The following is a 557,560-nucleotide window of genomic DNA, read 5'->3' on the forward strand; positions in this document are numbered from 1 at the left end:
TTATCATTCAGACATGGCAGGGCTCGACCACAGTCTATAATGTTCAGTTTACGTTTTGGTGGTATAGTTATCCGAAGCCACATTGCAAAGACATTTATGACCTCTCAACCCTAATTAAACATGGAAAGTGTTTACATAAAAAAGAGTTCCACGTGCATCATGCAGTTTTTAGGCAGGTGCTCTGCTAATGCTTATGTCACACCAAACTAGTTCTCAAAACGTCCTACCCGTCCTAAAAAAATCGTAAAACGGCCTGTGGTCGGGGTAGAACGTGTAACTTTGGCCAAATAATGTCTAAAATACGATGCTAGTTCGTTCATAAACAGTCCATCTCGTCTTTATCCTGGCCGCAGTCCGCTGGTATCAAGTTCAGATTGGGTAAAATTGCCCGTTCACCTCATACGGACAACGTTTCCAGGCAGTCCAAGCCCGTCCGTAGTCAGTTTAAACCCGTTCTGAACTAGTTCTACCTCGTTCCCAATACGTCCAAACCCGTTCTAACTAGTTCTTAACTCGACCACCTCGTTCCCAGACAGTTCACCTCGTTCTCACCACGTCCTCATCTCGTCCCTAGTGCGTGCGGAACGTAATTGCAATCGCGTCCTGACCCGAATACCCAGCGCGTTGTTGCCAGTCCTCATTCACGTTCGCCGCTTCAAGCTGTACACATCAACACAAGTCAACGACAGTTCCGACCATCTTCGATCATCATGCCTCCAAAGAGGAGTGGATCCAGAAAGACGGGTCGTGTGAAAGCAGCCAGTACTACCCCAAGATCCACACGCCCCGCTGAAGCCCATGCAGATTCCCCCGACGTTGCTGTGCCTCCTGTGCCTGCTCCTGCGTGTGGGATTCAAGAGAGGGAGAAACCTGTATCACCTGGACCCTCTGATGCCTCTGCCTCACAGTCAGAGGGGCATATGTCTGAGGAAGATGCAGAACAGAGTCAGAAGGCCAAGAAGAAGAAAGCCAAGACCCATACCCATCTCACCATAGACCAACAAGAAGACATGGTTCACTGGCTCAAGGCCCATGAAGTCCTGTACAACAAGAAGCTGCAGAGCTATAAGGACACAAAGAAAAAGGCCTTCCTGTGGCAGCAGCAAGCAGAGGTGATGGGTGTGAACGTTGATGAGCTGAAGATATGGTATACCAGCCTGAGGACCCGCTTCACCAAGCTGAATAAAAAGAAGTCTGTTGATGGTGTTCCTGACCACTCAGAGAGAGACCAGTGGGTGCTGGACAACTTCTCTTTTCTGGTCCCCTTCACGTATGAAGTGAAGAAAAGGACACTAGTAAGTGTAAGTACATCTTACAATTACTACATTAAAATTTTATGTAACATGTACTGTACTGTACATGTATTGTTTTTCTTATAGCAGCTATACCATGCACTAAAATTTGGTAATTTTGAAACTAAACTGTATTAGCAGCATGTACTTATGATTTACTCTTATTGTTGCAGCTCAAGTCCAAGTTACTTCCACCATCAGCTACAACTCGCGACCTCATAGATGAAGATGACTTCATTCCTCCCTCTGGGCAAATGACAAGTCAGGGGTCCGACAGTCAACAGCAGCTGACCCTCAGCACAACACCAGCCTCTACCACCCCCTCCAGGTCCTCCACACCAAACCCAATACACTCATTTACCTCTGCCATCAGCGGCAAGATAGACCAATTCATGGAGATGCAGAATCGTCTCATGCAGCAGATGGTCAGGCCCAACACAGACCGGATGAAAGAGGTATTCATAGAATACACCAGGGAGTCTGTGTACGACATCCACCCAACCTTGTGGGAAGACATGCACAGAGGCATAATGAAGACTGTGCTGATGTATAAGGACAGGGACAGTGAGCTGATGATAATGACCCACGGCTATTCTCCTCTCAGGTTTCAGCCACTTCCTCACTCAACAGGTTCTTGGTCTTCTCCTTCTTCTTTCTTGCTCTACCATATCATTGTACTCTTGCTCTGCTTCCAAAAATTGCATGAAACCAACATTCAACATGTTAAGGGCTGCAAAGTTATCCATGGTTCTGGGCAAAAACGTGAAAATCTTCAAATCAGGAACAGATGTGCACTGCCAGAAATCTCGAGCCCAAATGATGAACCAGTGAGGAAACGGCCGTATTTATACCCTACCTTGTCCTATCGTACTGCAGACGGGGTGGACGTAGTAAGAACTGCGTGAGAACTACACAAACGTACTGAAAACGAGTAGAACTTAATGAGAACCTACTGCGAACTTTTAGAACCGTGCAGAAACGTGTTTCCAACTCCTTCAGAACATTTTAATTTTGTTTTGAACGTATTTGCACGGAATAACGACTGGCTAAGGACGCAATGCGGTGGAGTTGGGTCTGTCTGCGAACGGGATGAACGAGCTACAAACGGACCCGGTCGGTGTGCACACGTACTGCAATTGATGCTCGACTGCACCACGTCGTAACACGTCCCTAGTAGGATCGAAGTACGGCAATTCCGTTTGTAGTACGTCCATCTCGTTTTACGTACGTTGTCACTCCGTCTAATTGCAGAACGTGATGGCCGCCAGAAAATTTTGAGCAGGCTCGAAGTTCTGGAGCACCCTTCCGTCCTAGCCCATCCATGAAGTTCGTAAAAAGACCGTAAAATGTTGCTACTACGTCCACTCCGTTCGCACACAGTTTGAGCCCGTTCGGCAACATTTTCAAGAACGTAGTGAGAACTAGTTTGGTGTGATGGGGGCATTAGTCAGAAAAAAAAGTTAAAAAAAAAAAAAAAAAATATTGGGTATTTTTTTAATGGGTTTGCCAAACGATTTCTACCAGCAACCAAACAAGCTGTGAGTAAAAGGCTCAGGTACATGCAATCTGAAATGCTTTATTCAAGTCTATAACCTACTTTTCATCACCTATCAGCGCCTCCGATTTTTCTTTTTAATTTTTGAAAAAGTAAGGTAAACTTTGATACTGGTCCTTAACTTGTTGTGACTAGTATAGTATGATCTAGCAGTTCACATTCATTAATCATTAATAGATCCATGTGGTCCAAGCACTGTTTTAAATATTGCTTTTACGTATGCACGTTCACAAGAATTTAAAACGATGTTGGGGTGGTGGTTTTATATATGTGTATATATATATATATATATATATATATATATATATATATATATATATATATATATATATATACTCTTCAAAAAAAGAAACGCAAAAGGGTACAAATGGGTTATAACTCCGAGTTTATGTTTCCTACCGGTTCATGCTTTGTGAATATAAGGTCATTGCATGTCCCAAACACATTCCCACGGTTACATTCGATACAACGCAGCTACTGTAAAATAAAGTTTCAAAAGAAGAAACGCAAAACCACATTGTCGTAACATTTGGAGAATTGATTTAATTATTGAATGGTGAGTCCGATAATTACCAAATGTTGCAGGATTGTTCACAATTCACTCTAGTCCATTGTGAGTAAGTGATAGGACACACCACCAAGGTCAAGGTCATCTGGAGTCAATACCGGGTGTGGCCTCCGCGTGTGTTGACAACTGCCTGGCACCGCCTGCCCATTGAAGCAACCAGAGTACGGATGACGTCCCGGGGGATGGTGGCCCACTCGGCCTGCAAGGCTGCTGCCAGCTCGGGCAGGGTCTGGGGCTGTGGTTGTCGCTGTCGGAGGCGTCGGTCCAACTCGTCCCATAGATGCTCAATTGGGTTCAAATCCGGTGATATCGATGGCCAAGGAAGGACATTAATGTTGTTGTTCTGTAGGAAAGCCGTTGTGAGACGTGCTGTGTGGGGCCTGGCATTGTCATGTTGGAACACTGCGTTGGCGTTGGCCATAACTGGAACGATGTGTGGCCGGAGGATCTGGTCAATGTAGCCCTGTGCATTCAGGTTGCCCTGCACGTGGACCAGGTCAGTTCTGCCAGTGTGTGAGATGGCTGCCCACACCATGACACTACCCCCGCCGAATCTGTCCACTTCCTGCACGCAGTTTGCCGCATAACGTTCACCACGACGCCTATACACGCGACATCTTCCATCATGACGTCGGAGCAGAAATCGGGACTCGTCACTGAACCACACCTGTCTCCATCGCAGTTGAGGCCATTGTCGATGAATCTGGCACCACTGCAGTCGGAGTCGACGGTGTTGTGGTGTTAAGATGACACCTCGAACTGGACGTCTGGCACGAATTCCTACCTCACGTAGGCGGTTCCGTACGGTCTGGTCGGATATCCTGCGCAAACCTGGTATTGCTGCGGCTGTGGAGGTGGCAGTAGTCAATCGTTCCCGAAGGTGGCGTACCCGGATGTAGCGGTCCTGCCCGGGGGTAGTGACCCGTGGTCGACCGGATCTAGGGAGGTCACGTGTTGATCCATGTTGCTGGTAACGGTCCCACAGTCTGGAGATGGTGCTTGGGGACACATGGAATGCCCTGGCAACGGCCGTTCTGGATTCGCCTGCGTCTAGTCGGCCGATGGCATTGTTTCTCTGCGGTTCACTGAGACGTGGCATGTCCTGGATTGTCAACTGTCGGCCAGATACAGAGGCCAGGCAAGCGAACACCCTGCACTTTTATACTGTCGGTGTTCATGTTGCACGTGCAGACAACGCACGTGCAGTGGTGACATGGTTTGCACGTGGCTGCGTTTTTGCGAATATTCACATTTTGGAACTTTATTGTGCAGTAGCTGCGTTTTATCGAATGTAACCGTGGGAATGTGTCTGGGACATGCAATGACCTTATATTCACAAAGCATGAACCGGTAGGAAACATAAAATCGGAGTTATAACCCATTTGTACCCTTTTGCGTTTCTTTTTTTGAAGAGTATATAATATGGAGCATTTTAGAAGGACAGTCCAAATTAAATAAGAGAAAGAAGAGAGGATCGGACTATTTAATAATATTTTTTAAAAAGTCATTTCGACAAAATTTTGAACGTAGATCTAAACGTTTAAAGTCCGATCTATATGTCCACTTGAGTGGCCTCGTTAAGGCCGTTTGGGTGCACAATTTGTAGGGACGAGATGGGTTGCATCCCATCAAGAAAACGTTGAGTGCGTTGTTAAATAAAATATTTCCTTTCCCGTCAAGAAAACCCCTAGATTGACAGTCAATAGACGTTGAAGGTGTAGTGCTGTGCTGAAATACAGATCTTGAGAAGCCGGATCCGTCTGAACGAGGGAGAGTATCAGATTAGGGTATAGTCCAGTCGTTGGTATAGTGGTGCGGACGGCCTCGACTCCGGAGAATACGAGACGGCATCACTATAAAGCAAAGTCTAGAAAAGAGTAGTAGGGGGCCGACCCCGCTTCCTATTTCTTCTTAGAGTGGCGGTCAATCTTCCAGTGCTGCTAGGTCAGGCTCGGACATGTAGAGACTAAACGCGAACAACCGTGGCGTTCTGCAGAATGGCCGTCATACGAGTCACGAAAAAGCAAGTCGACATAGATAGCCGGAGAAATGACGTGGGGGCAAGGAATCTCGCTAAAAAAGAATCCAACCTGGTGGTACAGTCTGTCGAAACGAGAAGCGTTCCATCGTTCAATCAGTTCCAATGGCCGCATACATCCCAGTAGAAAACTTCACTTCGCTGACAAAAACAAAGAAATGAAGGATCCCCAAGTCGAGCACACGAAAGCACGTGCAGTGTGCACAGGCGAAACAAACACGTCTTACCGCGTCGAGCTCCAGACTAGGAATCCAATGACATGAGTGCGTGCGTAAGGCTTTAACATGCTCGTGTACCACATAGGTTTCGAGCACGTCCGCCCCAGAAAACATTCGGGATTATGCCGAGGGTATACGAAATAATTCGATGTATGCCGGAAACTAATTTCAATAAAAAATTTTTATATAAAATTAGTTTCAAGGCGAAAAAAACCCAGTAATGGTATAGCCATAAAATCTGTTTATACTAATATACAATCCAGAGTTTATTACTGCACTTTCCCCCCTGTTTTTTCAATGTTGAAACAGACCAACAAGTTCGCCTATTGCATAAATTGTCTCGCCCAGTATTTGTAGAATTTGTATGCTCCCGTGTAATTGGTCGATATTTAAATTGTTATTTATAGATGAAATGTCACCTGGACATGGGAATCCATACAATGCTGTTAGATCTACTGGTAGACCAGCACTTCACCAGATCCGTGCCAATAGGATGAGGAGGAGAAGAGGTCAACGACGGGGGGTCTGAGTCAGACCATGGATCGGGAGGTGACGGCAGTTTGGCCTGTACGACCAGCTTCTGGTGGAACTCCGAAACGAGGACCAAGCATCTTTCAAGAACTTCATGCGGATGTCCCCCGAGATGTTCGATGAGCTGCTAGCCAGAGTGGGGCCCAGGATCACCAAGCAACAAACCTGGTACAGGGAGACCCTGGAGCCTGGCATGAAGCTTGCCCTGACTTTGCGTCACCTTGCCTCTGGGAGCAAGTATGCCTCGATGAAGTTCGGTTGGAGGGTTCCTCACAACACCCAGTCACTCCTCGTCCGAGAAGTCTGTCAAGCCATCATCGATCAATACATGGACGAGGTGATGATTTGCCCCACCACTCCTGATGGATGGCATTGCCATTGCTGACAAGTTCTATGAAAAGTGGAACTTCCTCCATACATGTGGGGCACTTGATGGAAAACACGTTGCCTGTCGGTGTGCCATGTCCTACAACTACAAAGGATTCTACACCGTTGTTCTGATGGCGCTTGTAGATGCTGACTACAAATTCATCTGAGCAGATGTCGATGGTACAGAATCAGCATCAGACGCTCAGATTTACAATGACTCTGAGCTGAGGGAATGCGCTGAAGATGGTACCATAGGTTTCCCTGACCCCGATCCTCTTCCCAACGACTACCAGGATGTGCCCTACTTCTTCATCAGCGACGATGCCTTCGCCCTGCGACCGACCATGATGAAGCCGTACAGCCTCCGGGGTCTGACGAATGATGAACGCATCTTCAACTACAGGCTTTCCCGAGCCAGGAGGGTAGTAGAAAATGCCTTCGGCATCCTGGTAAACCGATTCCAGGTTCTGCTGAGTACCATGCAGCATCACCCTCCACCGTCAAGGTCATCGTCAAAGCATGCATGGTCCTGCACAATCTGATGAGGACCCGGTACCCAGGACTCCAGAACCAGCAGCTCGACCGTGCAAAGAATATGAACCGCGATTTCATCCCAGGAGCATGGAGACAGGGCCGTAACTTGCAAGACACCCACACAGTCTCTGGCAGCAACACCTCCTCCAAGAAAGGAAAGAAACAGAGGAATCTTCTCAAGCACTGGGCCAACTCCCCAGCCGGTGCAGTTCCATGGCAAGACAGGATGATCTAGATAAGTTCGGTGATTTTAATATGTGATAAATATGTGATAGGATCATTTCACTGGTCATGCTGACCACCCACATTGCCTAAATATTATGACATTTCATATGTCTATTGTAATAAATAAAATATCAATTTGTCTTTTTAAAATGAACTCTTGTTTTGTTTCATTTATGATAGACACCAAATTTAAGTTTGAAAATGACTGAGGCCTTTGAGGATATCGCCGGACTCCTGCACTCTCTTCTGGAGGGATTCCAGGAGAGCGCCGTCCTCGTCCTGAGCCCGCTTGCGCCGTGAGGATGAGGGGAGGGGAGGGATGATGTCAGCCTCCTTGAGACCAACTTGCTTCTCGGCGCAGGCAGCCTCAGCAGCATCTAGGTCTCCCTCATGCGCGTCAATAGTAGCCTTCACCTGCAAAGACAAATAATTTAATTAACTTACGGATGCTGACTTTACGTGCACCATTCCAACTCTGTCATTCCATACAGGTGTCACAGTAGAAACAATTTATTCATGAAGAAATTATCACTCTATCATGTCTATCGTATAGTGCTTAAATTCCATGGGGTGTGTGGTGAGTTTTCTTTTCTTTGTCTTTACTGGATTTCTCCTTCTTTCTTGGCTTTTCTCGTATAATCTTGCCATTAAAAGAATGAGTACCAGAAAAAGTAAAATATTTGTATACTTACACTATTGCAGGGCTCAGGACGGTGTCGGATGACGGTTTTCAGGAATCCGAACTTTGCCATGATCCACTCCTCCCTCTCAGTGAGCTCAGGAGCACCATCTCCACTCTTCTTCTTGTCAAGGCGTGTGTGGTTGTCTCTGATTAACGTAAACCATCCCCTGAGGAATTCTGAAGTCTTGTCCATCCGCTGTGCCTGGTCCTCCCATATCTTGCCCTTCTTGTCAGTCCTCCTGTAGTCCGTCATCTTCAGGTTCTTGGAGGAACTCAAGCATGAGCTCCTCATCTTGCACTGACAGGGAGAAAGCAGTCTTCTTAGCCCTACTCTTCTTCTCCTTCTTGGTCTTGTCATAAGGCTGGCGGGAGGAGGTGGAGGCAACTGATGCAACAACTGAGTCAACAGAAGAGGCACGGGAGGCACGGGAACCATCACCGGAAGATGGAGATAGAGAGCGTGGTGACTGCGAGCGGCCAGCTTGGGGCACAACAGGGAGATCATGAGCAGGTGGATCGGCGGATGATGGTGTAGATGTGTTCTTCTTGCCTCTACCTCGGCCCCTGGCAGACTTCTTGGTTGCTGTGTTCTTCGTTTTCTTGGGTCCCATGTTGATGTTGATAGCTCTACTGTATGAATGCGGTACTGTAGAGATCGGCGCCGTATACGTCACGTGATCGTCGGCAACACGCCGACCGCTCTGCGCATAGGTTTCTCATACATTACTCATATGTTGGGCATAAGTCGAGAACGCTGGCCATACGCTGGCCATACGCTGTGATACGCTGTGATAAGTTATATATAAGTTAGTGATAGATTACTAATAGCTTAGACATACGCTATGTATACGTTCAATACGTTATGCATACGCCGAATTTATTCATGCTGTAGAATTTTCGATGCTTTTTTGGGCGTATGTCGACGTGTTGACATTATTTCATGATTTTTCATACGCTAGATATAAGTTTCTCTAAAACGTCATAGTGTGACAGCACCATAAGCGAGGAAATGGGCATCGTATTAAAGATAAAGCATTGTCATTGGTGTTCTTAATGGTCATTGGTCTTACTCGGTACCTGGTAACACCAATGACAGATAACACCAATGACAAAATAAGTAAATAATTAAGTCATGCTCTCTAAAGAAACAGTTGAGAAATCTGAAAAACGTACATGTTGTAGCAGACATACGATGTCTATAATAACATAACAAAAAATTCTTTAAATGATTAACAATTACATAAATAAGATAGTAACACCAATGACTGTGAATAAACCTATTTTTATATTTTGACAACACATTCAAAAAAAAAGTTTGTTTTATTTAACGACGCCACTAGAGCACATTGATTTTTCTATCTTATCATCGGCTATTGGACGTCAAACATATGGTCATTCTGACACTGTTTTTTGAGGAAACCCGCTGTCGCCACATAGGCTACTCTTTTACGACAGGCAGCAAGGGATCTTTTATTTGCGCTTCCCACAGGCAGGATAGCACAAACCATGGCCTTTGTTGAAGCAGTTATGGATCAGTTGGTGTAAGTGGTTTACACCTACCCACTGAGCCTTGCGGAGCACTCACTCAGGGTTTGGAGTCGGTATCTGGATTAACAAACCCATGCCTCGACTGGGATCCGAACCCAGTACCTACCAGCCTGTAGACCGATGGCCTAACCACGACGCCACCGAGGCCGGTAACAACACATTCATGACATTTAAATAAAACTACTCACAGTTCTTCATACATCTGTTGCCTTTGACAAATCGGTTTGATGGCCGATATCTACTGGTGGAATGTTTCATCCAGAGAGCATTCAGTTTCTTTTGTTTTCTCATAAGTATATATAGTAACACCAATGACATAAAATTCATGGACAAGCTTATATTGCCCACCGTCTTTTGAATACGGAAAATATTTACAAGATTCCTTCTTTAGTGAGTACGTCAGCCATTAGTACGTATTACATTAAAGTTATTCAGTGCGTGTTATGTATAGTGTTGTGCTAGGGACAGGTAACACCAATGACATTTTCCACTAATCCAGAATAAAATCTCTATCAAAGCTGATTACCAGAGAAAAAAAAATTGCCATGACAGGATGATATTATTAATAAAGTAGGCCTATCATAAAAGACAACAAACCTTGTTTTCTATATATAAATACAAAAGAAATTGTGTATGGACATAAAAGTGACAATTTCTGTAGAATGACCCATATATAGTTTTGTTAAAAATTAAATTTAATTTTAAAACCCCCCAATTAAGATGGGGGTAACACTGCCCAGTTCTCTATCATCCCATCAACACCCAACTCATACTCAGAAAATCCTATACAGCGTGTACTAAATTAGTTTTTGTCAACTCTTATATCATTCTTCTCGTCCCAGCCAGTGCATATCAGAAGCCGTGATATGTGATATCTTGTCTGTGGGAGGGTGCATACAAAAGATCTCTTGCTGCTAATCGAAAAGAGTAGCCCATGAAGTGCCGATAGCGGGTTTTCTCTCTCAATATCTGTATGGTCCTTAACCATATGTCTGACGTCATATAACCGTAGATAAAATGTGTTGAACGCGTCGTTAAATAAAACATTTCCTTCCTCCTTCCAATTACCGTATTGGCAGACACTCTGTGAGATCCGTACATCTCATATGGCTCTTTATGATGGTAGTAGAGCAGAACCTTTGTTTAAAAAGGCAGTAGCGACTGTAGTCAATTTTAATAACCTTTAAGATAAAGAAAAAATTTAATTATTTTTAAGCCACCCGGATATTGTTAAAGGCGCAGACCCTAGTTTCAGCCCGTGAAAATGGACACAAAGTTTTTGTTTAATCTACAAACCGGCAACACACATTTGGATATGGTTGTAACAGAGAGAAGCAAAAGTCTTTAATCAGGAAAATACCGTCTAAAAATGAGCTTGTCTCGATTGTCCGGGGGCTTGCCCCCATCCCCTTCGGACCCCCCCCCCCCCCCCCCCCCCCCAAGTTCCGGTCACACTGAAGCTCTCGATAGGACTGATGCTACCTCTTAATTTCGTCCCACCCACTAAATAACTCTTCTATGACGGGTGCCCCAATCTCCTAGTGGAGAAACCCCCTTCCCCCATGACCAAATTGCTAGGGCTAAATGGAAAATTTAGACGTAGGACTCATTTTTAATTTTAGAAATGCCCGATCCAAAAAGAGTCCAAAATTTATATATATAAATTTAGGGTGGTGGTTTTTTTTCGAATATGACGCAAACAAATTATAAAGTCCCTTCCCTTTTAGGTTAAAGTCAAAATTAACCCAATTAATTTTCTGCCCCGAGTTGGGCCTCGGGGGGGGGGGGGGGGGGGGGGGGGGACGACTTGCACGAAACCTTAGTGGTATATGAGCATGGAAATATTTTTCGGATCGGATCGGCTTGTCTCGATAACCATAACTTCACAGTCGAACGTGCGTTTTTAGAATTAAGAAACATGAATTTGGGGATATTTCAAAAACCTAGATGACCAGAACTACTACAGATGGTTTAATAGTGTGAAATACGCCGTAGTGTTTAAAAACTAGGGTCTTTCACTTTAAAATTACAGCCAAACGTTGCGATCTTATATTATTACATCGCCAAAAACCTTTATACATACAATTATATAATTTATGGGTTTTAGTTTTATTTCTTGTAAATACAATTTAAAAAAAATTCAAAAAATTCTGATAGTCTTGTAATAGTTCTAAGGTAGTATCTCATAACTCCATAGAAGTGGCTTGTGTACTTTTATTGCTGTATTACTATATGATTGTTGAATTAATTTTGTTTTTTAATCTGTGCACAAGGTGAGACGTACATAAAGAATTTGTCTCTCTTTGTCTGTCCATTATGACTGAAAGAAACGATTAGGGATGCCATTACGAGTTGGTGGGATTAAAACCAATAATATTATTTCAACTTCTGCTTGATTTCTTTATTTTGATAGTGTTCTTAATGAGAACACATTATTCCTATTTCGTTTTGCTAATCGAAGATCACATGAATATTTTAGAATCTTTAAACAAGTGTTGCATTTCGATCCTAACAATCACTGGTGTCGGTGCCGATTAAAACACGCTGTATTAGTCTGAGAAAATATTGTGTCCGTCTAGTGAAGGACACCTCTAGTGTTAATCATTGCATTAATTATAATTATGTTTTATTCAGATGACTCCTTGAAAAGTGCGATGAGTCAAGCAGACGACATTTGGCACGAGACGTGACCACGCAGTCGTCCGCACGTGACAAAATAGTTTTATGAAGAATACGCGCGGCTAAAAAGGCGCAATTTGCGAGTCCGGTGCCGACGAGTGGTCCATTGTAAAGTGGTTTCATTTCCTCCCACAAATACCGACAGACTTCCATCGAGATGTCACAACAATAACCGACTCACGAACCCCCTGTGTCGGATTGCAGCTTCTTGTCCAAGTCACATTTTCAGTGAAGAGCAGAATCTGAAAGAGAAAAAAAAAGAAAAAGGGAAGAACAAGAAGAAAGAAATTGCATTGCATTCATTGTCTTCGAATATTGAACGGAGTCTATAAGTTCCAGAGGCATCAAGGACGGATTTTTGTCACAATCGTCAAATCCGATGAGAAGATTGAATTAGGTGACAAATAGTAGAGCCTCGGGAAGGCCCGCCGGGTTCGGCAACAGTCGTAATAAGTTTGTCCTCGGAGTTAATTGAGAAGCTGCGGCAGACGTGAGCGTGATGGCTGTCGCAGCCATTGAACTCTGCCTAACAACTGTTGACATGCAGTTTTCCTGTTTGCTCTGAAATGAAAATAAAACAGTTAATATGCAGCAAAACCAGGGTTAGGAGGAACGTTTTGTCCTCTGGCGTCCTTGGGTTAGATCAATAGGGTGTTGAGGAATAGAATAGCCGTGTATTTTCGCATTCAAACACTGTTAGGGTCAGAAGATTGTAAGATTCTGATCGGGGGACAAGACCAGGAAGCACAGTTTGTTTGTTTTGTTTTGTTTTACATTATGAGTTGTAATCTATGGTCATACCTAAAAGGATGGCATTCAGAAGTCTCATCAGACATTTTCATAATATTATTGTGTGGAGGCAGTGTTTTGTTGTTGTTGTTTTGATATTTTTTTGCGGGTTCAAGTTATACCCATCACCTCCACCCCCATATAATCCATGCATAAAACAAAGTTAAATAATTTGTCATTATTACTAAACCAGCTATCCATTAAAAAATATTAAAAGACACGAACGATTGGTCTGCTTTTTATTTTATTTTCGTTTTGCATAAAAATTGCTGATAATTCAGTACAAGTATTAGGTATATTACGGGTATAAATGACTTCTGAAATCCTGCTTGTTGGAAATTGTTCATAATAACAGCGCATGTATTGCTGTCTCGTAGGGATGAAAACTGAAACGAGGAACACAATCTCTTGATGGCATCAAACGTGATGAATGAGATCGATGCGCAAAACAAAGTTTCTAGTGGGTTCGGGGGTATGCTCTCTAGAAAATATTTGAAAACTAGATGTCCTGAAATGCTATTTCGTGCATTCTAACTAGATGTCCTGAAATGCTATTTTCGTGCATTCTATAAGTAAAATTCATCTTTACCGTAAGATTTACTACCGTGCCTGTGTTAATAAGATTTACTACCGTGCCTGTGTTAATAAGATTTACTACCGTGCTCTGTGTTAATAAGATTTACTACCGTGCCTGTGTTAATAAGATTTGCAAAATGGGTTGCAGTTCAGTGCCAGTTTTATATTCATGGCCACCTTATTTTTAACTGTTACTATTTTGTAGTGCGGAAACAGATTTTCCGAGTTGGTTTACTGTATTCACTGATGCTATTTCATTAAATTCAATTGTCTTTATTATTACACTCGTTTACCACACCATGAATTACCAATATTGCCCAAATGTGCCAGACTTACAGAATTTCAAATATCAGCTTCATGAATGATTCGTTTACGCAGAGTTTAGCTGGATCATCGTGTTCACAACAAATACATTTTGTCCTGGCGTAAAACTGATAAAACGTATTGCACTGGTACATTTGAATGTTATCTGTACCCTTGGATCTAAAACAGACATAAAATTCCTGACAAAGACTCTCATAGAACATTCCAAACAGCATTCGTCAGACGGAAATTTGCACAATGGATGGTAATCAGAAGGTAAATCTAATCATTTGCTGGCATTTTTATATTCCAAAGGTTCGCTGCTCTGAAAATCTCATCTCTAACCTTGACCCTAACCTTGACCCAGATCCTGAGGTAAGCCGTGTTGAATCGTATACATGTACACAAAAGTGAGAAATAAAAAGTGAACAATGACCATATGTTGTAGCCGACCTTCGCAATAACGACTAGTATATAGCAGATATCATACAACAGCCTTCTTATATAACTGCAAGATGCCAGTCGTTGCTTTTTCTGTAATGATGACATCAAAGTCCTTTCAACATGTTAGTATGACTAGTTTTAATTTGAAAACAAAAGCATCAAGATGTTGCACATTTTATACAGTATTTCTCATTCACATAACACGCGAGTCAATTCTATTAAAGGCATATTGTCAGAGACCACTGACCTATTTAATGGTCTAACAAAGTATTACCTGAACAAAAATAATTTGATTTGTCCCTAGATGTACTTTATTCAACCATCTTCATAACCACCATACTCCGTTTATTAATGATATTTTGTAAAAAATAATTGAATTGTGGCAATGGTCCATAATTCAAAAACTAGAATTGCCGAGAGGGTTGACATGGATTTCACTCCATCATGGTTCAGTTAAGGTGATGCGATAGCTAGATTTGGTTTTCAACAATTAATGTAATTTTTATTTATTATCCATTTTTAGAGAATTAAGGTCCTTAAATCCGTGACAGTATGCCTTTAACAAACAGAGAGAGGACTTACTTGTGTCCTCGTCTAAATATAAAACAATTTTTGTCTAAAATCCTTTGACACTCCTTCCTGAGTAAGGCACACGGAAGATACTAGAGCTGACTACCTTTTCATGACTAGGACACAAACCGATTTAGGCATTTAATGCAAGATGTTTGGAAACATAGCAGACTTTTGAATCTGTATAATTTTCAATACATTACAAATAAAATACGGTTCAGTAATGATATTTTCGTGTCATGATCAATGTTTCAGTTTCCCGTTTCTGATTGCAACAACACTTGTGTTGTAAGAGTGTTGTGTGCATTATATCCAGTAATGTCACCTGTCCGTAGCGTTATAGTCATCAATAGTATCTTTATCCTGCGATCATTATATACATGTATATATTGGCAAGATATGATGACTATATACATTTCTATATTTTTGGTCACTGACGGAACTACTTGTACACCAGTTATGATCATCAAAGGAATGGTGTATTGTTAAATGTTACTTATTATTTTATTTCCAGTTGAGGGTTTTGATTTTTTTTTTAAAGTTTCGAAGACAATTTTTGCTTTAAAAATAAGAAATAAATTGTTGTTTAAGAACTATTTGTTTTGGTGTATAGATATTGTAGGTGATGAGGCATCCAACTGCAGTGTAAACCTACTACCCTAGAAAACGGAAACGTCATGTAATAATATGGTTAATTAATGTTCATTAATGTTTTGAATTATATAGCATTGCAGGATAAATAAAATAACCGGTTACTGTCTTAGGATATCTGGGAGCCTCGAAGAATTCGACATTCTAACCGTCGCAAGATAAAACCGATATCTTAAGACAGTAAGCAGTTATTCTTTATGTATACAAATTAAGAGCTTCCCTGGAGCCTGCCTACATTATTAGTGTTAACATATGCATGAGATGGTACTTTGCTTTGGGAGAGTACTCGGGAGTTCAGGGCGTAGGGGATATGCTTTGAAAATCTTGAGCAGTTTCCCATTTCGTAAATCCCAAACTGCAATCTACGGTAGTACAGGAAAGTTTAAGACATAAGGTCGTGCGAATAGAATGTGGATGTCCTGTATTAATATTCTACCACCAGTAATCACACTCTTAATTCGCCACTGTATATGATTAAAGATATGGAAAGCAGGACTGATTTCAGCAACTACTAGTAACTGAAAAACGTCCGCTATGCGCTTCACGGTAAACCAAATGGTCACGTCGGGAACCAATCAAATAGTTCGGGAACGTTAGCTGGCTGAACTTTGGGCAGGCGCACGCTTCTCACAGGATTTTAGTATTAAAAAAGATACACAGGCGTATGAGACCAGTCTATAAAAAGACATTTCTCAGACGTAAATTACCTCCCCTGCAGACTGCGCACGCTGGGTACATGCAGTCGTCACAGAAAGGCGTGCAGTCGGTGCGTGATGTCCACGCGTGAGTCACGGAACGTCCGGACGTGCGCTATCGCGTGGTCGCCGCCAAATATCACAATCCGGACGTTAAAGCAGGAAAATGCCTGTTATCGAAGATTTTAACCAATTGTTATCTCTGCTGGCGCCATTATCAACTGACCAAGTAGTTTTGCAATTATCGATTCAAATTTCAACTAAATGGAAACGCATTAAAATATTCTGTCATCAGAGAGACAAGAATGACAAAGGTTTTGTTTTGAGAATCCTTCACATTTAACGATCAAATAACACTGTAAAATTTCTAAATAATTATAGTTAAAAAAAACCTCTTTTTTTTTTTGGCTATTAAAATGACAACACACAAAAGTATTGTTACTAATTAGCTACATGATTTTAAAAATGATTTCTTTGCTACTGGTCAATGGCTTTGTTTTTATATATTTCTTTCTTTATCGTTTTTAGTAATTCTCTCTCTCTCTCTCTCTCTCTCTCTCTCTCTCTCTCTCTCTCTCTCTCTCTCTCTCTCTCTGTTTCCGTCTCAGACTGTCCGTCTCTCTTTTTATTTTTAGCGCACGTCTGAGGTTTTTGCATAGTAGGATCGTTCCATCCAGTACATCACGACTGGTATATCAAAGGTGTGGTATGTGCTGTCCTATCTGTGGGGAAGTGAATATATTATAATAGATCCCTAGCTGCTAATGGAAAAATGTAGCGGATTTCCTCTCTAAGACTATATGTCAGAATTACCAAATATTTGACAACCAATAGCCAATGATTACTAAATCAATGTACTCTAGTGGTGTCGTTAAGCAAAACAAACTTTTTTAATTCTCTCTCTCTCTCTCTCTCTCTCTCTCTCTCTCTCTCTCTCTCTCTCCTTGTCTGTGTCTATTTCTGTCTGTATCTCTCTCACGCACACTTAGTTACTTCTTCCCTCACCACTCCGCTCAATCTCTTCTTTCTTTCATTCTTTCTTTCTTTCTTTCTTTCTATGTGTCTAACTGTTTGTCTCTTTCCCTTTCTCTTTCTCAAAAGCAATCGATGATTTTTACATACACGTACAATAACAAATGAGTATTCACTTGGTTTTAAGATCCTGTGATTGCTGGATCACAATTTCAAACGTGGTTCATGCTGCTTTTTATTTCTTTTCGTTTTCCTTAAAATTAATTTGCTTAAAGCCTTTTTTTATTTCTATTTCATAAAACTGGAAATAGAGAAATGTATGACACAAATGGAAGTTAAGAACATTGTTTTATCATTAAATCGTTTTAAACTGGTAACTGATACTTCCTTTGGGACACAACCAGAGTTTCTAGTCTGCTCACATCCTTAATCTGTGACTGATATTTTGAAATATGTACCCGCTGGGACAGAGACAAAAAATAACGCTAATTTATTTTTTATCTTAAAACACGTGAAATATTCTTAGTATTCCAAGTTGGGCGTGGCTCATCTCGATTCGAGATCGCCTGTCAACCAAAAGTGGTAATTTAAGAGACAAGCAGAAATGGCGACAAGACGAAACAAGCGATTTACGAGCCCCCTAGCGGCAGATAACGCAAGAAAGTCCATTTAAGGCAATTAAAACAACGAGATCTGTCACCCGAGTTCAGAGTTTTATGATTGTATAGTGCGCCTGATTACCACTAAAATACCAGACTGATTTGTTGTAAACATAGCATCTGCATATAGTGTTAATACATTACATTATTGTAAACATAGCATCTGTATATAGTATTAATACATTACATTTTTGTAAACAGCATCTGAATATAGTGTTAATACATTACATTGTTGTAAACACAGCATCTGCATATAGTGTTAATACATTACATCGTTGTAAACATAGCATCTGCATATAGTGTTAATACATTACATTGTTGTAAACATAGCATCTGCATATAGTGTTAATACATTACATTGTAAACACAGCATCTGCATATAGTATTAATACATTACATTGTAAACATTTCATCTGCATACAGAGTTAATACATTACAATGTAAACATAGCATCTGCATATAGTGTTAATACATTACATTGTTCTAAACATAGCATCTGCATATAGTGTTAATACATTACATTGTTGTAAACAGCATCTGCAGATAGTGTTAATACATTACATTGTTCTAAACATAGCATCTGCATATAGTGTTAATACATTACATTGTTGTAAACATAAAATCTGCATATAGTGTTAATAGATTACAATGTAAACATAGCATCTGCATATAGTGTTAATACATTACATTGTTCTAAACATAGCATCTGCATATAGTGTTAATACATTACATTGTTGTAAACAGCATCTGCAGATAGTGTTAATACATTACAGTTCTAAACATAGCATCTGCAGATAGTGTTAATACATTACATTGTTGTAAACATAAAATCTGCATATAGTGTTAATACATTACATTGTAAACATAGCATCTCTGTATAGTGTTAATGCATTACATTGTTGTAAACATATCATCTGCATATAGTGTTAATACATTACATTGTTGTAAACACAGCATCTGCATATAGTGTTAATACATTACATTGTAAACATAGCATCTCTGTATAGTGTTAATGCATTACATTGTTGTAAACATATCATCTGCATATAGTGTTAATACATTACATTGTTGTAAACATAGCATCTCCATATTGTGTTAATACATTATATTGTAAACATATCATCTTCATAGTGTTAATACATTACATTGTAAACATAGCATCTGCATATAGTGTTAATACATTACATTGTAAACAGCATCTGCTGATAGTGTTAATACATTACATTGTAAACATAGCATCTCCATATTGTGTTAATACATTATATTGTAAACATATCATTTGCATAGTGTTAATACATTACATTGTAAACATAGCATCTGCATATAGTGTTAATACATTACATTGTAAACAGCATTTGCTGATAGTCTTAATACATTACAGGTTATCGACAGAAGGGTGGATTCCAAACACTTGGCTTACCATATAGACTACCTGTATCAAGTCTATCTATGACAGGACACAAACAAACTTGAAAATGTTTTAATTAATTACAGTGCACCAAGGATTGATTTATTGTATAACTGACAATCTAAAGTATCACAAGTGTTTTAGAATAATATATGTACACTTACATGTTTGGAAGCAGCCTCAGAAAGTTGTGAATTTGAAATAAAAACACCACAGAACGTTCCCCATTGTTTTAACTTTGATGAACATGTGCTTGTTTCGGGGTCACACTTTGGGTTTAAGGGGTTCAGAAACTTCTACCTGGAGTTAAATGAATTTAACTATGTACTAAAGTGTAGAACAGTATCCATGGACTAAGTTTTCATATAATGAATGCATTCATTCATTATAACACACGGAAACTGATCAGTTAGAGGCCTACATTTTGTAATTATGGTGTATATCATCTATAGTTGAGGTTTGGGGTATATACTTAGAATGTTCCAATATTTGCTATAAATTCACAAATTTGCCATAAATTGTCAATATGGGCATGGCTCAATGTTTTTTAATTTCCAAATTTAATTTTTGTTCAATGTGGTCAATAGTATGTGTGTGCCAAATTTCAGGAACATTCAATGTCTGCTCATAGTTAGTAGGAATTATCCTCAATGGGCAATCTAATTAAAATTAGCTCCACTATTACATGTGGATCTAACAGCAGCCAGTTGTAGCTGATGTCCACCAATCAAAACCTTACTTGCACAATCATGCCAGTGATTTAAAAATAATTTGAAAACATTCCGAATTATCCTGAGGGTATACGACATGTTTCGTGTGAATTACGAATGCCTTAAAACATGTTTTATTTTATAAAATAAATAATTTGTAATGTAAAACTGAAGACTGATTTAGTTTTAGTTTTTTTTTATAAATAAATAAATAATTTTTAATGTAAAATTGAAGACTGATAACCCATCCCGTACGTATTGGTATGGTTCGCTGTACTGCGGCCACTAAAATAGACTCGCCCGATATTTTTAGAATTTGTATGCTCCCAAATAACGTTATAAAAGGCGAAGTGTGATTGGTCAATATTTAAATTATTATGTTACCTGGACATTGGAGACTACGCAGTGTTGTTAGCAATCTGATTAAAATTAGTTCTACTGGTCTAAATAAGGCATTCGTAATTCACATGAAACATATCGTATACCCTCATGATAATTCGGAATATTTTCAAATTATTTACAAATCACTGGCATGATTCTGCAAGTAAGGTTTTGATTGGTGGAATGAGCTCCAACTGGCTGCTGTTAGATCCACATGTAATAGTGGAGCTAATTTTAATTAGATTGCCTTAATGGGGTAAGTAGTACTAACTAAATTGAAGTTAAATTGCATGGAAAAGTGTGGTTTTTTTCAATTTGCTTTTGTGGACTACAGAGGAATATTACACCTCTAGTTCTGTTATATTTAGTAGAAAACATGTTGGGTTATAATTCTGACCAATTTTTATTTCAAGGTCACACGGACAACAAGGTCAAATTCAAGTTCAAAGTGAAGGTTAAAAGATCATCACATTAACAAGAAACAAACTTGGAAACCACATATTCAAAAGGCAGAGACAAAAGCCAGATGCAAATTAGCCATCATGCGGAAACTAGCAGGAACTAGCTGGGGAGCAAATGAGACAATCCTCAAGAGAGTATATCAAGGAACTGTACGGCCGCATCTTGAATACGGCTCATCAGCCTGGTCAACCACTGCAAAGACCAACCAGCAAGCTTTAGACAAGGTTCAAAACCAAGCTCTGCGAATCATAACGGGATCCATGAAGTCTACACCCATTAAAGACATGGAAAAAACTGCAGCAATACAACCCCTTGGTGAGAGGAGAGATGCCAAGATCATGATCCAGGCAGAGAAATTCAGGTACCTGCCCAATCATCCAATGAAACAAAGAATGGATGGTCTGACAAAGAATCGTCTCAAACGTAGCAGTTTCATCCACCAAAGTAGAAGACTTACTAGAGAACACCAAGCTAACCCGTTACCAAAGACACTTCCATTTTGCCCAACAGATCTTCCACAACCATGGAATGATGAACAAGCCAATCTACAGATCAGCATGTCTGTCCCACAGTTGGCTTCAGCAGACTCCCAAAACGACCTGGTCAAACGGTCACTGGCAATGGCTATGATCAGTGACCGGTACCCAGAAGAATCTTGGATCCATGCATACACTGATGGTTCGTCAACAAATGCTGTGGCCAATGGAGGGGCAGGCATATTTATCAAGCTCCCTTCAAGAAATACCCTAACTGCAAAAGTACCAACCGGCACCCACAGTTCCAACTACAATGCAGAAACCCATGCACTTATTCAGGCTGCTACAATGATCAAGGATTAAAAGAAGACTGTCAACAAGTTGTCTTCCTCACAGATGCTCTCTCAGTCCTACAAGCCTTGCAAGGAGAAAAACTTCCTCACCTGAATGAAGCCATGCAAGAGGTAGCAAAGGAAAGACGAGTAGCTCTACAGTGGATCCCAGCACATTGTGGGATTCCAGGAAATGAGGAAGCAGACAGGCTAGCCAAGCTAGGAGCTAATCATGTACAGCCCAGCAACAACATTAGCTTCTCAGAGAAGAAAACCTTGATAAAGGCAGCCAACAGACCCAGGACAGAACAAGATGATTACCACCTTCTCAGTCGCTTGGAACAAGTAACTCTGTTGAGACTCCGGACAGGCCACAACCGACTGAATGCTCACATGTTCAGAAAGTTTAAACTTGCAGCAACACCAACCTGCAGTTGTGGCCTGGAAGACCAAACAGCAGAACACATCTTACAGGCGTGTCCAATTCATCAAGACCTGAGACAAGCTGAGTGGCCAATCGAAACTGCCATACACACCAAACTCTATGGAAAGAGAGGCGAACTGGAAAAAACAGCTCATTTTATCTTACAGACTGGACTATTGGTCTAAATTGTGAAAGAGAAAAAAAAAAAAAAAAAACATTAAACTTACATCTTCCCTCTCCACTCCGCTCAATTCCGATTCACGAGATGCTATTCCCATCAAGATTGGACCAGTGGTTACTTATTTATGGACGTTCAAATATAGGGCCCTCCGCCCAAGTTTCGTGATTTTTTGCCAAAATGGGCGGGCCGTAGCACCCAAACCGCTGTCCGATTGAGCTCATCTTTGAAAATTAAGCTTTTTTCAGCCATCATCTCTTTAGAAATAAAATTTCAACCAAATCTGACGGGGGCGGGGTTAAACCCATCGGGTGATTTGACACGGAATTACCCAATACCTAAGATGATGAAAGCTTTCTTAAAGGATGAATATTAATCATTAATTGTATTTATTTTCCACCCTAGTTCAAATTTGTATCAAATGTGGTTGAACTTGGTATACATATTTACAGTTCGTGTAACTTTATAGAAATATTGCATATACAATAAATATCTAATGTGAAAACTAAGACGTCTGCATACTGCAACTGCAAGAGGATAAGTTCATAATGTCAATAAAACATATGCTAATGCTAACAGAACAAGTAATAACAGGTCAAAAAGTTCTTGTATTTAAGCATTTTAATAATTTAAGAAAATGCACCTGAGGCCATATTTGAACAGACTCTTGATTCGCCTTGACGGCAACAATATCCTTTTGTAAATAATGTTAACGGTAATCACTTGGATAATATAAGTCAATCATTATGTTCGTTTAATGAAAATAAAATGGTTTCTAAGTCCATTATCAGGAACAACGGTATTTATGATTATAATACGTTTTTTAAAAATTAATATCTGCGTTAAATTAAAAATAAGTGAATTACCCACTTTAAATTAATGTCCATGTTACTTGTAATTTAACACTCTGAAAAGGGAAATCTCGATTCAGGTGAAACAAATTGCACAGAAGTCAATAACGTCCAAAGAAAAACATTATTTTTATGACAATAGTTCGCTATCGAGTTTCATTTATGGCTTGTACGTGACCCCCCTGTTCCACTCCCTCTCCATCTTGCGCAGCACAGCGGGATACCGGTCTAACATGGCAACTGGATGACAGTGATTAATCCGAAAGAATCCGAACACGTGTGTAGTGATTTAGCCATTAGCGGCACGCGAGTGATCAGTCTACAAAAGCGCGCGTAAATCCACTCGAATATTTGGGCGTCACGTACGCACAAGGCCTCAGCTGCTCTGAGTTAATAGACGCAGGGTTCAATGTTGATCGATGTCTTATAGTTTTTAACTCTGTAAACAAATCGAATGACTTGAAAGCATATTGTGGAAAAAGCCACGGAAATAAATGTTATCTTAAAAACAGCTATTGGGCACTCGAAACTGACACTGCGCCGACTTCGTTTATTGTTTTTCCATATTTCAAAGCTTCTGTCCGGTCCCTTGCTGTTTGTTTTAGATATTTAGCCATGTTTGCTTGTAGCTCAAACCGGTTTTGTATGACGTGTTGATTAATATTATCGGTGACAAATGATAATCGGGTTAAGGAAACTGTCATGTCCCAACACAATCTGTTTTCCGGTTTCGGCCATTCTATACTCTCCAGTCTTTTCAAACTGGAAGGACCTCTTCATGAAGAAGACAATCTGCCTTGTTTCGTATCCTATTGTTCCAGCAATGTTTTATTTGGAAATTTTAAGTCTCCACTCCAGTCCCTCTTATTTGACAATCCATCTTGTCACGGAAATGCATCTCGCTATACTGTCGTCATGATTATTTGATGATTTTTGAAAGGTCATTGCTGGTCGAAACTAAACTACAGTTACTAATATGGCAAATGTCCCAAGGACAATATGGTTCAGAAAAAGGACGTCAAGATTTTAACTTGATTCTGTAAACTAGTTATTAATATGGCCAATCTGATTAAAATTAGCTCCACTATTAAATGTGGATCTAACACCAGCCAGTTGGAGCTCATGTCCACCAATCAAAACCTTACTTGCAGAATCATGACAGTGATTTAAAAATAATTTGAAAACATTCCGAATTATCCTGAGGGTATACGACATGTTTCGTGTGAATTACGAATGCCTTAAAACATGTTTTATTTTATAAAATAAATAATTTGTAATGGAAAACTGAAGACTGACTTAGTTTGGGTTTTTTTTTATAAATAAATAAATAATTTTTAATGTAAAATTGAAGACTGATAACCCACCCCGTACGTATTGGTATGGTTCGCTGTACTGCGGCCACTAAAATAGACTCGCTCGATATTTTTTGAATTTGTATGCTCCCAAATAACGTTATAAAAGGCGAAGTGTGATTGGTCAATATTTAAATTATTATTTACAGACGAAATGTTACCTGGACATTGGGGACTACGCAGTGTTGTTAGCAATCCGATTAAAATTAGTTCTACTGGTCTAAATAAGGCATTCGTAATTCACATGAAACATATCGTATACCCTCAGGATAATTCGGAATGTTTTCAAATTATTTTTAAATCACTGGCAGGATTCTGCAAGTAAGGTTTTGATTGGTGGACACGAGCTCCAACTGGCTGCTGTTAGATTCACATGTAATAGTGGAGCTAATTTTAATTAGATTGTAATATGGCAAATGCCCCCATCGCATTATGGTTCAGAAAAAGGACGTCAATATGTTAACTTATAGATTCTGTAAACCAAGTACTAATATGACAAATGCCCCCATCGCGGTATAGTTCAGAAAAACGACGTCAAGATTTTAACTCACAGATTCTGTAAACTATTTACTAATATTGTAAATGCCTCAATCACAGTGGTTCAGAGAAAAGGACGGCATGATTTTAACTCGTGGATTAAAAAACTGAAGGCGACGTCCTACCAATTAAAGAAATTCCCGACTCCACTCTCTTTAACTTGACAATCCAATTTGCCATGGTAATGCGTCTGGCCATACTGACATGGTTATTTGGTCTGCATCAATGAAAGACGATTACTGAAGGTAACTTCAGGCCCATGGGAACGGGGTGGGGGGAGAGAGGGGCTGTGCTCTCCCATTTGAGGACAAACATGTTGGGTTTTTTGTCCTTCTGTATAAGATAAGAAATCTGGCTTGTACCCTTTCAACTAGAGATTGTGCCTTCCACTCAAAGATAACGGTCCTACGGCCCTGTACTTGATGGTCCAGCCTGCGCACTATGATTCAGCAGTGACAAATCATGGGCGTACATAGGATTTTGAAAAGGGGGGTTCCAATACATAGGATTTTGAAAAGGGGGGGTTCCAAAATAGATTGCAGAGATATTGGGCATATATTTCTATGTTGAGTAAATATAATAATGTCAGATATATTAAATTATAAAAAAAGCGATTTCAGGGGGGTTTCGGTCGAACCCATCGAACCCCCCTATGTACGCCCATGCAAATACATGTAGACTAGACACATTTTGAAGAATTTTACTTGTTTTTATCATTTTTAATAGCTTATAGTGTACCGTTGTTTTTATATCCTTTGGAACGGCTGAATTAAAAAGAAGAAGAAGAAGAAAATAAGTCGACTTTGGCATTCTTTGGTAGATTATGGCATACGGTTATTTTTATATCATTTGGAACTGCTGGGTCCAAAAAAATAAAAAAATAAAAATTACTGAACACGACTTTGGCATTTTTGGGTAGATTATGGCATACAGTTGTTTTTGTATCATTTGGAAATGCCGATTCACAAAAAAAGAATGAAGGCGATTCCCTGCCGCTGGTAATAATTGTGGAGGATCTAAACCCAGCGTTAACCAAGCGGCATCACGGGACGAATGTTGACAATAATTAAATGCCTCGTCGGAGGCCACTGTTTAGCGACATGGCGGTGTTCTCAACGACCGTGTGACGACTTTTCTAAAAGATTTCCTCTGGGAAGGGTTTTCCTGCTTTATTTATGTAATTAAAATAACCATATATCTTCTTAGAAGCCCTTCGCCAATTGCGTAACGCAAAATTCAGCAATATTTTTCTACTATCTACAACGCGTAACGCAAAATTCAGCTATATTTTCCTACTGTTTACAACGCGTAACGCAAAATTCAGCAATATTGTTCTAATATCTACAACGCGTAACGCATAATTCAGCAATATTGTTCTAATATCTACAACGCGTAACGCAAAATTCAGCAATATTTTTCTACTATCTACAACGCGTAACGCAAAATTCAGTAAAAAAAAAATCTAATCTCTATGACGCTTTTTAAAGTATTTTAAATGCAAACTTAATTAATGCGTTCCGTAATCCCCTCCCCCTCGAGCATTCTGTAATTAGCGAACGGATAATAACCTCAGATTAAACAATATGCCGAGGTACCACAGACATCCCTTTTCTTTATTCTCGATTCTCGATGTAAATCTTGCAAATTTATGAAATTTGCAAATGTAACTTTCCAGGCCTGTTAAATCATGGAATTGTGAGATGGATCATGGAAAAATATGGAATATGAAAATTTATTGATATTGTTTCCCAGTTTTAAAATAGCACAGGGGATGGACATTTCGCATCAGAATATTGTAATAGTATTAGATTATGTTGATGGTCGTAAACACAGTTAAAATCCATGAAAAACCTTTGTTAATGGTAATAAAAATTGCCTTTTAAAATCATATAGTCATTAAATTTGGTTGAAAATAGTATATGAAGCCTGCGTACTGCGTGAAGTCTGTGTACATTCATCCCTCTATGGAAGGAAGGAAATATTTTATTTAACGACGCACTCAACACATTTTATTTACGGTTATATGGCGTCAGACATATGGTTAAGGACCACACAGATATTGAGAGAGGAAACCCGCTCTTGCCACTTCATGGGCTACTCTTTTCGATTAGCAGCAAGGCATCTTTTATATACACCATCCCATAGACAGGATAGCACATACCATGGCCTTTGATGTACCAGTCGTGGTGCACTGGCTGGAGCGAGAAATAGCGCAATGGGCCCACTGACGTGGATCGATCCCAAACCGACCACGCATCAAGCGAGCATTGTACCACTGGGCTACGCCTCGCCCCCTCTCTGGAAAAGCACAAGTGTTGCCAACTTGATGAAATTACCCACTCTGGAGGTAACAACCTACTTCTTCAAAATCGTGTGATAACATTCGTAAAGTACCGCACCAGATGTCGGCGTGATAATAAAACAAAGGAAACCGGACCTAAAATTCGGCAGTGTTTGGTACCAAAATGATCAAATTTCAACTTGATTGATCACAGTAACACGTCTACGCTCGACTGGTGCCAGGAGTTCAGTGTGTCTACAGCGGATTACACCGTGTAAATGGACGTGGCTTCGTAACGTGTTAAGTACTTTAGAATGCGTGTTCCTCGAGAGTTCTACACATTATGATTGTTTCGTCTTGACGTGTCTCCAGCCATGCAGACGAACATGCACTTCCTCAAACACTTGCTATGCATTCTAGTATTTTCATTGTAAATATACTAGAGAGTTTGAGGGATTTTTTTAAAGGGAAAACTTAAAGAAGTTTAATAATGGCGAATGCAGAAGGGACCTCAAACAGCCCGGACTTTCTCTGTTTATCAATTTAAACTTCCATTTTAGTGTCCAAGGAATTTAATTAATTTAATATACACTTTTTTTTCTCCAAATAACCCCTTGTATCATCTTTCGGAACTGCTGGACTAAATTTGAGTTTGGACATACTTTTACACATAACAAATGGTGTTGTTGATGATGATGATGATGATGATGAGGAGGAGGAGGAGGAAGATGAGGATGATGGCGAGATGACGATGATGATTACCATTCTATTTTATACACTTATGGTTTTCTGTTTGAGCTAGCGGAGCGCTTGCCTGAGGTCATAGGCATAAAGGCTCCTATTTTTGTAAGGGGCAGACTTAAACGAAAATGTCCGAATCTGGATAACAACATTTATTCCAATTAGCCTATCCAGGACATACATTGTGTGATAATAGGCTAAAACTGCAACCTCACCTCCCCGTCATTTATATTAATTGTTTTTTTTACCGTTTTAATACACGCATGTGTTTTGCCCGTCTGATCAATGGATATCGTTCACAAGTCTCGTCGCGATTTGAACACCAAACAACCAAAACTGAATTATCTGCAACTGCTGTAGACGTTATATTTAATATGATTTTGCTATTTGCTCCATGAGATATATTTACCACAAGGACAGAATATCCCCAAGGGCAAAGATGAACACAAATTCATAATTGGTTGGAGTTTTGTTTTTAACTCTCTTTTTTTCGCACACAGTACTTAGCCTTTAGCTAATATGGGAATTCTGCAATGGCGTCTTGTGATGAGATGTCAGTTGCACTAAACCTACCTTGGTATGTGACCTATTTTGGAAATACGGTCTGTAGCAAACGATCTATTCTAAATTCTTAAATATTAAAAATACACTCAAGAATACAGTTCCTCACATTCGCTACTCGTATTTAAAAATAACAGCAAAAATCAGATAGCTCATATTATATTCTTCGATATACCAGAACTGAAAACCAGGACATCAGTCTCTTCAAATATACTACTCAAAAGAATTTAAGGGTCAAAAATTTATAACCAAATAAGTTTCAGAGTGTATTAGATTGATGATGTAAACTACACCAAATTTTTTATTTATTGTTCCATATTTACAAAAAAACACAAATAAACGTCACTGTATACAAGAAAGTCACATGACATGCTGTCAAAGTTGAAGGTTGTCAAACATGGATTTTACACATTAGAGCATTCGTTTAATAGTGTGTGAATCCACCCCTGGCGCGAATACACTCGACACATCGTTGCCTCATGCTGTTGATCAGACGTCTGAAGAACTCTTGGGGAATGGCCTGCCACTCTGCCATAAGAAGTTGACCCAGTTCATGAAGGTTGGCCGGAGGGGCATGGTTATCCCGAACTCTCCTGCCTAATTCGTCCCAGGCGTGCTCTATTGGGGCCAAGTCAGGCGAATATTCTGGCCAATCCATCCTGGCGATACCTTGTTGTCTGAGAAAGTCCGTTACCACCCTGGCGCGGTGGGGTCTGGCATTGTCATCCTGCAGAACTGCCCCGCCGCCAATCTGCTGAAGGCCTGGGAGAACCAACGGCCGGATAATCTCATTCAGATAGCGGATTCCATTCAGATTGCCATTCACCACATAAAAGGGGGTCCTGTGGTGGATAGAGATGCCGCCCCACACCATGACGCTGCCACCACCGAACCGGTGACGTTGTTTAACGTTAACGTCAGCGAAGCGCTCCCCAGGACGTCTGTAGACACGAACCCGACCGTCGTTGAACTGGAGACTAAACCTGGACTCATCAGTGAACATCACTCGACCCCACTGAACACGTTGCCACCGCAGATGAAGCGTGCACCAGTGATGTCTGGCCGTTCTGTGACGTGGTAGGAGTGGTGGTCAAACAGCCTGGCGACGGCAGCGTAGATTATTGGCTCTCAGACGATTGCGTATGGTTTGATCAGACACTCGAGTTCCAGTCGCAGTCCGCAGATTGTCACGTAATCGGCGTGCAGTGGTTGTGCGTTGACGTAGAGCCATATTGGTGATGTAGGGTCCTTTCTATTTGTAGTGCTTTGGGGTCTTCCCGAACGTGGACGATTTCGAACAGAATTCGTTGCTTGGTACCGTTGCCACAGTCGGCCAACGACACTCTGACTGACACCAAGTCTCAAAGCAACATTTCTTTGCGTATTGCCATCCTGAAGCCAAGCAAGAGCCCTTCCTCGATCTTCGATAGTCAGTTGAAGTGTACATTGTCGAATTTGGAGTGTGCACCGTACACGAACGCAAGCTCCAATTATACGGAAATTCAGCATTGGGAACATGGAATACACGTGCAAAGCGTGCAAATGAAGCGCTTTGTGAAAAAGCAAGTTATGGGCACTTAGCAGACCTTTCGCTTTCGCCCTAATTTACGTGCAAATGTAAGCATGTTTTCGCCATTAGAACTAGTCTACAGTGTCAATGACAGTGGATTTTAATTCATTTATGGGTTGCTTAGACCCACTTTCGTCAAAATGGAACAATACCATGCGTGACATTATGGTCTAGCTAATATAATTATATATATTACATTGGTTGGACTAACATATTCATCTTTCGCCACTGCTGAGTTGAATAGCCCGTCATTTTATAATCAACTGAAGGTCTGTTGTGTTTTAAATGATTTTGATATTAAGCGGATGATAGACGAGTGAAAATCATACAACCTTTCAATCTCATACACAATTAGCATATTATCACAACGGGATTAATTGCTGGTTCATGGCAGAAATGCTTTGATTAAGCACTTTTTCATAAATGTCTTTTTGAAAACCCGCACACTCTCGGAAGCACTTCTATTTTAGCTTTTGGCATCGTTTGAAGCTAACAGGAAAACCTAGCTTCTTTTGTGATAAAGTTGATTCCTCACTGGCATGAGTTCGACCCGTACCCCCTTCAATGGTTAAGGTAGTTTTAGGGATAGGGTTAGAGTTAGTCTTTAGAGCCTTTAATATAGAGGGATACTGGTCGAACTCTTTCCGACTCACTAACTTCATATATGGTTATGTCATGCGGGCCTCAGAATGTCAACTGTCACGACGAAGTTGGCCAACTCGGCGATTGCGCTGTAATTTCCCAACTCCCGACTTAGACGGGTGCGCTCAGAATACAACTAATGGATTATACGACGAGAATCGAGTTGTAAGAGCGCCCAGACTAGCAGCTGGACAGTCGTCGAAGTCATGAGTGCAGAAAGTTGGCCAACTTTATGCTAGGCAGTTGGTAGTTTGATCCTAGCATTATATAGAGAATAACAGGTTAGAGTTCTGAGTTTGTTACCACTGTTAAGATGTTGCCAACTAACACAAACGTTTAATGACGTTTCAATTTCATATCAAATACTTTTTTCTGCATAAAAACTGAATGGTTGTAAATTGAATGTGTTTCTGTTCGTCCTAGTATTTGTACTATGTCAAAGTTCAGTTTATTTCCTAATACACACACACACACACACACACACACATACACACGTATGTATGTATGTATACATATACATATATATATATATATATATATATATATATATATATATATATATATATATATATATATATATATATATATATATCTGTGTGTGTGTGTTGTGTGTGTGTGTGTGTTGTTGTTGTTGTACATACAAAATTTGGGCTATTTACAAACACAAAACACATTGAATATACTGAAACTGATACTCTAAACAAGAAACTATATTATTTGGTATGCAATTTTGATAGTTTTTTGTTTTTATTAGACGAAAGCATCTTACATAACAGAGGCTGCAAACTCATGGCAGTCTAATGATCCCTATCCCGAGTCAGACTCCCGATCCTATCGGAGGCCGGACTCGGGATAGGCGTGTTCGAAACCCTAGTGGTATATGGACACGTTAAACAAGTTACTAAGCTAAGCAGTCTAATGGTTGACTGATTGATTTCAACTTATTTTCGTGCTTATATCCAATTAAGGTTCAAGCACGCTGTCCTGGGCACACACCTCAGCTATCTGGGCTGCCTGTCCAGGACAGTGGGTTAGTTTGTTAGTGGTTAGTGAGAGAGAAGAGGGTGTATTGGCCTTACACCTACCCATTGAGCCCTTAAGAACTCGCTCTGGGTTGGAGCCGGTACCGGGCTGCGAACCCTGTACCTACCAGTCCGATGGCTTAACCACTACGCCACCGAGGTCGGTCTAATGTTTGAGGTTTTCGGCTTTATCCAGTATAAAGGGTGTGTCGTAGCCAAGTGGTAAAGTGCTCTAGGATCGATCCCCGTCGGCGGAGCCATTGGTTTATTTTTCGATCCAGTCAGTGCATCACGACTGGTATATTTCCATTCCCTGTTATATTATGTGCTATCCTATCTGTGGGAAGGGGCATATGAAAGATCTCTTATTAATTGGGAAATGTAGCGGAATTTCTGTCTAAGACTAAATGTTTGATATCCACTAGCCGATGATTAATAAATGAATTTGTTCTAGTAGTGCTGTTAAACAAAAACACACTTTTACTTTTACTCATGACGAGTGCCACCGGAGTGGCAGGATATGCTCAGCTTTCGCGAACACCTAGTATCATCACTGCTATTATTCTGATTCGTGAGTGCATGTCATGACAACTGTACTTATTCCAATGAGCTCTGTCCAGACCAGTGCTAGTTTTGATTTAGTTTGAAAGTGACAGTCCTCTTTGTGGCGTTATTTGTGTTTTTGCACGGTTCTTTACACTGTTTTTGTTTAAATCTTGAATTTTTATATCGATGTTGATCATCACTTTATTTGTTTGCATTACCATAGTTTGACACCGAATAGCCGATGTATTTTTCGTGCTGGGGTGTCGTTAAACATTCATTCATTCATTCATTCATTTCTTTAGATATGCTCCAGCTAAAGAAGAAAGATGAAGGACTTCATTCTTGTATTAAGTTATATTTTTCACGTCGAAAAATAGTTTTTAAACTCAGAATTCCTAAATAAATACATTAAAATCAGCGATACTGGTCTACTGTTTTCAAAATATTTTCAAATCGCTGGCATGATTCTGCAAGTAAGGGTTTGATTCGTCGAATGAAAAGTCATCTGGACATGAGCTTCAATGGGATTCTGTCAGATCCGCAGGTAATGTTTGTAGAGATCAGTGGAATTGATGTTAATCAGATTGAATATTTGTTATTCTAACCACAACACAAAACTTCATTTTGACGATATAAAGAGAACATGCAATCGGATATTTAACCAATGCATTTCATTTCATTTCAACTTAGTTTTGTGCTTATATCCAATTAAGGTTCAAGCACGCTGGCCTGGGCACACACCTCAGCTATCTGGGCTGTTTGTTCAGGATAGTGGGTTAGTTGTTAGTGAAAGAGAAGAGGGTGTAGTGGTCTTACACCCACCCATTGAGTCGTTAAAACTCGCTCTGGGTGGGAGCCGGTACCGATCTGCGAACCCTGTACCTACCAGCCTTATGCCCGATGGCTTAACCACGACACCACCGAGGCCGGTAACCAATGTAAACGACTCGAGTACGGCTGACCATAGGACAAGCGATAAGATGCTAGTAGTCAATAAAAATAGTGGTTGCAGAATACAGTTTATACGTTTTGTGGTGTATTAGTTTTGTCTGTGACTAACTGCAAAATAAAAGTTTGTTCAATGACTTCACTAGAGCACACTGATTAATTAACCATCGACTGTTATATTATGTCAAACATTTGGTAATTTTGACACAAATATCTTCTGAAAATAAAACACTCTAGATGTTTGCATTAGCAGTAAAGGATCTTTTATGTGCACTTTCCCACAAACAGGACAGTAGATATTTCGGTATTTGATATACCAGTAGTGGGATGGGAAAACACAAGAACATCAGACGAGCATTTTACTGACTGTGCTAAATCCATCCCCACCCATGACTAATTGTAATACCATCAGCTTAGTGTAATGACTGTCATCGCTAGTTCACCAACTTACAAAAGGAAAAGGTCATCCAAGAATATAATATATAATATAATACATGAATAATATTACGTGCGTAAGTGTAGAAGAAAGTGTCTTGCCAATGTTTTTATTGTATAGTTGTATGTATTAATATTATATATATTCTATGTTCGTAGGTTTGGATATTTCATCGCAAAGAACAATATATAGAAAATCAATCAATTTGTAAAAAGAAGAAGAAGAAAGAGAAGAAGAAGAAAGTACATTTGAATACCTTCTTCCCCTGATCATAACTTAAGGGATAAAATCACTCATCTTTTTTAATGCTGCCAAATAATTCATTTGTGGATTTTTTAAGTCTGGTTTGCGCTACACCAAGCCCGGAAATGAAGTATATTTTTAATGTTTTTTATCAATGCATAAATCAAAATACTAAGTCCAAAACGTAATTAGAATGCACAAACGGTAGCAAAAAGTGAACACCAACGTCATCAAGAAACGGAGAAAAAAGTATTTTAAATTATTTGCGCGGTTTGCAGTTAAGTAGAAAAATGCTGAGACTGTCCTTAGAGAGTTGATGCATTCAAGACATTTAAATTATTTTCAGAAAAAGACAAGTACGCACAGGTCTCCCGTTACAGATGCAATCAACGTCGTTTCGCATGCATGATGAAAGTTCTATATGGTATGTTTCGATGAAATGCATGCTGCATAATATGATGTAAACTAAATGAAAGATTTCATTTTAGGTCATAGGGCTTTACGTGCACATTCAGAGCAAGCTGTTGTAGCGCACGCCTTAACTTTCAGTTGTTTGATGCCTTTTATACGGCTATTTACCGGCCTCGGTGGCGTCGTGGTTAGGCCATCGGTCTACAGACTGGTAGATACTCGGTTCGGATCCCAGTCGAGGCATGAGATTTTTAATCCAGATATCGACTCCAAACCCTGAGTGAGTGCTCCGCAAGGCTCAATGGGTAGGTGTAAACCACTTGCACCGACCAGTGATCCATATCTGGTTCAACAAAGGCCAGGGTTTGTGCTATCCTGCCTGTGGGAAGCGCAAATAAAATATCCCTTGCTGCCTGGCGTAAAAGAGTAGCCTATGTGGCGACAGCGGGTTTCCTCTAAAAAAAACAGTGTCAGAATGACCATATGTTTGACGTCCAATAGCCGATGATAAGATAAAAAAAAAAATCAATGCGCTCCAGTGGCGTCGTTAAATAAAACAAACTACTTTTATACGGCTATTGCGACACTTGGTTTAGATGATGAGAGAGCAAATCCGCCGGCACTTTCTCACAGACAGAACAACACACACACACACACACACACACACACACACATATATATATATATATATATATATACACACACACAGCATTTAAAAACTAATCGTGGTACAATGGTTGGGAGAGTAATATCCAATATTTGGCAAAATATAGTGGGAGGGGATTAAAGCAGTATACTTTTTTCTTTTAGTGTCCTTTATTATATTTGTTAAATACAACCCCAAAAATGCAGTCGCACTTGTTATAAATTGTACCTTCATGCTTGTGTATCAACCACTAATAGTTCACAAACGCATCTTCTATATAAATAGATATTTATTTGTTTTATGTACCCACCATCTGAATGCACCCTGCCCGCAAATGGCCTGTTTTGGAATTGCCGTAACTACATACTAAACCCGTACATTTTCATCACTGATTCCTACGGGTCAGTAGACAGATGGCAATCACCAAACCATTTGAAACTTCTTACATTGAATGAAGGTTCAAGCACGCTTGTCTTGGGGGGAGATACCTCAAGTTCCTTAGGCAATGTGTCCAACTCAGAGGGAAAGAAAGAAAGAAGTTTTTTATTTAACGACGCACTCGACACATTTTATTTACGGTTATATGGCGTCAGACATATGGTTAAGGACCACACAGATTTTGAGAGGAAACCCGCTGTCGCCACTACATGGGCTACTCTTCCGATTGGCAGCAAGGGATCTTTTATTTGCGCTTCCCACAGGCAGGATAGCACAAACCATGGCCTTTGTTGAACCAGTTATGGATCACTGGTCGGTGCAAGTGGTTTACACCTACCCATTGAGCCTTGCGGAGCACTCACTCAGGGTTTGGAGTCGGTATCTTGATTAAAAATCCCATGCCTCGACTGGGATCCGAACCCAGTACCTACCATCCTGTAGACCGATGGCCTGCCACGACGCCACCGAGGCCGGTAACTCAGAGGGAAGACGGGTTTTTTTCTTTGACGTGTATGCGATACAGTGATCTGTGTAGAAATAGTTCCGGACATATATGACACTTTTTCAAATGGACGCCTGGAGATCGATTCCGAAATTCCTATTACAACATGCACTGTCGATGCTGCGTGCGCCCTTGTTTAAACACCGCCGCCATAACTCAGACTGACAAAAGGCAGTGAAGTGCGGCAAATTGACGGCCTCCACGGGCCATATGGTGATAAAGGCACGTGCATACAGATAAGATAATGCGCAATCTGTTACGTTATTAACTGTCAATTAATAATCTGCGCATTTGTTTTATTCTCACTTCTCGTCCTAGCCAGTGCACCACGACTGGTATATCAAAGGCCGTGGTATGTGTTTTCCTGTGGGATGGTGCATATAAAAGATCCCCTGCTACTAATGGGAAAATGTAGCGGGTTTCCTCTCTAAGACTAGATATCAAAATTACCAAATTAATAAATCAATGTGCTCCAGTGATGTAAGATCGATTTCTCTCAATGAACTGGCGTATAAGTTTATTTCCGTTCCAACCAGTATCCAACGACTGGAATATCACAAACTGTGTTACTTGTTATATATGTTGGAAAGGTGCACATAAAAGACCCGTCCAGTTAGCTGGTAATAAGAGCAGCATGTATATGGAGGCAGTAGGTTTCTTTTTCCCTTGTTTTAAATGTCTTTTTAATTTATTGATGAAATAAACCAAATACATACAATAAAATAATAGACTCTGATACAATACTGGACTGAGGCAGACGTTTCGAAGCTTTTTTTATTATTATTAGGCCATCCCAGGCCCCTAGGAACCGAAAGGGGGGAGGGCTGTGCCTCTCTAATTTGAAGACGAAAATATACGGGTTTTGTTTTTCTACTAGATATAAATAATGACACCCAAAAGCCGATGTACTTTTCGTGCTGGGGTGTCGTTAAACATTCATTCATTCATTCATTCATTCATTCATTCGATATCAATAAAGATTTAAAAAATGGCTTGTGACCTCCCCACTAGAGAGTGTTCCCCATCCAATTATAAACTGTACCTCCCACCTCGGCGGTTCCTACGGGCCTGCAGTCTCTACTTTACAAAAACTATCTTCCTATTTAATGTAGTTGTGAACCATCGATATATATATAATATATATATATATATATATATATATATATACACACACACACACACACACACACACACACACACACACATACACACACACACACACACACACACACACACACACACTTTGTCAGTGTAAATTATATGATGGAATTTATCATTTATACGTTAAGTACAAACCGGCAGCGTTTCAACTAACAAAGGTGCGATTCCTTTTCACGAGGCATATGCTAATAAAGCCATGTGCAAACAGATAAGATAATCTGCAGTCTGTTCCGTTATATGAATTGTCAATTAATAATCATCATTTTGTCGTTTACGCGTTATTTCGGCGTCTTGCTCTTTGCGATCTGGGGGGGGGGGGGGGGGGGGATCTAGCGCATTCGGTTGACGGTGAACGGAACGTAAGAATGAATGTTTAACGACACCCCAGCACGAAAAATACATCGGCTATTGGGTGTCAAACTATGGTAATGCAAACAAATAAAGTGATGATCAACATCAATACAAAAATTCAAGATTTAAATAAAAACACAGTGTAAAGAACTGTTCAAAAACACAAATATCACAGATAGATACTGAATTATACTAAAAATTTCAATTTTGTGCTGTATTGGCCATTCTCAAAGAGAATGTTACATCCCTGCACCACGGTGAGGTTACAGCAGGGGTGGGCGGAACGTAGCCCAGTGGCACAGCGCCCAGTGGCACAGCGCCCGCTCGATGCGCGGTCGGTGTGGGATCGATCCTCGTCAGTGGGCCCATTGGGCTATTTCTCGTTCCAGCCAGTGCACCACGACTGGTATATCAAAGGCTGTGGTATGTACCACCCTGTCTGTGGGATGGTGCATATAAAAGATCCCTTGTTGCTAATCGAAAAGAGTAGCTCATGAAGTGGCGGCAGCGAGTTTCCTCTCTCAAAATCAGTGTGATCCTTAACCATATGTCTGACGCCATATAATCGTAAATAAAATGTGTTGAGTGCGTCGTTAAATAAAACATTTCTTTCTTTTTTCTTTTTTCGGTTGACGGCTAGATTGAGATGCTTTAGTCCGCAGGGTAGAAGCTCCTTAGTGGACCCATTCTCTGATTAGGTTTTACATCGTCCCAACCAATGCCCCACGACTGGTATATCAAAAGTCGTGGTATGTCCTGTCCTGTGAGTGAGGAAAGTCCATACAAAAGTTCTCCAAGATAATATGTCATAATTATCAGATGTTTGACATCCAATAGCTGAAGATTAATTAATAAATTAATGGTGTTGTTAAACAAAGCAAACTTTAACTTTACGAAAGAAACTTTTTTCGGAAAATAAAAAGATTTTTGAAAAAGAAAAGATAAAATATAATGATAAGTTTGTTTACTCTAATGAAAATTATCCGACACATCTAACCGTAAATAAAATGTGGTAAGTGCGTCGTTAAATAAAACATTTCCTTCTAATAAAAATTAGTGCCGGGTTAACTTAAGAGGTCTCCGACTGCAAAGGTAAAATAACAGTGATACTTCCGTCGGTGAACATCAAAGACGTTTACCTGACGTTATCATGACACGCTGACTTTTACCACGTTACATTGTTTGTTTACGTTTGCGTCGGGCACTATACAAAAATATTAGCTAAGTGATTTGTTAGAACGATCATAACTGACGATGCTGCATGTGTATATAACCAGGGCCATGTGTCATGTGTAAGACTAAGAGATCATCAGTGCTGGAACCTAGTCTGCCCGCCACCCCATCCCCATCGTATATTACAAACTTTACCCACCCTGGTCAGACGACTAGATCCGTCTCCGGCATCCCCACCCCCATCCCCAACGCTCCTTTTAAAATGTCTATATCTTATACTGTCCTGAGTTTGCTGTTATAATAAGACGTTTTCCACTAAAAAAACTCAACCTATTTAACGTCTAAAATGACATATTAAATACACATCTTTTTGGTTTAGAATGTCAATGTGTTTCTTGTCATGCTAATGTATGTAGTAGCTTAAAGGGACATTCCTGAGTTTGCTGCAATTTGTAAGTGTTTATCGACTAACAAAGACTTTTTAACGACTGCAGTTACATATCAAATATATTTTTCTGCATAAAATATTAGTGAGTGTAAATTAAACGTGTTCCTAATCGTTCTAATATTTGTACTAAGTTAAATTTCATTTTATTTCCTAAAATATATTTTTTCGTACGTACGAAATTATTTGAAGACAAAATCCTGTTTGAGCTTCTTACAAATATTAAGACGATCAGAAACACATTGAATATACAGACATTTAATATGTAAGTTTAATCGTAGAAATATTTTATTAGTCGGAAACATCTTACAATGGAGCAAACTCAGGAATGTCCTTTTAAAAGTCTTTTTACTTCCTAATACATGACGCGACGGTACGTAGCCCAATGGTACAGCGCTAGTCTGATGCGCGGACGGTCTAGGATCGATACTCAACGGTGGGCTCATTTGGTTATTTCTCGTCCCAGTCAGTGCTTACAATGATATAACAAAGACCGTGGTATGATAATGTACTATCCTCTCTGTTGGATGCTGAATATACAAGATCCTTTGAAGGTAATCGAAAAGAGTAGCACATTGCTTGGCGGTAGCGGGTTTCCTCTCTCATTACCTGTGTAGTCCTTAACCTTACGTCCAACGCCCTAGAACCGTAATTAAAATGAGTTGAGTGATTCTTTAAATAAAACATTTCTTCCTCATTCCTAATACATGTACACGTATGTATGTATATATATATATTCGTAAGGATGAAATGGGAGAGAAACCCCAGTTTAGCATACTACAAACATTAGGACAGCTCAAAATACAATGGATATATGCTCATGTTTTAGTCATTTAAAAAGCTGTAGCAGTTAGAAATATTTTATGTATTAGAAAACAAACTGTAAACAGTTTCTTTAATACAAATAATTTCGTGACAACAAACCCTAAGTTTATAGATCTGAACTCAAGACATCTCAAGTTGGACATGTGCCGTGATGGTCGTCGCAGTTTTCACTGCCAGTCTTTTCGTTGATTTTTAAAGGTTTTTAAAAGGATTTTTAGAGGCTTTCTCCTTCTTGAATCAAGGATTATCTTCTTGGCTAACAAGCGAAACTCTATTTTCAAGTGGTAAAAAATAGTTAAGCAACATAAGAACTGAGAGTCGGGTGATAATCCAGGCTACAAACGGCTTGTGCCAGATCAAAGCGCTGACGAAAATCGCGCGTGTGGCCCTTTTGGAGGACAATCTCTCATTCGACTGGAAAATCAATACCCGCAGACTAGAGAGGGTGGTTACTTTGGCACCTGCAGCATGTCAAATCGAGAACACCAAAACCAATCCCGCCAAAACGAAAGGTGTACAGAATCCATTGTTTGCCGTTCGAAAAGTGCATGTACACTGGAACACGGAAGGCGAAATGGTGAGGGGTGATATCGTGGCTTTTCTTTTCCGTTGTAATGTTGTCAGAACTCTATTTTTATATAAAATTAGTTTCCTGTGAGCATGCCATATTATAGAGATGGAATGGTGTGAAAATGTAGCACGCGAAGAAAGAGAGAGAGAGAGAGAGAGAGAGAGAGAGAGAGAGAGAGAGAGAGAGAGAGAGAGAAAAAAAAACCCATCTTAATGATTAAGGGTTGTGGTTGGGGAGAGAGTAAATTGATGACGACAGTAATTATTTTAAATTGTTTTATCGAGCAAAGAAATTGAGTCAAGGGCGTAGTGTTTTTGGTGCCAGGGGAAAAATTACAATTTGTTACCAACTACAAAACAAAACTCCACCCATCATTCACAATCATTCCGTTTATTTTCTGAGTTTGTTTCTGTATGCCGAAATCTGCTGGTCCAATGAGTAGACTGGTCATTTAGTACCCCTTAACACAGCAATTAGTGACACGTATCGTCCAATGAGTAGATTGGTCATTTAGTACCCCTGAACACAGCAATTAGTGACAAGTATCGTCCAATGAGTAGACTGGTCATTTAGTACCCCCGGACACAGTAATTAGTGACAAGTATCGTCCAATCAGTTGACTGGTCATTAAGTACCCCCGAACACAGTAATTGGTGACAAATATCGTCCAATGAGTAGACTGGTCATTTATTACCTCAGGACACAGCAATTAGTGACAAGTATCGTCCAATCAGTAGACTGGTCATTTAGTACCCCTGAACACAGCAATTAGTGACATGAATCGTCCAATCAGTAGACTGGTCATTTAGTACCTCAGGACACAGCAATTAGTGACAAGTATCGTCCAATCAGTTAACTGGTCATTTAGTACTCCTGAACATAGCAATTGGTGACAAGTATCGTCCAATCAGTAGACTGGTCATTTAGTACTCCTGAACATAGCAATTAGTGACAAGTATCGTCCAATCAGTAGACTGGTCATTTAGTACCTCAGGACACAGCAATTAGTGACAAGTATCGTTCAATCAGTAGACTGGTCATTTAGTACTCCTGAACACAGCAATTAGTGAGAAGTATTGTCCAATCCAGTAGTAGCAGTGATGGTGTGTGTGTGTATATATATATCTATCTATCTATCTATCTGTGTGTGTGTGTGTGTGTGTGTGTGCTCACCCTCCCACGTTTTGGCACCTTCCTACGCCATTGTGCTACTATGCCACCAGATAAGATCAGTTAATCAGGTAATTTTTTTACAAACATTTCCTTGTCAAAATTAAAATTTTCAGCTTGCTTGCTTGCTTGCTTGATTGCTTGCTCTTAATACCCTTGTACAGCGTCGTACTTCGACTAAATTAACTAAGGAGGTGGAAAGAAAACATGAATGAAGGTAGGAAGGAAACTCAACACATTTTATTTACGGTTATATGGCGTCGGACATTTGGTTAAGGACCACACAGATATTGAGGGAGGAAACCCGCTGTCGCCACTTGATGGGTTACTCTTTTCGATTAGCAGCAAGAGATCTTTTATGAGATCTTTTATATGCACTATTCCACAGACAGGATAGCACATACCACGGTCTTTGATGTACCAGTCGTGGTGCACTGGCTGGAGCGAGAAATAGCCCAGTGGGCCCACTGACGGGGATCGATCCCAAACCGACCGCGCATCAAGCGAGCGCTTTACCACTGGGCTACGTCCCACCCCGAAAAGATGAATTAGGGCACAGTAATGTAGGGACTTTTCCAGCTGGACAAACAAACAAAACAAAACAAAATTAAACAAAACAAAAAGATCTAAACAAACAAACAAAAAACCCATGGGTGATAACTTCCCACTCCTTCCACTTCAAGAAAGTACAACCATGTCGTGATTTTCTAGCCTGAACATCAACTCCACCTACCAAGGAAGGCGGTTAACTACGGCTCTTAACTCTTATACAGTTTACTTGGCGGGAAAAATGTTTGTCATAAACACATATTTGCGCTACTAAAGGTACTGGTGTAGTTATGTTTTTGTGTTTGATCGGAATCAAGGGAATGTCTTTAAACATTTATTATTTCACAGTGACGTGACGCCTTGGACCTGTAACACAGTGGCACGCATGTCCAAGTAGTTAAATAGTCTTTCTGGTTTGTTCACTCCTGGCTTCATTAACCTTGTTGTATACTGCGCGACATTTTTATCACTTTGTAAACAGTTTAATAACGCGCACACGTCGTTTTAACTCAGATGCCACTGCAGTGTTTTCGTTGACGATTTCTTCTGAATCATAAATTCAGCAGTTAAATCAACCATGATGTATATGAGGATAATCATATTTTACACATTGTAGGCAGGGTCATATCTTTCCCTCCCCAATAATATAGTGTTTTAAAAAATGCTCTTCCTTCTTCTTATTTTGTCTTTTCTTTCCTTTTTTATTTTTATTATTTATTTATTTTAGTTTTTCTAGCTTGAGAAGCAATGCCGTAGCCAGGAAGTCGTCATCTAATCACACTTCTGTCGTTTCTTACCATCTTTTATATTTGCCGTTCGCCCCATAACACGACTCATAGACAGTATGGATGACACCCCCAATGGGCATAGTTGGCGGCCCCCAATATAAAATTCTTGATAATGTACAAAATATTCTATATTACTGTGCCTTGATTTTTTTTCATACTGCCCCTCACCCTCCTTAATATTAGGTAAGGTACTGCTCTAGTTGGTAAAACAGTACCTTCTGTTCGTCTGTCACTTTCTCCCCTCTTCCACCTATTGGGAAACTAGTTGCTCGTGTGACGTCAATACATACAAGCAGACGATACAGTTAGATCGAGCCTGGCCTCGCGAGGCGCCTGGCATTCAGTCAGTGTTGTGTTCTCGAGCCGTACACAGGCGAGCCGAGTATTGACTTGGCAGTGTTTACCTGTGCGATGCGGAAACGATCTCTGATGTCGCGCGAATATTACTACTACTAGCATGGGCTTTGATACGGAGAAATTTGTCAGCGGAATAACCGACGAGAAGAGGTGTTCGCTTTGCAAAGGTGTTTTGGATAACCCGGTGCGCACGCCGTGCCTGCACGTGTTCTGTTCCGGATGTATTTTCCCCTGGGTGGTGCGGCACGGCTCCTGCCCCAGGCACTGCAGACATCTTAGCCCCACCGACCTGGAGAACGTCCTGTCGCTGAGGCATGTGATTCTAAACATGAAAGTGAAGTGCGATTTCATTGACGAAGGGTGCACGGAAGTCCTGAGACTGACGGATCTTGTCATGCACACGCAGGAGTGCTTTTACCGCCCTGTCGTCTGTCCCAACCCAGGATGTGGAGCTACTGTTAATTTCCACAATTTGAAATCTCACCAGAGCTTCGAGTGTGGATTTCGCCCTTTCGGGGTTTGTCAGAAGGGGTGTGGCCTGGCCATCGTGGCCAACTCGGCGGAGAATCACTCCTGTATTGATTCTTTAAAACAGTGCATCTCGGACGAACAGGCGAAAGTGGCTGATTTGGAGCAGGAGATGAAGAGACTGGTTTCAAAATTCAGTAAGAGAGAGAAATCTCTCCTTGGTCAGGTAGCCGCTCTTCACAAGCAGCTGCAGTTGCAGAGTTCCAGTTTTCAGAGGAAGCTTGACGTGTACAAGAATCACCTGAACGGACTTAGTGGATTAACTGATAATCAGGTACGTTAATTCATATACAGATTCTCATCCAGTTTTATCATTTCTTATACATATACTGTTTAACAGTTATCAGTACCAACCACCCAGCCATTCAGTACCAACCACCCAACCATGACTCGACGGACCAGTCTTGGTGATACCATTGTTAAGTCATTTTAGTTTAAGGCTGAATTCGTACCCCAAACCAATTGCAGTACATAGCTCAACGAGGTAATGCTACTTATTAGGCCGTTATACTGACATCTCTCTAACTGCTATTAGTACTAACCATTAATCAACGTCCTGGACAGACAATCTATATTGCTGAGGTATATGACCAGAAGGGAAAGATAGAGAGAGAGGGAGAGAGAGAGAGAGAGAGAGAGAGAGAGAGAGAGAGAGAGAGAGAGAGAGAGAGAGAGAGAGAGACAGACAGACAGAGACAGAGGGGGGGGGGAGAGAGAGATGGGGGGAGAGACAGACAGACAGACAGGCAGATTGGATATAAGTATGAATAGAAATTAAAATTAAATGGTTTAACCCAATTATAAAGTTATCATACCTTTCTTTTACTATCACCAATACATTGGTTTTCAAGCTACCAATAATGAATTACTTTCTGTACTCTTAACTGAAGACGCGGAAATTACCACTATATGAGTGAGGAGAATTTTGAGGGAGTATACATCACTATAACCTTCCATCATTAAAATGCTATTTTAACTTACTAAGTATATAACAGGACAAAATCTGCCCGACTGTGTATTCTCCGCTCTACACCACAGTAGTCCCTTTTGTGTATAGCAATTGTGAAAATCGAGACCGTGATTGTCGTCTTCCTGTTATGAAGTGAAAGGTTAGCTACGGCAATATGGATTTGTTAATTTGTCCTTCAAAATCGTTTTAGGGGAGTGAAAACGAGAGAACTAATCTACATTGCTCAAGTATGATAGATCCATAAATTTTAAAACGGGGATTTCTGTCAAAACTTAAGTTATAAGACCTACCATTACAAGAATTCCAAACGCCTAATGTCCGTAGGGGATCCAGAGGAATGCGATCCTGAAAAAAACAACAGCATTGGTTTTGACATAAAGTATTAAATATTAGGGACTTTGTGTCCCTTTTATCATTATTTGCGGGTACGGTAGTTACATTCGTTATAGAGAATATTGTGGAGATTTGGAACAAAATGCTCAGTGAATGAACACTGGCGTGGGGGGCACCTTTGTTTCTTTTAAAACGGTGCACTAACTCTTTTTGTCAAAAAAAAAGAAGAGAGAGAGAGAGAGAGAGAGAGAGAGAGAGAGAGAGAGAGAGAGAGAGAGAGAGAGAGAGAGAGAGAGAGAGAGAGAATTAAGCTTAGGGGTCACTTTTAGTGAAATAAAATTCCATATCATTCCTTACTATTCATAACCAATTACATAAATCTTTATACACTCAGACTGTTGGAGCGGTGGGGTATACTTCCCAACAATGGCTCTTACTGATAATTGAAGATTATTAGCTACTAAGCAGTTCGGTTTGTTTTGTTTAACGACACCACTAGAGCATGTTGATTTATTAATCATCGGCTATTGGATGTCAAACATTTGGTAATTTTGACATATAGTCTTAGACAGGAAACCCACTACATTCTCCTATTAGTAGCAAGGGATGTTTTATATGCACCATTCCACAGACAGGATAGCACATATCTCGGCACTGGCTGGAACGAGAAATAGCTTAATGGGCCCACGGCCGGGGATCGATTCCTGACCGACAACTCCACTTGATTCATTCTATGACACCTGCCTCGGTGGCGTCATGGTTAGGCCATCGGTCAACAGGCTGGTAGGTACTGGGTTCGGATTCCAGTCGAGGCATGGGATTTTTAATTCAGATACCGACTCCAAACCCTGAGTGAGTGCTCCGCAAGGCTCAATGGGTAGGTGTAAACCACTTGCACCGACCAGTGATCCATAACTGGTTCAACAAAGGCCATGGTTTGTGCTATCCTGCCTGTGGGAAGCGCAAATAAAAGATCCCTTGCTGCTAATAGGAAAGAGTAGCCCATGAAGTGGCGACAGCGGGTTTCCTCTCAATATCTGTGTGGTCCTTAACCATATGTCTGACGCCATATAACCGTAAATAAAATGTGTTGAGTGCGTCGTTAAATAAAACATTTCTTTCTTTCATTCTATGATGTTAACATCGGGGTTTTTTTCTTCTCGTTTTCGATGAGATGACAAACGAACGAGTGCGTGCATGCGTGCATGCTTGTGATTATGCTCTGATAGAGCTGCCTTTTAATTTTGTGTAATTAAACTAAACACGACTTCTTTTTCTTGTCTTCAACGATGCACACTGTCTGCAAGCATTGCATTTAACGACGTATAGAATTCCTGGTGTCGAAATGTAGCCATTCCCGACGGCCATTTGCGGATTTACTGGAGATTTCCACAGAGGATATTAAATCATTTGGTGATTCGTCAGGTCTAAGCAGTTCATAACAAAGCTGACGTCTGCCTCTTGTGAATAGGCCATTGGCGTTTAGTCTATTTTCGAAGTCGTCTTAATCCCGAGATTAAATTTAAACTGCTGACATTAGGGTTTATAATTAAAATTCGATCTTTTAGCCACTAAACTGAATCAAATCATAATTAAATGTTGTGGTCTACTTCTTGATTATTACGGCTGTCTGTGTATGTTGTATAAAATAAATTTGAATGGCCTCGGTGGTGTAGCGGTTACGTCATTGCTACCGGTTCCCACCCATAGTTTGCTGTCATTGTAACATGCTTTTACGACATACGGAGCCTTTTTCACGACTAACATCACCGGCCTCGGTGGCGCAGTGACTATCTGTAGGTACAGGGTTCGCAGTCCGGTAACGGCTCTAACCTAGAGCGAGTTCTTTAGGGCTCATTGGGTAAGTGTCAGGCCACTGCACCCTCTTCTCTCTCATTAACCAACTAACAACTAACCCACTGTCCTGGACAGACAGCCCAGATAGCTGAGGTGTGTGCCCAGGACAGCGTGCTTGAACCGTAATTGGACATAAGCACGAAAATAAGTTGAAATGAAATGAAAATGACTAACATTACATATTTAAAATATTTTCTTGTGTAGAATATCAGTGCCTATATAAACAAGGTTGTTGTTGTTTTGTGTGGGTTTTTTTTTTGGGGGGGGGGTTGTTGTTTTTTCTAATGTTTGTAGTAGCTACATGTAGGTTCCTTTGGAGTTTTTTTATTTTGCCAGATTAGTTAGAAATTCTGAATCATGTTAACGGCAGCTTTGGTTATGGGAGTGCTAAATGACGAAGACAAGCAAATATTATTTTATGGGAGAGTTGCAAAAGTTACAATAAAATATTTCTGCACCATTAAAAAAAAAGAAAAAAAGAAGAAGAAAGGACGTCAGCTTTTGCGGGAGGGTTCGGACGAACCCCCCCCCCCCCCCCTAAATACCCTGTATAATATTACGAAGTAAAAATGAAAACTGACTGCTACAAGCATTAGTATACGACTGCAAACGCATTGGATATATATATATATATATATATATATATATATATATATATATATATATATATATATATATATATGCACTGGTATTCTTAACAAGAAAATGTATTTAATGTGTAATATTAGTCTCCAAAAACTCTGTTAGTCGGAAACATTTCGTACGTACGAAAAAATAGTTTTTAGGAAATTAAATTAAATTTAACCTAGTACGGTCAGAAACACGTTTAATATACAGCCACTAATATTTTATGCAGAAAAAATATATTTGATATGTAATTACAATCGTTAAAAAGTCTCTGTTAGTCGATAACATCTTAAAAATTGCACAAACTCAAGAATGTCCCTTTAACCCACTGTCCTCCAGTATACAACCCATATAGCTGAGGTGTTTGTGCCCAGGACTGTGTGCTTTAACCACAAATATCACGTTGAAATTAATTAAAATTACCAGCCTTGGTGGTTTAGTAGTTAAGCAATCGGACATAAGGCTGGTAGGTACCGGGTTCGCATCCTGGTACCAACTCCTACCCAGAGCGATTTTAACGGCTCGAGACCACAACACCAACTTCACCTTCATTAGTAACTAACATTCTGGCCACTAACTAACCCTCCTAAACAGACATCCTAGATGGCTGAGGTGTGTATCCAGGACAGCGTGCTTCAACCTTAATTGGATACGAGGACGAAAATAAGTACAAACACTGAAATGAATTAAAATGAATGACTAACATGATGACAAACCACATTTCAATAGCTGACCTGACTATTTAGTTTCGCTAGCCATTAAAGAACTCGACAACGCATCGTCTCCTCTGATTGTGGAGCGATTAATACTAGTACAAATGCGATCAGTTCGTCTGTTCCGGACCCCACGCGAGCCACTTTACGAGTTAGACCTCCAGGTGATCATCTAATCAGTCAAACACCACGTTTATCACCTGGCTCACTTCACGATTCGTTCTCGCGGTGCCGGCGAAACACCGTAAACGACAGACACTTGACTTCTGTAAAGCTTTAGTGCAGATTCGAAACGCCTGTACTGGTGTGGTAGACAGGGCTTTCTGTGGTATTGTGTGGCTCTGCGTGGCGTTGCGTTGCGTATAATATCGTGGCGATCTGTTGTTCAAGCACGCTGTCCCAGTACCCTAAAGTGTTCAGTGAAATGGGTAAAAAAAAGTTAGAGAGAGAGAGAGAGAGAGAGAGAGAGAGAGAGAGAGAGAGAGAGAGAGAGAGAGAGAGAGCAGGGACGAAGCAGTTTATAAAATCCACGAATATAGGGTATTTTCCAGTTAGACAAAATGTTAACACTTTTAAACTAAACGGGCATTTTTAAGGGGGAAGAAAGAAGATTTTGTCCCCTGTCCCCTCTAAATACGGTCTTTGTGCTACTTTTTGATTAATACAAGTATTTGCTTCCTTAAGACAGGACGCAAACACACAAATGGGAAAGTGGAACTAAGAATGTTCAGAAAATCTATGTGCTTGACAATGTTCAATATAACAGGATTATATATATGATGCAAACTAATTTCCTTCAGTATCTTTAGTTGCAGGTCACGTAAAAAGATATTATAGGTCTTTCCAACTAGCTCAATTTGTAGAGCGCTTGTTTGAGATGCTTGGGTAATAGGATCGAACCTCCTTGGCGGACCCGTTGGGTTTTCCCCCATCCCAACCAGTGGCTGTCCTGTTTGAGGAAAAGTATATTTTAAAAAAACCTTGCTACTGACGGAAAATGTAGCGGGTTTTTTTTTTCAGAAGACAACGGGTCAGAATTACCAACTATTTGACATTCAGTTGCTGATGTTTCTCAATCTACTCTAGTGGTGTCGTTAAACAACTCAAACGTTTAACTTCAAAAATCGGAATTGTTAAAGACCTACGATGTATTATCTTTTAATAATGATCCTGGCTATATCAAAGTGCATTCAAAATATTTCTTAATTACTAATCGTGGCGGCTATTATCTGAAGACTACGTGTCAGAATTACCAAATGTTTGATATCCAATAGCTGATGATTAATGAATCTATGTGCTCTAAACAAAACAAACTTAACTTTGACAAATAGTTGACAATAACATAGGAGTTCATTAAAACGGTTATTGTGTTAGTATTTACCATTAACAGAAAACGATGTTAAAAGATAGGTAGGCGAGTTTGCAGCTTTAATGATTTATACTAACATAAAAATTGACATTTTCAATATGAAGCCCTATTATCTACATATATACATCTATGATTCAGAGTAGCCTGGCATCGTTCGCGTTAATGCTGACGCCGCAGTTTCCCGGATGTAACGCCGCCCCACCTGTTGTTAACGGTAAAATAAAACTTCCGGGTAACAGGAAAATGGAAAGCATCGCTTGTTTAACCACACCCCAGGACATTGTCTTATCACCGAATACAACATGTGGAGAGAAACAAAATCGTGGGTCGATACATAGACTTTTGTTTTTGATTACAACCAAGGGGATTTTATACGACATATATACCACAACTCGTGTGATTAACGATATCTTAGGACAGCTATTAGGACAGACAGACAGACAAGACAGACAGACAGACAGACAGACAGACAGACAATGGGTGTCAAATATATATGATCATAGACTACATCTAAAGGATTAGAGAAACAAAAATATCTTCTGCCAAAGAAGGAGAGCTCTGTTAACGTGCCCCTATCCCACAAAAGGTTCGGGCACGTCTATCTTGAGACCGGTCTCATGCTGTCAGAGGCTATTCCCAAATGACAGCGACGACTCCTTTTTTTATGCACAGGATAGTATATATAACGATGTTTAACATACCAATCGGTCTCTCCCTCAAATGAAACTGCTGGCCTGAACCGTCAATGGATATAGGCATATAAAACAAGTATCAAGTTCTAGTAGCAATCGGAGAGTAGGGCGTAGGCGTTTCAGCCGTAGGGATGGTTCTTTTATAGGATTCGCAGTTCGGTACCGGCTCCCACCCAGAGCGAGTTTTAACTACTCAGTGAATATGTGCAAGACCACTACACCCTCTTCTCTCTCACTAACCACTAACAATTAACAACTAACCCACTGTCCTGGATAGGCAACCCATATGGCTGAGGTGTGTGTGTCCAGGACAGCGTGCTTGAACTTTAATTGGATATAAGCACAAAAACAAATTGAAATGAAATGAGCATGTGGTCTTTATGTTGAGGTAAAATATATGGGTTGTGTGATGCACATCTTTGTAGTTAGGCGCTTCATAAATAATGCCATTTGAGACTATTTTCACAGAAGACAGTTGAATGCACGATTCCAATGACATTGGTTAATTTCTTATGATCACTTTTGTTTCCGGGCGATAGAGGTGTTCAGCAATCGTCTTAATTATATACCCATAGTTCACTCAAATACAGTGTTACTTCATTTTGGAATGAAGCATGGCTTTGTTAGCTTAATAAGAAATTAATTAAGATGATTACGAGCTTACCGACTTAATAATCGATCAAGCTTTATGAATGAAATATGTCATCACCGGTTTAATAACCAATTAAGATTTATGAATGAAACATGTCTCCACCTGCTTAATAACCAATTACGAAAATGTGTTATTTCGTCTGCTATATTCTGATCCAGACATTCAACAATTCTTCAAATCCTGCGAGGTCATACCCGAGTTAGCATTTTAAATATATTTTGTTGAGCAAAGATCATTACATTAAATAGTCCACTTTGTTATTAAATATGTACTGTTAGTATTGTATTATAATAAACATATTTTAAAGAAACTGAATTTTGAGATGCTTGTTATGACAGATGAAACCACCACAAAAATCGTTAACAAAATTCCGAAACTGTAACTAAACGTCATCTTGACATTTGTAACCGTAAACAGAAATATATTTTAAAGGTTCTAGCACGCTGTTCTACGTACGAAATACAGCTTTAAAATGGAGGTTACACGTTTATTGTGGAAATTTTCGGCTACTCTTATGCACCGATTTGTGATATACTAGTCGTGGAGCACTGATGGGTGCATTTACTCTGTGTTGGAGCATGTAGAGAAATACAGCTGTGCTAACGGGCGGTCTTCAAAATCAAATGGTTTCATGTTTTTAACAAATGAAAAAAATAATATGGGTTTAACTACCTCACAACAGTAACAAAACCTGCATGACCGGCCTCGGTGGCGTCGTGGTTAGGCCATCGGTCTACAGGCTGGTAGGTACTGGGTTCGGATCCCAGTCGAAGCATGGGATTTTTAAATCCAGATACCGACTCCAAACCCTGAGTGAGTGCTCCGCAAGGTTCAATGGGTAGGCGTAAACCACTTGCACCGACCAGTGATCCATAACTGGTTCAACAAAGACCATGATTTGTGCTATCCTGTCTGTGGGAAGCGCAAATAAAAGATCCCTTGCTGCCTGTCGTAAAAGAGTAGCCTATGTGGCGACAGCGGGTTTCCTCTAAAAAAAATCAGTGTCAGAATGACCATATGTTTGACATCCAATAGCCGATGATAAGATAAAAAATCAATGTGCTCTAGTGGCATCGTTAAATAAAACAAACTTTATTAGTCGAATATTGACCTATAAGGGGCTCTCTTGACCAGACTCCGAGACTTGTAACTCCAGCCCTGTAAAGGCTCATACAGACTGGATGCGGCGCGTGCGTGCGGTCCGACTGCTGCGTCTGCGGCTTGCGTTTGAGACATATAGACCAGATACGATTATTTTATTGCGGTTGGCCGCATGCATTTTCAAACGCACGCATCGCACACATCCAGTCTAAACGGTCTCACTGAGGCTAATTTATTTTGATTTTCTTCGGCCGCACCGCACGCACGCGACGCATCCAGTCTATATAAGCCTTAAGGAAAGAAGGAAGGAAATGTTTTATTTAACGACGCACTCAACACATTTTATTTACGGTTATATGGCGTCGGACATATGGTTAAGTACCACACAGATATTGAGAGAGGAAACCCGCTGTCGCCACTTCATGGGCTACTCTTTTTGATTAGCAGCAAGGGATCTTTTATATGCACCATCCCACAGACAGGATACCACAGCCTTTGATATACCAGTTGTGGTGCACTGGCTGGAACGAGAAATAGCCCAATGGGCCCACCAACGGGGATCGATCCAGACCGACCGCGCTTCAAGCGAGCGTTTTACCACTGGGATAAGTCCCCCCCCCCCCCCCCCCCCCCCGCCTTAAGAGTAACAAAAATTGCATGATGTTTTTGGTCGAATGTTAACCCATAAGAGACCCCAGTGACTATTTTCACCTGACTCAGAGACCTAAAGCCAACCCTGTAAATTACTACATTTGATTTCATTTCCAAAACAGTTTACCTGTTTATTCTGTTACCTGTAGTAATAATCCTGGGGGAAACGTGTGCACCGCCATTCGTGTCGTGCAGTATAGCTTATAAAGTGACAGTGACTGTGACACTTGAAGATTAAACTGCAACATTCGTCACGTGGGACATTCGATCATCATAACGTCTGCAGTGTGCCTTTCACGACTGTACATGTACTTTAAAATAATTACACGCATGTTCTAAATCCTTTACATTCGCCCCTCCCTGTTGTTTCCATTCACATTTGTTTATGTACTTAATTACTTATGATCCTTCATCTCGATTCCATAAACCGTTCCTAGTACGATGCTTTGTTAGAAGCCAAGACACACGACTTGTTTGACTATGATGGACACGAAATACCGGACAGGGAAACCCAGTGCAATTTTTAAGCAGCGGCTGGAATAGGCGTCTAGTCTGATTCCCATGAAATATGAAGCAGTAATAGATCGACGCAAAAGAAAGGAATATTTTATGGGAACGCAGTCGCAGACGTCTCCGTCGGATCTGCAACGGATCTGATCGACGTAGACGTCTGTGACTGTGCTCGGCCTCGGTGTAGTTGTTAAACCATCGGTACTGGGTTCGTCTCCCAGTATCAGCTCCCACCAGAGAGGGAGTACTAGTTAAATGATTTCATAGGTTGGCACCACGACTGGTATATCAAACGCCGTGGGATGTGCTATCCTGTCTATTGGATGGTGCATATAAAAGATCCCTTACTAGTAATTGAAAAATGTAGCGGGTTTCCTCTCTAAAACTACATGTCAAAATTACCAAATGTTTGACATCCAATTGCCGATGATTAATAAATCAATGTGATGTAGTGGTGTCGTTAAACAAAAGGCACTTTACTTTCTTTTTCAATGGGTCGGTGTAAGGCCACTACAAATAGCCGAGGTGCGTGTCCAGGACAGCGCGCTTGAATCTTAAAAGCGCAGACCCTAGTTTCAGTCCGTGGAAATGGACACTAGATTTAGTTAATCTACAAACCTTTAACAAATTTGAATAAGGTTATAACAGAGAGAAGCTAAAGTCTGTGATGTTTAAACTGGGAAATACCGTCCAAAAAATAACTAGAGCTTGTCTCGATAACCATCCCTTCTCAGACGAACGTGAGTTTATACAATTATGAAAAATGCATTTTATGGAATTGCAAAAAACTGGATGACCAGAACCACTTTAGGTGTACAAAAATTAATATAAGTACTTCTAATTTAAATGATCAAAAACGGATTTAATAGTTAAAAATACGTCGTAGTGTTTAAAAACTAGGGTCGGTCACTTTAATTGAATATACCGGAGTCGTTAGCGGGCGGGGGTTAGTTTCGGTGCTATGGAATTTTGGATGTCTCGTAGGATTAAATCAAAAAGAAAAGGTTGCGCAGTTTCTATGAAGGAATTAGGCGCATTTTTGAACGGTTCGCCGAAATATAAAGGGGAGCTACGTATAGTTTTGAACTTAGTATGCCGAGAGTAGCTCGTTACTGGACTGACTTTGAGTATTTTAACATGCCCCTGTACCACTATGGTTTCGGGCATAATGGATTGAATGACAAGTTGTAATTTTCTTTTACTGCCTCAGGTGTGAATTATTCACCTGCTCCCCATTGTCCACGGCGGATGGTGATCGTGAGCCTGCCTGCTGTGCGTCGTGATGTCTAAGCGCTGTTACAGACGGCGGCCCGTGGTGACGTCACATTCGTTAGGCACACATCCCGCCGAGACGATACGATCGGCGGGTAACGGGATATACCTGCGCGGTAGACGAGGCAGAACAAACACGCTAACGGCGCAGGTCATCGTGAAGTACCGCCGGTATTACACAAGAGGCAGGTTAAAGTCACACCAAGCAAACATTTACCTTCTGGACGACCCTCGAGAGGAAACATTATGGTGTAATAAATAATTACTACGTACATTAGTAAACAAAGCAGTATTTTCAGTTTTTGATTCGATGTTTTCCAACCTTTCTCAGACTTAGAGCTCGTCATCATTAAACCGTTAGGGTTGACCAAACTTTAAAAAAAAGAAAAAAAGAATTTATTTATTGAACTTGCAAGTTATGACATTTTGTCTGATTCACTGTTTCCGATAAAACATCTAATAAGAGATCGAATATAGTTTATATATGTGTTAAAACAGTTTGACTATTACATTGTTTTGCACCAAGAAACAGGCCAGTAGGAGCGATAGTGAAGTTGGAGGAGGGGCACACGCGATGGTGTGTGTGTGTGTGGGGGCACCATCACATGTTTTAGGGTTTTAAATAATATATGGTAGAACAAAAATATTTATGTTTTGGGACTCAATTGATAGGCACAGTCATTATAAAATAAAATGCACCCTGGCGGGTTGGGTAATATCAAGACTGGTTAGTGTCATAGTTGGGTCAGGGCAGGTCATAGGGCTTAACGTGCACATGCAGAGCAAGCTGTTGTAGCGCACGCCTATTATAGGCGCAGGCAAGGTTTCTAGAATTTTTATAAAATCCACTAGCCATGGGATCAGTGATTTTTAAAATTTACTAGCCACGATTAAAAATTCACTAACCCTACTTAATTTTAAGTTAATACAATTTTACTAAATAATAGTAATAATCAGATATGGCACCTAAAGAGGGAGATAGAGCTAAAAAAATTACTAACATTGAGGGGTTGGGGTGGGGGCAGGATATTCATACTTACAAAATAGACTTAACTGCAACATTTGACAAATTAGTTTTCACTAGCCGTCGGGCATGGCAATAGTAGTTATTTACTAGCCCAAAATTGAATATCACTAGCCATGGGAGTGGGGCCACCATAATCTAGAAGCCTTAGGCGCAGGTATCAACTTGCGCCGACTCCATTGTCCAGGAGAGGAATATAGTAGTGTTACGTAAATAATAATAATACGTTTTAAATCATTATTGATGGTTCCAGTTCATTACTGGGGATTACTGTGAGACTTGTTTGGTGGTTGAAACGTTATATATTCGTCGACCATCATTAACTTTATAACGTCATTGCTAATCAATGTAGGAAGTTCGAACCCCAACAGTTAACTTTGTAATTTTATTACTATCGTTCACATTGACAAATTATTAGATAAAATAGCGAAGATTACCTAATGGCAAGGAATTAATGATTGTGGGGTTGTTGGTGGGATTTTTTGTTGCGAAATTCAGTATATCAAGTGGCGAATGGATGGAGAATTCCCAAAGGACATGTTGTCTCAACTTTAATGGGTTAAATAGCAGGAAATCACATTTCAGTCTTATAACCGCGCCTTCTCCACCCCTAAAACTCGCGCCTTTTCTGGGTTTCGTTCGTACGATATGGTTAGTCATGTTCAGTTTGGACATTATGAATTATATTATCATGGGGGGTGGGGTGGGGGGTCAATTGCCTTCGCCCAGTGTTGGAGTAAATATTCGCATTCGGGGCCTTTTTATCATGTATTTCCACCATTCTAGGTAAATCACAATGTTAACTGTAATCCATTTAAAAATGTGCAGTAATTCGTTTAGATATAACTGTTTGGTAGTATGAAAATATGCATTTCAGATTCGGGAAAATATCTACCAGTGCCATAAATGGGAGCTAGTACGCCGATGGGTGTAAATCAATTTTCAGTTTGTTGTCTGATCGTACAGTGCAGAACACAAACTATAAACAAATAACCAGCCGAACAAAAACAACAGGGGCGAAAACCTGTCATCTCAACTCGTTTGGGCACGGATTCAAACAGAACTCGGCGGTTGCTCACTGCGGCTCTTCGTTTACTCAATCAACACGCTGGCTGGCGAACACAAGTAAAGTGGACGCCGAGTCACGCAATCGAACGTGCCCCGAGTAGTGTCACGCAACTAGCTCTCTCGCTGGGCAATGGTCAGACACTGCGATAAGGACACTGGACAGTCAGGTCACAGATATACACACAATGGCATCCTATCTGCTGGTTAAATAATACTAAGGTCAGATGGTAAAGAGTATTTGATGGTCACACACACACACACACACACACACACACACTACACTACACATGTAGTCCGATACATTTGCTGTCGGTAAAACCAAAACTTTGCAAGAAGCTCTTGAAGTTCAACCGGCCTCGGTGGCGTCGTGGCAGGCCATCGGTCTACAGGCTGGTAGGTACTGGGTTCGGATCCCAGTCGAGGCATGGGATTTTTAATCCAGATACCGACTCCAAACCCTGAGTGAGTGCTCCGCAAGGCTCAATGGGTAGGTGTAAACCACTTGCACCGACCAGTGATCCATAACTGGTTCAACAAAGGCCATGGTTTGTGCTATCCTGCCTGTGGGGAGCGCAAATAAAAGATCCCTTGCTGCCTGTCGTAAAAAAGAGTAGCCTATGTGGCGACAGCGGGTTTCCTCTAAAAAAAATGTGTGTGGTCCTTAACCATATGTCTGACGCCATATAACCGTAAATAAAATGTGTTGAGTGCGTCGTTAAATAAAACACTTCTTTCTTTCTTGAAGTTCAAGGTAACTGTCCGCAGAACGGAAAAAGAATTTGTTTGTAGTTGTTGTTTTTGTTTGTTTATTTAATTTATAAATTTTTAATTTTTGAAGTACAGTAAACCATAATTTGTATTTAGAAAGTGAAATTGGTGCATTCTTGCACCCAGTCAGGAAATTTATCATGGAGACTGTAATATGTATGCAAAACTGAAAATACATTGAGTTGTGCCCATGCCTTGTAACCAAAATGATTGATTCAATTACAGTCATAACAGTTAACAACTGTATGGATTATGAATGAGATATATTGTTTTTCCATCATTTGTAGAATTCCATTTGTTACCCATTGTTTCAAAGTCCATCTGGAAAAAACAATATGTGCACTTTGTTTTATCATGCTGTACTACATTGTAATTAAATGCAATGACAAAAACTAATACATGGTCATGATGATAATGATCAGGGCAGTATCTCTGCATAAAGCAGACTTAAATGGGTATTTGGCAAAATCAGTGGTGTAGGCTACGGAGTTTCGGATGAACCCCCATCCCTCCACACCCACTGCTGAAGCAAATGGTCCGCTTTCAGAACTAAAATATACAGGTTTATACATATGGAGTTTCTGGTGGTGCAAAAACAAAATAGAAAAGTTCCACTTGATTCATATTCGAACCCCCCCCCCCCCCCCCCAAGTCCAGATCATGCTACGCCCCTGAAAATGATGGATGATTCTATTAAGCTCTATCTAGTGTGTCATCTATAGGACAGCCATGTCCAAGGAGATCCTCTTACTACAATGTTCATCCCTCTTGCATCAACACAAAGAAGACCTCAACTCCCAGACTAGTTTACTAGATAAACACTAACAGTGATATCAGATGTTTGCAAAACAGGTAAGCATATTCTGCCTCTCCTGTGGCACCCACTATAGCTAATACAGGAATTGTATATTGGCATCAGTATTGGTACGAAATATGAACAAGGGATAAGGTTAGTTGAGGGCTGACAACTTTGACCAACGTTGTGTATCATCTACTGGGGGTGGGAGCGGAAGTCTTAGCAAACAATCGTAAAAGTTATCCTCATCTGCATAATGCTTCACAGTTAGAATGCTCACAAATAAATAAATAACAACAATAACAACAGTTGACACAAACAAAATCTACACCTTTTCCAATGCCTATACTATAGTAAATTATAAAAATGAAGAAAAATCAGGAGAGAAAAACCAAACCAAAAGCTCTGTAATTGGCATTATAACCTGTTTTTATAACCTACAGTATTTTATGTGTGATTTCTAACGGTCTAATTCCCCCAGCTTCCTGTGTGTGTCGACTGGATGTCTGCCAGTCTCTAGTGACATGATATGATGATCAGATTAAAATGGATGACCTTTCACAAAGAACATGTAAAAAAAAAAATGTGATCAAGAGAAGCAAGTGCATGGAATAGAAATATATAACAAATGTGACATTTAAAGAAAAAGATTCTACAGAATTAATTGTCTCACCAACAATAATCTGCTAAAGAAAAATCAGGCGTATAGGAACCGGGGAGTGAGAACCACATGAGGACAATAGTATAAGTTGGTTTTTTGGTCCTACTCTATATAAAAAATTTTTATAATATGGCCTGTGACTCTCTCTCTCTCCCCCCCCCCCCCCACCCACTAGAGGCTATAACTGATTCACTAGAGATTGCGCCCCCTCCCCCCACTCCAGTTATCATTCCTAAGAACCTGAAAATTAATAATTTAAAATTAAATGAAAATATTTTAATAATCATGAATTAAAATTGATCATTGATCTAGTTGTATGTAAAACCCCCCAATAATATAAACCCCTTTATAAACTCAAAATAAAACAAATTTTAAAAGTTAATAAAAAGTTAACATGAAGTCATTTTAATGAAATGGATCTTTTATATGCACTATCCCACAGACAGGATAGCACATACCACAGCCTTTGATGTACCAGTTTGTGGTGCACTGGCTAGAGCGAGAAATAGCCCAATGAGCCCACTGACAGAGATTGATACTAAACTGACTGTGAATCATGCGAGTGCTTTACCACTGAGCTATGTCTGCCCTAGGAAAGTCAAAATGTCAGGCGATACAATACAGTTACTTGTTTGTTAACTCAATCAAGTCTTGAAAATTGAAATCACACCTTGTTAAATCTACCTTTGATCTTTTGCAACATCTGGTAAATTGAACAGGTGAGCAATCAATTCCAGTCTTTCAAGCCTTCACTGATGTTTATTTGATGACTTTGTAATCAGCACGTTTGTATGAAGACACTTGTCGGTTGGAGGGAAGTGAAAATATGTTGTCAGGCATGGCAGAGTGGTTGATATATACTCTTCAAAAGAAGAAACGCAAAACCACATTGTCGTAACATTTGGAGAATTGATTTAATTATTGAATGGTGAGTCCGATAATTACCAAATGTTGCAGGATTGTTCACAATTCACTCTAGTCCATTGTGAGTAAGTGATAGGACACACCACCAAGGTCAAGGTCATCTGGAGTCAATACCGGGTGTGGCCTCCGCGTGTGTTGACAACTGCCTGGCACCGCCTGCCCATTGAAGCAACCAGAGTACGGATGACGTCCCGGGGGATGGTGGCCCACTCGGCCTGCAAGGCTGCTGCCAGCTCGGGCAGGGTCTGTGGCTGTGGTTGTCGCTGTCGGAGGCGTCGGTCCAACTCGTCCCATAGATGCTCAATTGGGTTCAAATCCGGTGATATCGATGGCCAAGGAAGGACATTAATGTTGTTGTTCTGTAGGAAAGCCGTTGTGAGACGTGCTGTGTGAGGCCTGGCGTTGTCATGTTGGAACACTGCGTTGGCGTTGGCCATAACTGGAACGATGTGTGGCCGGAGGATCTGGTCAATGTAGCCCTGTGCATTCAGGTTGCCCTGCACGTGGACCAGGTCAGTTCTGCCAGTGTGTGAGATGGCTGCCCACACCATGACACTGCCCACACCATGACACTACCCCCGCCGAATCTGTCCACTTCTTGCACGCAGTTTGCCGCATAACGTTCACCACGACGCCTATACACGCGACATCTTCCATCATGACGTCGGAGCAGAAATCGGGACTCGTCACTGAACCACACCTGTCTCCATCGCAGTTGAGGCCATTGTCGATGAATCTGGCACCACTGCAGTCGGAGTCAACGGTGTTGTGGTGTTAAGATGACACCTCGAACTGGACGTCTGGCACGAATTCCTACCTCACGTAGGCGGTTCCGTACGGTCTGGTCGGATATCCTGTGCAAACCTGGTATTGCTGTGGCTGTGGAGGTGGCAGTAGTCAATCGTTCCCGAAGGTGGCGTACCCGGATGTAGCGGTCCTGCCCGGGGGTAGTGACCCGTGGTCGACCGGATCTAGGGAGGTCACGTGTTGATCCATGTTGCTGGTAACGGTCCCACAGTCTGGAGATGGTGCTTGGGGACACATGGAATGCCCTGGCAACGGCCGTTCTGGATTCGCCTGCGTCTAGTCGGCCGATGGCATTGTTTCTCTGCGGTTCACTGAGACGTGACATGTCCTGGATTGTCAACTGTCGGCCAGATACAGAGGCCAGGCAAGCGAACACCCTGCACTTTTATACTGTCGGTGTTCATGTTGCACGTGCAGACAACGCACGTGCAGTGGTGACATGGTTTGCACGTGGCTGCGTTTTTGCGAATATTCACATTTTGGAACTTTATTGTACAGTAGTAGCGTTTTATCGAATGTAACCGTGGGAATGTGTTTGGGACATGCAATGACCTTATATTCACAAAGCATGAACCGGTAGGAAACATAAAATCGGAGTTATAACCCATTTGTACCCTTTTGCGTTTCTTTTTTTGAAGAGTATATATATAATGCCTCACTTATCATTAGGCTATATATGGCTATATATCCACATTCAAATACCAGTATTCATATACTGGCCTAGAACCTCTTCAGTAGATCCATTCTCTAATTGTTTTTCACCTATCCCAGCCAGTGTCTTCGACTGGTATGTCAAAGGCTGTGGTGTGTGCTGTCCTGTTTGTGGGAAAGTACATATAAAAGATCCTTTGCTGCTAATTGGAAAAATGTAGCAGGTTTCCTCTGAAGACTACGAGTCAAAATTACAAATACTTGACAGTTAATAGCCGATGATTAATTAATTAATGTGCTCTAGTGGTGTTGTTAAACAAAACAAACTTTTTGTACTGGCCTTTATGGCCTAATGGTTAAGGCTAATTGTCATTAGGAGAGCTAAAAATTACTCTCCTTGAATTAGTCTCAGGGGAGTGTGGGGAGTGGGAGTGATAGCTCCCCTTAAATGATGAGGTTTGTAATACTAATGACCACTAATCGTTGTTCTCAACAGATGGCCCATGTAGCTGAGGTATATTTGTTCTTGGCACCATATACTGTAAACAGAACCAACCTAGGTGGTGTTGTGGTTAAGCCATCGAACATAAGGGTGGTAGGTACTGGTACCGGCTCCCACCCATAGCAAGTTTTAATGACTCAGTAGGTAGATGTAAGACCACTACACCCTCTTCTCTCTCACTTAACAGCTAACCCACTGTCCTGGACAGACAGACCAGATAGCTGATGTGTGTGCCCAGGACAGCATGCTTGAATCTTAATTGGATATAAGTTGAAATGAAATATAAACAGGATTGTGATGTGTTGCCACTGTCCTTGAGAAATGGCCTTTGTGGTGGCACCAGGTTTCTACTCTCACTGTCTGGACCAAGAATTGCAATTGCCATAGTCTAAATATGGCTAGGTGTCATTAAACAAACATTCCTTTCCTTTCCTGACCATTACATGTCATCTCTACCAGTGAGCGTGGCATCCCGCTCCAACATCTATGGAATGCCCAGAGTGTACTGTATCCAAGGAAACGGTTGATTTAGGCAGATAGATGTATCATTTTGATTCATATTTATGTGATTGTCTTATTGGAGTTTATTGTGTGCTAACATGTACACCCAATTATTTCCACATAATTTATGGAAAGATTTTGATTGCTTTAATCTTGCAGTGTGTATATGAGGTATGTTGGTGTGTGTGTGTGTGTGTGTGTGTGTGTGTGTGTGTGTGTGTGTGTGTGTGTGTGTGTGTGTGTGACAGCTCCTTCAAGGTTCAAGCACACTATCCTGAGTATGCAGCTGCTTAGGCTATCTGCTAGTATATAGGATAAAGGTTAATTGGTTAGTCATCATTCACAAGAAGATAGAATAGAACCATTCTGATGTTGCAAGGCTATTCCTATGCATCTGCTAAAAGTGATAATACATGTGCATTGTTTATGTGTAAAATATGTGAACAAGGCAGCACATACCACAGCCTTTGCTATAATAATCTTAAAGAACATTTGAGCAGAGATGTAACTAAGCTAATTGCAAAATTTGACACTACTTCCGTGAAAGACTAACACTTGTATCATGTCTTCTGACTGTCAAGGCAGACAAACAGGACCTGTATTAAACAGCCAACTGTTTAAAAAGGGCACTTTTGTTGATGTTGCTGTTCAGCAGGTTTGACATGCCATATATATTTACTTTACGAAAAATACATACATAGTATGATTCCAAAGATAAGTTTTAATAAACATGTGGAAAGTTCTAAATGTTTTAGATATGCTTGCTCCCCTTTTGACATTTGTGTGTGGGAGGTATTTCCTGTTTGCCCCGAGGGGGTGACAGTTATCTTGTTATATCTTTTCTTTGGTAAATTCTTTTAATGATCTTTGTGTACTTTGAAACTGATATTCCAAAATTTGGAATGACACGTTATTTGTGCAGAAGTGATTATGAAAATGTTCTATGCTTTGATAATGAAATAGGAACTGTTCAGGTGGAATAAAAAAACACGTAATTAGTGCTGTTAGAACATCATTGTATTGTCACTATTGTTCATTATTACCAGGATCGTGTATCACTCTGTCTAGAGTTCTCATTATAAACCCCACCTACTGTTAAACACAGCCAATAAAAACATGAAAGAGAAAATTTCCAAAAGTCTTATCAAAATGATCTGCCAAATTAAAATAATGTAAGGTAGTAAAATATTTGTTTAAACATTTCTAAAGAATAATCTGTCAAACTAGATGGATCTATTTATGCATAGATAAATAGTAAAATGAACTTTTGAAAAATAGTGTTAATATTTTTAATTGGCTTAATTAGTTGGCCGTTAAGGCAACTGTCAGCCATGACCAGTAGTTGCCCAGGGCTTAGCCAATCAGTTGTAATGATGTAAAGGGAGGTAATCATTTTTAAAGTGTCAATAAAATACAAAGGCACAGAAAGATCATGTTATTGCTGGAATGATCACAGAATTTTATGTTTACACACATGTATTTTATGGTACAATTATGCATAAATAGAAGGACATTTTGTTCAGACACCCCACTCCCCACCCCCAAAAAAAGAAAAGTAAAAAAAGAAAACTTAGAATGGAGTTTGCATAATTTGTGGGGGGTTTTCTGTTGTGTTCAAGCACTAAGATTGGTTTATTTTCACATTTTCACACAAGGACAGCACATACCATAGCCTTTGGTATGTCATGCATTGAACTGGTCAATTTGGGGATATAATAACCATTGGGCCACCAATTATATACATGTCCCAGGAGTAAGCTATAATGAGTTACATTATGTTTCAACCAGTAGCAGCAAGTGCTCTTTTATATGCATTTTACCAAAGACAGGATAGCACATGCCATGGGTTTTGATGTTATTCACAATGCACTTCTTGACATCGAATAAACCTAATTTTATGGGGATTAGTCATGGGGATGTACTTCACCTTGTTACTGGAGCATTTATTATAAAAAGTACTAGTCTAGGCATAATAATAAATGGCCTTGGGCTGTCATAACATGATTTATACAACCCTGCTATTAACTATTAAATGAACTGAACACAAAAAGGAAAACTGAAATGGATATACCTCTCATGGGCCCCCACCATCCAGTGTAATCCCAGCATAATGATGACAACATAACTTGATTGAGATCCTTAATTGGGCCTCTTCACTGGTGCTGTCCATGCATGCATCTCTGACATAACTCTTAATTGTGAACAAAGGGAGCTAATCACGACGTGAATCACATGACACGAAGAGTTTGTCATTTTGAAAAATTCTCTTTGATTTTCTAATTCTGCAGATTTGACTTTGAAATTACCCCATGCCACGGCAGAGTTCATTATGTTGTGATTCATTCACGGCTGAGAAATATTGACAAATCTATGAATTTTGAACACATTGTGTGATCTCTGCTTCCACTTAATATATCCAAGTGTGACCTCCTGTCACTATAATAACCGTTTTCCCTCACCTGATTTCCCACCTTTGTCTTGTCATGCCTCTTCCCATATTGTTAGCAAACTGAATGGCTCTGTGGGTTGATGATTTGATTTGATTTTCACTTCAACAACCACACCAGGGTGTCGTCCCTCTCTTTACTGCTGAATTATGAAGCAAAACATAAAACAGAAAATGGATTTAAAAAAAATAATGACAACTATTAAATTCTCTCTCAGATATATGTATAATACGTCTTTGAAAAAGGAAAGGAGTGCTCATTTAACAACCCATAATTACATTGTTTAATCAGTGGCCGTTGGGTATGTAAATTAACATGCATATATTTATCCCTGTTGGTGGATCATCAGAAATTTATTCACTATGCAAATGTAATTCATGTAATTAAACAGTCAGACACTCAAGTGAAAATTGCATGAACCGAGTTGTTATTTTGAAATATTGTCCTCTGTAATTTGTTGCAAGAGAACACATGCCTTTCATGTTATATACTGTAATTTTTTTTTTTCGTTCTAATTCATACACCTTTGTGATGCAGTAAAAACATGAATATACTCGTATGTAACATTGTCTACAGGGGTCGAAATGTGCTCAAATTCCTGATGTATATTCGGCCCAGTAAGCTACAAATTCTACCGGACTGAAACAAAACTTGGTAGATTAAACATGATCATAAAGTATAAACGTAATAATAACCACAATGATGTTGACTGGCAAAATTTGGTCAGGATGGCATTATTTCCACCCTAGGTCAATGAGCATCACCAGAAAATGCTGAAAGTATTATATTTAACTTTCTTAATGCAAACCAGTGCACCACAACTGGTCAAAGGCTGTGGTATGTGCTTTCCTGTCTGTGGGAAAGTGCATATAAAAGATCCCTTGCTGCATTAGGTAAAATATATTGGATTTCCTCTGATGACTACGAGTCAGAATTACCAAATGTTTGACATCCAATAGCCAATGATTAATTAATCAATGTGCTCCAGTGGTGTCGTTAAACAAAACAAACTTCTTCTTTTTTTACTTTTCTTAATGCAGTGTAATGTATAATTTACAACAAAGCTAGCTTTAACATGAAATATAATTAAGTATGTGTTGGGTTGGAAAATCAGGAAGTCACTGGATGATCATTTGAAGTTAAGAAGCCATTATTTAACAGTATTATATTGTGCTGCATGCTGGTGGACAAGTAAGTAAGAATTCTGGTGGACTGATGAATTGTGGTTGGTACTGAACTCGTGAGATATTTCACGTTTCTGCAGCCCTGCTAATGACCAGATAATGATCTTTTATTAAAAGCATGTCTACTAATTAAAGATAATTGTTTATGTCTCAGGCTTTTTTCTCATGGCCATATTGTTGACACAAAATAATTGATAATTGATATTAAATATCCCTTTCCATTTAGTTTCTGTTTGGGTTTTTTCTATTCCTTTTTTTTTTCTTTCTATTTTTCTATATTCCTTTTCTTTATGTTTTTGCTTCCATTTATTAATTTCATTTTCAACTTTTCTTCTGTTCCATTCCATTCAGATCCTTTCTATTCTGTTCTATTCTATCAGAACGATGCCATAAAATGTGTTTTGAAAAAAAATGTCACTCAAATAATATCCGCCAATTTCTTCCTAATGGTAAATAGAATTATAAAGATATTTATTTTAGTATTAAGACAAAATAATTTAAGAATTAAACCATATCAAAAAATATTAAACTTTTTTCTAAAGTTTTGAAAATGTTGTCTATTTTAATTTGTTGTTAATGTTTGCACTTTCAGCAAGGTTGTATTTTTATAGCTTTATCTCGTTAGCTATAATTGGAGCAAGAGTCCGATACAAGAGCTGGTCCTTCGTCTAATGACATCCTTTTGTTAAGACTCCATGTCTCATCTCAACAATTCCAAATCACTGACACTTGGCTGTGTTTCTTCCCTCACACAGAACTGTGTCCAGTTTAACCTCATTGTTCACATTGAAGAGCAAAAATCGTATCTCCAATCAGGGTTGGGGGGTTTTGCAAGATCGAAGAAACTTTTACACGCAGTTAGTAGCAAGTTTGATTCTGTTTTTGGTCAGATCAAAAGGATACTCATTGATAGCATGTAGCATGATTTGTCCATCATGTCAATTCAATTTGATTTGTCCAGTGACCAACACAATGGGTATGAATATTAATTAGAAAGATTGATGCGCCTTCTTGCATGGCGCAAGATGGAGCACTGTTAGCCATCTGTCCTGATGTTTCATTCACACGACGATGCTTTCTGTTTTGTTGCCAGCGTTTCTGTGACGACAACACACAGGAAGACGGAGAGAGTGAGACTGCGACGGGATTCACTGTGACGCTACAGCGAGACAAGACTGGTTCTCTTGGATTCAACATAATGGGGGGCTTCACGGTGAGTCGTCTGTCTATCGTGTCTGTCTTGTATTCTTTCCTCCAGTGTCGTGTCTTTTCTGTGTTCTTTCATGTTTCATCTATTGTTACGATGACATGGGGAGCTGGTAGCCGGTAAAAACTTCAAAGGGAGATTTGTCCATGAAGTGATTTCTCTGGACAGGTGTGGAGATCAGGGCTTTTGATATAACATTTTATAAACATTGTATAAACACACATGGGCATATTCAATACAGAATGCCCTGTAGATAATGTCCTGTGTGTGAGGTTTTATGTGAAAGTGTAGGCAGGTGGTCACCTATTAGAGTCCTGTCAGAGATAGAAATCTTCAATAAATGTGTATAAAGAAAGAAAAATACTTTTATATTTGATGACATTAAGTATTGACATTAGTAATATAAAACTGAAGTATAAAAGTGGTCATTGCTCTTCCAGTGTCCATGTTTATTAATGTTTTAAAGTCCAGACTGAAGACGTTATAAGTCTCCACACTTTTAACTCGGTGTCATTTGTATAGGCAAGACTTTATTAAATCCTCGAGTCTAGACTGAATGTTTGGCTTGTAAACCACCTTCAGAATTATATTAGTATGCCAGAGGTGAACGTTGTATTATAACAGAATTGATGAGAGAAGATTGTTATTCAAACTGCAAGTCCTTGTCACTGTTCATTAGTGATGTCCTGATTAATCAAGTTTCTTGTGCAATTGCTCCTTTGACCCATCTGACCGTTTAATTGAGTACCAATTTCTGCCCTATTAGTTTCATGGTCATTGGTCTACTAATGAAGTTCAGTGTACATTTACTCTTTATTCAAAGGCCGGCAGTGATATATTCATTTCATAAACTAATGATATGTGTTATTTAATTGGTGCTATTTAACTACTGAAAGAGTGCTAGAAATATATAAACATTTTGATTGTTTTATATACCAAAAATAGAAGCATTGTAAATAAACCCCAATTTATTACATGTATTTACAACTTTTAATATTTAAAAAACTATACCACACAAATGTATCAATTGTATAAAGAAGCAGTATACACAATATACATCTAATTGATTTAATTGATTATTAATCAATCATGGACTATTTGCTTCAAATTGATGAGTGATAGGAATAATTGTCACATAATTTTCAATAATCTATTTTGTTTTGTTCTAAAATTCTTTTTTGGATAATTTCCTAAACTAGTGTTACTTTAGATAGACTAGTATAGATGGGGTAGTGATTAAGCTAGATTGGTGGGTATTGGATTTGCATCCAGGTACTAGCTCCCACCCAGAATGGTGGGAGGTGGGTGTGACATAGCTCAGTAGTAAAGCGCTCATTGGTGGGCCGTGGGCTGTTTCTTGTTCCAACCAGTGTTTCATAACTGGTGTAACAAAGGCTGTCGTATATACAAACATGTACTATCCTGTCTGTGGGATACTGCATATAAAGGATCCCTTGCTTTGAATAAAAAAGAATAAGTTATTGCTTGTTGGAAGTAGATTTCTTCTCTAATTTTCTGTGTGGTCTTTAGCTATATATCAAATGCCATATTACCCTAATTAAAATGTGTTAAGTGCGTCATTAAATAAAACATTCCTTCCTTCCTTACCACCTAGAATGAGATTTAATGATCTAGTGTGTAGATGCAAGGCCACTACACTGATATGTATTTTTAAAAATTAACCATTAATAACTAACCATCCCATAACATGGAATTTGTATAATCCTGAACAAGCAGTCTAGATAACTGAGTGTGTGCCCATTACAAAGTGCTTGAACCTAAATTGAATGCAACCATGAAAATCAAGTTAAAATGGATGAAAAAACAACAACTTTGTAGATCATCTGCAGCCTTGTAAAAGTTGTTTGACTCAACCTTAAATAAAAAAATACATATATGTGTATTGTTGGATGTATTAACATTACAATCTGTGCCAAGATCATGACAGTTTATTTCAGCCATACTTTCATCTTTTTTTTAATAATGTTTTTTCTAAATTCTAAAAATCCAATGGAACTATAATGATCTATAATATGGATTACAAAAAACCAGTTATATTATATAATGTCCTTGTAAATCTGCTATTATTACATTGCCCTTTCCACTGTCAAAGCACTTGGGGTCTCTGTCTCGCTCTCTCTCCATCTCTGTCATTATGGTGCCAACGTCTGTGTCCAGCAAGAAAGGCCATTATCACAATTAAAGGTTTCAATGAGTACATTGCTTTATCGTTCTGACACTTTGTCCCAGTTGATATTTTGGGGGAGACAGATACTGTGTATTAATATCGACGTTAATCAGCAGAGAAAAAAATATTGGCTTGCACACACATTGTGTGGATGGCTGCAGTTTCATGGATAATTAAATTTTAATGAGCAAAAATATTTTTGTAAGCAGAAAAGGATCAAGGATTTCAGATAGAAAGGGTTGCTGTGTCTGATTTTGGGTTTGAAAATGAAACTATTGCAGACATTTGTCCAGATATCTAGGAAGATCATTGTTTAAGTGAGTTTTATTTCTTTGTATTCTACTGTTGGGATCAGTTGTGCTGCTTTCTTGGACCCAGTCCTTGTTTTTGTGTCAAGTCGCTTGTTTTAGTACAGAGATACAATATACATGTAAAAGGTAAAAAGATTTTTAAAATGTGTAACTGTTCCAGGGCTCACCCTATCCATTTGCGAATTAGCCAACTGTTAATTTGTATACAAAGTGCCTACAACTTTTATACTTTGGCTAATATAATATTTTCCTAAAATAATTTTAAAGAATATACTCTATATAGCTGAAAATTAGCTTTTAAAACATTGTTCCAGTGTGATCCCCTGTGTTCTTTTCTTTTTCTGATATGCATGCAAGCATGTATTTACTCATTGGTCAATCCATCTGTCCATCCATCCATCTATCCATCCATCCATCCATCCATCCATCCATCCATCTTTCCATCCATCCATCCATCTATCCATCCATCCATCCATCCATCCATCCATCCATCTTTCCATCCATCCGTCCGTCCGTCCGTCCATCCATCCATCCATCCATCCATCCATCCATCCGTCCATCCATCCATCCATCCATCCATCCATCCATGCATCCATCCATCCATCCATCCATACATTCATACATCCATCCATCCATCCAATCCATTAATCCATCCATCCATCCATCCATCCATCATTCATCCATCCATTACCCATCCATCCATCCATCAATCCATCAATCCATCCATCCATCCACTCCCCTAAACATCCATTCATCCATCCATCCATCCATCCATCCATCAACATTCATCATTCATCCACTCACCTGTCCATCCATCCATCCATCCATCCATCCATCCAATAGTGCATGATTTTTTAATCAGTGTCTTCTAGTTATGTCATTAAAGAAAACAAACTTTACTTTATTTCCTCCATATTATCAGCATGTAGATGCATGATACATTAACTGTGTGCCACATTTCACGTCAGCTTGTTACCAGTGTATATGTTGTAACACAATGATGTTGACCATGACTCCTCACAATGTCACACTTTTGAAGACGCACCAACAGTGACAGTGACTGTTCTCTCAAATTAGTACAAAGAGTTACACTGTGACAATATGTTTGACGGAACTCTTTGATGTTGGAGGTGTAAAGCATCTAGCATCTAGCATCATGTGTGAGATGATGTTGCGACAAGATCTTGCAAACTAGTGAAAAGTGTTTGCCTAATTACTAGCCCTGTTACTTTGACATGCATTTGTTTGATGTTTTTAGGTCAATATTAAGTAAGTATTATTGTCTTTTAAATGGAGCACTGGTAGAAACAGGAAAAAAAAGACAGTTAAAAAAGTTGAAGTTTGTTTTGTTTAATGACACATACCACTAAAACACATTAATTTATTAATCATCGACAATAGACGACAATCATTTGGTAATTCTAACAACGTCTTCAGAGGAAATCTGCTACAATTTCCCACTTAGTAGCAAGGAATCTTTTATATACACTTTCCCACAGACAGGACATCACATACCATAGTCTTTAATATACCAGTCAAGAGGTACTAATTGGGATGAGAAGAAATTCAAAGGGTCCACCAAGGGTTTTCGATCCTATTAACAAGTCATCTTATGCAGGCATTCTACCAACTAAGCTAAATTCAAAGGGTCCACGACGGGTTTTCGATCCTATTAACAAGTCATCTTATGCAGGCATTCTACCAACTAAGCTAAATTCAAAGGGTCCACCACGGGTTTTCGATCCTATTAACAAGTCATCTTATGCAGGCATTCTACCAACTAAGCTAAATTCAAAGGGTCCACCACGGGTTTTCGATCCTATTAACAAGTCATCTTATGCAGGCACTCTACCAACTAAGCTAAATTCAAAGGGTCCACCAAGGGTTTTCGATCCTATTAACAAGTCATCTTATGCAGGCATTCTACCAACTAAGCTAAATTCAAAGGGTCCACCAAGGGTTTTCGATCCTATTAACAAGTCATCTTATGCAGGCATTCTATCAACTAAGCTAAATTCAAAGGGTCCACCAAGGGTTTTCGATCCTATTAACAAGTCATCTTATGCAGGCACTCTACCAACTAAGCTAAATTCAAAGGGTCCACCAAGGGTTTTCGATCCTATTAACAAGTCATCTTATGCAGGCACTCTACCAACTAAGCTAAATTCAAAGGGTCCACCAAGGGTTTTCGATCCTATTAACAAGTCATCTTATGCAGGCACTCTACCAACTAAGCTAAATTCAAAGGGTCCACCAAGGGTTTTCGATCCTATTAACAAGTCATCTTATGCAGGCACTCTACCAACTAAGCTAAATTCAAAGGGTCCACCAAGGGTTTTCGATCCTATTAACAAGTCATCTTATGCAGGCACTCTACCAACTAAGCTAAATTCTGCCATCAGGATAGAGAGACTTTTTTTTCTTTTTTTTTACAACCAACACACTCACATTTATCACCAATCACAAGACTTGTGGTGTTCACTTCTCTGTCAAAGGTTTGGGTGCATCTCAAACTTTAACCCAGCTGGAAGTTATTTGGTTTAGTACTACAGTAAAGTACACGTATAACGAACATGCTTAGAACGAACTACTGCATAGAATGAACTGATCATAAAGTCTTGTTTTATCTCCCTATACATTAATAACCAACTTAAATACAAATGTGTACAACGAACCGCAGCTATAACAAACTAGCTATCACAGTCCATTCCGGTTCGTTATAAGAGTATTTTACTGTACCATTTGGCCTCTTCTCCTATCTCAGTATCACTGTTATACACTGAAACTTCTCTAAAACGAACACCCTTATGACCGAATAAAATGTTCGGTTTAGAGGGGTGTTCGGTTTACTGAGGTTTTAAGAAACAGCCTTGATAAATTTGTTTTGAAGAGGTAATAATCTCATTCCCAATAAACACAGTGCACATGATTATTCCCGTTACAAACTTAAAGGTGTTAATTGAATGACAAGGCTTAACCGAAATCTAGGTAACAGAGACTAATTAGAGCATTGTTCGACAAACGCTCAAACATGTCCCGGACACGCTACACCGAGCATGCGCATACCATCTGGTATAGTTAGTAACACCCTGACTTTGACAACTAATTGGTATGGTTGAGACAGGCGACGCTCCTTCAGAGTTTTTAATTGTTAGGTCTTCAGAGGTAAAATTTGTATTGAATAAACAAAACGGGACCTGGAAATTCATTCGGTATTCAGAGTAGAGGGGTTTCCAGTTTTCAGGGGTTTATTTCAGTGGTTAAATCTGCGTAAAACGCGCGGGACCGTGAAAAAAGTTCGGTGTTGAGGGAATTCCAGTTTACTGAGGGTCTGGTTTAGTGAAGTTTCACTGTATCTTCAAGGTGGGTGTGGATAATTATTTTTACATGCTTCCATCAGATGACTGTTCAAGCATGTCTTCATGGACAGGTCCTCAAACGTCTCCAGAGAGGTCTTTTTCCATGACAGGATCTTCGAGGTTTATATATATATATATTATAATCAGGCCTTTTAACAGTTTCCATCCTTCTTATCACTTCTCCTCTTTTGATCTGCATCGTTATAACATAGAAGTGGCTGTTCACAGTTGCCTTGGCTAATGAGGGCTGGCTATTGTACCCTGGGTCATACCAGAGACCAGACCCAGGGTGTACAAGCCTGAACCTAATGGATGTGGGCATGGAAAAACATGTCGATTTGGATTTGGCTGGCTATTTACAAATTCGTCATATATTGGGATGGAAAGCCTTGTGTAAGGTGACCACACCCCATCTAAACTTCCCTGTGCTAATGTAAGGGTACATCTATACTATACTAGTAGGCATACATGATCCTTCAAGGGCCTGCAGCTCATATCTGTGTGATGATTCAATGATAACGATACTACTGTGGTCTTCTCCATACTGCTGTGGTCGTCTCGTAAATCCCCTGTGATTTCAGCCTGTAAGCACTGCTTGATGAGGGAGAACTGAGACGGCAGTAACTGTTAGATGGCGAGTCACTTGATTCCTTTTTTATTAGCCTGGTCTGTCACCCACTTGATCATCCAGTGAACCAGTGGTAATGAGGTAGATCAAATTGAGTTTTACACTAAGTAAGCACATTGTGATACTGTTAGTCGCCTACTTTTCTTCTCACCAAATGATTAATGGTATATATCAAGTAATAGTGTACGGGTAAGGATAATGATCATAAAAGCTGCTTAAAAGAGGAGGTTTTATTATGGAGTGTTAAATGAGAAGGTTTATAATGGAGTGTTTGGTGTTTAAAGTATACTTACAAGCCAGATTATGATTATCCAGTTTGCAATATTACATCCCTTTAATGCAAATGGCCTGATGATATTGTTGAAATTTTTATGTCCATTTCAGAGTTTTGGTGTGTGTGTTCATCCATCCATCCATCCATCCATCCATCCATACATCCATCCATCCATCATTTATCCACTCCCCTATCCATCCATCCATCCATCCATCCATTATCACCGATCCATCCATTCATCCATCATTCATCCACTCATATCAATTCATCCATCTATCCATCCATCCATCCATCCATCACCCATCCATCCATACCCACCCATCCATCCAATCCATCCATCCATCCATCCATCCATCCATCCATCCATCCATACCCACCCATCCATCCAATCTATCCATCCATCCATCATTCAATCATTCCTCTATCATTCACCCACTCACCTATGAATCCATTTATCAGTCCATCAATCCATCCATCCATCCATCCATCCATCCATCCATCCATCCATCCATCCATCCATCCATCCATCCATCCATCCATCATTTATCCACTCCTCTATCCATCCATCCATCCATCTATACATCCATCTATCACTGATCCATACCCCACCCATCTATCCATCCATCACCCATCCATTCATCCAACACCCATCCATTCATCCATCCATCCATTTATCAGTCCATCCATCCATCCATCCACTCACCAATCAATTCATCCATCCACTCACCAATCAATCCATCCATCCACTCACCAATCAATCTATTCATCCATCCATCATCCATCATCCATCCATCCATCCATCCATCCATCCATCCATCCATCCATCATTCATCCACTCACCTATCAATCCATTCATTCATCCATCACACATCAATCCATTCATCCATCTGTCCATCCATCCATCCATACCCCACCCATCCATCCAATCTATACATCCATCCATCCATCCATCCATTCATCCATATCCCACCCATCCATCCAGTCTATCCATCCATCCATCCATCCATCCAACTATTTATCCAACCAAGGATATGTTGTCATTAAGTAAAACAAAACTTTTAACCTTTAATAAATGATAATATGACACGATGACATGACACTGCAACATTGAATATTTAACACAAACATTTACAAAGATTAACGTGTCTGTTTACAACCTAACTAAACTTACATGGTTTCTCTTCCTAAAGCAAAATCTGAACATTATAAATTGATTATTGTCCTTGATGAAATGGATGTACTCTGTACATCTTAGTAAATGATGTTATGACATAATGACATGAGACTGCAACTTTGAGTATTTAACAAAAACATTAACTTCTCTGTTTCCAACCTGCTGTGACCATGTTTGCAGGGTTTCTTTTCCTAAAGCAAAATCTGTGATATAAATTGATTACAGTGGCTGGCCACAGGGGTGGGAGACCTGTTTAGTGTAGTTTTGCACATATCAACAAAGACACGGCCCATTAAGTTAAATCATTAATTTTTTTGTCTCACCAATTTGGAGCTCGTGTCAGGCAGGCTTCCCACGAGAGGGGGATAATTTTTGTTTCTTTGTGAAATTTCATCTTGATTTATCATAATAAAAGGGCTCGCCAAGGCAGATGATTACTGAGATCGGGATTAGGCGATGGTGTTGTGTTGCACCCACATTAAAGGCTTCCGAGCGTGCCACAAGCAGAGAGGTTGTTAAGAGTGGAATTATCAGATGATATGTGCTGTGTTACTAAGAATAGTTAAAACAATAACAGCTATTAGTGTGTGTGCACGTGTATGTGTGTGTGTGTGTGTGTGTGTGTGTGTCTGTATGTGTCTGTCTGTATGTGTCTATCTCTTTCTGCCTGTCTGTATGTGTCTATCTCTTTCTGATTGTCTGTCTGCCTGTGTCTATGTCTGATTGTCTGTCTGTCTGTTTTTGCCATGTTGTGTTGAACAGACATTAAAGGCTTCCAAGTGTGCCACAGACAGATAAGTTAACAGTCTGTGTGTATGTTTGTGTCTGTTTTGTGTGTTTTGTCTGTTCATCTGCATCCATTCATCTGTCTGTCCATCCATCCATTCGTCCATCCATCCATCCATCTGTCTGTCCATCCTAGTGTCCATCCATCCATCCATCCATCCTTCCTTCTGTCCATCCTTGTATCCATCCATCCATCCATCCATCCATCCATCCATCCATCTGTCCATCCTTGTGTCCATCCATCCATCCATCCATCCTTCCATCCATCCATCCATCCATCCATCCATCCATCCATCCATCCATCCATCCATCCGTCTGTCCATCCTTGTGTCCATCCATCCATCCATTCATCCATCCATCCATCCATCCATCCATCCATCCATCCATCTGTCTGTCCATCCATGTGTCCATTCATCCATCTATCCATCCATCCTTCCTTCTGTCCATCCTTGTATCCATCCATCCATCCATCCTTTCATCCATCCATCCATCCATCCATCCATCCATCCATCCATCCATCCATCCTTCTGTCTGTCCATCCATGTGTCCATTCATCCATCTATCCATCCATCCTTCCTTCTGTCCATCCTTGTATCCATCCTTCCATCCATCCTTCCATCCATCCATCCATCCATCCATCCATCCTTTCATCCATCCATCCATCCATCCATCCATCCATCTGTCCATCCATTTGTCCATCCATCTCTGTGTTTCTTTTTGTTTTGGAATGTGCTACAAGCTGCTCAGTTTGTACTATGTTATATTGAATACTTCAAACAATAACAGCTATCAGTGTTTATGAGTGTGTCAGATGCCAAATAGTCATAACAATCGAGGTGTCATTAAAGAAATATTCCTTTCCTTTTCCACTTTAAAAACAAGTCTGATCTGTCAATAATACATGAAACATAACAACATGTACCAGATGATAAAAAAAAAAAAATCACTGGTTCTCTATGTCTGACAACAACACAAGATAAAGTTAACATAGTATTCAAACAGCATGTTGGAAACCGGTTCTGATGAAACCCCATGATTGTCCTCCCCTGACTCATCTCACCTACAGGTACACTTGGTATTGTTGAAGAGTGACAAAACCAAGTGGTAACCAAACCTGTGATCAAACGGAAAAAACCTGGTCACTTTGTACATTATTCAGACCCACTTTGTACAGTATTATACACCTCATACCCATGCCCCCCCCCCCCCCCCCCCCTGTCTTTTCCAATGAATGCCAATCTGTCCATATGTGCAGGGTTTTTTTTTTTGGCAAAAAGGACAGCAAACACCAGAGTGTCGTGGACAGAAATGTCTATCAATATTTGGCTGCAACAAAGTGTGTATTTGCAACAAAGTGTGTATTTGACATCTTCGGGATGGTAAACAGCTCTGCGCCTTTGATCTTCGGTTTCAGAGAGTGGGACCAGTGTGCCAGTGTGGTAATTACATGCACGTAAGGAGACCACGTCTATGCAGCCGAGCGGGTACAAACACTTGAGAAAACTGTCCGCAGCTCTCAGCCGTTCCTGATGGTCTACTCGGCAAATACTGGTCGCAGTGTGCGCCGTGCGGGCCAGGCCGTTAAGATGATAAGCATTAACAAAGCTAAATATCATCGCCTGTTGTCAGCCGATGAGGAAATTATTGGAGGCTTCAGATCATTATTATTAAATTTTTATTTTTTTTAATGAAAAAATTGAATGCATAAATAAACTATTTATCATGCCTTAATGATTTTTTTAGGTTCTAGATTGATAATTCGATTTCTATTTGTAAAAAATAAAAAAGCTTTTAATTTTAGGAACAAAAAATAATTAGTGTTTTGTTTTGGGTTTTTTGAGGGGAATGGAGAATAGGTTTGTGAGGGTAAGAGGAAGTTTAACATGCATTTTTTATTTAAAGTTGTTCCATGATTGCAGAGTTGTAAACTTTAAAATTAAAAAATATCACCTTACCATTTACTTTTTTTTTAAATATATATTTTTTTAAGTGACCTAAATATACTTTCTCTTTTTTAACAAACAAACAATAAAATATAGGAAGTTGACTCCTGTAATGATGCTCAAGGTCAAAAGACATCTGTTGATAACGGTCGTTTGTGTTAATTACTTCCAACACCCATTACACTGATTGCTGAATAAATTACCCTGATAGTAAACGACAAAAACTGGACAATGGTGTGTGGACACTACAGACATAATCCCGGACACATGGTCCACCATTTTTCATACGGCTAACCTTTGAGCTGTCACTTCACTCTTCCACTACATGTCCACAGACAAGAGAAAAAATAAATATTGCTTTACTAGATCAATATCCTAATTACTACTACTTAAATATAATTATAGTTTTCACAGTGTAATGTACAGGGTGTTGATGGCCTGTTTGCAGAGTGGACACACTGAATGACACATTTGGTATCCATTGTTATAGTAGAATTTTTTAATGAAAAATGACCAACTCGTAAAAATTGGTAACTTTGCTTTGTTTGCATCCATTATTTTTTCTTTCACCTTTTTTTTTCATTTAAAAAACCCGCCTAGCTACATGTATAATATTTTTAAAAAAAGAAAAAAGGAAGGAAGAAAATGTTTTATTTAACGACACACTCAACATATTTTATTTATGGTTATATGGCGTCGGACATATAGTTGATAACCACACAGATTTTTTAGAGAGGAAACCCACTGTCGCCACTTCATGGGCTGTTCTTTTCAATTAACAGCAAGGGATCTTTAATATGCACCATCCCACAGTACATACCATGGCCTTTGTTACACCAGTTGTGGGGCACTGGCTGGAACGAGAAATAAAAAAAAGTGATGTTCCAATTCATTGTGTGAACCGTATAACAATAAATTAATCGATTACAAGTTTTACTAGAACAATTCAGTCATTTTCTTTTTTGCTTTGTATATTTATTTCATGCACAACTGATATTTGCTATTTAATTAGTATTTACTGTGCATTAGATGTACATAAACTTTAATTTTATACAACAGAATTTTTAAAATTAGAAAATAATCACCAATTTTTATATTATGCCTACTTATTAGTGAAGACTTTTAATCTAAAAAAGAAATACTCCTTAAAAGAAACTGGAATCAAGCAGACTTAACTTCTCTAAAAACACATCGTACATTAATTGATTATTAATAGACCACCGATCAGTGGGTTCATTGGGGTAATCCATCATAAAATGTCATTCAATTCTCAAGGCTAATAAAATAAAGAAACAATATACTGACTGACCAACCCACTTGAGAGTAAAGCAGACCAATTTTTTAAAGTATGACCTTAATTCTGAATGTGAGATTTCTAGTTTTTTGTGTGATTATTTAGTTTTTGCAATTAACCAATTTCACTAATAGAAATTGCTTCATTATGCATGAATTGCAGGATTATAGCAAAACATTTCAAAAGTGCACCCCCCTCCCTCCCTCCCTCCCACCCCCACCATAATGTTTGTACTATTTTCTTTTATTTGCATTAAAAAAATATTGGTTTGGTATAAGGTTACGGTATACTGTTGGGTAGATTTAAATTTGTTACAGTATAAATATAATTATGGCTAAAATAGCTCTTTGTTTTGTTTTTGGTTGGATTTTTTTGGGTGAAAATTTACAATTCGGTTACCAGCTGTTGTAAGACTGGTGTTAGCTAAATATTTTGCTTGTTTCCAGTGTTTCTTGTTTATAGGAATTTTAATATTGTTTATTACCCCCCAGAAAAACCCAAACACAAAACAAATAAAAACTTGTCATATGTTATTATGCATACAAACAGTCCTTCATTATATAGCCATGCATGCTCCCTTGTGAGGTCTCATCACACGGTTTCTGGTAACACTTAGTACCGAGCTCACATATACATTGTCATCCAGTATTTGTGTGTGACAGCCAGTGATTAATAAACCATGGACTGGCAGACTGGCAAAATGTCTTGTGTTAACTTAGCATTTCCGAATGCATAGCTGGCAAAAAATGCTTGTCAGGCTGCAGTATTGTGGAATGTATTATTAGTGTAGTCGAACTCTCAGTAGAGACAGACAAAAAAAAGAAAGAAATGTTTTATTTAACAACGCACTCAACACATTTTATTTACGGTTATATGGCGTCAGACATATGGTTAAGGACCACACAGATATTGAGAGAGAAACCCGCTGTCGCCACTTCATGGGCTACTCTTTTCGATTAGTAGCAAGGGATCTTTTATATGCACCAACCCACAGACAGGATAACACATACCACAGCCTTTGATATACCAGTCGTGGTGCACTGGCTGGAGTGAGAAATGGCCCAATGAGCCCACCGACGGGGATCGATCCCACTCCGATCGCGCATCAAGCGAGCACTGTACCACTGGGTTACATCCTGCCCCCAGACAAAAAAGAAAACAAATGGTGTGGAAATAGCAACTGCTTAGTCAGGTGTATAAGTAAACTCTCTGTAAAGTTTCTATCCAAACATGTCGGAATTTTTAAAAAATAATTAAAAGTTTTAAAAAGTTTGTTTGTTTAATGACACCACTAAAGCACATTGAATCATTTGTTATTGGCTATTGAATGTGAAACATTTGATAATGGTGATATAAAGCCTTAAAGGACACTTGCTACATGTTTCTGTTAGCAACAAGGGATCTTTTATATGCACTTTCCCACAGACAGGACAGCACATACAACAGCCTTTGATATGTAAGTCATAGGCACTGGTTGGGATGGGAAAAATCAGAGAATGGATCCACCAAGGGGGTTTGATCCTACAACCCAAATACAGAGCTAAATCCTGCCCTTTATAAGGTTACATTCTTCTAAAGGCTTAAGCACCATAAATACTTAAATTATTGACTAATTTAACATGTATATGGGAGAGATTATATGGGCTGAATTACCTATCCCTGTACTGTCATCTTAGAAGGATGAAACCTACAACCCATTACACCATAGGAGAGTAGTTTAACCACTGATCAAGCATCGAACCTACAACCCATTGCACCTCATGATCCAAAGAGTGCTATACCCACTGAACCATTTCCTGGTGCAGTTACAAACATTGGGTACCCGGTAATTGAATTGAGGAATGGTTAAATAACAAGAGCTGCCATCTTTATTGAATTCCCAGTGGTCTGTCCTCATTCAGGAATCGAAATTACAACCCATTGCACCTCATGATCAAGAGAGTAGTGTAACCACTGAACCATCTCCTGGTGCAGTCACAGTCATTGGGTAATGGAATTGAGGAATGGTTGAATTGCAAGTGCTGCCGTCTTTATAGAAATTGTCTGTCCTCTTAAAAGAATCAAACCTACAACGTTATGATCAGGAGAGTGCTATACCCACTGAACCAGCTTCTGGTGCAGTTATAGTGATTGGGTAATGGAATTGAGGAATGGTTAAATAACGAGAGCTTTCATCTTAAACTAAAATTCCCAATGGGTTGGCCCTCTTACAAGGATCGAACCTACAACCCATTGCACCTCAAGATCAAGAGTATCCTATACCCACTGAACCATCTCCTGGAGCAGTTACAGTGAATGTGTAATGAAATTGAGGAATCGATAGATACGGTTATAAACACTGCCACTTATTTTTAAATTCCCAGTGGTCTGTCCTCTTACAAGAATCGAACCTACAACCTCATGATCAAGAGAGTGCTACACCCACTGAACCATCCCCTGGTGCAGTTATAGTGATTGGGTAATGGAATTGAGGAATGGTTAAATAACGAGGGCTGCCACTGGTCTCCGTGCATGCCTTGTGGCTGGCTGTCACCGACGTGCATTATAAGCATGCTTTGTCACGGGTGAAAGTGACTTTCCTTTGATGTTCAATTGAGATGCCATGCGTGATATTAAAAATTTGCCAATAACACCATGTCGATCCATCATGGTGTCAGACTTGTGAATGAGCATCTTGGATCTAATAAAAAGCATCAGGCCAACTGGCAAAGGGCGGCCGTCGCTAGCAGATGCAATCATTTATACACAACCCGGGTTTTCCTCCCGTACATGATGGATGCCATGAGGTGATGATGTCCAAACAAAGGCTACAGGAAAATACTGTATGGAAATCTTTAACAGTGTCACAAACTGTACATTGTGCTTTTATAAACATCACTAACAGTTACACTCCGCCCCATTTCACCTGTAACATGATGGATGTCAAGAGGTGATGCAGGAAAATTCTGTATGGAAATCTTTAACAGTGTCACAAACCGTACATTGTGCTTTTATAAACATCACTAATAGTTACACTCCGCCCCATTTCACCTGTAACATGATGGATGTCAAGAGATGATTCAGGAAAATACTGTATGGAAATTGTTGACAGTGTTTTTATAACATAACTAACAGTATTTTAGGAATTTGCTGACCCTATATATACATAATCTAGGCCCTGTTCCACAAAGTAATCTTAGTGCTAAGATCACCTTAAGTGCATACGGTAACTATGTACTTAAGATGATCTTAGGGCTAAGACCGCTTTGTGGAATGGGGCCCTGTTGCCATGTGGTGAAATCTTACAAGTCATAAATCATCCATTGTGATTCTGTGAATATCAGAAACAGTTATGCTTGGTTCCAGCTATAACTCATCTGAGACTAATTCAAAAAGGGTACTTTTTTGCTCTCCTTAGCATGTACTGGTAGATTCTTTTTTTAACTAGTGCTGCAAAAGGATTAAATATCAATGTGCAATATGGTAATATCTTTAATGGCTTTCATAAATTATGGGAGTAATTAATCACTCCTTCAGGTTTTTCCACAGCCAAGTCTATTCTGTGTTATAAAAAAACATTTGTCAGCCGTTCCTTTCCCATTAAACACTACACATAAAATAAAAAAGAAATAAAGAAAATATATTTATGACTTGTGACACTTGCAAAACATGTTATGCTTATATGAGCAAAACAAACAGCTGTGTATATTGTTTCAAGGCTTAGCAGGTCCATAAAATATGGGTAGTTTTTTTTGTTTTCAGCAGTTGGAACCTAGGCATCAGAAGATGCCAGCTACTGAAGGGGTGGGAGGCTGTTATTAATTTGCCTCTGAACAGGGTGGGGTGGGGTGGGGTGGGGTGGGGTGGGGGGGGGGGGGTGGGGAGTTGAACATGTATTCTCACATCAGCTTCAAATTTGGGGGTGGGGAGGGTGGCGGCAGTGCTCAACCAACAGTCTGACTTTTGATACCTCTGTGGAAAACACTGTATCAAAATTGTGGATATTTAAAAACTTATTAAGTTCGTAAAATTCAATTTTATTCTTTCTTTTGTTACTGACAGTATCACATTGTGATAAAACATACAAAATATATTTTACATATATTTACATAACAAAAACAAACAGCTCTGATCATTTCAAAGCCTCTGTTCAGTGATAGAAATATGCACAATATTTTACTAGTCCACCGGACAAATACATCTAGAAATCTACTTGTCCGCCAATATTTTCACTTGTGCAAATAAATGGTTTATTTTATTTAAGTATCAAGATGATGTTTGTGATTGCTAAAAATGAAACTGCACTGAACTTTTTTACTTGTCCACGAGACAATGACCGAGGCACATTTTGCTTGTCCGAATAGATTTTCATTTGTCGGGACAAACGGACAAGTGCTTATTTTGGACACTGCTGTTGTACAGCAAAACCTGCCTTAATCTGAACCCTGAATAATACCAGAATTCTGTCAAAATTAGCCAAGTTTCATGGTCCCAATTTGTTAAATTCTAAAAACCCAACCCTCTAAACACTGGATCCTGTCTAAATCAGATAAATATTAAATCCCCAATGTGATCTGATTTAGACAGGTTTCACTGTGATATTGCCTTTTGTCCTCAGTTATTGTTAAATATTGTATTAAAATCATAGTGTCATCAGTATACAAAATATATCCTAGGTTTCACTGTGATATTGCCTTTTGTCTTCAGTTACTGTTAAAAATTGTATTAAAATCATAGTCATCAGTATACAAAATATATCCTAGGTTTCACTGTGATATTGCCTTTTGTCTTCAGTTGCTGTTAAATATTGTATTAAAATCATAGTCATCAGTATACACAATATATCCTAGGTTTCACTGTGATATTGCCTTTTGTCATCGGTTACTGTTAAATATTGTATTAAAATCATAGTCATCAGTATACAAAATATATCCAATGTTTCACTGTGATATTGCCTTTTGTCCTCAGTTGCTTTAAATATTGTATTAAAATCATAGTGTCATCAGTATACAAAATATATCCAATGTTTCACTGTTATATTGCTTTTTGTCCTCAATTACTGTTAAATATTGTATTAAAATCATAGTGTCATCAGTATACAAAATATATCCAATGTTTCACCAACACAAACAGTTGTGGACAGCATTTCAAGGCTCAGCGAGTTCGTAAAATGAATTTTATTCTTTCCTTTTGTTGGTGGTGGGGAGGGGAGGGTCACGTGATGTTGCGTAAGGTCGCCGTCTCGGTGTGGTCTTTCTCTTTGATGTCGATGTAGCAATATGAGCCGACATGGGTGATAATAGTTGTCTTTTGTGTGAATTAAATTGCGCCACTCTTCAGCCTGCGAGAGCGCAAACAGCTGGCCGCGTACCAGTGCTGAGAAACAATGGCCGTGCTGGTTGCGCCATTGTCATCCCGCGATTCCCTCCCTCGGGGCCTAAATGTGCATTTGATGTGGTCCTGTCCACTTCTTGCAGTGTCATATACAGACAACAACAATAGTTTATGAAGGACACCGAGAGGAAACAAATGGGTGTCAGATTGTGGTACCGATGTTAGTGTGGTGGTTGAAATTGGAACAGCGGGGTGATGAACAGAATGTAATATTGATATTTTGTAACTAAGATCTGTACAGTTTGTATCAAAACTGAGAATGATAATTTCAGCATAAAACTTTATATGTTTTTATTCAAGCATTCATATCCAGTGGTAAAGTGCTCACTTGATATGTGGTTGGTTTGGGATCGATCCGTGTCAGTGGGCCCATTGGGCTATTTCTTGCTCCAGCCAGTGCACCACGACTGGTACACCAAAGGCTGTGGTATATGCTAGCCTGTCTATGGGTTGGTGCATATAAAAGATCCCTTGCTGCTAATTGAAAAGAGTAGCCCACAAAGTGGCAACAGTGGGTTTCTTCCCTCAATATCTGTGTGGTCCTTAACCATATGTCTGACGCCATATAACCGTAAATAAACTGTTGAGTGTGTTGTTAAATAAAACATTTCCTTCCTTCCATATAACCGTAAATAAACTGTTGAGTGTGTTGTTAAATAAAACATTTCCTTCCTTCCATATAACCGTAAATAAACTGTTGAGTGTGTTGTTAAATAAAACATTTCCTTCCTTCCTTCATCCCTCTTTGTCTAGAATTGATCCTTAGGCTATTTCTCATTCCAGCCATGCTCCACAACTGGTGTAACAAAGACCATGGTATTTACTATTCTGGGATATACTATCTGGGATGTTGCACATAAAAGATCCCTTGCTGCTAATTAAAAGAGTAGCACATGGTGTAGTGGCAGCAAATTTCCTCTCTAAATTATCTCTGTGATCCTTAACCATGTCCAAGGCCATATAACAGTAATTAAAATGTGTTGAGTGTATCATTAAATACAACATTTCTTTCTTTCATACTTGTTTAAAGAAAGAGATTTAATCTATACAATTTGATGATAATTTGTTTTAAAAATGTTTTCTTTAAATTACAGCAAATTAAAGCAAAAATATGTTATGTGAGTTGTTGTGGGTTTAAAACTGAATAATGTTCATTATAGAATTAAATGCCAATTCACCAGTCTTCTTTTGACACAAACAGACTGTAAAATGATGAGAAACATTCGGGAATGTGTTTTTGTAATTGTCTGGATCTGAAATCCATCATTATGAGAGGATTAGATTCTAGATCAGTCTGATACTAAAGGTCATAGTATGTGTTAGGCTGTCTGGGTATGTGTGAGTATAACACATCCCTTGTTGCTAAATGAAAATAAACAGATTCTTGTTAGTAACAGCAGGTTTCTTCCCTCATTTTCTAGACAGGTGGTTTTTAACCTAGCTGTTTTAACCTTTTTACAACATTGTTTTCATAGTACCCTAGATATATTGTTTAGCATCTGTCTATCTCAATGTCCATTATTACAACTACCTCGAGCAAACAGCTGGAAAGCAGAAACTATGATATTCCTCAAGCTTTTTTCTTATCACTTGAGTTATTCCATGCATATTTTTTTCTAAACATATAACAAACATATTTAGTAACTCTCCTAGACTTCTACTATAAAACAAATCCCGTTAATGTAATAATAAAGCAGTGAACCCCCCACCCCCCACCCCCACCCCCCACTCCCCACAAAAACTGAAATTCTCTCCAAACTGGACATTTTTCATGGTTCCTTTTTAAATATCAATGCAGAACACAACTTGGTGTTGGAAGTCAATATTGTTGGTCAGCAATACAGTGATGTCCTTTGTTGAGATGAGTTGAGGACAGATTGTCCTCAGTGTACCAACCGGATGTCCCCATTCTCATCATGTCTCACAGCTAGTTCTATTTGTCTCTCTCATGCTCTTTCTCTGCCTTTCTCTCTTTCTTCTTCTTTTTCTCTATCTTTCTTTCTCTTTCTCTCCGCCTGTCTCTGTTTTTCTCTATCTCTCTCTATTTCTCTTTGTGTTTTTCTCTGTGTTTGTCTCTGTCTCTGTCTGTCTGTCTGTCTGTCTCTCTCTCTCTCTCTCTCTCTCTCTCTCTCTCTCTCTCTCTCTCTCTCTCTCTCTCTCTCTCTCTCTCTCTCTCTCTCTCTCTCTCTGTCTGTCTCTCTGTCTCTCACACCACATTAGACACCAATTACTGGTTGATGTGTATGCGGTGCTGAGGTCTTACTACACAAACATTCTTTCACTAACATGGCTCCATTAACATTGTTGTTATTGTGTTCTTTTCTTCAGTCCATTTTAAAGCTCTGGGACCAACTGGGCTTAAATGGCTCACCTGCATGTCTTGCCTGTACCACTCAACTAATCATAATTACCCTCTCGATCAGTCTCAATGGACAGGTGTAAACAGTTTTTACATATCTTTTATTGGCAGAGTTAATTCAAGTCGACCCAGGGGGGTCACCACAAAGCCTTGTGTGGATGTGGAACTGTTGACACAAACCAGCATACCTGGATATCTATGTTATGTCCATTTTTAACATTGTAATAAAATGCATTGTTCTTCATGATCCACACATGGAACTCTGTGGGAGGTGGTGTCCCCAACTGGGGAGGAAAGTAAATTAATGAAGCAGTTCTCTTGCATATATTTTTTTAATATATATGTATTGCATATAACTTTGAATTTATAATTAACAGTAGATCCATTAACATTTCCAGAAATAATTGTTTTGATGATATTAATGGGTTGATACAACATCTAAATACATTTTAAAACTTTAAAATAATTTTATTGATTTATGTCCTTTTGAAAGTATAAAGCATTAAAATTTTCTATTTAATATGAATAACCAAATATTCCTTCTTTTTTTTAAATTAAAAATATAGATTTTGTAAACAATTATGACTCATCTTTTTGAAACTAGAAAGTGAGAAGATGGAGGGAGGGATAGGGAGGGAGGGAGGGAGGAAGAGAGAGAGAGAGAGAGAGAGAGAGAGAGATTATTTGTTTTCATTTGTTCCAAATTCATTGGGAAAACAATTACAAGAAGTATAGCAGATGAAACTTTTTATATGCATGTCCTTTGATGGGGAGACTACAGAACTAAACTCCTTTTAACTGTGCAGCTATATATATACTGTACAAACTATACACTCAAACACTCTTTGAAAAAAAAAAATTGAGGTTAATCCATAATAATTGTAACCTAATGTAACTTAATAACCAGAAAGAAAACGTGTAAACTATTCACAAAAAAAGGATACTATTAATCCAGAGTACTTAAGAGAAAATCTCATTTGACCTCAAACGGATACAACAACACCACTTCATGCCATCTAGCTGTGACAAACTGAATACCACTGAAACTCATCCTTGCCTTTTGTGTGCATTCACGGTCGTAAAACACACCTTTATTACCTTAGCGAGGTGAGGGAGCTTAGACGAAGAAGTCCATCAAAAATGAATACAAACCCGAGCGGTGTGAAGACTTGTCAGTTAAAAAGCTGTGATAGTCGGGTCGGCCCTTTCTCTGATTTCTACCGTCAATTTGTTCAGATAATCCCCTTTAATGGCTCGCGGAGCTCCCGCGTTACATGGTTGAGGCAATTTATGCCGCCTTCTTTGTGTGCCGTAATCCAGGTATATCAACAGGTTGCCCAGATCAAAGGGTCAGGTAGATCTCACACAGTGAGGGGGCCTGCAATTTACTGGTGGTATAGCACAAAGATCTCTCAAGAACCACACAGGCTATACAAATAAGGATCTTTTTAAAAAAAAACATTTAAATTAATTTATTCAAGCACCTGTGATAATGCTTTTAAACCAATATTGTGTTTTCCCCACTGATGGGAATTGACTCTAGATTGATTGAGCATCAGGCTAGCACTTTATTGCTGGGAAAGAAAAATAAAGAAATGTTTTATTCTATGACTCACTCAACACATTTTAATTAAAGTAATATGGCATCAGACATAAGTTAAGGATCACAGATAATTAGAGAGAAAAACCAAATGTTGCTACTGCTCCAGATGCTTCAGGGTCTACACGTTTTGATTAGTAGTAAGGGATCTTTATCACTGGGCTACATACATAGAGGTTATTACCAGTGTTTTTCGGTATCATCAATATCATATATTAGGAATAGAAATTATATTATGTATTTTGTAAATTGTACACGCAACTTTAATTCTAGTCCACCATTACTAGATATTCCAGTGATGTAAGAGTATGTGACACTGCTTTTTTGAATGGAAATGACGTCAAAATTGAATGAATGATTGAATGTTCAACGACACCCCAGCACAAAAATACACATAGGCTATTGGGTGCCACAAAACTTGAATGATGTCATTTTGGATATCCTTACATAAAAATAAACCAGTACTTAATGTTTTTTGTTTTCTGAACACTGGACAGTGTAAGGTTGCTTTTGAAATGTTTTTTGTTTGATGACTGTTAATGCATACTTCAATTATGGAGTGTCACCCTAGTGCATTTGCTTAAATGTCAATAAATGTAGTGCCATGACCTCGTTTAATTTACATCTAATTTGCGAAGTTATCAAATTCTTAAAGTACAAGTATGTGATCTGAAAAATATCACATACTTTGATTGCACTGGAAATGTAAGATATTATATGATAAAGTAATTTATCAAATACAGCACCTTCTACTGAAGTGGTCAAGTCGTGGGAATTGCCATTATCGTAGCTATTGACCGTAGGAGCACTTTATACCTTTAGTTCTAATAATAGTAATTATGACACTTGATCTAAGCATTTAATGAAATTTGTTGCCCCAGTAGAGGCTGTGCAAGTTGTGTGCCTTTTTTTTTTTTTTTTTTTTTTTTTTTTTTTTTTTTTAGTTAGTTAGTTAGTTAGTTAAAAAAAATAAAAATTTCATTCTTATTTCTCCATACTTAAAGTATAAAAGTACATGTATTACAACACTGGGTGGAACTGGATTTTACCCATCTAAGAGTTAATCATATGACTCATGGTACCCCAGGCAACTATGACCTTTACCACTGACATACATGTATATTCTGCTCCCCAAAGTTCAACAGTTCAAGATTTCCTCTAACAGTTTATAGGTATACAAGATTCAACTGTTGAATATTGCTCTGGTGTTTAACAGCTGTTTCTGTTACAACAGGTTGTATTTTGTGTCAGTTCCGAGTGGCCTGGTAAAAGTAAGATAAATACTAAAACACTGATCCCTTTGACAGACCATCCAACACTAATGACTAGTTTTCATCTCCGCTGCCAAATTATTGCCTTCTTCTCAGTGGCTTAATCAATCAGTCCTTAGGCACGTCTTTTAGCAGGAAAGAATTGTGCAGGCAAAATAGACTTCATTTCAAAAGTGTCTTCCCATTGATTTTCTTACAAAGATGCCAACAAGTGAAATAACCTAGAAAATTCCCCTGTGAAAAAAAAGAAAAAAGAAAAAAAAAGAGAAAACGTTTTTTGCTCTTTTTTTTGCCTAAACGGTTAAAAAAATATGTTAATGGTGCTAAAATTGAGGCGACCATTTAGAAAAGCTATGATTTAAGCAATTTGCTAAGTAACAAAGTCATCCTGATCGGGATTTCCTTGAGGTGATTCCATTACTGAGATGCTCATCCTGCATGAAATGGGACAAATGCAACAAATTTAATAATGTATGACTCAGCTTGTCTTGTCCTCTATAAACCTCCACACATTTCAGCACATCATGAAATCTCTGAAAAATTACCCCTGTCTCACATTTATTCCCTTCAACCATAAAGCAATTTTCCATATTAAAAACCCCCACATCAGCCATCCATGACTTTAAACATGTGATCTGTGGCTTTAAGGTTATCTGCTACATGTTGACAATGGGGGCCTGAAGACATGGGGGGATGGGGGAGGGGCTTGTCGAGATTTGTTGCATGCTTCCTGATGGCTTGCTCAGGGGATTCTGCGGTCACCAGTCAGTTCCTGTGATTCACCATTCATTAGTTAATTAGATCATTTGTTCACATTCAACAATTGTTCATCGCCGTTCGTGGACAATCCCCACGAAATGTGGTTACCCTTTTAGCTCTTTGCTCTTCGCTGCTTTTTATGACAAACAAATTAAATTGGTGCATTAGTTGTGAAAACAATGACGCTGCCTTTCACCGCCAGGATGCATTTGCGTAATTAACAAGAAATGACTGGATTTTAAGGGCACATTTGTCATTTTTAATATAATGTGCATGTTCAGGAATGTTTTCATCGCAAGATTTAATTTTTTAAAGATTTTTATTTTTCAGTGCATTAAATATTTCCTTGTTAGTTTTCAGTGGTCATGTCAATCTGAATCAAAATATTATGTGTTGCTTTTAAGAGAAATGTTATATGGGCTGTCCTCAAAAAACTTGTTTAGTTTGTTGTAATCTTGTCCATAATTTTAATAGTGTGTCGCCATTTAATTTCATTTTATGTTTAAAATATTACATTGGCCCCCCCAAAAATTAATATCTGAAAAAGAATGAAATAAATCATGTTACAGAAAATAATTAAATTTTTTCATATTTGCCATGTGGCTTTGTTGCTTGTATCTTTTTTTCTTTTTCTTTTTGTAATACATCAGGATAGCATATGTGGCTGCAGTGGGGCTTTTCTCTTGCTGTCTAGACCAAGTGTTGAAATAATCATATGTCAGACACAAACAGCCATAGTTTAAAATGTTGAGGTGTCATTAAACAAATAGGCCTTTCATTTCTCTTAGATGACTTTCATCATGTTTAGCATGGTGATTTTTATAGACAGCTTATATGTTTGATCTATAGGCTACCAATACACCTTTACAGTGATTGCTATAGACAGCATCCATTTAAATGTTCTACTAATATGCCGCCACAATGATTTTCATAGACAATGTACATGTCAATCACTAGAAGTACATCTTTAATATTTAATCTTGCTGAACAGAAATAAAACCATGTTAAATTACTGCATAAATAACAATTTGTTTTCGGAGGGTGGGAATTAGCTCAGTTGGTGGAATATTAGTGCAGTTGGTGGAATCTTTGTCTGTAGTGTCTGTGCCCTTGGATCAAACATTCTCAGCAGGCAGACTCATTGTCTTTTTCCCCATCCCAACCAGTGCCCCATGATTAAAATACCAAAGGAAGGAAATGGTTTATTTAACAACACACTCAGCACATTTTATTTACGGTTATATGGTGTTGGACATATGGTTAAGGACCACACAGATATTGACGGAGGAAATCCACTGTCACCACTTCATGGGCTACTCTTTTTGATAGCAGCAAGGGATCTTTTATATGCACTATCCCATAGACAAGATAGCACATACCACTGCCTTTGATGTACCAGTCGTGGGGCACTGGCTGGCGTGAGAAAAATACCAAATGTTGTGTCTTGTCTATTTGGAAGTGCATGTAAAAGATCCCTTGCTGCTATGGAAACATGTGGCAAGTTTGCTCTTAAGACTGTGTTCCACAATTAACAAATGTATGATATCCAATAAATTACCATAATCAGTGTGCTTTAGTGGTGTCCTTAAACAAAACAAACTTTAACTTTCATAAATAGATTACATGTCAGTCGCTAGCAGTACAACTACTATAACATGTACTGCTGCTATCCAGAGTGAAATAAGACTATGTCAAGGTATTGCATAGGTAACAGTGAGTGTTTGTTTTTACTTGCAGCATGAACCGAACAATAACACCAAGGTGTCCTATGGGATCATTGTGTCACGAGTCACAGACAGAGGTCCTGCTGATAAGAACGGGATGAAGACTCATGAGAAGATCATCAAGGTAAGAGGCATGATGTCCATGTCTGTAGTTTTTACTTTACAGGCCAGTTTTAAAAGACAAGATCATCTAGGTAAGAGGCATGATGTCCTTGTCTGTAGTTTTTACTTTACAGGCCAGTTTTAAAAGACAAGATCATCTAGGTAAGAGGCATGATGTCCTTGTCTGAAGTTTTTACTTTACAGGCCAGTTTTAAAAGATAACTTTATGGTAAAACTCAAGACAAGATCATCTAGGTAAGAGGCATGATGTCCTTGTCTGAAGTTTTTACTTTACAGGCCAGTTTTAAAAGATAACTTTATGGTAAAACTCAAGACAAGATCATCTAGGTAAGAGGCATGATGTCCTTGTCTGGAGTATTTACTTTACAGGCCAGATTTAAAGGTTAACTGTATGATAAAACTCAAGACAAGATCATCAAGGTAAGAAGTATGGTGTCCTTGTCTGATGTTTCTCCAGCTATGGCCGGCTTTAAATGTTTTCTATGAAATATCATGGGAGAGTTGCAGTCCTACAGATGAAGCACCACAATGATCAATGAGAGTCATCACCTTGTCAGACTCTCCTTTAGACTGCCTTATGATTTGAAATGTAATATCTGTTTTTGTCATTCAGATTTAAAACAAATATAGCTTGCTGTATCCTGACAGGCTTATAGGAGTCGTCTTATGTCAGTTTCTTTTCAGGCTTGTGTAATTTGTTGTAATTGTTTTCTCTTTATTTTTACAACATATGTAAACTGGATCAAAATTGTGACATGTTTTGTGTGTGAATAAGCACCTTAATGCATGTTCGTTTGTAAATAATGTTAATAATAATTGTATATGAATTTCACAAAAACAACACAAAATTCATATGCATGTATTTTCCCAGTTTACAAAATATTTAAATTTATAAAAATACAAGAAAAAAAATCTATTAAAAAAGGGAGTCCGGTTTATAGCAAATCAGAATTTGTTTTACGGATGGACTTCCAGTTTTATAGTGGAGCTCCACTACTTGCCAATTTGTTTATCTGTGCATTTGAAAGTATGGAAATAATTTGGCTAGGTAGTGTGTGGTGCGATGGAGACATAGATGTATATGTGTAGACTATGTATGTATGTGTATACAAATAATGTATAAATATTTATCTATACATGTATCTAATTATTGATGACAGCAATCACAGACTGAGTTACTTAAGATCGATTGTTCTATTGAAACAAATTTGAATGCAGATGGATGTTGTTGGATTTTGGGGACCCTATTCTTACCCCATCCTCTGATGACCCTTTAAAAACAAGTATTTTAGAAAAATATCTTTTATATCCTTGAATTTGTAAACATTTAAAATGTTTTTAAAATGCACACACAAAAAGACTGCATTATAGCGGACATTGTCAAAAATAATGGTAACCAAATTCATGGACAGTAAGGAGGAAACATGGAGGAAACAGACTAAAATATTGCCATTAAAATCACTGACATCATTTCATTATTGGCTTACGAGTTAATGGATGAAACACCAATTTGAGTAAATTATAATAATTTAAGACATTTTATCTAACAAAGCGGCAGAAGTTCGTATTACCCTGCTATTGTTTGTGCCGACTCAGGCACCACTCTCAGAAGTATCGGCAGACATTTTGTGAATATTTTATGACAATGTCGAAAGGAATAATTTCCACGCAATTTCACATGCCGTCTTACAAAAACTGCGACAATGGATTTGAGCCCGAGCAGGGAGGAAGTCTCTTCATTTGTCGCGAGGAGTCGATTATAACGGACGCTCCTGCGAGCAATCTTTCCTTTTTCCCCATTTGTGTTTTTAATAGTGACATAATTCAGTTAAACTGCACAGTCGCCGTGGAGACAGGGGTGCTTGATGGAAGTCTCTAATCTCCCCTTTGATGTCGGCCATGAGCGCTGGATTTACAAATGTGAGGCTTTATCCCCTGAAAATAGCTGCCAGCGTTCCCAATACCCTCTTGTCAAAATCCTTAAAATTGATATGCCCAGTGTGAAAATTTATTGTTACGCACATTAAGGGTCTTGGCTTGGTGTGCCAGCAGACAAGTGCGTTGTCAGGTCTCTTTATCGTCTTGTTGAATTTCACAGTCTGTAAAATACATGTACTGGAACCAAAAAATATTATTAACAAGGCTATAATGTCCTTAAATCATGTTGGCCTTGTGGAAAGAGTTCCTTCCATTTCTTCCCTCCATATTGATTGTTAAAATGTATAATGATAGAATTAAATTTATTTGTTAGTGGTATTTGCAGTGTGTATCTGCAAAGAAAATAATGCATGCAAATCAATTTTGTGACGTGAGTTCATGTGCGAAGGATGCAAAATTAATACACACACATTTTTCCTCCAGGTTTACAGTACTTAATGATTATAATGTTATAAATTCACTATAGCATCAAATGTGTTAAAAAGACATAAGACTGGGTTTTTCCAGTCACTTGCTTTTAAGAGTCACAAGGCAGTTGATTTGCAACTAAAGAGCCACTCTGTAGATTTTGTGATTTTAAAGGCAATATTTGTTAGTTCTGTTATTATATAAACTACTATGCAAGCCTATTTTGAGAGGTCAACTAAATGTAGATAACCAGTTGTATAAATGGTCACTTTTTAACACCTGGGGAGGGTGGGGATGGGGTCGGGGGATTTAGCTCAGTCAGTAAAGCACTTGCCTGAGGTGCAGGGGTTATAGGATCAAACACCCTTGGTGGACCCATTCTCTGACTGGTAGATCAAAGGCTGTGGTATGTGCTGTCATATGTGTGGAAAGTGCAGATATATATATAAAATATCCCTTGCTTCCAATGAAAAACTACAGGCTGGTAGGTACTGGGTTCGGATCCCAGTCGAGGCATGGGATTTTTAATCCAGATACCGACTCCAAACCCTGAGTGAGTGCTCCGCAAGGCTCAATGGGTAGGTGTAAACCACTTACACCGACCAGTGATCCATAACTGGTTCAACAAAGGCCATGGTTTGTGCTAAATAAAAGATCCCTTGCTGCCTGTTGTAAAAGAGTAGCCTATGTGGCGACAGCGGGTTTCCTCTAAAAACAAAATCTGTGTGGTCCTTAACCATATGTCTGACGCCATATAACCGTAAATAAAATGTGTTGAATGCGTCGTTAAATAAAACACTTCTTTCTTTTTTTCCAATGAAAAATGTAGCAGATTTCTTCTAAAACTATATGTCAGAATTATCAAATGTTTGACATCCAGTAGCCATTTATTAATTTAAATCATTGTCTTTAATTGGTGTAGTTAGACCAATCAGATTTGTTTTGAGAGGTCAACTAAGTATAAATAGCCAATTGTCTTAAGTGGTCACCTTTTAACACCCGTTCAGGTGACTGCCTAACAAAGTTTTGATTGTGATTGGTATTGACTGATGTTTTCAGTATTGACTGATGTTTTCACAATTAATTTTTTCATGGCATCATATTTTTGTGTATACAAAGTGTTTAGAAAATCCCTGTCTAATACTGCTCATTTACATGTACATAGTACTTTATGAACACACTGTATTCATATTAGAAAACATTTTTCAAATGAAAAATTGATAATACTGCATGATGTGTAGTATGAGAATACAATTTGTGATAGCTTCCATGTCATATCGAACTGTCAGTGTCACCAGCACTGGTAATTCGGCATGATAATGTATTGGCCATTGTATGTGAACAAACAGACTACTTTACGAGTGCGGACAAATTAGCTGTGACAAGGCAAATCATATTCCATGTAGCAAAGTCAACATGGACAGCAGCTGAGGGAGAAAGCTTCAATTACACAGGCTGGTAAATCACCCCCTCAATAGGCTCCTGCAGAGAACGGGGTGGAGTGCAGTCGTAAACCTCACCGCGGGGTCCCGGTCCTGCCGCGACGCCTATTGTTCCCTGACAACCAGGATGAGAAACACGCATCTAACGTGTCTTTGATCTGGACAATGAGGGAGATTATTCCAGGACAAATGCAGTGGGAACTCATCGGAAGAGAACCCCAGAGGTCGGGGTGCACACGCCATTGTCATAAATAATGACCCTTAATTTCCACTGAGTGACGCAATTTGGGAGGAATCATTTGGCATTTTTTATTAATTAAAACAAACTAAAAAGCTGTTGTGTCGTAGTATTTGATGTACAGCTAAAAATTCATGTTTTAATCTTTATCGGATTAATTAGTAATCATTCAATGTTAATTTTCATTGAGATTTCAATGTTAATTTTCATTGAGTGACGCACGTTTGGAGAAATAATTTGGCATTTTTTTATTAATTAAAATAAACTAAAGCTGTTATGTCACAGTACTTAAAGGCATATTTTAATATTTATTGGATTAGGTATTAATTATACAATATTCTTTCTTCTCTAATTAAATTAAATCTCTTCAAGTATCCTTTGATCATCTGAAGGAAAAACAATGATTTTCTTAATGGACACATTACAGTCAAAGTGGAAATAACTTTATCATCGACAAAAAGACATTGTACGTTTTATATGGTATTTAATTATCAGCTGTTATTTATAGATGAACTGTTAAAATTGAATTTAAAAGAAATTGTTTGTAATATGTTGATCACATGAATTACAAATAAAACTGTTAAAAAGACATTATTATGTACCAAATGGCAGGTTACAAAATACAGTTACTTGTAATATGTTTTTATAATTTAAAATATTTTCTTATTGGATGATGTGGTGTTCATTAGACAATTGTTTCTATTGATTTTTAACACTGTTACATGCATATATTTTGATATTTTAACAAAAATAAAAAATACCCCATTGTGACCAGTATGAATTGAACAAATATATATTTTGTATTAACCTCATTTACTCATAACGATAGCACTGACACAATTTCTTTTCAACCCTTAATATATTCTTTTCTTTGCCCTTTTATTAACATAACATGAAAAAGTAATAATAATAAAAAAATAAAAATACTAATTGACACACTGTTGTTTTCAATGATAGCCAGTTACTAATGACTTTAATGATGTACTGTTATTTTATGGTTTTTATATTGTTTTCAGTTCCTCAAGGGCAATTGTTATAGCTTTGCCAATTACATTTATTGATGCAATAAACAAACTGAAGTGATATGGGTTGGTCAGATTACACTAAATTTACTTTTTTGAAATGATTTGAAAAAACCCAGTCATTAGACTAGTATACTGCATGTTGTTAAAATTCAATTTGATTTGTAGTTATCTCTTAATCCATAGTTATATAAATTATATCATCACATTGTTCACTAACTGACCATTAACTTGAATAGACAGCAAAAATGGTTGAGGTATGTGCCTAGAAAAGCATGCTTGAACCTTAATTGAATACCAATACAAAAATAAATTAAAAAACCACAAAAACCAATACTAAGCTGATCTTATTAATATATATATTTTTTTATTCCTTTCATCTATATATATCTATATCTATATAAGTTTAGTTAATATAAAATGCAACACATTTGAATAAAGGTATAACGAGTGAAGCTAAAATCTCTGATGTTTAAACGGGGAAATGCCTAGAGCTTATCTCGATAACCATTACATCTCAGACAAACGTGCGTTTTTACAATTATGAAAAATGCATTTTGGGGTATTATAAAAACCTGGATGACCAGAACCACTGCAGGTGTACAAAAACAAATATTCCAAATAATAAAATGTAAGAACTTTTAATTTAAATTATCAAAAACGGCTTTAAGAGTGAAAAATATGTTGTAGTGTTTAAAAACTGGTCTTTCACTTTAACATATGTCATATCAGTATTTGAGTTCATATATTGGTATAAAGTCATTCATCTGAATTTTAGTCCATTTAATTATGCATCAATATCTCTTCAGATCAACATATATTGTGAATGATTTCATAGTTTGGTAAACACATTCAATTACATTCAGTCCATTCCATGCATTTGTATCCTGAAATCAATGTACAGTCAAACATCTCTATCTCAATATTGCAAATGACTCAAAATATTGATAGCTCAAAATAAGAATAATAAGTTAGTCAAAATTATACTTTGATACAATGATTTTAATATCAAGATATACTGGACTAATGAGAAGAACTGAAGTTAAAGTAATGGCATTTGACGGTATATCATGACTGATTTCATAAGTCAGTCCATTCATCTATATGTAACTATATACTCTCATGGTTTCTTCCAGAAAGAAATGTTTGGGTATGGCACTATGGAATTGAATATTTACAATGTGTTTGCTGAATGCAATCACAGTTGAGAGAGTATTGGGAGCCTCCCTCAGAAAGAAAATGGGTTAGGTTTAGGGTTAGTGTAAAAGAAAATCATAACTGTGTCAAAAGGTTAACTTAAAATAATAAAATTTGCAAAAGGGTGGGTATGGCACCATACCCGCTTTACCCTCTGGCAGAATTCCTGACTCATCAACACATCCTAGTTGATTTTGTAGTACAGTAAAAAGTGAAAAAAGAAAATCGAACTCATTCTGGCTTGTCTAATTGCTTTTTTGAGAAGGTGACTCAAATTCAGCACATTAGCCAGTGATACATGGCGAATGTGACTAAACGCACACTGTCCTATGAAAAGTGATTACAGTACTACACCTCTTTGGGCCATCCAAATTAAATCTCCATCTCGAGAGGTTATTGGGAAGAGATGGAAAGTTTAGATTCCGTCTCGATTTGTCACTTCAAAGACATCCCGTTCATACATCCACATACTTGAGATCTCCTAAACGGTGACTCGTAAAATGGAGAAAATGGGAAAAAAATTTCATTAGTTGATGCTGTCCACCTTGGTAAAGAGTGAGATACAAACAGAAGAAAGAAAATGGTGGAGGGCCAAAAAAAAAAAAAAAAAATTGGTATTGGGGGGAAAGCATGGTCGTCTTAAGAGTATGCGCCTGAGTCATGGATGACTGCTTCCATTACCCGTGTGCACGTCTTGACAAGCCTTCCGGTGAAATCGCCGGATTGCATCACACCTCCTTTTGATCTTTCCCAAACCCGTGCCACTTCTGCCGGGAGGAGCAGCTGATTTAATTACACTTAATTATTGCATTACTCCTGTGGAGAGACCCGAAATGGTGACACTCCCATTGTGCAACAGTGTCGCCAGCTCTTCGGAGCTCCTTTCTCCTCTTTATTTGTTGGGAAACGGTGGATGTTTCCTACTTGAGGGGTTACTGGCTTCATGCATGGTGTGGATTTTTTTTTTTAGCCTTCAGGTTTGTTATGACACAACAGAGGGTCAGAGCTGGTCACTGGGTTGAAATGTTGGCCTGTCACTCAATGTCGTTAGCCAGAAAGTCTCAAGCTGACTTTGTCAGAATCAATAATGGGTTTTCAAATATGAATGCCATCTTGATAAATGGGCTTTTTGGACATCATAAGCATCTCGGGGGTATTTTAATGGGGAAAGCAAAGTGTTTTCTTTAAAGAGGTTGATGGATGAAGCTACACTGTCAGTTGTTTGGATTTTGTTATGAAACTGGTAAAAAAAAAAATTCAGATGTTCCTTTTTTACAAAAAGACATTAATTGTCCATTCTTGCCATCTTGTAGCTATCCTGCAACACTTTTTTGCAGACAGGACAGCACATACATGTACCACAGCTTTTGATACACCAGTAGTGCAGTACTTACTGATTGAATGGGGTGGGTGGAATTGAACTTGGACAAACAATTACCCAATTAAATAAATACCTATAACATTATTAGACAGGTTTTTCAGTTACTAACAGTTTTCAACTAATCATAAGGAAATTTTTTATTTAACGACACACTCATCACATTTTATTTACGGTTATATGGCATCAGACATATGGTTACGGACCACACATATTGAGGGAGGAAACCTGCTGTCGCCGCTTCATGAGCTTAGCAGCAAGGGATCTGTTATATGCACCATCACATAGACAGGATAGCACATACCATGGCCTTTGATGTACCAGTCGTGGTGCACTGGCTGGAGCGAGAAATAGCCCAATGGGTCCACTGACAGGGATCGAACACTTTACCACTGGGCTATGTCTTGCCCTAGCTCAGCTAATCATAATTACCACTGTGCCAGACATACTGCTTTGATAGCTGATATGTATGCCCAGGACAGCATACTTGACCTGTAATTGGTTTTAGTATGGAGACAAATGAGAAATGAAGCAATGCATACATGTACTATGATTACTTAACACTAGCTGTGCTTGCTGCTGTAAACTGAAATGAGAAAGCTTCACCCTAGCCCATGTCACTGGAATGAAGTATTTTAAATAATCTGAGTGGGTTTCAGCGATTTTAATTAGTGGTATAATACATCAATTTAAAGTTGGATTGAATAATAAAGACACATCTTAACTCAGCGTGACTAAATAGACTGGTAAATCCCATCCTTAAGCTCAGTCTGACAGTCAGTATGGGAAGGCCCCCCCCCCCCCCCCCCCCCCCCCAAAAAAAAAAAAAAAAAAAAAAAAAAAACCTAAAGTCTAATCTGACAAACTCCACCATCCAGGAAATGGTATAATAAAAAATGTGTTACAAACTTTATAGCTGTTCAAGTAGAAGACAAAAAAGTATTTGATGAGTGAAATTGGCCAATATTGCTCTGATAGTATAATAGTGGGGAACATCAGTTTAAATATGTTGTGCTAGCACTAGGTAAGTATGAATAATAATGAAAATTAGAAAAAAAAATTCTAAGTATAAGGAGAGCTTCCACTGGGCAGCACATCCTGTTGGCAGTGGCTTAATCAGAAACTTGCATGTAACATTTCTGTTTAGTTGCATAATATATATAACATATCTGTCATTTTGTTTGTATTTTGTACCAGCACTATTTGGGGAATTTTAAACAATAAATACTGATTGATTGGGCAGAATTTGCTGCTGGAAGCATGCAGAATTAAGAAACCTGTTGATGAACTTGATGTTTTTATAATAAATTGTAGACATAAATCATTGGGTTGTTCATTTTCTGTTTAATACATCTGGGAATTGATATTTAACAGTTTCTGCTATATTTTACGAGGATTTGGATATTAAGCTGTATGAATCATCATCACTAAAGTTTTAGTGTTCTCTTCATTGCCTTTAAAGAAGAAGAAATCAAACGCGTACGAAATTAGACTTGTGGGAAGTTTCATTGAGAGATATTAAATCGTATTTCTATAAAAACAATTTCCCCAGCTAAGAAGAAAAAAATTAGAAAAGTTCGTAAAACTGGAAGAAATGTAATCATGTGTTAATTTAGAAATCTTGTGAGAGAAACACCTCTGGCTGCATTCATCTCCATTCTGTACAAACCACTTGTTTCATGCATTCCGCAGAGTCGACAATTTCCCCCAGGAATTTTCCTGCTACAGTCTCATTACCAACTGGAGGCAGTTTAAGCGAAAAGATGGTCATGAATCGTGTGAAAATCCCCCGTCCCTGTCAAATTAGTGAAATTTGTTGCACGCCCGAGCTGCATGCTAAGAAGTGACATTGTTTGGTCCGGGTGTCACATAAGTGCTGTTTAATAGCGCCTTATTAGGTCTGGCTTGACTCACCGGCTGGTTAATACGGTCTGTATGCAATCAAAGCCTGGTTAGTATGGTCTGTATGCAATCGCTTGTTCCACGCAGCTTATTGTGGCCACCTAATATACACTGATAATGAGACTCATCATCGGGCATCGACGTAAATAATAGTTTTCTCATTCAATTTGTCTGATCGTATCGGGCCAATATTGGCCAATTTCCCTCGTCGGGCATATCTTTTCTCTTCTGCTTGAGTGGCTACTAAGTTTGTTACATATTTTTATTACACCATTTCCTGGATGGTGGAGTGTGTCAGACTAGAATGTTTTTTGGGTTTTTTTTAGCTGGCTGTCGGTTTGAGCTTAAGGATGGGATTTACCACTTTATTTAGACATGCTGAGTGAGTTTATTATTTTGCACTGCTCAGAATCTTGTCAAGGTTAATAAAGTAAGAGAAAGAAAGAAATGATCACATGGGAAGACGGTAATTTCTTTCATGTTTCAATAACTACTAGTCATGGAATAAATTAAATAATGTACATCCACTTATAAAAGATATGAATGTACAAGTAATAATCAACATAATATAATGTTTGCTGGTAAATATAAAAATGTTATTTCAGTAAAGTTAAACACATAGTCGTACTTTTGTTGAAAAAAAAACTAAACTTAATTTTGTTTTTCACTCCAGACCCATTTGCAGTTTGGGCTATTTTCCGTTCCAACCAGTGGTCCACAACTGGTTCATCAAAGGCCGTGGTATGTGCTGTTCTGTCTGTGGGAAAGTGCATATAAAAGACCCCTTGCTGCTTATCAGAAAGAGTAGCCTATGTGGTGGCAGCAGGTTTCCTCTAAAGAAATATGTCAGAATGACCATGTTTGACATCCAATAGCCGATGATAAGATAAAAATCAATGTGCTCTAGAGGCGTCGTTAAATAAAACAAACTTTACTTCTTCACTACAAGGGGCTGAATGTAGCCCAGTGATAAAATATGTACCTGGCTAAGATTGATCCCTGTTCCAGCCAGTGCTTCACAGCTGATGTATGGCTATGATCTATTTATGAGATAAAACATCCCTTGCTGTCAATTAATTGAAAAGAGTAAATTAATGCAAGGAAAATTACTTTTCTTTTATTTATATTGCATTAAGAAAATAATGATTTTGATGCTAAAAAAAATAAAATAAAAATAATAAAAAATAATATTAATAATTAATTTTGTACTTTCAAAACTGTACAGACGACAGCATGATATATGTAAGAACAGCTCAATGAATGTAAATTTACCGCTAAATACAAAACATTTTACTTCAGTAACGAAACATTGCATGCTGAGATAAGAAAGCAGTACCCTTCTTGTTGTCATGTCTGTAATGGCAGACTAATTTCATGGGCAATAATTTTCATATTGCACAGCACCGTAGATGATTGACAGGTCTCATTATGACATCACAGGTTTACTGCCCCGTGTCTTGTGTTTCAAAGCAGGTTATCTCTATCACTTCGTTTAACATCAGAGGAGCAAGGATAAAGAAAAATTGCCCTGTCAGTGTTTTGAATGAGGTATTCCGTTTTTTCGCTACATGGTTGTCATGCGGGGCCATACTTCAATGCTTGCATGGTACCAAAGTATTCCTGGAGCTGTGCGCAAGGTATTGCTGCATCAACAAATCTTTTGCACTCGTATAACATCCTCCCAGTTGTTAACAAGAGTACAGCCGGTTTCTATTCTACGAGGCTGCCTGTATAGTGATAATATAATTATGACGACAATTGCAGTCAGTTCTGAATATTTACCTGTCAGATTTTATTTGTAATGAACCATTATTTGATGGTGCTTGCACCTTAAACTTTGAGACAAAACTATGGTCATGTAACATCCCATTTTCTTGCACTTTTATATGTGTGTAAATGTGTCGATAGTCCTTTCCACAGGGAACACCGTTTTTCATACTATGGAATTTACTGCAAGTTATTTATTTCTCAACCAATTGTTTTCTAAATTGCACTAAAAAATAGTGGGTTTTTTTGTTATTTCTAAAACACTTATTTTTATTTTTACGTCAAACCAAACTGAAATTATTTACAAAAAATATTGTTGTAGGAGGATGGGACAAACTATAGGACTGTTGATACACTGCTTAAATATCAGTTGTATTTAAAAAATGTTAACATCATTGGCAGTGAGAAGTAATTTGGTCAAGAAAAACCTATAGAGCTACTGATAAATCAGAAGACTGTAAACTCTGTAAACTGAAAACTGTGTATTTACAAGTCTGATGTAACTATCATAATTATACACGACTTGTATGAGTCTGCACAGAAAATGTCGAGCCAGACGTAGCCCAGTGGTAAAGTGTTTGGCTTATGCATGGTGGGTCTAGGATTGATCCTTGTCGGTGGGCCCATTTGGCTATTTTTCGTTCCAGCCAGTGCATCATGACTGGTATATCATGATGGTGCAGTAAAAAAAAATCCCTTGCAAATAATGAAAAAAAAACCATGGCAGGTTTCCACTCTAAGACTATGTGTCAAAATTACCAAATGTTTGACATCCAACAGCCGATTATTAGTAAATCAGTGTGCTCTTGTGGTGTCATGAAATAACAGAAACTTTAACTTTAATAGAAAATGTAAACATCATTGGCAGTGGGAATTGTTTGGTGTTTGGGAACCTACAGTTCCATCACACCTTGGGCAATCACTCAACCACTGGGCTGGTACATCCCAATATGAGTAAGCCAATTATTATCATAATGATACACTACTTTTAATAGAAAATGTTAACATTATTGGCAGTGGGAATTGATTTTGTGTTGGGGAACCTCTATCCCCATCACACCTAAGGCAATCAGTCTACCACTGGGCTGATACATCCCACTATGAGAAAGCCAATAAGTGAGTGAAATTGGCTCAGTGGAATATGGCAAGTTATGATTAGAGAATCCTCGTGGCAGAGGCATCTGCTTTAGACAGGTTTTGGCATTAAGAAAAATAAATACCATTATGACAAACGAGGTGTCTGAACAGTGAGAAAAAGATGGATGATAAACGGTTACTAGAAAGAGAACGTAATTGCTTTTTGAAAGGCAATGAATGAATGAGCCTCTTATGATCATCGTCATATCTGTAAGCTGACAGTCTTTAAGTATCATTGCAACAGACAGGCTGGCAGTTATCAAATAATTAGAAATAATATTGATGTAATGAATGCATTTATCATATAATTATAGAGGGTAAAAATGTCAGATAATAACTATGTTATATAAATAAAAAATATTATTAATGTAAAAATGTCAGCTAACAAATGAAGAGGAGATTGTCCATATGTTGAGTGTACTCTTTAAACTGTAGCCAGTGCTCCACAACTGGTGTAACAAAGGCCATGGTATGTACTATCCTGTCTGTGGGATGGTGCATATAAAAGATCCCTTGCTGCTAATCAAAAATAGTAGCCCATGAAGTGGCGAGAGTGGGTTTCCTCTCTACTATCTGTGTGGTCCTTAACTATATGTCTGATGCCAGATAACTGTAAATAAAATGTGTTGAGTACATCGTAACATAAAACATTTGCTTCCTTTGCACTGTGGTTTGAACCTTGCATGGTTACCCACGATCAGCAAATGTATAGACCCAAGCCCCCCCCCCCCTCCTATCTCAACCATCAAAGACTATGGTATGTATTGTCCTGTTTATTTCAGGAACCCACTATGTCCATGTAAATGATGTCCTAACTTTAAAGTTGCAGACTTCGTTTCAACCCATAAAAAAATTTCTAAATTTGGTTATCTACAAACCTGTAACACATTTAGATAAAGTTAAAATAAAATAAAACAACAGTCTGTGACGTTGATATGGGGAGAAAACCCTTAAAAACAAATTAGGGCTCTTCTCCATAACCATTACTTTTCAGAGGTACGTGCATTTTTAACACTATGAAAAATGTATTTTTTTATATTAGAAACACTACAGTGACCAGAAACACCTCAGATGTACATGTATGCAAATGGCTAATTTAAACAATAAAATGTAATGTTTGATTTCAGTTATCAAAAACGTCTCTAACTGAAAAATATGTCATAGTGTTAAAAACTAGGGTCAGTCACTTTAATGCATGAATGAAAAATAGGTAGCACAAAATCAAATTTTGTAAGTGATATATGAATGAAATTATGGTTCATGCAATTTTCAAAAGCCTAAGAAGTGTATATAAATCAATTCTTTTGTTGTATTTAAGGCCATAGCCCATATATACAAGAACTCTTATATTGATATATGTTTGTGTATATATATCTGTTATTTAATGGTTCCCAAGCTTTTGAAAATGGCAAGAATGATCGTTTGTGGTCCTTTCTTCTTCTTCTTTTTTTGGTCCTTTTTACAAATGTTACTGAGAGATAAGGTGAAATGCCCCTACAGATCCCTGAAAATAATTATTTATCACCACATCATTATTATTACTTGAACTACACACCTGGCCATTCAGAAGTTTGATTCAGTTAATTACCTGTACCTAATGGTAAGGGTTTAATAGCAGGCTTAATCCTAATTCTCGTCAATTTTCTTTGTAAAAATTACCACAGCTAATAATTGCATATAGCATAACATTAAATGCTTTAATTTTATGCTTTGGATTAAAATTCCCCAAGATTGAATTTCCTCCTTTCATGTGGGTTGACTCATTGTTTGTGGTGAACATGTGCAGAGGGAGGAAACAAAGGACAAAAAACAAAAAAAATACATGTTAAAAGATTACACATAATTTATAGGATGAGGAGAAATTTTAGAATACCGATTTGAGAGTGTTCTATGGACATGAAGAGTAACTTCGATTGAAATCTGATCAACCCATGTTGGCCACTTCTAGTGTTGGCCATTATCAGTTGGAGCTCGGTTGCTCAATGGTCACATTAATTAAGTGTTGTTTTCATTGGACACTCAGCAATTTGGGTTGCAGTTTTTCACAGAATTATCCATTGTTGCTTGAGAAAGAGGTGCTGAACTGGAAGAAATTGTCTGCTGAAAAGGGTCCCTCCTCATAGCTTAATTGTGCACATGCACATTAATTTTATGTTACAGAAGAAGTTAAAATCATGCCCTTTGTTTTGATGGTGTCAATTCGTTGTTGCTGGAAGAATGGGGAAGGAAGAACATTGTAATTGAAAAAAATATTTTTTGACGATCTTTCTTTTTAACATGTAAAATGCAAATCAATAACAGATTTTGTATTGTCGGTTTTTTGTTGTTGTGTTTTTGTTACTGGGAGAAAGGAAAGGAAAAGTCTAATTGAAAAAACATATTGTGTCATTTTTTTGTTATTAAATACAAATCAGCAAAGCAAATGGTCTTTCAAAAATTGTTATCTTCTTGTTAGTGAAAGACATTAACTCTTTCTTGCACTTTTGTTTGACATCCATGAAAGCAGATGTTTTTTCATTAAACATTCATTCATGTTAGTGAAAGAATGGAGAAGAAAAACTTTCAAATTGAAAAAGAAATTAAAAAACTATTTGGGAACACTATTTGGGTCATTAAATACAAATCCATAACAGTTGTTTCATTGTTATATTAATTCTTCTGAGTCCAAAAAAAAAATGAGACAAAAAGGATTGTAATTAAACAATATTTTGTGAATCTTTTAAGAAAAAAAAAGAATCAATATCACAGATCTGTTGTTTTATTCTTTGTGGAGAATGGACGTAAAACAGAGTGGTTGTAAAGCATTTTGTGTGAGCTCCGTTATGAAACCACAGCCATGTTGTCGTGGCTCATCATTGTTTCCTCTAAGTCGAAAGAACAACATTACTTCACCAAGTGTATTGTGAAACGAGATTCGCTGCCCACCGTTCTAGAGTGTGGCTTTGCCTTGAGGCAGTCACACAATCGCCTTGTAACGTGATTAGTCGAAACGGGCCTCTCCACAAAGCTACTTTCTTTCCCCTATCTTATTAATAGTTAGCTTTTTGCAAGACGTTTTTAGAAACTCTAATGTTGTTTTAGTCTGTTCATTAAGAATTACGACAAACGATGATTGAGTGTTAATTAAGAGATCTCATTTCGTCGCCTTTGAAACAATAGGATAGCGGTATTGAATGCTGAGATTACCTTCCGTTGGATTAAAAGGAACAATGGACGGGAGTGGGGCATCATGGGAACAGGGACTATCTGTTTACGATTGATCAAGATTGATCAAGTTGAACCCGGAGCTTTCTTGATTTTTTGCCGATTACTTTTCAGAAGCTTTTTGTTAAATTCTTGAGATTAATGGCTTCTCCTGTCGCCACTTTTTATTAACGATGATTTGATATTATTGAATTCATGTCCATGTTTATATTCACATCACAGAGGCACCTTTAACAAAGTTTACTTTTAAAATGATACCAATTTTCTTGTTAAGATGTCCATGCATTTGCATAAGTGATAAATTTAGTCATTAGTTATTCCACCTTTTTAAAAATACATTTTTTTCCCTGTCTTTATGGAATGTTTTTATTACAATAAAAGAAAATGCATCATTTTTATATTAAAATGTTGAAATAATTCTGTATATGTTTCTGTTCTTTATACAAGGTTCATTTGCTTAAGTAATAAATTTAGTCATGAGTTACCAAACCTTTTTTTATGAATATGGTGGGGTTTTTTCACTTAAACAAATGGATTTTTAAAAATCACAATAAAAATATAGGTTATATTTTATATTAGTACAGTGAAATTTAAAAAAAAAAAAATTCACCTTTTTATATTAAAATATTAAAATGTGAAAAACATTTTTTTTTCAGTTTAGACAGGTATATGCTCTTTATATAAGGCAGGGAAGATTTTGTTTTCAAAATCTTGATTAACAATATTTCTTGTCAATTGAAAATTCATTAGCAACAACTATTAAATGCTTTAATGCTTTTGTGTAGTGATCTCTGAAACTTGTGTAGTGAATTTTGACGTGATACTGAACAAATTGTTCCATGTAAGGTTCTCTGGATAAACAGGTTGAATATTAATATCAGCAAATATTTAAAATTAGATGGAACCCCACCCTTGATTAATGTTGTGGACCAGAGAAGTTTCTTATTAGGCCATTGTACTAATTTCTCTCTGACTACTAACCGTTAACCTATGTCCTGGACAGACAATCCATATATAATGGCTGAGTTATTTATCCAGGAGGAAAAGATAGAGAGAGAGAGAGAGAGAGAGAGAGAGAGAGAGAGAGAGAGATAGAGAGAGACATGCACACACACGCACACACACACACACAGACAAACACACAGACAGAGAGACATACATACACAGAAATATACAAAGAGAGATAGAGGGAAAGAAAGGGAGATGGAGAGAGAGAGAGGAGAGACAGAGAGAAAGAGGTAGAGAAAGACAGACAGACAATAAGAGGAAATGAGAGAGACAAATAGAACTAGTTGTGAGATGGGAAGGAAGGAGAGAGAGACAGAGACAGAGAGAGAAATAGAAAGAGAGAGAGAGAAAGAGGTAGAGAGAGATAGAAAGAAATAGAGAGGGAGAGATAGTGAGATCTGCTTTGCATTTTTGCATCAAATCCACTTGCGATCATGGATGAATCCAAGTGTGTGTTTCCGACGACGACCATCTTTGATGTTGGAGAGAAAGCCAACCCAAGTAAATCCCCAGAGCACGGTTAATACCACTTACCTGCTCAAGGTGTCACCTGTGTTTGGGGCTTTTTGTCAGGGTGTTGGCCATTAAAGCTAATGTTTGGTCAAAACTTTTGATCGTGTGTTACAGATTTAATGATCTGTTTAAATTGTTCCTCTGATCTACTAACACCGACATCAAAGTGTGCGGCGACAATTTGCCTTTATACCCGGAGATCAGAGGGTAATAATGTCGATATGTGCAGGCTTCAAGTCTTTGTATGAATGCAAACATAAACAGTTGTAATATCTTTATCAATGAGAGCTTCCACTGATATTAGTTGCATGCCTGTCTACACATGTATTTTAAAGATTGCATTCAAGCCTTCTTAATCACACGAGTCAGGTTGTAGCTCAGCAGTAGAATGCTCACCTGAGGTGTGATGAATCATAGGACTGATCTCCTTTGGTGACACCCAATAGCTGATGTGTGTTTTTGTGCTGGGGTGTCGTTAAACATTTATTCATTCATTCATTCATTCATTCATTTGGTGGATCCATGATATTTTTCTCTGTCACAACCACACAGTGCCAGTGGACTGGTTTGTCAATGGTCATATGGTTTACATGCTGTCTATGGAAAAATGCATTAAAAATCCCTTTTATTTGGTTGGATCAAGTAGCCTATGTGGCAGTGCTCATAGGAGTTTCTTTCTCACCACTATCTTGTCCGAGTGGTGAAATGATGTGTTACACATCAAATAGCTGTAGTTTAAAATGTGCTGAGGGGTCATTAAAAAAATTATTGTATTCTTGTGGCAGTGCGCTGCTCCTATCCTAGGGTATGCAACATGGTTCTATACCATACTTGTATGCGCTAGGTTTCTAAATTAAAGTGGTGCCATCGTCTGATGAATGTCATAACGTTCTGTTTCTCCAGGATTATAGAGAGGCGCCCCTGGACTTGGAATCGCCAGGATACGTTTTTACATTGCCCGACTCACCAGATGCTTACCTTTCCCTGTTTAAATACTTCTTTTTTTTTTCTTTTTTTTTCTGGTAGCATCGTTGGCCCTTGGGCCTAATTTATGATGGGGGCACCGAGACTGGAGGGCACGACAGTTGGGTTGGCCGGGGGGGGGGGGGGGGGGGGGGGGGGGGGGTGGGTGGGTGGGGGATACTCCACCGGAAGATGGTTAGGGCGGTAGGCGTAGGCGGTTTTGGCCGTGAGGGTTGTTAGGTTTGTCCGGGGGACTGTCCATCCCCCCTCCCCCCCCCCCCCCAGCCTTCCCCGGTTTCGGCCACACTGAAGTCCCCAATACGATGGGTGCCCCTAAGTAAAACATATCCCCCTATTAACAAAACCTCCTGTGGCTGAAGCCTAACCTCCTAGTCACCTGCCACCCCTATTTTGAGGGCTAATTAATATATTTAAAAACATTTTTAAAATATATTTATATTTAGGACTGCCTGATCTAAATTTGCGTTACAAATTGTTAGTTGTTTGCTGTATATTAAATATTGTTTGGGAAAATAACGCACAAAATTATTTATTGTAAAGTCCTTTTTCCCCTGTTTGTTTAAATATCAAAATTGCCCCAGTAATTGTTCTGTCCCAGGTTGGACTACTGGCATCCGGTGGCCGAACCTGGGATAGACATGCTCGAAACCTTCGTGGTATAGGAGCATGTAAATATTTTATTGATTGATTGTATTCTTGTTATTTCCTTAATATTATGATTGAAAAGAGAAGCTATTAGTGATAGATCGAGTGCTGAGGTGTCATGGGATGTTTAAGGTACACATGGGTTCTATAGGTTCAGTCTCCTTCAGTGAACAGATCGATTGGGAGTTTTCTCATTCAAATCTGTGTTTCACCACTGGTATGTCAAAGACCATGATGTTTGCACATTTAATATCCCTTGCTGTCAATTGATAATAAATAGTAGTATTATGTTAACAGCTGGTTTCATCTCTCCATCAGATCATGGCATTTGGTATACCATTTGCAGATCTCTGATTGGAAGGTAATAGGGATTTAACCTTATGAATATACAGTCACACCTCTTTTGGACTAAAAAAAATCTTCAACCCTTGCAGTTACCATAAGAAAATGACTATGGAAAAAAACAACCATACTGTTGTAAAAAAAAATTGAATATAGTCCAATGTAAATAAAGGTGTCATGGAGAATTAAGAACTACATGGCAGTCTCCATAGAATTGCTGATTGCAATAAGCAAGTGCAGTCGTTGAACTTTGTTTCGCAAAATCTCATTATGATTGTATAACAAAGGCTAAAATGTGAAAGAAACAATGGCTGTGGATGCAAATCTTTGTGACAGTATCCCAACACCAATTGTGTAAGACATAAAAATAAATTATTTTCCAACAGAACTGATGGTAATCTTGTGTTCAAGAAAACTAAATTCACTGCAGCACTTTTATAGCCATAAATATTTCTCCTCTATCTCTAAACCGGCTCAAAGACAAGACCAAAAATATTATGTAATGGCTTCATCATTGTTTTCCCTTGAAGAGATATAAAATGAAAGAGCTATGGATTTAAGACATAAACCTCTGACAATGAAGAAGCATGGCTGTGGGTGAATTTATGGTGAAATAACAATTGATATCGTTAGGAAGATATGCCCCTTTAATGACCGGATCAAGTACCACTCTTTGATGTGCATTTTATTTAATGTACTACAGGGACTAATTTACCATCTGTGTGCATGCCCACCATAGTCTAAGGTTATGACACTTGGATCATAACTTCAAACCCTTAGGAATCGGTTTTATGTCTGCTGGCAGTGGTCTTCAGTGTTTGAATAGCTGGCCTCGGTGTGTAAAGTAAAAAGAAAAAAAAAATTATGTTGGCAAACAGATTAATTATCGTGGCTTTTGATTTTTCTTTTCGCTATTTTATCTTTATTTTATATTCGGTTTTCATTAATTTGGGGCCTGAGGTTTGATGTGTGTAGCAGTTGGTTAACCTTTTGACTCGTGGATTAATTTTGAACAAAAGTCAGGTGGACTGGGTTCTGTTTTATTTCTTTTGATCACGTATTATGATCATAAATTTTACAAAAGCATGAAGTGACCTATTTTCCAGTTCATGCTTCTGGGTTGCATGCCCAGGTCAGAAGGCTTGAACATTAATTTACAGTTTAAAAGATAAAAATCTTTAAGGAAATGTTGGAGTAACCAGAATTTCATATCTTCGAAGCTATCTGAGCGCTACGGTATCATAAAATTGCTGTAGGCTATATCCAGTGTCATAGTGATGTCATAGCTAACAATGGTTTTATGATATCGTAGTGCTAAGATAGCTTTGGAAATTTTAGATAGAGAAGGGGATGAAGAAATGTATGCACTCATTTCAACCATGTATCCCCATCCTAGGATCGATCCCCATCAGTTGACCCATCGGACTATTTCTCGTTCCAGCCAGTGCCCCACAACTGGTGTAACAAAGGCTGTGGTATGTACTATCCTGTCTGTGGAATGGTGCATGTAAAAGATCCCTTGCTGTTAATCGAAAAGAGTAGCCCATGAAGTAGCGACAGTGAGTTTCCTCTCTCAATATCTGTGTGGTCCTTAGCCATATGTCTGACACTATATAACCGTAAATAAAATGTTTTGAGTGCATCATTAAATAAAATATTTCCTTCTTTCCATTTATTGAAATATATCTCATTTCCGTTGCTAGATTTTTTTTTAATTTAATTTTTTTTGTTATAAATAAGAAATTATACCTAAAAAAAATTTAGTTGGGTAAATTAAATGAATAAAGTATATTTTTGTGACAAAATACTATACATGTAATATAGGGAAACCCCTCTAAACTGGACATCCTTGGGACCAAGTAAATATTCCAATTTTAAGGAGAAGCCAGTCTAGAGAGGTTATGTTCTGTACGGTACTGATATTTAAAAAAGGGACAGTGAAAAACATCCCGTTTTCATAGAATTCCAGTTTACAGAATGTCTGGTTTTGAGGTATTCCGCTGTACTACTAATACTACAAATTCTCATATTTAAGCCTATTTGTGTTTCAGCCCCTGGGCTAAAATTACTTCTTGTCAAATAAAACAGTTTGGCGTGGTCCCATTATGTAATCTCACTTGCATAACATTCAGAACATGGCCGTGGCTAAACTATTTATAATTAGAGTTAATTTAATGTGGGGTAAACACTGTATTTATTTTATTTGCACTGGAAGTTAATTAACAGTAATTATTTTTTTTGTAATCAAAATGTTACTTTTCATTTTTAAGTTCAGATCTGAAATGTGGATAAAATCTAAAATGTATTTAAGCCCATAGCTTTAAAAAAAAAACCCTCCATAATTGTCAACTTAATTAATATAATCAAAGTAATTAACAAAATTAATTGATACAAGTATTTTGATTTTCAAAATTCATGTGATGCCACAAATATAGTGCACTAACAATTTCCAAGGTAAAAAAACTACAAAAAAACAAAACTAAAAAACACAAATCCTTGGCATCTTTTTAACGCTACTGATATTGATTAATTATATTAACGCTAAACCACCACGCTACCATAGATATGCATTTTGAAGCCATCATGAAAAACAAAATACTGTGTCTGACTCCCAGGCTCTCTCATCCACTCCATTACCAGAGGATGGACTGTGGACACTGGAATCAAGTGTTTACGAAGTGTTTACGAAGCTAACAATGGCTGAATTAATGGCACAATTTCATAACTCCCACAGGAGGTGTATATCTCCCAGACATCAAAGACTCTGTGAATCTCTGTGTTGGCGGAGTTCGGCAGGAATCAGAAAGCCAGCGCCGGCCATCTTAGGACCGACTTTCCACTAATGTTGACATAACAATCAATATGTGAATCTCATTTTCAGCACTTTGGGTTTTTATCTCCGATTTAGGTGACTTAACGGGCTCCAGGAGACCACTCTGGCAGTTTGGTCATTATATGGCAATATTTTCCTGCTGACGTTTACTGATATTGATGGAAGTCGCTTTCCTTTTGATGTTGTCACAAGTCAACAAACAGCAGTTGTAGCTAGTCATTTGGAAAGCAGCATTTCTGACTGCGCGGACAATGGAGTGTTGTCATCCTTTGTGGGGACATGTAGATGTGATTATTTGATAATCTCAAAATTGTGATCATTTAGATGGAAAGGAAAGGAATATTTGTTTAATGACACCTCAGAACATTTTAAACTGTGGATGTTTGGTGTGTTACATATAGTTGTTTTGACAACAGAGAGAGAGAGAGAGAGAGAGAGAGAGAGAGAGAGAGAGAGAGAGAGAGAGAGAGAGAGAGAGAGAGGGGAGAGAGAGAGGGGGGGGGGGGGGGGGGATGGGATAGGGGAGTTGAGGTGAGTGAGGGAGTGAGAGAAAGTAAAAAGAGAGAAAGTTTGTTGTTTAATGACACCACTAGAGCATATTGATTTATTAATCATCAGCTATTGGATATCAAACATTTGTAATTTAGTAAGGTAATAGAGGAAACCAGCTACCAGTACATTTTTCCATTAGCAGCAAGGGATCTTTTATAGGCACTTTGCCACAGACAGAATGGCACATACCACAAACTTTGATATGCCAGTCGTGAGGCAGGAAGACAAAGAGAGAGAGAAGGAAGGACAGGAATAAAGAGAATGAAACTGCCACCACAGACGTTCGTCTTATTAAAAAAAACCCAAGGGATCTTTTATATGCACCCATTAGGCTATTTCTCGCTTCAGCCAGTGCACCATGACTGGTACATCAAAGACTATGGTATGTGCTATCCTGTCTATGGGATGGTGCATATAAAAGATCCCTTACTGCTGATCGAAAATGAAGTGGCGACAGCAATATCTGTGTGGTCCTTAACCATATGTCAGACGCCATATAACCGTAAATAAAATGTGCTGAGTGCGTCGTTAAATAAACCATTTCCTTCCTTTATATGCAATTGCCCAATTGTTGGGCATGGTTGAGATGGGAAAATGCCCCAATCCACAGGGTATCAATCCTACAACCCATTTGAGGACCATAAGATTTACTTGTTTGACCTAAATAATTATAATGTAAACTTTAAAACAGACAAAAATTGTTATCTAAATCACTGCTAGTTTGTTCCTGTGTACTCAGCTATAATGTCTTTATCCTATAACTTACGCATGATATCCATGTCATAAGCCCATGTGATAATTTAGAATACTAACCTGTGTAATAATGGTATGCAAATTTAAAGGTATATGCAAATTTGCAAGGTCTCTAGGTAATAATGTTGCTGTCAATGGGTCATTTGTTTACAAGGCATCAAGACCTGTATATCTGAGCGTAATGTTTTTATAAAATTTAGTTCAAACATGTGATGTCAAACTAATTGTGATGACATCATATTTCCGATGGAGGTGATTTTACTCTTTAGGACTGTGATTTACTAAATATCAAATGAAAATGTTATTTTAGAAGTGTTATGGGATAAATAGAATTCGCTACTCGTGTTTTTTAATATGTAAAATATCAACCTTGTCTAGTTAATCGGTATCTGTCTCGGCAGAGCCTTGACATATACCGATTAACATAGACTCGGGTTGATATTTTTCATATTAAAAAACACTCATGATGAATCTTCTATTTATTATTAATGGCCAAAGGTCATAAAATAATCCTACTACAACAGGATCAGGATCAAAGAAAACAAATTTTGTTCTAAGAATGATCTTCTGCGTTCAAGTTATAGTTGATCATGCAGAGGGTGCTCTGGGGACTGTGGTCCTGTTTGACATGGAGAAGAATGACCTAAACCTCACATCAACAACTGTGTGAAGTCTTGTTGACAATTCATACTTCTTTATAAGACGTAATTATAAACATTTCAATTAATCAATGACTTAAGATGTGGTCATTAATCTTTATCAATTTTTTTCTAAATATATTTTACATTGTCAATCTTTCCCACCACTTTTAAAAGCTTTGATGTCAGAAGTAGTAAAATCAGATGATTACAAACAATTACTTGAGGTCAAACACCTGAATATTTGTTGACAGATGGATTATGATGAAATAGATTTTCAGTACATCAAAGTCAGTCACAAAACGTCTGTATTCTCAATATGACAATCAAGGTCTGTAGTGAGGAAATTACTCTCTGATGGCAGTGAAAGGGGAGGTAATTACTGTGTCACTGTTGCTGATTGTAATTACAGGTAAATTGTGCTGTGATAATTGGAAGATTCAGGAAATCACGTCCACAGGATGTGCATGATTGAACGGACAATTGATTCTACCAAGATGATTTCCATTTTGACTTTAGTTGTCGTGTGTGTTTCGAGTTTTGCTTCATTTTAATGTCATATTTGTGTGGAAAAATCGTTAGTTGAATTTTTAAGAATACTAAAATAATTGCAAATTAGTTTTTTTGAAGTTGTAGATTATGAAATATTGATGGCATTGAAATTTAGTGAACATCGGTTGACTATTGAAATTTAACACGGTTGGATGACTTGTGATACTACTTGATGTATTACACACATGCATGCACAAATACACCCTCAACATTCTTCCTTATGCTGAAGTTAAAGTTTGCTATGTTTAACAACACTGCTACAGCACATTGATTTATTAATTATTGATTAATGGATGTCAAACTTTTGATATTTCTGACATGTAGTCTTTGATGAAATCTGCTAAATTTTTTCTTCGAAGTAAGGGATCTTTCAAATGCATGAAATTACATACGGTATACCACAGCCTTTGATATGCCAGTCATGGGGGACTGGTTGGGATGGGGGAAGAAACCCAGTCAGAGAATGTGTCAAACATGGGAGTTCGATCCCACAATCAGTGCATTCACACACAATGACTTAAAGCCCATGTTCATACTTATGGCCATATCAAACTTGTGTTTTCATGTATTTTCACAGCACTCTATATCCATGCATACGTTTTGGAGTAGTTTACTCTTTTTACCAGTCTTGTATATTGTTTAATACACAGAGAAAAGAAAAATAACTCTTTATAAAATAAACATCAGAGATTTGTTTATGCCTTTGGTGAAAAATAAATTACCAAGTGATAATTTTGTCTTTGAAGTTACCACCCAAACATTAAAAGACTTGAAACACACCGCTGACCAATATTGTCACCAAATATTAACAATATGCTTTCCGCCTTTGATGATCTTCTGATATAAAGCATTCTTGTTCTTTTTCATTTTTAAATAATTGTAAACCTTATTGATCTAGATTATTAAATATGAAAAACAGGCTTTACATTAAAGGATAAAACCATTTGAAGCTTGACAAAAATATTATTGAAGTAAATCTTTTTCAATGGATAAATACAGTAGTTACTGTTCCTGAAAAAAAATAATGAAGAGAAGACAATTCTCATACAAAAAAAAATAACCATTTGAAGTTTGACATAAATATTATTGAAGTAAATCTTTCCTTTGGATAATAGCCACTTGCCTGAACAGAATAAAGAGAAGACAACTCTGATACGAAAATTAACCATTTGATGTTTGACATAAATATTATTGAAGTAAATCTTTTCATTGGATACTCGTTCCTGTACCTGAGAAATAATAAAGAAAAGACAACTCTCAAAACAAAAATCAACAGGTTATGTCTGGGTGACCAACAATGAATGGGATATAAAAAAAACTGTAAGATTTTCAGTACATCAAAGTCAGTCACAAAACGTCTGTATTCTCAATATGACAATCAAGGTCTGTAGTGAGGAAATTACTCTCTGATGGCAGTGAAAGGGGAGGTAATTACTGTGTCACTGTTGCTGATTGTAATTACAGGTAAATTGTGCTGTGATAATTGGAAGATTCAGGAAATCACGTCCACAGGATGTGCATGATTGAACGGACAATTGATTCTACCAAGATGATTTCCATTTTGACTTTAGTTGTCGTGTGTGTTTCGAGTTTTGCTTCATTTTAATGTCATATTTGTGTGGAAAAATCGTTAGTTGAATTTTTAAGAATACTAAAATAATTGCAAATTAGTTTTTTTGAAGTTGTAGATTATGAAATATTGATGGCATTGAAATTTAGTGAACATCGGTTGACTATTGAAATTTAACACGGTTGGATGACTTGTGATACTACTTGATGTATTACACACATGCATGCACAAATACACCCTCAACATTCTTCCTTATGCTGAAGTTAAAGTTTGCTATGTTTAACAACACTGCTACAGCACATTGATTTATTAATTATTGATTAATGGATGTCAAACTTTTGATATTTCTGACATGTAGTCTTTGATGAAATCTGCTAAATTTTTTCTTCGAAGTAAGGGATCTTTCAAATGCATGAAATTACATACGGTATACCACAGCCTTTGATATGCCAGTCATGGGAGACTGGTTGGGATGGGGGAAGAAACCCAGTCAGAGAATGTGTCAAACATGGGAGTTCGATCCCACAATCAGTGCATTCACACACAATGACTTAAAGCCCATGTTCATACTTATGGCCATATCAAACTTGTGTTTTCATGTATTTTCACAGCACTCTATATCCATGCATACGTTTTGGAGTAGTTTACTCTTTTTACCAGTCTTGTATATTGTTTAATACACAGGAGTGTTTTGAGTGATGTGTTCCAGTATTGTTTAAATATGGTGCTGTAATATTGAAGTGGACGTAAACCTGATAGAGCTCAAGTTTGACATGTTCAAATGGGATAAACAGCGTATTGAGTTGTAAGTAAACTGTACATTCATTACACTTGCCTGGTGCAAATTTATGCTCTTGAACATTATAAGGAGTGAGATTTAGGTGTGAGAGATCATGGGTTCAATGTTCTTCAAAAGAACTTGTGGTATTGTATCTGTATCAACCGGTACTTCATGACTATAGTATATGCATATCAAAGGCTGTTATGTGCTATGTGCTATTATCTCTGGGGCAACACTCCTGCATGTAAAAGACTCTTACATCCTATTAGACTGGTATATCAAAGGCCATGGTATGAGCTGTCCTGTCTTTGGGTTTCTTTTGAAGACTGTGTGTCAGATTTACCAATTTACATGTAATATTCAATAGCCAATGATTAATTAATCGATGTGCTCCAGTGGTATTGTTAAACAAAACAAATTTTAGCCTTTTACATGAGAAGGTTTTAAATGTTTCCCAAATCACCAGCCCTTTACAGGTGCAAAAATAACAAATGAAGTTTTCTATAACAGAGAAAAGAAAAATAACTCTTTATAAAATAAACATCAGAGATTTGTTTATGCCTTTGGTGAAAAATAAATTACCAAGTGATAATTTTGTCTTTGAAGTTACCACCCAAACATTAAAAGACTTGAAACACACCGCTGACCAATATTGTCACCAAATATTAACAATATGCTTTCCGCCTTTGATGATCTTCTGATATAAAGCATTCTTGTTCTTTTTCATTTTTAAATAATTGTAAACCTTATTGATCTAGATTATTAAATATGAAAAACAGGCTTTACATTAAAGGATAAAACCATTTGAAGCTTGACAAAAATATTATTGAAGTAAATCTTTTTCAATGGATAAATACAGTAGTTACTGTTCCTGAAAAAAAATAATGAAGAGAAGACAATTCTCATACAAAAAAAAATAACCATTTGAAGTTTGACATAAATATTATTGAAGTAAATCTTTCCTTTGGATAATAGCCACTTGCCTGAACAGAATAAAGAGAAGACAACTCTGATACGAAAATTAACCATTTGATGTTTGACATAAATATTATTGAAGTAAATCTTTTCATTGGATACTCGTTCCTGTACCTGAGAAATAATAAAGAAAAGACAACTCTCAAAACAAAAATCAACAGGTTATGTCTGGGTGACCAACAATGAATGGGATATAAAAAAAACTGTAAGATCGGTCAGAATAACACTGGATACAATAGATCATGCCCTGCGACAGAGCAACACTAGATACAAAAGATAACATTAAGGATACTGAAAAAAAAAATCACATCTCTGGTGTGGAAATCCAGTGCAAAGGATTTTGTGCGAAATCTTGTTAAATATTATTGTAGCCGAGTTTTATGCTTGAAGCTCTTTGCTTAGTAAAGCCGCAGTTGTGTGTGCTTAGTTGAAACCTTGCAGTTGGCCCCTGGTGCCGCCATGCTTCAAAGAAAACCACAAAATCACCATGCTTATGACTGCCACTGTATTTATTAAAATGTGAATGAGAGAAAAATCAAAGATACCCAAGGGACATTCTGTCGTAATTACCACACAAGATAATGCCTACATTGATGAACTGGATCTGATGGCTGTGCAAACAGATCATGGTGAAAATCCTCAGGAGTAAAGTCTCTAGAGCTAATGTGTTGACACACAAATCTTAATGGTCAAATGTGGTTAGTTAAGGGTGTTTTTTATGAATGTTTTTAATAACCTGCTGCTTTTGCTAATCTAAAATGGAAGGCAGGTTTTAGTGGGTATTTGTTTTATTTATTTATTTTTCAAGTGATAATCATTTTGTTAGGAGTGGGAATTCTCCTCGGATCAGCTGTTTTCCTCTCATGGAACATTGCGTTTCCTCGCATTTTAATCGTCCTTTTCTCCAAAGTGTGTCAAGATGGCACAGATTTTAACCTAGGATTTCTGGGACCCCTCTAGATTTCCTCTTTTTTACAGTTCACCAATTCCCACCCCTGCGTAATGGCTGTTCCCACTAATAACATAAACAATTTATAATTGATGTTTATCATCACCTCATTTTTTAACATTCACTTTTGTTTGACACCCAACAGCCGATGTATTTTTCATGTTGGGGTGTTGTTAAATATTCACTCATTCGCTGATGGCATTAAATTTTATTTAGAAAAAAAAATACTGCCGACCCTGTAGACTAATTGTCATATGATTTATGTTTTGTTTTTGTTTAACCACACCATCAGAGCACATTGATTTATTAATCAACGGCTATTGGATGTCAAACATATGGTTATGGAGGAAACCTGCTACATTTTTTCCATTAGTAGCAAAGGATTTTTTATATGCAACATCCCACAGACAGGATAGCACATACCATGGCCTTTGATATACCAGTCATGGTGCACTGGCTGGAACGAGAAATAGCCCAATGGGCCCACCGACGGGGATCGATCCCATACCGACCGTGCATCAAGCGAGCATTTTACCACTGGGCTAATATAGTCATATGATGCAAAGAAAGTTGTAAAGAAAGAAACTGTTTCTTTTAATGGCACTTCAGCATATTGTTATAAAAAGAAGAAGATGATATTTGACATGAATAAGATAAAGTAAATTGTATTGCAGGTATACATTCCATATTTGGAAGTGTGTAGAAAACAACCTTAAACATTGGAAAGGTTTTTTTAATATTAAGATAATGATAATGGTAGGCAGAGGTTATTTTAAAGTAATGATTCCATAACATATGTTCCACTTCAATAAAATCACCAAAACAAATATATGAAATTTTTTTTTTTAATAAAATCACTTTAAAATGATATTTAAAGTGCACCACCTGTTCTGGGCCTCTGAACGACAGATTTTAATAATAATCTGATATTGCATTCAGCAACATTAAACTGCAGCTAGTCTCTACAAGGAGAGCCTATAATCCAGGCTGTACACCGTCCCTTTGATCTGGGCTATTAGCTGACAAATTTATACTGATGGAAATAGATGTGTCTAGCTTGTGGCCTCCCCCAGGCGTGCACAGTGCCATGCTGTGAAACAAGTCCTTCTGAACCACAGCTCTGGACACTTTGCCGAGTTCTCCCAGGGTGATTTGACACTGTTACCACCACACACGGCTTTCTCATCTGTTCAAACACACTTTTAATCACCTTCAACCAATTGGGGAGAGAAGAAAAAGACTGATTTTAATAATAATTGACCATGAGAATATAATACTGCCATCATTCTCAGGACCTGTGGTGAGGCAATTCACCTGTCAGTTTTTTTCCCATTCCAACCAATGCTGGTTAGCTCATGCTTGTAAAAAAGTCTAAAGTCGAAATTCACAACATTAGCTTAAGAAGTTTTAATTTTTTTTTTTTTTTTTAACAACACCACTTGAGTGCATTGATTTATTAATCATCGGCTATTGGATGTCAGACATTTGGTAATTTTGACATATAGTCTTAGAAAGGAAACCCACTACATTTTTCCATTAGTATAGCAAAGGACCTTTTATATGCAGAATCCCACAGACAGGATAGCACATACCTTAGCCGTTGATATACCAGTTGTGGTGCACCTGTTGGGATAGGGGGAAAAAAAACCAATCAGAAAATGGGTCCACTAAGGTGATTTAATACTGCTTATCAAAGGTGGTGGTATGTGCTATCAACGTGTCTGTTTTTGAAAATGCACATAAATGATTCTATGCAGCCATTTGGTGGAATGTGTTAGATTTAGCTTAGTCGGTAAAGTGCCACCTGATGTGCCTGGATTGTAGGATCAAACCTCCGCGGTAGACCCATTAGGTTTCTCCAACTCCAACCAGTCCCCCAACACTGGCATGATACTGTGCTGGCTGTGGCAAAGTGAATATAAAAGATCCCTTGCTGCTAAAGGAAACATATAGTAGGTTTTCTCTAAGACTACAATATGTCAGAATTATCAAATGTTTGACATCCAATAGGCGATGATTAATAGTGTTCTGTATACTTCAAAAAGTTTCCTTGCTTGTTTAGCTTGAGTATATCGAAAGCTAGGAATAAACTTATTTCCCAACTCTTCTTGTTGAGTTGCAGGATAAAATTAATAACATGTTAATAATGTAAATTATTGGCTTTATCATGTTCTTACCATCATAGGATAAAGCCAATAACCTACCTCATTAACCTCTATAGAAATAGTATCCTGAGGCATCATCAAGCAAATATTCCTCTCTTTTTAAATTACCCGAATTATTAATATCATAAGCTAGTGTTACCTTTGTGTTTTGTGTTGACTGTGTTAATCTGTGAATTAACAAGACATATGTTCCTGTTGTTTCCACTGTCAGCTGATTGATTAAAGTGGGAAAGTCATCTTGTCTTGAGGGACTTGTGTTGGGCGGCCTTCTGTGGCTCATCTACCCTGATAACAGATGTCTGGTTTCTAATCTGGTATCTCGTTTCTTTCATTAAATGACAAAATAATGATACTTTAATCATTACTGGGTATAAAGTTACAAAGTATCTGCATTGTTGTGGAAGTAGGGATAATAAATGGACAAATGTTGTTGTTAGACTGAAATTTAGATGGGGGTTTTTGGTTCAGCTTTTATTTATTTTTAAATATTTTTAAATACATGTATATACTGTACAGTCAACATGATACATTATTCGATACCCATCAGTAGGCCCATTGGGCTATTTCTTGATTAATAAATAACTGTGCTCTAGTGGTGTTGTTAAACGAAACAAACTATAACTCAAACCATCATGTGCAAGGGAGCACAAGCAGCCTGATCCAATGGCCAGACGAGCATGTGAGGGTCTTTAATATAGTACAGGAAGGGAGGAAAGAATTGTTTTATTTAATGACCCACTCAACACATTTTATTTATGGTTATATGGCATCAGATATATGGTTAAGGACCACACAGATATAGAAAGAAGAAACCCACTTCATGGGCTACTCTTTTCTATTAGCAGCAAGGGATCTTTTATATGCACCATTCCACAGACAGGATAGCGCATACCATGGCCTTTGTTACACCAGTTGTGTGATATAGTACAGGTTGTCAGTATTAAACAGCTGTCTTGAGAGATCACTTTATCCCAGGTTTTATCACCCTAGGTGAAAACCCTCTTCCTATGTATAATAAGATAAAAACATGATACATTTTTGTTTCTCCCACGACACCGTCCATTCTTCCCAATTTCATCCAAACTGTCATAATACACTTATTATTTGGCCATTTTGCCTGGGGGGAGGTAACTCCGTGTGACTCACAGCTGATCAGCGACACTGAAATGAAGTTTATAAAACTAATTTTATGATCAAAGGAATCAAGCACTAACCCAGTAGAGGACGGCCTGGCAGTTTTAATTCACTGTATAATCGGATTTAATCGTGGTGTTCATTCCGATTAGCTTTGTACAGCAGGCGCCCGCTCACCATTGTTTTGCCATGGCCGGGCTTTCTGAGGCTTTTTTGTTTTATTTAGCTTAATGAGGTATCAGTTTTTATTGACAGCCGGTACAGCAAAAACACATCAGTTACAGAAGAGATTAGACTTGACATTTGTTAACCCTTCTGCTGCCACGGACCGTGATAAACTGGTATTATTCAAATAATTGTATTACGGCGTGCACATTCAAGTGTTAAGTGGTTAAAATTTTGGGAAGACTTCAAATTTGTGATTTTTATTTCATCTTTTGATGTTATTAAGAAGTGGCTAGTGAATGCTTTTAGTTCTATATCCCTTACTTAATTGAAAGGGCAGGTTAATAATGTAAATGTACTTTTTCTTCAAAATTAAGAGACCAGTAATTTAGTTTGATTATAATAACATCATGAGAACTATTTTATAATTTTTTTTTAGAAAACTAAGAGGGTAGTATTAAATGTGGTTTGATTTCTAGGACATCATGAGGGCAGTGTTGTATTTTGGTTTTCAAAAAATTTGAGAGCAATAAATGTTTTTTGATTTCTAGGACATCATGAGGGCATGCATGTCTTGCATTTAGGATTCATGTTACTATTTAATGTTGGGTCATGATTTTTTTTACTAATTACGATGAAATATTAATGCACATTGTCACCATTTGTATTATACCATCTTTAAAAATAAAATAAAATCTTAAATTACTGTTGTTCTTCATCCAAGACCCAGCTGCTGATGATGTCAGAAGTTGCACTGTGGACGGATTTGCATGAACATTAAAGACCTCACCTGATGCACAGTCAATCTGGGATCGATCCTCACTGGTGGACTTATTGGGCTATTTCTCATTCCAGCCAGTGCACCACGACTGGTATATTAAAGGCTGTGGTATGTGCTATCCTATCTGTGGGATGGTGTTTATAAAAGATCCCTTGCTGCATTAGGAACAATGTAGCGGGTTTCCTCTGATGACTACATGTCAGAATTACCAAATGTTTGACATCAATAGCCAATGATTAATTAATCAATATGCTCTAGTGATGTCATTACACAAAACAAACTTCTTTTTTTATATATAGGCACAAAGAGTGACAAGAACAAGTATTGTTGCCCAATCCAGTATTTTTGTTTTAAAATGCCATAAAAATTACAAGTGAGAAAAAAGATGCAATAAATGTTGTTTAATAAATTTGCTTATGAAATAGTGAAGTTTCACAAATAGTAAAATAGATAGAATCAAGTTTCCATAATCATATTATTACATTTGTTAAGCTTGATTAAATGCATGAAAAGATCAACTCATAAGTGATAAATATTTAGTACTTGCATGAAAAGCTCAGATGTGACAAATGTCTAATTTCTGTATGAAAACAACTTAAAGGTGATAAATGTATAATTCATTTGTGAAAAAACTACTCAAAAGTTGATACATGTATAACTTGTGTTTATAAAAAGCAATTCAAACCTAATATATGAAGTCAAGTATTCTTGTCTGTTTAACAAAGACACTAATGTAGCCATATCATGTGTTTAATTTCTCTCTCCTTTATTTAAAAAAAAGGATGACATGGGGTGTTCAAGTAATTTTATATTTGTCTATCCATTTCATGACGAGAAACGCATATACTCACTTTGCCTTCTCATTTTAAAGAAAAAGGACCACTGCTGAATTATTACAATGGACAAAAATGCATGTACTCGATTTGCCTTCCCGTTTTAGAAAACAAGGGTCTGCTGTGGGGTTATTACAATTCATTAGACATGCCTTCCCAGTCTGGTGAAGGGGACGACATGGGGATGTCACATATTTGCCTTACTACTTGGTGGAGAGGCAGGCATGGCGGTGTCCGTGGCAGTCACCCAGACCGCTTAATTAACAGGGAAATCTCGAGATGGGCACACGGGCAAAGATGAAAGGGCCTCCGTCTGCTGAGAAAACACCCATTGTTGCGACAAAGTTGAAAAGTTTTTCAAGAGAATGCACTGACAAATGATATTTGCCTAGCTCTTTAGACAATCTCAAGATGAAATTAAAGTATTTTTACAAAGGTCCTTTTAAAGGCTTGATGCCCAGCGTGGACACTCTAGCTGCTGCCGAAACACTGGTCAAACAGTCTCTCAAGTTCAACTTTGTTCAAAGCTTTTTTCTTTTTTTTTCTTTTTTTTTCTACCAATGGCCATCAAGTCAACATTTAAAAAAGAATTAAATTGTAAATTTGAATATCATTATGGAAAAAAATATTTGGTAACAGAAAGTAGAGGTTTTGTATTTCTTTTGATCTTTCATGGAACTGTCGTCATGTAACTCGGTTCAAAGGTTATTTTTCTTTGACGTATTCTCCAATTCTCACCAATGGGCATGAAGATTTCAATCTGAAAAAAAAAAAAAAATTACTGGTAAGCTTGAATATCATTGTACAAAAAAAAATCTAATACAACTAACATATAAGCCTATTTTAAATTTTGTGTTAAATTACACAATTTATGTATGCCTTTATGGGCAAGAAAGATTGAACACAATGACAAGATTTCGAGCATTCAATTGATCTGGTGTCACTTAGCCTTGTGTGTGGTTATAGTTAACAATGAAACATAGTGTTATTATCCCCTAATTTTATAACAGAAGGAAGATATTCCAGTAGCTCTACATGTATGGTAAAAAAAAATTCTAATGTGAATGATCTGTCATCCTCATAGATGTATTTAATTGGTGCTAATATTATAAAATATATAACAGGTTTCTTCTGAAGGCTAGGTGTCTAATAGCTGATGATTAATTAATTAGTGTGCTCTAGTGGTGGTTTTAAACAAAACAAACTTTAAATTTAGCTATTTTGGTCCATTGGTCATTATATGCATGCTTGGCCTTGAATTACCTACATTGAAATTCTTAACACGGACACTGAACACAATTAAAAAAAGAAATTCTAATAATACTTATAGAAGCTTATTTCTACATTCTTATTATTGTCCATATTTTGTCCATTGTAATACTGTTGTCCATAAGTTAATACGCACTATGCATTACAAATAAAGAGTTTAAAATATTTAGCAGACTTGTTGGGCAAGTAACAAAAAATAAATCATTAGCCAATTGGCTCCCACCGTATCCCTCTCTTCATGTAATAATTTCTGAAATAACCCGTATGTAATTAATGTCTTTTTCTAGCACAGATGAAAAACAAAATAACTCACTGATCATTAAAACTTTAAAATATTTTACAATTCATTACACATGTAGTGTGTTGATAAATGCGCCTCTGTTTATTTGATAAATGCGTATCTTCCCTCAGACGCACACTAACACTGAGATTTCACATCTCTCAGCCGATTTAGCAAGGAGATTTTTCATTTCACACGCATTCTTAATTTGCCAGGAGGAGAAAAAAACCATTGCTCTCCGGTCTGTAAACTGGACTTGTTCAAGCGTTTTGAACAAACACAATGCCCCTTGAGTTGATTGGGTCGTGCTCTTTGTTTACTCTGCTAGAATCATGGTAATTACCTGGTCGAGTCGTGCTGATACGGCCGTTAGTTTAGTTGCAAGTTTCTCCATCATAGGATAGTCACAGTCAATGACTATGTCAGAATTACCTAATGTTTGACATCCAATAGCCGGTGATTAATAAATTAATGTGCTCAAGTAGTGGCGTTAAACAAAAACAGACTTTGACTTTGACAGTCAGTGACAAAAAAAAATCAAACAGTTCACAGATAAGCCAGTCAAACAAAATGTGGATGGTATGGAGGAATTAATGAGGGGAGATAACTCTTGCTGCCTTGGTGGATTCATCAGCTGTGTTTTGTAAATGATGTTAAAAGGATAGAGCTTGGTGAAAGTTGTAGTGGCTCATAGAATTGATTTTTCTCATGGTCTCCATTGAGATATTTGCTATTTCAATGAGTGTTTCAGGGTTAATTTATATTAAAAGCCTTGGTGTGTGCAATCCTGTTGTAAAAAAAAGTTCATATTAAATATCTCATGCTGTATAGCAGCTGTAGTCTAATATGTCATGTCAGAGATTCTCATTGCCAAAAAATTGTAACAAGTGACACCTTGTATTTAATAATCTATATGCAAGAAATTGGGATATCACATACCATGTTTAAAAACTTTATTTTTGCAGAAATAAATAATTTGCATAAATTTCTTATTTTGTCCATAAACTGGTTTTACATTGCTATAATTAAAAACTACTATTACTCTAAATAAACGTTCAGTGGACCCATTTGGTTGTTCCCATCCCGGCCATTGTCTCATGTCTGGTACATCAAATGCTGAAGTATGTGCTGTCCTGTCTTTGTCAAATTACATATAAAAGATCCCTTGCTGCTAATGGGAAAATGTTATTAAACACATATTGTTTCCTTTTCTTTTTTCCATGTAAAAAACACCTAGAAAAAAATGTTTTATTTAACGACTCTCTGAACACATTTAATTTTGGTTTTATGGTGTTGGACATGTGGTTAAAGACTACAGTAATAATTAGAGAGGAAACCTGAGTCACCACTCCATAGACTACTCTTTTTTCATTAATTAGCAGCAAGGATATTTTATATGCATTATCCCACAACCTTTGTTACACCAGTTATGGAGCACTGGCTGGAATGAGAAATAGCACAGTGGGCCCACCAATGTAATGGATATCAATCCTAAACCAATTCCCTAATAATCACGGTACTGATCATCTGCTGGTTTATTCATTTGGTTGCCCAGTAACTTTAAGACAGGTGGCCACAAAGACAAGTTGTTGAAAACAATTGATGGGAGTTAATTTTTATGTTTTTCACATAATTATAGAAAAAGCCGAAACAAACAGCTCATTTGTATTGACACGGCAAGTTTTTTTCTGTCACCCTGTGTCGACAAACAATCAGTTTTTTTGGCCCGTTATGAATAATAAATTCACCAGAGCAAACCTGACCCCAACATTAATCAATCTTTCCCCATTTCCCTTTCAGTTATTTATGACAACCGGTCTGCACCGAGAATATCAAGACATTTTTTGTGATTGTGTAAAAAGCTTAGTTAGTGAACACTCCCCCGGGATCTGTCGATCATACAGGACTTGGGCAGAATGGGCCAAAATGCAGCAATATCTTAATGAAATTTATGGCGGTCGGAATGAAAATCTTTGCACGGAGGTCAAGACAAGTGACCCCAACAGAGAGCTGGGAGTCCAGGCGACATTATGCTAAAGATGCGTGAAGGGTCGATCCATTGTGAATTGAGTGGGTCAGCAGGATGCGGTTCATGACATTGTCTTCTGTTATGTCTGGTTGTCTGTATTAGGTTGATTTCATTAAAAAACATTAGCTGGATTTGGCTTTGGTATTGTTGGTTGTGGTAATTAGTGAAAGTTCAGGGCCATAGCAAGTTTGTGGCTGGGTGGGGTTGGGGGGAGCAAGGGGGAGTAGGTTAGCACAAAGCGGTTGGCGACTCTAATCATCTGTATTAGCCGTAGGCTTGATTTCATTAAAAAAAACCATCAGTCATATTCGGCTTTATTGTTGTAAGTTGTGGTAATTTGTGAAAGTTCAGGGGCATAGCAAGTTTGTGGTGGGGTTGGGGTGGGGGCAAGGGTGAGTGGGTTAACACAAAGCAGTTTGCGACTTCATTGTCTGTTAAGTCTAATGGTCTGTATTTAATTGATTTTATTTAAAACATTGGCTATACATTCAGTTTTACAATGTTGGTTGGGGTAATCCTCGAAAGTTCAGTGACATATCTAGTTGGTGGAAATGGGGGTAGGGAGGCAATGGTGAACCGGTTAGCACAAAACAATTTGTTCCTCCGTTGTCTGTTAAATCTGTATTAGGCTGATTTCATTAAAAAAATTAGCCACATTCAGCTTTAATGTGATGGTTGAGATCAACAGTGAAAGACCAGGGTTGTATTGTGATGGTGGGAGGGGGAAGGAAAAGCATATGCAGTTACTTGTTAGAAAATATGAATAAGAGCATATTTTAGTTCAAAAGTGCCCATTTTGACTAGCTAGAAAATAATTTATACCTCAAACAGGAATTTGTTTAGTGTTCTTGTCAGTAACTTCCATTTTGCTTGACTTAAAAAGAAAAGGAAAAATGTATCAGAAATTATTAACAATGTTTGATTTTTATAGTCAGTGTGTAAAAACATTGATCAAGACATAAATAAAACAGCAAAACTCTCCCATAGAGAAGGATATCATCTGCTCATGGCTGGTATGAGATATACATTACTGTGCCCTGAAAACCCCAACCCAAGTATTTTATACTAGGTCTGGCCCTGAAATCAGGGCAGAAGGTTTGTTAGGACAATCAATCAATAAGACCTTCAGCCTTCTGTTTAATAATACCCAGTGGTCTAGGGTTAGTTAGGACAGCCATTAAGACCTCCAGGCATTTCTCTCCATCCAATAAAACCCAGTGGTCCTTCAGTTCCCTGTGCTTAAGTTCCGCCACATCTGTACATTTGTGTGGTTTATGCACCAGAGGTGTTTTAAAGGTAATGCTTGTGGCCCCGTGGGACTGCACGGGGCCAAAAACATTACCTTAAATTTGGTTCAAATTAAACCAGCCCGCCTAGAGATTAGCTGGCCATAATTCTGATATTACTTCCATCGATAAATGTTGATAATTTATGTCCCTAGATGAAAATATCCATCAATGTGCAGTAAACTTTTGATTTTTATAATCGCTATATTGAAGTTTATGCAACGGTTTGTCATGATGACGCAATTGCCTCCGAGACACATTATCGAAATAATTACATTTCTAATAAGTCGACTCCTCCATAGATGCAATGAAACTGTGTGTCATGATTAAATTTGAGCAAATCTAGTGATTTTTAGGTTAAGATTAATTAAAAATTTACATTTATATTGAGACAGTAGGGAGCCGTGATTGTTTTTGGCGAGCCTCGGAGGAGAAATAGTTACGGAAAGGGGTTGTAGGAGACCCGTGAGAATTAGTGGAAGTCTTGTGAAACACAAATTAATTACCCTGAGCTCGAGTGTGTGATTCACAGCTTTAATGAACTGACAGTCTGTTTACCGTGATAATCCACAGCTAATCTGTCTGTCGTTCACAGTAACAGCGGATTAAAACAGTCTTGTTCAGAGAGCTTTAGACAAGTGTTTTGTAATTAAAATAACATTGTATATGGTGGCAGATTTGGAAAAAAGTGTGACCTTGTTGTTAACAACCACACCCATTGTTCTGGACAGACAGCTCAAATAGCTGAGGTGTGTGCCTAGGACAGCGTGCTTGAACCTTAATTGAATATAAGCATGAAAATAAGTTGAAATGAAATCACATTGTCATTAGAATCTGTGTGATTACTATCATCTTCATTGTCATCAAGATCATCATTATCATCATCATTTTCATCATCCTCGGTAACAATCACATCAAAATGATAACAAAATGATATGATGATTACACTGTCATTAGAATTTGTGTGATTACCATCATCTTCATTGTCATCAGATCATCATTATCATCATAATTTTCATCATCCTCAGTAACATCATCAATGGTTTGTTTTTTGTTCATCATGCATCCACAGTCCTATGATTGACCCCATCAATCTGTAGCCGGTCTGTATACTAAATAATTAAGAATAAGATGAGATACCTTAATATAAAAAGAAAAGAAGCTACTTAAGGTCAGGTCAGGTCAGGTCATATGTTTTAACGTGCATATTCCAAACAAGCTGTTGTAGTACACACCTGTCATGAGTACAGGTGTTGGCTCCTCCGTCCAGGACAAAAAAGGGGTCAAGCTACTTAAGGCAGGTGACTGCTTATATAGAGGTGATTGATTTAACAGGTTTTACAGGTACTTAACTTGGTACTGCTACATTCACTACACTTTTTGAAAAGAAAGGCCGTTAAGACACAGGTAGTATTCATGACTAGTATTGCCCAATTATTGTTGGAATCTGTTTGAAGTAGCACGTGTGTTTGCTTGTACTGGAGTTGGTGGTAATAAGTCAAACCAACAATGAGCCGTCACTGTGATGCTACCACGTTTCATAACAAACAGTTTGCACACACCATCACCACCCTTTGCAAATCAACAGTATTACTTCTTTTGTGTTATATAATAAACAGTTGTGTTTATCCTGTGAGTTTTACATATGTCCTACAGCTGTTTTTTTACTTGCAGCATCCTTTTTCATGTTTAGCTATTGTTTGATGTGAGTTGCTTCCCTTTAGTTGTCATTTTTGTGAAGTTGTATTTTGCTTGTTTGAATGACAGCTTTTTGGGGGTAATTAATAATTTTGTATTTAAATTTTAAATGTTTGATTGATTAGTGTGTGGGTTGGTTGGGTGGGTAGTTGGCTATTGGATGAGTGACTGAGTGGTAAGGTTGGTGATTGATTTGATTTGATTGGTTTGGTTTGGTTTGGTTTGGTTTGGTTTGGTTTGGTTTGGTTGGTTGGTTGATTTGAATGAGTGAGTTAGTGAGGTAGGTGAGTGAGTGAGTGAGTGAGTGAGTGATTTTATTGATCGATTGATCGAGATAGGATATGCTTCAAAAATAATTATTATTTTATTATTTGGAATACATAAGAATCTCAATCTCTCTCCCTCCCCCCCTCTCTCTCCCCTCCCTCTCCCCTCCCTCCCTCCCTCCCTCCCTCTCTCTCTCTCTCTCTCTCTCTCTCTCTCTCTCTCTCTCTCTCTCTCTCTCTCTCTCTCTCTCTCTCTCTCTCAGTCTCTCTCAGTCTCTCACTCTCTTTCTCTCTGAACTCCATATATATTCATTACAGTAGTGTCAATCAAAGGGGTAACAAGAGCAATTGCTCCAAATCCAGTGCCCTAAGCTGGGGCCTTTCAATCTATAACTTAATTTTGCCTTTCCTTTTTTTTTATACTTACAATTCCCACTGCTTCAATTTAACTCTTAATAGGCCTATTTGATTACTCCACCATTAAACAAATCAAATCAAATGGTTTAGCAGTTAATGGACAGACTTTCTGAGATTCTGTCTTAGAACTTCTGACAGGTTACAACAAAACAAAAATATACTGCCAAGAGAACTGATAACAAGTTGGCAAACTCGTGACTGAAACATTCTTCTTCTGTGTATAGACAGTGTGTTCATGTAAATCACTGAACAATTGACTGAGCAACTTCAAAGACTCCCCACAACTTTTCGCCAGGTGTCACTGCTGCAACAGAGCCAGCAGTTTTGAGAATCTTGGATTCCTCCCAAAATTGCTAATTTATTTACAGCTAGAATTTCTCACTAATACGAGCCTTGTGAAACTTGAAAAAGTCGGCAGTTCTAAATCCATGTAGCTGAAACTTACGTTAACAGGTTCTAGACTAACGCTCAGACACCACAGGTCTGATTGCTTCTCGTTATTACCTTGTTCAAGGTGATCACTTTCTTAATTTACCTGGATACAGGATGTCACTTTTCAGGTAAGTCAGTACCTTTGGTTTTTATCCAGGTAGAAGTGTCAGTATAAATTTGTGACTGAAATTTACAAAAACTATATGCCAATAGGAGTATTTTGTACAAACTATTATAACCATTTAGTTAACTAAAATTCAGTGATACTATAAATATTGTGCAATCAGACTTATGATAAATCTAATTGAAGCAGCCACCTCTGTTTGGCTGTCACCTATCTGTATTTTTCCACATTTGGGGCAGGACATAGCCCAGAAGTATGGTGACATAGCCCAGTGGTATGGTGACATAGGCCAGTGGTAAGGTGACATAGCCCAGAAGTATGGTGACATAGCCCAGAAGTATGGTGACATAGGCCAGTGGTATGGTGACATAGCCCAGTGGTATGGTGACATAGCCCAGACGAATGGTGACATAGTCCAGTGGTATGGTGTCATAGCCCAGTGGTATGGTGACATAGCCCAGAAGTATGGTGACATAGGCCAGTGGTATGGTGACATAGCCCAGTGGTATGGTGACATAGCCCAGACGAATGGTGACATAGTCCAGTGGTATGGTGTCATAGCCCAGTGGTATGGTGACATAGCCCAGAAGTATGGTGACATAGGCCAGTGGTATGGTGACATAGCCCAGTGGTATGGTGACATAGCCCAGTGGTATGGTGCTCATCTGATGTGCTATCGATCTAGGATTAATTCTCATCAGTGGGCCCATTGGGCTTTTTCTCTTTCCAGCCAATGCTCTGATAAGTTAACAAAGGCTGTGGTATGAACTGTCCTGTCTGTGAGATGGTGCATATAAAAAATCCATTCCTGGTAATTGAAAAGTAGCCCATTGCATAATGTCAGTATCTGCAAGTGTTCTTAACCATATGTCTCACACCATATAATCATAAATAAAATTGTTTTCAGTGCATCATTAAATAAAACTCTTTTTTCCTTCCTTTGAATCTTCCTTCCTTCCAAATTCATATAGTCAGTGGTAGATAAAAAGTAAAAGTTTATTTTTTTAAACAACACTTGAGATTATTGATTTTTTATTACTCATAGGCTATTGGGTGTCAAACATTGGATCATTTTTGAAACAAAGTAATTTTTCCACTGGTGATTTAACAAAGGCTGTTGTATGTAATGTCCTGTCTGTGAGATTGTGCATATAAAAGATATCTTCCTGGTAATTGAAAAGTAGCCCATGACATAATGTCAGCAGGTTTTCTCTTTCATTATCTGTGTGGTCCTTAAGGTTAACCATATGTCTGATACTATATAACCATAAATAAAATTGTTTTGAGTGCATCGTTAAATAATTTAAAAAAATTGTTCCTTCGAATCTTCCTTCCTTCCAAATTCTTACAGTCGGTGGTAGATAAAAAGTAAAAGTTTATTTTGTTTAACAACCCAATTAGAGCACGTTGATTTATTTTTTATTACTCATTGGCGGATGTTAAACATTTGGTCATTTTTGACACAAAGTCTTTGAGGACACACAACATTTTTCCATTAGCAGCAAGGAATCTTTAATATACACTTTCCCAAAGACAGGACAACACATACCACAGCCATTGATATACCAGTCATGGTGCACTGGTTGGAATGGGAAAATAACCAGAGAATGGGTCCTCCGAAGGTGGTTCGATCCTATGATGCAAACACCTCAAGTGAGTGCTCTACTCACGGAGCTTGAAAGTTAAAGTTTGTTTTGTTTAACGACACCACTAGAGCACATTGATTTATTAATCATCGGCAACTGGATGTCAAACATTTGGTAAGTTTGACATATAAGTCTTAGAGAGGAAACCCGCTACATTTTTCCATTAGTAGCAAGGGGTCTTTTATATGCACCATCCCGCAGACATGACAGCACATACCACAGCCTTTGATATACCAGTTGTGGTGCACTGGCTAAATAATGTTTACTAAATCACCTGTAATAGATATATGTGAAACAAATACATATAATATTTAAAATAATAGGTTCATTCAGGTTATTTTTTAAAGAAATATATTTTCTTTTTTCAAATTTGTACTAATGTGGTTAGGTGTAAATAATTTCAAAAATGAAGTTTTAATTATTAGCAGTAGTGGATACCAAAGGTAGTTAATAAATTCAAAGTGTAAAAAGAAATTCCATTCACGAAATCACTCTTGGTGGATCTATATTTTTTTTTAATTTTTAAAAATGATCATAAAGTGTGCAGTTTCGTTAATTAAATATCTAATATCCACTAATGAGCTTGCCTTGTTTAGTTTGGCATGTATACATGTATTTCCTTCAACTCGGGGCTCATTTAATTACTTGTTGTGTAAGCCGCTGGGGAAAAAACAGCTGAGAAATGTGTGGAATTGATAAATATAGCAAGCATGGTGAAATACAAAGTGTTCTCCCTCAACACTTTGCATTAGAATGTCTTGTGACTATATATAGCACTTGGTGATGATGGCAGGAATGTAGACGGGTTGTTCAAATGCTTGCAAAAGACAGAAAACCAGCGATAAGAAATACTTTAAGAATTTTTTAAAATGAAAGGAAACCATAGAATGTTTAAACCTTTTGCACTAGCTGCTATGCATATATTCATTCACTGCACATGGCTGTCATCTTGATAAAAGTACTGTGAAACAATGAAGGAGTGAATGAATGAAATGGTAGATGATGGATGGGTGGATGAATGGATGGATGAATGAATGGATGGATGGATGGATTGATGAATGAATTATTGAAAGCTTAACACTCGGACAAAGAAACCATTAACACCCCCCCCCCCCCCCCCTCTCTCTCTCTCTCTCTCTCTCTCTCTCTCTCTCTCTCTCTCTCTCTCTCTCTCTCTCTCTCTCTCTCTCTCTCTCTCTCTCTCTCTCTCTCTCAAAATTACATTAAAAGGCATTGCTAAATAACAACTATCATTTCTTAAGTTTGTAAATTGCATTGTGATCGTGTATGTTTTGTTGTCTCAATGAAGGAAGGGATAAAGTTCATATAGCATTATCTTGGCTTTATTTAGAAGTGGCAGCAGCAGAATTAAGAAAAAACTACTTTTATAATCAAACAATAGTAGAAATTTGACACGTTGACAACATTATGGAAATGGAAATGTTTTATTTAACGATGCACTCAACACATTTTAATTATGGTTATATGGCGTCAGACATATGGTTAAGGACCACACAGATATTGAGAGAGGAAACCCGCTGTCGCCACTTCATGGGCTACTCTTTCCAATTAGCAGCAAGGGATCTTTTATATGTGCCATCCCACAGACAGGATAGCACATACCACAGCCTTTGATATACCAGTCATGGTGCACTGGCTGTGATGAGAAATAGCCTAATGGGCCCACCGATGGGGATCGATCCCAGACCGAGCACGCATCGAGCTAGCGAGTGCTGTATCACTGAGCTACGTCCCGCCACTTTGACAACACTAGTAACAGTTTAAAAGCATTATAGTAATATAATTGATATTTTGATACTTTATTAGTGATATAAAAGATACCTTACTATGGGTTTTCTTTTCTCGTTCCCATCTCTCTCTCTCTTTCTCTCTCAACCTATTGTCAAAATCACTACAAGCTTCGCACAATATAGCCATAGTTTAAATTGTGCTGAAGTATCATCAAATAATAATTATTATTATTTTTTGTTTTAATTGTATTGTAGATAGGCCTGTTGTGAAATGAAGAGATCTTCCTTTTTGCAACCATAGAAGTAATCATGACCGCTTTTTACTCAATATTTCTTAGACTCAGTCTTATGAACTGTTTGCTTTTGATTGTGCTAATGGTATTGTTGGTTCACTTCAGCTTGTGAAATACGTAAAGGATTCAAAAGTCTGTAAAAACGTTTATTTTAAATTTACCTAAAACAAATATTTCTATCACAACAACCTTCATGCAGGTATTATGCTTATTTATGGAAGCATGAACCTAATTTGTAGTTATCGCGATCTCTCAGCTGTTCTGGCATTTGTGAAATTGTTCTTTCCAAAGCATTGAATGGAGAAGTGTTTTTCAGCATTTGGCTTGACAAGATGCTCTTCTGATAGAGTTATTTCCCATTAGCCAGGCAATAACTTCTGTCAGGTTTCCAGATAATCTGCTCCAGCTCATAAACAGAGCCAGTTAGAGTGGAAAGTTTGAAGTATGTTTATTTTTGTAACACTACTCAAACTTACTACACCTTGAAAATAATTCACAAAAACAATAATTCCAGTGTTGTTTTTTCTGTTGGTCAAGAAAATTTTAATTACTGGTTGTGCCTCGTCCTTGAAAGGATATAAGCATGTACATAGAGTTTGACTACTAAATACCGGTGCTTTTTTCAAGTTATAGTTGCAGGGAACATTTTGTTTTCAAAATCTTGATCAGCAATATATTTCTAGTCAATTGAAAATTGATTAGCAATTACTGGTTAATGTTTTACAATTGTGTAGCGATCTCTGAAACTAGCTGCGTAGCGAACAGCAGTGCAATACTGAACAAAATGTCAGGTCTTGGACAAACCTCTCTGGTGAAATTAGAGGTTGTGTCCATGATAGGTGTGCTTGAACAGTTCTCCTATAGAATCAAAAATGCAAAACAAATGACGCATATGACACTATGTACCATTTAAGGTATTATGGATGAATTATCTTACTGATGTAAGTCTTCATTGTTGTGGGAGTTGCGGGACGTAGCCCAGTGGTACAGCGCTTGCTTGATGCGCGGTTGGTTTGGGATTGATCCCCATCGGTGGGCCTATTGTGCTATTTCTCGCTCCTGCCAGTGCACTACGACTGGTACATCAAAGGCTGCAGTATGTGCTATCCTGTCTATGGGATGGTGCATATAAAAGATTCCTTGCTGCTAATCAAAAAGAGTAGCCCATGAAGTGGCGACAGTAGGTTTCCTCCTTCAATATCTGTGTGGTCCTTAACCATATGTCTGACGCCATATAGCCATAAATAAAATGTGTTGAGTGCATCCTTAAATAAAACATTTCCTTCCTTCCTTGTTGTAGGAACTGGTGCTCAAAGGCCATGCTATGTGCTGTCCTGTCTGTGCATATAAAAGATCCATTTTTGCTATTGCAAATATAGAGTGAGTTTCCTCTAAGACACTGTCAGAAATATCAAATGTTTGTCATTGAGTAATAAGTGATTAATAATACAGTTATAAGTATAGGAAGTTTCAAAATTAATGTTTTCCATTAATACTAATTGAAATAATTTGTTGGATGGTTGGTTGATTAAATGGTTGGCTGATTTGTTGGAAGTTTGTTTATTGATTGATGTAGTTAGGTAGATGGATCTTAGATAAATAGTTAGATAGAGTCAGTAGGGTGGTTAGAGTGCATACTCTTGGTTGGGGTGGTTAGGTAGGTTAATAGGAAAATGGATATGTATGTGAATTGTTTGGATAACAGGTTAAGTAGGTACATGTGTGTAGGTAGGTGGGTATGGCAGGTAGGTTTAATAACAATAAATATGTATGGTTAAAAGCATCAACATAATTTAAATTTGAATTAAAGAACCATGTGTTTTGCAGTTAATTGACAAATCAGTTTTCACCGATGGTTTTAATTTTTCTGTACATCTTGCATTTTTGATTATTTACAACCCACACCCTGCACCCGTTGACCCATACCCAATTACCAACGACAGGCATTGCTCATAAATCGTGCACAAATGTAGCTAACCCCAGGACAGCCAATTTTCATCTGGTGTCTGTCAATTAAAACTTGGCTTGTTCCACTTACCCAATCATCTAAATCAATCTTGTGTCCTTGTGTTTACATTCCTCAACAATTGCTTCAATGTTTCTTCTTTTATTGTGCTTTAATGATCATGGACAGTTATGGCCACATCTCTCTGATTTACTGCTCCTGGTATTGTGATTCCGCCCTCCGACCATCGACAGAGGCCGAGGTCCACAGTCTGTCCCCATGGTGGGTCACTTCCGCAGATTAGTGCAAATTCCAGTGTTATTCCATTTAAACAATATTTATTGTAATGGCTGGTGCAGTAATACTTGCAAGCTGGGACAACAAGATTTGCATGAAATTAGCTGAAATGTATTAAGTTTTATGCAGGTCCATGGAGAACAGACCCCCCCCCCCCCCCCTCCCAAAGAGTCATTTTTGTCTTACTAGAGAAGATTATGTTACTACTGTTTGCTTATTTAAAAAACAAACAAATTATTGCCTTGACCACCATCTCTTAGTTATTTTTGGATAGGTACAGCCATGTTATGAAGTATGTTTTTTTAACTTACAATTTTGTATAATTGAGATATAACTTACGTTGGTACATGTTATTGTTACTGCAGATAAATGTATATTATATTGTTATTTTTGCTCTGCCCATATTCGGGTGTTATATAAATAAATTATTCTTATTCTGTAAGTTTTTTTTTTTAAATAACCTAAGAAATATTATCATTTTATTTTGATGTACTAATATATGGGAGGGTGTTTCCATGCTCTTTTTCCAAGCTTCTAAAATGCACATAGAACTGCAAATATGCTGCTGCTGTATACCAGTACCAGTCTGTGGACTAAAGGTTGTGTTAGATTTCTATACACATTGTTTATAAAGGAATATTTATAATTTCCACAAAGTTAATTGAAAGTCTGCATCTACCGTAAGTGCTACTGTTTGATCCACATAACCAAGAAACCAGGAAACAATTGGCCAATAAATCAACATCTTGTTCGCAATGTTTATCCTTTCGTGGGGCGGAATTTAGCTCAGTCAGTTGAGTGCTTGCTTGAGGTGCTTGCGTCGCAGGATCGAACCACCTCGGTGGATCCATTCAACTTTTTTCTTCTTCCAACCAGTACACCACAACTGGTCAAAGACTGTGGTATGTGCTTTCCTGTCTGTGGAAAAGTGCATATAAAAGATCCCTTGCTGCTAATTGAAAAACATAGTGGGTTTCCTCTGATCACTACGAGTCATAATTACAAAGTGTTTGATATTCAATAGCCGATGGTTAATTAATCAATGTGCTCTAGTGGTGTCATTAAAAAAAAAAAAAACTTTAAACTCTGCTGCTGTTTCGTCCATACAACCAATAAACCAGGAAGCAATCGGCCAATAAATCACCATATTGTTAGGAATGTTCATCCCTTCGTTCAGCTAAACATTTTATTTCTTCCGCATTCTCATACAAAAATAATCAAGGTAAATTGTTTTTAAAAACTCCAGAATGATATCTGACCACAGTGTGTTTTAACACATCAAGGGAGACACTAGAGGTGTTATATACATGCAGTATGCACCGACCCTGAAATAAATAAACAGTGAATTAACAGTGTGTGTGCACCACACCCCTCCCGGAAATCTGAGTGGTGATGGGCCTAGTCAGAATCTGGGTGTGGCACAAACATCACTCTCATTACTCTATCACGGTATATCTGGTACATATTGGTATGTCAGCCAGGAAAACTAGACAGGAATCAAACAGGTATAAGTCTGAATAAAAAGGAATGTTTATTTTTAAGATACCGCAACAGCCCACTGTCTATTGGCATTTGTTTCCAATCCTGGACCTGGTCACTGGTTTTTCAGGGGTTGGGGCCCAGGGTGTGTATGTGTTAGGGGTGGGTGGGGCATGCCTGAATCTTTGGATGATAGGGGCACACAAAAAAAAACAATATTATGGAATCGAAAGACTGATTGCAGTATTAATGGTTTACAAGATCTGCATTACTCAACATAATTATTATGAGTTGTACAACATTGTTACTTATTGTAGGCCTACAGCATTATTGCTTATTGTACAACATTATTAGTTATTGTTCAACATTGTTACTGCTAGTGGAACATTGTTCTGTAAGGTGGGTGTACCTAATGCAGTCTGCTGTGTACCTAATGCAGTCTGCTGTGTACCTGTGGTGTAACCAGTCACATTCCATTCTGTCTACTTACTGTACAGGCTCATTTGTCAGGGGAATACTCTTACCCTGCCAAGTGGGGTGAATTGTTTGGCACTCATGGGACCTGGACACTGTACAGGCTCATTTGTCAGGGGAATACTCTTACCCTGCCAAGTGGGGTGAATTGTTTGGCACTCATGGGACCTGGACACTGTACAGGCATTCTGTATTGGTCTCATGTTGCTTAATCCATAATTATTTCTTTTGCATTCTGTTGTAAAAAAAACCCAAATATGAATATTTGTTTTTAATAGGATTTTATGGCTATACATGGCCTAAATCAAAGGGTTGTAGAAGAAAATTAGGGAGCAATAAAACAAGAACTTCTCCTAGTAACCAAAAAGAGCACTTGTAAATTAAAATGACATTTTAAAATAATTTTCTTTCCCATCTCCCTGAATGAAATAGGGTATGTGGGGTTGGGGTCTCTTGGTGAAGGAAGGAAATGTTTTATTTAATGACGCACTCAACACATTTTATTTACGGTTATATGGTGTCGGACATGCGGTTAAGGACCACACAGATATTGAGCGAGGCAACCCGTTGTCGCCACAGACAGGATAGTACATACCACAGCCTTTGTTACACGAGTTGTAGAGCACTGGCTGGAACAAGAAATAGCCCAATGGGCCTACAGACGGGGATCGATCCTAGATCGACTGCGCATCAGGTGAGCGCTGTACCACTGAGCTACGTCCCACCCCCCCCCCCCCCCCCCTCTTGGTGATGTCCAACTGAAACAAACGTAAATTTGATTTAATGAATATTTCATCTACTTGTTAAAAATTACACATTACTTTTAGGAGGTGCATATGCACCCGATGAATTTCTTCTCCAACTTGAACAAAAGTAAAAGTTTCACTAGATAAAGACGTATTGATTTTATTGGGATCAGCCCTATGTACCCTCAATGTTATATGCTTAGGGACTTCAAGAATTTAAAACACACAGCTGAGATTGTAATCATGATCACGGGGAATGAACTTACACACCTATGAATATGAAAAAATGTACCAATTCAACTATGTTGAGAATTTATTGGTCTCAAGCCAAGTGCAATTTATTGTACAAGTATTGTGATGTAAGTTCCAATGTTGTGTCTGGTCCAGGGCGATGCTGAAACTGGAATCTTGTGAGTCTGCCAAGTGTTGGAAATATTACAACACAGAACTGTAAAACTGTTAACAAGTTCAGAACTGTTACTTAATACATACATGAAAAGCATCTATAGAAGCTATATCCCAGCCTCTTTTAAAAAAAAACCCCACATTATTTCTCTTTGTGTGCAGCCAATTCATGTATGATGGGTAGGATGGGATTTGTAGTTCATTGCTATTACCTCAGGTGTGATGGTCTATAGGATCTATTGCCATTGATGGACTTGGGTTTTTTTCCCCCAAGTCTTCTTATGTTTCCTAATTCAGCATCTTTAAATATGATTAGAAGAGTATGTTGTATACCATCTTTAAAAAATAATTGTACAAAAATAACTAAAAACATGGTCTGTGATGCATTATTGTACTTAGATACATTAACACAATCCTAATTTTTTGTACTACCATTTTGTTTATGTAATTTTCACCCCTAAACATAATTTCTCAGATGCCCAATTTTTTTTTTTTTTATTCAGCTCCCCCAAATTAGGTTAGAAAAATAAGTTTTGATATAATCCTAAAGAAATGCGCAAACTTGATATATAAAAAATTTTTTCTGGAAATGGGACCTTACTACAACGCAATGTAATCAAGTTGATCCCCACTGGTGGTTTGATTGGGTTATTTCTCATTCCAGCCAGTGTACCACAATTGGTGTAAAAAAGACTGTTATGGCAGGTGCTGATCCAGAAGGAGGGTGCTGGGGGTGATCATGTTAATGTACTTTGCAATACTATAGGTGCTCCTTTTTGAGGGGCGGCTCAGACGGTATAGCCACTTTTTTTTGGGGGGGGGGGGGGTATATTTGTTGTATCTGTGAAAATGTTCTTCACAGGTGAATTTGAAAGGAGAGTCTGGCAACCTTGAGCCATACCACTATTTTTTACACTGTGTTGCCCCTGCTTTTGATATTGCAACCCCTTCCAAGAAAAATCCTGCGGCTGCTCCTGTAGGTTGCGTCTAAACAATGTTCTTGCTGCTAATTGAAAAGAGTAGCCATGGCGTGATGCTAGCAAATTTCCTCTCATTATCTGTGTGGTCATTAACCGTATATCTGATGCCGTATAAACAAAATAAAAATGTGTTGAGTGTGTCGTTAAGTGAAATATTTCTTCCTTCCTTCCTGTGTCCATTCTTCCCTTGCTTCCTAATTCAGTGGAGTGTTGGATGTTATTCAGTTTTTGAGTGTTGAATGTTATTCAGTTGTTGATCAGTCTTAGAATAAGTTTGTTTGTTTTGTTTAACGACACCACTAGAGCACATTGATTTTTATTAATCATCAGTTATTGAATGTCAAACATTTGGTAATTTTGACAAATACACGTAGTCTTTGAGAGGAAACCTTTACATTTTCCCATTAGTAGCAAGGGATTTTTTTTATATGCACCATCCCACAGACAGGATAGCACATACCACAGTTGTGGTGCACTGGCTGGAACGAGAAATAACCCAATGGGCCCACTGATGGGGATCGATCCCAAATTGACCACACATCAAGCGAGCACTTTACTACTGGGCTACATCTCACCCTCCATCTTCCACAATGTCCCTTCAATATAAAATCCTGGCTAGACCTACACCAGTTCCAACCAGTACCCTAGCTATGACTGGTCCATCAGTGGTTGTCGTTTGTACTGTCTTTTAATTTGGAAGATGCATATAATAGATTTCTTGCTGCTTTTTAGTAGTAGCAAATTTGGGTTTCATCTACTAAGGTGCTGATATATAAACCTGAAGTTAAAACACATCTGTCCTGGGAACAGACTCTTAACATTGCCATATTGAAAGAATATATTAAACAATCTTACAACTAATGAAAAAAAGAGTAGTCAGGTTAAAACAGACAGACAACAGACAGACGGATGGATGGATGAACAGCAGACAGATTGAATTACAAATAGACACTAACACTAATATACTACTCAAAAGAATTTAAGGGTCAAAAATTTATAACCAAATAAGTTTCAGAGTGTATTAGATTGATGATGTAAACTACACCAAATTTTTTATTTATTGTTCCATATTTACAAAAACCCACAAATAAACGTCACTGTATACAAGAAAGTCACATGACATGCTGTCAAAGTTGAAGGTTGTCAAACATGGATTTTACACATTAGAACATTCGTTTAATAGTGTGTGAATACACCCCTGGCACGAATACACTAGACACATTGTTGCCTCATGCTGTTGATCAGACGTCTGAAGAACTCTTGGGGAATGGCCTGCCACTCTGCCATAAGAAGTTGACCCAGATCATGAAGGTTGGCCGGAGGGGCATGGTTATCCCGAACTCTCCTGCCTAATTCGTCCCAGGCATGCTCTATTGGGGCCAAGTCAGGCGAATATGCTGGCCAATCCATCCTGGCGATACCTTGTTGTCTGAGAAAGTCCGTTACCACCCTGGCACGGTGGGGTCTGGCATTGTCATCCTGCAGAACTGCCCCGCCGCCAATCTGCTGAAGGCCTGGGAGAACCAACGGCCGGATAATCTCATTCAGATTGCCATCCGCCACAGTCGGCCAACGACACTCTGACTGACACCAAGTCTCAGAGCAACATTTCTTTGCGTATTGCCATCCTGAAGCCAAGCAATAGCCCTTCCTCGATCTTCGATAGTCAGTTGAAGTCGTACCATTGTCGAATTTGGAGTGTGCACCGTACACGAACACAAGCTCCAATTATACGGAAATTCAGCATTGGGAACATGGAATACACGTGCAAAGCGTGCAAATGAAGCACTTTGTAACAAAGCAAGTTATGGGCACTTAGCAGACCTTTCGCTTTCACCATAATTTACGTGCAAATGTAAGCATGTTTTCTCCATTAGAACTAGTCGACAGTGTCAATGACAGTGGATTTTAATTCATTTATGGGTTGCTTAGACCCACTTTCGTCAAAATGGAACAATAACATGCGTGACATTATGGTCTAGCTAATATAATTGACATTCAGAAAATAATGTCGAAAATATCGTCTGACCGTTAAATTCTTTTGAGTAGTATATAGATTGTGAACGATCTTTCCTCGGTGGAAAGAAGAAAGCAAATGGTCTAGCTAGACTGAGTTTACACTGATCGCAGCTGAATTTCACCTGTAACATGAAAATTCCTTGCACAACTTGCCACTCAAGCTACCAGCCAACAGATAGAAGACAATGCTTTGAAGTCTTCCATTGTTTGTTTGTCTGTCTTGTAGGCAGCTATTGTTATCAACAGTTCATAATGTCTCCTGATTGTTTACTGATTCTGGAAACAAGTTGGTTACAGGTTGCATTTGTAGTGGCAGACAGTGGGAGGGGAATAAAGTATATAAAAGTTGAACTATCATATGTTTATATTAAGGAGAGGTTAATACTGAAGGAATTACATATTGAAGTTACTTGATATGTATTATTGTTATTAATTCATCATCTGCCCATCCATATATACACACATATTTATCACAATCGCTACTTCATCCTTCCTTCTTCCAACATCCATTTATCCATTCATCTGACAATCCATTTATCCTATTATTTATACTTCTATCCATCCATTTATCCACCCATGCATCCATGAATCCATCCATCCAAACCATCCCATCCATTCATCTGTCCCATCCATCCATCCATCCATCCATCCATCCATCCACCAACCCACCCATCCACCCACCCACCCATCCATCTATCCATCCATCTATCCATCTATCCATCCATCCATCTATCCATCTATCCATCCATCCTTCCATCCTTCCTTCCATCCTTCCATCCATCCATCTATCCATCCGCCCATTCACCCATCCATCTGTCCTATACATCCAGCCATGCATCCTTCCATCCATCCATCCACCCATCTGTCTGTCTGTCCCATCCATCCATCCACCCATCTGTCTGTCCCATCCATCCACCCATATGTCTGTCTGTCCCATCCATCCATCCATCCACCCATCTGTCTGTCCCATCCTTGTCCATCCATCCATCCATGCATCCACCCATCAATGCATCCATCCATCTATCCATCCATCTGTCCCAGCCATCCACCCATCCATGCCCATCCATCCATCCATGCATCCATCCATCACCCATCAATGCATCCATCCATCCATCCATCCATCCATGCATCCATCCATCCATCCATCTATCCATCCATCCATTCACTCATCCATCTGTCTGATACATCCATCTGTCCCATCCATCCACCCATGCATCTATACATGTATGTATCCATCCATCCATCCATCTGTCCATCCCATCTGTCCATCCCATCCATTATGCACCCATCTGTCCCATCCATCTTCCCATGCATCCATCCATCACCCACCAATGCATCCATCCATTCACTTATCCATGCATCCATCCATCCACTTATCCATGCATTCATCCATCCATCCATCTGTCCCATCCATCCACCCATCACCCACCCATTCATGCCCATCCATCCATCCATCTCTCCCATCCATCCATCCATCTGTCCCATCCATCCACCCCATCCATCCCATCCATCCACCCATCTATGCCCATCCATCCATCCATCCATCTCTCCATGCATGCATGCATGCATGCATCCACCCATCTATCCACCCAAAACCTACCCACCCACCCATCATCCATCCATCCATCCATCTATCCATACATCACGTATAATAATACAGTCAGTAACAGTCAAACCTGCACCTTGTTTAGCAACCATCTATCTGTAATGGGCACTTCAAGTATTTTCTAAACACAAGTTTTTGTATTTTGATATAAAGGCTACCTGCATGTAATAGTTGTATTTAGTCTGTTATTTTGGGTGGCCATTATATTATACGACTGTATATAATTAAGCACATTAAATACAGTGAATATGAAGCTAGGAATGCAGAACTATTGATTGTTTATTTTGCTGCTGACCAGTCTCCCACCTGCTCTAACATCTGTCGCATGGTCTTTTAGTGATGCTGTAACACACACACACTTAAATCTTATGTAATCGCTTTGCCCATGGTAAATACACACACACACACACACACACACACTGGCATAGGTGGGTCAAACACTGTCATTTGATATTTCCAATAAAAACATGGGACAAATGGATCATTTTGTCTTGTTGTTGCCTGTTAATTGAGCAATTTTACTGTCAGATTGAAATCCGATTGTATGCATTACATGTTTGCTGTTACACTGGACTTCTGTGGTATTGGTGGCAGATTTCAACTGATAATGGCTTCTTCATATCCGGTGAGTGTTGAAGATTGTAGCTTCAGGTTGATACAGTCCGTATTGCATGTGATCATGAAGAAAAATTATTTGAAATTTTATTATAATATATATTTTTGTCTCTCTCACTTTTACAAAGTAAAAAGGTGAGAAATAGGTTTTACTTTTCCATGGTAAAACATCAACTTTTGCATTAAAGTTTAATGTTAAAATTTCAGATTTAGATAATTTTCTCACAAACTATATAAGTCTTAAGTAAATGACGATCCCCATTGGTGGATCCATTAGGCTTTTTCTCATTCCAGCCAGTGCACCACGATTGGTATATATCAAAGGCTGTGGTATGTGCTATCCCATTTATGGCTAATGGAAAAATGTAGTAGGTTTCCTCTCTAAGACTACATGTCAGAATTACCAAATGTTTGACATCCAATAGCCAATGATTAATAAATCAATGTGCTCTAGTGGTGTCATTACATAAAACAAACTTTTCACTGAAACTTTGTTTATAGTTGAACTTATGGATATTCATTTTATCACTGTGCACCAAAATGTTTATGGTTGACAAAACATGTAATTCTGCGGAATTCTTGTTTGAAGCTAGATATCAGTTTTAAAAGTTAAATATTTGAATTCCATGCAACATTGTTTCTGCAGTCAGACATGTCGATAATGGCCACCCCAGTAGTGTGGGCTATAGTAGGTGGACTTTATATAAAGATGTATGCTGTGTCCATACACAGCTTTTTCAAAGCAGCGTTGTGGGACATATCCCCACTGGTAAAGCACTCGCCTGATGCGCAGTCGGTTTAGGATCAATCCCTGTCGGTGGATACATTGGATTATTTCTTGTTCCAGCCAGTGCACTAGACTATATCAAAGTTTTGAAAATAACAAAATAATTAGCTGTTTTTAGGTTCATTTTACTTAGTATTTTTGTTAATAAGTAAATGAAATATCACTGCTTATACTCAAAAGTAAAAATGAATCATTTATCAACTTAATTTATCCACAACTTAAAAACAAAAAAGTATTAATAGTTTAGTTATTCCTCTTTTGTACCAGACAAAATAAGGAAACAGAACATACCCTATAGCTATGACCATATACTTTTAGTTAAGTTATTAATGAATAGACAAATATATATTATATATATAAAACATAGACTTTCATCATGCTGTCTAATTTGTGACTGCCTGACTGAACACCTTGCAGACCAGATAACTGAGTGGATTTGTCAGATAGACATAGTTAGTCAACAAAATGTAACCATCTTTTTATAGTTCACGACACGTTGAAGCCCTTCGTGTGGTCTTACTTCCTTATTCTGTCAGTAATATATATTAAATGTAATATGTGCCTTTTCAAGTGAGTCTTATTTATAAAGGGTTCAGACATCTCTGTCTGATGTTGGATGGTGCTATCTTTAAAAGGTTACGGGAGTGGAAATAATTTGTCTTGTCTGGAGCACTGTCGGTCAGAATATATGAGCTCCCTTCAGTGGACAAGGCCATTGGTTTTTCACATTCCAACCAGTGTTCTGCAACTGGTAAATGAAAAGCTATAACAGGGTTCATACAAATTTTAAAAGGAAATGGAAGGAAGGAAATGCCTTATTTAACAATGCACTCAACACATTCCACTTACAGTTATATGGCGTCAGACACACGGTTATGGACCACACAGATATTGAAGGAGGAAACCTGCTGTCGCCACTTCATGAGCTACTCCTTTCGATCGGCAGCAAGGGATCTTTATATGCACCATCCCATAGACAGGATAGCACATACCACCACCTTTGATGTACCAGTCGTGGTGCACTGGCTGGAGCGAGTAATAGCCCGATGAGCCCACCAACAGGGATCGATCCTAAACTGACTGCGCATTAAGCGAGCGCTTTACCACTGGGCTACATCTCTCTGATAAATAAAACTAACCTTCCCTGAGTTTTTCTCATAATTGAAAAGTTTGTCAGTGTTGTTTTATCACATATATGTACATTGAGAATGGTTGGATATGCTATTATGAGTACTGACACAAATAAATGAGACCAGGTGTTACCAATTTGAATTATGGTGATTTAATGAATTAAATAATAGATATTTAATGATACCCCAGCATGAAAAATACATCGCATATTGGTTGTAATGAATATGGAATATGGTGAATGCAAATGCTCTTGAAAACTGTAATTTTACAATGAAAAGTGCTTAAAAAGTGCTTGAAATTTTGCCTTCTAAATTGTATAAGCTACGCATTATTTTTTGTGAGAGAACATGCATATTAAAATACCATTATAACAAATTGTATAAGCTATGCATTATTTTTTCTGAGAGAACATGCATATTAAAATACCATTATAACAAATTGTATTTTGTCTTTTATTCTAAACATAGATCCAGAGGGTGTCCATATTATCCAGACCACCCTTCCAAAAACACTTAATCCACACAGGTTTCTCCTTAAAACCCCCCAGCAAAGGAACATTCACATGCACTTCCCTATTGACAGGACAGTATATACCACAATCTTTGATCTACCAGTCATAGAGCACTGATTGGAATTGGGGTGAAAACCAAAATCCATCGAGGGCAATTGAACCTGTGACCCACTGCATGTCGGGCAAGCATTCTTCCATTGAGCTACATCTTAACCCTTACTTGATCAATGCCTTGCTTTGTGGGTTTGTCCCTACTTGATCAATGCCTTGCTTTGTGGGTTTGTCCCTACTTGATCAATGCCTTGCTTTGTGGGTTTGTCCCTACTTGATCAATGCCTTGCTTCGTGGGTTTGTCCCTACTTGATCAATGCCTTGCTTCGTGGGTTTGTCCCTACTTGATCAATGCCTTGCTTTGTGGGTTTGTCCCTACTTGATCAATGCCTTGCTTTGTGGGTTTGTCCCTACTTGATCAATGCCTTGCTTTGTGGGTTTGTCCCTACTTGATCAATGCCTTGCTTTGTGGGTTTGTCCCTACTTGATCAATGCCTTGCTTCGTGGGTTTGTCCCTACTTGATCAATGCCTTGCTTCGTGGGTTTGTCCCTACTTGATCAATGCCTTGCTTCGTGGGTTTGTCCCTACTTGATCAATGCCTTGCTTTGTGGGTTTGTCCCTACTTGATCAATGCCTTGCTTTGTGGGTTTGTCCCTACTTGATCAATGCCTTGCTTTGTGGGTTTGTCCCTACTTGATCAAAATCACATAGAAATAATTGTAATGTATCTTCCCAATTTGATTTGAAAATGTTATTGGATGGGTTGAGGGGATAACTCTTTAACACGTGGAGATAACTTTCTCTCTCCAGGGTCTAAGCTTTCTGTAATTTATATTATAATTTACTGCTTTAAAAAAAAAAAAAAATGTATCATCTTTTTTTTTCATGTTCCTGTGAAGCTGTTGTGATAGTTTGAACATTAATGTGGTTGATTTTGCCGCGGATAACAAGATACTCGAGTCTGAAGAACTAGTTTTATGAGATTTGGTGAAGATGGCAGCACTAAGACAGGGTTTTGTGACCACCACCTGTTTCATTACAGCCGATAAAACACACTAATTCTCTGCATGTCGATTCATTTGATTTCTAAGGTCACTGAGAAATGACTTTTTAAGCTTTGTAAAATAGCCAAATATTGCCGAGGACACTTCGTATCAAAGGAATTCCATCAAATTGTAAATCTCCCGAATCCGCTCCCAGCACCAGACCAAGACCTTATAGCACAGTGGATATTGCTTCTCCTGTTTCATGAGCTTTGCCTTGATCCCCTACCAGATCGATGAAGGCCATTTTTCCATGGGGATTCCCTTAAGGGCACAACATTAAGACCTCTTTATGTCCTGTTGATGCCCATCCAGGATCCAGTAGCAAGACATTTGACTGATGTATTCTTTGTGCAGTTGGTGATTTTCGCATTGTGTGGGTTCTAGACGGGGCTTGGTGTTCGGTCATTATGACATTGTGTGGGTTCTAGACGGGGCTTGGTGTTCGGTCATTATGACACTGTGTGGGTTCTAGACGGGGCTTGGTGTTTGGTCATTATGACACTGTGTGGGTTCTAGACAGGGCTTGGTGTTCGGTCATTATGACATGTGTGGGTTCTAGGTTCTAGACGGGGCTTGGTGTTCGGTCATTATGACACTGTGTGGGTTCTAGACGGGGCTTGGTGTTCGGTCATTATGACACTGTGTGGGTTCTAGACGGGGCTTGGTGTTCGGTCATTATGACACTGTGTGGGTTCTAGACGGGGCTTGGTGTTCGGTCATTATGACATTGTGACTGTTGAGACGCTGGACATAGCCTAGTGGTAAAGCGCTCACCTGTTGCGAGGTCAGTCTAGGATCGATCTCCATCAGTAGGCCCATTGGGCTATTCTCATTCCAGTCAGTGCATACTACTTGTATACCAAATGCCATGGTATGTGCTATCCTGTCTGTGGCTCCTGCCTAAGATGTGAAGGGTCTTAGTATCAATTTACCTTGGTGCCCTTTTCATTGTTTTGCTTTTCTAATCGCATAACTGGTACCCAAAGGCCATGGTATGTGCTGTCCTGTCTGTAATAAAGTGTATGTAAGGATCCCTTGTTGCTTGTTTGGTAAGAGTAATCTGTGTAGTGGCAGTGGGTTTCCATTTGAACTATCTAATTAAAGCAAGTGTCAAACTAAACTTATGTTACCTAGACATCATAATCATTATAGCTATAGTTTAAAATGTGCTGAGATTTATTTATATTCACTAAGGGTCCTATTTGAAGTGGTCGTTAATTAGTTATAAAATAGCATTGTCTCCTGTTAATCTGTAAATGTATTTGAAAAATGTTAGGGAGAGGCCCTAATGTAGGCTTCAAAGGTGGGCAATGAGATGACAACGATTGGTAAACATCAAACTCAAATAATGTGCTTAGTGAAATAATCATGTTAAATCAAACATTTGTAACAAAAATTACTATTTCTGCTGGTCGAATGATTTGTTTATACATATCAGACAGATAGATAAATGGTTTGTGCAGTATTCATTAGAGAAATACATTTTATTTAAATTAACATCAAACAGCTGTGTTACTTTAATGTTATGAGAGTGAGTTTTAAACAGTCTTCTTACAGCAGAACACAAACTCTTTTATCTATTCTTTGAAATATCTTATCGGTTTTGTTGGACTCATTACATTCACAATGCGATGTAACTAGTTTTAAATTATTTTGTTACAAACACTGCATTAGAAACTTAACACCACACCCAGGGAAATGTAAACTGCTGAGTGAGATCATCGCATTGTTTTAATATTATTCTATAAAATGTAACCTATTACATCTATAGATGTGTTGAATTTATTATGCCAATTTCTTTGTGTTTTGGCATCTTTTTAGCATGGGGTTGGGGGTGGGGGTGGGGGTGGGGGTGTGACCTAGCCCAGTGGTAAAGTGCACTCCTGATGTGCGGTCGGTCTGGGATCAATCTCCATCATTGAGCCCATTGGGCTATTTCTTATTCCAGCCAATGCACCATGATTGGTATATCAAAAGCTGTGGTATGTTCTATCCTGTCTGTGGGATGATGCATATAAAAGATCAATTGCTACTAATGGAAAATGTAGCAGGTTTTCTCTCTATGACTGTGTCAAAATGACCATATGTTTGACATCCAATAGCCGACAATTAATAAATCAATGTGCTCTAGTGATGTAGTTAAAAATTAAAAAAAACTCTTTTTTGTTTACTGTGGGAGTGAGATCTAGTTTAATTGGTAAATAGCTTGCCAAAGATCCTTTGATTGTAGGATCAAACCACCTTGGTGGACTCTTTCTCTATGGTTTTTCCTGGCCCAGCCAGTGCCCCATGTATATTAAAATGCATGGTATGTGATGTCCTATCTGTGGGAAAGTGCTGTTTATAATAGATTGCTTTCTACTACTGATAAATGGAAAAATGTAACAGGTTTCCTTTAGACATATCAGAATTATCAAATAGATATAAAACCATGAATCTTTTAAAAAATTTATATTGACAAATGTATTTTTAAAATCCTAATTTCAGTGGCTTGTAGATGATTTGTTAAATGCTTGGATCAAAGTGAGCAAACATGTATATAAGGTAAAAAAAATACCATGTGTCAAAATTATCAGTTGATAATTCGCTTGCTACAAGTATGGTCCCAGTTTATCATGTTGGGTGTAAATAACAATGATCCTGCTTTCTTTTTTATTAATAGGGATTTTTTTAAATTATGTTACATTACACATGAGGGCCCATTCTTATAAAACTTTCAAGTCGATATTCCTGATTTTAATTAATGACTCCAGAATTTTAACTACATGACATTTGTATGGGCAAGACGTAAATAAAACATTTGGAAGGATCCAGCTTAGTCAGTATAGAGCTCACCTGAAGTGCATGGGTTGTGAGATCAAATCACCTCAGTGGACCCATTCTCAGATTTGTTTTGATTTTGTTTTCGTGATCCCAACCAGTGCTCCACAACTGGTATATCAAAGGCCTTGATATATGCTGTCCTGTCTGCAGGAAAGTGCATATAAAAGGCTTTCTCTAAAACTACCGTATATATCAGAATTATCAAAGGTAATTTTAATTTTTCTTTTTAAGACTATGTCAGAATTTCCAAATGTTTGACATCCGATAATCAATAATTAATAAATCAGTGTGCTCTAGTGGTGTCCTTAAACAAAATAAACTTTAAATTTTATTAAAACCTTGAGTGGATTTTAAAATGTTTTTATCACAGGGCGAGGTAAATATTCTACCACTGAGCTACCTGCATAGATTTGAAGAAAAAACACCTGGAAACAAAACAAAAACAAAAAAAACCCAAAAAACAAATGGCAAAATGTGTCCTTGAACCTACAAAGACATAGAAAACAAATATTTTCGTTCACACTTATTTGGTAACCATGTTCTCAGCCTATGTAACAGTAATTGCCACACCTGTATGTGTAGGGTAAGATAATGACGTTCCCAACAGATCACTTTCACTGGCGTCGTTATTTCACATATTACCGTTCTTCTGACTGACAGTTTCACTAAGACGCTTCATTATTGTATGAAAGGACACAAAAATTATCAGTGTTGTTGTCATCGTGGTGGTAAAGTTTTCCTGGTGTATTTTGGCAGCCGAACAAGGTTTTCACATACCACACTGATCACCCTGTTTTGTGGTCTCTTGTTTAGGCATAGATCTTTGACTATGTTACATTGGTGTCGGCCATTTTTGTTAATTCAGCTTCTTCTTTTTTTTTTTCTCTTTTTTTTTAAATTGGCTTGACATTTCTGGGTTAAGTTTTTTCTTTTTGTACTTATGTTGTCAAATTTGAGAAATATATTAAAATGGTTCTGTTATAAATTTAATGTATTAAGTTATGTAGACTTAATATATTGTCTAAAATCCATTAGTTATTTATATGTTTGACATGTTCTATAAATGTAACATGTATGTGTATTCTTTTTGACATATCTTGTTTTATCAAATGTTTAATTATTCAGTGCCTAATATGTTTTTGAAAAACAATAATAATGTTTTAATATGTTTGGTATTGATCAATACCCAATGTCTATATTAAGATATCTTCTTCCATTTTACAATTTACATTTTTAATTTGTTCTTTCCATATCTTTCAGTTTCATGTTCTGTTCATTAGCTATAAGCTTACTCTTTAAGACAAAGGTGATTGTAGGTAGAATTGTAATGTTATTTAAATTCCTTAAATTGCCTGGAGTGCTTTGGTTGCAAGATCGAATCTCCTCAATGGACCCATTCTGATTGGGTTTTTTCCTTTCCCGCCATTGTACCACAACTGGTATATCAAATACATGTTATGCGCAGTTCTGTCTGTGCATATAAAATAAATCTGTTACTGCTAATGGAAAAATTGAGCAGGTTTCATCTAAGACTATACCGGTATGTCAGAATTATAAAATGTTTGAAATCCAATAGCCAATTATTCATAATAAATATATATACTCTAGTGGTGTAGTTAAACAACAAACTTTTTAACGTTTTCTTAACAATAAATCAATATGCTATTGTGGTGCTGTTAAACAAAACAAACTTAACTGTTTTCTTTTCTAAGAATATACACTTAATACGTATCATGTTTTTAACTGTTTTCTTTTCTAAGAATATACACTTAATACGTATCATGTTTTTAACTGTTTTCTTTTCTAAGAATATACACTTAATACGTATCATGTTTTTAACTGTTTTCTTTTCTAAGAATATACACTTAATATGTATCATGTTTTTAACTGTTTTCTTTTCTAAGAATATACACTTAATACGTATCATGTTTTTAACTGTTTTCTTTTCTAAGAATATACACTTAATACGTATCATGTTTTTAACTGTTTTCTTTTCTAAGAATATACACTTAATACGTATCAGCTTCTCCATATCATGTTTTTGTGGGGATGGATGACTTTAATAATACTAATTTCTTTTCTAAGAATATACACTTAATACATATCAGCTTCTCCATATCATGTTTTTTGGGGGGATGGATGACTTTAATAATACTAATTTCTTTTCTAAGAATATACACTTAATACATATCAGCTTCTCCATATCATGTTTTTTGGGGGGATGGATGACTTTAATAATACAATTTTTTTTTCTCAAAATGTTATTTGACTCCTGGTTTACTCTGATTAAACATATTTTCTGCATTGGGCAGGCCAAAATAAAAGCAGTAATACAGTTGTTTGATTGTCGTTGCTTGACAAATGACTCGCAATATCGCCATCTTCCCGTCAATCTCCTGGCTCTAGAATCCTGGCTAATTTCGATCAAACCAACTTCTCCAGTCCTTCTCCTCTGCCTGGTATGCCTGAAAGCCGTCTAATAGCAAAAATGCAATTACGCTGACAAATTGATAACATTACTTGAGTTGGTTCATTTCAAACTTGCACTGTGATTTTCTCCTCCCCTATTATCATTGTACGTTTTCCGGTGAGAAGGACTCATTTCGTGTGATTGTGCAACAAAAACGGGACCCATTTATTTCTAACCACTTCCCACTGCTTACTATGAGCTTAATTTTTACGTCATGCAAAAACATTACTTTGCTTCGAGCGGCCACCGGATAAATTTTTCTTGTAATCCGGAGGAGAAAGATAGTTTATTACATGGTGCGTGTCAGCTTTATTGAAAACTTAACTAAAATTTCCTCGGGGTTTTCATATGGTTGGTATTATAGTCTTACCTAATAAACAGATGTCAAATAAACCAATTAGTCCCTAATAGATATTGCTGTAATCAAATTTAAAATTTTGGAATGAATTTCCCAGCTCACATCCAATTAAGGTTCAAGTAGGTAGACAGGCTGTGTTGGTATTAAGAGAGTCCAGGAACCTGCATTTTCTGCCTAGGAACCAAGTTAAGACTGTTCCAGAATTATCGACAGTGGGAGGAATGGGGGAGGGGGGAGCACTGTAATTATTTCAAGACTAATTTGCGTTTTCCCCATATATGGTTTTTAAAAATTAACTTATTGTGTGTGAATGGTATATTTAAAAAATTGCCACCCACACCCACTTTATGTAATCCATTCAGATTATCCACCATATAGGCTACTCTTTTTGATAAGGGTGTGGTTATTGGATTATTGGATATCAAACATTTGGTAATTCTGACATACAGTCTTGAAGGACTCTAGCTACATTTTTCCATTTGCATTATATCCATTTTTCCACTGACAGGATAGCACATACCATAGCCTTTGATAAACCCTTTTTGGGGTACCGGTTGAGATAGGGAAAAAAACCCAATCCAAGAATGGGTCCACTGAGGACCAAAGCATCTCAGTTCAGATTAACAAAGTTGTGATGGTGTGAACCCAGGAATCATGTTATGTATATTTTGTCTGTTGTTCTCTAGTATAAAGATACACCATTCCCAATACCAGCTAGATAAAAATGAATAACAAAGCTGTATTTGTGCACAAGACAAAAGTACACAAGGTATTTTGACAGTTATAATAGCTTCAAAATAGTGATGTTACCATGTGGAAATGTAACACAACTTAAATGTACTGGAGATAGCAAAATCGTAAAGCCATATTTCTGCACAAGAAATTCAGGAGGAATTTTGACAGTCATGATGGCTTCAAAATATTGCAAATGTAAAAGAATTTAAACATTCTGGAGACAGCAAAACCATAAATGAAGGTTAAAACAAAACAATCTTGATTCAGATCGAGAACAGTTTGTATATTGTTACCTATAGTTCTGACATTTAAAATGAAGTAACATGATGCTTACCTGGGCCTTGAATTCAAGGGTTTATGGCAAATTTAATGTAATTCTAAACCAAGCTTTATAAATGTTTTATTGTATACACATGGGTGTAGTAATTTATTTACCATCAGAAAATGAATATATACAGGAAGATAGAACAATAATGGGGGTTTTGAAAGCCATAAAATAACCTTTAGATATCCGATACTTAGGTTAACAATGTCACCAAATAACAAAACAAAAATCCTGCCTGCGGACCTATAACATCACAACTGTGTGTAAAATAGCTATAATATTATATGTGATCATCCAGTATTAATGACCCCACTTAATTTAGAACCATATAATTTGTCTGTTTTTATAATATATTATGGTGCTTGGCTATTGTTACATCTTTTTCATGGATTCTGAGCTAAGCCAAATGGAATTATTTTAATGCAGCTAAAAAAGAAAGAAAAAGAACAAACATGTCTTGACTGGTTCATCCAACTTCTGATTTAGCATATTGATTCAGCTCTAAAGCTTCAGATAGCAGATACATTGAGCAAGTTCAGAAAGTAAACACAATTCAAATGTCATGTAAGCTGTGTTGTTTACAAAAGAGATCCTGCGTAAAGATTGCCAATTTGTTTTTGTATCCAGACCTGATTATTCACAAGAAGTGTATGTCCGTAATTAGTGTTATGGTAACCTGGCTGTGGTAACTGTTTTTAGGTATGTAACAGGTTTTTGTTTGAGAGATAAATCAGTGGTGTATTGGTATCACTGTAAACTGAATTAATTTTACATGTATAGCCATGTGTACTCTTACTTATTGTGGAGCTTGAGGTATAACCTAGTTGTGAAGCACTCTTTTGGCAGTGTGCATTTGGCCCCAACTAAAAAGAAATCAAAAGTAAAAAAACTTTTTCTTTTTTTTAACAACACAACTAGAGCATATTGATTTATTGACCATCGGTTATTGGATGTCAAAACATTTGGGTAGTTCTGACATATAGTCTTAGAGAGGAAGCCCGCAATACATTTTCCCATTAGTAAAAAGGCATCTTTTATATACATTTTCCCATAGGCAGGACAGCACATACCACAGCCATTGATATATCAGATGTAGTCCACTTGTTGGCATGGGGAAAACCAATCACAGAATGGGTCCACTGAGATGATTTAATCCTATGAAATAAGCACCTCTGATTATTCTGTGTGTGAATACACAACTTAGTGCATAAATTTCATGGATGACCAGTATCACCACAGGCACATTCTAATCTGGAAAAATAATGCTTGTGTATAAATTTCACGATTTGAGGTTGTGCACGAAAGACACAAAATGTATCCACATGCATATTCCAAACCCCACCCCCTGGTTTACAGTAATTTAAAGACACCCAGACTATAACAGAGATTTCTGCCCAGTACAAACTGCTTGATTATTATAAATTCAAAAACACATTTAGAGTGAAGTGAAATGAAAGTTAAGCATTTAGTAATATTGTCTAATTATTATGTAGGTTTAATTATTATTAAACAAATAATCTACAGACATATGTACTTCTGTATATTATGTGGAGTTGCATTTTACTATATAGATATAGATAGTCCACAGAAATTGTTTTTTGATTATTCCACTACTAGAATCTGTTTATACCTTTGGCGCCAAAGACCGATTAGCAGTTTTCTCTGACTGACTGGTGTTTGTTATTAAAAGTAGTACCAGCGTTGTGGCTGTATGTGTAGTAGGCATATTGCTTGTCTCACATTCTGATGAAAGGCTCTCAAACTTAGAAACCTGTTACATCTCCAGGATTAATGGCTGCGGACACGAGATAAAGCCTCCAACATTATCTCGATTGTCTGCACCAGTGCTGAACCTGATGTGTGTGTGGGTGTAGACTGGTCACCCATCATGTTGGTGGACACCAGAGGATTAATCAAGAGGAAAACCAATTAGTCACATTAACAAGAATGCTGTTTGAGTGAATTTGTCAAAGAGTGCTGACCATCTGGTGTCTAGCCAGGGTTGCAAGTGTGAAACAGGGTTAAGAAGGATTTATGATTAAATATGAGATTGAAGGTTAAGCGAGATTTAGGATTAAGTGAGATTCAGGATTAAGTAGAATGTAACATTTTATGTTGGATTCAAGGTTAGGTGAGATTTACGGTTAGGTGAGATTCAAGGTTTAGTGAGATTCAGGATTAAGCAGGATTCAGGGTTAACCAGAATTTAGGATTTAACATGGGATTTAAGGTTAAGCTAGATTCAGAGTTAAGCAAACGTTAGGTTTAAGTATGATTCAAGGTTAAGCGGGAGTCACCTATCCGGAGAAAAAACCCATGGATTTGCCCTGATACATGCACACCAACCAGCTATGTAAAAGGTTGTGGTGGGTATTGTCCTGTATAAAGATCCCTTCCTATGAATTGGTAGGGACAGTCATTGTGGTGGTGGTAGGTTTCTTCTCATACACTCCGCTCATTGAACATCTCCATCAACTAAGTGATGAACCCACATACGAGCCAGTGCTCCACAACTGGTGAAATAAAGGTATGTACATGTATTATCCTGTCTGTGGGATACTGCATATAAAATATCCCTTGCTGCTAATCAGAAAGGGTAGCCTATTGTGTGGTGATAGCAGATTTTCTCTCTCATTATCTGTGTGGTCCTTAACCATGTGACCTTTTTCTTTAACAACCCACATAGGGGACCTGAATGAACTACAAGAAGATATAAGTATGTTAAAGGATATCAGCCCAACCCGACCTGACTCAACCTAACCCAGTCCAACTAATCCGACCCAACACAACCCAACCCAAGTCAACCCAACCCAACTCAATCCAACTCAACCAGACCCAATCCAACCCCACTCAACCCTACCTAATCCAACTCAACCAGACCCGACACAACCCAACCTGACACAACCCAACCCATCCCAAGTCAACCCTACCCAATCCAACCCAAGTCGACCCTACCCAATCCAACCCAAGTCGACCCTACCCGACACAACCCAACCTGACACAACCCAACTCAACCCAAATCAACCCTATCCAACCCAACCTAATACAACCCAACCCAACCAAAGTCAACCCTTCCTAATCTAACTCAACCCAAATCAACCCAACCCAACCCAACCCAACCAAAGTCAACCCAACCCAACCCGACACAACCCAACCCATCCCAAGTCAACCCTACCCTACCCAATCCAACTCAACCCTACCCAACCTGACCTAACCCGACATAACCCAGCCCAACCTGACCATACAGTGCTGACCTGACAAGTTTAGACCAGACTAATTATTTCTTTATTAGACATTAGTCATTAAACTGGTTTGAGATGGTCGGACATTAACTGGCTGCAGTTCGAGGAATCGTCAGAATTGTGATGAAGGCCTGATGGCGTCTCCGAGATGACACAAGACATAGATTCTGATTGGTTATCACTGGTGAACTCTTGGAGAGTCATGCACTGTAAACATTTGTTTGCTTCAATCTGTTGTGTCGGAATTTACTTTCATCTATCAAAGTAGATGGCTTTTATTAATCCCTCCTGTTGACTTAGCTTGTTGAGCATTTGTTAATGTCAAGTGTTGTTTGAAAATCTGAAAAGTTAATTTCCTCCTGTTTTGTTGTGTAGGGATAGAACAGTGATGTGTCTATACAGAAACAATCAATGATTAATCAATTTTTTTTTTAAAACATACAGAAAACAAACAGTCGTGATTTCTTTATTTATAACTTTTCCATGTTTTATAATCAGTTTGAACCTTTGTGTTTTGAAACATGTGTTAAAGAGAGGATTTAGTCCTTGTACTTGTAACAATTTAACAATTTGAAAGAGAAATTTAAAAAGATAAAATTGTTTTGTGTTTATCATCTTTTTTAAGTTACTGTGAACAACTCATGTACAGTTATTAACAGTGCTTATTGCATACATGTTTTATTATACAAAGAGTGCAAAGAAACTTTTTGGGATTGTTCCAACACTAGAATCTTTTTATACCATTGGCACCTAAATGTATGAATGTTATTTTCTATCTTGGTAAGATATGTTAAGAGTTATCAGCATCAGTGGTATACATTATCCTGTCTGTAGGAAAGTGTATAAAGGATCCCTTGCTGCTATTTGATAGGAGTAGTCTATGTGGCAGCAGAGGTTTACTTTCTCAATATAATAACCATTTGTTTTGTTTAACGACACCACTAGAGCACATTGATTTATTAATCATTGGCTATTGGATGTCAAATATTTAGTAATTTTTATAAATAGTTTTAGAGAAGAAACCCACTACATTTTCCATTAGTAGCAGTGGATCTTTTATATGCACCATCCCACAGACAAGATAGCACATACCACTGCCTTTGCTATATCAGTCATGGTGCAAGGCTAGAACGAGAAATAGCCCAATAGGCCCACCGACAGACCATCTTTTGTTGGACACCAAATAGCCATCATTTAAAACTGGGGAGGGACATACATGTAGCCCAGTGGTAAAGCATTCACCTGATGCACAATCAGTTTAGAATCGACCCCCTTCCAGCCAGTGCACAACAACTGGTATATCAAAGGTCGTGGTATGTGCTAACCTGTCTATAGGATGGTACATATAAAAGATAATTTGCTACTAATGAAAACATATAGCGCGTTTCCTCTCTAAGACTAATTTCTATATGTTTGACATCCAATAGCCAATGATTAATAAAGCAATGTTCTCTAGTTTGGTCATTAAACAAAACACGCTTTTAACTTTCATTTAAAATGTGCTGAGGTGTCATTAAACAACTGTGCCCTCCTTTCCGTGTTTAGACAGCTCAGGCATTTGAATTACATACCCAATATTTTTTTCTTGGGCAGCTGCAGCCCAAATATTTGAATTGCATCCTAGGACATTGTGCTTTGCTTAAACTTTTAGATCATGAATCTAACCTCTAAAATAGGTGAAAGTGGCAGCTCTTTTTTTCTCTCACATTATTCAGGCCAATGTAACAATTACCAAGATATTTTAAGACCAATTAAAGAAGTAGCTGGGAGTCATTCCTTCCCCCTCCTTCCCATCCATAAAAATGTCATCCAGCCATTTAAGACCCAAGCAGATGTTGATACAACAGGTTGTGGCCTGTCTGTCCATGGGATTTCCACACAGACACCATTATTAGCACTCTCGGTAATTAACCAACTTTGTCAGAAAATCTCAGTCCCTGGAGTCTGGCAGTCGCTTAGAGTGACAGAAGTTCCAGAAATTCTTTGCAGTAGTTTGTCAATTCTGTGTTTGTAGAGTAGTCCCCAATTACTGAAATATCAGTTACCTTCTTTGTTCTTCTCACTCCATTTTGCTGTTTCTTTCTGCCCTCCCCCCCCCCACCTCTCTCTCTCTATCTCTCTCTCTCTCTCTCTCTCTCTCTCTCTCTCTCTCTCTCTCTCTCTCTCTCTCTCTCTCTCTCTCTCTCTCTCTCTCAGTGTTTCTTTGTTTCTGTTTCTGTCTGTCTCTCTCTCTGTTTTTCTGTCTCTCACACTTTCTCTGTCTCTCACGCTTTCTCTGTCTCTTTCTCTCTCTGTCTGTCTTTCTCTTTGTTTATTTTTGTGTGTGTGTGTGTGTGTGTGTGTGTGTGTGTGTGATTTGATCTCTTATCCCTTTCTATGTATTTGTCTTTGTATCTCTCTCTTTCATATATGTATTTACCATTATTTGACACCCAGTAGTAGCCTGTGTATCTTTTGTGATGGGGTGTTGTTAAATATTTATTCATTCACTCTATGTATCTATCTTTATCTCTGTCTGTCTATCTGTCTTTTTCTCTCTCTGGTTTTCTACCCAGTGCTGAAATAATCATATATTAGATACCAAATAACCATAATTTAAAACAATGTGCTGAGGTGTCATTAAACAGATATTCATTTCCTTTCTTCTTTGTTTTTTTCTCACCTTGTAAGCAGGACCACCAGTGAGAAGATAACATTAAAAAAACTAGAATGTTTTAAAAAGTCTTCATAAAGATGAAATAGCTTGTAGAAAAAACAATCAGCCAGGCAGACAGATTTAAGTATATATCTTGTATTTATTCATTTTTATGTGGCATCTATATATTTTATGGCACACACTGGTGGTTAACTACGACACACCAGTGATTAGCTGTCAGAAACATATGAAATGAGAGGTCTGCTGTTAATGCCTGTGAGTGTTTGTTTTAGATCTGTTTGAATCTTTTATTGTGATTTATTTTATATCATTCTTTAAGCTTGACAAGGGGTGGGACGTAGTCCATTGGTAAAGTGCTCGCCTGATATACAGTCAGTTTAAGATTGATCCTCATCAGTGGCACATTGGGCTATTTCTTGTTCCAATTAAAAAAAAGAAAAGAAATGTTTTATTTAATGATGCACTCAACACATTTTATTTACTGTTATATGGTGTCAGACATATGGTTACGGACCACACAGATTTTGAGAGGAAACCCACTGTCACCACTACATGGCCTACTCTTTCCGATTAGCAGCAAGGGATCTTTTATTTGTGCTTCCCACAGGCAGGATAGCACAAACCATGGCCTTTGTTGAACCAGTTATGGATCACTGGTAGGTGCAAGTGTTTACACCTACCCATTGAGTCTTGTGGAGCACTCACTCAGGGTTTTGAAGTCGGTATCTAGATTAAAAATCCCATGCCTCGAACCCAGTACCTACCAGCCTGTAGACCAATGGCCTAACCACTATGCCACTGAGGCCGGTTTGTTCCAATTAGTGCACATGACTGGTATATCGAAGGCTGTGGTATGTGCTATCCTTTCTGTGGGATTGTGCATATAAAAGATCCCTTGCTACTAATGGAAAAATGTAGTGGGTTTTCGCTCTAAGACTATATGTTAAAATAACCAGATGTTTAACATCCGATAGCTAATGATTAATAAATCCATGTGCTCTAGTGGTTTTGTTAAACAAAACAAACTTTAACTTTTTAAGATTGACAATAAATACAGTGAGCAAATATTTGGTGAAATGTGTCAGAAAATGTGTAGTTAAAATAAAACAAAATACAGGCTGGTTAAACTTGTTAATTTTTACATTAGGAATGTATGTTTATAATCAGAAGCTGGTAAAAAATCAAATATTAATAGAATACTTTGGGATTTGAATTTACCTGTAGACATTGTGGGATATACCTTGGTACTCTAGTTTCTGTATAGGGACATAGTACTTTACCATTGTGCTATATTCCACCATGACACCACTAGAGCACATTGACTATTGAGTATGAAACCTTTGGTAATTTTGACATGGAAATCCACTTCAACTTTCCACTAGCAGCAATGGATCTTTCTCATACTCGGGAAACGACATACCATGGTATTTGATACACCAGTCCTGAAGTATTGGTGAGGATGGGGAAAAAAAGAATTGTTAAAACCGCCAAGGAGGTTTGATCCTATATTACCCAATGACCTAAGATTAGTGCTCTAGCGACAGCTAAATGCCACCCCCAGTGACAAATAATATTTTAAACAGTATCAACATTGTCATAAAATTGTATCAATAAACTTCACTAATACAAATTTGATTGCTAATTCTGTTAAGAACTTGACAGCTTTGGAACATGGTTTCTGAACCAATTTTAATACCCAGTGTTCCCGTGAAATAATTATTATGGACAGCGTCTGTGAAAATGATTTCTTTTTAATGGCAATTTAAGGGTAGTCGGTGTCCCCAGTTAATTACCACCCACATCCAGTGGGATCCTTGGTCTCCTCTCTTAACTTACGACCTCTGGGTTTGACCTTAATGTTCGGAATTATGAGCAAGATCTTCTAATTGCTGGTGTTAGTAATCCATCAAATAAAAGGGCAGGAAGCTATTTTTGTGTCTCAGTGTTTGTCTGTCCCTTTTGAACCTTTACTTCAATTCTTTTGATGTTTTGTTGTTTTCATTTTAACTCCCACCCGAACTTAATTAAGGAGCACCTGTCTGGTGATGGTGGAAATGTTATTAATCTTCTTATCACAAGAAAATATCTTTCTTCTTTTTTAAAGGGACTCTTTATGCAGATACTGATATTCTAAACAGGAAAATATCTTTAATATGTAATTTTTGACATCACATGAGATCTGTTAGTCATAAACATCTCACTATGGTAGCAAACTCAGGACAGTCCCTTTAATAACTGAGTCTCAAAAATTATATTGAAAAATTTACAAAGGATGGATAAATGTAGTTTTTTCACTTAGAATTTTATTTAAAAAGTATTTTGTATTTTTGCTTTTCAGAACCATAATATTGATGTTAAAACTAAAATAAAACTATTTTGTTTTATTTTTAACATTCATTTTTAATAAACCTAAAATGTACCTGGATATCATAAAAGAAAGTCCTTTTATGTCAGGTTTCTTCAGTGATTCCATCACCATACATTAGTTAATGATGTTTTGCATTGTGTAGTGATGCATTATGCTTCATAGTATTGGATGTGAGTTGGTTTTTAAAGTCAGTTCTTTACAAAGAAGTCCATTGTTTGCAATGATGGCAGAATTATTGTGTAATACTAACCATGAATATTATTTAATGAGTGTTTTTGATTGATGAAGACACTGAGGCATAAAATCAATGTTTTTGTATTGTTGTTTATTAGAATGACACATTACATAGCAATATTGCAGAAATGTAAAAAAAACACCAAAAGTACAGCAACAATGCAAACATGCAATAAAAATAATGCTGTAACAAATTAGCACATTTTCATAAATTACATGTGTGATATTTTATGGTATTACATGCATGTACTGTCATTTCTATTAGTTCAAATAAAAGATATCATGGTGCTAAAGGGACCTAGCCTAGTCTTTAAACGCTAAGGCATAATTTTCACTATTAGAGTCATTTATGATCACTGAAATCAAACATTACTTATATTTTATTGTTTACATAATCCATTTCCGTACAATTGAAGTGTTTCTGGTCATCCTGGTGTTTCTAATACCACAAAATGTATTTTTCATATATTTAAAAATGCACATACATCTGAGAAATAACAATTATGGAGCCGAGTTTTACTCTGTTTTTAACGACATTTTACAATTTTCAACGTCACAGAATCTGCTTTCACTCTCTTGTAACGTTATCCAAATGTGTTACAGGTTTGTAACTTAACCAACCTTAGTGTCCATTTTTACAGGTTGAAACTATGGTCTGCCCCTTTAAGAAGTAGGAAAAAGACTGTTATTTTTTTTAAATTTAATGACACACTCAAATCACTTTATATTGATGGTTATATTGCATCAGGTGTTGGTTAAGGACCACACAAATAATTAGAGATGAAACCCACTGCCACCAGTACATGGGCTAGTCTTTTCAATTAGCACCGTGGGATCTTTTATATGTATCATCTTACAGGCAGGATAGTACATTCCATGGCTTTTGTTAACTACCAGTTGTAGAGTAATGAATGGAATGAAAAATAGCCCAGTGGGTCCACCAACAGGGATCAATCCTAGACCAGCCATATGTTATATTTTTCCATTAGCAGAAAGGGATCTTTTATATGCACCATTATATACACAGGACAGCACATACCATAGCCTTTGATGTATCAGTCTTGGGGTACTATTTGGGATGGGAAAATCCCCAAATCAAAGCTTTATGTTCAATGATTTAACCACTACACTACCAAGGCTAATCCTTTCTTTACCAGGGTGGGACGTAGTCCAGTGTTAAAGCGCTCGCTTGATGCGAGGTCGGTCTGGGATTGATCCCCGTTGGTGGGCCCATTGGGCTGTTTCTTGCTCTAGCCAATGCACCACAACTGGTATATCAAAGACTGTGGTATGTGTTATCCTGTCTGTGGAATGGTACATATAAAAGATCCCTTGCTATTAATCGAAAAGAGTAGCCCATGAAGTGGTGACAGCGGGTTTCCTCTCTTAATATCTTTGTGGTCCTTAACCATATGTGCGCTGCCATATAACCGTAAATAAAATGTGTTGAGTGTGTCGTTAAATACATTTCCTTCCTTCCTTGTCTCCCTGGCTCAGTTAAAGACTCTCACACATGAGTTGACCTGTTGGCTTCAGCTATCAGCATAGGATTAAAGAATCATTAAGACTGGAGCACACACCAGGAGTTAAACTCATGTTTATCTTACACTCCATAAATATTTGCTTAGCTTTCACTTTTTCTTTGATTCGTCAACACCGGCATTTGTCAACCTGTTTTAATTTATTAATGTTTGCATTTCCTGAAACATAGTTATGTGATGTTAAATTTTCTTCAAAGGCAAATGAAATGTCTTAATTAATTTATGGTATACAAAGATAAATGACTTTTATTATTTTTAATGACATATGTTCTTTTGATAGCCCAATTAAGTCACTCTAAATTTCATGTATGAAAAAAAATCTTAGTTGCTGATTACAGGCTCTTAAGTTAAGTAAACGGTTGCCTGTGTCCACCAGCTCCACTTTACAAACACAAAACTTACATTTCGTTTCCTGTCAGATATATAAATATATTTTTAAAAACAACAACTTTAAAACAATTGAAAATTGCCATTGAAAACATTGATATTTTATTCTCCAAATGCTAAGAAATCACATTTAACATCCCTCACCACTTAATTAAATAGCCAGTGCCACTACTTCAAAGTCTGTTGCTATGAGTCTGTTTAATGTGCTGAGGTATATAAACTAATAATTCTTTGTGTTCTGGATTTAGTATTTACCAAATCAAGCATCCTCTTTAAATTACTATATTTTTTAATAAAGTATATTTGGCTCTGGTAGCCAAATTCAGTCACTCTTAAAAGATAAATTAGCTGCTTATTAACAATAAGGTGCAGTTAATAAAATATGTTTTGGTAGCCTATTTATGTGCTGTTTCAACTCTGTTGAGAAAGAGAGAGGCAGAGGGAGAAAGATAGAGAGGGATAGAGATAGAGGGAGAGAGATAGGGAGCAATAGAAAGGGAGAGAGAGAGAGAGAGAGAGAGAGGAGAGAGGAGAGGAGAGAGAGAGAGGAGAGGGAGGAGAGAGAGAGAGAGAGAGGGAGAGGGAGGGAGAGAGAGAGAGAGAGGAGAGAGAGAGGGGGGGAAAGCAGAAACCTGCTGCCACTACAAAGGCTATATCTATTCTTTATATGAACTCTGCCATAGACAGGATAGTGGGACCAGTTGTGGGACTCTGGTAGGAATGGGGAAAAGCCCTTGGTCCATAGAAGGTCATCCGCTATCTCTACTTAATGAACGTGCTCTACCGACTAAGCTGAATTCCACTAATCTCTGAATTAATGCATTAACTGTTAACTGCTTATTTAAAAACAATGTGCCTAGGTGTGGTTAACCTGACATTCTTTTGTTTTCTGGGTTACATATTTGACCAAATCGATCATCATGTTTCGTGTGTACAGGGATCATTGTTGAATCATGTTTGTGCATATATCTCTTTTACAATGTCATACAGACGTGACCAGGCAAGGATTTAGTTGACTCCAGAGTAGATTAATTAAGAAAGAAACTATTAAACAGCTCATCTGATTAGCTGTAAATTGTCTGTTGTCAACAGATGAAATGTGGTGTCCACGATCTGGACTTAACCTCGTTGAAACACTACAGTAATCATCACTGTTATAAAACAAGATTAAAAAAAACAACAATTAATGATGCATTCAACACATTTTGTCAGACATATGGATATGGATGACACAGATAATGAGATAATTATAGCCTCTATGCAATAGCCTACTCTTTCTGATTAGCAACAAGGGATCTTTTATATGCAGCATCCCACAGACAGGATAGTACATAGCCTTTGTTATATCAGTCATGGTGCACTGGCTGAAACGAGAAATAGTCCATTGGGCCCACATACCGGGATCGATCCTAAACAGACCACATACCAGGCAAGTGCTTTATCGTTGGGCTATCTCCCTGGTAATGGGGAGACAGAAATTTCAATATAAATATGTTTTTTTCTAGGAAGACATAATAATGAGCAACATGCAGAGGTAAACCTTACACTAGAGCCTGTACCGGGATGTGAACCTATCACCTACCAGCCTTAAGGCCGATATCTTAACCTGTATACCTCCAAGGACGCCTGTACAAACTTTATGATAAAACATGTTGCCCATTATAGCTGCCAGGTTATCTCTGATGGCCAGACATCAAAGGTCACCTGACTTGTGTTTCTTTGTTAATTAACTGTTTGTCATCACTTTTAATAGGACCAGACTGGCCATTATGTTTAAAATACAGCTATGCTATTGTGTCTTGTCTTTTCTTGTATTAAAGAAATAAACCTCTTTTTGATGAATGTCATGAGTGCAGTTTGACACTGTTAATTAGTCTCATGAAGAATACAAGTTAATTAAAGAACATGGGTCACTCCAGGGTGCAGTATTGCTGGACAGTTAATACTGCAGGTAGTTAAAATTTCAATTTAAAGTTGTCATTTACATTTTAGGGCTAATATTTCATGTTTTTAAAGTTAAAAAAAAAAGGCAATAAGAAACATGTTATAATTGAGAGTGGTTTGGTTGCACCCCTTGAACCCACCCCTTGGTGACATTTCGAAAAAAATTTATACTTGTTAAGCATGTAAGTCTTGATGTAAAGTTAAAACATGTCTTGTTCACAATGTGATTTTTTATAATAAATAAATAAATATTATTTTAAGAAAAGAAAGAAAATACATGTTACCTGTTCATTGCAAGTCTAGAAATGCTTGTTAGAATAGCATAAGCAATTAATCACCTTTTTTGGTTGGTATATTTTATGTCTGTAAATCAAAACAAAAAACAAACATCATAAATAAATAAAATAAACCACCCTTTATTGGCATGTTTGACAGTGTTTTAAATTTGTGAAGAAGAAAAAATAACAGAGTTTATGTGTAATTTATTAATTCAAATCTAGAAATGATCCTTAGAACTGCATCATTACATAAAAAATTATCCACATATTTTGGGAATGTTTGGCAGATGTCTGTAAATTATAGTAAAAGAAATCTGAATGTATGTGCGACAAGTGTCGTGCACCTGTTTTTTCTGTCTCAATGTTTGAACATTGCACAAATGCTGTTGTCTGTGAATCAGGGAGGAGCAAGCAGTAGAAATATGGATTATAACATGTGTTAAGATGTGCAGAATTCACAATCGCCGTGTTGGGACAACAAAAGGAGAGGTGGAATTCTCGCCATGACGATCGGAATACAAGTCATTAATTCCTTTGTAGTCCGTAAGAATGGTGATGGGACGAGTTGTTTTTCATTCCGGAAATGTGTATCAGACCCTTCCACACACATCAAAGACGGAAAACAACAAGTTCCCACACTGTTGCTTCCTAATATTCCTGAACCCTGTACACAAGTTTTTTTTCCCAGCTTTTTTCTGTTTCCCCCCCTACTTTTGTGAAAGCTGTTTATTTGATATGCTAGAAATGTTGGGCACGTTTTTGCCAAAGAAACCATCTCGTTTTGTGCAAAAATGCTTGAGTTTTTGAGAAGCACAACTCCCAGCCTTCAATTGATCCCCTGAGTGCCGCACTGTTATGGTTAATTATCTTACAAGGGTCACGATACACACCACTTTGATCTTTGCTCCCCTGGGCTTTCACCGATATATTGTTTGGTCAGGGGCGAAAATATTGGAGAACATGGAGTTGAAATATGGTCTCCCCCATGGGGGAACCTGTTGAGTCAGCGATGGTCATATGTCGGTTGGTAACTCATATCCCCACCAGTAGCAGTTAACTCCTTCTCTGCATATTATAAAGGATTAAGTGTTGGATTGACTGGTGGGAATTTAGTTAAACGTTGTGGGGGTTTCCAGTCACTGTTATTTAAAAAAGGAATAACATATTGGAAGATTAAAGACAGTTTGGCTTTTGATCACTTCAAGAAAGATGTTTTGTCTAGTTGATATTAGAATATGAAGTTGTGTTAAGTCAAATTTGTTTAATTATGGAATAATCTTTGTTTTTAAACATGGAAAGATGGGTGAATGATAGATAGATGGGTGTGTGTGTGGATGGATTTTGGATGGGTGGATGGGTTTGGATCAGATAAGTGAATGGATGGATGTATGAACAGATCAATGGATGGATGAACATATAGATGGATGACTGAATGGATGGATGGATGGATGACAATTGATGGATATGGGTGTGTGGATAGATAGATGGACGGTTTGTGGATGAGTGGTTTGTGGATTGGTGGGAGAGTTTGCTTGAGATGAGTGGATGGATGGGATGGATAGATGGATGGAAGGATGGATGGATGGATGGATGGATGGATGTGTGAATACAGAAATAGGCTTTTAGATGGGTAGGTAGTTTTAAGTCATTGGGAGAATGAATGAATGGATGGACAGATGGATGTACAGATGGACTAGATGAACACATAATTGGATAAATAAATAAACCATCTCGTTTAACAGAAATTCATGGGAAAAGGAGGACACTCTTTGTAATCATTAGCAACAACAGTTTTCATTTGGTTAATGAGTGCTCATTTCTAAATGTTAAGGATCTGTGAAGTATCTCCTATATTGCTAATGATCGCAAACCATTTATTCATCACCAGCTATCACATAACTCCAACCAACCACTGTAGTGATGTTGAACTTCCAAAAAAACTGTTGCTCAAACATTATTTTTTTTTTTTTTCACTCTGAATAACCAAACAGGGGAATGGCAGTGAATACAGTGCTGTCATTTCCCCGATCAGAAGGGAACCAACTCCGATATAAATTATATTTGTCCAAGTCCGCTCCCGATTGACAGATGATGTAATGGGAGTGTTTGGTTAGATAACTCGTGCGGCCAGCTAAGCGTTCAGTGTTTGTTCACATCAGAATCATTAGGGATGTTGTGTGTGCTTCCGAGACCCACTGACACCAAGCAAATTGGATACACTTTCGTGTGGGGAGGAGAAATTTCCTCTCAAATCATTATTCACTTCTTTTGTACGTTGAGTGACAGGCCGCTTAAAAGATAAAATAATGTGATTTTAGGAATTGGTCATGCTGCTGATGTTGGGAGACCAGCCTTGCGTGTAATCAACATGTATTTTGTCTTTACACGATTGGAAAGACATGATACTCTTAAGACATTTTTAAATCAAATTATTTTTTGTCTATTTATTCATTCATCCATTCATGTGTCATTTATCCCTGTGTCCATCCATCCAACCATCTTATCCATTATATTCCATTATCCACTGAACTATGTCCATCCATCCATCCCATCCATCCATCCCATCCATCCATCCATCCATCCATCCATCCATCCATTATATACATCCATCCATCCATCCATCCATCCATTATATCCATCCATCCATCCATCAGTGTATCCATCCATCCATCCATCCATCCATCCATCTATCTATTCAACCATCCATCCATCCATCCATTCATCCATTCCATTCCATCCATCCATCTATACATTATATCCATCCATACATCTAGTCATCTAGCCATCTAGCCATCCACCCATCCATCCATCCATCCATCCATCCATCCATCCATCCATCCATCCATCCATCCATCCATCCATCCATCCATCCATCCATCCATCCATCCATCCATCCATCCATGCACCCAGCCACCATTCCATACATCCAAACAACCATCCATACATCAATCAGTCCATCAATCCATCCATCCACCCAAACATTCTATCCATCCATCCATCCATCCATCCATTCCATCCATCCATCCATCCATCATCCATCCATCCATCCATCCATCCATTCATCCATCCATCCATCCATCCATCCATTATATCCATCCATCCATCCATCCATCCATCCATCCATCCATCCAATCTTCCATCCATCCATCCATCCATCCATCCATCCATCCTTCTCCAAATCTTAACATAAACCCACCTGCTGTCCTCAAAAGCTGCCTATCTGCTTTACTCTCACCATCTCCATCTCCACTGTACCAGTGCCTGAAGCCAAATGTTGCTGTTACCAAAGTGATTGACTCATAGCATCTACTTATTAAATCGTGTTCTGGGGTGTCATTCGTAATATAAATATTCTTATTCTTTATACACTCTTTTTAATCGGTTTTTTGTTGTTGTATTTATCTTTAATATATCTGATTACAAGTGAAGATGAACAGTGAGTAAGTTAATCAAGATCATCGCCACTATACACTGCATTATAAAACAAAATGTCCTGCGGATAAAATAAATGTGGCACAATTTAATACCATCATTTTCATCAGTGCCACACTTCCATGGAGGAAATTGGTTTGAGACAAATTGATATTTGTAGACACAATTGGAAAGTTGCTAGTTGCTGGTGATCAGCGTAATCATGTGTCCAGCACGAGTATTGTCTATTACCAATCTCCGATCCCACACACTGGCTGGCTGGCAGTTCGACTGGGTAAATTGCTTTCCTAGCATTCATTTGTTTTCTCGTCACCTCGTCTTCACTTATCTTTCAGAGCTGTTTGTTACTATGCAGTCGTCTTCTGTCCATTCACCAATCTTTTAGTCTGTCTGTGTGTGTCTGTCTCTCTGTGTGTCTGCCTGTCTGTGTGTGTCTGTCTCTCTGTGTGTCTGTCTCTGTGTGTCTGTGTGTCTGTGTGTCTGTCTGTGTGTGTCTGTCTCTCTGTGTGTCTGTCTGTGTGTGTCTGTCTCTCTGTGTGTCTGTCTGTGTGTGTCTGTCTCTCTGTGTGTCTGTCTGTCTGACCCTCAATCATTTTACTCATTCACTTTTAATTCATCTATATATCCATCCAGTATGTTCCATCTCCATTTATTTATTCACTTATTGATTTATCCATCTATCTACCTGTGGTGGAGGGGGGCGGGACCTAGCTCAGTGGTAAAGTGCTCGCCTGATATGCGGTCAGATCCCTGTCAGTGGGCCCATTGGGCTATTTCTCATTGCAGCCAGTGCACCATGGTAGATCAAAGGCTGTGGTATGTGCTATCCTGTGTGGAATGGTGCATATACAAGATCTCTTGCTACTAATAGAAAAATGTAGCAGGTTTCCTCTCTATATGTCAGAATTACCAAAATGTTTAACATCCAATAACTGATGATTAAAAAAATCAATGTACTCCAGTCGTGTCATTAACCAAAACAAACTTTCTTTTTCCATCTATCTACCCATCCATCCCATCCATCCAAACCACTTTGTCCGTCCGTCCGTCCGTCCATCCATCCATCCATCCATCCATCCATCCATCCATCTATCCATACATCTATCCATGCATCTATCCATCTATATTTTTCTTCTTCCATCCTCCTCCTAACTTTCTCGGCCCAGTGGTACAGCGCTCGGTCGATGTGGGATCGATCCCCGTCGCTGGGCCCATTGGGATATTTTTTGTTCTAATCAGTGCACCACGACTGGTATATCAAAGGCCGTGGTATGTACTACCCTGTCTGTGGGATAGTACATATAAAAGATCCCTTGCTGTTTATCGAAAAGAGTAGCCCAGCGGTTTCCTCCCTCAATATCTGTGTGGTCCTTAACCATATGTCTGATGCATATAACCATAAATAAAATGTGTTGAGTGTGTCGTTAAATAAAACATTTCCTTTCTTCCTTCCTTCTCTCCCTTCTTCCCTCCATCCCTCTATCCATCCAGCTCCTTCCATCCATCCATTCATCCATTTATTCCTCCATCCCTTCATTCACCCATTGCAGTCCATGTACCCTTTTATCTCACCGTTTGATATCTGGTTCAGCAAGTGTTCTGGGTATTTATTTTCTAATTTAGTTCACGGCCGGGCATTCATTACGTCTGTTTTCTTCTGGTCCAGTGACTTACTTATCTGTCTGATTCATTACTTACACGCTTTTGTCTCTGACTCATTCACGCGTGCAATGTAACTCAGTGCTGCAGTGCTTGCCCTGAGGTCTGTTCAGTCATAGAATCGATTCCTCTTGGTGGAACCAAGTTCCTTTTCCCTTATTTATCTCATTTTCAATAAAATTTGAATTTGTTATTTCATGACTTGTAGTATCCATCTGCCCATCCGTCTGTCCATCTATCTGTCCTTCCGCCCACCCAAACAACCATTGATTTGCCTCCTTCCATCCATTAATCCATCCATCTGTCCATCCATCCATCCACCCACCCAAACAACCACCCGCTTGCCCCTATCCATCCATTTGTCCATCCATCTATCTGCCAATCTACCCAAGCACCCACCCATACACCCATTTATCCATCCATCCATTTATCCATCCATTTATCCATCCATCCATCCATCCATCCATCCATCCATCCATCCATCCATCCACCTACCCATCCATCCATCCACCCATCCATCCATCCATCCATCCATTCATTCATCCATCCATCCATCCATCCATCCACCCATCCACCCACCCATCCACCCATCCATCCATCCATTTATCCATCCACCCATCCATCCATCCACCCATCCACCCATCCATCCATCCATCAATTTATCAATTCATTTATTCATCCATTCATCCATGCATCTGTCTCAACACAAATCATAGTTAGAATTAAAGAACTGTACAATAAAAACAAATTTAAATCCAATTCATAACAATATGTTCATTGCATTAAATGAGAAACATATTTATTACAATTGATTGATGGACTACCTTTGAGACATAAAAATGTTAAACAGATTTCTTGGGGGAAAAAAAAGAAAAAGGAAGAAAAACCCTACTTTTTGCACTTAATATGCATTGCATGTTTATTGCATTAACTGGTTTAGTACAGAGGTTAGTTTCTGTCAATACTGTACACAGGTCATTATAAAATAAAGAAATTAAATCCTGTGCATATGAAAAAAAACCTTTATTAGTATTTCTAGAATTAGTCCTCCTAGTACTAATACAAACATGCTGTCTCCATCTAATACTATTAAAACTATGAATATAGGCCTACTACTACTACTGATATAAAATATAAATGTGTTGTAAACATTTTTTACACAAAACACCGTTAATTACAAGTGATGGCCGAGCAGTTTCTGTGGATACAACACCTCCTGTTTGGTTGCAACTGTTGTCTGACTGGTTGGTGAAATGTATTAATGATAAATTATTGTGAACCCACATGGCATTGCTACTCCTCCAGTGTTAGTGCGTGTGTTGTCCGTGTATTGGGTTTATCTATCACAGCGGGAGATAGACTTGGGCTAGCGGAAGGAATCCGGTATTGTCTTGTATGCTGTGAGTCTGTAACATCATAGTGCAGTGTGACAGGTGCGACATAGCGCAGTGATTACAACAGTTGCAGGTGGTTGTTATGGCGCGAGAGAAAGGTAACTAGAGGGTGGGTTTTTTTTACATGTTTTATTATTGAATTGTGTTTTTATGTTGAGAGTTGAAGAAAGGGAAAATTTAATTTTTTTTTTTTTTTTTTTTTTTTTTTTATAAAGAAGTTATACTTTTTTAATGGATTATGTTTGAATGGTACTCAATGTTAGCGTTTACAATTTTGCTGGGTTTTTTTGTATGTTTGCAGAAATATTTTTTAATACAGTATAGTAGTGAGTCTTTGTTGTATGCATTTAATTATACCTAGCATTCCATGGATCCTTTCCTAAAATGTTTATCCAAGTGACAAATTACATTTTAAAATACTGTGTTTTTAAATATGCTTGATACTGACAGGCTTCTCTGATGGGGGTGAGATGTAGCCCAGTGGTAAATTACTTTCCTGTATTATGTGCAAGGTCATATATACATATGGGTTTTTCTCCATTCCAATTAATGGCTTGCACTGGCGTAGGAAATGGGGGGGGGGGGGGAATGTGCGCACCCCTCCCCCCCACACTTTTCAGATAGTTTACTTTATGTTTACTTTATAATAGTGTAAATGTGTGTAAATATAAAAGTGTGCCCCCCCCCCTCACTGTTTGGCACCTCCCTATGCACTGCCTTGTAACTAGTATATCAAATGTTATGGTATGTACTGTGCTGTGTACGAAATATTAAAATATCTATTGCTGTCTTTTTTATGTGTAGCTAGGGTGGTGGCAGCAGAAATTGTTTTTCTTTTTTTCCAAACAGTGCCACACAACTGGTATATTAAAGGCTGTGGTGTGTGCTGTCCTGTCTCTGGCAAAAGATCTCTCTCTGCTAATGAAAAATGAAGTGGGTGTCATCTAAAACTATGTGTCAGAATTAACAAATGTTTAACATCCATTAGCCACTGGTTAATAAATTGGTCTGGTGCTTTTGTAAAACAAAACAAACTTTTAACTTTCGTTATTGACAGTGTCGAAATAAGCATATGTTACACACAAAATAACTAATTTAAAATGTACTAATTATTCTTCCTTATCATTAATCATTGCCATTTTTTAATCTAAAACATATTTCTAGTTTTAACATTTAAACTATATAGAGCTGCCATATAAAAATCAAAGATACAGATCTATTAATCACATTGGTAATTACTGCTATTTATGAAGGGAATGATAAATATTCATGCTCATAACAGCACAATAGAGTAATCATTTTGAAATAAAATGATTAATGCTATGGCGTCAGACTCCATAGGGATGGCCTTCGCAGAGATGGGATCTGTAACCAAGTATCTACATGAGAATAAAAACGCATACTTAGCATCATCGTCATCATCTCAAGGGATTAATTTGCAAGATGTAAGTGTATTGAAAGTGGATGGAAATGATGCTGTGATAAGTAATTTTTCATGTTAATCGTGACAATGTAACTTATCTTTGTGCTCATGACTCTAATTAAGGTCCACTTTGTGTGACACCCAGTATATATATTTTTGGGGTGTTAGGTTGTCATTAAACAGCTGATTCATCAGTTTTTAATTAAAGTTCAAGCATGGCCCATGTGATTGGGCTGCATGTATAGTGTTTGTGCTAGCTGCCTAGGACAGATGGCCTCAGACCACAATTAATTTCGCTATATGTTTCTATATAGCCTTAGTGGCTATAACATTTTTATTAATATCAGCAGGCCCGTGAAGTTTTGTATGTACCTTTGCCTGCATGGGGGACACACACCCTGAAAAGGACAACCCTTGTTGTCCAGCTCTTTCTCCCAGCATATTGGTTTAAACAGACACACCCTCTAAACCAGGCCGGAGTACACCCATTTTACACAAAAAGCACTACTTTTGCATGGGCCGGAATTACCACAAACAAGTCTTCAATGTCAACAAGTTACACATGTTTACAAACTACATGCTATCCCCTGTCACTTCAGTCAAACAGTTGCCACTTCATAGCTGTCTGCCATGAAATAATCACAGTCAAACAGCAGACTACTTGCGCGGTGAAACTTCCGGATTTTGGACAACCAAATGGGAAGATAACTGTAATCTGAGGCCAGATGTGAATTTGCTGTTGGGAGAGAAAACCTGTTGCCACCATATGGATTTACTGTTACTGCATGGGGTCTTTTATGTACACTAGAGCACATTGGAAATTTGTCTGTTTTATTTAATGACACCACTGGAGCACATTGATTAATTAATCATCAGCTATTGGATGTCAAGCATATGGTAATTCTGACATGTAGTCATCAGAGAAAACTCGCTATATTTTTCTTAATGCGCAAGGGATCTTTTATATGCACCATCCCACAGACAGGATAGCACATACCATGGCCTTTGATATAGCAGTCATGGTGCACTGACTGGAATGAGAAATAGCCCAGTGGGTCCACCAATGGGGATCGATCTTAAACCAACCACACATCACGCAAGTGCTTTACCACTGGGCTGTGTCTCGCCCCCTACAACACATTGGATGTCAGACATTTGGTAATTCTGACATATCATTAAATAAAACATTTTCTTCCTTCCGACATTTAGAGAAGAAATCTGTTATATTTGTCCATTTTTATGAAGTGATCTTTTATATGCACCATTTCATAGAGAGGATAGCACACACCAAGGCCTTTGATATACTAGTTGTCGTGCACTGGCTGGAATGAGAATTTTATGTATACTTGCAGGAAAGGTTCCAATGTTTGTATTGCACAAGGTATATGTCTAACGGTATTGAAGGGAAAATGAAATCATTTTTAAGAAATTATTTATTGGTCATTCGTAAGTTTTATATTATGAGATGATTTACACAACTATTGTGTTGTCCATGTGAGTCACAGATTTCAACCACTTACAAAACATTACCAGAGCTCCATCACTATACATTAAAGGCCATTGTATGTGCTGTCTTGCCTGTTTTGAAAAGGAAAGGAAAGGAAATGTTTTATTTAACGACGCACTCAACACATTTTATTTATGGTTATATGGTGTCGGACATATGGTTAAGGACCACACAGATATTGAGAGAGGAAACCCGCTGTCGCCACTTCATGGGCTACTCTTTTCGATTAGCAGCAAGGGATCTTTTATATGCACCTTCCCACAGACAGGATAACACATACCACAGCCTTTGATATACCAGTCGTGGTGCACTGACAGGGATCAATACTATACCGACTGCATATCAAGCGAACGCTTTACCACTGGACTACATCCCACCCCTGTTTTGAAAAAAAGATAGGAAGTTTGTTTTCTTTAACTAGAGCACATCGATTAATTAATCATCAGCTATTGGATGTCAAACATTTGGTAATTGTACTAATTCTGACTCATAGTCATCAGAGAAAACCCGCTACATGTTTTGTAATACAGCAAAGGATCTTTTATAAGCACTTTCCCACAGACAGGAAAACACATACCACGACCGTTGTCCAGTTGTGGTGCACTGGTTGGAATGAGAAAAAACACAATCAGCTGAATGGATCCACTGAGGTGGTTCAATCCTGCGACGCAAGCACCTCAAGCGAGCATTCAACCGACTGAGCTAAATCCTGCCCCCTGCTGTTTTGAAAAGTGAATATGAAAGATCCTAGGTGATATAAACAGTTTGGTAGGAGTTGGTATTATCGTGTATCTTCTCTCACTGTCTACACCACATATCACAGTAAATTGCTATAGTTTTGAAATGTGCTCGGATGTAAGTAAACAAAGATTCCTTGATTTTTTTTTTTTTAATTCATAATCCATATATCTCTTGATGTGGGTTTAATTTTTACTACTTATGGCCAAGACATAATATTAACATTATTTTGCATTTCGTTTCACATTGATAATCTGATAATATTTTTAGTGACTATTTAACTTTAAGAATTCTCAACAAACACGTTTAATATTTTTGCTGAGGCAAGTTGTTAACTTTGACTAAAAAAACGTACAAACAATTGTTGATCCGTAGAATTGGATTTCGTTACAGAAACACTGGGCAAAGAGCATGTTGATGAATGTATTTTGTCTGGCCAAGCAGTGTGAAACGAGGAGTCTGGAGTCCATTGGGCTGCCGGAGAACAAATTATCCCAGTGTATTGGCATGATCTGGTTTAATTTTCCATGAACTCCCCAAAATACATCTGTCACATGTAGATTGTTTTCTGACAAATGGAAAGGAGTATAAATGAAAGTTAAAGGACATAGAAGTAATAAATTTGAAAGATAAATCAGTCCGTGTCTTTCCCGCAATTACTGTTATTTGAGACCCATCGATTGCACTGTTATTAAAAACAGGCCAGGAATATTGCCACTTGTGACCATGTTTTAACATTAGAAATTGATTGAAGACATCCACAGGTCTCAGATGGACCTTGTTATATAGTGACGCTAAATGTTGTTGTGGAAATTTTGTTTAAAACAGTTATTGTATACCCATGCTGTATTTAGTACTTACATAGATTTTGTTATGCGTGCTCACTAATGACTTAATTATTCCCCCCCCCCCCATTTATTTATTCATTTAACAGTAATACATTCCTGTGACATCACAATGATGTTCTCACTAGATTATTTTTCAAGAATCAACAGTTGTGAACAGTGAAGTTTAAACTTTATTTGTGTATTCAGATTGAGGATTTGAACCGACAGCTGACAGATATAGTGCTTTAGTAGGTAGAGCACTTGCCTTAGGTGCTAGGGTCATAGGATCAAACTATCTCAGTAGATCTGCTCTGTAACTGAGTTTTTTCCATCCCAACCATTGCACTATGACTTGTATAGCAAAGGCTCTGGTATGTGCTATCATGTCTGTGGCAAAGTGCATATACAAACTCCTTTATTTTTAATGGAAAAATGTGGTGAGTGTGCAAATTACCAAATGTTTGACATCCAATAGCCAATGATTATAATTAATCAATGATTTCTAGTGTTGTTGAAACAAAATAAAGTTTAAATTTGACATTTCAGGTTTGTTTTTTGTTTAACGACACCACTAAAGCACATGAATGTACTATGGATAATAGCATTAAAACCCCCACCAAGCATTGATTAAAAAAGAAAAAAGTTTAAAAAAATAAATAACATGCCGACACTAAAATTGGTGTAAATCATCTGTTGAATAAACTATTATATTATGAAAGGTGCATTTACACAGTAAAATGAGTTGACAAAGTAAAGCCCCACGACACCACTTGTAATTTAGAAAGGTGATCCAATCAACTTGGAGGAATCCTTGTTTATGCGCTGGTCTTAACCCAAGGGGTTAATACCTTGTGTAACATCATTATCCCGCTGATACACATAAATTACCGGCTCCTTTCTCTCAAAACCGCATTTGTTGCCATATGCAACCCATCGTTTGCCAGGCTATGTACTGTAATTAATCTCATGGAAAGGCCCAGCCAAGCATTAAAAGAGAGACCAGGTTCAATTTGCCGACATTGATATATGACAATATACAATGGATGTGATATATAAATTTTGAAGGTTGTTAATTTGATAATGGTCATCCATTCCCGGGCGGCCAGCCCCGAAGGACATAATTTCTCTTTAATCACATTCTGATAATGGGAGTTAGGATCGCACGTTTTAGTATATTGATACCGTGCTGGGGGCTCTGGGTTTCTTGTTTGAAAATTCAACCAGACAGGCACTGCATCATAGGTACTATTTAAGGACAAATTGTTGTTGGCATGTGAGAGCAATTTAGCAGGACTGTGGCCAGATATATTCCATTCATGATTTGTTAAGGAATGCCGTATTCTGATCCAGTCATGTATTAAGTCTCATATCGTTTATTAGTGGTGAGGTTGTTATCTTGTGAATTGTTTACATCATCAAATTTTGTTTTTAAATGATATTGTATAATTATACAAATTGTTGATTTATTTAACTATCCCTTTTACTTCTGCTTGTCCTTGTACACTGTGGTAAAATATGCATCATTTTAGTAAAAAGAACAAAACTGTCCAGAATTGTATTACTGTACAAGACACACAAGATATTAGTTAACTGTTGGTATATCCACAATTGTATGTCTGTAAAAGACAGAGTCCAAAGGGTATATATGTTTACGTATGTCTAAAATTATATTTCTGGTAAATATTCACGGTCATGTTGACCACCTGTCCTTTAATTTTGATCATCCCTGGTGAAAAAAAATATCTGTACAGAACAGATTCTAGGAGATACTTGTTGCAGTCCTGTACTTGCATATTTTAACACATTTTGCTTCCATTGTCACCACAGTGTGATCATTTGTGTAGAAGAGCCGTAAGTGACACTGGAGCCGCCAACATGCATTAGTAATGTCAGGTAATCAGTTGTTAGGTAAAATCAAAGACTGGCCAGGTAAATCAATACGATCACCTGTGTGAGGTGTGCGTTCCTGCACTCACATCCTCTAATTTGCCATTGTTGCCACTACACACAAGATAAAATAGCTTTGTCGCCACTGCCATTGATCGTGGTGGTTGTTTTGGCATCGCCATGGAGAGATGGTCAGCCGAGGTAAGACTTTGTTTGTTGTCCGTGTGAGATGCACAGATAATTTATGCCTGTTGACTCGGGTCAGGGTTGATGAACAAAATACCCGGTGCTTCTCCGGTAGCGTGAGATGATGACATGCAATGATTGTAGTGGATCCTAATTACAGGTTGTGTTGGTGTCAGGCAGGGCATGCTGCTTAGTCTTTTTACCCATTCTGTTGGTGCTCTTCCCATTAATTCTCTAAGCGGTCAAGACACATTCCTTTTTTTTTCTTTTTTTTAAACTGTCTTTGTGGGGTCTTTAAAAATTAGTTTATGAAGGTTGTTTTCGACTTACATGTATGTAACTACAATTTAAATGCTTTAAGAAAAACAGGCTTTGTAAATCTGGTCTTAAAATGTTGACAAATCTAAACAGATGGATGAACAGAAGAATATGCTATGCTTACAAGGTGGTGTGTGGGTAGAGATTATTTCCCAGCCTTAGTTTCAACAATAGTGTAGCCATAATTACAAATTAAAAAGCAACAAGTCTGATAATTCTGTGATTCCCTTTAGTCAAAGACTGATGAGGACTGCACAAATCCTTGACCTTTCATTGTCATCAAATGTCAGCAAATCTGTGTGCATTTGGTTTGACTAATTACTATCGAGTTTCAACATATAATACTGCAAACATGCTGAGTTAATAGCATCCATTATTGATTAATTCTGCAACCAGACTCTGTATGTACCTTGAAACAAAATCTGTTGACAGACACTGAACACACTAAGTACAGATGTTTAACTGTTGGTGTAATCTGATGGCCACAGATATTGTGAACAAAACATGTCAAATTAACATGGCAGATTATATATCCTTAAAATACTTACCACCAAAATTGTTTATGAGAGTCACTGTTGATTGTAGCATTTATATACAGGTTAAAAGGAAAGGAATGTTTGTTTAACAGCACCTCAGCACATTTTAAACAATGGCTATTTGGTACTGAACATACTATAGTGATTTCAACACTTAGTCGAAAGAGAATTTGAATGAGAGAGGAAAGTACACATCTACCACACAGGCTACTCCTTAAAAGTATTCTTAACTAGTCTTAACAATCAAGGTAGATATGATAAATTGTATCCTCAGAGTGCTTAAAGACTAACACGTCTCCAAAAGACATCTCATCAATCTAATGTGTTCTTTCTGAAACGGTCGGCTTTATGTAGGTTAAAGCAACCAGTGCTCCGTGATGGGTGTATCACATTGTGGTATGTGCTGTCCTGTCTGTGGGAAAAGTGCATATAAAAGATCTCTTGATAATAATGGAAAAATCTAGTGGATTTCCTTTGAAGACTATATATACACGTTTCAGAAATACCAAATGTTTGATATTCATTAGCTGATGATTAATTAATCAATTTGGTTTAGTGGTATTGTTAAACAAAACAAAGTTTAATTTATGTATAGAGCTGGGTGGTATTGAAATTTCAGGTTTGGTGCTGGTATTTTTTGTGGTGATCTTTCTTGGTATCAATATGGTAATCAGTACTGACACAATACCGATACTGATGCTGAGTGGTATTTTTCGATATACTTGGCTTTACATACATGCCCGAGTTAAGGCTCACCTGTTTTTCTGTAGATTCTGCAGAAGCCCAGCTCTACTTATGTACATGATAAATACTTAACAAGTATTAATTAGTGTCCTTAATATGTAGGTGCTTCTTGTGTAAGATGGCATTCACAGGAGAGTTGACTAGTTTTAAAGGTCAAGATGACATGAGGTTTTTAAAAAATATTCAGATCTCATCTCATTGCTGCTGTCAGTTTAACTAAAATTCCCTCACTTCATTATAACGTGTTAGATGAATTTTAAAACAGATGAACAGTTTTTTTTATATCTGGTGCGAGACCATCAGCAATGAAATTAAAGCTTGTCAGAACAGGAATATGTGTAATATGAATTGATTGTGACATCTGAGTAGCAGCCATTAAAATGGTATTGTGTCGCCCAGTTGATTGCTGCCTGAAGGATCAAGTGTTTGGTTCCCGGTAACAAGGGGTGGATCACTCCCATCCGTCAATGTCCGACACTACGACCTCTTTGACCCTGCCAGGAGCCAATAATGTTGTTTGCCTTTCAATCATCTGTAACAGTTTTTTTCATTGGTCACAAATGAGGATTGTTAAAACATTTTCATTATTCTCAGGACTTGTATGAGTTGTAGTCTTGTTTTTGTATAAAAACGTTTTAATCACTCTTTGTCAGTAAAGGTCATACATTCCAGTTGTCAACAAAAACTGGTCTTTTTGGTGTCAGTCAAATAATAAATTTTAAATGGTGCATGGGTTAGATGTTGTATCTGCTGTTTACTTTTCATTTGCTTCAGATTGTCATTTTAATATACTTGAGATATTTATACTTTGCACAATTCTTTACACTTTTTTTAATTTTATTTTGATGTTAATCATAAAAATCATGGAGGTTTTTTTTTTTTTTTTTTACCACTGTTTGACACCCTATAGCGGACATATTTTTGTTTTTATTAAACATTTATTCATTAATTCAGTTTCCATATGACTAAATCAGTAATACTAATTGCTTTTAAGTTGTGGATGGTGGTGGGGCTGGGATGGTTGTTATGAAAAATAATTTTTTATTCTCTATAATATCTCTGTCAATTATGTACAGACTTGGTCTTGATAAGAATCCCTTTATGGTATTACTGGTCTAAACTTAACACTGAATTCTCTCCCCTTACATTTGTTATTTTAGTCATTAAAATAGCTGTAGTATTCAGAAACACATCTTTTAATAGGAGCAAACTTTGAACAGTTTCTTTAATACATATGGTTTCGTGACAACAAACCCAAGTTTAAAGATCTGCTGAAAGAAAGTTAAAGTTGGTTTTGTTTAATGACACTACTAGAGTAAATTGATTTATTAATCAGCGGCTATTGAATATTGGGTATTTTGATGTTTAGTCTTAGAGAGGAAACCTGTCACATTTTTCTTTTGGTAACAATTAAGGGATCTTTTATATACATCATCACACAGAGTACCTCATGGTATATCAAAGGCTGTGGTATGTGTTCTACTGCTTTTTGAAAAGTGTACATGAAAAATCCTTCTGTGAATTGGAAAATGAAGCAGGTTTCCTCTAAGACTACCGTATATGTCAGAATTACCAAATGTTTGACACCCAGCAGCCAATGATTAATAAAACAAACTTTAACTTCCTCCTTTTCTAAGTACTGCCCTGATCAATGTCTGAGATCTACTTTGTGTGTTCAATTTACATTACCTTTTCTTTAGATTCCCATTTGCCATATGACAAAAATCATTAGTGTTTTTTGGGTGGGGTGTTTTTTTTCCATACAGATACAGAACTGAAGGAAAATCTCATCCAATTTAATTAAATATCTCTGCCTTTTACAGATATTCAACTAAAAAAAATAAAAAATAAAAAACCCCAACAAAATGCGAATCTTTTGGTATCTCATAACTGTCACGCAGTATGTTATATCAGGTCTCCTCTCGCATCGGTAGTGATGTGTTGTCATCAGCAATATTGACGCATCGTGTATAAAAACACGGCTCTCCATTTGCCATTAGGATGACATAAAACGTGAAAAACAACCACTATGGCAAGTAAGCCACGGCGGGGAATCCTCACTGACTCTCGCTCTCTGTCTCTCTCTCTCTCTTTCTCTGATTGCAGTTGGGAGGTGGAAATGAAAGGTTTCATTTAATTTAAAAAACCTCACATTGTCTCTCGTGGCCGTGGTTACAGACAAATTACTCGAGAGTTGTGTTACTACGCCAACAAGTGGTAAATGTACTTTCAAGGAAATGGGATTTTTTTTTCTTCTTGGTCTTTGGTTTAATCAGAGGTTGGAGACAAATAAAAGTCCTGATAATGATTAATGGCTCTCTTCATCTATGTTTTCTGTCTTGGGAACCCATGCTCACGTGAATCTGACTATTTCAATTTTCATTTCTTCATCATTTAGCTAAGTTCTTAGGACTGTTTGAAATAGGTTTGAAACTTTTTTTCCCTCTGGTTTGTTACATATAATGGTGGAATTACTATAGATATAGCTGTAGGCTTTTTGTTTAAAGATTAAAGAAATAAAACATTTATAGATTTATAGGTTTACTTTCCCTTTGAATATTGCCTGGAGATTGAAGAGTAAATTGTTTTTAAAAGTGATAGACAAAAAATAATTTACAGATTAAAAAAAACTATATTTTTGTTAATGTGCTTTTAGTACTTTTTTCACTTTTTAAATGCCATTATTGTTGGCAACCATGTAATGTAAAACAGTTATGAACTAAAATCTATTTTTAATATGATTTATATACTGTAAATCATGAAATTAATGCGTCATGATATTATTGCGTCCGCACATGAGTGAACAAAAATGCATATTTTTATTAATGCGTCGGGCAAAAGTCCACATCACATAAAAAACACAGTTGTGTTCTTATTATATTGTTTGTGCTTCATATTTCATCTTAAAAGAAGTCAGTAGTTGTTTTGACAGCTACTACATAATCTGAAGCTAATCGCATGGTAGGTCGACCAGGAAGCCCTAATTACTTAAAGTAGTGTAATTAGTATAACTACACCTTATTGTTAAGGGTATGCCTCGCACTTTTGTGTGGTGATTGCTTCTAATTAATCCACCAGTAGGAATAAAATGTAAACGATTCGCTATTGCAGGTCACAATATTTCACACGAACGCAGACGTATTATTCTAACAAATATTTTAGACTGATTTTATACATTTGATGCGCAGCACAGGAATAGACGTTAACAAATGCGATATATTGCAACAGCGACAACTTGCGACCAGTCTAACTTAAAATGCCATGTCTAGAGTCGAGCCAAATGGTTTGAAGAAATATGCACGGATTGTTGGTTGCGGTTATATAATTTTCTACTGTTTCATTTTTAAAGGAATATATTTAGTAATAAAATTTGTTGATGATAATTTTACAAATGTTCAAAACAGTTTAAATGTATACAGTAATCCAGAAGTGTAAGAAAATTTGAAAAATACTCACATCGCAAAATTAACTTTTTAAAAACAAAACATTTGGAACATCACTGTATTATATAACCGCTATGATATTCCAGGAAAGTGAAAATAGAATGGCAACATCGAAACGAAAGAAAGATTCTTGAAGTATTCACAAAACGACATTTAACAAAAATTGTTTTTGTATTTTGTTTCATCTTTATATTATAAAAGTTTTATTTTATTTAGAAGTATTATAGTAAAATCCTGCAAATTTTTTGTATTGGGAATGAGACTAAACAAAATGCATCAAGTTATTATTGCGTCGATGTCTTCGCCACATTTTTCGCATTAATTACTTGCTCGCATTAATTTCATGATTTACAGTATAATGTTTATAAGATACTGTATTTTGGCACTTCCTCTGTGTGTTCAGGAAAGGAAATGGTGATTAGTGAGATAATATGATCATGCATATATTCATTAAGGTTCAGGCATATCCATCCAAGTTCCAGTCTCTGGCATAGTCAGTAGCTGGGTCTGGGATAGAAAAATATTTACAAAATTATACAGCAATTTTTTAAATTTTATTTAAGGGTTAGGGAAATAATTTTGATGCATCTTTCCAATACTCTGGGCTATTGATAACTCTTAATAGTTAATTAGTAGAATACAGAATATTGGATGAGGCTTTTTTAAAAAGGTAAAAGGCCTTAAACCTTGATCCATTAAAACTGATTATGAATGGAAGCCAATACTAAGAAGCAAACTCCAGTAGATTAACCACTACCGTATATGCCACTGAGAAATGTTTTGTGCTGATCCCATTGTCATAGTATGGAGTATTTCTGACAATGGTCATATTGCAATTACCCAGTGTTCTTGTACCATTGTCATAGTACTATAACAAGGAGTATGTCTGACAGTGGTCATATTGCAATTACCCAGTATTCCTGAGGTGCTCCTCATTTTCCATTTTCCCATTACTTTTTCCCATCCCAACCAGTGCCCCATTACTGATTAATGAAAGGCTGTGGTATGTGCTGTCCTGTAGGAATAGTGCATATAATAGATCCCTTGCTTCTAATGAAAAAATGTAGCAGGTTTTCTCTGAAGACTGTATTGCAATTACCAAATGTTTGTCCACGATGATTGTTTAATCAGTGCGTTCTAACTTTTATATGTCTGACAAAGTTTAACTTTTAATATTTTATCATGAAGTATGTCTAACAATGGTCATGTTGCAATTACTCAGAGGTCTTGTACCATGGTCATAAGACTATAGCAAAGGTCATGTTGTAATTAGTGGCAGCAAAGATTCCAAAGAAGCCAGTACTTGTTTCTTTGTCTGTATGATGACATTACTTTGATGACATAACCATGCAGTTCTTTCACTTGTTTGATAGGAATCACTACAGGGTCCGATTGAACTTTCTGCATCAACAACTATAAAAGTTAAAGTGAAAGTTTGTTTTGTTTAATGACATCACTAGAGCACATTGATCAATTAATCATCAGTTATTGGATGTCAAACATTTGGTAATTCTGATTCGTAGTCTTTAGAGGAAACCTGCTACATGTTTCCTAATGCAACAAGGGATCATTTGTATGTTCTTTCCCACAGACAGGAAAGCACATACCACAGCCTTTGACCAGTTGTGGTGTATTGGTTGGAACGAGAAAAAACCCAATCAGTTGAATGGATCCACTGAGGTGGTTTGATCCTGTGACACAAGCACCTCAGGTGAGCACTCAACCGACTCAGCTAAATTCCACGCCAACTATATAAGAAAACACTTAAATGTCTTGACATAAGAAATACAAATCTGTTTTTAACTAATTAGATCCCCTCATAAAACATAAGTTTGATGCATACGTTTGCCATACCATATGGAATCCTACTTTTACTTGGTGGGGATTGATCTCATTACCCCTTGCACCTCTGGTGAACTTTACCACTGAGATAAATTGTGATGATGATGATGATGATGATAACTAGTTTAACGTGCCCATATACCACTAGGGTTTCGAACACGCCCATCGTACTCTATAGCATTACTGCCGGACAAGGTGAAGCGATACTGCAATCGGTGTTTGTTCAATCACAGCACAATGAGACTGGGTCTGGTTAGGCTTAGTGCTGGCTGGAGGCTAACAAGTTATTGTAGGTATCAAATTTATCTCATTTACTTTGAAGTCCATTGTACTTAGGGCACAAATATACTGTAATGAAATACGAGAGTATGCAGAACAACAAAACCCAACAGCTCACTTGTTGAGGGTAGTTCCAGAATTCGTGGGGGAGCGGAAGGGGTGAATGGAAAGAGAAAGTGATGTTTAACAACATCTCAGCACATTTTAAACTGCAACTATTTGGTGTCTAGCATATGGTTATTTCAACAGTTGGTTGAAAAGAAGTTTGGTTTGTTTAACAACACCACTAGAGCACATTGATTAATTAATCATTGGCTATTGGATTTCAAACAGTTGGTAATTCTGACTCGTAGTCATCAGAGGAAGCCCACTACAATTTTACTAAAGCAGCAAGGAATCTTTTATATGCATTTTTCCACAGACAGGAAAGCACATACCATGGCCTTTGACCAGTTGCGGTTGGAACGAGAAAAAAGCCAGTTAGTTGAATGAATCCACAAAGGTGGTTCGATCCTGCGACGTAAACACCTCAAGTGAGCACTCAACCGACTGAGCTAAATCCTGCACCTAGTTGCTTGAGCGAGAGAAAGAGACAGAACATGATCACATCACATAGGCTACTTCTACTGTAAAAGCAGCTAGGGATCTTTTAAGAAACCCTCCCATACATAGAACTTGGCACTGAAGGGGAAAACCGAATTATTTTTATGCCTTATCTTTTACCCTATACAAACATTAATTTTAATTTGTTGGTGATAGATATATATATAAAAACAATTACCTCATACACTTTTCCCCATGTGGAGCAGGTTGTAGCCCAGTGGTAAAGTGCTCGCCTGGTGTACGATCTGTCTAGGATCGATCCCTGTTGGTGGTCCAATTGGGCTAATTTTTCATTCTAGCCAGTGCACCATAGCTGGTGTAACAAAGACCCTGGTATGTACTATCCTGTCTGTGGGATGCTGCATATAAAAGATCCCTTGCTGCTAATTGGAAGGAATGGGTTTCCTCTTTTAACCAAATGTCCAACACCATATAACCATAAATAAAATGTTTTGGGCATCATGTTAAATAAAACATTCCTTTCTTCCTTCTAGGTTAGAATTTTTTATTTTATGCCTCTTCACCTATGCTTACATTGTTTATGTCAAAGTTCTTTTATGGATATTAAATATATATACATGTATCTGCCCCCTCTTGTGATCAGGCCCTTAACAAATGGTTTCATCTAGAGTAGAGTTTCTTAACCTGATGTAATTTTCTTAAGCCCTTCCTTGGCCATACCCAAGCAATTTGGTGTTTATCATAAGTGACAGAGTTTCAATTGTAGAGGATCTTTCCTGAATATTGTTATAAATGGCTGCCACTCACAAGCTTTTTCTGAAAATAAATGAAATTAAATCTGGTTGAAAGGAGAGAAATGTAGAAAATGTGTCCCATTGTGGTAAAAGCATTTTGGTAAATTGAATCAATATATCTATTAGGACTCCCCATGCTCGCACCTTGTGTATGGAGAAGCAGACGGCAGATTTTTCTGTTTTCTTTTCCATTCGTGGCATTTCAGAAATAACTGTTAGGAAAAAGTGAAAGGCTCTGTAAATGGAAGAAGTAATTTCCTAATGTGTGATATCTGTTTTAGTCACAACAATGTGCTAAAGAGTTTTATGATCACAATGGGAGATTGGTAGATCGTCTGGCCGGGACGTGGTGCAGAGATGATTTTATTAGTGCTGAAATAACTAGACCTCACTGGCTTCGTTTTCCTTTAAATGTATATAAAAAATAAATAAAAAATTCATGCTTATATCCCCTTAAGGTTCAAGCACAATATCCTTGCCACCCCTTGGCTATTAAGTTTAAGTTGTAGTTTTAAGCTCAAACATTGTAGAAGGACTTGATTTAAGTCACTGTATGAACTATTCAGCACGGGTTTAGTATTTCTGTCAGTTGATAACAACCATTATAACTGTAATGTTTATGCTTACATAGCACCTGATCCACTTAAGGTTCAAACACTGTGTCCTATGCACACATTTCTGCCATCTGGACTGTCTGTCCAGGACAGTGGGTTAGTGGTTAATGAAAGAGAAGTCAGGTTTAGTAATCTTATACCTCCCATTTAAGTCATTAAAACTTGGTCTGAGTTGGAGGCAGTACTGGTATATGAGCTCGGCACCCACCAATCTTAAGGTCAATGGCTTAACCACTATGTCACCAGGATTAATTGACCCAATTGGCTTCTGATAGCACAATGCTTAAGCCACTGGGTTTAAGTCTAGTAGGTACTAGGTTCATTTGCCCTTCAAGCTTTCATCTGGTCCTGGTAGTTGCTTGTTTTGCATTTTTTCAAGACATAGGGCCCAGCACTCTTCAAACTTGGTGGATCTCCAGTGGTTGAGCATCATCTTTTTGAGTTTCTATTATTGTCTGACATATATGAATGTGCATTGAGCTACAATTAGGTGACTCCTTACAAGCAGTTTGGCCCAGCTCATCCATCTTAGGTAGTGATCCATATTAGTCTAGCCTCTACCCTTTGACCAAGCCAGCTTAGGTGACCCACAGTGATCCATATTAGTCTAGCCTCTACCCTTTGACCAATGCAGCTTGGGTGTCCCACAGTGATCTATATTAGTCTAGCCTCTACCCTTTGACAATCCAGCTTGGGTGACCAACAGTGATCCATATTAGTCTAGCCTCTACCCTTTGACCAATCCAGCTTGGGTGACCCACGGCGATCCATATTAGTCTAGCCTGTACTCTGCCCTTTGACCGATCCAGCTTGGGTGACCCATAGTGATCCATATTAGTCTAGCCTCTACCATTTGACCAATCCAGCTTGGGTGACCCACAATGATCCATATTAGTCTAGCCTGTACTTTGCCCTTTGACCAATCCAGCTTGTGTGACCCACAATGATCCATATTAGTCTAGCCTGTACTCTGCCCTTTGACCAATCCAGCTTGGGTGACCCACAGTGATCCATATTAGTCTAGCCTGTACTCTGCCCTTTGACCAATCTAGCTTGGGTGACCCACAGTGATCCATATTAGTCTAGCCTGTACTCTGCCCTTTGACCAATCTAGCTTGGGTGACCCACAGTGATCCATATTAGTCTAGCCTGTACTCTGCCCTTTGACCAATCTAGCTTGGGTGACCCACAGTGATCCATATTAGTCTAGCCTGTACTCTGCCCTTTGACCAATCTAGCTTGGGTGACCCTACCAGAAGCTGTAGCTCCATCTGGTATAGCTCTCAGGGTCATTGAAACATGGAAGCTAGCTCAACATATCAAGGAATGGACCATGAGATAGAGAGATTATTAATTATACGAGCTTGTGTGTTGTACTGATTTTACAAAACGATTGGTACATCCCTGCAGGGTTGTCTAGTGGTAAAAGGATTTAGTTCCTATAGTCTCAACTCTTAGTAAATCAACTTAAGTTATCTTGTCCTTGGTATATGCTGTCCTGTCCATTGGATAACATAACATGCCTTAAGTTGCCCAGAACACTTGATGTTTATTGGTGGTTGCCCAATAAGTACTATGTAACTTATCCTAATAGTATTTAATTTCAGTATTAACAAGAACCAACATTTTGACGAAGAACAGTGAACCTTCATTGCTATTATTAGGATCAATATATTGAGATGTTTTTCTTTTAGTTATTTATTCATGTTTCTTTCTTTTTTTTGTTTTTAGGTAAGTGCTGTTGTTATTAGAACTCAACTACAAACCAAACTGTTACATTGTAGCCAGAAATCTGATGGTCTCAACCAAAGGTATGTGGGTTTCTTATGTTTACCAATGGTTGGACATGTGAAGTTTGTATCTCCCCTGCATTACAAGTACAAAGAGGTTTGCATATTGTATAAAATTAATTATATATGAAATCCTACTATTCATACTTTTAAATGACTGCCATTTTGAAATCAAGATGTCAGCTAGTATGGACACTTTTTGAAAGTGGTAACCAGTAATTTTGGTGTCCTCTTAGGTTGTATCTTCTGGTTCAACAGTACAATCCTTGTCCTACAAGGTGTTCAGCTGGGTCATATGCAGTATAGTGTATAGTTCTGAATTAATATATATTTGTGTGGTGGTTGCTCAATTGTATTTCTACAGTGTTAACACTAGAGAGCCAATACAGGTACAGTGAAACTCTACTTATAGGATGACCAGCGGGACTTTGTAAAATGGCTCTTAAAGTGGGGTGGTCCTAATACTGAATTACAACATTAATAATGATAATTGTTTGATTTTGGGTACATGTTTATCATGTATTTTATCCTTCAAGGTTGTCAGCTACATTGTCTTAAAATTTCTTAACTGGTGATGACAGTAAATTGGCATCTACAAAGGTATTTCATTTACCTGCCATTTTTCGGAGTTATTTCTGCATCTGTATCACTATTTCATTGATTATTACACAACAAAGGTAACAACCATCTTGATGGATGACAGTGTATTGGAGATCATAAGTATCTACAGCCATGAAATATGAGAATGTGACTTCTGAGTCACATGACTGTCTGTAGCTACGGGGTAATGAAGACTTTTATTGTATCTGTTAACCAAGTTTCAGCAAAATGAAATTATTATATGTCATTCGCTTTCATGAAAACATGTAACTGTTATTACTCAACTGCGTTTTTAAAGTATTCTTATGTGCAAGTGGCACAATAAAAAGATTGTGTGCTATACATTGTAGAAATAAACCATGTGGTACTAATTCAATTTGTTGCTAGTAAAAAAAAAAACTACTATAGCTTCATACCCCCGGCTAGACAAAAAATAAGACTATTTAATTAGTTGTCTGAACAGCACATGTAATTGGCTTTAACACCATTATGAGGAAAATGATGCAAGGTTTCATCACATTATTGGTTATCATCTGTGTGGCAGGATAGGCAATGCTAGGGTCAAAATGTATTGAAAACAATCATTAGGTCTGACTTTAATGGTCACAATCAGTAATAGCAAGGTGATCTTCATACCAGATAATTTTTACTGTATCGTAATAAAGAAACATTCTGGTATTTAAAATCCTGGGGCGTAATTCACAAATGGTCTCTTAGGCTCTGCTAGACAACAAAGCATCCTTTTTGCAAGTGTTTTAGCATTGCACTGTGAGATCGCAACGTTGTGAGAGTTTAGTGAATTAGGCCCCTGTTATTTATTGAAAGGTGGTCTTAGAACCAGGATGATTATTATGTGAGGTTTTGCTGTATGTGTTTACTGGTCTTGTTGCCTTTGATTGGGATGGAAATGAAAATGTTTTATTGATGTTTGATTACACAGTCCAACCAGTTTGTAAAGGTGAACTAAAATGAATTGCTTAGTTGAACCTTTAAAGAAAGAAAGAAATGTTTTATTTAACAACGCACTCAACACATTTTATTTACGGTTATATGGCGTCAGACATATGGTTAAGGGCCACACAGATTTTGAGAGGAAACCCGCTGTCGCCACTACATGGGCTACTCTTCCGATTAGCAGCAAGGGATCTTTTATTTGCGCTTCCCACAGGCAGGATAGCACAAACCATGACCTTTGTTGAACCAGTTATGGATCACTGGTCGGTGCAAGTGGTTTACACCTACCCATTGAGCCTTGTGGAGCACTCACTCAGGGTTTGGAGTCGGTATCTGGATTAAAAATCCCATGCCTCGACTGGGATCCGAACCCAGTACCTACCAGCCTGTAGACCGATGGCCTAACCACGACGCCACCGAGGCCGGTGAACCTTTAAATAGACATACCTTAGTTTTTAAACACTAAGGCACATCTTTGCCTATTATAGCTGTTTTTGACAACTGAAATCATACTTTACTTAGATTTTATGGTTTAGATTATCAGTTTACGTACATTCGAAGTGTTTTTGGTCATCTTGGTGTTTTTAATATCACAAAATGCATTTCTCATATTTAAAAAAATGCACGTGCATCTGAGAAGTAACAGTTATGGAGTCGAGTTTTAGTCATTTTTAGAGGATATTTCACCATTTCAAAGTCACAGACTCATATTTCACTCAATTGTAACTTTATCCAAATGTGTTACAGGTTTATAGATTAACTAAACTTAATTTTCACGGGTTGAAACGACTAGGTAACTTTTATATGGACTGCATGCAAGTAAGGATCTCACATACCAGCAATACTCTATTGATATATGCCAGTAAGAACTTTATATGCCAACAAGAACCTTTGCCTGTAAATAAGAACTTTGCATAGCAATAAGGATGTTGAACATCATTATGGACTTTACATACTAATAAGGGTTTTGCATGCAAATAAGAACTGCTTGACAACAATGTCTTCACATACCACCAAGGATTTTGCATACCAATAACTCTTTGCATACCAATAACACTTTGCATATATCACCATGTTGTTGTTGTTGTTTTTCAGTCCTCTTTTCCCAAATTGAGACATCAGTCTGAAGAGGCAAATCAATTATTTATATAAACTTTTAAAACCCTGACAATTTTTTTTGTCTAAAATTTGCCACTCTCAGTTTTTGTAGCATGAGTCTATGTTAATTATAGTCATATTGGAATAAAATGTCTTCACTCTTCTAGTCTTAAGAGTCTCATAATCAATATTTTTCTTCAATATTTCACAGAGCTGTAGCCATTTTTTAAACTTAGAAAAATACACTATTGATCAATATGATGGGATTGCATGTTGTATGGTTTCCACGGACTGAAACTAGCATGTTACTATGTAAGTACCGGTATACGTGCGTGTGTGTGTGTGTGTGCGTGTTTGTGTGTCTGTCTGTGTGTCTGTGTCTGTGTGTATCTGTCTATGTGTGCGTGTATGTATGTGTGTATTTATCTGTCGGTCTCTCTGTATATGGACCGGCCTCGGTGGCGTCGTGGCAGGCCATCGGTCTACAGGCTGGTAGGTACTGGGTTCGGATCCCAGTCGAGGCATGGGATTTTTAATCCAGATACCAACTCCAAACCCTGAGTGAGTGCTCCGCAAGGCTCAATGGGTAGGTGTAAACCACTTGCACCGACCAGTGATCCATAACTGGTTCAACAAAGGCCATGGTTTGTGCTATCCTGCCTGTGGGAAGCGCAAATAAAAGATCCCTTGCTGCTAATCGGAAGAGTAGCCCATGTAGTGGCGACAGCGGGTTTTCTCTCAAAATCTGTGTGGTCCTTAACCATATGTCTGACGCCATATAACCGTAAATAAAATGTGTTGAGTGCGTCGTTAAATAAAACACTTCTTTCTTTCTCTGTATATGTTTATGTGTATGTATTTTTGCAAAATCAGTCTAGCTTGCTTACTAACACCTTATAAAATGAAACCAACTAATTATATAATATAAGAATTGGTTTTTGCACTTACAGTTTTTAACATTAAAGCAGTCGACAAAAACAAGAAGAAAAAAAAACCCCAAAACATCATCCCATTGCTGAAAATCTTATTAATCTCAGCAATATTGAATCAACAATATTTCAAAATTTTGGCTAAAGCACTTGAGGCAGAATTCTAGTTGAAAATCCCATGCGAAATTCTGTAGCTGATTAATACATTTTATTAAAATTTTAAAAAGTCTCGATAAACTTCAATTTTCAATACCAGATTTACAGCTTTAAATTTTTTTTATCTAAGCTTTTACATGGGTTTTGACATTACAGCATGAATAAAAAACAAAAGCAGACCATAATTCTAAAACTGACTAACACACCTTATTAATTTTGAGAAGAAGAAGAAGAAAAAACATTGAGCCGAATTTACAAAACCTGTCTTTCTTAAACGCAGGTGTTTAAGCATTGTAAGACATAAATAGGCTTTGTAAATTGGTCGATATACCAGAATTACAGTATTAAAAACAATTGTGTTATGTAACCATTTGAACATTACAGCATTAAAAAACCCAGATGATCATACTATATCTGACTTCAATAACACATCTGATTAATTTCAACAATACTGAACTCATCATTGCTAGTGTGCATTCTTATTGCCAGTCAGTGCCTTATTGCTGCGAGACAGTTCAAAATGGAGGCACTTTGTTAGTATTGCAAGTAATTTGTAACAAATGGCAGTTGTTCGTGCCATTATACTTGTCAATAATTTGCAAATTGTTCCATCAGATGTGAAGACAGGTATCTGGGGCTGATGGTGAGACCTACTCGGGGTGAAAATTACACTGTGTCATAGCAAGAAAAAAAACTGTTGCTATAGACACCGAGTGTTAAAACTGGAATTATCTACAGGTCTTGTAGTGTGGATTGTAATTGTCAGGAGGTGATGGAAGAACACATTCTGATAATGCTTTAGTGAAAAGGAAAATTGTCCAAAGAATCAATGCACAGATCAAACATACACACAGGCATGCCCACATGAACACACACACTCGCACATACACACACACACACACACACACACACACACACACACACACACACACACACACACATGCACACACACACATGTATGCACACATACACATACACACACAAATGGCCATTTCCTAAAGTTTTGGAATTAAAATGAAATGTTTTCCATTTCCCTTTTGGTTATGTTTTCCATTTCCCTTCTTTTTTACCAACCATTAACCCTTCCCCTGGACACATATATAAGGATTGTGCCCAGGACAGCATGCTTGAACCTTAATTCCATATGAGATTTTTTTTTTTAAATCTAAAAAGGATGTACATATTGGATATTTTCATCCAGTTTGGGTGTGTACTGACATCAGTACAGCTTGGGCTGCCAATAATTGATGCATTCGCCATCCAGACATGCTTGTCTTGGGAAGCCAATTACAATTATCTGAGAATTCCATCTATTGTAGGATTTACCTGTCAGATAATGTAAAACCAGACCGTATAAAATTTGACTCCAGTCATGTTCCTCATATATAGAATTCTTCCAGTAGTTTTGTTATATTGACTAGGGAAATCATGCAGCTAAATTAAATGTTTGACCTTCCCATGGAATTGGCTAATGTGGTAAAAATTGACAAGCAATATAAACCAAGTGATTTTATTGTGTTGTTGATATTTAATTCAGCTTATATTTATCATTTTAACTTTCTGTTATCTTGTTTACCGTAGTTATTTGTTAGCAAACAACCCTGCATAACTATTTGATTTGATGGTTAAGTAGCTTCTAAGTTCTTAATTTCGTTTAATATTTATTTCCAAACTTCAGTCCATTTAAGGTTCCAACATGTTGTTCTGGGAACACCTCAGCTATCTAGGCTGTCTTTCCAAGACTGGAGTTAATTTATTAATTGTTAATGGTTAGTGAAAGAGATGTCTTTCTTTTTTGACAAAGAGCATGTTAAAGATCCCTTGCTACTATTGGAACAATGTAGCAGGTTTCTTCTGAAGACTATATGTCAGAACGGCCAATAGCCAATGATTGATTTATTAATGTGGTCTAGTGGTGTTAAACAAATGAAACTTTTTTGTCCAAGCAAACACTGGGATTTGAACCCCAGATCCTATGAGCCTCAAGTCTGATGGTTTAACCACCACATCACAGATGCCAGTGGATAAAGTTGGACTGACTGGAGTCTCTATCTCAGACACCTCCATCCAGTTTTGTTTCCAAAGTAAACTTCATTACGATGTCTCACAGCTACTCTGATTGAAGTGAAAGATTCTCAGAGTTTAACAAATATTTGAGTTGTTTTACTAAAATCAATGTGCCACTTCTCCTAGGTGAAAGGACTTTATCTTAGGCAAACTGCAGACACTATAAACACATAGGTCTGACTTTGCGTCTGGTCAGCAATTCCTGTAAACAACCATTTCCAAAAGGAATCCGAAAAGGATCTGAAGAAATTTTGATAACTCAGCTATCTCTTTCATCTCTGTGATTTTACTGTGTGAAAAGGAATGGAGAGTTTGTTTAACAACACCTCGACACATTGTGTAATCAGTGGTGATAGGAAAGGAAAGGAATGTTGGTTTAATGACACCTCAGCACATTTAAAATCATGGCCATTTGATGTCTAGCTTATGGTTATTTTAACATTTGGTCTAGAGAGGAAATCTGTTGCTGTTGCATGGGTTACTCCTACATAAAACAGCAAGGGATGTTTTATATATACTTATACCCATAGACAGGACATTGATATCATTGATTGGGATGGGGATAATCCCATGTCTGATGAGGGCAAATGAACCTATGACCCATCACATCTCAGGTCACTATACACTACTACCAAGCTACGTTCTACTGCCTGTGGCTAACTGGTGTCAGATTTGTTAATTGTGACTCTTGGTCTGTAGTGTCAGAAAAGCAATTTCCAGCCCCCATATGAGCAATTCCTTCCGAGCTGGAGTAATAGGTTTATGAAGGGACACATTCTAGCTCAGTTGGTAGAACACTAATCTGACATGCTTGGGTCAAAGGATTGGACATCCTCAGGGGCACATTATCTCATTGAGTTATTTTCATATTTTCAGTCTCTGTTAGTGTGCCTTGACTGGTATATCAAAGGATGTGATATGTGCTGTACTGTCTGAGAAATGTGTATAAAAGATTCCATGCTTCTAATAAAACAATGTAGCAAGTATTATTATTTAGGCCTTAATTTCTAAATTGCCCCATTCATCTTGCACCTCCCACTTCCCTTACCCCTTCATGTCCCGGAATTGGCCACTGGCGAAGTCACGAGGTTAAATCCGGGATGGGTGTGCCTGAACATTTTGGATATGGGCATGTTAATAGAGTTCCCTTCCCTTCCCGTAGCAAGTATTCTCTGAAAACTGTGTCAGAATGATCAAATGTTTGACATCAACCAGCCAATGATTAATTAATTAATGTGCTTTAGTGGTGTCATTATCCAAAATGAACTTGTAATAGGTTTGTGAAACCAGACACAATAATGTGGTAGTGTTAAGCCATTGGCTTAAAGCTGGTAGGTACTGAGCTCACTATGTAGAACCTGCTTCAACCCTTTGTGAGTTTTAATGGCTCAGTGTAAAGCCATTACACCAAATTCTCTTTTCCTAAGCTCTAGCCATGAATACCTGTTCAGGATAGATAGCCAATATGTGTGCCCAGGACAGCATGCTTGAACCATAAATGGATATGAAGATGGAAATAAAAAATAAAAATAATGAAATGGATGTGTTATGTGCATTTCTTACAAACAGAAATCATGACCTTTGATTTACCAGCCCTGGTTGGAATGGGAGAATTACCACGGATCTACCATACATGTATTTCAAAGGACTAAACAAGTTTTATAACTTATTAAGTTTCTTTCTCTAAACAAAAAAAAACCCAAAGCAAATAAACCTATCATCAACTAAATCTAAATATTTTTAAAATAACAATGGATTTTTTCTTTTTAATTCACTTATCTTTATGATTTTGCAAATAAACCATTTGTTTAAGCATTTAAAATATTCTGTTTGATGCCTTGAACTTTTTTCCTCATTAAAGGTGAAAAAACATTTTTGTTTTGGCGTTATGTTTCCCTTTGATGTGCGAGTATATTCTGCTAAGCATGTCCGATCTACCAACTACAATCAATAGCACTCAATTCCTGCAGGATCCTGTTTGGTTTGTCTCTGGCTGATCAAAGTTTACAGCATCACCGTAATTGGGATAAGCACATCTATGGGTAGATGGAATCAATGACACTCCAGTGTGTTTAAACAGCAAACACTGCATTTCAAAGTTGGAGGGGCCAAGACAGCATGGACTCCAGTACTTTTCAGAGTAAATATTAAGTAGAGTCGCCAGTCGCTTTTCGAAAACTGATCAATCAGAAATGAACTGGGAGGGAAATGTTTGGTGATGGTATAGTTTTTGGTGGAAGTTGTAATAACATGGTGTGTTATGGTGTTCAGAGTTCACGTCTTAATGAATATAGTTGCAGATATTTAGATTCCAACTAGTTAAAATCTGTGTCAAACTGTCATTCTATTGGAAATATTAAAATATATATATTTTTTTTTTTTATAAAGATAGTTCAGTTGGACACTTTAAAAAACAACAAAAAAAAACACTATTTATTTTATTTTATTTTATTTTATTTTTTGTTTGTTTGTTTGTTTGTTTGTTTGTTTGTTTGTTTGTTTGTTTGTTTGTTTTTATTTATTTATTTATTTATTTATTTTACTTTTTTATGTTTACTTATTTATTTATTTTATTTTATTATTATTTATTATTATTATTATTATTATTATTATTATTATTATTATGATGTAGTTTTGGGAGACTACTTGCCACTTTTTCTTTAGAATAAAAGGATGTTCTGAAAGTTTTGGGTAGTATCCTCGTTCCAACCAGTGCACCACAACTAGTCAAAGGCCATGCTATGTGCTTTCCTGGCTCTGGGAAAGTGCATATAAAAGATCCCTTGCTGCATTAGAAAAAATTTAGAGGGTAACCTCTGAAGTCTACGAGTCAGAATTACCAAATGTTTGACATCTAATAGCCAGTGATTAATAATTAGTCAATGTGCTCTAGTGGTATCGTTAAAACAAACTTTTAACAGATGAAATTATTTAAATAGTATATACATGTAGTTGACCATCTTTTATCACAATATTCCCAAATTTTTTTTCCTCTTTTTTATTGTTTCTTTTACAAGATTTTTTTGCATACATGTATATGAATACAATATGATTTCCAGATATTCAGTAAGCTGTATTGTGATTTTCGCCTGATTTTATTCAGAAATGCATGTGGTTGTGTCAGTAGCTATATGCATATGTATTCCCTGGATTTGATTTGATTTTGGGTTGTATGATGATCTTGTAGATATGAACGTCACATGTCAAGATGATGACCTTAGATCAATTGAACACACTCCACAGATTTATTTCTGTCTGCCCCTTCAAGGTTCATATCTCATATATTACTGTAGACGTTTTGTTTAAAAAAAGGAATCAACTAAATCCTGCATGTTCATTTAAGTTCTTCAAGACAGTAAAAATATATATATTAAAAAGAAAAAAAGGATTTGTTTTAAAAATGCGATATACACCAATTTCTGAATTTTGGAGTTAGCAGATTAGCAGTGAAGGTTAATGTTAAAAGGGCGGGACATACCCCAGTGGTAAATCGCTTAATAGATGCACTGACGGTTTAGGATTGATCGCCATCGGTGGGCCCATTGGGATAGTTCTCACTCTAACCATGGTATGTGCTATCCTGTCTGGTATGGTGCATATAAAAGATACTTTGCTACTAATGGAAAAATGTAGCGGGTTTCCTCTCTAAGCCTATTGTATCAAAAATTACCAAATGTTTGACATCCAATAGCCGATGATTAACAAATCAATGTGCTCTAGTGGTGTTGTTAAATAAAACTTCTTTTTTCTAATACTAATGTTGGTACAACTCAGCAATATGACAATTTTTTTTACGTCAAAACATGATCTATGCCCAATGAACATGATGATAAAACTGGGTATGTGCTGTGTACGGTACATCATGTTTCAGCAAATCACGTTTTTCTCAAAATAATGTAAATGGATATATCGGAAATGAACTCTTCATATACAGACTACTTCCATTAATGAACAAAAGATAACAGCACAACTTTAAGTACATGTAAGTGTTAAATTACCTGTCATATGACCCAAATAAATATTCTGAAATTAAGATATCTTAAGGTGGTCAGTATATTTCCAAATTCACTTTTCATAATTGGCAATTATAATTTATTATTGATTTGCCACTGTATTATTGTACATACTTTTTTGTTGGAAAAATTTGAAAATAAATTTTGCCATCTGATGACTAGTCAGTTTCATCATATGTGCAATCAAAGATTGTGATTCATTCATTAACTTTTAGTTATTTTCGTGCTTATATCCAATTAAGGTTCACGGCACACACCTCAGCTATCTGGGCTGTCTGTCCACAACAGAGGGTTATAGCAGTTAGTTGTTAATGGTTAGTGAGAGAGAAGTCAGTGTAGTGTAGAGTCATTAAACTCACTCTAGGTAAGGAACCGGTACTGAGAGATGAACCCAGTACCTATCAGCCATATGTCCTGTGACTTGACCACTACACCACTGATGCTGGTAAACATGAAGAACTGTCATAGTAATAAGCATAAGGAAAGAATTGTTTATTGTTTTATTCAGTTTAGTACCTGGCAACCACTTTACCTCTCTAAAGTGTTATTTAATCTATAACTTTGTTCAAAACTAATCCATATTAAGGCAGGTCTTTTTATTATGATTACAGTAGGATTTCTCTTTAAAGCGGTTTTCTATAAACATTTAAATAATATACGAAGGTGTTCTCAATCAACGTTCATGAAATGTTTTAATTAGTCTCAACTTAGCTATATCAAGACAGATCTGTTTATTATAATAATCTGCAGAATTACTCTGTACAAACACTTCCTTTTAAACATTTAACCAATAGTATTATACAGAGGTGTTCATGCAGGACAGACTTTCATTTTCTTCTTAAAGAGTCTGTCCTGAGTTTGCTGCCATGTAACATATTTCCAATTATCAGAACCGTTTCAAAGACTAAGATTTTCTTCATAGTCATAGTCATTGTTTGAAATTTGACCCAATACAAACAAATTAGAATGATCAGAAAGGCATTTAATATACAGACACAAAGACTCAAAGCTATAAAATATATTCAGTGTAATCTTAGTCGAAAATATCTTGATTCAGTATGGTCCGTATATCTTTGCTCTATAAATTCAGCACTAATTAATTAGAAAGGTATTTTTATTGTGATAATCAGCAGGATTTTTCTGTAAAACTACATGTACTTTCTTTGAAAATTATACAATATACTGAGGATTTTTGAACATTTTTGAGGATTTGTTTCCTAACTTTACTTTACAGACTCGGCAAGATTTTTCTGTAACAGAACCATTTCTTTTAAGCATTAAAACACTGTTCTCAAGACTGTTTCTTACAGGCTTTTATTTTACTTTTATCAGCAAGATTCCTCTTCTGAACTATTTCCTTTAAATGATATAAACAATCATATATAATATATAAAAAAAACACAAAATGTTATTTAGCCATTCATTTTCTTGCTATGGTCAGCAGAATCTCTCCTTAAAGCCATTTCCTTTGAACTATAGCATTCATTGCAGTGGTCACTGCTGATGTCATGGATGCCTTTGATAGGCTCGGTTCCGCCGATCACCGCGGTGAATATACTGATTGAGATATCCAAGCCTATGATAAAGGCGGAAACAACACCGTGCCATGTGTGAGCAAAAATCAATGGGCAATTTTTAATATGTCTCTTTCGTAGATAGTATGGTGGCAAATGAATATAGTTGCCAATTACCGAAAGTGATTGGGAGATTTTTGACCACACTGTAGTGGCATGGCGCACCGCCACATGGATATGGACTGGATTTGTTGTCCATTTCGGAATGCTTCCAGGGTTAAAGGGCAGGTAACTTGAAACTTATTAATACTTACTTACACTTAAAGTTGTTTTGGAAGTCTTTTGTTGATTAATAAAATAGTCTCAAATGTTGTTAGAATACACTTAAAATACACTTTCGAAATGTTCTTAGAATATATTTTCTAATTGTTTTGAAGAAAATATTATAATGCAGGATTTAGTTGATTTTTTATTGTGATATGATTCTAAACTAAAGGAAAGGAATGTTTAACACCACAAAAACACATTACTTTCAGATCATCAATTATTAGGTGGCTCATGCATGGCTATTACAACACAATACAGGCAAAGGAAAGGAATATTTGTTTGACAGCACTTTAAGACATTTTTAGACTTCTGTTTGGTGTCTAACATGATTATTTCAACATATATATTGATAGAAGAAAACCGCTGATGCCACAAAAACTACTCTTACCAAATTAATTCATTCTAGATTCAATTCAATTTATTTTCATGCTTATATCCAATTAAGGTTCAATCACTCTATCCTAGGCACTCACATCTCATTCAATCACTCTATCCTGGGCACACACATCTCAGCTATCAGGGCTGGTTATTCAGGACAGTGGAGTCCTTCAGTGATTTAGTGAGAGAGAAGTCAGTGTAGTCACTAAATCTCACTCTGGGTGGTAGCCGGTACTATGGTTTGAACCACTATACCACTGAGACCAGTTCCTACCAAATAGCAGCATTGGGAAAAAATCTGATGGATCCTTCAGAGGATTGATCCAATCTCATCTCTATAGAGTGCTCTACTATTGAGCTAAATTATGTGTGGATTATGAAGATTCAAACCAAATCTGTAGACTATAAAGATTCAAACTGGATCTGTAGATTATGAAGATTCAAATGCAGATATGTGTGGATCGTGAAGATTCAAATGCAGATCTGTTTGGATCGTGAAGATTCAAATGCAGATCTGTGGATCGTGAAGATTCAAATGCAGATCTGTGTGGATCGTGAAGATTCAAATGCAGATCTGTTTGGATCGTGAAGATTCAAATGCAGATCTGTGGATCATGAAGATTCAAATGCAGACCTGTGGATCGTGAAGATTCAAATGCAGATCTGTGAATCGTGAAGATTCAAATGCAGATCTGTGTGGATCGTGAAGATTCAAATGCAGATCTTGAAGATTCAAATGCAGATCTGTGGAGATTCAAATCCAGATCTTAGTGGATTGCGAAGATTCAAATGCAGATCTGTAGATCATGAAGATTCAAACCAGATCTGTAGATCATGAAGATTCAAATGCAGATCTAAGTGGATCGTGAAGATTCAAATGCAGATCTGTGGATCGTGAAGATTCAAATGCAGATCTGTGTGGATCGTGAAGATTCAAATGCAGATCTGTGTGGATCGTGAAGATTCAAATGCAGATCTGTGGATCGTGAAGATTCAAATGCAGATCTGTGAATCGTGAAGATTCAAATGCAGATCTGTGTGGATCGTGAAGATTCAAATGCAGATCTTGAAGATTCAAATGCAGATCTGTGGAGATTCAAATCCAGATCTTAGTGGATTGCGAAGATTCAAATGCAGATCTGTAGATCATGAAGATTCAAACCAGATCTGTAGATCATGAAGATTCAAATGCAGATCTAAGTGGATCGTGAAGATTCAAATGCAGATCTGTGGATCGTGAAGATTCAAATGCAGATCTGTGTGGATCGTGAAGATTCAAATGCAGATCTGTGTGGATCGTGAAGATTCAAATGCAGATCTGTGGATCGTGAAGATTCAAATGCAGATCTGTGAATCGTGAAGATTCAAATGCAGATCTGTGTGGATCGTGAAGATTCAAATGCAGATCTTGAAGATTCAAATGCAGATCTGTGGAGATTCAAATCCAGATCTTAGTGGATTGCGAAGATTCAAATGCAGATCTGTAGATCATGAAGATTCAAACCAGATCTGTAGATCATGAAGATTCAAATGCAGATCTAAGTGGATCGTGAAGATTCAAATGCAGATCTGTGGATCGTGAAGATTCAAATGCAGATCTGTGTGGATCGTGAAGATTCAAATGCAGATCTGTGTGGATCGTGAAGATTCAAATGCAGATCTGTGGATCGTGAAGACTCAAATGCAGATCTGTGTGGATCATGAAGATTCAAATGCAGATCTGTGTGGATCGTGAAGATTCAAATGCAGATCTGTAGATTATGAAGAGTCAAACCAGATCTGTAGATCATGAAGATTCAAACCAGATCTGTAGATCATGAAGATTCAAACCAGATCTGTAGATTATGAAGATTCAAACCAGATCTGTAAATTATGAAGATTCAAATCCAGACCTGTGAATCATGAAGATTCAAACCAGATCTGTAGATTATGAAGATTCAAATCCAGACCTGTGAATCATGAAGATTCAAACCAGATCTGTAGATTATGAAGATTCAAATCCAGACCTGTGAATCATGAAGATTCAAACCAGATCTGTAGATTATGAAGATTCAAATCCAGACCTGTGAATCATGAAGATTCAAATGTAGATCTGTAGATCATGAAAATTCAAATGCAGATCTGTGTTCACCATGAAAATGTAAATTACATTTTGTATCGATCATGAAGATTCAAATGCAGATCTGTGGATCATGAGAGTTCTAATCCAGATCTGTTGATCATGAATATTCAAACACAGAGTGATATATAATATTATGTCTAGATTGGTTACCTTTTAGTACATTAAAAAAAACCTCTTGATTATTTTTTTTAACATGACAGCTGTTTGTTTTTGATCATTCCATGCTTCTGAATATTTCATTTGTCTTTGACATTAAGCTGTTGTTGAATATTTGATCTTTATCCTTTGACTGATCAATCACAATTCCTTTCATGTCATATCATGTTTCTCAAACAAAGACAAATTAATTAAATTTAGGTCTTTCCTAATTAATTAATGCCATATTTTTTAAATCTATAGCATACCACATCATTCATTTATTTCTGTAAAAAAAATTCTGTTTACTTCTCTTGTACACTTTGATATCCGATTTACTAATGGCTGTAAACTGCGTTATCAATTCTCAATAGTAGTATAGTGTTATTACTTGAGATAAAACTTCTGAAGGGAAATATCTGTGAAATATCAGTAATTATCGTTTTGTTGGGCTTTTAGTTAAACATGGCCATCAAATATTGAAATATTACCCAGAACTACTCTCTGGAAGTTTCTCTTTCTCTCAAATGGTACCCAGGAGAGTTGTACTGTCCATTGCCCACCAGTATTTATTGCATAAGAAATAGCGTTTCATGACCAGAGTAAGATTATTTAGACCTGATTTATTGGCTTGGTTATTTTATATTTACACTCACTCACACTGCACTGAAATCTTGCACTGCATCGTACTTGCCTGACATTACAACAATAATCTTATACATTTCTGCTTTATTGTTACATTATACTCTGGTATAGGCATTTAATTGGTGAACTTGCTGCTAAGGGCAGGCTAAGGAAAACCATAGTGAGTATTGCATTGTGGTTTCTTGAGGGGATATTTTGTGTTTTTATTTATTTATTTTTTATTCTGCATCAGCTTCTGATTAAAGCTGCAGATGATATAAAAGTATTTATTAAAAAAAATTAAATAAAAAAAAATAGAAAAAAAAATTGATGTAAGTAATAATATTTGATTTTATATATTACATTCTAAAGGAATATTTGGTTTCTATTGTATTTCTTTTCTTAAAATTCTCAGTCAGCAAACAGTTAAGCAATTACAGATGCAGTTGCCATGAAAACCTTATTTATTTTGATATCAGCCACCCAGCTCCGTAAGTTGATATTCAAAGCTGGTCTGGAGAGAGTGGTGAAGAAGAAAAAAGTTTGAAATTTTTCTCCTAATAGCCTTGATATTTTGAGAGACATACAGTGTTTATGCTATTTCAGATCTCTGTAATTGGGGGAATGTGCAAATAAATAAAGCTTTCTAAGCTGATGAGCTCAGCTTTTAAGTCATTAAATCTGTGCAATATTAGAGCAGATTTCAAGAGTGTAATAAAGCTGATGTTTTCCTTTATGTTCGGCAAGCCTACGTGCCAGGTTCTTGTTTTCGCTCGTAATTATCAGCTTCAACCTGTGGATGTTGCAATCCTATAGTGAAAAGAAGAAAGAAAGAAAAGAAAAAAAAAGCCGCAGGACTTTCAAGTGTTGAAAATGTTTAACAGCTGATTTTGAAATGTTAAGATATAATAAAAACAATCATAATAGAAACTGTGGTGAGAGACCCTTCATTACAATGTGTGTTTAGAATATTGGTAGTTGAATGACTTTTTAAAAGTTTTGAAAACAGAATTATGTAGATGGTTATATATGATGTAATAAAACCGAGACACTTCGTTATGTTCTGTGTTACGGGTAATGGTAGGTAAATGACTTTATAATAGAATAATGCAGCCAACGTTATGGTGCAGTGGCAACCACGGAGAGATACTTCATTATCGTGTCTATTTTAGTACATTGGTTACAGGAATATTATTGCTACATTTTTTAAAGATAACAATAAGAATTTACAAGGGTGTTATGATAGAAACTGTGGGGGAGAGACCCTTAATTATATTATATATTTTGCATACATTCATACTTCATCTATTAGTAATAATGAACTGTATAGAGGTCAGAAGATAATAGCAATGTTCCATTATTATTAATTCACGTTTCAACTGTTTAGGAATATCACATATTCCGGCCGCTTCAGCTTGAGTGTTGGGGAGCTTGGGGTGGGGAGTGTCCAGTGCCTGTAAAATATTGTTTTCATTAGACCATTTTCAATGCATGTTATGTCCTAACATATAGATGTGATGAGTATATATTTGATTTTAATAGATAATAACTTGGTATTTTACTATACTATGGTACTTTATAACTACACTAAACTATTATAACTAATTATGTAAAAAAAAAAGAAGAAAAAAAAAAAAGAAGAAGAAATAAAAAAAAAAAAAAAAAAAAAAAAACATTATTAAGTTTTATGCAGACTGTGACATTGTGTGCCATACTGCAATGTGGTTGCCATTTTAAAAATTATATTACACCATCAGCTTCAATAATCCCCTTTCAAAACCACTCATCATTTTGATAGCAAGCTAGTACTCTTCATTTTGTAATAACTTTAAGTAATCAAAAGTTCCCTGAGCTAATAAGTTCTTGATTATGTCTAGTAGATGTTGCTCCTGTTTAAATATATGGTAAAATATCCCCTTCCAATCCCATCGATCCATCTGTCCATTGATTCATCTGTTCATTGATCCATCTGTCCATCCATCCATCTATCCATCCAATTATTCATCCATCCATCTATCCATCCATCCATCCAATTATTCATCCATCCATCCATCCATCTATCCATCCACCCAAAATCCACACTCAACCCTTTCAAGTATCCATCTACCATCCATCTACCATCCATCCACCATCCATCCACTCAACCCATCATCCACTCCACATTTTATAGCTCTATATTCTGTAATAATTAAGTAATAAAAACAGTTCCCTGAGCTAATAACAAGTCCCTGATGATGTCTAGTAAAGGTGCTGCTCCTGTTTATACTAAGTAGCAGACAGAATGACAGATGACTTGGGGTCTTCTTTGAAGTGTGTGGCGGGAGCATTAACCAGCTATAACCCGGCTCTCACCCCTGGGCTTGGTGCCTTGTTACCGGTCCCAGCAGTCAGCCTCCCGCTCTCCACAGCAGTAAGAGAATGGTCTCCGGGAGTGGGCTGCTGCTGCTGCATCTTGAACTTCCCACCTTACACTTGCCATCCAAGTTCTTCAATATCCCAATCAATTAACAACTCTTTACAAGTAGGGCTGGCACCATTCCATTACACCCGCCATTGTTGTCGACAACATTTATGTTTAATTACATTTCGTTGTACACATTTAATTATAGATTTGTTGTTTTTGTATCATACCGTATGTTGTGTGTTTCTCTGTGTTACTTGAGTGCCTTAATCTGTGTTACTTGAATGTGTTTGTTAAATGAGTATGTTATGTATGTGTTATTTGAGTATGTTATGTATGTGTTACTTGAGTGTGTTATGTATGTGTTATGTGAGTATGTTATGTATGTGTTACTTGAGTGTGTTATGTATGTGTTATGTGAGTATGTTATGTATGTGTTACATGAGTATGTTATGTATGTGTTACTTGAGTGTGATATGTATGTGTTATGTGAGTATGTTATGTATGTGTTACTTGAGTATGTTATGTATGTGTTACTTGAGTGTGTTATGTATGTTATGTCAGTATGTTATGTATGTGTTACTTGGGTGTGTTATGTATGTGTTATGTGAATATGTTATGTATGTGTTACTTGAGTGTGTTATGTATGTTACTTGAGTGTGTTATGTATGTGTTACTTGAGTATGTTATGTATGTGTTACTTGAGTGTGTTATGTATGTTACTTGAGTATGTTATGTATGTGTTACTTGAGTGTGTTATGTATGTTACTTGAGTATGTTATGTATGTTACTTGAGTGTGTTATGTATGTATTACTTGAGTGTGTTATGTATGTGTTACTTGAGTGTGCTATGTATGTGTTATGTGAGTATGTTGTGTATGTGTTACTTGAGTGGGTTATGTATGTGTTATGTGAGTATGTTATGTATGTGTTACTTGAGTGTGTTATATATGTGTTATGTGAGTATGTTATGTATGTGTTACTTGAGTGGGTTATGTATGTGTTACTTGAGTGGGTTATGTATGTGTTACTTGAGTGTGTTATGTGTTACTTGAGAATGTTATGTATATTTATGTGTTACTTGAATGTGTCTGTGTTACCTGAGTGTGTTATGTTTGTCTTACTTGAGTATGTTATGTATGTATTAGTAGAGTGTTACTTGAGTGTTATGTATGTTACTTGAGTGTGTTATGTATGTGTTACTTGAGTGTGTTATGTATGTGTTACTTGAGTGTGTTATGTCTGTGTTACTTGAGTGTGTTATGTCTGTGTTACTTGAGTGTGTTATGTATGTGTTACTTGAGTGTGTTATGTATGTGTTACTTGAGTGTGTTATGTCTGTGTTACTTGAGTGTGTTATGTATGTGTTACTTGAGTGTGTTATGTCTGTGTTACTTGAGTGTGTTATGTATGTGTTACTTGAGTGTGTTATGTATGTGTTACTTGAGTGTGTTATGTATGTGTTACTTGAGTGTGTTATGTATGTTACTTGAGTGTGTTATGTATGTGTTACTTGAGTGTGTTATGTATGTTACTTGAGTGTGTTATGTATGTGTTACTTGAGTGTGTTATGTATGTTGAGTGTGTTATGTATGTGTTACTTGAGTGTGTTATGTATGTTACTTGAGTGTGTTATGTATGTTACTTGAGTGTGTTATGTATGTGTTACTTGAGTGTGTTATGTATGTTACTTAAGTGTGTTATGTATGTGTTACTTGAGTGTGGTATGTATGTTACTTGAGTGTGTTATGTATGTGTTACTTGACATGCAGTAGCTGTACATTAAAGCTGGGGTGTCCTTAAGGAAACATTGCTTTTTTTATGTCAAACATTTTGTGAGTGCTTATATAATATTTAATTTTATTCTCTCGTAGATTGGTATTAAAATCATGTTTAGAACAAAAATTAACAGATCCATTTATTTATTAAAAGATCCATTTTTAAACACAAAATTATGTTTGTAGCATTAGTGACTTAAATCATTTAAAGTAAATAATAATTGAACCAAATATTTAAAAAGAAAGTAACGACAATATAATAATTAAATGATTATGGCCTCAGAACCAATCCTTGCAGACATTACTGGGATGTAGACGCAAGCCGTCTTGCTCTGGGTTATTTTTGTCCATTTCACTTAACGCATATCAAGGATAGAGCACTTCCACGTATGAAATACGGAGATAATGTAATGGACATATGCAATTAGCACAACCCATTAGCATGTCATATGGATTCCATCCACACAACTGTACATTGAGTATATTGCAGGAATCTACACCTTCTGTAATCCTCGGTAAATGGTTCGGTGCGGGTCTGTGTTAAGGAATACATTGTCACTCATTTATAAGAAATCATTTCAAGCACAGGCAGCAGGGTCCGTGTCCCCGCATGCAATTTTCTTTAATTCTTTCCACAATGGTAATTGATATATCTCTTATAAATTGGATGTTCCTATCTTGTGCCGTCCATTGGACAAATCTTGGGAGATGGTTGCTCATTTTAGGAATTGGTAAACTGCTAGGTCGATCATGCTGATAGGTTTTTGTTGGGCGGGAAGGGGGGGGGGGGGGGGGGAGAGAAGAGTAGATTGTGACTGCACATATGAAAAGGGGATGTTTGTCAGTCATCTGGTGTTTATTAGTTTATTAAAGTACATGTAATAACATATTGTTGCTAAACTGCTATATATAGCAGTTTTAATTATATTGTCATCGATCCCTTGGACTTGTTGTTTTTCCCCCCCCATTCTAGCCAGTGTCAATACATGAGTGGTACATCAGTGGCAGGGTTTGACAAATCCACCAGCCCACAGTCACGGCTAGTGAAGTTTTGGTCTGGGCTAGTGAAAATTATCATATGTAGTACTATAGTGAATAAGGCTCTAGCCAAAGCTTCTCTGAGGGCTAGTGACTTTCTAAAACATTTGTCAAATACTGTCAACGGTCATGGTACATACTTCCCTGTCTATAATAAGGTAGATATAAAAGATTACTTGGTAGGGGTAGCTTTTGTTATGGCAACTGGTTTCTTCTCTCATTCTAATATAAAAATATGATTAGTTAAAGTTTGTTTTCTTTAACGACACCACTAGAGAAATATGATTAGACACCAAATAGCTATATTTTAAAAAAAGTGCCGAGGTGTCGTTAAACAAATATTCTTTTTTCCTTTAAAAAAGTCTTTGATTAAATTATAAACTTAGTGCCCTAACTATTATTGTTACTATATATTATTTCTTAAGATGTCAAATTATGCTTAGTATTTGCTTAGTGTAAAAGAGTAACTTGTGTGGTGACAGGTGTTTTATTTATTTAATGTAGCCTTCTGGTAAAATTAATATGCTTACTAAAAATTTTTTAATTAGAGACATTTCATTTCAACTTACTTTCATGTTTATATCCAATTAAGGTTCAAGCACACTGTCCTGGTCACGCACCACAGCTATCTGGGCTGTCTGTTGTTAGTAATTGTTAGTGGTTAGTAAGAAAGAAGAGGGTGTAGTGGCCTTACACCTACCCATTAAGTCGTTAAAACTCGCTCTGGGTGTTAGCCGGTACCGGGCTGCAAACCCAGTACCTGCCAACCTTATGTCCATTGGCTTAACCACAACGTCACCGAGGCCAGTAATTAAAGACGCACTCAACACATTTTTATTTATGATGTTGGATCGTTGGTTAAGAACCACACTGATAATCAGCAGTAAGAGATCTTTGACATGCACCACCCTTCAGATAAGATAGTACATACCACAGTCTTTGATTTACCAACTGTGGAGCACTGGTTGGAACAAACAAAAAAAGAAGAAGCCCAGTTAATGGACCCACTGATGGGGATTGATCCTCAATCAATAAAACATCGGTATGTTTAGAAGAACATTACAAAAAAACCACATTCCTTTTGACTCTGTTATAACAAACTTCATAACATATCGATCTCTACAGTCGAACATTGTGTGGTCCCTTTATGCGGAAACAGTTATAGCTTACTCAGTACTCATCAGTTATATTTAAAGATATGCAAATCTTCTTTTCAAATCCTGTCTGAAAGTAGCTGCATCAGGCTTTTAGCTTTTGATCGCTTTAAGAACCATCTTTCTTATGATGGTGAAAAAGTTTGAGAAACCAATATTTGGTTCAACTATCTGTGCTGCAATCCGGGGTCTTTAAGAAGTTCATGTTTAGCGTTTGGAAAGAAAATTGATTTGGAGTTCCATTGGCTTATGATCTGGACATGCTTGGTGATTTGCTATTGTAAATTCCTCCAAAGCTTAGAGCATTTGGCTGCTTCAGCTTATAGAAATAAGACTTCTTTTTATTCCCTTGAAAAAAACATGCATGTAATGGTATCATTTAGAAAGATTGCTTTTTTTATATAAAAATGCAGCTTAACCTTTCCAAACAAAGAAACAAAACAAAAAAACAAAAACAAAAAAATATGCATTTCATTGGTAGTTTTCTACAGGTTTGGTTTTTTGTAGTGTAGGAAAAAAAATGTACTGTTTTCTAAACGATATTTTACGGCTGTGGTTTTTAATAATTTTAAAAGTTACACAATTACAGAGAGGATATTTTCAATTTTATTATTTTCTATATTATGTTACTATGGATTTTCTCTTGTGTTAGTTTTAGTTCTTTTTTCCTTTTTCCCCCATGCTTTTTTAAATCTAAAAGAGCAGGGAAAATATATTTATTTTACCAAGATAAGGTGAGGTGCTTTGATCATAGCATCAAATTCCATGACTGGTATATTGAAGACCATGGTATGTGCTGTCCTGTCTATGAAAAAGTGCAAATACAAAACCCTTTGCTGCTAATGGACAAATGTAGCAGGTTTTCTCTTAAGACTGCATATCAGAATTATATGTTTGACATCCAATAGCCGATGATTAATAAATCAATGTGTTCTTAATTGTTAAACAAAACAAACTTTTTAACTTTTGACAAAGTCGCTAACCTGGAAAACTTTATTATCATATGTACTTTTCTTATGATAACAAAAGTTAGTTGTTTTGTTTAACGATGCCACTAGAGCACATTAATATATTAATTACCAGATATTGGATATCAAACATAACTTGGTAATTCTGAGAGGAAACCCACTGCAATTTTTCCATTAGTAGCAAGGGCTCTTTTATATGCACCATCCCAAAGACTGGATAGCACATACCATGGCCTTTGATATACCGGTCGTGGTGCACTGGCTGAAACGAGAAGTAGCCCAATGAGCTCACTGATGAGTAATGATCACAGACCACTGCACATCAGGTGAGCGTTTTTCCATAATAACAAAATGTCTGATAATGTTTTGTATACTATAGTGAAACTTCTCAAAACCAGATCTGCATCATAATGAACATTTTACAGTCCCTTTTTAAAAATCAGTACTGAACGTAACCAGATCACTCTTGAAACTGGAAATGTCTCTTGGTCTGTAGAAAGGGCGGGACATAGTCCATTGGTAAAGCATTTGCTTGATGCATGGTCGGTCTGGGATCGATTCCCATCAGTGGGCCCATTGGGCTATTTCTCATTCCAGCCAGTGTGCCATGACTGGTATATCAAATGCTGTGGTATGTGTTATCCTGTCTGTGGGATGGTGCATATAAAAGATTCCTTGCTGCATTAGGAAAAATGTAGCGAGTTCTCTCTGTTGACCGACCTCGGTTGCGTCGTGGTTAGGCCATCGGTCTACAGACTGGTAGGTAATGGGTTCGGATTCCAGTCGAGGCATGGGATTTTTAATCCAGATACCGACTCCAAACCGTGAGTGAGTGCTCCGCAAGGCTCAGTGGGTAGGTATAAACCACTTGCACCAACCAGTGATCCATAACTGGTTCAACAAAGGCCATGGTTTGTGCTATCCTGCCTGTGGGAAGTGCAAATAAAATATCCCTTGCTGCTAATCGGAAAGAGTAGCCCATGTAGTGGCGACAGTGGGTTTCCTCTCAAAATCTGTGTGGTCCTTAACCATATGTCTGACGCCATATAACCGTAAATAAAATGTGTTGATTGTGTCGTTAAATAAAACATTTCTTTCTTTCTGTTGACTACTTGTCAGAATTACCAAATGTTTGACATCCAATAGCTGATGATTAATTAATCAATGTGTTCCAGTGGTGTCGTTAAACAAAACAAACTTCTTGGTCTGTAGAATGTCCAGTATAGAGAGATTTCACCGCTATGCTATGTACTTTAAATAATCATTACTTTAATCTGTTTTATATCCAAACCTAGAATACTGTTTCAGGATGATTACAATGTAATTTGAGACATAGTTCCTTTTTTACTTTAATATCTGAATGATTAAAACCCCCACCTAGATTAAGAGTTAATTTTTAAAAAGTAGATGTGTAATGTGTGCACAATAAGTAATTAAATGTCTTTCTAAATTTTACGATTAACTTGATAAAACCTGGACTGAGATATGTAATAAATAAAATAATAAACCGTCTATCGGTCAATACAAAGCTTATGTCATTCATGAAATAACTCACAGGGGACGTCATAAACTAGATAATAACGAGCAGTGTAAATTTTCCTCCATGCATGGTCTGTTTACTACATAACATCAATACACAAAAGATTGATGTTCGATTGATGTGCTTCTTGTAATGGCAAGCATTATTATTATCCCCTGCTTTCTGTCTGTGTAAACTGAAGTGAAAATCTAATTTCAAGTAAGATTTGGCCAAATAAACCTTTTTCGCCGCAATAATGAGACTTGTCAGACTGCATTGTGGGATTAGTTAAGTGACAAATCTGGCGCCAGCGATCTGTGTGCATCGTCTTGTAGGTACAGTCCTCTCCTCCAATCGAATCGCCAGGAGACTTGTTACATTCTGCAGCTACCGAACTTCAGACAGTGCTAGTTTTAATGACTTTTCGTGTTCCACTGGGTTTTTTAACGTTTAGTAGTACATGGTATAACTAGTATACAGTCAAAATAAAGGACAACAAATGGTACTACAGAGGCTGTCTTTTAAAAAAAAAGTGTTATCAGCACTGGAAATGTGTTGTGTTGACACAAAGTAAAATTAACACAGATTGACGATGTGTCTTACTAACATAGTACAACATCAAATGGGGATCTGTGCTTTATTAACACAAAGTAACACAACTGACTGAAAATGAGTCATGCACTACATACAAAGTAACACATGAGACTGAAAATATATCTTATTAACACAATATAACATAACACACTGAAAATGTGTCTGACACATAGTAACACATCAGACTGAATCACAAAGTATACACTAGACTGAAAATTTGTCTTATTAAATCAACATATGGATCCAGACTGACACTGTCCAGTATTGACTCAAAGTAATACATTAGACTGAAAATGTTTCTTATAACAGAAAGTAACACATCAAACTGGAACTGTGTTTTAGTAACACAAAGTAACACATCAGACTGGAATTGTGTTTTAGAAACACAAAGTAACACAAAGTAACACATCAAACTGGAACTGTGTTTTAGTAACACAAAATGACATACCAGATCTTATTAACACAGTATCAGACAATTAACCAACAGGCTAGTTCTGCGTATAATTGGAGCAAAGACACTCGGCTTTAGTTTAGATCCGACATATTTACTCTGAAACCATGAAGCAATTATTAATCATAACTCAGCAGATTCCATTAAATATTTATCCACGATTCTTGAGTGTGTCTTTTTCTCAAAATTGTCCAGACTTTGTCAGCAGGAAAAAAAAATATCGAAAATGAAATGATTTCTAAGAATGCAATTTTAGCTTCAATTAACGTTAAAGTTTGCTGAAAAAATATCGGGATGTACTTTTTGGCCATAAAGTGATCAAGTGTTTGTGATTTCAGCAAGTCTCATCTGTGATGGCGTTTGGTGTTCCAAGCACACTGACATGGCAGCAATTAGCAAATAGGGACACAGGTCTTTTAGGAGTGCGTCCAGATCAATATGGCCTGTTGGGATACGTGGAGACAACAAGTGGCCTGCAAAATTAGGAAGTAGCATTTGGCAGTCGGTGTTTGAACTCATCAGGCTAATTTGTTTGTTGAATGAGCCTCGGGAGGACGTAACCGTGATCCACTAGTTTAACTTATCCAAGTGGACAATTTACCGCTGTATAGTTTCGGTGACAGCTACTCACTTTTAAATAAGAGTGCAATACAGTTGTATTGTATAACGTGTTCTTGTTAGTGTAGTGTTTAAGCTGTTTGACTTGAGGTTGGTAGGTACTAGGTTTGTATGCCACACAGCTAGACTGCTTCAAATAAATAGTTTTCCAGTAAATAGGACAACATAAGAACTGGAATGCTTCCCACCCACAGTGGGCTTAAGCTGTTATTGGACTTAAGGTTGATAGGTATTGGGTTCACATCTCGCTACTACCTCCCACCAACTGAATTTTAATTTTAATGTAGTTTCTGTGACTGCCACTCTCTTTTTAAATATGAGAGATACCTTTGTATAATGTATCCTCAATGGTGTTATGTTTCTAAGTCATCAGACTTGGTAGGTACTGGGTTCATATCCCAGTAGTGCCTCCCACACACAGTGGAAGTTAATAATTCATACAATTGCCGTTATCAAAGTGGACAATTTACCACTATATAGCTTCTGTGATGGTCACTCACTTTTTAAATATGAGAGATACTTTGTATAAAGTCAGCCTCAGTGGTGTGGTGGTTTAGCCATGAAATTTGAGGTTGGTAGGTACTGGGTTCGTATCTCGGTAATGCCTTCCACTGACGGTGGCTGAATGAGGATGCATTAGTATAACTTATTTGGTGTCTAACTAACGATCTCCAGTAGTAGGGGTGCATAGTAAGTGGTTACAAGTGCCTCTTAACAATGCCAGAAGTAACTACTGAACAATCCCCGAAGTGGCCAGATTAAGCCCACAGCTAAAAGCTAATGGGGAACAGGTGTGTGACACAGATAGCCACAAGAGACAAGCACCTGTCGCAGTTGGAGAGACAAGGACTGGGATGTGGAGGTGGACAGCGAAAGAACTTGAAAGATAGGAGGAGTTGCCAGATCGGGAAGAAATGAGATGGAATTCAAAGGAGCAAAAGGGAAGGGGGCACTGGGATAAAAAATAAAAATAAAAAATAAAAAATAATAACTTATTTGGTGTCTAGAATACGGATATTTTAATATTTGTTGTATAGATTGTGAGAAAGGAAACCCACTTCTGCTATACAGTAGACAGGACAGCACATACAAGTTGTTATTTAAGACATTTTAAAAATTAATTGTTAATTAATATCTGTTACGCAAATACAAACTTGTTAGATATTGCTGGACACTTCACTTTATTGAAATATCTGTCATATTTTACAGGAGTTATAAAATATCTTATACGCTGACTTTTTATCAACATAATTTCAGGAGTCTAACTGTAACAAAAGCAACAGTTAAAAGTTAGTTTTCTTTAACGACACCACTAGAGCACATTGATTTATTAATCATTGAAAGTCAAACATTTGGTAATTTTTTACTGTTGGTCTCAGAGAAAACCTGTAAAATTTTCCAGTAGCAGTGAGGGATCTTTTATATACACTTTTCTCACAGACAGGACAGCACATGCCACAGCCTTTGCTATTACAGTCATGGTGCACTGGTTGGGATGGAAAACAAAAGCAGCAGATAACATTTATTATTATTATTATTATTGGAATCATGAAATATCTTCTCTGTGACAGTATAAAGTGACTTTTCAGCAGACTCATTATGGGTGTCAACTTGTAACAAAAGCAACAGATCATGCTCTTTATTGTTTATTTGATCTTTAGTGAAAGGATTTATCAATATTGAAGTAATAATCATCCTTCACTGCACATTCTTGTCAAAAGTCTTCCCTCACTGTGTCCAGCTATTTGCACACACGTTTTCATGCTCCACAATATTCTAAACAGAACTATTTCAGGCCAGGGGAAGAAATAGCACTTGAGAATAATGGTGGAAAAATCTTGTTTTTCACTCTGGTTTGAAAGATGACATTTAATGGTGTGGTTTATTTTATTTTTATTCCTTTTTTTTTTTTTCCCTCCCGCCCATTTTGAGCACCGTTGACAATTTCCAATGTCAGTGATTGGTATCACGGTGCTAGCGGCACACTCTTCAATAGACTTTTTGTTTGAATGAGAAAATGGCAACATTGAATTTCATCCATGTGTGATGTATAATCGGTAGTGGGAATAATTGTCTGATGAGTCAGAAAGACAGACCGGCCTAGCTTAAAAGTTTTTCTAAAAAAAAACGTTTTCAAGAGAATGTCATCATGGCTTGAGATACTTGTTAATTCAACGGCTTATTAGCAGGTTTACAGTGGAAGAATTTGTCATTATCCCAACTAGATGAATGTATTGGCTTCATGAAATGACATTTTGACCTTTTTTTATTTTTTATTTTCTTTTCTTTTCTTTTTCAGACAGTCTGTTTTAAAACCGTAATGATCAGTCTAAAACTGTCTTTATCAAAAAGAATAGAATTGTGTTATATGATAATTGCTTTTTTGTTATTTTACTTTTAAAGTTAGTGAAACTGAATAAAATATTTATGAAATAAAATAAGTAATTACATATGGCCAGTCCTTATAAAAGTAGCATCTTTTTATGTATAGCTGCCACCTGACTATAAAACTTTGTTTTCAAGATATATGGCCCATCTTCTTACTATATAGGTTTTTAGGTATAGATTTTTTAATAATTATTTTTCACATTTGTTTTTCAATACAAATCTAAATAAAGTGTTGGATACATGTACATGTATGTATCCTTTTCAGAGTAATTTCATCTTATCTTAATAAAAATTAAACCATTTTTACTGTAATGCTTATGAATGGTAAAATAAATGTTTACTATTAAACTGTAAAGAAATTATTTTAAAATGGAGTCAGCCTTTTTTTTTTTTAAGTAGGGTCAGATTCTTAAAAAAATGTGTTGTTTTGTGCCAAACAATCATAAAGATCTAACAGTTTCCTTGCATACTAAAATATTAACATTAATATTAATATTAGACAGTCAGTCTAGCAGATTACATTCATGTCCACAACATTATGCTTGAACATTACTGAATGTGAAGATATAAGTAAATAAAGCAGCATAAAGATTCAAGCTTCATGAGAAAAAAAAGTTTGATTAAAATTTCAATATAATTGTCAAATACGATTACTTTCCTTTATAGTTCTGCTAATTTTTAGAAACCAGTTTTCAGAGAATGAGCAACACATAATGTTTTTAGTTGTTATTGATATCATAATTAAAACATTAGTGGTATGTGCTGTCTTGTCTGTAGGATGGTGCATATAAAAGATCCCTTGCTGCTAATGGAAAAAGCCTTGTTATCGGCTACGGTCAGACTGCTAGTGCTTCCTTGCATTGGCCAGTACAGGCAGTCCCTCCTCCTACCACCCCTACCCTTTCCTTCCTGGATGGAGGAGCCGGTCGAGGTCAGCACCTGTGTCCAGGACAGGCGTGCACTACAACAGCTTGCTCTGAATGTGCACGTTAAACAATTTTCCATTCCATTCCAATGGAAAAAATGCAGTGGGTTTCCTCTCTAAGACTATGTCAAAATTACCAAATGTTTGACATCCAATAGCCGATGATTAATAAATCAATGTGCTCTAGTGGTGTCGTTAAACAAAACAAACAAACTATTAAAACATTTGAACATCAGTTCAGATCAAGACATTACTCAGTCTTTATATGAATGAAATTGCTCAGTCTTTACAGTACATTTGTACTCTTAAAAAAATATGGACCCTTCCTAAAGGTTATGTTTTTAGTGCAACTGTGTAAGTAAACACACATGGTAAAAAAGTGAGACCTGGTATGTTAGAAAGTTGTTGATATAGTGTAACACAGCAGACCAATATTCCTTATTATCTAAACAACCAAATATTCCTTATTAACCAGATAACCAGCCCAATATTTCTTATTAAGTAGCCAATGAAAATACCATTGTTGTAACAGGCAATTGTCCAGTCAGTTGATATTACAGATTATAACCCTTTCCAGACTGACAATAACTGATCATATCGCATGGCCCGTACTGCTCCCATTGATTTAATTTTATTCATTTTTGGTATCATAACACTATCAAATTAAATCACAAGGCTCGTTGATGAAATGATTAAACGGTTTAATTATATGACCTAAATTTAACCATATTGTCAAACACACACACAATGCGGGACCATACCTAGGCTTGAATAATTGTGGGAGGGGAGGGAGAGGGGCAGGTAGGCATGGCGGAGGTCAGTGAAAAAGAAATCAAGTTATTTAATATAGGATCGTCTTGAGATAGGTGGAAAAAAAACACCTTTAAACTAGAAAGAGCACTTGTTCTTATTTTCAAGGGGGCAACTGTCCCTTGATCTGCTTTCCCCTTTCACCCTCCCTCCTCCCCCTACTCATTATGGCTCTGGAACACCCACAAACAAACAGGTGGATAGAGAAACCAGATACTTTAATGTCATACCTATCAGGTATTACATTATTTTAAATAGGGTTTTTTTTTTGTAATCCAGGTAGATATTGCAGTACATGTACAGGTAACAGTACTACAATGTTTTACATTGTTAATGTCTGTTGCTATTGGGGAAATATCAGGACTGAATGTAGTGGATAATGACCAGGGGAGATGGTCTCCTATGATAGCCTAAATATGACATCACCCATCAAGTCTGGTGACAAGATACCGAATCTCAATTTAATGTATTGTCCCGACTGCCAGTTTGTTGTGGGTATTCTGATTGGGTTTTTTAATAGGTGACTGACATTTCTCAGTCCAATTCCACATAGAGGAATTTGGTCATTTATTTGGCCTCATCCATTCTTGAGTATTAACTGTCATAACGGAGCCATGTATTGGGTGTGAATGGGATTTTATGTGTGTGTGTGTGTGTGTGGGGGGGGGGGTTGTAACTCTCTTTTTTTGGATATAGCCACACTTTTGTCAATTTGTATATATATTGTTCATGATTATTTTTATTTTTTTAAATTAAATGTTTTATCTTTTTGACTATACATAGTGTCTCTTGCCATCCCCCTCCCCCAACTTCTGACATCTACATGGTAAAAAACCCTGTAATAACTGAATATATTTTACACTGTCTAATAACTATGAAGTCAGCATCTTTAATCAAAAATAGAAATTAAGAAGACGAAAAAAATAATTATTATGTCATTTAATAATTTCTTTTTTGAGCCACACATGTATATTGATTATCAAAGTCGTGACTTGCCATGCGACACAGACATCCGTAAGGAGCCCGATTCTCTGTCACGCAAGTCATTACTACTGCATTACAGGTCATGATGTACATAATTTAGCTCACTTAATACTGACATCACTGTATGTCACTGTAAAGGTCAGGCGACAGATCATGTGGCAGCATCAGCCCCTTAATACCTTCATCAATTTGTATCTAGATATGTGCAAGTAAATTTTATGCCCAGTTGAGCCTGATGGAATGATGGTGTATTAAATTACAGCCAGGACTGAAGGCCGGGTGACCCTGTGGTGTCACTGAGAGATAACTATGTGTATACCGCCATTCTGTAATCATTTGTTGTGGACAGAGAGTCACACAGGGAAGAAAGAGAAAGACAGGCAGACACATAGAGAGAGAGAGAGACAGAGACAGAGACAAACTAGAGACAGACAGACTAGAGACAGACTAGAGAGAGAATAGAGGGACAGATGGAGGGATAGAGAGAGAGAGAGAGAGAGAAAGAGAGAGAGAGAGAATAGAGGAAATAGAGAGAATAGAGGAGAGAGACAGAGGGAAGGGGAGAGGGGGAGGGAGAGGGGAGAGAGAGAGACAAACGGGTAAAAGAGAGTGTTGCAGAAAGGGAGGTCGAAGAAACAGAGAAGAGAGAAAGAGGGGAGGAGTGGGTAGAGGAGAGTGTGAGGAAAAGAGACGGAGAGAAATAGAAACATCACGGAAAAGGGGACATTCAGACTGACAGACAGACAGACAGAAAACCAATTAATAAATTTAAGCCAACTTAAAAATAACATTGCTTTATAAATATAATGATCAAAAACTATAAACTAAATTATTGTTATTGGTTGTTGTTGTTTTTAAATCTTTGATAAAATACAATTAGTATATAATATTATCTATAAGACATTTCTCTAATTACAAATGTCATATCTGCAAAGAAATAAAACAGTAAATAATATTACTGGAAATCATTAACCAAATCATTGATGTACTAATTAAAGTACTAAAATATGATTAGCCTATAAGGAAGTACAGCCATTAAATAGGCATACTATTAACCATAAGCAAAATACTAATTTTCTTTTTTCAAATAATGGCCTTCTGTTAGTTATTTGGATCTTTACTTCTTTCTGACAGAGCAGGGTCTGGAAGTTAGGCAATGTAGACTTTTTATTTATGTAATGATTTACTGACACTTCCTGTTTCGATGCCATTGCAAGTGCCTGTGACCACGGTAATAGAATACAAACAAAGACATCAGAGGAAAGCCATTTATGAGTATTTTATGCAACTGCAAGCTTTCCAACGGCAGCATGCCACAATATAACTGCTGCGTGACATTGGGTAAACAAAGCACATGCCTGAGCAGCACTGCGGGCCCTTTAATAACACCAATTGCATTTGCTTCCCTTGTCCAGCACGAGAGAGACCCAGAGAGAGCCGGAGAGAGAAAGAGAGTTACAGAGAAAGAGAGAGAGAGAGACCAATGTTTACAAAGATCTTGGATGAAATTACTTTGCTCAATAGCACTTTGAGACTGAGTGGGTCAGTTAGATCGTAAAATCAAATTCGAGCAGAAAAATCAAAGTAAATCAGACTGGGTTGACGTTGGCAGTAGATTGACACAGAGTTAGAGACAGAGAGAGCGAATTAAGAACTAATTACCTTAGCACTGATGTATATTTAGTAAAAAACACACTGTGTCACGTAGGAGCGGTTCTGTGATTTTTGTGCTGTTGAAACACTGACTGTTATTACGCCAGTAAAAACAAGAAAAAACCAACAATGATGTTTGACTTAACAACATTATTAAGTTCACTTCTTACAGCAAAGAAATTAGATTTGTCAGTTATGTGTTTTTATTTGATTGCACTCTCTGCATGGTGAGCTTCGTTGACTGGCTGGACATTAGCCATGAAGCTGGTAGGTACTGGGTTCACATCCCAGCACTGACTGCAAGAGTAAGTTAGTGCACAGTTCTGTAGCTTTGGAGAGCTTGGTTGACTGGCTTTTCATTAGCCACGAAGCTGGGAGGGACTGAGTTTGCATCCCAGCACTGGCTCCAAGAGTAAATTAATGTACAGTTCTGTAGCTTGGTGGTTTACTGACTTTCATTAGCCATAAAGCTGGGAGGGACTGAGTTTGCATCCCAGTACCGGCTGCAGAAAAAGAGTACGCTAACACACATCTCTGTAGGAAGGTGTTAGGCTACTACATTTACGTTTTTTGTTATCAAGACTACTGTAAACTGGATTAATATTATCACATGGGGTTTTTCACGAATACAAACATTAGCACATATTCATGACATGTAAATTTTGCAAACAGCTGTTGGTATTTGTAGTACATATCTGCAATGAAAATGTATGACTACGAATTTCACTTGAGGTTGGACATCAATGATCAAAATGTATACATGTGCATTTTTCTCCAATTTTCAGTATAAGATTTTTACACAAATACATTTTAAAGAGAAACAAATATATTTTCATGTCTTACTGCCATTTATTAAATATATTATAATCTATATATTTTTCATTAAATATTATGTTACAAATAAAAGCCTGTAATAAGTCCATAAATAATGATTAATTGTGTTACATGCTGTTGTTGAGTACAAAAGTATGATGTATGCCAAATCAATGGCGGTGTTAATGAATGCAACAATACCTGTGGAATTATGCTAATTAAAAATTGATATCGATATAGGCTTTTTATTACAGCCTGCAACATGTTGCAATATCTTTTTCATGACATGAATACCTTGTCCCTATTGGATTTTTAATAAGAATAGCTTGTACATCTGTTGCAGGTTATTGTTTTTATAAGGAAAGGTCACTGAAGACATTGAATGGTGGGGGGAGGGGTGGTTGGATGTAGTTCAGTAGTAGAGTGTTTGCCTGTTTGCCTGAGTTGTAATAAGTCATTAGGATTGATCACCATCAATAGATTAATTTTGTCTGAACCAACCAGTGTCCAGTGACTGGTGCATCAAAGGCCATGGTATGTACTGTCCTGTCTATAGAAAGATTGCTTATACAAATATTCCTTTGCTGCTTTTCTATAGGAGTAACTTATGTGTTGGCAGCAGGTTTCCTTCCTTCCTCCCTTCCTCTCCCTCTCCATCTCCCACTCCGTCTCTCTCTCTCTCTCTCTCTCTCTCTCTCTCTCTCTCTCTCTCTCTCTCTCTCTCTCTCTCTCTCTCTCTCTCTCTCTCTCTCTCTCTCTCTCTCTCTCTCTCTCTCTCTCCCTCCTCCCTACCTCCCTCCCTCCCACTCTCTCTCTCTCTATCTCTCACACACACACACACACACACACACACACAGACACACACATCCCTAGGGTTGAAATAACCTTGTTAGACACCAAATAGCTGTTTAAAATGTGCTGAGGTGTGGTTTAACAAACAAAATTCCTTTCCTTTCCGAACATTAAAGATAGTTTTCGTTAGAAATAGTTTTCGTTAGAAATGTAAATACACAGCAGTGTATTCCACATGCAGTCAGCCAGGTGAAAAAAAGCACCATACACCTGTGATCTAAAACACCTGGTTCAACCCCTTAGACATATGGAAGATGAGCACACAAAAATTGTCAGGACCCCCACCCCCCCCCCCCACCCTAAACAACTGATGCTTCCTCCCCATTTTCATGAGTTGCCATAGCAACAGATTCTGATAATTTGAGAGGTTTTCCCTCCACTGACATGTTGAAGCACTTGAGAAAGAGAAAAAGAGAAAGGAAGAGAGAGAGAGAGAGAGAAAGAGAGAGAGTGAGACAGAGAGACAGAGAGAGAAAATGTTGTGCCTTATCTGGTTGTAACTGTGATGTCTTTGCGACAACAACACTGCATGTTCATATAGCATTTCTCAATTTTCCTTTGCCCAATTATATCAGCCAATGAAGTAAGTGCCGCCAGCTTCTCGTACTTCTCCAATGCTCGTCATATTTCTGTCTACTTATTAGAAAGAAAAATTACTGTAATTGGATCGCTGCTGTCCACTGTGTATCTGCGTGTGTGTTGTCGACAATTTTATATTTTTTCAGGTGTTATTTTGTACCTGGATCGTCGCGACAGTTAACTGATTTCACGGCATAGCAAAACCATTCTGTGAGGGTGTATATTATAATCACATTATTACGGTTTATTCCTGGATGATGATGAATGTTGTGGCCAATTTTCTCGTCCATTTAAAAAAAAACAAAAAAACCCATTTACCTGGATTTTATTGTTATGACGACATAACGAGTCAGGCGTAACAGACATTATTGTTGTGTATTTCTGTGGGTGTATGTCGTTTTGGATTGTCTAAACAGTGTGTGCATCAAGTAATTGCAAAAAGATATTGTGTGTGTTAAACAAGTGTGTCCTGTTGTATTGTTGGCAATTTCATCAGCAGTTTTTGGGGTTTTTTACCTGGATTTTGATGTCATCACAATTTGGCAACCAATCACAGCAGACAGCATTGTGCCTGATGCAGCAGACACCATTGTGCATATTATGACCGAGAGTACATGCAGTTTTTATTGGTTAAACAATCTGCCGGCTAAATGTAACAAAAAGTATTGTCTGGGTTTATAATTGAATAAGTTTAATTATTACAGAGCAGACATGGATGCCTGGTGTTACTGACTGACAGGAATTTTCTCAAAAATTCAGTTCATTCATTCTGGTTTGAAATAGAAGACTGCTTACTGAAAGTAGCTGGCAGCTGTTAAGCTTTCTGAAAAAAAATGTAATTATCTATAATGTACGTGTAATTTTAAGATGTAAAGCATAACAAATGTGGAAGTTACAACAGCTGATGAAATTTGCTGGTGGCCAGCTTATTTTGACATACCTGGATTGTTTTCATAATCAAGTGTAATACAGTTAATTTTTAGTTAATTTTCATAATCTGGATATATATATAGTCTTTTTAGAACAGTTTGATCATCAGTTATAAGAAATCTCTGTGTGCTTTATGGTGTAAACCTATGGCCTGAAAACAGTGAACACAGCATACAGTAACACAATTATACAATTTCTTAGATTTATATATTTGTGCCTGAATTGTTTGACAGGCAAGTGTATCGCTGTGTATTTTAGTGGATTTTCTTAATTAGGATATAGTGTGTTTATAAAACGGATCACCAAGTATAACAAATAACTGTGTGTGCACATTATGGTGTGTAACTGTTGTTTTACAACCACTGCAAACAGCAGTAACAAAATTTGAAAATTTAACATTGCTCTGTGAATGCCTCAACTAATTACTGTACTGACTGTACACTTCGCTACTACGTTGGACATTGGCAGGTGATTTGTTGTTGAGACATTGAGAGAGTTACTCATCTTGGGCTCCCTCCTTTGAAACACCCCCCCCCCCCCCCCCCCAAAGACTGTCAGGGGCAGATGAAAGCTGAGGAGGGCATGTGTGTATAACTCCACTGGTGGACTCGACTCTGTATAGGCTCGGACTCCTCGTAGCTTTGCTGTCCTAATCGGCAGTGTATTACACTCAGTAGACACATTATGACTGCAGGGTTACGGCTCGCCTTTATGTCATTGTGTCGGTAACCTGAGGGCGGTGTTGTGTACAGGTGATACAACGTGTGGCTAAATTACAGCACTCGTTGGGCACAGAACCAGAGTTAATTATTTACAGAGAGACGGTGGTCACCGTAGAGCACTCGGCAGAGCGTGCAGTGTTTTTATTACTGATTGAGAAACCCTTTTTTCCCCACTGAGCCACACGTTTCCATTAAGGAGGGCTGGTGTAGCCGAGACACTACTACATTAGACTCATTCATTCTAGCTTGACAATTTTCGGTTGGAAGTTCGCAAGTTTTCATAACTGGGATCCTGTTTTTGTGTGTGTTTATTATAGTTTTATTTAGCTTGATAATTTTCAGTTTGGAGTTCACAAGATTTCATAACAATTTTTCTGTTTATTTAAGTTCTACTCTAGCTTGACAATTTTCATTCAGGACTTCACAAGTTGTTATAATAGGGATCCTGTTTTTCTGTGTTTATTATAGTTTTATTTAGATTGACAATTTTCAGTTGGAATTTCACAAGTTTTTATAACTGGGTTACTGTTTTTCTATGTTTATTAACAGGGATCCAGTTTATCTGTGTTTATACTAGTTCTACTCTAGCTTGACAATATTTAATTGGAAGTTTGCAAGTTTTTATAACTGGAATCTTGTTGGGTTTTTATGTTTATTAATTTTGCTGCAGTTTGTGACACAGGAAACCAGAAGTGTTTTTGTGGCTGCTTTTTTGTTCCAGTATTGAATTGATTTTGTAGCATGACAATTTAAATACCAAGTTGTGAGTTAACAAGATTAATACACGTTCCTGTTTTCTGATGATTTCATAATTCTGAGGCATTTCACAACACGGGAAGCCAGAGATCGATGCATGGTTGTTTCTTTCTTCTTTCTTAGTGTTGATTTCATGTTATAGTGTTACACATTAACACTGAGTTATGTGTTCATAAGACTGATACAGCTCCTTGATTTCTCATGTTTCCAATAATTCACTGACGTTCACAACACAGGAAATCCAGAGGGTGGGTGTGTGTTTTTCTTTAGTGTTGGCTGGATGTCTAGCACGACACTTTAAACACCTCTGTCGTTTTCAGTGACAACAACAAGACTTGTGTACAACCAAGTGGTGGCACGGCGGAGAAAGCAAGCAGTGCACCACTCTCCGTCCCCATCTGTCAGACACTTCAAAGAGACCGCTATCTACCTGTAACCTGTTGGCCAGGTAGCAGAGTGTAGCCTTTTGACCTCCCACACTGCCATCTAGTGAGAGGTCACGGAGTTAGCAGTTGTTTGGAGGCTCTTTATGCCTGTATGTGTGTGTGTGTGCCATGTGTAGAGTCAGACTCTGAGAGAGAGGGAGAGAGAGGCAAGCGAGGGAACATCTCTGTGATCAGTGATAGACAGCTCACAGCCAGTGGATAACTAAACAAGCTCTGGCACAGGGAAACAGAGAGAGGGAGAGAGAGAGAGAGAGAGGTAGAGAACGGAACGTCTGCTATCAGATGTCAAGACATTTGCATAAACTTTTTACCCAGCATCCCTGCCAGGTTGTTCAGCCTCCTCCTCTTGTAAACTATATTCCAATGAGAACCGATTGTGAACAGTGAAGGAAAGCAGTTGCCAGGCTGCCAAAACTTTTTTTTTGAAGTAAAGCAAAAAAAAAAGTTTAGTGTTTTGTTTTTTTAGCCTTGTGTTCCTTCGTTTCTTCTTCAGTTGGATGTCCGAGCTTTTTACCTGAAGTTGGAAAGTTTACATTTGTGAAAAGTTTTTACGTTTTTTTCTGTGGATATACAATTTAGTTTTTTTACTTTTAACATGTCATATAAAATTTTGGGGAAAAGTTTTATGTGGCTTATTGGATTAGACAGTTGAAAAAAAAAACAGAAAGAAGAATAGAGTTGTGGATTCGTGTACCTGGATGTTTTTTTATTGTTTTTGTTGTTGTATTTTTTGGTTTTACTTGAATTGATTTGGAGATCAAATCTTGGTGTGAAAATGGTGAAAGTCTTCTCTCGAGTAAAAGGCAACAGACAGGGCTTGTTGGATAACTTGTTGGGGATTCTCAATGTCTAAGGAGGAATTTCCTAACCAAGATCAATTGTCCGATCAGGCTACACAGCTTTGGTCTTCAGTACCTTGGAATGGATTTTATGATTCTCAAAGTAAGTAAACGTTTATATTGTACTTTCATTTTCAGCTCCATTACAAATTATTTTTCATGTAGAAAATAACTTGTTTAATGCTGATAACCCATTATGGCTATACTACCAAAGTTATGTTTTCTTTATCACAGTTTATTGCTTCTTTCTTTTATGTTTCTGCTATATTTAATTCTTTTAAAATGTTTTCCACATAAAAGTGGATTTTCTAGTATTACTTGAATATTTTTTTCCACATAAACCTTGTTTTATTACTGTAATATTTCTTCCACTCTTCATCTAAAAATGTATGCAGATTTAATTGACATAACAGGCAATAAACAACAGAGATATAAAATGTAAAATAATGCCCAGCTTCCATATAAATACTTTTATTTTTTAATTTGCCTAATGCACGTAAGTTATGAGTTCTAGCGCATACATGCTAATAGCTGTGGTAATAAAATGTTAACAAAAACTTATTATGAGAAAAATAGAATGTGCCATACTGAAAGGCCTGTTAAGCTGCTGTGTAATACGAAAGAATATCGTAACAATGCACTGTTCTGGTTTAGAGGTAGTGGGATGAACCACACTCTGATCGTTTCTTAGTCTGCTTCTGGGTGTTTTTCCTGTTCCAACCAGTGCTTCATGGCTGGTTTATCAAAGGTTGTGGTATGTACTGTCCTGTATGGCTAATCAGAACAGGTAACTTATGTGGTAGCCTTTTTTTTTTTACTGATGGCTGGTTTATCAAAGTTCATGGTATGTGCTGTCCAGTCAAATACCTAATCAGTAAAAGTAACATATGTAGTAGCATTTTTTTTTTTACTAATTGCTGGTTTATAAAAGGTTGTGGTATGTGCTGTCTGGTGTGGCTAATCATTAAAAGTATTTTATGTGATAGCATTTTTTTCTTTTTGACTTACTAGACCCAAGTGTCACAGTTTTTATACAAGGAGACACCCATAGTTTATTGAGGGGGGGGGGGGGGGTATCAAGTATTTCCTTTCCATTTTGTTAGACTGGGTTATATTTCATTATAGATTGCATTATTTAGCAAAGCCAGTGCGCAACGACTGGTATATCAAAGGCTATGGTATGTACTACCCTGTCTGTGGGATGGTGCATATAAAAGATCCGTTGCTGCTAATCGAAAAGAATAGCCCATGAAGTGGCGACAGCGGGTTTCCTTTCTCAATATCTGTGTGGTCCTTAACCATATGTCTGATGCCATATAACCGTAAATAAAATGTGTTGAGTGCATCGTTAAATAAAACATTTCTTTCTTTTTTTTTCTTTATTTAGCAAAGCATAATTAATGCCTACCTACCGATAACACAGTGTATATAAAAGATTGTCATTTTTTTTTTTTTATTGTCATGTTGTGGGTTTCTTCTATAGTGTCCATGACCAGATTGCCTACATTATTAAAATCAAACATTTAAATAGATGCACTATCGGAAGCTCTAACAGGTAAAACCAACAGTAGCATTTTTACAGATCAACTCAGTCTGATTTGAATATTTGCTTCACATCCCCAATACTTTATCCTGAAGAGTTGAGCTTTGACCAACTTAAACAACATCTATATTACAGATAAAAACAAATATTACATCTGTGCATAAAACACCAGACAAAACTACCCTTTCTTTCCATCTTCATCATTCTAACTAATCATGATGTCTTTTTTTTCTCTTCTTAATCTTTAAATAGTCTAATTATATTTGTATGTCTAAAAAGAAAAAAGATAACCGTTTGTTAAAAGCTTTCCTAAGTAAACAGTTATTACTGAAAGTTGTCTAGAATTGCTGACTTGTAGCCTTAAAGATTACTGCGACATCTTTTGTTTGCCATGGGATTACGGTATTTGCGAAGTGATTCGTATTTGGTGTGTGGGTTGTATAGTGATGGTGAGTCTTAAATCTCTACACAGCACAGTTACTTCAGATTTATGAGTTATTCTTTAAACAAGTATCTTCTTTTTTTCTGTTATTTTTTTCCCTCAGTTCTTTGTCCATGCTTACTGCAGAACATCCACAACTTTCTGTTTAATATCTGTATCATAACTTTGTGGCAAAATGCATATAAAAGATCCCTTTCTGTTAATGGGAAAATGTAGAAGTTTTCTCTAAAGACTATATATGAGAAGTATAAAATATTTGATAGTCTATGATTCATTAATCAAATGGTGTGATATGTCATTTAACAAACTTTTTAACTCGTATAAAGCCTAAAGGCATTTCTGTTTTTCTGTCTATCTCATTTTTCCTCCTCCATTTCTTCTTGCATATCTCAGAGTACACCCACAGTTTCCTGTTACATGATAAGGCATTTATTTTGTCTGTCTATCTCTCTTCTTTCTTCCTTCGTGTCTCTGTGCAGATCGCAGAACACCCTCAAGATCCTGCTAAGAATCAATAATCATTTACTGCTATATCACGGCCCCATCAAACAGCAGGTGTAGCAGTGCCTGATCACTGATGTGCAGAGATTCCTTCTCCGTGCAGTCACACTGTAACTTGTACATGGCCACACTTAACTTTTCTTCACCAGCCGGCAGGAAGTACAAACTACATGTAAGTCAGTAGAGTACTCCCCAGAGGTGTTGGGTAAGAGGATCGAACCCCCTCGGTGGACTTATTATGTGATTTTTTTGTTCTGCATCCCAACCAATGCCCCATGACTGGTTTATCAAAAGTTATGATATGTGCAATCCTGTTTGTTCTAGCACATATTGTCATGTTGTGGGTTTCTCCTCTAGTGTCCCAGACCAAATTGCCTTTCTTATCAAAATTTAACTTTTTCATAAAAATTTAACTTTTGAAAAGTTTCAGCAAGAGCATAAATGTATACATGTACTATCTGTATTTAAAATATCGCTTGGCATGTCTTCGAACAGCATGCATGAATCATGATAGATGTACAAAATGTAAGCATGATAATGAATTAAAATAAAATATTTTCTGTTTTGAACAAGTAGCCCAAACCCCATGGTTAAATGTGCTTGAATTTTAATGGATGATAATTAATTAAAATTAAATTAAAAAAAAAAATTCTTCTGTTTTTGGATAAGTCACTCAGACTCTTTGATTGTATATATTATATGCTTGAAATTTAATTGTATGTACTAGATCAATATGATAAAAACATTAAAATAACATGTTTTCTGTTGCGGTTAAGTATCCCAAATCTCCTGGGTTGTATGCCTTCTTGAATCTTAACTAGATATATAAACTTTAAAAAAACAATAAGCCAACATACAGTACATGCAGTAGTATTTTCCATTCTGGATACAAACACCGAAATCTTTTAAATAATGATTATTATTACTTGCTTTTATTGGCGCAGGCCATGCATGTCTTTGAAGATTACCTACACACCCTGATTACAGGTGTTTAACCGGGCACCCACTAAAGCATGGGTGTGATGTTTTTCAAAACCTCAATAGGAACTCCATGTGACTTACTGTATGACCTTAGAGCATGTATTTCGGTGTTCGTTACAGGTGTGCCCTAACATTGTGGGCCTTTATGTCATAATTCAATTTACCTTGCATCAACAACAGGAATAATTGAGGACGTTTCTTAGTTACAAATTTCACCATAAGAGATGCATAAAAGGGTGCTGAGGGGGATGAAGTATAAAATGTGAATGGAGTTTTGTAGCACAAAAGGTAAAACTGATGTACTGAATAGTATAAGATGTGAATGGAGTTTTGTAGCACAAAAGGTAAAACTGATGTACTGAATAGTATAAGATGTGGTTTTCGTTCAAGTATATGATTTAGTTATATCAGCCTTTTTTGATGCTTTGTGTTTGGGATTATTAAGTAATTATTTACAAGTCTTAACAAATCCACACCAATACAGCTGAACCTGATGTAAACTGCGTATATCTGAGTGTGGATAGTACGCATTACAAGGGGACATTCTTTAGAACAGACAATTCTTAACCAAAACACCATTTATTGTCTCACCGTTACAAAGTAAAAAGACGAGATATGTTTTTAACTGAATGGGAAGGGGGTTGTGACAACTGGTCCATGCACCCAACTAGTTATGGCTGTAATAACTTTCATTTGTCATGCATTTGTCCAACCAGTTTGTGTTTATTGTGTATAACAACAAATGAAAGACCATGCAGTCTTATTTATTTTGCTTACATTCCTAAACGGGCAGCATGTTTTATATGTACAGCATACCACTGGATCTATAAACAATTTCACAAATTATGTGTACATTTTTTGAAAATTAAAAAAAAAAAACCAAACAACATATGGACATGCCATGCATACATAACACACAGACATATGCAGCACACCAGGTATAGTCCTATAGCAACAACAGTTTCTTACAGCATTCCTGTGGTTTAGTTAAGTATCCAATACAATTTTTCGTGTCCATTAACTGCGAGACTGTTGGGTTTTTTTTTTACAGCAATTGGGATAAAATTAATGAAAAATTCTTTAGATGTTTATTAAAAGGTTTTGTGCTGGTTCGGCGTGAGGTAAACATTGAGTATAATAATTAACCTCTAACTGCGGTAATATGCAACTGATAATTTAACTTTAAAGAGAGAGGAAATTGAGAATGAGAATTTGTGGAATTCCTCCACAAGCTGCTTGTGATGGGCTTCCTTGGTCCTGGAATGCCTCTTCCTCCTCTCCATCTCTCTAACCCGGCCTGCAGCTCCGACCAAGGTAAATTTATAAATTCAGGAAGATTTTGCAATCAACACTGAACTCCAACCTGGCTCGGTAAATAGTGAAGATTACACAGACAGGCTCCTTTGAAGTGGATATGCGTAGAAGCAACTGTTTGGCTGGTCAGATTTGACAGCCAACAACCTCCATGTTTACTGGCTCCAGGTATTGATATAGAGTACATGTGCATGGTCTTGCTTTATCTGTGAAGGAAAAACAAAATAGAGTGAGAAAGGAAGATGATATTCTATGGTTTAACCTACTTTTATTTGTACCAAAAAGAACAGGAAGAAAAAATTCTAATAACCTACATTTTAGAACAGCACCATTGAAAAGAAACTTTATGCATTGTATCGGTTTGGATATTTTGTTTACAGTTCATTCTACATATTAAGAATCTATGCATTTCAGTTCACTATACATGTACATGTAAAGCATCTATATATTTCAGTTCACTGTACATACATGTTAAGAATCTGTACATTTTTAGTTCACTGTACATGTTAAGCATCTGTATATTTCAAACTGAAGATCTAATACCACTGTATCCCTTTATTTTAGTTCACTGTACAATTAAGTTAAGAATCTATGCATTTCAGTTCCCTAGTTTTTAATATATATATATATACATTTCAGTTTACTGTACTCTAGTGTACATGTTATTGTTAAGAACTTAAAGATTTCAGTTCCCTCTACAGCTACTCCCGATTCTTGCTGTTTTCATCAGTCACACTGGTTCCCAACACAACATGCCACATCACGGTTACTTACAGACCACATTCTTAGCAGGTGCTTTTCCTATAGCCGTGCATGCCAATTGCGATATTGTATATTGATTTTCAATGCTGTATTCAAAAGATTTTTGTGTGTAGCTCCTTCCAGCCTCTCCAGCCCCATCTCCTGTCTCTTTGAATTGACGTTCCCCTCTTGACAAATGGCAGCACATTGCGCATGCATGTGGTTTTCATTGCCGAGCCGCCAGTAATGAAATGTAATCTATTACTTTCACCCATGCCTGATGAGCATGGGGTGAGACTGGAGGGGCAGTGCTACCATTGACTTAACTTCTTTTTCATACTGTTTTTTTTATCTTTTTCATAGCCGTTGGAAGATGCCAGCAACTAAAGGGGGAGGGCAGTTATTAATCTGTGCCTTTTAAATAGGAAAAGGGTTGGAACTCATATTCTGGACACAGCAGCTTCTGATTGGGGGAGGGGGGGTAGGGGTGCAAGGCTCCTGAACCATGATGCCTCCATGTTTATGCTATTGCATTTTTATCTGGTAGAAATGCTTGTGGCTTGTTCTTCATTTTCTCTTATTACTGTGCAGTGTTTCTGGTATTTTCTTTGCAAGAAAATCATAATTTTTATTTGAATGTGTGTGATGCCATGAGGATTATTGCACATTCACATCGAGATGAGTGTCGGAGAGAGCGGCGGCATCCAATCATGCAGATAACTGGCTACAACTACAGGCTAGCATTTCACTTACCTAATGCCATGTAATCTTGTTTGTCTTCCCAGCATTCATTAACATACGTTAGCAATTAAATTACAGACTTGTTGTCATAATTTGCCTGTGACTGGGAAAGGCATTTAACGCAAAGGATACATGTCCTAATATACATCATGGTTAAAAAAAGCCTGTCTTAGAGATTAAATAGTTTTAAGAGAGAGTTGTTAACTCTGTGTGTGTTAATCATGGGTTTTCACTGCAATGTTAAGCCTTGTGTGGTCTTGTTTTAAGGAAAAGAATGTTTGTTTAGCACAATACTTCAGCACATTGTTTTATCAGTAGTTATCAGGTGTTAAATAATGGTAATTGTGACACGTGCTTCAAATCCTAGAGGAGAAACTTGCTGCCTTCAGGGAGGCCAATGATTTTTCGGTATGAACTTGAAGGACCATTGGTAAATGTCTGCAACATTTGGTACACTAGAGATCCAATGATATTTTCTATGAACTTGAGGGTCCATTGGTGAAGTCTGTAATATTTGGTATGCTAGAGAGACCAATGATATTTTCTATGAACTTGAAGATCCATTGTTGCAGTCTGTAATATTTGGTACACTAGAGAGGCCAATGATATTTTCTATTAACTTGAAGGACCATTGGTGATGTCTGTAACATTTGGTATACTGACTTAGCCCAATGTTTCTTGAAGGTACATCTCTTCTAAAGAAATAATAATAAAAAATACTGTACAGTATTTCTGGTTAAAACTTGGTTTCTTGATTAGAATATTAACTACTGGTCATCTCTGTGTTTTTGGCTGACCTGTTGTCTATAGAAGCTTAAGATATGATCTTGACGTTTTTGTTTGATGCTGACCAGTATTTTGGTGATATACTGGGGTTATTTTTTTTTACACCTTTAAAAGATACATCCTAATGAATTGTCAGGATGTGTGGCAATTCAGTTTTATTTTTCATACATTTGTATTGATTTGCATGCTTTTAAGTTTGAAACAGACTATCCTAGGCATACTTCAGCTATTTGGGCTCTCTATCCATGACAGTGGGTACCATGCATTGTTGTGAAAGGACCTGTGTCTTTAATTTAAATACTGTGAAAATTGATGCTTTATTATGGTCCTTCTCCATAGCTCATAGCTGGACATGGCACATAGCTGGACATGGCTCATAGCTGGACATACCACTATTGTTATAAATGCATTGACCTCAGGTGTTGCTTGTTTTAATTGGATGCCTACTGTCCACCGATGTGAAAAACATTTAATTTTCCATGCTGATTGCTTGCGTATACTGGCCACGCCTCCACCAAGTCACAACTGTCAATCAACCAGCTGGGATTAACAAGCGTTAAGAATCATTAGTCGATTGTATTAATATTATATATACCACCATCATTACTTCACGACATTACTTATACTTACGTGTGGCTTATTTTAATGTAGCTTTTCACAACTGTTTTACAGCCATTTATATCTCTTTCTTTTTTTTACGATCCTTGTGAAAAGGTTTGTGTGTTTGGTAGTGGGAGAGTTAAGCAGTGATTTCCGCCTGAGTGGAGAAGATTTTCCACTTAGCTGGTCACGGTGATAAGGTCTGCTCATGACCTGCGTTCACACCGTGGGGAAGGTCACACGAGTTTACCGTGGCCGTGTTTGCTTGAGTAACGCCTCTTACAAAACATGTCCATGTCTACATACCTGTACACCACCACGCATATAACTAGCTACCTTTCCTTTTACTCTCCTCTCTTTCTTTTCATGTGTTACATGCTACTTAACTTAATTGGTAACTGTAGACCCATTGGATTACACCGGCCTTATATTGCTGGCCTCATTGGTATAGAGACGGGATCTGGCTCAGTCGGTTGAGCGCTCGCCTGAGGTCCTTTTGGTCATAGGATCAAACCCTCTTGGTGAACCCATTCTCTAATTGTGTTGTTTTTTTCCCATTCCAATCAGTGCCTGATATATCAAAAGCTGTGGTATGTGCTGTCTTGTAAGTGCATATAGAAGATCCCTTGCTGCTAATGGAAAAAATGTAATGGGTTTTGATCCTCTGAAGACCAGGCATCACATGTACCAAATGTTTGACATCCAGTAGCTGATGATTAATAAATTAATATGCTCCAGCAGTGTTGTTAAACAAAGCAAACAAACAGAGGAGTTTAGATTGGTAGTTATTGAGTTCTCACCCACATACCTACCCCTACCCTGAGCAAGTTGCAATGGCTCAGTTTGAAGATATTGAACCAGTACACCAACTCATATTTTACTAATCACTAATAAGTCATCATTACATTAACACCTATCTTAAGTAGACAGCCCAGATAGCTATGGCATGTATCCGTAAATGAATATAATTAAGCACTGAAATCAAATTAAAATGAATTACTTTCACTGTATTCCAGACAATGCATCATGATGTGGTGGGTTGTTGATGGGAGAGGGGGGAGAACATGGCGCTTGCCAATGTCTTCTTTTCTTTCTTTTTTTAATGATAAAGTAAATTTGAAAACCATCCAAGAATGCTCCCAGGGGCAACTATGATTCATAAGTCTTTACTGGAAGGCAGCCTTCTGTTATTAATAGTAATCATTATTTATATTTATAGCCATTCAGTCCAGTTTTTGCATACTGCATCGGTTGTACTCATCTGTCGGTGAGAAGGTCTTTGTATCGGAACCATTGCTGATGATTGGTAATCAGAATACAGCCGGAATACTAGGAAGGAAATTGTTAGTTATTTTGTGGTATGATCTGCTACTCTCTTTAAATCCATTGTCAATCTAGTTATGTAGTATAGTAATGGTATATATGCTTGGATCTTAACTGATTTTAGATTTAAACTAAATTAACAGGTCATTGTCCTTTCTTGAGGTCACCATGACCTGTTTTAATTTGGCAACTATAGCATTAGGTAAACCAGTCACTAACATTTGCATCTGTTTTTAAACTATGAAACTGCATCTTTAATTGCACCAGTCAAAAGAATAACATAAAAAGAAAATGAACTGTACTTGTTCATATATTTGTGTGTTATTTGCAGTGCTGTGAAGATGTTCTTGTATGTTTATTTATATATGTGTGTATGAGCTACAGACTAGAGGTTACAGCTTTATTTTTTCTCCATTAGTTGTCAGTGTGTTATCAGTATTGTGCCTGAGTTAGCCTCATTGAGTGCCCTCGGGGAGTCCCATCACGGGCTCTATAGCTGCTGTATCACACAGACCTATCATCTGCTCAGTGGAAGCAGGTATTAAGATAAGATAGTGGCAGCCCAGGTGAAACAGAGCTCATGCTACAGTGTACCCTGCCAGCACTCACATTCACACTCATTCCTTCTCCATGTTTCTATATATGTATCTTCATTTCCATCTCTCTCTCTCTCTCTCTCTCTCTCTCTCTCTCTCTCTCTCTCTCTCTCTCTCTCTCTCTCTCTCTCTCTCTCTCTCTCCCTCTCCCTCTCCCTCTCTCTGTCTGTGTCTGTCTGTCTGTCTCTCTCTCTCTCTCTCATTCTCTATTTTCTTTCTCACCCTCTAGTCTTATCTCCACTTTTTTTTCTCTCTGGCTGTCATTTTATTATTTTTCTCTCACATCCCCTTTCCCTCTCTCCATTTCTTTCTCCCTTTCTCTCCCTTTCTCTCCCTCTCTTCCCTCTCCCTTTCTCTCTCCCTTTCTCCCTCTCCTCTCTCTTTTTTTTTCTCACAACCATCCATTCACTCAGTCAGTCACTCAACCATCCATCCACCCATCCACCCATCCACCCATCCACCCATCCATCCACCCACCTACCTACCCAGATTCAAGACACCCACTCACCCAGTCAGTTGCATGTTCACTCGCTCATTCTCTTTGTCTGTCTTTGTCCATCTCTCTTTCTTACTCAATAAATGAAGTCATGTTATTTTCTTACTTATGTCTAGTGGATGTTCAAGCATGCTTTCCTATGTTGTATACAACATGTGCAGCTGTCTGGTCTGTCAAACCTGGGGTTCTTTTTATCCTTTCAGGGTTCACATATAAACTGGGTTAAATTAATTTGTATCAGACTGACTTGTTTACTATAAGGAGAGGACAGCACATACCATTGTGATTAGTATGCAGCTCAATGGGGTGCTCAGTGTATAGGTAGCTGATGAAAATTCATATAATAAAAAAAGAGAAAAAAGTTAGTTTGTTTGTGTTTTATTAATCCGTTATTGGATGTCAAACATTTGGTAATTTTGGACTGATTTTAGAGATAACCTGCTACATTTTTCCATGAACAGGAAGGGATCTTTTATATGAACATTTTCACAGACAGGACAGCACATACCATGGCTTTTGTTATACCAGTTGTGATAAAAAAAAAAGGATCTTCATGAATTATGATTATTTGTTGATTCACTTAAATCCATTCTACACTTGACAACTTTTATACCAGTACCAGTACATGTCTGTATCTTTATCTTCTGATCTCTGTTTCTCCATTTGTTTGTTTCTGCTCCTGCACAATTCTTAACAAACTGAATCAAATTACTGATATCTTGTCTTAGCCGTGGGCACATATGTGAAATGAACCATTGTGAGATATTATTTATAGGTGCATCAGAAAGTGCATGCTACCTTCTCGTAAGGAATACATGTAAACTGAAACTTGCACCATTGGTTTTTCTCAACACGGAGAAGCTGTCTGTGCCAGAAGACTAAAAAAAATCTAAGTTGAGAGAACTCCACAAGCTGGTTCATCCTTTACATTGAGAATGTGCTCGCTGCAAACATGGAAATTGCAGATGGCACCTCGTGAACCAGATGGTAAAAAATGGAGTGTAACTTCATAAAAAAGGTGTGGGGCGCTGAAGGTGCCAATCTGATGATGTAAGCTTATGTTTATAGAAGATGTGCCACGCTTCCCGCAGACAGATGGTGGTGACGGCGGCCTTTCAGAAGTGGAGGTTGTCAGAAGTTTCACTTTTAAATGTCTTGTACTTATAGGATATATTATATGAACTTCTGTTTCATATCATGTTTATGTTCTAAGTGAAATACGTGCAATTTTCAATTGTTAGAATTTTTAGCAATGAAATGTTTTTTCTTGGGAACATAAACATGATATGACATGGTAGTGAGTTTAATATATCCTATTTTATTATCCATAATTGATTTCTATTTATATCATTAATCTCATTTGAATGGTGTTCCACCAAGGTTGTAGTGCAGCAGTCCTATGACTTCATCGTATGACATCGAAGTGGTATGTCCCACATAGTGTACCAGTGGGATGTAACACATTGATATGAACCAAGATATTTTTAACCACGTGTTATAAAATTGGATTATTGCTTCCTGATTTACATGCCCAAGAGATCTTAATCAAAATCTCTCCTCTATGCCCTTCACCCCCACCACTACCCCCACCACCACCCTCTTCCATGTCTCTCAACACACCCTTTTGATTTATGTCCTGTTTATATGCTAGTTTTTATGGTGTGTTATTTTTACACAAGTTGTTTAGTGATATATGTCAAAAAGTGTCCACAAATCAGTATGTCCATCCGTCCATCTGCCAGTCAGGAGGACGGGACGTAGGCCAGTGGTAAAGCATTTGCTTGATGCACGGTTGGTCTAGGATCGATCCCTTTCAGTGGACCCATTCGGCTATTTCTCGTTCCAGCCAGTGCTCCACAACTGGTGTAACAAAGGCCGTGGTATATACTATCCTGTCTGTGGAATGGTACATATGAAAGATCCCTTGCTGCTAATCGGAAAGAGTAGCCTATGAAGTGGCGACAGCGGGTTTCCTCTCTCTCAATATCTGTGTGGTCCTTAACCATATGTCTGATGCCATATAACCGTAAATAAAATGTGTTGAGTGCCTCATTAAATAAAACATTTCCTTCCTTCTGCCAGTCAGGCAGTCCATGCATCTGTTTGTCCATGTCTGTCTGTCCATCATGATAACAACAAGTCTTCCAATTTAATAATGCTCATATTTTAAGACAAAGGTTTCATTTGTTGAGGCTAAATATGAACACTGGGATATTTTATCTCAATGTCAAAAACACACCATTAATTGTTTATTATAATAAATAGGCACATTGAAAAATAACAACCCCAAACCCCACAAAAAACCCCAGTAATTGATTGGTATTTCGCCTTCACGGAGCAAAACTAGGGGGAGGGTATATAAAGTGGGGGAACAGGACCTTGGGTTTGTGTGAAAAACAACAATGAAGACTTCCAGCTGTTGTACACTTGTTCCAATGTTTCACATGTAGTCGCTTCAATCCAGCTTCAATCCACGGTTTGTGGTGGAGGCTCGTAGTGGAGGCCGCAGGGACGCAAGTGGCAACAATTGAACTGACCCATTGTTCACGAGCTCTGGGAACATGGGCGGTGAACCACAGCCACATTGTCAAGACAAGCTCTTCACGTCTTCAAAGGCACACTTACGATATGATGATCGGCGGGGTTTTATGGGTTTCCGAGACAAACACATGCCATAGATGATCACACCATGTAAAAGATAACTGTCTGTTATCTGTATATGCACATATATGCATATCTGTATATTTAAATTTATTTAAAGATCTGTATATATGCATATCTGTATATTTAAAAAAAAAAAAAAATCCATATGTGCATATACATGTGCATCAACATTAAAAAAGCCACATCTATATAAAATGATTGGAGCTGATATCACATTTACAGTTTACATAATATTATGCAAGTTTTAGCCTTTAATCAAAGTCCATGGTATGTTATGTCCTGTCAGTGGAAAAATGCATATAAAAAATATCTTGTTGCTAATGGAAACGTATTGAGTTTCCTCTAACAATATATGTTAGAATTATTAAATGCTTGACAGCCAATAGTCTATGATTGATTAATAAATCAGTGTTCTCTAGTGGTGTCGTTAACCAATACAAACTTAACTTTAACTTTGACTTTTGATCTATGGTATTTGAAATTAGTTCAGCATCATGGTATGAACATCTGATAAATTCTGCTTTCATGTCATAAACTGCCTATAGAGTTTGCTTTGTTTTTTTGGAACAGCTTTAGGCCCTTAGGCAAAGGAAAAATAAAAATTCCCAGTATATATAGTGTTCCACAGGTTGGTGTGATACAGGTGATACAGGCAGTAGGTGATATTTAACACACAACAGTTTGCTATTTTGCTCCAGATTGGACTAGATTTACATGATACAGATAGAGAAAGAGCATTAGCCCTACAGGTCCCTGTTATTTACAGAAATCACAAGCCCTGATGACACAGAGCAAGCTCCAGTCTTTGATGTGGTGTTCAGGCAGCTGAATTTTGTCTCCCCTTACAAGAACTACAAACTCAGCTGACCTGTCAACAAGCTTGTTCTTTAAACTTGTTCTCCAACAGATGAATTTCATCCCATATTGAAGAGCACAGAATGTGATGACATAATACACAATGTTCTGTGAAGGGTCAAAGTTCGCAGGCAGGTGAGACATACCACGGGTAACAAAGACCACGTGTTTTAATGACAAGGTCAACAAGATGTCTTTTGAACTTGCCTGGTTCGGTATGCTGTATATTATTGACATATACTTTGTCAAAGAATTTTCCATCGTTTGAAGCAAATTGCTTAACGGATAATTTGAAATTAATTTGACACAATTTTATCAAAGGTTTAACATACTTTTCAGAGTGTGTTGCCTGTCCTTCCATCTATCTATCCATCCATTCAACTATTTGGTCTTCATCTCTTTGCAGGTCTGGTCTCATCCATCCATCTGTCTCTCCATCCATCTTTCTATTTGTTTCATTCATTTATACTGGTCCACCCACCAGCTCATCCATCCATCCATTTATCCATCCATCCATCCATCCAACAATTAGTCCATCCATCCATCCATCCATCCATCCATCCATTCATCAGTCCATCCACCCATCCATCCATCCATCCATCTATATCCATCCATCCATCCATCCATCCATCCATCCATACATTTGGTGCCACCCTCTGACCCTCTTTCCCTCCCATTCATTAAAAAGAGAATAAGAGAGGTTTAATTGTCCACCGAAGCAGTGTTTTTTCTCTCTCTCTGAACCAGTGTTTTTTTCTCTCTGAACCAGTGGGGGTTTTTCTCTCTCTGAACCAGTGTTTTTTCTCTCTCTCTAATTTTTTTTAACTCTTGGTAGTTGTCAACCCCTGCTACCCTCTAGGACCCAGACAACACCTGCCTACTTCCAGCTCCTCCGAGTGCCCTGGATAAATATTTACCTCTAGTCAATCCTCCATGTTTGAAATGTGCCCTTCCGAAACACTAATAGCCAGACATTGTTTACACATCAGGAGCTTTACACATCTCTCTTTGTTATGTCTGTCTATCTGAAATTGAACATGCTTAATTGCTATGAAAAAAATCCAACATTGTAGGTTGTGAGGTTGACTGTGTAATTTGGGTCACTGAAAAGAGCAAATGTCTGTGTTTGTTGAATGTGGCATATTTGATGCATGTAGTGTTAAAAAGTTAAAGATGTTTGTGGTTGGTGAATGAATGGAGTTTCAGATCTAAAGTCTATATGTGCAACTCACAGGATGGGTGTACTGTACGTTGTAGGACAAGATCTTCTGCACGTGTCAACAAACTTGTTCTCGGCTGTTTAAGTTATAGATCGCGATGTGGCTCTGGTTTAGGAGAGAAATATTATTTTTAATAACATCACAACATTTTAAACTTCATTGGTCATGTGTGATCAATTCCAGTGGTGATCCACTGGGTTTATGTCTCTTTCCACCAGTGTTCCACAAAGGGCATGCTAATAATATTTTCAAACTTTTATTTCTGCACAAGACAGAGTCTGAAGGAAACTAACAGTGGTGCTCCTTATATAGGAAGATGTCTTTTCTCCAAATAAAGGTACTGGTATTATATATGCTGGTGGTTTTCCTGTTGAAGAGCATCTAAAAAAGCACCCTTATTGCTGATCAAAACTGGTTGTCTGTGTTTAGTAAGTGGTTTTTGTTTTTCATCCATTAGAGTGAGTGTCATAAATGCCATACCTTTGACACCAAATAACTACTGATTGCAAATGCACTGGGGGTGTCAACAAACAATTACACATCCCTTTCTTTGGTTTTCCAAGCCAGCACTTGATTTACCTAGTGAAATACCATGCATGTAACCCCACCTCAGTGACTGGGACAGGTGAACAAGAGTTTTGTTCACAGTTGTAGACGTTTGTGAAAATCGGTATCTGGTATGGCTTTGATCACTTGCCTGACATTTTCTTTCTATATCCACTGGGAGGTTTCTGCTGGAAAGACCAACATGGCTGCAGGGTGCAGGGCAAGTTGGTCAACAAATGCAGTACACAAGAAGGTCATACCATGACCTTTGTTTTGAGGTTTGGACAACTAGGAGCAAACAGCTTAACACTTTGATGTGCCCTTGCACAATTCAGAATTTGTTTTAGTTACACTTGCAGGCTGTTGTTAGCCCTTGATCAGTAAAACTTGATGATGAGTTTTTGGTCTGTTACAGACTTGTGGTAATAGTTTGAAGAAGGTTTTTCTCAACAATTCTCAAACAATTTGTGATATTCTTTGTTTTCAAGTGTGGGTTGGTGGTGGTAAATATTTATCTGCAGTATGACATACAACACACACACATGATGTAATGCTTCAAATGCCAGCCAAGCCTTGATTGTCATTTACACTAACTGGAATTCAGAACAACATTAAAGAAAGAAAAGGAAAGGGATATTTGTTTAGTGATACCTCAACACATTTTAACATTGGTGTCCCACATAAGGTTATTTCAATACTTGAGAGTGAGAAGAAACCTGTTATCATCACACAGACCACAACTACAGGAAAGCAGCAAGATGGTGTAGCCTACTCGAAAGTATTCCCCCAAAAGAAACACAACAAGGCTGGGAAGGGTTCGAGGGTTTATTCTCTCGATCACACCATATGCTTGGTTCTGTAAAAATAATTACAAACGATAAATACACTGATAATAACAATAATTAACAACCTCGACTTAATCATAAAAATAAATTACAAATGTTGTTACATAGCAATATATATACTCATTTAAACCATTATCACACAATTATGCCAAGTTACTGGCATAATACTTTCCTTCAAAAATATACATGCGTTTCGGCGACTTTAATGCCAAAAACAATCAAAATAAGTACATGCATTTAAGATAATTAAATGCGGTTATACAAACAAAAAATACCACAAAGCAGTAAAGACTTGGCAACATTATTGCCAACGTTACTCGATTACAACACAAACAACTTCTCCATTTCAAATGCTGTCAATATAAAACAATAACGTTCGGGTTTGTATGACAAACATTAAAATAAAGACCATTACAGAATACAAACTGGAACAATCGATTTAAAAACAATAATATATATATACATAAAATACTCGGTTACAGTGCAGGTGAAACAAGTCACGTATGTTGGTCAAGACGCACGTGAAACACCTTCGCTACAAGAATTGCATGTAATAAAGAAATAGACAATACTACTACTACTACACACCTTCGCTGTGGGCGATGAACCGTATAGGATGATAACACTATTACATGTACGTGGGCTTCATCCTGTGAATAAATGGGTAAAATATAAGCTACCACTCAAATGGATAATAAAACTACAGCAATTAGACATCTCATCCAACACTAATCACTAATTCTGTTTATACAATTAACTTGCGTCTCTATCTATATTTATACGTTTAATAGTATATATCCAACACCTTTACTTTATTACTGTTTATAAAGTTAACTCGTCCATATATATATTTATTCGTTTAGTGTGTTTTAGTGAATTCAATATTTAAAACGTATTTACCTAGCATTAATTATGGACGTTTAAACACTTTTCCACATTATGTATTACATTTACATATATCTAAAATAATGAGATAAACATTATAACAATTAATACATGCATATTAGTCAAACCTGTAAGTGCCAAAAGGAAGCCTGAAGATAACGAAAGGCTCAGGAAAAGGAAAAGGCAACTGCAAGTCGTAAGTATATAACGTGTTGTGTCACTGTCTACACTCAGCGCTGCACGGACCTGACTCATGATCACGTGACACCAAATACACATAACCATTGGATAGAATCAACCAATGGCTCGTCCCTAGCCAGTATGGCGAGAAACAACCATAAAAGGCTTTGTCTAATGCACCAATACGATATTCTCAACGCAGATTGAGAATATCCTATAATAAAATAAATTGAATCCTAAAATAAATATTAATAGTAATAGATAAAATATGTTATTTATATACAAACGGCCAAATATTTAGTCCCCGTTACAATGGTACATTACCAGTCACAGGACAGTGGTTGAAATGGGGCAAGGAGGGGAATATTTAGCTTAGTTGGAAGAACACTCTTGGTGCTGCACCATTATATTTTTTCCGTCATCCCAACCAATGTCCATGACAGATATATCAAAGGTCATCGTATAAGATGTCTTGTCTGTGGCAAAGTGCTTAAATAAAGTGCTGCTATGGAAAAATGTAGCAGGTTTCCTCTGAAGACAACCTGTCAGAATTATTAATAAATGTTTGACAACCAGTAGAGGTTGATTAATGAATCGGTGTGTTCTAGTGGTGTGTTTGAACAAAACAACACACTTTAATTTTGATTGAAATTGGGAGTCCAATGAAAGAATGTTTAAAAAATTGTAAAAAAAGTAAAGTTTGTTTTATTTAACGACGCCGCTAGAGCACATTGATTTTTTTAATCTTATCATCGTCTATTGGACGTCAAACATATGGTCATTCTGACACTGTTTTTAGAGGAAACCCGCTGTCGCCACATAGGCTACTCTTTTTTACGACAGGCAGCAAGGGATCTTTTATTTGCGCTTCCCACAGGCAGGATAGCACAAACCATGGCCTTTGTTGAACCAGTTATGGATCACTGGTCAGTGCAAGTGGTTTACACCTACCCATTGAGCCTTGCGAAGCACTCACTCAGAGTTTGGAGTCGGTATCTCGATTAAAAATCCCATGCCTCGACTGGGATCCGAACCCAGTACCTACCAGCCTGTAGACCAATGGCCTGCCACGACGCCACCGAGGCCGGTACTAAAAAATTGTAATCACCATTTTTGTATACAGTATTATGTTTTAAGAATGCTTGTTTTATTTAATGACACCACTAGAGAACATTGATTTATTAGTCAGGCTAATTTTTAAATCAGCTTAACTTCAATAAACTGGTCATCACTCATCTGTCTTTCTTTCTTTTTTTGATTAATTCATTTAAGGCATTTTTTTTCTCTCACACTTACTAATTCATTTATTTTTAATTTGGTTAACAAATGACCGACTTTTCATATATATTTTTTTTATATGTTTATATACCACTGTGCTAGTGGCCTATTTGATCACGGTCTGTGTATGCATATCCATCACTGTTAATTAATCGTGAGTAAAGTCTTTATCCCGCGATGTGTGTTCTGGGTGTGTTGTGTTTTTTTCCAAGGTGTTTTCATATCACTGGGAACTCGCCACGCAGTCTACAACTCGCACAATGTTGTCTGTACACAATTCCCACTGAATCATTTGATGTTTTATCTGCTTACAATGAACATACACTTAGCTGCAGTCATTGTGGGGCTTTTTTAATTTGCCGTGAATGTCAGGTCTTTTTATCACCGAACACTGTGCTTTAATCCCGGTGGCACGACCGTGAATGAAACATTTAGTGAAGCAGTATACCCCTTTAACCAGTCGTTGTATGGACCCAGTGAGACGGTAATCTGTTGATGAGCCAGAGCCATTTACAACCTGTTTACAGACCATAAACCCTCTTCCCTGTATATCCTTCACCGTGGTGAAGATGTATAAAAGAAAATAGTTTTTCAACATCAAAAGGGAAGAGAGACTGAAAAAAAAGCCCATAAATATACCTGTGTAGCATATAATTGCTATATTAGTATTTATTTTATTTAAAAATCCGAAACAGTTTTATTATAATGAAAGGTTTTTTTTTTTAAATTGCTTCAGGCCATGTGTTTGTATTTCTATACAAGTACAATACAAATTCCATGCAATTTCAGTTCACGCTCACTAATTTTGAGCTTTGAGGCCGGATTATAAAGCACAAATAAATTGGCTTAATAAAAGGCATATATGATAGAACACTTGTCTCATGTGTGATGGATTGTTTAATCCATAAGTGGTCATGACTGGTATTTTTAAAGGTCATGGTATGTGCTGTCCTGTCTAGGAAGTGTATATAAAAGATCATTTGCTGCTAGTGGGAAAATGTAGCAGGTTTTCTCTCAGGTCTGCAACTCATCATTACCAGATGTTTGATATCCAATAGCCGATGATTAATAATAAATCAATGTGCTCTACTGGTGTCATTAAACAAAACAAAACGTTTTTGATGGACTGCTAGTATTGTGAAGACCTATTGGGTTTTCTGATAGGAAATAATTCTTTAACAGCACACATCATAAAGTAAGATCAGAGTAAATATAAGATTATAGATCCCTATGGGTTCTTAAAGGACATACAGTACATATAGATTAAAATCTTAACAAGATGGTATGTGGGTGGAACTCTAACTGTGATTCTGTTAGTAGTGTGTCTTTGAAGGCCAAACCAAAGGTACACATGTTCCTTCCATTAAAATTAACCAGTGAAAAATAACCGTGACAACTTTAGTAGTGTGTCTTTGAAGGCCATACCAAATGTACACATGTTCCTATCATTCAAATTAACCGGTGAAAAATAACTGTGACATCATTAGTTGTGTGTCTTTGAAGGCCATACCCAGTGTACACATGCTCCTTCCATTGAAATTAGCCATTGAAAAATAACAGTGGCACAATTTAGCTGCTGTCTTTGATGCCCTGCATGTACGGATGGGACTATGGTTACAGGGCTGCCATCTGGTGGGGGGAACATATTAATGTAGGTATTCAAAGAGGGGATGTTCAGAAACTCCTGCTGCTACTGGCCTCTCATCCTTTTGATTCTCCAGTGGCCTGGCTTCATACATTAAACAATGTTAATTAGATTATGATGCAGTATAAATTTTATTAATGACCTCGTCCTGCTAAATCCTCACCAGTGCCTATTACCAATGTAGTAAGCTTTTAAAGTGTCAAAATCCTCTTTCTTTAATGTTATCATGACAGATGGGGTTTTGTGCGTGTATGGGGTTTTTTGGTAGGTTTTTAAAAAATAATAATAATAATTTTTATTACTCTTTGAAATCAGTGGATGGGCTCATTCCTGGTGTGGGTCGGGGCATTTAAATATGAACTTTCATGGGGTGCAGGCTGGGTGCAGGAATGCAATGTTTACAAAGGGGACCTTCAATATCAAAAATTAATCTCTCTTTTTTTCTCTTTTTTTTCTTTATACAGTTTTACCAATTGTAGGTGCTTGCAAACCAGTTGCACTCCCAAACTTAAACATGTTTAGACTGATCTTGTAATCATGCCATGTCTGAATAGTTCTTGTTCTTTTGTATTCTCTTGTTAGATCTTAAACTTACTTTCCCTCCCTCCCTTTCAAAATTCATACCTCTAGCTCCAGCTATTATGTCCCTCTGAAGTCCAATCATGTTTGTTTTTCTTTCCTATAGGTCAGTAGTACTTTGATCTTGTGTATTATTTCACACTCACAGGTTACTGGTCTTTGTATCTTGTGTATTAATTTGAGCTTTGTGGTCTAAAATAAGAATGTTTTCTGTAAGAGAATCTGCCCTTATCTGCGATATCCCATCCCAACATTGTTTGCCTCTGGAAAAAGGTAAACCAATTAGAATGTATTCACACTGCTACAGAGTGACGGGTTCAAGACTATCCGTTCCTCGTGGTGTTTTTTCACCAATATGTGTCAGGTATCTCACAGCTTGGAGTATAACTGTATTGGTATATATCAAGAAGTATTGAATGACTTCAGTGGAATAGCGATTGGCCTTAAGGCTTGTGGGTCAATGAAGAGGTATACAGCTAGCATGCTGACTTCTCTCACTAACCACAAACAAAAGTTAAAAAGTTGAAGTTTAGTTTGTTTACCAACACCACTAGAGCACATTGTTTTATAACTCATGCTATTGGATGTCAAACATTTGGTAAATTTCATTCATAGTCTTCAGAGGAAACCTGCTACATTTTTCCATCATAATACTACTGTCTGTGCTATACCATGAATGAATGAATGTTTAACGACACCCCAGCACAAAAATACACATCGGCTATTGTCTGTGCTATACCAGTCACAATTGAGCACTGGTTTGGACGGGACAATCCAATCAGTGAATAAGTACTGTTAACTACTAAAAAATAATCATTAACTCCAGCTGTCATGGACAGACAGACCAGATAGCTGAATTGTGTGCCATGGAGAGCATGCTTGAACCTTACCTTGATTTATGTATTGTATTACACTTTTTACCCACAGCTCCTTACACTGTGGTTTTACATAATTATATATTAATAATACTTTCATATATTTAATATTTGTGACACCCAATAGTCGATGTGTATTTTTGTGCTGGGGTGTCGTTAAACATTCATTCATTCATTCATTCATTCATTCATTCATTCATTCATTCATTCATTCATTCATTTTCATTCATTCATTCATTATTGGATATAAACAGGAAAAGCAAGGCATTTACCATCCATTTTTCTTTTCTTTTCTTTTCTTTGTTCTTTTTTTTATTTTATATAATACATGTATTATATTATTATTGGTGGGGGGGGGAATCCTTAGTAATTTTTAAAAAGAATTACAGTTGACTTACATTTAATACTGAATGTTACGGTGGTTTACAGTTAATACTTAAGATTAATCTTAACTACGCTGCGGCTAATACAGAGAATAACAAGTGAACATCCTTACATGCAGACCATCCTGTGTGTGTGCTATTCTTGTTCAATCTTCTATGCCTAATTGTCCTACGTAAGTAGCTCTTTCTGAAAAGGATGTAGTTAGATTGCAGAGTTGGATGGAAGACCCTCTGCTGTGATATCAGGACCATCAAGTTCATTTATTGTCACTACCCAGTTTACATAGAAATATTATCTGCCAATTTCATACACTTGTCCTCAGTTCAACCTGCAAGAAACAGATTCTTCTCACGGATCAGAAAAGCCATGGAACAGAATTGGGTGGGAGTCGTCTTTTTTTTCCCTTCAAATTATGCATGATTTGTTTTGCAACGGTTTAAAAAAAAGGTCTTTGTGAAATATTGTACATACTTCAGCATGGATCATGAAAAGAATTGTACATACTTGAGCATGGATCTTGAAAAGAAACTACTAATTACGGTTAGGTTAAGGAGAGTGGGTTTGCTCATTCATAATTGTCATGAATCTTAGGGGATTGGTAATAATTATAAGGCGTTTTTAAGGGATTGGCAATCCTATTTCTTGCAGGATATAATTTTAGACCTATAATTGTTGATATTATTTTAAGGAGGAGTGGGCGTTGCTGTATTTCACCATTTGGTCGCACTGTGTTATTAAGTTCAGAATTTTACTGTCTTTTTCGTGCTGATCTTCATTCCTTTTTGTGGGAACCTTCAGCTTAACTTTAGATGACAATGTAGACGGTAGGAGATAAAAATAAAGGCTTCTGAAAATTGTGAGAGCAATAGTTTTGCTTGCACGTTGCTCGCGTAACCCATTTTTCGTTCGCGCATTGAATTTATGACATCATTTACATGGTCATGATGAGTTACGTGAAAATGAAATGGGTTACGTGAATTTGTGTTTGCATAACCCACAAATGGCTTACACAAATTTACAATTCTCAGAGGCCTGAAATATGCACTTTGTATGTTGATCAATTGACAATGAAAATGGAATTTGCCCCATTCTTAGCAGAACAACAAATCTCACACTACTGCAGCAGGGTGTACCTTTGTGGTGGAGTGCTTGTCTGAGGGTTTATCGGTTATAGGATTGATCATGTCTGCGGACAGGCCCCTTGGGTTTATTCCATTCCAACCAGTTCTTCACAACTTTAATATCAAAGGCTGTGATATTTGTGGTTTTATTTATGAGAAGGTGCATTCAAAAGAAATTGGGGGCAGGGTGTAGCCCAGTGGTAAAGCACTCGCTTGGTGCGTGGTCGGTTTGGGATCGATCCCCGTCGGTGGGCCCAATGAGCTATTTTACGTTCCAGCCACTGTACCACGACTGGTATATCAAGGCCATGGTATGTGCTATCCTGTCTGTGGTATGGTGCATATAAAAGATCCTTTGCTACTAATGGAAAAATGTAGCGGTTTTCTTCTGTGACTGTATGTCAGAATTACCAAATGTTTGACATCCAGTAGCCTATGATTAATAATCAATGTACTTTAGTTGTGTCGTTAAACAAAACAAACTTCTTCTTCTTTTTCAAAAGACCCTTTTCTTACTGATTGATAACAGGGATAGGAGATAACTTGTATGGTATTTTATCTCTCGTTTTATAGTCCAATTATTATATTTACTATATTTTTTTACAGTTTAAACAGTCTTTTAAACAAAAATTCAACTGGTTATCTGTCACCTTTCAACTTTTTTTCAATCTTTAGTACCACTAGTATATTGTGTAAGGAATGTAAAAACACATCAGAGACCATTTCTTTTATAACATTAAGAGAAAACCTATTGATGTGATTATTCTTTAAAAACTTTATCATTATGTGGTGCAGGTAAAGGGAAAGAACCAGAAGGATTATTTGTCTCGAGTTCTATTGATCCTGGTAAACTATGATGAATTGACTGTCAGAGAGCACACGAGGCTAAGTTTGGCATCAATCACACACATCTACAGCCACGGCTTGTGTTGCTGTCCGAGCAGGGTTTGATCCAGGTGATGGAGGGGCACAGTCTCACTTGTACGTCCACGGATTAGCTAGCTAGCCACCCGTGGTAATTAGCCGTGTTTGAAGACGCAAAGCTCCTCAGCACAGAGCTGGTTAATCTGATGTCAGTTGGTGCGACCGTTACATCAACCTGTCATTAATGGCTGAAGGTATTTAGCCAAGGTGTTTACCTGAAGCAAAGAGGTGTTGTTCAAGGAAATGGCCATGCAGTCTGATCTTAGAAGTTCTGTGTAAGGCGAAATTTGGTTGGCTGTGGTTGAAGTTTTGGTTGAAAAACGGCATAGAAATAATAGTTACGTTGTTTACCTGAAGGAGAGACCGGCCTTTGTAGAATAATGTTTACATCACTAGTGTTAAAGTTTGTTTTGTTTAACGACATCACTAGACCACATTTATTAAGTAATTATCGGCTACTGGATGTCATACATTTGGTGATTATGACATAGTCTTAAGAAGAAATTCATTTTCATTTTCCCCACTTTTCCACTGACAAGACAGCACTTACCATGGTCTTTGATATACCAGTCATGATGCCCTGGCTGGGACGGGGAAAACTCCCACTTTTCTCCCTGTCCTTGGTTACCTTCTTAGTAGATATTTCATTTCATTTCATCTTATTTACATGCTTATATCCAATTACGGTTCATGCGTGCTGTCCTGGGCATACACCTCAGCTATCTGTGTTGTCTGTCCAGGACAGTGGGTTAGTGATTAAAGACGTCAGTATAGTGGCCCTACACCTGCTCATTCCAAATTATTATAACTCACTCTGGGATGGGAGCTGGCATCGGGGTGTGAACCCAGTACCTACCAGCCTTAAGTCTGATTGCTTGACCAGTATAGGTGTTAGTAGATAACTGCACACTGTGGTTGTGTTGACAACTGGTTCTCACTCTCTCTGCACAGTGTGGCTGTGTATAACTGATGACTGATATTTCTTCCCTGGCTGACACCAAGCCAAGTGACTTAGTGCATCTGGTCCCACAGGACACACTACAGCAGTAACACAAAGATTGCTTTTGGCCATACAGGGCCATCCATACAATCATTGCATTAGTCCGCTGGTCTAACGAGTGTTGACTGGAAGCAGATTCCAACCTTCATAGAACACAAGTAGTTAAGCCATTAATATTAGGTTTGAGGCTGGTAGGTATTGGGCTCAAATCCCAATATGGGCTTAGATCTTGAGCCAAAATGTATAGATTTATGAGAATGAACTGGGAAAAAAGGATGAATTAATTTTTGACAGATTTTTCAGTTGTACACTGGTTAACTGTACTACTTAATTAGAATATAATAAGCATTAGATGTAGAATATATATGTAGCCTAAGATTGTGTTGACTGATAATATCAATATATTGGTTAAAAAAAAAAAAATTGTTTAATAACACCTTGGCATATTTGTATTTGGTGTCTAACATGGTTTTTCGACACTTGGTAAAGAAAAAACAACAAGAAGAAAACCTACTGCAGCTACTTCTGAAAAGCAGCAAATAATATATAAATCTAATATAAAAGGTTTTCCCACAGATCTGGCCAGTGATAGAAATAAGCAGACTTTTTCACTAGTCCACCTGGACAAATACATCTAGAAATCTACTTATCCACAAATATTTTCATTTGTTCAAATAAATAGTTTGTTTTATAATGTACAAGAACAATGTTTTTCATTGCTCAAAATGAAACTTTATTGAGTATTTTTACTTGTCCACTGGACAACCACCAAGGTACATTTTGTTTGTCCGATCAGATTTTCACTTGTCAGGACAAATGGACAAGTGCTTATTTTGAACACTGCTGGCTAGATATAATCGTTTTATTTTTTTCCTATCCTGTTTTCAATTGGAGCTAGGATAATAAAAGTTACACACTTAAATGTTTTAATATTATTAATATTTTATCAGTTTAACATTTTGCTGTAATATTTATAAATTGTTAACTAGTAGCAATTAAGATTATTTCGGCTGATTATTTGGTTTAATTTGAAGTGTGACATTATGGGAGATTTTATAATTTATTATTTGACTGAAACCTCTGTGCCGGCAGATGATTATCTAAACTAATGAATTTCCTGGCAAACATGTCACTCATGTCGTTTGTGTAATTTTCCTGACAGGTGCCACTGTCAATGGCACTTGTGATATTTCTTGAGGCCACTTAAAATTTCTACCTCCTCATTGCAGTCAGAGGAAACCATGTACGTTAATGCATTTTTAACACAATTTAGTTCGGAAGTCATGTTGGTATTTGTCAGCATAGTGAATTTTAAGTTATGTAAAATACTGAGACCAAATATTTGTTAGAAATATGCAGACTGTGGTCAACATTAATTAAAATTATAGTTTTAGCTCCAATGCTATAACAGCTAGTACAAACATATATATAAATCAAAGGTTGTAGTACAGTGAAATCTCTCTAAACCAGACCCTCAGTAAACCAGAATTGCCTGAAAACTGGAAATTTTTGCGATCCATTTTTTAAATATCAGTACAGAACCGAATCCCTCAAAACTGGATACACCCTTAAAACCAGACTTTTAACTTGGTCCCATGGGTGTCTGGTTTAGAGGGGTTCCACTGTATATGCAGAACACCAAAAGACACCTTGCTGTTTATTATAATTTAATTGCAGATTATGTGGCAGCAGTGTATTTTTTTTTAACATTCTGTTTTGTCTTTAGCCTCTCTGTTCAGGTGCATTTGTTGTGCCATGGCTGTTCCAGCAGTTACTTTCATCCCCCTATATCATTTATACTTCTTTTCATGCTTACACCTAGTTACGGTTTAAGCATGCTGTTCTGGGCACATACTTCGGCCATCTCGACTTTCTGTCCAGGGCAGTGGTTAGTGAAAGAGAATTTGGTGTTGTTGTTAGTACCAAGTTAGTCATTAAACATGTTCTGGGTGGGAGCAGATACAGGAATATGAACTCAGTACCTACCAGTATTTAGTCTGATGGCTTAATCACTATATCACCAAGGCCAGTTTCCCTAGGTTTAATTTGATAATAGTTTCTCAACACTTAAACATTTTTTAATTATATGAGCTTGAACATTATTCATTAGAATTACATTCCAATTCATTGGTCTCCTTTTAGTACAAACAGGCTGTATAATAGATGTTGCATAAACAAAGTACTGAAGTATTCCTTGATTAAACAATGTAGCGGAGGAACTGATTAAACCAGCAGTTACTTTCCTTTGATACTGATATCTCACTCTCAAAACAACAAATATTGTCTGCTGTATCTAATACCTTAACCACTTCCAGTTCTATAAATATATGTAAATTTGTACACAGTGATCTGTTAGTCATTTCTGTGTTGTTGACTTAGGCGACCTCTACGGCTACCTGTAATCAAGGGATATTTAATGAAGCACATGATCACTGTTTGCCTCTGTCCATTGATATGCTCAAATTGCGGTGGTCAATTAATGAGCGAGAGAAGCTGTGCAAACACAAGCCGGCTCTCGGGTGTCAAGATCAATGCCGCTGGATGAGTGTCGTAACAACAATACCGCAATACCGTGTGGCAGCCGATATACACACCGTGGCGGCAGCGGCAGCAGCAGCCCATACTGCTATTGGATTTATTGACCGGTCACCCGCACAGCGGAGAGTAGCATGTCGCACGTTCTGACTTGTCGCACCGCGTTACACAATGTGTCGATCATAATGATTTTTCTTTCATTGTTGCTGGTGTTAGGCTGTAATGTGCTACACGGCGGGTTCATGTCCACGGCCCATTATTGATGTAGTGCTCGTAGGTGGTAGTCTGTGTGTTGAATGGATACACTGTATTGATGACGGGATAGCAGATGGATGTGGGGGATGAGGGTGGGGGATTTTGTACCCATACTAGATAGAGAATAGAAACTGTTAGCAATGGTCCACAGTTGATTATTGATGTAGTGCTCGTAGGTGGTAGTCTGTGTGTTGAATGGATACACTGTATTGATGACGGGATAGCAGATGGATGTGGGGGATGAGGGTGGGGGATTTTATGCCCATACTAGATAGAGAATAGAAACTGTTAGCAATGGTCCACAGTTGATTATTAATGTAGTGCTCGTAGGTGGTAGTCTGTGTGTTGAATGGATACACTGTATTGATGACGGGATAGCAGATGGATGTGGGGGATGAGGGTGGGGGATTTTGTACCCATACTAGCTAGAATGAATGAATGAGTGTTTAACGACACCCCAGCACAAACAATACATCGGCTATTGGGTGTCAAACTATGGTAAACGCAAATCTAAACTGATGATCAACATCAATATAAAAATTCAACAGTTAAATAACAGTGTAAAGAACTGTGTACCATACTAGATAGAGAATAGAAACTGTTAGCAATGGTCCACAGTTGATTATTGATGTAGTGCTCATAGGTGGTAGTCTGTGTGTTGAATGGATACACTGTATTGTTGATGGGATAACAAATGGAGGTGGGGGGGGGGGGATATGATCAACACCAATTATAAAAATTCAAACAGTGAAAGAACAGTGTGGGGTGGGGGTGGTGGATTTTGTACCCGTACTGGATACAGGATGAAAACTGGTAGTAATGGTCCACGGCTGGTTATTGATTTTAAGGCATCACCAAGAGGTACAACTAGATATAGATGGATCATGAAGGGTGCAGAGGAGGCATGTTCACCCTCTTTTAGTTGACAGACACTGCATATAGCTCCTTTATGACATTTAGTGTTCTTACTTGTTGCAACCCCTTTTTCAAATTCTAATAACGCCCCCTGTAAGGTTACAGAAGGATGGATTCCCTGTATGTGTCATCAGGATCTTGACAGGTAGAAAATCATTGATAAACATTTTTGTTTTTGGCAGTACCAGTATTAGTTTAACGTTAATCCAGTTCCTGAGTGATCATGAGAAAAACAGTATCATCAACTGGTTAAGTTGAAAAAACAAGGAAGAAAAGAAGACTCACTTGGTCATGATTTAACTGTGGTTAAATCGATTTTGTGAAATAATTAGAACAAATATCACACCCTGTAGTGTGTGCAAATTAAACGTCATTCACTCGGTGTGTAATAGATAAAATATTGACTGTTTGATGGATATCCGGCAGTGAGAGCATCTTATACATCACCTTACTTTGTAGGTACGCATATTTGCATAATTCTGTTTAGAAAAGCTTGCATGAACTGCTATTGTTGGTTCAGTTATTTGCATAATTCTGTTTAGAAAAGCTAGCTGGAACTGCTTTTGATGCATAAATTATCTCGAGGAGGTAAACATCATGGGCGGAAAATGTGAAAATATTGTGGTTTCACTTGTTGGTTTAATAAACAGTGTGTGTATAAAGACTAGCTAATCAAAATCTAAAATGAAACCATGGGCCAGAATTTCAGAAGATTTATGTGTAACATTTTACTCAGATCTGCATTAATTATTGGTATTTATAGCTCAGGGTTCCATTTTACAATTTAAGTTACCAAGTGTTCTACTGTCAAACATGGTGTTTTAAGATGATTTCAGTGCTAAGATCATTTCGTAAAACATAGCCCAGGAAGGAAGGAAATGTTTCATTTAACGACACACTCAACACATTTTATTTATGGTTAAAGACCACACAGATATTGAGAGAGGAAACCCGCTGTTGCCACTTCATGGGCTACTCTTTTTGGTTAGTAGCAATTGATGCACCATTCCACAGACAGGATAGTACATATCATGGCCTTTGTTACACCAGTTGTGGAGCACTGGCTAGAACGAGAAATAGCCCGATGGGTCCATTGACAGGGATTGATCCTAGACCGACCGCGCATCAAGCAAACACTTCAGCACTGGGCTACATCCTGCCCCAAGATGGCCCAGGGCCCTGTTCAACATAGCTATCTTACTGCTAAGATCACATGCATAAGGTAGTAAAGCCAAGATTGCTTCATAGAATGGGGCCCTGTTTGATAAAAACTGTAAATACTGGGCCAAACTTTTTTTTTTTCAAGTACAAGAAATATAGGTGATGTCAGGGTTCGGTCTGTATCCTTGTTAGTCATATATGTATGTGTGTTTATGTTTGTGAAATGTGGTATGACAAACGATGTGAATGCATGTAGAAAAGTTTCTCATATTTCCTATGTTGACAGATGTCACAGATGGACAAAAAAATACCCAGAAGTTATGTTCTATTTATGGCACAGGAGTCAAATAAAAACATTACCTTGGGCATGTCACATGTAGTCATTAGGTGTTGTATGGTGGTTTTGAGATCTTCTCAAAATTTAAAACATACCATCTTACTTAGTTGTCATTTTTAAAGCAGTGATAGAATGCTCACTTGAGGTGTAATGAGCTACAAAATTGGTCCCTGTTAGTAGATACATTTGGTTTTTCCCATTCCAACTAGTTACACATGGCCAGTATGTAAGAAATATATTCTGAGAAAAAGTGCCTACAAAAAAGGTCCCTTGCTGCTAATTAAAAAAATGATAGCTCTTATGGTAGCAAAGGATCCATCTCCTCACTTTATAGATCATGTGTTGCCTAGCAACCCCAGGTTTCTTCTCTCGATTTAGGCCATATTATGTCTCCTACCAGCATATATAGTTACATATACCACTGAGATGTCATCAGTCATTGCTTGCAGAATAAAATGATGCACATTTCTATTGATTTAAAAAAACAAACAAACCAAAAACCCACTGTCTGCATGATACAAACATGATTTCATTTTAATAATGCAAGCAATTTGAGCCACACTGAAATTCTACCTGGAGTATCACCTAGCCTCAGGTGTCGAATCAATTGTTCTGTTTTTATACAATCTCTGCATCAGTCATCCTACCATGATATTTTTTTAGCCTTTGGCACTTTCTAGTTATTTCTTTTTAGCAACTCATTAGTTCAAATAACATGTTGATAAAGTGCAGTCACGAAAAAGGTGTATGTAGTGGCACCAAGCGCTCTTCTCGTTGACTTGGTTACCCTGGTCCGAATGTCACGGGAATTGCTCGCCTGCCCAGGCTCACAGTTAATGTGATTCTGTTATTCATTGCTAAAATAATAGTGATGGGGCTGTAATCAGGTGAAAGCAAATTATTCCCAGTAAATATGGATCTGAGTAGAGAGAAACGAAGCCTGGGGATAGATTTATAGGCAAATGGTGCAGTGGCCGCTAAGAAAGTACCGTTATATAGTCATTTAATGCAGCATAATGGACCCTTCTCATGGAAAAGATTGTCGGGGTGATCGATCCTACTCTCCACGAGACTGTCGCTAATTCTGCATTACAACATATTGCACTTAATTTCAAATTTTACCTCCGCCACATAAAATCTGCAGTAGGGTCATAAAGATCATATTAATGTTTGTCCTGGCCTATTTCACCATTCACGCGAATTGGCCATGGTGTGATCCAGTCTTTTGTGGTAAGGGAGAGATAAAAAGGAAAAAAAAAAATCTCTATGGCAAACACGTAGCGATGTATGATGGTCAAAGCTACGGCAGCGTTCATTGTTCACGCCAGGTCTTCGTTTCACCGTGAAATCTTTGTCAACGGCTAAACAGGTTGTGCAGTGACTAGGCTGGCTTGTATTAATAAACGGTAGAGATTGATACACCGAGGGGATTCTTCTGCCTCGCTGCTAGCTCCGTATTGTTTGATAATCGGCTACGGTATCCGTCGGTGGGGAGGGAGGGAGGGAGGCTTGATCAACGGAGCCCGACAGATGACAGAAGTTCCACTGATTGTAAGAGTCAGCGGTAGATTCACAAGGATCCGGTAGATTCACACTGATCCGGTGAAGTCACTCTGATCCGGTATATTCGTATTGGTTTCCCTGACATGGTTGTCGGTTATTGGTTCTTGTCCAGCAGCAGATGACAACACTGACAGCATGGAGCATCGCCACAGGTAGGGTTGGATGTGTTTTTACAGATGTCAAGAATATCAGCTTATTGTAATGTCATTGTAATGTCAATATGGTACATTGTAGACTGGTAATACAGGAAGGTGTTTTGAGTTGATTTAATTTTATACATATAAGATAAAATGTTTAATAATATGAGCTAATATGTGAAATAATGAAATATGTTTAATGAATGCTTACTAACACATTTTGGGGGTATCAAATAAAGGATAGTACGGTATGTGTAATATTTAAATAAGTTTAAAGTTTATTTTACATATTACATAATATATGATAAATGCCAGAAGAAGAATTTCAAAAATTTTTAGTTGTTAAAATAACTTTTAAAGTCACTTGAAACGGGAATGGTCTTCCATTTAATTTTTAAAAATAATAATCTAGAATTGATCACACGGGACAAGGAGGGTGGCATTGTAATTACTATTTTTATGTCTGGTGATATCTGGTTAGGATGGGGGGGGGGGGGGGGACAAGGATCAGAGAATGGGTTCACTGAGGGGGATCCCAACCACCCACCCCTGTAATAGCTGACCACGTTGCCTGATAAGTGCCAATCAATAATCAAATAACTGTTATTGTGCCTAAATGTTTTCTTGGACATCAAACAAATCTGAGATAGTTTTGATGTGAAGTGAATGCTAAAATCATACAGCCATTACTGCAATCACAGGAATTGTCCAGTGTACAGTCTTTTGTCTTGAAGCTACATGTAGGTGTTCAATAACGGAAGGCTAGTCTTTTATCTTGGACGTGTTCAGTAACGGAAAGCAGGTCTTTTATCTTGGATGTGTTCAGTAACGGAAGACTGGTCTGTCCCTAAGCTAACTAAGCCTATGAGCAGAACAACTGGTGAGGTCATCGGCGAGGAGATTCCATGTCCGTAATTTTGTTTCTCCAATTAGACGACTCGTTAGCTGACATTTTGACCCATGCTATTGATTTTCCTCTTCACCTGCGCTCAACAGTCTGCCATTGTGTTTGTAAATGATGCGAAATCAGGCTACTTTTGATTGAACTGGTGTGTAAGACCATCCTAGTGTTTTTGTAAATAATGTGAAATTAGGCTGCTTTTAAACTGGTGTGTAAGACCACGCTAGTTTTGTTCTTATTCGCTTTTAAATTCCTCCAGTCCCTTGAGATCCATGAAAATGTGAGACTGTGCAGCTATTTTGTTTATAGCTATGCACATGCATACAGTTTTTCTTTCGAGATTGTTACCGATACTCTCCAGTAAGTAGCAAATTAATTTATACAAATATTTTTTGTTGTTAGTAGACATTAATTTACACAAATATTTTTGTTGTGAAGATTGATCTGAGAGCATGCAGCATGTTAATAAAAGATGAGACATCTGGATGCAGTCCTTGTAATTAGTTTACTGGTGTCTATGTCGTCACAGTGAACTATAGATAGAGCATACATGTTTTTAACTGTTTGGATATAAGCTCGTTGATGTGTCTGTTTTACACTATGATTGGTGGGTGGGGTGAACATAGCTATATGACAGAATATTCACCTGAGGTGTGATAGGTTGTAAGATCAATCTCCCTCAATGGACTCAAGTCTTTTTTTCCCCCCTCAACCCAGCTAGTGCCCCATGACTGGTACATCAAAGGCTGTACTATCATATTTTTAAGAAAGTGCATATAAAGATCCCCTGCTGTTTTGTGAAAGGAGTAACCTGCATGTGTGGCAGAAGCAGGTTTCTTCTCTCTTAACCACCTTATAGCTTTTAGCTGTAGGTTTAAAATGTGTTGAGGTGTCGTTAAACATACATTCATTTACATCCATAATGACACAAGTGCCCCATATTAATGAAAAAAGTTTGTTTTTCTTTCACTACACCACTAGAGCACATTGATTTATTAATCATCAGCTATTGGATGTCAAAAACATTTGGTAATTTTGTCATAGAGTTTTAGAGGTGAAACCTGCTACATTTTTCCATTAGTAGCAAGGAATTTTTTATATGCACCTTCCCACAGACGGGATAACACATACCACAGCCTTTGATGTACTAGTCATACTGCACTGGTTGGAACGAGAACTAGCCCAAATGGGCCCACAGACAGGGATTGATTCTAGACCCAGAAAGACACAAGTGCTTCAAACTAATAATGAGAGTATGGCCTGGGATGATGGTCACCTGGCACTTTAAAGTAGAGGTGATAATGAGTTAATTTTGCACTCCATCCCCCACCCACCCCTTTAAAAAAGAGATTTCTCATACAACTGTAACCTTAACAGCAGCTGTTGTTAACTAACATTATACTTTGATTTCTTCATGGATATATTTCCATATAACTTATTTTGTATGATTTGTTTTATGATATTGCTCTTTCTCGCCTCTGTGCAATCAGGGGTGGGACGTAGCCCAGTGGTAAAGCACTCGCTCGATGCGCGATCAGTCTGGGATCGATCCCCATCGGTGGGCCCATTGGGTTATTTCTCGTTCCAGCCAGTGCACCACGAATGGTATATCAAAGGCCGTGGTATGTACTATCCTGTCTATGGGATGGTGCATATAAAAGAACTCTTGCTGCTAATCGAAAAGAGTAGCCCATGAAGTGGCGACAGCGGGTTTCCTCTATCAATATCTGTGTGGTCCTTAACCATATGTCTGATGCCATATAACCGTAAATAAAATGTGTTGAGTGTGTCGTTAAATGAAACATTTCTTCTTTTTTTTCTCTCTGCAATCATTAAAAGGTTTCTGCTTGATAAACTGTCTACTGGTTTCCACTATAATGCTCGGTTAGGTTTCTTAATCTATATGAGATGATCAGCCTGGGCTTTCCAAGTAGAACTTGGTCTGGCATGCTGTCAACATAGATTTTCATTTCTATTGTCATATTCTTCGATCTAGGCCGAGTGACGGTTCTCTCCAGTGCCAGGCAATGCTATGTGATGTGATAAATAACTGCTGGTGTAATACCACGTGTGCCATTTCACGTTTGTATACAGTAGATGGGAGTCTTCCAATTGCTTCATCTTCATCTTGTGTGATTAATCAAGTAACTGTAACTATTTTAGTTCACAGGATTTCTGGCCGGTAAATCTGTTCTTTTTGATGCATATTGTTTTAAAATTTATACATAGGTCTTAGGATTCTGCTAGTTGCTTCATCTTCTTATTCAGTTTAAAGTTTGTGTTTGTTTAACGACACCACTGTAGTACATTGATTTATTAATTGTTGGATATTGGATGTCAAAACATTTGATAATTCTGACATATAGTCTTAGAGAGAAAACACACTACATTTTTTCATTAGTAGCAAGGGGTCTTTTATATGCACCATCCCACAGACAGGATAGTACATACCACGGTATTTTGATATATTAGTCGTACACTGGCTAGAACAAGAAATAGCCTAACAGTGCATATCTATTTTTAATGTATGCAGCATAGATATCAACATGCCTTGACCATAACTTTTTTCAGTGGTAGCCCACCGGGCTTCCAGGTTATGAAATCTGATAGCCCATAGTTTTAATAAATTTTTAAAAAAGGAAAGAAAATAGTAAAATCATTTATTTTTGTTTAAATTTTGTTTTAGGTTGGGTTTTTTAGGTGTTTAAGCATCTTGTTGATTGCAGAGTAACTGGATGTGCAAAAAAAAATCTAGTCGCCCATTGGACTACCAAGTTCAGACACTGGTAGCCAGAGTAAGAAATTGGCAGCCAAAATACCCCGGGCTACTGCTAAGGTTGAGCCCTGGTATGCCCATATCCATTGAAGTTTCAGGCACATTCATCCTGTACACAAGTTCTGATTAGCACCGTAAAGACAGATAAGTTAATGGTGTGATTATAACTGTTTTATAGTCAGTCTTTGGCATAAGTGTGTAGCATCTTCCTGATTTTCTCACTGAGATTTTTCTGTAGTTTTTTTACTAAAAAAAATTAAAACTATAATACTGTATGAGGTACTACCAGTATTTCACCTTTGTTCAAAGGAAGATACTTCCAGTTGCTTTAATTTTCTTATTGAGTTAATCAAACGACCATAACTGGATTTTTAGTATCCAAGCTCTGGAGCTTATTGCTGGCTGTACTGTTGAGATCTTCTGTGCTGTTTATGCTGTAAAACTTTATATCATTATGACTCTGCCTCATCTTTAGTGTAAGTGGCCATAGCCATATTTTGGATCCTAGGTTTTGCGGCATATTTCTGGCAGTGCCATTGAGATTTTTTATATTGTATATTCCATCCTCCCTCTTTTGTGTACGGGTGGGACATAGCAAAGCACTCACCTGACATGCGGTCAGTCTGGAATCAAGCCCTATTTGAGCTATTGCTTGTTCCAGCGAGTGGTATATCAAAAACTGTGGTATGTGCTATCCTGTCTGTGGGATAATGCTACAAATGGAAATATGTAACAGGTTTCCTCTTTGAGACTAAATGTAAAAAATACCAAATTGATTTATAAGCTCATTAGAATATTTCTGGCAAGACCATGGAGATGGGGGTTTCTTGTGAGAGGGGTTTCAGGGTGAGGGGTATTGTCCACCCTGTCAATCAATCCAGTGACTTTGATTCATAAACATAGTTATATATTTCAAATATTTGTGTGTTGAACTCAAAAGCAGATATTTGTCTGTGCCATTCAGGTTTTCTGTGTTGTATTTTCCACCCTACCTCTTGCAGTCACCTCCCCAGTTGGCCAGTTGAACACAATGAAAAGGTCAGTGTTACAGTAGCAGCAGTAGCAGGTGTTGCCATTCACACAGGAAGGCCATGTCACACATTGTGGTTTTTTCCTCTTGTCTGCTACTTTTTCTGTCCATTTGTTTTGCTGCTGTTGATCCCGCTGTCCCTTCGTTTAGTGTTTAGTGGGTGATGAATGTCTTCTGAGGTCTGTAGTCATCATACAAGGTCTCTACCTCCAAAAGCAAGATTTACCTGGCTCAAGGCTCAGCGATGCTGCTGTCGGGTACAGGTAGGCTGGATATTACTCAACTCAGTCCTGTCGGAATTAACAGCATAGCTTTCTAGTTTGCAAGGAGTTTCAGTAATTTTGCTCACACTTTTCATTCTCTGTAGTTAACAAAGAATCTTGTTCTCGGTCACCAAGCACATTGACATTACTCCCGTGTCCAGACAACACATTGGAAGAAAACACAGTAAATCATTAACACATTGCAGTCGTGTTAATGTGTTACTGTGTGGAACAAGACATAAATTATGATATGTAGGCTAGTGGATATAGGCTTCGCACATCACGAATGACGATTATGGCCTGGTTTAGTTGGTGATATTGTACAGAGTTGACCAAATTAGTGAATTAAAACATAAATTATTCTATTTCTTTTGTATTCTGTTTCCTTCTTTTTTAAGTTTTTTTGTCAAATTGGGTTAATTTTATCAGTGCGACAAATATAGCTAACAAATTTGTTTTTAAGGATTAACTGCACAACTATATTTATAATAATGAATGACAAATGTAAAAGAAAATATATAAAAATAAATTACAGCTTTAATTTTATAATAATAATTTGACTGTTTTATCAAATTTACCAAAACTACAGTAGATCTCTATTAAAAAAATATGTTTACTATATTTATGTATGTGTGTAATAGTGTATAGTATAGACAGAAATTATTATCATGAAAAGACATACTATTTTAACATCTTACTTTCTCCTGGTACTGAGAATATTATTATACTGTCTATTTAATTAAATTATAACATACAAGACATTTTGTTGAAACACATTTTCCCCTGATACACTAACCAACTAATAGACATATTGATAATTAATATGAAAAGTACAAGATATTTTACTCTGACATTTTAATTTCACATGATATTGATACTCACAATACATAGAATATATTGAAAATTAAATTAATATCATAAAGATGTGAAACCTTCTATTTTCACCTGGTGTTGATGAACTGACCGTAACAGACACTAACAATTATAATATAATGGAAAATGCAAGACGTTTTGCTTTACCGTTATAATTTCATCTCATATCTGTGTACTGTCCACATAGAGGTATAACAGGCTAATCCCTGTATTCTTTAGTCATTGTGATAAACGGGTTAGATCTCCAACACCTGGTCTATTAGTTTTCCATCACCAGGTGCCAAGAATATTTCCATTGTGGCAATTTTCTTTTTTTTGTTATGGCTCAAGTATTCACTGTTATACATAAGGAATTTTCTTCTAGCAGTAAACAAGGGGAAAACAACATTCTTTGATATATAATAATATACTAGTACTACTACTGTTGAACTTGTTAAAACATGGCCATACAAGTTTACTAACTTAATTAGCAGGGGCTTTTAAATTGCCAGAAAATTAAAATAAAATGCTGTCTTTAATTTAAAAATGCCATTTTTGAATAGCTGGAGAAGATCCTACATTACTGCACCCTAAGTATTAGTCCCCTTCCAGTCCAACCAGAAGGGACTGTAGGTTTTGTCTTCATCTGTCTATCTGTCTGTCTGTCCCATATATAGTTTTCCGAACTTTTTTCCCCACAATACTTCAAGAAAATGTAAGTGAAAACCTTGTTGCAACTATACCATAGAGACTTCTATCTAAAACAGGGGCGGGACAGGACGTAGCCCAATGGTAAAGCGCTCGCTTGATGCATGGTTGGTTTGTGATATCGATCACTGTTGGTGCGCCTATAGGGCTATTTCTCGTTCCAGCCAGTGCATCATGACTGGTATGGTATATCAAAGGCTGTGGTATGGGCTATCCTGTCTATGAGATGGTGAATATAAAAGATCCCTTGCTGCTAATCGAAAAAGAATAGCGTGTTTCCTTCCTCAATATCTGTGTGGTCCTTAACCATATGTCTGACGCCATATAACCATAAATAAAATGTGTTGAGTGCATCGGTAAATAAAACATTTCCTTCTTTCTTCCAATTAATACTCGATGATTAATTAATAAATGTGCTCTGGTGGTGGTGTTAAACAAAACAAACTTCTTCTACCTAAAACCAGCAAAGGCTCTTTTATATCCTCTTTTCCATAGACAGGACAGTGTATATCACTGGCCATCAGTATACCAGCCATGGAGCCCTATTTGGGATAAGCAGTGGGGTGAAGCATGCCACCAAGAGGGATCGATCCCACAACCCTTCACACTTGAGGAAAGTATAGGCACTCTATCACTGAGCTACATCCTGGCCCAAGGATCATAAGAATGGCAGGAATGTTTGATGGAATATCTTTACTTGCATTCACTTACCCCCAACAGTGTGATCTATGGATTACTATATGTATTGCCTCCAGCTAGCGATGTATACATTTGATTTGTCACTGTTATCTATAGAGTTGTTGTTTTTTGTGTGTGTGTGGCTCATATATTTGTTTCGTATTGTGGTTTGGGACAAATGATGTAGGTCAGAAGACCTACTCTGAAATCCGGTCACATCATTTAAGTTGAAAGTACGTTTTAAAAAATGTGTATATCTTTTTTTCTGTGTTCTTTTTTTTTTCTTTTCTTTTTTTTTTCTTTTCTTTTTTTTAATGCATATGTAAAATCCTTTGATCTTGCTCTACAGAGCATTTTCACAGAATACAATAGTTCATAAAGGATAAATTATTCAAGAAATACAATAGTTCATATAGGATTTGTCTCCATTGTTGAAACCCTAGGATTATTCCCTATTCCAACCTGTGCGTATGGCTGATATATTAGGCTGAGATGACCCACTATCCTGTCTATGGGAAAGAAAGAAATGTTTTATTTAACGACACACTCAACACATTTTATTTATGGTTATATGACGTCAGACATATGGTTAAGGACCACACACAGTTTTGAGAGGAAACCTGCTGTCGCCACTACATTGGGCTACTCTTTCCGATTAGCAGCAAGGGATCTTTTATTTGCACTTCCCACAGGCAGGATAGCACAAACCATGGCCTTTGTTGAACCAGTTATAGATCACTGGTCGGTGCAAGTGGTTTACACCTACCCATTGAGCCTTGCGGAGCACTCACTCAGGGTTTGGAGTCGGTATCTGGATTAAAAATTCCATGCCTCGACTGGGATCTGAACCCAGTACCTACCAGCCTGTTGACCGATGGCCTAACCACAACACCACCGAGGCTGGTAAACAACATAACAGTGAATTTCTTCTCTAAGCAGAAGTGGGAACTCTATTAACATGCCCATATCCAAAATGTTCAGGCACGCCTGTCTAAGGTCTGAGCTCTGACATAACCAGATTTCTTCTCTAATTTTCTAATGTTGTAACGTTGTAACTAAGTGTGTTACGGCCATGTGACTTTCATGCTCATTTTGAAAAATAACTATTCCCATTAGTAAATACAGATTTTACCCAAACGACAATTTCGTGGGGGTTTTTCTTTAAAAAAAAAAAAAAAAATCTTTTATGCTCTGAAGATGTTGTAGTTTGTTTTTGCTCTTAGTGAAGTGTGGATTCAAAAGCTGGAGAGCACTGCATTCAAGTTGGCTTGCTGCAAATGTCAAAGTTTAATATTGGATACAAAAGTGTGGTGAGAGATCCGTAAATAGTTAGCTCGGAGGGTGTACTGGCAAAGAGAGAGAGAGTGGGTCCTCAGTTACTGGTCAATACGAGCACCACTCTATTCAAAAATTTAACTTCCCTCTTAATACGGAGGGGATCAATGGGCTGGCAAATAGTCTTACAATATGATAGAAAAATCAATTGACCAAATTGGGTTTGCCCAAATTTTCCTTTAAGCATGCTTATTGAGCATTACATTTGTAGTTGATACATCATCAGCATAGACCGCAATGAAGCTGTTGGAACCATGCATTCAGACAATTTCATCTTTGTCTAGCAGGTCAGTTTAATATCCGTACAGTTTAGGGTTGTTTTTGTTGGGGGTTTTCAGTAGTGAGATGCAATTTGACTTTGTTTAGTCAAGCGTTGACAATTTTGTTTTGGATTATGTATCTAATTTGCATTGGATATAGGGACATTGATATTGTCAACAATAAATTGTATTTAATTTGTCATTTTGAAATGGCTGTATTTATTGGAAACATGTTGCATTGGCAGTAAAACTCAGAATAGACCTTTTAATGTTAAAAGAATCTGATAGATTAGGAACCAGTCAAGTAGTTAATGAAAGAAAGAAAGACATGTTTTATTTAATGACACACTCAACATATTTTATTTAGTTATATGGCGTCAGACATGGTTAAGAACCACACAGATATTGAGAAAGGAAATCCACTGTCACCACTTCATGGGCTACTCTTTCCAATTAGCAGCAAGGGATCTTTTGTATACACCATCCCATAGACAGTGTAGTACATACCATGGCCTTTGATATACCAGTTGTGCACTGGCTGGAACGAAGTGGTTAATGGGTACCTTTAACAAAACCCTTTTCCTAAAACAGACCATTTGCATTTATGATTTTTATATCAATATCATGCTTGTGAAATATTTTCTATATGTAACTGATAGCAGATATTTTTACAAAACATAAACATCAAACTGATATATAACTACTGTGACATTAAAAAATCTTAGCTTTACAAGACGAGAGTCCAAAAGATATTTGGACAAAGCTGTGACATGTTTATAGTATTCAAAATTAAATATGATATACCTTTATAAAAACATAATCAAAATGATATAACTACTGTCACGTTAAAAAATCTTAGCTTTACAAGACGAGAATCCAAAAGATATTTGGACAAAGCCGTGACAATGTTTAGTATTCCAAATTAACTGGTAGACCAGTTGCATAACGAGAGATGTCAGACGGGTATGCCCGGTATGCTGTACTTATTAGATGTATATCTGTAGACGGAGCTATCCATTACCTGAGGCAAATAGATCGTGATTAATTCGCAGATGATCTGTCATTACCTAGCCACAGGTGAGTGACAGCCTCCTGCTGCATACCTGTGAAAGCCGTGTCTCCGTGACAGGTAGATCGGATAATTGAATACCGTAATTCATAACCAGGTTCAGGTCTTGCTGATACTTACACCTGAGAATGGCATATATCAGTAATTGCATGCCTTATTCATCATTTATAACAGGATATATGCTTAATAATTAAATACCTGTGATTTATATCTAGTATATATGTCTTTGGTGACATTTGCACACATAAATTGCATACATATGATGTCTATTATGCACCATTTATTTGAGTTAACCCTGGAAAGAATTTTGAAGTTGTAATGTATTGATTTGTACTGGTAAATTAGAAAAGCAAACTTTATAATACTGGGGCTCAGATATGCTCCACAGGAGACATTTTAATTGTAATGCTTTTAAGTGTATTTTAGGAAATGTCAAATCGGCTTTCTAGCATTTTAAAAGTACATGTAGGTGGTGGAATAAGTGTGGAAGATCCTTTTCAGTTAATGCTCTGGAATATTTATGACCCTGAGCATTCATTGAATTATAACAAATGTGACCCCAACACTTCATAGTTATTTCCTTTATTGCTACTAAATCAGACTTTGTTTTAACTAAATTACCAAGAAACTTTATATTTTGATTATTTCATTCCAGTTAATTATTACAAACAATGAACTAAACTGTCATTAAATCTTTGTTATTCATGAGGAGTTTTCAAATTTGTTTATAGTACTTAACATCATTTTCATTTTGACTATATTTGAATATTTGACAGAAATGTTGTGAATCTTTACATTTTTTCAATAAATTGTCAATGAACCAGCCTTGGATTACTAGAATCATCTTCTTTATCTGTATTTCACAAATAGAAAAACGTCCTGTGGGTGGTCTGTTCCCACCATTAAATAATGTTTCATTCACCCATAGTCAACAGTTAATTTGACAGTAATCATTTGTTAGGTACTATAAAATTCTACCCACATTTGTATCTAATCCCATTACCACTTTACCATTGTGAACGGGTCACAATTATAGATTTTGGGGGACAGTTTTGCACCCTTATTCTGTAATCATGTCAGTTTTCCCTTGACTGCAATACAATAAAGAGACCAGCAATAAAATGGTCAACAACAGTTATGTTATCAAGCACTGTCCTTTGATTGGACACCAGCACAATGGATGTGGACATTTTAAAGTGATACTGCGGGGCCGCGGTGATGTAAGTGTCACATTATTCTCCAATCATTGATCAATAAAGCAGCTGTTTACTGGATGACCCCATGTGAGATATTTGTCCACTTCATTTGTAACATTAAAGTAATTGCATCCATGCCTTGCAGTTGGGGACCTTTGGGACTCCCTTTAACCATCTCACTGCCCAGATCTCACCCCTAGGGTTGTTTGCTGTCATCTGATTGGCTGCAACAAAGAAACCTCTCTAATTGGCTGTATACAAAATGAAAATCACCTGCCATTGGTCAAGCATAGGACATTGCCCCGGAGCTGTAATTGGCTAATTATTTGTTGCACCACATTGCATCATGTTAGGTCGTGAGATGCAATAGTAAAAAGTTAAATCCTACTGATACTGATCAGGTGTTATGGTAGATCTGGCATGTCATCAGTGGCAGAAGGACTCACATGTTTGTCAGGATGTCCTGGAGGAGATTAATTTTAATGGCATTTCTTTAAAAGGCTTCATTAACTTGTCACTTCACTGAAGCTGTTTTTATTGTAAAACTTGCCACATGGATCACTCTTCCCCTCCCCTTCTGCTGCTGTATGCAGTGAGTCTGGGAAGAAGTGTTTGTTAAATGACCAGGAAGGAGACATTAGATTTGTCTAGCTTAGTATAGTATCACTGCAGTGAACAACACAAATGATTGTTCAAAACGGATGTAAAGAGAAATTTTGTTACAATAAATAACTACATGAACATATAAAAATTCTTATATTCTTTTATATATACTAGTAGTCTTTTTCTATTATGTACAGAGGTAAAGATCACTATGTACCTGTGTGCATTACACAATTATGCTTCATAATTTTGTTCATCCAACATTTATCTTTTCATAATCTGTGTATTACACTTTCTTTTTCTTCTTTTTTTTTCATCATTTTGTTCAACTAACAATTATCTTTTCACAAATTGGAATTGTTTCAAAAACAAAAATGTTATAAACACTTCAATACCAAAATGAAAGTACTAATTGACCCTAAGTGTTTGATATGTCTGAGATTGGCTTAGAAGATAGGTCTGTAACTACTGTTGATAAAGTTTGTCCCAGTCCATAAAGAGAAATGACATGGGAGACAAATAAACAGACAGGACCACTCCACAGGGGATAATTGCACTTGCATGTTGACTTAACATCACTAATTATACACCAGCCAGCCAGGGGGTGACAAACAACCTCCCATCCCCGCAGTCCCATAATGGCCTGACCCCTCTGATAGAAAAGAAATGGTAATCCAAAGGGTTTGCTCACCAGCATGGGGTGGGGGTGATGGAGATGGGGAGGATGGGGAAAGCTTTGAGATGCTAATTAGATAAACTGGAATGGCTCTGGGCAATGACAGCTGCACTCTACTGGTTAGATATGTTGGTCAGTGGTCCTGAGCCAGTTAGGGATCACATGGGTCTATCTGTCTGGCTGTGGCATGAGACCAATTCTTGCTAGACTGGTCTTTGTTGATGGTTGCTCTTCTTGGTGCTTGCTTGCCTGTTGTTTGCAGACCAGAATTGTTTTTATCCATTACTCTCTGACTGGATAAACTGTTTAGTTTATATATACCAGTATTGGGTAGACATATCTCTTCATTGTTGATTTTAAAACCCATTTTGTTCTTTCATGGAAATAATTGTGTTTTGACATGACTGGCTCCCATCTTGCCTGATGCTTGTGACTTGTGAATTGCCATGCTGGAGTGTATTTGTAAAAACTTTATTGTGGTAAGTTGTTGCTATAACGTAATTACTCTGAAAGCAATTTCATATAATGTATTACCAATATGTTTTGTTTGCCAGAGAGTTGTTGTCTACTAAAATACACATTGATTTGTAAACAATTATAATTTATAAATTACTGGTATCTGTTATGTACAATATTATAGAATGCATTTAATTAGAATGTGTTAGGAAATATTTTAATTAAATATAAGTGAGTAGTATAAAAAGAAGCTGGGGTGTATTTTTATTACAATTGTAGTGAGTTACAATGGTTGTCACAGTTTGATTTGTAAATGTGTAGGAGTTGAAGAGTGAGACAGTTTAAATTGGCTTTAACATGTTAAACATTTAGAATGTGGGTTTTGTATGTGTGTTTTCAACATATGGGTTGTTAATTTATACCATCAACACATGGCTATAGTAGCTATGTGACTGACGTTTGGTAACAACTTGTTACACAACATATTATATGCAAGTTTTACTAATCCTTTTGCATACGTCTTGCACTGCATGCCTTCTGAGACATATGGCTAAAATTGTAAAGATTTAGCCGTTCTCACACAAATACAACTCAACTGCATATGTTGCAAGTCGTTCTAATACGATGCCGCCTCTAAAGATAGGTTTCTTAATACATGTAGTTGTTCTGCATGTTGCTATTTCTCATACGCCTCATAGACACACAGCTGTTTCCTTCAGTAAGACTGTGTATAAATTTCAATTAGATTTAGCTGTTTGTTACTTTGATTTACATAACAAATTGTCTTGCTTGTTCCGTTTTCGTTCAAGCTGTCAGGCTTTCTGTTTAAAAACATTTTTTAATCTGACTGACATTAAAATTTCCCCAGGTTAATTTTTTTTTCCCCCTTGCACCAAGTATACTCTTTAAAAAATGTACCTATGGTTTTCAAATGTCCATATGTTTGGCTTTTAGGGACATTTTCCATATGGTGTAGAACATGGATAAAGGATGCATAAAAAATTTATATTCTGTGGTTACCAACAGTAGTGCTTCAATATTCATGACCCCGGAACAGGTTTTTTTTTTTTTTTTGTAACCAAAACTGCACCACGTCAAAAACTGCACTGAAGGAAACCGGCCCTTATACTTTTTGCATGTCTTTTTGTGTGTGGAAATACATGTGCATGTGCATTAATTTTGTGTGTGTTCCTGCCAAGCTGCCCCTCCCACACACGTAAATGCACACACATACACTCACACAGCTGTTGTACAATGGCAAGTGATCCACTGTTCCTGGCTTGTGTAAGACTATAGTTACATAAACATTTCAACATGTTCCGTTACTTCAGGAGGAGAGCTTGTGTAAGTGTTCCAGTGCTGCGGCAACTGGTTACACTGTAAGTGATGTTTTATGTAAGCTGTCAAGGTGCTGAGCGTGTTACGCAAGCCAAGTTACTGCATCATCAACCTTCACTATCTGTATAACATATCTCAAAATGTCAGAAACCCCTAAAGTGTTTTTCTTTTAAATAATATCATCGGCTAAACTTGACACCATCTTTCTCATGCCTGTATGTGGGGGTTTGACAAACCCCCTGCAATTTTCAGAATTTTATAAATTAGTTCCATTTTAAGGTCTGAGATGCGTACACTCCCTCTTCCCTTAAACTGTATCCAAATGCAAAATAACCCCTTAATCCTAAATATTTTATATCGAGGGGCCACAAATTACCCTTGTTATCGTACGGCACCAAATTTTTTTTTATTTTTTTTTTATTGTCTAGGCCTTTTTTCTGTTTAAAATGCTGATTGTCTATAATTTTTACTGTGCAAGATTAAAACATTAATGATAGTTTTATATGGGAAATAATAAGGGTAGATAATGTATTTTGTAACTGTGTGAACCTTGCATTATTTGCTGTTTAATTTCTTGAATTAAAACTACAGTTCAAGAGACATTTATATGTGAAGCCATGGCATGAAATCACTTGATAAAAACATATTACTGTTCCTATTCTAGTGTATTTGTGTATAGTTCCTTTTAATCCAAGTGACACCAAATTGTATAATTTTGGTTGGTTTATTGTTCTGCTGTTGATTAAAAGGTAGAAAAATCGAAAATAGAAATTGTATAGATAAAAATCTGTTTAAGAAACCTATATGATTATTGAAATTATATGAAACAAATTTAAATTTTTTGGTTTCGATCATGTCAATATTTAAAGGACCAAAAAAACTGACAACTCCCATATTCTTCGAAAAGTTGTTTTGAATAATATTTCCAACAAGGTCTTTGTGAATCCACACACACAGAGTCTTTAATTCTTTAACAAAGACCAGTAATTGGGTGTTTATCTTATCAGCTGGGGGAGTAGATATACATATATATGCATATAGGTTTAGCTTGATTAACATCTACAAGTTCCAACGTGTCTGTGGAGTCTTTCTGTGACCAGCATCAAGGTGGGAAGTGTATCAGTAAACCACAATGACACAATATTAACCGGAGCACCACAGGTGTAAATCTTTGACACGCGAGTGTTTGATCTTCAGACTCTGAGAGGAACCTATTACGCTTATCATTAGTGGTATGGATTAAAAAGAGGGGTTTGTTTAGGGGGCTCAGGATGTAGGGTCTTTACTTATGATGTTATTATTTCCACATAAAATAGTTTGTTCTGTTTTCCGTTGTCCCATGGTTGAAGCTGTGTGAAGTGTTGATACAACTGTTTGGGTTGGTTGGTCAGAGTAGAGGTGTGAACACAATACCGGTGTCAGCCATACTTATACATTCAGAGTCTGTGTGTGTCAGTTTTCTCAGAAACCTAACTGGTATAGCATCAGTTTGACTTTGAGTCTGAAACTGTGATGAAGTTTACCATATGTGTGGTAAGTTATTAGATATTAATATCCATTGACAGTATTAATTAATATATATTTTAAGATTAGAAACGACATGCAGAAAAATCTATGATAACTTTCTTTAATTGTATGATCACCTATTATCATGTTTTAATCAAGACCAGTGTTACAATGGGAATTTTCTTTTAACTGTAAACAAATTATTACTGCATTCATACTTTTCTTAAAACTTGACTCATTTTAGAACTTGTTCACATACAAATGTTCTTTCACAGCAAGTGATAATTACTGCTGTATCAGTATTGTTCCAAACATTGACATGCATTGTAGAATAGTTCCTAACAGTAAAACAATTTTTTGTAAGGCATTTTAGAACTATCTTGTATCCATCATATGTTGCATTAAAAAGTGTCATCCTATAACAAGTTCACATATGAATGATCTTTTTAACTGTAAAACTGTAGAGCAATTGATTACAATATCAAAACAGTTCAAACATTGATGGGTCTTTTAGAAAAACTTTTGTCCATCACGTTACACACTAAATGTTTACTGTCAATTTAGAAAAGTTTCAGCAACAAATATGTTTTTAACTGTGCTGTGAATAATTACTGTATCAATACTACTAAAACAAATTGGCTGTTATTTTAGAATTTTAGAGAGAAAAAAATCTTGTGTCCATCATGTAACAGCTGTAATAACTCAAGATTGATCAAGAATTAAATTAAAATTAATTAATTGCACTAAAAATCAACTGTCATTTTGTAATACGTTCAACAATAATTATGGGGTTTTTTATCTGTACAGCAAATGATATCTGCTTACTGCATCAATTCTGTTCCAAAAATAAGACACTATTTTGGAAGAAGAAAAAAAAAGTCTTGTGACCATTACATGTTGCCCGTATCGTGTAATGTAACAAGGAAACATATATAGTCGTTTCTTCATCTATCACCGTGAGCCGGTGGTTAACTAATCTAGCACTGACTGTGTGTTATAGAGTCGGCTCCACGAGCCTGTAGCCACGTCCACGACATTGATTCCAACTTGTGAGAGATAAACGAGGATGTTCCCGGCTAACAGAAGGAGCTGGGTGATTTCTCCCCTGTTTAATCTTTATAGCCAAAGCTGCTAATTCATCAAAACATGACACATCAATTTGGCCATTCAGAGACTCCTATAACAAGACACTTTCAGGGAATGTCATTGGGGCACACACACGTACACATAGCACACAAACTAGCAAATGTCAGAGCTACGTAAAATGTAAAAACGAAATCTATAAGGAAATCAATAGGTTGGTAAATATGTAAGGATAAATCTGTGGTATATTTAGAGGAGGCCAAAGCCAGGGGAAACATTTACAAGAGCCTAAAGCTTAAAGGGAGATTTTTGTGGAAGGAGTTTTGAAGAATGGATAATGTCAAGTAGAAACAGCAGTTTTCACTGCAGAATGGAATCCAAAAGGTAGATTCTGTTCCTTCATTTCTGTGGTATCGTTTATTCATTCTCTCTCTCTCTCTCTCTCTCTCTCTCTCTCTCTCTCTCTCTCTCTCTCTCTCTCTCTCTCTCTCTCTCTCTCTCTCTCTCTCTCTCTCTCTCTCTCTCTCTCTCTCTCTCTCTCTCTCTCTCTCGGGGAGATTGTTTAAAATCATTATGCTGTTGTTGGACTCTTGATAAACAATGTCAGTTTTGTTTTCTAAGAACAGTTTGTATCACATGCTATTTCCTGTGTTATTTAATGCCTGTTTAACACAGGGCTTATTTGTAACCAAAATTTGTTACAGCCAAATGGCAATGCTATGGGATATCTTTGTTTAAATTTATCAGAACTGAAATCTTTAGCTCAGGCAAACCGATACATTACATTTTCTTTTTGTATTTGGTTTCATGCTTGGAGATAAAATCCATAAATTCAAACAGTATTACAGTTGGATATATTTTGTTTCTTGCTAGATAAATGTATTTTATACAATACATAATTTATATGCAATAAATATTCATATGAGATTAGTTTTAATGTTTCAAAATAAAAATGTTAGGAAGCATTGTCATATATTTGTTGCACAAAGAAACAAGATTACTATTGGAAGCCATTATCATGGCAGAACAAAAATTCTGAATCAATATATTGTGGAAATGGAATAAAATTAGATGGCATTGTATTATAATTCAAAGAAAACAGGTGTTCACAGATAATACTCTGCTGTAGTTTATAAAATTTCCTGTCTTTGATTGGAGAGACATTGTGTTGGCAGGGCACTGGAGACAACTAATTAGGTTTTTTATGTAATGCAAATGTTTTGGCTTTTTGACAAATTAGGGATCAGAAGAATTTGTTTCTTAAACCGTATTATAAATTGTGAGGTAATAAACTAGTACTATGGTACAACAAGCTGACTGTTCTTTTTGTGTGTGTGTTTGTGTGTTCACTTGTATCGATTTAATGTTTGAAAGACATTCATCATGTTTCTAAAATCTACAGACACTGGTACTGTCGCATCAATATTTAATGAGAATTGTCTTTCTGGCTGGCTCGATGATTAATAAATCAATGTGCTCTAATGGTGTCGTTAAAGAAAATTTTTTTTTTTGACTAACTCAGACTGTGTAGACTTTCTGCGATCAATTTCTCCCTCTCTTTTTCTTTTTCAATTTGATGACTAAACCTCAATTATATTGCGAGCAATTCCATTTGTTTATTGCTCGATATCACATCAACGGTAACGTGTGATGACAGGTGTGAAGTAACAACCTACTGAAATTTTGATGAGTCTCGTAACATATCCTTTGTTTAGACTCGTCCTGGGTGAATATTTCATATGCATGGCTGATTTTGCTTTCGTATCTTTCCGAAATATGTATTTGCCATTATTCTCATGTATCTGATACGTTTTGCTTGGATGGACGGATGAAATGAAATGACAGCTCTCTAGTAGTTGCTTCAGTGAATCATTGATGGACTGTTTAACAAAACGCCCAAAGGATCGAGTTATTTAACACGTGTTTTTTTCTGAAACCTGAATATAATTACTCTCTCCATTGTCACGTAACAAGTCTCTGCCATTCTCAGTATTTGAATTGTGTGGATATTAAGTTTCATTATTGATTCAACTTATGCAATCAGCTAGGCACTTTAACTGAATTGGGCAGGTGTTTGCCAATTTATCTGTCGTTATTGTCAGACCTCTGTAATGCAGATCTTTCAACAAATAGATTTGCAATCCATTTAATGGCTGACACTCACCACATTATTAATTAGGAGGAAATTCTATTCACGTTATCCATCATTAATAACTATTTTTCTTCTCTTTTTCTTTTTTTTTCTTTTTTTCTTTTTTCCTTCAGTTTTTTTTTTCTCTCTCTTCGTTTTATTTTAATTTTATTATTATCATTTGTAAAAAATATTTCTAACAGTGGACTCGGGTGCATGGAAATTGATTTACACATGTATTACAAAACTGTTTTACTTATTAGGAACTATTATTTTGGTACATTAATTTTTTTATTCAGTTTGCTTAATTTTGCTTTTAAATATTATTTCTTAACTGTTTGTTAATTAATTTAATATTCAATTAAGGTATCAAACATGAGGTCCTGGGCACATACTTATGTTATCCAAGTCGTTTGTCCAGGACAGTGGGTTAATGGTTAGTGAGAGAGAAGTCCATGCAGTGGCCTTATACCTGCCTGCCCCTTGAGCTGTTAAAACTCAATATGGGTGGCAGCCACTATTGGGTTTTGAGTGCAGTACATACTAGCCTTAAATCTAATGGCTTAATTACAATAACACCAATAACACGGAAGCTGATACCATTTGCCTAATCACTCTTTTTTCTTTTTGGTACATCCATATGAGATAGCTGTGTTAGGCTCAGTTTGTTTAAAGTTTGTTTTGTTTAATGACACCACTAGAGCACATTGACTTATTAATCATTGGCTATTGGATGTGAAACATTTGGTAATTTTGACATATAGTCTACATTTTTCCATTAGTAGCAAGGGATCTTTTTATAGTCATCATTCCGCAGACAGGATAGCACTTACCACAATCTTTGATATACCAGTCATGGTGCACTAGCTTGAATGAGAAATAGCCCAATGAGTCTACTGACTGCACACCACGCAAGCACTTTACCACTGGGGTATGTCACGCCCTGGCACAGGTCAAAATCAGTGAAATGATTAAACTAATGATTGGATGTTTTTATTGGTGCTATAAAAGCTGATTCAGGTGCATTTCTCACCTGTTGTGTAATTACGCTCACAGCTCACAGCACATCTGATGGCTTGATTAGAACGAGATGCAAAATGGGATGGGCAGTTCCATCAAGATTGAGAAAAAGAGAGAGAAAAAAATATCTTCACCTGTTCCATAAAAATAAGACTGTTTGTTGCTAAGGTCTGGGATTGTCTGAGATTTGTATTCGTACTCGAAAATCTAGGTTACGGATTCACTTTGATTGAGGGTGGCCCCGAGCAGGATTTGGTAACATTTCCCACGTGGAAGTACTTATATCAAGTAGATACTGTCTGCCTGCCATGACAACAAACAGGCCTTCTTCCCTGAGTTGTATCTCAGATACCTGCAATATGTTATATGGCCTTGGTGGTGTAATGGTTAGGTACTAGGTTCGTCTCTCAGTATAGTCTCCCACCCAGAGCATTTTAATGACTTAGTGAGAAGGTCTAAGTACCCATTAATGGACACATTCTAACAAAAATATAGAACATTCCCATAGAAATGGAGGAGCTAGGATAGGGTGTGGCTGTGCCCCTACTTGAGGTCCACAAAAGTTACCTTTTTATCCTAGAAAACAGTCAAATATCGACATCCAAAACATTGCAGGGTTTTTTTCCCAAATGCTAGATAATCACATTTAATGTCATCCAAAGAAAACTATTTAATTGAAGATCATGTCCTTGCACCCACTAAATAACTTATACCCCTCCATCCACCTTCAAGTATCATTCCTACACAGCCAACAGAACTGGTATATCAAAGGTCATCATGTTTAGTATTCTCACTGTAGAAACGTGCTTCAAAGAAAAAAACTTTCTGCTAATCAATAGTAATAATAGTGGTCATAATTAGTAGCAGGTTTCTAGTTTCATTTTCTAAGACAACAAAGCCTTACATTTAACATATAAATATTTGCTGACTGAACAATGTCCAGAGGTATCATTAAACAAGCATTACTTTGCTTGTTTCTCATTATCCTGGATTAATAAACCTGGCTAATAATTAAATATAGTTGTTAGGAAAACATCTCACACACACACACCTCACACACACACACATTTATAGATCTTGTAAAAAAAAAAAGAGCTAAAGACTTAATCAATGTAGTTTTTAGGAAAACATCTTTACCCCTACAATCATTGAAAATAATTATCTTGAAAACCAAAACAGAAAACTTTTCACAATTGTAGGACAAGATCTTGTATAAAAAAAGAAGAAGAGAGCTAAAAACTTAACAAGTGTAGTTGTTATGAAAACATCTTCCCCCTTACAATCGTAGAAAATATAATCTTAAAAAACAAAAGAAAAAACTCCACAATCATAGGACAAGATCTCAAAGAAACAATAAATGGAGAAGCTAAAGACTTAATAAAGAAAACTGTCCATCTCGATGTATTATCCCCTACACAATAACATTTAAAGCTGACAACGGTATACGAAGATAACCTAATTATGAACGATGATGATGATGTGTGGCCAGCGCGGGAGATAATGAGTATTGATTGGTTAAGAACACACTGCATGGGCAGGTCTCCGGGTTTATACTCTGGTACCGGCGGTGATGTCCAGCTCCCGTGAGGACTGCAGGATTTACTCCGTCAACTTGGCCTTTTCACTCCGCAGTGCACATGATCAAAAGGAAATATTTATTGAGCTGATTTCTCAGTGTACAGGTGTGTTTGGGATGGCTCCGTGAGCTATTGAGCATGGCAGGAAGGCAGGGAGACAAATTAATCCCTCTGTAGTCTTCATTTTCTCATGGCTTGTTTCGGGTATGGTCATTTTCTCGTTTTTGAATTAAATATGGATGAGTGTTAACGATTCTTGTAGTGCATGTCTGCTGCAGTCAGCTTTGATGAACAGTTGGTTGGCTTTCTGAACACAGGTGAGCTGATTTTCTGTTTATCTGGCTTCTTAGTGCTGGTTGATGAGTATTATAGTGTGTCAGGATTCTGTAGGGTATATATGTGTATCAGTAAAACACTATATATATATTTATGTATCGGGGTATTCTATATGTTACCTTAGATTTTTGTATTGCATTGTACCTTTTCCTACAGCTGGGTGTGGGTAATTTTTGGCATGCTTCCGTCAGAGAACTGTTCAAGCATGCCTGTTATGAGCATAATCCCTGACTTCGGCCAGAGAGTTCTGTGCATGACAGGGATTCACACAGCTCTTTACACTGGTTTTATATAATTATATCATATTTGTTTCTAATGTAAATTATCATCTTCTTGTTTTGACACCTAATAGTATGTTGGGGTGTCGTTAAACATTCATTCATTCTGAACCGGCCTCGGTGGCGTCGTGGCAGGCCATCGGTCTACAGGCTGGTAGGTACTGGGTTCGGATCCCAGTCGAGGCATGGAATTTTTAATCCAGATACCGACTCCAAACCCTGAGTGAGTGCTCCGCAAGGCTCAATGGGTAGGTGTAAACCACTTGCACCGACCAGTGATCCATAACCGGTTCAACAAAGGCCATGGTTTGTGCTATCCTGCCTGTGGGAAGTGCAAATAAAAGATCCCTTGCTGCCTGTTGTAAAGAAGAGTAGCCTATGTGGCGACAGCGGGTTTCCTCTAAAAACAGTGTCAGAATGACCATATGTTTGACGTCCAATAGCCGATGATAAGATTAAAAATCAATGTGCTCTAGTGGCGTCGTTAAATAAAACAAACTTTACTTTACTTTCATTCATTCTGTGTGTGTGTGTGTCTGTGTCTGTGTTTGTGTGTGTGTTTGTTTGTCATTGTACTGTATACATTTGTATATCAGGGATGAATCAGGGTACAAATGCTCTATTTTCTGACCAACTCACATAGTAATAGTTTACCATTCCATGTATAGTCAGCCCTGTTGTAGTTTTTATTTTTACATATTTTAGCAGAATAACAAGATCAATTACTATAATTGTGATACCTAGCTTAAAGCCATTAAAATGAAACATAAAATGAGCTCAATTGTCAACGTAAGTTTAAAGTGGGGGTGGGGGGAAATAAAGAATTGGATTTAAGTTATTTTGTTATTAATGTCATTGCCAGATGAAAAAAATATTTTTAATGGTCATTTCTGGAACTAGTATCAGGGTAAAGATTGGATACAGCTTCATACCTCAAGGTTATAGACTTTCCAGTTGAAAATCAAATTAATATATAGCTGACCCCCCCCCCCCCCCCCCCCCCCTCCCCCATTAAAGTTGCTGCCATCTTTCCCAATCCTATGCAGGTGAGTTTTCCAGTTATTATGTTCTTTGTCAATGCAACATGCTGATTTAGTTTATTATCAAAGTTGACTTTCCTGTATGGAATAACTAAACTGACATAATTTGTATTACTTTTCTTCCCCCATTGATGGGTTTTGTTTTCTTTGATGTGTACAATGTAACACATTGCTTTTTGTGATAATATTAATTTATATGTTTTTGTAAAGTATAATGTATTCTAAACCAGATACTTTATGATGGTCTTGTCACAATAATTCTGTTGGAGTGGGTTTCACAAAGATGGGTGACCATGTTTCGGTTGTCAGAGATGTATCAGTTTTAGTTGCCGTGACAATAAACATCAAAGGCCTGGACGTTGTTGTGCCGGGTTGAAAGTGACATCCATGACACGCCTTGCCTGTTGCATACATATAGATATAAAGATGTAGCAACACGCAAGTGTAATATATGTGTATGCATTGTTTATATTTACATCTTATTTGCATATGGTTTCTTTGGTTGTGTTATGATTATACAACTGGGTTGCAAGCCCAGCACCTGTTAGACCTATATAGCCTGTATGGTCTCACCACGAAACCACCAAGGCTGATAGTACTGGCTCCTGGAAGAGGGTGCATTGACTGAGCTTAATACTGAGAGATAAGTCATAATATAATCAGCTAGTGCTTCACGACTGGCATATCAAAGGCTATGGTATATACTGATCTGTCGGTGGAACAGCAGGTATCTGAAAACTGAAAATTTGCATAATCCATTTTATGGGTTACACGCAAATAAATATAGGTAACCCATTTCCTTTTTGTGTAACCTGTTATATAAATGAAAATGATGTCCTAATTTAATGTGTAAATGAAAAATAGGTCCTGCAAAATTAGATTTTAAAACCAAAGGCAAAAAACCAACCTGTGTTTAAATTATATATGTTGTGTTTTTCAGGTGAATGGCCATGACTTGTCACAGTCGACACACGAGGAGGCAGTAGAGGCATTTCGTACTGCCAAGGAGCCAATCGTTGTTGAGGTTTTGCGGCGAGTTAACAAGAACAAGTTAAAGAGTCGGTCACCAACAATGGTTTCCATTGGGACACAAACAGAAGAGGATTTTTACTGTTACAACCGGCCGCCCACACCACCGCCTGGATTTTACCCTCTTCATGTCACAGGGTGAGTACCCATTGATTAGCATACATGCAAGACATTGTGGTGCCATCGCTTAGTGTTTTGTATGCAATATACATTATCTTTCTGTAACTTTGTCATCATATATTAAGTCTACCTGAAAATATGTTCTACACATTAAATCCAGGAATATAGGATATTGCAAGCTGTTTATTCTAAGTTTAAGACTAACCCTAGCCTTAACCCTAATGAATTTTCAAATTGAACAAATAATCAAGACACAGTATTTCAGCTGCAATGATAGCACATTGGGAGGGGTGGGTTTTTTTTTTTTTTTAAACATTGGTGGCCAATGATGTATGTGTGTGTGAGAGAAAGAAGAGGTAGAGAGGAGACAGAGAGTGAGGTGTCTGTATCAGAACCATGCTTTTCTTCTTGGTTTCATCAACATGAACATAAAAACTACATGGAATGCAGAACGGTTGTGAATATTTTACACTGTAGATTTCCCATGTTATTCCAGCCATTGCTGGCTGGACCTGGCTACATCCCACTGTTTTTCTGTCATCTTAGTGTTTTATTGCTTGCTGGGCTTTCCATTATGAAGTGTATTTGTGGAGGCAGGTGCTCTGCATTTCTCTTTAATACTGGGAGCAGGTCAGGGCTATAAAGAAATCGGCAAATTAGGAGCAACTTCATAATGAGAAGAGGTGCCAGGCATTAACACAGCTGGGTAGTGATAGCTTTATAACCCTAGCAACACAGATTAAGGTCACTTGGAATACCCAAGTCTGATAAATGGGGTTAAAGTCAGGTGAATGCACCTGGGGAGAAGAATTCATTTTTCTAAATATTTGTTTTCTTCTTCTTTTTTCTTTGCTGTGGATTTGATGCACTAATACAAATGCACCTCGGAAGAAGATTGAATTTTTCTAAATATTTGCTTTCTTCTTCTTCTTCTTTTTTTTTTTTTTTTTGTGTGGATTTGCTATATCTTTAGTATACTAGAAGATAGCAAGTTCTGTTGAAGATTTAGTTGTTAACAAAACATTGCCATCATGGAAACTTGGCCAGAATGATGAATCAAAACAAATGTGTTCAACATTTGCAAAGTTCCCTTTCATCTAGCCAAAACATTTAGCTTCTGTGAAGCTTGTAGGCTAAGGGTGTGTTCTCTCACACTTGACCATTTGTCCTTAATGTTGACATAACAGTATTTTAGAAATGTTTTGAATTGCTAAAATAAACTTTTTATGCTAATGTCAACCTGCATTCTAAAATAACATTTAACAAAAATATTTGGCACTCTTTCATAGTATTCATTCTTTTGTACATGTTTTTGTGCCATTGATTTTTCTTATTTGGGAAACTTTTCATCAACATTTGTATGTATGCAGGTATGTACATACATGTTTTGTTGCTCTGTTGTTCTCTGTATGTACATCTGGTTATTTGTTAATCTTTTTCACTGGCTTTTTACGCTATACATGTACTTTAAAGTAGTGCTGGCTTACATCTGGTCTACAAGACTATACATCTAGGTTAATTGGATTCTTCAAAAACTGCTTTTCAAAACTCGACACTTCATTTTAATTATCAAATACCTTCCTGTTGGACATCTTCAACTTCACTTTCTGTTTTCAAAAAAATAAGAAGAAAAAACAGGCACCAAGTTATGAAAGGTTGGCTGTGGAGACGAATCCAATGGTGAGGAGTTCTTTGAGCCGTGTAACCCAATAGGTTGTATCTGTGGAAGCGTTTGAAGTCAGGCTATCTGTCTCACTGTGTATGATGTACGATTGAGACAGCTCTGCTACAGTTATTACCATGCACCTGCTGCTTTCCTCACAGTAATTGCCCTTTACCTGGCTTTTCTCCACTCCTCTGAAAGACCGAGGGCTCGTAGGATTCTGTAATAATAACAATCCATATCGTACTATTTTATGGCCAATTTTATATAAGAGTCTGGGAGAGAATGGAGATGGTGTATGTAATAAATAAATGAATTGTTTGCTTTGTTATGGTCATTCTATCTGGAAAGGAAAAGAATGTTTCTTTTATGACACCCCAGCACATGTTTGAATCTGTGGCTATTTGGTGTCTACCATTTAAGACATTTGGTCAAGAGTAAGAGAAGAATTAAGCTGCTGTAACTCAAACTGTACATCTGCTAAAATACAGTAAGAGAATTTTTATATGCAATTTCCCATCTATAGATAGGTCAGTACATACCATGACCTATGATGAACCAGTCACTTGGTGAGGGATAAACCTAAATATATTGAGCGCAATCAATTCTGTGACACTATGAACCTCAGCTATTAAAGCACTCTACCACAAAAAAAAAACCTGTTTAGGTCTTTTTGTGACAAGTTCAGCTGTACTATACCCACCTTGCCCCTCCTCCCTTCAAATGATCACACATTATCTAAGTAATTTGATCGCTGTGAAATTAGCCTAGGTGAGTTTGAGGGCGAGTAATCAGAGTTCAGACCAATCCATTATATGAAACCTGTTAATTAGTTTCATAATAACATGTTCAGTCTGCCGGCCTTCCCGACAAATCCATCTATTTTGAGCAGATCGAATCCCACCTCACGACATCACCCGCGGCTTGTCATTACGGCACATTGTGGGAGGAAGGTGTCATCTCATGATTAGTTTTCACTTGTCTCACACTGTCTTGACAGCAAATAAACAATTGCATAGGGTATGTGCAACCAGTGAGGCAATATGTTTTTTGTTTTGTTTTTAAATCCTGTGCAAGGATATGACTTTGGTTTCAAGTACATCAGGGTGCAAATTTTAGTTCCATGACTTTAAGCAGGTTTGTAATATTTGCACATTTAATTTTTTATTGGTCTTGGGCAGGTTTAATGCAGTTTTATTTTTTTTATTTCCATTGGCTTTGAGCATGTCTGATACATTTTCAAATTTAAATTCCATTGGCTTTTAGCAGTTTAATGCATGTTAAAATTTGAGTTTCATTGATTTGACTATGCCAGGATTGTTTGCACATCAACAAGTTTCATTGGCCATTAGTAGTTGCACATTTATTGGCATTGAGTATGTCTGGATTTTCAACTTTTGTTTGTACTGGCTTTGAATGAGTAGGTCAAGCATATTTGCATATGCATCTATATCCTGATTGTTTAATCTGAACATGCATAATATATTTACACTTCACTTCAAGGTGCAGAACTTAGTTTCAGCTCGTGAAAATGGACACTTAGTTTAGTTTAATCTACAAACCTGTAACACATTTAGATAAGATTATAACACAGAGAAGCTAAAGTCTGTATGTTCAAACAGGGAAATGCCGTCTAAAAATAACTATAGTGTGTCTTGATAATCATTACTTCTCAGATGAACATTCATTGTTTAAATTATGAAAAATGCATTTTGGGGTATTTCAAAAACCTAGATGACCAGAACCACTTCAGGTGTATGAAAATTAATATTTTTAATCATAAAATGTAATTCTAATTTAAATGATCAAAAATGTCTTTAAAAGTGGGAAAATATGTTGTAGTGTTTAGAAACTAGGGTCTGCCACTTTAAAGTGGTAATCAGCAGGTGTAGTGTATACAGTGCAGCTATGCACATCCAGTTTTATTGACTTTGAGTAGTAAGATGTGTCGACAGATCTCACTGGATTTCAGTAGCTTTGGTATATGTCTTAAAACCTGACTGAGAGAATTCGTAGTCTTTTTCTTTCTGTCATTTTAAACTCTTATTATTTTAAAATGTAGTTGCAAATGATATCTTGCATAATTACCAAAGGGTACTTAACTTTTATAAGAATTACAAATTAGTCTGCCATTTACAAACTTAATATTATTATTTATAGGGCAGCCTTGGGATTGATGTTAGTGTTATTAGCTGTTAACTTGTCAGTCATAAAGACATTTATACCTGTTACTATGGAAATCTCACTACAGCCTTCACCATCTCATGGATACTGGCTATTACAGTGTTATTACAAGGTGTCACTGCAATTTTTAAAAGTCTTTGATCATCTTTTTTTTAATATAATGTGACTTAATTGTGTCAACAAGGGTTTTTTGGGGGGTTGTTTAGATCTCTGTTTGACTGGACATAAACATTTGCTGCAAGATAAACATGTATGTTTGCAAATCTTGTAAGAGATTTTTTAGTTTCACTTATGTATTGTTTATCAAGAGATACAGGTATATATGTATATTTTGCTGGTTGTGTCAGTATTTTTATCATTTTTGTATTTAGCCCAGTCAGTAAAGTGCTTGTCTGAGGTGTTTTGGTTGTAGGATCAAAGCCTCTCAGTGGATCCATTCCCTAATTGGATTTTCCCCCGTCCCAGCTAGTGCCCAATGACTGGTATAAAAAAAACACTATGGTATGTGCTGTGCAGTCTGTGGAAGTTCAGGTTTCCTCTGAGAATTTATGTAAGAATTATCCAGTGTTTGACATCCAATAGCCATTGATTAATAAATCAGTGTGCTGTAATGTCATTAAACAAAACAAACTTTAACTTTATCGATTTGGGGTATAGGTCAGTAGTAGAGTGTGCATCTAAGGTACAGTGGGTCACAGGATGGGTTGCCCTCAATGAATTTGATTTTTACCCTTTCTAAGCCAGTGCTACATGGCTGTTATATCAAATGATGAGGTATGTGCTGTTCTAGCTGTGTGAGAGTGCATATAAATGTTGCCTTGCTGCTATTTCGTAGGAGTAGCCTATGCCATGACCGTGGGCTTCTTGTCACTTTTTAGACCAAGTGCCACAGTAACCATGTGTTAAATGCCAAATGGCTGTAGTTTAAAAAAGTATGCTGAGGTGTTGTTAACCAAACATTCCTTTCCTTTCCTTAAATAAATAATAAGAAATTTCTCTTTTTCACATCAAACCAGTTTTATGGTAGGTGAAGCATTTAATCTATGGAATTCTTTCTTTTTTTTTTTAAGGACTAAGTTCATTAGAAAATCTGTGGAATTCTTTTTTCTAAGGACTAAGTTCATGAGAGAATCTGTGGAATTCTTTTTTCTAAGGACTAAGTTCATGAGAGAAATTGTGGAATTCTTTTTTCTAACACTTACAGACATTATTTAAAGTTAAAAAGAAAAAATCTTCTTCTGTTTTGGTGAAGTAATTGCACATAAGACTTGACGGACAAAAGATTTTATGACCGGAACGTTCCATCCAGTGTGGTAGATTTCAGTCCTCAGATAACAGCATTGCTCCTCCATCCAGATTGTTGGGTCATAAATTTGACAAATCAGTCTCTTATCATTTGTCAGTTAGGCTGTCCAAGTGGCCTGGTCGTAAATTAGTTGGCAAGGATGTGCTATCCATTAATTGTCACTGCTCCATCAGATGTGTGATAATTATCAGCGGGTTAATAAAGTCGTAACATTATACATTGTATATATATCTATTGCTGCCTCACATAATGTCTAAAATATGCAAGCTATATATGTGTGTATACTGCTGTAGTATTTCCTGCATGCTATAATAAAAAATACTTCTGTGGTTTAGTGGTTAAGCCATCAGACTTAGAGGTAATTGAAAACCTGCTTAGATCTCTTAGAGAAGTTACTATGTAAGATAACAGTCATTGTTATAATTTAACATGCTAATCATAATGAGTAGTTTTTAAGCATGTCTTTCCTATTCACCAACACAGATATTAACACTCCACTTGCTAACCCTTTATGGCCTACAAACAGATGGCCTCCATAGTCTTACACTTCAATGCAAAATATGTTTCTAACCCTGTATAGCAGTGGTTTTGTTTCACTGTCGCTTGAGATTTACAAGTTGTAGCAGATTGGCCATGTGATGTTCCTCAAACATCCTATCCCCCATTCCCAAACAAACCAGTCTAATAGATGGCTGGGTACCTTCCACAGTTTTGGATTTCAGTGCAAATTTCTTTCTAAAATCTGCAACACAGTCCTACCATTGCCTGAGATTTAGACTTTACAACAGCCTGGACAAGTGGTGTTCCTCTAACACATTCCCACCCCAACATACCAACTTAATTAGATAAATGGGTGCCTACCATAATATTGCACTTCAGGACAAACTATTTTTTGAACCCTGCTAAAAAGTGGTTTGTCCCACCATAGATGAGATTTACAACTTATAACAGCCGGGACAAGTAATTTTCCTCAAATATCTACTCCCCACTCCCCATTCCAAAACACCAACCTAATATTAGATGAGTTTTGGACTTGAGGCAAATTAGGGGTGGGTCGTTGCCCAGTGGTAAAGCACTCTTTGATGTGCGGTCAGTTTGGAATTGACCCCCATCAGTAGACCTATTGGGCTATTTCTCATTCCAGCCAGTGAACCACGACTAGTATATCAAAGGCCATGGTATGTGCTATCCTGTCTTTGGGATGATGCATATAAGAGATCCCTTGTTGCATTAGAAAAAAAATGTAGCAGGCTTCCTCTGATGACTACGTGTCAGAATTGCCAAGTATTTGACATCCAATAGCCAATGATTAATTAATCAATATGCTACTGTGGTATCGTTAAACAAAACAAACTTTTCAAAGCAAATTATTTTTCCATCCTTGCAAGACAGTGGTTTATCCCACTGTTAGATTTACAAGTTATAGCAACCTGGCCAAGTGGTGTTCCTTTAACACCCACCACCCACCCCAAACTTAATATTACATGAGTGGGCAAACTATTTTTCCAACCCTGCATGACAGTGGTTTGTCTTGTCTCACTGTTGCCCAAGATTTACAACTTACTGCACACTGGCCAAATGGTGTTCCTCTAACAGGCTCACTAGGCCTGATGTTTATGAATGGGGAGTAATGGACAGCAGCAAAGGACTTGGTCATTCATCATTCTGACATGCTGAGGTAGCAACAGCCTGCCAGCTTCCACCTTCTCCTAACCTACTGGTGCCCTCATCTGAACATGGCCTGTTAAAAAAAACAAAAAAAACAATAAACCTAACTGTAAAGCATTTATAACTGTAATAAAAACTGCATTTATATCAGAGGATTAATTTGGTGTGGTTGCATATCCCTAAATCAAATCAAGTGCATCTCGGTATCAGAACTACAGGAAGACACATTTGATTATTTGATTTCTGTAAAGAATAAACATCTAAACAATAACAGTAATAAGGAATCACATAAATACTAACAGCAAAAAGTGACAACAATCCATTATGGTGGTTATTCCCACAGTGCTGACATTCAATCAAACATACATGTTTGGATTCTATACAGATATTACTACACTACTAAAGAATTAAAATTCAGTTTATGCTCCAGGGTGTTCGATTAGTATTTATGTATATAGAAAGGAAGAAGAACGAAGGAAATGTTTTATTTAACAATGCACTTAAAACATTTTATTTACGGTTATATGGCATCAGACATATGGTTAAGAACCACACAGATATTAAGAGAAGAAACCCGCTGTCACCACTTCATGGACTACTCTTTTCGATTAGGAGCAAGGGATCTTTTATATGCACCATCCCACAGACAGGATAATACATACCACAGCCTTTGTTACACCAGTTGTGGAGCACTGGCTGGAACAAGAAATAGCCCAATAGGTCCACCAATGGGGATCGATCCTAGGTTAACCACGCATCAAGCAAACAATATATAGAAAGAGCCAATATTTCTCAGTAGTGCAAGTAGTTGATCAGGACCTGCATGTGATTTTGTAAGTTTTAAAGTTAACACTTAAGACATTCATCAAGTCTCCAGACATTTAACTATTTTAATACACACTGTAGTTGTAAACTGAATTTGCTGAAAGTGTGTGTAGATCACGTTTTCTTCTGGGCCTGCATGGCCCTATGAATGTCCGACTCAAGACATTAGCTAAGTATCCAGACTTTAATCACTTGCTATTTGAACAAGACCTTTATAAAGCCTTGAATATGGATTTTATTGTTGAACAATATAAGAACAGTCAGGTAAACCAGAAATGACAGGAACTAATATAAGACATCAAATCATTGATGATGAATATGTTAAATGAATCATATTTCTACCCCCACTTATGTTATTATGTATAAATGGCACCAAGGGTTCTTTTATATGACAGGATGGCATAGACAGCTGTCTTTGATCTACCAGACAAGGGCAGACTAGTGAACCAAAAATGAACCGAAATCGACTTGTTTTGTTTATTGATCTGTAAAGACAAAACAACATGATCATAGGAGAGAAAGAAATTGTGCTCATTTCAGATGCCAACGCTGCCTGCTTCTCAATTCCAATCACATTCTTATAGCAACGAGCCATTCATTTCTTTCATTTGGTCTTTAATTCAAATCTTTTTGAAGTGAAGTTTGAGCCAAATACCTAAGGGTTATGTTGTCAGAGTGTTGTCACTTCAGCCCTAGTTTCAATTTCCACCGTGTCTCTCATGTCCGGTAATTAGGTATCAGACAAAGTGTGCTGCTACTGTGCAATCAGGAAGGCAGACATACAGAGAAAAATTACATAGTTGTGCAACGTGTGGAATTTTTACATATTGATACGCAGATGGTATAATGATTGGAGAGTAGGCTTAATAATGGGAGAGGAATGAATGTACAAATAGCTGGAATATAATGTGTAATGGATAATATGAACATGAGGTATAAAAAAGGGCTGTACCAGAATTGAGTATTTGGGAGAGGTCTTTTTTAATATGATTACCATCCACAAAATGTGTTGCGTTTGTTTTTTTAGGTGGGGTTTTTTTTTTGGGGGGGGTGGGGGGGGGTGGTGGTTATGTTTTATTAACTAAATATGCAGAAGAAAAATCAGGCATAAAATAATAATTAAGATACCTCTTGAACACTCATCAACCACCATGTGATATTATATTGATGACACTGTCTGGGTATATGCTGTTCGGTTTGGGAAAGTGCATATTACTTTTAACAAAAACAAACATTAAAGCCTCTAATTGTATAATGACTTCAGTGGGTTTCATCTCTTTTTCTGTAGAAAAAAACTTGGAAGGTATAACCATATTAGACATTCAATGGCCACTGATTAAAACCATTGTCTGGGGTATCATTAACAAAATATTCCTTAAAAACCCCCAATTTGGACACCTACAAGCCAATGTGCTGGGGTACAGTTAAGGAAAACGTTCCTTTCGATTACTGTTTATAGATCACACAAACACACCCATGTGTCCCAGAACAAATAAACACCCCCATGATCACTGGTGTAGATTTACTGTTAAATTAGGCAGTTCACTTTTAACGACTACCGAACAAAGCACTTGTTTTGTAGATGAATCTTGATTGAGCCATTTATTTGTCTTACTATGGAGATCTTTTTATTTGGAGAATGCTTATGATGCTTGTGGCACTTGGTCATAATCGGGTAATAGTGGTAAATCACTGTACTCGGGCGACTGCTCTGTATGCTTATCTGGCTACTTAATGGCCGGTCAGTACATTTTGATGGCCCCAATATGTTTTATGGCAACAATATTATGGGAGTTTAATTGAACTGTCAGAACTACAACTTGACTTCCTGGCTGGCTGGAGTGGGTGATGTAGCTTAATGGTAGGACATCCACCTGATGTGTGATGGGCTAGACACATATTGTTTTTCCCATTCCAACCTGTTCTCCATGATTTGTGTACCAGCAATAAAAATGTGCTTCCCTTTGGTGCTAATTCATTAATTGATAAAAAGAAAACAGAGAGTTGGCTTTTGCATAGTTGTGGTAGGTTTCTATTGGGGCAGGGTTTACCTCAGTTGGTAGAATGCTTTGTCTGAGGTGCCTGGATCATAGGATCAAACCCATTTGGTTGACATTTCTTGCTCCAGCCAGTGCACCACGACTGGTACATCAAAGGCCGTGGTATGTGCTATCCTGTCTATGGGATGGAGCATATAAAAGATCCCTTGCTGCTAATCAAAAATAGTATCCCATGAAGTGGCGACAGCGGGTTTCCTCCCTCAATATCTGTGAGGTCCTTAACCATATGTCCGATGCCATATAACCGTAAATGAAATGTGTTGAGTGTGTCATGAAATAAAACATTTCCTTCCATTCGGTTGACCCATTGTCTGATTGAGGTGTTTTTTTACAATCCAAACCAGTTTATCCCTGACTGATATAACAAAGGTGTTGGTATATGCTGTTCTGTCTGTGGGAAAGTGAATATTAAAAAATCTGTTGTGGCTAATGGAAGAATATTGCCGATTTCCTCAGAAATCTGTATCAGAATTATGAAAGAGAAATTCCAACTGATTCTCAACACTATAGCTGGTACCTAGACACATGTATGAAGAACCCACACCTACTAGTCTTCTGACTGATGGCTTACTAGTAACCATTACACAGTACCTTGGCTGGTTTTTGTATGAAGATTGTTTTCATTGTTCCATTTTTGCAGTGGAAAGCCAGTAAAATATGCCTGGCAGTCGTGTGGTTGAGAGGTAAAATATGAACCTGTCATAAGCACACTGTTTGAGATGAGCTGTGGGTAATTGGAGGTTTTCACTGGGCGGCTGTACACACATGGATGCCATCACAGTGATGTTTGAGAGTCAGTGTTATCGTAGGAAAACGTCTTCAGCTTCATTAGCTAGTGCTGTTTCACGTCCATAACGCATGCTTGCTCGCCAGCATACCAGCCATCTCCAACAACATTATTAATTGATATACGTGAAGAAATCATAACACACATTATGTCATACCTTTTTAATGGAGCTGCATTATCTAATGAATTTTGTTGATGGTTTGCAACAATAACAATCGTATAGCCGTGAGTCATGATACTTACTGGACTTATTGGACCAAAATTACAAAATAGGACTACCTGATAATTAAGCGTATATAATATAATATAATATGTGACCAAAGATACAGCTAGGGGTGGGTGGGCAGGTAGATATGGCTACAAGAAAAATATTTTAAAAAGTGCTATTTTAGTTTAGAAGAGCCTGGAGAAGACCATATACTTTTTTCATCTTGTTTTTTTAAATCACAGGTACTCTGCTTACAAGATCTCACACTCCCAGGGAAGAATGTTAGATGGTGTACAAAATAGAAAACCTGAAACTTTGATCATAATATTGATATGTACTAATGTTTGATGAAAATAAAGAACTTGAAAGGTAGATCTTAAATATTAGCCCAGTACATCAAAGGCCATGGTATGTGCTATCCTGTCTGTGGGATGGTGTATATAAAAGATCCCTTGCTGCTAATCGAAAAGAGTACAGCACATTTCCTCTCTCAATATATGTGTGGTCCTTAACCATATGTCTGATGCCATATAACCGTAAACAAAATGTGTTGAGTGCGTCGTTAAATAAAACATTTCCTTCCTTCCTTAAATATTAGCAGAATGTTCAGCAAAATGAAGTTGGAAGAGAACCTATATATTACTGGTTCCCTATTTTGTTTTTACTTCATACACAGTTATTCTACGATGAGAACGGACTTGGTAACTGTGTAGATTTGTAATATTTACTGGGAATTTAGAATCAACCATTTGTTTTGTGGGGGTGGAGATTGATTTGGTTAAAAACTAAAGTTGTCATGAAACTAGCAACCATATGAAGTCTAAAAGTTTTAGTTTCGTATTTTTCAGCTCTTACATCTTATGTTTTAAAAGTCTGGAATTGCAAAACAAGTTAATTTTATTGAATACAAATTACCTTAATTTGTTTTGGGGTCACATCAAGCTCATTGTGCTGAACAGAAAAGACTTCAGAATGTTCTTACTTTCCCAAACAATCTAATTTTTTGGATCAGTAAAACAAAATCTTTAATTTAGAATTTTCAACTGTTGCATTCAATGATCATTTTGCCACACACACAAATGACTGGGATTGTGTTAAAGAATCAATTAGTGCTAACACAGTCGACCCTAACCAACTGACACAGTTAAGTCTGTGTGTCAAAGAGAGAGGTAGAGAGACCAGCTCTGAAGTGTTGCTTTGTTTGAGCGGCAACAGGAAGATATCGGTTGACAGTAAGAACTCTCTAGAAATTCTCCAAGAACGTCTTGCCGCCATTAGCCGGATTTGCTTTTCAGTTTGCAGTTTGCAAGATTTGTAAAAAAAAAAAAAAATCTTCCACTAATCTCTTCAGGAGTGGCCTACCACGAAGAATGATGAAAACTAGCACAATTATTGAAACACAGTTTTGTGGAAGTCATTGCCAAGAGATTAAGCCGAGTTGTCAAAATAAATTTTTAAAGATTTTGTTTTCCGTATTTTGTGAGCCTTGATTATTGATAAAAAATTGTTCTGTCTTTGAGATCTCACAAGTTGAATTGCTATTTGAAATAATGAATATAATAACAAGATGGGAATAATGCTTGCAATTTCACATGTTGTGCAGTAGGAATGCTGGGGTTGTTTTTGTGTTTACTCTGTACAAATTCTCGTACGTTGAACTGTTGTTGGAAATAATGAATACATAAAAAAAACAAGAGGAGAATAATGCTAGCAATTTCACAAGATTGCAGTAGGAATCTTCTGATTGTATTCTGTTTATTTTATGCTATATTTGTTTTTAAAGATGTCAGAAATGCACCTGTAATCATTAAGAAACATATCGGTAGTTGTCATCCTTTGTAAATCAGTTGGAGAGGCAGAATGTAGATATGTGGTAGAGCATTTATCTGAAGTGTGAAGGGATTTTGGATCTATTCCTCTTGGTGGACAAGTGGGATTTCTTCCTTCACAACTTGTGCCATATAACTGGTTTATTAAAGGTGTGGTATGTGCTGTCCTATGCAAATAAAAGATACCTTGATGCTGTTTTGTATTAGTAACATGTGGCGGTAGCTGGCTTTTTGTCTCACATTGTAGACTGGATGATACAATAACCATATTATGTTAGAATCTTAGATACACTTTTAAAATGAGCATATATTAGATATCAGATGGCTGTAGTGTAAGATATCCTGAGGTGTCATTAAACAAATATTCCTTTCCTTTTCTTGTACACTATCTACAATTACAACAGGTTGGGCTTCCACCTGGAGTGTAATTGGCTGCAGGGATTGATGTCCCTTTGTGGACACAGTGGGCTATTTCCTGTTCTAACCAGTACCCAGTACATATTTAATAATTAGGTCTATTTTAGTATCTATATAACTGGTTCATTAAAGTGCATTTTATATTATATGCTACAGTGTGTGTAAAAAAAAAAATCCTTCCTGCTACTTAGTAGTGTAGTCTAAATCTGGCACCAGGATATATGCCGGGTAGGTGCATCCTGTTAGGAAAGTCTTACGTTAAATTGTCCTTTTTACATGATATGCTGTCTGTGGGAAAGTACACACACTAGATGCCTTGCTGCTGGTTCAGTAGTGTAGCCTGTATGTGCCACCATGGTATGGGGAGACCCATCCTGGTAGACAGTGTTTCAGTGAACATCCTTTTACATGATATGCTGTCTGTGGGAAAGTACACACACTAGATGCCTTGCTGCTGGTTCAGTAGTGTAGCCTGTATGTGCCACCATGGTATGGGGAGACCCATCCTGGTAGACAGTGTTTCAGTGAACATCCTTTTACATGATATGCTGTCTGTGGGAAAGTACACACACTAGATGCCTTGCTGCTGGTTCAGTAGTGTAGCCTGTATGTGCCACCATGGTATGGGGAGACCCATCCTGGTAGACAGTGTTTCAGTGAACATCCTTTTACATGATATGATGTCTGTGGGAAAGTACACACACTAGATGCCTTGCTGCTGGTTCAGTAGTGTAGCCTGTATGTGCCACCATGGTATGGGGAGACCCATCCTGGTAGACAGTGTTTCAGTGAACATCCTTTTACATGATATGCTGTCTGTGGGAAAGTACACACACTAGATGCCTTGCTGCTGGTTCAGTAGTGTAGCCTGTATGTGCCACCATGGTATGGGGAGACCCATCCTGGTAGACAGTGTTTCAGTGAACATCCTTTTACATGATATGCTGTCTGTGGGAAAGTACACACACTAGATGCCTTGCTGCTGGTTCAGTAGTGTAGCCTGTATGTGCCACCATGGTATGGGGAGACCCATCCTGGTAGACAGTGTTTCAGTGAACATCCTTTTACATGATATGCTGTCTGTGGGAAAGTACACACACTAGATGCCTTGCTGCTGGTTCAGTAGTGTAGCCTGTATGTGCCACCATGGTATGGGGAGACCCATCCTGGTAGACAGTGTTTCAGTGAACATCCTTTTACATGATATGATGACTGTGGTAAATGCATTAAAAAGACTCTTTGCTTTGGTGTGAAGATAGCCTACATTGATTTGGTAGGAATAGCCTATGCCATGGCAATGTTTTTACTCCTTTATTCTTTAGACCAAGTGTTGAAATAACTGTACATTAGACACCAAATAGCCATAGTTTGAAATGTGCTGAGGTGTTACTGGTGTTCTCTTTGTGGAATCATGGTATGTATGATCCTGTTAGAAAGTGAATACGTACAATTTCTTCTTACTAATCATTTGAAATAGCCTGTATGGTTGCAGTGGTTATTTTCTGTCGTATTAATTCCCTATATAACATCCATTCTGCACAGAAGTCTAGCCAGCCGATACACACATACACACACACACGCATGCACGCACACACACATACACCATACACACATACACCACCACACACGTACATGCACGCGTGCGCATGCACATACACACATACATACACCACACACACACACACACCACACACACACACACACACACACACATCAGACACCAGACACCAGAGTACAGTGTGCTTGAATGTTAATTGGAAATATAATTACAAAACTTGATTATATTATCATAATGAAATGAGAATTCTTTGTTTTACATATGCCAACCGCAAATTGGCTCTTATTTTCTCTCAGAGATAACCAATCTCAATGCAGCTGAACAATACAGCATTAAAATTGCATAAAATTAAGCTTTATTAATAAACCTCTATCTCGGTGGGAATGTTTTCAATTAAACCGTCAGCCACCTGTGGAGTTCAAAGGGACTGACTCAGTTTTAATATGTTGTGATAGATAGTGCTGCATTAATATTAATCAAGTGCAAGGTGTGCTGATAACGATCATTTGCAGGCAACAGGTCAGAACGTTTGGTTTTCATGCTTCGTTGCATGTTTGACAAAGAGTTCGTTCCACTTGTAAATGGTTGAATATTTTAGTTTTTGTTCTGATATTTTTTAGTTCATGATTCTTTTCAGTTACAATTAAGGCCACTCTTTAAAAAGCTATTGTTTACTATATCGTTACTGACATTTCATTTTTCATCCAAAATTTAATAATTTATTTCTTTGTTCTCTTTTTTTTTTAATGTAATATTTATGAAATAAAATAAAAAGGAAGTAATGTTTTATTTAACAACATACTCAACACATTTTAATTATGGTTATATATGGTGTTTGACATATGGTTAATGACCACACAGATAATGAGAGGAAACCCATTGCCACCATGCTAGGGTTTATTCATTCTGATTAGCAGCAAGGGATCTTTTATATGCAGCATCCCACAAACCGGATACTATATATAACTGTTTTTTGTTACACCAGATGTGGTGCACTGACTGGAATGAGAAATAGCCCTTTAATATGGATTTAACCTAGACTGACTGTCTGTCTAAGTAAAGCTTAATTCTGTATGAAGTATCATGGGTTGTATGATCAGCTCCCCTTATTGGGCATATCAGATCCTGTTAAAATCAGTGCTCCAAAACTTGTATATCAAAAGGTCTTGTTATTTGCCATTCTGTTTGGTGGGTGAATTTAAATATATACAACTGGAAAAGATTGTAACCTGAGAATTAACAGTGGGTTTCCTCTCTAATTTGTAGATCAAGTGTCACAAATAACATACATTTAACATATAATAGCTGATGAGTTAACACAATACTGCAACATCACCAAACAAACATTTCCCTTCTTTTTTAAAATTCTTTATAACAGGTAAATCCACCTTCACCAATTTGTATAGAGCACCCACAAAATTGAATTTTGAAATGCCACCATAACTGATATCAAACCCAATATCTAATTTATGAGGATTTTTTGTTTGATACATAAGCAACACATGTTACTCGAACAGTACAAAACATCTTTTGATGATAGCATGTAAGCTGACAACAGAAAAGCAACATCGAGGCAGCTTTTTGTAGAGTGGTCGCGGATGGTCATATTGTCGTGAACTCCATTGTGGGCGTTTCAGTCAACTGGCAGTCTGGTGTCAAGAAAGTATTATCATGGCTAATTCCTCATACATCATGTTTTGACATGTTCCTTTGAAGTCCCTAATCTCTAATTGTAATAAGATTTGGAAAGCAGTATCTACACAAGCAGACGTGTAAGGGCACCATGAGGATGCCACCTTGCTCGCTGCCTTTATGCGTATTTGATCGAGTGCACTATCCGCTGAGCTGAAAATTGTGTTAAGGGTTTGTCACTAATTCGGTAATTTATATCAGTTAAATTTATTAATGCTCTCTGGTAGAGGATTCCATTTTTGCGATTATTAAATTTGGGTGTTTGACAACTGCAAAATGTTTTTAAACTTTAATATTGAAGTTTACCAGTTGACTTTATACATTACAAAGAAATCTTGTTCTTTTTTTTAGTAAATCGTTTTTAAATTGCCCTTTATCTATCCATTTGTCACATTATCATTTTATTACATTATTCACTCGTGATTAAAAGAAAGTTAACAATGAAAGGTAAATCCACATTCACTTTTTAGACTGGGAAAAGAATTAAATATTTGATTAGGACATCAAGCATCAACATTTTCATTTTACATTACTTAAAAAACAAGATAGTGAAACAAAATAGCATTGTCCCATGTTGTCACTTGGAGAATGTCTATAAAGATTATAAGAATTTGGTTTAAAATGAAATGTCTGAGGTATAGGAGGTCACGGGATCAAATCCCATCTGCAGATCAGCTTTATTTAGTCTTTCCATATAAACCTTTATAAATGTATTACCTAGACAAACAGACAGACAGACAGAGACAGATATATGCAGGCACACAGACAGATAAATATGCTTTATTCTGTCCATTAAAAAGACCCCTTACAACCATTTATAGTCTTAATAGTTTATCAATCATGTGTTACTTCACAGATATGTGCGACACTTAAAAATGAGTAGAGGCTGACCAAACAGTGCAGCAATTTCATTGAACAAATATTCCATTCCTTTTCTCCCCGATAATACTATGCTAGATTATACTACCATGAAATCCATGATACCATGCTATATATGTTTTGCCATGTAATCCTCAGCATTAACCTCAATGTAATGTGACTGCTAGCTTTTTTCTCCACTTTCCTCCCAGAGGCATCAAACTAAATCATCTCTGAAATACAATAATGACATTTTTTTTAAATGCATTCTTTAACACTGAGAAGCATTTTGTTAGCCAGTGGCAAACATTCGACTGAAAGAGTTAAAAAAAAAAAAAAAAAATTAAATAAATTTTTTTTTCCGTGATTAAGGAATTGCTGAAACTCGCTCTCTCTTTCTGTCCCCCTGGAGGCCTCATGATCTGTATTTTGTGTGGATCGGGCTGCAGTTGTGCGCAGGAAAAGAAGAGTTCCAGATTGAAATCCCCTATTGTCTCCCTTTGGTTGGTTTTCAGTTTCATGACAAAGTGCCATTCGTTGTTGTTGTGCAGCATGGAATTAGATGTTAAGACACTTCCCGAGGTAATTGTCCATTTTAGCAACAATTACAACACAACTCATTTCGTGTTGTGACGTGAGGAATGGGTTTTTAGACCACGATGTGAGCTCCGAGCAGTTTTGTAAAGCGTTTTTGATGGCACGAGAGAAGTCGTTTGTTTAAGACTAATGAATTTTAACACGTGAATGTATCATTACTGAAACATGTCAGTCCTAAATTGCACCAACAGGGAAGCATTTCTGTATTGCTCAGTTAAAAGATTTTTTTTTAAAAGAAGAAAATTTGGCTTGCTAATTAGTAAAGGAGTCGACGTAATGCTCAGTTAGTAACAAAGAAGAGCAACTGATTGTCTCCTGATGATGTCAACATTTAGTTGACGAAACGTTGATATTTTAAACTTGTGGTTTTAAACAGACTTTACTGTTATCTGATTGTCTTGCAAGTAATGGTGTTGTGAACTATTAGAGGTCTTGCATTACATTACTCTTTGGTCTTATATATGTACTTCCCCATAAATTGTACAATACATGTGTTGGAAGTGGAGGGAGGTAGTGGAGGGAGGTAGTGGGTGCTGGCCTCCTTCAAACTCTGAAGATAATGCATTGTCCTCCCAGTTTAAAATCAAATTTATAGCTACCATTCCCTACCCCCACCCCACCTGGTCACTGTGATCCTCTAATGCCCATGCAACTCATACATGTACCAGTCTTTGATATACAGTGAAATATGTCTAAACCGGACCCTGAACAAACTGGAATCCTGTCAAATCTGGCGAATTTTCTTGGTCCCTAATGTTCTAAATTCTAAAATCGTTCCAGCCAGTGCACCATCCTGTGGTATCTGCCATCCTGTCTGTGGGATGGTGCATATAAAAGATCCCTTGCTACTAATGGAAAAATGTAGCAGGATTCCTCTCTATGACTGTCAAAATGACCATATGTTTGACATCCAATAGCCGATGAATCAATGTGCTCTAGTGGTATCGTTAAACAAACAAAAATCTAAAATGCGACCCTCTACACACTGGATGCTATCTAATTGGGATAAATATTAGGTCCCTGACATGGTCTGGTTTAGACAGGTTTCACTGTACCAGTTATGGGGCATTGAATAGACTAGAGAACTGCTCTACCACTGAGCTGCATTCTGCCCTTATATTATCCGGTCTTTGAAAACTGAATGTAAAAGATCCCTTGCTGATAGAAAACAATAGTAGTATACGTGGCAGCTCAAGTTTTTTTTATTATTATCTTCCACAACGTTGATAAAAAATACAGGGCCAAATTGACAAAGCTTGTTTATATCTTACACACGGTGTAACTACATACATTTACAATGGGTAAACACCTGTTTATATCTTGCACACGGTGTAACTACATACATTTACAATGGGTAAACACCTGTTTATATCTTGCACACGGTGTAACTACATACATTTACAATGGGTAAACACCTGTTTATATCTTCCACACGGTATAACTACATACATTTACAATGGGCAAACACCTGTTTATATCTTCCACACGGTGTAACTACATACATTTACAATGGGCAAACACCTGTTTATATCTTCCACACGGTATAACTACATACATTTACAATGGGCAAACACCTGTTTATATCTTGCACACCGTGTAACTACATACATTTACAATGGGCAAACACCTGTTTATATCTTGCACACCGTGTAACTACATACATTTACAATGGGCAAACACCTGTTTATATCTTGCACACCGTGTAACTACATACATTTACAATGGGCAAACACCTGTTTATATCTTCCACACGGTGTAACTACATACATTTACAATGGGCAAACACCTGTTTATATCTTCCACACGGTGTAACTACATACATTTACAATGGGAAACACCTGTTTATATCTTCCACACGGTGTAACTACATACATTTACAATGGGTAAACACCTGTTTATATCTTGCACACGGTGTAACTACATACATTTACAATGGGTAAACACCTGTTTATACCTTGCACACGGTGTAACTACATACATTTACAATGGGTAAACACCTGTTTATATCTTGCACACGGTGTAACTACATACATTTACAATGGGTAAACACCTGTTTATATCTTACACACGGTGTCACTACATACATTTACAATGGGTAAACACCTGCGTTTAAGAAAAACAGGCTTCGTAAATTCAGCCCACAGTGTTTGACACTCGGTAGCTGCTGATTGCAAATTAAACAATGTTGAGGTGTCTTCAAAACAAACATTCCTTTCATCTCCAAAAGTTTTAAAAATGAAAATGAGAATACAATCCACATAGACCTGTTTTACCTGTAATAAATAAGCTCAATATTGTTGTTTTCGTTAGAATTAACATCCACACACAAGCGATAATGAGGTTGTTTTTCTCTCTCTTTTTTTTTCTTAATGTGTTTTTGTACAGTGCATATTCTGTGTGCATGTGTGTGTGTTTGTTTGTATTTTATTTTGGCAAACTGCAATGCTGAGATGCATTAAATGTGATTCCTGCGATGTATGAGATAACCCGTGGGTGGTAGACCCACCAAGAATGGATTCCTGTGATGTATGAGATAACCCGTGGGTGGTGGACCCACCGAGAGTGGATTCCTGTGGTGTATGAGATAACCCGTGGGTGGTGGACCCACCGAGAGTGGATTCCTGTGATGTATGAGATAACCCGTGGGTGGTGGACCCACCGAGAGTGGATTCCTGTGGTGTATGAGATAACCCGTGGGTGGTGGACCCACCGAGAGTGGATTCCTGTGATGTATGAGATAACCCGTGGGTGGTGGACCCACCGAGAGTGGATCCTGTGATGTATGAGATAACCCGTGGGTGGTGGACCCACCGAGAGTGGATTCCTGTGGTGTATGAGATAACCCGTGGGTGGTGGACCCACCGAGAGTGGATTCCTGTGGTGTATGAGATAACCCGTGGGTGGTGGACCCACCGAGAGTGGATTCCTGTGATGTATGAGATAACCCGTGGGTGGTGGACCCACCGAGAGTGGATCCTGTGATGTATGAGATAACCCACCAAAAGGTTCAGGTGTCTGTCTTTCTGTACAGGTATTCCAGTGTGTAGCTTTTTTAAACAACATTTCTGTAGTTTTTTTCAATTCCTCCCAGTGATCTGTTACTGATCCTATCAAAGTTATTGGTAGGTGCTGTTAGAGAGCAGATTGTAGCTTAATAGTCGAGTGATAACTTGTGAAGTGATGGGTTGTAGCTGTGATGGATTATAGGTGTGATGGGTTGTAGATGTGATGGGTTGTAGATGTGATGGGTTGTAGATGTGATGGGTTGTAGATGTGATGGGTTGTAGTTGTGATGGATTATTGGTGTGTTTGATTATAGGTGTGATGGGTTGTAGATGTGATTGATTTGAAGATATGGATTGTTGTATGTGTTAGGTTAGGTTGTAAGTGTCATGGATTTGATAGTGTGATGGATTATAGGTGCAATTGGTTGTAGGTGCCATGGGTTATATGTGTGATGGGTTGTAGGTATGATGCATTTTTGGTTTAATGGCTTGTAGGTGCATCAGCAAATTCACTAGGTTATATATATTGGCTAATTCAACCGGCACTCCCTAATGAACACTTACTGAAGGAAAGTGCATGAGAAAAATCATGAGAGGAAAGGAATGTTTAATGATACCTGAACACATTTTAAACTCTGACTGTGTGGTGTCTAACATATGGTTTTTCCATACTTGTCAAGAAAAAGAAAGAAAATCAGCTGCTGCCACATAGGCTACTCCTACTGACAAAGCAGGAAGTGATCTTTTATATGCACTTACCCAAGGACACGATACTACATACTATGGCTTTTGGTGTACCAGTAATGGGGCACTGGTTGTGGCAAGAAAAACAACTTTTTCCATGGAGGCCAATTAGTCTGCGACCCATCACTCCTGAAGCGAGTGCTCTACTGACTGAGCTAACTCATGCCCTTTTCTTTGAATGAAAAAATAGTAGCTTCTTTTACAGCAACAATCTTTCTTCATGCTTCAGACAGCTATCACAAATGTCACATTTAATGACTGCTGATTAAGCATGTTAAATAATTAATTAAAGTTTGGGGTTTTTTGTGGGGGTTTTAAACAGAATAATCAAAACGTTTACTTTAAGTTAACTTTTCTTGAAGTTGAAATATCGCTGTTAATAGAAATGATTGACAGAAACAAACATTCTGTCTTCTTTTTTTTTTCTTTTTTTTGTGTGTGTCTAAGAAACTTTCCAACATGTATTTGTACCTGGAGTGTAGAATGCACTGGGTACAGATTCATTACCTCAGCCGGTAGTGGGTGTCAGGCTATGGCAGCCACATTGAACATTGTCAGTGTACTAACTGGCCAGCCAACTGGAAGCTGCAAGACAAACAGGCCTTTTGACAAGATAAGATAATCGCAATCCCAGAACGAAGAAACTGTTTTCCTTACAGCTGTTAGTTGTGGTTTTAGGTATAGCCAAGCATATACGTCCCATACTCTACCAACATGACTGTTTCATAACAGCTGCAGTCATTGTAAACATTAAGAAGTATACATAAACATGCACTATAGTACTATTTTTACTTTTTGTGGTGTGCATACACTTCACTGGCATAGGAAGTTGGGGGGGGGGGGGGCAAGGGGGCATGTGCCCCCCACTTTTCAGATATTTTGCTTTATATTTGCTTTATAATAGTGTAAAAGTGTGTAAATATAAAAGTGTGCCCCCTCCCCCTTCTTGGCACCTGCACTTTCAGATTTGTGTGGGTTTTAAGTCTCCTGTAGTTCTTCTGCTCAGTATTTAAGAGTATATTTACCATATTTGTAAAGTAGGAGGAGTGCATCTGGGGTTGGTTTAGAAGTGACTCTCCCCTTCATAGAAAATAAAAATCTACAGCTGTTTAGACAATTCCTGATATGTCTAAAATATTTTGTTGCTGTTTAAATAATTATTTATGCCACAGCAAATAGTTTGTTTCAAATAAAATGGTAATATTTGTTAAAACCAGAAATAAAGGAATTACACATTATGTTCCTGCTGAATGTATGAGTGGTTTTAGATATAAAATGCTGGGACCCATTTTACGAAGTGATCTTAGTGCTAAGATCACCTTAAATGCATATATGCAATTATTGTCATCTTAGCACCAAGTTTGCTTTGTAAAATGGGTCCCTGATCTGAATTCTGACCTATAAAGACCTCACCCACCCAGCCAAAAAAAAGAAAAGAAAAAAAAGCCCACACTAATACACTATAACATTTGACTATACTACATGTATTACTACATGTATGTACATGTGTGTGTGCAATACAAAGCAGTATATATCTACACACCTATACCAGTACAAGACAGTGGTAATGGTCAGATGCAGGCTGGTTTTAATCATCTCCATCACTTGACGGCTGACCGCAGAGAGCGAGTCCATCGGTAAATGTCACACACTGGCAGCAACGTGTATGAATACAAACAAATAGTGCATTCCAAACAAATGTCGGCGCTCCTATTTTCTTCTGCTCATATATTTTTATGCAGATTATGTATATTAAGTGAAGCCATGTGCTGGCCATGGGTTTCTTCTCTTACTATTTAGATGTTGTTCTTCTGCCTTTTAGTGTAGCAGCATATACAGTACAGCTAAAAAAAAGTGTCCCTCTCTTTGATTGTAAAGGGCTCTCCTGATACAAGAGTGGTCTAGGGTCAATCCCTGTCGGTGACCCCATAAATCTTTGTGTCTGTGTCTTGTTCCAGTCTGTGCTTCACAACTGGTGTACAGCAATTGCACATGCAGATCTGTCTGTACGTGTATAGCCTCTTTGGGTGCATTTACCTGTCATGGCTTTTCCAGCATTTGCCTTCATATCAGGAGCCCAGTGGTAAAGAGCTCACTTGATGTGTGGTTGGTCTAGGATCGATCCCTGTCAGTGGCACATTGGGCTATTTCTCGTTTCAGCCAATGTACCATAACTGGTTTATCAAAGGCCATGGTATGTGCTATCCCCTCTGTGGGATGGGGCATATAAATGATCCCTTGCTATTAATGGAAACATTTAGTGGGTTTCTTCTGTAAGACTCTTGTGTAAGAATTACCAAATGTTTGACATCCAATAGCTGATTATTAATAAATCTATGTGCTCTAGTGGTGTTTTTAAACAAAACAAACTTTTTTATCTTCATCTTGGTATCAAAAATTATGTTTTATGGCAATTTGTGTGACTTGTTTTTATTTACCGTATTTTACCATGTATTATGCGCACCGGTGTATAATGCGCACCCCCCACTTTGAACATTTATTCCAAGAAAAAAAACATAAACCACAATATAATGCGCACCGTTTTTTTAAACCACAAAATCGACAGTGAATGCAAGATGTACCGTTTTCCCCGTCACCAAAATTAACAAAAAGCGAAAGAAGCGATATATTCAAGAAACAAAACTTAAGTTAGGTATTTCAGTACATAGACCTATATGTCACATTAAATAAAGGCTAGTACTTGCGTACTTACATGTCACAGACTCACACGTGCATAAATCAAAACAGTTATATACACTGTAAATTACTAATAAATATATGAAAACAAAAATATAGCATATTACATTTCGTTCTTGTGGCTAACGTGAATGCGTGAGATTTCTAAATTAATAATAGTATGGTATATTTCCGGTTTGCCGGAAATGGCCGAATTAAATCTTGTGGAAATTAAAAGTATTTACGGTCCAGTTTTGTCATTTTTGTGTACTTTTTAGCGAGGTATGGATACTTTTGTAGATTTATTTTGCATGTATTACAACCATCACAAGTGAAAAGCGATTTTTAAGAGGGTTTTGGCGTTTCGTTGTAATGAACACTGTCAATAACCTATAAAGTACCGTAAACTACCGATCGGCGATTTTTCATGGGTGATCGCTGGACATTTTTAAAAGATATTTTTTCTATTGCTATGTATAGTGCGCACCCCCATTTTTAACCTGTATTTTCTGGGGAAAAAGTGCGCATAATACACAGGAAAATACGGTACATGTGCACTGAATTTTTTTAAATACGGTATGTAATTTATGTGATTACTTTGATTTGATAGATTTCAAATAAATGAGGTATTGTACGAAGTGTAAATTCACTGAAGAATATTTTACTTTATAAAGCATGACAAATACCCATTTATTTCTCTCTGTGGAATAACTGGGCATCAATGAACTTGAATGAACTGGAAGAATACTTATAATGGCCACGTTGGAAAGCTTTTACTCTAGTTTATAACCAACTGCAAACCGATGCTCAGTTTTATGCTTATTGGTTTTCTGTAAATTTTAAATTTATTGCCATTAGGCATGAGAGTGAAGTTGCTGTCTTAACATGATTCGTCTAGCACTTTTTTTTTTTTCTTTTTTTTTCTTTTTTCTTTTCTTTTTCTGTAGCTGTGGCTTAACTCAAACTCGCGCTTACAAAATCAAATGTGATTTTTGCTGCAATTTTTGTCAGTTGAATTCTCCAGAGAAATTATGAATCATTGCACGATGGCAGCCTGTTTGAATAATACTTGCTTTACTTGTATAGATCAAATTTAGCCAAGGCAGGCTATCAACAGTGTCAGAAGTGAAAAATTACCGCTGATTCTATGAATGTAGCAGGCTTTAATTGGCTGTTTCACACCACACTGCCCCAACTGCCTGGATGGCCGTGGATGGCAGTGCAATAAATTGAGTGGCCGAACGGATTATTGAAATATTGGATTGCCTGATCCCCTCACCCTCGAGCTGCGGGCTTCAGCTTGATCTCTTTGCGCTCTTGTTGGCAATTCGGCATCAATATTCCCACATCGCGGAGTTGCACACAAGGTGACGGGAGGATGCTATCTCCGACATCGTCCGATTGGCTTTTTTATGCAACTACTCTTGTTCAGGAATGGTGAATACACACGATTCTGTTGAATATTTTCATGGAGAGAGAGAAACACAGAGAGTGAGAGAGACAAGCAGAGAGAATGAAGAGACAGAAAGAGAGACTGGCAGAGCATGTGACTGAGAGAGAAAGAGAGGGAGATATAGGCAGAGACACTGAGAAAAGACACAGAGAGAGGCAGGCAGAGAGAGACAGAAGAATAGAAAGAGAGACAGAAAGTTAAAAAAGAGAAAGAGAAAGAGCAAAAAAAAGTAGATCTAATTTTTATTGAATGCATATTACATCAATGTCGGAGCAGTATCTCATGAAATCTTAATTCATAATCGTCTATTTTTTCATTTTTTTTATTATTCTGCAGTGTCTACGAACTGGTCCCATGCTGACCCATAACATTTTTCAAACATACATCTAATTTTGATTGAAACATGTATTACATCAATGTCAGAGCAGTCTCATGTGATTTCTTAATTCATAATTGTTATTTTTTTTTCTGTTTTCTAGTCTCTACCAGCCATCTTCCCGCAGACCCGTGGCATTTTCCCCAAGTGCCGAGATGGGATTGACAGACATTGAAATGGCACACAATGTAGACTTGGATGATCCCTACTTCGATGACCGGCAATATGAAATGGAATATGAGGTAAGAAATATCTTTCTTTTTTTATTAATAATAAATAGTACTGGCAAATTTGATTAAAACAAGATTCATGATTCAAAATAATTGAATCTATACAACTTGTACAAGCCTGACATGTTAGGGTGATGTCTACATGACCCTTGAGGTCAAACACAGTCACAGAAATCTTTTTTGTCATCATCAGCAACTCAGGGGTCAGGCTCCCGAAACGGGGATTTTTTTCATTTTCATTTTGTCGATTTGCCACATTCTGTGATGAAAGAACGCTGACTTTGTCAAGCTTTGTAGAACAATGCCGTGATCGGGCAATGCAATCCAATACATTATTAATACGGAAGCGTTCTGATTGGAGCTGTGTCCATGTGTGGGATCAGGTTGTAAGCTGCTATTGATGAATTTCCTCGTCTCGGATAGTGTTACGCTCAGCCATGATACAGTGTATAATCCAGCTGATTTCACTCCATGCCCATGTAACAGCCTCAGGCCATCTCTCTGACCAATTCCGGCTGTCAATACTGATATCCATATGATGACTACGTTAAACATGGTAGTTAGATTACCTTGCTGCAGTTATATATATAGTTTGTTTGGTGAAATATCTGTACAGCTACGTTAAAGATGGAAGTTTGACTAGAGTTGGAAGTTGGTGTTGTAGATGGGAAACAATCCTATATATATGATTTTTAATGGTTTTAATTTTTGCAAATGAAGATCATTCAGAGACATTACTCTATCTTAATTACAAAAATACATAAAAATGTAATGTTTGTTTTAACAAAAAGTTAGGTTTTTAACATTTATTATTGTTATATTAAATTAATTAATAATTTGCAAAGTACTGTCTATAAAAACTTTGGTGGAAATTACTTTTTTTTTTTTTTAACATTTTATTAATATTGTATGCACTCCACAGCTGATACATATATCATATATGCCACAAGCCATTTAGTATACATGTACTATCATGTCTGTCTGTAAGTGAATGTAGAAGACACCATGCTGCTTATCTATAAGATTAACTTTGTGCCATAATAGCATGCTTGAACCTTATTTGAGCTTCATCAACCTTTCTGTCAGTGGCATTCCCAAACCGGTATTAGTCAGACATGGTCATAGTCATGTGATGAGCTCATCCTACTTCTTGAACAGGTGAGATTAAAAAAAAAAAAAATGAATTAAACTGTAATTGTTGAACAAAAAAAATCACCTATTTTTTATTTTTATTTTTTATTTTATCTGATTGATCTGTGTTTAAAACTGTCTGCATCGATTCTGGATAACTTGTTCATGTGGTATTTTTCATTTCCCCCTACTGAACTGAAATCAATAGCAGCGTTTTCTTCGGCAGGATAGCCAAATTTGATCAAGTCTTGTTACAAATTAACCATGCACATTGTTGAATTCAAAAACAAATGTATTTACTTGGGTAATTTTATTGGCGTCAAATTAACTGTCAGTAGCTGCACTGTTTAAACCAGCATGTGCTTTTCACCGTGGATCATGTGGTCACGGGTTGATCAATAATGTCCGACATTAATTGGCTATATTTGGTGGAATACAGCCATTAACTGACTTGGTGGCCACATTTTACTCATTTAGTCTTGAGAAATCACTGCACAGCAAGTCACCATGTCCGCAGTGATGAACCTTTGTGTGTATGCTACAAAGGATTTGATTTCATGTTTCATGATTGCATAGTCCAAATGATTAATGATAATAACAGTTTTTCAGTATCATCTTAATATGCATGCATTCATTTTTGATGAACCTAAACTGCTGAAGAAAAGTTTACATCTTTTAAATTCAGTTATAGAAAACTGAAAAATACCAGTTAGTTAATCGGAATGTTAACAGTTTTTCAGTATCATCTTTTGATACATGTATAAATTTTTGATGAACATTAACTGTTGAAGAAAAGTTTACAATTTTTTTAATTCAGTCATTAAAAACTTAAAGTTTTTCATTATCATCTTTATTTACATGTATACATTTTGGCTGAACCATAACGGTTGAAGAAAAATTTACATCTTTTAAATTCAGTCATAAAAAAACTGAAAGATACCTCTTAGTTGATAAAAACATTAACAATTTTTCAGTACCAACTTCATATACATGCATACATTTTTTATGAACCTTACCTGTTGAAGAAAATTTTACATCTTTTAAATTGAATTATGAAAAACTGAAAGATACTTCATAGTTATAACCAAAACATTGACATCTTTAAAAATGAAAGTCTGGGGGAAAAAATCTGAAAAATTATCACTTATAGTATTAGTTATTTCCGTGCTTACATCCAGCCAAGATTCGAGTACATTGTCCTGGGCATGCAAATCAGCTGTCTAGGCTGCCTGTCTACGTGTCCACCTGTCCAGCTATTTATTGTTCTTGGTATAGTGATTCATACAAATCCCTATTGATTTGTGTATTGTTGTTGGCTCAGATGAGCTGGATCAAGACCAAATGTATCATATGAATTAAATGGACATGTCATTATTGGCTAGTTGTTGATAATGACTGGAACAAAGCACATATGGTTGAAACTGTATTGCAGTAACCTGTCTGCTCTGTAGATATATATGGTGTACACTTAAAGGCTAGCTGCCCATTGGGCTATTTCTCGTCCCAGCCAATGCACCACAACTGGTATATCAAAGACAGTGGTATGTGCTATCCTGTCTGTGGGATGGTACATATAAAAGATCCATTGCTACTAATGGGGAAAATGTAGAGGGTTTTCCTCTCTATGACTGTGTCAAAATGACCATATGTTTGACATCCACAGCCAATGATTAATAAATCAATGTGCTCTAGTGGTGTCATTAAATAAAACAAACTTCTTTTCTTAAAGGCTAGCTGTGTATGTAACTACATTTTTCCATTAGCAAAAAGGGATCTTTTATATCCACATTCCCACAGCCTTTGGTAACACCAGTAGTGGGGTACTGTTTGGCATGGATGAAAACCCAGTCAGATAATAGGTACATTGAGGAGGTTGGATTATGCAACAAAGTACTTTAGCCAAGTGGTCTGTTCACTTGATACTGCATCACATTTTAATATGTGGATATTTGCTGTCTAACATGGTTATTTTAAGCACCATTTAAAGCATGAGAGCGGAGACTGTGCCTTCTAAAAATTTCTTAATTAGGCCATAGTGACCCACTTATTACAGCCGATATCTTTGTCCTTTAGGTAGCTGTTATAGACAGGTCTCTACTGTGCTTGTCAAATTGTCACAATATTGCATGGCTGTAGTTTCCACAGCAGCATTTTGCAGAGTTCACACATCTTCCCTGCAGTAATGTGGTTCGATATACACAGCATGTGTCACACACATTTTGATGTGGTGGCACTTTTTCCATGTTGACTTTGGCAGTGTGTGCGATTTTCATAGGCGGATGGTTAGAAAAAACACACATTGCCATCTGATGGGTAAACAGGAGGAGGGGCCATTCAGCATTCCGCACATAAGGAGCAATATTTTCATGTATTATAGCCGAATTATTAGAGGATTTGCCAGTCATAGACATTTTTAGCAATTGTCGGTAATGGATATCCATAGATAATAGACTGCATACATCATCTTTGTGTATAAGAAGCAATATTTTCATGTATTGTAGTCAAATAGACCTCTTTCACATTCCACTGCACATGTGCCCATTGCGGGGTAACTTGAGGACGCAAACCACGAACACACAGAGATCTTGCAAAAATAGACCTGTGAACAAGTTGGGGGGCATAGACAATGGAAGGTCACGCAATAGGAATGTGAATATCTCCATGATTAATTATTCTATCAGTAGGGAACCCAAAAATTCTGTCGACATCCAACAAGACTTACTGGAGACATTTGTGAATTATTGCTTATCACAAAATAAAAAATATTTGGTTGTTAACGCCCAACAAACCATCATTTCGGATTCGTACGCAATAAATATCGAATATAGGCTAAAATAATATTAATGTGTGCGCGCGTGTATGTATGCAGATATTTATTGTATTTAACATGATTTAAATATTTATAAAGCAAAAGCCATATTTTAAACCTGGTTTATAAAAGTGGGACTATAGTCCCCCCTCCGACTTCTCAGTTGCTACCAACCTGAGAATGGTCAGAAATGTAACTGTATTGCATATACAGCTATTTAAATTTGACGCAAGATGATTTAACCTAAGAAAGTTTTATTTATAACAGATTAGACTAATCGACAGCTTGTTAATATAGCTACAAACTCGGGATGGTCTCTTTATTATAAACTCGTGAGGGTTTATTATGCGCAGTCATAAGGTACCAGTTATAAGGTACTTTGTTTGAATGTTTGAAGCAAACATATTAAGTACCATGTCAGGCCAGTAGCTGGGGTGGGGAGTTGGGGTATCGGGCAAACCCCTCAAATGAAAAAAAAAATCAGATTTTACATATAAAAGTCTTTGTCCCCAAATGACCGGTATAACGTAGCAAGAACATCTGTCTGAGGTTCCATTTGCTGAAGGTTCGATCTTCCTCAGTGGGTCCGTTTGATTATTTCCCATCCCAACCAATGATCCATCAAAGGATGTCTTGTATGCTATCCTGTTTGTGGGATGTGAGAAGTAGGCCATGTATCATTTATTATAAATACATTGGTACGACTGAAAACAAACAGTTTCTTGCCGTGGCTCTGTGACCAGGCCATTTTACATGCATACGACAACTTAATGCAACTTGTTGATGTATATTTCGCAACAAAAGTTTGTGTATTATTCTCGAGTGTAACCAGCGTCATCTCATTGTTTGGCAAGGGGTTTGGCAATATTCATAAGTTAGACCAAACATCAAATTAGGATCGTATCGGGTTGCATGGGTCTACCACTTTGGAAAAGTTGCTGAACTTTGTTATGTATAATCATGTACGTTATAAAGACGTGTGATACTTGCACGCCATATCGATATATAGGACTTCGCCCTATGCTTGTAAATGTGTATCAAAGTTGAAAGTACTGATGGTATCGCTAATGATCTTGACCAGTGTTCTCAGGTACAAAATACAAAATAGTAACCAAACACTATTGTACATACAGATATATGTTTACTTCAAACTGATCTTCATGTAAAAAAGAAGATGTAATCTTCTAAATTCTTCAAAACAAACAATGCAAACAGCATGTCAACTTTTACTTCCGCGTTAACATGTGACGTCAAACTTTGAGCCGCATTTACTCGGTTTCTGATGTAGGTTTTCGTGTGTGACAGCTCATATATGTTTTAAAACTTCATAAATATCAGATATTATTTCAAGTGAAGTTGTATGTATCTGATATAAATGATAATGAAAATAAAATAAAATAAAATAATAAATAAAATAAATAAATACATAAATAAATAATTTGTGAATAGACATGTAACTTTGATTAGTAGTTGTACGACTGTCTTTTTTTAATGAAACGATAAGGGGAAAATAGAGCTGTGATAAAGGTCTATGTGAGTTAGGGGTTTTGTTGGGGGGTTTTAGGGGGAAGGGGAGGCATATTTTATTAAATTTTAAATACTGATACACGTGGAGAATTAAACCTCACTGGTAAATCCACGTGAATATTTAACTATAATTCTAATTGTTAAAAGTAGCAAACACATTCCACCAAAGTTAATTTTATTGTATGAATCTTTTAATTTTGCGTTGTTAAAATACCCTTGACAGGGCTCCAGAGACTTTGTCTAAGTTAATGTTTCACTGCTTTTGGTCTTAAACCATTCCGAAGTAAACTTTAGTAGACCGTTTTTCGCAGCCATTTTAATATCTTATACGAAATATGTATGTTAGTCGCAATATTTTCATGAATTATAGCCAAATGATTAGAGGATTTGGCAGTCATTGACATTTTTTGCAATCAGCAGTAATGGATATATTATCTTTGTGAAATAATAATTAGATATTGTTTACTTTTACATATATCGGTTTGTTGAAAACATTTGCTGCATGTAAGGTCTGTGCCACAAATGACTGTTTGGAGGTGAATAAATTGAAAATTGACATCAGATGTTTTTATATTTTGTCATTATGTGTATGTTTTAAATCATACAATTTGTTCTGTGGCTATAGGTAATGGAAAAAAATTATGTCTTATCTCTTGTCTCACCGTTTCCCTACTTTACCTCCTCCTTTTTTCCCTCCCTCCCTACCTCCCTCCATCACTCCCTACCTCCCTCCATCCCACCTTCCCACCCCTTCAGATGATCATTCTAGCACAACCATAAGACATTCTTGAGTAAATCTCTTTTTCTGAACTGTACGGCAGACCTGTAATGTATTCTTAATAAGAACAAACATGACAAATGTGTTCCTTTTTTCCCACCTTCCCTTTACTTTCATCCTTTCTTTTTCAAAACCTCGGCCAGCTTTTCCAGAAGCTAAAGTCACTAAGCCCTCCTTTGATGGCCATTCGGGATGATGTGGTCAAGTCTCTCTCTTTCTCCCATGACTAGATGATGATTTCATAAATTGACCTGTCCTGTTGACCAAGCCTCATTTGCATGTTCAATTGGCCCCGACTTGGAAGAGGATTGTCTCGCAAAAATGTTTGAGTCATTTCCTCTACTAGTTTTTTGACATTACCCTGCCATCATCATCATCATTGGCAATGATGCTCCATGGTTTGTGCACACTGCAGATAAAGGCGCACTTGCAAATGTAAATGTTTGTTTGAGAATTGCTCCCATATTGCAAGATTTATTTATTTGCAAATTCCTCCCATGGCTGGCCACTAATGAGCTGAGAGATAGCTGCAGATGTGCAGGAAGCCGCGACGACCAATCTCGGAGAAAAGATGCTTCAAGCTGGTGTGCTCCCCATCTTGAGGAGGGATTAATTAACAGATACACGAGCATATGATTACCACTTTGCTATTAATGTATGAGTCATTAACCTGAGATATTAATAAGTTATAGACAGTATATCTGATGCATCATCATCATATGGGACGAAAGAGCCAACATGCTGTTATTTGTACGATAGATGGATGGATGGATGGAAAGGAAGGAAGGAAATGCTTTATTTAACAACACACTCAACATATTTTAGTTAAGTTATATGGCGTCGGATGGATGCATGCATGCATGCGTGGATGGATTGATGGATTTGTTTTGGATGGGTGGGTGGATGGATGGGTAGGTGGATGGATGTTTAGATGAAAGGTTAGATGATTGAATAATGGATGTTTGTTATGTGGTTGTATTGGGTGGATGGATAGACACACAGACAGGCATGGGTGGGTGTATGGATGGGTAGATGGATGGATGGTTTGACGATAGAAGGATAGATGTTTATTATGTGGTTGTATTGGGTGGATGGATAGACAGACAGACAGGCATGGGTGGGTAGATGGATGTTTAGATGAAAGGTTAGATGATTGAATAATGGATGTTTGTTATGTGGTTGTATTGGGTGGATGGATAGACACACAGACAGGCATGGGTGGGTGTATGGATGGGTAGATGGATGGATGGTTCGACGATAGAAGGATAGATGTTTATTATGTGGTTGTATTGGGTGGATGGATAGACACACAGACAGGCATGGGTGGGTGTATGGATGGGTAGATGGATGGATGGTTTGACGATAGAAGGATAGATGTTTATTATGTGGTTGTATTGGGTGGATGGATAGACAGACAGACAGGCATGGGTGGGTAGATGGATGGATGGATGGATGGATGGTTCGACGATAGAAGGATAGATGTTTGTTATGTGGTTGTATTGGGTGGATGGATAGACAGACAGACAGGCATGGGTGGGTGTATGGATGGGTAGATGGATGGATGGATGGTTCGACGATAGAAGGATAGATGTTTGTTATGTGGTTGTATTGGGTGGATGGATAGACAGACAGACAGGCATGGGTGGGTGTATGGGTGGGTAGATGGATGGATGGATGGATGGATGGTTCGACGATAGAAGGATAGATGTTTGTTATGTGGTTGTATTGGGTGGATGGATAGACAGACAGACAGGCATGGGTGGGTTTATGGATGGGTAGATGGATGGATGGATGGATGGATGGATGGATGGTTCGACGATAGAAGGATAGATGTTTGTTATGTGATTGTATTATGTAGATGGATAGACAGACAAACAAACATGGAAAGTGGACATGTTTTATTGATGGTGTATAAATAAATGTACATTTTTTTTGCTTTTTAATTTTATTCACTAAGTCTTCTTTATTTTTGCTTCACTAAACTTCACATACACCTACATATAAAACTCACACAAACCTAAGAAAAGCCATAAATTGGGGTAACCGGCAACATCGTTTCCTGTGCATATTGTGAATGCCAAGCTACATTTGCGAGTGCCATGCCTCACTATTGTTGGACTAGTTCTTGCCGGATTCTGTAACTAGCTTTTAGAGGAAATGGCTCATTTAATTACAGCGTGGTACCGATGAGCCATTTGATTGAGAGAGAAAGCTATCAGGATGAATCAGATGCTGAAGACATTTCACCAGAATCAACTTTTAGGGATTAACTCTTTAAAATATTTTTGTTCGTACAAATCCGGGCAGTAAATTGATGTTCTTTTTACATGCTGCTTCGTTTGCACTGACATTGATTTGTCGTTGGATAAAGGCAGACTTGTTCCAATAATATCTTCCTCTTTATTTCATTTGTAAGAGCTTCAGTGAATGTTATATTTAACTCGATTGATTCAGCCATGCAGGGAAATTTTGTTGCGAGATTTGATTAGGATGTTGGTTGCAGTGAGGGAATTATTTGCTCACAAAAGTAAGATGATAGATAAAAATGACATCCCAATTATTCATTAGAGGAACTTAAGAAAGCATAAAACATGAGTTAAGATCTGATAAAATTGGGGAGGGCTTTGTTGGAGTGTTACAAGAGTTGGAGAGGAAGCAGCCACACTTGTGGCTGACTGTTTTGAAAGTGTTGCATGTTTAAATTACAGAAGTTGGCCATCCGAGTAATGGACTGGTCAAGCGTGAGGGGTTACTCAGTTAGTGGAAATGATGCCATTAGAAAAATCACCTAGCATCTTTATCCATGTTGTATCCCAACATTGTTGTAATCCCGCAGTAAATAGGGGGACTAATTTAATTGGTGGGTTTGAAGAGTGTTTAGTAAATTCAATAGACCAAATCACTGCCAGGGGCTGTCTGTGTAGGTTTCCAACGAGATTAGGTTAATGTCCATACAGAGTCTTTACAGAATGAAAATAGCTGCGTTAAGTAATGTCAAACTGTAAACATTTGTGTCATAGGCTAATGTCATTTTTCTTTTCAGTCTGTGTGCTGATGAATGCTCAACTTTGTTAACATTTGTACCATTAAACCATTAAACCATTGACAAGAAATTATTTTCATTCCAAAACTATTTTAACTTGTGTTTTTTCATGGTAATTAAAATAAAACCAAAAAAAGTGTTAAATTTGAATAAGCTAGATATAGTTATCAGGTTTTAAAGCTGATAGCTACTGGGGTCAAGTCTCTGTACTGGCTAGCTCAACCCAGAATTCTCTCTCTCTCTCTCTCTCTCTCTCTCTCTCTCTCTCTCTCTCTCTCTCTCTCTCTCTCTCTCTCTCTCTCTCTCTCTCTCTCTCTCTCTCTCTCTCTCTCTCTCCTTGCTTTCTCACACTCACTACTTTATTTTTTCTATCTCTCTTCTTTGTCTCTTTTCTGTTTTCGTTTTTCATTTTATCTGTCTCGCTCTCTATTCCTCTTTCTCTTTTCTATTTTCTCTTTCTTTATCAGTATCTGCTGTGACCAGTACAGCATACTGTATATGCATTTTAATTGAATATAAGCACAGAACAAATAAATCACTATGAATTAAATTTTAATCTGGACATTAAAGATCTGCAGGAAAGGAAAGGACTGCTGATGCTATTACAGCACATAACCAACTTTGATCTACCAGACTGTGGCACTGGCTTTGAAAGGGTCAAAATCTAACGGGTCCACCAAGGACAGTTGATCCTATAACCCATCATACCACTGAGCTACATCCCGTCATTGGTTAAATGGATGAATCACATCCATCCTGTTTCATGCTGGGGTGTCGTTAAACATCTGGACCCATATTCACAAAAAAGTGTAAATTTACGTCTACGACTAGCACTTACGTGTGCCGTAGATTTACGTTAATGTGCAAGAAGCACCTTATTCTCAAAGATGGTCGTAAATGTAAACGTAACTTAGTTGGACGTAAATCTACGATTTAACATTCTCACTGGAGTAATTAATAAAAACACGTTAGAAACGATGGCTACCGGGTAAATAACAAATGCGCAAAATGCAATTTTGTTTGTCGTCTGCTAACAATAACATAGCGAACAGTGAACCATGGCATTTTAATCCACATTTTGGTACGAACTTGAGGACATTTCTTAAAAAAAAAAAGATAACTCAGGAGAAATTGGCCGTGTCGAAAACATCCGTTCGATCACGAACAAAAATATGTTCAATCCGTGGGGGTTTGCCATCGCAAACTGCTTAATTTATTGGAAATACTGCTAGTTTCCGTAAATAATAGTAAATAACGGCGATCGTGCTTGATTTATTATATGTACACAACTTACGTGCAGCGTTAGTTGCAACCTGAGGCACTTTTATATTTACGTCCAACTTTACACGTAACTTACGTTTTCGTTGTTTCGTGAATAGCTCTTCAGTCGTAGATTTACGTTTACGTGTAAAACTAGGCTTACGATATTTTGTGAATATGGGTCCTGTTATGTTCCGTTCTCTTCTCTTCTCTTCTCTTCTCTTCTCTTCTCTTCTCTTCTATTCTATTCTATTCTATTCTATTCTATTCTATTCACATCCTTCCTGGTGCTAAATGTCTCAATGAGTTACACCACAACTTACATCTTTATCTGAACGATGTGTTATCTAGATAACAATTGTGTATTTCATCCAGGTAAATATTACAGACAGGTGTACAATCTCTTACTCTTGATATTTCGATTTCGGTGAAAGCATTCTTTCTATTTTTAAATCCCCACACTGGCAAAACGTAAAAACATTTTTTCGGTGAAAATAAACAAATAGAAAGCGATGTTTTGTTTGATAAAGTACACTGATACACAGATACACAAGCTTACAGCAGCTTAACCATTTTATCAAGCCTAACTAAGCCGAGCATTTATTAGTAAATAAGAAATTTATTTCTGCTGGAAATCCACCAAGTTTTTGTGTGTGGAATAATAAACCGTGGATACCGTTGGAGATAAAGTAATACTCTCTGGACTTTCTCACAACACTGGGTTCCAACCACCACACAGAACTGATAATATTTTCTAAAACACCGATGCTGTTCTGCACACTATCGGTATGATCGCCAGGTGGAGATTATTAAACTGTTTGCAGGTACCGCACACAGACAGGCAATGCCACCCTACATGTGCGTCTGGTTATGGGTGCTTCATACCACGCACACACTGGAAGTCTGACAAGACTATATTCTTTACAACCAATCTTGCATTCTCGAAATAGCTGTGCACGATAACTGCTGGAATTCACGAGTCTCTGCTGAATCAATCCACATCTTGTAACACATAAGTTACTGAAAAATAATCTAAATTTTATCAGTTTTAAGCCTTGCACAGATTCTTGTGTGTGTGCTACATCTTTTGAAAAGAATCCTTCACCGAGTACTTGCCACTGAATTTATAGGTATCGAAATTAGGAAGTCTTTGGACAATCCACGAATAGATTCTGTTTCCACGAAACATTTATCATTTTGGATATAGATGATTATTTTGTTATTCAGTCAGAACTTTGGTATTAATTAAAAATTACAGTTTTTTCAAAGGGATATTTTATCAAAGCATACCAAGAAATGGGATATGTGGTATATCTTTAAAATCCTATTTTGTGGGAATTTATATTTTAAAAAAGCAGTTGCATTACATTTGTTCCTTTATGATAATAATAAATTCCTTTCCATTTACAAATCTAATTAAGATGCAAGCCATGTAAATAAGGTTAATGACATTCTCATTGAATCTCTTTTTGTTGATGGCTTGATTGTTTTATTACAGGTGGAGTAATGATAGTACTGCAAATTAATCTGCCTTGGGTGGGACTCTCTAGCCCCAAATAAGACATCATGCCCAAGGCAAACATGCCTAAACCTTAACTGGCCGTTAGCATGTTAAACTTTAACTTTGACATTCCAGTCATGGGCCACTGACTTTATGGAGAACAACCATCAAGGGTCCATCAAGGGTGGTCAGTCCTATGTCTCATCACACCCCAAATGATCATTCTACCACTGAGCTACATCCTGCCCTTGGCCCCCTACCCTCCCGTTTCCACAGTTCATTTTTTATTTTTCATACTTAAACCACCATCTTATACATAAAGTACCCAGCAGCAATAAAATAAGTATTTGAAAACGATCAACAAAAATGTAGGAAAAACAACACAAGGCAGTATATTAGGTCTTTTATCAAAGTAATGGTCATCACACGTGGAAGATCATTCCATGTTTGGAGCTGACCCCCGAGTCCTGACATATCCCCATGTCACAGTGGTATCTGACTGCAATAAATAGCAGGTAATAAAGATACTGTTCTGTTTACATGTGCAGCTTTTGTGTCAGATGTGTATCGGTTCACTCTAAACATCACCGATATCAACTTGTAGTTTGATTATGTTCTTCAGCACCTGTTGTCTTTGTAATCTCTTAAACAGGGAATATTTCTAAGAGGACCGGTCTACATGGTTTCTGGATGCCCAGTTTATAGCCTTTGTTTCGCATCTAAATTAAAGTCTCAGACTAATTCAGAAATAATTATCTATGGCACCTGTTGTCTCAGCAATCTCTTAAATAAGGAATATTTGTAAGATAATATAATCTAGTCTTTGGTTTCTGGGTGCCAGTTAATTAAGTAAATAACCCCTGTTTTGCATCATCATTGTAGTCAAAGTCATAATAATGCATATTTATTTTCATATTGCTTTCAAACTGAGGGTTTGACTATTGATTTTAACTATGTTTGATTGGGCATTTACTTTTGTGCATTCCCCAGTTGATCAGATAGATTAAAAAAAAGGATTTCAAATATAGTCTTCTGTTTTTACAATAACTCTAAGATCAGGATATTTTGAATACAAAATAATATAAATACAGTTTTTGTTCTCAGTAATAACTCTTAAGACATGTCATTAATTGTAATATTTTTAATACAATAGAATATATTTATAAAAATAGTCTTTTTTGTCACTATAGTAGCAAGCTATGTGAAACAACATTGTTAGTTATATAAATTTGTGCATAATGTCTTAAATACAAATAAATGTATTATAAAAATAGTCTCTTTCTCAGTAATGTAGTGAGCTGTATATATACCAGTATATACTAGTAACACTATGAAGCTGTTCAGTAAATCTGTCGTGACGCCAAGAAGCCGTGTAACTCAAACAGGTTGCAATTATAAACTCCAACTGTCCTCTTGTTATCTAGAAGCAATTAACATGACAATCCAGCCTGTCAGAGGATGCTGATTTACTGGAGGGGACCAGCAGGCGAGTTTCTGGCCTCTTATTCCAAAACTCTGGGCAATGCGTAACCCAATACTGGAGGCACCATTATCTGCTAGTCCTACTCCTCTCACAGACTCCAGATATAAATGAACCCTTCCTGTGTTTTATCTCTGGTACTGACATGGTCACCATTATCTGCAAAACTTTGTCTTCACTTTAGACTTGAGGCTTGACATATAAATTAACCCTTTCTGTGCTTTATCTGTGGTACTGATGTGGTCACCATTATCATCTGCAAGTCCTGCTCTTTCTCCCAGACTCCAGATATAAATTAACCCTCCCTGTGTTTTATCTGTGGTACTGACGTGGCCACCATTAGCTGCAAGACTTTGTCTTCACTTTAGGTTGAGACTGACGATATAAATTAACCCTTTCTGTGCTTTATCACATTTTCCTAGTACTGACAAGATCACTGTAAGCTAGCAGAATTTCTCTTTATCTTCAGACTCCAGATTTGAATGAAGACTCCTCCTGCTTTATCATCTTTGTGGTAATGACATCTTTGCTATGCACCTCTGGAGGAAGTGGCTTGTTGATTATTCTGCTATTATAAGCCATTAACTCATTATTTAAACACAAATTTTTATCAATGTTGTGTAGGTATCTGATTGGTTATGTAAACTGCCTTATATTTCCTCATTGCATATGCCATTAAAACTCACTTTGGTTTGGAGCAGATGCCATTACTTCACTGAGACCAAAGAAATTTGTTTTGTTTAACGAAACCACTAGAGTACATTGATTAATTAATCATTGGCTATTGGTAATTCTAACATATAATCTTCAGAGAAAGCCTATATAGTTTTCCATTAGCAGCAAGGGATCTTTTATATGCACTTTCTCATAGACAGGACAGCACGTACCTTGGTCTTTGATATACCAGTCATGGGGCACTGTTTGGGTTGGAGGAAAAAACCCCGATGAGTCTGCCTATGATGTTCAATCCTAGAACCCAAGAACCTCAGGCGAGCATTCTACCGACTGAACTAAATCCTGCCGCTACCACTGAGGCCAGTGCAATTAAGTTACACCATATGAATGCAATTTATTGTAATGCCATAATATCTCCCCAGATGATTCACAGTCATAACCAGGCAATACTGATCACTTGGTTCTGATAGAAAGTTCCTGCAGTGGGAACGGTGTGTGGAATTTGTTGTGTTCAATAAGCATTAGTGATGGGGAAGCCCTGCAGACCACGGAGTGGCGGGGACTGATAAGACTTAATTTGTGACAATTCTGACAACCAATTCATAATACACAAATAAAGATCACAACACTTATACATATGGAAATGGGTTTAATGCAACAGGCACAGTGCGTGGTGACAAAACATTGGTGTTGCTTAATTCATTTATTAATACAAGAAAAATCATTTTAGTAGAAAACATGTAGAGGATGACTAAGAGGGTTTTTGCATACCGGTACATGTTTTGTCCATAATAACTATCCCGAATTCTTTGCAGTCAATCTAAAAAAAATACTAAAAGCCAAAGTATCTCTTGTAGGTGAGGCACTATAGTTCGTCCCATCATTCTATAAAAATGTATTTTGTAAATAATTTCAGTTTGGTATGAAGTAAGAAGAAACATTAAAAAAAAATTGGAAATAAAAAACAACAACTATTTTTGTGTTCAATTTACAAATCAATTGGCTCAGACATAAATAACTTGTAGTAAATTTCATAGCATGAAAAAGTTGTTTCCTGTGGGACGGACTATAGATGAATATTCATTGAATCACCTGCTATTTTGTTAAATCCTTTTTGACTCTGCATTGTGCAGAGATACGGTTTTGTTGTTCGATACCTAGAAGAAGGAAGGAGAAGATTACAGATTCAGACTTTTCTGTGTATGTCCATTAGCAGCATATTTCAATTCAGATACTTTCTAGTTAATTATGCAAAGGTTATGAATGCGATTGATTAATTTGTAATTATTTCTTACCAATGAATATAAAAATAGCAAAATATTAGCACTTACAATTACGATAATGGACCTTTAAAAACTTGAGTTAAAAACTTGAGTTATCGAAACTAGTCAATAGTGACTGATAAAAATAAGCATGCAGCAGCAGTATTTGTGCATTAAAAATAACTGTATAGTCTTCATGGTTTGAGCACAGCATTGAGCACAGCATTGAGCACTTGTTCATTGTGTTCATTGTGATCACTGTGGCTTTAAGTTTACCCATCATGGCTGTCCCATCATGTTCCTGGTTGTGGATTTGTTGACAGTCACAGTGTGCTGTAGACGTAATATCGGTGTGAGACAGCTCCGGGCTGTTGATTCTGCTGAAAACCATTTCACATATTATTGAAAATAATTTTCAACATCTGTGGAGTGTTGACAGTAACCATAGCAATGTATGAATGTAATGATATAATGAAGAGAAATTGTTCACTAGTTGGTATAAGGCTTGGTGGTATGGTGGTTAAGCCATCAGACTTGAGATTGCTAGGTACTAGGTTCGAATCCCAGTACTGACTCCCACCCAAAGTGATCAGTTTTGACAGCTCAGTGGGGAGATGTAAGACAACACCTTGATTTAAAAAAAAAGAGAAGACAACAAATTGTAAAGGATCTTTTCCTGTAGACAAGACACTGGATAAAACTTTATGGAATCAACCACTATTTTGCCAAATACCCATTTGATTCCGCTTTGTGCAGAGATATAGATCACTTAAACCTGTAAATAAAACCCACCTGTTCAATACATGTACCTTGATTTGAACAAGCAACACAAGTTGCTATTTATGTGTCATCAAATAAGCATGCTTCTACCTGTTGGAAATCTCTATTGACTCATGATATGTTTTGTTCCTGACACCGTGTTTGCTTTCAGACCCCGAGGGAAATAAAACAGTCTTAGCTCTTTCTGCTCCGACTGCAAATCAGTTAGGTGGGTGACGGTCATGTACTGTCGCTCCATGAACACGTCATATTTTATGTTGGTCATAAGCTCGGGATTATGGCTTGCACAAGCTGGCACCGAGCTGTGTGATTGGATATTGATTGTACATTATACGCAATGCCAGAAAGACTTGGTCTCACCGCGGTTTTTATACGAATCCTCAGCAGATGCCCAGCGCCAGCTTTTGAGTATATTTTGATGCAGGTTTATTGCACGTGTTCATAAAGTAATTGGAAAGACATGGCTGCTTTCTTGCTTTAATACTTTTATGTCAAGCAGACTAGAGATAGTGTGAGCGAGCTGGACTTTTTAATAGAGACGAAGTGAGATGGTCTTGTTATATAGAGCCAGGGCTGTCGATAAAAAGGCTGTGGGAAAACCTTAAAGAAAGATCTTTGAACACTTAGAGGTTTATAGGTATATAGTAAAATGTCTGCTATAAGCAGTCGGATCCCAGTTGAGGCATGGGATTTTTAATCCAGATACCGACTTCAAACCCTGAGTGAGTGCTCCGCAAGGCTCAATGGGTAGGTGTAAACCACTTGCACCAACCAGTGATCCATAACTGGTTCAATTAAGGCCATGGTTTGTGGGAAGCGCAAATAAAAGATCCCTTACTGCTAATCGGAAAGAGTAGCTCATGTAGTGGCGACAGCAGGTTTCCTCTCGAAATCTGTGTGGTCCATAACCATATGTCTGACTCCATATAACCATAAATAAAATGTGTTGAGTGCGTCGTTAAATAAAAACATTTCTTTCTTTCTTTGCTATAAGCAGCAACCTGTCTTTTAGAGGTCACCTTAATATTCTCACTAATTAATTATCTAAATATACAGTGAACTCAATCAGAACCGGAGCCTCTATGAACTGAAACTTGCTCAAAACCAGACATTTTTCATCGTCCTTTTTTAAATATTATTACAGAACTGAACCTCTTGAAACCAGATATCCCTTTAAACAAGAATTTTTATGTGAGTGTCTGGTTTAGAGGGGTTTCACTTCAGTACAGTTTGACATGTATTAAACAGTCATCTCAGGAGCCCTTTCTAAGCAGGGGTCATCATACATGGCATCATTTATAGTATTTTCAACTATGTTTATGTTAGTTACTTTTGTTGTCATATAGAAGCTGTATGTCATTCGGTGAGGTGTCGGAAGTGAAAATAAAAAAACTAGTTAAATGCAAAATGTCACATCCATAAAAATCAAAGGAACATTATTTGTGGGTTTTTAAATGTGAGCTAATTTTTATGAAATCTGTTGAATATTTCTGTGGTCCTTAACCATATGTCTGGCACCACATAACCATTATTAAAATTGAGTACATAGTTAAATAAAACTTTTCTTTCTTTTCTTTCTTTCTTAGACTTCAAACTAGTACTTTGGTGTGAGTTCATTTATGTCTGATGCAGCTTGAGTGCATCACCTGTTTCATTTAGCACAGCAGCTAATCCCTGTTGGGATCTGGCCCATGTTGGCATACCTCTGTACGTCTTAAGAACATTGACGTAACCTCTGCAGATTCCACCGGTCTAGAAATAACATATTTTTCTTAAGAGTATATATATGTAACTTCTACACGCTCCAGTGTCTACAAGTTTGGCATATTTTCCAATAACGTACATGCAGCTTCTGCAAATTCCCATGTCTGCAGGTTTCGTGCAAGTCTTACTAACATTTATGATCATATTTCTACATTTCTACATATCTCACAATGTACACATGTCTTGTATTTCTTAATGACATACTAGTAGATGGTCAGGTTTCATAACAGAATGCATGTAATTCTGCGTAATCTAATATTTGTACATCTCTAGTATTTGTTAATGACACACGTCTAACTCCTGTGGATCATTGCATCTGCAAAACTGCATGCTTCTGCATTGTTTGGAATATTGGTTTCCCCTTCTAGTGTTATAGCTGCTTGCATGTCCAGACCAAGGTATCGCCCCACCCACTGAGCCAAGCATGTCTGCCCTTTGATCTGTTTATGTTGCTAAAGTCAGACTTGTGTGTTTTAATCATTGTTTCTCTCACGGTGTGTGCACCTTGCATGTGGAGACTAATGTATTACCCCACCCATCGAGCGGAGCATGTCTGCCCTTTGATCTCTTGGTGTATCTAAAGCCATACTTTATGTCAACAAATCCCCATGCTTCTGCATTATTTTGAACATTGTTTCTCTCATGGTGTTTACACATTGCATGTCTAAGACAAGGCACCACCCCCACCCGTTGAGCAGAGCATGTCTGCCCTTTGATCTCTCCATGTATCTAAAGCCATACTTTATGTCAGCAGATCCCCATGCTTCTGCATTATTTTAAACATTGTTTCTTTCATGGTGTTTGCACCTTGCAAGTCCAGAACAAGGCATCAACCCCTCCCGTTGAGCGAAGCATGTCTGTTCTTTGATCCCTTCATGTTGCGGAGGCCCCCAGTCTTTATTTTCCCAGTGTGACCTCGGACTGCAGACTGGGAATCAATGAATCAATCATGGCCAGTTTTTAAATGACCATTTGGACATGGGCGTTATCTTTGCCTCATGAAACACTCAGCATGGGTCCTGGCCAGAAAGGCTGGCTCCCTTTCATCTGTCTGGCAGGTCAGATTTGTGTCCACTCTTTTATAATAATATTTGTTTTGGAAGTTTTGGTTTGTTTCTTTTTCTTTTTCTCCAAAACTGTTGGTATTTTAAGGTGAACACTTGGTACTATCAGTATCTGTGGTACAGCAATGCTGGATCATTGAAAAAAACAGTCTGTGTTGGCTGTGATGTCAACTGTGATGTATGATCTCATACGGGCGATTCTTGTTAGCCAACTGACACTGTGTGACCCCGTGCTGTGGGCTTCTTGTTAGTAGAGTGACACAGTGTGGCCTCCTCGCCCCATGCTTCTTGTTAGCAAAGTGACACAGATATTGGAATTGAATTCCAGCTCGTTTAGATCAAAGCCGGTGCAATAAATAAATTGTCACTGTGCCAGTGTGCATGCGGATTGCCTGCTGTCTCTGGGATTTCTGTGCTGTGGCATCAAGAGTCCAGACCAATATTCTACACAGCTTGAGCAGTCAGCGCCTCTTTGATCGAAATATATTTGTAAATGAGAATTTGAAAATGACAGATTTTTTTTTTTTAATGTTAATTTATTTGTGTTGAACTTAAATTAATAATTGACCCATTTTAGTGTGATTGACACCATTTGGGTAAAAAAGGTGCCAGGTAATTAGGTTGATATATCATCTGTCATACATTTTCAAAATTTATTTCCTGCAGTTTAATTTGAAACAGAATTTAAGGACAAAGAAAAAGGATGTGCCAAAAAAATAAATTGTGTGTTGCAGTGGGGAAACACCCTTTTATGTCCATCCATGTAGAAAATAAAAATACAGAATTTAGCATGGTTTTTCCCCATATTACAAAAATAAATACTTTGTGACATAGCACCATAAAGATTCATCTTAGCTTCGTTTTTTCTAAATCCCAACATATACCTCCTCAATGGTGTTCAAGTTAGTACTGAAGTAACTGACTTTTAATTTGCGAAGTACTAATTATTTTCTGTTCCACATAAAAATGTATTTTGAGCTGTTTCAAAGACCAGGACAACCAGAAACACATTGAGATAGCTAAAATTAATAACTGAAGTAAAAGGTTTTAAGTAATGTGTAATTTAACAGTAAACATTGGCAGGATGTGGCTTAGTGGTAGAGTGCTCATCTGAGTTGCAATGGGAAGGAAGGAAATGTTTTATTTAACGACGCACTCCACACATTTTATTTATGGTTATATGGCATTGGACATATAGTTAAGGACCACACAGATATTGAGAGAAGAAACCGACTGTCACAACTTCATAGGCTACTCTTTTCAATTAGCAGCAAGGGATCTTTTATATGCACCATCCCACAGACATGATAGCACATACCATTGCCTTTGATATACCAGTTGTGGTGCACTGGCTGGAGAGAGAAGAGTTGTGATGGGTTACACAATCTGTCATTCTTAATGGACTCAGGTTGTGTGTTTTTCTGTCCCAGCCTCTGCCCCACAACTGGGATATCAAAAGCCTTGGTATGTACTGCCCTGTCTGGGGAAAGTGCATATAAAGATATCTTGCTGCTTTATCAATAGTAGTAGTCTATATGGCTAAAACCAGGCACCAGATAGTCTTAGAGCGATGGAAACACACTTGCCAGATGTATGATCAGTATTTGATTGATCTGTCAGTGTCTCACTGGGCTATTACTTGTTACAATCAATGCTCCACAACTGGTCCTTAACCATACGTCAATCACTATACAACTATAATTAAAATATATTGAGAGAGTCATTAAGTACAACCTTTCTTTCTTTCTAAATAGTCTTAATTTAAAATGTGCTGAGGTGTCACTACACAAACATTCCTTTCCTTTCTTTTCCTTTTAAAAGTAAAGACAGCTGTATTATATTAGCTGAACATAAACCTGATGACCTAACCACTATACCATTAAGTCTGGAGTGAGAAGATGCAACTGGTACCTTATTTTATTCTTTTAGTTCAGTATTCCATGACCTTCGATGAACTTGTAAACACTTGTGAAGCAGGTGAATCCTGTGCTTGTGCACTGAAATTTTGAACTCGTTTTTACCTGGCAGAATGTTTACTATTATTGTCAAGGATGTGTTAAGCAGAATGATAGATTCAAAACATTTGGCTAGCATAGATAATTATCAGCATGTGTTTTTCTGCATTTGATATAAAACGTACATGCATCATTTTGAGCAGTTATGGAGATTGCAGGTATATTTATAGGTGAAGTCAGCTGCGTTGAATGCACACTCTGGCGTGATACAAGTCAGACTCCCCACAGCATAAATCTGACAAAAGAAGGTGGTTGGAGGTTCAGGATAAAAGCAGACAATGTCATGCTGTATCTTCATATTGCTGTTTTATGGAGACATATAACTCCAGTGGTGTTCATAAGTCAAATGGTGTTATCATAACTCTGATCACTAACAAATGTTGGTGGATTAAACAAAATAGAGGGGTGGGATGTAGCCCAGTGGTAAAGGGCATGCCTGATGCTCAGTTGGTTCTAGGATCGATTCTTGTCAGTGGACCCATTGGGCTATTTCTTGTTCCAACCAGTGCACCACATGCCATGGTATGTGCTATCCTGTCTGTGATATGGTGCATATAAAAGATCCCTTGCTACTAATGGAAATTTGTAGTGGGTTTCCTCTTTATCACTTTGTCAAAATTACTATTTGATTGACATCCAATAGCCGATGATTAATAAATCAATATGCTTTAGTGGTGTCGTTAAAGAAAACAAACTTTTCAACAAAATAGAATTTGAATCCTTGCATACCAATTGCTAGAACATCAGTTACGGCAGAATGTAGCTTCATGGTAGAGAGCTCACCCAACATGTCTTTGTCGGATTTTCTTTTTTGATATCTCAACTGTTTCCCCATTAATGATTCATGAAAGGTGCTGACATTTACTGTCCTGTCTGTGTGGAAAGTGCATGAAAAGATCTCTTGTTGCTGCTTTTTGTTTTGGTAGGACAAGCCTATGTGATAGCAGCAGGGGTTTTGGGTGGATATCAGTGCTGGATGTTAACAATGAAAAACATATACATATCTTTATATTTTGTCTGTTTACCAAATATTATGCTGAACTGTTTTGCCAAAATCCATTTTTGAGGCATCCTTGGCTATAATCTAATAATAACAATATTAGCATCATTGTTTACAAGACTTGGGCTCACGATTCATTGTAGATTCATTTCATCAGTCTTTCTCTGTCCAATTAGATCCATTAGCACTAAGGGAATGATTTGTCTCAACTGGAGTAGAGAACAGAGTAGGAGTAGAGACTTGTTAAAAGGTACACGTTTGTGTGGCATACCATTCCCAGGAGTCTGGACTTGTGTACAGTGTTGGCTTGCTAATTACAAGTGTCACAACAAGACCAGAGCCATGTCTTGTGTGGTGCCAGGACTGAAATTCTGAGAATGTATATCTTCTGACAGGCAAACAGTTCCTGCTCCAGGAAAAGTTAATTGTAAAGTGTGTTCATGTTTTGTGATGAGAGAGAAAAAGAGAGTCACTGTTTGTCTGTTCATGATGTTTCACAGTTTAAGAAGCGATGGACAGTTGTGAACGCATAGTTAAATTTTCCACACCATTTTTTGTTTTAAAAAAGGAAGAAAAAGAAGAAAAATTAATGCTATTTCTACCCTTTCTCATCCCATGTTGGTTTTTTAGTGTATTTGGAAGAATATACTGATTTACATCTATAATTTTTTGTTAAGTTTGAAATATATTGAGTATTCTTTATGTGAAGTTTATTTATTTATTTCCATTACATGTACATCTGTCCGTCCATCCATCCATCCATCCATCCATCCATCCATCCATCCATCCATCCATCCATCCATCCATCCATCCATCCATCCATCCATCCACATCCATCCATCCATCCATCCATCCATCCATCCATCCACTCATCCACTCATTCATCCATTTGTATGCATATGGTAGTCTTGATTGTTCATACATCTATTCTATCATCCATTTATCTATCCATCCATGTAATGAAAGACATGGTATATACTGTTCTCCCTCTCTCTCTCCCCCTCCCATCTCTCTCCCTCCCTCTCTCTCCCTCCATCCCTCCCTCACTCTCCTCTCCTCTCCAGCTCTCTCCTCCTCTCTCCCTCTGTCTGTCTCTGTATCTCTCTCTCTCTCTCTCTCTCTCTCTCTCTCTCTCTCTCTCTCTCTCTCTCTCTCTCCTCTCTCTCTCTCCCCCCTCCCTACCCTCCCCCTCCCTCCCTCCCTCTTTCTCTCGCTGTCTATTTCTCTCTCTCTCTCCATCTCCACTCTCCTCTCTCTCTCTCACTCTCCACACTCTCTCTCTCTCCCTCTCTCTCTCTCTCTCCATCTTCTCTCTCTGTCCTCACTTCATCCTCTCTCTCTCTCCTCTCTCCCTCTCCTCTCTCTCTCTCCGTCTCTCTCTCTCTCTCTCTCTCTCTCTCTCTCTCTCTCTCTCTCTCTCTCTCTCTCTCTCTCTCTCTCTCTCTCTCTCTCTCTCTCTCATTTCAAAATAATCATGTTTTAGATACCAAATAACCGTAGCTAGCTTAAAATATTCTGAAGTGTCATTAAACAAACATTTCTCTCCTCTCCTTTCCTTCTCGTTTGGCCAGTCATCCTCTGTAAGATTTCAATCAATTTCCATGTCTGCTCCTGATGGTTAAAATGTTTTATCTTCCATCTAGTGGAAAAACTCTTGTTTTCCAGCCTTTCTGCAGTTTGAACCTTTTCATGTTTATCTCTTAAAAGGTGGCTTCTGTCCTGGCTGTTGTCAAACAGTGATGCATGGCTGGTGCACTGTTCTAACTCTTCACTCTGGAGGATTAGTGCTAAAACACATCCGTCAAAAGGCTTAGTCTACAGCAAATGTAGTATGGTGGTTTGGTTATTAGCTCAGTATTGTTTACTTTGGCGGTATGAACATGCAGAGGAGTCAGTGTTGTAGAACAACATCCTGTTTTTTCATTAGATGATATAAATGTGTACATGTAGAATAACATTTTTTGTTGGATGATGTACCGATACATGACAGAAAATGCCAATTTTCATTCGATGATTTACAAATACATGTACTCACAGAATAACAAATTTGTCATTGGCCTAAACTGGAAATCTCCCTCCTCTCTCTGTCTCTCTCTGTCTCTATTTTTTTTTCTCCCCTCTCTCTCTCCCTTCTCTCTCTCTCTCTCTCTCTCTCTCTCTCTCTCTCTCTCTCTCTCTCTCTCTCTCTCTCTCTCTCTCTCTCTCTCTCTTTCTCTTTCTCTCTCTCTCTCTGTATATATATTACTGGGTATGTGTATGATTCCTACATATCTTGTCTTGATATATGGTGCAGATGTAAATAACATTCAGTCATTTGTATCAACACGAATGTTAAACTACAATGTAGATTACAGCACCACTGAAAGACTGATGGATCCTTCTCTTGTTTTGTTTTTTTCTTTCTTTCTTTCTGGCCCAGCACTGGTATACAAACATCTTGTACAGTTTCACTGGCATACTGCCACAATTTTCTTCCTGTATTTTTTTTTCTTTTTTTCTGACGGATGTTCATGGTAGTTTAGTCAGGAACAACTTTCGCTTCCTGAGCTGGATATATAGCATGGCAGCAGCTTGCAGTGGTAATTTGCACACCGGCATTCCTGTTCACTATAAACACTTTGAGGCTTGATTTGTTTTTTACTATCCCAAGTTTTGCAGTGGCCATGTGTGCAGAAAGGCCAAACGTGAACTTGAAGCATTCTTTCACCTCCAGTAATAAGGCAAGGTTATGGCTACCAGTTTCTGGTGCTGGCTTCACTAAAAGCCTGCCAGTGCCGTGTTTACGGGATGAATGAGTCCCAGATCGATGTTACAGCATTTGCATGCTTCTTGTCACTCTTTAACCTTTCCTGCAACAACAGACGAAAGGGACTTTCATTTCGTGGTTATACCTGCTTTTCTTTGTGTACAGAAAGGGTGGGTTTCCAGCTAGGTGCCATGATGTCCGGTTGAAAGGTTGATAAAAAGTTGCAGAAATATTGGTCTCTGTGGTGTAGTCAGCAGGTACTGGGTTTGCATCCCAGGACCAGTTCCCATTGAATTTTAGTGGCTTAGTGAGAAGGTGTCAGGTCTCTCGCTAACCACTGACAACTAACCATTAACCTATTTCTTAACAGCTAAGATCGCCCAGATGAGTGTCCATACCAGCATATTTGAACATTAATTAGATAGAATGAATGAATGGATGGATAGATGGATGGATGGATGGATGGATGGATGGATGAAATGGATGAATGAATTAATGACACCCTAGCATGAAAAATATATTGGCTGTCATGTCTGTAGGAGTGCTGTGATTCATTAATAAAAGCAATCTATGTGGCAGTAGCAGATTTTTTTTCTTTCTGTAGTTAACATGTTTTCCTCCTATTACTAGCGACTGATTAATCAAACAATGTGATGAGGTGTTACTCAACAAACATTCCTTTCATTTGTTTGGTGTGCAACATGTTTGTCTCAGTTTCAAACCCAGCAGGTGCATCAGGTGCTCATGCACGTGCACACAAATACACACATATACACAAAGACACACAAACATATACACATACATACATACATACACACACACATACACACACACACACACACACACACATACACACACACACACACACAGACACACAAACATATACACACACATACACACACACACACAGATACACATACACACACATACATACACACACACATACACACACACACACACACACATACACACACACACACAGACACACAAACATATACACACACATACACATACACACACACACACACATTCAACGGACCTACAAGGTACACTTTTTGCACACTACAGTGACTATCTTTTACAATGTCAACACTCACAAAAATCAATTTTGATAATTATGTAGCTCCCACTAAAAAAAAAAAAAAATTAGAGAAAAAATGTCCTGCATAGAAGCCTTTCTACTGTTATAATAATTTCAAATGAAGTCAAATGCTTCTTTATGTTGTGGTTTTAAACATATTCATACTGCATCCCTTTCCTCCCATTCCTCCTTAATCTGTTACAACTTCCATATGAAGTGTGGCAGTGTTTTTAAAAACAACATATTCTGTTATCAATTATCAGTGGCCACTTGACTGAAAAGACAAGATGATGTTTTCTCCACCTTTCATCGGCAAAAGATTCAAATAACAGATTAAAAAAAACTAAAACATTTTACAAATCCTAGCTGCATAATTATTAGTTAGCAGTTTCGTCATGTCTTGTGAAAAATCACAGAGAATATTTAAAATAAGTTGTTTGCTTGACATTTAGATAATTGCACACAAATTTACTGGCTAGACTTTCTCTGAGGAGCAATAACGGCATGAAAAATGTCAGACGATTAAGGATTTTCTGTTATTTGTTTCAGATTTATGAGATCATGAACAGAATTAAATATGCGTAAACTACATGACTCAGCAAAACCAGTCATACAGATGTTTGTGCATGTTTAATTTCTGTTTCATAATGTTGTAAATCTTAAAGAAATAACAGGCAATAATTGTAACTGAATTTATAATAAAGCTTAAAATAACCTCACAGTATGCATATTTTTAAGAGCAGTTGATATATGTAATCTATAATTTGGACAATCCAAAATTGATGTTGCACTATTTTTTTATTTATTTTGTGTCAAAAAATAAAAAATGCATTTTGTATAATGTCTGTTTTTTTAGTTTTAAACAGTTGTTGTTTTAGAAATTGCAGTTTAAAAAAAAAAAAAAAAAAAATCTCAGCAAAGAAAATGCAGTTTGTGTAACAGTTTTACATTTTAAGCAATGTAATATTTATTATTTAAGGTTTGTATTAGGGCATATACTTACTACAATGTGATCTAGTACTTTTTTTAATATTCAGTTTTATCTTTGTCTATTTTCAGGAAGTAAATCTTCACCGGTCTACTAGTGATGCCAAGCTGGGACTGACACTGTGTTATGGTTCCCTTGAAGATGAAATCACAGATATATTCATTAGTGAGGTGAGACTTGACGTTATACTCCTTTCAATGTGTTTTCCCAATCCATCCAGTACATAAATATATTTAACAAATACATGGTTGGTGTTTTTAAAGATCCATCAAATTTGTTTTTAAAAGTTTATTTTGTTTGATGACACCACCATGCAGAGCACATTTTTCAGAAAACCATAGATATTTTCCCATTCCAACCAGTGTTCCTAAATTAAATATATAAATATATGTTAAACTGTACATATTTCTGTATATAAATATTATGAGCTGTTCTGTCTTTGGGAAGTCCATATAAAGGATCTCTTGCTGAGCACTCATCAAAAAATGTAACAGGCTTTCTGTCAGAATTATCAAATGTTTGACATCAAACAGACAATGATTAATAAATTAATGTGCTCTAGTGGTATTGTTGAACAAAACAAACTAACTTTTTGATATGCTGCATGCCAATTTCAAAACTGTCCAATATTTAAAGAATTGTATGTCAAAAACACTAACGCGCGTGAGCAAGCAAGGTGCATTCCAAGAAATGACAAAAATGGACATTTCACATTTTATTGCCCTTCCCACAACAATGACCAGAGGTCAGTTATTATCTACAGGGCCAGACGGGTAAGCCCGGGCAGGGGGGCAACCCCTCATTATGACTGGATATAAAGATAAACACTGCATTCAAGTCTGTAATTTGTTACAGCCCGCAAACACTGGCCCATCTCGAAGACAATAGCTCCACACTAAAAGTAATTCGACAAGTTTTATAGAGTTGTCCTAAGTCTGTAAGTGGCGCCCCCTGCTGGGATTCCATAAAGGTGGTTCGGGAGAGCTCTTTGATTTCTGTTTTGGTCTGACAGTTATCGATGTCCCATGGGTCGGGGTTATGGTTTCAAACTCGAAATTGCAAATGGGTGAGATTAGTTCACACTATGCGTGTATCATAACGGAATGCAAATAGAAATATTTTATGGTGCTATTACGCAGTGTAGTGAAATATGTACAGTATTGCCTTTGAAGTAATAAAAACATAAGTTGCAGTAAATTTGTCACCTGCAGGGCTTAGAAGAAATCGTAAAGTTGATCTCAGCCACAGTGTTTCTTGTTTGATATGGAAAATCAGTGATAAAGTGATTAAACCATTAGAATTGAGGCTAGTGGGTACTGGGTTCATACACACACACACACACACACACACACACATACATACATACATACACACACACACACACACACACACACACACACACACACACATCCTGGTAATGGCTGTCACCCAGCGTGCCGTCTCCGCCAGTAAAAGCAAGTGGGTACTGGGTTCACACCCCGGTAATGGCTGTCACCCAGAGTGCAGTCTTCGCCAGTAGAGGCGAGTGATCACTCCCACTTTCTTAAACAAGTAGAGCACTAGAAAATTCTGCATCACTCTTGGCTAAAACCCATTCAAGAGCCCAGTCCAGCATTGCAATACTGGAGTATAACAATGAACACCATGGTTTCAGCTTGGTAATACCATCTTAGCTATATGTACTAAACTGAACCTGTGGCTGCCATTATGGACATGTTGATGAATGGACCAATAAGTACATCTAATGACACTGTACTTGTAGCACAAAATGCTGGTTTCCTTTAGCCATTCTCATTTAGATTTTCTGAGCCGGTGTTTCCATCTGCAGACTAAAAGAGCCAAACCAGTTGACCTGGTCAGTGGAGTACTCTCTTGTATACAAATCACACACATGTTGATAAAGAAAGCAAACTAAACAAAGCATAAATGCGTTAATTGTGCTGATTCCCACACAACACAAGAAAACAAAAATAACTCGGTTACCTATTCATCATGCCATTAGCCCTTCTGTTTACGAAGATTTTTCTAATCGTTTTTTGTTTATGCCCTTAAAACTGGATATTACTTGACAGATTGTTGTGTTCCATTTTATTTTGTAAGAATCTAAATACTTTACAGTTTATTGAAATAACATAAGAGTTTTAAAAACACATTTGTAGACAAAAGGACACACAAATAAAAGGAGATATATATCTGATGACCTGGGAGTCATAAAAATCCATTAACATTCCAGACAGTTTCACTTGCGACTGTTTTCTTTAAAGGGTTACTGTTAAGTAAATAGGTCTTTTCCAGTGGGTACAAGGTATCTTCCGTGGACACCCGACACCCTCTGTAATCCCCATTGGCCATCAGCCCTAGCTGGAAGCCATTACCCATTGGACTCTGATAATTCTTCAGGATTCTCTTTCCTGTAATGCATTTATCTTGGCTCATCTTGCACATATTGGCGGATACTGTGTGTAAGGGAGCCGATAAAAGCCATCCATATTGTGAAACAGGAGCCTTGTATAAACTGGTCTCCAGTTGATGTAGGTCTATATGGGTCGTTGGCTTCACTTTGTGGGCAGTAAATGATTCTGTGATCATTTTTCAGAGGTGTCCGTTTGTATGCTGGCCAGTAAAATAAATGTGTGTTAATATTAAGGCAAGCAAGCTGTATTTTAAGGAGAAACATAGCTGGTTTACAGCCCCTAATAAAACATGTATGGACAGTTTCAATAAAACATAAAACATTATTAGCAATTATTAGCAATTTGGTGAATTTGGTTTGAAAAATCTGTAACAAAATTCAGGATTTAATTGGTCACAGCCGGAATAGCAGTAGATACATCTACAAAAGGCAAGCAATTTTTTAATCCGTGAGCTTTTTAGTGATTTAAATATATTTGAAAAATTCAATTTCAATTCACATAGGCAATTTAAGTGACATTTTAAATTATGTGTGGTCAATTCTGAACGGCCCTCAGCAGTAAAGGTGAAGCTTTGTTGTATTTAACAACACCACTAGAGCACATTAATTAATTAATCATCAGCTACTGGATGTCAGACATTTGGTAATTTTGACATATAGTCATAGAAAAAAGTCTCTACATTGTTCTGTTAGCAGCAAAGGATGTTTTATATGCATTTTCCACTGGATACACTAGATCCTGCCCCTTCAGCAGTAAAACACTGCAGCTCGACCATGATGATATAGATTAATATCATTTGATGAATGTAGCACTGACATGATGCATCTATAGAAAACTCCATGGACAGTGTCAGTTTACTACAGCATGCGTTCACACTTCTTTGAGGTTTTGTTGTCATGCCAAGTCGTTGATGTAACACTAGTACTTTTTATGTAACCAAAACTTAAAGGAGGAGAAAAAAAATCACCGGAAAGGCTATATAATAAGCAGAGAATGACTTAGATCACAGAAGTATAAATCTTGTTTGTCTAGAAGCTAATTTGTACTATCGTGTTTGGAAGGCGTCACCTAGGATAGGTTCCTGAAACAGAATGAACAACCCCTGGGTAGCTCTATCACATGAGAGGGAACATTAAAATATCATATTATGTGAAACGGTAAATAAAAGTTGTGCTATCGCATCAATTACTCGTGAAGTCGGGCTTCACCTCCACCTGGGAATGGCTCCGATTATCAGGCAGGCAGTGGGATATCAGAAAGTCGATCTTACTTCATTTCCAGGCAAAACACTAACGGTGACTGGACCAACATTATTCTGTTTCTTAGACAAACGTTCCCTAGAAACCGATGCCAGTGTGGAGCTGGAACAAAAACACCTTTGCAGATCAAAATAGCCATTTTGTGTTAGTTGTTTGATTTTGTCACAAACTGTATAGATTACCAGACGGTTAGTTCCGGAGTTGGTTTTACTCAGTCGAGTGTGATAATAATATATCTCTTGCTGTGTCTAGGCTGTGAGTTTTCAGGATCAATCCCTGTCTCTAGAATTGATTTTTTCCCCCTCTGCCAATCATTTGTTTTTTGGCTTTTGGAGGTTTTTTTAATTTTGAATTATCATTTATTAATTCAGGTAATTTAGTCATAGTTTTGTTGGTTGGTTGGTCAGTCGGTAATTTATTTAGTCAGTTGGTCAGTCAAGTGAGTGAAGTGAGTAAAGTCAGTAATCTAACGAGTCATTCAGTCATTTAATCGGTTATTCAATGATTTAATCAGTCAGTCAGTCAGTCATTTATTTAGTCATCCATTCAGTCAGTCAGTCAGTCAGCTAGTCAGTCAGTCAGTCAGTCAGTCATTTAATCGGTTATTCAATGATTTAATCAGTCAGTCAGTCAGTCATTTATTTAGTCATCCATTCAGTCAGTCAGTCAGTCAGCTAGTCAGTCAGTCAGTCATTCTTTTAATCAGTCAGTCAGTCAGTCAGTCAATATATTAAAGAGTATGTGATAATGCACTTAGACTCTTTGCTCCTAGTTGTCACAAAGTCAGGTTTCTTTTTTCACCCTATTATGTTGACTGATTAAACAAAATGCTTCAGTTTCATTAACTATACATTAATTTCCCCCTACATCAAATTCACAAACAATTATAGCAGTTAGCAGTATCAGTAATATCAAAATGTATTTTATAATTCAAAACTACATGTATTTTAGGATTTTTACATCTTAGTCTGAGGCTTAGCTTTTCTTCACAATAATTCTTCTCCATCTCCAGCGAGAGTAAATGTACCAATCAGACTGAATGCCTGAGGCTGCCTGTGTTCATATGGCTCCAGTGTTATATCTGGTGAGATAGTGCAAGCGACATTTTGATTTATGACTGCCGTATTTATCCAGTTGTTGTGGTGCAATTAATTCCCCATTCAGTATGGTAAACTGTGTCTTTGGAATTCTAAACAAGGATCCCCAGCAATCTGGGGTTTGGGGAAAGCATCTTTTAATAGCTCTTACAATTATATCTCAATGCTTCTCATTAGAGGGAATCTGTGTAGGAATTCTTTTCTAGAAATTGTTGTGTATTGATCAGAATAAAATTGCTCATTGTAGCCAAATGGCTTGTTTTGGATTTTTTTTTTTTTTTTAAAGAAGAAACTTTTAATCTTTCCATATTTTATTGATGTGAATTCAATTTCACATTTACATTCTTAATATGATGGACTGCATTTAAATTTTGAACAGTCATAATTTAATGAGCAAATCATGTGAATGCAAATTGATAGAGGAACCCATGTGGTTTTGTACAGCTAGTTTCATATTTCCATGCCTTTGTAACATGTAGCTTATGTATTTGACAGCTTTACTAAACACACAGTAAACAATGTGCCTGAACTTTTCAATGAAACTCCAGCATATTTTACTATTATCTGTCTAAAACTGCAACTTTTAATTGGCACGGCTTCTAGAATTTTTATAAAATCCAGTAGCCATGGGATCAGTCATTTTTTAAAATTTACTAGCCATGATTAAAAATTCACTAGCCCTATTTTACTTTAAGTTAATACAATTTTACTAAATAATAGTAACGATCAGATATGTTACTTAAAGAGGGAAATAGAGCTTAAAACACTGACAATGGGGGCATGGAGTCAGGGCAAGATATTCATATTTACAAAATAGACTTGACTGCAACAGTTGACCCAAAAAAATTCAGTAGCCGTTGGGTATGGCAATAGTAGTTATTTACTAGCCCAACATTGAATATCACTCGCCATGGGAGTGGGGCTACCATAATCTAGAAGTCCTGTAATTGGTCTAGGAATTGACAGAACATACAGTTTAGCACTTAACATGTAAACATTGGTGAAGGTTTGAGAAACACAGCTGATGCTAAAACAATTTTAATGCTATTCATTTATTTGTCCAAGGAATATATTGACAATAGGGTCCACTGCATTCATATTTGAAATCATCTAGTGATGTTGTTAAACAAAACAAACTTTTCATATTTGAACTCTACCCTCAAAGAAAGAAAGGAAGAAATGTTTTATTTAACAACACACTCAACACATTTTGTGTACAGTTATATGGCATCAGAAATATGGTTAAGGACCACACAAATATTGAGAGAGGAAACCTGCTGTTGCCACTTCATGGGCTACTCTTTTCGATTAGCAGCAAAGGATATTTTATATAGTACATATCACAGCCTTTGATATACCAGTCATGGTGCAATGGTTGGAACAAGAAATAGCCCAATGGGCCCACTGACAGGGATCGATCCCACACCGAACGTGCATCGAGCGAGCACTGTACCACTGGGCTACATCCGGCCCCTTCTATCCTCAAAGTCCAGACTATGTTCCACCCCTGCTAGATCTAGTTGTATGGCTGATACAGTGTTCAGCAGAGTTCCTGTGATTATATATTCATAAGAGAAATTATCTAAACTGTCCTTGCATAATCGGCAAATGTTTGGCTTCCAGCACATGATACTTTATCCCCGGAACTGAGATAAACTACCCTGTTGCAGGTCAGCACTTTTAACATGTAAACATTGGTGGAGGTTTGAGAAATACCTAGAGCTGGTTGTATGGCAGGTACAATGCACAGCAGAGTTCCTGTGATTATTTATTCATATGGCAATTATCAGATGATGGTGGAAACAGGCCCAAGCTGACCTCTTTCTCCACCTTTTAATGGCAGCACTGTGCTTACCAGGGGAATCGAATCACAGATTTCAGATGCAAGTAGCCTGTCCCTGATCTTGTATGATCATGAAGGTAGCACACCTAAGTCAGTTTTGAGATGCTGCTGTTGTGACTGTTTAAAATTAAAAGATTGTTATCTACCATCCTTATGTTCAAACATACAGAGTCTGGAACATTGTTAAAAAGAAATGCAAGCATTATTCATTTAACAACAACTCAGTACATATATCAACTACAGCTATTTGGTGTCTAACATGGTTGAAGAATGTTCTCAAATGTATGATTTTCAGGACTTTTTCTCTGCAAATGTCCAATATCCACTGAAATTAACACATTTTTTCAAACTTTCTATGATTCCCAATAGCTAATATTTTGTTTGCACTGAGGTGTTGTTAAACATTCATTCATTCATTCATTCATTCATTCATTCATTCATTCATTCATTCATTCATTCATTCATTCATTCATTCATCCATCCATCCATCCATCCATCCATCCATCCATGCATCCATCCATCCATCCATACATTTATTCATTCATGCAGTGAAGCATTCAAGGTACACTGTGTGCACTGTATATACTTGTTCCAGCTGAACGCTCAATAAGTTAATCTCGTTACACTTACAGACAAGACATTCTTTAAATTACTATTATTAAATCACCCATACAATATCCATAGAAAAAAAATAGGTTTGTTATTGCATTACTGCTTATATAGCATAATATCCGCACAATAACTAAAGGCTTTGGCTGTTTTTAGAGTTTAGACTTTATCCGGCCGTTCGCCATATAAAGAGCTTTACTCATACGATGACGGTCATCACATGCATCGGTGAATCATTACAGAACAATTTAAATACTTTATCCTTGTTACGAGATTCGACTTAGTCTTTATTGTGTGTGATATTCTGCTGTATTCACTGGTAGGCGGTCTGGGTTGTTGTTTTTTATGACTATAGCGAGACAGCGAGAATCCATCAGACTCTTTTACACCATCATCACTGGGCCGAGATTTCATCATTCCAATTCATCCTGTCTGGAACACGGGGCTCTAGTAATCTGTTTTAATGAATAACTAATAACAATAACTCTCCTGTTTGAAGAGTGATGGCCACTGGCTTATGCCTGAAGTACCATTATGAATATGGCGAGCGCCGGACATATTGCATGTATATGGCCTACATTATGAGACTCTCCTAGCACTTTTACAGACCTGCCGGCTGGCGGCAGTTCATACAATGACTATATATCGGACATAACTTGACAATTACTGCTGCTCAGCCATTTTCAGCTGCCTATGCACGCCCCCCCCCCCCCCCCCCCCTCATTCCATAGCTTGCTGCTTGGAAATAACATCATTAAATAATTCCCGCTGGAAATCAGGCATCAATCTTGTGCAGATTATAGAGTGACCGCTATCTGTGACCGAGGATGCATCTATGCTGACGTCACGGCTGTATGTTGAATTGACACGCTTCAATGCACACTGCTGTCACTTGTGCTCACTTCATTAAATAATCATGTTATTCCTGTAGTTTTGCCACTCAAGTGGTCGCCGGTTGTATTTTGCAGTATTTAATTGAGAGATGTAACTTTATTGTAATGGTAGTACTGTAACGAAAAGAAATTTTTATATAATAAACATTAAATATGATATACATGTTACATTGTATATACTAACAGTAATAATAATATAGCTTATATTTAGCTAGATGACAAGTAGCTATTGCTTTTATGTTATGTAGTGAAAACAAATACTGATGTTACATAACTGTAACCAACATTAGTTAGTATAGCTAAAAATGCATATTTCTGCATCTGTATTAGCTGCAAGGCAAATAAAAAATCCCTTGCTGCTATTGAGTGCATCGTTAAATAAAACATTTCCTTTCTTCCCTTGCTGCTAATAAATTTTTTTAGGTTTCCCATAAGGCTTTTTGTCAATAATTACCAAATGATTAACATTCAATAGCCGATGATTAATAAATCAATGTGATCTAGTGGTAACCGATCTAGTGGTGTTGTAAAACAAAACAAACTAATTTTCATTCAGTAAAAATTTATATTTTTATGTGCTTACTTACAGTAATATGATTGATTTTTTTTTTAATTAACACTCAATAACTACGCTCTTAGATAACCTGTATGAAGTTTAAGCCTTTGAATAAATGTAATTGTTGGCTAAAAAAAAATCATATAAATTATACTTCATATTATCAAAAGATTTCCAACTGACTTTGTTGTACACTGTACCTTGATAAGATGGAATAATCGTTTTATTATAAATCTTTCAGGCAAACAGAATAATGAAAAATTTATTCTTTAAAAGCAACGTCATCTGCCAATTTGTGTACCAATGCTTGAGATTGGTGTGAAGTTTAGTAGACCTGTGAAAATTGTCTATTATTATACACTGAAGATTGTAATGTAGCACATCCATCTTCTGCTTCAGCAAGCATCAATAATCTATAAAGAATGAGGCGCATTTATAACAACTGGAAATAGCCAGATTGATGCAGTGTATTATGTGCCCACCTATTTCTATACTGGAATCTAGTGAAAAAAGAAAAGAACATTTGCAAGAATATGATAAGACTGTAATAAAGATATTATCTTTCTTTTTATATATTCTTAATTGCATATTCTTCTCTCTTTTTTTTCTTTGTTTTAGTTTCTCTTTTTTTTCTTTTTTAATTTGTTTTATTTATTTATATTTGTTTTGAGGGGGAGGGTTGGTCATGTAATAGAAATGTTTTGAAAAAGCTTGTCTTTATATAAAAATTAAATCATGATTATTCAACTAAAGGCATAATTACATTAATAAACTTCTATTATCTGAAGCCATTGTGTTATATATATATATACTAGCCGCCATTAATAACGCAATTTCCTTTTGTCAAAATAATATACGTTCCGGTTGGACTTCGTTGACGCTATTCGTCAATGTACATGGTACAGTGGTACACATTATTTCAGCAGCATGTAAAGGTCGACTTCCGGCCTGTTCCCAACATAAGGGGAACAATGCTAAAAACGCATTATCCGGTAAATCGCGCACACGCAACCACTTAGCGAAATAACACTTTGCACGTGCATTTCCTGATACCCGGGCACACTCAGAACACGCGGGTGGCAATGAGTATCTCACTCCTACACGTTGCCTCGGTTGAACAACGAAGCCATTGGCTTGTTGAATGCCGGAAACTCGCAATTGCGGGTAGCACAACGGTTCCACGTGCACCCGTCAACCATTAATCGGCTCCTCAACCGATATCAGACGACAGGGACCGTCAATGACCGTCGTCGTTCGGGCACACCACGCGTAACGACCAATAGACAGGACCAGAACATACGGTTGCGGCACCTGCGCAATCGGTTTTTGACAGCCGCAAGCACTGCCAGGACTGAAGTGGGAACCAGGGGATGACTCATCAGCGCCCGAACTGTCCGGAGACGTCTTGCCGCAGCACGACTGCATTGCCACCGACCCTACCGTGGCCTTATCCTCCTGCACAGACATCATCAAGCAAGACTCTTATGGGCCAGGAATGGTGGGCATTTGCGACCCAGGAGATGGCGAGATGTCATCTTCTCGGATGAATCGAGATTTAACGTGAGTGTCACGGACAGACGTCATTCCATTTACCGCCGTCGTGGAGAACGTGTCGCGCAGGCCTGTGTTCTGGAGAGGGACCGCTACGGGGGCGGCGGAGTCATGGTTTGGGGTGCCATCAATGCTGACTTCCGGTCCTAACTCGTGGTGGTACAGGGAAACCTTAATGCGCAACACTACGTCGACAACATCCTGCGGCCGGTTCTCCTCCCATTGATGAGACAGCATGGCGGAAACAGGCTCGTCTTCTAGCAAGACAACGCTCGGCCGCACACTGCCAGGCGTACACAGGCGTTTCTTCGTGCCCACCATGTCACTGTGTTGGACTGGCCAGCAGTTTCCCTGGACAAGAACCCAATAGAGCACATGTGGGACGAGCTGGGACGTCGTGTTCAAAACCAACCGAATCCACCACAGAACTTCGCTGAGCTGCAGCAGGCATTGCAGCATCACTGGGCAGCCATCCCACGACATGTGGTGAGGCGCCTGTGCATGTCCATGCCTAGGAGGCTGCAGGCGTGCATCGCAGCACATGGAGGTCACACGAAATACTGACCCCCATGACGTTGACATCGCCAGAGACGTTATGTGCGATTCACTGTTGGCGGCTGACAGTGCCAGTCAGATGGGCCAGTGGTTGGTCTCACTGGTGGTATCAGTTTCATTTTTGTGGGATCTCGCATAATAAAATAAACCATGATCATTTCCGAGATTGCGTTTTTATTGCCGCCTAGTATATGTATATATATATATATATATATATATATATATATATATATATATATATATATATATATTGTTACAGAATCATAATAAATTGTATTACCTACCCCACAGAAAAACCAACAACCTTTAACTGTTAATAACATTTTTCATTTTTTGGGATGGCAGGCAAGGAAGAATTAAAAAAAAATAAAAAAATTGTTTGTTCATTTGTTAAATATTTTTTATGGTTGGGAAAATTATTTTGTTATGGGAAAGGAGAAATTTATGTAGTTACTTCACATATCTATTACTGACTTTATATATTAAAAAAGATATTGCATATTCTGACCAGTATAGGATATTCATGGATAGACTGATTGTATTTTTACAGAATATACATTTATATCTTTATAGAATTTCCTGCCCTTACATTTAGAATTGTAATCCAACCTAATTCTTAAATCACTTTTGTTTCAAACTTTATGCTCTTCCTGACCACCATTCATGGCCTTGACCCTTCAGTTGACCTCAACATGTTTGAGCTATGGACCCAGCGAAAGCCACCTTGCAGCTACAACACTCCTGTTTACAAAGCCAGATTGTTTTGTTTCATGTTGTTTTTTATTATGTCTACCACCTGTTTACCCAGTACTGACGACCCCATTTTCTCACATAATGTTTCCATTTGTATCCATTAAATATATTTTCCACAAGTAATTACGGCATTGCCAAATATATTTCATCTCCTATGTGGTAGATCGGGAATGCCATTGTTTACCCACACTGCTGTAGTGTTCCGTTTTCCTGGAGAATAATCCATTTCTTTAGCAAATTATACAATTATACCGTGCAGCACGTGATTCACATTAGTAAAATACATTTACCCAGTGGGCGCTAAATCCTTCAAGGTATATAATGTTGCTACGATTACCCTACAAGCTTCCTTTCATGTGTTTGTACTTAGAGAAATGCCATGTACAGCTGACTGTAGGTTTTCTCTGTGGAATATATTCCAGTAGTACACATAGAAATGAGGTTAATGTCTCAAGATTAACTTTTTATTTGAGTTTTTGTATTAAGATGATGGGCGTGTAGCTCAGTGGTACAGCACTTACCTAAGTCCTGATGTGTCATAAGATTGATTTCTTTCACATTAAAGGACCCCGTTATCGTTTCCCCAATCCCATCCAGTGTTCCTTGACTGGTATGTTAAAGGCTGTGGTATGTGCTGTCCTGTCTCTAGTGAACTACATATAAAAGATTGCTTTGCTTGCTAATTTTTAGGATAAGTAGCCTAAATAGCAGCAGCAGATTTCCTCTCATCTCTAGACCATATGTCAATATAACCATAATATTATGTTAGATTGCAAATAGCCATAGCTAGGATTGATCCCCATCAGTGGGCTATTTGTTGTCTCAGCCTGTTTTCCACAACTGATATAACAAAGACCATGTATGTACTGGTATGTACAATCCTGTTTGTCAAATGATGCATATGAAAGATCCACTGTCTGTAATAAAAAACAAAAGTAGCTCATCGAGTGAAAATAAAAACATGTTAAGTGTGTCATTAAATAAAACATTTCCTTCTTTCTTTCCAAACAGTAACAGTGTAGGTCACTGGGCAGGGTTTCTGCTAGAGGGTAAAACAGGTATGGCGCCATACCCAAAAGTTTTGACAAAATTAATTACTCTCATCATTACTGTATGATTTTCTTAACCCTAACTCTAAACTTAACCCATTTTCTTGACTGTGGTTGCATTCAATTCCATAGTGCCATACCCAAAATTTTCTTTCTGGAAGAAACACTGCTGGGCACTTGCTGATTTGTCATCTTTTAGGACCACCACCATCTGGATCAAATCCCAGATCATATTGGGTGGCATTATAATAAGCAGCAAAGACAATTTTATTTACCAGTAAACATATACAAAATATAGGAGATTAGTAAAAAAAATACTTTTGTGTACATAATATATTGAAACACTATATAAAGTTTATAAAACTTAAGCACTATATTATATACACATTAAAAGAAATCACAACAAAATTCTGTACAAATGAAAAGCGACCATTTTGTTGAAATATTGTAAAATGCTGACATAGACTGGTTCCAAGTAGGTTGTAGGTTGTATATGTCTGCAGTACTTGATAGAGAACCTGATAAGAGGAAGTTGTGTATTTGGTTTCTTGCTTCAGGACAGAGATCCTATCATCACTGGCTTTCCAGGCTATCCTTTTCTAATTTAAGTGTTTATCAAAATAAAACACAGTGAGGTTTCTTTCATCCGGTATTGATAATCTCAATTGCTGGGTTATACTTAGAAATGTAATGTTTTTTCACTGACAATAAATTAGCCATTTTGATCAAAAAGATTCCAGGATGGATTCAGTGAAATTTCCAGCTCAAATATATAAAATATTTGTCTTGGTTTCATCATTCTTGTATGGTGAGAGTTGCCAGTGGAGTTTTATTTTGTGATATGAATAGTATAATGGTCTTGGTTTCACCATTCTTGTATGGTGAGAGTTGCCAGTGGAGTTTTATTTTGTGATATGAATAGTATAATGGTCTTGGTTTCACCATTCTTGTATGGTGAGAGTTGCCAGTGGAGTTTTATTTTGTGATATGAATAGTATAATGGTCTTGGTTTCACCATTCTTGTGTGGTGAGAGTTGCCAGTGGAGTTTTATTTTGTGATATGAATAGTATAATGGTCTTCGTTTCACCATTCTTGTGTGGTGAGAGTTGCCAGTGGAGTTTTATTTTGTGATATGAATAGTATAATGGCCTTGGTTTCACCATTCATTTGTGGTGAGAGTTGCCAGTGGAGTTTTATTTTGTGATATGAATAGTATAACGGCCTTGGTTTCACCATTCTTGTATGGTGAGAGTTGCCAGTGGAGTTTTATTTTGTGATATGAATAGTATAATGGTCTTGGTTTCATTGGCATATCCAGAAGGGAGTCACAAGGGTCCTGTGGATACACCCACCCCCCACCCACCCTGCCCATTTGAAGTGCCCTTTTTATTAATTTTAAATTCATCATGTACAATATACAAAATACAAAATTGCCGTGAAAACATGTCTTAAAGCATGTTTATTTCAAAGTGTTTTTTAGAAAGCATACATTGGCTAATGTAACTTCAGTAAACTCAGACTTGTCCTTTTTAGTATTTTATGATTCACCCTTTACAAAATCCTGGATCCACCCCTGTGGTTTTCATCATTTGACTGCCTTTTCACAGTTTGTTTTCAATTTTACGAATCCTGTTTTTGACTTTAAACATGGGTAACCACATACTTTTACAATTTTTAAACATGTGTCTTTAAGAAAACCAGGCTTTGCAAATTCGGTCCTTTGTAATAGTTGTGTTTTTATACTTATATTTCATTTCACAGTATACATACAATAAAAGTAAAAGAGAAATAATTGAATTGTTTTTTTTTTTAATTTCACTTTTAGTCTGTGGGCCCAACTGAATAGCCTCTTAAAACCCACCCCCACCCCCCACCCCCACACATATATATCTGTAATGTGGCCTGGTTATCAGACTTGCAATTCAGTGGACTTAATCCATTGGACTGCCAGGCTTGTGAGTAAATGATTTTCCCAAACATACAAATGGACTCATTGTTGATGTGTGTTTGAGTGACGCAACCTCTACAACGAGAAATAACATGAGGAGATTAGCCCAGACTTCCTGATGTTGTTGAGATGTTTAGACTTGAGATTTGTGGCTGATTATCTCACTCCGTGCTGCAGGGCATCTGCAATTGCACAGCACAACTTGAAACGCAAGTCTTGCAGAGTTATAAAGAGTGCATCATATTTCAGCAGAGCTTGTTTTTTTATGTTAGAAATAGTTTTCTGAAGTATGTTGCACCTGACATATCTTCATTTGTACCTGGTTTCTTTATCTTATAAGCTTACAAGCTTAAAAACAAAAATGGCAAAGAATATCTGGTGAAAGTTTTCAGAGTATTATTTAATCAGCAACTTTTAGATGTCGGACATATATTACATGTAGTATAGGAAACATTTTGTTCAGTATATGTTAAGATTCACTCTGCAAGTTTCAGAGATCACTAAACAATTTTAAACTGTTAAAAAAAGTAGTTGCCAATCAATTTTGCTATTTAAACAAAATGGTTCCTGTTAGTCCGTAGTATATATGTGAAAGAAAAACAGGTCCCCATTTTATGAAGTGATCTTAACACTAAGATCACCTTGAATGCATAACTACCATATGCACTTGAGGTGACCGTAGCACTAAAATCCCTTTGTATAATGGGCCTCTGATGCCACCATTTTGATTGTTCTTTTCAATAAACTAAAAAAGGGATAGTAAATATCATGGCCATTGATATATAGCACTACAGGTATTTTGAATCTCATCGACCTTTGTTAAGCCGATTGTTGAACATTATTAAAACAGGAAAATTAATTAAATTTTCATATCATTTCAATTTATTTTCATGCTTATATCCAATTAAGTTTCAAGCATGTTGTCCTGGGAACACACACCTCAGCTATATGGGCTGTCTGTCCAGGACAGTGGGTTAGTTCTTTGCGGTTAGTGCGAGAGAAGTCGTTGTAGTGGTCTTACACCTACCCATCGAGTCGTTAAAACTCGCTCTGGGTGGGAGTCGGTATCGGACTGTGAACCCAGTACCTACCAGCCTTATGTCGGATGGCTTAACCACAACACCACTGAGGCCGGTAATTAAATTAAAAATGAATCAAATGAAGAACTAATTGGAATTTGGAAACTCATGTGGACTTAATTTCCACCGAGTTGTACTCTGCAAAATATTAGTGCATGATTTGTGTAAAACACTAAAAGTGCTTACTGCGTAAATTTTAATGAAGTCATTAAAATGAACCAAATGAGACTGCATTTTATCTGGAATTAACCATTTTTGTAAACGGTTGAACAGTATGAGATTAGGTATAGCATATCAGATAGATTGTGTGATGAAATTGCTTCCTTCATTTGGGCTCTGTATCTTCATCTACATCTTCATCTATATCATCGAGGTACAGCTTGCACTAACTGCCAGATAAAACATACGTGGAAGGATTTTTGCAACCTGCTAATGGCTATTATCTCCCTTGAAGCTCTCCCTTGAAGGAAACCACCTTCATGGCTTCTCAAAAAAGTATCATAAAATGTTCTAGCTGTTATCACAAGTGTTTTCCCATTTATTTACTTCACATCCTAGAGTGTGAGTTTTTTATTCTTCAAAGGTTTGGAAACTACAACAAATTAGGGCAAGGAGATAAGAACTGTGGCATTGTGCCAGGTAGATGCAGCGGATGTTTTAAGTATTTGAAATAAAATGTTCTTATTTAAAAAATATGTGGTCTTGCACATCAGTTAAAACTGTTAATTAAATCTGTGAGTATAGGCTGTTGTTAAAACGAAAATAAATATCTGTTCATTAAAAGTAAAACACCTTTTGCATATAGCAATAACCTAAAAAGAACCCACCTGATGCAGTGCTTACCATACAAAACGATGATACAAAATTGTATATTCTTGTGGAAAAAAGTTCCTGTGCACTAAGTAAAATGGTCTCAAACCAAGTGTAAAGTTTTGTAAATGGTTGAAATTTGTTACTTACATACCATATATTCCATAATAATTGTGGAAATCATCTCATAATGTTTACGAATGACCAATAAATAATTTCTTGAATAAGATTTAAATTTTTCCTCTAATACTGTTAAATATACACCTTGTTCAAGAAATGCACAGGAAAGTGGGTTTTTTTACATTTGATACACATGTTTTTTTGTTTTTGTTTTCATTTTGTTTTTTTGTTTTTTGCAAGTACCTATTAATGGTTAATTTGGTTCCCATCCAGTAACGTTCATTTAATGTTAAGCACAAAAACCGGCTAGTGAGCATTTTGAAATGCAGATGTCAAACTTGCCTCTTTTTAATTATGTTAAATGATGCAGTTTTCAACTTGATTATACATGTAATACCAATTTGCGGATTTGTTTTGTTTCTATCACATGCTTGTCATATGCTTGTCATATGATTTATCATATGCTAGTCACATGTTTGCATAACATGGCAAAACAAAGCCTAGCGATGCTATATTATTCATGAAAAGGGCAAGTCACCATCATGCACCTGCAGTTGGTCTTCGCTTTCAAATTGGTCTTTGATATTTAAATCCTCACTGTGTTTCCCTCATCACCATCATCGTTTTCGGTGTTACTCCTATGCAGATGATGCTGTATCATCTTGCAAGGGCGTGGGGACAGGGGGCAAGGGGCAATTTGTTTCCCAGAATTTTTTTAGTTTTTTGTCTACCTGAAGATGACTTATATTACTATGCAGATGTTTCAGCTTTTCCCTAAATATATCAAAAGCTGCAGTTTGTAACAGTAGCGTGATCATAATATGAATGGGCAGAATTGTTTTATTTTCAGTCATGTGTTTGTCACATGCTTATTCATAAGCTAATCACATGTTTTCATGATATGGTAAAACAAACCCCACATATGCAGCATTAATCATCGTCTAAGTTGTGACTATATTTTCTTCCCATCAACTTCATTGATTAACTGCTGTACTTTTCATATTTATTGGGAAAAGCATGGTGGCAGTTGTTTCCCCCAAAAAACATGTGAGAAACTGCCTGCTTAGTATAAAAATGCTCTTTGTATTTACATAGAGAAGACTATATTACTGTGCCCTGATGTTTTTTACTGCACCACCCTCCCCTTAATTTAGACTAGATATGATCCTGTGTATCCTGTATCAACAACAAACCGCCACAGTTTACATCATCTGCACACCAGCTTTCACTCACAAGCCACTGACTGACAACTTACTAATAATATTATTACTAGAAATTTCATAGTAATTTGACGTTCTAGCTTGGGCTCTGAATCGGACACCTCCCCGTACTCACGGCTCTGTCTTACCGATGGGGCCTGCTGCTACTGCTGTCATAGCCGTGTAACTGGTAATCAGTCTGGAGGGAGGGAGTCTGCAACTGGCTGCCAGCTTCCATCGCTTCTCACATACATCCTCCCTGTCAGAGAATCCAAAAGGAAGTCGGTTTAACTTAATTTCCTTTTGCGGTTGTGTTTGAAATTAGGAGAATGCTCATTAAAAAAATACAACCAAGGGCCATATGTGCTGCGGTCTATAGACCATTATCTCTGGGTTGGAATTGTTTATGAATGAAAAATAAATATTGATGTTTAAAGATTATTTCTTTAAAGAAATGAATTCTTAGAAAGATATATATATATAAAGAGGTTATTACCAGAGTGTTTTTCAGTATCGTCAATATCATATATTAGGAATAAAAATGGTATTATGTGAGCCTCTGGCAAGCATAATACATTATTTTTATTCCTAATATATGATACTGACGATACCGAAATATACGAGGGTAATAATCTCTTTATCATATAATCTCAAGCTTAATACAACGTGTTTTTGTAAACTGTACACGCAACTTTAATTCCAGTCCGCCATTACTAGATATTCAAATGACGTAAGAATATGTGGCGCAGTGTATTTTTGAATGGAAATGACGTCATTTTGGATGTCCTTACATCAAAACAAACTAGGGCTTAATGTTTTTTTGTTTTCTGAATGCTGGACAGCTTTCAGTGTCAAATTGCCATTGAAATGTTTTTATTCGATGACTGAATGCATACGTCAATTATGGAGTGTCACACAAGTATGTTTTCTTAAATGTCAATAAACCTAGTGCTGTGACCTTGATTAATTTACATCTAATTTGCAAAGTTATCAAATTCTTAAAGTATGTGATCTTAAAAATTTCACATACTTTGATTACACTGAAAATGTAAGATATTATATGATAAATAAATATATTCCAGTAGTTTGTTGTTTTGTAATTATCCAAGTTGTGAGACATGATCCAGTTTTCATTTTACAGTACCATTAGTTAATTTAAATGTGGCTTTAACAAATGCATAGTAGAGCTTGTACCTGAGACATTACAGGCTTGTTTTCCCCTATCAATGCAAAATCAGTTGGTGATTTTCCAACACAACCTATTTTACATAGGTTGTGATATGTCTTATCCTGTCTGAATGAAAGGACATATAAAAGTTGCCTTGCTGTTAACTGAAATGTCTCACAGGTGCTTAATTTGGGCATGCTTCACAACAGCTTTCTATGATTAGCATGTTAATTTGTCATAAGCATTATGAGATGTGAGCAACTGGTGTGGCCAGTAATGTATTAATTGGCCTTTCATTGGAGAGGGGATGTCTTATTTTCAAAGTTGTGGGGAGCCAATGCCTCCCCCCTCTTCTTTCCATGCCTATGGGTTTTTTAATCATGCTGACTGAAATGAATATTCTGTATTGTTGAAGTGTTACTGACTCTTATTTTGTAAACCATCTGTAGTAATTACTATGGTAGACATTCGATAGCACTTGATTCAGTTATTTACAAAATATCATTAACAAAACATTCCTTTCCTTTAATCATCAAAAGGTATCCACTTTGTGTATGGCACCATCACAAGACAGTTTTGGCACATCATACAACTCTTGCATAACATCTCCAGACACAATGCTCCGACTTTTGGCAGCGTGGCAGCCCATCTGTGGAATGAAAAATCCCCCACTGAAGAACTCTGGTCCCTAATTAAGATTCCTGTGTGTAATGTACCCATCCTGCAAGTGGAGATCTGTGATCAGGAGAAGCGGCATTTATTACTAATGGCTGTATCTGCCGGTGACAAATCTGTGTCAGTGTTGGTGTGGGAGCCAGTGTGTGTGTGGGGGACGCAGGGTGTTGATGAGGTGTCTAATTACCCATGGGGATCCCCCTTGTCACGCAGCCCTGTCTGGGAATGTCATACAACTTGATAGGTTTTATTGGCTTCTCTGTTCCCATTACTCATTCAATTACCGTGGATCATCTGGTGACCCTGATACGTGGAGATGTTATGATGCATTACTACTGCTAGTTACTGCCACACAACTACTGCTTCTGCTACTCCTACTGCTGGTTTTCTCTAAGACTGCATGTCAAACATTATCAAACATTATACTTCAAATGTTTGACATCCAATAGCCACATAGCCTAGTGGTAAAGCATTCGCTTGATGCACAGTAGGTCTAAGATTAATCCTCGTCGGTGGACCCATTGGGCTATTTCTCGTTCCAGCCAGTGCTCCACAATTGGTGTAACAAAGGCCATGGTACATACTATCCTGTCTGTGGGATGGTGCATATAAAAGATCCCTTACTGCTAATCGAAAAGAATAGCCCATGAAGTGGCGACAGCAGGTTTCCTTTCTCAATATCTGTGTGGTTGTTAACTATATGTCTGACTCCATATAACCGTAAATAAAATGTGTTGAGTGCATCATTAAATAAAACATTTCCTTCCTTCCAATAGCCAATGACTAATAAATCAATGTGCTCTAGTGATGGCATTAAACAAAACAGTAGTTTTGGCAAAGGATTAATGGCAAAGGATTAATGGCAAAGGATTAATGGTTTGAACAGATCTTAAGTCCACTGTATGTTCTAATATTATAATATAAATATACAGCTTTTTGGTATACACCTTGTTTATGTTAATGCAGAATATTTGAACACTTAATTAATTAATTAATTAATTAATTTTTTTAAATTTACTTTATATTTATTTATTTGTGTATTTTCAGATTGACTCCAACAGTATAGCTGCCAGAGATGGTCGTATCCGGGAGGGAGATCAGATTTTACAGGTAACAGTCGCATGTAGCTTGGACAACACATAACAATAATGTAAAACCTGTGTACATTATATGATTAACTGTCAAATTATTTAATCCAAAATTGATTTGTCTGCTTACTCTACTTACACTATCAGCTATAAAACATACACATAAATATGTTAATTTTGGAGTGGGGTTTTTTTCTGGGGGGGTTTTCAAGGTGCTGAGTTGGTGGATGAATGTCATATTTTTCAAATCTGTTAATAAAGTGTTATGTACCTTAATTTTAATAGCCCTTTTTACATCTACAAATGTATCTTGTTCTTTTTTTTTAATTGTTATATCAGATATCGTTGCTTCTGATTTATAATGAATAGATATTTGATATTTAGTGTTTATTTTCCTCAGATAAATGGCGTAGATGTACATAACCGTGATCAGGCCATCAAACTGTTTTCTGCCAACTCCACCGACACGACCCTCCTGGTGACAAGGCCGCAGTTACAGGTACATTTTACACTACATTCTTCATTTCTTCATAACTCATTCTGAAAATGATGTCCTAAATTTGATGGCAAACAAAAGATAGGTTATGCAAAATGAGATTTTCATGAAACGATCGTTTCTCACAGTTTTCAGAGCGCAGTGCAGAATACATAGCACTTGTCACTAGTCACTCATAGAGGGGCTAGATGTAGCCCAGTGCAGAATACATAGCACTTGTCATTAGTCACTCATAGAGGGGCGAGATGTAGCCCAGTGCAGAATACATAGCACTTGTCATTAGTCACTCATAGAGGGGCGAGATGTAGCCCAGTGCAGAATACATAGCACTTGTCATTAGTCACTCATAGAGGGGCGAGATGTAGCCCAGTGCAGAATACATAGCACTTGTCACTTGTCACTCATAGAGGGGCGAGATGTAGCCCAGTGCAGAATACATAGCACTTGTCACTTGTCACTCATAGAGGGGCGAGATGTAGCCCAGTGCAGAATACATAGCACTTGTCACTTGTCACTCATAGAGGGGCGAGATGTAGTGCAGTGCAGAATACATAGCACTTGTCATTAGTCACTCATAGAGGGGCGAGATGTAGCCCAGTGCAGAATACATAGCACTTGTCATTAGTCACTCATAGAGGGGCGAGATGTAGCCCAGTGCAGAATACACAGCACTTGTCACTTGTCACTCATAGAGGGGCGAGATGTAGTGCAGTGCAGAATACATAGCACTTGTCATTAGTCACTCATAGAGGGGCGAGATTTAGCCCAGTGCAGAATACATAGCACTTGTCATTAGTCACTCATAGAGGGGCGAGATGTAGCCCAGTGCAGAATACATAGCACTTGTCACTTGTCACTCATAGAGGGGCGAGATGTAGCCCAGTGCAGAATACATAGCACTTGTCACTTGTCACTCATAGAGGGGCGAGATGTAGCCCAGTGCAGAATACATAGCACTTGTCACTTGTCACTCATAGAGGGGCGAGATTTAGCCCAGTGCAGAATACATAGCACTTGTCATTAGTCACTCATAGAGGGGCTAGATGTAGCCCAGTGCAGAATACATAGCACTTGTCATTAGTCACTCATAGAGGGGCGAGATGTAGCCCAGTGCAGAATACATAGCACTTGTCACTTGTCACTCATAGAGGGGCGAGATGTAGCCCAGTGCAGAATACATAGCACTTGTCACTTGTCACTCATAGAGGGGCGAGATGTAGCCCAGTGCAGAATACATAGCACTTGTCACTTGTCACTCATAGAGGGGCGAGATGTAGCCCAGTGCAGAATACATAGCACTTGTCACTTGTCACTCATAGAGGGGCGAGATGTAGCCCACTTGTCATTAGCAGAGGGGCGAGATGTAGCCCAGTGCAGAATACATAGCACTTGTCACTTGTCACTCATAGAGGGGCGAGATGTAGCCCAGTGCAGAATACATAGCACTTGTCACTTGTCACTCATAGAGGGGCGAGATGTAGCCCAGTGCAGAATACATAGCACTTGTCACTTGTCACTCATAGAGGGGCGAGATGTAGCCCAGTGCAGAATACATAGCACTTGTCACTTGTCACTCATAGAGGGGCGAGATGTAGCCCAGTGCAGAATACATAGCACTTGTCACTTGTCACTCATAGAGGGGCGAGATGTAGCCCAGTGCAGAATACATAGCACTTGTCACTTGTCACTCATAGGGGGCGAGATGTAGCCCAGTGCAGAATACATAGTACTTGTCACTCATAGAGGGGCGAGATGTAGCCCAGTGCAGAATACATAGCACTTGTCACTTGTCACTCATAGAGGGGCGAGATGTAGCCCAGTGCAGAATACATAGCACTTGTCACTTGTCACTCATAGAGGGGCGAGATGTAGCCCAGTGCAGAATACATAGTCACATAGAGGGGCTGATCCCAGTGCTTGCACTCACTCATAGAGGGGCGAGATGTAGCCCAGTGCAGAATACATAGCACTTGTCACTTGTCACTCATAGAGGGGCGAGATGTAGCCCAGTGCAGAATACATAGCACTTGTCACTTGTCACTCATAGAGGGGCGAGATGTAGCCCAGTGCAGAATACATAGCACTTGTCACTTGTCACTCATAGAGGGGCGAGATGTAGCCCAGTGCAGAATACATAGCACTTGTCACTTGTCACTCATAGAGGGGCGAGATGTAGCCCAGTGCAGAATACATAGCACTTGTCACTTGTCACTCATAGAGGGGCGAGATGTAGCCCAGTGCAGAATACATAGCACTTGTCACTTGTCACTCATAGAGGGGCGAGATGTAGCCCAGTGCAGAATACATAGCACTTGTCACTTGTCACTCATAGAGGGGCGAGATGTAGCCCAGTGGTAAAGTGCTCACTCGATGCGCGGTTGGTCTGGGATCGATCCCCGTCGGTGGGCTCATTGGGCCATTTCTTGTTCCAGCCAGTGCACCACGACTGGTATATCAAAGGCCGTGGTATGTACTACCCTGTCTGTGGGATGGTGCATATAAAAGATGCCTTGCTGCTAATCGAAAAGAGTAGCCCATGAAGTGGCGACAGCAGGTTTCCTCTTTTATATGCACCATCCCACAGACAGGATAGTACATACCATAGCCTTTGTTACACCAGTTGTGGAGCACTGGCTGGAGCGAGAAATATCCCAGTGGGTCCACCAACGGGGATCGATCCTAGACTGACTGCACATCAAGGACTGCTTTACCACTGGGCTACATCCTGCCCTGCATGTCAAGTAAAGCATCTGAAATTCATTGTGTTCAGTGGATGGCATATCTTACTGTAGTCATGTATTACCATGGTGATGTATGATTCACCTAAACCACATAGTCTCCTTGATCATATGTTGCACAAATTTAAGATGTGCACAAATTGTTTATCAAGACATATATTTGGTACCGGTTTATCCTTAGTGAAAGTTGGGTAATATAATACACCATTGCAAACAATATACATCAATTGATTAATATTATTTAACCAAGCAATAAACATTAAAGAAATAATGAATCATAAAATTGTGTTTTAACATAGATGAAGGGGTGGGATGTAGCCCAGTGGTAAAATGCTCGCTTGATGTGCGGTCGGTTTGGGATCAATCCCCATCGGTGGGCTCATTGGACTATTTCTCGTTCCAGCCAGTACACCAAATCTGGTTTATCAAATGCTGTGGTATGTACTACCCTGTCTGTGGGATGGTGCATATAAAAGATCCCTTGCTACTAATCGAAAAGAGTAGCCCATGAAATGGCGACAGCGAGTTTCCTCTCTCAATATCTGTGGTCCTTAAACATTTGTCTGATGCCATATAACCATAAATAAAATGTGTTGAGTGCGTCAGTAAATAAAACATTTCTTTCTTTCTTTTTTATAAAAGATCCCTTGCCACTAATTGAAAAATGTAGCAGGTTTTCTCTCTAAGACTATTTGTCAAAATTACCATGTGTTTGACATCCAATAGCCGATGATTAATAATCAATGTGATGCCATTAAACAAAACAACATAGTTAAAAAAGGACATTAATTATAACTGTTTGAAGGACTACCTAACAGAGCCTGTAATACTTCACTCTGTCTCCGTTGAGAGGATGTGACGCCATATAACCATAAATAAAATGTGTTGAGTGCATCGTTAAATAAAACATTTCCTTCCTTCTTTCCGTTGAGAGGATTTGAACCAAAGACACTTCATGCCAGTGCTCTATGAACTGAACTTAAGGCATACCATACATACCTGCACTAGTGAAGGTGAAGGCCAGAGGGATCACTTTATTTCCCACTTAATTAGAACTCCTCTGCGTTCAGATTTATGTAGGAAGATATTATTGCTTACATGTGTTGGCTAAAAGACATATTACTTCCTTCCTCCTTATCATTTGTTTTTAAATGACATCATGATAAGATTTATCTGTGACACTTAAATGAAATCAGATGAAATGTAAGGTTGTTATTTTATTTTCAGACAGATTTTATAACTGTAATAGTTTACTTTTCCCATCAAGCATCTAATTCGTTTCAACGTTTTGGACTAATGGATGGGGGAATCTGTTTAATGGGTTTCAGTATATGATGTATTCGTGAAATGGCAAAAGAATGTATGAGAAAGAACAAATTTCATGTCATCCGTTTAACATTGTCATTAGTCAGAAATTAGCTCATAGTCAACACATTCATACTGAAATGTGTACACATGAATGAATACAGATGGATAGATAGCTGGAAAGACAAACATAAATGTAACCAATGCAGACACATACATATACACACATACATAAATGTAACCAATGCAGACACATACATATACACACATACATAAATGCCCATCTCTCGTCATTTCCATCCATCCATTCTTCCTTTATTTCATCCATCCATCCATTCATCCAATCATCCACCTCTATCCATCTGTCCATTCATCCATCCAATCATTCTTTCATCCATCCATCCATTCCTTTCATCCATCCATCCATCTGTCCATCCATCCCTCCATCCACCCACCTACCCATTCATACATCCATGCATCCATCCATCCATCCATCCATCCATCCATCCATCCATCCATCCATCCATCCATCCATCCATCCATCCATCCATCCAACCAACCATCCAACTGTCCAACCATCCATCTGCCCATCCATCCATCCGTCCATCTATCCATCCCTCCCATCCATCCATCTATCCATTCATCCAGATTGTTTTCCTATGTTTGTTGGTGATTCAAGATGTGCTAACCACATTTGCCTGATGTCACTGGTAGTTGAGTGTTGTTGTCAGTGCCTGGATCAGGGCCCGGTTTGGATCTTGTTCTTTGTGTGAGGAAGCCAAGCCAGAAAAGTTCATGAAATGTTAGATCACTACCAGGTGCAGTGTGGACAAACGTTTAGCCTTGGAATGTCTGTAGTTTTGTTTAACCCATTCTACACATGGCCATTCACTTCAGACTTGTAACATGATTTTTGGCCCATGTTAAAACTGTATCATTGATGAAAATTACAGTGTAGGATTTAGAATCTACATTTTTTTTAATGAGCTTTTTTATAAATAAAAAGTTGATATGATAAGCTGTTTTTACATAAAACGTTGTTTGTTGGATTTGAAACAGTTATTTGTAAATGGCAGATGTAAAGGAAAAAGAAAGGAAAATGTGTTTATTGACACATCAGCACATTCACATTACATGGTTATTCAATGCTTAACACACAAGTATTTTAATATCTGCTTTTGTGAGAGAGAGAAAACCCATTGCTGCCACACAAGGTACTCCTACAAAAAAGCAGCAAAGGATCTGTTATATGTCTATTGACATAGGCAGGACAATACATACCATTACCTTTTATTTACCACTTATTGGACCCTGGATAAGACTGGAAGAAAATGGAATAATCAATAGCAGTTGATCCTAAGGTTCATCACACAAGCGTTCTACCACTGAACTACATCCCATCCTAACGTGGTAATGCAGGATTTAAAGTGAAAGTCATTATACTAGGTTTTAAAACAAAAGTTATAATGCAAGATTTGAAATAAAAGTCAATGAAGGATTTAAAATTTGTATAATTCATAAACCTTTTTAAAATAAAAGTTGAGGTCTGGAATGTTTTGGGGGTTTATTGTTTGTTTTTTTAACTCAGAATGAACTGTTTAAGTATTAGAAATTGCAGGGACAAATTTTGGAATAAATGTTTTGAATTTGGACAAGGTGTGGTTATATATCTGGAATAGTGTTCAACAATAAAAGAGAGAGAGAGACTAGTTGGATGTACTTCAAAGTGGCATTACTGTATTATATTATAAACATTATTTTGAATCATTTTCCTCTTTCAGTTTTTCTTGCCATCTATAAAAACACATTTACAACTATAATACTACACTTTCCATCAAAAACATATTTTCATGAGTCATTTGCGGAATTTATTCCACTCACCTGTTGATGAAAATTAAACATTGGGGAAAAAAAATCAGTTTCCTTTGAATCTGTTTTATTACTATCGGGCATGCTGAGAGATGTGTGGATACATTTCTAGTTTTTATCACCAAGGCGACAGAATGAAAACATCTTGGAATATTGCTTACATTGTCGATATTGCTACTGAACGTTCCATGCACGCCAGTCTTATCTCTTTGAAGAAGATCATGTCTGGATGAATTTTCATGTAGCATTTTTCATATGGTGGAACTTCGTGTAAAGAGATCTTTGTGAAATAGTTTACCGCCTCTCATGAAAGAACAGCTAGATATGTTCATCATGCATATAGACCGGCCTCGGTGGCGTCGTGGCAGGCCATCGGTCTACAGGCTGGTAGGTACTGGGTTCGGATCCCAGTCGAGGCATGGGATTTTTAATCCAGATACCGACTCAAAACCCTGAGTGAGTGCTCCGCAAGGCTCAATGGGTAGGTGTAAACCACTTGCACCGTCCAGTGATCCATAACTGGTTCAACAAAGGCCATGGTTTTTGCTATCCTGCCTGTGGGAAGCGCAAATAAAAGATCCCTTGCTGCCTATCGGAAGAGTAGCCCATGTAGTGGCGACAGCGGGTTTCCTCTCCAAATCTGTGTGGTCCTGAACCATATGTCTGACGCCATATAACCGTAAATAAAATGTGTTGAGTGCGTCGTTAAATAAAACACTTCTTTCTTTCTTTCTTTCATGCATATAGTAAATTTATCTGTATTAAGGATTATTTTTTTTAATTAAAGGTAGAGTACTTACCTGAGGTGCAATGGATCATAGCATTGATACCCCACAGTGAATTTGTATGGGGCTCTCAGGTCTCTGAAAATTGCAAGAGCGATTATTTTGTTTGCGTGTTGCTCGTGCAAATCTAATTTGCATAACCTATTTTTTGTTCACGCAAAATTTTGAGCACCATTTATTTGGATATAACGGGTTACACAAAAAGGAAATGGGTTACCTGGATTTATTTCTGCGTAACCGATAAATGGATCAGGCAGATTTTAAATTCTCAGAGGCCTGGGTTTTCTGCCATCCCTTTCAGTTCCCCATGAGTCGTATATAAAAAGCTGTGGTATATGCTATCCTGTCCGTGGGATTATGCTTATAATGCTATGCTGCTTTTCAGTGAAAATAGCTTGTGGGTTATTTCACTCATTGTCTAGACCACATTTTGCAATAATCATATGTTAGACACCAAATAACCAAAGTTTAAAAATGTTTTTAGGTGTTACTAAATAAATTTACTTTCCTTTACTTTGCTGGTACATTAAGTCACTTTAAGTGCTTAAATGACTTTAATAGACATGTTTTCACCTATGTTTTTACACTAAGAAAGATAATATTTTGTGGGGGGTTTTAAAAGTTATGTATCAACAAATACATGATTCATATCATTCCCAACATTCTTGGTACTTCCTATAGAGCATCATGGAACTTATCTGAGATGTCTTGGTGTAAATTGCATCTAGTACCTACATAAAGCTGATATTTCTGATGCCTGGAAGTGGAAGCTCAGACAAGAAACATAATATATATATTAACTTTATTATGGTGGAATATTTGGCTATCTTGTCATCTCTGTTTGGTAGTCTCTCTTTTAGAGATCATAGTCTTCACTGGAGTTTTTTGCCAACATTCCTGTGAAATGTACTCTAGGGATTCTAACAGCAAAGGAAAGGAATGTTTAATGACACCTCAGCACATTTTAAACTATGTGGTTATTTCAACATTTCGTTCAGAGAAAGAAGAGGTAAAACCCACTGCTGACACCAGACCTGGTGCTTATAAAACTTTTAAAGTCTAGACTCCAGACTCTTAACAGTAATGTCATGGCAACACCATACAAATTATATGTGTGTGATGTCATTAGAGATTCAGTCTGGACTCTAAAAGATTTATAAGCACGGGCTCAGACTATTGCAGCAATCTGTTGTATGCTCTTTACTATAAATAAAACATACTATCGTTTTGAGTGATGGCACACTGGCTGAGATAGGAAAACTTCAAGTCCATTAAGGGTGATCAAATCTTTGACCATTAATCACCCACTTGGTGAGTGCTCTACCACTGTGCTACATTTGCATCTGTCCCTATGGATTCTAACAAACAGCTTTTGTTAAATATGTTCTTAAATTGGATTAAGATATATAGTACTTATAAGAACAACATTTGGTCTAGAGAATTGGAAAACAAAACTGCTCCCTTTTAAATACATGTAACAGCAGGGGACTTCTTTATTGTGCTTTACTGTAGATTGGGAAAGAACTATACACATTTCACATTTATACATTAGAAATATTGGTTGGAATGGAAAACAACCCGGAGGGTTAGCCAAGATGGACTGATCTTATGAGTCATCACGGTGCATATGACCTTAATTTCTACTTCAAAGCTATATCCTTCTCAAACACCCAGAAATAAATATTGATGATTTATTGGAAGTAATTAACACAACACTTTACAGCTTCATATTGATTGCATAATTATATTCTTGCATGTGGACAGTTGTAACAAGATATTCTTCTAAATGAGGAAATTTGTAACACGATCATTATTATTATTATTTTATGCATGGACATTTGTAACATGATAATGTTCTTCTCTATACATTAAATAATTTCTATAATTTTATTAGTTTATAGCTTTGTCATGCAGTTTGGGTCAGTTGCAAGGGAATTACTGGTAGCCATATAAAAATGTATAGAGCATATTTTGAAAGGTGTATGATCACCATGCATTTATTTTAGATGAGTTTGTCTTAAATGTGGACAAAAAAAAAAAGGTGTGCATACAATCCTGCAATTATTGCCCATGGCAGTCAGCAATGCCATGGAGTTTTTAATTATCTACGGGACTTTTGTGCTCTGGACTATATATTCAAAATGTTTTTTGCCATAGACATTTTCTTCATTGCATGGGTTGGCATAGCAAAACATCTGCATTTATCATAAATTATTAAATATATTCATGGCTTTTTAGAAATGTTATTGATGATGCAGGGATAAAATTTCTTTTATAATTTTCGTCCATAATCATTGTCCAAAAGATGAGAGGTTTTCAATCTGGCCAGTAATGACTTTATTCCTGCTTTAATTGTTTTCATTGCGGGAGGGAGTTTGTGCCGAGTCAGACGGCAAATGGTGAGAAAGCGGTGGTAATTACAGCAGACAGACAGACAAGATCAGGTGGATGGCCCGGCACTCTTTGATCCGGGCTTGTGGTGATAAGCATTCTTTGATCATCATCAAAGTGTGATAATGCAAAGATGAGTACTTGCCACTGTCAATTTGTCTCAGGCCATGATGGTGCTCTGGCGTGGATTTATTACAAAGTGTTTTCTGCATGCTTGAAAATTAAAACAATAAAAACAAACTGTAGGGTATACATAAATATATATGTATGTGGCCAAAAAGGTGTCTAGAAGTAGTTGTTCATTCTGACATGCCGTATTTTAAACCTGATATTTTAAAGTTTTTACATATTCTGTATCTACTTTGTTTTTACTGATATGGCATGATGAAATTACTTAAGAGAAGCACATCAGTGTAATTTCAGAACCATAGTTCATTACTGTACATTTTCATGGATATTTGTGATTTCTGGTGGGGGGTTTCCTGGAATACATTAAATATTGATGTAATGACAGTTTTACTTTCTGTCAATCCTCTGTGTTGTTTTGTATTCATTAAATGGTCACAATTATTTGCGAAGTATTTTGCCGTCAATTTTTACAAAATCTTTTCTGTATAATTGATAATAAAAACGTCATACAGCGATGGTGCTCTCGTGTTGATTTTTACTAAATATTTTCTATATGCTTAACAATGAAAATAACAATATAGGTTAAATATCATAAATGCCAATGATGGTGCTCCTCTATGGATCAGTTAGTTTTTCTTTATACTTAAATCAGTAAAATTAAATCAATAAAATAATAAAAATAAACAATAGGTCAGAAATTGTAGTCACATGCTCTGTTCTAGATTTATTATCAGTAGAGTGTTTTAATCAGTTGGTTAAATATAGATACCAATGGTGGTTCTATGTTGTGAGTTAGGATTATTGTCAAGGTTTTTTTCTTCTGCATTCTTGAAAATTAAATAAAGTCAACAAATTACATGTTAAATATCATAGATACAAACTATGGTGATTTACTGTGGATTTATTACACTAAGTAATTTTTGTGTAGTAGAAAATATAAAATAAAACAAATTCAGAGTTAATTATAATGGATATCTACTGTTTCTTTGGTTATTTACAGAATGTTTTCTGCACACTTCAAAATAGTAAAAATAAAAACACTGAGGATTAAATATCAGAGATTACTTGAGAACACTCATGTTTATCTCATATTAAGTGGTCAGACACTTAGTGCGTTGATAAGAATGAAAGAATGTACTTGGTACATAAATCGTGCTGCCAGAGGTTGCCAGTGTGTCGTCATGGAATTAACATGGGCTTCCCCTAAGGAAATCCAGACAACTTGTTTGGTGCCATCTAACCTGACTTTGTTACAGCATTGTCCATTAGTTCCAGTCACACATTGTTGACCCTGTAAAGAGAAAGGCGCCAAACAGAATCAATTTATTGGAAGATGTAATCATTAAGGGATGAAGACAGAGTGTGTGTTGTTATACTGATGTTGGGTTTTTTCCCTCAAAGTCATGACTTGGGGTGCTTTTGAGTTGATGTTGGGGTTTTTTGTTGATTTTTAAATATTTTTTTTATTCCAAGCTTCATTAGGTTCATTACTGTTCAGACTGTCCTGTCATGATTTTTCACTTCTTGAGGAGCATGTGGTGCCATAGGCACCAGTACATGGGGCCCTCTGAGGGTTTTTATGTCAGGTTTTGATGGAGAAGAATCATTTCATAAATTACTAGCATCAGATAGAAGTTACATTTCCAGTGTGACGAGTTACAGGATCTCAATCCCTCAGTGTAGTGTACTGGTGTTGTATTATTTCCAGTTTCAAACAGTGCTTCACAACTGGTATATCAAGTGGCATACATGTAGTTGTGCTATTCTGTATTGGAAAATGCTTCAAAAGATTCTTTGCAAACTGAAAGGAGTAGCTGTCAGTTTCTTCATCTAAATCCAGACATCTCATTTATCATAAGTTAGACACCAAATAGGAGTTAATTGATCAGTGTGTTTGGAAATCATTTAACAACCATGTGGAGATACATTTGCATTTACAATTCTTATATATTTCGTATGGGTGTATTTACAGTAAAAAATAATGAAATTGATTAAAATTGATTAATGCCCACTTAAATGTCATTGATTTTGAAATTCGGTGAGGGGTTATCTGTCCTTGCTTTACATGTACAGATGGTGGATCTACATAAGTTCTGTACAAGCACACAGTATCTGGTTATGAGAATCATTTTGTTTGTTTTTAACAATCTTGATGCCTCCCCATACTTTAATATCACTTAATGATTTTGCAAACTCGGCAGGAATTAGCCGCCCTTACTATACATGTACAGATTGTGAATGTAATTTCTGTTACACAGCATTCGGTAAATGATTAGGACTATCAATTTGCTTGTTTTTAATATTATATATCTCAGTGCCTACCCACACTTGATTATCACTTAATTATTCTGCAAACTTGGCAGGAGTTATCTGCCCTTGCTGTACATATGCAGAGAGTGGATGTAATTTCTGTTAAATAGCACACAGTAGCTGGTTATTAGTATCAATTTGTTTTGTTTTTAACATTATACATCTCGATGCCTCCCCATACTTGAATATCACTTAATGATTTTGCAAACTCGGCAGGAGTTGGCCGCCCTTGCTTTTTGGCACCTTTGAAAGTAATGCTAATTGCATTTTGACTGGCTGACTGGAATCAAAGGGTGCTGGTATTGGTGTAATATGAATAAAAGAAAACAGACTGTATGTTTTGTGAGACATTACAGCGTGAACACCTTGAAACAGATGCCAGACACAACCGTTTGATGTTGTACACGAGCCGCGCTAGGTGGAGCAAGAGGTCCGCGGCTCGCGCTGAGCTGTAAAACACTGGCTTATGAAACGTGTCTTCTTTATTGGTCACGCCACATCATAGCGGCATGTGCATTATGTGAGCATAATTGGAGTGCAAGGTGGCCTGCAAAATGGGTTTCTTGTTTTTATCTTCTACTCTTTACTTTGCTGTACTCTATTGCACAGTTATATTTATTATCTCTTATGATGATGGAGATGGGACCACCTCTTTGGGGATGTGTTAAGGGGAATCCTTCCTGGGACATCATTATGAAGGGTGGGATGTAGCTGAGTCATATAGAGCACTTAATGTATGACAGACAACCTGTCACTGATATATCATAGACTAAATGATCATAGGATTCTGTTTTTCATCCTGCCCCAACTAGTGTCTCATGATTGGTGCATCAAAACCCATGATATGTACTGTTCTGTCTAGGAAAGTGCATATAAAATATCCCTTGCTGCTTTATTGGTAAGGGTAGAATACATGTTTAAAACAACCATATTTTAGACAACAAATAGGCATATTTTATAAGCTCTTGTGCTTGTATTGGACAGTACATAACATGGCCTTTGGGATGGGGGGGGGGGGGGGGAGCCAAGTCCTCTGAAGGCCAGTGATCTTGCAACCATCGAACTTCCGTTGAGCACTCTTCATTAAGCTATATCCCGCTCCACATTTTGTGGAGTACATAGTATATACCCATATCGATCTAGAGACATAACAACATCTTGTACTCTGCTTTACCTGGAATTGGATGTACCACAGACTGTACCTGTCTGGTATCTCTTGGGTCAATGCCATCTGACGAAGACAGTGCTTGTCATCAAATTCTGCTTTAACCACGTAAAAATTGCAACGCACCGATTGCCAATCATCATACATCAGTTGATGTGTTCAGCACATTGTACAGATGCCGATCTCGACCCGTGGAAAGTGTCTGTGTTCACCTCGCCTACCGCCATTTAATGTTAATAGAAATTCTTGTGTTACACCATTAACAATCAAATTCTACACAGATATTCTTTTGACAGTTTCGGGGAAAAAAAATTATGTTTTGGATGGCGTCCAATGCGATTTGCCACCAAGAAAAATAGAGCACCACGTGCCTTGTCGATACAGGAACAAATGAACAAGCAAGTGCATCCTGTGGGCACGTAAAAACATAATAAAGTTGGTTTGGTTTTGTAGACTCTGCTGACAGTAGGCCGTCGGTGGGGAGCTCGACTTCTCACTTCAAAGCCAAACTACTGGGTGTTTTTCTAACAGCCAAGTGATGCCAGCTCTACTTTAAACAGAAAACAATTGTTAGCTGTAGGTGTGCTGAAAGACATACATTCTTCATTCTAAAGATAAAAATGTATTTTGTTAAAAATTATGTATTAATATAGTTTTGTCTTTATACACGTACAAATGTAAATGATAATCTGATATATAAAAATCCATATATAATTAATATGTATCTGTTACTGCAGTTTACACCAGATGATAATGCTGCAGTTAAGACCATTTTAATTATATGTCATATCTAATTATGTTGTTTCTAAGACCTGTATAGTTTAAGTCCATTAGATCAGATGGTCTCTTGCTGTTTAGTGAGCAGTGGGCCCATTGAGCTATTTCTTGCTCCATCCAGTGCACCACGACTGGTATATCAAAGGCTGTGGTATGTGCTATCCTGTCTGTGGGATGTTGCATATAAAAGATCCCTTGCTGCTAATCGAAAAGAGTAGCCCATGAAGTGGCAACAGTGGGTTTGCTGTCTCAATATCTGTGTGGTCCTTAACCATATGTCTGACGCCATATAACCATAAATAAAATTAGTTGAATGCATAGTTGAATACAACATTTCCTTCTTTCTTGCTATTTATATCGGATCAAATTTGACTGTTACTTAAAACACAGTGATGTTTGTTAAACTGGTCCTGTAGTCTTTAATAAAGAGTCAGTACAGTGCTCGCCTGAGGTGCTTAGGTCTAAGGACCGGACTTTAAAATTATTTGATATAAACATGATTATACTGTTGTATAGGTGTATGTGTTCTCTGTTTCTGTTGGAGCGATCCAGACTGTGTGTGAGACCAGCAGTCTACTCTGAGATCACAGCTGCTGCATCCATCAGCAGATCATTCCTTGTAAACGCTTTCAGTGTCAATAATGGTGTTGGTGCTCTCTCTACTCCTTACCTGCTTGTTCTACCCCCACTCCTGTGGTACTGTAAGATGAGCTGCTCCAAGCTTAACACTGAATTCCTGTGTGGTGTAATAAAATAAAAATAACAGCATTTTTTTCCATTTGAAAAATTTAATGATCGTAGTTAACTATGCTTTTATATCATAGACATAGGTGTCAGAAGATGCTTGCTACTGAAGGGGCCAGTTATATTAATTCACCTTTCAGCTGATGGGAGTAATGCAGCTGAGAGAGCCAATGCCCTCTTCCTCCCCCTTCTCCAACACACACACATACACACTTCCATCCACTAAGTATATCCGAAAACACAATGATATCAAAATGATACCCTTTTGTCATATTTTTTATTGACTTTTCAACATATTAAAATAGCAGCGGTTGCCTTAGAGGAGAGCAGTTTGAACAATCACTTGGGTTCCATTCTTCAGGGATTGCCATAAATTCTTCAAATGTTTATTTAGATAAAAAGTTAATGAGTTTTAATCATGACATAAAGATGGACTTTCAAGACCTTTTTATCAAATTCAACTCACACTCCTCCGCTAGGAACACGCTTGCCCAGACAACCCCTGACATTAATTCCTGTAAATTGTATTGTAGTCTGTCGGTAGTATGGGGAATATTCTCCGAACAGTGTTAATTAAACAAGGAATTTGTAGTGGCATTTAGCTCATCTTGTCTGTGATAGATTGTTGTACCTGATCCAACTGGGTGGATCTTTCTGTCTCTCTGGGTTATTCACCTTATGTAATCCTCAAACAGTCACAATTGTTGTGGAATGTGTTGTACCAGCATAAAATTATAATATTATAAAGAAACATTGGCATTTTTAATCAAGAAGAAGAAAAAAGGATTTTTGACAACCTATGTTCAGTGCAACGATCTGTTTTATTTTCACATGATGTAAATATCAGTATAAGTGCCTTGCCCTTCACTAAATAAATAAATTTCAGGCAGAAGAGGATCTACTAGATTTTTTCTCATTCCTACAAGTGATCCATGAGTGTTTTGGTATGTGCTGTCCTAGTTGTGGAAAGGTGCATATAAAATATACCTGTGTTTTCTGCAAAAGGCCTGTTTATGTCTTAAATGTGTGTAAATACGATGGGGTTTTTTTAAGCTGCACAACCAAATATTTTGGTTAAATCAAAATGCATTTTTGGAGAAACTGAAAAATGTATACCTCTGGAACCAGAGTCAGTGACTTGAAATGATAAAAAAGTGTATGTTGTGTTCTGTATGACTGTTTTGTTTCTTGCAGTGTGATGATGGTTTCATGGATGAACAGAACATGATGTTGGATGATCTTCATATGGATTTACTAGAGAAGCATCACCATGACAACATGCAGTATATGGCATCCATGTTGGCCAGAGTATGTATTAAGCATTATTACTAGGCATCTAAATAATATCCAGGTAGCTCACTTGTTTTTTAAACAATTCATTGTGTCATAGTCATTATGAATTAATAAAAAAAATATTAGTAACCATCCTAACACATATTGCATCAATTCTGGACCCATTCTTATATAATAAAGACTCAAAAGACCAGAGTAAAAACTTACCTGTATTAAGCTGCCAGTTGTTGTCCTAAGAGACCATTTTTTAGTCTCACAAACAATATAACAAGCTAACCTGTATTAGGCAGCCACTTTTTTAAGATGCAACTTTTTATAGGGCCATCAGTTTTAAGGCTACTTTCTTCTTCTTACAACAATATTACAAATGTAGTACAAATTTTTAATGTAGGAAATCATTTGGAATTTCATCAACTTTTGATTACACAATCATTTAGAATTATATGAACGAAAGGAGGATTTGAATTATAAGGACCATGCACCTATTGTCATGTTTACTGGGATAAACCATTCAAATTGCTAATTTTACTATTAATAACTTTTTTTTTTTTTTTTGAAATGAACAAATGAAAATAAACTCCAAAACATACTTAAATCAGTTCTATCATCTAAACTGGAGGAATAATTACAGTTAACATTTTCCACAACAATCAATTATGGATTTTTATAATCAATCATCAAATCAACTGATCAATTTTCAATTATAATCTAATCTTATCACTGGGACATCACCAGTATAAATTGACCTATATTAAGCAACCATCTGTTTCATAAGGTCAATTTGTGACACTCCTCTAAGTAGCTGCTTGGCACTGGTTTATCTGTAATAATACCAAGATATCTGACACAAGCTCTTCTGTGCTATTTTCCTCCTTCCTGCCTCCACTTCCTGTTATGGCTTGAGCAAGATGGCTATGAGGTAGCTCCTGTCAAAGCCTGTGTCCATCACTGTCACCACGACAACTGGTGGCTGCCATCTGCACACATTACCCCAAATATAGCTGGAGGTGGTTGTGTAGGCTCGCCTGCTGTATCCTGTACACAGTTCTGTTGTCCTGCTGTCACATCAATAAGGAAATTAAAAATTGAGCCGTCTTTGATCAGATTTTCACCCACATATGTTTTTGTGTGTTTTAATCCTGCAAAATAAACTTGAATGATCGATGGGAAGGAAGACGGAGGTTATTGTTTGTACCGATGTTACCTTTGGTGTGGATTATAAAAAGAGATCCATCGATTTTATTTAGCAGATGTGTTACAGGGAGTAGGTTTATGTGGGTTTTTTTATGTGAAGTGGAGTGAGGTATGGTGCTGTTTTTGGCCTGTTTCACAGTACGTTGAAAAGATTTTGTTTGAAATTCTCTTTTCTTTTTCTCTAAAGTTTAAGTTTCGCTTATGATTATTTCCATATTAAATTTGACTACCAATTTGCAACCTATTTAACAGTTTGACAAGAGATGGTCACTATTTAAGAACCAATAGGTTGGCCTTTGGTGAATTAGCAGCATACTGCTTCCCATTTCCTGTGATTTATTTTAAAATTGAGGAGTTATGGTATTTATAATCTATGGTATATATGTTGATTGAAATATTGGACATAAAACCTATAATCACATATGAAACCATTGTCATCTATGGGATCTGATTTGGTGGTGTGATGATGATATTATATTTATATCTTTGTGGTCTATATGTTGATGGAAGTATAGTATGGAGCAGCTTTAGTCATATATGGTACCATTGTCATCTACCTTTTGTGATACCCAATAGCCGATGTGTATTTTGTGCTGGGGTGTTGTTAAACATTCATTCATTCTATGGGTTCTGATTTGGTGGTATGATGATGACATTATTCTTTGTGGTCTGTATGCTGATTGAAATATAGCATGTTGCAGCTTTAGTCACATGTGGTACCATTGTTATCTAGAGCTTTGATTGGGTGATATGATGAATCATTGATGTGCTTTCTTCTTTTATTTTTGTAACCATCTGTTAGAACTTGATTTCAGTTTTTTGCATCTCAGCAACAGTTACAATTTCTTGCCTTAGGTGTGGCATCCATCTTGTGCACTGGTTCACCACATATTAATATACAGGGAGGGGTACTTGGGTCTATATATTGTTCAATATGACCTATGCTCTGACATTTTCCTGTCACCTTCCACACAGACGCTAGCCAAAAATAATGTTATCATCAAGTTACATACAGTTGTGAGCCAAACATCAAATCAAGCAGCATCTGGGCTGAGTTCAGCTACAGAGAGCAGGAGAACGCTTGCTAGACTGGTTTTTTGTGCTTCATGTTGTGCTTCAACCTATTGACTACATCAGGAACCAATCCAGGATTTAAGCTGAACATCAAGAATATTAGCAGTTTGATGAATTTGGTCAAAAGATCTGTAGTGCTAAAGTCAAGTTTCATTTAACCAGGTAGGCAAAATGGTGGTATATTTATAAATAACATACAATATCTGCCTCACCATTGCAAAGTAAAATGCGAGATATAGGTATTACTTTTCCAATGGTGGCAATGGTGACATTGGCATCAACATTTGTGTTAATGTTTAATATTAAAGTTTCACAGTTTTATCAGTTTTTCACAAACTGTAAGTCAATGAAACTGTGTTTGTAGTAGTACTTATGGATGTTTTATCACAGTGGTAGGTGAGACATTTGATTCTGTGGAATTCTTGTTGAATTGGCGTTTTGGTAAATCAGTAATGAAATATTAATAATGAAATATATGCTCCTGATTCAACTTTGATTTGCATTTGATGCTTTGGCTAAAGACAGTCATGCAGTCAAACTGTTCTGGAACATTAGCATTGCTTACTCTCACTGAACGCAGACTAGCTTTGTTCTTGGATCTCCCTGTCTGTACTAGCCAAGTACGTAATCTTCTTCGGTGGTTTCTAATAAGTATCAGTGGTGGCTGTTTTCAACAAACTGATCTTTTGTATATATAGTTTGTGATCATTTACATCATTCCTGCAACATCTGCTGTTTGATCTTCAATGAAAACTTTTTTTCACCCATCTCCTTGTTGTTGTCTGTGTGTAAGAATGGTTGACCGCAATGCAGATGCAGTGAGTCTCACCAACAGGTTGGTTTCTGATTTATTACGAAAGTTTATCTCTTGCATCTCTTGTCTCTTTGATGTCTGATCTTGTCTGTTTGAAGAAAACATTGCCAAAGCCTTGTGCAAGACCTGTACTGTTTATTTTGTCTGCTTGTTAGTGTGTTTGCAATTTTATGGTGAATTACATACTCGTCCACATGAGTTATTATTGAACGCTACCATTCTGCTTTAAGAAAATATTATTTATGAGTTCTTACATTGGTTGTGTTCTTATGATTTACTTATCACGTATCTCAGGTGTTTACTTTAAACAAAACAGTAACATTTAAGATATTAAAAAATAAAAACGTAAGTGAGAAAAATCCTTGAAAAACCCCCCAGTGCAGCTAGGAAAGGATTATGCTTAAAGACACCCTGACAGTTTGTTTAATCTAATAATATCTGCCTTGGTGTTGTTGTGGGTAAGCCATTGGACATACAGCTGTTAGGTACAGGGTTCGCAGCCCAGTACCTGCTCCCACCCAGAGCAAGTTTAACACCTCAGTGGGCAAGTGTAAGACCACTTCACCCTTTTTTTCTCTCACTAACCACTAATAACTAACAACTAACCCACTGTCCTGGACAGGCAGCCCAGATAGCTGAGGTGTGCGCCCAAGACAGCATGCTTGAACCTTAATTGGATATTAGCCCAAAAATCAGTTAACAGAACAGAATAATCTAACAGCTGGTAAGCGTGTAACTTGGTAATTATGACAGCCATTAGCAGCAGGAAGGGAATATTTGTTTAGCAACACCTCAGCACATTTTAAACTGAGGCTGTTTGGTGTCTGGCATATTGTTATTTGGATATTTGGCTAGAATGAGAGAAAATCGTATGCCGCTGCATAGGGTACTGCTACCATAAAGCATTTTCTCTTAAATAGAACAGCAGACCTTGACATGAAAACAGTTGAGAGGAGTGATTAATTGCTCCCCTTATTTTATGTTATGGGTAGCCATTTAAAATATTACCATATTTATAACATATAAATTTAAATTAATTTCCTTGAACTAATCTCAGGTGAGAGTGATGGCTTGCCTATAAATGGCAAAGTTTGAGACAGTACATACCATGGTCTTTGATAATATAACCAGTTGCATCTCTGGTAAGCACACTAGCTCTAAGCTACATCTGTTTTACCCTAGCACCATGGTAACAGACAGGACACCACATACCATGGACAGAGCTCACTGTTTATGGGGAACTATCACTCTGACTCAGTATAGTTAAAGCTGGTAGGTACTGGGTTTGCCACTGTGTACTGGCTCCCACCCAGAGTAAGTTTAACAACTCAATGAACAGGTGTAAGGCCACTACACTGACTTCCCTCTAACAACTAATCCTGTGTCCTGGATAGCGTGCTTGAACCCTAATTGGATATAAGCATAAAAATAACTAGAAATGAAAAGGCTCAGTATGGTAAGATCTTAAATGATGAGGAGATCTGTATGGAGCATTATACTTGTCAATGTAACCAAAGATTGCATGTCAGATCTAATGGAACCAAGTGGTGTAAGCCGTGAAATAATATTGAATACATGGTCATGCTTTGCTTTGAGAACCCAAGGAGGATAATTGTTAAAAGTGCTATCAGTTTACCAAACCAAAGTTTGTTCTCCACTCTTTCAAAGAATTATCACACACCCCATCAGTGGTCAGAATCCTTTCAACATGAAGAAAAATTTGTTATTTCAAAGCAAACAAACATTCTTTCTGACTTCACTTGTACAAGGTGGAACTCTTCTGGCAAGAAAACATGAAACACTCTCCTCCCCAACTGTAGAAAGGTCATGACATGAAAGTGTGGTCCCCCATTAAACCCTGGTGACCTAGCAGTCGGTGCATATCGGACATATTCTTGGTTTATTTTCCTATTCTGCTGGAGCTCTTGATAAGTCTCTTTGTTGTGGTGTAAGTAAAACTGAACGGGGATAGAGATAAACAGTGATTTGAGCCTCCAATTGCCTTTGATCTAGCTTCTGGCTATACCAATATGACAGAGAGAAATGAGAATGGATATCAGGGGAGAGGTGCTGCTTACTCATAGCTTGGTTTGGAGAACATCCAGCCTGTTGCTGCCCTTTGGTCTCCTTATCGTATTAACTCAGTCTTATTTTAGACTAGAAAAGAAGGAAGATTTTTTTTAACACCTCATTGTAATTGTAGCTGGATACAGAGGTTAAAAAAAAAATTGGCAGCTTGTAAGTAAGTATTTTTATTTGCAGCTTTATATTTGATTAAATGTAATTTGTTTTGATAGTAATATTCAGTGTAAATGGTATGTGTGTGTATCTTCCAGATGAATGTTTATGTAAACAGAGAGTTGTAATGAGTAACTTAGAAACTGTATGTATAATTCTGAATCAAAAATATTATTGGTAGTAAATCAGATAAATCTTAAGGCAGAGATTAATTTTGCTTGTAGAATGCAGGAAATTGCATTTCAGGACATCTAGTTTTTTAACATTTACAGGGGAGCATACCCTGAATCCCCCTAGAAACTGCTTTGTGCCCTCAATCTCAGTCAGCCCCCCCCCCCCCCCCCAATGTATACTTGCTTCCCCTGTGCCTATATACCGGTACGTTTTGTGGGGAAGTGGAATTATCTTTGTATAAAGAGTTACTACATAAGATACTGGGTACCATTTATACATTTATATTTCAAATTATATTCTGTATTGATATTTAAAAAGGGATTATGTAAAACGTCCAGAACGTTTTGCAGAAATTCTGCTTTACTGAGTGTCCAGTTTTGAGGTGGTTTCACTGTATTACCAAAGTCTACAAGACTGCGGGCTCAATTTAAAAAGCCTGTTTTAGATTTAAACACGTGTAACTACATACATTTTTATGCTTATACACCTGAATTTAAGAAAACAGGCTTCGTAAATTTGGTGCAATGTAGAGGTGGACAGCAAAAGAAGTTGAAAGATAGGAGGAGTTGCCAGACCGGGAAGAAATGAAATGGAATTCAAAGGAGAGAAAGGAAAGTGGGCAGTGGGGTAAAAAAAAAACAATTGGTGCAGTGTGTATAAATCTGTGTTAAACTAGTGTATCTGAGTGAAGTCAAAAATGAGGACAGGTAGTTTTACCTGAACCAACTCCTGGTATCGGTCTGGACAGCCAGCCAGACAGCCAGACAGACAATGCCAGGGGTCATATTTATGGCCTGACCGTTATGTTCACTGTTATTCACCTGCTACACGATAAGACCGCTTTGAAGTTGGCCGCTTTGTGGAGAGTGATAAAACTGCTTGAAGAATCTGTGCTTTATTATTATTATAGAGGTGCAAGTGTTAAGAAGACAAGTCAAAGAAAGTTGTTGTTGTTCTGTGCTTTATGTATATATATTTTAGTAGTTTGGTGATTCAGAGTTTGTAACTTACTGGTACATGTATTTTTCTTAGGAGTTGTACAGATGCTTTGATAAACGAGTTGCTTATGTAGCATTGTACAAAAACACTCATATTTGAAGAAGAAAAATACTGTTGAGGTAGAGATGATTTGTTGGTTTTTGGAAAATTTTAGCTTTTTTATTTTTTATACTAACTCATACAGCCACGTGAGTTTTTGTTCTATTTTTGTATTTAGTCATCTATGATATATGCTGTTTGTCTGTGGGCATTGAAAATGGACAGAAATATTCTTGATGCAAATTTGTAAAGCCTATATGCATGGTGGCAGGGCATTGTTTTCAGTAAATTGAAACTTTGTTGACTTATTATTATCAAACCTGGTAATATATATATATATATATATATATATATATATATATATATATATATATATATATTATTGAGGTTTTTTATGTGTTGTCTTTTTGGGGGGGTTGTTTTATGTGCTCAGCGCCATCATTATGAGGGGGTTGTTTTACTGTGGTTCAATATTGTTCTGTTGAATATTGTTTTGTCATGTATTTATGTTATGTTTTTCAGCGCCATCTAGATGAAGAAGGGGGGACAACTGACACAGCAACCACAGAAAACTCATCCAATAAACACGAGAAAGACAGCGGAGTTGGTCGTACCGATGAAAGTACGAAGAATGATGAAAGTTCTGAACAGGTATAGAAATAAAAATAAAATAAAATTTTCAAAATTAAAATGTGGTGCTGTAGTTTATTGAGGAAAAATAAGGGTGGGGGATATCTTTTGAGGCTATGTGTATAAATAATTAACAATGGCAATCATAGCCAGTGAGGTTAGTGAGATCAAGAGCATGCTATGCGAGAAGAAATCTAATACATCTTTGGGTGTGAGGATGGGATCTAGCTGTTGGTAGAGCGTTCACCTGGGGCCTAATTCACAAAGGTCTCTTAGGCAACAAGGCATGCTCTTTGCAAGTCTTTTAGCATTGCACTGCGAGATCGCAAAGTTACGAGAGTTTTAGTGAATTCAACCCCTGATGTATTTGGGTCTGAGGTTCGAATCCTCTTGGTGGTCCCATTCTCTGACTTCTTTTTCCCCCATCCCAACCAGTGCCCCACACTTTGTATCTCAAAGGCCATGGCATATGTTGTTAAATTTAAGATAGAAAGATAAACTTTCAAAACACAAATTTAATTAATAATATTGAAAATTTTACTCTTTTTTTTTTTGTCGCCGAGTGGCAGGGAGAGATTAGCTGTAAATGTTGTTTGTTGGTAATAACCGCAGTAATACACCTTTAATCTCCAGATTTGTATCATTTCGGTCTCATGCTGTCGTGCATTACACAACTCAGCATATTGACAGCAGGTATTCAGCGGGGGATTGTTTTCCAATTGTCTTCCTCTAAGTAGCTACAATCTCCCACCGTAAAACCTCCATTGAAGATGGAGACAGGTAGAATCCCACAACCCAGAGTCTGGCGCCGCTCGCATTAGCAGACCAGCGCCCTGCATCACTGCCGTGAAAACCATGAAAACCATTATCCGCGCGAGAATGAAAAATCAATGCAGTGTTGTGCTGCGACCCACGGAAGGATTTATATTTTGCCAAACCCTCAACTCACAGCAGATTATTTTATCTGATTGCATGTCTGTGTGGCAAAGCTTCTCATCCCATGCAGAAAATGCGAAAAATATTTGTTTAAAAATTACTTCTCGTTTGTAATTGACTGGTGCACGTTAGAGTCGGTTTGGAGAACTTGAGTACGATCAATCAGTTCTGTTTGCTGTGGGGGATGGTGGGGGGGGGGGCCTGTATCTTGACATTGCTTGACCTTTCCTGGATATTGATATATTCAAAGTTAGCTTAAAATGTTTCTCAATCTTTTCTGAATATTGGTACATTAACATTTTGTTTAAAATTTCAGTGCACACCAAAAGTTAGAGTAATATTGGTTTTTCAAAATAATCTTTAACAACCAGCAAATTGGCTATTGTCAGTCCTGCATCCAGCTATGTTTTGCAGTGAAATGGTATGACTACATCACAGATTTGTGACATCCAATAGCCGATAATCAATTAATCAATGTGCTCTAGTGGTGTCATTAAATAAAACAAACTTTAATTGCCTTGTTTTGAAATGTGCTTAACCTGCTTTGAAGAAAAAGCCTTTTGCTTTAAAACATAATGAACAACCTGGTAACATAAACATTAATTAAAAATCATTTATGTAAACCAAATTAAATAAACAATAGCATTGTAGATTTTGGTCAGTCTAATGATGCACTAATACTTTTGCTACAGTTCACTGGTTCAATAAGGACAAGAGTTTATCATAAACATGTTATGTCTAATTGAAGATTTGTTTCATACTTTCATGATACCATGCTTCAAACACCACCTTTTTTTACATTCCATACTTGAAACATACCGTGGTATAATTGTCAAGCTGTCAGGTACACCAAGGATATTGGTGAATATTTTATCAATTAGCGTGCTAGTTTGTATTTCTTTCTCTCTACGTAAACATTTGTTTGTGAGCTGACCATACCAGCCAAAAGGTTGGTACTCCAAATAGTTTGTTTACCTATGTCAATAACCTGTCATAGAGCAGGCAGTCGGCTCCAATAGAAAACCGTTCTTTGTCAGAATTTAGTTAAAGATGATGTATTTCTCAGGCTTGCCCTTACATTAATGTTTGTGTTTGTTAGAAACACAAGCTGCAAAACCTCTGCAGTCAGAAGAACATATGAGGTCATGTATTTCAAGTGAGTGGCCATCTGCCGCCTCAACATCAGCCTTTCGAAAATAACATAATATTAACGGAGTCTTGCATGCACTTCTATATCAACTCCCAAGAGTATGATTTCATGATCTCCATCCTCTGTGTGGGGTAAAGTGTGTTGTTCTTTGATAAAAATAACTGATCATAACTCCAAATATGTAAATATTTCCGTCTTGTGCTTGAAAAGACAACATCCTATAAGAGGTCAAGAATGCCGTCTAGATGTCTAATTGGGGGTGGTGTAAAAGTATTGGGAAGTTGTAGGAAACTTGTTATAAGTTCAGTCAATTATTAACATGTTGTTTACTTGCATTTGCAATCTCGAGTAATAAAATCGGTACAATATATATAAACAGGCTTGAACTCAAGACAGATAACTCTGAAAAGAACTCTCTAGGTTCACAGCTTCATTGCATTTTATGCATCTCACCACATAAATTGTTCAGCTTTTAGATTTGGAGTTTTTGCTTCAGTTATTTTACGGTCAGATCTGTCCAGTGATAATGATTTGACAGGGTTTGATTTATATTGAAATTTAATGTTGGAAGTTGGATTGAGGAAGTTTAGAAAAATTTACCTTTTGATTATCTTTAAATGAAAAATGTTGGTGTGATGGATTCTGTCACACTGTTAGAGTAGTGGGTTAGTCAGAATTTTTTATATTCTGTAAAAAAAAATGTGTTATATCATAGTAAACAAAAAATAAAGAAAAAAAGAAGAAATTATTACTAAAACAAGACCTAGGAATTGATATTTATGAATTGATTGGGTTACAGCAGACATTATTATTTTTAAAGTCATTAATTGCCCTTATTTTTTAGGTACTGTCTCAAAATTCATTTTAAGCTACTAAAACACCAAAATGATAATAAATTATTTGCAAAACTTGAAAGAAAGAAATTGTAATTAAAGTATAAAACAGCTTTAGTAGCTGAAATATTTTTCAATTTCTAGTGATTCAAGGTTTGGACAGTACATTATAGCCTGGACATTATAATATGAATAAATATGTCTTGAAACAAATTTTCATATCTTAATGAAAACTGATTTGATTTCAGGAGAACTTCGACTCTGAGAGTATAACTCCTCCGACCACAAACCTGAAAGTGAGGTCGAGCTGCATACTGGACCGTGGTACCCATCACCATAGCAACGAGAGCTTCAACGACCACGAGGTGATCGGTAACGAGATCTCTCCGGAGGCGTGCGACAAGTTCCGCGAGGTCCTGCAGCACCGATGCACTGACAGCCCGCCGTGCCCACGGCAGGACGTCGCCCGCAAGGACTCTGAGAGCAGCCTGGAGCGGGAGCTGGCCATGCTGAACCAGGAGATGGAGGACATACAGCTGGAGTGTCAGAACATCGTTGAGGCCCACCTCAAGATCGACCCCAGCAAGGACGTCGCCAAGCCCGACCAGCAACGCAGTCCCCGCATCGTGCCGCGCATGGGCACCCGACTGGAATACCTCAAACATGTGCAATCTCTCGACCCCTCCGAGTTCTGGGCCCGCAGGGGTCTTCCCAACATGAACAGTCTGAAAGTGGGGCAGCAGCAGCAGCAGCAGCAGCAGATGCAGCCGCAGCAGCCGTTGTCGCAGGGTAAAGGTTCAGAGAAGGAGAAGGACACGTCGACGACGAGCGCGTACAACACGGGGGAGAGTTGTCGCAGCACGCCGCTCACCCTCGAACTCAACCAGACGAGTGATGAGGGCGACAAGGGATTCAAGAACTCCATGTTGTGCCTGGCGCCCGCCGCCCCCAACAACAATGTGCCGTCCTCCAGTGACACCGAGAAACAGACTCAGACCCCGACTAAGACTCGCGACTACCTGAGCGACGACAGTGGCCATGGCTACAAAGCCATCGTGCCCATGTCAACATCATTGTCGCAACATCGTGGAGACCAGGATGCGGGAAAGGGTAACAATCCGTCGCCGAAGGTGAGCATGGGCGAGTCTCTGCAAGACTTGTACATGGAGTATGCGGATGTGATGTATACGAACCATGCCAACCTCGAACATACCATGGCAGTCCAGCAGAAACTCTTCCAGCAGCAGCTGGACCAGAAATCGCGGTTAAAATCGCACTCCACGAACTCTGGTGGTCAGAACTCCAACTCTGGTGACAACAAGCAGGCGTCTGGGAAGGAGCTGACCCCTTCGGACAGTGGTCCGCTAGAGTGGGTGGTCAAACGCAGGACGGACGGAACCCGCTATATCACCCGCCGTCCAGTGAGGAACAAGATGCTGAAGGAACGAGCAAAAAAGATTTCCGAGGAACGTTGTGGTATGACCACCGACGATGATGCAATGAGTGAAATGAAAACGGGACGTTATTGGTCGAAAGACGACCGCAAGCGACATCTAGAGAAAGCAAAAGACTATAAGAAAAAGAAAGAACTGATGTTGAGGGCTCGAATGGACACCTTAAAGGAGTCGGAGGAGAAAAAAGAAATGAACATTGTCGAGTTGAGCCATCGGAAAATGAACAAACACAAAGGCAAGAAGGTCTTTGACAACTTTGTGACTGTACAGGAAATGCTTGCACATGGAAGTCGTATTCCCGAGGGCAAAACGTACAACCCGTTACTCTCCGTTACGACGGTATGATGATGTTTGTGCACAGTTATATATTTATTTGTGAAATGTTTGCATATTCATATTATTGTGAGATTCGGGAAGAATATATTTGTTGGTTGAATCTCAACATAGCTTGCTGCCTTAGCGTGCTTGTGGAATCCAACACACCAAAGAAAACAGAAAATGTGATGCCAGACATCTGTTGTCGAAGTCTGTCTGCAGGCGTCTGTCCATCTGTTGTCGACGTCTGCTTCTTCTATCCAGTCCTTCACGTGCATAATGTTATTCATCAAAGGAACTGAGATAAAATAGTGAAATTGAAAGACAAGATAATATCAGTTCTAGAAAAACATTTCTCGGTTTCGAATGAATATTTCGTTTTGATATCTCACCAACATGAAATAATGCATCTTATTAAATAGTTAATTGGCATAGCATAAAGTGAATTTGTAGCTAAGTCATTCATTTCATCACTACCATTTTCATTAAATCTTCAGTTAATAGTTGTCTTGATTGGTTTGTTACTTAATAAGTGAGATCCCAAGTCACTTCATAAGTGAGATTCATTTACTTTTTTGTTTCAACGTTCAACATTATTTTCTTTAAACAATGTTCCATATTTGGCGTCAGTAACATTTACTATGTTTGTTGAACATGTTCCACATTTTTCATTCATCAAAGTAATTCATTTTTCTATCAGCAATGTACTAACAAAACCTTGTTGAATACATGTTTAATGTGTCCAGTTATAGATGTATGACTATAAATTAAAATGGTGAACCTTACGCATCTGTAGATGTTGAAAAGGAAGAAATGTTGTCCTTCTATACTGAATGTCTTATGATTTCACTATATTGTCTGGCCTTTGGACTTTGTAGGTAATGTTTCTAGTATATACGTATATAATATAAATATAAGAATATATATATATTGCATGGCTGTGTTACAACATTAACGTTATAATGTTGATATTTGTACAGAGCTACAAAAGAAAGTCCTAAAGCACTAAACAAGATGTCTTTCTCTGTGTTAAATATCCTTTATATTTCCTTATGTTGAGATGGAATAATCTTGGGAATAGCAGTCATTAAACAGGAAATGTGGAAAGGATGTCTTGTCTTTGGGAGTGGTAGTCCTGTTGTAGACAAAATGCTGTGGTGATTTTAACATTCAAATTGGACTAATTATAATTTATACGAATTAAATATTATTGTTATTAATGCAGTAAATCCAAGTTTCAACAAAGTGATATACCAGTAATTCTTTTATTAGATCTTGGTTACAAAACACAGCTATCATTGGCAAGCTTTAAAACTGTCAAAGGGTTATGACATACATGTAAGTTGTAATATCAACATTCTTATGGTTAATTAAACATTTTCAGTTTAATAAAATAAAATAAAGAGTTACGTACATTGTAAAGACCTCATTCTTATGGTTAATTAAGCATTTTCAGTTTAGTAAAAAAAAAAATTAGTTATGTACATTGTAAAGACCTCATTCTTGTAGTTAATAAACATTTTCTATTTGGTCAAAAATATATATAAAATAAAAAATAAAAATGCATATTTACCTCCCCCATCCCTTTTATAAATATGAACTCTTCCAGAAGGTAATGCTCGAAACCTTAGTGGTACAGGGGCATGTAAAAAATATTGTAAGTCTCAGTCCAGAGGGTATTCACATTTTTTACATGCTGTCCATGTTCTCGGATTTAACATAACTATTACAATTCTACCATTCTGTGGTCCATGTTAAAACGTAAAATTCCACAGAAACACATCTTGTTTAACACCAAACTGAATTTTGTTGAGTTAGCATTCATTGACAAAAGCTTCTGACATAACATACCATTTCACTGAAAGTTTTTGTTTGTCACAGTTTGTACAGTATATTATTTGAAATAGTGTAAATTGTATGGTGTAGAATCTAATTTATTCTTGTACAGCAATTATCCTGTAATTAATCCATATGTACTGAAGTGTGCTGCGATTGTAAACAAGTTGTATATCTGTACAGTCTGTATGTTTTGTCTGCTCATATTGAGAGAAAAGGGAGCTAACTATGTCTGAAACAAAGGGGAATAACTAGTAAATGCAAAAAGAAGTTGGTAGCAAAATGCATGACAATTAATTAAAGTTTGGCAATCTATTGTATGTGTATAATGTGCTGAATTTTTTTTTAATAATACAAATATAAATATACTAGTATACAAAATTAAAATACAGTTAAAAGTACATTATAAAAAGGTGCATAAGAATGTATGCATTGACCTGACTAATATAGGTCCTACTAAGTTTTATAAGCTTATAGTCATTGTCAGTTTTATAGAAAGAGATCAAAACTTTTTCATTTTAATGTACAGATGTTTATTTGCTTGCCAAAAACAACAAGATTGTCTCCAATCTGACAGAGTTATCTCCCTTTAACTTTATGGTTGCAGATTGCCCGTTTGAGGCAGTCGAACATTGCAGTGCTAGTATGTCTTCTTTTCTTTTTTTTCAAAATAGTATGTCACTCGTCAGTATGTGGTTCAAACTGAGTGCCTCTGTATCACTTTGTTCATGTGTGCTAATCTCGTCTGGCCATCGCAGTCGTCTAACATTGTGCAATGTGAATGCAGTCGTCTAACGTGCAGTGTAAACACAGTCGTCTTAACATTGTGCAATGTGAACGCAGTCATCTAGCATTGTGCAATGTGAACACGGTCTTCTAACATTGTGCAATGTGAATGCAGTCGTCTAACATTGTGCAGTGTGAACACGGTCATCTAACATTGTGCAATGTGAATACTGTCGTCTAACATTGTGCAATGTGAATGCAGTCATCTAGCATTGTGCAATGTGAACGTATCACATGAATTTTTCACACTTGTACGCCAATCATTAGAATAATGTTCTAGCTTGTACTCAACACCAGTTATAATTCTCTTTACTAAAGTATCTATGCCATTGTTTCTCAGTCAGTAGTCCTTGGACTGGAGCTGATATGCATTATGGTTAAAGCACACTGTCCTGGACACACATCTTGGCTATATCTGGGCTGTCTATCTGGAACAAGGGTTAATGGTTAGTTATTAATGTTTAGTGAGAGATTTGCATTTTACAGAAAACTAGTCATAAGTTTTTGGTGTTGAATTTATATCATTAATAGAAGGGAAAAAATACTTTCTTTCTTATGTAGGTTAAAGCATACTTATACTTATTGGTTTTATGAATCAGAAAAACTCCCACAATGCTTTATATTATGCAGAATTAAGATGTATACCTTTTTTGAATATTTTGTTTTAAAAAGTGATGAATATTTCACCATAAAATGTCTTCAAAATGTTGAACACTTTTGACTCGTTCTCTGTAAAATCTCTGCGTTGGTATGTGACACCCTATACATTTTTCCTATAAAAAAAGCCCTCAGCCTCAACAAATATGTGCTTTAGCTTCAACTAAATATCTTATTCATAATCACAACTGGTTTGTAAGATAGTATTAAGAAACACCACCTCAGCCTGAAAACCTTCCATGTTGTTCACAGCCGATTTGGCTAGTTGGTCCTGACAGGTGAAAATGTTGCTTGAGTTCTTGCCAGCATGCAGTGATGAACCTTGCACCTCCGTTTGGTGTGACCTACTTTGAACCTGCCTTTGTCAGTCTTGGTTTTTACTGCTAGAATCATCTAATGTTCTCTGTCTGGAGAAAAAATGAATAAATTATTGTTTTGTATTTAATCTTCCTTGTTTGTTTTATGTTTTAAATGCACTTTCTCATCTTTTTAATATTTTAAAACATAATTTTTAATGCAAAATACCATGCAGGCTTAAAACACTTGTATTTTGACACACATCAACATTTAAAAGCAGCTGTCAACACCAGTTAGAAATAATCGCTTCTGTTTTGAAATATAATTTGTATGCAGTATTGGCATAAACATTAAAAAAGGAGAAAAGTGAGGATTTATGTACAACCACTGTGGTATTAAATGTAGCTTGTCAACGCCAGTTAAAAACAAACACTTCCATTTTGAAATGTAACTTCTTTGCAATATTGGCACAAACACACATAAATAATTAGAAAAAGTGAATAATTATGTACAACCACTGTAGTATTAAATGTAGTTTGTCAACACTAGTTAAAAATAAACACTTCCATTTTGAAGTGCAATTTACTGGTGTGAAAAACAAAAAGGAGGAAAAGAAGATTTACATACAACCATTACAAGATTAAATTAATACACTGTGAAGGCCACTTGTAGGACCTACTAAAATGGTCTTTATAAGGAACAGACTGTAAAGGAATACTTTAATCTACAACTTGGTCTAGACAGTAAGAGAAGAAACCCACTGCAACCACATGGGTTGCTTCTATTGAATAACAGTATAGGATCTTTATACACATATATGCTTTCCCAAAGACTGTACAGCACATACCATGTCTTAAAAAATATCAGCCATGAGACTGATTGGGATGAGAAACAAAAGAACAGGTCATCCATGGACAATTGATTTTACAAGTCGAGGCATGGGATTTTTAATCCAGATACCGACTCCAAACCCTGAGTGAGTGCTCCGCAAGGTTCATTGGGTGATCCATAACTGGTTCCCCAAAAAATGCCATGGTTTGTGCTATCCTGCCTGTGGGAAGCGCAAATAAAAGATCCCTTGCTGCTAATCAGAAAGAGTAGCCCATGTAGTGGCGACAGCAGGTTTCCTCTCAAAATCTGTGTGGTCCTTAACCATATGTCTGACACCATATAACCGTAAATACAATGTGTTGAGTGCGTCGTTAAATAAAACATTTCTTTCTTTCCATATGGACAAGATGTCCTTTATAGAAGGCCTCTCATTTTATATCAAACTGTAGAGTATTTTTATTAATTGTATTGCCTGGTAAAGGGCAAGTGACATAAATCTCAAATATTTGAATTTGTGACTTTTTAAAATGAAGTATTTGGTGCCTTGATTTCTATCTAACATTCCGTACTGAAGCCAAAGCAGATTTGGATCCTTTGAGCATAAATTGGCAATAGAATTGTGGCAACAGCAGGTTTCTTCTCCCACTATATGTAGACCACATTTTGAAATGCCAAATATTAGACACCAAATAGCTGTAGTCTAAAATGTACTGAGGTGTTGTTAAAACATTCTGCAGTATTAGATGAGAAACCTGCTGTCAAAACATGCACAGAAAAAAATGTGTTTTGTTTAAAGAAACCATTTGATAATCTACAGCTATTGGATGTCAAACATTTGGTAATTCTGACAGTTTTCAGAGGAAATCTGCTAAATGTTTTCATTAGCAGCAAGGGATCTTTTATATGTACTTTTCCCACAGACTGAGTAGCATATACAATAGCCTTTGATGTACCAGTAATGGGACACTGATTGGTATTGGTGAAAAACCACCAAAGACAATTGATCCTACAACCCATTGCACCTCAGATCAATGCTATGAAGACTTACTTTCAATCAGTCAAGTATTGCTCAAACTGCTTGAAGAACCTTCAGTCTATACTATACGACTCCAGCACCTCAAACTGCTTGAAGAACCTTCAGTCTATACTATACGACTCCAGGACCTCAAACTGCTTGAAGAACCTTCAGTCTATACTATACGACTCCAGCACCTCAAACTGCCTGAAGAACCTTCAGTCTATACTATACGACTCCAGCACCTCAAATTGCTTGAAGAACCTTCAGTCTATACTATACGACTCCAGCACCTCAAACTGCTTGAAGAACCTTCAGTCTATACTATACGACTCCAGCACCTCAAACTGCCTGAAGAACCTTCAGTCTATACTATACGACTCCAGCACCTCAAATTGCTTGAAGAACCTTCAGTCTATACTATACGACTCCAGCACCTCAAACTGCTTGAAGAACCTTCAGTCTATACTATAGGACTCCAGCACCTCATGCAAGTGCTCTACCAAGTGAAACGAATCACACTGCTCATACAGTGTAGGCTACTTCTGATATAATGTACTCCTAATATAAGCTTGTTTGTTTAACATCATGTCATGTCATAGCATTTTACGTGCACATTCACAACAAGCTGTTGTAGCGCACGCCTGTCGTGGGCACAAGAGTCGGCCTTGGCCGGCTCCTCCGTCCATGACAGGAAAGGTGGGGGGAGGGGAGAGGAGGGACCGCCTGCACTGGCAGGTGCAAGGGAGCACCAGCAGCCCGATCGAATCGGTAGCAGGCGGGTGGGGGTGGTGGTGGTGCTATGGAATTTTAAATGGAGCCGTTAATGCCAAAGAGAAAGTGGTGCGCAATTTTGATTGAGGAAGTTTGGCGCAATTTTGAACGGTCAGTCGAAAGGTAAATGGCTGAGCTAGCATAGGTTTTGATATTAGTGAATCGAGAGTAGCTCGTTAATTAGTTTAACATCACTAGAGCACATTTATTTATTAATCATCGGCTATTGGATGTCAAACATTTGGTACAAGTAATTATGATACAGTCTTAGAGGAAATCGGCTACATTTTTCCATTACCAGCAAGGGAATTTTTTTATATACGTGTACTTTTCTACAGATGGGACTGCACATACCACAGCCATTGATATACCAGTAGTGGTACACTGGTTGGCATGGGAAAAAATCAAAAGGTCTGCAGAGATTTTATCCTATAACCCAAGCGCCACAAGTCTTGGAGGAAATCCACTACATTTTTCCATTAGCATCGAGGGATTTTTTTACATGTACTTTTCTACAGACGGGACAGAATAACTCGATGCACGGCCTTTGATGTAGCAGTCATGGGGCATGATTTGGAACAGACTGCACAGGGAGTAATATGAAGAAAAAAGAGAAAGGAAATTATATTTCCGTGGGACTTCTATTAGCTGTGGTAACAACTGTTCTAAATTACCTTTAAAAAAATTAAGTCATAAACACACAAAAAAACACCCAACCATATCCTAACCTTGTGAATTATAGCATTGCATTTATAGCCGCAGTTCACAGCAAATGCACATCATTATAAATTTTTTATACTTTTTTTTTTTTTCATTTTTTTTTTTCATTTATCACAATTAAGAGCAAATGCACATCATTATACATTATTTATACATTTTTTTTTCTTCTTTAACATAAACCATACCCTAACCTAGTGAATTATAGCATTGTGTTTATAGCTGCAATCCACAGCAGATCGGTATACTTCCTTAGTACTTTTTCTTCTTTCTTTTTTTTTTTTTTTTTTTTTTTTTTTTTTTTTTTTTTTTTCTTTTTTTAAATATTTTTTATAAAGTATTGCAATAATTTCCTCAAAGTGAGGTGACACCTCTGATCGTTGAGGGTTCACATGTCAAGTGGGTTTCCAGTCTCCGGTATTGCGTATTTGACATTAAAAATCCTCTCGTGTCGCATTAACTCCACGACGATGACGACAGGGATCCCCTGCCGGGCGTAGCAGCAGCATGCTGGAGCCAGGATGTATTCCCACACAGACCATTTACGTAGCACAAAGACCCATCAAAGAAGTGTGAAATCATTGCATTGTAGGTAAGGCCGTAAACCCAGTAACATTCCCTTTGAAGTGCTAGGTCCTCACAATCTGTGGGGCTAGCCACACATTAAGACTGCGGTGCGGAATACATATCCAACTTTGTCACCCCATTAAAGTGTTTTTCATATGTTCAGCACGTGCCAGCCCATAAAACAGTTATTTGTAATCATCTGTTGAAGAGAGATGTGTCATTTCATTGAAAAAACAAACTTCGAAACTTTTTTGGAGCAGCTGCCGCGCTATGTAATATCTTGTATTGCAGTATATATTTTCATGGGTTCAGTTTTTAGAGGTTTTTTATAGAAAGAAACATGTTGTATAGTAGCCTGTTGGGTTTTGGGTTTTTTTGCAGCAAGTGTGTGCATAAGTGATATTGCTTTTTAATGCCAATTTTTGCTTTTCATAATTAAAGTTTAATTAGTGTTATTTAATAATTAATAATGGGGGAGGGGTGCAGAAGTGATTTTTTGTTGCATACCCACCTTCCACAAAACGTTTTTTTTTAAAACCATGTTTGTATTGAGGAAAGATGTGGAAAGTCTTATTTCTTTAATGACATCTCTGCACATTTTAAACTATGGATTGTTCATGTCTAATGGCTATTTTGACATTTGATCAAGTTAAACTCGTTTTTAAACACTAAGGCATACTATTAGAGCCATTTATTATCACTGAAATCAGACTTCATTATTATTTTATTGTTTAGAATATCTATTTCTGTACAACCAAAGTTTTTCTGGTCATCCTGGTGTATTTTTTATATTTTTAAAAACGCACATGTGTCTGAGAAATAACAGTTATGGAGTCGAGTTTTACTCAATTTTTTATGGTATTTAAACATTTCAACTTTACGGACTCTTGTTTACTCTCTTCTAACATTATTCAAATGTGTTACAGGTTTGTTTCCATTTTTATGGGTTGAAACTAGGGTCTGCGCTTTAATGAGAGATATGATAAGAGTGTGAGTTATTATTAGTGTGTGTGTGTGTGTGTTAGTGTGTGTGTGTGTGTGTGTGTGTATTATTGTTAGTGTGTGTATGTGTGTGTGTGTGTGTGTGTGTGTGTGTGTGTTATTGTTGGTGTGTGTGTTTGTGTGTGTGTGTCTGTTAGTGTGTGTGTGCATGTGTGTGTGTTATTGTTAGTGGTGTGTGTGTGCATGTGTGTGGTTTGTGTGTGTGTTTGTGTGTATGCATGTGTGTGTGTGTGTGTATGCATGTGTGTGTGTGTTGCATGTGTGTGTGTGTTGTGTGTGTTGTGTGTGTGTGTGTGTGTGTGTGTTTGTGTGTGTTTGTGTGTGTGTGTGTGCATGTGTGTGTGTGTGTGTTGTGTGTTGTGTGTGTGTGTGTGTGTGTGTGTGTGTGTGTGTGTGTGTGTGTGTGTGTGTGTGTGTGTGTGTGTGTGTGTGTGTGTGTGTGTGTGTGTGTGTGTGTTGGGTAATATAGTTCATGTTCATGTTGTTTGGAATGCTAAACTCACACTTCAAACACAGATACAAAGTCATTCTATTACTGTCTTCAAGAAACGTCAAGGATCTTTACTTCCATGAGTCATTTAATCTGACAAAGCCAATTTTAATGAGTCCACAACACTTGAATGTATTTGACACCATGTTTTTTTAATACATATGGACTCGCCAGCACTGCAAGCAAACCATCTAATAGCTATAGGTTTTCAGCTTTGATGATTTCTAACTCAAGTCCAACTCAAATGGACTCTTGCTTTTTGTTTTCTCACTTTTTGATGAAGGAATCTCTTTCATCATATGATAAGCTTAATTGAATTTCTTTTCTTGTGGCATCAAAGAGAAACATAGTTTTGGTTGGACCATCATCACAACCTTCTGCCGGTTGCTGGAATTTTTTAAATGTAACATATTGGAAGGCTCACCCAGTGCCAATGTTGTTAGATATTTTCTGATGTTTTCACAATTAAGACAAAGAATGCCATCAAAGACCTGTAGGCCATCTGAACTTGGAATCGATATTTAACTTGAATCGCAGAACTTGTGTTCAACAAATACGGTACAAGCAAACTGTGCCAATATACTTGAAGAAAACATATACATGTTTTTTGTATCAGAATTTATATCAGATTTGTTTATTTCTACTATGAAATTATACTGGGGGTTTTTATGTATCAGAGTTTAGTTCAGATATACTATTATAATATATTTATATTGTTTTTTGTTTGTGTTTAGTTGTTGCTTTTTTAACCAAATTTAGTTCAGATAATTTATTATTATAGTTATACTGTTTTTTATTTGTATCTGAATTTTCTTAAAATAACTTATGGTTATGGTATGTACTTATGGCTGTGGTATGTACTATCCTGTCTGTGGGATGGTGCATATAAAAGATCCCTTGCTGTAGTGGCGACAGCCGGTTTCCTCTCTCTATATCTGTGTGGTCCTTAGTCATATGTCTGATGCCATATAACCATAAATAAAATGTATAGAGTGTGTCATTAAATAAAACATTTTCTTCCTTCCTTGTATAGAAATACCTGAGGTCAAGCAATGTGTTCAGGAAACACATTATAAGCAAACTCTACCAATAGATTTAATGCTACAAATTGAAGCATATTTTTGTTACTGAATTCTTTTAATGGATCTTTCACATATTTGTTCATCCCCCACCGGCCTCGGTGGTGTCGTGGTAGGCCATCAGTCTACAGGCTGGTAGGTACTGGGTTCGGATCCCAGTCGAGGCATGGGATTTTAAATTCAGATACCGACTCCAAACCCCGAGTGAGTGCTCCGCAAGGCTGGTAGGTGTAAACCACTTGCACCGACCAGTGATCCATAACTGGTTCAACAAAGGCCATGGTTTGTGCTATCCTGCCTGTGAGAAGAGCAAATAAAAGATCCCTTGCTGCTAATCAGAAGAGTAGCCCATATAGTGGTGACAGTGGGTTTCCTTTCAAAATCTGTGTTGTCCTTAACCATATGTCTGACGCCATATAACCGTAAATAAAATGTGTTGAGTGCCTCGTTAAATAAAACATTTCTTTCTTTCTTTCTTTGTTCATCCCATGATATATGACATTCTTTAATATTCTTTAGATGCATTTGCTAATTTAGATCAATTAAATTTAATTAATTTCTCATTAACATTAATTTGCATCAAGTAACAATGTTATATGATGGAGTGGAGAGATTGCACCTTTAATAACAACATAATTAGAAGTAGATTGAAAATACCGTATTAGAAATCAAACCAGAGAGTATGTGTACATGTATACTGGTTGTACCCTACTCCTATTAACAGAGCCAGGATTTTATAATGAGAGAAGGGGTGGCACTGTCTATGAGTTGAGTGGATAGGCAAATATAAAAAGGTAGTGGGGAAAACAAAAGGTGTGATCGGGGTGGGGTGGGAGAGGCATTCACACCATGGCCCTCACTGGCTGTGATAGTGCCTACTCCTAATTTTCCAAATGTATACAGAATTCAGAAGCATCTTGATCATAATTTAATTTCTTGGCAAAAAAAAGGGGCAGGACGTAGCCCAGTGGTAAAGCGTTTGCTTGATGCGCAGTCAGTCTCGGATTGATCACTTTCGGTGGGCCCATTGGGCTATTTCTCACTCCAGGCAGTGCACCACAACTGGTATACCAAAGGCCGTGGTATGTGCTATCCTGTCTATGGCATGGTGCATATAAAAGATCCCTTACTGCTAATCAAAAAGAGTAGCCCATGAAGTGTCGACAGCGGGTTTCCTAATTCAATATCTGTGTGGTCCTTAGCCATATGTCCGACGCCATATAACCGTAAATAAAATGTGTTGAGTGCGTCGTTAAATAAAACATTTCCTTTTTCTTGGGAAAAAACCCACAAAACAAACAGGCGACAAACAACTTTAAAAAATAACTGCAATGCCCTTAAAGCTAATTATCTAACTAAACTGTACATAAATTCACTTTGATGATATGCATTAATGTTAACGAAGTTGGGAGCCTGGTATTTTAAGAACTCTAACTAGATGGTGCAGTAAGAAATAATTGCAGAGACAGTTATTTTCTTATGGCATGTCTGTGTCACATTCTACCAGCCGTTTCTCAAAGACAAACTTCCTGGCTATTGTCACAGGAAGCAAAATTTGACAAGTAATTATGTAAAATACTTGATTTACTTTTAACAATCACGAGAAGAGCAGGTTCTTTTTGCTTTAAATTACTGAATGGTTAATGAATTATTTCAGTGATTACAGTATGCTCTCAGATTAGTATTTCTAATGTGATTTTTTTCTCTCCTTTGTTTTAGTTGTTAAAATACAATATTCTTTTTATAAAAAAAACAAAGATATATATTGTCAGTTTAAAAAAAAAAATTCACACAATATCATAAATAAAAAAAAAAGACAAGAAAATTATTTTGGGCAACTTTAACTATTCTAAAAGCATATTATCAATTTAATATTATTAATAGCCACCCAATACAAGTATAAATCAAAATGCAAATGTCAACAATGTTAATTAGATTTCAAAATAGTACTAGAAAATATATTTCTACAATAAATAACAGAGTACTCAGTAAAAAAATTTGAAGAAAGAATAATATAAGCATAAAACTAATTACATGTCTATTAAATATAATGTGAAATATTATATGTGTTTGTATTTCATAATTATTTACCCTCAAGCGAACTAGCAATGAGATTAGACGTGAATTCGTGTGCTCTCGACCTACCCCCCCCTCCCGGGGGGATTGATGGCTAGCTATGGCTAGCTGTTGGAGTACCGCGTCGCGTACACCGGGTCACGGGCAACCGTGACCTTGGTGTACGGGGACGCGGCCACAGCCAAGAGGAAGAGGACAAGGAAGAAGAAACGTGCGCCAGGGACAGCTCAGGCGGGGACAAAGCTGGTCCCATTCTGCGTCGCTGCCCCCACCACGACCTATCCAGACGGAGCGAAAGGAGGCGATTCGCCAACCAACCGCACCGACTGTACAGAAGCGGAAAGAGGAGCAACTAACCAGTGCACCACGGCCTGTGTCACCTATTCTCGCCCACCGCTCATCAGCGTCGAGACCCCCACCCACGGGGGACTCCGCGATGGCGACATTGGATGTTGGAGTTGCCAAGCGGAAGGTCGTGACCCCCCCGGGGGACCAACCAGCCAAGACGATGTCTTCTGCTTCCGCTAGGGACGACTGGCAGCTCGCGAAATGAAAGATCAAGAGCCAGTACGCTAAGTACGTGGTTGGTGACGTATCGGATCCCTACAAACTGCCAGGCGGGATGAAAGAGGAAGAATTCAAGACTTTTCCGGATGGCAACCAGGTCGCCATTCACCCTGGGGATCTACGGGGAGTCGGGCAGGTCCTTGTCATCACTTCGCGTCGGGACGGCTTGTATAGACAGGGGATCCTCCACAATGAGATGGACAACTACACCGTTCACAGGATCATCAAGATCATCGCCGGCGCTCAGTACCTCCCATTGGCGTCATGCCTATGGGCTCACGACTTCAGGAAGTTGGTGCCCCACTTCAATAAGGATTTCATCATCTCCTCCCCGTAGACGCCAACCTTATCTAGGACAGGTATCCTCCTTTTTGGGCTTAGTTGGACTTTAAACAATTTTCGGTCGAGCTTCAAAAGTTGTATGTTTATTTTTTTTATAAATAGTCCAACACACTTCTTTTTGGCACCCGTTCAATTGCTCAAATCACCTTAAACCTTTTAGGCCGAGCAGTCAAAATTACTTTTGGTTTTAATTTCTTAGTCCGGACATGATTGGGATGCAGATATTCTCCGTAGACTTAGTTTTTTAGACAGGTAGCACCAAGGAATCGAACTTCAGCCAATCACAACATGGCCCTTACTCGGTATCTACTAGTCGGTCCGCGCAGTCGCTGGACCTTTACTAAATGGTTATATTCTAAATTCCGCCCACTTCAAACTTACCCCCCCCCCCTCCCGTCCTGGACTTAGTCACTGGCGAAGTCAGAGATTAAGCCCATGACAGGCGTGCATGAAGCTTTCGTGGCATATATGCACGTTAAACCTTTACTGACTGATCCTGTAATTTACATTGGAAAATATATAAAATTGAGTTACAGATTGATAATATTGATTTTTGGTTTGTTTGTAGGACACATTTTTATACCATTAGTATATATACTTGAATGTTTCTCACATCAATATGTATCTAGTATATATATATATATTTTTTTTAATTTATTGTCCCCAGACACAAGTATGATAGTGTCAGGGTTGGGGGCCCTGATTTCACTACCTTACATCCATGTTATAAGTACATATGAACATTATTTATATATATAATATAGTGTAATTAGAATCAATATAATAATATTAATAAGCATGAATACATGAAAACATGGAATTCACTAATATGTGGGGTTAACAGTGAAGAAAGAGGTAGAGGAAAGATTTGAAGGAAATGGTAAAGGGAGAAAAGAGAAGGTAAGGAAGGAAGAAGGAAAGAAAGCGTGAATTAAATACTTTCATTTCGAAAGAGAAAACATATTTGTATTGAAATACCTCTAGAACATTGTATTGCCATGTCTTGTTTCTAGGTATCTGGACCAAGGTGTCCAATATTCCTCAAATTCTTGAAATTGACCATTTTTGAGAAGTATATATTTTTCAATTTCTATTTTATCTTTTAAAATATTTAAAAAAGCATATATGTTAGGTCCATGTTTCTGCATTTTAGATCTATATATATAGTATTTAACATTGATAATGAGCCAATTAATAAATACCATCTTGCTTTTTTCCCTCTTTATGATTCCAAACAAGACTGTCTGTTTATCAAGTTGTGTATGTTCGCCTTTGTCCTGAATTCATTGTTCAATTTCCTTCCATAAAACAACTTTGTATGTTGTATATTCTGTGATAAAATGTTTTAAAAACCTAACAAATTATACCATTTTTAATATCATTACAATAACAAAATTGTTGAGGGTTTTTTTACTGATGAAACATACATTTTTATTAGCTTTTGATATTAAGGTTGTTTTCGTGGAAATAATTTTTAAAGTTTAATAACTTTAAAAAAATCCTTCTATAACTAAATAGTAGAGAAGCTCCCACATTTTGAGTATTAAAATGGTGAAAAATAATTTTTACATGGTTGTATGTAAATGATACCCTTGGTGGACGCATCCTTTCATTGCTTTTCTAATTCCAACCAATGCCTTGCCACTGGTATATTTATGACCATAGTATGTGCTACTGTCCTGCCTGGAAAAGTGTATATAAAAGACCTTTTGCTGGTAATGGGAAAACTACTGTCAGAATTAGCAAACGTTATGATAAATCAATGTTTTTTAATGGTGTCATTTAATAAAACTAATGTTTTTAAACTACAGGATACTGAAGAATGATGTCCCAGGAAGACACTTCATGGAGATGATCTGTGCTATAGAGTTAAATAACAATTTGAGATTGCAGTATTAAACTCTGCTGAATGCTGAGCCCTTAGTGCTATGATATCATAAAAACGCAGAGGGCAATAATGTGTGTTCTAGTGACATCATGGTTTTACAATTCTGTAGCACTAAGATAGCTTTGACAATCTGTAGAGTGGTCTTTATCAGGGCTTCTAGATTATGGTAGCCCCACTCCCATGGCTAGTGATATTCAATGTTGGGCTAGTAAATAACTACTAGTGCCATGCCTGACGGCTAGTGAATTGTTTGGGTCAAATATTGCAGTTAAGTCTATTTTGTAAATATGAATATCCTGCCCACACCCCAACCACCCAATATTTGTGTTTTTAAGCTCCATCTTTTTAGGTAACATATTTGATTGTTACTAGTATTTAGTAAAATTGTATTAACTTTAAGTTAAGTAGGGCTAGTGAATTTTTAATCGTGGCTAGTAAATTTTTTAAATCACTGATCCCAAGGCTAGTGGATTTTATAAAAATTCTAGAAGCCTTATCTTATCAAATTTCACTGTATTACACAACAATATGGTAATATGGTAACTTTAATATCAAAAGGGACTTTAATTGTTACAATCTGTTTTCCCCACTGTTCTTTCATTTTTAAAGTCAATTTTTTTTCCTCCATTGTGATCTGCTGTCAACTGTTTGCCATCTAACACCACGTACCAGTCCTTATAAGCTCAACTCCCCAGCCATTTATGTCACACTGTTTTTTTTATTCATGTATTAAATTTTAAAAAGTTTAAATTAAATAACATTTCTGTACTTTTGTTAAAAAAAATTTTTTAAAATTGTTCAGTTTTGTTTATTATTCTGTCATTTAACATGAAAACAATTTTGTCTAATTTCAAAACTACCAATATTCAATTAAAACTAAATCAAAAGTGTGTATTCCATTATGATTAGCTGCTTTCATGTTTTATATGTTATAATATAAATTTGAATGAGATATCTACTAGAACAATGTAAGGGAAACAACTCTAGCATTACATGAATGTTTTAATATATTCACACCAGCCTCGGTGGTGTCGTGGTTAAGCCATCGGACATACGGCACCTAGGTACAGGGATTGCAGCTTGGTTCCAGCTCCCTTCCAGAGCGAGTTTTAACCACTCAATGGGTAGGTGTAAGACCATTACACCCCCTTCTCTTTCACTAACACTAACCACTGTCCAGGACAGACAGCCCAGATAGCTGAGGTGTGTGCCCAGGACAATGTGCCTGAACCTTAATTGGATATAAGCACGAAAAAAAGTTGAAATGAAATTTAAAAAATATATATTCACATTGAAAAAGTACAAACAGTTCAGTTAAATAAACTTGATAGCAACAATGACTTGATTTAAAGGAATACAGTGAACTAAGAGAAATTACAATTCTTCACAAACAAAAACCTATACTAGGGACAGCATACTAACAGTAGGGAAATAAAAACAGAAATCTCTCCTATCATTAACTGGTTACTTTGGTTTGAATTTTGTGATGCAAGATTCATGGTCAATTTATTTTTTTAAAACCCGGCCTCGGTGGTGTCGTGGTTAAGCCATCGGGCATAAGGCTGGTAGGTACAGGACTCGCAGCTAGAGCAAGTTTTAAGGGCTCAATGATTAAGTGTAAGATCACTACACCCTCTTCTCTCTCTTCTGGTAGGTACAGGGTTCACAGCCTGGTCCTGGCTCCCACCCAGAGTGAGGTTAAACAACTCAATGGGTAGGTGTAAAATCAGTACACCCTCTTCTCTCTCTTCTGGTAGGTACAGGGTTTGCAGCCTGGTCCTGGCTCCCACCCAGAGTGAGGTTAAACAACTCAATGGGTAGGTGTAAAATCACTACACCCTCTTCTCTCGGACTAACCACTAACTCACCGTCCTGAACAGACAGCCCAGATAGATGACGTGTGCCTAGGACAGAGTACTTGAACCTTAATGGATACAAGCACGAAAATAAGTTGATATGAAAATTAAATATTTCAACATATATATTTCTTTAATGATGAGGATGATCTGATCTAAATAATAATTGTTAGATTTTCTATTAAAAACCAGCATTCTGGGAGTACTGCTAAACCAGCATTCTGGGAGTACTGCTAAACCAGCATTCTGGGAGTACTGCTAAACCAGCATACTGGGAGTACTGCTAAACCAGCATTCTGAGAGTACTGCTAAACCAGCATTATGGGAGTACTGCTAAACCAGCATTCTGGGAGTACTGCTAAACAAGCATTCTGGGAGTACTGCTAAACAAGCATTCTGAGAGTACTGCTAAAGCAATACATGTCCCCTACCAGACCCGACAAATTTTTGTATCTCTTAAATTCAAGGGTCATAACTCGCTATGAAATACAAACTTGATCTGTAACAGTACATGATAAAGCTATACACAAAATGTCTGTTCGTTATCTCGAGGCCTTGCAGAAACCTGGTCCAAAAAGTTATACTTGGTGCACTGACTGGAACGAGGAATAGCCCAATGGAAATCGATCCCAAACCGACCACGCATGGAGCGAGTGCTTTAGCACAGGGCTACGTATCCCGCCCGAACAGACAGAAAGACAGACAGACAGAAAGAATGAAGGAGATTAAACCTCTATAGTTCCCACCAGTTGAACCAGTAGGGGACCAATAACAAGTTAAAACATACAATATGTAGGTAGGTATTGCTTTATTTGCTCCGAGTGTAAAACAAGACACCATTATTGGGTGATCACAGATATGCATTATGTAGAACAAAATAAAAGCATCTACAAAAACTATATACACAATTATAAAATAAGTAACAAGTCATTATTAGTTTGTTTAAAATAAGCAAGAAAAAAAAAAAAAAAAAAAAAAAAAAGAAAAGAAAAGAAAACATCTGTGGAATGCAACAGCGTATAAATCAATTAAGAAAACAGCACAGGTTATTATCATTATAAATTAATGATCTTAAAATTATCTAAGGCACAACTGGAATGTTACACAAGGCACAAGCTGACCACCACATCACAAAAAGAGAAAAACAATATCTGTTTTTTCATCTTTTCAAAGCCCTTATAATTCTGTTTCTGAACGACATAAAATTCAAAATGAAGACATATATGCTACAAAAATACAATGCTGAGTTTTAATACAAACACTGGAATTTGAAATAAGGGTTTGAAATCTGTTAATACAGTGAAACCTGTCTAAACTGAACTCTGAACAAACCGGAATCCTGTCAAAAGTGGCCAACTTTCATGGTCCTGTTTTTCTAAACTACTAAATTGCGACCCTCTAAACATTGGATCCTGTCTAAATCAGATAAATATTAGGTCTCTGAGGTGATCTGGTTTAGACAGGTTTCACTGTAGTTCCATGTTTAAGTTATGTCTTCTAGCTTTATAATGAAGCAGATATTGTTTTAAATTAAGAAGAACATACTCCTGAGTTACATATAAAACATATGTACACAGGGTCAAAAACATATTTTCAGTTACATCTGGCTCAATATATATAATAATATTTTGATTCATAAATTAATAATATTAATTGACAGACACTTTTGTTTTTAAGACATGCCAGAAAACATCTAATCAATTCTATTTTCAACAAGAGATCAAGGTATAGATAGTTAAATCTTTAAGTGTCTACTTCAGAACAGAATTGTGCAACAGTGATACATGTGTTATTAAATGATTACAACAGAGCCTGGAGACATGTAATACGGAGATATATTACACAGAGACAACACAGGTGAAGACAACATCACAGAAAAACAAGAACTTGATTGTGTAACACAACAGATACTAATCTATACAGGAGTATCTTCACCATGCAGTCAACAACTTTGTTTAACCATGGAGTGTTCAAAAGAACTTGAAAAAGAAACACCTTCATTCCAAATCAGATAAAACTACACAATTTTCACTCAGTCCCAGTCTGTAATTATTACAAGTATAGCCTAAAGAATGAATGGTTCAGATGTCAGACAACAAAGTTGATCATACCTATATCCCTAGACTGTAGGCCTAGAGCAATGGATCTGAAGCAGGGTCTATGGACCCCAAGGTGGTATGTTCAAAGAGGAAAATAATTTTGGATACAAAAAGTCCACAAAACTTTGCAGGTTTGAAATGTTCTTCAATGAGATACACAAGTTGACAAGGTGCGTAAAGCACAGACTTCAAAAGTAATGCTCCTGGCAAAAAAAAAAAATATTAGAAAAGCTTATTTTAATGTCTATATTCAATCATTAAAGTATCTGATCACTGCTTCATTGAATGTGTGGGAAAATAACGGTTCTAAATTAGACTTGCGAAGAATAAATAAATTACAAAAAAGAACATTACATATTATTTTTTTGACAGATTTTTATTTTTTTTATTTCATGCACTAAGTGGCTAAAATCCTAAATTCATGAAAAGATTTTGATCCTTGTACTTGGATGCTTCATGTCTTGATGATAAATATAGTTTAATATAATAATAATAATAAAAAAGAGAAGTATAAAAATTAATAAATTACTGTGGAATGTGACTCTTTACATTTAAACAAGGGGTTATGCTGGTTGAGAAGGAATAAGAACCAGCGTATTAAGAGTATATTACAATAAATGAAACTTTCTGTCCAGCACTGAAACATTAATCAACTTGTACTGTCCCACAATGTTAACATTAATACATAAATCATAAATACAAACAATGAAATAACATTATACATACCATAATAAATAATGTTAACAGAATAATTTTACCATTTAATTATTTTCTAAAATATATGTTTTTCATATATATTAAATATTAATAGACATTTTAAAAATATTAACAGAGTAACCAAAAAAAATTACAAAGTAAAATTGTGCAAGATTGATAATAAATATGTTTGTCAGGAATGTCAAAAATATACTTTTGTTCTTGTTTACTTATTTTATGAATATACACACGTATATATACTTGTACATGTGTAAGAGTTTAATTTGTTTTTCTTTTTGAAGTTCTTCAATAAAATGGCAACAATTTAAAAGATTGTGAAAATATACCACCAACCTGTGTAGTATTTTATGAGCTGCCTTTCTAAATCACATGTACTACCATCATTTACAAATTAATAATTGACATTTGCTGAATCTGACTGCCTACCGTACTCAGGCCAAATAGTTTCCTACTTAGACACGAACATGGAACACCCTGTGATATGTATTTATCATAACTCACGAATAGTACCTCAAATCTGTATACCGTGAGAATAAATAACTCCATGGTTATCATATGCTCTAAAAGATATATTATAAAGTTATTTGAAGAATATTACACACAATATTCTGGTCAATATTAATAGAACTGGAATACATAACTGATTTTTTTTTTTTAAACACTTACTTACACAGGCTATATACCTATATAATTAATTATTTTTAAAAGCTGTACTAACTGGAATATGTGGTACAGCAAATAGTGAGATATTATTTTTCTTGTTCCTCCATTAATTACAAGAATGTATTATTAAAATCTGCATACAAAAATAAGTACATTTATTTCAAAGTCAACATATAGTAGTAAATAATATTACTAACTGCATATTATTTTGAAATAATTATGTATGTAAAGAGAATATTAATTACATAATAGTTTAAGCAATTAATAGATTGAATAATGATTTCTATATGTTTTAAATAATCGATAGGCTGAATAACGAGACAGATAATATCATACATATTCTGTCTTCCATTATTCAGTATTGAGTTACATGCCAAAGACAAAAGGTGATGGAATCATTTTGATTCATAACAAAGTACATGTAACACTGTGTATGAATGATAATAAATATGGTTATCAGGAATGTCAGACATTTTATTTTGATTCCACCCTCAACTTACTTTGAATTTTTACATGCTAAATTTTATCAAAATTTTAAAAATATTTACCTGTGATATTTATATACTTGAAACTTTAATACACTTGAGATATTTATACTTTGCCCAGCCCTTTACACTGTGTTTTAATTTTATTTTGTTGTTGACCATCAATTCATTCCCATTTTTACCATTGTTTGACATCCAAGAGCCGATGTATTTTTGTGCTGGGATGTCGTTAATCATTAATTCATTCATAAATAGCTGCTATTTAAAGCGACATACCCTAGTTTCTAAAAACGCATGTTCGTCTGAGAAATAATGGTTATCAAGACAATCTCTAGTTATTTTTAGATGGTATTTCCTAGTTTAAACATCACAGACTTTAGTTTCTCTTTGTTATAACTGTATCCAAATCTGCTGCAAGTTTGTAGATTAACCAAACTTAGTGTCCATGTCCATGGGCTGAAACTAGGGTCTGCGCCTTTAATCAACTATTAATGGAGACTTACACCTCAGTATTTTTCAAATACATTTTCTCCCAAATAAATACCTGGATCCCTGTGACACTGCAGCTGCATTGGATGGGCTTTACGGACAGATTTCAACGCACAGAGACAGATATATTTAAAAAATATTGTTTGAGATGGCAGTATGTTAAATATCCAAAACAATACCCTGATTACAGGCCCATAACAATGATATCTGGAGTAAGAGGGTGGCACAAGCCAGATTTATACTGCATTGGCACTCTCCCAGTCCCCCGGATTATATTTTATACTTGTAAATCCTGATTTGGAATGGGGTTATGGGGGGTGCATCCATGCCAAGCCATTGCAGGTGCCCCCTCAATCCTATCATAAAACAAATTTACTGTCATTTACTGGAAAATGACAGCCTGGCATAAATAGATTTTATCCTGACCCAAAACACCCACTTACACAGCTGTAAACATAATGGGCTGAATTTACGAAGCCTGGTTTGTGTTTTCACATGCAGGTGTGTAAGCATTGTAAATGTATGTAGTTACATGCAGGTGTTTAAGCATTGTAAATGTATGTAGTTACATGCAGGTGTTTAAGCATTGTAAATGTATGTAGTTACATGCAGGTGTTTATGCATTGTAAATGTATGTAGTTACACGCATATAAGTCAAACATAAGCTTTGTAAATTGGGACCAGTTTATGCATTGTTTTATTTTGAATAATGCTAATAAATGCATTGTAAATGTATGTAGTTACGTGCAGGTGTTTAAGCATTGTAAATGTATGTAGTTACACGCATATAAGTCAAACATAAGCTTTGTAAATTGGGACCAGTTTATGCATTGTTTTATTTTGAATAATGCTAATAAATACACATGTAACATTCAAATCAACTTGTCAACAGTCTTTGCCAACAGCAAAATCAGGGCAAACTGAAGATCATTCTCTTGAAATGGTGCTAGGTGAGCAATCACAGAAGTTTCAAATACAAAATTTGATTGTAAGATGATCAATTTGCCACTCTTCTAAAATTGTCCAGGTGAGTATGGAGTGCAACACAAGGTATCACCCAGATTTTTCTGGCAAAAACAATGTGTGTTAGTTGTTAAATTGATTTAAATCAGATTTTAGTTCTTAACTTTCTATATTCTCTGAAGCACAGACAAATAAATGTGCTCTATCACCTACCCTGTTAAACAGCCACCTGCTTTTAACAAGACAGAGAATCTACCATTAATGACCGTTGAAAACAATGACATTCCAGTCTGAAAGATACAGTAAGACGTGACAAATTTCAAACAAAACAACTGTATCTCCAATAAACATGAATGCTTGATTATTTTTCTTGCATATCCAACTAAATTCATAACATACAGTTTAATAATCCAAATATCAAAGCACCACGTTTTCTACACAATGCAACAAACATCCATTTCCAGTATATGATGTCATGATCAAGTCTTAAAGTGACTCAGGCATTTGGATTTTACGGAAACGATCGTTTCTGGTACTGTGTCGGTAAAATCACAAAACTGAAATTTTGTTTCCCATGATTATTATATCGAGTACAACCTAAAAACAGTTTCCGATCGGTTCACATGATCACAAGGCACGGAAACGAAAAGGTGTTTTCCATGAAATCCTATGGCCTGTGACTGATTGAAATGCAGTGCACTACATATGTGTCTATTGCATATTCCAACAATGATCCACTGTTAATTAAAAATCACTGTATAAACATTGTGCTTGCCCAGCATGTCTGGAGAAATAATTAATGATAACTGGCAGGTATTTTATGCATTTTCATACCCACTTTGATTTGTCCAGTATCTACTCTTTCATGTTCTCAATGTTCTTTGTTACTCTGCTACAAATTACTTCCCTTCGAATGTTGTTATTGGAACTTTGAACTCTTGGACTGTTTTCCACTAGTATTAAGATAATCAAAATTTAAATGATGTAAGGTTAAAACCACAAACCAAAACATGCATGGCATTTTTTTCTTAAAAGTGCACAATCAGCATAATGACATGTGCATTTTGGCAACATGCAGTCTGTGAACTCTTCAAATGCCAAGTATATTATGATCTATTATTCTGACCATAAACTGGACAAATCTAGCTAGTATCAGCTAGATTAATATTATCATTCCAATGCCTACAGACTTGTCAAAACAGCAACTGATGCATTTCTTCAATTATTGTCACATCTACAATGGTTATTGCACCATAGATTAATCAATATTAAAGTAAAATTTATTAATGCTTGTGGAGACTGTCTTCATTAAAAACAGCTGTTTACACTGAGTATTTTCACATTTTACCATTCTTTAATCTAGGCAAACACAGATTATTCCCCTTTATCTGTGACATTGCCCACTAGGTGTCATCACCTGTAATGAGACATTACCTCCTTGGTTAGTCTAATATTATTAAAATACATTTGTAGAATAATTAATGTGCAGGTTTCTTAGTACAGTACTCTAACCACCAATGGTTACCAATGGCAAAATTGCACAAAACTGTAAACCATCACATCACAGAAACATTTCTGTTCACCGACAAACAGTGATGATCTGTTTTTAATCAGCTGCCCTAAACCAAGTCTCTTAAACTCATCTGCATGTCTTAAACTTGGCCATCCTATCTTAAAATTGGCAATCCTGTCTTAAAATTGGTCAACCCGTCTTAAAATTGTCCATCCTGTTTGAAAGTGGGATACCCTATTTCAAAATTGTCCATCCTGTCTTAACATTGGTCAGCCTGTCTTTAAATGAAGATGCTGGGTCAAATCACGGATCATGAACTGTGTTAGTTGACTGAATACATGGATTCAAATAAATAGTGTTTTATAGCAGTCTTCGCACTCATCCCTTCGGCGCCTTCCATTTCTTAAAGCTGTTGATTCCCTCTGTACGCCACGTTTCCCTTGATATACACATCTGCTGAAAAACGTCCATTCCAGCCACTGAGCAGGCTCCGATGTAAGCTGCATGATACCTCTGTGGCGCTGCGTGTACCTGCAATACAGTGATCGATGTTACAGTGAGTGACTTCTAGCAGACTGTACTATTTAAGAGAAACCATCACTTCCCTGAGGCTAGTTCAAGAAGAGTATTTTTTTCTATCTCACCTTAGCATTTGAATTGATATGATGTTAATATGGTAATATCTTAAGTGGCTCCCCATAATCCAATCTAATGAAAATAAGTTTTAGTCAGAAGAAAAAGAAATGTTAATAGTCCAAAGATGAAATAAGTTAAAATCAGATGATGAAAAGTTAAATCAGAAGACAAAATGTAAGTTACAGTTAGACAAATTTAGTCATCAGAGGGAAAGCAATAAGTCTTCAGTTTACTCCTTTAAAAAAATCATTTTTGAGGCATAAATAAGGGACTTCTATGTTTTTTGCAAAAGCAAACATCATTATAGTCAGAAAATTATAAAAGAACATCTAACATTCAAGATTTCCCCCATAATATTTCACCTTATATAAAATAATAACATATGCAAGGACACCTGCCATTTTATATGGTTTCCTTCTCCTGAAGATGTCAGAATTCTACTGTAGGAATGTCATTCAAGATAAATATATAAATTTTTTCACAAAGTGATTTCACTATAAAACCTTTAAAGTATTATATACATGGACACAGAATGTAACTTTGTATGTGAAACTCATGAATCTTACTTCTATTGGAACATTAGGTGGAGCCAGTTTGACGAGTTCAGACTGCAAGCGCTCTCTAAACCCAGGAAGCATCGTCACACCTCCACTCAAATATACAGATCTGTCAAATAACACAAATATTAACTGTTAAATAATATAAATATCACCTTTTAAGTAACTCAAATATATGTATCAACTGTTAAGTAATACAAATATAAAGCAATACAAATACCAACGGTTAAATAACAGAAATATCAGCTGTTAAGTAACTCAAATATATGTATCAACTGTTAAGTAATACAAATATAAAGCAATACAAATACCAACGGTTAAATAACAGAAATATAAGCTGTTAAGTAACTCAAATATATGTATCAACTGTTAAGTAATACAAATATAAATACCAACGGTTAAATAACAGAAATATCAGCTGTTAAGTAACTCAAATATATGTATCAACTGTTAAGTAATACAAATATAAAGCAATACAAATACCAACGGTTAAATAACAGAAATATCAGCTGTTAAGTAACTCAAATATATGTATCAACTGTTAAGTAATACAAATATAAAGCAATACAAATACCAACGGTTAAATAACAGAAATATCAGCTGTTAAGTAACTCAAATATATGTATCAACTGTTAAGTAATACAAATATAAATACCAACGGTTAAATAACAGAAATATCAGCTGTTAAGTAACTCAAATATATGTATCAACTGTTAAGTAATACAAATATAAAGCAATACAAATACCAACGGTTAAATAACAGAAATATCAGCTGTTAAGTAACTCAAATATATGTATCAACTGTTAAGTAATACAAATATAAAGCAATACAAATACCAACGGTTAAATAACAGAAATATCAGCTGTTAAGTAACTCAAATATATCTATCAACTGTTAAGTAATACAAATATAAAGCAATACAAATACCAACGGTTAAATAACAGAAATATCAGCTGTTAAGTAACTCAAATATATGTATCAACTGTTAAGTAATACAAATATAAAGCAATACAAATACCAACGGTTAAATAACAGAAATATCAGCTGTTAAGTAACTCAAATATATGTATCAACTGTTAAGTAATACAAATATAAAGCAATACAAATACCAACGGTTAAATAACAGAAATATCAGCTGTTAAGTAACTCAAATATATGTATCAACTGTTAAGTAATACAAATATAAATACCAACGGTTAAATAACAGAAATATCAGCTGTTAAGTAACTCAAATATATCTATCAACTGTTAAGTAATACAAATATAAAGCAATACAAATACCAACGGTTAAATAACAGAAATATCAGCTGTTAAGTAACTCAAATATATGTATCAACTGTTAAGTAATACAAATATAAATACCAACGGTTAAATAACAGAAATATCAGCTGTTAAGTAACTCAAATATATCTATCAACTGTTAAGTAATACAAATATAAAGCAATACAAATACCAACGGTTAAATAACAGAAATATCAGCTGTTAAGTATTATAAAGGACTGCTATGACTTCAGATATGTAGAAACATTCATCAAAAGAATAAAATATTTCCCCTGATTCATGACTGATGAAATTTACCATATTTATTAAAACATTTCATTATGACTCAGCCACTATAGGTTATTTAAAACTACTAATCATGCGCAAAAAAACCTCGGCCAATGTAGTTAATATGAATACGTAACTGATAGAGTTCAAAATCAGGCTTGTCACTGAAAACTAACGCATCTTCACATTCAGTTCACATGACAATTTTGTGGTGTCAGAAATGCTTGCTAGCCTGGTTTTTGTGCATAATATTAAAGGAAAATAATATGGCTGGGACCAGTCAAGTTGATAGCAGGTGCTATTGAACACTGACCAAATGTCTATAAAACATAGTCTCATGAATAGAAATAAGCCCATTTTAAACTGTCCATGGAACACATATTAAATAAATAAATAAATACAAACCTGTACATATATTTTCTACTGTCCATGGGGCACATGTATATATAATAAATACGAACCTGTACATACGTCTTCTACTGTCTGTGAAACACTTATATAATAAATAAATAAGAACCTGTACATACGTCTTCTACTGGCTATGAAACACTTATATAATAAATAAATAAGAACCTGTACATATGTCTTCTACTGTCCATGGGGCACATGTATATATAATAAATACGAACCTGTACATACGTCTTCTACGGTCTATGAAACACTTATATAAAAAATAAATAAGAACCTGTACATACGTCTTCTACTGTCCATGGGGCACATGTATATATAATAAATATGAACCTGTACATACGTCTTCTACTGTCCATGGGACACATGTATATATAATAAATACGAACCTGTATATACGTCTTCTACTGTCCATGGGGCACATGTATATATAATAAATACGAACCTGTATATACGTCTTCTACTGTCCATGGGGCACATGTATATATAATAAATACGAACCTGTATATACGTCTTCTACTGTCCATGGGGCACATGTATATATAATAAATACGAACCTGTACATACGTCTTCTACTGTCCATGGGGCACATGTATATATAATAAATACGAACCTGTATATACGTCTTCTACTGTCCATGGGGCACATGTATATATAATAAATACGAATCTGTATATACGTCTTCTACTGTCCATGGGGCACATGTATATATAATAAATACGAACCTGTATATACGTCTTCTACTGTCCATGGGGCACATGTATATATAATAAATACGAACCTGTACATACGTCTTCTACTGTCCATGGGGCACATGTATATATAATAAATACGAACCTGTACATACGTCTTCTACTGTCCATGGGGCACATGTATATATAATAAATACGAACCTGTACATACGTCTTCTACTGTCCATGGGGCACATGTATATATAATAAATAATACGAACCTGTACATACGTCTTCTACTGTCCATGGGGCACATGTATATATAATAAAAAATACGAACCTGTACATACGTCTTCTACTGTCCATGGGGCACATGTATATATAATAAATACGAACCTGTATATACGTCTTCTACTGTCCATGGGGCACATGTATATATAATAAATACGAACCTGTATATACGTCTTCTACTGTCCATGGGGCACATGTATATATAATAAATACGAACCTGTACATACGTCTTCTACTGTCCATGGGGCACATGTATATATAATAAATACGAACCTGTACATACGTCTTCTACTGTCCATGGGGCACATGTATATAAATAAATACGAACCTGTACATACGTCTTCTACTGTCATGGGGCACATGTATATATAATAAATACGAACCTGTACATACGTCTTCTACTGTCCATGGGGCACATGTATATATAATAAATACGAACCTGTACATACGTCTTCTACTGTCCATGGGGCACATGTATATATAATAAATACGAACCTGTACATACGTCTTCTACTGTCCATGGGGCACATGTATATATAATAAATACGAACCTGTACATACGTCTTCTACTGTCCATGGGGCACATGTATATATAATAAATACGAACCTGTACATACGTCTTCTACTGTCCATGGGGCACATGTATATATAATAAATACGAACCTGTACATACGTCTTCTACTGTCCATGGGGCACATGTATATATAATAAAAAATACGAACCTGTACATACGTCTTCTACTGTCCATGGGGCACATGTATATATAATAAATACGAACCTGTATATACGTCTTCTACTGTCCATGGGGCACATGTATATATAATAAATACGAACCTGTACATACGTCTTCTACTGTCCATGGGGCACATGTATATATAATAAATACGAACCTGTATATACGTCTTCTACTGTCCATGGGGCACATGTATATATAATAAATACGAACCTGTACATACGTCTTCTACTGTCCATGGGGCACATGTATATATAATAAAAAATACGAACCTGTACATACGTCTTCTACTGTCCATGGGGCACATGTATATATAATAAATACTAACCTGTATATACGTCTTCTACTGTCCATGGGGCACATGTATATATAATAAATACGAACCTGTATATACGTCTTCTACTGTCCATGGGGCACATGTATAATAAAGTAAAGTTTGTTTTATTTAACGAAATTTATCTCATCATCGGCTATTGGATGTCAAACATATGGTCATTCTAACATATTTCTTTAGTGGAAACTTTCTGATAAGTAGCAAGGGGTCTTTAATATGCACTTTCCCACACACAGGACAGCACATACCACGGCCTTTGATGAACCAGTTGTGGACCACTGGTTGAACATGTATATATAATAAATACTAACCTGTACATATGTCTTCTACTGTCCATGGGGCACGTCTGGATGGCCTGGAAGATGAGTTTGTGCAGGTTGGGGAAGTCCATCTCCCACATGTCCATGTCAAACAAACCCTCAGGACTCTTGAAACGACTGATGTCATGTGTAATGGAACTGAAAATATTAATAATTTCATGTTATTATTAAAGAAGGAATGTCCAATAACACACAGGCATTAACATAAGCACTGGTTACTGAATTTAAAGAAAAGTTAATGAAATGTCATTACTAGAAGCTTACCACATGTATTTTGAATGAAAAGATAAGAAATTGTTAGCTTTGGTTTTTGTATATAAAAATCAATCATGTCTGACATACTTTTATATCACACACCAAGTTATTTCACATATAGTCAATACCACCTAATGTGAACACTCAGATATATTTTATCAATGAATATATAGAGAAAACTTTATATTAGAAGTACAGGATTTAGTCTGCCCACTGTCACTTGCATTTATTTACGGTCGTTTTAATTTCAGGATCTACAGTAATTAGAAAAAAATTTGCATAGGTGAAATCTAGTACTCACGGGTAGGCTCCAGGTGGCAGGTCAAATGGTTCAAAGTCTACAGTGCAAGACATTTTCTCTCTGTTCGTCTTACACTGTTCTAGAGCAGACTTAAAGTCTGATGCCACATAGCAGGACTGAAAAAACAAAAACAGAATTATTTTTTAAAATTCAGCTATATACTGTAAACAATACAGTACTTATAATTTAAAACAGATATTTGTAACTAACGCAGTGTTTGTGATAGACAAATGAATATCCAACAATATTTGTACTTGAAATAATATTCTGTTAAAAATATGAAGACAAATAAAGACATAAATCTATTTTACAAAATATCTCTAATGAAACAGTCATAATGGATCTTATAATTTATGAGAGTCAAATGGATATATGGCAATATTTGAAAATATATACTTTTAAAAATATGAAGACAAATAAAACAAATTTATTTCACAAAAATATACCTAATGCATCTGTGATAATGACAATTTAATTACCTTTTCCATGATGTATTTAACAAGAAGTCTCTCAATTCTGGATGAAAAGCGGTAGTTTTCAGTCATCAGGGATATCTGTAATGAGTCTTCAATCTTCTCAGCTCCATATGGCAACATTGTCACACCTCCCTCAATCACAAACCCTAAATAATACAAATACATCTTTATATTATACTGCAACATATCCATCAAAGATACATCCCTAATAATGAATGACTCTTAAAACAATCAAACAGCAGCCCTTATAATGAATTACTATTTAAACAATCAAACATTGGCCCCTTTTAATGAATTACTATTGAAACAATCAAACACTGGCCCCTTATAATGAATTACTATTTAAACAATCAAACACCAGCCCTTATAATGAATTACTATTTAAAAAATCAAACATTGGCCCCTTTTAATGAATTACTATTTAAACAATCAAACACCAGCCCTTATAATGAATTACTATTTAAACAATCAAACATTGGCCCCTTTTAATGAATTACTATTTAAACAATCAAACACTGGTCCCTTATAATGAATTACTATTTAAACAATCAAACACTGGCCCCTTATAATGAATTACTATTTAAACAATCAAACACTGGCCCCTTATAATGAATTACTATTTAAACAATCAAACACTGGCCCCTTATAATGAATTACTATTTAAACAATCAAACACTGGCCCCTTATAATGAATTACTATTTAAACAATCAAAGACAAGTCCCTTATAATGAAGCACTATTTAAAGAACAATAAAACATTTTTTGTGTACAAGAAACTGTCCAAAAAGCCTAAAATGTTTTTAATAAAAGTTGATATTCTTCCCCAATTTTGCTTTGTACCCACTTTAAAAAAATTCTGAATCATCCTATGAACACATTATAAATAACAATCGAAAATAAATGCAAAATAACTTTATAAAAATAAGAGTTACAGTGAAATAAGAAATAAAAAAACAAACCATCATATATTGGTAATATCTCAATGGTTTCTCCCACATCCACAATGATTCCCGATGTCGTATTGTAGGAGTAAAGGGAGAGAAGCGCTTGCTGCACCATGCACACTCCCGCCACCTGGAGACTGTCGACGAGAATCATCATCAGGTTCTTACGCAGGTTGTCACTCAGATCCATCGGGGTGCTCAGCATCACCTAGCAAGGCAAATAACTCACAGTTTAAAGTTTGTTTTGTTTAATGACACCACTGGAGCACATTGATTAATCAACCATTGGCTATTGGATATCAAACAATTGGTAATTTTGACACGTAGTCATGAGAGGAAACCAGCTACATTTTCCTAATGTGGCAAGGTATTTTTTATATGCACTTTCCCACAGACAGGAAAGCACATACCACAGACTTTGTCCAGTTGTGGTGGACTGGTTGGAACGAGAAAAACCCCAATCAGTTGAATGGTGGTTCGATCCTGTGACACAAGCACCTCCAGCAAGCACTCAACTGACAGCTAAATCCCACCCATAACTGACATTTTATTCAAATGTACAACTGGATTTCAGTTAAATTTCTTACATGTTATCATGTCAAATAGAAATTTATCAATAAATTATTTGTCAAATAGGAAATATTATTTTTACTCTTAGGTCTCTTTTCTAACAACATATATATATATATATATATATATATATATATATATATATATATATATATATATATATATATATAATATATAATAATAATAATAATATAATAATTTAAAAAGTTCTTTTTTTAAAATCACACATGTACAAACATTGAATGTAGTCTTTAAAGGCATACTGTCACAGATTAAAGAACCCTATTTCTCTAAAAAGGGATAATAAATGAAAATTACATTAATATTTGGAAACCAAATCTAGCTATCGGATCACCTTAACTGAACCACAATGGAGTGAAATCCATGTCAACCCTGTTGACAATATTAGTTTTTGAATTATAGACCATTACCATAATTCAATTATTTAAAAAAAATAACATTAATAAGTGGAGTATGGTGGCTATGTAGATGGTTGAATAAAGGGACAAATCAAATATATATACTTTTAGGTAATACTTTGTTAGACTATTCAGTGGTCTGTAACAATATGCCTTTAACATAATTACACTTATACACACACAAAAAAGAAAGAGAAAGAGTAAATAAAGAATTAAGATTATTACCAGATATTCCCCGGGATTGATTCTCAGATCGTGAAAGACTTTACTGAAAACTGCTGGCATCTGTCTTTCATCTATGCTAAACTGTAAGGAAAACAGTTCAACGATCAATGAATAATAATAATAATAATAATAATAATAATAAGTATGAAAATTACATAAAATAACATCTTGGTAAATATTTAAAAATAAGAATAGTTAGTTTATATCAGCTGCATCACCAGAATGAATGAATGAATGAATGTTTAAGGACACTCCAACACAAAAATACACCTCTGGGTGTCAAACAAAGGTAAGTCCGCATCAACAGAGTCAAAAGGTATAAACAAACATCCTTTTTGCAATATCTTTCTATTTTTCAATATATATTAACCACAAATTTGAATAGTTAATTACAAAACTTAACCCTTCTCCACAATTCCTGATGATGCCCATGTACATACATCATTCCAATGCAACTACAAATGAACTGATAAAGATATATATTATGCACAGCAAAATCTGTCCCACTCTAACAACAAACAAAAAAAGGTTTAACAGACTGAGTGCAGTTCTTTTACGATGATGATAAGAGCATTACCTTGTCTATTTTGTTGGTTGCTCTGATTGGATGAAAGAGCTTGGATTTGTGGCGTATCCCAGGGAAATAAGCTTCCATGCCGACCACCATGTTGCTTGTTGTGTTGTGTACGGCAACCACACTGGGAAAAAACAACTCGGGCAAAGTGGCTGAAACATACAAAAGATGATTTTAAAGTCTTGTTTCAATGAACTAACCATCATATGAGAATAGAAATAAATAAATAAATAAATAAATAAATGTTTTATTTAAAAACACACTCAACACCTTTTATTTATAGTTATATAGTGTTGGATATATGGTTGAGGAAACCCACTGCTACCACTCAATGGGCTACTCTTTTTGATTAGCAGCAAGGGATTTTTTATATGCACGGTCTCACAGGAAAAACAGTACATAACACAGCCTTTGTTATACCAGTTGTGGAGCATTGGCTAAAATAAGAAATAACCCAATGGGTCCACTGAAAGGAATCAACCAAGTACTTTACCCCCCCCCCCCAATTTAAGAATAGGTTAGACCTGTTCCAGAATGAGGAGACATGGAAGGCATCACACTTATTGTATTATACCTTATGGGTCTGCTACTATTTTTTTCTCTATACATAAAATTTTATTTTATGGGTAGTCCACTGAAAAAAACCATGTGCCTCTATGAATATTTAAACATGTTCCTCTATGAATATTTAAACATGTTCCTCTATGACCATTTCAGGAACAGCTTCTTGGGCAAATGTGTGTTCAAAGATTTCAGTCGAAGACTTGTGAATCTTTTAAGCCATTCCACTGGTTGTGACTTCTACTTCTCAGATAAATATTGGCCTGAATGAAAGTGCATTCAAAGAAACTATCACTGAAGAAGACAGAAGTAAAGATTATTATCAAATTGTCAAACAGTCTATACCTTTCTACAATGGCCCAAGAGCTGTTACTCTTTCTTAATAATATTAATTACCACATTTCAGCTTTCTTACATGATATTTTACAATGATGCAAGAGAAATAAATAACTTACGCCTCTGTCCCAGAATTCCAGCACGAACTGCATTACTGCCCATATCAATTATGACAACTTTCTGAAACATAATAATTTAACAATATATATAGGATTCTTCTTCTTTTTTTTTTTTTTATCCCAGTGCCCCCCTTTCCTTTCTCTCCTTTGAATTCCATCTCATTTCTTCCCGATCTGGCAACTCCTATCTTTCAACTTCTTTCGCTGTCCACTTCCACATCCCAGTCCTTGTCTCTCCAACCGTGACAGGTGCTTGTCTCTTGTGGCTATCTGTGCCACAGACCTGTTCCCCATCAGCTTTTAGCTGTGGGCTTAGTCTGACCACTTTGGAGAGTGTTCAGTAGTTACTTCTGGCATTGTTAAGAGGCACTTGTAACCACCTACTATGCACCCCTACTACCGGCGGTCGTTACTTAGTGCTGTAGGTCAGACCAGTTTTATTACCGGCAGAGGACGAGGATGCCAGGTAGGTGCAGGTATATACACAGAGACTGCACCCGTGGAGGAAGTTGAGACAGGTAGGCAATGGTGTGGACAGCTCAGAAGACAGAGTCGGAGGAAACTGACAGAAAGGGTCGAAACAGATTGAAATTGTTGGAGAAATTGGAAAGTTTTTTATATTAAGATAATGAGAATGATAGGCAGAGGGTGATAGATGAGAAAGATTAATGAATGTGTGAGCCAGCTTTGACGGGATTTGAACCACTGACGTCAGCTTGATTGTCCAGCAGTTTATCCACTAGACCACAGAGCTCACTTCTTAAACTACTGAACAACTAATAATATTATTATGCAAATGTTCCTCAAAAGTTTGAATAAGAGCATTTCGTTACTGATATCCCAGCAAATTATTTAATAAGGTAACAAATCTGTTTCATTATGAGAGGAAAAACCAACTAGTGACATATTATTTACTCTTTATGACAAGTTGCAAGTTTTCTTTTAACCAGTTGGGACAGCACATACAACATTCTTAGATATAACCTACAAACTCTGGCACCTCAAACAAAAGTTCTATTATTAAGTTGACTTTCACTCCCCTTTATTATATGAAAACAAAAAATTGTGCAGCATTGACTGTCTAAACAGTAACATGTATATCACATCATCCATGCGTGGATCTAGGGGGGAGGCTCAAGGGCCCAGCCACCCCCCCCCTAAATTTTGCAACAGTTGTAATTTTATTATATATTAATTTCCAACTCATGTCATTGGCCCCCCACCCCCATAAATGATTTTTTCTGGATCCGCCATTGTCATCTAACTTTGTTGAGATGATATCTATGTTAACACGTTATCATCATATGGTTACAAGTCAAATATCTAAGTAGTAAAGAATCTTGAATGACATCTGTGATCTTGCCCACTATCATAAAGCAGCTACCACACAAGTTATAAACTCAAACCTTCTGTGGGTGAGGTGGAGACTTGAGAAGCGGGTGGATGTATCTGGCCTTTGTATTGTCCGCCGTCTGTGTGTCCAGCGCCAGTTTCCACTGTCCGTGTTCCTTGTCAGTTGGACAACGAACCATCAAGAACCGGCCACGCTAGAGAACAAACATTTACTCAAATTCAGATCTGAGGTTTTCAGTTTGTTTTATTTCAACATTTTAAAATCAATGAACCTGTTTCTCTTTTAGACAATGAGAAAGACAACAGATTTCTTAAAATTGACAATTTAATTAATTTTTATGGTAAAAAAGCTGTACATAATAACCGAACATATTTAAACAGCCTAATTATTAGTTGGTGCTTTGAAGTGTTATTAAAACATAAAAACAATATCTACAATGAGTGATCAGGCCCTAATCTAGAAAAATCATGGACAAAGAACATATTTTCATCTTTAGATATAAAAAATATTTTTAAATATCAATGTGAAGTGCTTACCCCATCATCAATTCCAAGGATGCGGTTTCCCAAGTCATGTATGTTTCCTCCCATCAACTGAATGGTCTCACTTGGTTTGCTTCGATCACTTGTCTAAAAAAACATTTTCAAGACATTTTAGTCACCTAACTAAAATATTCAGCTTTTGGTTTTGACATAACAACCTTACATCTCTTAGATCAGCATTTCTACATCATCTTGTGCATTTGAACTTCAGTTACTGTTACCAACATGACAAATTTTCTAAAGAAATGTGTGTAATGTATATTTTAAAATTCAAAAGTCTTAAATTAGGTAATTTTACAGTCTACTGGTACCCTCCCTCCCTCCCTCTCTCCCTCCCTCCCTCTCCCTCATTTCTTTCTCTCAAAAAAAAAAACGAAAAGAAAAGCAAATGAAAAAACATAAGTTTAAAAAAATTTAACACTAAGAGTAGGTGACAACAAATGTTACCTCATAGTAATACAACCAGCCGTCAGTGGCCTTGAAGAATCGTCTTTTCCATGTCTTCAGCAGTGTGGCCTTCTTCTTGTTCATCGGCAGCTTCTCCATGTAGCCCTCCATACACACAAACTGACCCGAGATGTCTTCTGTGGTCTGACATACAAAACAAAACACAAACTTATAAAACAAGCTTCCTGTAGCCCTCCATACACACAAACTGACCCGAGATGTCTTCTGTGGTCTGACATACAAAACAAAACACAAACTTATAAAACAAGCTTCCTGTAGCCCTCCATACACACAAACTGACCCGAGATGTCTTCTGTGGTCTGACACACAAAACAAAACACAAACTTATAAAACAAGCTTCCTGTAGCCCTCCATACACACAAACTGACCCGAGATGTCTTCTGTGGTCTGACACACAAAACAAAACACAAACTTATAAAACAAGCTTCCTGTAGCCCTCCATACACACAAACTGACCCGAGATGTCTTCTGTGGTCTGACACACAAAACAAACACAAACTTATAAAACAAGCTTCCTGTAGCCCTCCATACACACAAACTGACCCGAGATGTCTTCTGTGGTCTGACACACAAAACAAACACAAACTTATAAAACAAGCTTCCTGTAGCCCTCCATACACACAAACTGACCCGAGATGTCTTCTGTGGTCTGACACACAAAACAAACACAAACTTATAAAACAAGCTTCCTGTAGCCCTCCATACACACAAACTGACCCGAGATGTCTTCTGTGGTCTGACATACAAAACAAACACAAACTTATAAAACAAGCTTCCTGTAGCCCTCCATACACACAAACTGACCCGAGATGTCTTCTGTGGTCTGACGCACAAAACAAAACACAAACTTATAAAACAAGCTTCCTGTAGCCCTCCATACACACAAACTGACCCGAGATGTCTTCTGTGGTCTGACATACAAAACAAAACACAAACTTATAAAACAAGCTTCCTGTAGCCCTCCATACACACAAACTGACCCGAGATGTCTTCTGTGGTCTGACATACAAAACAAACACAAACTTATAAAACAAGCTTCCTGTAGCCCTCCATACACACAAACTGACCCGAGATGTCTTCTGTGGTCTGACGCACAAAACAAAACACAAACTTATAAAACAACTTCACCACAAAAGAAAGGAATGTATTTTTCAAATTTAAATAGTGACTTTTAGGTGTGAAACATGGTAGTAGTGAATACTGGAGAATCTGAGAGATTGGAGAAAACTTATGTCATATCATGTCATAGGGTTTTACGTGCACATTCAGAACAAGCTGTTGTAGCGCACGCCTGTCGTGGGCACAAGAGCCGGCCTTGGCCGGCTCCTCCGTCCATGACAGGAAAGAGAAAACTTATGTCATGTCATGTCATAGGGTTTTACGTGCACATTCAGAGCAAGCTGTTGTAGCGCACGGCTGTCATGGGCGCAAGAGCCGGCCTTGGCCGGCTCTTCCGTCCATGACAAGAAAGGTGGGGGGAGGGGAAGGAGGGACCGCCTGCACTGGCAGGTGCAAGGGAGCACCAGCAGCCCCTGACTGAATCAGTAGCAGGCGGGTGGAGAAAACTTGGAGTGTTTTCTCTTTTATAGATACATTACCTGTCCTCAAACAAGGGCACCTCCCCCCCCACGCAAGTGGTCTGGTCCGAACATCCCAACAGCCAATGGGATGGCCTAAATTCTTCTACTGCATACTGCTCTCTAGTTCCGGTAACATGACTAACTTCCTTCTTTTTCCCTGAGCGCATCGCACGGAGAACAGGAAGCGGGAAGGCCCGGGCGGGATGAAATCTTGAGGACAGATAATGTATCTATAAAAGAGAAAACACTCCAAGTTTTCTCCATTTCTTTAGACATTACCTGTCCTCAAACAAGGGCAGCATTCAACAGATGGTGGTGGGTGCCGAGATCCGTAGATGCTTGTGATAACTCCCCAAACCGGAAAGAGGCTGACTAGTGGCAGAATAAGGCCAACCTTGATAAGCTCTTCTCCTAGGGATGCCCGTCACAGACCAATGCAGGTAATGTTAGTAATAACAACCAGAATGGTGGCATCCGTCAGCAGTGGCAGGTGTGACTCCTAGAACAAAGGACCAGGAGGCAGCAGCCACATCTCATGCTGGTTCTGACAGGGTGGGAAGTCGTAGCCACCAGGGATGCAGATGTTAGGTAACCCTCACGTATTGAAATGTTATTTTTGTAATAACAAGCGACAACCTAATGAGGTGCATCCGTCAGAACACTGAACAGAACAAGACCCCCGAGTGTTTTCTGTCTAGTACACCAAAGAACTGTTAGTTCAATAACGACAACAAATAACCACAGGGTAAAGGTTATCAGGACAAAAGTTCCGGCACCAGTGTGTGAACTGTGCAAAAGAACAAAAGTCTAAGCAATCCTCACCTGTCGATTCGATGGACATCTCGGTATGCAGCACAGAATCAGACAGACATCAACGGCGACGAGGATGGCTTGTATTCAACAGAGTCTGTGCAGCAACAACCGGACCCAGATGATGGAACCCCTCAACGTCTTCTGTGGAGATATCCCTCAGATAATAGTTGGTGAAGATGGAGTCCATAGCCCAGAAACAACCAGTGATAATGTGCTGAATGGGTGTGTTGCAGTGCAGGGACATTGTGGCAGCCAAGGCACGGAGTTCAAGCGGATTAGAAGCAGATGGAGCATGTAAACCCTCCTTCTGACAAGCGGTCAGGATAGAAGACCGGATCCAGGTGGCCACCGTGTTTTTGATAATATCCCTCAACTGACTCTGGTTACAGGAGAGGAAAAGTCTCTTGCGATGTTGTCGAAAAGATCTGGTCCTCTTGATGTACTGGTGCAGGGCTCTGACAGGGCACAACGCCAAGTCCTCAACGTCCGCTGGACCAACGATAGAGGAGAGGGCCTGCACAACATACGAACGAGGCGCTTGGTCTGGTAACTGATTCTTTGCAACAAAGTTCATGAGTAACCCCAAGTTGACTGCACGCCGATCTCGGTGAAAACATACCAAGTCTACATCAAGAGCATGGAGTTCTGAGACACGGGCAGCCGTGGCAAAACCGAGTAAAAACACCGTCTTCCGCGTCAAGTCTTGCAGGGAAGAGGATTCGATCGGCTCATAAGGTGCGGTCGATATAACGCTCGTAACACCAGATTCAGGTCCCATCTTGGTGGCCGAAACCGGTGTACTTGATCATCAAGGCGAAACCCTTTGATCATCTTATGGATCTCAGGAATACCCGATAACTTCGTTCCAGTAGCGACATCACGAACAGTAGCGATGACCGAAACGTACCCAGCGATGGTAGACCCCTTCAATCGTAAAGCGGTCCGCAGATACAGCAAAAAATCTGCAAGACGAGGTATCTGGATCGTCTGAGGTTTGAGTTTTTGCTGGACACACCATCGGTGAAAGCAAAGCCATCTGACGTTGTAAGCTGCAGTAGTAGATGATCTGTGTGCTTTCAAAATGGCCGCCGTAGACTGCGAAGAAAAACCTTTCTTCCTCAAACTCTTGGAGATAAAGTCCACGTGTGCAGTTGGAACATCTGCGGACGTGGATGGTATAGTCTTGACGTGGGATGCAGCAACAGATGATCCCAGTCTGGCAGCGGTAAAGGATGTGGATCAGCAAGACGTATTAGATCTGGATACCACATCCTGGATGGCCACATCGGAGCAACGAGCAACAGGCGACAATGATACAACTGAAACCTCTGAAGCACCCTTGGAAGGAGGATTGGTGGGGGAAAAGCGTACGCGTCCATCTGTTCCCAGCTGATGGCCAAGGCGTCGAGATCCAGAGCTTCGGGATTTGGCACCGGAGACACGTAAACCCTCAGCTGATGGTTGAATCGTGTGGCGAAGAGATCAATGTTTGGTGTCCAAAGTCTGTCGCACACCCATCAAAACGCTTCGGGATGGAGCATCCATTCCGTCGGCTGTGGAGACGACGGCCGAGACAGTGTGTCGGCTAGTACATTGGAAACCCCTGGAATATGGCGAGCCCGTAGTTGCAGCGGAATCTCGTCGACCAGCTTGTAGAAACGATAAGTCAACTGCAGCAGACTGCTGGAGTGGGTTCCACCCTGACGGTTGATATAAGCCGCCGCGGTGGTACTTGTTGTCGCCACCATGAGAGAGGCCCCTGTCAACATCTGTCGCCAATGAAGGATAGCATAGTAGACTGCCAACAACTCTAGCAGGTTGATGTGGAGTCCGAGTTCGTCGGGAGACCACAGCCCTGAAGTAGACTGGTTGCTGAGATGGGCTCCCCAACCTTCCAGTGATGCGTCCACTAACAGGTGATGAGTGGCTAGGAAGGGCCGCATAGAGACACCGTCTAAGGCGTTCGATCGGAGCTGCCACCACTGCAGGCTGGAGCGTAGATTGTCCGGGAGCGAGATGATCAAGTCCGGATTGTTGAAACGAACAAACGGGTTCAGAAACATCTGCAAGTGCCACAACTGGAGACGACCTCTGAGTGTCAAATCCTGGGCGGAAGTGAGGAGACCCAGGAGACTCTGCCAACCGTGGAAGGTCATTGGAGCGGTGAGGGCTATGGCAATCATGGTCTGGATCTTCTCCCAACGGTCTAGAGGAACTTGAACGAGGCCCAGGTCGGGTTGAAGCCAAGCGCCTATGAACTGTAGAGACTGCGTGGGAGCCAGTCGAGATTTCTCGATGTTGATAATCCAACCCAGCTGCTTGAGAAAGTCCATGACGAAGGCAACATGTGCAGTAAGCCCTGTCTTGCTCTGACACTTCATCAGGCAATCGTCGAGGTACGGGTAAAAGGATATACCTCTGTGATGCAGGAAGCGGGACATCGGAGTCGTGATTCTGGTGAACAGCCATGGCGCCATGGATATCCCAAAGGGTAGGACTGTCCATTCGTAATGCCGACCCTGTAGCACGAACCGGAGGTAGCGATGACAATCGGCATGCATCGGAACGTGAAGGTAGGCGTCCTTGAGATCTAGCGAGGCAAGCCAATCCCCCGGTTTGATCACGGCAAAGACATCTCGCAACGTTAACATCTTGAAGGATGGAGGAGGAAGCAGGTAGTGGTCGTTGAAAAACGCCAAGTTGTGGATCATTCGCAGCTCCTGAGAATCTTTCTTCGGTACGAGGAAGATGTCCGAGTAAAAGCCGGGTGTTAAGCGTGCTTCCGAAATGCTGCGAACGGCTCCCTTCTCCACCAGTTTGTTGACGGACTCCTGTAGGACCTTGACATGTGATACGGAATGCCGTGGTTCTCGAGGTGAAGTGGTCAATGGAGGGATGGCAGACAATTGCAGACGATACCCTGTCTTCAAGATCAACGTGACAAACGGATCTTGGCAAAGTGTCTGCCAGTTTCGCCAATAACGGCGAAGTTGACTTCTGACCATGGATATTTCGACCGATGTGTTGCACACCGGAAGCATCAAAACCGAGTCGTTGTTCTGGTTCAAAATCAGGGGCGGGCGTAGGTCGAGACAATCTGAGCAGTCCAAGATTTGTTGGCTGGGTCCGAGCTGGAGGACCGGATGGTCATCTGTCCGGAAACCGTCGAGAAGGTTGACCTCGAAAGGAACCTCTCCAGCGCTTAGATGGTGGTTGTGCAGTGAAAGTAGACTTTCGCTTCGTGGATTCCAACGTCGAAATAAGTTGTAAAGCTTTGACAGTTGCTGTTGACTGTTGGTCTTTATCATTGGTCGTAACCACGTCAGAAACCTTGCCTGCAAACAGCTTTGTTGCGGACCACGGTTGAGCTAACAGCTCCTTCTTATGCTGGAAATCCAAGGTTGACTTTTTCAGATAATCCTAGCGACGGTACTGCATCAACATCGATGACATAGAGGTAACCGAAGATGTCAGGAAAGCCAGCATCTGCGCCGATTGTTTAAACAGCGCGTAGCACCGTGCATCTTTTGCCTGGGTGGCCATCGCATCAAGGAAAACGTCCAAGTAAGACAACACAAACAAGCAACGTCTCTGGGCAGTATCCATGGCTTGGACCTGTTTGTCCGTCAAATCCACAGTTGACGACTTCCCAAGACGGTGAACATCTTCATCCACAGACGGAGCCCCATCTTTAAAGGGCATGTCAAACACCGGATACATACGGTGATTCCAAGACGGGAAGGCGACAAAGGACGCTGTGTCTTTAAAGGTGCGGCCTAAATCCGCCGCCACGTCGGATATAAGTGTACCGGCTGCCAAGGAACGGATAACCACATCTTCCGGAGGGACATCAGTCGCCATCATCGGTGTCGGTCCCTTCTTGGACGGCGTTGGTGGATGTGGCAAGGACGGCAACATGTCATAGACGGCCACCAAGCAATCCCTCATAGTCATATGGTCAGGAGAGTCAGGCTCATCAATGATAGAAACCGCTGTAAGTGCTGCATCTCCAAAGTCTCGGAGCACTCGAGCACAGGCTAATCGATCTGCCGAAATGGAAGCCGCCGGTGAATCGGACTGTGGACGGTCCCGTCGAGAACCCTCGGAGGCCCTGGAAGTCACATCAATCGAAGGTCGGCGCTGATGATCCATGGAACCTGTAGGGAGCCGTGCAGGTCGTGTGGAACGGCTACGGTCCCGGCTCCGATGCGCTGACGATGACTTCCCCGCCGAAGATCGGTGAGCCTTGGAGTCCGTGGAACGTCTAACTGCATGAGCCGGCTTGTCAGAGGGCTGCGTCCGAAGTCTTAGGTATCAGTAGAGCTGAAGAAGCCGCACCCCCTGAAGAGGGGACTTGCACCGGACCTGACCCCGAAACTGCCGGTTTGGGTAAGGTCGCCATTGACGCCATTGTTTCTTTCAGCATGGTCGGTAGAATTGAACGTAACACTTCCGCTACGGAGTCAGCAATTGAAGGCAAAGATTCCACTTTCTTGGTTCTCGCTGACACCACCTTCAGGTAAGCCGCGAACTCAACATCAGACAACCCTGAACACAGGTCGCATCTTGAAGTGAGGCCACACGGAACACGACAACCTGGACATAAATCATGAGGGTTGCCGCCGGCAGTAAATTTCTTGCAGCGTAAACAAGCTCGAACTAGTCACTGAACATTATCAGACATGATTATAATAATTTTTCAATCTGTGTCAATCTGTGAAAAGAAAAAAAACCCATCATAACACAACATAAAGCCGGTAAATAAAGACGCCATTTTGCACGACAACCGGCGATATAAACGCTTGGAAAGTCAAGCGAAATACGCGAAAAGACATACGAAAGCTAACGAAAACGAAGGTAAAAACATTTCATCCTAACACAAATACAAAACCAAAGGTCTTATAAAAAGGTTGACTCCAAAACAGAGCCAAGCAAAAGGACGTCCAGACCCTTTAGTGAAGAGAAAAAGAAGGAAGTTACAGTCATGTGACCGGAACTAGAGAGCAGTATGCAGTAGAAGAATTTGGCCATCCCATTGGCTGTTGGGATGTTCGGATCAGATCACTTGCGTGGGGGGGAGGTGTCCTTGTTTGAGGACAGGTAATGTCTAAAGAAAGAAACAAACTGCCATTAGATATTAATATGTAGGGTTTAAGCAGGTATTCGCCCAATGTAAAGTAAAGCTGAATTTGGCAAAAATATTTCATTATTAAATTGCCAACAAGCTAATTAAAAAAATCAAACAAATACAATTCATTAAAAATCCTTAATTTTGTTTGGCTTCTAAAACTTTAAATGTATTTGTCTCGGAGTTAAATGTTTGTGAAATCTATTAATTAATAACAAAAAACAAATTGCCAAGAAGCTAAATAACAAAATCTAGTAAAAATTAATTAAAAAGCCTTAATATTGTTGTATTTTGTTTGGCTAACTGAAACTTCAACTTGGTTACAACATTTCTCTGTATTTTGTTTGGCTAACTGAAACTTCAACTTGGCTACAACATTTCTCTGTATTTTTGTGCTGTGGTGTTATTAACCAAAGGTTTTTAATCTAATTCACCAAACCACAAATGATGTTTTGGGCAGAGCTTAAACCCTTTAAACAGTTTTTTATTGGCAATAATGGATATTTAATATGTACTTTTGAACAGCTAGCATAGTTCACATCAGTCATACTTAACCAATTTTGGTGAAAATAGTTATTAAAAACTCATTCAAAATACCTACAAATCTTCCTAGGGAATCAGTTCTATTTTCCAGCCAGTGCACCATGACTGGTATATCAAAGGCAGTGGTATGTATTACCCTGTCTGTGGGATGGTGCATATAAAAGATCCCTTGCTTCTAATCGAAAAGAATAGCCCATGAAGTGGTGACAACGCATTTCCTCTCTCAATATCTATTTGGTCCTTAACCATATATCTGATGCCATATAACCATAAATAAAATGTGTTGAGTGCATCGTTAAATAAAAATTTCTTTCAGTTCTATTTTTACTACTTGAGAAAATACTTACATCTTCCATTAATCTGACTGTAAACAATTCCTTTAGCACTGCAGACTACAATACACAAAACAACAAATTACCAAAACAGTGAACACACTTATTCATACCAAAAAGTAAAACCTATAAAACAACATAAGGACACATGAAATTATGATCATTATTTACTGATTACAAAACGTGCACTATATACAAAGACTGAATGCTACAATTCTGTGTATAATTTTAATATTTAAATACTTAAAATAGATTTTCCAGTTAAATATTCTTCCCGCGATCACTATTTGTTGGCTGCTATCACCTACAAATGTACTGTTAGCCGTATAGAAACACTGGATGAAGAATATATCTCTATTATTACATATAACGTGTCCACGGGAATAACCTGTGATGTCACATTTTTAGTAATGTGATATTTTAAAATTTTAACATTTACAACTCTGCAATCGTGAAATATTTATGCCTAAGAAAGCACATTTACCAACAACTTTTAATGACCTACTATAATTATAGGTTTTTAATTTAGTGTTTCTTTTGTGACCATCGATTTGGACATCATAAGTTAATCTCATGGACCCTTCACATGTATAATTATGAATAACTGAAATAACCAGGAAACCCATGTGAACTGGCAAAATATTAGAAAAAGTTACTGAAATTGGTAAAATATTAAGAATATTCGCTAACTAAAGAGAAATAAAACTAAATATTTGAAATAGGAAGTTGGATAAATATTATTAAAAATGGAAGATGCATAATGTATATTTTTCAGCCATTCATTTATTTTTAAAAATCATGTTTATGATTCTTCATTTTATCTTGCAGATTTAAGTAGTAAAATAATTATTTATCAGTACAAAAAGTCACATCAGACTGTGTGTATATATTAAACCTACAGGATTCCACGGTCGAAGGTTCATGGTAGGTGTGATCTCGTCATCATCTTCAAGTTGAATGCGCTGACTAGGGTCTGATGATACGACCTTGACATTGCCAGCAGCAGACACACTGGCAGAAGCAGCCGTCATTGGATGAACCGGTGTCTGGTCTAAACTGGAGGACATGGCTTTGACATTAGGACCAGTGACAGATGGTGTGGCTGTCAAAGAAAAGGAAAGGAATGTTAGTTTACTGGCACCTCAGCATATTTCAAACTAAGACTATTTGATGTCCAACATGGGATGGAGCAGCACAAAATGTGTGCATTCAGTAACGCAATAAAAGTTAATGCCCCTGGCCAAAAAGTAACACATTAAAAGTTGTATTCCCTGGCCAAAAATCTAACAGATACTGGGTTCACACCTCTGAACTGACTTTTACCCACAGTAAATTTGATTAGTTACGTGAAGATATGTAACATGTGTCTCTAGACTGACATCGCACTCTAACCATTAACCACTGTCCTGGGCCCCGTTCATTGAAGCAATCTTACCACTAAGATCACCTTAAGTGCATATGGTAGTTATGGTCTTAAGGTGATCCAAGTGCTAAGAATGCTTCATGAATCATGGCTTGAAATAGCAACCTGTGAAATGTGAAAAGTAGTCCATATAAAGTTAGAACTAGCAGGAGAAAAAACAATTGCAGGCAATTTTTGAAGACACATATATTTTTTTTTCTTCTGTTATTTAGCTGGTGATTCTGTTATATTTTAATTTCAAATTTGGTTGTTTTACATACCATCCCATCATGTGATATTCTAATTGTAACAGTCAATGGTTTGTCTTAATAGGAAATATTTCTTTTAGCCTACTATTTAAAAAAATATATATAACAAAAGACCATATTTTATGTCATACAGTGAAACCTCTCAAAACCGGACCCTCTATAAACCGGAATTCCCTCAAAATTGGACCTTTTTCGAGGGCCCTTTTTAAATATATGTACAAAAGAGAACCTCTCTAAACTGGATACCAGACTTTTTATTTGGTTTGAGGGTGTCCGGTTTCACTGTATTTTGAGTCCTGGTGAAACAGTAAAGATGTGCCCACGACAGCATACTTGAACCTGAAGTGGCTATAAGCACAGGAATAAACTGACAGTCAAAGCTGACTCTCTGATTCACCTGTCTGTAGGTTGGTTGTATCTTCAGAATCTTGAACACACTTGGGTCGAGACATCCGCCGTGGCTTCTCCGGTGGGTTCTGGTTTCCCGCTGGTCGGTCCGCTTTGACCACCAGGGTTGCCGTGGAAATCTCGGTTGTTCCATTTGTCAAACTGTCTGAGTCACTGGTACTTTCTGAAAGTAAAGGACAATTTCTTTAATGATATGGGACACTATCTGATGTTAAATATATGCTAATAATAGATAGATAGATAACTATTTTAACGTGCCCATATACCACTAGGGTTTCGAACACGTCCATCCAGAGTTCGACCTCCGATAAGATCGGTGGCCAGACTCAGGATGGGGGTGGGTGGGGTAGAGGCAGAGTTAAAAATGGGCAGAAATTTTAAAATAGCAATTAGTGAGAAAATAAAAGTTAATAGAATTAAAAATAAATAAATAAAAAGTTACAAGCCAAAAATAAAAAGAATTGACTGCTCGGTCGAATATTTATATAATTTGGAGCATTTTAAAACAGTCCAAAAATAAATAAGAGCAAGAAGAGAGGATCGGACTATTTAATAATATTTGTAACAAAAAAGTAATTTCAACATAAAATTTTGAACGAAGGTCTAAAAGTTTAAAGTCCGATCTATATGTCCACGTGAGTGGCCTCGTTAAGGCCGTTTTGTTCTTGAGGAGGTTGGCGCCTATGGAGATGAGATGAACTGCTTGCCGTTGAAGTGTGGTACAAGTTTCCTCCACCTGTGACCTAGCAGGGTTTTTGCTAGCTCGACGTAATGAACACCGGTGATGATCTTGAGTACTCTGTGGATGGTGTTGTTATCCATATCCCTGAAAAGGATTCCTTGTCTGTACAGACCCTCCCGGCGCATCGTCACCACTAGGCAGAGCGTCCCGTCTCGTAAGTCCGTATCGTGGATGGCCACCTCACTGCCGTCGGGGAAGCGCTTGAAACTTCCCTCTTGGATACCTCCCGGCAGTGAGCCTACGTGTGGTGTATCACCAACCAAGTACTTAGAGTACTGGCTCTTGATCTTGCTGACAGCGAGACTCCATGCGGCAAAGTCCCTGCCTCGGCCAGAGGCAGAAGGCTGTGCCTTAGCTGGCTGGTCACTCGGGGGAGTGACTGCCTTCTGTTTTGCAGCAACAATTTCCTTGTTCGTTTCAACGGAGTTCCCCATTGGTGGGGGTCTCGACGGAGTCGGACGTGAAGGTGCAGGAACGGGAGACGCCCGCCGTGGAGTCTCACACATGGCAAGGTACAGCTTCTCTTCTGGTGTCGACTCATCAGACTTCACTTGCTGGGTTTCCTCAGCTGGCTTGGCTGGCTTGTCCGGTTGGGCTGGGGGCGACGACGCAGAAGGTACCGCCGCTGGATTTTGTGGAGCAGGGTCGCCGTACACCAAAGTCACGGTTGCCTGTGACCTGGTGTACGCGACGCAGTACTCTATCAGCTTCCCATACGAAGCAATTAATCCCCCCAGGTGGGGGGGTAACACAAGAGAGCATGGAACAGCGTCCGTCTTCATGACCAGCTCGAGTAGATCTCACATCTAATAAAGTTAAAATATTCAGACACACTTCTGATTGTTAGCAGTGTTAGATTTGACCCCGAAATTTACTATTAATTGTTTTTATGGTAAATTATAGCTACTTAGACTGAAGTCCAAAATGGTTTGTTTTGTTTATACAGTCGCTACATATTTATTTAGATGTATGAACAACTTTTAAAAAGATATATTTTTAAATGTTGATATTTATTATCAAAGTAATGTAGAAATTAAATTTTCTTCAAGCTGACAATCTCCTCCTCCAATCAACGCCAATAGGCTTCCATTAATTTGGCAAAGGAATGGAATATTTGTTTTTAAAAGTGGAGAGGAGAGGAGATGAGAGAGGATACAGAGAGAGGATACACAGACAGAGACAGTAAAGTTTGTTTTATTTAACGACGCCACTAGAGCACATTGATTTTTAATCTTATCATCGGCTATTGGACGTCAAACATATGGTCATTCTGACACTGTTTTTAGAGGAAACCCGCTGTCGCCACATAGGCTACTCTTCTTTACGACAGGCAGCAAGGGATCTTTTATTTGCGCTTCCCACAGGCAGGATAGCACAAACCATGGCCTTTGTTGAACCAGTCATGGATCACTGGTCGGTGCAAGTGGTTTACACCTACCCATTGAGCCTTGCGGAGCACTCACTCAGGGTTTGGAGTCGGTATCTGGATTAAAAATCCCATGCCTCGACTGGGATCCGAACCCAGTACCTACCAGCCTGTAGACCGATGGCCTGCCACGACGCCACCGAGGCCGGTCAGACAGAGACAGAGACAGAGAGACACAGACACAGACAGTGACAGAGAGAGACAGACACAGAGACAGAGACAGAGAGACAGACCCTGACCCAAATGTTGCTTAAAAAGCTATGTGTATTCATACTGAAATGCAAAACAGTCTTTGATATACCAGTCATGGTAAACTGGTTGAAATGGGAAACACCACTGAAAGCAAGCAATCCTGCAACCCACTACACCTCAGATCAGTGCTATGAAGACTTCCTTTCAGTCAGTCACTTAACAGTAAGTAGTACCTAAAAAGGCTTGAAGAACCTTCAGCTGAAAGGTTAAAAGCTTAGCTGTGAGCATCCATAAATGAGCGACACTGTTCTATAACGACCCTACCAATTACCACACGGCTTCACTTTCTGTTGGAGAATTTTCATCAAAGGCAACCTGATCGACATCTAAGCTGGTGCTAAACAAGTCTTTGGGAATTTAATAAAGAAAGTAAAATGCTGTTCTACTCATTTCACAGCAATTTGAAAAGCATCATTAGCTGTCTGATGACTAATACCAGGAACTGTGATATGAGACCATCTCCAAAACATGTCTGTGAATATTAGAAGTTTAGATTTCAATTTGACTAAATGTGATTATTTCTGACATTGATCGTAATGTGCTTTTCTTTTAACACAGACACAGACAGATAAAATACATGCACAGCAGAGAATCTGAGAAAAGACAAATACATGCACACATGCACGCATGAACGCCCACATACACACACCATGTAAATACAATTTTCTCCTCGGTACATAATTAAAACACCTGGAATATGTGCCCAGAATGGACGTGCCTTAATACATAAAAACAAATAAAATAAATTTTGGTTGTTGTATAAAATATCACAGATGAGGATGCTGCTCAGTAATAGATAAACTTTGTTTTGTTTACCACCTGAGCATATTAAATTAATCTTCAGCTATTGGATGTCAAACATTCTAAGTCTTCAGAGGAAGCATTGCTACATTTTTCCATTAAAAGGAGATTGCATTTTCCAACAAATAGGCCAGCACATACCATGGTCTTTGGTATACGAGTTATGGAGAACCAATTGGAAAGATGTTAACCCGTAGGGACGTAGCTCAGTAGTAAAGCAGTCAGTCTAGGATTGATCCTTGTTGGTGGACCCATTGGGCTATTTTTCGCTCTAGCCATTTCACCACGACTGGTATATCAAAGGCCGTAGTATGTGCTATCCTGTCTGTGGGATGGTGCATATAAAAGATCCCTTGCTACTAATGGAAAAATGTAGTAGGTTTCCTCTCTAAGACTATATGTCAAAATTACCAAATGTTTGACATCCAATAAATCAATGTGCTCTAGTGGTGTCATTAAACAAAACAAATGTCTTCTTCTTCTTATTTAGAGAATGGGTCCACCAATGTGCTTTGATCATATGACCCAAACTCAGGTGAGCGCTCTACTGACTGAGCTACACTCAGCTCCTCCTTCCCCTCCTACCTGCTGGATCGAGTCTCTTCAGTGGAGCGACTGGCTTATTTTCCAGTTTATTCACACCTCCATGACAGATACATTACGTACAATGATTTGGGTAGGTGCCGTCTTGTCTTGTCTTGTCTATAAGTTCTTCAATTATGTTTCTGTTCTATATATAAAGGCCCGTTTCTCAAATTCAATCTTTTGACCAAGTATTTAAGAATCTATATGACAGCTGTAGTTTAAAATACATTGAGCTATCATTAATGTCTACTGGAGTACCATTTCATTTTAAAATACATTGAGCTATCATTAATGTCTACTGGAGTACCATTTCATTTTGAAATACATTGAGCTATCATTAATGTCTACTGGAGTACCATTTCAGTTTAAAATACATTGAGCTATCATTAATGTCTACTGGAGTACCATTTGGTTGTGTCTTTTAGTCGTCTTTTTTTCATTTTTTTTGTCTCCAGGTTTATCGGAAATTTAATTTACAAGATAATTAGTGTTATTATATACTGTCGACGTAATTATATGATGGTTAACTGCGCAGTGTTTAACTGCAACAGTAACAGCAATGCATCCCAAGAAACGGCCAACATCATGGTTTCGATTTTAAAAAAACCGAAAGTTGTTTTAAAACATGGACACATTATTGTCGTTTTACACTAACTAAATACAGCAGGTTATGGTACATTTACAATGTGAAAATTAAAACAAGTATGTACTTAAGATATACATTAAATAAAGGTATTGCAATTTGTTCACATACGAATATTTAAACTTCACATTTATTTACCTATAATTACCAAATTAATTTTCACCGACAGCCCATAACGACTCCATACTAACGTCTCTTGATCTAGTCGGTTTGTTAACCTTCAAAACGTGAATTATTACGTTAGTTAACAATGTTTATAGTCAGTTCAGTATATTGTCATTAAAATTAAAATGCTAACACTTTGGCAGGAACAACATATGTACTGTGGCCAGAAGGAATTAGTTTTAAAGCTAATGTCCATTATTAAAGCATAATAAAATTGTACTTTTCAATGCTTTCTGTATGTCATATTAAAAATACTCTACACCAAATAATTATTTTAATACCTACCCTGGGTTTCTGCCAGAGGGTGCGGAGGGTAAACTTACATGTATGTACTAAAAAAATCTCAGAAATTAATGTGTATATATATATATATATAATGTTTTATTTTTTCGATAGATTATAGTAACATAATTGCTGTTTAAAATTTATAAAAGTGCATGAAATAAAATGTTAAATAAAAAAAACATTTCAAACCTATAACCACCCAATATACTCCAATTTAGTTTTTACAGGCCCACAGGAACGACTTGGGCACTGACGGACCGGGTATAAACTCTACATCAGATTTTGGTTACAATGGCAAAAATTAATGTGATAAAGAAAAGCTCACAAGTGGAGGGCACCCCCCCCCCCCCCCCCAGTTCCTACGGGCCTGTTTTATTACGTACCCTCAAATTATTTTCTGGCAGAAAACCTGGTACCTTTGGCAGTGGTTGAAACAATTAGTCGTCTAATTTTCGACTGTTACCATAAAATAATATAATTAATCACTTTTGGCATCTAGCAATTTAAACCAAAATTAACAATAGTTACCACATGGAATAAGCATCATATATTATTTTGTTTTACCTGTAATATATTTTGATCAGGACTTCCTTCTTCCTCCATGAATGATTAAAGAAAATAACACTGGATATATAATAATTATTTTTATTTTATTTCAATATATAACAAATGTGTTTTATGTCAGTATGTGGAGCAAATTACCTGAAACAGTTGGTTTGAAATCATGATTACAAAATCCTAAAGATAAAAGGAACTGGTTCTTAACCTCACCTTTTACATAGTATCTATATCATCTTTATTTATGCAAAGTAGTGAAAACTTAAAACATACATTTTCATCCTAGAGTGTGTGGTGGAGAACAAGCCCCTAGGCCCGCCCCTCCCCAGTTGCTACAGGTCTGTTGTATTTTATATTAATAAATGCAAAGACTACATAATAATATTGTCGATAAGACATTGTCAGTATGTGGCAACAGTATAATATTTTCCAACATTTCTGTGTTTCTGTACCCGGCTGTGGACAGTTTCGGCAGACTGGTAACACATTTTCTTAATAATTAAAAATACACGGTTTAACCAAACACATTAAAACTTGGAGGGTAACTAGTTAAGAGAACAAAGTTTTTTGTTAAATTATTATATCTTGCTTTGGTGAGGAGGGGACGCTTTTTGCAAATTTGCGAAATCGGCCTATGGAATATCCACTGACGTGTCATATTTATTCCTATGCCGAACAAGATTTATGATGAAATATTATTAAATTGTGTGTGCTTTTCTTCTAATTAGGTCCATTTGCTTCATTATACATCAAAAATGTCATAAAAAATTATGTTAAAAAAAATGCTTGTATGCTAGTCTATGGACCGTGTGGCTTCCTCGTTTTCGTTGGCAGTTGATTCATCCGAATTTTCATCTAAGACAACATTTCCAGGATTAGGGACAAAGTCTCAGATAAGTGGTTCAAACTGATACGGTTTGATGCCATTAGCACAAGCTGGACACAGTTCTTCGTCACTCGAATCGCTAAGTTCTTCCATGCTGCTTGGTAGTTTCTTCAGTTTTCCTCTCATCGATGACGTCACGGGTCTAGCTCATCAATTTGTCGACAGTTTCCGGCAAACATCGGCGAAAAAAACACCCCAACCAAGACTGGCACGCTTAACTTATTCAATATGAGGAGCGCGGTAGTTGCGTGTTGTGGTTTATGACGGCAAACAATTCATTATGCCGTGTATATGGTTTGGTGTCCGGTCTCCTTTAATGTCTACTGGAGTACCATTTCATTTTTGCACCCATCAGTAATACCATTTTATCCTGCAACTACCGTTTGTATTGACAGAATATGATGACGGATAAAGCAAAGTCATAACATGCTACTAGCAGGATATGACTTTTGACATCACTCATGTGACGTCACACGCATAGCTATATTACACAATCGCTCTGAAATAACAGAAATAATAGCTTTTTTTCATTATTTTTTTATGGTCTGCAGGATAAAAATAATAACTACCCAGTAGTTAATGACGCCAGATATTTGCTTTTGAATATCTGCTTGGCAGAGCCTCGCGGAATTTCACATTCTTATTTTCACAGGATAAAGCAGATATCCGAGATGATTAACTAGTTATTCTCTATATATGCGTATTCTATGTATGAATCTATATGCATGTATGTATGTGTAAGTACATATGTATACACATATTTATATATATAGGTGTGTATACACATACATACAGGTGTGTGTTCATTTGTATGTATACACATGACTAATATGTTTGTACTAGATGTAACCCATACGTTTAGAAGGGGTGTGGTTGCCATACACTGGACTTTCTCCCAAACAATATGACTGCAGTGTAGATAGCTAGCCTTCATTAGCCAGTGTGTTATATATGGCTGCCATGTATATAGCCACTTACATGTTATATTATGACGGCAAATTCCAATGCCATTGAATTAATGGAATGCATCTTTGTACGCAATATATGGTAGTCGACTATACCTTGGTGCAAAACGATCTTTGTGAACTGCAGAATCGGGCAAGTACAAAGAAGATGGTTGGCAGTGCAAAATAAAGTGGAGAAGAGAAAATAGTTAAAATGGCCTTGTGTATTATATCATAGATAATGGGTATTACTGATTATGTATGTTTTAGGAAGTGGGACATAGTACAGTGGTAAAGCCATCGACTGATGCACGGTCGGTCTGGAATCGATCCTTGTTAGTGGACTATTTTTGTTCCAGCCAGTGCACTATGACTGGTATGTGCTATCCTGTCTGTGGAATGGTGCATATGGAAAAATGTAGTGGGTTTCCTTTAAGAATACAAATCACAAACACAAAATATTTGACATCCAATAACCGATTATTAACAAATCAATGTGCTCTAGTGGTGTTATGAAACACAAACTTCAACTGTATGCTTTACTTTTTATTTAATTTTTCAGATATTAAATATACTTGATATTTGTACATAGAATACACTGTAAGATGATAACTCATGGCACTCCAACTCTGATTATACTAACAATGATCTGGAGACAATAAAACAAAATGCATTCCAATACTCTCCCATGTTATTAATTCTGAAAAAAAGCTAACCTTTACTAAGCCCATCAATTTGCTTATGAAAATTAATAAATGAAAAAAAAAGAGTTGGTTTTGTTTAACAACACCACTAGACCACACTGATTTATTAAACATTGGCTATTGGATGTCAAACATATGGTAATTTTGACACATTCATAGAGATGAAACCCGCTACATTTTTCCATTAGTAGCATGGGATCTTTTATATGCACCATCCAGGAGAGCACATACCATGGCCTTTGATATACCAATCGTGGTGCACTGGCTAGAGTGAGAAATAGCCCAATAGGCCCAACGACGGGGATCAATCCTAGACCGACTTCACATCAAGCAAGCGTTTTCTCACTGGGCTATGTCCTGCCCTATTAATAAATGAATGAATGAATGAATGAATGAATGAATGAATGAATGAATGAATGAATGAAAGAATAAATGAATGAATTAATGTTTAACAACACCCCAGCACATCAGCTATTGGGTGTCTAACAAACACTGCCAAAAAGAACATACCAATTCCCTTTTAAACACATGTTTACTAGGAACTAGCGAAGCATGAAATTTTCATTAGAGTATTAGAAAAATAGGTAAAGCCCAAGCTATTGGTGAAACATTTGTTATTGTAAGCAGACCAAGTGAATGTGATAGTCCGCTGTTTGGACACCCTAGCTGTACTCTCGATTCATCAGAATTAAATACCCCACGTCGTTTGCAATAATAATGCTGTTTGTACTCAAAAGATGTTTTTCTAGACAGGCTGAGGGTTGTGTTTTGTTAAAAATTTTGTTGTTGCTGTATAACTACAGGGGTTGCTGTGCTTGACATGGCCTGTCAGTTATGATTAGTCGAATTATTACATGAAGTTTTTCAAGGCTGTTTCTGAACAGTTTTAAAGATATACATAATGGTAAGTGAATGTGTAACAGAGACGACAACGTATGAAAAGATTTGATACTGAAATGCAACTGTGACTGATTGAAATGTAAAGCACATAACAGAGACCATAATGCTGTGTAATAGCAAAAGTCGTCAGTATATAATAAAGCTTTCACACAAGGCTTACCACATGCCAAGGTGGTCAAAAATGGTACTTTGTTCTCTACAAAATCTTAATAAATTAAATAAAAACGACTAAGTCCTTAACCATGTGTCCGATGCCATATAACCCGTAAATAAAATGCGTTGAGTAAGTCGTTAAATAAAACATTTCCTTCGTTCCAAAATGATTAATAGATCAATGTGCTCTAGTAGTGTCATTAAACAAAACAAACTTTTCTTGCAACTTTACTGAATTAGGCCCAGGTCCATGTTTTGTGGTAAATGGTTCTTAGGTTATGAGAGACACTGCTTATTTTGATGTCTGTTCCTCTGTCTAGAGCAGAGGGAATTCTGTAACAATGGCCTTGATGATTTAACATGACTTGAAATATACACCATGTGTATGATTGCTTGTGAAAACAACAGGAGATAAAGCAAGACATATAAAATTAATTTCAATATAGCCTCAAAAGACAAAAACAAAACCCCCCCAAAACCTGTTGTTTTTTAGAATGTGCTGAAAATCATCAAGTAGGGTAGGTCTTATTTCTTTTACTACTACTACTACATTCAGCCCTATGGATCCAGATAAAATGTTATGTATGTACTCTACACCTACATGTTAATAAAAAAATATATATACTGATGGAAAGAAAGCAAACAATGACAGCAACCAGAACCCTCATCCATAGTATGAGGATTGGCCTCAGTGGCATCGTGGTTAGGCCATCGGTCTACAGGCTGGTAGGTACTGGGTTCAGATCCCAGTTGAGGCATTGGATTTTTAATCCAGATACCGACTCCAAACCCCGAGTGAGTGCTCCGCAAGGCTCAATGAGTAGGTGTAAACCACTTGCACCGACCAGTGATCCATAACTGGTTCATCAAAGGCCATGGTTTGTGCTATCCTTCCCGTGGGAAGCGCAAATAAAAGATCCCTTGCTGCCTGTCATAAAAGAGTAGCCTATGTGGTGACAGCGGGTTTCCTCTAAAAAAAAGTGTCAGAATGACCATATGTTTGACATTCAATAGCCGATGATAAGATAAAAAATCAATATGCTCTAGTGGTGTCGTTAAATAAAACAAACTTTACTTTTACCATAGTAAAAGGAAGATAACTGTTCTTTACATTCAGTTCACATTACAGACAGTCAATCCCATATGACATCTTTGTGTTGTTATACAGACATTACTATGTAGTATGAGGAAGATAACTGTGTTCTTTACATTCAATTCACATTACAGACAGTCAATCCCATATGACATCTTTGTGTTGTTATACAGACATTACTATGTAGTATGAAGACGATAACTGTGTTCTTTACGTTCAATTCACATTACAGACAGTCAATCCCATATGACATCTTTGTGTTGTTATACAGACATTACTATGTAGTATGAGGAAGATAACTGTGTTCTTTACATTCAATTCACATTACAGACAGTCAATCCCATATGACATCTTTGTGTTGTTATACAGACATTACTATGCTAGTAGTGAACTAAATTTGGTCTACAATATCACATGTTCCCATATTTGTTTCCATCAAAACACATTAAAAATATTATGGTAAGCCCTATTTTATAGGTAGGGTGAAGTTCTCAGAACCACACATTTTTTTTCAGGCCTATCAAATATGTCTATGCATAACTACCGCTTCCATGTGTTTGAAGAACTAATTGAGTTTGGTTGTCCTGCTGCTTTCCAAGACATTTGTTTTGGTATCAGAGCTCCAACACAGGTTCACGTTTGTCTACACACAGTCTCAGCTCCAGGTGGTTAGTCTTAATAGTCCATTTTACCGAGAATACCTCTCAGTTCACAGACTGTACCAACAGTGAGTGTAGATAAAGCACTCACTGGCCACTCTAATAAACATTAGTTCGACTGTTATGGAGACTAATGGTACAGCGCAAGCCCAATGTGTGAAGGAAGGAAATGTTTTATTTAACAATGCACTCAACACATTTTATTTATGGTTATATGGTGTCGGACATATGGTTAAGGACCACGCAGATATTGAGAGAGGAAACCCGCTGTCGCCACTTCATGGCCTACTCTTTTTGATTAGCAGCAAGGGATCTTTTATATGCACCATCCCACAGACAGGATAGTACATACTACAGCCTTTGTTACACCAATTATGGAGCACCGGCTGGAATGATAAATAGCCCAATGGGCCCACTGACGAGGATCGATCCTAAACCAACTGTGCATCAAGCGAGCACTTTACCACTGGGCTACGTCCTGCCCCATCGAGGTGTGATGGATTCTTGGGTTGATTGTCTTAAATAGACTCTGGCTGTTTTCCTGTCCCAGCCAAGGACACAAGTTTAGACTATCAAGATTTAATCACAGACAATTCAGTGCAAACATTCTGAAATATTTAATAGATCTGGCCAATACTTACAAAATTTGAAAAGTGTAGACTCAAGGTTTTAAAAAAAGTCTTGCCCTTGATTATAAATACCTTTTGTAGCACATGGTTGAAGTCTGGAAATGGCTGAAGTTGTTATAACTGATCCCGGTTTTGTTATAACGTCTTCAGTCTGAACTTTAATAATTGTTATAAGCACATCTATATAATATAATAAACCAGTCTCCAGACACAAAAGGACATTCAGGATCCATGCTTACAAAACATTTAAAGTCTTAAAACTTTAACGCCATGACAAATTACAGATTTGAGTCTAAAGTTTTACAAGCATGGACCTGAAATATTCAGGTGATGGGTTGTATAGGATTGATTGCCCTCGATGTAAATCTGATATTTCTCAGTCCCAACCTGTGCCCCGTGACTGGTATATCAAAGTCCATCATTCATAAGGGGCGAGATTTAACTCAGTCGGATGAGCGCTCACCTGATGTACTGGTGTCACAAGATCGAACCACCTCAGTTATACAGACATTACTATGCTAGTAGTGAACTAAATTTGGTCTACAATATCACATGATTGTTTTTTTCTCTTGTTCCAACCAGTTTACCACAATTGGTCAAAGGCTGTGCTATGTGCTTTCCTGTCTACGGGAAAGTGCATATAAAAGATCATTTTCTGCATTAGGAAAATGTAGCGGGTTTCCTCAGTTGATTATGAGTCATAATTACCAAATGTCTGACATCCAATAGCCGATGAATAATTAATCAATGTACTCTAGTGGTGTCGTTAAACAAAACAAACAAACTTGTTTTCATTTGTAAAAAGTCATGTCTACAGGAAATTGCATATGGTATAAAAGATTACTTGCTGCTTTTTGGATGGTGTAGTGCTTACGGTAGGCCATTGTACACATAAGGCTGGTAGGTACTAGGTTTGCGTCACGGTACTGGCTGCCACAAAGACCAAGTTTAACAACTCAATGGGTAGGTGTAAGGCCACTACGCTGAATTCTCTCTCACTGACAACTAACTACTAACCCACTGTCCAGGACAGACAGGTTTTAAATAAGATACAGTGTGCTTGAACCTTAATTGGATATAAGCACTGATATAACCATAAATGAAATGAAATGTTTGGGAAGAGTTGCCTATGAAAAGAAAGAAATGTTTTATTTAACGACTAACTCAACACATTTAATTTACGGTTATATGGCGTCAGACATATAGTTAAGGACCACACAGATATTGTGAGAGGAAACCTGCTGTTGCCACTTCACAGGCTACTCTTTTTGATTAGCAGCAAGGGATATTTTATATGCACCATCCCACAGACAGGGTAGTACATACCATGGCCTTTGATATAACAGTCGTAGTGCACTGGCTGGAACGAGAAATAGCCCAATTGGCCCACAGACGGGGATCGATCCCACACCAACCGCACATTGAGCGAGCGCTGTACCACTGGGCTATGTCCCGCCCCGAGTTGCCTATGTGTCAGCAGCTGGTTTTCTCTCTAACTCTTTCTCTTGACCAAGTGTTGAACCATATGTTAAAACACCAAACAGCCATAGTTTAAAATGTACTGAGGAGACATCAAACAAATATTCCTTTCTTTTCTAGCAGCACATGACCCAGTAATAGATTCATTTTATACTTACTCAAAATGGTAAATATTCATGTATATCGAATTACTCAGTTTTTTATGGATAAATTCTGATTTAACAACAAATTTGTGGGCTACTTTTATTAACTTTTACTTCTGTATTTTTATGGCAATCAAGCAAATACTAAGAAAATTATCAATTAATATTTGTACTGTTTTAATTATAAAGTAACCTTGAAATATTTTGTAATAACTAAAAAAAAAAACCCACGTGAATAGAGAAAATTTTTCATAGAGGTCATTTAATCAAAAGATTTACAAAGAACAGCTTAGCTACATTTGTACCTGGATCTTAAAATGTTTTATGTATTGTATTTCCATGGACAGAAATTTGACGCCTCTATTCAGCTTCAGATAATAGCTGTAAAATAATCTTGTAAAACCCCACCCATCAACACTACAGTAAAATGTTGAACCAAAATACATCATGCAACCTGATACTTGAGTCGGGATAAGGCCTTATGATTATGCATTCAAAATGAAAAAAAACATTTTTTTTTCATGGATAATATTTATTTAGTACAATGTTCAACATAAAGCAACAAACAAATGAATCATGAAATAGTATTAGTAAATTAAACTTTAACACTAAACTGACAGCTGGTGTCCTCTTTAACATTCTGGGCTAAATGTTATAGTAATGGTATCGAACAGCCATTGATGAACAATAAACTGTGGGTGTTGTTAAAGACACAGGGCCAAATTTATGATGCTAATTTTCCTTAAATGCAAGTTTATGTATTTAAGCATTGTAAATATAAATGTGTAAAAGAAAAAAGTATTAGTAAATTTGGCCCATATTCCTTTTCTTAATACATTACATTTCAAACTATTATATCAAAAATGTAAACCAAAAGTCATGGTATGTGCTGTGCTGGAAAGTGTTTATAGAAAAAATCCTGTGTTTAATTATAATTTTAAAAGTTGCTTTAATGCAGCGGTAGATATATATATTTGTTAACCTCTTATTAAACTGTGTGTTATTATCATGCATGTGACATACAATAACTGTTTATTAAACAACAGGTATAGGACTAGGGTAGATCAAAACATTTGCCTTTCATTCACAGGTAGTTTCTACTATAAGCTGGCATTCAAAATAGTTTGACTACAGAATATTACTTGATTCTTACGAGACTGAAAACACAATCAAGCGTTCCATTTCAAAACAAGAGGCTGCTTATTCAAGGTAGGCAGCAGTGATAATCACTTTCTAAAATAATATACAAATCAAACACATCAAAGCCAGACTCTATAAAAACCAGAATCCTGTCAAATCGGATGTTGTTCATGGTCCCTTTTAAAATATAAGTACAAAAAATAACCACTGTAAACTAAACATCTGATAAAACCGGACATTTTACTTGGTCCCGCCGGTGACCGGTTTATGAGGTGTTTTACTGCACATGTAATAAGTCTGTCATCCAGTCTGAAAATGTTTACTGTAAAATGTAACTGGCACAGGACTCCAATAACCAATGAAATTTGCTAGTTGCTGATCTATTTCAAGAAGCATGAAATGTATTGGGCCATCTTTGTAACCCAACTAACAAATTTTGCAGTTACAATATTTAAATATTATAATTTTCCTGAGTATTTATCTTATTCTGTTACAAAATAGGAGGGGGTGACACTAGAAAGAAAATTATGGCTAAAAAACCCACCACATTCCTGCAATGTTTGAAATAAACACTTGTTCGTTTGCACTGCCAAATAAAAATATGCTCCCACAAACAAATGTACGTCAAAGGTTATCTGGTGCACAAGTAAAAAAATCCAACACATTGTTTCATTTTAGGCAATTGTCAACATTTTTGAACCTGAAAAATATTGATGGACATGTAAATCTTTTGATGTCCTTGTTATATATCATTTTCATATTTTTATCATGTTACATATATTGAAGATAAATTTGACTGTCATTAATTTTCACTTTAACAAAGTCTGTTCTGAACTTAATCAAATCACATTGAATGGTATCACATGTGTAGGTACACTCATTCATTTCCTGATTTAAGTAAATTCATTACAATTTGTGGAAGTGAATTTCCAGCGATGCATCATCTGGCAATATTGGACATTATTAAGATAGCATCAAAAGTTCATGTTTCCTCGGCCGGCCTGAGACAGACTTGTCAATAAATCAATACTGCTAATTGTAGTCATCTTGTGAAAACATTAGTCCCTGTTGAAAACAGGCTGCGCTGGTTGGCTGGAGTTCACATGTAATTCACACAATGCATGTTGAACATTATTTTTAGTTCGTCACTGGTGGTGCATTTTGCATTGAACATCTCTGTGTAAATCAATAATGCATCTATTTTTCACACTTTATAAAACAATTGAACACAAATCCAGAAAGAAATATTATTTAAAATGTTCAGAATTTAAGCAAATTAAAAATAAATTCATTGACTGTAACAAGAAACAGAATTATCCTGATTTATTTCTTTTGTTTTAACCTAATTTCTTCTTCTTTAAAAAAAAGAACAAAAACATAATAATAATAAATTTTCAATGTTTTTAAAGAAATGTTGACAATTAAATATTACTTTTCAGAAGGATGGATTACAAACACATGAAGTAAAAAGTGTTGCTTTTTTTTGCTTTTTTTTTTTTTTTAGCAATTTTAATATATCTTTGTAGAAAATTCATCGTGTGCCCTTTTGTAGTGCATGTTTTGAAGTGCATATTTTCACACTTGAAATTTAAGATGAAAAATGGCCTTCACAATTCAGGGGTGCTAAAATTACAAGCCTGCTGCTAAATGCAAATAAACATTCTACACAGATGAGTTAAAAAATATAACTACCAGCCAGATGGTGGCCATTTTTGCAGACTAGCTTTTTAGTTTACCAGTAGTTTCTTTTTATATTTTATTATTCTTAGTTTAAACATTTAAAATTAGTATCAAAGTTTGCCCCTCAAAAAGGAGTCTTTAACATGTTCCGATTTCACTGAATAATCATCTGAAGTTAAGTTTCTTTTATTGTATTATAATAATGTGCTATAAACTGATGGAATAATAGCAATTCTGGTAGACTAATAAATTTTTGTTGATATTGGTCAAGCAGACTATGGAAATATTATCCATTTTTACACCCCTGCAGTATAAAGCACTTCAATGTATCATTTATACACTAACAAAATACATATGGTACAAACATGTGTACGTGCTACATACATATAAAATATAACCTTCTTGAACTGACTGACATAGTTATCCTTTACCCCACCCACTCCATCCCTTACTGGCTGAGGAAACAGACATATACTTGTCAGGGAAGACACTAAACCAGTAATAAAAACACTCATTCCGCCCAAGAGTTATGACACGTGTTGAATGTGGGTAAAATATTAATAAGCATATGTGTAGTTTTATTTCATACTTCCATATAAAAACTGCATATATACATGTACAACCCTGATAACTGGCTATTAATTTCACAGGGTCCTATGAGTTATGACACTTGTTGAATCTTGGTAAAATATTATAAGTATATGTGCTGGTTCCTTTGATACTGCCACATACAAACTGCATATATGTACATACAACACTGAAAACTGGCTATTACTAATTTTAAGTATAGACTGTGATGGTGCCAGTTCATTATCCACAGAACAGGCTGAGTTATAAACAGGCAATTAGCTCAGATTACATGTACCACTACAGCAATACAAACCAGTACTGTTGGTGTAGTGGTTAAGCCATCAGTCTTTGGATGTGTACTGGGTAATGCCCAAATACTGGCTCCCAGCCATGGCACGTTTCAATGGCTCATTGAGAAGTTGTAAGATCACTATATACCGACTTCTCTCAAACTGAAAGTACTAACAACTACAAAACAAACTGTCCTGGACAGACAGTCCATATAGCCGAGGTATGTGCCCAGGACATGGTGCTTGAACCTTAACTGAATATAAACTTGAAAATCAGTTTTAAGAGAAAGAATATCTTAAACTGTTAATAGTGGTATATAACTGATCTAGGTCAAGTGCCTTTGGTTTTATCACCTCGTTTTCCTGTGTACAAGTGTTTTGTCCCAATTTAAAAAAACCTTTTTTATTCTGTACTGAAGAGCAGTAATAATTTAAACAGTACAGTTTTACATCCTAGTTGCTAGAACATCCTGTCACTAATACATGATCCTTATTACAATATATAGTTTAGCAGGTTAAAAATAGATCTCCCCCACCTCCTGCAAAAAAAAAAATCAACAAAAAACCCAACAACACAACAATAACAAACCCGAAACAACATGCCACAGAATAACAATAATAAAATAAAAAAAACTTAAAAGATTATTAAATATATTTTGTAGTTTTATCCACCTCCCTTGTCCCATGAAAAAGACAAAAAAAAGAAGACAAAAATAAAATAAATGTAAAACAATTTAAAGCGAGAGACTCGCAGAGAGAGAGAGAAAGACAAAAAAGAGTTTAGTTGTTAAATTTGTTCAAGACTCTAAACTAAGTTTTGCCATTTAAAAGTGACAATAATAATTTGGTCCCTGATAACTGATATGCATTTGTAATGTAATAGCATGTAACAGATATTTACAACACTTTGTAGTGGACATAATGTACACTACCCAAACACCTAATCACACACATTAAAGACACCTGTCTTAAAGAGACTGTCCCACGTGTGCTGTTATTGTAACATGTTTGTGACTAGTTGAGCCTTTTTAATGACATATGCAATAGATTTTCTTGTTTAGAATATCAGATAGAAAGTTTGTTTTGTTTAATGACACCACTAGAGCACATTGATTAATTAATCATCAGCTATTGGACGTCAAACATTAGGTAATTGTGACTCGTAGTCAACAGAGGAAATCAGCTACATTTATCCTACAGCAGCAAGGGATCTTTTATATGCACTTTCCCACAGAGAGGAAAGCACATATCACAGCCTTTGCCCAATTGGCTGGATTGAAAAATATAATATCAGTATCTGTATATACATATACTTGTGTGTGTGTGTGTGTGTGTGTATATATATGTGCATGTATATGCAGATTTTATCTCCTAATAATTTCATATGTATGAAAAAATATACATTAGGACATAAAAAGAGGCTTAAGCTACATGTACCACAAACACTCAAGTCATTAAAAAGGCCTTGTTAGTCGGAAACATCTTATAATGGCAGCAAACTTAGGACAGTCCCTTTAATATCATAGTCTTGAAAAAAAGTTGCCAGATGAATACACAAGTGTCAGAATATTGCATTAAATCAGTTAACATCCATATCTTCATCTGAAGTGCTAGTGTTCCTGAACGGGACATTAGGGTTTTTCTTAGCATTGTTCTGCAGATACGGGTTGTACTTGATGAACCGACTCCTGTAGTATAGCAGACGCTGAAACTGGTCGTCCAGCAACAGGCCATCTTCTTTCAACAGTTGTAACTTTTCAAATTCCTCCATCAACCGAGAGTCATCATCTGCTGCAGTCGACACACAGCTGTAGTCCATCAGTAAATCAGAGTTATCTTCCCCTTCAAGGGGAGACAAACGTTCCTCACAATCTGTCTGTCTTAATTTTGGAACTGGTGAAAAATTTCCTGTGATAACTTTGTAATGACCAGGATGATTTGAAAGTCTATGAAACTCTTGAGATGCATGGTCACTTGTTACATGAGTACCATGGTGACCCTGGAAAGAGCTAATGTCTGTCTGTAATGAGGGACTGAGATCTTCTTGCAAGTGGTTATCTTCATCGTCGTAACACAAGTCTTCCCTCTGTTCTAACAGACTGCCTAAGACACGCTTACGTTTGGTGTGCCACACGGTAGCCATGTCCCTCGAGTATCCACGCAAGAGATACCGCTGCATGCGATGACTGTCAAGCTGTAGACTGCCGTAGATGACAGGACAGAGGTGGTTCTGGAGACGCTCCATGTCCTCCAGCAGTAGAATGTGATACAAGTTCCTCATCTTCTCAATGTAGGACATGCCGCCCGTTGTTTTTGGAAACACTACGGTAAACACAAGCTTTGACAAGACACTCTCTTCAGAATTTGAGTCAAAGCCTTTCAGGAGTTCTTCAAAACTTTGTAGGTTTCTTTTTAACTGTTCATCAGAAAAGGAATGAACATGCCCATGGTGAGTACACTCCTTGAATTGTTTTGAATCAGTAGTCCATTTAGAATTATCAGTTTCTTTTGAATCAGTAGTAAATTTAGAATGATCAGTTTCTTTTGAATCAGTAATCCATTCTGAATTATCAGTTTCTTTTGAATCAGTAATCCACTTTGAATTATCATTATCATTTGAATCCACAATCCATTCTGAATTATCATTTTGTGTTGAATCAGTATTCAACCTTGAATTATCATTTTTTATTGAATCATCAATCCACTTGGAACTATCACTTTCTTTTGAATCAGTCTTCAAACTTGAATTATCATTTTCTATGGAATCAGTAATCCATCTTGAATCATCATCATTATCTTCAGAGATTGTCAAACTAGAATACTCAAACGTGACATCATCAACCCGATGTATGCTGGCAAACTGTGGGTTTCTTTTCTGGTGTTCCTCCAACCACAGAGCACTATTAGAGTGGTCAGGATTAACCTGGAATCTATCAGCAACATCTTCACACCAAGACGAATTATCCACCTGGTCAGAACTGAAACTGGTGTCCAGGGAAGTGTCCGAGAGTTCTCCAGTGACCTTCACTGTGCGGACATTCCCAGCACTGAGATCCTCTGTGGAATCGGCAGCACGCAAGAACCCTTCAGAAGTCTGGAATGGCTTAACATATTCATTAGGGTCAACTTCAGATGTGAACAGTAATTGTTCACGAAGAAAATCAAGTCGGTTTCCTGGATCCGGAATATAGACAGGTTTTTCATCAGTTGTCTCTGTAGAAGTGACACCTCTGATGGGTTTGTTAGTATTATCTTTATTAATCTGTTGAATATCCTCTTCAATTATCTCTAATCCTTCTTCAATGATTTCCAATACCGAGTTAAAGCCAACGTTGTCATAATACTCAACTTCTCTGCTTCTGTTCATGGTGCTTGATTGGACTTCTCTGTCACTGGAATTATCTGTGACAACACCACCACCACAACCACAGGTTTCATCACAGCATCCCACCAATCCATGAATTTTACACCTGTTTACAGTCGCCGTCACATTCACAGTTACACTAGAATTTCTCACCTCGACATCGCGTTTGTCATTCCCAATGAGAAACAGTTGGTTGTCGGTGGCTGAATATTCCCCTGCATGTTCAGTCTCTTTGTCAGCCCTTGCATGCTGGCCACAAACCACATCACCCGAGTGAGGAGATGGGGCCAGAGTTTCCGGTCCAATAATCAACTCAGTGATCGCCTCTGATTCCAACGGCTTGGAACCAGCTTCGTGATGGATGGACTGTCCTACAGTGCGATGATCATAAAGCAGAAAATCTGCCCGGTCCGTCTGTTGTAATACGGTGTAATCGGTCTCTTCAAGTTGTCTTTGTCGTGGTAGTGATGTCTCTGTGTTGTCCCCGATCAATGCTCTGGTATCAGCTGTAATCGGTTGACACACACCTGTTTCAGCCTCTCTGTTGTTTTGTAACACACTTGTCTCCAGAGGCTCAACACTCGAGACACTGGTCAGAGTACTTGTACTGCTCACTCCGGCCTGCTTCACGCCGTCGTAAATGTCACTCACAGAGATGTCAACTGGGCTACTGGCCTCCTCCGCGGTGACGCTGTTTACACAAGGGATGCCCACCTGTGCTCTACTCCCGACCACCTTTGTTGACAAGTCGGAAATATCCCTGTTATCGAATACATTGTTTTCTGCACTCACATACCCTTTGTTTACATCTCCGTTTTTATCTCGGTAAACAGTCAGAGTCCTATTGCCCAACTCCACTGAGTGGCTGCCGCTACCGCTTTGAATTTCCACAGCTCTTTCATCTTCAGTGCTTGTAAATATTCCACGCCTCCCCACATTTGTGCTGCTGTTTTCTTCTTCAGAATTATACAAATCTTTCAAGCCATCATCGTTTTCTGGCTGAATGAAAAATTCAGTTTTTTCTTCATCGGACAGTTTATTGTCTGGCATGTTTGAACGGGGACCTCTGTCAACAACTTGTGTAAGAAGCCAGCTCATGGCATTGTCACGGATGCCGATATCGGATTGCACATCTGTATTTCCAGTTGTACAAATATTGGTGTCTTGATTGAAGCTTTCAGGGAAGTTATCTTTACCCAGGAAATGAGTTCTGTGTTGTGCAAGCCTGACTTTAGATGATTTGTCGTTATTTTCATTATCGCACACATATGAAATGGATTCCACGTTTACTTGCTGGCTGTCAGTTCTGTCAGTTTGTTGCTGCAAGCCGTTAATCATGTCTTCTAAATGACTGGTCTCAGCTAAATCAACACTTTTATTATACTGTGAGCCACTGTCTTGTGTCACCTCATTAACTACATTATCCCCTGTCAGTAAATCATGTGATTCCAGTAATGGATTTTTATGCTGTCCCTGTTTTGCATCGTTAGCCGAGAACTCTCCCTGCCTTTTACTATCACACTCAGGTGTGGAAGAACTAATTTCGTTATTTTCAGTCAAATAAATCTTAGACGGATCAGAAACCGAAACCGAAATGGGAATATTTTGTTCTTCAGTATTTTCTACACTTTGTGAATCCAACAAGGACAGAATAACTTCACTCTGTTCGGCCATTTGTGTCAAGACGTTGGAGGCCAATCTCAAACGTTCTGGGGTATCGGGGCGTGTATCTTCATGATAATGTAACCACTGAGACATCTGATTTTCAGGAGTGTCTGGGTTCTCCACCGATACGTCTTTCCTGTCATTGCTATCAGAATATTTCATTGTATTGTTCGAGTCAATGTCGAGATAATCTTTTGATGGTTTTACATGTATCTCTTTATCTGCTGTTTCTGAATTAGCAAATATTTTCTCAGTGTTAAATTCACTTTGTGAAACATGTGATTTATCTTCAACAGATTTTGCAACATCATTGTTTGAATCAAATGAATTTGTTTCACTGACCACATGAACCACACATGTTTCGCTGTCTGGAATGGTAGATGATGATGCAAGATTGTTCTCAACATCACAGACCGAGTCATCCATAATATCTAATATATCAGGAGTATCAGCTATCATAAATCTGACTTTCGCATCATTTCCAACAATTTTAGAATCAGTACCTTCATCAGTTTCTTCTGACCCTCTTTTCAGGGTGGCAGTGACCAAAACATTTGGTATATCTTTCAGTTTCAAACATACATTCTTTTCACTGGAATCCAACATGGTTGACTGACGTTTACCATCCTCCAACATCTCGACCGCATTTTTAACATGAGAAACATGCTGCAGATCTGCGGAACTAGAAATGGTATCTTTTGACCAATCAGCAACAGTTATTTCTTTTCCAATCTGTGATTGGTCAATAATTATAGTAGGGGTCTCTACAGGCCCCTGTGCTGTTACGATAGTCTTTTCTACCTTCAACAGATGTGTATGCTTGACAGCATCCACAACATTGTCTCGTTTATGAGTGGTGCGGATGTCAACATCAGTTTTAGTTATTTTGTATGTCCGTTTTGTCAAGTGCACCTTAAGACGTTTTGGAGCTGTTGTTTTCTCAAACTGTTCTTGCCTGTCGCAAGACGCAATTTGTTTTTCACTTTTTGGAAAAAACATTTTGTCAGCTTGATTTTCTACATCATTTACAGTACTCGTTTCTTCTAAATCTATGAAGCTGTCTTCATTCTCGGAAACAGACAAAATTTCATCTGTGTCAGTGAATAACCTTTTCTTCACATTAGATGAACCTTCTCGACTTTTTGTCCACGATTTCTTGAGAGTATCGTATCCACTGTCTATACTCTCACATGATGATGTCAGTTTGGAACGGTTTGGTTCGGAACCATAAGCTTCAGTTTCGTCAAAGCCTTCAGTCAGCTGATCAAAACTATATTCAACCTGCTCCATCACTTTTGGGGTCAGTATAGCACTGTCACATTTTATCTCAGAAACAACAGACCCAGTATCAGAAACAATGGTTCCTTTCTTGGAAACTACAGTATCATTCTCGGAAATAACAGATCCTTTCTCAGAAATTACATATCCCGTCTCAGAAAGTGGAGATTCCTTCAGAGAATTTACAGATTCTTTCTCGAACTCTACAGACTTTGATTCAGAAACTTCAGAACCCAATTCAGAAACTTCAGAACCCAATGTGTTTACACTGTCTATTCTATTTTCTGTTCCAGTAAGTTGTTTGCTGTCATTAATTAGCCCAGATTCCGAGTTCTCCAATACAGTAACAACACTGTGTTCAGTGAAGATGTCTGTGTTTTCCCCAGAATCGTCACCGGTATTTCCTTCATGTAAGATTGCCCGCAATTTTGTATTTTCTGTTTCGTCAGTGAATGCTGTTTTCTCATTTTGTTTTTCTCCTGATAGGCCTCTATTAACACCGCTGAGATCCAAACTCACAGGTACCGGCTCATCTAGTTTGTTTACAGGCTGTTTACTTCCTTCTAATCCCTGTGCGTAATCTGATTGGGCCGTTTGACTGACGTATTCCTCAAACAAGACTTTACCACAACTGTCAGTGTCTGTTACTGCTGGAACCTGCCCATCTGTTTTAAATGCATGCTGGTCAGCTGTTGGTGCTATCAGGTAGTTTCTGCCAGTTTCTGATAACCTGTAGATACTGTCAGGGCTATCTGAAGTATTTGTTGTAAAAACATCCCTGGTCACCATCATCACAGGTTGTGTGTTATTCTCAGAACCAATTTCATAACTGCCAGCAGCATGTAATGTCACAGGTTCACTGATAATACTTGTATTCATTATGTGAACACCAGCCAAATTAGCTTCTGTGCTGTTATCTAAAGGCTGGCATACACTGAAATCTGTACATGTAGAAACTAGCTGTTCCACAGGTTTGTTGATGTTTTCTCTACTGTCCATGCTTTGTGTATTGACCAAGTGTTTTGCTTCTGTACTATGTATGTTTTGTGTACTGCCCATGTTTTGTGTACTATTCAAATTGTCTGTACCGACATTCAAGTCGTATTTTGATTTAATTCTTGACACATTATCTGTGAGAATTTCTTCATTAGTTTCAGTAGACATGTCTGTTTCATGATCGTCGGTATTATTTGCGTGTTTTTCTTTGATCACTGAAGTTGATAAATCTTTATCTGTAACAGAAACTGTTTTTGACTCAGCTGGTTTTGTACCGTCTTTATCTGCATACCAGTCTTCATGTGACTTTTCTATCAATTCAGGTTCAAGTTTTTGTGTTCTTGATTCAAATTCCAGTGTTTGTGATTCTATCTCAGAAACTTTTAGTGTGTTTTTCAAAAGACCAGTTGGGTCATGTTTACCACCACTGATTTCTGTTGCAGTATTTTCCTCTTCAACTCTTTGAGCACCAGCTTCAATATTTTTATCAGTAACAATCACACCCACACCACTTTGCTTTTTATCCAGTATGTAGACATCTGTTACTTTATTTTCAATATCATCCTGACTATTTTCATCTGCTACTTGAAAACTGTTTTCAGTTGTAACATTGTTTTGTTGTTGATCTGAATAATTAAGACCAGAGTCAAATGTGTTTTCATTATCTTCCTGAATGTATCTGTTCCTCTGTAACGTCCTTCCTGTATCATTGTTACAGGTTCCAGCCACTTCAGAATCTCCATCAGTTGTTGCTACAAGATGGGTGGAGTCAGCAGATTCCAGTTTTGCTGTGACGTCTGCAGATACTAAGTGCACCCGCTTTTCAGTGGATGATGCAGAGTTGTTTATACTGTTCTGTTTTATGGTAGCTTCCACTGTTTGTAATACTGATTCTGTTGTATCTAGACTTTCACCAGTCTTTAGTGTCATTACTGGAAGTGTACAGTCATCCGACTGAATTACAGTTTGTTTGTCTTCATACTTTGTATGCTCACTTTCCACATAATTCTCAACAGTTTCACCAATTTCTGTTTCTGTAATTTCACTAATGTCTGTTATTTCTCTAACTTCTGATCTTGTTATTTTTCTGACTTCTACACCTGTTATTTCACCAAGTTCCGTTCCTGTTATTTCACCAAGTTCTGTTCCTGTTATTTTATCAACTTCTGATCCTGTTATTTCTCTAACTTCTGCTCTTGTTATTTCACCAAGTTCTGTTCCTATTATTTTATCAATTTCTGTTCCTGTTATTTCAATTATTTTCAGTTTAGCTCTTGGATCAATGGTCTCCAGTGATTCCATTTCACTGTCAGTTTTTACTTCTTTTATGTCAATCTTTAGATTGTCAGTAGATGCAAATGAAATGTCTTCAACAGTTAACAGTTTTTCAGCTGAGTTACCATCCACAAACACAGCAACATCTTCTGAGATAATTTTCCCAGAATCATCCAGCACACTGTTGACGATGACCACATCAGTAACACAGACCACAGAGTTAGTGTCAGACGAGTTCAGACTCTCAGCATCGTCCAGTTCTTCCTCATCTACTGTCTCAGACACTTCACCTGTCAGACTGCTACCATCATCATCTTCATAAACAACATCCAAGCTCTGGTCATGCATGCTCACAAACTCGCCATCATCAACATTTTCAATGGACCCTATGGACATTGTTTCATCATCAGTACCATATCCTGCATGACATTCGAAATCCGTCTTTGACACCCAGTCGTGTGACTTTAATGACGATTCTAGAATATTTGGTGCTGCCCCCATCTCTGTGTAACTCAGTTCGCTGCCAGAAAACACACTTCCTGCCCGCGAATGGCGGCCGCATTCTTCCATCTCACTGCCAGCTCCTGATCGAGGTGAGGGCATGAGGTTGAAGTCTGCATCATACCGCTCATACTTGGCTGGCAGGCTCAGCTCTATGTTGTCTCCAAACACACTCGAAGACCTTGAAGCCGACCTGAAATCACCAAACATGCTGGATGTGCGGTAGTCGCCAAAATCACTGCCACCAACAGAGAGTGGAATTCTCGGAGATCGATGGAATCCGGATCCAGAAAATCCACTTTCAGACTGGGACGAGGAATACCATTTGGAGAACGGCATCGGAAACAGGTATTCCGTGCTGCGAGTCCGATGGCCACTGTAATATTGCAGGTCTTCCAGCGAACCATAGGCACTCGATGGAGATAACAGATCCACATTAGAAACCCATCTGCGATTGCCCCAGCCCCAGAAGTGTGATATGGAAAGGTTGGAAAGACTGGACTGGCTGGGGTATTTTTTCAACGTGGATACATCCTGATATGAGTAACATCTTCTGTGAGGCTTTGACGGCGCTCCGAGGTACCTCTCTGAAAACGAAGTGCACCGCTGTCTGGGGAGTTCATGGTCAGACCAGACTGAGTTGGTCCTTATGGACAGGTCCTGGTGTGACCAGCATCTCCGCGGGGCCAGAAGAATCAGACTTGGCGTCTTTCTCTTTTTGCGGACTTTTAGCACCACGGCTTTCTGATCTGCCGAATCTATTGTTTTGTTTTCCCATGCACTGCTGTAGACTTTGACACGTTTCCCATTCACATAGAGAACTCTATATGCAGAACTGAATGATCTGTAGGAAGAACTGGAATAATAGTGTTTGTGCTGGTGAAGAGGTCTGAAAGTCGACTGTGGGTACTGGCTGGGGGTCTGCAGATATCTCACAGAAAAGGGAACTGGTCTAGAATAATCCAAGTAACGTCTCCAGAATAGTGACTCCATTGTGATGCTGTCCCTTAACAGTCAATGAATGAATTAATGAATGAATTAATGAATGAACAAAAACTTAAACTACACCCCAGCACGATAAACCACTATTGGTATTTGGTGTTAAAAATTGTTCTTAACAGTCAAAAGTTTGAATAAATTTTGTTTCAGATGTTTTAGATCACAAATGGCTAAAACTTGTAAACTTCTGAAGACTCAGAATGCTATTGTCTCAAACAGTTTTGTGCTAGTAATACATTAATACAGTTTATGTGAACTCGGTAAAACACTTGGCAAATGATCAACCAGGACAGGTTTGATAATGAGAGTGAAAAGGTTAAGCTGACCAGTCCACATCCAAATTTAGGAACTGCTAAGAGATAATCACTGTGATATCAAACAACATACCGATACAATGGAAATATTTACAACTCAGTCTGATGGGAGTTTTGCCCTATCAAAACTTAGGTGTATGCTGTTTTAAAATGTCTTTTGTCTTAATATCCATTATTTGAAAAAGACAAAAAATTATTCCAATTTCCCCTGAACATGGCTGTAATCAAAAACTGTTTTAAACCCCAGTCTGATGGGATATTTGTCCTTTTGAAAAACTAAAACAAAATGCACTGTTGTTTGTTTCTTGTCTCACCCACTGCCTAAAAGATCCATCACAACAGATAAAAGGAAAACGTCGTTCTAATGTCCTTCTGAAAACTGTTTTACATTTCAGCTATGTCAAATAAGATATTTGTTTTAATATCCATAACAACAAAAGAGTAAACTGAACAACTCTTGTTGTGAAATCTGTAAACCAGAGAAGTATGTGTGTGTTGAAGTAGAACTGTTTGCTGTTTGAAGTTCAAATTAATCCCTTGAAATGTGACAGAGTTCAGACGTATTGGATTAACTTCTTCATTCCATTTCTAAACAAATAATGTATCAGCATATAATTTTCCACCACGTTTCACAATAAAGACAAAATCTTCAAAAGAAAAGTATTCACGGTTTCTTTCTAAAACTCACGAACCCGTCTTGACTTTGTCCGACAACATGGACAACTGAAATCATTGGTGGTCAGTCTTTACTTTATTCAACAAGCTGGACAACTAAAATTACTGACGGTCAATCTCAACTGTATCCCACACGCTGGACAACTAAAATCACTGGTGGTCAGTCTTTACTTTATCCAGCAAGCTGGACAATTCAAAACACAGGCGGTCAGTCTTAACTTTGTCGAACACGCTGGACAACGAAATTTAAGCCACTTGTGGTCAGTATTGTGTCTGTACAACAGGCCAAATCGCAGCAAACATGAACCTTAACAAACTGATTGTTTGTTTGTATGTACACGCATACAATGACACTTGTGAGGTTATCTGTATTTTCATCCAGTCAAATGTAATAGACCATGTCCAAGTTTTATTTTGTTGAAAATTCATGTTACCTGTAATAGGAACATGTCAATGCATGTAGAGGGATTGACACTTTTTTTCCAATTAATGTCACCAGTTCCAATCAAGAGTAACGTCACGGAACAAAACATTTATGCGTCTGGCTCCAGTAAATATGTCCCACCCAATTATACACCACAGTGAAGTCCAAAGTAATGTCTCAAGATATTTTTTTCGTACCTTTGAGTAAAATGTACCATCCAATTATTTTGGTTGTTAAGCCAGCAATAGTGTCACATGTTTTGGCACTGTTTTACATAAAGTAATAGAAGTGAAGCAAAACAAGTCACAAAATTAATTGTTTTTGTTCTTGTTCCAATAATTATGCACCATACAGTTATCCATAATATCCAAGGCAAAAGTAACTTCACAAAATAAAAAAGTTTTTGTTCTTATTGCAGTAGTTATGTATCATTCAATTATGCATTATAATCAAACCAAGAGTAACTTCACAAAAATAAATGTTTATGCTTCTGCTTCTGCTCCAGTAATGAATGAATGTTTAACAACACCCCAGCACAAATTTCAGCTAAGGGTACACAAAATGTACTTCACGAAACGAAACAGATTTTATACTTGTTCAAGTTATGTTCATACACCATCCAGTTTATGTTCACTTTAGTTATGCCAAGCATGACATGGAATCACCACGGATTGAAAACACAAACACTGCATTCCATAAATCATGAAAACCTCCAATGGTATGTCACAACACTGAACAAGTACGTAACATGCACACCGTCAAACCAATATTGGGCATTCTGTCAACACCATGTATTGAGGCTACCCGCTTCTCCACTCATCACACGTGGTTGGTTTTGACATATTAGCCCGAGATGTTGACATATTACACCGAAACGTCAACACAAACCCGTTTTAGAATAACACACAAAACACAGATCTGGTCCTGCCTTGCAGTGTAGATATCTCTTTATGATAAGCTGTTCATAACTCAATTCTATTACCTCAGGGGTCGTATGCAAGAGGAATTCATGTTTGCGCTCCATGGATTCTTAATGATGTCTTTTTTAATGGATCAGAATTCAATGGGTACATACACTAGCCACGTTTTCAGTTCAAGCACATGAATGGGTAGTTTTTTTTCACTTCTTTACAGGGGTTGAGGATTTTTTTTCACACTTTGATGATCACACTTCTATTCAAGTTTGAAGCACAAACATCTCATCATTTCACAGCTGAACGCCTTTCAATGTCTTATCCATTGCATCGGCAGTACTACCAACAATGTAGCTAAAGTCACTGTACATATATATCCAACCTATTTAAAACGTTTTGTGGCAAACTTGAATGTCTAGTGACACCCCAGCATGAAATAGCCTCATGAAATATCGGCCAAGTTTCTCACATTAAAACCTCTTCACCTTTAGCAGCAATGTTTAAAATTTCACTATTAAAAAAACAGCCACAGTAATGTTTACAATTTCTGTTCCATATGCTAATAAACATCCTATGACCATGGCCACGTTGATCAATACATGATGTTAGTGCCGAGTTTGCAGTATTTCGTCAGTTATTCATTTGCGTGGTAGGCCACCTGTGAAGTTATTGTGCTGGTAACATCTGTAACTCAATTCAGCCTTTTAAAGTGTGTCTATGGTACCAGCATACTAAGTTTGCCGACTGAACTCCAACCCGTTACACAATCTTAAACAGCCAGAACTTTTGTATTACTTTTATGATGACTTGGTAATGTAATCTTGACAATGCTTCTTACAATCTCTTTGATCTAATTCCAGTTGAATCCACACCTTAATAAACGTATAAGAAAAATAACAATGTAGCTTTGAAGACCTGTCTTGTGTTGATGTAATATGCAGATAACATACAGGTACACCTACCTGCCCTTATCTACCTGTTTGTTGTGATTCTTACCTAAGCATTATAATTATAGTTCTCAGTCTCTTTGGTCATATTCCTGAAACATCCACATTAAAAAGTCATACAAGCAATCTATGGTACGGCTTTAAATCCTGTCCTGTGTAACTATGCAATCTTTGTGTAAATTTTAAGATTCACCTGTGCTGTTTCTTCATCTACCTGTATAAAAAACCAGCAAAGTCATTTCCATCTCAGATAGAAAATAATAATTTGTCTTTGCCATTCAGATGGACATGTTAAAACTTGAATAATATTTCTGGATGCAGTTTCCAACACCAACATGTGCTTGTATATTTATGCAATTCTTGAACAGCACAGACCACAGCTGTATCTAGATTAGCACTTTGGTTCACACGTTCTCTTTGATTTCATTCACGATGAATCCACCATAAAGTCTTGCAACAAAATCCATCATTCATGTACCTGTCCTGCATCCAAGTAATCGTCAAGCAATGTATTGAATTTGTTTACATCATCATGTAATGTTCAGGTATCATACACCTGTATTTACCTGTATACAACCTTCATGTAACACGTCCCAAGAGCTATCTCAAAGAATGAATTGTAATTGTTATACACTGTAGATTGTTATAGAGAGAGCTTTCTCTACTTTCCTTTCCCAATACACAATGTGTGTATCATCACTTCGATATACGGTTTAATCACGCTTCACTGATTCCGCCCTATAGCAATCAATAAAGTGCTTTCTAGCATCTGATTGGTCCAGCGCAGAGACACTGCGGCACATTCACAAAAACACCTGTCATAAGTGACATACATGTCTCGTTATGACTGACAAACTATTAAAAAAAACCACAACTATTTTTGTCTTTTTTTTTGCCTGGAGGACAAAATACAGGTAGGAGTGCATAACCATATAAAATGTATGTAGAATTTCTGTTAACACAAAGAACACTAGTAACCAACACACATACCTGTAACTTAAGTCTTCAACTTCACTATCCCAGTACCAGGACTCAGCTCTTAGTTCAATATTGACTGATATCGCATGCCAGTGTTGATACGATGCATAATATATATTAAATTAAAATGGGAACATGCTACTGTTCCCTGCATGGTCCCACCCTCAGGATAAACAGTAGTTGGACTTTTTTTTTCAATGCAATAAATCATTCAAAGCTTATCTGCATGAACTAAAGGTTGCTGTTGGGAAGATATGAGATAAAGCGATAATTGAATAAGAAGTAGAGGTGCATTGTTAAGATCTGGGATCAATACCTATAGCGCTATGGTATTCGATAGTATCAAGAGCTTTAAATCATGTCTACTGGTGAAGGGAACAGATGTCACCAGCAGTGAAGGTATTTCAGGTAGTCATGCACATTACTCACTAAAAGAAAGGAATGTTTGCTTGTTTACCAACACCTCAGCACATTTTAAACCATGGCAAGTTGGTATCTAACAAAGTTATTTTGACACTTTGTATGGAGAAAACGCACTACCATGTAGGCTAGTCCTACCAAATATCAGCAAGTCATCTTTAATAAGAATGTTCTCAAAATCAGGACAGCATATACCACAATTTTTTTTAATCTAGTCACACATCACTGGTATAGAAGGGAAGGAAGGAAATGTTTTATTTAATGACGCACTCAGCACATTTTATTTATGGTTATATGGTACCAGACATATGGTTAAGGACCACACAGATATAAAGAGAAGAAATCCGCTGTCGCCACTACATGGGCTACTCTTTTCGATTAGCAGCAAGGGATACCATACCACAGACAGGATAGATCATATCACGGCCTTTGTTACACCAGTTGTGGAGCACTGGCTGGAACGTGAAATAGCCCAATGGGGCCACTGACGGGGATCAATCCTAAACTAACCACGCATCAAGCGAGTGCTTTATCACTGGGCTACATCCCGGCTCAGTATGGAAGGGAAAGACAAACAATGGGTTCACCCTGAGGAATCAATCTTATAACCTACTGTACTTCAACTGAGCATTCTAGCAGTGAACAGTGACATTGGGTTTCTTCACCAGTGCACTGTGACTGGTATATCAAAGGCTGTCGTATGTGCTGCCCTGTCTGTGAGGAAGTGCATATAAATGATCCCTTGCTGCTAATGGAAAACTGTAGCAGATTTTCACTAAGATTCTATGTCAATATTATAAAATAGTTTGACATCCAACAGCCGATGATTAAAACAGTTTCTAGTGGTGTCATTAAACAAAATAAACTTTTAATTATATCTCTCTTTTTAGACCAATTGTCAACATAACCATGAAAGAAACCAATCAGACATACCACAACAGCTTAAAAATGTGCTCAGGTGTTGTCAAACATTCCTTTCTTTTAATTTCCATACTAAACCTCCTCACACTGAGCTACATGGGATGTATAACAGTATAACAGTATACGTCCCACGTCATTTTAAAGAGTTGACAATTGCAAGTTGAGAAATATTTGCTCTGCATTTACACGTACGTGTGACATGACAAAGCCACAATACTTCTATCAATACATTCTGCAAACACAAGGTGAGCACAGAAGCTGGTGAGGTGACGATGTTTGTCCGTGTTTATGTGAGTAAATAATACAATCTCCATGCACCAGGCTGGCGTCATTCCAGATGTCTACACGAATACCAAGTTCAATATGTTAACAAGTGACAAAAGATTATGTGTACTTTATGTGTTTTCCAATACAAGGATATTCAATAAATCTGACCGATATTAGACCTCAAACATGGTAAACAAAATGCCGAAGCAATATAAGCCAGAATATAGATTGGTCATTAATTCACTCTGGAAATTCAGAAGAATATATTCAGAATTATATTTGAATCTTAGTGAAGTACAGGAGATCAATAAGATTTTTATTATAATCTAGAGCAAAATTGTAAAAGAATTCTCTCATTAATAACCTTTTCATCATGAAGTCCACTGCAGTATTCAAAATTCCAGATTGATTTTTATTATGACTTTTAACTCAAGAAACCTCCAACATTTCCTGGTTTTCTTTCTTTTCTTCTGAAATCATGTTACATTTTCGGTGAAAGACTAGATAAAAAATGTGTTAATGTACATAAGTCCATTTTATTTCTGTAAATATCATGAATAGGACCAACATTTCTTTTAACAGGCACACTGCTCGAACTTAACGACGGCACCGATGACAATTGCTGTCATTGCAATATGAATTACCGTAGGTCAGGGACTTTACCAAAGACAAATTTTTTTCTGTACAGTTAAAAGTTTGTTTTGTTTAATGACACCACTACTAGTAGAGCACATTGATTAATTAATCATTGGCTATTGGATGTCAAACATTTCATGACCATACCACATACCAAGACCTTTGACCAGTTGTGGTGCACTGGTTGGAATAAAGAAAAACCCAATCAGGTGAATGGTTTGATCCTGCGACACAAGCATCTCAAGCGAGTACTAGTACTCAACTGACTGAGCTAAATCCTGCCCCTTAACTGAACAGAGACCGATATTCTAAACAAGGACATGTACTTAATATGTAACTTTAGCTGTTAAAAAGCCTTTAATATTCTGAAACATGTCACAATGACAGTAAACTCCAGGCTGTCTTTTTAATTACTGTTCCAATGATAAACAGACTCTGACAGTTTAGGACATAAACATCAGATTTGTCTTATAGCGACAGCTTTGTTTTGTCTTCTGGAAAATCCAAGCACATGTATTATTACATAATAGAATTTTTAGCTTTATTTTTTGAAAAAGCTGGTTTGTAATTTTTTTCAAGGTTTAATCAGATCAGCCTCTGAACATAATAACTGGCAGGGACCAGCTTTCCCATGTTAGATTTGGACTCGTAAACAGATTATTAAGTGTAATTCCAGTAGCATGTAATTAGATTTCTTTATTATCTGAAAATCACATGTTTGCGACAGCTGTGAAATGACCACAGAAGTACATAATTAACTAATGTAATTCCTTCAGGGACTGGTAATAAGCAATTTACGAAATAGATTTTTCATTATTTCTGGAATGAAAGTACCAGTCAACTAATAACAGATAATAGAGTAATTTCCCTTTTGAATTATTGTGGCCTACTGTTTCATATGTACCGTACATGCAAAACACTACTGTGTGCAAATAGATATATACTGAAGGAAAGAAATAAGGGACCAGATAAATAGTAACAGCAAAGAATGTCAGGAAGTTAATGTTACAGACCGGCCTCGGTGGCGTCGTGGTCAGGCCATCAGTCTACAGGCTGGTAGGTACTGGGTTCGGATACCGACTCCAAATCCTTAGTGAGTGCTCCGCAAGGCTCAATGGGTAGATGTGAACCACTTGCACTGACCAGTGGTCCATAACTGATTCAACAAAGGCCATGGTTTGTGCTATCCTGCCTGTCGGAAGCGCAAATAAAAGATCCCTTGCTGCCTGTCATAAAAGAGTAGCCTATGTGGTGACAGCGAGTTTCCTCTAAAACAACAGTGTCAGAATGACCATATGTTTGATGTCCAATAGCCGATGATAAGATAAAAAATCAATGTGCTCTAGTGGCGTCGTTAAATAAAACAAACTTTAATGTTACGGACACTCAGTCTCACGTTATATCTTCGTATGTTATACATACATGTCATTACTAGCCTAGTAAGAAATTAAATGTCATCGATAATACCAAGTGTTCCCTTATTTCTTTCTATATGTACATACTGCAACACAACAATGTCAACATACAGGAAGGAAGGAAATGCTTTATTTAACGATGCACTCAACACATTTTATTTATGGTTATATGGCGTCGGACATATGGTTAAGGACCACACAGATGTTGAGAGAGGAAACCTGTTGTGCCACTTCATAGGCTACTCTTTTTGATTAGCAGCAAGGGATCTTTTATATGCACCATCCCATAGACAGGATAGTAGATATACCAAGGGCTTTGATGTACCAGTCATGGTGCAATGGCTGGAGTGAGAAATAGCCCAATGGGCCCACTGACGAGGATCGATCCCAAACTGACTGCACATCAAGTGAGTGCTTTACCACTGGGCTATGTCTCGCCACATCAACATACAGAATGATGTCTTGAACATCACTGCTTCAATATAAGATTCCAATATGCATTTTAAGATTATGTAAGCATAAAACAGATTTCTGTGAATAGGATCTGTTGTAAATACATTTATTCAAGACATTTTACATGTAGCTATGAGTCTGTCCTCTATAAATCTATTTTAAGGCATTTCAGGGCATTATCATGACGACGGCCATCTTGAACAATTCAAAATGCTCAAGTGACGAATCCACACCACCTTGGATATCTTTACATATACCCCACTGATAATTAATTAACACAAAAACCCCTACATCAATATAGTATACTCAAACTACAAACTGATGGCAACACAGGTAAGTTTGTCTTGTTTTGATAGTCTAAATAATGGGAAAAGAAACACACGAATACCATAATAACAAGGGGTGAACTATATGCATTTTTTCCATGACAAGATAATACAGGTCAGGTCAGGACAGAGTGTTCAATGTGCACATTCAGAGCAAGCTGTTGTAGCGCACGCCTGTCCTGGGCACAGGTACCGACCTCAGCCGGCTCCTCTATCCAGGACAGGAAAGGGGTGGGGTGGGTTGGAGGGGGGACCACCTGCATTGGCAGGTGCAAGGGAGCACCAGCAGTCCGACTGGGGCCGGTAACAGGATAATGCATACCACAGCCTTTGATATACCAGTCATCAAGTACCCAATGGGTCTGCTGACGATTAGTAAGAGGATTTGATCCTATAATAACACCATTGAGCGAAAATGTACATTACTCTCTGCCTTAATTAAAGGGATTACTGGACAGAATACAGGTAATAAAGATAATTGCAATGAGATAATGAACAAAACAATCATTTGCTTCATTGATTTCAAACTAAGTTGATGCCACATTGCCTACAAAACTAAATAATTCACCACAATGGTAAGTTTTTATTTCCTATGCACTGTGTTAATATTATATGACGTGTGGCTGACTCCAGATCAATCCAGTAAGTGTTGTTAGAAACGGTAAACAAAAATCAAGAACAACAGGACAACTGTCTTCCCAACACATTCAAAACTTCTAAAGGGTTATGCCCAAACAAAATTTGGTATACAGACCTCAAATTTGGCAAACAAGGAAGGAAATGTTTTATTTAATGATGCACTCAACACATTTTATTTATGGCTATATGGCATCAGACATATGGTTAAGGACCACACAGATATTGAGAGAGGAAACCTGCTGTGCCACTTCATGGACTATTCTTTTCGATTAGCAGCAAGGGATCTTTTATATGCACCATCCCACAGACAGGATAGTACATACCATGGCCTTTGCTACACCAGTTGTGTAGCACTGGCTGGAATGAGAAATAGCCCAATGGGTCCACCGACGGGGATCGATCCTAGACCGACCGCACATCAAGCGAACGCTTTACCACTGGGCTATGTCCCGCCCCTTGGCAAACAAACGCACCCATTCAAAATAAAGAACTGTGAATGGTTTATGTTTTTGTAATAAAACAACTTTCAGTTGTGTTTAGAGTATGACGACCAATTAGTAACATGCAAAATAAGACACAGTCAGTTTGGTCATGAGACTCTTTTCATTTTCAAGGCACTAGGGCATATGACTAGGGCATTGTGGCAATTTGCTGCATGTCTACTGTTAAATTGGAAGGAAGGAAATGTTTTTATTTAATGACGCACTCAACACATTTTATTTATGGTTATATTGCGTCAGACATATGGTTAAGGACCACACAGATATTGAAGGAGGAAACCCGCTGTCGCCACTTCATGGGCTATTCAAGGGATCTTTTATATGCACCATCCCCAAGACAGGATAGCACATACCATGACCTTTGATGTACCAGTCGTGGTGCACTGGCTGGAGTGAGAAATACTATTAAATTGGAGCTCTAGGTATGGGTGTCGGACAAATTGCTGTCAGTGTCATACAAAATATGTTTACAGGTCTACCTCTTGGGGTATTGTTATACACAACAGATTATAAACACACCAAGATATTACATCTCATGTATTCTGAACGGTACATCACTTGCTTTTGCTCATGATCTAGGACTCGTACTATAAATGGTATCATACAGTAACTTGTTTAGTCTTCTCTGTTTTGACATAAGCAATTTGGCACTTATCTAAATAACTCCAGATGCTATTTAATGATGCATGACACATGTGTGGGATATCACTGTTCCATTAAGATTTAAGACTCTTTTTATAAATTGCAACAAAAACAAGATCTTTGTGAACTAGCAAAACAGGTTGTTTAAAAAAGTTTGTTTTGTTTAATGACACCACTAGAACACATTGATTTATTAATCATCGGCTACTGGATGTCAAACATTTGGTAATTTTGACATATAGTTTTAGAGAGGAAACATGCTACATTTTTCCATTAGTAGCAAAGGATCTTTTATATGCACCATACCACAGACAGGATAGGACATACCACGGCAATTGATATATCAGTCGTAGTACACTGGCTTGAACGAGATTGGTTGTTTAACACAGGATAATGTTTTCCGTAACAGACCATTTAATTAAAATCAAAGTGTTCTCTAAAGATCAACATATCGCTGCCTAATCATATATTAAAAAGTTCTAAACTCGATCATTTAGATGAATACTACAATAGTTTCTAAAATAGATGGTCGTTTAATACAGCAGACATCATGTTTTAAGGCGAGCTATTCTAACTCCCCATTACTCCCCTGAGACTAGTTCAAGGAGAGTAATGGAGCTATCACTCTCGCTCTCCATCACTCCCTTTAGACTAGTTAGAGAGTAATTTTTAGCTCCCCTTAGCATATGAATTTATACGGTACCAATATGAAAATATCTTAAATGGCTCCCCACAATCTACATGTAAATTAGGGGAGCAACTAATCACTCTCCTCATTTTTTTCATATTGAGATCAGTTTGTTGTACATGTATAATGGATTATATGGGAAAATACAGGTGGCCACTATAGACAGGTGGCAGCTTAACACAGGTTATCACTTCAGCAGGTTGTACCGAGTTTCCACAAGGAGGGCATGTTGTCTTGACCTCAGAACATACAGAATGTCCATAATGGTTTATTTATTATTAGCCAATGTAGGACAAAACAGTGGGGTATGAGATGTTATGGTCAACACGGGTTATAAATCATCTCGGTGTCTGTGCAGTCGGTCGACCATGAATACTCAGCAAAATGACATTTACTGATCACTCATGTAGAAAATTATTCACCTTGCCAACAGGTAAATTAAGCTGACTAGTTACAAAGTTTGCTCTTTGGCTAATACATGTACACTAAATTTAGTTTTCTTTAAATTCCATAATTAAACTATCTTGTTTTTAAAGTACATTACTAATCTGCCTTTTGAAATAAATTAAATTCCTTAAGTTCTTAACCCTCACTTGCTTGAGTGTAAAAGTATGCAGTACATGCATGCATTTAATACACACATAACAATAAAATTATGTATTTGTCATTATTGAAACTGGAAAGTGAAGTGGGTCCTAACTCATTTGATAAAGCCAGATGCTAAGGTTGTAGGATCAAACTCTCTTAATGGACCCATTCTTTGATTGTTTAATTTTCCATTCCATCCAGTGCATCAAAACTCATATATCAAAGGCTGTGGCATGTGCTGTGGGAAAGTGCTTATAAAAGATCCCTTTTTGCTAATAGAAAAATGAAGCTGGTTTTCTCTGAAGGTTACGAGTCGCATGTTTGACATCCAACAGGTGATGATTAATTAATCACTGTGCTCATGTGGTATTGTCAAGTATTATTGAAGCGGGATAGGATGTAGCTCAGTGGTAGAGAGCTCGTCTGAGGTGTGATGGGTTATAAACTGATTGCCCTCAGTGGAACCATCTCAACCAATGACCCACATCTGACATACTAAAGGTAATGGATATGCATATCCTGTCCTGTGTATGCAAAAATACGCATAACATATCTGTTAAGAGCCACCTATGTGGCAACAGCAGGCTTCTTCTAATGCAAGAATCAAACTACCAACTGTCACAACAGAGTTGGCCAACTCATCGATTGCTCGACTTCTACAACTGTCCAGTTGCTAGTCTGAGCACTCTTTACAACTCTATTCTCTTCATATACAACTCCTATGACCAATTAGCTGTTAATCTGAATGCACCCGTAAGTCATTAGAGTTGATAGTCAGAGACTAGCATTATTCTCTACAGCAAATGTCGAAATAACCATTTGATAGTCACCAAATAGCCATAGCAGTTTAAAATGTGCTGAGATATTTACAATATTTATCTGCTTTACTAAATAAAATAAAAAATTGGTGTTTTTGTTTTTATTCAATTATGAACATTAATTATGAATTTTAATTAAAATTCCAAAAATTATCAATTTGTAACTGTTAGTGTTTTGTTCCATAATGGTTGGAAGGTATTAAGCAAAACATTGGCTACCAGAACTACTTGTATTCTTTAGTCAATCTAATATTGGCAAGGAGTAATCTGGCACTAGATGGCCTGGTGCCATCTTACTTATCGTCTTACTTATCAATGTAAAAGTCACTTTACAGCAGGAAATCCTGATAAATGTCTACAGACTGTCAGAACAGTTATCTCAAAAAATAGTTTTTTTTAACATTCTGGATTTCCAAAATCCTAATTTACACGTCTTTTTTTATTTGTGAAAGTTTGTAGATTTGATTTAAAATTAAAGCTCATTTATATATGTTGTTGTTCTGACAATTTGAAGATTTCACTTACAAATAAAAAAATAAAAAATAAGCAACAAAAAGCTACATATAACTACAATATGTTCCACAAAGAAGCATTTTCATTTTTCTTAATTTTCAACTCATTTTTCCCTAAATATTTGCAAACTATTTTGACTGGTTCTTGATGTGGTCATTTGGTTTAATGTGTAGTGTAAAAAAACTAGTCTAGCAAACATCAGCAACAAACAGCTGGCTGGATGTACCCCTGGTATAAGCACAAAAATAAACTGAAAATGAAATTAATTTACACCGACAATATAATTATATTTATAAAACAGAATTCCCAAGATCAAGAAAACAAAACCATGACACAGCAGTATAATTATTTCAATTTATAACATTGTTTATTTCAAATTTCAAGCACCTGTGGTGGTTGGAGACTAGGACTGAGATGTGGAGGTGGACAGCGAAATAAATTAAAAGATATGAGCTACCAGATTAGGAAGATACAAATTGATAAACATTTGCTATGGCTATTTTGTGACTATCAAATGGTTATTTCCACATTTGGTTTAGATAGTTAAGAGAGGAAGAAGCCTGCTGTTGCCATATAGGCAACTCTTAACAGATATTTTAAGTGCATTTTTAAGTGCATAAGGACATTGGCTAATATAGTTCCACTGAATTGCAATTAGTCTTGTAACCCACTGCACCTTGGTTGAGATCTCTACTGGCCTCAGTGGGGTCGTGGTTAAGCCATTGGATATAAGGCTGGTAGGTACTGGGGGTCGCAGCCCGGTACTGGCTCCCACCCAGAGCAAGTTTTAACACCTCATTGGGTAGGTGTAAGAGCACTACACCCTCTTCTTTCTCACTAACCACTAACCGACTGTCCTGGACAGACAGTCCAGATACCTGAGGTATGTGCCAAGGAGAGCGCGATTGAACCTTAATTAGATATAAGCACACAAATAAGTTGAAATGAAAATGAAATGAGCTCTCTCATGATATGGAATTCAGAGAGAAAGGAAAGGGGACAGAGGAATAATAATAAAAAATAACAAATTCAATTAAAAAACCCAGAACTCACCTGACTGACTGCCAGCACTTGTCCTGCTCTCAGCACTGCCAGACCGAGGTCTCTCTCCACCCCTCTCACTTGGCACCAGGCTCACCGATGTCTTGTAGGTCTCGTCACCCACTTTTCCATCCAACGAGTCTTCTTCTTTCTGTAATTTCCTCCTCGACTCAATCTCCTTCAGCAGAGCATCTTTACTTCCTAGCCCAGAACTGGGTTCCTTTTTGTTTGAATTTGCACTCTTATTATTGTTTTGTGCTTTCAAACTACTAGCACCATTATTGATAACAAAGTTTCTGCCTGTCACTTTTTTAGGCTCTGAACTTACAGATTTCATCATCACAGGTCCTGATGCTCTCTGATTAGTTACGAATCTGCCATTTGTATTAGCAACGCCAGAACCGGCACTGTTAATAGTCGAACTAGATCCAGATCTAATATTAGTCAACCTATCGGAACTAGAAGAGTTTGACTTTGGACCCGAATCATCTACTAAATTGGACACTGACTTAGCCTTACTTACTATTGTCACATTGCTAAAAGAACTCACAGTTTTATTGGGTGAAGACAACGAAGCTGTCCTCGTGTCCAGGGAATCTGCCCTAGGCCGTGGAGACATCAGGCTCGTGTTCCACTGTTGACCAACAGATGGGTTAATGTTTAACGTGGACATTTTTTTCTTCGGCTCTGGGACACTGACTGCTGTACCATTCACCGTTTGGTTCTTGTTTTCAGAACCAGGCGCGTTGTTCGATGTTAATGGAAAAGAGTTTCTATTTTCGTTTCTCTTAACGACATTCGTTCGCATGGTAACTTTGTTGGGAAGAACGCTATTCACGCCATTCGACATGGCGGAAGGTTTCTGAAAGGCACCGAGCAACTTTTTAACACTGGGCAACTTACTGAGCTCGTCATCCTGGTTAGTAGTAGAGTTTTTGATTTCGTTCTTTGAGACATTGTCATTGGAGGGTACAACAGAGTTAGGTCTGAAAGCGGTGTTATGAGAAGATGCAGCAGCTGCGATGTTAGCTGGCAAGCCGTTGCTGACAACAGTGTTGGAGCTGTTGGGGTTAGCACTAGGATTAACAGGCAGTCTGCCCCTAGCTGTTGTTACAGTGGCTCGGGGAGGAGGGGAAGGGTCGGTTGGGAACTGGGGAATGTACATGGATTTGCTGCGATGCACAGGAGTGCTGGATTTGGTGGAGGATGACATCTGCAAGCCTTTCAGGGAACCACGGCGACGAAGCTCAACTCCTTGCTTCCCATGCTGAACATTTTGCTGGACATTAAAAATTAGTCATTAGTCACTGTATAAATATATCTGAATATACAGAATATATTTTCTTTAATTAGTAATTAATCATTATATTTATACATACATGAATATACATGAATATATATATATATGTGTGTTTATTGTTAAAAGTATTATTATTCTACACTGACTGCTGTTTTGTGGATGATTTATTAAACATGACTTTATTAATTACTTTGTTACTTACAGCTCATAGTAATACCCATTAATGTAAAATACAAACTAAAATCATGTGCTTTTTACAGCTGAAAATTCTATACCAAGCTTTCAATTAATATATTTGTTTTGTTTACATTTCATATCAAATCAAGAGCTAAAATCACATAAAAAGTTGAAAAATCGCATTCTTATACTTATCTTGGTACTCTGACAATAGACACATTTCAAAAAATCAAAAATAAGTCTTATGGTACATTCATTACGTGTCAAGTTCGTTTGATCGTAATTTTAAAAGGAGTATTTCCAAATTTTATAAATCCCACCTATTTATTTTAATTTCAAGGAACTTTCTATTAGCAAGAGGGGTTTCTGAATTTAAAAAAATGTCAGAGTATATTGAATTTTGTTTTTCAAATATGTTTTTTTAATAAAATGATATTTACTAGTACATTTGTATATATTATCTACATTTACATACCTAAAGATATTCCAACACATTAACCAAAGTATGACAGATCCAAAATTTAACTCAAAGTGCTGAGTGCAAATGGTTATATTTAGCATACAAAATGGGTGATAACATAGGAAAGAAATATATTCATAGGAGGAAATATTTTAGAAAATTGTGAGAGAAAATATTTGTAAGGAACAGGTTTATTTCCAACTTACGAGCATTATATAAATGCTTGGGTTCTTGACAATGACAGCTCAAATTCCGTTACATAAAGATTTAAGAATTATTTTCGATGTCTTTCCAGAAATAATAAGTCATGTTGACTTGTGGTGCGATTAAACTTCCATTTTAAAGATTAACATACACATGCATGTTGTTTTAATTTTCTTTTCCATTAATGAATGAACATACAGCAGTGGACCAAGGCTAGAAATTGACAGGGGGCAGGAAGCTAATGCCACTAAAAATGCACAATGTACGTTCTGTTAATCAATATCACAGGACGCTTTTACTTTACAGGGTCCTATGTCTGATGGGATTGGGAAAATTAACACATGTTAATCATAACTGGGATTTTTTTTGTAGGCCATGGAATGATGCAGTACATCATTGTAAAATAAATTTATCAGAACATAGTTAAAGAAATATTAAAATATATTTGGAATTTTCAGTACTAAATATTTTTAACAAGGCCCATATTTGGTACAACAAAACGCCTGGAGAAATATCTTATTTTTTGAAATTGTTCAGATATATTGAAAATTTGTATTTTTTTGAAGTGATTAATACAGGCTCAAATTTAACGATGGCACCAATGGCAATTGCCGTTGTTGAGATATAAATTGCCATACTGGCAACTGGCAACTCTTTTTACGTGCCCCTATCCACGAAGGTTCAGGCACGCCCACCACGGATTTAGCCTCTGACTTCACCAGTGACTAACTCCGGAGCAGGAGGGGGGGGGGGGTAAGTTTGAGGTGGGCGGAATTTGGAATAAAGCCATTTAGTAAGGTCAACGCGAGCGCGGACCAAATAGCAGACACTTCGTAAACTTGAAGTACACCGAGTGGGAGCCGTGCTCTGATTGGCTGAATTTCGATTCCTCGGTGAAGCCTGTATTTTACCTAAGTCTACAAAGAGTAACTGCATCCAAAACATGTCCGGACTCTAAAATTTAACCCAAAATAGTTAAGACTGCTCAGCCAAAAGGTTTTTAAGGTGATTTTGAGCAATTGAACGGGCACCAAAATAAAATGCGTTAGACTACTTATAAAAAAATAAACATAAGAATTTTGAACTGCTTCCAAAACGTTTAAAGTCTAACTAGCCCCAAAAAAAGAGGTTGTTACCTGTCCTAGGAAAGGTTGTTAGCGGGGATGTCGTCACGGAGAGGCGATGAACAGGGACGAGTCCAGATGGTCGAGGGCGTACCGGTTTGCCATAGGTAGAGAGCATCACCGATGGCACTTTTGAGCCATCGGTAAAGCTCCTCAACAATGGTAAAATGTATACACTTTGTGTACATTAATTGCCAATATTTAATATTTGCACATTTGAAATGTCTACATACAACAAAATAACCTTTCAATCATGTTTATTTTTTGCAAATGTCACTTTAAAAAAGAATGCCATAGGCAGGCTCAAAATTGCCGTCGGTGAGCCATTTCACCCATGACAATTCTTTAAAACATTGCTGTGGGTGACAAATTCTTAAATTCGAGCCCTGTAATATGTAATTCGTATGTTTTCATCCACATTTGGCACACTGCTTTCTAGAACTGCTTCTCAATTTTTAGCATTTTGAAATCTGAGAAGCAAAGACTTCTTCCCACTCCACAGAATGAATTTCGAGCCTTGGTAGTGTACTGGCCACAAACTAATTACAGATAACAGAAATACAGAGAAATGTAAAGACATGCAAACATAAATATATATATTGAACAAAAGACATGCAGGCTAGCTCAACTAAATAAATTACTAAAAAAGCAATAATAGAATATATATCTATATAGATACATGCATTAATGTAGTATAAATATTATTAAAGGTAAACCTCTTACAAAACAGTATGGAATTTCGGGCTAAAACTTAAATCAATGTTCTCTAGTGGTGTCGTTAAACAAAACAAACTTTAAGTGAATTCAAACATTTGATAACTCTGACATAGACTTCAGAGGAAACTTGTTACATGTTTCCATTAATAGCAAGGGATCTTTTATGTATACTTTCCCACAGACAAGATAGTACATACCACATTCTTTAATACATGTAAGTCACGGGGCACTAGTTGGGATGGGTGTAAAGTATCAGAGAATGGGTCCACTGATCCTACCAATTGTGCATCTCAGGTAAGCACTCCACTGACAACTAAATCCTGTCCCTCTAAGAATGAAAGTGAAAGTATCCCCCAAAGTAACATACAGTCTTGTAAGAGGAGCATGTACCTTTAATACAAGAACACAACACTATCTTTTGTTAATTTTCTTGAATATACAGATAAACATAAATGTACACAACAAGAAAAGAAGAAAAAAGGGATTATTTGATGGGGTTTTTTTTGTGGAGAGAAATCCCTAAATAGCAAGAAAGAGTTAACACAGTATTCGACAAATGTTTTGAAAAAGTTTCTAGCCCTCACAGAAGCTTTGGCTAGTGCCCTATGTATTATAGTAATACAGTTGATAATTTCCACTAGCCCTCAACAAAGCTTTGGCTAGTGCCCTATGTATTATAGTAATACAGTTGATAATTTCCACTAGCCCTCACCGAAGCTTTGGCTAGTGCCCTATGTATTATAGTAATACAGTTGATAATTTCCACTAGCCCTCACCGAAGCTTTGGCTAGTGCCCTATGTATTATAGTAATACAGTTGATAATTTCCACTAGCCCTCACAGAAGCTCTGGCTAGTGCCCAATGTATTATAGTAATACAGTTGATAATTTCCACTAGCCCTCAACGAAGCTTTGGCTAGTGCCCTATGTATTATAGTAATACAGTTGATAATTTCCACTAGCCCTCACCGAAGCTCTGGCTAGTGCCCAATGTATTATAGTAATACAGTTGATAATTTCCACTAGCCCTCACAGAAGCTTTGGCTAGTGCCCTATGTATTATAGTAATACAGTTGATAATTTCCACTAGCCCTCACAGAAGCTTTGGTTAGTGCCCTATGTATTATAGTAATACAGTTGATAATTTCATCTAGCCCTCACAGAAGCTTTGGCTAGTGCCCTATGTATTATAGTAATACAGTTGATAATTTCATCTAGCCCTCACAGAAGCTTTGGTTAGTGCCCTATGTATTATAGTAATACAGTTGATAATTTCATCTAGCCCTCACAGAAGCTTTGGCTAGTGCCCTATGTATTATAGTAATACAGTTGATATTTTCATCTAGCCCTCACAGAAGCTTTGGCTAGTGCCCTATGTATTATAGTAATACAGTTGATAATTTCATCTAGCCCTCACAGAAGCTTTGGCTAGTGCCCTATGTATTATAGTAATACAGTTGATAATTTCATCTAGCCCTCACAGAAGCTTTGGCTAGTGCCCTATGTATTATAGTAATACAGTTGATAATTTCATCTAGCCCTCACAGAAGCTTTGGCTAGTGCCCTATGTATTATAGTAATACAGTTGATATTTTCATCTAGCCCTCACAGAAGCTTTGGCTAGTGCCCTATGTATTATAGTAATACAGTTGATATTTTCATCTAGCCCTCACAGAAGCTTTGGCTAGTGCCCTATGTATTATAGTAATACAGTTGATATTTTCATCTAGCCCTCACAGAAGCTTTGGCTAGTGCCCTATGTATTATAGTAATACAGTTGATAATTTCATCTAGCTCAGACCAAAAATGTACTAGCTCGGACTGAGGGCTAGTGGATTTGTCGAATCCTGGTTAACAGTAAGGTTATCTTTCAGAGAAGTGGACTGCACTGATTTTTACTTTGAAGAAAGAAGATCATTCTTTAATTGGTCCAGATGGACAAAGGGAACACTGTGTATTTGTCTTCAAAATTATTAATCATAAACTAGTAAGTATGTTATAAAAATATTTTGTGGAATGTAGGCTTATATCAAATTTGATACTTCGGAGCATAAAAATGGTCAGAATAAAATCCTGTATAATGGTTGAGGGAATTGCATTGCATGCTGTAACCATTTTCCCTGCTTTAAAATTAAGAGCTGGAAGTAATTATCAATTGTCCAATGGACAACTTGTACAATCATGTTATCCAACTGATAAAGTCATCATTGACAATCATTAAACTGGATGGTCATCCACAATTAAAATTATTCTCAAAATAGAAACCAAAACCCTTTGTCATTAGGATTTCGAATTGGAAACAATGGAAGAAAAATTTTAAAAAAAGGAGAAGTTTTTCAACTACAAAATTCAATGATTTTAATAATTTCATAAATTACAAATACAGAAAAGTTTCTTAGTTTCTTGAAATATAAAAATGTTTAGTAAATTTTATTCCTTAAAGAGTGTGATATTCTTTTAATGAACAGTTTTAAGACCTACCTGTGCAAAACATTTCATACTCCTGTTCATAAGCAGAGTAAGTCGATTCTGTGACTTCATCATTTCCTTGGAGATCTGCTTATATTGCCGTGAGTTACGGTCCCTAATACCCTGGAGCTCTCCACACAGCGAGTTAAAGTTTTCTTGCTCAGCTGCCATCTCTTTTTGAAAATAGGTAATCATCTCCATCAATCCCTACAACATGTAGAAAATAAACAGTTATATATATTTGCTAGTTATAATAGTTACAAGACAAATGAGTTGTATACTGTGATCCACCAAAACCTACACTTAATCCTAAAGATTAGCAGGGTTTCTGCCAGAGGGTAAAACGGGTATGGCGCTATACTCAAATTTTTATTTTTTTAAGTTAACATTTTGACAAAATTAATGACTTATCATTACTCTATGATTTTCTTAACCCTAACCCTAAACTTAACCCATTTTCTTTCTGGGGGAGGTCCCCCATACCCCCTGTTGACTGTGGTTGCATTCAATTCCATAGTGCCATACCCAAAAATTTCTTTCTGGCAGAAACACTGATTAGCCATGTTAAAATAGCATTTATTACAGTATGGGGGGCAAGATGTAAAGCGCTCACTTAATGCATGGTCGGTTTGGGATCGATCCCCATCAGTGGGCTATTTCTCACTCCAGCCAGTGCACCACAATTGGTACATAAAAGGCTGTGGTATGTGCTATCCTGTCTATGGGATGGTACATATAAAAGATCCCTTGCTAATAATGGAAAAGACAGTGGGTTTCCTCTTTTACAATCTGTATGGTCCTTAACCATCATATAACCATAAATAAAATGTGTTGAGTGTGTCGTTATGTAAACCATTTCCTCATTACACCATGGTGATGGTGGAATCCATAGACTATTTTCTGTGATCCACATTGTAGACTGTGTCTTTTGAGAGGTCGAGATCTCTAATCAGATGATGCATGATGCAATACTGCAATTCTCTGCATAACGTGTCATGCAAAAACAGTGTACAATGTTTATTTTTACTTGCATAAACAAATAAATACTTGTGATTAATTCTTATAATTAAAGTTAGTCACATAATTTAACAAACTTTCTGAGTACTACTAAAGCAGTGTATCAAAAGTAGGTAAATCACCATGAAAGTCAAACTAAATTTGTAACAGTATATGGTAAAGCTAAACACAAAATTTCAGGTCAATATTTTGAGGTATTCCGGGGGAAAAAGGTCCAGAAAACAAATTTTCTCATCTCCCAAGTTTAACGACAATAACTGTAAAAAATTGGCAAATGACCATGAAAATCAAATTTGATCTGTAACAGTACATGAAAATCAAATTTGATCTGTAACAGTACATGAAAATCAAATTTGATCTGTAACAGTACATGAAAAAGCTTTATGCAAAATTTCAGCTCCTTATCTTGATGCATTCTGAAAAACCCAGAAAAGAGTCTGGAATACTATATGTGGGACAGACAGGCGGACAGGTAGAGGACTAACAAAAATACATGTTTGAATATTTTTGTTTAGTCTTAAACATGTTTACAGCAGTAATATGTGTGTAAACTTCATTGAGAAATGTGTGGTGTGGGAATGCAAAGTTTCATTGATAAATCAGATGATCACAAAACAAAGTCATTTTGCTGAACATGTCCCATATTTCGCTGATTAATGTGGGAAGTAATTACCTGATTTTTGTTTTATCATTGATGAGTCTGGTAATAAAAAGAGATGATTTATTACAACTTGTGTGTTTTTGATTATACATAATTCATTTTCGTTCATGCTGTACGAGTACGGTGACTGAACACACACTCGGAATATAAATGATCTGTCAGAGGAACTAGTTTAGTAGTCTCTATGCATACATTTATGAATAAACGAAAGAATTAACTGGACAATAATTGTCATGAAATGATGTAAAATTTATTCTTGACATATATTCTTAGATAAAACCCGCTACATTTTTCAATTAGTACCAAGGGATCTTTTATATGCACCATCTCAGTCAGGATAGCACATACCACAGCCTTTGATATACGAGATGTGGTGCACTGTCTGGAATGAGAAATAGCCCAATGGGCCCACTGGCAGGGATTGATTCCAAACTGACCACGCATCAGGACACTTTACCACTGGGCTACATCCCACCACTATATAGGTTTTGGTAATTATCCTATTAGACCAGCCTCGGTGGCGTCGTGGTAGGCCATCGGTTTACAGGCTGGTAGGTACTGGGTTCGGATCCCAGTCGAGGCATGGGATTTTTTAATCCAGATACTGACTCCAAACCCTGAGTGAGTGCTCCGCAAGGCTCAATGGGTGTAAACCACTTGCACCGACCAGTGATCCATAACTGGTTCAACAAAGGCCATGGTTTGTGCTATCCTGCCTGTGGGAAGCGCAAATAAAAGATCCCTTGCTGCTAATCGGAAGAGTAGCCCATGTAGTGGCGACAGCGGGTTTCCTCTCAAAATCTGTGTGGTGCTTAACCATATGTCTGACGTGATATAACCATAATAAAATGTGTTGAGTGCATCGTTAAATAAAACATTTCTTTCTTTATCCTATTAGATCATATATCTGTAAAAACGTAATGATGTACATGTTATTTTCAAAGATAAAAATTAATTAGGTTTTCTTTCATTGACTTTGTAGTAAATGTTTGCTGTAACTAACAAATATTTAGAACAATTCTAATTCTCTTTGTTGTATAACAGCAGGATGACTGGTAGACAATGCAAATAACTTACATCTTATTTGTCTCTCTACAACAAAGGGTTTAAAACACATTCAATAAATTTAGAAGAGATAAAACATGACAGGTTTAAGATTCAATGTATCAATATGATCCTATAAATGACATCTCACATACAACTTACACGTGTTGATACCGGTAACAGGAATCAATACAGATAAGATAGCAACTTTATTGCAGTAGAAAAAAAATGAATATCCTAATTCAAAAGTTAAAGTTTGTTTTGTTTAACAACCCCACTAGAGCACACTGATTTTTTAATCACCAGCTTTTGTATTTCATAGATTTAATAACTCTGACATAGACTTTGAGAACGTTTTGAGAAAACTCACTATGTTTTTCTATTAGCACTATGGGATCTTTCATATGCATTTTCCCTCACAGACAGGACAGCACATACCACAGCCATTGATATACCAGTCATGGGATGGAAAAAAAACCCAATCATTGAATGGAAAAAAGTAAAGTTTGTTTTATTTAACGACGCCACTAGAACACATTGATTTTTTTATCTTATCATCGGCTATTGGATGTCAAACATATGGTCATTCTGACACTGTTTTTTAGAGTAAACCCTGTCGCCACATAAGCTATTCTTTTTACAACAGGCAGCAAGGGATCTTTTATTTGCGCTTCCCACAGGCAGAATAGCACAAACCATGGCCTTTGTTGAACCAGTTATGGATCACTGGTCGGTACAAGTGGTTTACACCTACCCATTGAGCTTTGCGGAGCACTCACTCAGGGTTTGGAGTCGGTATCTGGATTAAAAATCCCATGCCTCGACTGGGATCCGAACCCAGTACCTACCAGCCTGTAGACCAATGGCCTAACCACGACGCCACAGAGGCCGGTTCATTGAATGGATTCACCATGGTGGGTTGACCCTATGATCAAAGTGCCTCAAGCAAGAATTTTACTAACAGAGCTAGATCCCAACCCTTGCTAATTCATTACATTTGTTCAAATCAGTCTCATTAGATCTTTGTTGAAATTTGGAAAGTAAAACTAAAGATTCATTTTACTGTCACAAATTTTGTGATGTCAAAAATATGGTTTCACTACTCCACATATTGTTCATGGAGTTAAATGTCAAATCATTATAAATTAATGATGCAATTTCTGTGTTTGGCTACTCATCTCTGGTTATTAGATTTCTTGACATCACCAAATGATGTTTACAGGGTACTTTTTTTTTCTTCAAAATGTTGATTAGCGATATTTCTAGTCAATTGAAAATTGATTAGCAACTACTGTTTAATGATTTAAAATTGTGTAACGATCTCTGAAACTTGTGTAGCGAATCGTGACAGGATACTGGACAAAATGTTCCCTGGTTTGTAATGTTAATTTTTAATTAAAATTTGACTACTTTAGTTTTAAGTGTGAATTCTAATTTGTTAATAATTGACAGTCTTATTGTTGCTAATTTCTGACAATATTTTTTTTTTTAAAGTTGAAATTAGAATCAGTGGTGGGAATTGGTGAACTGTAAAAAAAGGAGGAAATTCAGAGGGGTCCTGGAAATTCTAGAAATTCTCGGTTAAAATTTGTGCCATCTTACATATTTTGGAGGAAAGGACGATTACAATGCGAGGAAACGCAATGTTCCATGAGAGGAAAACAGCTGATCTGAGGAGAATTCCCACCCCTGTAGAATACATATGAGGAATAACCCTACTGTGAATCTCAATTTGTTAACTGGTGGTGTTATTGTTGTTCATTTGTGACAACAATTCAGAAGCACATTATCAAATTGTTTACCACCATCACAGCTGTGTGTTTACTCATCAAATATTACTTTTGTATTTGTGACACACAATGGATATCGTGAGACATGATAATGAGTGTTAAACCCAGTGATAACATTTACATACATGTACACACAATTATTGTCTTTTATTAACATAAAGGGTCTTGTACATGTGGTTTCAGAGACAGTATGTATTATGTCCAAAGGAACAGCCACATAACAATTATAGGCTGGAATATAATAAAAATGAGTATGGTCTTGTTAACAATAACTATTTCTTTAGGTAAATGCATTATTATAAAAAAAAATTAAAGTACATGTATAGAAATTGGTCTAAAATATGTTTCTGAAGGACATCTCTCCATAACCAAATACAAAAATTAAATACAATGTATTTTGAATGACAATATAAACAGCTACTCTGTTGATTTAGTCCCCATTATACAGAATCCTTGAAGAGTTATTTCCCTTTAAATTTGTGTAAATACATATACGTGTTCAGCTGGCAAAATTTACAAACCACAATAATAGCATGTTGCTATCTTGTACAGTATATACTAGTATGACATGCTGTCCATCATAAAATGTTAAGCACAGCACTGGAGTACCATACATACATGTGTACTCCCATACTGAGAAGCCTCCTATAATCAAAACATGACCCCTCAAGATATAATATTCCAGATTATTATCATCCCAGATTATCTAATATTAACAGACTGGCCTATATTAGGCAGCCAACTGCTTCAGCAGGCTATTTCTAATACTTCCTCAGGTGTTGTTTGGCTTAAATTTTACTGGTATATGTATTACACAGAATATGGACCTATAGAACCTTATACAGAGGCAAAGGTCGAAAGTTGGATTAATTTTGATATATAGCCTTAGAGAGAAAACCCACTAAATTTTTCCATTAGTAGCAAGGGATCTTTTATATACACTTTTCTACAGACATGACAGCATAATTTGATGCACAGTCTTTATATACCAGGCATGGTGCACTGGCTGGAACGAGAAACAGCCCAATGGGCCCACCGATAGGTTATGGTTCAGACCCCGTTTCACGAAGCGATCTTAGCACTAAGATCATCTTAAGTGCATTAGGTAGTTATGCAGTTAAGGTGATCTTAACGCTAAGAACGGAGCCCAGGACCACAGAGGTAATTAGAGATAGAGGAAATTTGCATGCACCATACTATGGGATCTGCATCCACCATACCATGGGATACTCTTTTTGTTCAGTAGTAAGGGATCTTTTATATGCACACAGGATTGTACATACCATGGCTTTTGTTACACAAGTTGTGGTGCACTAGTTGGAATGAGAATCAGTAATTTTACTACTAATTGCCACATATATACTGACATGCAATTCATTCATTAATTACTTATAGACTACTACCTCCACAAACTACTATTGTCCATGTTGGGGTGTTGTAAAACATTCATTCATTCAATCATCCATCCATCCATTCATCCATTCATATGAAGGACCCCCAAGTATTCATTGAAATGATTGTGTTAATCCAGCAGCATGGTGTGTTAGTAAACATCACATTCCTCTGTATATAAAAGGTTTGGTTACGTGACACTGTACCTGCTGTAACAGGTTTAGTGTGTTTTATTATATACACTGTATTTGCTTCACTGCCCACCTTTTCCTGTTATCACCATATTACAGGATTGACAGTCAACACAAACACACTGAATATAATGTTGATATAATTTATTGATGTGCTTTTGTTTAAGGTTCAAGCATGCTGTTCTCAACAAATGGCTAATGAGTTATGCAGAGATAAAAACGTTAATCCCACAAAGCCTACTTAATAGTCATGTTATCAAGAGGGCAGGACGTAGCCCTGTGGTAAAGCGCTCACATGATGTAAGGTTACTTTAGGATCGATCCCTGTCAGTGGCCCATTGGGCTATTATTCATTCCAGCGAGTGCACCACAACTGGTATGTGCCGTGGCATGTGCTATTCTATCTGTGGGATGGTGCATATAAAAGATATCTTGCTTCTCATATAAAAATGTAGCGGGTTTCCTCTCTAAGACTGTGCCAGAATTACCAAATACTTTATATCCAATAGCCAATGATAAATAAATCAATGTGCTCTAGTGGTGTCGTTACACAAAATAAACTTCTTTTTTTATATATATCTTATCAGTTTGACCGGCCTCGGTGGTATAGTTGTTGAGTCATCGGATATACGGCTTGTAGATACTGGGTTCGTATCCTGGTAATGGCTCCTACCCATAACAAAAGAAAAGAAAAGTTTGTTTTATTTAAGGATGCCTCTAGAGCACATTGATTTTTATCTTATCATCGGCTATTGGATTTCAAACATATGTTAATTCTGACATATACTACTCAAAAGAATTTAAGGGTCAGACGATATTTTCGACATTATTTTCTAAATGTCAATTATATTAGCTAGACCATAATGTCACGCATGGTATTGTTCCATTTTGACGAAAGTGGGTCTAAGCAACCCATAAATGAATTAAAATCCACTGTCATTGACACTGTCGACTAGTTCTAATGGCGAAAACATGCTTACATTTGCATGTAAATTAGGGCGAAAGCGAAAGGTCTGCTAAGTGCCCATAACTTGCTTTTTCACAAAGCGCTTCATTTGCACGCTTTGCACGTGTATTCCATGTTCCCAATGCTGAATTTCTGTATAATTGGAGCTTGCGTTCGTGTATGGTGCACACTCCAAATTCGACAATGGTACGACTTCAACTGACTATCGAAGATCGAGGAAGGGCTATTGCTTGGCTTCAGGATGGCAATACGCAAAGAAATGTTGTTCTGAGACTTGGTGTCAGTCAGAGTGTCGTTGGCTGACTGTGGCAACGGTACCAAGCAACGAATTCTGTTCGAAATCGTCCACGTTCGGGAAGACCCCGAAGCACTACAATTAGAGAGGACCGCTACATCACCAATATGGCTCTACGTCAACGCACAACCACTGCACGCCGATTACGTGACAATCTGCGGACTGCGACTGGAACTCAGTGTCTGATCAAACCATACGCAATCGTCTGAGAGCCAATAATCTATGCTGCCATCGCCAGGCTGTTCGACCACCACTCCTACCACATCACAGAGCGGCCAGACGTCACTGGTGCACGCTTCATCTGCGGTGGCAACGTGTTCAGTGGGGTCGGGTGATGTTCACTGATGAGTCCAGTCAAAATCATCAAAATCAAACGAGAATGTTAATGATTTTTTTATTATTATTTTTTCAAAAACCTGCAACCGAAATAGCCTGTAACACCACCTCCAGTGAATTACAGGTGCATTGTCCTGTGAGAGCTGGGAGATCAAAGTGTACGATCAGAGGATTACGTTGACAGGTTATTAGAATGTCTCAGCCCAGTGATGAGTCATCTGATTGACCCTCAAGGAAATGACCTACTTGTCTACCTGTAGCTACACATGCACTACATTATCCCATGGAATGAAAGAAAAGGAATGTTGTTTAACAACAGTCACAGCTCAGAATATTGCCCAGTCAGCAAGCACACAGGTAGTATATGAATGTGTGATATACATGTATATATGCAGGGCTTCTAGATTGTGGTAGCCACACTCCCATGGCTAGTGATATTCAATGTTGGGCTAGTAAATAACTATTATTGCCATGCCCAACAGCTAGTGAAAAAAAAAAGGTCAAATGTTGCAGTTAAGTCTATTTTGTAAATATGAATATCCTGACCCCGTGCCAACCTCACAAAGTTTGTGTTTTTAAGCTCCATCTCCCTCTTTAGGTGACATATCTGATTATTACTATTATTTAGTCAAATTGTATTAACTTAAATTAGTCACGTGTCTTACTGGCCTCGGTGGCATCGTGGTTAAGCTATCGGACATAAGACTGGTAGGTACTGGGTTTGCAACCCGGTACCGGCTCCTACGCAGAGCAAGTTTTAACAACTCAATGGGTATGTGTAAGACCACTACACCCTCTTCTCTCTCACTAACCACTAATAAACTAACAACTAACCCACTGTCCTGGACAGCCCAGATAGTTGAGGTGTGTGCCCAGGACAGTGTGCTCGAACTTTAATTGGATATAAACATGAAAATAAGTTGAAATGAAATGAAAGTAGGGCTAGTACATTTTTAATCATGGCTGGTAAATTTTTTAAATCACTGATCCCATGGCTAATGAATTTTATAAAAATTCTAGAAGAACTGATATATTGGTCCGAATTTAAGAAACTTGATTTTTTTTTCTCTTAGAAGTGTGTGTTTAAGTATTATAAATGTATGTAGTATGTAGTTACATGCATGTAAGAGAAAAAAGGGTCTTAATTTGTAAATTCAGTCAATAGTAATCAATGGTACAATATTTAAAAATCTTTGTTTTAAACAATTTTTATTTCTGAAAATCAAAGACAACAGTTTTAGATTGACTTACATATTACCAAAACAATCGACAGGGCTTCTAGAATTTTGATAAAATCCACTAACCATGGGATCAGTGATTTAAAAAATTTACCAGCCATGATTCAAAATTCATTATCCCTACATTACTTTAAGTTAATACAACTTTACTACTAAATAATGGTATTAATATGATATGACCTAAAGGAGATAGACCTTAAAAACACTTAACATTTGGGGGTGGGGGGTGGGGTAGATATTCATATTTACAAAATAGACTTAACTGCAACATTTGACCACAAACAATTTACTAGCTGTAGTAGTTATTTACTAGCCCAACATTGAATAGCACTAGCCATGGGAGTGAGGCTACCATAATCTAGAAGCCCTGAATCTAAACAATTAATGGACACGTGTTTTATTACCAGTTGCATATCATATATTAATCCATACCTATGACCTCACACTGTTGTTATAACAAGATTATATTTCAAGAATCTACAGCTGTGCATGAACAATGCAATTTGAACTTTTTGTATGTTCAGATCTGGAATTAATTCAAAGCTGGCTGAACCTGTGCATTGCACTTTGTAAACAAATGCAAACTTTAGCCCAAGAAGCCACACGTCTGATTGGAGAATACACTAAAAAATGTGGATTAATCATTAACTCGCCACTACAGGGCTTGTGAATTATTGACGAATCCAACCTCCCTTGTACCTGTATGTACATTCTACACTACTTACAGTATTGTACGGCCATTACAATAATGTATATGCATTACTATTATGCTATCCACATTAAATGAGTAATCAGGGATGGGAATTGGTGAACTGTAAAGAAGAGGAAATCTAGAGGGGTCCCGGAAATTCTTGAAATCCTAGGTTAAAATCTGTGCCATCTGACACATTTTGGAGGAAAGGGCGATTAAAATGCGAGGAAACGCAATGTTCCATGAGAGGAAAACAGCTGATGTGATGAGAATTCCCACCCCTGATTAACACAATCATAATAATATGTGCACTTGAAGTTGTAAGATTATTGCCATTTATAAAAGTTAACATTTCTTTTGTTTAATGACATCACTAGAGCACATTGATTTAATAATCATCCGTTATTGGATGTCAAACATTTGGTAATTTTGACATATAGTCTTATACAAGAAACCTGCTATATTTTTCCATTAGTAGCAAGGGATCTTTTACATGCACCATCCTGCAGACAGGATAGGACATACCTTTGATATAGCAGTCGTGCATGGTGCACTGGCTTGGACGAGAAATAAGACTAATGAGCCCACCGACAGGGATCAATCCTACACCAACTGCATATCAGGCAAACACTATTCCACTGGGCTACATCCTGCCCACTATTACTATTTACAGGTCCATTCTATATTACATGACTATTACTAAAGCTATCTTAACAATGAATGGATGTGTATTACCATTTACAGGTCCATTCTATATTACATGACTATTACTAAAGCTATCTTAACAATGAATGGATGTGTATTACCATTTACAGGTCCATTCTATATTACATGACTATTACTAAAGCTATCTTAACAATGAATGGATGTGTATTACCATTTACAGGTCCATTCTATATTACATGACTATTACTAAAGCTATCTTAACAATGAATGGATGTGTATTACTATTTACAGGTCCATTCTATATTACATGACTATTACTAAAGCTATCTTAACAATGAATGGATGTGTATTACTATTTACAGGTCCATTCTATATTACATGACTATTACTAAAGCTATCTTAACAATGAATGGATGTGTATTACTATTTACAGGTCCATTCTATATTACATGACTATTACTAAAGCTATCTTAACAATGAATGGATGTGTATTACTATTTACAGGTCCATTCTATATTACATGACTATTACTAAAGCTATCTTAACAATGAATGGATGTGTATTACCATTTACAGGTCCATTCTATATTACATGACTATTACTAAAGCTATCTTAACAATGAATGGATGTGTATTACCATTTACAGGCCAAAGTGACCAACCAGTGACCACACTATTATGACATGAACAACTATAACAGGAGGACCGATGATCTGGACATAATGTCATGACAACATAACAGTGACCAACCAGTGACCACACTATTATGACAAGAACAACTATAACAGGAGGACCGATGATCTGGACATAATGTCATGACAACATAACAGTGACCAACCAGTGACCATACTATTATGACAAGAACAACTATAACAGGAGGACCGATGATAACATAATGTCATGACAACATAACAGTGACCACCAGTGACCACACTATTATGACATGAACAACTATAACAGGAGGACCGATGATCTGTACATGATGTCATGACAACATAACAGTGACCAACCAGTGACCACACTATTATGACATGAACAACTATAACAGGAGGACCGATGATCTGTACATGATGTCATGACAACATAACAGTGACCAACCAGTGACCACACTATTATGACAAGAACAACTACAACAGGAGGACCGATGATCTGTACATGATGTCATGACAACATAACAGTGACCAACCAGTGACCATACTATTATGACAAGAACAACTATAACAGGAGGACCGATGATCTGTACATGATGTCATGACAACATAACAGTGACCAACCAGTGACCATACTATTATGATATGAACAACTATAACAGGAGGACCGATGATCTGTACATAATGTCATGACAACATAACAGTGACCAACCAGTGACCACACTATTATGACAAGAACAACTACAACAGGAGGACCGATGATCTGGACATAATGTCATGACAACATAACAGTGACCAACCAGTGACCACACTATTATGACAAGAACAACTATAACAGGAGGACCGATGATCTGTACATGATGTCATGACAACATAACAGTGACCAACCAGTGACCACACTATTATGACAAGAACAACTACAACAGGAGGACCGATGATCTGTACATGATGTCATGACAACATAACAGTGACCAACCAGTGACCATACTATTATGACATGAACAACTATAACAGGAGGACCGATGATCTGTACATGATGTCATGACAACATAACAGTGACCAACCAGTGACCATACTATTATGATATGAACAACTATAACAGGAGGACCGATGATCTGTACATGATGTCATGACAACATAACAGTGACCAACCAGTGACCACACTATCATGACAAGAACAACTACAACAGGAGGACCGATGATCTGTACATGATGTCATGACAACATAACAGTGACCAACCAGTGACCATACTATTATGACAAGAACAACTACAACAGGAGGACCGATGATCTGTACATGATGTCATGACAACATAACAGTGACCAACCAGTGACCACACTATTATGACAAGAACAACTACAACAGGAGGACCGATGATCTGTACATGATGTCATGACAACATAACAGTGACCAACCAGTGACCATACTATTATGACAAGAACAACTATAACAGGAGGACCGATGATCTGTACATGATGTCATGACAACATAACAGTGACCAACCAGTGACCATACTATTATGACATGAACAACTATAACAGGAGGACCGATGATCTGTACATGATGTCATGACAACATAACAGTGACCAACCAGTGACCATACTATTATGATATGAACAACTATAACAGGAGGACCGATGATCTGTACATGATGTCATGACAACATAACAGTGACCAACCAGTGACCATACTATTATGACATGAACAACTATAACAGGAGGACCGATGATCTGTACATGATGTCATGACAACATAACAGTGACCAACCAGTGACCACACTATTATGACAAGAACAACTACAACAGGAGGACCGATGATCTGGACATGATGTCATGACAACACGTTTATCTGTTACCTGTGTTCTGGACAGTGTAAGCAAGTGGCCAATCAATTAGTCCGTCACCAGCCCCACCAGGTACACCAGGCTCCAGTCAGACCTGATAATCTGGACATTATGCGGTGACAACTCACTGATTTATTACACAGTGGCCCATGCTGGAATGCCAAGTGCTGAAGACATGCTGGCCTTTTTAGTGTCGAGTTGGGGTACGTGGGTCAGATGCCTTCTGAGAAGGAATGGGATATTCAGATAGGGCTATTCCACAACAAGAATTGAATGGAATTAACTGTTTCATCTATTATAACTTATTATATTTGGTGTCACTGATAGTTAAATCTATAGATGATCATAACAATAAATGTTTTAAAAAATATAATAAACTAAAAAATTTAATTAATTTTTTTATTAAAAGTTAAATTTAATAAATTTAAAACATTTTTAAAATATGCATTGAGTTGAGATGAACATTCATAGATGCAACTGTAAACCAAGTTTCATTGACAAAGGACTTACACTTTGTGAGAAACTGACTTAAATGCAAAAATGTAACATTAATTGAGCTAAAAATAAACATTTAAAAACATTTAAAAAAAAAATTAACTTGCACTTAGGTGCATTTAAACCACATTTCATTGTATGTGTATGTGTGTTTTATTTATTTATTTCACCTCTTTGTTTTCATTCATTGGTAGGATTTGTGAACCTTGGAGCTAAGCATGAAAAATTAATGTTACAGCTAAAATGCAAATGTTGCCACCGTAATACCTATATCTCATCTTCTGGCAGACTATGGAATGGTCCAGACCTCAGAACTGTGTCCAAATGCTCAACCTTGGTTTGAGCTGGTACTGGGATACAAACCCATGGCAGCATCTACCACTATTGTACCAGCCTCCAGCCCACGTACCCACCCATCCTTGAACTAGTTTCATGGGAGTGATAGGGAGCCAGAATGATAGCTCCCTTTAACAAAAAGGTCTGCTTATGAAATGTACCCAAAACACATGGAGTAGCTACATTCAGTTGTCCCAGTGCCACAGAACCAGGGAGTACCCCGGTAGCTACATTCAGTTGTCCCAGTGCCACAGAACCGGGGAGTACCCCGGTAGCTACATTCAGTTGTCCTAGTGCTACAGAACCGGGGAGTACCCCGGTAGCTACATTCAGTTGTCCCAGTGCGACAGAACCGAGGAGTACCCCGGTAGCTACATTCAGTTGTCCTAGTGCCACAGAACCGAGGAGTACCCCGGTAGCTACATTCAGTTGTCCCAGTGCGACAGAACCGGGGAGTACCCCGGTAGCTACATTCAGTTGTCCTAGTGCCACAGAACCGAGGAGTACCCCGGTAGCTACATTCAGTTGTCCCAGTGCGACAGAACCGGGGAGTACCCCGGTAGCTACATTCAGTTGTCCTAGTGCCACAGAACCGAGGAGTACCCCGGTAGCTACATTCAGTTGTCCCAGTGCGACAGAACCGGGGAGTACCCCGGTAGCTACATTCAGTTGTCCCAGTGCCACAGAACCGAGGAGTACCCCGGTAGCTACATTCAGTTGTCCCAGTGCCACAGAACCGGGGAGTACCCCGGTAGCTACATTCAGTTGTCCCAGTGCCACAGAACCGGGGAGTACCCCGGTAGCTACATTCAGTTGTCCCAGTGCCACAGAACCGGGGAGTACCCCGGTAGCTACATTCAGTTGTCCCAGTGCCACAGAACCGGGGAGTACCCCGGTAGCTACATTCTGTTATCCCAGTGCCACAGAACCGGGGAGTACCCCGGTAGCTACATTCAGTTGTCCCAGTGCCACAGAACCACAGAACCGGGGAGTACCCTGGTAGCTACATTCAGTTGTCCCAGTGCTACAGAACCGGGCTGTTGACACAACACAGACAGAGAATGTGTGAGGATGACCACCTCCAGGTATCAACATCTAATTGTCTGTGTCCATCAACATCGGCCGTGTTGACCTGGCTGCTCCGTACACACTGACAACAGGTAACCCGGACACCTACAGCAACACCAAACTGCGAGGAAAACAAACCGACAGATCAATATGGATCCTTGTAACAACATAATTTACATCCCCTTCGGACGTCTTCATGCAGAGTAAATTATAGATTTTCATTCATCGGTTTTTTTAACATGTAATTCAAGTACAGTAGTTATCATTCAGTGAGGTATTGGTTTTTGTTGCTAAATATATACAGGCTTAGTAAAGCATATTTCACTGAATGTACACTGTATACATTAATTTAAAAAACAAATTAATATTAATGCAAAAACATAATAACTAAGTAGTGGTGAAACATTAATCCCCCCCCCCCCCCCCAAAACCCAAATCTGTTTCATCTAAAAATTGCTTTGCTAAAAAAAGATTCTTTGTTAAAGCCGCACACCCTAGTTCCATCCAGCGAAAATAAATTATAATTTGGTTAATCTACAAACCTGTAACACACTTAGATCACGTTTTTATCAAATGGAGTGAAAAAGCAGGTTTTATATCGATAAATACCATGGGAATCCCCATGTCCCAATTGCTTGAAATAATTTTGAAAGTTAGTATTCTGATGTCACCGGTAGATGTCGCTCGAAGCACAACAATGCCTACGTCACGACAAATTTCACAGACTTGGGGTGCGTTCGTTTCACCTCTCCTGGACATGTTCCAACTGTTCTGTCCTGGTTGTATCCCCTCTCCAGATATCGTAAGACTTAGCAAAATTATTGGTTTTAAGGGTTTGTAACGTTTAGTATTGAGACACTTACTTGTCTGAACTTTATTGTTACTGAAAATGTTCACGAACTGTGAAGAAAAATCTCACAAATGAACAAACAAATCGGATGTTGATTGTGCGAACATGCACGAGAAACCAAACCAAACCAAAATGATAACGGTCACGTGATATACAAACGTCTGTGACATTGAAATGGAAATATCCCCTCTAAAAATAGATTGGACCTCACTTGCTTAACTTTTTTTTTCTCGACAACACGTCTTGTGAAAAAATGCAAAAAATGCATTTCGTGGTTTTACAAACATCAGGATTACCAAAAAGCACTTCAGGTGAATGGAAATGTGCATTCTAAATAATAAAATGTAAGTAAAGTGCAATTTTATTTGTGAAAAATGGGGTTTAATAGCAAAAAACAAAGCCGTAATGGTTAACAAATAAACGTAACTAGGGTGTGTCCCTTTAAGATAAGCCTACTAATATTGAGCAGCAATGATTTTATCTCTCTCTGTCTCAATCAATTGTTGAAATAACCATGTTAAGAGTCCTTCAAAGTTCAGTAATTCAGACTTCAAATATTCCTTTCCTTTCCTTTATTAACACATTAAACAACTATCCTACCCTAGAATAATTATATAATGTACTTTCTTCAAACAGATGGCTGCTGCTTGAGCAGGTGTGTTTGTATTCCATTTATATTGCTCTTTAAAGTACATACACCACCACTACCTGGAACTGACCTTCATATACAAATACAGACCACCCTGTTTAAAAAACACAAAAAAACAACACAATGAAACTAAGCCTCACAGCTTAATTAAAATAAGAATGCCACACAACAAAACTTTTCTCACATATATTCCAGCCATTATGCACTGGCGTTTTGGTTCGTAACGGACACCATGTTCATTGAAATACTATTTCGCATACACAATGTCTATTCATGCATATATTTATGAGGTGATAAATTAAGGCCCAAGACTTTGCAATAGCCTGTCAGTTGATCAATCACCGGCCCATAAGGTGCAGGAAGCCCAGTGCAGGCAAATTGCTGCCTGATGCATGTAGATCCAGCAATAAAAGCCAAGGAAAGACAGTTAAATCATTAAACTGAAACAAATGACTTTAGAATCACTGTTACCCCACTGTGGGCAAATTAGTCTGCATGTAGTTTGTCCAGGGAAATGCATGTATAATTGCACAAAGTTAAAGGTTGTTTGGTTTAACGAAACCACTAGATCACAGTGATTTATTAATCATCGGCTATGGTATGTCCATATGAAACCACTAGATCACAGTGATTTATTAATCATCGGCTATGGGATGTCCATATGAAACCACTAGATCACAGTGATTTATTAATCATCGGCTATGGGATGTCCATATGAAACCACTAGATCACAGTGATTTATTAATCATCGGCTATGGGATGTCCATATGAAACCACTAGATCACAGTGATTTATTAATCATCCGCTATGGGATGTCCATATGAACTTGCCAGCCACTGCAAAATTGGTTGGTCAACTATCGCCAGCCTTTTTTCTGTTCCAAATATAATGTATATCAAATACTGTACATTTAAATGCATGCACTACCTTGTCTATATGGCCAAATTTATTTTAAAACACAAAAACCTTATGTTTCACTACATCACAGTTTGTGTGTGTTTTCAGTGATAGAAAAATAAGCAGAATTTTTTCATCAGTTCACTAAACAAGTACATATAGAAAATCTACTTCTTCCCCATTATTTTCACTTGTTACATTCAAGTTCAAAGGGAAACTTTTCAATAAAAATGACACTGTAAATGTTTACTTGTCCATCAGATAACCATTAAGGTACATTTTGCATGTCCAAATAGGTTTTCACTTGTTAAGTGCTTATTAAGACCTCTGGTTTACTATCCTGTTAGTGGGTAATATCATGTAAAAGATCCATTCCAACCTCAGTTGTGCTGTGATTAACCATTGGTTTTAAGGCTGGTAGTTGTTACATTTGTATTCCAGTACCCAAATCCAGTAGTAATAAAAAAAAACCCACATTTGTGCAAGTCAGGATGGGACATAGCCTAGTGGTAAAACACTCACTCAATGCATGGTTGGTCTGGGATCAATCCCCATTGGGCTATTTCTCATTCATTTCACCAATGCACCATAACTGATATATCAAAGGCAGTGGTATGTGCTATCCTGTCTGTGGGAAGGTGCATATAAAAAATCCCTTGCTATTAATGGAAAAATGTAGCAGATTTCCTCGCTAAGACTATGTCAAAATTACCAAATGTTTGATACCCAATAGTCGATGATTAATAAATCAATGTGCTCAAATGGTGTCATTATTAACTATCAATCTAAAGACCTGTACAGTTAGTTTTCTTCAACTCTACATTCACAGCTATTGAGCTGGTCTCACACACAAGTTTTAACATATTACGCATTGTTTCTTTGAATACCACTTTCCCCCACTAAAGGTCAGGACACAGAGTTATGTTATCCATTTGTCGCCATCTAGGAACGTGAGGTCAAACAAATGGAAGTCTGCCTTTGTACCCGCTCTGTGCAATGATTTGGCATTAATTGGAGAGATCTCTGAACCTATGTGTTTATTAAGGAGGACGTTGTCAACATTGCTCATCAAACTGACCCACACATGCTTGGACCCAGAGTTGCGTGGATGAAAATGTTTCCAACTGAAGACAAATATAGATAAACATTTGTATAATTCTTAACTCTGGCACAGTAAACATGACCTTTTGATTGGAGATCACTATTGCCAGGACAGCAAATGGACAATGACCCATTGATTTTATCTACAGATCTCCAGTATTACTGCTAGCACTGGCCTCGGTGGCCATCAGACATAAGACTGGTAGGTACTGGATTCACACACCAGTACCGGCTCCAACGCAGAGCAAGTTTTAAAGACTCAATGGGTAGGTGTAAGACCACTACACCCTCTTCTCTCGCACTAACCTTTAACCCTCTGTCCTGGACAGACAGCCAAGATAACGTGCTTGAACCTTATGAAAATAAGTATAAAAGAAAATCACTACTAGTACTATCAGCTACGATTGGACTTAATGATGTCGTGGTGGTTAATCCATTGTCCTAAAGGTGGCAGGCACTACTGGGTTTACCTCATGGTATCTGGGCAGGATATAGCTCAGTGGTACAGCGCTCGCCTGATCCGCGATCGATCTAGGATCAGGATTGATTCCCACCGGTGGGCCCATTGGGCTATTTCTCGTTCCAGACCGGCCTCTGTGGCGTCGTGGTTAGGTCATCGGTCAACAGGCTGGTAGGTACTGGGTTCGGATCCCAGTCGAGGCATGGGATTTTTAATCCAGATACCGACTCCAAACCCTGAGTGAGTGCTCCGCAAGGCTCAATGGGTAGGTGTAAACCACTTGCACCGACCAGTGATCCATAACTGTTTCAAGAAAGGCCATTTTTTGTGCTATCCTGCCTGTGGGAAGCGCAAATAAAAGATCCCTTGCTACTAATCGGAAAGAGTAGCCCATGAAGTAACGACAGCAGGTTTCCTCTCAAATTCTGTGTGGTCCTTAACCATATGTCTGACGCCATATAACCGTAAATAAAATATGTTGAGAGTGTCGTAAAATAAAAACATTTTCTTCCTCTTGGTACCTACACCCACTAAATGAGAATTTTAATAGCTCAGTGGGGAGGTGTATGGTCATTACACCGACTCCTCTCTCAGGGACCATTAACCCACTGTCTTGGACATAAGAGTCCTCGGCCTGTGCTTATAAAACTTTTAGTCTACTCTAGATTCAAGCCTTTAATGATGTCACATGCGTTCAATTCATATGATATTGCTATGATGTTAAAAGTATTACTCTGTTGTCTTGAGTCTAGACTATAATCACAAGGCCAGAAAGCTGAGGTGTATGCCCAGGACAGCATTCTTGAACCTTAATTTCAATATAAGCACACAAATTAAGTTAAAATGGAATAATAAAAAAATTAATGAATGTGATCCATATTTTAAATATATTCTAGCAAAAACTGACCAAAAGGTCTATTGACCTCTAAAAGGCAGAACATAGTCCAGTGGTAAAGTACTCGCCAAATGCATTGTCGATCTAGGATCAATCCCCATTGGTGGGCCTATTGGGCTATTCCTCATTACAGCCAGTGCTCCACAATTGATATATCAAAAGCTGTGGCATGTACTATCCTGTCTGTGGAATGATGCATATAAAAGATACCTTGCTACTAATGGAAAAATGTAGCAGGTTTCCTCTCTGAGACTAAATATCAGAATTACTAAATGTTTGACACCCAGTAGCCAATGATTAATAAATCAATGTGTTCTAGATGTGTTGTCATTTTTTTTTTTTTTTACGGTAACTTGATTTTGTTGAGTACAAAAATGTGTTGATGCTTACAGTAACACATGTAAATATATACATTCTGTTGAGGTTCCACCAATTAAAGGTTAATGTTTCTTTTGTCTAACGACACCACTAGAGCACATTTGGTAGTTCTGACAGTCTTAGAGAGGAAACCCTGTACATTTTTCCATTAGTAGCAAAGGATCTTTTATATGCACCATCCCACAGACAGGATAGCACATACCATATCCTTTGTTTTACCTGTGCAAGTGCTTTAACAGTGAGCAACAACCTACCCTAGGTTCGATCAAGCACAGGTGGCTGTTACATAAGGTACTGAACATCTTACTACATGATGACAGACCACAAACCCTTATCTACATGGCCAACCGTGACTTAAAACTCAGTATGGGGGAATGTGGAAGAGTATCTGTTTTGTTATGAATCACCGAGCTTATTTAGAAGAAGCAAACAGACCGCACCTTCCCACAGTACAATTTGCCGAACGGCTCAAGCAGAAGCTTCGGGTACTGAACAAACAGTGTTGCTTTCCGCCTGAATGTCAGTCGCTTCTCGCCTGTTGACAAATGTAGATCAGTGCACATACAAACAACTAAACAAATGTCCCTTGATAACTGGTCAACAGCTAGCAAAGAGCGAGAACTGCTGGATGTAGGCATCGGTAAACAGCTAGGAACTTTGTGACAACCTTTCTCATGTAGTTCTGTAAGGAAATGATTTAATCTCTGATGTCTAGGGACAAGGTGTTCTAGTTGTTGAGGGATTTGTACACTATTGCATAGAGTTGTAAATATTTCTCTCCCTTTCTGGTACAGACAGGGTTCAAATTTTACCACAATAATGACGGCAAATGCTGTGGTTGCCCTGAAAATCTACTATTGTCGACAGAAAGAGAAATATGCTGTGGTGCCTAATCAGGTTTGCCACCATGCTCTTCCAATAAATTCCATGTTGTATACAACTGTATATAAGACAGCAAAATTATCATTGGTAATATGATAAAAGACATCCGTTTCCAACAAAGGGGTGGGATGTAGCCCAGTGGTGGATTGATCCCCGTCAGTGGGCTCATTGGGCTATTTCTTGCTCCAGCCAGTACACCACAACTGGTATACCAAATGCCATGGTATGTGTTATCCTGTCTGTGGGATAGTACATATAAAAGATCCCTTGATGCTAATCGAAAGAGAGTAATCCATAAAGTGGTGACAGCGGGTTTCCTCTCTCAATATCTGTGTGGTCCTTAACCATATGTCCGACTCCATATAACCGTAAATAAAATGTGTTGAGTGCATCGTTAAATAAAACATTTCTGTTTCCAACAAACTGCACAGGCTAGAACTCAAGGCACCAGGGTTACATCGTTTTTGTCTGAGAAAACTTGACAGAAATTAAGTTGACTTTGTGCCTCTTGTGAAAGAAACATTTTCCTCAGTGCCCTCCAACTTGTCTTGGTGCCTTAATTTCTGTTATTAAACCTAAACCAACACTTGCCTCCCCCCCCCCCCCCCCCCAATTAAAATTTCACCTATGTACAGTTATAAAAATAAAAACGTATTTAAGTCTATTAAGGTACTGATTTAAACCATATCATAGGTCTTTTCATATGGAAATAGCAGGAGAGCTATCCATTTAAACTCTTAATAATAATTCTAGGAGAAATTGGATAACTTTAAACATTTCTGCATGGTCCATCCACAACAGGTTTGACTGGGGTCTGCCATCACACAAACAAAAGAGTGGAAATACTGGTAAAACACCATCACAAGTCAGCCAAATATGCCGCATTATAGTCATCCAGTGAATGGACGGTTTCTGGGTTTCCAGTTTGCCACTTGGTTAGGCCTGTTGTTGAAGATTTGTGAGCAGCTCCATGGTTCAGCGAACGACTTTTGTGTCCGCCTCATCTTGGAGAGTTTACTGAGGGAGTGTACTCCAACACAAAGTTTAGGCCATCTTATCTCATAATCATGGATCATTGCACAGTATTAACTCATAACACTGCCACATTTTTGGTAGTATAAAGCAATTGGTTAGACACACACAGTTGCTTGGATGAGCATCCAGCTAAACTATTGACAACAGAATAAAAAGAATCATGTGGGTTGATGTCAAATGGTCATTTCTCGATTTATGGCTAAATCATGGTTAATGGTGAATGGCTTTTATTACAAAGTAATGCCATAAATACTTGAGCATTTTTTTTAACATTCTTGGATGAAAGAACATTTTATAACGTGTTATTTGTCATACATGTGTGCATGTGGTTTTATTTATAAATATTTTTTTTGAAGTCCATGGCACAGACTTTGAGAAATGTAGCATAATTTCAACAAAGTGGCATCATTTACACGTCTAATTGAAAAGATTAGCCCATGAAGTGACAACAGCAGGTTTCTTCTTTCAATATCTGTGTGGTCCTTAACCATATGTCTGACACCATATAACTGTAAAATCAATGTGTTGAGTGCGTCGTTAAATGAAACATTTCTTTCATTTATACGTACACTGAATGACTGCAGTCAGCAACATTTAGATTATTTCATTACATTAAAAATAAACAGGTCAAAAGAAAGTTGTAACCATTTAGTTTTTTAAAATAAAATTTATATAAATACATATACAGTTAAACCCCTCTAAAGTGGACACCTTCGGGACGAAGTAAAAAGTCTGGTTTTAAAAGGTATCCAGTTTAGAGAGGTCATGTTCTGTATTGATATTTTAAAAAAGGACCATGAAAACCGTCTGGTTTTGAGGTAATTCTGGGTCCGGTTTAGAAGGTTTCACTGTAATATAATTTAAATGCTCTTAAAAACTTAAAATCTCAACCATGATCATGCTACTTTAAATACATCTTTTCTAGATATAAAATATTTTTAAAATTTCTTAAAAGTCATCAGCCAGTCATACCACATCAATCTTGGACCTACATGTTTACACACTAAACTACATGTTTTAAAATTTCTTAAAATCCTACCTATAGCCAGTCATACCACATCAATCTTGGACCTACATGTTTACACACTAAACTACATGTTTACAAATTTCTTAAAATCCTACCTATAGCCAGTCATACCACATCAATCTTGGACCTACATGTTTACACACTAAACTACATGTTTTAAAATTTCTTAAAATCCTACCTATAGCTAGTCATACCACATCAATTTTGGACCTACATGTTTACACACTAAACTACATGTTTACAAATTTCTTAAAATCCTACCTATAACCAGTCATACCACATCAATTTTGGACCTACATGTTTACACACTAAACTACATGTTTACAAATTTCTTAAAATCCTACCTATAACCAGTCATACCACATCAATCTTGGACCTACATGTTTACACACTAAACTACATGTTTTAAAATTTCTTAAAAGCCTACCTATAGCCAGTCATACCACATCAATCTTGGACCTACTTGTTTGTAGACGAAGCTAAACGAGAGGAAATTGTAACAGGTAACACACCGAGTGCCAACATTTAGACGGGACATTAGAGAATTATCAGAAAACTGTCATAGCTGTTTACTTAAAGGATCACAGAACAACACAACCAATAACATAATAATATTGCAGTTTACCAACATTTATTTCTCAGCTTTCGATAAACTGTTCTTTCTTGTTTCCAACATTAATGTCAATCCACACTGGGGAGTTCTTTAATCTCAGGGGGCGGGACAGAGCCTGATGGTAAAGTGCTTGCTTGGTGATGTGCGGTCGGTCTAAGAACGAGCTCTGTCAGTGGGCACATTGGGTTATTTCACAACTGGTATAACAAAGGTCATGGTATGTACTATCCTGTCTATAAGGATGATGCATATAAAAGATCTCATGCTGATAATCAAAAAGAGAACCCATGACACAGCTGCAACAGGTTTCCTCTATCATTATCTGTATGGTCCTTAACCATATGTCTGTAACTGTAGATAAAAAGTGTTGAGTCATTTGTTAAATAAACCATTTCTTGTTTTTTTATCAAGGCTTAACAGTACATATTCCACTTTTTATTAATACAGCAATCAGTATTTGCATCTAACATGCTCATAAAACCTGTATGTAATCAAAATGTCTAAATTCAAATGTTACTTTATCCCTTGAGTAATTTCGATTTTTGTGTGGGTTTTGCTAAATGTTTGTTGTTTGTTTTATTTTTTTTCACTTCAGAACCATTTAGTAATGTCAGGGTTTTATTCTATGTATTTCTGTTTATTCTGACTGATGTAGCAGCTCAAAACAATATTAACATTTCTGAAAAAATGCATGTATCTTGTTTATGTAATGGTTTTTCCAGTATAGATTTCAACAGCTAACAAAAAGGTCTGTTTTCAGTGCAAACACAGAGAGACTTAGTGATTCAGAGAACCTCATAAATCGACAATAAACACTAGTCAGCTTGTCTTAAAATGTCAGTGTAACTGGCTACTTAAATTAGTCATACGTGCCTTTAAAACTGTCAGGCTACATATACCTACAGTGTATACATATACCTATATACATACCAGTACTGCCAGTATATATAGCAGTAAATAAAACCTATAAATATTCTTTGATCATAATGTATCTGTGTCATTTATGTTCTATTAATGTCTATCATTACTACCTGACATACAAATCCAATACCAGCCAGTCTGTACACCTGTTGTCACCTGTCTCAGGTATGTGAGTCATGGTGTATATACTCACAAATCGGGGAAACTACACATTTCATTAATTGTGTCAACAAATTCATGTAATGTTTATCATTTTGAATTGACATACTCACAACTAGGGCCCCCACGAGTCCAAAATATTGGAATTGTGTACTCGAGGGTCAAACTCGACATGAACCTGAGTACCCGACACTTACACTAAACGAAGATAGATTAAGGAATAAAGTAAAATAGCATTATGCATCTTAATTCCAGTACTGAACATGGATGTCAAATCATGCCATTGTATTGCATTTCGAAACCAGTTGATATGTCAGTGTTGTGAAGGACGTGCGGCCAGTTTAAAAAGAGAAACTAGCTCATGATCATATAATTATTGTGTAACTTATATCGTTGATTATCTACTGCTGACATTATTGCCCTACTTGTCCATTGTATTATAGTTGATCATTGTATTACACCTTGTACAGGTACTCGAGTCCTGTGAAAGAACTTTAGTCTTGCTAGACTCGACCCATTCCCGAGTACTCGTGGATACCCTACTCACAACACAATAAAAATGTGTCATACATAAATCTAATGATCTCTTTTGCTTCTACATACATTTGTACATGAAAATATATTTGTTTTAAAACCCACATTTTTAAACTAAATTTTTTAACAAAACTCTTCAAGATGTTTATAGTATACAGACCAAATGTCATTTTAAATTTTTTAAACCTTTTTTATATTATTATGTTTTTGTTTTTTATAATTTTATTGTGGATAGTTTAAAGATCAAGACTTTTTTTATTATTATTATTTAATAATGATTTTTTTTTTTTTGTGTATTATTATGGGTTTTTTTTTAGTAAGTATACTAATCTTATTGAGTAAATACATTCCCTTCATCAATATGACAGATTGTGATTTTCTGCAGTAACGAAGCTGTACTGGACTGCATCTAGGCTTACAGTGTCATACTGGGCTGGCCGGTGCAGGTCAGGTCATAGGGCTTAACATGCACATTCAGAGCAAGCTGTTTTAGTGCACGCTGACCGGTGCAGTGCTAGGCTATTATCATATACACAGGTACGCACAGGTATGTGTCATCAGGTGTGTGTGTCTGATAAATCAACCATCACCTGAACGAGGGATTATCTCCTTGTCGTAAAGCAGCTGCTGTAGGACAGACAATGTACCTGAGTACTTAACATGCCTGTGTTGACATACATGATTGTGCCTATGTGGTATACAGTTTACAACAGACACGAATACAGGATTTCTATTGCAATTAGCAAACACTAGCAAATTTCAAACAGTCCATTTCGTATGCTTATAATGGCAGTGGCAGATCCAGAAAATCCATTTAGGAGGGGCCCCAATGACACGAGGCCAATGGAACTTTGGGGGAGGTTTGGAGGAGATCGTAAAAAAAATAAAAAAATAATATGTAATAAAATTATAACTGTCACAAAATTTAGGGGGGGGGCAGGCCCCTGCCCCCCCCCTCCTAGATCTGCTTCTGAATAGGATGACTGGTGAACTTTACAGAAATATAGATTTGTTTTTAAATGTTGATCAGTCACTAGAATACCACAACATACAGAGGTTAATGTATCATTTACCTAAATGACGTATTTACCTGTATATGTAGATGATGTGTACATACACATGATATGTCTAGAGAATAACCGGTTACTGCTTTAAAATACCAGCTTTATCCTGCAAAGTTTAGAATAGCTACAGCTACAAGGCTCTGTCATTCGACCTGAGCAGGATAAAGCCAATATTTTAAGGAAGTTACTGGTTATTTTATTTATCTTGCAATCCAACAGGAACAGTCTGAAAATGTTTACTTATTCCAGGCCCCGTGCTTATAAGACTTAAAGTCTAGACTTTAATAAAGTCCAGACTTTAACATAATGCTATTTGAATGGCGTTGCCATGACGTTAAAGTCTAGACTTTATTAAAGTCTAGACTTTAAGGTTTATAAGCACGGGGCCTGTTTTTTGTATGCAAATGTAGTATCATCAACCAATCAAGGCTAGCTACATGTTAGCTACATGTATATTCTGTCACATTAAAAAAAACACTTCTAAAATTTAATTCATAAATAAATATACAAGTTTTGTATCTTAATAGTGACACTAAATGCTATTTGTATATACTGTACTCGAATGAATAGTTTAAAGAGTACATTTCGTTAAAATCTAGTATGAAATACTTGCGTCGAGTTGGGTTTAAGTCACAAGACCTATATTTTTAGACACTGATCGAAAATATAGAAATTTATCTAGTCATCATATCTTGCCAGTGTATAGTAGGATAAATGTACATGCGTACCTGTACAGGTAACTTACCTTAAGTGGCATCTCGTTAATGGTTTTCTCAAACTCGTCCTCACCACACTGAGACAGCACCTGCATCACTCCCGCAGACATCTGTAATAGTAAACAATCTCATTAAAAACAACATCACAACAAAGACAAACAAATAAACATGGTATCAAACAATGACGTCATACTGTCCATACAGTTAAACAAGTCAGAAAAAAATACTGTTTAAAATAACACACAAAGGAAAACTAAAATACCAAAAAAAAACCCACACACATTCAACTTGCTAGAAGTTCACAAATATTCTGAAACTTGATGCAGATCAACACAATTTGATTTGTTTAAAAATACTGTTTTGTTTAATGATATATTGATTTATTAATCATCAGCTATTGGATGTCAGACATTTGGTAATTGCGACATATAGTCTTAGAGAGGAAACCCGCAAAAAAAAATTTCCATTTGTAGCAAGGTATGTTTTATATGCACCATCCCACAGACAGGAAAGCAAATACCATGGTCTTTGATATACCAGTCGTGGTGCACTGGCTGGAACAAGAAATAGCTCATGGGGATCAATCATAGATCAACCACGCAACAAGTGAATGCTTTACCACTGGACTATGTCCCGCTCCCAAAGCCAATGATCCTTTTTCACAATAGGTATATGTACCTTTTTGTGTTTTGCATAAAATGCATTTGTAGCTAACGTAAACACCACCATGACCAGAAATGTGAAATTGAATGCTAAAAAGCTGTAATATATATTAGGCCAAAACAGTTTTATACCAGTGCTAGATCTATTCCTAAAGGCTACTATTAGAACTGCTGGGGTGTCCTTGAACATTCTCGCTGATGGATATGCAGTGATTTTAAGTTTAATTTATGAATTTGGTAAACAGGAAGCAGGGCTCACCATGGAACAAATTTTGCTTTATCCAACTTTCAGATTTGTAACATATTTCCTTGAAAATTATTAAAATGTGGCTAATTTAAGGAATATTTTATTATCCTAAGATTAAATGTTGCAGTCACTTTGTACAGAGTGAGCCATGCAAGAAGGCAAGGATAACAACAAATGCCCCACCTCCCCAAACCCAATATAACCATTTCATTAAAAACCTTACTTCCACTTGGCATAAATAAAAATAATCACAATGTATAGAAAAGAAAAAAGTAAGAAGAAAAATCAGTTTGTAAAACGAAATAAGTAATCCATGAAAAGGGAGGTGCATGACTGCATTTACATTAAGACAACATTGATGACTGGGAGTTGAAAAGGAAGACACACAATGAGGTCCCTGTTCTGTTACAAGGCATTAACCCACGGTGATCCCTCGCTCGTCACACCAGGCTTTCACCATGTTCCGTATCTCCGTGATGGTCATAAAAAGCCAGAAGTATGCAGTAGCATCCCACAAGGCTTAAACATTTTGTCACCACAGTGTGTGTGAGAGACAGACCTGGTGACTGCTAGGTATGGTGTGACGATGAATGGCCAGAGATACTGTATGTGTAGGAAGATGACAACACAATAAAGATGGACGTGTTGAAAAGAATGGATCAGATAGATCCAGAGCTTGTATGTAATACAAGAACACATGTTTGTCAAAAAAAAGAAAAAGATTGTAATCGGTGTATTTCAATGGATATTGTGATGTCTGAACAAGCATTTTTTTGGTACTATAAAACAGCTTGATACCATTAAAGATTAATTGCATCACTTGCTTTTGCAGCCCTCTGTATTAACTTTTCCATCTAGGAGCCAGATGGCACCCACTTGTACTTTTATATAGATACAGTGAAACCTCTCTAAACCGAACACCCTTGGGACCAACACAATTGTCCGGTATTAAGAGGGATTCAGTTTCAGGAGGTTACGTTCTGTACTTGTTTTAAAAAGGTACTCTGTACAGAGGGTCCGGTCTTGAAAGACCTTCACTGTAGTATGAAATGTTTTAGTCGCCAAATGGAAAAATCGGTCGCCATATAGAGGGCTGTTTTGTAAAGCACTGTAAAAGTTAAACATATGTGTAGTTGCCTACTTTGAACGGGTAATCCCAGAGACATTGGAGTATTAAAAATGTTTTTTTTAAAAAGAACAAAATTTAAATGACACATACAGTGTATCAATACACATGTGTATGTTTAAAACCACAAGGTGTCATTTGGCAGGATTCGAACCTACTGCACCGATTCATGCTTACAGGCACTTGGTTTGAAACTAATGTAACAGTTTTTATCCTATAACTTACAAATGATATCCATGTCATAAACCCATGTGATAATTTTAGTGTATTAACCTGGTTAATAATGGTATGTAAATTTGCAAGGTCTCTAGGTAATGTGTTGCTGTGGATGGGTCATTTGCTTACAAGACAACAAGATCTGTGTACCTGAGAGTAACGTTCTCAAAGATTTATAATTAAAATGCTTGACGTCAAACTAATTTGTGCTAATTGTGATGATGTCATATTACCGATGATGTCAACTTTAGTACTGTGATTTTCTAAAAATTTAATTAAAATGTAATTTTAGAAGTGTTATAGGATAAATAGAATTCGCTACTCATGTTTTTTAATATGTAAAATATCAACGTTGTCTAGTTAATTGGTATTTGTCTCGGCAGAGCCTCGACTAATACCGATAAAAATAGACTCGGTTGATATTTTACATATTAAAAAATGCTTGTGACGAATCCTCTATGCATTAATATACAGCAATTTTAAATTACAACGGGGCTAATGACGCACTTGGGGACAGTCCACCGGCAGAAACATCGACCCAGTAAATATATTTAAAAACACAAAATGTTAATTGGCAGGATAAGCTACAGAAAAAAAAGAAGAAGAAGAAGAAAAAAAAGAAACATTTATTTAATGACATAATATGGCTGTTAGGTGCCTCATAAATAATGAACTTTAGTCTAGAGAAATGAAATCCATAGCCCCTCAGTTTGCTAACTATGATGAAAAAACTACCTTTTCGTTGCTTGATTTACTTGCTACCCCCATAAACTTAAATTCTGTGGGGAACACTTATAAAAGACATTCTAATTCTTGCCATATTTACATTTGGCAAACAACAGCTTAAATAAAATGCAATAAGTCCACCAATAAGGATCAATCCTACAACCAATTACACCTCAAATAAGACCTCTACTATTAGTACTCAATAATATCCGACTCCCTTGTGCATAAACATGTACAGTAATGTAAAAACAAAAGTGGAAAACCCCCATTTACATGCAGGTTTTTTTTAAATGTCACCAGTCCAGCTCAGCCTGTTAGATGTACATGTATTTTGAAAGAATAACACAACTTACTTTTATTTTCTTTAAGCCTTTCTTCTTGTGTATTTGTCAACCATAGCACACAACCTAACATTTAGACATGTGCTGTGCTTGTTTAATAATCAGACAAATGGATTTGATCAAAGAGAGGAAAACTACTCTAACATTGAAATAAGGAGGAATTTAAGCCAAACAAACAGACCTGTTTTCATGTTTGTTGGTGAAAACAAAGAAATTGCTGGAAAAGGAAAATATTTTCCAACATTCCATAAAAATAAAATACAAAGCTGTGAAGAAAATAGCGGACAATTGAAAATGAAACAGATTAATGTGGCATGAATCATCTGAAAACTAAATTTCCAAGCCAAAACACAAATACTGTATTTGCATGCAATCACAACAAAAGTACTGTAAAAGGGTCTCCAAATACAATTAAGGGTTGTTAGAGAATTAGAGAATTGTGATCACAAAGTTGACACTGAATAATAACCAACTGAGTATGAATGAATGAATGAATGTTTAATGACACCAGCACATATTAAACAATGACCATTTGGTATCTAACATGTTGGGGTTTTTCTACATCTGGGGGAGGGAGGGAGGGAGAGAGAGAGAGAGAGAGAGAGAGAGAGAGAGAGAGAGAGAGAGAGAGAGAGAGAGAGAGAGAGAGAGAGAGAGAGAGAGAGAGAGAGAGAGAGAGAGAGAGAGAGAGAGAGACAGATACATAGAGAGAGGAGGAAACCCACAACTGCCATATACAATGAAGGCTATTCCTTCTGAAAAAACAGCAAGGGATTATTAGGGCACTTTCCCATAGACAGAACAATGCATACCATAAACTTTGATATACCAGTCATGGGGCATTGGTTAGCAAAGGAAAAAATGGGAGTCCATCAATAGCAATCGATCCTATGACCTATCATACCTTACGCGAGCACTCTACCACAGACCTACATCCCACACTGGTTAGGAAGAATGCAATGTAATACAAAAAAAGGTAAGATGTACCTACACATTACGCATATTTATACATGTGTATTTACATACAGACCACCTCATCAAAAATCAATCTAGTGTTACATCCATGAACACCACAATCTGGCGGTGACTCACACATAAACTGAACATTACACATGCTTCACAACACGGTTGAGAACACATTCACACACATACCTGGACAGTAATATCCATACAGTGAGCTGTTACACAAATTGATCATATGTCAGTCAAAAATGCAGCCAACCAAACATTGCATACATGTTGTTTTGGGTTTTTTAAATGAAGACATGATAAAATTAAGTCATGCAGGCATATGAACGTTTAGAAAAATAATGAACATGCAAAAATAAAATTGAAAGGAAAAATAGCATGGTTAATACACGCATACTTTCATGAAGTGCTCTAAATCAGTGCAGTGTACTGGAATGCATGTATTATAGTTACATAGTAAAGGCAAAGAATTGCGCAGATCCAGGATTTGTTAAAGGGGGAATGACAAAATTCTAAAAAGAGCAGGTTTGTAGAATGGTTGGAGGGCATGCTCCCCTAGGAAATGTTGAAATGAAGCTGCTCTGAGACGTGTTTTGAAGACAATTTAGTCTTGAGTATTGTGGATGACGGTTTTAGTTTTTAAATGTCAAAGGGAACTTTTAACACTTCAGCACGTTTTAACAAAGAATACTACAAACGTGGCCGGTTGATACCGTTTATCTTATGAGTTGTTTCAAAATGTATTGAACAAGAAAAAGTAAGATGGATACATTTTTTAAAAATCAGTTGTAAAATACCATTTATCTTACAAAGTCTTATTTAAAAATGTACAAAATAAGAACTTAGGCAGGGTTAATTAAATTCTTGAAAATGATTGTTTAAAATTTGTTAAAATGCATAAAAAGCAGTATCCAATTCAACAGATTTTAAACTTATAACCATCTAGTAAGGGCACTTACGTTTCTGAACCTCTTTTAGATATAGGCACGTTAATAAAGTACCCGTATGTTCCATTTTTTTCTTAAATTCAAATTATTTTCTGGCAGAAAGCCTGTTCAGGGGTTTATCATGTATGTTTTTAGACTCCAATAATTGGTACCATTCCCCACTATTCCCCGAAGGCTATGTCGCTTTTCATTCCCAATTTTGGACTACAAAATTCCCAATCTGAATGTAAATATTATTTTTGTTTATTATTCTATATTCAGATATATTTTAAACATGATACGTAACTCTTAACAAACACCCCTTCCTTCACCCACATTTCATAACAGAAAAACAGATTAATTTGTATTTCTCTTTTAAAATGTTACTTCGCTTAATATAGTAATAAGATGTTTTTGAAATAAAACAGAAAATTCCTCCTTTTTGGGGGTAAAACAATACTAAAATTCCCAGTCAAAACCATGGGTGTCAAGTCAAATTTTAGAAATAAAACCCTGCTGTTAGAGATTTGAATCATTGGGATTCCCCCGTCCCAACCAGTGACCTATGACTGGTATATCATCCAAAGGCTGTGATCAGGGCAGCATTGCCTAGATAGGAAAGTGTTTAAATAATAAATCCCTTACTGCTGATGAAAAAAGGTTAGAATGACCAAATGTTAAACATCCTAATTGCCGATGATTAATTAATCAATGTGATTTAGTGGTGTCATTAAACAATTTTTAAAAATCTTTATCAGGACCATCCAGCTTGTTTACTAGGAGAAACTGTGGTAAAAAAAATTATAATTTTACTTTTTAATATTTATTCATTATTTGTTAAAATATTTATAAACAAACCAAACCCTAGCACGTTTTCACATGTACATGTATTTCAAAAACTAGACTGAATGTATACTTATAGTTAACAACTTTCATGGCAGTCTATTATGGATTCCATAATGACATCATAAGAATACTAGAATATTTTGATTTTAATTAATTATCAGCATATTGCTAGGTACCACTAGAGCTGGGATCTGGCTCAGTAAGTAGAGTGATCGTGTGAGGTGGTTTTTACGTCATAGGATCGAACCACCTCAGTGGACCCTTTCTCTGATTGTTTTTTTACTTGTCCCAACCAGTGTACCATGACTGGTATATCAAAGGTTGTGGTGTGTGCTGTCCTGTCCATGGTAAAGTGCATACAAAAGATCTCATTGCTGCTAATGAAATAATGTAGCAGGTTTCCTAAGAAGACTACGAATCAAAATTACCAAATGTCTGACATCCAATAGTTGTTGATTATATATCAATCAATGTGCTAAACAAAACAAACTTTAACTTTTAAACACTACCACCAAACTAGTAACCATTAAACCACCTATATCCTGGACAGAATGAAAGAAATGTTTTAAACACTACCATCAAACTAGTAACCATTAAACCACCTATATCCTGGACAGAATGAAGGAAATGTTTTAAACACTACCATCAAACTAGTAACCATTAAACCACCTATATCCTGGACAGAATGAAGGAAATGTTTTATTTAACAACCCATTCAACACATTTTCTTTACGGTTATATGGACCACACAGATATTGAGAGAGGAAACCCACTGTCGCCACTTCATGGGCTAGAGATACATGTAGATGGGGTGTGGACCAACTGAGGGGAAGTAGAGAGTGGAGGCAAGGGCTAAAAGTGAGGCAAATGAATGAACCAACGAACAAACACACAAACAAATGTTTAAGACGCCCCAGCACAAAAAAACATCAGCTATTCCGCATCAAACAATGGTAAATACATAAAAATTCAAGAGTTACTGAGACAACCGAAAGACCATTAGACAGATGTACCTGTATACACATATATGCAGATTCTAAGAGTTACTGAGACATGGAAGACCATTAGACAGATGTACCTGTATACATATATATGCAGATTCTAAGAGTTACTGAGACATGGAAGACCAGTAGACAGACGTACCTGTATACACATGTATACCTATATTGCAGATTCTAAGAGTTACTGAGACATGGAAGACCAGTAGACAGACGTACCTATATACACATATATGCAGATTCCAAGAGTTACTGAGACAACAGAAAGACCATCAGACAGAGGTACCTATATACACATATATGCAGATTCCAAGAGTTACTGAGACAACCGAAAGACCATCAGACAGAGGTACCTATATAAACATATATGCAGATTCCAAGAGTACTGAGACAACCAAAAGACCCATTAGACAGACGTACCTGTATACACATATATGCAGATTCCAAGAGTTACTGAGACAACAGAAAGACCACCAGACAGAGGTACCTATATAAACATATATGCAGATTCCAAGAGTACTGAGACAACCAAAAGACCATTAGACAGACGTACCTGTATACACATATATGCAGATTCCAAAATACCAGTAAACTCTTACGGTATTTTCTGGCCTGTCTTCTTTCTGTTGACCATGCGGTTTTAACATTTACCTGAACGTTATGTAACCAAGCATGCGGTGAGCAGACACTTTGATTACCTAGCTCTCTCACCTGTATCCCTAGCCAATCCCAGACAAGCCATCACAGATTCCTCTATCACTATCAGCTGTTTGACCCAAATAACACACACACAATGTGACCCATCCCGGAACTCGACAGTTACATGTATCAAAAAACATTTACTTGTGCATGCATACAAATACATTGTAATATGTACCACAGTGTCATGTAAACATTGTACATGTATGTAAGATATGTTACTACATGTAAGGAATGTTTGTCCAATACTAAAAGTGCTGTACGTAACTGTACTTATACATTTACCCATTTTCGCATTTATCTTAGTTTGACACCCAACAGACGTTGTATATTTTTGTGCTGGGGTGTCATTAAACATTTAAACATTTAAACATTCATTCATTCATTCATTCATTCATTCATTCATTCATTCATTCATTCATTCATTCATTATATATTTACAACTGAACATTCTGGTTAACTGGTGAATAATTTTGGGTTGCTAGCATGTAACATTTACAATGTATAACAACCAATGATGTTCTAATGATCAATCATAATAAAAACTTTATCAGTATGGATCTGCTGTGCTTATGAAATTCCATGATCAGTTGTGTAGGGACATGTTAACTGTAATTGTTCTCCAGTTTAAATGATGAAATTGATGTAAATATGTACATTATATGGTTATTAAAGTTAAACTTAGCCATTTGTAAAGTCTAGATCGCGGTGAAAACAACAACAGGTGCATGATCCTCATAAATTCAAATCCTTCTTACATATATACATATATGTACATTTATATAATTATAATTCTAACTGACTGTGAAATCGAAAGGTGTTAAGTTGATGCAAACTGATTTTAACTGATGATCGATGATGGAATTCCAACCGTTTCCCAACACCAATAAAAGCCACTCTACACACACCCTGTACCTACATATACGTGTACATGTACAGGTACCTACACGTACATCAGTCATTATACTTTGTGTGTCATTCTTTATTTTCACACTTGTATCTTTATCCACTTAAAGACACTTGTCTGAAACCCACGAAACCATTAAGATATGTCCAGGAAGTGTTATAACAAGTCCACCACTTCTGGCCACTTTATATAAACAATACTTAAGCCAATTCCCTTTTTCAAAGAATATGCAATTTGATATCCTGACACAGAACTTTTCTCTGCTTGTTTCATGGCAGTCTAAGTGAAATAATGTTGTTGTTAGATGGATAGAAACAAAAAGTTGAAGTTTGTTTTGTTTAATGACACCGCTAGATCACATTAATTTATTAATCATCGGCTACTGGATGTCAAACATTTGTAAAAAAAAAATTTTTTACATATATTCTTAGAGGAAACCCGCTACATTTTTCTATTAATAGCAAGTGATCTTTTATATGTAATATCCCACAGACAGGATAGCATATACCAGTCTTTGGTATACCAGTCGGGGTGCACTGGATAGAGTAAGAAATAGCCCAATGGGTCCACCAACGGAGATCGATCTTAAAGCGACCATGGGGTGGGATGTAAAGCATTCGCTCAATGTGCAGTCAGTCTGGGATCAATCCCTGTCAGTGGGCACATTAGCCTATTTCTTATTCCAGCCAGTGCACCACAACTGGCATATCAAAGGCTGTGGTCTGTACTATCCTGTCTGTGGGATGGTGCATATAAAAGATCCCTTGCTGCTAATTGAAAAGAATAGTGCATGAAGCGGGTTTCCTCTCTCAATATCTGTGTGGTCCTTAATCATATGTCTGATGTCATATAACTGTAAATAAAATATGTTGAATGCGTCGTTAAATAAAACATTTCCTTCATTCCTAAAGCGACCATCTTCAGGTTAGGTTATAATGTTGTACAATATGCCACATATGCATGATAAATTAATGGTTGATTTTGTTTGTTGTTTTTCTAATGATTAAGCAGCCTAGTGTAAAACGTGCATATGCCACCTCCACAATTGCCCCTGTCTTATAAAGTTAAAATTTGTTTAGCACTAGCACATTGATTTGTTAATATTCAGCTATTGGATGTAAAACATTTGTTTTTTCTGACAAAGGAAATCCGTTACATTTTTCCATTATTAGAATTTTCCACTGACAGCGCATACCATTATTTTTGAAATGCCAGTGAAAGTCACTGTTAGAATATATAAAAAAAACTAATCAGAGAATGGGTCCACTGAGGAGGTTCGATCCTTCGATCAAAGCATCTCTGGTTGCTGTTCTAACAAGTGAGCTAGATCCCCCACAGTGCTGTCATCTCATCTATAGGCAATCTTTCTTCTGCTATTTGCATGTTGTAAACATACTATTGTCCTGTTCAATTATTTAGAGCCTAATGTGGGTTTTTTTGCCAATATTACATTTAATTCCTATTCAATATGTTGTTCTTTACATACTCATGAAAACAAACCCAAAACCTATCAAATTTCATATATAATCCTTCATAAAAAAGGCACAGAGTTTAATTATTTCAATTTACAACCAAGCTCTGTATGTCTTAAATGGAAGTTTCATTCTGCTATCAATACATAAAGCTATTTGCATGACATGTGTTTTAAAATAATGTTCCTTTTGATCTTCCTATTGATGGACATCAATGTTAGATCTACATGTATATTTAACAATTACCAAACATAATTCAAGAGAAATTACAATTTTTTGTGTACTAAGATTGCTTCGTAAAATGGAGCACTGGTGCATCAAAGAGGACTTGATTCTGAGAGCAGTATTTACCAACACGACCAGAATACAAACCTAAAGGCTATCTCAGGTCGACCTTGCGATTACATTGATCAATCCCTGATGGTCAGGATCACCAAAACAAATTACAATCCGGTCACAATTGGGAAAAATTGCATGACAATCGTGCGATGCATAAAATTTACATATAAAAATCACAAGGATGCTCAGGTCGACTACGAACTGTGCCTGATGGTCAGGAACCTGTTTTGTCACATCGAAGAAGTTCAACATTTTCAACTCCTGCGACTGATTTTTTTATTTTATTACTGACCGATGCTGATTGTCATAACACCATTGCATGAGCACTCAGGTCACACTGATCAGCGACACAAATATTACACACGATCATGGTACAATCGCAGTCTAATGCAGAAAAGTCAATCGTCGACTGATCAGTGTAATCGAAAGGTCACCCTAAGCTAGCCTAAATGTATATAAAGATCAAATATCTTCAGCTTGAAAAAAGCACCTATATTAACATGTACAAGCCTTAAGGCCAATATGGTTTAACTGCTAAATATACACAACTGAGCCCAGTATTACCTATTAATATCAGGCCTCTGAGAACTGAAAATCTACGTGACCCATTTATCGGTTACGCAGAAATAAATCCAGGTAACTCATTTTGGGTTTTTTGCATAACACGTTATATATTCAAGTAAATGGTAATCCAAATTTCATGCGAACCAAAAATAGGTTATGTCAAATTAGATTTGCAAGAGCAATGCACGAACGAAACTATCATTCTCGCAATTTTTATTTTCAGAGGCCTAAGTATGTGATTTGTTTTATTACATACAAAATGAACATAAAGTGAAAGAGTTCGACCTGTACCCTTCTATAGCAAGGCTCTAAAGACTAACCCTAACACCAAAACTGACCTTAACCATTGAAAGAGGGGTACAGGTCAAACTCATGCCACATAAAGGTAATCCATTACAGAATGTGCTGTTGCTAACTTTATTTCATTTGACTCTTGTTTTTTTTCTTGTAACTTTATACAGATGTGTCATAGATTTGTTATTGGCAAACTCGGAAAATATTAAATTTTATAGTATTTAGTATCAAATATAGGGTTATTGATTGTATTAGAGCAGGAATCTTTGCTTACCCGGTGGTAGGCAGCCATTCCGTATTTTTACCATACAGTTATCTCTGATGGCAAAGAGCGATCATAACCATCCAAATATCCATCTAGTTCTTAAATGGTTACAGCTCTATAGTCCGAAGGTTCAGTGGTCCGAAGGTTCAACACTAACCCTAACCCTAGGTTCAGTAGTCCAAAGGTTTATAGGCCTAACCCAGGACTAATGAAACTTTGGACCATTGAACCTTCAGACTATAGTCTAGAGTGGTCCCCTCTCGAATGGCGGAGTATTCGAGCTACTCTAAATTAACTTGGTAAAGTCACTTGGCATTCATGAGCAACACATGAATGAAACAATCGTTCTGGCAATTTTCTGAGGCCTGATTAATTATTTAATGACTTCTTCCATTAAAAAAATATATATATTAGAACAAAAAAGTTATAATAATAATGTTTGCTGTAGATTCAGTCTTGTAAACAGTATATTATGTCAATTTTGTTTAATTAAAAATTTTTACTGCCGAATAATTAAAAAAATCAAAGATTAAATTTGAAAAAGGCGCAATAAAAAAGCAACACAATGCCTTTTATCAATACTCCCCCCCCCCCCCCCCTTACAAACATACATTGCAAAAAATGCTATTATATACACAAACATGCTGACCAACAACAAACCGAGTTAATTTTGTGATCAAAATAATAACACCTGTAGGACTTTGATGTCAGCCGTCAATCGGCAGGCCTAATTAATATAAGCAGGTAAGCCTTACCTTACCCTGCTGTCACCGTAAACAGGTAAACGTAAAGGTTAGGGGGAGGAACACCTGGCCAGTGGTAACCATACACACGAACACAGTCTTACAGAATAAAATGGTAATGCAACAAGTACCTACCTTTCTGTGTTACCTGTCACAAACTATATATCACAAATGTATTGACAGTTACAAAATATCACTTAGTTTCCCTTCCAGCAAATTCATTTGTGTTTTCACCGCGCCATATTTACATCGCAAAGCTAAAATTAGAATATAGTCTGGATGCGACAATTACATTTTAGAAATAAAGGGGTGACAGGTTAGCGAGATAGACTTTCTACATGTCATTCGTGAAAATGCGTTGTCATCAGCCGATTGAAAATGTTTTCTGGGAATCAAGTAAAGTGAAGTCTTAAACTTCAATAATTATTATACATAATTTTTTTTTAAACTTTATTGATTTGACTGGGGGGTTTTCGGGTTTTGTTTATTTTTTTATTTTTTAAATAATTTTTAATTTATTATTATACACTGTTTTAAGAAACGGGGCTTTATATTTGCTTTATAATAGTGTGTAAATATAAAAGTGTGCCGCCACCCCCACACTTTTTGGCACCTTCCTACGCCACTATTATAATGTGGAAGCTTGCTTTTAAAACAGAATTCACTTATTTTATTACTGAATAACTGACCGAGTATGATTGATATAAATAGTTGACTGTATATGTTGCTTATTATATATATAGTTTCATGTTATTTCATTCATAGTTATTTCCGTGCTTATACCCAATTAAGGTTCATGCACGCACACTTGTTAAAATCGCTACGGGTGGGAGCCGGTACCGAGATGGGAACCCGGTACCTATCAGCTCCAATGACATAACCACTAAACCACGAAAGCAGCTGATTTCATTTGCCGTTTTGACCATATTTTGTAACCCTAGGCCAAGATAAATGAAAAAAATTCCATTCACCTGATGAGGCTACATAACAATAATGATAGTGATACTTATTTTAATAGTTTTTAGGCAACACAGTCGACCTATCGTAATATGTGTACTGTGAACAGTGAACACCACCGTCCACGTTAGAAGTTAACCTATATGATTGGTAATCACGGTCCCAAATAGGACCCATAGGCGTACCAATGTTTGTAGGGAAGGAAAGCTGATTTTTGTCCGAATTAAACAAAAGTGACCGAATCTGGATTACAATATTTTTCATATTATTTCATTTCAACTTATTTTCGTCCTTATATCCAATTAAGGTTCAAGCACGCTGTCCATGACATATACCTTAGCTATCTGGGCTGTCTGTCCAGGACAGTGAGTTACTTGTTAGTGGTTAGTTGTTTGTGAGAGAAAAGAGGGTGTAGTGGTCTTACACCATTAAAACTCGCTCTGGGTGGGAACCGGTACAGGGCTGCGAACGCTGTACCTACCAGCCTTATGTCCGGTGGTTTAACCACGGCACCACTGAGGCCGGTTTTTCATATTAGCATTACTGCCAAACAGCTATATAGTGTTGAAAACGAATCGACACGCATTTGTGCATGGGTTATAACTAATATTTTGGGTAGAATAATGAAAATACATGGTGAAAAGTGTTCAGGCCAGCTCATTTTACCCGAACTTCTCTATTGTTTTAAGCCCAAATTTGAGGATTTTTTCCAGGACTGGGAGAGAGGGGGCAGTTGTCTCCTTGCCCTCCGTCTCGTACACTTATGAGAGGACCTTTAGATTGGCACAATATTAACCAAGTGATGGTGCTCACCTCCAATCCTGTAAATGTGTCCCCAGGTCAAGTTATTTATACCCATTAAATAATAATAATTTTAAATAAGTAAAAAAAGAAAGAAAGAAAAAAAAAAGAAGATACTTAGCACTTATATATTGATTAATTTACCGTGTGCTTTTACTGTTTAGTTCATACATTGTAATAATAAAAGTGTAAATTTGTATGTAGGCCTATACGTTTGCAGGCCCGTGGGGACCGAGGGACTGAGTCACCTCTGCGTCTCCATTTGAGGACAAAAATGTATACATGTGGGTTTTGTTTTGTCCTCCTCTATAAATAAAAATAAAATTATGCCTTATGCCGTCCCCCCCCCCCCCCCCCCACGAGACTATGTCCCTCCACTATATATTGTGCCCCTCCAGATATCATTCGTATGGAACTGCTTTGGTGCCCACTTCCTTTTTTTAAACAATTTGTTTACAATTTACAATGTGCCCTTTTCGGTAAGTTCGTCCATGTGTTCTTTTGCCCTTGGTCCCCTTACTTAAATATTTCTTGGATCTTCTCTTACAACGGACCTATACCCCGTACCAGCGTTCACTAACGGTCCTTTTTGTTTATAATTGATGTTTGACTTGATGTGAAAAGGAAAAGATAACTGTTTTCGTCCACATGAGGACATCCAGTCCACGGGATGGTCTCAACTCAACCCACTCCGTGTTTAGGAAGACTGAATCTTGGTAATGACTAAGTATGGGGTGAAGTAGGATTAGGGGTGGGTGGGGGGAGAGGCGTATGGGGTCCCATTTTTGCCTGAATTAAACGAAAATGTCCGAATCTGGATAACATTTATTAATATAGGCTATTAGCATTACTACCAAACATCTATAATAATATAGAGTTGCAAACAAAGCACTACGCATTTTTACATGAATTACAACTAATTTTGAGGGTAGAATGATGGAAATATATGGTAGGTAAAAAGGTCTCAGGTTAGCACATTTTCCCCGAATATCTCTATTATTTGTACCCGAATTTGAGGTTTTCTTCTAGCACGATGGGGAGGGGAAGTTGCCCGTCCCTTGTCTCGTACGCTTATATGAGGGCGGGGAGGGCAGAACACGTGTTAAATTAAATTATGACATTGGCAAACGGAAGGTTTTATATGACAAATATGAGTGAAGTGGAATAGGGGCAGGGCACGCCTTAAATTAAATTATGACATTGGCAAACGGAAGACTTCATTTTTCAAAATCGGCCTCAGTGGCGTCGTGGTTAGGTCATCGGTCCGAAGGCTGGTAGGTACTGGGTTCGGATCCCAGTCGAGGCATGGAATTTTTAATCCAGATACCGACTCCAAACCCCGAGTGAGTGCTCCGCAAGGCTCAATGGGTAGGTGTAAACCACTTGCACCGACCAGTGATCCATAACTGGTTCAACAAAGGCCATGGTTTGTGCTATCCTGCCTGTGGGAAGCGCAAATAAAATATCTCTTGCTGCTAATAAAGAGTAGCCCATGAAGTAGCGACAGCGGGTTTCCTCTCAAAATCTGTGTGGTCCTTAACCATATGTCTGACTCCATATAACCGTAAATAAAATGTGTTGAGTGCGTCGTTAAATAAAACATTTCTTTCTTTCATTTTTCAAAAGTAATAGAGGTCCTGCTCCCCTTTCCTGAGGAGGGGTGGTGGTGTTCCTCAATGTTATCCAAAGCACTCGTCATAGTATGTGCTAATTGTCTTAGGATCGATCGCCCTCAGTAGACTTAATTTGACCGGCCTCGGTGGCGTCGTGGCAGGCCATCGGTCTACAGGCTGGTAGGTACTGGGTTCGGATCCCAGTCGAGGCATGGAATTTTTAATCCAGATACCGACTCCAAACCCCGAGTGAGTGCTCCGCAAGGCTCAATGGGTAGGTGTAAACCACTTGCACCGACCAGTGATCCATAACTGGTTCAACAAAGGCCATGGTTTGTGCTATCCTGCCTGTGGGAAGCGCAAATAAAAGATCCCTTGCTGCCTGTCGTAAAAGAGTAGCCTATGTGGCGACAGCGGGTTTCCTTTAAAAAAAAATCTGTGTGGTCCTTAACCATATGTCTGACGCCATATAACCGTAAATAAAATGTGTTGAGTGCGTAGTTAAATAAAACACTTCTTTCTTTCTTTCTTTAGTCGTGTTTTTGGAGGGTGTTTTTTGTTTTACATTGCAGTATTAAAGTGTCCCGCCACAACTTGTACATTAAATTTAAGTCTGTGTGAAGGTGCATATATAAAAGGTTCAGGCGCGTTTGCAGGGGCTGGGTTTTGGGGATCAACCCCCTTCTCAAGCAAAAAACTAAAATAATGAAAAAATAAAAATCTATATATTTTTTGGAGGAGCAAGTTTCGACCCCCTCCCCCCCTCCCCCGAGTAGCAATATTCGACCCCCTCCCCTAAAACTCGCTTGCCACGGTCTTGACACACCCTGCATAAATAATAATTATAATAATAATAATAATAATAATAATGGTGTAGTGCAAGTGCGCCTGAGATCCATTGTTCTTTCAGTAATAAATTACCCTATGTAGCATCCGCTCTCCCTGTCATCCTTCCTCTCTCTGTCTTTCCGAACTGTATTTCTTAAAATGTCTAATTGGACAAATATTTCTTTTGTTTTCATTTTAGGAAATTGTTCTGTCCTTTGTATGAAAACTATATGTGTTTACATATTCAGGTGTGGCAATAGCGCGTTTCTTCTCTAATTATACCAAATAATAATAATAATAATAATAATAATAATAATAATAATAATAATAATCATCATCATCGTCGTCATCGTCATCATCGTCGTCGTCATCATCATCACCATCGTCATCATCATCATCACCACCACCATCATCACCATAATCATAAAATATATGATACCAAGATGCCAGGATGTCAAACAAATTATTATTATTTAGTAGTAGTAGTAATTGTAGTAGGCCTAGTAGCATTTTTATTATTATTATTATTATAGTAGTAGTAGAAGTAGTAGTAGTTACTACTACTACTAAGAAATAATAATAATAATAGTTTTACTACTACTACTACTACTACTACTACTACTACTACTACTACTACTCATCCAACTGTTACTACTACTTTTAATTTCATCCATATTAACGAGCTTCAGTTTGTGTTCCAATTATCGTTATAAACGAATAAGTGATTATCATTTCATTACCGGTATTTGTTTCCTTTGTTCGGAACATTTTGTTGATTTAAAAAGAAAAAAAAACATTGTGAAAGTCTAGTTTAAAATTAGAAAACGTTTTTTGACGTATATAGCCATTAACAAAGCCCTGTTATATATAGCATTATAATAAAAACAATTAATGACTATGCATAAATAGCTAATTGGAACTAAAATCATGGAAATAAATAGATTTTGAAAATATTTATGTTAGCTTTCACCCCTTAAATTCAACCTGTCCCATTAATTTGACGTCACTTCCTGGCCGCCATTTCTTGACCTTCATGGTGCGTTCAATGGGTTCGATGACCACCATGGATAATCAAGAAGAAATATTGGATGCACTAAATGGTATTATTAATGATTATTATAATTGTTCATCGTTAATATCATTTACGATTGTTTTTTGTTCTAAAATATACGTTTTTATTTTAGATTTTGAGAAGAAACCAAGTCAAGAAATTCCGCCAGTGCTTGAACAGTTTCTTCAACGAATAGCAAAAACTGGCGAGACGCTGTAAGTGACATAGATGACTATTCTCATATTTGGAGTGTAGATATTCGGCTTGAAGTTGACATGACGTCGTGTTTAATGTAGAACTACCGTACGATATTATATAATGAGTTATTATTAAGTAATTATGATATGTTTACTTTAAATATTCACAACTTGGCTTGTAGCCAATTTTAGTGTAAACAAAAGGCCTCTAGTTTAAAATGGTGTCTCCATTGAGGATATTAATAGTCTATTGGTGTTGTCAAGGTAAACAGAACTAGATTAAATTACTCTTACCAACAGCTTTATTTTGTGGAAAGGATCTATTTGAATGATCATTGAAAAATATTTGAATTTTAATAATATCTGTTAAAATTTATTTCAATAAAAAACTAAACCCACTGATGAAAATAGGTGTTCACTGAACTAGCATTGCTAAAAACTTACCTGACATTATATCAGAAGTGAAAATCCATAAAACATACGTTTCTTTTGACACTGTTGGTCAAACTACTTGGCAAGACATCGTTATCATCCACCCCGATAAATGTGTTAAATACAGCCGTGTCTGGTGTATCGGAAGTATGTCGATCTCGCCCCATGTCGATCTCGCCCGGGCGAGTTCGCCAGGACTTATTTTCATCGTTAGGCGAAATTATCATACATATTAGACTTGCTAGAAGACATATATTACAACATATATTATAGTATATATCTACTGTCATTATCAGCATGTTTTTGTGCCAAAACTACAGGGTTATACCACTTATACTACTAGTTTTGTGTTGGGACACGCTGTGGCGAGATCGCCATATTTACTTCCGTGTTGCATGTCTGTTTAGCGAAGTCGCCAGTACATTATAACTCAACAATATTCAAGTTACAAGCTGTTTTATGTTTACTTCATTAAGTAAATACATGTGCAGTAGTCATGTTTTGATTTTCTTGTTGTAAAATGTAATACATTGGTAGTTTACATTTCTGACGATTTCACTTGCAAGCCAGGGCGAGATCTCCAGGATTTTTCTTGTTTAAGTTTACAGTTTACAGTTTATTATAATAAATACACGTAAAGTACACATTTATGGTTTGTTTCATCATGTATGTCTAAACAGACATGCAACACGGAAGTAAATATGGCGATCTCGCCACAGCGTGTCCCAACACAAAACTAGTAGTATAAGTGGTATAACCCTGTAGTTTTGGCACAAAAACATATTGATAATGACAGTTGATATATACTATAATATATGTTGTAATATATGTCTTCTAGCAAGTCTGATATGTATGATAACTTCGCCTAACGATGAAAATAAGTCCTGGCGAACTCGCCCGGGGCGAGATCGCCAGGCTCCGTGTATCGGCACGTCCAGTGATTCAGTGCACTTGGTATTTTGCTTGAGTATGCTTAGGAAGTTGTCATGTTGTCAGTGTTTTTAACAGATTAAACTTCAATTCCTTTTTTCATGGTTAATCAAGTATCAACATATTTATTGTTAAGTACAGTTAAAAAATTATTAGAATTGTCAGTAATTATTTCAAAATTTCAAAATAAATCATTCACCTACTTTGTGTATATAAACGCGAAGTAGGTCAGCATTATCAGGGTTTATGCCAGAGGGTAAAACGCGTGTGGCGCCATACCCAAATTATTATTTTATGTATGGCGCCATACCCAAATTATTATTTTTTTAAGTTAACATTTTTACAAAATTAATGACTCTTAATATCATTATTGTATGATTTTCTTAACCCTAACTCTAAATGTAACCCATTTTCTTTGTGTGTGGGAGAGGCCCCCCATACCCCCTGTTGACTGTGGTTGCATTCATTTCCATAGCACCATACCCAAAACAAATTTTCTGGCAGAAACACTGATTATTGATATTAAGAATGTTAAAAGCAGTCTAAAAACACCTTTCCTGCATTTTAAAAATTATAGTAAAATGTATAAGTATGTGTGTAGGTTATTTTTATTTAAACTGAAAGAAAAACAGAGACAGATAAAAATAAAACAAACGTTTTACACCTTAATTGACAGTCATTCCAGTTCACAATTGTCACATTGTTACAAAAAATAAAAGCGAAATAAGATTGTGTGTGCACAGTCTACCTGAGAAAAAAATCTATCTTAGCCATGCATGATATTGAACATGTAGATCTATGCATCTGCCGTACTGTGCCACTCAAGAAAACAATTCCAAAACTGATCATGAGATGGGTCATGTTTGATCGTTAATTTTTTAAGTAATATTTTTAACAAGACAAAAAAAAAAGTACTAAAATAATGCTTGGACAATAGTGTAGTGTTTATGGGCTATAAAGTTAGGTCATGGGCAGTCCACATCTACTGTGCTGAATCACCGAACATGCAACTCGTTTTGGATAAAAGGGTGTTTCTACATTTATGCACAATTTTTAAAATGTTTATTTACATAAAATAATTTGTAGTGTATTTCAGATTATCCATCGCTTCATTGGTGAGAGACAGATTTTATTAAGTATTTTAGTGTTCACATAGAAAATGGTCTTTGAATGCTTAGGTGCGCTGATACACCGGACAGCACTATATATATATTTTTTTTTTTTTTTGTTGAAGTTAACGACGTATATAGCTTGGTGTGCTCTAGTGCTGTCGTTAAACAAAACAAACTTTTACAGCATATATTTTAACAAAGTGTAGGGGCGGGGGGTAATTTTTCATCTACATACAGCTTCATTCTATTACATATCAAGCTCACAACAACACACTATTTTGAAATTTCTTTGCAAGCTACCGATTCATTTTAAATTTTATGAGAAACACCTTTTTGTTCCTTGCCCTGTGATCATCGAAATCAATTTTTGGTTCCATGATTTAGCAAATATGCTACTGGAAACAGTTTCCGTGACATGCTGTAGCTTGCCGTGTTAACTTCCTGCAAAATCTTCATTTTATTCCATATTTATTTTATTCAGTAAGAATGATTCAAATGAAAGGTATAAAATGAGTAAAATTTAAGCTTTTTTTGGTGCATAATGGACTAAGAGGTAGTCCTGTTACCAAATGAAGAGTTTGTGCTTTTTAATATCTGCGTTTTTGCAAGTGGATTACTATACAAAATTTTACATTGTTGGAGTAGTCTAAGCCAAAAATAAATCCTTCACGTTATGACGTCACTGTGCTGAAAAACATACATGTTAAAAATTGCTCATTGATTGACTTTTCAGCACACTCAATACCCGTGTGCAGAATCACATATATGGAAAAAGTCTTATGTAAATACACTGTATTGATAAACTTGTGCTCATGAAATTGCGTTAAAATCAGTGGAAAACAGGCCTTATTTTCTAACAAAATGCCAATAACTACATTAATTTTATTTGCCAAATTAAAATAAAATTGGCGTATTTGGTGACTGCTAGTACTAGCCCTGATATAAGTTTGAATACCAGTCAGTAAAAAATTGAATTTGTATTTATAAATAAATGTAACATAAATCAAACCAAATTCCAATTGAGGGCAGAGTATGGAAGTGTTTTCAGACATTTGAATTTACTCACACTGTATAAAAACTTCTTAAAACTGAATAGTTTAATTAATTGTATTTTTTTAGATTTCCATGGCCAAGGCTAAAACCGTTGCTGGTGTCGAAGTTGGATGAGGTTATGAAACATTTTAACCAAGAAGTTCCTGGTGATCATTTTTCCATGTGCCCCAATGTTGAGAACGTTCGGTATGATGACATGCGAAGCCGGATTTTGTCATCCTTGGATGCCTTTCATGGGTATGTTGTGTAGTGGTTCATTTGGTTTTCATATAATTGTCTTTAGTTTGGCAGAAAAAATATTTTGATTAAGCAATGTCATTACTAATTTCATGTGCATTTCACGGAACATTTTGTTGGTATCACTACACGATTCGCTATATACACAGGTTTAAGAATTCACAATTTTAAAACATTAAACAGTATTTGCTGATCAATTTTCAATTGACTAGATATATTGTTTATCAAGATTTTGAAAACAAAATGTTCCTTGTATGTTCAATTTGATTGTGTGCTGATGCTAAACTCATAGATTTTCTCACCAGTGACAGCACAAAATGTTCCCTGTATGTTCAATTTGATTGTGTGCTGATGCTAAACTCATAGATTTTCTCACCAGTTTGCTGTCACTGTTTAGAAACCAATGGCTAGAGAACAAAAGTTACTCACAAAGGCGAATGTTTTACTCATTATTTTGATACATATATTTGTTTAAAGGAGATCACTAATTTATAGTGGAAGAAAGACTGCCAAATATTTGTACCAGTATTTAAAAAAATTAAATGCAGGTCCTAATCTAGAATTGAAAAAGTAGAAGTGACTTCACTCTTTCCAGGAGAAAGGGAAAACGTTTGATAAATTAGGTGAAGTGAATATTTATTGGTACATTTTGTAATGTTTCTTCATGTTCATGTTTATTCAGAAAGATTGCAAATTGTACACTCGATTCAAAGTGTAATATTTTGTTATTAAATACTACTAATTCTGGGAATAAAGTTTAAGCAAATGGTTGAATTTGTTTTATTAAAATACGATAGTTTTAAGCAGGGATTCTAGATTATGGTAGCCCCACTCCTATGGCTAGTGATATTCAATGTTGGGCTAGTTAATAACTACTATTGTCATGCCCAATGGCTAATGAATTTTTTAGTCAAATGTTGCAGTTGTCTATTTTGTAAATATTAATATCCTGACCCCACCCCCAATATTAGTGTTTTTAAGCTCTATCTCCCTCTTCAGATGACATATCCCATTATTACTATTATTTAGTAAAATTGTATTTACTTAAAGTAAAGTAGGGCTAGTGGATTTATAATTATGGCTAGTAAATGTTTAAAATCACTGATCCCATGGCTAGTGGATTTTATAAACATTGTAGAAGCCCTATTATAAGGAACTTATAATTAATATGTTGTTATGTTAAAAGTAAAATAATAATTAGTATTTTCTGTTAGTGGAAATTAATCCAGATGAGAGCTAATCACTGCTTGACCAGGCGCAAAGCAGCACTTCATATTTACTCGCCAAATGGCTAGTAGATGAAAACAAATCACTAGCCAATTCAGTATTGTTATTCCCTAGGCAACATATCAAGTATTAATATCAATATACATGAATGAAAGAATTTTAATGTTTTCTGTTGTGTACCTTGTAAACACTATTTAAAAGGAAAGCATTTGTTTTGCAGAAGAAAACTACAATTGTCAAGTCAAAAAAAAAAAAAAATCATAAATATTATGGTTTTCAGAGAACAGCATCTGTCTTTTTTAAATTATTATATTTTTTAATTTTATTAATTATTATATTTATTTTAATATAGTTTTGAAATGTTTTTGAGAGTTCTTTCACAATCAGAACATTTCGGTGTCATGATGAGCCTTTCCAATTGTATTTAATAAAACATTCATTAACACCGAGATTATCAAATTGGCCAAATTTCTGAAGTTGATATCCCATTTGGAATACCTTGGGCAGGGAACATTTTGTTAGTATCATGTTGTGATTCACTATGCAAGATTCAGAGATAACTATACAATTTTAAAACATTAAACAGTAATTGATAATCAATTTTCGCTAATTAAGATTTTCAAGAAAAGAAATTCCATGTTGGGCAACTTAGGTTATCTTACATTATGTGTAATTTGCAAACAGTCCGAAACGTGAAAGTTTATAGTTTGTCATCTGACGGTTACTGTAAAATAAAATTTATGCTAATGACAGCCAGATATGATGAAATAATCTATTTGCCAAAAGACAGGTGTTTTATACATTTTAATCGCCATAATAGAATGTCACTTGTGTAGGTGAGTGTATTACTTTCAATCGTGCACCTTACTTGATCAGTCATTGTAAACAGTGTTGATGTACTGTCTGGTGCCAGAATAAAATAATGGACTGACATTGTTCTATGACACTCATCAAGTCTGTGACTTAAGTCTGTTGTATGATTTTGTTTATGAAATCAGATTAGGTCCAAAATATTTTTATGATTTCAACTTCTCATTACTGCTAATAACTAGCCAACTGAGCAAAGTTTTGGCAAAAAGCACTCCATTTCACAGGGTAGATAAGGCCTGAAAATAGTTAAAATTTTGTGCAGTTGTAATGCTGTTCCAATGATCAGTTATAATAAAAAATTGATCTAAATTTGGTTCTACCAATGTGATGGGTGATTACAAAAATCCATAACAATTCCCCTACCCCTCCCTAGATATTGAATTGTTGGGATTTTTCCTGATGACTAGTAACTTTTCAAGGCTACTAGTTTGCTAGGCAGGTGAAAATATTTCTTAACATCAGCCCCTGATCTATCCTGGTGAATACAACAGACTTGTGCTTGATGCTAATAATTCAGATTCATCTTAAAGTGACAGACCCTAGTTTTTAAACCAGGGCTTACGCAATCGGGCCAAGTAAGCCCAAACTTCACTTTGACCAGCTTGACTTCGTCATGCCAGTCACTGTACGGCAAAATCTGTGTTGCCTTTGAAAAATAGTGACCACTTGTATTGTACACAATCACGGATGATTAATAAATCAATGTGCTCTAGTGGTGTTATTAAAAATACAAAACGTTATCATGTACTGTTACAGATCAAGTTTAACTTTCATGGCAATTTTCCAATTTTTCAGTTATGGCTTTTTAAATTTAGGTGATAAGAAAATGTATTGGGCTCTGTAGGGGAGATGTAAATGCTTGAGCAGTTGTCTCAGAATTTTTATTTAACTTTCTATCCTTTTTCTTCATTTTTTCAGTGCTCCATTTACCATCCAGCGTTTGTGTGAACTCATCACAAACCCAAAGAGACATTACAATAGAAGTGACAAGTTTCTTCGAGGCATAGAAAAGGTACTAGTATCTACTGAACCTATATAATTTTTGTCTTTCGTGGTTTTCTGTGGTGCTATTGGCTTTTTTCCTCACCCTGTTGCAAGGGTGTTAAGATTCTTGTGGTGTTTTTCTCTGAGCAGGTGATGACAGCATTTGCTAACAAGTATCGTTTAAAACATTCTTTGATACTTACACAAACCATTTCCCATTGTATGTATGTGTGTGTGCGCGGGCACACGTGTGTGTATGAGGTTCTTCTATGGGTGTATCTTTCTGTTATGCGTTGTTAAGCCTTCATCCATGCTTTAATAATATTTAATAATAAAATTAAAATAATTTATACATTATTGAAACATTTTAAACATTCCTTCATTATTAACCATAGACTCATACACTGTGCTGTTGTTTGTTCATATATATTCGACATCTATTTATTCATTCTAACCAGTTATTTTTAGTTACTATATAATACTAAAAGACAGTGTGTGCTCTTCTAACTTTTAAGAAAGACTACTGAAAGATCACTTGCAGTCAGAAAATTATATTATTTTGGAATGCAAATGTTATTTTTAAAAATGTCCTTACCAGAATACATTTCTTTGATTCTCTTTTCAGAATGTTCTTGTTGTCAGCACAGTAGATCCATTTGGGAGGTAAGAATTCACCTACCTGATTAATCCATTTAAAATGGGGGAGGGGGGTGTGTAGCTCAGTGGTACAACGCTCGCCTGATGCGCGGTCGGTGGGCCCATTGGGCTATTTCTCATTCCAGCCAGTGCTCCACCTCTCGTGTAACAAAGGCTGTGGTATGTACTATCCTGTCTGGGATGGTGCATATAAAAGATCCCTTGTTGCTAACCGGAAAGAGTAGCTCATGAAGTGGCTACAGTGGGTTTCCTCTCTCAATATCTGTGTGGTCCTTAACCATACGTCCAACCCATATAATCGTAAATAAAATGTGTTGAGTGTGTCGTTGAACCATTTTGTTCTTTCCATTTGAAATGGATGTGCAAAAGGTGAATGCAAGTTTCGAAATAGGAAGTAAAATATGGCCGACAGAAATATGGCCCGCTAGAAATAAAGACAGCATGTGGTGTGGGATAGTGTGTGAAACATTAGAATCTTTGAGATGTATTTTAGAGCATTGTGGAATCAAAATATAATAGAATGTTGAGCTAAATAGCAGGTGAAATAATCGAATGTAAATCTGTCTCTTGAAAAATTACCTGCATTTTTTTTTAATGGTTTTAGCAGGTAAATAGAGGATACTCCCTTAGAATTTTGTGGTATCATAATTTATCAGCTTGAGTTGATAAAAGTATGAAATCAGAGGCTTATCATTCTTTACATTTGCGACTGTTGTAAACAAGGTCAGTAATGTGGGTTGAATGTCACTATATTTGTTAACTAGAAAAACAAAAGTTATGTGAGGTCACTAATGTTAGTGCTGAAACATACACAGTGACATAACAAAAAGAAGCGATATCTCCCAGGAGAATATCACAGGAGATATCACATATTATAGTGTCAGCGATATCTCCTACAAAAGCCTTTAAATAGATGGATGATAAATTTGTATTTCACCTGCTAGGTCTAAAAGAAAAGGACTGCTTTTTACAAGCTGCTATTTCGAGCCCTGGAATAGCATTAGTATGTCACAACCTAAACTGCTTTGACATATTATTGCAACAAGATGTAATTGAAAGTGATTTGTAATGGGACAGTTGTTGCCGCATGCAGCGATTTGCTCATCACTGACTGTTTTACGGTTCCGTGTCATAAAATTGCTATTTCAATGTTCTGCATTAATTATTAATATGCATTATTCATACTTGTACTTAAGTTGAAAATTTCCTTCTTTTTTTTATAGAAAAATTGTGTCTGAATCCAGAAATCTTGTGAATGGGTTAGACACCAATGGCCAGGTAGAACTGCGAGATGGGGTTTCTGGTTCCAGTCGCCCACCTCTATGGGCGTCTAAGAATACTGTTGGTGTGTGGCCGTTCCACCCAGAGGGTGCCCACAACAGCACGATGGTGTGTCCCTTAGAAATCAGCACAGCCACTGACAAGGATTCAGGCCTACATGAGGAGCCCATGGATTCTACCGTTTCCACCGTGCAAGACAGTAATGAAATTCTGCAGCACACTGAGGACATAACCAACTCACCTGCACTCCATCCAGTTCAGGAAGCCGTGGTTGAGACATCGTTGGCCCAGCCTGGTCCGGACTTGATGAATAGTTCAGTGGAGGAGATCACATCGGAGGCTGCTGTGGAAATCCATTCGGTTCTGGTCGAAAATTGTGCTATTCCAGAGTCGTTACCAGTATCAAATTTCTCGACAAATACTGTGGTGACATCCAATGTGGGCAAAGATAGTTTTGCCACCGAGGTAACCTCCGATGGCAGTTTGACGGTGACCTCTCAGGGTGTGTGCGATACGGTTTTATCTGCCAGTAACACAGTTTCAGTAGTGACATCGGATACGGTGCAGGAATGTGTCCTAAGTTCACAGTCTTATGACGGTGGAACTTCTTCTGAAGTTGTTCTGGATTCTACAGTGAATAACCTTAGTTCGGAGCATGTACGAGTGGAGAATGTATCCCATGTGAGCGAGGGTGACAGTCAGCAACAAACAGTTACAGAAACAGTCGGTAGAACTGATCTGTGCGTGGGCAGTTCTGATCTACAGGAAGCATCTCTCCATGACAGTTCTGAAGTAGAGATTAGTACCTGTAGCTCTGTGGTGAGCTCGTCTGAAACAGTCACAAAGGAGCCTCAAGACTCGCCTGCTGTGATCCAGCCCACTAGTTCTACTGGTCACCTGGCAGATGAACCACAGTCGGGTGTGGCTGCAGATGAGGCACAGAAGCTGGTAGACAAGGACACTGGATCTGGGAATGGTAATGATGTTTAGACTAATTAATGTTTGGATTTATTTGCAGGCATCAAAATGAATCATGAACGGTTGTTCGGGTTACTAGGTTACAACGTGTCAAGAAACTTGATTCATTCTCCACAAAAATATTTGAACAAAAACACCATCATAGATTTTTTATCAGTGATGTATGATTTAATTGAGGATCGTCTGTTATTTCTTTTACATTCATCAGGGTATGAAAAAAAAAATCATCTGCAAACTGCGGATGATTTTTTTGGTACAAATTTGAATGATATTTGCTAATAATAACACTAAAAAAAGTTCAGACTTTATTTTAAATTACTTTTGGTCCATAAACAATAACGCTTAGTAAGATATCTTGCGCATGTAAAATGGCGTCATCAGATATGATGTTCCCTGACGATGCAATTTTTATGTTCATCGAGAATTGAACAGACTCCTGTTGCTATGTCTGGACCAATGGGATGACATTATGTTGAAATGAATTTAACAGAAATTTTATTATATGTAACTAAAACACACAACTATTAGTCCAATGAGAAGAGTGATAATAATTCATAACAGTAAAAACATCAGAATGTTTGTGAAGGAATGAAAATGGGAGTTGTTATCTTCATAACTGTCATAACCTATAGGTGCCAGGCCTATTATATTTTGCTTATTTCAATGCCAATTTTTAGGGTGAGTTGGGCATTTTGTATCTTGAAAGAACCATGTACAAATATGTGACTGTCTACATATTTTTCATTTTGCACAGGAATATTGTTTCTTAACAACTTTTGTTCTCCATTTTTATTCCATGCCATGCCAATATTGTGTGTTCTAATTTTAATCCAACTCACTTTTCATTATTTTTTTCACAAACAGATAATTTTGGTTTAAACAATGCAATAAAAAATTATTATAAAACAAAAATGGAATGCCTATCAACAAACCTAATGCTGAACATTTGTACCCCATTGTGATTTTAATATCGGGATCTAAACTTTAGTCTTTACATTTTACCACATCAGCAATTCTTGATAGTTTTATTATCTTAAATAGGAAGTACCCTTAGGCCAAACAAAAAAAATCATTTGTTTCCGGTCACCCGACCGACCCTAAATTTTGCCACCGACCCTGAACTTTTTTTTCTTCTGCTGGGGTGGGGTGGGGGGAAGCGCACAGAGAAGTTGTGGTCGCGGATCGACTTTTTGGCACCTTATGCCATGCCCTAGACCCAATCACTGGCGTTGTTAGAGACTGGACCCAGACTAGACATGCCTGGACGTTGAATGGATATAAGCATAACTAATTTGTTTGAAATTGGAATCATTAACCAGTGTTCTACGTTGCGACCAAAATGGTCGCCAATGCGACCAAAATGTTGGCGTGGTGACCGATTGAATTTATTATCGTCACCATCTGGCGACTGACTCCAAAATAAGTATTAAATTATTTGCCATGTGCGTTCAGAGTCCTAGCAGCGAAAACAAATGAAATTTGTTGACATCATTGTGCAGTCGGAACATTTCACTATTTACGAAGTTGTCCGATTGATCACTGTGAATTCCGTATTAATTGTCGGTACAATTCGGAACTCATCGTTGATTTTAGTAATTTGGCGAAAACATTCCAGATACTTACAGCACATTCATAAATGATGCAAAATGAGTAGTGTCGCACTGTGGCGAGTAACATTTTAAGCTTGGCTAGTAAATTTTTTTTGTCCACTAGCCAAAGAAGAGTAAGTTATTAAACCGAATGTAGAACACTGTTAATAACACATGCTCTTATTAGGTACCACGGTAATTGGTGACACACGAGATCGCATGACAGTATGGTAACGTGTGTGGCGATTAAACAGCTTTTATTACAAACTGCTAAATACTGTAGGCCTATAGAGGAAAATATATCGTATTATCGTAACTCCAGTCATCTCATACAATGTAGGTTTATTTTCCAAAAACAACAATGTGCGATCTCAACAAAACAATCAAGGATTTCTCGATACTACATGCACAGACTACAAGTCATCGCGTTTTCGTTGTTGGCTACTGCTTAGGCCTAGTACCCAGAATTTGTTAATATACACGGGTGTAGCCTGTAGGAAGATACCAAAAAGTGGGGTGGGTGGGTACACACATGTATAAAATTAATATATAAACCATCAATACCCCCTTCCCCGCTTCCTACGCCATTGATGTAGATAGGCCTATCAACTGTTGAGCATGGGTAATAATTAAATAAACAGAATATTCAAGAATAACCACACACATTAAACAGTTGACATTTATTTCAGTGTTTCAGTTAATTGGGAATAAATTAATTTGAGTGATTTTAGCATGGGTCCGTTCAATAGGCTAATAAACATTAAAACTATAAGTCCGTCCCACAGGGAACGCCTTAGTCCGAGTATTCTGATTGTAAGAGAGCTAGACGGACATTTGAACATAAACACGCTCTCATTATTTATGTCCAAATGTTCGTCTAGCTCTCTTACAGTCAGAGTACTCGGGCTAGGAACGCCTTTTTTATTATTATGAAATTTACTACAAGTTATTCATTTCTAAGCCGATTGATTTGTAAATTGCACACAAAATTAGTATTGTTTTGTTATTTCCAATAGTTGGACAAATCTGTGAAGTTTTTGTGCAGTCATCTACTGACTGGATAAATCTGTGAACTTTTTGTGCAAACATCTATTGACCAACTTGGACAAATTTGTGCAGTCATCCTCTGACAAAACTGGACAAAGCTGTGAAGTTTCTGTGCAGTCATCTACTGACTTTTATTGATGAAAGGAATAGTTTGAACTTTTTTAGTTTTCCTGTCTTTTGAAAATGGCATGTGAAACTTAAAACTGACATTGACAGTGAGATTGTTTTTATTTCTCTCTGGCTGCAAAGAGTAAACTAAGATTTTTCAGACAGCTTGCCTTCATGTCTTTCATCTTGAGACAAACACATTTAAGGTAGGGTAACCTTTCTTTGAACTAAAAAAAAAAAAAAAAAATCCTACCTACCTACTTTACTTTTTTGGGCCATGTTACCTGAAACAAACTTCTTTCTTATTTTGGCCTTAAGTTAATCATCTATAGTCTGTCTCATCCTCCTACAAAAATGTTTTTTTTTAAAAATAATTTCATTTGGTTTGACTTGAGAAAAAAAGTAAAATTGTTTTGGAAATAAACAAAAAAATACTATTTTTGTGTGCAATTTAGAAAATTATTGACTCTGAAATAAATAACTTGTAGTAAATTCCATAGTATGAAACAAGGCGTTCCCTGTGGGACGGACTATAGTATTATAACATTCTTTGGTCCTTTTTTGTTTTTTCAAAAATGTTTGATATTATCTCAATAATATTATAATTCTATATATGCGTGTGTGTGTTCTATTTCAGATGCTGAAGGTATCTGTTCTCCGGATGGAGTGGAAAACACATCTAGTGCATCAGTGGAAGTAGTTACATCAGGTAGTTCTCAGAGTGACGTGTGCCATGCATCACTGACAAAACCAGACAGTACGTTGACAGCTGATTCTGTCTCAACAGCAGACTGCAGTGTTGCGAAGCCAGATACTTCTGATAGTAAAGCAATAGATACTGACAAGACAGATTCGGGTGATTGTGAAGGAAGGGTGGATGTGGGCAAGCCAGACTCGGATGGTTCTGATGAGTGTGTTAAAACAAACTCTGGGGAAATGCCAGTGACAGACAAGCCCGAGTCTGGTGATTCTGAAAGTACAGCAGGAACAGACAAACTTGAGTCTGGAGATCGTGAAGCATTGACAAATAATCCAAACTCTGGAGTTGGTGATGAAATGGCTGTACCATCTTCCTGTGAGTCTGATCGGGACGTGAGTTTGGACTGTAGCAGTACGGTGGAAGAGGTGTCACATGCTAAAGACACCAGTGGTGAATCAGTCACTCCCAACACACAAGAAGAAGAAGATAAACCTGCAGCAGCTACTGTGACAGAGATCATGTCTGTTGAAACCACAATAAAAACTGACAGCTCGGTTTCTGACAACACGGCCAATATGGAATCTGTCCAGGACCAGACTTCTACAAGATCAGTAGAACCCATGGAACAGGACTGAGCAGAAAGCGATTTGTGATTGGTCACTAATTTGTATAAATATATTATATTGTACAGCCGACCTCAGTGCTACAAAGTTGAATTATATATATTTAAACTCAGGTTAAAAATATTTGATTTGCCATCCTCGAATTTCACAAAAAAGTTATAAAATATTTGAGAAAATTTATTACAAGATGCATGCATTTTTAAGTTCCCAATTTCATTCCCATTGGTTTCCCTTCATTTTGTGGTCACTGTAAAAGGTGTCTTGTCTGTTCATTACATAGTTTTCATAATGATTCACTTATAACATGAGTGTTGCCGGGAATGGGTGTACACATTCAATTTTCTTTTAACAACAAACTTATTTTAGCTTGATGCCCTGTGTAAACAAAGTTGTATTACTCATAGTATTCGGAAACAATGTTTATGTACAGTCATGCAGGTTTTTTTTTTATTTAATTAAAAAGAGTTAAAAAAAAATTCTAACTGCATTTTTCAGTTGGAACATCAGATAAGATGTTATGAATAATCAAGTATTAATAAGCACAGAGTTCATAAATGTCTAGTCTTCGACATGACTACAATGTTTAGTATTTATGATTATATTCAGAACAGTATTTTTAACAAGCTGAATTGAAAGATGGCGACTATAGTACTATTTCTTTTAAGGAGCACATGTTGGCTACTAAGTCTGGTTTGACATTTTATTATATGTTAGCTTTCTGACAAAGGGGTGGATATGGGGGTGGCTTTCTGACAAAGGGGTGGATGTGGGGGTGGCTTCGTAACAAAGGGGTGGGGGTGAGGGATATTTGTCCTATTACTGAGACCTGAGACATTTAATTTCTGGTAGCAATCTGATCAACTATTTCTGATGAACAGCCAAATGTCACCATTGCATTGTATTCTTACAGTAAATGGAGAACAAATATATTTTGCATCTCAATTAGACAATAGTCTGCATATCTTTAACATGAAATAAAACACTTATATATTACAAAACGGCAAATGGGCTTCTGATGAATGAGAGAACTATTCAGAATTAAATAAAACATGATTGGTAGTTTTGATCAAATACTGATTTGTCAAACTACAGTGAGATTTTAATACATGTACATACATTTATATCAGTTGTAAAAGAAAGGTGACTTCTAACAATTGATGCCAAATTTTGAAAACACTACTATTTAGTTAAGCTGGAATCTTGCATATATGTCCCTTTGTCAGAGAGGAGCTGATAATTTGTTTCTACATATACCTCGGTTGAACATCTATTTCTAGTTCTCTTTGGGTGAGGGTAAAACTGTTGGATGCAATATAAATAATTTGGTTAAAGATGATGTTTTATTATTATTATTATTATTATTATGGTTAATGATACAGGATGTTTTAATTAAAATGCATTCCTGCTAAATAACATAAACATCTAACTGTTCTATACATAGGTGCATTGGTACTTGTTTCTCAGATTAATGTCTGTTCCACAATTGTTTTCTTTGTTATCCCAGATACAGCCTTTACACAAATGATTGTTCAATGATAACCAATCAAAAAGCATTCTTACTAAGTTACACAAGAATATAAAGGAAACTGAAGAATGTAATAATGCATTTATTGGATCTCAGTAAATCTCATTCAGCATTATGCAGGGATTTTAACTGTCAAATATAAAGGAAATCACAAGCTCTTGCTGCTAAGCTAATTCACAAAATAGCATGTTTAATGTGCATTTATTATCAAGCATTTTATTGGTCTATATGTTTACAATGAAAATTTTCTAAATAGCCAATTATATTTTTTTGTGGTTTGGTATAAAATCTTTCTGATGTCTGTTGTTTGAATTAAGCATTTAGTTTAAAAATCTCATAACTCCCTGATTTCCAAAATCTGTATGATTAGATTCTTTAAAATGTTATGTCCATGGCTGATGGTGTGAACAAGACCAGCTATCCCAATATGAAATGGCTCACACAACATCTCACTGGCAATGTTTGTGCTTCATGTACGGTTTCATTTGTGCATCATCATCTTCAGTGATTGTATAAAATAAAGAATGAAATACTTGACTTAATGTTGTATTTTGTTTTAATAAAAATATGTTTATGTGTTGTAATTATTTGAAGGATTCATCCTGTCGAGTGTCATTATAAAAATCTAAACTATTACATGTAACTTTTAACTGGGAAGAATTCTGAATGAAATAAGCATACAGTAGAAGTGAGAAGTGAAGTGAATGAGAGCGAGACTGCTTCTGGTCACCCCAAATCTGAAGCTCCAGCCGGAATATGTATACACATGCTTCCCCTTTTCTCAGTTAGAACTACATGGGATTTTAACTAATATTTAGAGGTTTGTTTCCTCCCCATGTTATATTACCACTGGGGTACACGTGTTTTTCACTTCTTGTCATTAAAGTGAAGCATGCTGTTCATCGCTATCTAAACCGTACAGAACTAGATCAATGGTGAGGGAGGTCTCTAATGGCTTTGCTCCTCGCCAGTGCAAATCTTTAAAGGGGGGGTGGGGGTGTTAAAAAAAAAAACGTAGCTGATAACCAATATAGGATCTGTTATATACACTTTCCACAAACGGGATAATTAATACCATAGTGTGTTTATTATATACCTGTCGTCGAACACTGATTAGAACAACGAATATCTCAATTAGTATTCACCAAGGTTTGGGTGGGGATGATTATTGATCCTATGACCCGTGGCACCTCGGACGAACATAGCGTGTAATCAGTAGCTATCAGTGGTAAAGTGTTCGCCTGATGCTATTTTTCGTTCCAGGCAACTGATATATCAAAGGCCGTAGTTTGCGCTATCCTGTCTGTAAGATTGTGAATATAAATGATCCCTTACTACTAAATGGAAAAATGTAACAGATTTCCTCTCTGGATAAGACTATACGTTAGAATTACCAAATGTTTGACATCCAGTAGCCGATGATTAATAAAACAATGTGCTCGAGTGGTGTCGTTAAACAAAACAAACCTCAACACATAACGGGACTGTCCCCAGTTTACTTCCACTGTGAGACTAACAGCCTTTTTGGCGACTGAAATTACATATTAAAGACATTTTTGGTTTTGTTTAGATTATCGGTGTATGTATAAACAAGGTGTGTGTTGACGTCCTAATGTTTGTAGCTACAAATATTACTAGTAGCCCAAATTAGATGTTAATCTCGTAATAATTTCGTACGAACGAAAAAATATTCATTATGAAGTAAAAACAATTACTTTTGCAACTTAAAACACGACCTAAAACACATTGGATATACAGGTACTAGTGATTGTATTGCCAAAATGTTCGTATAGTGAAATATTGCAATACAGAAAACAGTAACACACTGGCGTAGGAAGCGGTGGGAGAGGGGGGCATGTGCCCCCACACTTTTCAGATGTTTTGCTTTATATTTGCTTTATAATTGCTTTATAATAGTGTAAAAGTGTGCCCCCCTTTTTGCACCTTTCCTACGCCACTTAACTGAATTGCGATGGTATCACAATATACTGCGAAGACCAATTCTCAAACATGTTAAATTTTAAAGTGCTCTAATTTCATGTACATTTTGTATAAATATACTCTTCAAAAGAAGAAACGCAAAACCACATTGTCGTAACATTTGGAGAATTGATTTAATTATTGAATGGTGAGTCCGATAATTACCAAATGTTGCAGGATTGTTCACAATTCACTCTAGTCCATTGTGAGTAAGTGATAGGACACACCACCAAGGTCAAGGTCATCTGGAGTCAATACCGGGTGTGGCCTCCGAGTGTGTTGACAACTGCCTGGCACCGCCTGCCCATTGAAGCAACCAGAGTACGGATGACGTCCCGGGGGATGGTGGCCCACTCGGCCTGCAAGGCTGCTGCCAGCTCGGGCAGGGTCTGGGGCTGTGGTTGTCGCTGTGGGAGGCGTCGGTCCAACTCGGACCATAGATGCTCAATTGGGTTCAAATCCGGTGATATCGATGGCCAAGGAAAGACATTAATGTTGTTGTTCTGTAGGAAAGCCGTTGTGAGACGTGCTGTGTTGGAACACTGCGTTGGCGTTGGCCATAACTGGAACGATGTGTGGCCGGAGGATCTGGTCAATGTAGCCCTGTGCATTCAGGTTGCCCTGCACGTGGACCAGGTCAGTTCTGCCAGTGTGTGAGATGGCTGCCCACACCATGACACTACCCCCGCCGAATCTGTCCACTTCCTGCACGCAGTTTGCCGCAAACGTTCACCACGACGCCTATACACGCGACATCTTCCATCATGACGTCGGAGCAGAAATCGGGACTCGTCACTGAACCACACCTGTCTCCATCGCAGTTGAGGCCATTGTCGATGAATCTGGCACCACTGCAGTCGGAGTCGACGGTGTTGTGGTGTTAAGATGACACCTCGAACTGGATGTCTGGCACGAATTCCTACCTCACGTAGGCGGTTCCGTACGGTCTGGTCGGATATCCTGCGCAAACCTGGTATTGCTGCGGCTGTGGAGGTGGCAGTAGTCAATCGTTCCCGAAGGTGGCGTACCCGGATGTAGCGGTCCTGCCCGGGAGTAGTGACCCGTGGTCGACCGGATCTAGGGAGGTCACGTGTTGATCCATGTTGCTGGTAACGGTCCCACAGTCTGGAGATGGTGCTTGGGGACACATGGAATGCCCTGGCAACGGCCGTTCTGGATTCGCCTGCGTCTAGTCGGCCGATGGCATTGTTTCTCTGCGGTTCACTGAGACGTGGCATGTCCTGGATTGTCAACTGTCGGCCAGATACAGAGGCCAGGCAAGCGAACACCCTGCACTTTTATACTGTCGGTGTTCATGTTGCACGTGCAGACAACGCACGTGCAGTGGTGACATGGTTTGCACGTGGCTGCGTTTTTGCGAATATTCACATTTTGGAACTTTATTGTACAGTAGCTGCGTTTTATCGCATGTAACCGTGGGAATGTGTTTGGGACATGCAATGACCTTATATTCACAAAGCATGAACCGGTAGGAAACATAAACTCGGAGTTATAACCCTTTTGCGTTTCTTTTTTTGAAGAGTATATAATCAAGATTCGTTCCGGACAAGGGAAGCTATTGGGTTTTTTCTTTTTTTGTTTTAAAATATAATACGTGTGCACTAAAACACGTACAAAATATATGACTGTTACAAGAAATAGTTTTTTTCTCTGTTAGATATCATTTTATGTCTACTAACCATCAATGTAAATGACACTGAACATTTGTTAAAAGACCACAACACATTCAGACGTGTTAAATCCACGATAACCTATCTCAAAAATGAAACCAGTGTATGTTTACGTCTTAATCGTACAGATTACAAAATGGATTTGTTCTGTTTGTCTTAAACACCTTTTACATAATTACCTTTCCAGGACATAAATCTTCTGTGATTAGCATTAATAAAATTGTTACCAAACGAATACTGGTGGTGTGGAACACGCTGCTATGGTAACCTTTACAACAAAGTAATCCTCCTTTTATTAATTAAATTGTGACAGAATTACAAATGGCAGCAATTTCTTCACACATTTTGCTTTTGACAACAAGGTACATAATTCCTGTAAACGGATACAAACACAGGTAATACATGTACTCACGAATAATTTATTACACTGCGATGGAAGGGAAGGAAGGAAATGTTTTATTTAACAAGACACTCAGCACATTTTATTTACTGTTATATGGAAGAAGGAAATGTTTTATTTAACGACACATTCAACACATTTTATTTACGGTTATATGGCGTCAGACATATGGTTAAGGACCACACAGATATTGAGAGAGGAAACCCGGTGTCGCCGCTTCATGGGCTACTCTTTTCGATTAGCAGCAAGGGATCTTTTATATGCACCATCCCACAGACAGGGTAGTACATACCACGGCCTTTGATATACCAGTCGTGGTACACTGGCTGAAACGAGAAATAGCCCAATGGGCCCACCGACGGGGATCGATCCTAGACCGTCTGCGCACCGAGCGAGCGCATTACCACTGGGCTACGTCCCGCCCCTTTACTGTTATATGGCGTCAGACATATATATATGGTTAAGGACCACACAGATATTGAGAGAGGAAACCCGCTGTCGCCACTTCATGGGCTACTCTTTTCGATTAGCAGCAAAGGATCTTCTATATGCACCATCCCACAGACAACATAGTACATACCACGGCCTTTATCACACCAGTTGTGGAGCACTGGCTGGAACGAGAAATAGTTCAATGGGTCCACCGACGGGGATTGATCCTCTATGGAAAGGATACATCTGTGGAATATTTGCATAAGTTCTTGCGTCTTTTGAGAGGTTAAGTGTCATATAGCTATTTCAATTTAGCGAAAAATACTTGTGTCAATTATTACAATTAAAGTTACTCAATAATTTAACAAAATACATGTTTGAATACTTAGTGTGGAGCCTTGGATACGTTTAATGTATTGTTTGTGAAAACGTCAGTGGATGAACGAATGAATGACTTGTTTAATGATACCCATCACAAAAATACACATCGATTATTGAGGTCTAACAAAACAGTTAAAACATGAAACATTTTCAGATATGGACCCAAGTCAGCAGCGCGCCATTGTGACCAGGGAGGATCTACAAATGTCCCCCACCCCCTTTTAGTGGAGCGGCTAAAAAAATAAATTGTGCACTTTTGGTTTTAAAAAGCATGAAACTTGGCATGTTAACCCCATGTATATATCTTTACCATTACAAACATTTTCAGATATGGACCCAAGTCAGCAAGAGTCCCTGACAACATATATACTGGAGAGGGCTAGAGGACACAGTGATACCAATATAGGCACTTTTTCGAGACTTTCAAATTTGTCATCCTTGTCTCGATCGGCGTGGAATTAACATTTAAAAACAATTATTATTAAACCCAGACATATAATATACATTTGGGGCTAATGTCAGACATTAGAAGTATTTAATTATGTAATGTCATCTATAAGCGTACGGTACATGGGGCGGGAGAAGGGCGTCAACTGCACCCAGAGCTGGAGCAACTCCTCAAATTCGGGCAAAAAAGATATAGATATTTGCCTGAAACCTTTTCACGAATGTATTTCCATCATTTTACTCACAATATCGTAATCCATGTAAAAATGCGTAGTGATTCGTTTGCGTGGCGGGGCGTAGCCCATTGGTAAAGCTTTCGCTTGATGCACGGTCTGTCTAGGATCGATCCCCGTCAGTGGACCCATTGGTGTAACAAAGACCGTGATATGTACTATCCTGTCTGTGAGATGGTGCATATAAAAGAACCATTGCTGCTAATCGAAAAGAGTAGCCCATGAAGTGGCGACAGCGGGTTTCCTCTCAATATCTGCGAGGTTCTTAACCATATGTGGTAATGCTAATATAAATAAATGTTATCCAGATTCGGGCATTTTTGTTTAATTCGGGCAAAAATCGGTCTCTCCCCTCTCCTCCCACCCAAGTTGGCAACCCGTACCCCAAAATGTCATTTATATAGTGTAAAGCCCATTTGTCATAAGCACCCCCACTCTCCAGTAGAGCCTATATATAACAGATCATCACCATTTGTTGTCTTCTTCCATGTAGGCCTATAATAAATTACATGCATATTCGTATACATATAAGACATATCTTATTCAGATCTACAGCAGTTACAAATAATATTTTAAAAGTAATTTAAAACAAATTATTATTTAGTTTGAAGCTCTGTATTTTTACAGTGGGCGGGACGTAGCCAAGTGGTAAAACGCTCGCATGATGTGCAGTCGGTTTAAGATCGACCTCCGTCGGTGGGCCCATTGGGTTATTTCTTGTTCCAGCCAGGGCACCACGAATGGTATATCATATGCCGTGGTATGTGCTATCCTGTCAGTGGGATGATGCATAATAAAATGTACCTTAATTTTGCTACTAATGGGAAAATGTCCAATTACTAAATGTTTTACATCCAACAGCCGATGATTAATAAACCAATGTGCTCTAATGGTGTCGTTAAACAAAACAAAAGTGAATGCCACTTTAATGGAACAACATTGTTATCTCCCTTGTAATGTTCACCACCGGAAATACGTTTAATCAACAAAAAGCAACATGGCGTTTGATGGAAATTTTATTTAGGTCATTTTTAAAAATCTGTTTAAATTCTTAGTTTATCAATAAAGAATATTTTTAGACATACATTTTCAACGAGTAATCGATCATGGCAGATGACCAGCCAACTGACATGTCTAGCGAATACGCCAGACTCGCATCATTTGGAGGAAACACCATGGATGTAGCCGCTGTCATGTCAACATCAACATCACCGGGATGCTGGAACCTGAGATATAATTCACCAATGAAGTGTGCTAAAGCTGATTTCTACTGCGTTCCTGGCTCAAACGGTGATGTATTGTCTTGTTTTGCATGTTCGGCAGAGTGGATGAATCCACAAGGAGAATCTCCGTTGGCCGTACACCGAGTCCTTAGTAAGGACCTTAGTCCAAACTGCCCGTATCTGAAAAGTGCCACACCATTTTCGACTGCATCTCCTCTGATTTTCCCAAAAAGTCATATTAATAATGCCAGAAGATGCTTGTTTCCACTGGATAATGAAAACATGAACTTTACCACAGAAAATAATAATTATATATATATAAGTTCCAGGACCATCAACAAGTAAAAAACAATCAAACTTTTACCCCACTTGGTGGATCAGATTTTTTGTTTGAAAGCAGGAGATTCCTGACATTTGACAATCTGACATTTGACAATCTGACAAATGAAAACATGCTGAAAGCATCTGAATGGGCAGCAAGTGGATTTATTTTCCAACAAAGCAATATGGTGCAGTGTGTTTTCTGTGGACTAACGTTACTATTTACAACCGAGTTGTCTACCTGTAAGTTACAGCATGAACAAGAAGCAGCACATTGTCCACTTGTGATGAAACATGATGTGGGGAACATCACAATACAAATGGAAAATGCTGTCAACTGGATGAAAGAAACAAAACAGCTGTCTTCGGTGGAGATGTCACTTGTGTTTGTTCATCCACAGTTCGAAGACATTAATAAACGACGAGATACATTCCGAGAGTGGCCGTCTCAAATGTATCAGAAACCTTAAGAACTTTGTGAAGCAGGCTTTTACTACACAGGTAGACTTATCACATTATGTTATTTAGATGCATTAAAAATAATTTAAAGGTATTTATGTACCTTTATTAGTTTAATATTTGGTAGATTCTTTGATAGCTGGGTACGGTATACATGTATATATGTACATAACAGTGTACACATACAATGGTAAATAAAAAAACACAAGCGGTTTGCAAATACAATGTATATACTTTTCCACTTGCATTCACCTGGTATTTGTTTTAGTGAAATCTTTTGATTAATATACAATGTAGGTTGTAGTGGGCCAGTCGTATGATGTCGAGGTATTATATACAACATGTTACTGTACGTCCCATTTTAAGTTCTATTTGGATGTAACACTTTGATATGAACCAAGAATGGCAAGATATTTTTAACCATATGGGTAATATGTAATTTCTACATGCTTGGTGAGCGGTCTGTTTGAGATTGTTCTTTGTCAGTGGACCTATTGCAGGCCTTCGGATCTCACGGAAACAAACATGCCTTCAGATTTCACGGAAATGATTGTTTCCGGTACCGTGTCAATAGCATGTTGGTAAAATCATAGAACCGAAATTTCGCTTCCCATGATTATTAATAATTGAGTACAACTATTCAACGGAACCTAAAAACTATTTCTGATAGCTTTCCATGATCACAAGTCGTGGAACCGAAAAAGTGTTTCCCATGACATTTTAATATGTAGCCTGCCATTGAGCTATTTCTTATTCCAATCAGTGCACAACAACTGGTATATCAAAGGTCATGGTATCCTATCATATAAAATATCCCTTGCCACTCATAGACAAATGTAGCAGGTTTCCTCTAAGAATATGTGTAAAAATTACCCAATGTTTGACATCCAATAGCCGATGATTAATAACTCAATGTGCTCTATGGTGTCGTTAAACAAAACAAACTTTAACATGCAACGTTACTTGTGTATTTAGGGAAGTGTCATCTGAAGCTGGGTTTTTTTGTTTTTTTTTTTACTATAAACTGCTTTTGAATAATGATCATGTACAATACATTTAGTTCAACTGATATATATGTATTATAAAATAAAATACTGCATGTATATCTTATATTTCAGGCTGTGCTGACAAGGTTGTTTGCTTTTGCTGTGGGCTGGGTTTGAAGAGTTGGAGAGATCAGGCTGACCCGTGGATACAACATGCCAGGTTGTCTCCACAGTGCAGGTACCTGAAAGAAATCAGAGGAAACAACTTTCTACGAGATGCACAACAAGCAGAGGTATGTTTATGACTGGGTTTTGTAGGCCTCCACATTTCGTAGAAATAATTGTTTCAGGTAGCCTGTTGGTAGCTGGACAGTAGGGAACTGAAACACCTGTTATCCTTTACCATGATTATAGTAAAAGTTTTCTAAAACTAATTGTATGTACATGTACAGGTCTGTATCTTTATAAGGCTAGGTAAAATGTAGTTAGGTACAGGTGTGTACAATCCAGAAATGAACAACAGTCAGCAAGTAAAATTTATGAAAAATAAAGCTAGTAACTTGTATTACAGTCACCATCTGCAGTCCAAACTGGCATGAATTGGAGCATGGCAACAATTACCAGACATAGATTTTTAGAATATAGTGCGAACCACATTGTTAACAACTAGAATAAATTACTCTCCTGACATTAGGTACTGTTAGATTTCCCCCACATTAAATTTGTTGTCTTGGAAAGTATTCCATAAAAAAGCGAAATGGCATTCGGCTAAAAATTACATGCTTTTTGTTCCAAAGTCTGAACCAAAATGTTAACAACTATGATAAATTGCTCTCTTACCTTTATTTTTTGTTAGATGTTACCCACATTTTATCCAGACAGAAATCTTGAAAAAACCATTACAATGACACAGATTCCACATACTAGATGATAACTATGTCACCTATATTGACTTCGCTGGGATTGCATTTTGCCTTTTTATAGAATACTCTTCAAGAGGGGTGAAAGGATAAGACTTAATCTAACAATGTCATAACATGTTATGATATAAAAGCAAACGTGATGACGTCATATATATTTTTTTTGATACATTGGTTTTATAGTAATTACGTCACATACTTTGGAGGCCTTCACCCCTCTAGAAGAGTATTCCGTAAAAAAGCAAAATGGCAGACGGCAGAAAACTGCATGTATTTTGCCATATGCGACCTCAGCGAAGTTACAGTCTAATAATATTTGGAATCTGCGTCACTGTAATGGTATTTGCACAAATTGTGTCTGGAAACAATTTGGGGAAAATGTAACAGTAATTGAAGGTAGGAGAGTAATTTATCGTAGTTGTTAACAATTTGGTTTGGACTTTAGGAGATCTCAGTGAAGTTGATATATATGTAGGTGACAATCTAGTATATGGAATTTGTGTCATTGTAATCTTTTTATCACAATTTCTCTCTGAACAAAATGTGAGGAAAGTCTACTTGGTAATTAAAGGAAGGAGAGTCATTTATTGTAGTTGTTATTAATGTGGTTTCAGACTTTAATTATCAAACGACAGATATATACCTACATGTAGTAGACAACAACAGAACTTTAATTAAATTATTTCCTTAAGTTGTGATATTTTTATCCCTTTCCTTTCAGGTCGAAACTGATTTTAAGCTTTCTGCTTAGTATCTCATAAATATAATGTACATGTACTTACAAATTACTGTGCTTTACTTTTTGTATGTAAATTTAATGTACATTTGATATTTTTTCCATTATGTTTTATCAGGTGCAAGCTGATTTCGACCCACCAAAAACTTTTCAAGAGGGTAAGCTTGTCATGTTTATATTTTAACATATTAATGAATTATCTCCCTTATATCTGGTGGTAAGATCTAGCTCAGTTGGTAGAATGCTCGCCTGAGGTTCTTGCATCATAAGATCGAACCACCGCAGTGGACCCATTCTCTAATTGTTTTTTTCATGTCCCAATCAGTGCACCATGAATGATACATCACAGGCTGTCAGGCTGTCTGTGGGAAAGTGCATATAAAAGATCCATTGAGCTAATGGGAAAATATAGTGCGTTTTCTCTAAGACTTAGAGTAAAAAATTACCAAATGTTTGACATTCAATAGCTAAAATCAGTGTGCTCTACTCTAGTGGTGTTGTTAAACTAAACAAACTTTAACTCCCTTATATGTAATAACCTACAACTTACTGTATCATATGTTGTAACTACATGGATTTATATAGAGTTTTTGCCAGGGTCCTATCCCTGATAGGATTGGGAAAATCAGCAGGAGTAAATCATACTTAGGATATTTTTTTCAGGCTACTGAATGATGCAGAAAACTTATGTTAAATTAATTTATTACAACAGACATAATTAAATATATAAATTGGGAACTTTTAGTCCAGACATTGGGACTTTTCAGTGCCACTTGCTTTTGAGAGGGGTCCTATGTTCGAACCCAAAGAACATTTGGATAAATGCCTGACCTATGACAACTACTTGTACTAGACTATTATAGTTTGTCCATTAAACTAAATAGGGTTCCAGCTAGTGATCCATAACTGGTACATCAAAGGTTGTGGTATTTAATATTGTCTTGTCTATGGGACAATTCATATAAAAGACCACTTGTCGCTTTACTGTTAGGAATAGCTTATGTGAAAGCAGGTTTCCTCACTTTCTCTGTCAACCAAACCGTAAATGTTAGATACCAAATAGCCGTAGATAAAAATGTACTACGGTGTTGTTGAGCAATTATTCCTTTCCTTTCCTTTTACAAGGACACCCTGTTTGTATGGTACATTTATCTAATATAAAGATAAAACATTTTATGTTATGACAGCTGAATCTTCCACCAAGTCCACCTACCAACATATTGTCATATAGGTCCATATGGGTTATGCAAATCCTGAAACATCATGGCATTTAAAATTCATGGACAGTTATGGAAAATGTAACACAAGAAGTATGACAATTTGCATTAAGTACATTAGCCAATTTAAAAAAAAAAAAAAATTGGCTATTTTTTTAAGTTTAATAGATAATTTGGTGAATATTCTGCTCACCCAAAGCTAGTCCTTGTAATATGTTGATTGTTACAGAAAAAAAATCTTGAAAATAATTTTTAAAAGAAAAGTAATGGAATTTAACTTGATAACAATGTGCATCAACCCTGTATAAATGTCCCATTTGCAGTGTAAACATTAGCATCATACATGTATACATAATATAAATAACAAAATCATTAACACTTTAAAATTTTTTTTATCTGCACAAGACAGACTCAAAAGACTATTTAGACAATGTGACTGCTCCTATGAACCACTGTCTTGTGTTTTATGTATAGGAGGACTACCATTTCCCAGGGAAGTACATCCTTGTTACCTGTACTTTACCTGTAGAGGGATTACCACAGATACTGGCTGGACAAATCTAAACCTGCTCAAGACAGAGCTCACTGGATGTTTAAACAGTTGTCATGAATCACTGTTCAAATGTTAGACAGTTAAACATCAGTGGACACTGAAGTTTGAAAATCAAATTTATATGAAAAGTTTAAAATCTTAAACAATAAGGTTATCCTGATTCCATGCCTTTATATCTGCTCAGTGCTGTCATGTCATATAGTTTTGGCTGTTGAACTTATTAGATATGGAAATTAGTTTTCCCCGACTTTTGCTTTGCAATGTCTGAAGATATTAAGATGGAATTGTGTTATATAGCTTTAAATGTATAGATCAAGTTTAACTTTGTTAGTGATTTACCCATTTTTCAAAGAGTTATGTC

General features: G+C 37.3%; 5 protein-coding genes and 1 long non-coding RNA gene across 7 annotated transcripts; 4 read left to right on the forward strand and 2 right to left on the reverse strand.

Moving 5' to 3' along the window:
- Positions 1-7,519: 7,519 nt before the first annotated feature.
- Positions 7,520-8,082, reverse strand: LOC121368602. The gene is made up of 2 exons (XM_041493341.1): positions 8,023-8,082; positions 7,520-7,744 (listed from the first exon to the last, which is right to left on the reverse strand). The coding sequence occupies exons 1-2, from the start codon at positions 8,080-8,082 to the stop codon at positions 7,520-7,522; spliced, it is 285 nt and encodes a 94-aa protein (XP_041349275.1).
- A 12,857-nt stretch (positions 8,083-20,939) lies between these two features.
- LOC121368603 lies at positions 20,940-21,698 on the forward strand. The gene has a single exon (XM_041493342.1). It carries the CDS (start codon positions 20,940-20,942, stop codon positions 21,696-21,698), a length of 759 nt encoding a protein of 252 aa, XP_041349276.1.
- A 21,708-nt stretch (positions 21,699-43,406) lies between these two features.
- Positions 43,407-394,742, forward strand: LOC121367896 (E3 ubiquitin-protein ligase PDZRN3-like). The gene is made up of 11 exons (XM_041492344.1): positions 43,407-44,188; positions 67,088-67,207; positions 92,258-92,368; positions 289,251-289,477; positions 315,469-315,607; positions 342,571-342,669; positions 363,126-363,188; positions 363,567-363,665; positions 379,070-379,183; positions 386,223-386,351; positions 389,498-394,742. Exons 1-11 carry the CDS (start codon positions 43,487-43,489, stop codon positions 391,046-391,048), a joined length of 3,354 nt encoding a protein of 1,117 aa, XP_041348278.1. The 5' UTR covers positions 43,407-43,486; the 3' UTR covers positions 391,049-394,742.
- Positions 394,743-412,024: 17,282 nt separating this feature from the next.
- Positions 412,025-524,682, reverse strand: LOC121367897. Of its 2 annotated transcripts, none has more exons than XM_041492346.1 (19): positions 524,556-524,682; positions 512,110-512,190; positions 485,232-485,426; positions 478,782-479,631; positions 437,835-438,008; positions 436,666-436,868; positions 435,782-435,826; positions 427,350-427,493; positions 426,897-426,989; positions 426,413-426,553; positions 425,007-425,067; positions 423,994-424,142; positions 423,417-423,497; positions 422,218-422,410; positions 421,262-421,404; positions 420,783-420,898; positions 420,218-420,364; positions 415,930-416,029; positions 412,025-415,258 (listed from the first exon to the last, which is right to left on the reverse strand). In XM_041492346.1, exons 2-19 carry the CDS (start codon positions 512,188-512,190, stop codon positions 415,106-415,108), a joined length of 3,069 nt encoding a protein of 1,022 aa, XP_041348280.1. In that variant the 5' UTR covers positions 524,556-524,682; the 3' UTR covers positions 412,025-415,105. The 2 variants fall into 2 exon arrangements, with proteins under 2 accessions (XP_041348280.1, XP_041348279.1); XM_041492345.1 differs by having other exon boundaries at positions 478,782-480,048.
- A 4,961-nt stretch (positions 524,683-529,643) lies between these two features.
- On the forward strand, positions 529,644-545,757 carry LOC121367898 (serine/threonine-protein phosphatase 4 regulatory subunit 2-A-like). Its single transcript, XM_041492347.1, has 7 exons — positions 529,644-529,719; positions 529,804-529,885; positions 533,461-533,631; positions 536,647-536,740; positions 537,338-537,375; positions 538,593-539,626; positions 543,010-545,757. The coding sequence occupies exons 1-7, from the start codon at positions 529,653-529,655 to the stop codon at positions 543,705-543,707; spliced, it is 2,184 nt and encodes a 727-aa protein (XP_041348281.1). The 5' UTR covers positions 529,644-529,652; the 3' UTR covers positions 543,708-545,757.
- Positions 545,758-551,782: 6,025 nt separating this feature from the next.
- LOC121389813 lies at positions 551,783-555,589 on the forward strand. Its single transcript, XR_005960105.1, has 3 exons — positions 551,783-552,829; positions 553,906-554,066; positions 555,548-555,589. It is a non-coding gene; the product is annotated as an uncharacterized LOC121389813 (long non-coding RNA).
- Positions 555,590-557,560: the final 1,971 nt, after the last annotated feature.

The sequence above is a fragment of the Gigantopelta aegis genome, chromosome 3 (assembly GCF_016097555.1).
Source record: "Gigantopelta aegis isolate Gae_Host chromosome 3, Gae_host_genome, whole genome shotgun sequence".
Classification (NCBI taxonomy): domain Eukaryota; kingdom Metazoa; phylum Mollusca; class Gastropoda; order Neomphalida; family Peltospiridae; genus Gigantopelta; species Gigantopelta aegis.

What these genes read in the sequence shown, in the direction of transcription:
- LOC121368602 (XM_041493341.1), bottom strand. Translation starts at nt 8,082, where the DNA reads ATGGCAAAGTTCGGATTCCTGAAAACCGTCATCCGACACCGTCCTGAG. An exon ending in GTCCTGAGCCCTGCAATAGT is followed by an intron (nt 7,745 to 8,022) that starts GTAAGTATACAA and finishes TTGTCTTTGCAG; the next exon opens with GTGAAGGCTACTATTGACGC.
- LOC121368603 (XM_041493342.1), top strand. Translation starts at nt 20,940, where the DNA reads ATGCGGAAACTAGCAGGAACTAGCTGGGGAGCAAATGAGACAATCCTC.
- LOC121367896 (XM_041492344.1), top strand. Translation starts at nt 43,487, where the DNA reads ATGGGCTTTGATACGGAGAAATTTGTCAGCGGAATAACCGACGAGAAG. An exon ending in CTCATGAGAAGATCATCAAG is followed by an intron (nt 92,369 to 289,250) that starts GTAAGAGGCATG and finishes TGTGTTTTTCAG; the next exon opens with GTGAATGGCCATGACTTGTC. An exon ending in TGGCATCCATGTTGGCCAGA is followed by an intron (nt 379,184 to 386,222) that starts GTATGTATTAAG and finishes TATGTTTTTCAG; the next exon opens with CGCCATCTAGATGAAGAAGG.
- LOC121367897 (XM_041492345.1), bottom strand. Translation starts at nt 512,190, where the DNA reads ATGTCTGCGGGAGTGATGCAGGTGCTGTCTCAGTGTGGTGAGGACGAG. An exon ending in AAGTGCTGGCAGTCAGTCAG is followed by an intron (nt 438,009 to 478,781) that starts GTGAGTTCTGGG and finishes CTTTACTTTCAG; the next exon opens with AAAGTACCAGTGACTCAGAC. An exon ending in TACAACCAACCTACAGACAG is followed by an intron (nt 436,869 to 437,834) that starts GTGAATCAGAGA and finishes TTTCTTTGACAG; the next exon opens with CCACACCATCTGTCACTGGT.
- LOC121367898 (XM_041492347.1), top strand. Translation starts at nt 529,653, where the DNA reads ATGGTGCGTTCAATGGGTTCGATGACCACCATGGATAATCAAGAAGAA. An exon ending in AATATTGGATGCACTAAATG is followed by an intron (nt 529,720 to 529,803) that starts GTATTATTAATG and finishes TTTTTATTTTAG; the next exon opens with ATTTTGAGAAGAAACCAAGT. An exon ending in TTCTTCGAGGCATAGAAAAG is followed by an intron (nt 536,741 to 537,337) that starts GTACTAGTATCT and finishes TTCTCTTTTCAG; the next exon opens with AATGTTCTTGTTGTCAGCAC.